This window comes from Caenorhabditis elegans, chromosome X (genome assembly GCF_000002985.6).
Source record: "Caenorhabditis elegans chromosome X".
In the NCBI taxonomy this organism is placed as follows: domain Eukaryota; kingdom Metazoa; phylum Nematoda; class Chromadorea; order Rhabditida; family Rhabditidae; genus Caenorhabditis; species Caenorhabditis elegans.
Window position 1 is genome coordinate 10,230,159 of NC_003284.9, and position 546,085 is coordinate 10,776,243.

A 546,085-nucleotide genomic window follows, 5' to 3' on the forward strand; every position below is an offset into this window, starting at 1 on the left:
AAAATACAGAGAAGTGCAAAAAAGAAACCCCAAAAAGAAAACAGAATATTAATCCTCGTGGTGATAGGAAAAGGGGAAATTTTGCTGATGAAGAAGCCTATCAGAATTAAGGTATCAGTATTGAAATATTTTAAAAATTAGAGCAGAAAATGGACATCTAACTTTTAAAGTGACTGAAGCACTTTTGAAATAAATAAATATAAAGTTCTGTGAAAAAAAAACTGCAAAATCCTATAATTCTTGTTAAGGTAGCGAAGTGAAGTAGTTTATCTAAAACATTTTTTTCACTAGTCTAATAATTTCAGATAATTGTTAAAAATATATCCAAGTGATTTGAATTCAAAAAAACTATTGTTTTTTATTTGTTTAAAGATTATTTACTGCTAATAATTATTCTTATTTCGTTTTTTTAATTATTCATGAATTCTATGTGAAACGTTTAGCTGCTAGGTGTAATTTTTAATTTTTTCGAAAAATATTGCTCTTTTCAATATTATTATTCAAGCACAAATAAAAAAATGCCTTTCGAACTAAGTTATTATCAAAATATATAAACTGACATGTGAAACGTGGCTTATTTTTATTTTGTTTTTTATTTAAGCTCTTCCCATTTTTTAAAATAAACTAATAAATTTAAATTTCAACGAAAGGTCAGGAATGGGAGGAGCTTAAATAAAAAATTAAATAAAAAATAAGCCACGTTTCACATGTCAGTTTATATATTTTGATAATAAAAGCTTATTATTTTAAAAATAAACTTCACATATATTAAGAAGCCGTCATCGGAAAGCGAAAAATTAAAATAAAAAACAGATGCGAAAAATGTTTACACGAGTGCGTGCGTTTGTTGCTGTGGTGGGTGCGAGAGTGTCCGAAAGTGAAAACCGTGTCTCTTCCTCTTGCCTCTTCCCGATTCAAACCAGATACCACGTGTAATCGTCAGACAAGACATGCACGGGGTCAGTCAGTCAATGACACTGCTTACGTGGCGCGATGAAAGGAAAGCGAAAAAAAAGCTGACTGAAAAGGCAAGACAATATGAAGGAAAAAGAAGGGTTTATGAGAATGTACATGAAAAACTAGGAAGAACGACAGGAGAAGCAGGAAGAAAATCGAGTCGAAACATTCGTCACAACTTTTGTGTGTTGAATTCAATTCATCTCGTGAACTGAATCACCTGAAGTTCAATCAGTGCCGACGGTTGCGACAAGAAAATAAAACGAAAGAGTTGCAGAAAAACAAAGTAAACGAAGAACTTTTGAGAATTGAGGGCAAACTTGTGAAGCAAGCGGTTTCCACCGGAAATTAAACTTATCACTAGATTGCTTTTATACTGAATCAAAAATTCAATGTTTGAAAAGTTGATTGAAATAAAAACAAAACATGTGTTAAAAGGTGCTACCACTTCGTAGAAGTTTTCTGAAGTAATTATTTGAATCCGCAGTAAATCAAAATGAAACAAGAAATTAATCAAAACTTTCGAAAATTTAATGAACCCAATAATAGTTGTATTAAGTTTTTTGCATACGATTTCCAAAAATTTATTTCCAAAAAGTTTTTTTTAAACCATTTTGACACTTTAATAATTATAGGTATCTATAATTATTAAAATGTCAGAATTAAATTCGTTTAACCTTATTTATACGCACTATTTTCAATAATCGCAGGATATTGCGGAGTTTGGATATTAAGTCTGCATTTTTTTTTATTGATTTTATTAAATTTTTAGCAGATATGTAAAAAATGTTAAATTTTGTGCACCAACCAATTGACAATATACCTTAGTAATTTAAAAATTTGCAGAAAACGACCACAATATGCGATGATGGGTCGTATTTTTAAAATCCAATATCTAGCTAGCTATCAATTTTCAAAAGTTTATACTTCCAAATAAAATTTTTTTCAAAACATTTTATTATGACATTCTTTTTGCCAGGATTTGTTCATTTAAATAATTCAAAAATGCTTGTCCATTTTTAACTGGTGCCAGATACTTTATTTTTGTCTAATATTTTCATGCCCAAAACAAATTTCATTGAATAAAAATTTAAATTCTAAAAATCACGTAATAAAATTTTATATTCCGTGTTTATATTTTTATGTGAAATAGAAATCAATTTGTTAAAGCTACACACTATATCTAAAAAAAGACCAGAAAAAGAATCACACATCAGATTGAAAAGAGCATAAAGAGAAATTCAATTTGAGTCCTCTGTCATGAATGGTCCACTATAAAAGTAGTTGGTTTCAACGGGCATAGAGTGATATGTTGTGGTTACCATTCGTTTGTATGATAACAATCTCTGCTGGTCCTCGCCCAAATTCACGCAATGCAATCATATTCATTGCCTTTCAACAACCCTACTCCACTCTCGAGAGGCTCGTAAACGACCTTTACAGAGGAGGCGAGAATGAGAAGAATTCAAATTGGGTTAATACTTTTAAAAGGAAACGAGGCGACAAAACGAATAAAAAGCAAAGATCTTTGCAAGACAGAGGAAGCAAATTTACGACATAACCACCCGAGTTGGGTCAAGTGTCATACATAGCAAATTTCGCACACAAAAAATGGGATTAGATGGGAATTATTAAGTAACGATATCATTAAATTTTTTTTTGGTAGATGATAAAAAAAGTATCTGATTCATCGAAAAAAAAATTAATATATGTTTTTTATTTCTATTTGACTTGAGCTCGTGCTAATATTATTTTGTTATTTATTAAGTTTGGTGTTTTCTATGCAACATACTTAAACTGAACATATTCAGAAAAATGTTGCCAAACGTTTTAATGTAAAATAAAGTAAATATCCACCAAAATGATGGGCGCAAATTTTTCGTCATTCACAAAATAGGAACTAGTTTTCAGTAAATTAAGACATCTTAAGTTGAATGTTCTCGAACTTAACCAACTCTTTAAAAGCTTTTCATTTGTGCATAAGTGGCATATTTAGGTGAATTAAGAACAAAAAAGATGTTTAGTGTAAAATCCCTACCAATGACAATTCATGTCTGAAGTGAAAAATGACTACGAAAAAAATTTTCGTGAATTTTGTAACAATATTGAAAGAATACAGAACGCGCCTCTCTGATTAATTCCAAATATATGATGTTCCAGCTAAAAATCTCACTCTTCACAACGACTTTACAAATGAATAAAACCTAGTAAATTGAGCAGCTGGTTGGCATCAAGCACAATAGATTAGTAACGTAGGTCCACATAAAGAGCTTCATACGTTTCGTTCTCCATTTGTTTACCACTTGCATGCGGAAAAGCGCAGTTTGTTTCAGAGGAGCACAGGAATTCTTTGGTAAGCACAATGTAATTCCCATCAAAATTGAAAATGAAAAACAATGTGATTTTCTTTTCAGTTGTACTGGGATTTGTTGAAGCATTGATACTACTTGTCCAGTTGTTCACATATGGCATGATGATGCTTCAATGCTCTGCACAAAAATAACTAATGCAAGGAAATTTCCAAAACAGAAAAGACGGGCCCATGTGGGCGGCCATGACATTGTTTCCAAGCAGCACTATGAGCTGTCGTGTAGGCTCCTAGCAACATCATTTTTAGAATATTCAAATGTGATTTGTCATATAAAATGAAATTTAAAGTTCCATCAAATGAAAAATATGAAGAAAGATCTGAACGCAAATTTAGTCCGTTGGTAAACCGGCAAACAGGACCGGTACATTGAAACATGCATATAAAAAATACAGTAATGTTAAAGAATAAGCAAAAAAAAAACTCTACTAGTGGCAAGTAAAATTGGTATCTATATTCAAGGCACGGAATCACTAACCATTTTTCGATAAGGCAAAAGTTACAAATACAAAAATACAAAGTAGTGTAGAGATTAGAAACTTAGAGAATTGAGGAATGACATTGTGAGCACTCCAGTTACGATCATCACCAGTTGTTTCAGGATTTCGCTGTAAATAAATGTTTTTATTGCTACCAACTTGTAATGCGGTCTTATTGTTGTTTTGCAAACTTCGTATTTTATTTTCCATTTCTATAAGTTCAAATAGAGTAAATAAAGTCACAAATAGTTTTGGCGCGTTTAGTTTTTTTTGAGCATTTCTGTGAAAAATTTGCGTCGATCAAACGTATATCATAATTAATATGAGAAAAATTAGCAGAAATGCAAAATCAGAGACAAATTTATTGTGATCTACGCGTGGTCTACGCAATTGTGTCACGAAAACTCTCAAAACAAAGGCATTACACGCGGCAAGACTATTTGAAAATTACACAGTAGATCAATCAAAATTTTAATATTGTTAGAAATATTAAAACTGCTTAAATATACTTAGGTTATTGAGTATGCAGTGGTTTTGGATTCAGTGATATACCACAGTATTCTAAAACTTGCAAAAAAGTCAAGAGCGGTTAATTTTTAAAAATTATCTTAATACTTACACTGGAGATGTTTCAGCGCTAATCTCGGGTAGAAGCTCTGTCAGAGCAATGTTGAGAAATCCTCCTGCGGTGAATGGAAGGAGAGTCTCAATGACCGGAACATTGGAAGTGTGCAGGTGAAGTGCTACTAAAGAACCGAGCACACCAAAAGCAGCAGTAGTAAGCTGAAGGGAATAATAGTTTTGGTTGGCCAATTTAGAATTGCTAGATTTTACCTGCGCTAAAATAGCATTTGTTTTCCCAAAATCAGCACGTAAGAGAATAGCAAAATCACTTATTTCGTGAGGAATTTCGTGGAGGAGAATTGTAATTGTAGTCATAATTCCAAACTGAAATATAATATAAAGATGCTTTTGTATAAAGAAAATTGTGAAACTCGAATGTAAGAAAACATTTAAGACACTGTAAAATGTCCGTCACATACCTCAACCCATGTAAAATTGTAAAATGTTCTATTGTCATCTCAGTTATGGTGTAGGGTTCGTGACCGTGACCTCGACCCAGGGGACCCCCAAAAATAGACTATTCGAGTTAGAAATTTTAGATTATCAGGTAGTTTATGAATATTATATATTTTGTTTAAAAAAAACCATATATTAGTAGCCCAAACCTTTTTTGACTATGATAAATTTTCGCATATCCTTTATGCATGTAAGATGCTTAAAGAACAAGTGTCCTGTCGTTCAACAAATATTTTCATTTACTTTCAACTTTCTTTGTCATTTCAGTCTTCCAGTAGATAGTCGTTTTTCATACCTTTGTAGAAACAAGAAAGCTGCTTCCAACTGCGAGTCCATGAGCAAAATTATCTCCAATATTTGCGAACAAGTTCAAATAGGCACACGCCTGAAAATATTTTCTTCTGAGTTGTTTAATGTATTTTTCTTATAAACATCAATAGCAGTTTCCTTTCTCAAAAATTTTATTCTAGTATATTCCCGATGACCAATGTTTATGATTTGTCGCTATAAACATTCAAAAAGTGAGCGGAACTACTTGCCTTGTGCTGTTCTTCCTCTGACGATGCAAGTTTTGAGATGAGGGAGAACGTAAGGTATCCGGCGAGAACACACAATCCTATAGAAACATGATTTTCGTTACTTTCGTATGCTTCTGGAAGAAGATGCAAAAACACGTCGGCCAGGAGAGAACCAATCGCAAACCCAAGAAGGAGGTTCAATCGACGCTGTCCTTCTAAAAAAATTGAAGTTAAAACGTTTAAAATTGAGAAAAAATGTTAAAGTCGGTATCAATTATTTCATGATTTAAATATTAGAAACACATCTTAACAGCAATTTAATTTTAAAAACATACGCGATGAGGAAAGTAAAACGTGAATATTTGCTGGCAACAGAAACGCTGGGAGAATACCAGTGCTCACTACTAGTGAGCACCCAATGAGAGCATAAATCCACGTGGCAGATGTGACTTCGCCTTTTTTCATATCCTCCTTTTCGCTCTCTGCCATAATCTTCTGTATTTCGGCTGCTTCTTTTCTCAGCTCCTCTTCAAGCCTGCAACAGTGGATCGATCAGCAAAAAAGGGGAAATCTCAGAATGAAAAAAAAACATACACCATAGCATGAGCTCTAAGTGGGTCATGGATTGGCTTTCCTTCTGGGTCCATCAAAGAATCAATTGGCACGTCAGCAAACTCATTGTTAAGTTTGTCACCATTAGCATTACCAAGAATAGACTCCTCAAAAAACTGAGGTCCCGCGGCAGGATGCAAATCTAAAAAAAAACTTCGAAACGTGTTTTGAAAATGACTGACAAATTTAAATAAACTCTAAAATGTCCCAAAATCTTTTTATGCTACTTAAAAATGTCGACAAAAAGCTAAATTCAGCAAAGATCTAATTTCTTTTTCTCGCTAGTACGCTAAGTATTGACCAAACCTTTTTTCAAGTTTAACTTTACATTTTCTTGGCTGCTTATTCAATTAAGGTACATTTTTAGCTCACGAGCGCAAAAAATTTGTATAAAAGAAATCTTAAATTAAAAAACAACAAAAAATAAATTGCCAAAATATTATATGTTCAAAATAGAATAGAACATAAGATTACGGCTTTTAAGACAAAGACAAGATGATAAAAATCGAATATTTTTAGCTCATTTAGTTCATATATGAGAAAATTCAACTGTGAGAAAATTGAACGAAGTTTCAGTAATGTTATTTGCTTCTATACTGCTGTGGGCAATACATTTGTGTTTTTTAAAACTAAAACAACATTTTTCATGGCCGACTATGGGCTTCTTGTTTTTTTGTCCACTTACCAAGAAGCAGTCCTTGTTGAGCATGTATCGCAATGCAAGACGAGAGAAGAATAAACCAAAACATAGTTTTGGCCTTTTTTCTTTACTCTGAAATAATTAAAAACACGGTAAGTGGTAACACGGAAGTAAAGAAACAAAACGGTAAAGACGTCTTTGATTTTTGTTGATTACAGGCAAAAGGAAAATGAAATAATTGTTGAGATGAAGGAGACATAAACCAGTTTCTTGCATTTTTCTTAAGCCTTGACGCTGCTGAGTTTTTTTTTTCCTCAATGGCGTTTTGTTTTCGGCAAGACACTTCAATTGGCGAAGGCAAAAATACGGCGTCGCGGAAATTTCTAGAGCGCTTCTGCGATCAGTTTGGAGGTGTTTCCCCGTTTGATGTGTAATCGCATTAGGAAGTCCATGACCACTATTTTCCAAAAAATAAAAAGGATACCATTGTTAGAAAGTGGATGAAGCTGAATAAATAGGAAGCCTTGGTAATAGGGTGGGGGGCGAGACAGAAGAGATGGAGAGAAATGGAACGGAGAAATATTGGGAATAGTTACGCGTTCGATGTTTGCAACTGGTTTATGATAGGGATAGTTTATGGATAATATATCAACATTTTTCTGATTGACGGTTTGGCAGCAGCAAACAAATTTCCAAATGACAAAAGAATACTGAGAAGGAATCAATAAGAAATAGGGGTCGTGTGACGATTTCCCTCTTCTCAAGTGTAAGAAAAACTGAAGCAGCGGAGTGAACATTCAAACAATAACAAAACTGACAGAGTGGAAGCATTATCAAGAATTGAGACACTGTTTCTAAATATGACAAAAATTGTTCGGAACAAAGAAACTGCAATTCAGAATATATATAAATAAAAATAATGGTATTGCGTACGTTTTAAAACATGCCAACAGTTGTAAGTTGGCGAACTGAAAAAGTATGGTTTTCATACATAATCGACATTTAGACATAAGATATTTGAATGTGTTTTGATAACCAAAAAATGTTGATTTATAAATTGATATTCGACATGGCAATTTGTGATAACGAAAAAACTCACATGAGTTATAAGATCCGATGAATGAAAAACATTTAAGACTGGGGAGGGTCATAGAATTTTTAACTAAAATTGTTGTTGATCAAGCTGATTATCATAAAACGACTACATCACTATACATGGGATATACTAGACATATTGCGTCGCATGTATCTTATTCAAAACAAATGATATGATGAAGACCCAAAGAACAGTTGAAAAAATGGACGTAGATCTGAACAAGGAAATCAAGAAAATCATTCAAAAGAGAAACATACACGATATAATAAGAAGGCAAAGATGGAAAAGTAAAGCGTAATGTATTTTCTTTCCCTTCAAAACCAGATGAATCGGGTTGTTTCGGGGTCCACTGTTGAAGTATGTGAAGAAAAGAGAAAAGGAGAAGTATATGGAAAAGGAGATGTCGTGTAAATTAAGAGAATTAGAGACGCATAGATAATAAGAAAGAAGACGGACATAGAGATTGACAACTGTTTCGTGAAGGTTTCGTGAAGGGCAGATGGATGAGTGGAGTACTTCAAAGAACACTATTTCTTCGTCATTGAAACTATTCTACCTTTTCACTTCACAAACTTGAAATGAACGGAACTTTTTGATAGGTCCGTTATTCTTGTGAAGATGCATCAATCAATAAGTATTAGGTGTAATAGAATCTGGGTCAAGGGAGTATGGATGAGGATGGAGAGAGAGGAGTAGAGAATGAGTGACAAACATCTGCTATGTTGCACGTAGACAACATTGCGAACACATTTAAGAACGTTTGAAGCCAAGTATGTGGAACCATTGAAGATGACCATTATGACTAGTGGAGAAATTATTGAAAGCCATTCCTATGGTGCTAAAATAAAAAATCGTAATAAAAATTTTAAGTCAATTAGTAATTAAAAACTCTGTTTCCACATTTTTTCGACAATCAAAAATACATTCTTCCAGTTTTTGTTCAAAATATGTTTAACTTCTTTAAAGTTTTATCGTAATACTTGGTCGTTTTAACACCTTGAAAATAGTGTTTAAAAATTCTCACTGACCGTACTCCATCATTAATAAACCTTTAAATTTGTTTATTAATTGTTTTGAAAAATTGTAAAAGACATTGAATGATGTGCATATAAATTTTCAAGCAATCGATGAGAAGTCGGGTAAAAAAAAAAGAAAAATTAACTTGAAAAAAACTCAGAAATCAAAATGATTTGTATATCTTGTAACAATCTAAAATAAGCTATGTATAATGCTATGTATTCAAAGTGTTGTTATACAATACTAATACGGAAAATGAAAAATTTTATAAACTAGCAGCCAATTGTAATTGAAAAGCGACAGAAGATGACTCAGAAATCTGTATTGACAAACATAAACCAAAAATCATCAAATGAAACAGTTATGTTTACTTTATCACCACAGTGATGTCGGACTTTCACACCTGTAGTGCATAAAGCCGAATAGAGTGTCTTTTATTTTTCTAACTTGTATCATACAAATTTTAAATGCAAAACGTTCCCAGTTGAACAAGAAAAATCTTAGGTGGAGGCTTCGTAACTGGTAAGTGTGTAGTTTTTCAAATTTTTTATTAGTTTTGCGTATCCATTAGTATTGCATTCAAAGACACTCTCGAAAGTTAGTATTGCAGTCTACAGTAGTCTTTTCGTAATTATTAGTGTTCTACTGTTACTTGCGTATTACATGCCCTCATTTTAAAAATAATTTTTTAAGTTATGAAAAAAAAACGTGGGCCGGTTTGGTGCATAGTTGAACCTTCGAGTTCAAAAAGGTGTTTTGGGACGGTGCCTGAAATTATGTTAATGTCACTGCTGAAAAAAGAAAACAATTTTCTAACAAAACACAGTTTTGGAAATACACATTTATGTCAATAAAATTGGTAAAAATCATGCTGATCCTCTAATTCATAATTGTTTTAACATGTCTCCTTTGATTTTCTTTATTGATTTGCTGGGAATCTCCTTTCGTTTGTTCCGTTCTGCTTCCTGACAATAGACTCCAGTATCTTTCTAAAAAAAAACTTATCAAATCAATCAAATGGATTTTTTTCAAACCGTGAATAATGTTCCGATATTCTGTTACAATCATCAGAAAAGAAATACTATCAAATGGTGGATAAAAGCAAATAAAAGAATAGAGCCATCCAGTTTGCCAACTGAATTTCGAAAAAAAAAAGTGAAAAAATGACGCAACAACTGGACACAACAGAACTGGAACAGCCGGCAAGACTAACAATACCGTTGGTCCTATACTTTGAAATATTAAAGCCTTGAAAAATTGACGTTGGAGTTTCCTGTTTTTCGACGAAAATTTTAGCAGCTGTTGTTTCATGTTGAAATGCATTTTCAAGCCGAAGTAAAACATGATAGCATAATGAATTGAAATGAGGGAGACGGCGGATAAGAAAAAATAAATACTGTTCCATCTTATAGTTTCATTCAAATTGTATGTAAGAGCAATGAATCGAGGAATTTCCTTGATAATCAATCCGTAGTTTTCAAATATTTCATCTCTATAAAAAATAAGTGGATTAAAATGATAATTTCCTCAAAGCAGGGGAAAAAATTGTGTTACTCGTAATTGAAGATTTTATCTATGCATACTAGACAAAAGTTGCACTGAATGAACTTCTTAAAAACCACTTACTGAACATACGAATCAGATATGTTATCTGGTAAACAAAATAAATAAAAAACACAAGAATAGATTACTCCAGGAAGAATAGGATACATCATCAATAGTACACCCCCAAAACCATCAAATAACTCCATGACATTTGTATTCATCAAACAAGAATATCGATAGACAAACTGTACCGCAATGAAAGCTAGTATGGTTACATAAAGCCCTGCCCATACTGATATAAAGAATTCGGGTAGTGTTTGAGAGCTCGTCCAAAAATTCAAACTGAAGAACATCAAACTGTTGTTATAATTATGAGCGAATGGTCTGGCAAGGATTTCTATTCCCGAAAACAATATTCCCAATAATGAAAATATCAAAATCATTTTTTTATACGTGCCAATCAAATTTTTAACAAAGAAGGTGGTCAAGTAAATTACAAAAAAGTTAGTTAGGAAACTTGCGCAGAAGCCATTTTTAGAGAAAATATTAACCAAAGCCAAGGCTACCATTCTCGATATACAGACTTTTCAAGTAAAACAGCAATGAGTGTTTTATACCGATAGGAGCCTTTATCATCTCAAAAAAAACGGAAATTAAAACAAGAAAAAATGCGTTTCTCAAGCATGATTGTTTCTGTTCACAACAGTCTATATTACTTTTCCGGTTTTGTCATTCAATTAATATCGTATACAGAGTCGCCCACTATTATGACGACTAAACCACGTGCCCATAAAAAACTGATTTCATGATTCAAAATGAAATTTTGGCATATGCAAATGTACGTTTTCTGTAACTGCTTGAAGCTTCTGACACCTGCGGGGATGTTATTGGTAAATTTTGAACAGCTTAAAAGTTGCAACAAAGTTTCTGAAAGTAATTTCGAAAAAAATAATATTTTGAAGTGACTTATGAATTTTTAAAGTTCTGAAAATCTACCTATTTTGCCAATAAATGATCGTATTCATTTAATAATAAAATACGTACTGAATGGTATGACTGAAAATGTCCGTTTTCTGTAACTGCTTGAAGCAGGGGTGTGCGGCAAATTTGCCGATTTGCCGAAAATTGCCGACTTACCGAGCTCGGCAAATTTTCCGATTTGCCGAATTCGGCAAATTTTAAAAAACCAGCAATTGCCGATTTGCCGAGCTCGGCAATTTTCAAAAAAGTAGATTTGCCGAATTTGCCGAGCTCGGCAAATTTCGAAATTTGCCGCACTCGTCAAAAATTTGACAGTACAATTTTGACTAAAACTATTGATTTTTTAGCCAAAAATTTAGTAAAATGACACAAAATTGAGCTATTTTGATGCTTAAACAGACATACTACGCGGAACTTATTCAGAAACCAGATGTGTGTTAAGAATTCAGTAGTTTTGGTGCTCCAGAAAACATTAAAAATATTAAATTTTTCCGAGTTTGTTAAGCACGGCAAATTTGCCGAATTTGCCGAATTCGCCGAGATCGGCAAATTTGCCGAGTTTGCCGTGCTCGGCAAATATTGAAAAATGAGATTTGCCGAATTTGCCGAGCTCGGCAAATTTAGAAAAACCAGCAATTGCCGATTTGCCGAGCTCGGCAATTTTTTCCATTTGCCGCACACCCCTGGCTTGAAGCTTCTGACACCTGCGGGGATGTTATTGGTAAATTCTGAAAGAGCTTAAAATTTGCTACAAAGTTTCTGAGAGAGATTTCGAAAAAAGTTAGTTTGAGTTATGAGTTTTTAAAGTTCTGAAGATCTACCTATCTTGCCAATAAATGGACAAAACTGGACCACAGTTCTATTTTTTATATTCAAATTTTGAATTTGTATTTTTATTCAATGTTCGTTTTCAAATTATACAAATACAAAGTTAAGCAATAAAAGTATGAATAAGTGAGTTGCTGCATTCCAATAAATGCTTCCCGATATTGGTGAAAATAGAACTTAAGAAAAAAAACTCTCGGGAGTTGAAAATATTTTAGAATCATAATCGAAAAATTGATAATATTTCCAAAAAGAAAAGTAAATGGAATTCAATGAAAGATGTGGGATGAGGAGGAGAAGGAGGTGTCATAAATTAGAAATTGCACATATTGGATATCAAAATTGTCTATTCGTCATGCTCGTCTGGTGAGACGATACCTTCACTGCTGTTTGACTGCCACTCCGCAGATGAGTCTACCGAGCTGTATGGGCGAATCTGAAATGATTTATATGTTTCATTTGCAAGAAAGCATGTTCTTACCTTATGATGGGCGGTGGAGATTTCCAATGGTGAGTAGAATGTGTTCTTGCGGATATCCTGAATATATACTTATGAATCAGTGCTGTGCGGCTCTCGGCTCTCGGCGCGAGCCGAGAGCCGACATTTTGGGCTTTTTGCCGAAAATTAGGTGTTTTTTCGGCACTCGGCGCGAGCCGAGAGCCGCACAGCACTATTATGAATGCATGATTTTTACCTAATTTGCCAATTATGCTGATAAAAACAACCGGCATTGCAAAATATTTCGGAGATTTGTATTTGAAATTTTGAAAATTCAATTTTCCTTGTAAAAATAGAGAGAGATATCATTTTAAGAGTGTTTAACAACTATTATTTACTTTTTTAAATGTTATTTGAGCATTGTACAAGCGTTAAGAAGAACGAAACACTATTGGAGTATTTAACCCAATAAAAGAAGTACATAACCTTAGGAACTGAAATTTAACACATACCTTGATTATGAGTGCGATATTTGCAGCAATCTTCCCTTCGTCGCAATTATTCTCTCTTGAGAACATTACTAGTTCTTCCTGAATTCTGCTAGCATCTTCAAGTTCTGACAACTTATTGATCTTATCACAAAATGATCTGTGTTGGAGCAGCTTCTTTTTCAAGGCTTCAATAATATCTGATTGAGACTGGAACTGACGTTCCAAATGAGCATTGAATTCTTTCACCTGAAATTAAGAAAAATGGGTTTGCACTTTTTTTCAAACTACCTCAATAAGTTCCTCTTCCAAATGTTTTGAAATAGATCCATCATTTTCTGACTTCTTTGCAGCTTCGTACAGTAGCTCGTAATCATGAATTTTTTCGAGGGCATTTTTAAGTCTGTATTTTGCTTCTTCGTATCTTCTCTCTAACTCTGTTTTTATTTCAGGCCGTTGTTCATCTCTGTATGCTGCATATTCTTTCTCAAGATTTTTGAACTTTTGATCAGCTTCCTTCTTATCTTCATGCATTTTCTCAATTTCCGCTTGTTGCAGTTCCACTGTGGCTTTTAGCTTTTTAAGTTCTTCTTCTTTTTTCAAAGCTTCTTCTTGTGACGACGATACAACGGATTGTAATTGACTGAAAAAAACAAATTATAGTTTTCTAGTTATAAAAAATAAAAAATACTAACGCGCTTAAAGCTTCGGTCATTTTTCGTTCTCTGCTTAAATCACTTTCTTTTCCTTGCATCTGAAATCTTATTTTGCCCAGTTCCTTTGAAGCTGATCTGAGTTCTTCATTAATCTGAAAAAAATTGATTTAAATTTTTTCAAGAAAAGTTGGTAACTTACGCTAACATTAGCGGCTTCAGCTTTCTCAAATTTTTGTTGTAATGCGTCGACTTGTTCTGATTCTGATAATGTTGGTTTAACCGATGGAGCAGCAGCCTTGTGATCCTCCAATTCCTTTTTGATTAATGCAATGCTCTTAAGTTGATTCGCATGTGCTTTCTTCACTTCATCAAGTTCTTTGAGCAATTGAGTTTTTTCTGATTCAAACGTTGATTGTTTCGCAGCAATTGTATCCTAGAAAATAACTTGTTCAGAACTAATTTGACCGACTTTTGCAAGACGCTTATGTGTAATTTTCGATATCAGATTATTTTACATTTGTGCCATACTATCCTTAAACCTCCAAGCCTACATAGCTGGTAAAAAATTATATGATATTTCGATCAGAAAGTTATTAAGGAACTTTGAACCACAATATAACCCTTCATCCTCAGAATAGTTAAGGCATTACAAACTTAAATACAATATTGTAATCACACAGCAATTTTTCAAACGAAAAAAAAAACCACTTAATAACAATTAATTTTTTTCGCAAACACATCAAACCTGTTGTTTTTGATTTTCTTCCATTTCGAGCACTTGAAACTCGAGCACATCATTTCTTTCAGTTTGAGATGCAATTTGCTGTTTGAGGTCATCAACAGTTGTTTCTAAGCTTCGAATATGTTCTTGTTGACCAGCAATGGTCGATTTGAGTTGAGCAGTTTGGGACATCTGCAACATTTGTTAGTTCATGCAATGGGGGATATGAACACACAACTAAACACGCCAAATCAACATATCAATCGGAATGATCAATTGGGAGGATAAGAGGGGGAGTTGCTACGTAATTGCCAGCTGGTATTTTGTTTACACAAGACCAGTGGCCGTAGTCTTTTTTGCCCTTTTTTTCGGTAATCACGTCAGATCGGATTCCCTCAATGTTCTGCTCTTTTATGCTCAAAAATTTTCAAGAAACGGGTAGATCTAGAAAAAGTATTGACTGATACTATCAACTAACCATATCCTGTGTTGCGTCGATGACAAGTTGTTGTTGTTCGATTGTCGAATTGGCAAAGCTGATCTGGTCTCGCAAGAAACTTTCCTCGCTTAGATCAGAAGTGTTTAGTTGTAGTTCCTGAATATTATTATTTGGATAAACTTGATTGGGATTAAAATCATTAGATTCACAAAAATCATATTTAAAAGTGAATCATATTTAAAAGAACACTCACATTCAATGCCCTTTGCAGCTCGGCGTTTTCCCTATACAACGCTTGATAGTCGGTTTCAATATCCTTGGCAAAAACCTGTAAATAAACGTTGATTCAAAATGAAGTAACCGATTAGGTGAAGGCTATCTAGATGGTTATCTCCAAAAACACATGAAAAAGAACGATTGATGATGACGTCGAGAATCTTATACATAATTTACGTTGTGGTGAATATTCAAAACCGAAATTCATAGATTTTCAAAAGATGCGTATCATTCGGTAGGAGGGGACACTTGGAACATCCGAGAATCCCGAGTTTACGGTCTAATTCACACAATTTCACGATTTTCTAATCTCAAGTTGACCTGCTTAATTTAAAATTTATTCGTGAATTATGAATTCACAATAATAATATTAATAACGATTAAAAATCAATGTTTTTCTTGAAAGAAGCGGGTAAACGCAACAAAAGGTGTTTTGCAAAGAAAAACATCCCGTCAGTATCGTATCACCGGCGAATTGAGATACATAGAGGGTGCGTCTTAATTTGATTCTAAGAAAGTGATTGATTACCGTTTGTCGCTGGGTGTTCAAGGGCAATACTTCCAATGGAACTTGCTGCTACCAATGAACTAATTATCACAATTTCTGACCCTAGAAGTTTTCAAATTGGAAAGATTTTGTGAAATATAATATCCATCATCTGAAACTCTAACACTTTTTAAAATATAAATAAGTAATCCTACTGACGTACTGTATTTTCTTATTATTCTTGCCCCCTGTTATAATTGCATATTCATTAGGCTTATCCCCAAAATGAATAACTGAAAAACAGTCTTATAGTTTCGATTAATTTTGCACCCACCAAATTTTCATCTTCTACGCATACCACAATTATAATAGGCAAGAAAATTTCAAGATGTTTTGGTTGCTTTGAAAGCTTTTTGAAAGACAGTTCACGTCATTTTCAATATCTTAAGTCTTTTCGGTTACCATCATGACATGTTTTTGTTCAGTTATACGTGAAATTCCAATATGTTAAGTTTAAAACGAGACATTGGAACATGGTTTCAGGTTTGATATTTTCTAAAACTAAAGACGAAAAAAAAAGTAAAAGAATACATTGCGATAAAAATTGCGGTGTTCTAAAAATGAATAGATAAAAATGATAGAACTATAAAACAAATTCCACAATTTAATACGAAAGTTGTTTGAAAATCATTTCCAAAAAGTTAACAACTCTTAAAATTGAATGCTGGGCAGTAAACCTATCAGAAAACTGACTCAATGTTGAAATAAACCTTCAAAGCGAACGTTTTCTTCCCTACTGTGCAGACTATACAGGTTACAATGTGAGTCATGCTGTGGTTGTGGTCATGACGTAAATGAAAATGGTTAGCATTTTTAATTAATCAATTTTGCATAAGAATGAAATGCAGCGGCACTAACCTTATGCGGGAAGAAGTGGAGGGGTGAATGTAAAGGGACAAGAACACATTGACATTTTGAATCCACATCTCCACTTTATCAAATTAAAATGATCAAGTGACAGACAAAAGGCTTTGAAGGTTAATCCATGCAAGAAACAGATGGAACAATGAAAACTTTTGGAACTACGGTTAAAGAACATTAGCGAGAAAATAAGGAAAAACCGCACCCCAACGACGGAATTGTCGGCATCTTATATTTCCGAAAATTAGTTTCCTGAGTCTCGCATTTTTTACTATTATTATACTTCTTGATTTATAGACTTTTACCTTCTTCAATTACTGGCTTCTTCAAGCTAAAATCACAAGCATTTGTAAAGACAACGAAAAATAGAAAATATCCGAGGAGGATGAAGATAATGAGTTAATAGGAGGAAGCCGAAGTAAAAGCAGATGAATGATTGTTTAGCCTCCCACAAACCATCAAACAGTTTTTTATAGATATCCCCTCGTCTCATTTACGATTCGTGAGGAGAATAGACTAACGTTTATCAAAAAGTGTGGTCATAAAGATGTAAAGTGCGCTGGTCACACACATACACGACAAGATAAATTGCTTGCAAAATGCAACAAAAAACTTAAAAATCTAGTTTATTGGAGTTGAACTTTATTATTTATAAAAAGTACGTTCTAATCTAAACTTTTATGGTTGATTTTGAACTGACTCGGTTGTGCTCAAAAACATTTGTGCATTTTGATTTGAAAAGTTATCAGAATATTTTGAAAAACTATTTCATTGTAGCTGAAAAACTGATAATCAAAAAAGGAATAGCGGGGTTTGAAACATTGAAAGTAAGTTCTAAATTCCTGAAGTTTTAAATTGGATGGTGAATTGAATGTATGTTTTATTGGATAATTGGATTTTTTTTCCAAATTTTTTGTTATCTACGGTTAAGTTGAGATTATTAAACAGATCAACAACTCATTCAGTTTAAAATTTTGAATAAGAAAACGTACAGTTTAATATAAAAATGTGAACGGTTGTACAAAAAAAACCTGAGGCACGATTTAACAAAAAATTGTTTTTCTCGAACATCTGAACTTGATGAATGTGTCTTTAGAGAGTTATCGTTTTGTGTTTCAAACAAAAAAAAATAAACACGAATTTCTGTTTACTTCTTCCAAGTTATAAAAATTGTTTATTGCCTGTGGGCGAGTTAATAAGATTAGCTACTACTTAAGAAAATTGCTTGTCTTCTTTCTGCTCTTTTTGAGCAATCTAACTTTGTATGTACTTGTTTCAGTGAAAACTTTTATGAATATCCCGTATTGATTGTTAATCAAGGAAGTACACAAACTATGAACACAATTTATTCGAAAATATTTAGTTATGCGTTTCATACTTGTTCCCCTCAATTTTCTATCACATGGATCTTGTAAATAATTTTTAACAGGATGATTCACAAATATATTTGGAAAAAAACAAGTAGTATAAGCTGAACGTCATGAATATCGACCACCAATGTTTAAGGAATAGAAAAAAGCTGGCGTGTGACACATACACGCATCAAAAGTTTCTTGACAAACACTAAGGAAACTAAAGACGGACAAACCTCTTCGAAATCCTCTGTAATCGTATCAAGGCTGACTGTGCTGGCTGCTGAACAATCGCTTCCACCATTGCTGCAAAAATAGGATTATGCAAACGAGAAGAATCATTGAAAATAGGTTCTGGTCGTCAAGACTTACCTCATTCTGTCATCGTCGTTTTCACTTTTCTTAAGACATTTCTGCAAACGCTTAAATTTCTGCACCAGCATCTCATACCGTTTGTCCTTTTCCTAAAATTGAAAGGTTTATTCTAATTGATCAAAGGAATGAAAATTACATAAGCTGAACTGCGGAGGGCCGTGATACATTTCGAGTACTCCAAGACTTTGTTTCGATAGCGACTGAGTTCTTCGAGTTTTTCTGGAGAAACACGTTTTTCCTTGAGACACGCGTTTTCTTTGAGAAGCCGTTCGTGAATGTCTTTCTGAAAATAAAGTTGACCATCAACAATACCGTTAGATGTTTCAAAACTAAAGTGTGCTAACACACGAAAAACTTGTCTTCATAAACTATTTAGGTTTAAACGATCCTATTTGTTCACTGACCAAAGTAAGAAAATCATCACGACTATGACTGAATCGTTGCTCGACTTTTTTCACTTCTTGCTGAAGAACCTTGTTTCGATCAGAAAGTTTTCTGTTGGCATCAATCATCGGGCGTTGTCCCTTTTCCATATCAACTATTTTCTTTTTCTGAAAAGTTGTTGTATGATTATAGGTAGTCATAATTATAATTGTGGGGGATAATTGATAATTTTTGCAAAATGTGTTTCTTAATAAATTTTTGAACAATAATCTTACTTGTTTCTTAATAATTTTACTTTGGGGCACAATTGGGCATCAATCTTAAAATTGGTATTCCCAAAAAGTTTGAGTTTAAATATAGTCCATTTTCTATGTTATTTCCTTACCAATTCAGCTTTGTTAATTGTCAACGAAGAATTCAAAGTTTCCGCATCCATCAATCTTTTTTCAACTTCTTCCATTTTCCCAAGCCATCTGCTCCGTTCTTTTTCATGTTCTTCTTTGCTGACCTGAACCGACATATTATTAGTTTTTTGTGATCGAAAAAATCTTGTATCTCAAAGTTTTGTTCATTTCAAATATGCCAAACCTGTATAGGAGCTAAGTCAAACGTTGTGACTGTAGCTCTGCGATTCCGATCAATGATTCGTGGCACTCTACTCATCTGAAGCTTTTGTTTTAATATAATAAGTAGGAATGTTTAAAGATAATAAAAAAGTGTGTGTCACAAAATCGAAGTTTTTTTTCTCATATCCCAGTGAAAGCAAAAAAACTACTGAACAAAAAGAAGGCTAAAAAGAAAAACTTATCGCGCAGCAAAATCATCAGAAAATGAAAATCACTGTTTGTGTGTGTGTGGCATGACTATGTGTTTTCTCAAGATCAAACCGTCGAAAAAACCATTATAATCTGTGAAGTACACATGAAAAGACTCGAATACATTTTCTCTCACAAACAGTGTTCGTCTATTCACTAAACAAGAAAAACTAATCAAAAGAATATAAAAAAGTATGGTAATAACCCGACAGACTGCTCTCTTCATTAGGGGGCAAAAAGGATTAGATGAGTGAAAGGAAACGGTATGAGGGAGAGTGACGTAGAGAGAGAAAGAGTACCTTACAAGGACATACTCATGTATTGAGAGTCGTAATTGCAGGTGTCTCTGTGTGCGCACAAAAAAAGACGGACCAGTCTGACTGGGAAGGTTGAGAATATCCAATTCCATTGCACTATGTAGAAATTAACAGGCACAAAAAATGACACATGTTTATTTATTATACCAATTCAGACTTTTGTTTGACTCAAATAAGATAGGAGTTTTGGCTGAATTTTATATATTTGTATGTATACCAAAAACAGTAAGAATGGTCTTTTTTTTCTTTGTTAGGCGTAATAATGATTATTTTATAAAAGATTTGACAAAAGCAAAATTGATAATATTATTAAATGCCAAATGAAAATGCTTTGGTTTAAGACTAAGATAGAAAATACAGGAATTTGAGTTGTGATCATGAAACGTAGAAAACCAGTTTACAAAAATTTTAATAATATGTAAAATTCATATGATTAGAAAATTTCTGTAAAACAGGCTTACAATGAAAGCTTCCAGTAAAAGCTCAATAAAAGCTCAGAGTCACTAGAAAGGTTAAAATAATCATTTGTTTAAAATTGAAACAATAACTTTTGAAATTATGTTTAAAAATGTTTTTAATAAACGGAAATTAAATTATTGTCAAAAGTGTTTCTTTTGAAGCGAATTTTGAAGTACTAAAAAAAATATACTTGGGCTTAGGCAAACTTAGCATTTTCGTTGCCGCACGTCATCATGTGCCTTTTGATAAATTAGGGTTGGAAGAAAGAAATGAAACAGGCGGAATGGTTTTGCAACAAAGACGTTGATCTCCAACAGTGATTCTATTTCTTTTGATTCGGTTCTAACCGGATGACCCACCCCACCCCCATCTCAAAATGACCTATTTTTGATGTCAATTTATGCAAAAGCTGATAGAGGGATTATTCTCCCTATCTGATATCATTCATAATCACCCCGTCCGTACGTTTGTTTGACTTTCACCCTTTCATATCAAATTATCAAGTGAAACTTACATAGGTCTTCTCACCGAACGCCGATGGCATCCTTGACGGTGTTCCTGTTCGAAACGGGCTTTCGGGCATTGATCTGTAAATTCAATAAATTTACTATATATGCCTACAATGGAATTGTGCAGTGAACCGAAAAATGAAAGTTTTTCACGGATTCTTTGAGTCTATCCGGCCTTGTAAATTTTAAATTTCACAGCTGTTTTTTTCTTTGGAACTGGAACGAATAAAAATTCACTTTAACGTATATTTTTTTTTCAAGTTATTAATTTTTCAGTCAAAACAAGACTCTACAATCAGCGGAAAAAACAAATAGTTTGTTTTTGTTGTATAAATTTATAAAAAAAGTTTACAATTACCTACTTTTTTTGATATTTGCCAGTCCCCCACTTCTCAGTTTTGAATTGGAATCGGAAATTTTCAAAACTCTCTTATTTCTCATTCTTTCACCAACTATAGTCAAAAGAGGAGAAGCTCTTCGCTATCATGTCATCTTTGACATTACAATTTTGCCTTTACCCATTTATCAATAATTCATTATTTTGCAAACGCCGAGTTCGTGAAAAGAGTTTCTCCTTCTCCACCCTCTCGCGATATCAGATGCACAAAGTGTAACGGAAGTAGAGGTGGGAGAAAAAATAGGTGCTCATGAATTGATTAAATCGCATGAGAGAATGAGATAAGCTTGAGAGAATAAGACAAGGAAACACTGATTTTGATGAGCACAACGACGAAATTGTTTCATGAGATTTTCATTTAACCGGGATCACAACATCAAACAGCTGTATGAAAGATAATCATAATGTTTGAACATTTATTAGAAAACTAAGTAAAACGTTTTAAAATTAAAAAAAAAACTGTTTGCAAATACTTCACGAGAAAAGTGACAGAAAAAGCTAAGCGAAACGAAATGTAGTAATGATACGTTTTTGTGATTTTCGATAAACATTGAGATCAGATTGAGTTTCTTTCACTAAAATCTAATAGGGGGACTTTTTCAAACTATGCTGGTTTAACTTGACAGATCTGTCAACTGTGGCAAAAATCGGGAGTTCATGATCCGAATATCTCACTATTTGTGTGCATTTGGCGTAAAATCGACTTGAAATGTGATATGTGTCAAAGACATTGAACACAGTATAGTTGACAACATTTGTATGACTTGAAAAGCGCCCCCCCCCCCCCGCATCTAAAAAACAGGGAGATGTAAATAGAAAAAGTAACGTTTTGGTAAGAAATATATCCTTGAAAGTTTTTCCCTCAGCTAACTTTGTATGTAGGTAAACAGTTTTTTTGGCAAATGCTACCAGCCACTTTGAAATTATTCATTGTAAACAGAATAGTATGATAAAAAGTTTGAACTTTGCCACAAAAGGGCCGAAACGTTGCAAGTATTGTGGAGGATCGAATAAACCTTGTTAAGTTGGGAATTTTTGGCACTACTCCGCATTAGAAAATAAATGCCAGCTGTTTCAGTTCTTTTGATAGTATTGGAAAACAAAATAGTCTAGCTTGCTTATTTAGCATAGGTCAGTGTAAACATGAAGTAGCTGACAAAAATTCAAAAATGAAAAGGGGCCTTTATAGAACAAAAAAGCAGAACAAAAATTAATAACCACATTAAAAATATTTGTTCAAACTTAACAAATCTTTTAACTTACCGTTTAGACACTGATTTTTTGAAACCTAAGCACCCAATCATTTTTCAGGAATTTTTTTTGTTGGCACCAATTTTTGGTAGAACAAAAAAAAGAAATATGTAAATGAATCATTATCACATTTGACCTTTTTTTACAGCTCTCAACAACGCTTTTATTGACTATACAAATATTGTGGACCTCTCAAAAAATTGGTCCCCCAAATTATCTAACTTACGTGCGTTCGTTGCCGGACATTTTTTTGCGCAGCTAATACCCGTGATCTTAACGAACAATGATGCAAATGACGCCGATTTTCTGATTAACCTGGAAAATTCCAAAATTAAATGTAACCAATGTGCTGCTGAATGAGGAAAAACACGAGCTCGTGGGAGATAACAATGCGGAAGGAACAAAAGAGAACGTATAATAGGAAGTTGATCTGTCAAAAGTTTAGCTCCAAAATGGGAAAAATCACATATTATACATACTATAAAAGACGTGGTTCTAAGAAAAATAAGTGAACATAGAAAAGATATAGAATGACAGTGCAAACAGCTGACCGGAGAAGAGAAGAAGCGTCCAGCTTTTCTTAACCTCACTGATAGCCAATCATATACACGCTTGGACGAAAGGGTTGTGAAAAGCACGGGTGTTGCACAAAAATAAGAAGATAATGAAAACGAGGATGAAATTCCACTTCTCGGCGAATATCTATGATTTTATGCTCTGTACGATGAGTTAACACAGTTCAAGATATCTTTTGAAAATAGAAAAGTAGAAAAGCAATCAGAATGAAATCATGAAAGTTATAATTCTCAAAGCTCGAACTAGATATTCACAATTATGGAATGGAGTCATAAAATACTGAGAGTTGGTTTTTTTTTGAGACAAACCTTTCTTTTGGGGTTTGTGGTGAATTTGAAACTAACTTAGAAATACGCAATAAAATAGTGCTCTTATGAAAGAGTGCTCTTGTAGTATTCTCCAAACTAGTGTAGTACAGAAAAATCACAAATGACGACATTTCAGGTGTGACCACATAAGTGACCAATACAAACCAAGATATTGTCATTTAGATTTCACACACGGCGAGCGTTGGTGTTTTTAGTGGAAGAGTGTTGAAAAAACTGTATACCACGGTCTAGATTTCGGCAAACAGCCTCGCCGGATTGCAGCTACTATCTTAAGTTTTTCATCGCGCGGCTTCAATAAATGCCCGGGGTGGGATTGGATGGAAAAAAAACTGATGAGATCTTGGAAAAGAACCTACTCCCTAGCAGCAGTCCTCCTTAAGATTCTTGTTCTTCACACAACCACGTAATTCTGTGGAACATCACATTCATCCAAACAAAATGAAATGGTTGGTGTTCTACGGTTTAGAACATAAAAAAGAATAACAATATGACAGAGCCTAGGACAGGATGGCGAGAAATGAAGTAGCCATTGAACGTTTTGTTTTATGACACCACTTTGTCTCATAAATGTTTTTTTGCTGCTCCAGATCGGCACAACATGTGGTAAATTTTACAGAGCAGATCGGAGACAAGTGATATATGAAGAACAATGAAAAGACATGAAGATTTTTAGATGTTTGGTTTGAATGTAAATATGAGAAAATTGAGAAATGAGAATAAGATAGTGGCGTGGCGCCCGTATCAGTTGAACAAATCCCATGTTGCTCTGGTCCCTTAGAGTGTGTAACATCAGTGCCACATGATCCATCACTTTACCCCGCGATCATCAAAGAAACCTCGTGCAAAAACACACTTCTTGAGAGATGTGCAACATAATTAGTCGTAGTTGTTTAGTAATTAATCTAGTTACAAAACTTAACATTGCGAGCTTCTCTAAAAAATGAGACAAATTATACATATTCATTCCAGGTGAACTAAACCTGTTGCCAGTTCTTCCAAATTCTATTTATTGTACTAGTTAATTTTTTTAGTTTGTAAATTATGTTGAATTATAACATACATTATACAATATTTTAAATTGCTAAAAATCACCAAGCCATCATTTAAAACACCTATGTAAACATGAAATATAGTTATATACAAGGACTTCCACATCGAAAATATAACTATTCGGAAAAATAATCATGTTTTAAATTATTTATTGAGAGCTACTTTGAAATTAGTTAGCAGATTGCATTCTTTTTAATTATATGTGTTGCATCAATTTTTGAATGTCATATATTTAATGTTTTCAAAGTTTATTTTGTACTTTTTTAAAACAATGATAAATTAGCTCATCATTTTCAACATTGTGTTTTTAAACTGATGACAAATAGAATATACCGGCACAGCACAGAGATGTTTAATGTAAACTATAGTTTTAATGGGTTTTTTAAAACTTTTATAAATTCATAGTTGCTATTGTAACAGCTTAAAGGCGAAGTAGAGTCAGTGTGGAAAACGTTAAAAACCACTTATATGGTCCCCAAATGACCAAAACATAAAAGCACTTTCCAGAAAAATTTTGAAACAGTTTCATTTACGATTATTCAGCTTTTACCACGTTTTGAGAAAACCTAAGAACTGTCGTAGGTTCGATTCCCGACAATGTTTGAATATCAATATTGGATAAAATATGAATATTTTTTTTTGATGTTGGAAAAGTTTTACTATAATATTTGGTCATTATCTCTCCATAGGAGTTGGTTTTAACAATTTTTCTCTTGACGCTACTCCGCTTTTAAAACTATTTTTTAAAAATATTTCTTTCAGAAAAAAATAACAAAAAAAGTCTTAACCGCATTGTTAGTTCATCATTAAAACCCATAAATTCGCAGGTCATTCATTCACGACCGCACCGCGGTACGAAATTCCCTAGATTTCAAGATAAGTGACTCTTCTTCGTTTCCATCCTTTTCAACAAACATCTAAGCAGCATTTCTACAACGTGGGGATTTAACGTTCGACTCTGAAAGCCGAAAGCCCCTTCCAATCGAATTGCATTTGAAACAAAGCCGGTATTAGAAAATGACGACTTAGGATAATGTTTATGAATCATTAACAAAAACTATTCAGAAGATTCTATTCAAAAAACCAATTTTTCTATTTTGGAAACGAAATGAGCGTAAATCTATTTATTGCAATAATTGTTTTTGTGCAAATAACCTTTCAGTGACGGAGAACAAAATGAGCAAAAAACGTTTTCAACACATAATACTCAAAAAACAATTTTATTTTAAATATGTTTCGAAACAGTCCCCAAAATTTTTTCTAGAAAATATTCAAATCAGAAACAGTTTTTCAACAGCTGAACTTTTTGTAGTTATATCAAAATACCCAATTGTAACAGCTGACGTTATCACCGGAAAGATATTATAATTTAAAGTTTACATCACAAATGATTGTCATATGTTTTGTCAGACAGTAGATCAGTCACTTTACTAATAGTTATTTACTGTTTCTTAAAATGCTAAATCTGAATTTAATAATCATGATGTCAGATAGGAAAATCTGAAAATGTTCTGTAACGGCATATATAATTTTAAGACCATTCAAGTGAATAGTCCCAACGTTATTAAGCTGTGATATTAACTCTAAAAATAAAATTTTACAATAATAAATGCGAAAAAATCAGAATTCTTCAAGAGAAAACTCTGCAAACATAATTCACATAAACATTTGTACGAGTTTACAACAAATTATTAGTTAATACATACATATATGTATCAAATAATTCCAAATCCGTATAATTAATACGTTGAAAATTTTACAAGATCAAAGCAGATGGAACTTTCGTCTAGGCTGAATAAATAAAAATAATTTATCACAAATGAACGTCAATTTTCCTAAGAGTTGTTTTAAACAAAACAAAATTTCCACTGCAAAGTATTTTCAATAAAATGTGCCGTTAATTAAAGTGCAGAAATAAGTAAAAAAAACAGAGGCCATACTCAAAATTTTTCTATTGATAAAATACTTGTTTGAGTGTGTTTTAGATTTGCAGAAAATTCTGGGAACTCATCTAACAAGTTAACCACATTGCAGGCTCGTTGTATGCAAATGTTTGTTTCAACTAACATGGAATGATTCCTACAAAAGTTCCCTTTTAATTTTACAGACACAAACCATATTTTCAGGTTATGCTTTTTGATTTTCCAACATATTCTGACTCAGAACACGAAAAAACACCCACAAAAGCTTCAAAAAGCTGGATTTAGAAAATAGGCGATCGACCCTTGGAGATCTCTCTGATTTGCTTCTGATTGACGAATATTGACGGATTTATTCTGTAATATAGTCTACTTTAAGCTCGTTGACTTTCCTAATCCGGTATGAAATGGAAGTTAACTTTTTTGCGTATTTTGTTGTTTATCTTGTTTACTCTCAGTAATCTCCCGTTAAATAGAGTACTGCGGAAAATAAATTATCGCAAGCAGAAACGGAAGTGGACTTCGAAAATCAACTTGATTATGGGACAATGTTTACAGGGCTCAGGAATCGTAGTCTACAAATTAATAGGCACTTCTTCACATGTGCCAAGGCACATTTTGCCATAATCGAGATCAAAACCTGCCAAGTTCAAAAATAAACCGCTGCTCAATCACAAATTGAAAATTAAAGTAAATTTGTATAAAATAGTATATAGAAACACTTTTAGATTGAAAATATTATAGTGGGTATCTTCAGCTCCGGAAAACTTGGAAACATAAATAACCTTTACCATGTGTTTTCAAAATCTAAATTTTGTCTTGTTATGTATACATTTACTGTTGAACTTTTGAATTGATTGATACGGTCCAACTGCAACATGGTACGTGATTGAGTTTCTTACTTTTGCTTGAACATGTATATATTATAAAAAAATTCAAGATTATTTTCTATTTTCGGAGATTGGTTTCGCTTGTGTGACGTATTAATTTTTTACAGTCCTAGGTCACACAGATTATGTCGGCTTAATACAAAAATGGTTTTTGCTTGATCCTACAAATGTAAAATTTAGCGTTCGAAACCAGTCAAAAACAATACGGGGGATTATTAAACAGATCATTTACTATATTCTGGAATTCTGATTTTTGTAATAGTAAAACTCAACACGTGTTAGTAACCAGACAGACGGTTTACTTAGCATTCTTAGTCATTAGAAGCGTTATGTAAATCTTAGCGTCTATTTTTGATTCAATGATTTCATTCTGCCCAGTACCTCCCAGGATTTGAATTCTCACGGTGTCTCAATGGCCAATTCTCATTTGGAATTCTGCAACACCATTCATCGCCACAAATGATATATGAACTATGACACATCGTAGGAAACTTCATGAAATGAACGACGTCAAAGTATGCGTGAATTTATAGTAATTTCATTCCGATTGTAAGAAAGGAAGGAATGCAAGATCAAAAACTCAGACACATAGAAAGTTTGTTAAATGCTTTGTTGTTCATGTATTTTGTAGTTTTTAAGCTATTAGTTGGGTGGATTAAGTTCATTATTCAAGACTGTGTGAGTCAAACAAAGTCATTGACGTATTTTCAACTTCAAATTAAACATAATTGAACGTCCTGTACCCATTGATTATCTTAATGTTTTCCATTGTTTTACACGTCACAATGTCTGTCTTAAGTTGAGAGCATTCATAGTTTTTTTGTTTTCAGGTCACACAGGTATCATCCCATTAGTATTCTATGCAAATGAAACAAAAGCCATGTGGCTAGTTTTTTTAATAACAGATTAATCGTAAATTAATGGGCAAAAAACCGAAAATCCTTTTGCCGTCAATCCTTCATTAATCTTCCTGAAAGTGCATTGTTTCTATTTCGGTTGCTTTTTCAATGTACATATATAAAGAAGACGTGTAAAGATCATGCAAATTCATTATCAGTAGATAATATGTTTGAGATTTCATTGAACAATATTATGAGATATCGTATTATGTCTCCAAGAGAAAAAGTACCCATTAAAGCAAAAATTAATATAACAAAAAATCAGAACAAGCTGATACGGGAATAGATTCCAAACTGGAATCAGTCTTCAAATTCAAAATAACATATTTGGCAAGTAACGGTGCAATTTAATAAAATTCTATAGACTATAATGACCGTAAAATAAGAAATCACAGAAAAAGGCACATTGAGATCAGTTATACAGGAATGACAAAGTGTTAACAGATATGACAGCTTATTATTACCCATTGTTCTATTATTGTAGGTTACTAACATGGCTATGAAAATTTATAAAAATGTGAGTTTGGACCGGTTTCGAGCTGGCTTTGGCTTTTTGATGCATGTGAAGTTGCTTGGCTCCAGTTCTTCTGGCACTCTGAAAAAAAAGTATAATACTCGTTGTTCGCTCAATTCAAGTTTGCTTACGGTATACATTCATCAATATGTTTCTTGTGTCTTGGTTTGATCCGAAAAATGAGTTTATCGTGCTTAGCTGACTGTCTGAAGTAAATATACGTCATCTCGCACCGTGTAATGTATGTCTCTTGATTCGCACCTGCAAAATTGAATGATGAGATTTGTAGACAGCGCTGAGGTTGTGGATTAGCATCTTCACTAGTTCAGTTTATCTTATTAGAATGTTTCCGGATTGTTTTTGCTTTTATTTTGTTAAGCTTTGGAAAAAAAGCGTGATGTCTTTTTAGCATGAATCTCAAAAAGGGAAAGAAGACTTACGCATTTCACAGGCGTTGAATGAATCACTGTAGCCCACTGGATTTTCCGCAAAATCCGTGGACGCCACGAAAACATCTGGGCAACACTGAAAATGATTGATAATCTTTATAGCTTTGGGAAATAATCAGACTTACCGGTTTTTTTCGATTCGTTGTTTCATAGTTTATCCACGTAATTTCTAGAGAGGCAGGCATTTGTACCATACAGTATTTGCTTCCGAGATTGTTCTCAAGAATAATTGTGTGGCCCGAAAGGCTGTACACATTTTTTGCCCACTCTGCGCAACCTGTAATTCAAAAATTGTCAGTAACTCGGTTTGTAATTGTACATGGACAACATTCGTAAATGACGTCACCAAAATCTAAAGCACACAGTAGTTCAAAATGCCACACAGATACATATATACGTTTCCGCTCACTCACCAAGTCTAAAAATCGGTGTGATTTGTACATGGATGGTCACTGATTCAGAGGCATCAAAGAGGAAATGATGATGGCCACTATACAGCTGCTCTTCCTGCATAGGTCTATCACACATGTTTGAGATATTTGTGCTAGATGTGGTCTGAAATAAATACACTTTTAGTAATAGATATGGCATAAAAAATAAGTACTCAGTACCTCACATGTCCTTTCAGAAGGCCTCACGTAGGCTATTGTCTCATCAGGTACCTCTAATGTTATGTCACATTTGGAAAATGGTAACCTTGGATCGGATTTGAACGTGTAGACACCCGGTTTAGATATGCTTTGAACACAGTCTGCAATAGACAATTGAGTAAAAAAAAATGATTTGGTTAAAAAACCCTTACCTATCCGAATTTCGTCAATAAGCATTTCTTGTTCAGCATCCACTATTTTTAATAAGTTTATAAAATCAGAAAATGACGCTGTGACATAACAAAGGTTCCACATCAAAAAGAAAATGATCTGTATTATCCTTTCCAATTTAAACATTGCCTAAAAATTATATAATTAAGTACTTTTTATTAGGAGCATGCAAATGATGTAGAAAAACAGAATTAAGTATACAATGAGATGCAGAGAATGAAAGACCAAAATGAGAAGCGGAGTATTTTTATACCCAAGGTATGTCAGATACTTTTTTGAATTACGCGCTGATTCATTTAATTGGTTGGTGCAACATGCAAATTAAACCTTGAGGTTTTTATTATTCTTGAAATTTACGTAATTCAGAAAGAATATACAATGTGAGAAGCGAGGGTGTACGATGTGCGGACCTGCGGAAAGAAAAGCGGAGGAGGGGCGGGGTTAGGTGAAAGAAAAATGGGGAGGGAATTAAATTTCACGTTCACTTTTCAGAGTGCTTAAACGTAAATTCAAAAGATAATTGCGTTGACTTATGAAAACTGAAATGATTTGGCGATAAGCGTTATTACTTGGCTGTTTACTTTTCTCAAGTACATAAGGAAAATACGTGGTTTGAGGATGAACTGCAAAATCTGATCAAAATCTGGTCGTTAGCTATGCCTTCAAAATTTTCAAAACAGTGTAAGCACTATCATGCGTTTGTTTTTTGATGATGTCCTTTGATTATTCAATTTCGTTCTTTATTTATTTCTAAAGATGATCATCTGTAGAACAATCTCTAAATTTTCAAAATTGAGAAAAACACAAAAATGCGTTAGGTTTTGCACAAACTACGTTTGTGTTTCAGTCTAAAAGTAGAAATATCTTAAGCGTGAAATATTGAGTCGAGTCAGTGGCCTACGTCAAATCAAACTCTATTATTCACTGTTTGGTGCTTAGTCGGATAAACGCTCTAGTTCACTGTAGAACCAACAGAATCTGCAGTAACTTTAATTATTCGGGAATACCAGTCAAAGAATGCTCAATCAAACTTTATAACTGAATGTGGCTACTTCTCTGGTCCTACGACAGACGCAAAGAATTCTGTGAAATATTTATAAGAATGATGCGGATATCTAGTAGGTCCAAAATTATTATTGGATTGACTTAAAATATTCGCAGCTGATTAATAATGTAAAACTTTTCATTTTGTTTTCGTCAATATTATTGTCAACAATAAAGTCTATTGAAATATCAATTTTAACCTCGAAATTTCATATTGATATATAAAAAACTTTTGAAAATCACTAGACTCAAGAATAGTCATATTCGTCACACTATAAACATCTACATCGAGTAAAAGCACAAGCTACCGTACCCAACTTTTATGACAAATAACACATCGTTTTTGAAAATAATTACACATTATTTTTTGTTTAAAGAAACATGACTGAGATGAAAAGTTATTAAAATACATCTAACCTGATTATGAGGTATTGTTTCGTGCTAAACAAACTTTTTTTCTGTCACTGTGGACGTCAAATTTTAAGGGAATCTACATTTTTCTACGAAACATAACATTTATAAAATCGTACGTCAGTATGTAGGTGTGGATGATCTGCTAGTAGTATACTACTGTAGCTGAATAGGAGGTACTTGAGCGAATCAGCTCAATGCAACGAAATCCTAAAAACATAAGTACAAAAAGATCAAACAAGTCACTTTGAGGGGTTTTGTCTTCTTGTTGATATCTGATTGATATTCGGGTCGAGATTACCCCATGGCTTGGAAGTGTGACAATAGAGGTTTCGTCACAGAGGTTGGAATTCGAGGAATTTTTAATCAGCAAATTGACAAAATGAGTAACTTAATCATACCAAGAAAATTCAAGTGGAAAATCGGTGGTAGCTCGCTCTGCACATTAGAATCTACTACGTAATGAATTTGATGTGCAAAAGTTGTGAAAAAGCTACACTAAAAATCAGGCAACGAGGAACTTGCTTCCTAGCAGTTTATGTCGCTTCTCTAAAAACCGGTGAATTTTCAACATCATCGTCATAGTATGCTCTTTGAGCAAAGTTCACGCCCCGAATTCTTTCCCGAATTGTTTGTGTGTGTGGCACCTTGTTCTGCTTGTTATTTACGAACGAACTTGGAAAATTGAACCGCAAAATGCAAATTAGTCGAACTTCAACAAACACTAACGTGGCACGGTGGTAAACAATGCTGAATGTGACACATACTTTAAAATTGCAGCTGCATTGATAATTTTGATATGAAGAAAAACGAAGAATGATCTATCTCTTCAAGTCAGAACAGAACTGAAAATGCTTTACAAGGATGGCTCAAAAATGACCATGGAAGATTAACAAAAAAAAATAGACTGGCAAGACTTTTTTTTGAGTCATTTCAAATTTTTAGTGGATTATTATTGACATGAGTTGAACTCAGTTGTCCTTGTTATGCGTGGTCACATATCTGGAAAATTTCTATTGTAAACCACATAAATATACGTCACTTGAGGAACGGAACGTGTGAGGAACTGAGTGCGTTACCGAAGAATGTCTAACTAATTCCAGAAGCGAGGGGTCCTTTCCAATCTATTTTGATCGTGAAATTTTGATTAATAACAGGAAATTGGAAAATAGGCAAAAATAAATTAAAAACAATGGTACTACTAATTTTTCCTGGAACAATTGTGGAAAAATAACAAAAGAAGGAAGAGGTGTTTCCGAGATGAAGAACACCTCTTCCAGAAAATTGGTGAGAAAACAAAATTTTGATGACGAACACAAAAGCTACTTATAACTTTTGTAAGTTGGAAGCAGATAAGCTTCTTTGGAAAACAGTATTTTGGTATAGGTTTGTGTTCTGATATGAAATCACCTTGATCATTTTAACTGGAACTTCATTCGAATTTGGAACACTACAGTATGCCTTAACTATGATATAAATGATCAAAAATGTGTTTCTGTGTATGAGTGCCACGAATAAAGATTTTAAAATGCCAAACAGATTAGAATTAGTATTATAACTTTGTCATCTCCTCTTTTTGGAAGAGGGCAGAGCAAAAGCTGGTAGACAACAAATAAATGAATGGAGGTGCGGCTTGCTCTGACTGAGTCGTTCACATCAGTACTTAAACTTTAATAATCTTGAGTTAACTACGATTTGTGGATGACTCTTGATTAATCTGCGTAAAACAGGCACTACAAAATGAACATCATACCAGACACGGTGGATGATGAATTGAAAAAGTGATGAGAGATATTAATAGTGTCCTGTTTTATTCGGAATTTTCGGATATTGTTGGCAGTAAACACTTTTTGGTAGTATTCGGTGGCAGAATCCGCTTGTGCTGTTTGCTTATATTTTTACCAGTTTCAGGTGTAAAGGTGTGTAACATTAAAATATTGAAATTACGAGAAAAAACTAAACGTAAAAATAAAGTGACAAGCATGGGAACCTGACTCAATTCCCAGACGATTGACGACATTTTCCTCCTGAAGCCAAGAATCGAGAATCATGTGCTTCAAGTTTTCGAATAACAGTAGAAAATCACGTCAAGTGAACACAAGTAAGGTCATATTGAGTTCTCCACAACCCGTGCTTTAAGTTGTGAAATTTGTAAAACGAAATGAAAAAGTGAAAGGAGCACATAATGTTCAGCTAGTGTCAAGAAATCGAACTTCTCAGATTAGGATTATGAGAATAATTGTTGTTATGCAGAGTCATGCAAAACTGTAGAACACCAAAAACTGTGTTCAACTTTTTCAAAGAACATCAAAGTTATAGAATTACTCAAAAAAAAAACGGAAGTTTGTTATTACAAGAGGTGTCCATTTTATAGCAATGTATGCCACCCGCAAACAAAAATTGTACATTGCATAAACTTCTTCAAAGCTCTCATTAAAATGATTCATGACTGTTCTATTTCCTTAAGCTAATCAAATTCTTTCAAACATTGGTAAGAAAACAATTACATGTCTACATTGCCAGTTTTGGTATCTCGAAAAGGAAGTTTTGCAAAGAAGAATCATATAAAAACCTAGTCTATGTTGTGGTTTGATTCCAAATCGTTGAATGAATTTGGTGTTGTACCAAAATGTGAAAGTGGAAATGATCAAAGGGCACTTAAAATTGTAGTAAAAAAGACAATTCAATCCGACTAAAAACTAATAAGTCCAGAAAGAGATGATATACAAATATCGTAGTCTATCTCGTTTGGTATACAACTGACATTTTCTCTACTTAAAAACTAAATAATGGAAGATGTTGAAGTTTTAAAGTTTTAAAGATTGACAAAAAACTACACAATAATCATTTTCACAATTAAAAGTAGGAAAAATACAATATAATGTGTCTTGACCGTTTAAACCTTTTGTCTGAATAAAATTATGAATCATTTGTCAACCAGGAAAAATGAGGAAATTAAAAGCAATGAGCCATGGCTTTTTGAAAAAATATTTACTACGAATTGTAGACTATAAAATATTTTAAGAAAGAGTAAATGAATAACTACAAATAACTAAAAAGGCTGTTTCTAGACCACGTGACCCTTCATTTTTGAGTGTTTTTGAAAAATCCAAGAATGTAGTCTAAACAGATAAACTCCCGATTTAAATTTAAAAACGTTTTAAATTGCCGTAAGCAAATCTCAGATTATATGATACATTTCATCCTGGCTTTTCAGTTCAACATTCAGGCGTTCACCATCTGAAAATGTTTAAAGAATCAAAATTTATATTTTACCAGCAAAACAGATCATCAAAATTTTCAGATTATTAAAAAAGGAGAAAAACCTGTTTAACAAATTGTTAAAGGCTACATTATTCGAAGCTTCGGATCATTTTTGGTAAGATTCTTTGTTTTAGATGCGAATCGGATTTTAAGACTAGTCGAATTTCATTAGAGATGAGTTTTCAATAAATATGATTAAAATTTGTCATATTTTGTAATCATACAACTCGAAAGCCTAAATTGTTTTCCTTAAGTTTTAAAATAGAGATGAGTTACATTGTACCCTGAAAATGAGAATAGGAGTTTTGGGAGTTACAGATTTTTATATATTAGTCTATAGCGTGCACGACTATTATCTAGTTGGGTAGAATATATTTTAAACGACCAATAGGTTTGGAAGAAATTTGGACATTGACAAAAATACTTTGCATAAGACTAATAACAACTACAAAAACCAATCATTTTTGTTTTGAATTTAGAAGTCATTGCAACTTATGTTTTTTCACATCCTTTGCTTCGTCTTGTGAAATTAGTTAACTTAATAATTATAGTAACGAGACTTGACACAACTTATTTCTAGATTGAACTTATAGATTTACAGCTTCAACAGCTTAGGCAGAAGATTATGACATGCTTTTAAAAAACCAGTTCTTTTAACAGAAGGAAAGGTACTGGTATTTTCAATTTTTGAACTGCTTTTAAAAATAGTACGCCCCCGATGGATTTACTTGAATGATCCTATGTGCCCAGCAACCCGAATATGCAAACGTAATTGAGAAGTCACGCTAGTCTAAAATACTTTACAACTACCTAGATCAAAATGTCATAAAGATCAAATATTGTTCACATGGTTGAATTTTTAAAGATTTTTGTTCAAGGCTTTATTAGTTTGCTTTCTGATGTCATTGAGCTCGTTTGAACTTGTAACTAATGTACACTTGGACTCGAAAACCTTTACTAATTTGATCGTAGGTTGATATTTTTCTAGAAAGGTGAGAAACCGTGATGTATATTTTGATGTGTCTTAGATCAAACGGAGGTTGTCGCCATCATTTTTTTATATAAGTGAAAAATCATAGTTTCACCTTTTACGCTTCTGATTTTCGGGTTTCGGGTTGTCGCGTGGGTCAGGGTTGTCGCGTCTGGCGAATTAGAGCGGGGTCGTACTACCACGTCAAATTGTATATTTCAGCATCATTATGAACTCGACTAGGAATAACAATCAGAAACCAAAACAGGAGGAAAATTTTAATTTAGGGTCATTTGCAGGTGAAATCACAGATAGGCGGTCTATGACACAGAGACAACACTTGCACCTGTGTAACTTATATTTTACAACACGTCAACGTTCGCTAGGAATATGTGAAGCTAAGAACTTGTTGAATTCATAGATCCACGCAAAGATTCTTTTGCCAAATTTGATGAATAACCAGGTCCGGCCGTTCAAAGGAAATGGGGGGGGGGGGGGGCAATGTTTATTTCCGGTGTGAAAAACAAATTTAGGATGATTTGGAAAAATGACCAACACAGGAAGGAAATCTTTTCCTGATAATTGTGAAGTTTGCTGCCAATAAATATAACAACAAGGTTTCCCATCAAAGGGCAACTGAAATATTTTCAAAAGCAAAACACTACATAGTTATGGAAAAACTATTTAGTCAATTTTCTTATGGCGGAGCCAACTTTCTCTAGTCTGAACCGTAGTTATAGCGACTTTCTTCATTACTTCATACGTTAATACTCTCAATGCTGAGTGCGACACATCTAAAAACCAGCCAACGTATTTATTATAGACTTGTTTCTGATCAAATTATAGAAGCAAATAATTGTGTCAATCAAAACAGGGTACACTTGTTGAAAAACCGATATGCTAACGTAATAAAAATCATAAGATAAGTTGTGGAAGCATAAAAACCATGGTGAACTTTTGTTTAGCTTGGTGTCTTTTCCAGATTTTGGAAAATCAGCAAAAAACCAAAAATCTCAGATTTTTTATTCTGAATTCCAAAAAACAAAATAACCGAATGACTCGTCCAGTTAGTCAAACACCTGGATTTTGTTTGAAGTCTTTGTTAAGCTGCTAAATACGGCTTGGTCTTACAAAAAAGTTTGTGGAATCAGAGTCTGCCGATTGGTAGAAACAGAAAAAATTAAGAAATAAAAAATTAAACATCACGTACAAACAATAACAATGTGTGGTTTGAAACAGCAATGTTCACAGGTCTATTCTGAAAATCACAATACACTTTTTCAATTGAGTTTGGTGAGTAACCCAATGTAACCCACAATCTGAAAGTGTGTTAGGGTTCCTGCTGTGTTATAAATTCGAATTTTAAAACATTCCAAAAGTAACATAAGTCAACTGAATTCAATTTAAACAAATATTACGCTGAAGCTTTCGATGTACCAAAGCCAAGTTCAAAATTGCATAGTAGGTATCCCCTCCCCCCACACCGGAAAATAATGACAAAACTAAAGATTCGGAAATCAAATGTTATCGGAGATGCCAACCACGACGTGATGCTTATTTGATCTGAAATAATCCAGAGGATGTGTCAACTCGCATCAGCTCACAGCTCACAGCAGTCAACCGAGCTGGCAGAAAATACTCTTGTCTGAACATAGACCTACAGTACCTTTAATGTAATGTGACTGGTTCAAAAAAGAATAATTTGCAAATCTGCAGTTAGTTAATCTTATTGGTCAATAAAACACCTACTAGGAAAGATCGACACTAAAATCTAATAAAATGTTTTTCGGGTAACAAAACAAGATTATTATGTTATGACAGATGATAATTGAGAGCAAATAGAAACTTGATTTCATTTAAATAATTTAAGCATTTCGTGGGTGTGTTGAGTAAGTAATTCAGTTTTTGTTGAACTACTAATGCAAAAAAGACACCAGTCAAGTACAAATAACGATTTTGAATGGTGTGTAAAATCTAGAATGTAATCTAATGAAATAATATTATAGGATTCAATATGATTCTCAAGTTTGATAGTGAGTCGAAATAAAATTGACTCAGAGTTTTTAAACTCCCCCTCTAATAGGCGTAATGCTACGCCTAAAACTTTCACATCCGTTGAGACACGTTAACTTTTATTGAAATGACATTTGTCACTACACGTTTCACAATTTGTTTATCAATCACTACGCTTATTTACTCGTCATTTTTCGAAAGCGTCTTGAGAGTATTCAAGAGTGTGATTGAATTCCGGTGCAACATATCAAGTTGAAATTTTCTAAGTTCACACAAAGATCAGGGATAAGTTTGTTTACACTTCGTGAGGCATGTCGGCTTAAATGCAACAAAAATCTAGGATTAACATTTAAATATATAATTCAGAAAGGAAGATAAAACAAGAAAGGAAGAAACATGCAAGTTCTGGTGGTAATATTACCGGAATAAATGCAGAAGTCACAGGCAACGATCAGATATCTCGCAGAAATTTTTTATCCGTATTAAAAAGAACATTGTGAGAACATTAATCACCTGTGGTACTATAGATGTTTGTTAAAGTTTGCATAAAATATCAAAATATTAATTTTTAACTAATTTATTGCAACAAAGGCTTGCGCTCTGATCTCCGATAACATGTTTAGCAGCTACAGTAACTTTGACAAAGTAGCATTTTAAACTGTCTTGTCAGATTATGAAAAAAATCCTATTATGAAATTTGGTCATTTTGGAAAAGTTCTAGTCAAACTTTAAACAGAATACCAACAAACTCTACACTCTCTTTAACGCTTATTAAAAAATATTTCGGCTACCCTAACATAATACAATTTAAATTGTTTCAAATGATATTGTCAATTTTGATCTACAAAATTATGTATAAAATAGTTTTGTTCTGTTTTGAATATTGAATTCCGGTTGCAACATATGCAACAAGACAACTGCTGACCGAACAAGACTGCTGACCGAAAAATTACTTTACACTACAATAAAGTTGTTTTTTTTTCAGATTTTCAGGAATTTCAGAATATTGAAAACGATATCATAATTTTTTTGAACTTACCATTGGAAAAAACACAGGCAACGCTTTTTTGTAATCTCTTAATGAAATAATTTTTCCAAGAACGTGGAGGCTCAGCAACTGCACCCTATAAAACATTATATTACATTGGACAATAGGGATTATTTTTTTGGAACGCTTTCAGTGATTAAAATGTTTTTTTTAGATGAAGGTATTATAAATAATGGCTATTACTCTATGATTCTTTTGGTCTTTTATATCGTCAAAAAGGTTTTCACATAATTAGATTTTGAATCCGTATTTTACGAGATGTCGTAAGTGCGTAATCCTGTTCTTTTGAAATGACAATGTTTATCAGAAGAATCACTTTTCAGAATTTATCTAGTTTCTTAAGATAATCTAATTTTTTGCAAAAGTGAACCTAAAGTCGGTCTTTATTCAAACACAAGTAACAAACATAAAACACCGACAATTTTAATAATCATCAGTTTTGAAATTATAGCTAGTTGATATATTGAGTAATCATCTCATGTCTACAACGCGTTTAAATGTACTCGGCTAAATGCCACAACTTTTGCGCCAGCGATTGGCATTGCTAAAGTTGATTAAAGTCGGGGATGACCCCGAACATTTGCACTGAAAAATTGTATGAAATCATTGCATGCTACTACTAAAGATCTTGGTAAAGAAAAGCTGCAAAAGTTGGGTGAAAAGTTGGAAAAGATGGTTAAAAAGTGCGAGACACTAAAGTTGAGAAAAAAGTTAAATTGCCGAGTATTTTCCAAGAAAAATTACTGCATGAGCCATGATTCTTTTAGGAGAGTCAATACTGTGAAATCATATTTCTGTGCACTTGCAAAACATCTGCATATGAAGCTAAAGGTCTTATTGTAAATTGTGAAACCCTCAAGTATGCAAACACTGAGGTCTAGTAATAGAAATAAGATCTCAGAACAATAAATATTGCCGCAATGTTTTTTTAGTTCAGATCATTTCACGACCAATTCATGAAACATACAAGTATGAATATTTAAAAAGAACACTTGCAAAAATGATGCTTAAAACCTTGAAAAAAACTAATACAAAAAATGTAAACTGCAAAAACAAAACAAAAAACAACTAACTAAAGATACAGTGTTGCTGACCTACTAGAATTATTTGTAGTATTTGATCCGATAAAAATTTAGAAAACACAAAACTTGATTCTGACTTATAATAGTGGTAGAAAAACGTAAGAATACGAAATTAGCCATGAAAATACAACAGCTGAAAATGTAAACAATTGTAATGATCAGAAACGTTTCACGATGATACTATATTTAGAGGTTGAAAATTGGGTGATAATCTTATGACTGAATTGATTAGAAAAGTTTTGAAAGAACGCTTTTGAGCAAACCATCCAAGCAAACGGATGACTAGGCGTCTGCTCTAAATGTGTTGAACCCAGTGAGAACATTAAAATCATTTTGTCTAGAGAATAACTGCAAATTTTAATGACGTATGATTTAAAAATTTATTATATATGTTTTTGTTAAGATATGCTTAAAACTATTCGACAACCTTCCTTTGGCCGGCATCAGGCTGCTTCATACACTTTTCTCTCAAAGCTCTTATTGGTAACAGATCAGAAGTAAACCTGACATCTAAACACCTCCATGGTGTGAACACAGAGAACCAGAACTAACAGCCGAAAAATTATGTTGATGGGAAGAAGAATCAAAGATATATTCTTGGAAGATTAGAAAAAGATGAGTGCTTTTTTTGATTACTTCAATGGGTTAATTGTAGGATTCAATAAACATTTTTTGTTGGTACTAAAAGAATTCTCTTTCAGGGATAAAGAGATCAGTGATAATTTTTGACAGAAAGGTATTAGACAATCTTATCTTTTTTTGTTGTCTACTAAAACCCACATGCGGTTTTCCTTTAAAAAAGGGGGTTTGAAAAATCCTTTCAACGCGTGCATTTGCAATAAACATTGTCAAAAATGACATAATAAATATTTTTATGTTAGGGCGTTTTTTATTGTTTCATTTTTGAGAGATTAAGTATTACTCTAATAATTAACCACGATTGCTGACAAATATCATTTATTCTATAATTAAGTCATTTGCAAACTTGTCACTAATAGTTCAAGCATAAATCATATTTGGTCACGAAAACATAAAAAACAATGTTCTCAAATAGAGCCAACAAAAGCTATGATCAAAAACAGATAAAGACTGGAACCGGCATTTTATGATTTATTCGAAGCCAACATTCTTCATTGATTTTCTCCATTTTATGTTTCAATTGTTAAACAATGTGTCAAAATAACTTCATAACCACGTCAATATATCTTATAGCTCACCTGGTGCGTCTTTCCTCAAGTTACTAAATTTCTTTTCTGAATATTTCTTTGAGTAAAAACTACTTAGGATTACACCGGATTTGTTTAGTTTTACAATTGTCTTTACGGAGATAAACTTTACTATTGTAATATTCGTCGTACTATTCGTCGTACTATTCGTCGACTTATACAGTCATATGCGAACAAACACGTATTTTAAAGAAAAGCAGTATAAAACATTGAGAAGGATATGAGAGTTAAGTTCACTAGGATTACAGGTCACGCAAATTGTGCATGTAATCTTGCATCTACCATTCCTAGTTTAATGTGGTGTGGGTGTGGCTTGTACTAGCATAGCCAACTACAAAAAAGATTTTGTCTAAATGCTTCATTATTTGCTTCTAGGAATGAGATTTTACAAGTCATTAGCACTTTCTCTCGATTTCAATTCTGGCAAAGCCCATAATAGAGTACCCGAAAACCACACCAGACGACACGGGTTTATTGTTTTTTCCCCTCCTTCTCATTGTTTATTGTCTAGTTGCTTCAAAGCCAAATTGGTCCGCAGAAAAAAGGAGGGGAAATGGGTGGGCGAGACAAAAAAAGAAAAAGAGAATCTAAATAGGTCCATGGATTGGATGAGTCAGTGATGGATGGCGTAAAATGACGTTACTGACACCAGTGCAAAATTACTAAATGAAGCGTGTTTGAAAAATTTGAAATTTTGCAAAATGAGGTTATATCGGGTGCTTGAAGGAAGTCTCTCTGCTTTTTTGCTTCATGGGTTAATGGGGAAGTAAGCAAGCAAGTTACTCCAGCAAAAAAGGAACCTCTATTTTGAAAAGGTCACTAAGGACACTTTTAGCTTTACAAACTTTCTATTAGGAAAGAAACACACGTAGATCAGAAGAGTGTTTGAATTTCGAAATTCTGGAAAAATCCATTGCATGATGAAATGTTACAGCATAATCTTAATCAAACTTTAATATCGAGCACTTTTCATGAAGTTTTTTGCTTTGATTTTCAAATTTTTGCAAATTATCTCTAGTGAGAATATTGAATGCATTCTCATCTCAATAGTAAATCTTTTTCAAACCAGTTTCAACTCAAGTAACGTGCGTGCGTGGGAAATCTCACCATTTCACAGATACAAGAAACATTCTTGGAAATTTTACGAAAAGATGATTATCAAAATTTGTGATGTAAAAGACAAGGGTACACATTTTGGAAATGAGAGTTCAAAGAAACAAAGGAAGTTCATAAAATAATATAAAATAGCTTTATTTGATAGCGAATACCAGTAAGTTGGTCAACAGGTCAAAATTCCAAAACTTAATTGAAACTCAAGTGTCTTTCAAGGGCAAACTACTCGGTTCGGAAAACCAAAAAGTGATCAACTCTAGAGATTGTTTTTGAAAAAAGAATACCAACTGATCGTCCATGATCAGCACGCGCCTTCAAACTGAATACCATTTTATCGTTTTTTAAATTATATTTTTATCAACATTTAATTAACACAAATACTTTAAAGAAACTACGTAAAAATTTAAAATATACAATGTTCTTGTTACATTCAATGATGCTATCGAATCATATCTTTGAATTGCAGACTATTTTTAGTAAAAAAAAATTCAAGTTAATTTTGAAATTTTGGAAATTTTGGTTTTACTATGAACAGTTGAAATCAGCAAGTTTTAACATGCAGCAAGTTATAGCTAAGACTGAAAACCTATTTTAGAAAATTTACGTTTTATCCATAAACGCGACAACACTAATTGTTTGCAATTATTGGTTATGTGGGAAATGCAGATCTTCGATAAATTGCAAAAAAAATGCCCTAAAATTGTATTAAAAAAAAATAGCGGAAATAAAAACTTAACTATATTCCACAAGTAAACATAGACTATAACATGTGTTTCCGTATGGTCGAAAACTTTTACCTGTTCGTCTTGATACCGACCTAGACTTTAACCTAGCGACCTTGACAACCTAGGAATTTTATTGGCCATTTCGAAAAGTTACTAACTATTACGTCGGTTCAGACATGAGTCATTTTTCGACCACCCGGCTTGTTCTACTTGTATACGCGCTCATTCCTTGATATCAAGGTCAAAAATACAGTTTAGAGAAGTTTTGAAGTTGTAAGACAATGTCGGCTAACAAGTTGCTCCGTTTAAATGGACAACTGTGTCTTGGACAAACGGCCTCAAAAAAGTAATGTGACAGTGTTGATTATTCAGGATAAGATTTATGTCACAACACACAAAAAAAAGTGTGACTGATCAATAAGGACTACAATATAAAAAAGTTCCGCCTGAACATTGCGCTGCAAACTGTTGTCTATCGATGATTGAACGACAAGAAAAACAAATACTTTTCTGATCTATGATACGATCAAAATCAAACCACCTGAAAATAAAATCAAATTTGAACCCAAAATCATGACGGAACCAGGTTGGTTTTGTCACGTATCACAAATTAATCATACTGGTAAGTCCCAAAATCGGTAATTGAATTATGTGCGAACTGTGTCCCCAGATGGAAAACTATCGGAATATTTTATTGCCTTTTGTTTTTTATTGAAACCGTTTTCCGTTTTTGTGCATTTGAACTTACATTTCTCCGACACCACCACACAATTTCTAGCTATTTTTGTTGCCTCCGATCGAAGGTTTATGCAAAGTATTCAAAGACTCACCTTCCAATTCACACAAAATCACACAGCGACTCGGCATTCCGTCTTTTACAGTCGAGTCAGTAAATCATTACTGATTTTTATCTCTTCTGTCGAGATTAATAGATAATATGCGTAATACATGGTACCTCTTATTAACAAACTTTGTTATTCAGAACCTAACAAACAATGGGAACAAATCTATGGCCTGGGGCAAAAACCAAAGTGGTTGAGTTCTTCAATAATAATCATGTAAGTTCTAAAATAAGTTTTTTGGTGAAATAATGCATAAAATGTTCAGATATGTAAAAATTAGATAAAGGAAGTAAATTGTGATTAGTTTCAAAATCAGCTGTTTCACATAACCCAAAGCTTTCAAAGCTAAATCAAGGGGGTGTATCTTTCAAATTGTTGGATTTATCATGAGCCAATTTGCTAAATATTCGAAAGTTAGTCGGAAATCAATAAGAAAACCAGTTGATTATTTGATCATGACTGTTAAAACAACCAAATCTTGATTTTAAAAAATGAAGTAAGAGAAAAAACTATTGTTTGGAAATAATTGGATGCTCTCAAAATTCAAAAAAAAACTCGCCAAACCGTTCAGTACAAAAAGTACCTGGAGCCTATGAATTTTTCTTGATGTCTATAAAAAAAATGTTTCAGGTTAATCAAATTGTTACATTTTTCATTATTGTTTCTGGTATCTACGTCACAATGGTTTCAATTACCGGCCAAAACTTCCGTATGTCTACTGTGTTTTCTATGTGCATTTTTTCCTGCATAAAAGATCCGCTTTCCAATATAATTTTTTGCAGTTCATCCACTTTCGCCGGTCACATCAAACTCATTGAACTTGCAAAATGCAGCCAATGAGGTTCTGCACTCTATCATATCTTGCTTCATGATGGTAGTGCTAGCGGTAGCTGCTGGGAAACTTGTCAAGTTCATCTACACTCCATCGTTAATTGGTTTGTTGTTGGTTTCACAATGTGGGGGTGGCATTACCATTTCAGAAATGGCACAGATAATCTTATGAATTAAAATTACGGACAAGTTTAGTTACAAAAGTAGGTTATTCTTAGGATGCATGCTGGTCGGAATAGCAATGAGAAATGTGCCGCAGTTCGGAGAATTGTTTTATATCAACGAATACTGGCAATTTATCCTTCGAAAACTTTCCTTGGTGGTTATTATCATCCGATGGGGAATATCAATAAATGTTCGATTCATCAAGAAAAACTATGTAAGGAGACTAACATCTGAAAAATGAAAAGCTTGTGAAAGTATTGACCATTAAGGTTCACGGTATTCACCAAGTTTTGTTGCAAACCTTACATACCCTTACCTTACGGAAAGGACCATTTTAAAAGATCAATGAGAAGTAAGAGAATATGACATTTGCTACCTAAAATTATTTTCTAGTAGATTCTAGTCTCAAAGGCTGGTGTGATTTTTAGTGCGGTAACTAACAGACTATTTCACTAGGAAAAATGTATCATGTTGCAAATTGACGAAATTAACACAAGGATTGATTTTATCAAAACATGTTAAACATTTCAAATATGTGAACTTCATAAATTTCAATGTTTGCAAGCCGTGGTCGTTCATGAAACCAAAAAGAGCATTTCAATTAATATTTTGGAGCATGAATATGATATGGTGATGTATCAAAAAAACATGCGTATCGTAATCCAAAACAGTGGATGATGTTTGATTTGTTTTTTTGCTTCCGGTTTGATTGAATAAAAATACTAGGGAGATCAAACTTGTAAAAACATGATAACTGTGTTTTGATTTTTGGGAACAAACAATTCATCATAACTAAACGTTTTCACGTGTGCAGTTTATGCAGGATAATCGAATAACTGATCAATCATTTGCAGATTTTCCCACCAATTCTTGGTCTCGGATCCGCTTTCAGTGAAGCTTTGGCTATTTGTTTTACTGCGTGCGTCTTTTTTGATTTCCCGCTCTCACTTGGACTCATCTGCGGATTTGTCGTGGCAACCGTATCGCCAGCGGTGGGAATGCCAACTATGATTCGCCTAAAAGAACAGGGAATCGGAACCACAAACGTGAGGCAGCTAACTACATATGATATAATTACTCGAAAAACACTCAATATAAGATTCAGGCGCTGTCTGACCTGACTCAATTATTTTTCAGAACATTCCTGATGTTGTTCCAGCTGCTTGCTGTTTTGACAATGTTGTATCATTGCTGATATTTTCAGTGACATCGTCTGTTACATTTACACACGGTAGGAATGCTTTTTGACTTATGGAAAATATAATTGTTGTGTTCTGTGTTCCAGATGCATTCTTCTTGACAATGGTAAAAAGCATAGGGGCCATTGTACTTGCAGCAATAATTGGTTGCGTCATTGGATGGCTTTTGCGCTGGTTTCCAAAAAATGACAACCGGCACACGCACTTTGCTCGTTTCCTGGTTATTGCATCTCCTGCCTATGCCGTTATAACAAGTAATGAGGGAACTGTAAAAACTTTTTAGATCGATCTACAGTTTCAGTTTAATAGGTTTTTGTTGAGCTATCATTGCTCCACCATGGCATCTTACTAAATGAAATAGATTCATCAGTCTAAAAAAAGTTAAAACCTGGGAATTGATAATGACAATGTAGAATGTGGCGAGACTGGCTGTCTTGTTTGTATATTAAAGGTCTAGGACTGAGCTCCAAGAGCCTCTGAATTAGGCACTTTACCACACGAAAACTAAGTAGGTATAAGTTTCTACGCCTAAAAATTTCATGAACCTCTAGCAAAAAAATGACTTCATGATTATACTCACACCGTTTCAAAATTTTATCCAACAATTTCATGAAGGAGTATGACTACAGATGTTATAGGCTATGTAGTTCTTAACATTATCTTAAGATCACATACCGTATTTCTTCTATTAATATAACCTCCAAACTTGCACTCCCTATTAGTGTTGCACCTCAAACATCCCTCGAAAATTAGTAAATTTTTGTTACAATCAATGACAATTTTGATGAATAATGATTAAAATTTGTTTACTCTCGAAAACGAAAACTAGTAGTTTTGAAAAAAAAACTTTCTGAAAATTAGTGTGGCACTCCATTGTAGTCTTGCACTCCCTATTAGCATTGCAACCGCGAAGATCTTCAAAAAATAGTATTGGAAAAAAAATAGTTTACCTATCTTAATCTGGTTGCCGGGATGATTATCTTCCACTTGACATAAATTTGTTATGCCTTCCAACAATATACAATCTCAACAACCCTGAAAATCTGAAGCGGCCGAAAAAAAATTAAAACGCGGGAAAAAAGAAGAATAAACAAATTCTGAACATTCATTCATTCTTTTAGGTATGCTCATCCTAGGATATGCCTTTCCTGGAATTGTGTCCGCATTATGCATCTGCTGTGTCAGCACCACGCACTGGAGAGAAGACAATCCTAAAGGAGTTTGATACAAAAATGTCTTATGGTACTATCTAATTTTGACATCTTCAGATCAAAGTTCTTGTTCATCAATTTGACAATCTTTGGTATTTCGTCGCAGTACCTCTTCTTTTTTCACTTGTTGGGTACACGTTTGATTTTCAAAATGTAAGGCTGTACCTGTTAACTAATTACTGTAAAGAAATGACTATAAAATGTAGTGAATAACTACAACAATCATTAAAGACTCTAGTTTTTACGGTTCAGATGTCAGCTGAGAATTGGAAAACAGCGTTTATCATCATAGCAGTTGGAAGTTCTTTTCGGTTGATTTCTGCAATGATCTTATCGTATTATGGTCACTTTAATATCTACGAACAAATTATTTTGGCATTGACCTTAATGCCAAAAGCGACTGTTCAGTGTGCACTGGCCCCGTCACTCATTTTTATGACAAACGGTTTCCCGGAACTCCGCGAGCAAACCAAACTAGTAAGATATACATATTATTGGATTATAAAAGAAGGAATAGCGGGAATTGTTTGATTAATCCTTTTTTATTTGCAGATCATCAACATTTGCATTACCGCAGTGATGGTGACAAGTCCTATTGTGGAGATATTATTAGATGTTTTGGCCCCAAGAATATTGAAAATTAAAGAAGGAACTTCGGTATTTAATCTTTAATCCAATTCACCAAAATGACAGATATTTTTTTAGACTTACAACAGGAACATTACCAACTCTACTATTCTTGACGAAATGGATCCAAATCTAGAGCTGAAGAAGACATCGTCATCGAATAGCACCAACAACAGCAGAACCAATCTTAATAATAGGATCATCTACGAGTTAAACCCAAATTTTGTGCCGATCAGTATCGAGAACGGTTATTCTCGAGCTTCATATCAACACTCTAATAACACAAAAACTTACGCAAGCGGGAATCGGATCAATAAGTGATTGGAGTTAATATTTTTAAACGAAAACATTTTCAACAGTTTGTTGAAAAGTGCATTATTGTTGCTATATTCCCGATATTATTCCTTTTTGTTTTTATAAAACATTCAAACTCGACATATTGTAAAGTTAAAATCTCAAGCCATATTGAACATATGTTTTGAATATAAACATTATGTTTCGAATAAAACACCGTTTTAAAAATATTTGCATTTGTCTTCAATTGCCAAACGGAGAAATACCGAAATCATTTAATAAACTTGTATTTGATTATTTTACCAATTGGTGCAGAATTTGTAGAAAATATATTGTGTAACCCTAAAATTACTTTCATGATAATCTTTTTGCCAGATATATGCAACTAAATTTTCAGAAGCGTTCTGTTTTCCTAATAACTTTTCAGTCGAATTTTGAACAAGATTATTGTTTCATTGATCAGTGATGTCATTTTGCAAAATAAAACACAAAAATCATGCGGTCATTTGCAGTTAAATCTTTGTAAACAAAAAGATCATTCTATTGTTCTCTATATAAGGAACTAATTAAACCAATAAAAATGTTTTTTCGTGTCGTTAAGGTAACTATATTATTTTTACATTTTATCTGTTATTGTAGTAATGTGTTTTGCTAAATTTTAAAATGATTCTCACAACTTTTCTTCATAATTTTTTGGTAATACTCAAAGGGAAATTCTTTTATACTTCAAAGTTACTGTTATGTACTGGAGGTGGAACGAGGAGAGAATACGAGTAGTTTTTTACATTCCTAACTAATAAATAAATAGAAAGTTAAAGAAAGTTAAAAAAAGAACTCACGTTACAAGGTCTTTGTATCCGCGAGAAGTTTTAAAAAAATTTAAAAATAAACAAAAATAAGTTTCTCAGAAGGAAATAGGGCGGTCTATAATACAAATAATATTGATTATTACTAGAATATTATTTATTTGAATTAGCATTACGCTCTATTTTTTTAATTATAGAGTGCACTTTAGTTTTGGGTCCAAAATAATAAACAATGAAACCCCTGAACTTCGTTCTTTCTGACTCCTGTTTTTTTTCATTTGTTTCTTTTCACACACTTTTCAGACTGACTCGACTGACTCATAGTCTTTCCGAAATTCTGAAGACTTGAAATAAAATTTAAACTAGAATACCGGTGCGTCAACGTTAAAGGATTTGCATAAACGGCAAGTAGCAACATTGAATAATAGTATATAATATGCAAAGGCGAAGAGGCGTCATGCGTTATTGAATAAGTGTATCAGATTAAACGGTAAGCACCCCCTATCTCACTCTCCGAGAAAGTGAAGATAGTTAGTTGAAAGTTAGTAACGGTGTGTGGAAGCGACATTGCAAACACGCCGGCTCTCCTCCCGTTTATTCCGTTTGCCGATTTGGGGCTCATTTGACAGTTCGATCACACACAACCATTCATCTTTTTCTTTCATTATACACTTCTCTTTTTTGTCCATTTGATCTTTTAACAATTTGTTAACTTCAGTTATCAAACAATCACGTGGTGATCAAAACAAATCATGCATTGCGTGGCAAGATTGCACAACACGCTACACAACTTTTTTAATAACAGAGAGGTTAAATTTATAACTTTTCATGTGTAATTTAAAACTATTGTTTTTCAGATAAACTCAATAACTACAACAATACTTATATTCATTTCTCTGTACATTTCTATTATCACTCTCTTAGGTGAAAACTTTTGTAAGTAAAGGTGTTTGAAATCTTTCAAACATAGATTTCAATTTCAGTGAATCCACTTGCCGATCATGTAAATCCAGTCAACGCTACTAATGAAGATGTGACCGTGCGATCGATATTTGTAATATTTATTCTTCTTGTTGCTGGAATTTTTGCAGCAAAAATTTCAAAAGCATTGAGGCTTCCTCCACTATTCGGTATGTGTTTTTTGGTTAATACTGATAATTACTAGGATAAACTATTTGCATGCATTTTTAATCGATTGAGTTATTGATTCTTCAATACCAATATATTTTTTATACGAGTTTATGCCTGAATTTCCAATTAAACCCTAAATGTAGTTTAAGACTTAGTATTAAGATAATCTGCTAAACAACAATTGCATAAACTAGGGCTAAAGGCACACGTTTTTTTTTTAACATGTGGGCCCTGTCCCAATTTCAGTGATTGCTGAAATTGCCAACATTTTATGATGTAAAACACAAATCAAATGTAATCCAAACTCTAAAATATACATTGAAATACAGTATCTACCGGAAAACATTTAATACCTCGTATCACATTTATGCGAACGGATGGTACGCCGAAAAAAAGCATGAAATACTTAATTTAGTCCTTTGAATATATTGAGATTGGTTGACGTACACCAGGATGCATTAAAAGTTTAATAGACCTGTCTGGTAACAGTAAGTAGATTGAAGAGATGCACGGAAAAAACTAGGGCTGTACAACCGGACGTCCGGTCGTCCGAACCGGACGCACATGCGTCCGGTTGGGGGTAGCTATCCACGACGGCCGACAATTTCCGAGTTTCGCGACTCACTATAAAATTGCTGATTAAGAATAGTGAGTGGCGAAACTCGGAAATTGTCGGCCGCCGTGGAAACCTACCCCAAAACCGGACGCAGTGCGTCCGGTGGTGTCAAAATCGGACGACCGGACGCCGATTTGTACAGCCCTAGAAAAAACAACACATGGTTTAAAAATGATTAAAAATGATGTAGTAAGAAGAACAATTAATTCTGCACATCTTTGCATTTTTTCCAGGATGTCTTGCACTTGGAATAATTATCAAAAACATCACTGTCTTTGACCAATTTTTTGTCTTCCCTCCATTTGTCGAAACCATGATTCGAAAAGTCGCTTTGGTCATGATTATTGTTCGTTGGGGGCTTGCAACAGATATTCATTTTCTTTATGAAAATGCTGTGAGTTGGTGTTTTGCATCTACAAACTATAACTATTTTTTCAGCTCATGCCAGTCACCATTGGTCTCGTTACAGCAATTGGAGAAATAATTGCAGTCACAATTGCATCATACTTCATTTTGAATATTTCATTTGTGATGTCGATTTTCTGCGCGTAGGCTTTCAATTTCCTTTTTCACTTTTTCATCAACAATTTTTATTTTATTTTTATCAACAATATTTTTTCATAATTCAGATTAATTCTTGTGACGGTGTCCCCTGCTGTGACCGTTCCAGCCATGATCAACTTCAAAGAAAAACAATTGGGGTCTCTTAAAAGAATTCCTGAAAATATTTTGGCCATTTGTTGCGTCGACAATCTTTTCTGCGTTATTTTATTCATGGTTCTTTCGTCCATTATTTTTACCGATGGTAAGTGTTTGAAACTTGCTCAATTATCACTGAATGTTGATTCAAGCCCCAATAGCTACTACAATCCTTCTCAACGCTGGAAGTATTGTATTTGGATGCATCGGCGGAATTGTACTTGGATGGATTCTGTGGAGATTCCCAAGATCAGATGCTCCACACACTCAATTCGCAAGAATAACTCTTCTTGGTACTATTTGTATTGCAGTTGTTATTGGAACTTATCTTATCAAGTACTCCTGCTCTGGTTTTCTCGCCGCTCTCATCACTAGTGCAATGAGTGCAATGCAATGGAAAGCAGATAATAAAGAGAAGTTAGAATGCGTTGAGTCTACATATAAATACATATGGGATTCCTTCGCGCTTCCACTTCTTTTTATCTGCCTCGGAATGAAGTTTGACTGCTCAACTGTAAGTAGTTAGAGATTGATGTTTTCAAAGTGTCATTTTCAGCTGACATGGGAGATTGTGTTTTTGTGCATTGCTGTTATTGCAATTGGTCTGTTAGTAAGAACGATTTTGGTAATGTTGGTAACACTCTCCTCACACATTAATTTCAAAGAGCAAATTGTTGTTGCTCTGAGCTTGCTTCCAAGAGCCACTTTCCAGGTTTGTGCACAGTTTTTTTTGGTATCATGTTTTTTTCACTCTATTAGTATGAAACACATAAAATTTCAAAATGTTAAACACAGTGGAACTTTAGCTGAAAATTTGCTAATTTAGGCCGACCTTGCTCCAACTCTACTTTTGATGGCTACACCATTCCCAGACATGGCCAAGGATGCAGCACTCATCTTAAAAGCTGCCATTTTATCTGTTCTAATCACAGCTCCTATTTTTGATATTCTTCTCAATCTTGTTGGATCTAAATGTCTCTCTCAATACAATCCACAGGTAGCGTTCTCACTCCCATTTTTGAAATGCAATGTGAAACAAATTTTCATTCAGGATGCGCCGGCAATTGAGAAAAATTTTGACAAAACCTATATGAATGGTGATCATGTTGATGAAACCATCTATGCCGCCCGTCCGAAGACATATTCGGAATACCGCAGTGAAGCTGTTATCGAAAGATATTAAAAATTTACCCAAACTTTTTAGATTTTATTACAATTTTCCTCTGAAAAAAAAAACAAAATAATTCCTAATTTCCCATATTTATAATATTATTATCAAGTCAATTCAAATTCAATTTAAATGACCATAACCAGGAAAAGACATTTCACCAATTTTCCAATTCGATTTATTTTACTTATCCACATCTACCAATTTCCCGTTCCAGCATGTTTTTAAATATGTCATTCTGAAATTTCGTCATGATTCTGTTATACCCTTCTTACTTGAACCATATCTGATCTTATCAACCACACCAGTTGAACCAATTTTTTGTAACCAATATGAAATTTCATTTACAAATATTTTATCAAAATGTGACAAGAAGAAGAAACAAAAGATAAATCAGCATCAAGCAAGATTTGTGCAAATACAGCAGTGCATAAGTTAAGTATAACCACATAGTTTAGATCAGGACAGGTTTGATCAGAGATTTAGCTGAAAAAATCTTAGGAAAGAAAAACAATATGACCAAAAAAATAAAATGTTGAATAAGTGTTTTTATGAAAATTACATATGAAGGCAAGTGGAAAGCGGATAAATGTACTGGCAAGTGACATGACTAAAAGCGACTTTTGTTCTGACTTTCCGGTTTTGTATTGAGCGGCTTAAAGCAGAAGCGTCTGACAACTTGATCCGTTCTCAGGCTCATCGAGATACACGATACTGCGCTGCGGCTCCACTGCAGTTTGAAGTGGACTCTCTGAATCTGTTTCTAAAGATTGCTGGTTTGTTGAAAAGTTCACTGACAACGAGTGCATGCAGGGAATGAATGGCTTCCTATTCTTCGTTGGATGTCGGGTGTAAAAGTTCTTAACGAAGAATAACTAAGGATCAAACAACATAAAAGTAAAACTCACCAGAAATCACCGTAACAGGCTGTTCCTCCACTTTTTTTTTTCGGTTTGCACGTCGAAACGGGTTAGTTATCATAGCGGTGCGTTCTAAAAAAAAAGCTAAGCAAAAATAACTTCAAATTTATCAGGTTTTACCAGTGATGACGCGAATTGGACCAGTTCCAGGACGACGCGCAAACAAGCAGGGAACAACTTTTGCGAACTCCTCACTGAAAATGAGCATTGCAAGAAAATGAAAATTAAATAATTCAATTTATTGAATTTAATTTAATTGAATTTAATTGAATTTTGAACTGTGCAAATTTTTTAAATAATCCTAAATTTACCAAAAAGTGTCTTTTTTTTTAGTTTAATCTGTTTCTAATTATAAGAAGAAACAGTGTCACGAGAGGAAATTTTATTGAGTATTTATAAAAAATAAATTTTTAATAAAATAAATGAGAACTGAACACACAAATGCAGTCTAAGATAAAACTTCTTGACTTTTTATCAATTGTATTTTCTAGCACATGTTTACGTATCAAATTTTATAACTTGTATTTTCAACCTGAACGAGAAGAAAACAACCCCTCGTAATCTTTTAACTGCAATTTATTTTCCAATAAATCGTTGAGTCACTAATGATTATCAATTGTTGTCTGTATTGTTTAAAACGGGTTTTCGACCAGACGGCGGCGAAATGCAAATCCCATAAACCCACCGGAAGGTCTCATTCATGAATGCGTAGAGGATTGGATTCCAGGCGGTAGCTGTCATACTCATCAAATGCACGGAAAGGAAAACAAAACTGAAGTAGCCACGCATGAAATTATCCAACTTGAGATCTCGGAGACAGTTTCTGAATTTATTTCAAATATATGACATATTATTCACTTCTAAACTAACAAGAGGTTGAATGGGAACCAGCAAATTGCGAAGATGACCACCATGACAATCAACATCCGTAGTAAACGCTTTTTGCGCTTGATATCGGATTTTCTCTCGGTCATACTTTGACGGCTATTTAGGAACAACCATATTTTTATGTAACTAATGGCAATGAGTACAAATGGCAAAATGAACTGAAAATTGATTTGTGCATAGGCATAGATATATGTATATATAATCCCCCGGTAATTTATACAAATAATTTCATTGTCCCCAACTCACTTGAAGAATCATCACCACAATTCCAAAAATAGATCGAAATTCGGCATTGCTCCAGTCCTCACTACATATCAGAAAATCACATGGTTCATGAATGTAGTTGAGCTTCATGTTGATGGCATACGGAGTGACCAGAAGCAATGAGCATAGCCAAATGAGGACAATGAACGAAAGGCAAGACTGAATTTGGTATGTACGAAAGTTTCAAAAAAATTTTAAAAATTAGAATTTTTTCCAATTACAAAGTTGTTCTACACCGAAAACAGGAAAAACTATTATTTTCATGGAGGTTACTTTGTTAACTGTACTTCAAAAACACCTTTCTATAGACTAAGAAATGAGAGTTTTGGTTTTTTGGAGTTAGGTTTTTTATTGATACATTGTTCCTGCTCAACTTACTCTCATGGACATTCTATCATTTATATTGATATTTGATGAGTTGTGCACGATCACTATGTATCGATCTATGGCTATAGCCGTAAGTGTCCACGTACTGATGAAGATACTTGTACCTGTATAGTTAGATGCTTGATCACTGCTTAACTTCCCGTCTATATGTAAACCAATACCTTGGAACAGGGGTAAACCATGACACAATCCACCTCCGAATATCCAATGTCCTATTGAGGTGTATGTTGGTGTAAGCCACAACGATCTGAATATAAGAACCGGATATATCACTTCCGATTTCAAAAAAAACCCACGTAAAGTTAACCATTATATCAGAAACTGCGAGATTTGTAATAAAAATGTTGGTGATCGTCTGCATTCGCTTGTTCGTCATCACAACGTACACCACCTTAAACACAGTTGTTGGAAAACTGGAGAAATCGAAAATGATATTACTTACCAAAAAATTACCGGAACTAGCAACCAAAAAAACAGCACAATACATAGAAATAAAGAATGGGCGGAAATATTCCATTTCCATGGGGTTCTGAAACGTGTTTTTTTAAAATAAAAATTACTCGGCTTCAGTTAAAATAATTCATAATCAAATAGTTTCAATGAACATTTTTGATTTTTTTTCAAACGTTCACGAACAATTTTGGACACGAAAACTTACGTTTTTGATTTTACATGTACTTTGATATGAAGGTGTTGTTTCATTTAGTATAGAAGACACTGAAGGCACGAGATCATTCGACATCTGAATCAAATATTATCAGAAATTGGGATAAACGAAGAGCTGAAAATATTAGAATCGGGAGATAAATCGAGTACATTTTAAGAATTGTGAACTGGATATGTTTGGTTGCGATGTGTCTCGTTTAGACCTCTTTAAGTTCATAATATTCTGACGTGGGCGCGGTGGAAGAGTCGGAAATGAACTTGATTTTAAGGAGAAAAAACGAGATTTGACACGTTTCATAGAGCAAAAGATGTTAGAAGTATTTTCAAATTTAAAGCTCCCAAAAGAATATAAAATTGAGAATATGTTAAGTCAGTTATGAAAATTTAATGATATTCGCATCTTTGCAATTGACACTAGAAGAGCGACCACATCTAAACTAGAAATCTACATAGTTCATATAATACAAAACTGATGTCATGATTTTTGAAAAAAAAAATCAATAAAAATTACAATATTAATAATACACTATTAAACAGATTCAATAGAACCCAAAGTTTTCAATGATTTTTTAAAAATTGTTTGTTTTCAATTCTTCTTGTCAATCAAATAAAAAAGAGAACATGAGCCAAACACTTCCCTCATTTTCTTATTTTCTCACTTTCTGTGTGAGACTTGCAATTCTAGACGCGAAAAGTGAATCTCAAAGTGAGAAAAGAGGAGGCGTCGTGAACTTTTAAAAGGGAAAGAATCCATATACATGTGAGAAATTTTCTCTTTTTCGAAATAAGCTGAGACCCTTCTTTTTTCCCTTTACGTTAAACAAACTACATACTCATTTATTTAAAATTTGCCTAAAAACTGGTACGCAAACGCACAAAGCGAATCGAGAGTCCTTTGATTTATGTTATGAATTCATCTTCGATGAAGCGAATTTTGAATTTCCTATAAAAAACAGAAAGAAAGGGTCGAAATTCGAAGAAGAAGACGCTTACGTAAGTTCAACAAGCTAGATTCAAATTATTTGGTTTCAATTGAAAATCAGAAATGAAATATGGACGTGGAGAAGAAATAGAAAAAAGATAATGTAAGGAGCCAATGGATTTAATCTCTCTAAATGGTGGGATGTGAAACATTCATGAGATGTAGGCTACTACGAACCAAGGATAATGTTATTATCTTGATTGATAAAGCTCTCATTGTTGCAAAAAAAAGGACTCGCATAGTAGGTGACCTTTTTTAGAACATTTCCTTTTGATAGTTTCGTCTTTGCCCTTGCCCTGTCTATGTATAGGGTTCATCCGTCTATTCTCTATTTTTCGTCTGGAAATCCGACTCCAATACCGCGGAAATTGAATTTCGACCGGGCGATGAGGGGCACCAGAAAAAAGTCGAGAAAAACTGAAGCACTCCTTGAGGTGGAAAAGGAGAAACGTTGCACATGAACTAAAGTAAACAATTCTGAGAGGGCGGATAAGCTTTGGTGAAACTGAGACAACCAAATACAGCTCAAAATTGTAAGGCAAAGGATAGAAATTGGATAATGAGCGTAGGAAAACATTTTTGAAAACAGAAATCAGAATAAATCGAAAATTAATATAAATTTTAGCTCAAGGAGTATACTTGATGACACAACGAAAATTTTAATGAAACGTCACATTTATCAAAATAGATAAGTGAGCACGGTTTGGAGAAAAAATCAGTTGACCGAGAACAAAAAACTCAGACGTTTTTCTTCTAATTCATAATATTTACTAGTCAGATAAAAATTTGATTCGAACGACGAAACTAAAGTGAATCAAATTGGTTGGTGAGTTCTGTGTTCTCCGAAAATGATGATGATATGTTTTCAGCAAAAAGCCTCAAAAACCATGATCAGCTTCACTTATTCACTCATATCTTCGGGAAGAGTTCGAAAAAAACAACAAAATCAGAAATTGTTTCGATTGTATGTAATTTTGTTGAAAACGTATTGAATATATGTGAACTTGTATTTGTATTTAAATATGCCAATATTGAATGGGTAAATTTAGGGGAAAAACTAGAATAATTGCATCTGCACTGTACAGCTTCATCAGCCGTTTACTGAATATATTCTAAAAATGTTTTCTACTTATTCTGACGATTATTGTAATATTTCTTGTATTAAAAAATAAAAATGTTGCGATTAAAATAGTACAACCTAGAAAATTCCTGAATTAACGTTTTTGAAGCAATATTCAAAGCCAGGAAATAACTTGTAGATAATAAACAACTTACACTTGAATTAGAAAATGAGAGATATTCCGTCGAAAGTGAATAATGGTGAGATGTTCAGACAAAATTATTATATATATATAGTTCAGACAAATTATGTTAATTCTATAAACTTGAGAGCAAAATCTTCTTTTTTTGTACGTCATTATGACTCTTTTCAAAGCTTTGGTAATCTCTAAGAGCCACATGTTTTTTGTTTTTCATAGCGTTGTTAGATCGTTAGTTTTTAATAAGAAATACAGAAATGAACACAAATGCAAAAACAAACTGTTTCTTTACACCTTGTGATTTTTCCGCGCAATGAGTCTAACAAAATATAGTCAATTTATTTCACTGAAAATACTACAAATATGGTTAGTTCAGTTTTTCTGTAAATAAATCTTAGAAGTTTGGAATATAATTTGTCTTGATAACTAATTTGACCTGATCTTTTAGATTAAGCGAATAATAAAATAGTAGATCTATCAAATGTCGAGATTAGCTTTTCCTGCTTTTATGATATCATGAAGGAAATAAATTTATAAAAAATGAAAATAAACATTTATTTCTGATAGAAAAAGTTATGATAATCGTAAAACTGACTGAACCACCATTCTTGGGAAAATGTGTATTACTTCAAAACATAAGCACAAGATTCATATATTTAAGATGAAAAGATCAGGTTGCACTACACACAGGATCATGCGGTTCGATCTCAGGAGGCTATGTGAATTTTCTCCTGGAGGTTATTAAAGTTGGATGAATTTCTAAAAGTTCGGTGAATTTTTAATTAGACAGCGTGATATTTGCAAGAAAAAACGTATCAGCTGTGTGATGAAGTGTTGGTAATTTACAATAATATTAACCGAAACTACAAATAAGGTGGTTTCAAATAAATATTACAACTTATCATAATCATGTTTTAAAGTATGCTGAATCCGGAAAAACTCTTCAACAGCATTCAAAAAAATCAAATTTAAATTTCAACAAACTTAGCATTCTACCACACTTTTCAAATTGCAGGTTCTCGAAAAAACTTTTAAAAGCATTGTTATCCTTCTCGAATAATACAAAGTCCAAGGTCACTAAACCACTACAGTTTTTAATTACACCGTATTAAATTTCTTGAGAATATTATTTTGATGAAATAAAACGGCAAATAAACAATAAGCAGGAAACGAGAAAATAAACGGGAAAATAGGTAAAAAATGACGCTCGTTTTGTGGTATTCTGTTATTCATGAACCTTCCTTCAAAAGGGTTCCCAAGTGAATAGCGTTTCATTTATCTCATTAAAAAAGGAAACGCCATAAAAATATTAACGATTTCAACCATTTAAAATAAAGAACTAAACCATATTAGAAATCGAGGTACTTGATAAAAACGGATGTGCTAGGTAGTGTAAAAACGAGTGGAAAATGCCTATCAAAACGTTCAGTTCATGTTCACGACTTGAACGGTAATATTTTTAGGCCTCTGTTTTGAAAGTTTTAAATTAAGTAAATAGGAAACCGAATTGCCAGAAATATTCAGGAAGAGGAATAAAAATGCTTAATCCTGATTTTTAAACAGTTTTTTTCATTGAAAATGTTTTAAAGCATGTTTTACTGCGAATTTAGGACACTCTCCGAACACATTCTTTTCTTTTATAAATGTAGTGAGCCCTATATCGTCAAGGCTGTAGATCTACATGAATAAATCGAACATTTTGGGTAATCCGGCAATTTCTGAACACCAGTTTTTATGGGATTTTAAAAAATGCCAAAATCTATTAAAGATGGACTACACCCTGTGGGGAAATTGCTTTAAAACACGCCTTATGGGGCCACAATGACCGAATATCATGATTAAAAAATTCAAAAAAATTTCCCTGATTTTATATGATTTTTTGAAAATTGAAAAAATTTCAGTTTTCCCCTAATTCCTATTTGAAATTCCGCCAATTGAACTTGTTCGTTGGAGCGCGCTTGCATTATTTTCAATAATTTATTTTATTTATTTTCATTTCTTTACTGATTTTCTTCGTTTTTGGGGGGTTTTAGTGGGAAAATAAAAGAAATAAACAAGAAAAATGCAAAATGTTTATTAAAAAGTAGCTGAAAATGCATAAAACTCTGAAATTATGCAATCCGACGACGACGAGCCTGAAATTGGTATATTTTACAGTTTTAGGCAATTTCAGTGATTTTTTCATGAACTATTCGCATTTTTCTTGTTTGTTTCTTTCATTTTCCGATTAAACCCCCCCCCCCCCCCCAAAACGAAGAAAATAAGTAAAGAAATGAAAATAAATAAAATAAATTATTGAAAATAATGCAAGCGCGCTCCAACGAACGAGTTCAATTGGCAGAATTTCAAATAGGAATTAGGGGAAAACTGAGATTTTTTCAATTTTCAAATAATCATGTAAAATCTAGAAATTTTTTTAAAATTTTTTATCATGATATTCGGTCATTGTGACCCCATAGGCGTGTTTTAAAGCAATTTTCCCACAGGGTGTAGTCCACCTTTAAGGAAAAATTTAGCAGAGATCTTACTGCCTCACGATACAAATTATATTCAATACAAAACTTTGAGGAAAGTTTGAATATTTCTGACTGATCAGATGAATGCAATTAATGTTCAAGTTTTGAAGCAGAATGAGTATAATTTGAACAACGATGACAAATTTTTTCTCATTTCATTAACAGACATGAACATTGATTATCAGAAAAAGGCCCAAATTCAGTGAAAAATTAGATTAGAATTGTATTGTTGAGAATTTGAAAACAACACTTCAAGTCGTCTGTTCCTTAAAAACAACATCATCTCGCTGAAAGCATACTCAGAAAAATGAGTTTCAGTAGATTTTCAGTTTTTGCCAGACTTGGAAATTGGAATCCCGCCTTTATAATTGAAGTCACTTCAATTCAAATCATTTTAGTCTAACTCAACTGTATCTAGCTATGTTCTATTTTCAATGAAATATTTCAATCGGAGAAGAAAATTCGTAGAGATTTAGAAAGCTCGAGAAATTTTTGAGACTTACGGAGCAAAATGTATCTGACTTGAGAAGTAGAGCAGTTTTTGCAGTTGTAGGCTCTCATTAAAACTTTACATTACACTGATTTCTCCACTAAATTTCAAGATTAAATTAGAATAAGCTTACTGCTCCGATAGACAGAATAAGTATAACATTAGATTTGTGCGAATAATACAAGCGAGACGTTACACATAAATCTCTATAGCTATTTTAAATAGAACCAAAAAATGGGGTGGAAAGGGTAGAATATTTTCACAAGTTTGCTGCTCTACGCATTCACAAACAGGGAGCTGAAAACGACAACAAAGAATGTATTACACATATTTCAGAAAAAAGTTTTCTAAATTTCTTTGTCCGTAAAAGTCCAAAAGTTAGAAGCTGTTTAGGACAAAAAAGTGTGCGAAAAGTGTATGTTACCTTATGAATCATATATGTCTGCACAAGAATTTTAAATTCTAGAAACTGAGCATTGAATGGGAGAAGGTGTTGTATGTTGAATACATTACAGGATTTCTTCCTCCTAGAGGACCAAGAGCGTATTCATCACAAATCAAATTACTCCTCTATTGAAACTTCATTTACAAGACAGAGCTGCTCGACCGCCAACGCTTACTTGGACGTTTTGATGTTTTTGGTATCGCATATATATCAAATCTCTCTTTTGTTTTTCATTCAAGATTTGAAATTGAAAATAGAAATGGGAAAAGACGAGGAAGGAAAACAGAAAAAATATGTTGAGTTCACGATATTCTTCTTATTCATGTTTGAAAAAATACATATAGACAACAATATTGATGTGCATACAGTGTATTTCATAGTTCATTCAAAAGTATATATTTTTAAAGTTGTCCAAACTATTATCACACTAAAAATTGTGCTTTCAAAAAATTTACTTAGAGGATTTTTATGGCTTTATTATCGAAAAACAGCGGTCTCATAAGCCTGACTATGTTTTTTAAATATGAGAAAAACCTCTTTCAATGACCCAAAAAAACATTTAAATTTAAAAGTTACACACAAATTGTGTTTTTGATAAATAAGAATAAACGATGCATGTTTGACTATATTGAGTTTTTAAACTTATTTTTCTTTTCTCAAAAATGAATATTTTGACGGTGAGTTGTTGACAATGTGAACTATTTATACGTTTTTCATGTGAAAATCACATAGTTGTAAGAAGATAACAATAACAATATGATGACACACTTTTTTCAAAACTTTCAATTTTATAGCATTTAACACTTTGTACTACGCATTCTCCTTCAATTTTGGGATTAAAATTTTGAACGAAATAAAGTATTGAACTAAATTATTAAATGAGACACTAGACACTTGAAAACATATGTTCTCGTATTAATCTGAAAAAATCAACGTCTATACGATATTGTATTCAACTGGGAAAAAGTTTCTAGGAAAAACGCCTACCAATGAGACCGATAATTAACAACAATTGACATAAACAAACATATTATAAATTTAGGTCCGCATTAGGATGATACAGCAGAAAACACTAAAAAATTTAGCATGGGAGAGATGCATTCATTGAAAATAGTGTCAAAATAGAAAAACGATTTAGTTCAGGTTAACTAAATTAGTTGAACATTGACAAAGTATTTGAAATATAACTTTTTCCACAATAAAATGCAAATTTGAATATTGAAAGATAGCTTGTTTTTACTAGCTTTCTATAATTATATAATAGAGTAAGCAATAGTATACATGTATAAATGATTTTATAATCTAATTTAGATCTTTTTTATTGAACCTAGAATGATTTTTTTTTAACCCTAATTTTTTTACTACTCATGAGTTTTCAAAAGACAGATCTGAAACTACTTTTGTGGTGAAAAACTATTTATTGTCACTTTCCATTGATATGTTTAAAATTGAGTTCAATTTATATTTTCTTATTATGAATTTGAAAACCGTAATGTATTATCAAAATATATAAACTGACATGTGAAACGTTGCTTATTTTTTATTTTTTTATTTATTTAAGCTCATCCCATTTTTTAATGAATTAATAAATGAAAGTTTCAACGAAAGGTCAGGAATGGGAGGAGCTTAAATAAAAAACAAAATAAAAAATTAGCCACGTTTTACATATCAGTTCATATATTTTGATAATAAGTAAAATATCAGGACCTCACGAAATACAAAACATTGCCACGTTTTTGGAGGAATTTTAGTAGCTCATTTATAACTTCGCCGAAATATTGGAGTGCAAATCATAACTGAAACAGCTTAAAATTTTGAAACCAACTGATTTAACACTGAAAAATTTTTCTTTGTGATTATATTATATTTGTGTAAATTAAACATTTTAATCATCATGAGCTGCTTGACCTTTTAAGTGAACAATGAAATGTTCATTCATTTCCTAGTCTCATGTGATCTACTAAGACTAATTTGCTAAATTCGGTTTCCAATCTGGTTTAGAACTCGTCACTTTTTCGGTGCCTACTTTCATACCGTCAACACTTCAAACTCGCTGTCATCTAAGTTTTCGGAAAGATCGTTAGTTTGAATATGTAAAACGAGCCAATCTGACGTCGTCTTTTTCAAAAAAAAAATTGGAAAAGTTTGCAAAACTATAACTTTGTCATTTTCATATTAAAAAAACAGCAAATGTTTTCCTTTTCATGAAATAGTGTACAAAGTATCAAAATATAAATATAAGTAAAAATTACTGAAAAAAACAAAATAATAATTTTCGAAAACAATAATTTTACGTATTATTATTACTCATCTCATGTGAAAAATATTTGAAAAAATAGTTGTATTTGTAGTATCAAATGAATACAAATATTTCTTAGTCCGACTCAGTTGTATCACACAAATAAGAAAAAAACGTGTGAATTCATTGGAGAACCATATTTTCAAAACGAAATCTAACACTTTAAAAACACACCATTTAAAATATTCAAAGTCGACGGGCTTTCGAATAACTTCTTTGGAGACAAACTGTTTGAGTTGTCTAATTCATATACAGTAACGGGTGACAACGTTTTGAAAATCTTTTCCTTAACACAATTATTCAAAAAAAAAGAGGAATAATGCAGATTGCTGACAAAAAATCGACACCAAATTCAGAAAATATGAATATCAAAATTAATTATCATGGAAACAAGTTTGAGCACATTAAAACGGAAAAATTGAAAACCTATTATTCTTCATTTGTTAATTTATTTGACTTATTAAAAAACCTTTTCAAAAAGGCCGGAGTTTTGTAAAATTAAATGATAGAAAACCATTCAGTGGCAATTTTTCTATATACTAAATAAACAAATCTTCTCGTTTCTAACAATACTCACTACTTGTGTACCTTTTTTGCCGTCTCTTCTTTTTTTCATCGTAATTCTACTTAAGTGACAACATTAACATACCGAGTAAGCACTGTTGGAGTTCGTATCGGATCTAGGTGGTAGTAGCGAATCAGTGACAATAAACATCTCAAATAATAGTGCAAGTACAATCCCCGAGAACATTGTCAAATGAATGAAAAAAAAAGAAAATACGTTTTTTCTCTTTGACTCTTAAGCCACGCCTCTATTTCTATTTCACTTTGAATAAAAAACGTTTTTCAAAAAAAAAGTCGTGGGGACATACTGTCAGTTTATGACTATACGAAAACGGATTTAAAAAGGGTACATCATAACGAGGAAATGTGGGTAATGAAAAAATTTGTAGCTCACAGAAATCGCATGACGTTTTCAGTTAACTGTATTGTTGTGTCGTTTTATTCTGCAAAATTTTGGGAGTGAGATTTGTTCTCCCCTTTTAGGCTACGGAATCTTGAATTGTTTGCATGCCTCAAGTTCAGTGATAAATCTATTTTCAGAGTAAAACTAGATGTAAATTCGAAAATGAGTTCAGAATTCAGAGGCTAATTATGATATTGTAAAAATTACATCAATTCAAATTTAGGGATAGTTGAACTTCAAAATATTTAAAACTAAGAGTGTCACATTGAAATGAAACAAAGGTCGCTTAGCAAAATGAAGATCCCATTAAACTGTTGACGTATGTAAATGGTGGGCAAAGCTTATTGAAAATGTTTTGGACTGAATGTTCAATGAGACAACTCATCTTTTGAGGGAGCAAGACTAAGGAACAAGGAGCTACAAATTTCAATCATTGTTTGAGTAGAACGTGTGTTTGAACAAGCGAACGATATTTTTAGAGATGTAATCAGTATGCCTTATGGTTAAAATAGAAAGAACAATCATGGGAAAAAATTAATTTTGCTTGCAAAAATAATAAAAATAAAAGCAGCTGGGAATTCTTGTTATTTGTAAAAAGCTGTGTTTCCTTAATTGTATAAATGATTTGAGTGGAAAAAAAGACATCACGGCAATTGAACCTTAATAATAAAGTATTAATCACAAAGTTGTAACTGGTTTTAAAACGTTTGATTTACTGTGATTTTTTTTTAATTTGCGCACCTAACTCTGAAACAATAGGTTTTATGATCGATTTTCGAAATGTTTACCAGGTTTCCTTACAATTTAAAACACACTTGGTGATATTTGTCTTTGAGGTTGTTGCACATTTGAAGAAATTTTAAAGACAGAGGCGGAAAATATTTAGACACAACCTATCCGAATGACACTGATTACTGCAAGTTTTTTAAAAAGAAATCATCGCTAAATTATTTTACTTTTAATGCGTTGGAAGATATCTGTTTAACTAACTAACTAACTTACTTACTTACTTAGATACTTAGTCGATCCGTTCTTCGCCTACGGCGCGGATCACAGCTTTCCAAGCTTTTCGGTCCTTTGCTTGAGTGGACCATGGGGTAATGATGATAATTTGAAAATTTGAGTACTTTCGCATTTAACGATTTTGATTATGATATATCCCTTATGTGGCAAAGCTTAAAATCAACACATTTTAATTGGTGTTTATATTTTAAGTTTTCCGGGGTTGGAACGAGCAAATTAAATATTTTAGATTGCTAGGAAAACTGAATGTCAATTTAGTTAACAAAACACAAAATATTAAGAAGATAAATGAACTGCCAATATGCAATAAAGCTAGTTAATTTAATAAAAACTGTATACCGGCTCTGGTAAAATTTGGCTCTATTTTCTCGTTTTTAATGTTTTTGAAAGATTTATTTTATTTCACCTTCACCTCTCCAATTTTGTATCAAGATAGCAAACGTTTCGTTGAGCATAACTCTTCTCTTGGTCAAATTCTCACTGCAAAAACACAAAATGCGTGATGAGAGAACAAATCGTTTGCTTTACATCTCTGGAATTTGTGTTCTAGAATAATTCTATAAATAAAAAGACTTTGCAACTAGCTTAGTTTAGCAGAGCGCCGTTTTGCAATTGCGTTCGTGAAAAATATCAACTTAGCAATACTTGGAATAGATAAAACCACTATACATAAAATAGTTCAAGTTTTATTTCTGTACCAGGGTAAAAATTAATTTGGAAGAATTGAACTAAAAATAGGCAATTTGAAAGAAAAAGCAAAAACCGCTTAAGTCTGTGTCCATTTTCATCTTCCAGTTTGAAGATAACTTAACTCGGTTTAAGATAAAATTGAGAATGAGAATGTTGAAAATGGAATACAAGAAACATATTAGATATATATTCACATACACACACCCACTGGTTTTCCCACTCAGTGCTCTAAGGTATCTGATCTATGAACTTTTTGAATATACCTACCGTAATTTTAATCTACATAGACAAAACTTTTCATTGAAAATCAGAAACTGGGATAAGGAAGAAATGGGAAATGAAATGAAAGAATAGATAAAAAACAGGAGAGAGGGGGTGGACGCATTGGAAAATGTGCTTTTCGGGAGCTCCACGCCGTATGTTAATGAAGGGTCTTAATGAAATGGTTCTTTTTGGCGACGAAAATAAGGCTCACTCGTGCGCCGTTCGCAAAGAACTGCTCAAGCAGATAGTGCCTTTCATTAGGAAAAAAACCGGAAAAAACCTTTAAATGAGCACGAGAATGCTGGAATTTGTGAACTAAACTTTCTTTTACAGCATTGAAAGTTTACTTGGAAAAATAATTAAAGCAAATTTAACTTACAAATTGAGAAAAATTAATGTTCTTCAATTTAACAAAAATGCTCGAATATCAAACTTTCGTCTTTAAACAAATTGGTTTCGTATTATGTGCACATTTTCTTACTCTTATACAACAACAAAATAATATTCACAAAGAATTAGATAGAAACTCTTTACTGTTCGAATTTTAGCGTTCAAGGTGCAGCAGTATCTTTATTCTATCTATAGTATCTTTATAGTATCTTTATTAGATAAGTATCTTTATCGAAATATGTAGCTTTAAAGGTGAAAAAGTGAAATTTAGACAGCAAACATTCTCAAAAAAAAAACAAATAGTTTTTTTCCGTAGTGTATCTTCTGTTGTTTTTTAGTGGTATTTAAAATGCTGAAATTTCAGAAAAACTGAAGTTCTAACGAAGACACTCAGAGACCAAACTATGCAAATCTAGTTTGCATTCTCTATGTAAATTCGGTTATTTTTTCTTTAAAAAATGTTCTCTGGGGAAACTGGAAGGAAAACAATATAGAACACATATTGAACATTGTCTTAAACAATTATATTGCTTAACAAAACCGATTGTGCATAGTATTCAGTTATATTAAGAAGAAACTTTAAAAAATGGACAGGCTATATTATATAAGTTTTTGTGGGATCTTTGTCAAAACCAGCTGAATACTACAAATTCTTATGCCTTAAATGTGCAAAACACTTTGGAAAATAAATAGAATTTCGAGCAAGACAATTTTTTCCTGAAAAATAAAATCATCAGCAGACAAATGTGACACTTCCAAAAAAGTAATGAATAATGCATCTCATTTTGTGGTTTAGTTTCATTAAGAAAAAAACAGGAGTAGCAAAAAATTAAGAAAAAGGTGATTGAACAAAAAGCAAAACAAAAGAAAAAACAGATGATGCTGTGAATATAATTGTTATTTTGTTGTATCCTTTGAATCTTGTTTTTTTTATACAAAATTCATATAGAGTCATGTACCAGATTTATGAGTACATTTAAGAAAGTTTTACATTATTTTTTTCTAATAAATGTTTAAAAATGTTTAGATATTTTCAAATAAGTGTTAGGATACACATCGAAGCTTTCAGTTGTAGTTCAAAAGAGTTGAGGCTACCGTAACCAAACACGCATGAGAAACTAGAACAGCTAATAATATCAAGGCAGAGCTTGCTCGGTATTGATTCATGTTTCACAATTGCATTTGGTAAATTGTTGAGATGATGTTTGAATACGGAACAAATATATTTTTTACAAAAATTTTTCAAAAAATAGAACGACTAATTTTTTGAGATTTTGAACACAATTTTAGACGAAGATTCAATATTTATTGCAAATCTCTCATTCACTCCAAATTCTGTACACTCAAAAGACAAGTGTACAACCCAAGGCAAGACAAAAATATGTAGAAAAAACGTTTCGTTTAAAATTCTCCGCGCTTCCTGAAAAATGCCTTTAAAGACAAACTGCAACACGAACATCAAAACAGATTTTCCTAAGTGGTGTGGTTTATGAGGAAGAAAGTAAATGCTTGGAATGTAATTTCAATGAAAAAACGATAAATTATTGATTATGCAACAATTTAAAATTTGGATTTTTATTCCCGGAAGATTGAAAGGTTTCCGGGTGATCCCAAAAATTGTAATTTTTTAGAACTGAACTGAGTATTGCCGAAAGATAAATAGTGTAGTCTTGCATCTTACTCTGCAATATTATAAGCTCAAATCACGATTGTCTTCAGTACTAAAATAATTAAAATCGAAAAATATTTCATTTACGAATATAACCAAAGTAAGCCAATATATAAGACAATAAAATGTGGACTAGCGGGCCCTGCGGGCCCGCCAGTTGTAGGGGGTGTAAGGCGAGTCCCCTTGCCGGGCGTAGGTTCTCGGCTTCGCCTCGAACCTGTTAGAGGGTTTGTGAAAATTTCAGTAGGTCAATGGGAGTCTTCTTGATTTTTGAGTTCGGTTTGACCAAAAACAGATGCACCCGATGAATCAGTTAAAGCTGAGTTTTGATTGATTGAAGTTTGAGGAGGCTTTATATTAGGGGAGACGTACCCATATTTTGTATAAAATCGAGTATTTCTATTCGAATCCCGATTACTCACAAAAAACAGAAAAATTTATCACTTGGTAAAATTGAACCAACAACCAAAATTTCTGCAGTCATACGCACTAACCACTCGGCCATGCGGGAGAGACCGAGAAGGAGATGTAGGGAAGGGAATTTTCTGGAGGGAGTCGTTTTTCGACTCCGCTTTCTTCAATAATTACATTTTGAGAAAAGGCGTTCGAAAACCGTTTATTACTGATATGTCAGCGGGAAAACGAATTGTTGAAAATTTTATTACAGGATTGTACTCATTATTGATTTCCCAAAAAGGAGACGTACAATTGAGGACTATACCTCGTAAACCGGTCGATTTGTAGAAAAAAACAAGTTTTGGCCTGAAAATTAATAAAAATAATATCTCTTGGCAGAGTATTTCTAATGCGACGAAACTTCATCTTCCATTAAATAAAATCAAAAACTATGAATCAAAAATACATTCCGCAAAACTTTAGTGGAAAAAATGTTCAGGAGACCCAGGAAACCACTCCCCCCAGTACTAAATTTTTGAATTATTTTATTCTTGAAAAATTTTCCCACTGAACTTTTTACAAATTTTGTATGCCTCGATGCGACTTGATGAGACCTACACGTCAATTTTTAGAAAACTAAGAAAACTTGAAAACTGACCGAGTTATGATTGAAAAAGTAGATTCACGAAAATAGAAAAGTGTGCAAAATGTGGCACTTATTCGTCTTGCTCGGCCGACTCATAAAACTTTTCTTAATTCTGAGTTGAAAATCGTGTTCAGCGTACTTTTTTACGTGGGGTAGAAAAAAAAGTATCGAAAAAGATGAAGTAGAACTTGAGATAAAGACGAAAAACTACTTTTTCGGAAAAAATTTTTTTTTTGGCAAAATGGCATTTTTTGGCCTTTTGTTTTATCACAACTTTTTTCGTTTTGCACTTATGAACTCAAACTTTCTTTCAAAAAATCCACCTCTCTGAGTAGTATCTTGCACATAAATTTGGAACAAAACCGAGCAAAACCCGAATTTTAATTCAATTAAAACATGGTTTTTTGGGGGTAAAAAGAACAACAAAAAATTTTTTCAAACTGGGGAAAGCCGCCCTGAGCTCAGTTTTGCTCCAAACTTTGTGCAGTTTTTTGCCCACCGTGGGGCAAAATATTTCTAGTAAGCTGTCAAATATTATAAAATTCAGTCAAACGGCTCAGGAGTTGTGAATGAAAACGTAGTGTGACATTTTTTCGCAAGCCAAAAAAAACGCGAAAAAACGCGAAAAAGGGGCGGAGTCTGTACACTCGGCATTTATTAGAGGCTGCCTGGCAGAATACGGTTAGATTGTTTTACATTGTCCAGCATTTTAACCTGTTCATTTTTGAGTCAATCTAAAAAACATTGTCATATACAAATTAAAAAATTGTTTTACAGTAATTTTTAGATATTTTTCTCTTTAAAATGCTCAAAAGTGATCCTTTAGTAGTCAGACCTTTGAAATTTTATTTTTCTTTACAAAATCGAATTTGAGACATTTCAGTTTAGGTATATTACATTTTGACTTAACTTTGTTAATAAACATATTGTGATATTTAATATGTTTTGATATAAACGGGACAAAAAACTGCAGTTCCGTGGCGTCTTATTACAAAATATCTGCAGGTCTGGAATATTTATGTGTGTGTGATCTTGATAGTACACCAATATCTAATTTAAAGAAAGAATGACAGGATTGTCTGAAGTGTTCCAAAGTGTATCAAAAAGCAAGACAAAAAAGAACGTGGGATGTGGAAAGTTTGCTTATCTCATAACTGATAAGTGTTGTGTGCGTGACATGATAGGTGGCTTCCCAGACTCAACTCATCATCTTGTAAGTGAGCGATACTTTTCAAAACGAAAGAGCAAAAAGAAAACGCCCTCGAAAAAATTTATGGGATCACTCGAATTTTAACAAAAAACGCGCGAAAGCTTATTTCACTTGAGACATGTACCAAAACAGATGAAAAACCAATTGGTGCTCCAAATGAATATTTGGTAAGAGGGCAATAAATTTGGTCAAATTAAAATGTAGAAAACGCAAACGCGAAACACTTGATACACCAGAAGTTTGAGAATATCGGGATGCACTTGAGCAGGGCATTGAGACCAGCGCTCTTTTCCCCTCTTCATATATATTTGTTTTTTTACTGCCTGCCTTTCATCAACCAATTTAATATAGTCATTGTATCAATAAGGTTTTGCTCTACTTGTGGTACTTATCTCCCTCCATCAGCTGCCTCCACTCTTTTTTGAATTCTCTTCATAGTTCAGTCTGTACAGATAGCCACGGATAGGAAGATTATCAGGAAACAAGTTTTGAGTGCATGCAAAAGAAGTGGATTGAACAAATCTGTGTCACTGTTTTCTTTGCAAGGTACTGTCATTTAACGATACTTCCTTGTCAATTAAATTTGAACGAATGATCCCGAAGCTGATAACTAAATTCCTAGTTCCTACTCAGAAATGCCAAATAAAATTAAAAACATAACGGTTTATGTAAAAGAATTAATGTTTCAATTGAAATTACCGAATATCAACTAAAAGAAAAAACAAGGGTAAAATAAAGTTAGAGTACTGAAAACATGTATTCGCACACTTTAGCAAGTTTGAATGGTATTTCTTACGCTATTATTTATTTCACCAAGTTTGTAAGACAAAATTACAATCTACATATGTTCGGATTTTTATAATCAATGGTCAGTGAGTTTTCAAAAACTGTAGTTTTTATCTTAAAAAAAACACTTATACCGTCACCGAAAAATGTCTTTAAAAAACTATTTAAGTAATAAGAAAAAACATGCCAACTTTTGTTATCTTAAAGTGAAATAGTTTCACCTTTTTTTTCAAATGAATGTCTTTACCAATTCTAAAACACACTGATGATGGAGGATTTGAATTTAGAATTTGCGGTCTCTATCTTCAAATGTTTGAATCTATGTTTTTTGTTTTGCATTCTCAAAAAAGTCTAATCAAACTTTTGATCTTGATTCATTTCTGCACTATACAGTGTTTGACCCCAAATTGCTCTCATCACAAACTTTAACAAAGAAACATGCCTTGTGATTCCCATTTTCAAAACTTGAGTATTGTGTATCTAAAGGTCACTCTTCAAGTATTACACATAAAGATAAGTAAATGCGACCAAAAAAGAAGATCATATCTTTTCGGGCCGCACGCATCCTTTGCTGAAGTTTGATGTCAAGTCATATCTGAACAACGAAATAGAAGAAAATAAATTATCAGCAATGAGTTGGTTTGTGTTGGATTTTATTGCAATACCTGAAAAAAGTTCACAATAATGTATCACAAAAAGGACAACACAACTTCTACAGAAATGCCACCAAAAGAACTGACAAAGAGTCACATGTTGGGAAACCATGGTGCTTGCAAAGTTACTTTTAATTCGTATGAAAATAAGAAGCTCTGTGTAATCCGCCAAATTCAAAAATTCTGATGTGTCGGTTTGGGTTTCTATTGTTGTCCTGGCGCCGATTTGACAACTTATATTTGGAAACAGTGTACTTCATGATGAATCGCCGACATGATTCGGTAAACGGGGAGACCGAGAAGGTGATCACGAATTTAGATGACTGAAAGATCTTTACCAAAATCAAAGAAGACCCGATTGCGTCGATAGACCTTCGACACTTTTAAAAATCGTATAAATAGGAGACATTTCTAAGTAACTGACACATAGTCTCACTATGAACTTCGTTACTTTCTTCCTCCTTGCTGTTTTAGCTGTTGCTGCTTTGTAAGTGTTTTAATTAATGTTTATATCCAAGCAATGAAACTCTGAAATACGAACTCTAGTTATTTTTCTAATGTTTTCAGTTAAAAAATGTTATTCATTTTCAGGGCCGCTCCACAAAGAGTTATTGAGAAGACTACTGTTATCCGTGGAGGGGGTGGAGGATTCGGTGGTGGAGGATTCGGACGTCCAGCACCATTCCGCCCACCACCACCAAGATTTGGACCATCATTCGGTCGCCCACAAACAACTATTGTCAAACAAACCATCATCCGCGGTTGAACACGTCTATGGATATAACCTAAATATTATCTGAATAATTGCAATTTTAACAGCCAGATAAATGTTTTCTGACAGATTATTCCTTTGGGATGAAAAGTTACAAACATAGACTTTAATACATACACCTATCCAGAAACAATCAAACTGGAAAGTATATCAGTTTCACGTACAGAAATAGTATCAATACGTTGAGCAACAAATTATGTTGTGGTTTGATGCTTGAAGATAGAGTAAAACATTTTTTGTGACTTTAACAATTGCAGGATGACCCCACCAAGAAATATATTTTTCATGTTGGTTCAAAATTTCATTGAAACGAGTTCAAGTTTATGAATCTCAAATTTCGCCAACTTGTTCTTGTTGCAACTGCTGGGAGTTGTACGTTCTTTTTGCAGCCGTTTATACTTTGTTTTTTTCGTCAATATTCCCCATGGTTATTTTCTTTGATACATAATGATATACAATTTTAGTCGTATGGTGCACACATTTGTTTTTTTTTGCACTTGAACTAATACGCTCCTTTTTTTGTATGTTGTGGAAAATGATACCAAAATTCCATCTGCATTAAATGAACAAAGGAATGTTGTTGATTAGAAGTAAAAACAAGTTTACAGTTGCAAAGTGTGTAATTTGAAAACACTATAAAATAATACGAAAATAGTAAAAAAATTTAGTTTACTTCAAAGCCAGTACAACATTGAAAACGACCCAATTTATTTTCTTGCTATGTGGTATTTTGATTAATTTGTAAGTTTTTAATTCACTTCTTTGATCACTATTCAAGGCATATCAGAGTCATTGCTCAATGGGGACGCCCAGTTGCGGTATCGAGAACAGTTGTGAGACCCGGATGGAACCCTATTGGGCCAGTTGGTGGTGTAGGATGGGGACCACGACCGGTTATTGTGAGAAATACTTGGGTTCGCGGAAAAAGATCAAACATGAATGTTAATTGAATTGAATTTAAACATCTATATAATTTTTCTACTTTTTCAATTTTTCGATATTCCGAAATAAAGTCATACACTTTGAAGGTGTGCTGCTAAACAACTTACAAATTTAAAAATTTGAAAACCTGTAAAAATATGTCTTCTCTTTTTGACAATGTTGAGATATTCACTTTTCCTTAAAACAGGTGTTCACCAAACGTTTATAATCAAGATCAATTTCAACATTTCACAAAAGTGTCATCATTTCCTTTTCACCCTCTTTAACCAATAGTCTCACTCACCTAATTCATCACACACAAACTGACCCGTCATCTATGTCTTACGCTACTAACAACATATCAGACGGAGGGATGATTTTTCAACCGATAATGCGGAAATATCTGTGAATTTCTCCGCCGACCCTCGCATGCACCCATTGTATTTCGTCATTTCGATATATCACGCCTATGACCATCGAGATGCTTTATAAGCGGCCAATTTTTGACCATTTTCAATCAGTTTCATCAGCATGAACTCCTACTCTATTATTCTTCTCCTCGGCCTTCTCGCTGCCGTCATGGCCGCTCCACAAAGAGTCATTGAAAAGACCACCATTATCCGTGGAGGAGGTGGAGGTTTCGGAGGTGGGCCAGGACAGTTCGGTCGCGGTGGGTTTGGCGGAGGACCAGGATCTAACTACGGACCAGGACGTGGAGGATTCGGAGGAAACGGAGGATTCGGAGGAAATGGAGGATTTGGAGGTGGACCATCATATGGAGGAAGAGGTGGATTCGGTGGAGGACCAGGATTCGGAGGACGTGGTGGACCAACTATCATCAAGGAGACCATCATCCGTGGAAGAAAGTAAACTAATTCTGAATAATAACTCTTTCTCTTTGAATTTGCAATTTTCGACAAGCAATAATAAAAACCTTTTAAACTGAATATATATTATTGTATGTGACAGCTAAAAAATGTTCTTTCGAATGAAAAGATCATTGTGGTTCAAAAAATTAAAAAGTTAGAAAATAATCTTCAACAAAAGCATTTTGGGAATTTTTTTTAAATGATACGATTAAACTTACTTTAGAGTTAAAATATCTATGCATAAGTTAAATTACTTTCTAAAAAACTTGTGAAAAATTCCTTTTTTTTAATCAATTGTCAATTGCAGTTTCTACTAGCGCTTCTACTATAAGATACTGTTACAGTTAAGTTTTAGTTGCATTGTATCAATTAAAATCTAAAAACCTAAAATTAGGTAGATTGAATTAAAAAAGAAGAGCATATAAGTTTCACGGTTTATTTTTGTAAATGTTTACCAAAGTACAGGCTTGAAATTTTGTTAACAATTTGAGTTAGGAAAATTTTGCTAAGCTTAAAATAAGAAAATTTGAATTAAAAACAACTGATTTTGAAAAACAACAATAAGAAAAAAATGTTGTCGAAAACTTTGAAAAACACAAAAATGTTAATTGGATCATAAAACCAACCAATTTGTATGTACGGCACAGAGAAATTCACAAATTATTCAAAAACAGTTTTAAAAATTTCTCAGAACTTAAACGTTAACTGTTGAAATCTTGATTTTTTCTTTCAATTTGTGTTAGATTTGTCTGCATACTTTTTGAGCGAAAATTAAGAAAATTCAAGATTTCTTTCCTTTGACTTTCGACTTTCGATAAATTTTTGACGACTGGCTAAATACTGTTGGGTACCTGGGTAGTAATAAAATGGTCACAAAATTACTGAAAAATTGTTTTCAAAATGGTTAACATTTTTGGACAGGTATACAAGTACCAAATATTTTTTATTCAGTGTTTTATTCTTGCATTGTATCTTTTCATCGCATTCAGTCAAAATCCATCTATCCAACTTACATCAAAACTAAAAAATCGAAATCGACAGAAGCTTGAAAAACATGACTCCGAGATAACACACGTTAGGTTATCAAAATGTTACTAAACAAGATGGTGGTTGAAAACAGAAATCCCAACTATTTTCAAAAAAATCGATTTTGTCTTGAAAATAGTTATAATTATTGACCTGGAGACCGTAATGGAAATACATTTTTCCACAAGTTCAGTTGTATTACAAGTGTGTAGTAAATACATATCTTTAAATTTTTATTTTCACTGAGAATTTGATACAAAACGGGTTATCTATTCTCTTTTAAAATCTCCAAGAATCAACATAATCTTTAGTGATTATGCTTATCACTGATAGTTTTATGAAAATCATTTATGATTATTATATATCACATATTCTATGATCACTCTTTTAGTTCCTAAAATCAGGTCTCCTTACAGGGTTTCTGTCTTGATGCGCCTCACCTTCTTTACCTAATCATATTTTCGCTGAATTTCAATAAAACCACAAGTCCCAACATCTCCAATTCGTGAAACAAAAACACGAAAGAAAGTCAGAAGAAATTGTGTGGGCGAATTACCGAAAAAAAGTGACGTCACTCTACTTTAAACTGTCTGTCATGATCCCGATAGAAAGGTTTTAGGCCAGCGTCCTTCTTGGTCTAATGAAAAGGCGGAGATTCGCAGAAAAGTAAGGTCTATATAAACTAAAAAGTTTAAAGAAGTACTTCGCTTTGTATAGCCAATTCTCAATCATGCAGCTTAACGTTTTGTTGGTTTTTCTTGCTACCATTATTGGACTTGCCAGGTAATTTCAAGCAAATTGTCACACTTATTTTCAAATATTTAGTGCGCAATGGGGGTATGGTCGCCCATATGGAGGATATGGTGGATATGGTGGTGGCTATGGAGGATACGGACCACGACCATGGGGACCGAGACCTTGGGGTCCACGTCCAACAGTTATTGAGAAGACGGTCATTATCAGAAATGGACCATGGGCTCACAAAGTCTAATTTTTTTGTATGTATATTTCTCTATGTGTGCTTCTTTTTCAATTGACAATGAAGATGTTTCTTCACTACTCCAAAAAAAGTTCATTTGATTTAGAATGTACCGGTACCGATAGGTTCGCCAATATTGCCAAGATTAACGGTCAAATCAAATCACCGATAAACGACGAAAAACCTTTTATCAAAGATATCACACAAAACAGAAATAAAAACGGACAGAAAGATAGAGAACCAAAGCCTGTGGGAGGTTCTGGTTTTATTCGTTGGTCAGAATTACATTCTTGATAAAATTGAGAGAATACTCAAGGTTTTCACGGAATTCGTCCCCGTTTGTAGCATCATCAAGCCAATTGGAGATGGTGAATGTAAAGCTGAAATAATTATTGAAAATAGTGTTGATCAAAGTATTGAAAATGTGACCTTGTTTTATTGATGCGATAGAATGTTCCGTAGCCATCTTTACACATTGGCACAACGTATCCGAAACAACCATTTTCATGATATCCAAGGAAACTAGAATTAGAGTAGTCAGCAATATTTGAAAACCAGATGTTTTTGACCAGTATAGCCCAAATTATAAATTATTTTCAGAAATAATTATAATATTTGAGAAACTTTCTAACAGTATCAAACAAATTATAATAACTGATAGAAAAATTTCAAACCTTGTTGACAACAAAAAGTTCCCATTTCCACCGCTGGCACTAAACGATTTGTGATCCAGAAATGGAATTTCTACTGATTTTCCATATGACTGAATCGCAGTTTGTGCCTTTCTGAAAACAATGCAAAATTAAGAAAAAACTGCAAGATCAATTACTTTCAAATGACCTTTAATGAAACCCATATGGCGACTAACTTCATCTAGTGTGACGTGGCTTTGTTGCTTATTTGAAATGCTAATTCTCATCTACTCAAAATTTCCAAACAGCATTTTTTTATGAGTTGGCGAACTGCTGCGCCCACCCCATAAAATACCTCAAACCATAGAAATGTCGATCTATTCCTTTTCCTTCTCGAGCAGCATCCATCAACGTATTGTGTGAGTTATACGCGTCAAAGAATAGAAGTTTTAAGGTTTCATTCTGGAAAAATAATAAGTTTTTCTTAAGTATTGTTTCATGTGGTCAACAAAAGAACTTAAAGATGGGTTAGCTAAAAATGAAGTTGATATAATAAGATAAACATCGCATTTGTTATAATTTTCATCGTAAAACCGTTGATATTTTTTACACACTTACTGTGGCTGAATTTTCACAAGCGGTTAAATATTTTTCCATATCAGTTGTTAAACTTCGGACTGTTTCCGTTCTTCCATGATAAAACATTCGCGTAGAAGCAGTTTCGTATGTTGGAGCTAACCTGAATTAGTTCAATTGTATTCCTTGATGTTTTTGCCATAATCATTCATACTTATTGTGAGTTTTCAAATACGCCATTTGTAATGCAATCTGAATAATTGTATCTGCATATAATGTTCTTTGCTTACAATATGTAGCTCCAAAATTTGTATAATGATATACATTCACGTTGGTTTTTGAGCTCTAAATGGATGTTTGCATATATTTTTAATACAATCAGAAATCACCAAAAAATAAAAATCCCTCTCCGCTTCAGATATTTTTTGGGAAACAGATCCGGTCAACAAAAACTCAATCTTAACAGGCATGACTGGTTGCATTGAAGAAGACTTATTTTGGGAGCTCTGAAGTAGAAAAAAGTAAATTGAGTGTTTTTCAAAGACATTTCTCATTAGTACCTTTTTACTCAATTTTCGATTTAGTTGAAATTGGTCAGCTGCAAAGTCACAAGGAGCAAAGAGAGATATGGCATCAACATTTCCGTGCTAAATTGTTTTTTTTTGTAAGAATGACTTAAACATAAGTAAACATTTGTGGAAGTGAAACATAAGTAATTGAGACAGCTGAATTTCATAAAAACTAATACCGAACCAAAAAAACTTTTGAAATGTTTTCATTATAAAAATTAATTATACTGCTATCAGGGAGCCGAAGTTATCTAGGTTTTTTTAAATGTTCTGAAACTTTATACACTTATACTATCCACTTTTAACTAATCACTTTAATTAATTAATTAATTTAGGTTTTGTAAAAGTTCTTCAAATAGTTTACCTCAGCCTGCAAACATGTTTTTCCATCTCTGAGCACAATAATGTTAAGATTCTTATCACAATATGCGTTTAATGGTGATCCAAATATAGAGTACTTCATAAGCTGTAACTTTAAACAGTGTAAAATTGTACTCCTGACCCTAACTACCTCAGATTCATTTTCCACAAAATCATCGGAGAGTGTGAGACAGAAAACCGCACTATCAACATCGTGGAACAATTCAACATTTCTATTGCTGTTCTGAATCATGGACTCCCGAATCTCAAAATAAAAACCTTATTTTCCTATTTTGTGCTTCGGTCTTTAGTACCTGTGCCCAATTGTCTCTTCCCAGAGAAGTCAGTTGAACAATGGAACATTCTACGGATGTTCTCGAGCTTTCTTTTATTCTTTTCAGTGCGTTTTGAATTTCAAAGATATTCAAAAACTTGCTGTTTTCACATGTTGTCTCAAGCTTCCAGACATGCCCATTGCAAAGTATGATGACGTGAGAAGGGCATTTTCCTTCTGCTTCTGAACTTTCATCTATTAAGGTGCTAGCCACTTTTAGTTTTAAGCAGTACCTGTGCGAAAGTATCTTTTGATTCTGTCTTTTGGTAATGCGGGTACCCTACATGCATTGAATAAGTTATAATCCTGATTCATGTCCCAACTATTTCCTCTGCTTTTTGTAACTTCAATCTTCTCTCTGAAAACAAAAAAAAACTAAACGTTTTGTATTTTATTTTAGTACTCACTGTCTGATTAAGCTCCAATAACTCATCAAGTGATGAATAATGTGTGACGCTGATTCTATTTGAGACGAGTCATTGACAGAGAACTTTGGAACAACTGCTCCCATATTTTGAGTGAGCAAGCTATCACGGTTTGTTAAATAAGCATCGTACCACCAGTCTTCTAACTAAGAGAAAATAATGTTTTCAGAAATTAGAGAATAAGTCAAATTATATTTACCCAGTTTTTAGAAGATATAGTTTTTTCCTTCAAAAAACGTTGAAGGATCTGCCCATTTTGAGAAGAAGCAAAATCATTTGCTAGTGTGGTGATAGTTTCTAGTTCATCCTTTGGTACAATTGGAACTACTGCAATTCATCCATTAAAAATTCTCAATAAAGTGAAATAAATTGAACGTCTCACATCAGCAATGCATAAATCTTTTATAGTGGAGCTTTGTGTTTCACGACACATTTATTCATTGTATTGTTGTTTCGAGCAAACACATTATGTGTATTTCTAAATATATTTTAAAAAAAGAAAATTACATGTTGCTCCATTACTAATCCTTCACAAGATCTCATTTCCTAATTTTGTGAATTTTGTGAATTTCGAGAGAACCACTTTTTTGTGAATAACGACAACTTACATGATTTCAAATATTTGCCGATAGTTTCCTCCAATTCTGGCAGTGGAAGGCTTGGTAGTGAATTTTGCTCGGAAAACGTCGAACTGGTCATATTCGAAACTCAAATAAAGTGCAACACAAAATTCTTTTATAGCTCTACTAACTAGCTTTATTTATTTGTTATAACTTTTCGTCAAGTCAAAAAAGGCAAGTGCTTTTTTTTTAACGCTTGCGTCCCTCTTTCTCAATTGTTGATCTAAATATTCCTTGCTACGTGTTTTTTCACTAAACCTATCTAATACAACGAGAAAGGAGCTACTTGTAATTCAAAGTTTATGTCAATTAACTTGACATCTTTAGGGAAAAGATAGAAGGATGTGAAACCTAGAAAACACTAACGCCCACAATTTCTAGAAATTTACGAAGCAAAGTTTTTGTAAAGCGTGTTCATTTTCTCTCAACTTTTATGAATTTTTTTACATAACGATTATCTCTTAAAGTCCAATTTTCTTTTGGTTTCTTTCCAAGTTCGTGTATTCCATGACATTCTGAAAAAGTCATTGACATTTTCTAAATATAGTCTTCAGAAATTCGTTGTTTTTTTATTTGATAAATTGTGTGTTTACAAAAAGTCCAGACCACTTTCATCCACCTACACACCCGAAATGTTACAACAGTATGTAAAATTAATGGTAGGATAATCGAATGTTTTGTGAGCTCTAAACCCTACGTTAAACTAAATTCTCCTCCTATCCAATACATTCGGTGCATCATTTTTATTCACTGTCAACTTCCTTTTTTCAATTCAAGCTTTACCAAATTTATTCAAAGTGCTTTTCTCGAGTTTTTGATGTTCCCAAATTGTTTGGTCCGTAAATGGTCGGCTGTGTCAGGAACAAGCAGAAAACATGTTAGCATAACGAGATAAATCAATTCAGAGCGACAGAAAAATAAACAGAAAAAATGGGAGATTTTGGGCGGAGCCTGGAAAGAATTTTTAAGGCTCACGCCACTAGAAAAATCGGTGGAATCTGAGGATTTCGTAGCAGTTTCTTCATTTCTGCATCGTAGTTTTTAATATCTCAGATTGTATTTTTAAATTACTATGAGTTTTTTTACAGAATGCAAGTGCTCGCAGCTCTTCTCATTGCCTTGTTCGCTCTTATTGCGGTTGCATCTGCTTTCCGCGGAGGACATGGACGCCCACTATACGGTAACATATAATCATTTTATCCATTTCAGAGACTTAAAATTTTGCAACAATCTATGTAACAGCCAATTTGAAGATTGAATTACAGTTAAAAATGCGCAACTGATAGCTGATATGTCGATTGATACAGACGACATTCCACCGAATTTGTTAATGAATTTCAAAAAGGATACAAAAAAGTTAGGATGTTTGGAGTGTTCTTTCCTATTTCTATCTGTTTCCTTAACTATGACATCTTTTCAATTTTCACTGCAATCAGCTTGATGCATTTCCACAAACAAAAAGACACCAATACACAGAGCCGCATATAAAATGCTTTGATTGTTCTTCTTTGGGTTGAAGGGTGATAGGTTTTACGCGCACATTTATAAAGTTCCGGCTCTCAATCGCTTCTTCTTTTCTATCTAATTTTGTTGTGTGCATAAAAATCAATAATCTTCTTTTATTATAGGAATAATTGGAGACGTTCAATCAGTGGAATCGTCAATCCCACTTCGAGGTTTCGCCAATCACGGTGGACGCGCGGCGGCCCGTTCGTACGACCAGTGGTAATGGGAGAATACTTGGTTTCTCATCAAACTTGATGATCCGTTAACTTGTCAAATAAATAATTTCATGTTAGAGGGAATTTGTTGTTATGTGTAATAATACAATTTATATAAATTCAGGCAATCAAATGTAGTCGGGAACGTTTCTGAAAATGTAATTCTGTACTGCAGTTTTGTATAGATTGACTCAAAATTGTTAGATACATCAATTTAAAAAAATAAAAACTCAGAATTATGTTGATAGACTTGCGCACTTCCTGTAAAAAACTAAATAACAATCCTAAACAGTTCAGTTTTGAGAATATAAATAATATCTAAAAAATCTCGTGTATGAGTTCAGAGCTTTCCGAAATCTATAAGTTGGCATCGAAGAAATGAAGCACACTCTTTTGCGACTCACTAAAAACTTTTCCAAAAGAAGCTGTTCCACGGTATTATTGGAAATATGAAATTTATGTTTTATCTAAAAGTTTACAATGTTGTATCAAAATAAGAAAATTTAATGAAATGCAAAAAAATGCATTTAGTTTATTTTTTGTATAATTTTTAAAGGCTATTCGGTGTTTCAAATTACAAAATTCAACTGCTATAAAAATCATTTAAGGTGATAAATCTCAGAAATATTTATTGAACAACACTAATTCTATCCAGTAATTGTAAATGCTTCGGGCGCTCTTCTCGCTCCTGATGAATTCCTTCCAATTGGCTCCTCGGAATGAGCATCTGATGATCTTTGAGAGCTTGATGTCGTACGTGAGCTAGGACGACTTTGATGCTCACCCACATTCCCAGAAGAATCATATCCGCTTCTGCAAAAATACTTCTCAAATTTCCTGCTCATCAGATTGCGACTAACCTTTGACTGTCGGGAACTGCTGGAGGTTTTCCACGTAATGTTGGAATGACAGCGCTTTGCCGATCAGCAGGCTAAACAGATGAAATAAAAACTAATATCGGATAAGATAAGGTTATGAATCTATAATAATCAGTTCACAAACCCTGTCTTGCCATGATGGTTTTTTCTCCCACCATTCCACTTTTCTTGGCTGTGAAGAATCAGGTCTCGGTTCGACGCCTTGATGATCATATCTTGGTTGATTTCTGATTGGCCGAGAAATTGGTCGTTGCTGCGATGATTCTACAGATTTATACATGAATATGGTGACGTTTGTGTGTGCTAATTACCAGAAAACGAGTTCGAATTTCGCATGTTTTGCAAAGGCCGAATCGGCTCCTCACTCTCAGGATACGAATCATATGAGTCATTTTGACTATGTTGTGAGTATTCATGTTGTTGCTGTTGGTGTTGTTGTTGATGATACTGAGGTACTGACGGACGACGTTCATTTTTTCGGTTTTGAGATTGAATCTGAATAGGCGAGTTAGAGCAAAACATAATTTTATTGTGAGATCAAAAGAAGAAATACGAAAATTTAAATTGCGCAACAAAAGATTTTTCAAAAAAGTTTCTGCCAGGTTATTCAATTTTGCAAAAAAAATATATCCTAAAAAATTCAGAAAGTTATGTACAAAAGTCGTGAAATTTTGAAGGGACATCTACTGTGATTTGTGAACTTTAAAAATTAATTGTAAACGTATTTCTAATTAAATTTTACTCATCATTTTAGTTTGATTATTGCATAGCCTTTGAAATGTCTAAATTCAATAAAAGTATATCAAAACATCATAACCTCATCATTTTTTCTGATTTCAAATGTTTGGTGATGCTTACCTGTTGTTTCTGGTAAACTTGTTGATTTCTTAGCTCAATGGCCCTTGCTTTATCTTGAATCTGTCTTTTTTCCCTGTCATCTTCTTCGCGAATTTTTTTCTGATATTCTTCCCATTTCCTAATTTCTCGTTGCTCTAATTCAATCTCTTTTTGCTTTTCAATTTCTTTTCTTCTTTTGTTCTCTTCAATTTGTTGTTGCAATTCTAATTTATGTTGTTCTTGACTGCTGAGTCCACCACTGAAATGAGTATTTAATTATTTACAGGTTTTTGTTTAATGTGCCTACGATTTCTGTGCTAGATTCGGTAAGCTTCCATATTTAGCGTTCATTGTGTTTTGCCGGTATTGTTGATTTGCAGACTGGCGGGACATGTTTGCTTGGGTTGGCTGGCTATATGAATCTTGTCGATAGGGATTTTGAGTTTGGTAAACATCGCTTTTAGATTGACTTCGCACGAGCGGGTTTGGTTGCGATGGTGACTGTGGCATGCTTTGGAACGGTTGAATAGCATTTTGCGCCAAAATTGGAGCATGCTGTTGAATCTGGAAAATACATTAATCACTTTATTCAGGTGTTTTGAAAAGTATAAATGCCATCGATTACAATACTGCGCCATCTGGGAAGGCCCAGACAATAATCAAATATTAGAAGCTGATTGCAAAAAAACTGCTCAAAATATGCCTCCATAGAAGTTTCAACTGAAGAGAAAAACTTTCCAGGCACCAATAAAATCCGAGAAAAATTTATCTTTTTGGAATCTTTTTCTTCCTCATCTTCTTTTTTGATTCGGTTATTAAGATATATACATTTCTGTCATTCAAAAAACATTTGCAAAATTGGTATACAACAGGGTTGGTTATAGATACATATGTTTACGCTAGATCAATCTACCAAAATATGAGTTTACTACACATGAGTCAAGGATGCTTTTTACTCATTGCTAATAAATGTTCTCCTATAAACCTGACTAACATGCAAATACTTATAAAGAATCAATTGTGTTAAAATATTTTTGAGTATTTTCATATGCTTGACTTTATAAGCGCGTGATTTTGTAAAAATGTATTTCATCCATTTTTACTCACCTGAGGTAATATAACTGGCGGGCTAGCGCCTTGAATCGGGTTTCCAAATTGTTTGTTGATCATCAAATTGATATGAGGCTCCACCGGAACATAAACCAGCTGTCCGTTCATATAAAGCAAGCGTAGACCAACAATTGATCCTATTGGATCAATCATAGATGAGTGAAATGACGACTGATAGATATTTGATTGATTAAGTGGTGGGAAGCCATTATTCATGAACTGATTATTGTTTTCTTGATTGCCAATTGAGGAACTATCCGTCATACTGTTTGTAGTAGTTGTTGAATTGGAAATTGATTGGGGTTCACTGGGGTGGTATTGTCTGAAAGTTAATTTAAACATCAAGGAAGGTGTCAATTTTTCTTTTTGCGTTTATTGTAAAATTTCAAGTCTCCAAATATAATCATTTATATATATATATATATATTTTGCTAAAAAGCGAAATACTAAAAAAAATTACAATAGCTTAAGAAAAACAACTTTGATATGAAATATAAGTCTGTTTTCAAATGCATATCATCATCATGATGTATTGCAACCCTGCTAGGACTGCAATTTTAACAGAAAATAATTATAGAGAATAGTTCCACCGGTTTTTTATTAATGTAAATTTATATCGTGGATTTGTCTGAACTAAAAGTTATCGTCTACACCATTACACCGTTTTAATGTGTTTTCTGTAAGAACTAAAAAAACGTAATTTTATAGACAAACCGACAGATGCCCTTAAAATGATTATTGAATACAAACTTCTAAAGCTGATACTTTCTAATTTGTTCAAAAATTACCTGTTATCCTCATTTATGTATTTTGAAGACGCCTTATCATGTGATCTAGCAGTATTACTGCTGTCAGTGTTGAACCGGGATGCAGAAGCAGTGTGTTTATATTGTTCAAACTGCAAAGTAAACTGTATGTGCGTTTTAATTTTGTGTTGAAACAATACAAAAAATTTTAAACTGAACTTTCGTATGTAGTGAATACGCGTGCGTTCTAGTGTTTTTTTTTTTGAACTTACGATATCAGAACGACTGGATGCATTGAAAGCGTAGGTGCGAACCATTATACTCCTGAAATAATCATTGATGATAAAATTAAATAATTATTAAGATACTGGAGCAAGAAGAATTGGAGTACTACAATTGGACCAAATGAAAAAAAAAGCGAGTGACCACTATGAATAATAATGGGTGGTCCTTCCGCTTCCTAAAGAGGGGAAGTGTACGAATATGTAACGAAACTTAGCGCAATTTTAGCGCAACGCGCACGCTTCTCCCTCCTGACCAATTGTTGTTATGGTAACCATCTCGGCGCAGAAAACAAGTGTTAGTAATGGCGTTTCCCTGCATAGACTCTCATGATCTCTTTCGAGCATATTTCCTGAACAATTGTATAAGAGGAGTCTGTGTTCTGAGAGGAAGCCATGCGATTATATTCTGGACACTATTAACGTTCATGCTGACCAATGACTACGAAGAGAGGGCAAAAGGACCTGTGAAATGTATTCAAATAGTGCATGCGATTCCAAACAATTTAATTGAGTTGATTTTTGAGGCCTATAATATGATGAAATTGACAATTGGTTGATCGCAATGTTGCAGTTCAGAAAATATCCAACGATTATAAAAAATGAAAGTTTAAATTTTCAAAAATGCAAAGAATAATGTACAGATGAAGTACAGACAATATGATTCAATGAAAATAAGCTTGTAATAGAGAGGTAGGCGTCACAATGGTATGCTGTAAAATGTCATGTTAATTCGAAAAACAGTACAATTTCAGATTCTGACATGGTGTTCGAGTTGTTTGGTTCAGTCGTTTATTTTTAAATGACAAGAAGACTTTTGGAAGTTCGTTCGGGGTTTTTTTTTTGAAACTTCTGAAGTATTTTACGTGGAATTATTGCAAATTTCAGTAATTTTGCATGTCCAAAGGTTGTCCAAAAATTCACCTTCTCTCTGGTCGGATTTGTATTATGTTGATTTCAATTAGCAAAAAAATCATTTTATTTGTACTGTTTGTTTTTCTCCCAACAAAATATCTCTGCATGTAATATGTAGCTCTGTAGCCTCTGAAATGATTTAAATTAAAAAAAAACAATCAAGAACTATTTTGCAATAGAGGAAAAGTTAATATTTTAATGCTTTTCCACTTTTTTCAATTTCCCGTAAAATGACTAACTAGTAAGTACGATACAATTTCGAGTTCTATTTTTAATGTTTTCTTGTCGAACGTCGTGCAAACATCTTCAACAATATCGTAATATAAATAGGTCTGTTTGAAATAAAGAGTAAACTGTGAACTTTCGATTTTTAATACTTTTTTCTCCGAATTGTCTGGTCAAATAAGCAGTTGAAGAAAGGGGATAAAGACATGCAAACTAAAATTGGTATGACCCACATTAAAAAACACGACAGTGGTTGCTAATATACAAATATGGATGTAGATGAATAGATTTATTTTTTATTTCGACAGACAGACATTTTTCTATTTTTCGCTTCGTCACTATCATTCATCTTCCAGCAATAGCTTAGAAAAACTTGAGAAAATCCCGTTTCTTTCCCATTCATTGACCTTTATTCATTCGCTTCATAGAAACTATTGAATGCCATATCATATACATCAATGCTTTGCGGCCGAACGTTAAAGTGTCCAGGAAGCGCCGCACAAAAAGGATTGAGAAGATAAAGGCAAGATACCCAGCAGGATAGTTTGAAGCATTCACTCTCTACAGGACGTCGACAGGCGACCCACATAAATTGAGCGACAAGATAAACCCTTTTCTCCCACTCGTCCATTCTTGCGGATATATCACTTCATTTCACTTCTTTTCTAACGGACACTTCGGGAAATCTCACTTTCTTTTTCTCGTCACTTTCACATTTATCAAGATAATTTACCGTTTGTCTTCAAGTATAAAAGAGCAATTTCAGAGCGTCCTACAAAAATGAGGGTGTTATTTTGCACCCTCGTGGTGGTTGCTGCAACATCGGCACAATTTTTTTCAATGGGAAATAATCGAGAAAATTATTACGATCAGTTTGGTGTTAAAGACGCAATAAGTTCGTGGAGTGATGCATTGAAAAAAATCGCGATGAGGAATAATCCGAAATAGTGAGTTTAAACGATTACAAAAACATAACGCATGCTATCAAAGTCATGTTTTGTTGTTTTTCGAAATATATTTTGATTAACGGCATTTTCATTAGCGATATATATATTTTTTATTACTTGAATACGTTAACAATATGATTATTCTAATGTTCTGTATTTCAGCAATGCCCCAAGTAGAAGCTCGTTTACAATCCCACCACCTACTTTCAAAGCAGAAGACCTGGACATGAACAAGTTGAAACGTGGAAAAGGAGATAGTATTATTAACGAAAAAATGTTGACGCTTTTGCTTCCCCGTGTAAAAGGACAAAATCCGTTCACTACTACTTCCACAACTACCACCACAACAACACAGAAACCAACAACCAGCACAACAACCACAACAACATCTACAACTCCAGTTCCAACAACAACCACCACCACGGAAGCAGCGACTACAACTGTTCTCACAACTACAACGGAAGAGCTTCCAAAGCAACAGTTAGCAGGGAGGCTTGTCCAACCTGACATGGATAGTGGAGAGGTGAGAAACTAGCAAAATTGATAATTATCCGATTTATGACCGCCGCTTTATTTTAGCCGGAATCTGCCGAAGATGGTATCGACAAGAAGAAAACAGCGGAGAAAGTTGATTTCACAACAGATGACAATAACGTTAGCCAGGAAGCGGATGCGAAACCAGATTCAACGCATGAGGTACGCAGTTAACAGCAGAACAGTAAGAAAAGTCATGTTCTGATAAAATAGAGATAAGGAGTTATTCAAATTTAAATCTGTCATATCAGGCAATTTTAGGAAAGTAAAACGCAACAGGCAAGAAGTAAGAGTAATTAATTCATTTAGTTGAGTACTTAGGAAATAATGTACGATTATTCTCAAATTTCAAATTTTCTGAAAATCGAAACTTGTTTGGAACTTTTAAAATTGTTTACTTCGACTGAGTTTCAATTTTAGTACCAAAAATAAGAGCTGTAAATTTCATACCTTTAATACTCTTCACTCTTTAACTTTAATACGCTCTAAAAAAATTTTCTGTGACTCCATCGGTTGGGATTCCTTTTCTGTATTACTTTCAGGTCAAAGTTCCGAGAAGCTGTTCAAAATGGCTGAAACTTATAATGTTTTTCATTACAGAACGGAGGAGAACATGTTTCAACTACGCCTGAAGAATCTATTACCGAAAATACCACTGCTGAAGTACCAGCTTCGACAGCCTCAACGAAAGATACCAAGTTGTCTGTTAAAATCCGAAGTGAGGATGAGAAGAGGGAAGAAGATAAACTGTCCGATGACGAGAAGCCGAACTATATGAAGAAGTTAGAAGAAATTTACAAAAAGGAGGAAGAGCTGGTCGAAAGGGAGCTAGCCGAGATGTCTGTTGCGGAAATATTCGAGAAAGAAGTGGTTATAAAAACGACCAAAGTTACGCCAACAAGTACTACTACTGAAATACCAACGACGACCACTACAGAAGAGGCAACAACCACAACTGAGGAAATCACAACTACTACAACCAAGGCTCCAACAACGACTACCACCCAATCTACAACAACAACCACACAGCTGCCAACAACTACCACGACCACTGAACCCACAACTACTACTACGACAGTTGATCCATTGGCTGAAAATGAAGAATTGGAAAAACAAGCAATTGAGGTAAATGTTTCAAAAACATTATTGAGTACTCTCAAAATCTTTCCTACAGGTTATGAAATCATTAGATGATGAGGAGAGGATTGACGCTGAGAAAAATGTCGAAGTCCAAAAGCGAAAGGATGAGAGAAATGCAGCAAGAAAGCGTATAAACAATTTCTTGAAGATGATGCGTAAGATATAATTTATTGTTAAGTGTTTTTAAGCTAGATATCATTACAGAAAAAGCTAGAGAAAACAAGAACAAACCTCACAAGGAGACCACTACAAGTTTGGCGACGGAGCAGCCAAAAACGACCACAATCGTTGCTTCTTCAACTGAAACCTCTACTGTTACAACTGATGCAACTGAAGCAACAACTACCACAACTGCGCCAACAACAACTGTTGCTACGACTACTACAAAAAAGCGATCAAATATTCCTGAAGCTGAAGAAGACGAGATAGAAGAGACGGCTGAAAAAACAACAACTAAAGTAACTGAGGATGGACCAATTACAACTGAGTTCCCGGAATACATCAAGAAAAGGAATGCAATTGTTGGAAGTGAGTTTATTATAATGAACAGTATGTAAAAACTTTTTGTTTTCAGTCAAAACACTTACGCCAGCTCAATTAGAAGCCGCTATAAACGCAAAACCAATTCCTTCGTCGGCATCTGAAGCAAGTGCACCATCCTCAAACGTTGAAACAGCGGAAGTAGCTGCTTCAGCTGCAGCTGCTCCAGTTGCTCTACCAGAACCAATTGCCCCACCACAGATAGCTCTTCCTCAACTGACTCCCGATCAAATTAGTCAATTTATGAGACCAGTCGCTTCAATTGTTGAAGACATGAGACCAATCTTAGGATCTATCCTGCAAGGATCATCTGCCTCTAGAGCCCGAGTGAGAACGTTGTTTCTAGAATAACATAAATGTATAATTTAAGGCAGCCTCGGTTCGAACTTATGAGAAAACAAAAACTCCGAATATAAGAGATATCATGGCTGATGGATACTCCGAGAACTCACTTGTTGGCTTTGGATCACAGCTGGCCAGAGAAATTTTGAATCCAGGAATTCTCAAAAGAGATAAATTGGTACGATAAAATTCGACTTATCCCAGACTGTAACCAATCCGAAACTCGTTTTTTAGACTCGAGACAAAGCCATGGCCGCAAAGTTAGAAGAAGCCAAAGTAAGGAATAATGCTGTTGCTGAGTCTATGGCTACCGGTGCTCCACTTGATTTGTCCGGTTTTCCACAGTATCAGCAAAGACCTGTAGCTACAAATGTAAGAACTCAAATCTTAAACTAAACGTTATAAACGTTTTATTATAGAGCAAACTGCCATACTTTATTCCACCACCACAGGGATACGTAGGACCTCTTCCACCGGCTCCACCACCACCAACATTCCGAGTTGCACCGCAAGTACCATTACCAGTTGTTCAAACAACTCAAACCGCTCCAAAACCAACTCTTCCACCAACTACACTTCCAGTTTTGACAACCAACAAAACACGTAAGTTATAAAATTCATCAAAATGCATTTTATTATAGAAGTTTTGTTTATTCTTTAATTTTAGCAAGAACTAAAGATGAAGGATATGAACAAGGTCGTGATGGAGTGAAGACGACGTTCCACGGAGATTCCGGAGTAATGACGGGAGGAGGACACAGTGCTCCAACATTTGACTATCTGAACATGCCGAGCGAATCATTCGGTCTTGCCCCAGTTGCTCCACCAGCTCCACCACCACCACCAGCAACTCAAGCTACTGCAGCACCTGTGACAGCTCCAAAGCCAGTTGCCCCAGCTCCAAGTCCATTTGGAGGAGGCGGTTTCGGAGGCGGGGGCGGTGGTTTTGGAGGTGGAAATCGAGGCAATGGGTTTGGAGGAGGATCAGGACCATCTGTTCCGTTTGATGAAGTTGAGAAAAACTCAAAAACTGATTTCTCATTCTTTTCTTCGAACCGCAAAAAGTTATAACCAATATAACCATAACAAAAAAAACAGTTGTCATAGACTTTTAGCCATAATGGAGTCCGTTAATAATTAATAATTTCATTAATAAGAATGTCAATAATAATGTGATCTTTTCTATACCTTTTGTGTTCAATGTCTTGACTGGTATCAAACGATGAATTGTGATAATAAATAATTTTACATTACATGTATTTAATAATGTTAGGACAATATATGTTACTTTATTTAAAACAAAACAAAAAAGCAAAATAATTCAATTTAACCATATGATTTATGTAAGCGGTGGAAACAGTTCGAGTTGCAACAATAAAATTAGGGAAACAAATTCGATATACATAGTATTTAGGAATTTAAAAAAATTGAAAAGAAAATTGAATATGTTTGTAGGTGGACTAACATGCTTTTGTAGTAGATTCAATTTCAAAGTTGCAATAATTGATATGACCTATTAAAAATATTGAAGATTTGTTGAAGCCATAGAAGAGACAGAGCAATAATCTGAAACAAATTGCATTGAATGTAGTTATTGTCTATTTTGAATTCGTTTTCTCTGAATGCAAGGGAGTGAATTCATGCAAAGTGGGGGGTTCAACTTAACCCCTCGGTGTAAGTTAGCATACACCCATGCACTGCAGTGAAAAAATGTTGTTGCGCATTCAATTATTTTTTCCCTGCATTTTCCAACACTTTTCAGGTAGGGGTCGGAATGAACATTCGTCTGGTGATATGTAACAAAAAAACGACCACCCTGCTTATTTATGAATTTTTTTTAAACGTTTGCTTAGATCAAAATTAAATTGATAATAAACCTACATAAGAAAAAAGCGATAATGATTATATGTGATCAATCTACAATTTTTTTCATCCTGAACTTTTAAAAAATATATCTTGGACACTGTGAGCTTAATTCGCATAATTTCGGCTACTTGTTACAAAATTAGAATTGTTTATTAGTCGGCCTTTAAAAAAAACGTGGAGAATAGTCAGTTTTGTTTTTTTATACCTAATTAGTATTTCAGCATTACACAATATCAAGTTTTTTGTGACGCGCAACGTGGCCGCCGATGTTAAGAAAACTTTTCTTCCAACCAAATGTCTCACCTATCAATATCTTCAAATGATTAAACGGCTCTTGACCCTGGAAACGGAGATGACTCTTCCGGCTTTTTCGAATCACCGACTTTGACCGAGTAGTTCCATGCTGGGCTTGAACCAAAATCATCCCAGTTATCGAAACTAAAATATGACGCTGGGAGAAGACCCATGTAGTAGTCGATAAAACATTTAGTCGCTCCGATGTTTCCGTAAGGCGTTGAAGAATTGGACATTCGCGTGCTGGAGTTTCATAAACAGTTTTCTTTTCAGCTGAATCACATCCAACGGATTTATAATATGCAATAGTTGAAGACATATGTTGGAATTGTTTTATCTCTTCGGAGAACAATATATTACTGAAAAAATTCCAGGATAAATTGAATTGGATATGCGTTGAAATAGGTTGCTATAAGGTTTGACCATAATTTTTTAATACTTCAAATTATTTTAAAGAAATCGAACTTACACCATATCAAGTGGTGTCGGTAAATGCTCATCGATTTGCTCTTGACATCGATTCATTAAATCTTCTTCTTGGCTCAATTCAAAGTTTCTAATAGATTTTCTGGAGTATTCACAATATGTATTCAAAAGCTCACAGCTTGCAGAATCAAATGCGGCATCTTTTGTTTCACTGTGAAGAAGAAGAGTCCACACAACTTGTGGCGCCTCAGTACATAGAAAAACAAAAAAGGTATCTAAAGATTCAGCCATTTTAATTTAAAAGAAAATGCATGTAGGGTTGAAAATTATTTTTTGTTCACAAGAGACAAAACTGTACCCAACTGGTCAAATTGAATGCATCGATCATTCAATTCGCACGTTTATGGGCTCAGGGCCCCCGCGCGTAAATGTCAGAGCAATAAAAATTTGCTAACGCTCTGGGAAAGTTGTCGAACTGCGACTGTTTTTATTTTTAATTGATATGGAGGTAATGACTGCTCTCCAGTCATTGTTCACCAAAATCTTAACAAAAAATGAACACTAACGGAAACTTACAACAATTTTCTAAACAACCGAACAGTTTCGTTGATTTTTAGTAGTTTCACTTCCTACTTCTTATGTACGTTGTTTTAGATTACGCGGCCAGAGAGGGTGCGGAATGCTCACCAAGTCCAGAGATTGGCGCACGTTTTCTAATTTTTCATAAAATCACAAAATTACTAATCAATTGGTTAGGTTACCATTTACAAGTATGAATACTTCAACATCAGTAAAAACTGACTATTTTATAACAGTGAGTTATCCGTGATTGAAATTTGAAATAATCTAAAATTTGAAATAATCTAAAAGATAATCTAAAAATAAAGCCTATGAATCATATTGAGACTTTCATGAAACGATTCGATAGAATCTCGAAAGGGTTCATCTAAATTTACACGTTCTAGTTTGCGATTTTATTAAAAATAAATCAAGTATTCGTATTCGAAAATGGCATTTTCATTTGGCAAATGGAACCGTTCAAACGTAAACAATCAATAAAAGATCTGATACAAAAAATTGGCTAGTTTTGTACATCAAAAAACTAAAAAAAAAATACTCGTTTAGTCAGACTTAATGTGCTCGTCAGCGTCGTGGTCACCAATTTTAAATTTTGGTTTCAACGATGAGATCTTTCGGATCATTTCTTCTTCGTCGTCTTGCTCGTCAATTTGCTTGAGCAATTCATCTCGCTCTTCTTCAGAGATTCCTTGCATGATGTTTAAAATGTCGCTGCTTTTTTCTTCCAACATGGCGTTCAGAGTAGTTGTCCGAGCTAATCGTTCAAAATACAGTTTTTGCTGGAGTGTCACAAGCTTACTCGACACCTGAAATACACATTTTGGCAGACTGAATTAGGAGTTTTTAAAGATTATTCAACGATTATGTGTAAAACATAAACACTTCAAGCGTTTATATCTACAAGATCACAGTTATCTTAAAGGTAGAAGGAGAAAAACATATTTTGATAATGAATAGTTAACCATGTACATAGTACAGGGGCTATTGAAAACGTATTCAAACAATTTTTGCAAAGCTTTGTGGACTGAAAAAATTTTAGAGCTTATTACTTGAAAGAACAAGCTAAATTTGAAAAAAATCAGATCGTATTAAAAAATTTCACACTCAATTTTTCAGAATACCAAATAACTTACCCTTTCTCTCTTCAATGCTCCATCCCATTCCAAGTCGATTAGGCCTCCTTTCTTCGCAATCGCTCTTTTCACTCTTTTTGCAAACGAGATAGAATCTTCGTTTTCACCTCTGGTCATTGCTGGTAAGTACCATACGTCGCAGATAATTGCCCATGATGTCATCATACTCCACAGATATCTACCATACGACTGGGCACTGCTGTTCCAGAAAGCATCAGTAAGTCGAGTATCGTACTTAACTGCGATGGGATAAATTGTTGATCCAATTTCGAATGATCCTTTCTTGAACATCATTACGGATGTGTTATTGATACAAGTTCCTTCGGGAAAGATAATGATTGGGAGCTTGTTCTCATCGTTCACGTGTTCTCGCATTCTGGAATTGAATTTTCAGAAGTTTATTCTACTTAATAATTCATTCACTTACCTGTCCATTACTTTTGCTCTATCTCCAGCTTCTCCTCTCTCAAACCAAATGTGATGTTCTGAACGGCTGAGGGTAGTTTGCAAAAACCCAAGGAATCCAGCTTGCTTCTGACCAATCATAGCGTAGCAATTATCACACGAAAGGACCATCACGTCAATGGGGGAAGTGTGATTGGCAACACAGATTCCACCTTTGTTAGCACGATTTTCTTTGTCGTGGAAACGAATGACACTGGAGAATGCTCGGGAGTAAATTCTCATGCACATGAGCATGCATCTTCTGTTCAGGAACTTACGCACTCTGAAAAATAAAACATATTACTATTTTTTCTACAAGTTGACTGCCAATTTTTGTCGAAAAAACTATGCGGAACATATTCTGGACTTAGTGAGCATTCCGCATCGATTATTTTACTGTATATTTCTTTCGAAACAAATAATCGTAAAGTTTAAAAACAAACTTAAATTAGCCCATCGTATCAAAAAAAAAAAGATAAACATTTAAGCATTCTGATATATAAAATAATTCATTTACAATCGATACCAACTGTTGCCGCTGGTATTCGTGACAGTTCAATGCACGTTTTTTTTATTTGGAATGGTTTTATGACACTTTGCAAAAAAGCTTTTAAAATAATATTTATTTGTTACGTTTCATAGTGAGACAATTTGGACCAACCTCAACCGAAATGAACACACATTACAGTGATCTTTAAATGTTAGATAACGTATTTAATTTAAAAAAAGGGGTTTTCTCTATTCCCAGTTTATATTTTTTGAAAAATGCGTGTTATTTGATTCTGTAATCTGGAACGTTAGGTCAGACTATTGTCATTACAAAATTTCATCACTGAATTTATATTTTTAATTCTTACTTTGCATTTGGAACTAATCCGATGATGGAAGTTGAAACAATCATGAGCACAATAGCAATACCAAAAAGTGCAATCCTGCAGGGAACCAATACGTAGTATCGAAACATGAATCCGGCGATCCATAGCAATGTTAGTTGCCAGCTGAAAAAAAAAACGTAAATTTTATTATCTGAATTGTATTTTACTTGAAAAAATGAAATGAGTATTTGGTACGACTCAATAAATTCCATGACGGAAGCTGTGCTGCTGAAAATCTGTTGGTTACTTGATCCTCGATGACTGCTTCCATGCCAGCCTGCAATTTCATTTACTCAAAACCCCGAAGGTTTTATCTTTAACTAACCGTAATGAAATCAAGAGTGTCATCAACAAGTACACTGACAGTTGTTTGTTTTGCTTCCGGTACATTGGTCTCATGCAATTTCGCGTCGATGATGTCAGATTTCTCGCGATTTATGATACCTGAAATCCTGATTTCAATTGATTTTATATTTATAAATTTGAATAAACCGAGATCTGACGCAGATGATGATCGCCTTGGTTTCTTGTGTTGAAAATCTTCGGGCATATCTTCTTCGACGGAACCTTCTTCCTCCTCATATTGCTCGTTCAGAGTAGCTCCCCACTGTAAATTTCTTGTGTTATCAGTAGAAAAAATTGTTACATAATGTATCGATGAATCTTTGGTTTTCGCTCAATAATCAAAAAATTCAATTTGCATTTTAGTACTGTCTCATACAATAAATCAAAATAAATGTATATGATAATTATTATAAAAATAATGTTTTTTTTTAATTATAAACATAAATTATTGAAAAATGAAGATTTTTTTCAATATTGAACATTTTCAGATTACCACTTTTCTTCTCATTATTTACTCAAACAAATTTTTAACCTTATTTTATATAAATAAAATGATTAAGTAATATGAAACCGATTTTTGAAACCTGAATTTGAAACTTAAAGTATACATATTATATTTCTAAATTTCTAAAAAACTGAAATTAGCTTAGTATAAACAACTAAATATTTCTGAGGGTTAATTACACTTTTTTTAAAATCAAAGCAACTGAAAGTTTATTTCTTTTTTGGTTAGAAATTTCAATCCTCACGATATTTAAATTTTAAGAAAAACATACCTCAAAGATATAAACCAAAGTGTTGACATAATACTCGCGAAGTCCGAGAGTTTTTCCAGTGACCGCCAAGAAAATAAGTAATAAAATGAGAAACCAAAACACGAGGAAAATCATCCTAAAATTCAATTGGAAAAAAAACGGCAAAAACGAGGGAAAACCGAAATCTTAGCGGGCGATGTAGGACAAGACAAAAAAGAGAGAAATGGACAGCGAGAAGAAGAAGTGATGGGACGTAAACACCGGTTGATAAGTACCTGACATTTTATTTTCGTTGGGATATCATTCATCAAACTTGACAAGAAAAATTTATAATTATTATTCTTAATCTATTTTTTTTTATTTTCCGCCGAAGAAACGGCAACATTTAAACTCGGAATGATTGCGGAATTTGACAAAAAAGTTTTCTGATAAAAAGACCGCGAACCAATTCAATAATCACAATTCGAATATTATCTAGTTGAAAACTGTCCACAGCACAAAATCGATAGGTTAGTAGTGCGGGTAACAAAGCGGTCGAAAGGGTAGTAGTAACGGGAGGAAAAGAGGCAAGACGCGCGATAATAAGAGACAAGCGGGCCACTGAGTACAGGGTACACGGCACTACATCGTACTTTGATCTTTGTTTTCTCACGATTTATTGTGTTTTTGTGATCATCTTGAAACAGGTGCCTGTTTTTTTTCTCGAATTATCTTTATTAATTACTAGAATTGCATCTAACTATACTAATTTGTTTAAATTAAGCGAATACTTCCTTCCTCTACTATACATCAAAATACACAACTCAAATTTGAAGTAATGACGTTTTATGCACTGCAATCTCACCAATTCGGTGAAAAACCGTATAATTACTAATTCGATTTTTAGCCGCTGCTAATTGCCACACATCCTCAATCGCAAGTTAATTGATTTTTTAGCTCTTTTTCACTTCAATTGTCTTTCACGAGTACATATAATTTTATTTTAATTTGGTATGCTTTTATCCTGAACACACTGTTTCATATAATTATTTCAAAAAAATTTCTACATAGATATGCAAATTTTACAAAAGTATCAAAATATGTTTTGAATTTTGAATTTTATTTTCCATTATCCATGAAAATGTTAATACTGGTGTAGATAGTTGTTTAAATTTATGACAACAGTTATTTTTCTTCATAATGAAAGCATTCTCAAATGTGCTAAAAATGAAATTTGAAATTTCATCTAAATTTCGGTATTTTTTCTGCCTTCTTCCTATATTAAAACCGGAAAGAGCATAAACCTCCGTTTTGCGTGTCGCAAAACCACCGTTCGAAAACTGGGCGCACACTTTTGTCTCTAACTTTGCTGTTCCTGCATATTTTTTGATTTTCTTTTTTTCAGAACATGCAAAAATATTTGCTCTATCTTATTATCTGAATGGTTATGTAATTTGTTCATGTCTTTTAGAAGAAAAGTTGAGTAAAACACCAAAAAAACGCGTTTTTCGCGTGTCGTGTCGCTTTTTTTGCACAGTGTTGAAGGTGATGGTACAAAACATTTTTGATATGGTAGCTGTATGTTTGGGATTGTTAAAATTTTTTAGTTTTTTCAATTTGATTAACTGCGAGCAAGGTTATAGTAATTTGGAATTTATAGCTGAAATAGCTCTACATTTTGAAAATCGTATGGAAAACATGTTTATCGTTAACATTTCTGTTAGGTTTTTGACATCCATATGCAAATTTAGACGTAGATTTTGTTTTTCAAAACAGTTTAATACATATCTACCTCGAAACATGTGAAAAAGTCGAAAATTTGCAAATTTTGGAAAAATTTTTAAATATAATAGGAAAAAAATAATGTTAGCAGCGTTGCCTTGGTTCGACCCCCACAGAGTGTTATTTTTTTTCTTTTTTGTTTTTGAAGAGGTATTCGATTAGGAGTTGATGCTAAGGTACTGTAGGGGTACTGTAGGTGGTATACGGTAGGGTTACTGTAGTTTTTTATCCAAAAGCGTCCTTCTCATAACTTTGCCGTCGTTTGAGCTATTCTGATTCTGATAAAAAATAATGAAACCTTGAAGACTTCTTAGGCGAGAGAGAAACAATTTTTTGACATTCGAGTCATACATCACAGAGATAGTCGACCGAGAAGAAAGTTACTGACTTTTTTTGATTTTTTATTTTTCAACTTTGGGCGTTTGTAAATTGGTTTGTTTAAGATTAATTTTAATTCTGTTTTTTTTAATAGACTCGGAATTTGACTCTAAATTCGAAAATGTAAAGTTCAAAAAATTTTAGTGGAAATTTTTTCCAGCTTTAAAAATGAAAAAGTTATGACAAAAACAAAAATTAAAAAAAAAACGAAAATTTCATCTCCTCACCAAAGTAAATATCTTTTATGTTTTTACATTTTCTGAGAGAAAATAGTTTATTCTATCAAATTAGAATTTTAGAAATTAGAAAATTAGAAAATTAGAATTTTTGAACTTGAAAAAACTCCTTGGCATATTTCTCTCTTTTAGAAACTTTGGAATCTCAGCGCCGAAGGCGATAAATAATTATTCAAAATTTTAAATGTGAAACAACTCCTTAGAACATTTCATCAATCTCAGAAAAAGTTCAAATCAGCGCCGAAGGCGCTAAATAAGTCTTCAAAGTTTTAAATTAGAAACAACTCCTCAGTATGTTTCTTACTTTTAGAAACTTTGAAAATTCAGCGCCGAAGGCGCTGATAACTCATAAGAGTTTTTGAATTTAAAACAACTGCTTAGAATATTTTTCTAATCATAGAGAAAATTCAACTCAGCGCCGAAGGCGCTAAATAATTTTAAAGAATATTTCAATGTGAAACAACTCCTTAGAATGTTTCTTTAATCTTAGAGAAACTGAAAACTCAGCGCCGGAGCCGCTAAATAATTCTTCATAATTTTAAGTTAGAAACAAATCCTTAGAATATATTCTGAATTTCAAGGTGAACACACTTAACCCCAACACATGTTTGAGGCGAAGCCGAGAACCTGCGCCAGCTACCTTGCTGATACCTTAGAGCGAACTAACCCTATCCCCACTCCCGAAGGGATAGCGCACGTTGTGCGCTAGTCGTTTTGAAAAATTATATTCAAAGTTTTAAAAACATGCAACATCACCACAAATTTCTCAAAAATGGCAATTTTCTAACTTCATATTTAATCAAAACATTAATTGAAAATTAAAAAAAATAAAAATCAGTTGCATTCATTTTGGTTTATTGTAATTTTATTCAGACAAAATCTTTACTGACACTATTCCACCTTTCAATGAATTCCATTATTTAACGCAACAACCAAACAACTTTATGAAAATAATTGATTTTAAATCGTAATGACGTTCATAAACCAGATTAGAAGTGCGAAAATTTATTATTGTAACCATTTTACATGTACTTTGAGAACTCGTAGTAGAAAGTGATGATCAAAGCTCCACCTGTAGACCGGAGCGAATTTGTCAGGGCACCGCGATAAAATCCATTGATACCATCTTTTCTGAAATTCAGAAAATAAAATTAAATCGGGAGTTTTTGAACAACGTACTTATAAAGCGTTTTCCAGCAGTCTTTTGTACTCGTATATTGTTTAATTTGTTTACCCGATTGCATCATCATACTGCGTCGTACTGTATCCAAAGGATAGCATACCATTCCGCTTGTTGTTATTGAGATTTGAGCAATAGCCCAGCATGCAGCGAAATTTAAGGATTTTGGATCTTCTACACTTGTTCTGATACTGTCGAAGATTCCAAAGAAAATTGCTCGAGAAGCTATCACAAACTGAAGAGCTGATGATAATCCTCTGAAATAAACCAAAATAATAATGTTTTAACTTTTTGAACACTCACTTATACCACGAGGCAACTCCTTCGCTGGCTTTAATTTTCTTAAGGCAGTCTACCATTCCTTTGTATTTTCTGGATCCATCTTTTTTGACGTCTAACGCCAGTCTGGTTCTTGCAAAGTCAAATGGATAAAGCATGAATAAAGTAGTTGCTCCACCAAGACCACCCGAAACAAATGTACCTAAAAATTTTCAAAATCAGTAAATTGATAGGACCCATGTTGACTCACCAGCCAAAAATTTTCCAAAACTTTCATTCCGATCAACATTTTTCAATAGTGTATTTCTGTAAATGTCACGGAAAGCAAAATTGAGAGTATGGTTTGGTAGACATCTAGCAACACCCGCTCCATTTCCTCTCCACAGTGCCATTGCACCCTGTAACTTAGAAATAATGATGGTTTGTTAGAGCTGAATTGACCATACCTGTTCCAGTCTGATTTTGGAAATACAATCCCGAATGCCATTGTACTCAGCCATGGCAAACTCGCTTTGTCTTTGAAGCTGAAAATTTGAAAAATGAATTTATTTTTTTTTGTATTTCAACAAGCCTCTCTATTGTAAATTCCATACCTGAAGAACGAGCTTGACACGATCAAATGGTGCTGTAGTAGTCTTGCTAATTGCAGCTGCGGCACTTCCAGCCAAACATTTTTTGCTTGTCTCCAGAACATCGAGTGTGGCAGACGTCGAAGCCATTCCGCTAGGCGGATGACGAGCGGTGAGCTGCAAAATGTTTGAGTGATATACATTCAAAAGCGTACCACTACTAAAAGTGGGAAACAATTGCGTCATAAATGACAAAAAAAGAAAAGTCAAGCCTGCGAATGAACTTGATTTAAAAATGCGGCAATGGTATGATAGGCAGTCAATGGTGAAAGACAAGAAAAATGGCGACGATTGATAACGTACTATCGAGGAAATGCGTTTTTGCGATGATCACCCCACCAGCTGTTGGGTAAAGTGTCTTCTCTTCCGATGATACAAATTTCCGCTTTAGTGTTCAGAGCGTCACGTGGTGAAACCTACATGAATTTAAGAAAAGAAATAGAATTCAAAAAACCGAACGCGTGTGAACTATAAATATTTTCAGTTTTTTAGCCGATCAAAACCTATCAAAACACACCACACACCATCAGGCATTGCTATTTCTTCTTTAATGTCAAACTATTATCAAGGATGATGAAATCTCAGTGATGACTAACAAAGACAACGAGGCGAAAAAGAACGGTTTTGCGCAGACACTTTGCAAGAAAGCATAGGAAAGAAAGAGGAGAGCGGTGCAGAATGGTGGGGTGAGGAGGTCGCTTTCGACGAGGAAACACCCCACGAACCGAGCACGTGAATGGCAGCTGAATTGGGACGGATTGCAAGAGAGAAGAAATTAGAGCGGATGCGGGGGTTGAGAAGTTCGTTGTAACAGAGCTTTATCTCAATTTTAATTATCTTCTTCTTAATGTTATTAAATTTTTGTGAACATGAAAGTTGGTAATTTTATTCTCCAAATCACACAAAAAAGTTGTTGAAAATTAGTGTAAAACCACATTTTCTGAAAATTTAAGTTGTGTTTGAAAAGTATGGTAGAAAAACCTAGAACATTAAAAACTGTTCTCAACTAACTAAAATGTTACCAATAATCTTATCGTACATTACGTCCACAAAAACATATAATGTTTCTACACAATAGTGAAGTTCATGGCTCATCACTTTGACCAAATAAGTTATCTAAATAACTACTCTCTAAAATTAATTAGGCTAAACTAGCAATGTTTGTGGGCTACCGAATTATTGCAACCTTAACACCAACCTCCACCAAAGCACGACAGATTTTCCTTTTGGATACCAGCTATTAATTGTTCAAATTATACCTAAATGTTAATAGAAACTTACTGTTTTTCTATCCATATCGATTGATTTAAGTTAAAAAATAAGACGATTTTTAAAAATATGATGAAAGAATTTAGGGGATTTGGCTTTTAGTGACGAGCTAACCCACTCAAACGTTTCTGATGTTGCTTACCCGGATACTGTACGTTTATATTCAAATTCATCACAATAGAATAACTTCCGTGTGAAACTGTGATCACAATGGCCTAATGGAATCACCATTTTGTCACGTTTCGGGAAATTCCGGAAGTAAACAGATTGACATATCCCAACAAGGATTGTCGATCTTTGAATAAGGAAATACCCTAGATTTTAATGACACCTTTTATACTAAACTGGCAATGGGGTGATTTTTAAAATAACATTTAGCCACTGTGTAGTGTAGTGTTAGCGATGTAGCCAGTTGTCTCCCATTTGCGAGGACATTTATTTTCGATCCTCGGAAACTATAGTGGCACCTATACGACCATGAAGTTTTCACGTGTTACTTCACGTGCACAAAATTGAAATTAATGGAGAAGAAAGAGCAGTGTTTCTTAGATTAGTCTACCAAAAACATATTCAGATAAGCTTATCAAATTTCAACGAAATTGTTAACGATCTGAACATTTTGAAGTCCGACATGCAGTGATAAAATCAAATAATCAAGCTTGATGACAACTCCATGACAAAATAAACATTATTTTGGAAACTGGTTTCAATTATTTGATTACTTCTGCGCACGTTTCAATGATATTTACCACGTTTTCAATGACATCTAAACTTGTATGAAAAGAAGAAGAAAAAAAAGAAAGGATAAAATAAACCAAAGATTTATCTAAAAATAATACAGTAAACGAAGCGAGTCTCAAAGACTCAAAGATGAGTCTCAAAGAAGTAGCATTGCACTTATATTAGAAGTTATTAAACGTAGAATAGTGTGAATAAATAAAATAAGTGATTATAACGGAAATTATAACATTGTTGACTTGGTCTTCTCAAGTTTTGGGGACGTTCGAAAACAGCACACATGCACGATAGAAACCAAGGAGATTATAAACAAGAACGCGTTGAGGAAAACGAGAAGTGTTGTCCCAATAGCTGTCATGCAAAGTTCGCTCTGAAAAATTTTAATTAGCTAAAAGGTAAATTGTTTTACTAAAACACGTGCTTCAACGGTGTCTCGCACTGCCGCAAGCATGTTGCCATTTAAATAATTATGTTCTCATTATGAAACTCGCTGTTTTTGTATCAATTATCAGTTTCTGTTGCCAAATCTGAGGGAAAAAACAATAAAATTTGATAACGACTCGGATATATTTTAGGTAACTCCCATAACACCTATAAGGCTATCCAAATTTTCCTAGTTGATAATGAAGTTTTTTTTTTAAATATTGTTCTGAATCAATCTTACAATTCTCATATCAAAATTCCTTTGCAACCAATTCAGCGAGATGATGTCATCGTTGGGGATGATGTAATCGCTTATTATCTCAGAGTCTGAAAATATTCTCATCTTAACTCTATTAAAACCATTTCTGAAGAACCTTCATATTCAATATGAGCAGCTATTGCAGTAATATTATCGTCGGGAGCTGGTAGTGTGTTGGATCTTCTTCTTCTCGGTGGATCTGGGCATGATGGCACCTGAACAGTTAACTTTTCACTTTAATCTTTCAAAAGTTATAGTTTGTATGCTGTTCTATGGTTTGGTTTCAGTGGTTTTCTTACTTCCTTGTACGTTTTTGGTTTCCCGTCTTTTCAAACTTACATCACAATAGTCAAGACCAGGCTCTTTGACTGTGATCGAAATTTGACAATCAAAATACATGTTATCTCTATCGGCATATTTGTATACGTGGGCTTCCCTTCCCGCCATCAGGTCTGTGGGATACTCAAGATTTGTGAGGAGGTATTTGTCGAGAGCGCATCTGAAATATAGAGATTGAGCTTATTGGACTCTATTCATTGATATCACACCCTTTGTCGTTTAAAAGCTGTACTCTTTGACCGTTTCCATCATCAACGAAACACGAGTGAACAAGCATACAGAACGTGTTTTCGTGCTCCGTGTCGCATGTCCATTTGTGATATACCTAAAAACCGGGTGATTGAAATTGGTTTCTTTTTGATCTATGATTGTTGTAGTGTGCTTTTGTTTGTATTTATCAGCATCTCTAGAACTGACCATCTGACCGACAGTTGCAAAATAAACAGGTGGGCCAGTTGGCGATCCATCCAACACCTCATATTTACAGACTGGCATGTTAAGCTGCTTTGAGTGCATTGTAGGTGGAGGCATACTAAACAAAATCAAATTATGCATTCATTAAAAAAAAATTTGAAAATGAAAGGAATATGTATCAATTACAAAAACATTAAACATTAACAACTCACGAAATCTGAATCACTTTTTGAATTCGACGCTCCATTTCCATGTAAAAACATTGCACCTTGAACACGCGATCGTTTTTTGTAAGGAATTCTGGATTGAAGGCCACGACTACATTTGTTGAGAGAAAGAGACCGCGAGGCGATGTCTGAAATGTTTTTATATTATTTTTGGTGCTTTTTTTTAATTTTTCAACGCCTATCACAACAAGAAGCAACGTAATGTACTTATTGTGTAATATTAGAAACTTGTGAATTATATCCCCGCCATTTTAAAAATTAAACGTGATACGCATTTTTTCTCGTTAAGCTTAGGAATTGTTAGCTTAGGAACAAAAGGAACAAAAGAATTGTTAGCTTAGGAACAAAAGCATTCCACACGTTTTTATTTCATAAGTTAAACAATTAATTTTTAAAATATATGTAATACACAAGTACCTAATATCATTATTATTGTGCATAGGAATACGCCATAGATTCAGTGATTGAAGATAAGATCCTAAGATCCTATGCAGTCTGTCTTTGATGAAAAAATTTGTTTAAGAAAGCTGAAGAATGTATTAAAACTACAAGACAAGTTTTCGGGAAACTAGAACACTCGCAAAAAATCTTTCAGCTAACACCTCCATAACCGGAGCTTAAATTCCGGTACTAACAGTTCGCCCGTCAAAAAGTTGTCCACATATCAGTTTTTCATCAGTTCCCTCCACATTTTCCCCGATTGCAATTGATATGTTGATAAATAACAGTGGAAGCCTACCTCTCACTCTCTCCCTCTATATTCTGCCGGATCGTTTGCTCAACAATGTCCGGTTCTTTATGATCGACCGCCCCGCTAAGACCGTTCGTGAGCCGGCTCTTCTCACCGATTATATAAGCCGAGCATTTGATAAGATGCCATCATCAATTCATCTCATTTTCCTATTTTCACAGTTTGACAATTATTATTTGTGGTTGTTGTTTAGTCTTGATGAACACTTCTAGGTATGAATGTATAGTTTAAAAATTTAGATGCGTCGTTCTGTTCTCATTCTCTCAACTTGCGCTCTCATTGCTCTCGGTCAAGACTGGGGAGGAGGTGGTGGATACGGTAAGCTTCAAACTGTGTTGTATTATATTTTCTCAAAATTCCAGGAGGCGGCGGTGACATGGGAGGATATGGTGGTGGAGGATACGGTGGAGGTGGTGATATGGGAGGAGGATATGGTGGCGGAGGTGACATGGGAGGAGGCGGCTATGGAGGTGGCGGAGACATGGGAGGAGGATACGGTAAGTAAACTTGCATATTTTGGTCTTGTTCTTTGCTTAAAATGTTTTATTACAGGAGGAGGTGGTGACGGCGGATATGGTGGCTACGGAGGTGGCGGATACGGAGGAGGTGGTGATATGGGAGGCGGCTACGGAATGGGAGGAGGAGGCGGTGGAGATGGTGGATACGGAGGTGGTGGCTATGGAGGCAACATGGGAGGAGGAAACATGGGAGGTGGTGGTGGATACGGATCCTACCAAGGAGGACCACAACAACCAATGGGAGGACAGCAAGGAGGTTATGGTGGACAACCTTACGGAGGTGGCGGACAAGGAGGATGGCCACCAATGCCAAACTAAACAATGTCGTCTACTTGATGATTTATCCTAATTATCTTATTTAACTTCCTAACTATTTCCACTATGTATTGTAAATTCCACGCTTTCATTTCATGTTTGTGAATTTTGTGAATAAACAGCTTTGTTATTTCTAAAATGTGAAAGCTCAATGAATAAAATTAAATTTGCATTATACTTTTAATGGATTCTCTTAAAATTCCTATGGGCACTTATGGGTAGGAGATATCCCCAAAATGTTTTTGCTCGATTTTCTCTGGATCTCCAATTTTTTTCCGAATTTTATTTTCATAACACATATTTTGTTTTTAAGTATATTGAAGATTTTTTTGTTTATTTATACATAGACAATATGGAGGACAAAAAATTTTCAATGCTTCTAGTCAACTTGATAAAACTTTACAGTGAAACAATCTTTTTAAACTTGAAAAATAGGAACAAATGTGTAAATTTTTAAAGTAAAATTTTTTAAAGTATCTGTATTTTTCCGATTCTCTAATAAATTTCTATTGGGATCGGACATCAAGATAACCCACTGTTCGAAACATGACCACCAGGAACCGGAAATCCACTCGAATTCACTTACCGAATGTCTTTTTTCAATTGCGCACTGATCGAATGTCAGCCGTAAGCTACTGTTTTTTGCAGAATCAGTTTTCGATGCAAAACTTCGACAATCAGGGTTATCCAAATGGTTTTGCACAAAAGCCAGCCCGTGGAAAGTTGTTCGAGTATCGAATTTTACCTTAATAATGAAGTTTCCAACACAAGAGCATGAATGATAAATGTTTACCTCAAAAAAATCATCTCCACATTCTACAGAGGGATCGCCAACAATTGCATTGTCTATTTCACCCCGGACGGCTTGCTGAAAAAATGTTTTGAATAAATGCTAAGAATTATATAATTATGTTTTTACAAAAAAAAAAGAAATTTTGAAATGCCAACCTTTTTCAATAAAAAATTCCCATTCAAGTCAAAGTTTAGAAATATGGTTGAATATTGAAAAAAAAACATGGGTTGTTACTTTAATATTACGAGGATATATTCCTTACAGGAGATTTAGAAACAAAAAAAAATAGTTTCATCTATCAAATTAGTTGATAAAACTCACCAAAAGAATTATTGCAAATACCGCAAGAATAAAATTCATGAACAAAATCTGGAAAAATACAAAATTAAAAAAAAGCATAGTTTAATCACATAATAATAAATCTAGTAAGAACACCATCACCAAAAAGAAAACAGAACAAATGATGAGAAAACACCTATAAATCTGATGAATTGGCTTCGGTTACGACTACTAGATGACTTCCTATAATGTCCATCATCTACTATCCTTTCTCAAAAGCGTTTGTGGTAGTGGCCTTTTGATGAGAAGAGAACATCAAGTTAGTCAACCAAGCTTTGTATGCTCTTGAAAAGGGAAACAAGGGAGAAAAGAACAACGGATGAAGTTGAGACAAGGAATCCAGTCGGTGAGTGAACAAGGCATATTATTCTCGAAATATGCATAGATATGCATCAAAACCATTCAATTCTATTTATTCCTTCCCCTTCCATTTACCAGGCGCTATCGCGTCAATCTCTGAGAAAGTGCCTCAACTGCCCCGATAGTCTTGACGAACGGAAATAGGAAACTGTTATGAAATTGATTGGATGAAATAATTTCTGCGTTTTTTAAAAGTAATCCATCGACATCGAGTACGTCGTATGTATATGTTTCACTAAATTTGAATGAAATGCCAAGGGTTATTTAGTATTCCAAATCTACAGAATCTGAAAGTTTGTGCGGATATTCCACAAACTCAATCATTGATAAAAAACAAAATTACTTGATAAAACACAAAATTACATCAGGGTTACAGAGAACATCAGTGAGATGTGGCGTGTAGGAACCGTCTGCATAACTAACCCATTAAGACTAAAGCAGTTGTCAATAAAGTACTATTAAAATTCTGGCTCCGATACATAGTCATTAATCCCTCGGCTATTTTAAAACTTATAGCACCACAGGTATCTAAGAACTAAAATTCGGTTGAATTCATAGCCAATACAATAATTCAGCTGAAACCCCAGTTGAGAGTCTAACATTGTATCGAGTTTGATGTGCCAAGTTTCGCATAATGGATGCGTTAGAGCATTTTTTTTTCTAGCACCTTTTTTCCAGTTACAGTAAATTGTAATATGGCAACTGAAGAAGATTCATCATAAGAGAAAAACGCAAGAAAAAAACGCGATCAGAGTAAAAGGGAATTTTGCGAGAAAACGAATTTTCAGATACAAACAACACTCAAAAACTAACAAGGGAAATGTTAAGAATTAAACCACAAATTAAGCAAGAATTCCAATTGGCTCGTCTTCAATTCCGCACGCATTGATACCACGTGCAAAGTAGATGTAACCATGTTCAACTCCCCAAGTGTTTCCCCAACTGTTCTTCACAATCCAGTATTTTTCACCAGTCTTGCTTGTTCCGTAACCAGTGATGAGAAGTGCATGCAGTCCGATTACCTATCAAGTTGCATACTGATTAGTAAATTCTATAGAATGAAAAATTGTATAATATTCTGATAAGAAAAAAGACAAAGAAAAAGTAGTATACCTCGTTCTTGCATGCATATTCGGATGGTGTGAAAACTCCTCCTTTGTATGCTCTCATAGGCTGAATAACCGCCATTCCTGGAATATTGTTTTTTTTTCAGATATTATTATGGACATCTACATTATGTGTGCAGAAAAAAAAATATTACAAGTCCTTTTTTTTTTTTAATTTTTGACTTACTTATTCTATCACAGACATAAAAAATACGAAAACACGCAATTATCTATCTTACCAATATTCACAGGCCCGAAATTCACTAGCCAGTTAATGATAGAATCCTCGTCATGATGAAGGAAGTAAGCTGCCTTAATTCTGGTTGTATTCCAGTGATCGTTGACTGCACAACCATTTTGGCGATGAGCTACATATGGAAGATCGACTGCATTTGCAAGTCCATTGCGATGAATGTATCTGAAAAATTGATTATTGGAACTCAAGAATTATCTCATAAATTTTGGCTCTCGTACTCTCTTAATTTTCAATACAAACCTGAATGCCTTGTCCTCGTCTCCTCCGTCGCATGCGTTATCAACCAAGTCGCAATCAAGAAGGGTCTGCTCCGACAAGTTTCTCTTCTCACCGTGTGCGATAGCCCATGCTGCCTCGACAGTGGCGGTAGAAGCGAAGGCCCAGCAACTTCCACACTGACCTTGTGCCTTGACAGGGGTGATAACATTTTTGTCTCTCCAGTCGAAAAAGTCTGGGAATGGGGAGCTGCTTTCTCCCTTCTTCGCTGTCAAGGATTCTGGAATTGGCTCGATGAATTCAGCCTCTTTGTGGAGTCTTTTGTAGAACGATTTTGGTAGAAGGGTCTTCTCGAATTCCTCATCTGTCCAGTCCGACATGTCGTTGTGACCATATTCAGCTGATCCATGTTCATTTTGGATGTTCCAATTGGCAATGTTTTCATCGGTGTTGTAATATGCATTTAATCGTTTCAATGACTCTTGACTGGTGGCATAGCTTTTGTCGAATCTGAAATGATACTAGTTTTAAATTAAAACTATTCAGGGTATTCTTACTTCTCGGTGTAAGCAATGTACTCTTTGGCAATATTTTGAATCCCTCTTTCGTTGGTATGTGCTCTACGACTCACTTTTTCCGCTTGAAGTTTTGTACTATAATCAATCCTAATTAATACGTTACAAACCTGTGAGGAACTTACAACAGAGGCACAACAAAAATAATAAACATTAGCCAAATGGTAAAAAGTACCAAGTGTCTTTTCTGTCTGTAACAAGAAAAATTATTGATTATAACATTTTTGAAAAAGCTTACAGATTGAATCGTTTTTGTTCTCTGCATGCATGTTCTGAGCAATGATTTCCTGCAAGAGGATGATGTTCTACATGGCTAATTGGAGCTTTTTCGTCTTCTGGCCTGCAATCAAACAATTTTATGAAATTGATATTTGAAAAAATCAAAAACTCACTTAAACAGAGAGATTGCAACCATTGTCAAGCGAGCGAGCAAGGAAAACTGGCAACTCAGTTATCAGTAATTTGTGTCTCTTCATTATCAATGAATCTAAAATGATTATATGGGTCATGAAGAGACGAAGCTCGGGCATAGAACAACTTGTGTTAGTTTTTTCTGGAACATTTTGTTTCTGTCATCTTATGATTGTTGTAAATATTGAACAAAAACATCAAAACTAGTGAGAAGAAATCATAATTGAAAAAAATACAATTATTTTTCACCTATAAAAATATTCGAATAGTTTTGTTGAGAATTGCTGAATATCATGATAAGTTTTATGGAAAATTGAGTAATTTTTTAAATTTCAAATCAAAGAGCGGGGACTTGCGCCCCATTTAGAGATATCCAGAGCACTGTCGCATATTCAGACTTTGAACCACTAAAATGTCGTAATATGACAATTTCGAACGTAATTAAAACATAAAACATTTTTTTGATTCAACACTTTCCGAAAGTAGGTCAAAATTGAGTTTATCCGCTTTTTTGGCTCGAAAATTTTTTATTGTGATATGTGGTCATTTCAGTATCATAGAATTGGTCTGTAACTAAAGTTTCATTCTTCAGAAAGGAATTGAATATGTAATTTCCAGAAAACCCTCCAGAGATAAAACAATATTGTATAAATCATTCATTTTTATTATGTTCAAATTTAAACTGAATATCCAAAATTAAAGAAATACACCAAAATAAATATGGGAGACAAAACATGAAACGGGTGAATAAACACGTAAGATTGGGTAGTGCACTTCGTGCGGAATTCGATTCAAATTAAAAGGTCATTGATACAGATAATTGATGCAATTGAAGTTGCATTTAAACAAAACGAAAGTTACAAAAATCTTGCAAATAGAACTTGCAAATGTTTGAATTTTGATGCTCAAAACCCGGAATGAATGAACTAAAGTATTTTTGGGTGTTTTATTTAGAATTTTGGAGAGCGGGTTAAGTGCATTTTAAAGTTAAAGGATAATCTAAAGCTAAACAGTCAGCAAAAAAAGGAGTCACGCGGAACATATGTATAATGAATACTTAGTCATCAAATTTCAGCGGGACGGAGAATGCGTATGAGGAGAGAAATCGATAACCCGATGTTATGAGTTTTGGAGAAATTGAGAGTCATGATGATGACAGTTTTCTCATTGAATAAAAATTAGTTTGCAAATATAGGTCTAGTATTCTGATTGAAAGATGGATGTTCTTCTTCGGCGAATACTTGTTGGACCGCTGCTCGTTTGTCGTTAGGCTTTTGTGTCTTTTTGTCGTCGTTCGTTTTGCTCTCTTTGGTTTTTGCATGTGATTCTGAAACTATGAAAAATTGTATTCAAACGTATGAATAAACATATGTATGTATAAACTAGTTGACTTCCGTTGTTAATCACAAGTATGGCGCAACTGCAGTTTTGAAAAAGCAACAAGTATGCATTTTAACACCGTAGTACTCCCAAAACTGTGATTAGCACATATAGAGAGACACTTTTTAAATAAGTGAATAGCTCAATGTTGACCTGGATTTTTGTCGGCTGCGCGGTCAACACGAACGTAAAACAAAAAAGTAATTTGCTAATGATTAGAAAGGTTTAATTACGTACTGACTGACGTACACTATTATTTTGCATCTATGAAATTAAAAAAAGCTTAATATTAAAGGCTCAATAAGTATTGCTTATCCAGAGTATGTCTGAGTAACTATATGAATTAAAACTTTAACTTTTCATTTAACTAGTTCATAGTTTTGCGTTGTTACTACATATTGATTAACTTGTCGTCCCATAGAAAAAGTGTCTTGCCACAATAACCGCTCACCATGAATTTCGTTCAGAAAATCAATGCTAGGACGGTCCGGCGTTGTCACTTGTTTCTTCATTGGCACCATATTCTCGATATCATTGAAGTCAAGGTATTCCTTAAAAACTGTTAATTATTATGAAAACGTTTTTGTTTTGCACCTTGTGTCTTGGCAATGGAGAGTTCTCAAAGTCGAAATATGCAGATCTGTGGGAAAAAGCCGTAGAAAATCTTTTCTTGGAGTCAAACATTTGAGATACTGAAACAATCGAAATATTCTTTATTTTAATTCCCTGCGAAGAAATGTAGTGCGATGGTTTGAACGATGCTTATTGATTTTGACAAAGATGGCAGTGAAAATATCTGCAGTCTAGTAAATTTGGCAAACCAATTCAATTGATACGATTGGTACCGCTTGGCAGATTTTTGATTGGCTCGTACGGGTGAACAACTATTAGATGATGCAAGACTAATAGAAAAGATTACGAGAAGCTATAACTATTTAGGCACTTGTGTAGTAGCGATACTTCGAAGTGTTTTCAATGACCCTCCATTATTTTTTAACATGTTAAATAAAATTCACTTTTTGGAAGATATAAACTATTTCAAATACAGCAACTACCCTTTTATTGGTACTGATGGCTTTTGTTCCCCAAAAAGTTTTCTATCCACACGTTATGTTCTTTCAATTCAAAAATCTTTGGAAACTTTGGAAACAAACGAAATCCATAATTACCTTTTTTAACTGGGTCCCTTAAAACATAAAGTTTTCGAAAGCAGTAAACAAAACATCCAAATCTTATTTGGTTTTGCAGGAAATGTAACTTTTATCTACTTTTGTCATTATAAAATACTTACATTTTCTCGTTGTCAATGTATCTGCAATACTGGTACCTCGTGTCTCTGGACTAGCGGTGTTTATGGTGTAAATGGGATTTGGAATCTTTGGCCTTATTCCAATTGCTGAAAACAAAATTGTATTTCAACTCTCACTGAAATTTCAGAAACTTACTGCTCTCCGCTCTAGTCGGAAGTCTTCTATTTGGTTCGGCAGGGGATGGAGGTTGCTTTTTGTCTTTTGATCGTATACAGAAAAATAGGATGAGAATCAACAGAACGGCCAGAATGCCGGCGATGACCGCCAACATAACGACGACCCACGTCGGCATTCGAATCTGGAAAGGAAATAAAAATTATTCTCGAAAAAAGGCGGGGCGTTAAACTTGAAACAACTGATGTTACAATCAGGAAGTAAAATAAAACAGCAGGTTTTAGTTTTGATATGAAAGATACTAGAAAATCTGAGAAGAAGTGTCATAAATACATTTTTCGTGTAATGTCAATAAACTCTGTGAATTGAACGAATATAAGAAAAAGAAGAGAAACAAAAAGATACATTTCAAATATTATACGTTCAGTTGACCATCTGTCAAGAAAAATGAATACATCTGTCGTTGTTAGCCAGTACAGCACCACAAGTGCAAATTTAGTCATTATTTGGCCAATGGACCGATGTGAATTGAAGACGAATCCAGCAATGGAGGGAAACAAAATTGACAAAAAAAACAATTTAAAATTGAAACAAAAGGAAAACATGTTATCCGGGTAAGTGGATCATGGTGTTGTTTGATTTAGTATATATGGTCAGGGTCAGATGACGAGATTTTTGAATTTTTGAGTGACAGTCGGAAAAACTGATATTAGAAAAAATTGAAAATTGAAATATTGTTCTGATGTTGCCAAAACCTGAAATTTAGACGAATTAACAACTTGAAATTCTAGATATTTTAAAATACATATGTTCTGAACAAAGTAAATAGTTAAAAAAAAAGAATATTTGTGAAGTCTTCAATGTGACAGTGAACACCTCTGAGTGGAAAATGATGTTTTAAAACTAATTATGGTGTAAAAATTGAAAAAAGGCTTTAATTTTAAATCTTCATATCTAAATTTACCTTATTTTCTTTTTATGCCAGAGCTACTATACAGTACTCGTTTCTAATTTTTTAATGAGTTTCTATTTATTTTTCAGCTGGACTATAAATTTGCTTAAAACCAAGGCGTTTAGACAGAAAAAAACTTTGAATAATTATATTAATTGGGATCAAAGGTCCGAATCCTAATGTTTAACATGATTCGATAGATCTAGTAATTGAAAAAAAATTACAGAATCACTGTTTTTAGTTCTACCTCATAGTCAGCAATGCTTTTTTTTTGAATAAGTGTGACAAGGGGTACAATATTTCCAAAAAATATCCTAGTGCATGTTACCATCATTTTTCACCTTACATAACTTTTTAATGTCTAACTAGAAATGGTAAATATACAATATTATCAAAATCACATTTTAATAATATCTTTAAAAGATTGCGTTTAAATCGTAAGTCATATGCATACATCGGTTAATATTTTTCATCGATATCGAATGTCTATATCTTGTTCACTACAAGAATAATGAACGTTAAACTATAGATAACAAAACAAATTTTGTTCGGAGACGCTTTGTTTTTTCTATCTTATCATATAAATTTGCAGTTGCCCACATTAGGTGACAAAAGGAGAAAAGTAAGGACTGGTAATAAGATGAACATAGACAATAACAACACTACCAGTAAACGAATGAATGATATACAAAGTGTGTTTGGTGGAAGAAAACAGTGTATGTCATAAATAAAACTCTCGATTGCTTAAATCATTATCACGAAAATGGAAAGGGGCGATAAAATTTTCGTTTTCGCCATTCTTGAACCCCAAGTATCGAATAAATCATGGATTTCAAAAAGAAAAGACCGACGACGACTAATGAAGTAAGCAGAACATCCCTCACGGTTTTCTGCTGTGCAAAGAGGAATAGAGAATTGTAATTTTTGCTGTGGAGGAGAAAGTGATCCTAGGAGCGGATAGACTACTAACTTGTCAATCAATCAAATGAACTTCGGATTCAAGTTCAACTAGCGACTGGTAATTATATACTAAAATCGAATCGCATCAGTTGCAATTACGTTTCCTACTTCCATCCATTGAGATACGACGAGGGAAAAGGGTGGAAGTATCATATGAAGAAAAGAGAAAATGTCAGAGGCGGTAAGAGATGATTCCAGAAGACGAGTAATTGCAAAGTTGAAATGAATGGCATCTGATGAAAAGGACAAAGTTGACAGATTTTACTGTGAATAAACATGAAATGATATAATACCAAACATTGAAGCTTTGAAAGCTCCAGCTGCGTCAAAGAGCAAGTGAAAACCGTCATTTCTCGGTGAGCCGTCATTTTCCGGAACAGGGAAATTGTTTCGTTTATGATAAGAAGTCGAATTAATCGCGCGGCGGTGTGATGTGTGCGCACGGCCTCTTCCTTGGCCGCGTTTGGCACCTACTCCGGCCGCCAGCCGGAAATTACAATGATCTTTATTGCGCCCGAAAACCGATCGGGCGGGCAGATTGTGGTGGCTCCTGATCAAAAATGAATAGAAAACAAAACAATCAAAACATTGGATGTGCTCATGGCTCATAGGAAAAAAGATCAGAGAATCAGGAGCCCAATTCTCCCAAGTCAAGAGAGGATATTATTTTGTCAAGCAGCGTCAAGCCGAATGTGAGACACTTATCACCTACCGAAAAGCTCGATTGTTTACGAAAGGTTTGTGGGCAATGGATAGTAGGCGGTGGACCAAGGGCCGTCCGCAGTAAATAAAATAATCTTCGTGTGCGGTCAAAGTTAGTCAATTGGTCAGGGAAACAAATATATAATAAATTGCGATTTATGCAAGAAAGTTTCTAAAGAGGTTTTGCATTTTGCATGTGAATTCTAGAATTATACTTAGGCATATTGAACTATTAACTACAAAAAAATCCAATAATTTTAAAAACTCTAAAATAAATAGAAATTTCGCCAATAAAAATATAAAAAAAAACATTTAGCAGTGCTAAGAAAAATCTAGTTACGTTTAACTCGACAATGTACAAAAAAAATAAAAAAAGTTAATTTGCCGAAATTCAAACACTGTTCTCAGTTCTTTCAAATGAAATTACCTACTAGAATTGGCGATTCATCGCAATTCTTTTGTCCCGAATTTCCGAGACCACAACGTTTAACTATAAAAGTGCCGTTCTCTTGTTTCAAGAGGAAACGAATCGGTTTCGTCATGTTGACCAACACATAATAAACGTTTATGGTATGTTCGTTTTGTTCGAATCTCTCTATCAGAGAGAAATTTTCAGAAAATAGAAATTTTACCAAATAAAAATTTGAAGCTATTTTGAGTACAACCGCATAAATGAAGAAGTTGAGGGGATTGATGACAAAATGCCGATTGGCATTAGGGAGCGCAAACCGATGCGTTTGAAGACGGAATAGCTAGGAAAAAAGTGCCTGTTGGTAGGAATGGGGTGATCGCATAATAGTGAAGCTTGAAATGATTGGTTGGCGGAGGTCGGCAGGGTGTAAAATCATTTGAATAATGGCGTCATTGAGTACGGCGGTTTGGTTCATCGAATTCTCGACAGAAGCGCAAAGAGGCTAGTTTACGGAATGATACAACTACTCTGACAACAGTGATAGAAAATTTGAAATTCCGCTACATTTTTATAAAGTATCAGCGTCGATTGTTCGCGTGAGTCACTACTGTTAAACTAGAAACGACCAGTTGTTTATGTTTGTTTTGTGATCAGATACTTGAGAAAAAGAGGTTGAGGTTATTTCTGCAGTTAAATAACGTACTGCCACACCATGAAAATTGCATAATACAGGTAAATAACAGAAAGTTCAAAACAGTTAATTTCCTATTCCAAAAATTACTGACCTCGCTTAGAATTATTTGTTATAGTATTTACATTGCAAAGTTTGCTCACAATTTCATGAATTACAACTAAATGTGTCTTTATTGAGGTGTAATATTCAATTCAAAAAATGCCCAATGCAATGGTGTTTGAAAATTCGGAAAAGAAACAATAATGCATACTTTTTAAAGCACATAATTGTTATGACATATAAACTGAAATTGTAGGAATGAAAAGAAACAATTCGAGATTCATATAAATTTTTAAATGAATAAATTTTAAACATTCGCATTACATCTGGCAAGATTCTATTGACTAGGATTAATTTCGTAAGTAAAACTTTATTAGCATTACATAACATACTTGCACAAACATATAGAATCCGGAAGTATTATTCTAATGAAATCCAATAAAAAAGGAAGGTAATCTTAAAAGTCACTAGTACTGTTTGGTTCCAATGTAGGAAACAGAAATTCTCGTTCTAGACGAAACAAGCAGCAATGATGCAAAGCGAATGGGGCATCATTATCCTTCCGGGAAAGTTTCAAATCTATTGCAGCATTTGTGTTTTATTTGCGTTCTAATTTCCTGAGGATTACATCAAATTTGTTTGCATTTTCTTTAAACCCTCACTGAACTAGTTCAATCTTTCAAAAATATCTAAATATGTAAATACTGCTTCTTGGAAAGAGAACAGGATCAGAAACAGGGTCAGATGCTGTGGCAATGGAAGACAAACCAAAACGAAAAGAAAACAATATAAAGAACATTGCCGTGCTGATGAAGATTGGTTATGATAATGCATAGTAATGAATAGTGATTGGCAGGAAGAGTGATATCTTTCGTTCCAAGTAGTATGTTCTCTACTGCGCGGTGTACACTTTTTCTTATCGATACAAGTACGTTTTGGCCTCACGGGTGTGAGAATATACATTCTCTGTCACTGCCCGACGTTTCAAGGAACATAACACATCTGACTGAGGCAGCGAGAGAGGTGTTAAAGGCAGGCGGCGAATAAAGAATAACATTATGCAAACGACCGATAATTTAGCCGCCCACGGAGTTGTTGTAGATGGTGGTGGTGGGAAACAAGCAGGAAGAATTGAGATTAACGGAAATCAGATTGAAGGGTTTCGAACTTTCAATTTGATTGTAGGTAATTCAAAAAGCAAAGTGTAGCAAAAAAGTTCACCGCATTTCCTCTATTACTAATTACCTTAAGGCGCCTCTAGTAGGCTTGCATCTCTATTAGTATTGCATCAACATTATCTCTTCAAAAAGTAATTTCGCATAACTTCACTTTTGTCTGATTTTTTGAGAGTTCACAATTTGCATTCTGAAATCGTTTTGCACATCAGGAAAACTCTCAAAGAATTGGTAGAACAAGTAAAAATTGGTAAAATATAAATACAACTCGGACAATTTTTGCGTAGTAGACTTAAAATGTGTTATTTTGGTCCGATTTTTGTTTTATTTTTATTTATTTATTTATTTAACATAACTAATGCAATTTACAACTGTACAATTGAATTTTGAGTGTTAAATAAAACGGTAAAACGAGACTAACCCAGAAAGAGTACGTCTCGAGTTTGGGACGGGAAAGGAGAAAGAGGGTAATGTGGTAGAAGAGATCAATTAGAAGTCAAAGAGAACCAGCGGATAAAAGTTAATACCGGGGAATATTGAGATCGAGAAAGTTTGAAAACTGATAGGGGAGAGAAATACCGGTATATTTTTGACAAGATTGTTCCAAATAGGAATGGATTTTGTTGTTGAAAGTTATAAAATTGCGTCATTACTTAATGGCAAACATTATTAAAAAAGTGCTCGAAAATTAGTATGGCAGCCTCTATTAGTTTTGCACTCTCTAATAGTATTGCATCTAAATAGGTACCCGAAAATTAATATTGAGTTCCTTCATAATAGAGGAAATACGAAAATTGAATACAATTATAAAAAATGTGGCAAAATTAAAACAGTAAAATAAGGTAAGTTAATAATAAGCATACACGTTAAATCTATGACAGCCTTTTTGAATGCATGAAACTAAAAAAAACCTGCTACTTTATGTTTATCACTCATAATAATTATGAACTTTTGTTGCTGTATTTTCTCTTTTTGTACTGCACTTCACTGTTCGACTTTGAAAAATTGTTTCTCGGTCGATTTTAAAAATAATTTATCACAATACTATATTATTTTAGTTAAAATTTTTTATTACAACTAAAGACCACCGGAATATGTTCAGCTAAAGTTAAGCAGTGGTGCGCAATCAGTTGAAGATACTCAAAAAAAAACTTCCGGTACAATAGTTTATTTCAAATTTTTAAGACAGTATAGACTGACAAAGGTGAGAAACCTATGAAAATTTGGAAAACTATTAATATTAACAATACAATGCATTAGGCGCAAAAGAAGCTTTTGTTATCAAAACGTATGATGTTGCCCAATAATCAAGTTCGCATAAAATAAACGAGGTATCTCCAACCCTCCCTTCTTAGTTCTGCCTCCTTCACGTGTTGATTTATTACCTATTTTTGGCTAAAGATGCAAACCTTCAGGTACGGTACATAGGAGTAGAAACCCTATAACACCTGTCCGTCAGTTCAGACCAACAATCAGACAAAGGGAGTAATACTGATCTAGGCGCGTATGGGCTGTTGACTGGTGGCAAAAACGGTCATCGATCATAATTGACTGATGCGATACTTCCTAGTTGCTTTACACGACAGTTGCTTTACAAACATTTCATAAGTGAGACCTAAATTGAAAAAAGAAAATAGAAGAAATGTACAAATGATAAAGACTACAAAAAATGGGAAATTAGGGAGTGTGGAAAATATACTGTAGAAATAATGCACTTTATCTGATCTCATGGAAGAGCGTGACATTTGTAAGTATGTGAGAATTGAAATTTTTGATTTTTAGAGTGAAAAAAACGTGTTTTTTCACTTCAACCTTGATAAACTGTAAGTATTATATGACATTTTTCCGAAAATATATTTTCACATTTCAGTACGATCATTGAAAAATGGATTATATGAAATAAACATCATTGAGTTGGAATGCGTGTAACAGGCGTGAAAAGGTTTTTAAAACGATTAGTCACTGGTCTGGTTGAAAAAGGACATGGCGGAAAGTAGATGTTTATCGTATTCACAGAAAAGTTGAACAGAGATTCAAGCGTAGTGGTCATATGTATACTATATTGCCAATTTTCAGATATCAATAAGTTTTTGTTTGGGAAACAGTTTGACTACAAAATGTTCAAACACAATGGGCAAAGGAAATAAGTGATATCATCAGGTAAGATCATAGCAAACGTGATGAATGTCTGTGGTCTGGTTTTACCTTACTTAATTTTAATTCAAGACATACAAACTTTAGTTTGAACATCAATTTCCCTGGAATACTAACTTATGAATAATTTGTTGAATTTGACTTACAGTAGTTACTGAATTTAAAAAAAAACTTTAGTATTTAAAAAATTGTTTAAAAAATGGAGCAGTAGGAGAAGGTTTGTATTTGTGTGCTGTTCGTTGTTCCAATTACTAACCATGTAACAGTGATCGATTCAAAAGTGGTGAAAAGGAAAAATAAAATTTGTTTTGTGAATTCCATTTCAACAAAAAAAAACGAAAATCTACTAAATCATCGTTTTTATGAATCTTTTCCCTCAAATTACGCATAGCATTCACCAATCGAACCGTAAATGATTAGCAGAGGATGAAAGAGGGATTTAAGAAAAAGGGAAGAGAAGCCGACGAACAAGAGATGAACGTCGTCACTCATTGGAAAGAAACCTGACTGATTCCCGTGATGCTTTAGACATAACGTTACGAACTTGGCAGAACCGAAAGCAACAAAAAACCAAACAGAAACAGAGTGTTAGAAGACGACGAGTAGCAGGCAAAAGGATGGGTGTCCAGGATTACACACTTTGCTAGTGACACGGAACTTCTTCTGCAGCTGGACACAGCAGTGCCATCTGAGAAAGTATAAAGAGCAATGTGTCTTTCGTGTACGGAAAAGTGCGCAAGCCAATATATAGTCATGAATGTGGGGAAGTGAAAATATTAGTTCGTGTACTTAGTTGGTTTAGAAAAAAGTTTACTTTTGCCGGTATTGCCACGTAAGAAATGTTTGAATTCGACTTCACAATATTTTTTCTGATGAAGCAATATTTCAAATTTAAAGATTTCCTAATAAATATTCACGATAGTGTGACATAAATTGTGACTGCACTTCAAAATGAAAAAGTTTATGAAATTATTGTTCACTACAACCATCATATGAAATTGATTACTGAAACAAACTTTTTAAATGTTGAATATGACCTATTTATTTTAAACTATTTTTTGGCGTAACAAGGTCAAGAGAATGCAAAGCAGAATTGATTTCAATCAACTGGAATTTTCGAGAAATATTGCTCATAATGAGACTCATATAAATATGAAGTGACTCACGAGAAACGTTTGGCACTGAACACTTTCGCACAAAGTAGTTTGCAATGTTTGCGGATAAGTGAGAGTTAAAGTATAAGTTAGACAAAAAATGTATGTGGAGAAAAAATAGCCATGTGGTAAAAAGTAAGCATTGAACTTTTTGACAGATACGGTTGTGTGTTTTCTTTAGTTAAAATTTTTTTATTAAATATTCAATACATCACAAAAGTGTTCAGACACAGTTTATGGATTTGTGAAAGGGGATGGAGTGCGCAAATTGAAGGTTTTTTCTAAAACAACGATAGAAAGACAAACTAATCACAGTCACTTTAAATTTGGTTTCAACTATTAGTTGGCCTTGAATTTACATAAACTGATATATTTCAGAATTTTCGCCAAATAGAATTCACGAGTAAGAAGAGAATTGAGTGGAATCATAAAATTTCAAGAGAAAAATATAAACAATTGTTTATTAAAATATATTAGACTATTTAGTGTGCTCCTTCACACCACACAAAGATTTTTAAGACCCAGGAGGTCAGGAGGAATTAGAGTAAACACACACCAACAAAAAAAAATCGCTTAGCGTCAAAACTACAAACAATGCCCTTTGGTCATTCTCAGGGGCGAAGCAACATGGGTTTCCTCTAATTTTCGCACAGGCGTTTCTACAAAAGAACAGACAAATCTGTGGGGTTTGGTTATCCGACGTGCAAATATTAGGCATGGTCAGCAAAGCCACAAGGGCACAAGACAAGGCGCAAAAAACGCAGCCTCCTCCCAAGTCAAAACAATGGAGAATGAAACACAGATGACGAGCTCCAAGGGAAGCTCGAAACTACAAGGCTTGAATGGTGTGAATGAAAATGGGAAAAAAGTGAGGAACAGGAAGCAGAACAACTATGGAGATATTCGGCGTCATAGTATTAAAGCGCACATCTATAGAAAACAAAAAATACAACAATAAAATCAACATGAAGTTGAGAAATTGGATTTGAAATGGGATAGAAAACGATTTAGAGACATGGAAAATAGAGAATAATCCGTATGTTCTTTTTCCGTATATCTATCATTTCACTAGTTTAATGATTGACCCCTGGCCTCCCGGCAGACGAGGAAAAAGAAAAATGCGTGTTTATTATGTCAGTGTCCTTTTTTCTAATCACCGTCTTTTGAAAAAGCGATTTTGCGCACGCGATGGCGATAAAAAGAGTGATAACTATTGGATTGAAAATAAAAACGAGTAGTTTTGTTGTAGAAATATACTACTTGTTAGCAGGACAATAATGTTAGGTAAGTATAATTATTAGTAGGGACTCTTTGTCAGTTTAAGTATATTTTAGTCAATTGGTTTGGAATTGTTAAAGTGCTGAAAAAACATTTGATTATAGAAGACTAATATTAGGTGTCGGATACCTAGTGATAAAACTCGTGAAGTTGGAGAAACTAACAATTCAATATTTATGTTAAATTCAAAATTTTAATGAAGAGTATTCAATTTATTTCATTTTGTAATGTGAAAACCAGTCCCCAAAAATATTGCAGCTTAAAATAACAATAAACTAACTGTCTTCAATGTCATATATTAGATGATTGTGAGCCACAATAACTAATATGCAGAATATATAATTTTGTACATCATAACTTAAAAAAAGAAATAAATGCACATGTAGAGACTTTTGAAAGAATCCTGAGAATTTTAAATGACAAAAGATCGGGTAAGAAAAATAGCATTTGAAAAACTCTAATTTTCAACAAATACATACATCTTGTGGAATGGTAACTTGTATTCTATGACATACAAACCGTTGTTTTTGATCGAACCTTCAAGTTTTTCTCAAAAAATTCTTTCTTGTTCTATATTTATTTACAGCTGCCTGCCAATGCACATCCCTGCGCAATAGTCGCACCACCAAATTCATGCACTACTAGACCGCTTATTGCAAATGTGAAGGGGGATAGTAAATGTGAAGAGTTAAAAAGGCAATGAAAACAAGACGAATTACAGTTATTACAGTTAAGATAAGAATTTAAAAGAATTAAAAAAAAATCAACTCAAAGAATGCAACAATGTGCGAAGCATACTTTAATCCATTCAAAATAAAAAGTAGAATAAGAGGCAATTTGTATTTTCTTTTTCTTCCTGTTCTTATTCTTCCTTTTTCATCTTGACCACTGGTAATTGTATATATATGCCACCGACAAATCCATTTGCAAGCGCACACCGTACTGTCAGGTTGTAGTTGGCACTTAGGTTCAGAATTGAAAAAAAATCCAAAGTTGAAAGTGAGAAGTGAAAAGTGAAATGATGGCAGGTTGCCATTGCTTTCCTCGGAAACTTTGACAACTTCCACGATGAACAGATTAGAGAAACCCAGCAACGGATATTGCATAACAGACTGCGACGTCTCGTTAATCGAAACAGTTTTCTCATGTATAAGAACTGTAGGAGCGATTAACGGTGAAAAGAGGGGGATATGGTGAAGCGGAAAGTGTTTCCTCTAATATTCTTTTCATTTCTAGCGTTTCTTATTTTCTTCATGAATTTATTTTATTCTTGGTCAAGTAGGAAGAGAGGGTCACTTAGAAAAGAATAAATCAACCACTTTTGGAAGTTTTTTGAAAAAAAAGTGAAAACAATGAAGGATGGTCAGCCAAAGTCAATGAGTTCAGAACACGGATTAAGAAAAAGACTTCAATTGAAAAAGAAACATTTGAAGCGAAACGGAAGTTGTAATCCAGACATCAGTTTTTGAAGAAACTACACAGAAATGAGAGAATGTGGAGTTTTCATAAATAAAAAATTTACAAAATAATATTTGTCAGTATTCAACAGATTTTGGAGAAGCTATTGTTGAATGAAAGAGGAAATTTTGTTCAGTTACAGAGAGTTAGGTTAACATTGAACAATGAGTTGCACTGGTTTCAAAGTTTTAAAGATTTTACAAAGAGTATAGTACACTTTAAGAAAACAACGTTTTTTAAACCTATATTATTAAAGTGAATTAAAAAATTAAAAGCACTGTGAAAACTCATATAAAGATTTCTTCCAGTTAAAATAGCCGGTTTTTGTGTATTTTAAATTTACACTTTCATCAAACGCGATATAAATTTGCATTTTTAGGCTTAGAAATGACAATTCCCAAATATTGCAAAGCCAAATATAAACCTCATGGGTTCATTAACGATTTAATTATTCAAAAAAAACCGTGGAGGTGTATTACTACAATTACTAAAAAATTTCTTAAGGCTTATAGAGAGATGTTTCTAAGAAAATAAAAAGTTTCTGCGATTAATCAAATTCTACAGTATGCAGTCCAATTGATTAGACTAAACTTCAGAATTATGATTTTCGCTGTGTTGGCAAAAAGTACAAAATCAGATCGGAAATTTAAACCAATTTTTTTTGTTTAATAATGTCCATTTTGCTTCAACTTTAATGTGTTTGATATTTATTGGATTTTTTGAAATAACAGAAATATAATTGTTTTGTCGCTGTAATTAAAAATTCCAGTTTTTCTTTAAAATTTCTTGAAAAAATAATAAAATATTCTTACCAAATGGTTGAGAGCGAAGAAAGTCGGCATTGTTCGTTTTCGTCAGCTTTTCGGTGTTCCTGTCGAAAAGTAATGAACGGAAATGACAATAAAATAAAGGAGATATCTATGTTCAGGATCGACGCCACAGATAATCTTCTCTCGTTCGAGAAAACCAGGATATACAGTTTTGGAAATGTCCACATTTGCAGGTGGCGACAACGATATCCATTCTTGCCCAGCGGCCAAGCAGCTGGGTCAACAACAAAACAATCGCGCATTGAAATCTTTTGCTTATCGAAGAATAATAATGACCGTTTTTCGACTGCTCTTCACACTGTTTTCCGGGAAATGTCTATATTATGTGTGTGCCTAAATAAGCGGAATAAATGGTAGATCCAGCATGGCATTCGCTTTGTTTCCGCAAAAGAGCCAACAAAAAACTGAATGACTAATGGCTTGTTGAAACACATTTTTTAGCTTCTGGATTGACTATTAGCGAATTCATTGAATTGCGTTTTATTAGGTCAAGAAATAAGTTTTGTCGTTTTTTCTCAATTTAAATTTTTTCTCAATTATTTTTTTGTAGTTATATAGAAGATTGTTAGCAATGACAAAAGCCTATCAATATCATTCATATCAGGCACTTTCAAGAATATTTCCAGCTCAAAACTGTGACAACGAAAACAAAAACTTTTTCGATTTATTTGTTTTCTTTGTGAAACCAAACAGTTTACATGCCCTGAAGTATTAGACAGTAAGTTAATTACAATCGTGCGATAACAGCTCCAGGTGCCCTCTTTTGATAGTGCTAGATATGCTTAAAGTGCCAAAACTGCTTGTAAAAATGACTTTTTTAACTTTGAGCGTCTCTAACTTGAAGCACGTGAAAGATACAAAAAAGTAATTAATTACAACATTAACAAACGCATCATCATTAGCTACATTTTATCAGTTGATCACTTTTTTGTATATTCACTGGTTGCTGAGCTACGATGAGTTTTAGTGGAGCTGGTCCATTTTTTCAAGACCTCTTTCATTCACTTTATGACCCGTAACTCCAAAACCAGTTGACCGGTCGAAAAATGTTCAACTAACCAAACATTTATCTGTTTATTATAAACATGTAATCGTTTGTACATTTTGTATATTACTTATGTTTGCAAATTTAAAAGCCATAAAAAAACTGGTTGTTTTGAAAAAAATAGGAAAATAGTTCAATATTTGGATTTTTCTCCCCCAAAAAGTAACGTAGATCAGCAAAAACGTATGCAATTTTTTAGTCAGCAGGAGACTTATTGTCAAAAATTTTTCGAAATTTTTTTCTAATTTTCACACATTTGCTAAAATGACTCATATCGTTGTCAGCAAGAGAGACATTAAAAAATTTTAAAATGTGAAATTTTTATAATAAACAGATAAATGTTTTGTTAGTTGAACATTTTTCGATCGGTCAACTGGTTTTGGAGTTACGGGTCATATATTGAAAACAGGTGTTTTGAAAAATTGGACCAGCTCCAATAACACTCATCGTAGCTCAGAAACCAGTGCATATGCAAAAAAGTAATCAACTGATAAAATGTAGCTATTGATATGTATGTTAATGTTGTAATTGATTACTTTTTTGTATCTTCCACGTGCCTCAAGTTCGCGCCGATCAAAGTTAAAAAAGTAATTTTTGCAAGCACTTTTGGCAGTTTGAACATATCTAGCGCTACCAAAAAAGGGCACCTAGAGCTGTTATTGCACGATTGTAATTAACTAACTGTCTACTACTGCAGGGCATGTAAACTTTTTGGTTTCACAAAGAAATGAAAAAAATCGAAAAAAAAATTTTTTTTTCGTTGTCACAGTTTTTAGTTGGAAATACTCTTAAAGGTGCCTGATATGACTGATATTGATAGGCTTGTCATTGCTAACACTCTTCTATATAACTGCAAAAAACCATTCGAGAAAAAATTAAAATTGAGAAAAAACGACCAAACTTATTCCTTGACCTAATATAAACTGATAATAAACTTAATTGTCACAGTAAATTAAATACATAAACTTTCAAACAAAGTTATGTAACACATTGTACAGTAACACAATAAATAAAAATTCCACAGATTTTTCATTACCAAAGATAAGTATTGCTATACTCACATGTACTTTTGTGCTCTACTTTTATCTTTCATTTTGTTTTGCCATTTATTAGATCCTATCTGAAAACTTTTTTTCTAGTACTGGTTACCCAATTTAAATTTTGAAATCAAGGTTTGAATCACATTGAGAGTGAAAAACGACCTGAGAAAACAAGAACAAGGTCATGGACAGATAATCAAACTGAAAAAAAAACGCTCAATTTCAATAGTTTACATTTTTTGCAAGTTTGGTAACTTTCATCACGAATTTGTCGCATTATTTCAGTTTTATATAATTTTCCAATTTCCTAATTTATGCTTTAATGAAAATTACAGAAATGCTTGTTAAACGCCCAATGCCCATTGTTTAAATCTTTTCTCTCTCACGAAAAAAAACTACGTAAAAAACACGTAATACAGTGTCAACATCGTTTTTCTTGATGTTTGTTCACATTTACACTTCACACCTCCATTATTCCATAACACCGTTCTCTACATCAAAAATAACAACAACTTTCTCCATGTCTTTAGATATAGGGAGATTGACAGCAGAGGAAATTCATATCGCCCAGGATGTCGTTATTCACTCTTCACCGCATTTTCGCTTTTGCTACCTTTCCATGTAACCCACGCCCCTACCGCGTCGTTTCCGACGTTTAAACATAACTACGGCAAAAATATTGTAATATATGTTGTATTCCAAAAATGTCGTTTAGAAGTTTTGAAGATTCTGCTCAGGATGTTCCCACCGAAGATATTTTGGAGCACTTTGGAAGCGATCCAACGCCAGTTAGACGACGACAACAGCTGAAATACAAAAATGGAGAGTGTTTTGTGCCTGTTGAAACCATTGTGGACAACTATCCAAAACAAAGAAGTTTCCATCATTATTGCAAGTAAGTAAATCTAATATTTTGCACTAAAAACGTTTCAGAAATTTTTGTAACTCAAGATATATGTACAGACACCACAGTTTTAGGATTACACATTTTTCTCACTCAATGCTGAAAATTTAAAGAATTAAATTTTTAACAGAAACAGAAATTACATCAGTCTTGTTTTTTTTCTTCAATGTTCCAAAAATCACTAGCAAATATTCATTAAACTACATAATGAATAATTTTAGTGCTGGGCCATTACTCCACGAGGCTGAAGCAGCCAATTCCGCCGTTCTCTCCTTTGACGCGTATGCTGAAGAAGACGGATTGGACGAAGAGATCCATAGAATTCGTATTTTCAAAATCAATTATCATCTTAATGATGACACAATCACTGTTAATGAGCCATTTGTTGACAATACGGGATATCTTCATGTGATTTCAACTTTCAGAAACCATACATACGAATTTCATTTCTTGCAGGGAAGAATATTTCGTCGGCAAAAAGTTCCTGCACACAATCGTATTGGAAAGCCATATGTCCATTGGAGTGATCTGAATGTTGGAACTGATATCAATTTGTTTCAAACTATTTATAGAATTACTTCTTGTGATACATTCACGCGGGTTTTTATAACATTATGTAGTTTTTTATTTCGTTCTGTTTTTCAGAGTTTTCTTGAAGAGCACGGAACTAAAGTTAACGAGGATGAAGAATTGCCTGAAGATCCATGGCTAGTGCGAAGGCGTGGAGCCCCACGAACTGCTCCAAAACTTCCCGATCAGGTAATCAGGAATATGCTTGCTACCGACGATTTAAATTTTGTAGAGAGAGTTCATTAATCGACCACCAATGTTGGTTTACCGATGCTGCTGGCTGGATCACATGAATGATTTCCATGGATGCCGGATGAAGCGCATTTTCAAGTAAAGCTCAATTAAATTTCTTCATAAATTCGAATTTTTGCAGAATGTATGTTTATTGTTCTGACCATACAGTTGCGCTTATAGAAGAAACAAAAGAATTCGAGGGTCAGCTATTTTTGAAGAGGATCGCTCTTCCATTTCCAGTACAACCAGGTATTTGGGTTGAAAAGATAGATTTAATTATCTTGTATTGTGCTAGACATGGTAAAACGTGATTATCGCTGGTGGGATATTAGGCCAGGAGTGTGGGTTGATGTTTTTTGTCGACCGATGTTTGTGTTCGAGTGTGCCAACGACGAAACTAAATCTTTTACAAGGCAACAATTTGGAGAGACAGACTTTGCTAACTATAGCAGTCAGGTAATTTGATAACTTTCAAATCTGCAGATGAAAGTTAAAAAAACCATTATAACCAAAAAAAAATATTGGAAACTATGCTTAAACTTTCAGATTTTGGAAGAAGGTCCTCCAACAACGCAATTTTTTAATTCACCATCAATATTGAAGTTTCGTTGCACAATGGTTTAACAATAGTTTTCACACTTTTCAATGAGTTTCTTTTTGATTTTAGGTTGATGCTCCTTCTGTATTGTACGGTCTTCATTTTCTTCTCTATTATGATGTTAATCGCCGAATAGTAAACATAAACGAGGAAGGCAGGAAGACGTGGACAGATGGAAGGGTTTTTCTGAAAGACGTTGATGCTTCAACTTTTAGGTAAATGTTTAAATTTCTAATCATACTCATCAACTTTTTTATAGCGAAAATCAATTTGCACCAGGAAGAATTTTGCAATTTTTCAAATGGCGATTTAATTTGGTACAGTCTAGTGGAGAGACGGGCAAATATCTTCGCTGGAAACAAACGCCAATTCATAAATAGCTTTTACAATAATTTTTTCGCTACTAACTCAATATTCTTCTTTTAAACTGTTAGATTTGAGTAAACATGTTTTCCAATATCAGCAATTTATTGAATAATTTCAATGAGATTGCAAATAAGTCAGCGTATTAATATATTGATTAAAATTATTATCGTAAAGAAACATAAAGACAAAATCATTTGATCACCCTATGGAACGTTTTGATCACCCTATGGAACGTACAAACGCCCTCAGCTACGTTTCTGTTTGCCAGTAAACTCTAAACTTGTGAGCTAAATCTCGAGCATAATTGCGGTATTCCTTGAAAGAACCAAGCTTATTGTCTACTCAATTTCTTCCATGCAAAGCTTTCCGAGCATCTTGCAAAGTTTTTTAGTGGCCATCTTCATTATTGGGAGTCAGTTCACTCTGAATATTCTTGTGAAAAGCAAAGACTCCCAGAAGTTTAAAAACAAAACAAATTTCTACACATTTTTTGCGGTGTGGGCGATATTTATTGGCAGAACATTAGAGAGTGGTTTTTTTAAACTTTCATCTGCAAATTTGAAAGTTATCAAATTACCTGACTGCCAATATATTTACTCTAATGTTCTGCCAATATATTTACTCTAATGTTCTGCCAATTAGAGTAATTATATTGGCAGAACATTAGAGTAAATATATTGGCAGAACATTAGAGTAAATATATTGGCAGAACATTGGAGTAATAAAATTGGCAGAACATTAGAGTAAATATATTGGGGAATAGTGGGAAGCCACAGAGAGTAAAATATGGTGGGAAGCCACAGAGAGTAAAATATAGTGGGAAGCCACAGAGAGTAAAATATAGTGGGAAGCCACAGAGAGTAAAATATAGTGGGAAGCCACAGAGAGTAAAATATGGTGGGAAGCCACAGAGAGTAAAATATAGTGGGAAGCCACAGAGAGTAAAATATGGTGGGAAGCCACAGAGAGTAAAATATAGTGAGAAGCCACAGAGAGTAAAATATAGTGGGAAGCCACAGAGAGTAAAATATATGGTGAAGCCAGAGAGTAAAATGTTTGGTGAAGCCAGAGAGTAAAAAATATGGTGAAGCCAGAGAGTAAAATATTGGGTGAAGCCAGAGAGTAAAATATTGGGTGAAGCCTAAGAGTAAAAAATATGGTGAAGCCAGAGAGTAAAAAATATGGTGAAGCCAGAGAGTAAAATATTGGGTGAAGCCAGAGAGTAAAAAATATGGTGAAGCCAGAGAGTAAAAAATATGGTGAAGCCAGAGAGTAAAATATTTGGTGAAGCCAGAGAGTAAAAAATATGGTGAAGCCAGAGAGTAAAAAATATGGTGAATCCAGAGAGTAAAATATTTGGTGAAGCCAGAGAGTAAAAAATATGGTGAAGCCAGAGAGTAAAATATATGGTGAAGCCAGAGAGTAAAAAATATGGTGAAGCCAGAGAGTAAAATATTTGGTGAAGCCAGAGAGTAAAAAATATGGTGAAGCCAGAGAGTAAAATATTGGGTGAAGCCAGAGAGTAAAATATTGGGTGAAGCCAGAGAGTAAAATATATGGTGAAGCCAGAGAGTAAAAAATATGGTGAAGCCAGAGAGTACAATATATGGTGAAGCCAGAGAGTAAAAAATATGGTGAAGCCAGAGAGTAAAATATTGGGTGAAGCCAGAGAGTAAAATATATGGTGAAGCCAGAGAGTAAAAAATATGGTGAAGCCAGAGAGTAAAAAATATGGTGAATCCAGAGAGTAAAATATTTGGTGAAGCCAGAGAGTAAAATATTTGGTGAAGCCATAGAGTAAAATATTTGGTGAAGCCAGAGAGTAAAATATATGGTGAAGCCAGAGAGTAAAAAATATGGTGAAGCCAGAGAGTAAAATATTTGGTGAAGCCAGAGAGTAAAATATATGGTGAAGCCAGAGAGTAAAAAATATGGTGAAGCCATAGAGTAAAATATTTGGTGAAGCCAGAGAGTAAAATATATGGTGAAGCCAGAGAGTCAAATATTTGGTGAAGCCAGAGAGTAAAAAATATGGTGAAGCCAGAGAGTCAAATATTGGGTGAAGTCAGAGAGTAAAATATATGGTGAAGCCAGAGAGTAAAATATTTGGTGAAGCCAGAGAGTAAAATATTTGGTGAAGCCAGAGAGTAAAATATTTGGTGAAGCCATAGAGTAAAATATTTGGTGAAGCCAGAGAGTAAAAAATACGGTGAAGCCAGAGAGTAAAATATTTGGTGAAGCCAGAGAGTAAAATATTGAGTGAAGCCAGAGAGTCAAATATATGGTGAAGCCAGAGAGTAAAATATTTGGTGAAGCCAGAGAGTAAAATATATGGTGAAGCCAGAGAGTAAAATATTTGGTGAAGCCAGAGAGTAAAATATATGGTGAAGCCAGAGAGTAAAATATTTGGTGAAGCCAGAGAGTAAAATATTGAGTGAAGCCAGAGAGTCAAATATATGGTGAAGCCAGAGAGTAAAATATTTGGTGAAGCCAGAGAGTAAAATATTTGGTGAAGCCAGAGAGTAAAATATATGGTGAAGCCAGAGAGTAAAATATTTGGTGAAGCCAGAGAGTAAAATATTTGGTGAAACCATAGAGTAAAATATTTGGTGAAGCCAGAGAGTAAAATATTTGGTGAAGCCAGAGAGTAAAATATATGGTGAAGCCAGAGAGTAAAATATTTGGTGAAGCCAGAGAGTAAAATATTGGGTGAAGCCAGAGAGTAAAAAATATGGTGAAGCCAGAGAGTAAAATATTGGGTGAAGCCAGAGAGTAAAATATTGGGTGAAGCCTAAGAGTAAAAAATATGGTGAAGCCAGAGAGTAAAAAATATGGTGAAGCCAGAGAGTAAAAGATTGGGTGAAGCCAGAGAATAAAAGATTGGGTGAAGCCAGAGAGTAAAATATTGGGTGAAGCCAGAGAGTAAAATATATGGTGAAGTCAGAGAGTAAAATATTGGGTGAAGCCAGAGAGTAAAAGATTGGGTGAAGCCAGAGAGTAAAATATTGGGTGAAGCCAGAGAGTAAAAAATATGGTGAAGCCAGAGAGTAAAAGATTGGGTGAAGCCAGAGAGTAAAATATTTGGTGAAGCCAGAGAGTAAAATATTTGGTGAAGCCAGAGAGTAAAATATTGAGTGAAGCCAGAGAGTCAAATATATGGTGAAGCCAGAGAGTAAAATATTTGGTGAAGCCAGAGAGTAAAATATTTGGTGAAGCCAGAGAGTAAAATATATGGTGAAGCCAGAGAGTAAAATATTTGGTGAAGCCAGAGAGTAAAATATTTGGTGAAGCCAGAGAGTAAAATATTGAGTGAAGCCAGAGAGTCAAATATATGGTGAAGCCAGAGAGTAAAATATTTGGTGAAGCCAGAGAGTAAAATATTTGGTGAAGCCAGAGAGTAAAATATATGGTGAAGCCAGAGAGTAAAATATTTGGTGAACCATAGAGTAAAATATTTGGTGAAGCCAGAGAGTAAAATATTTGGTGAAGCCAGAGAGTAAAATATTTGGTGAAGCCAGAGAGTAAAATATTTGGTGAAGCCAGAGAGTAAAAAATATGGTGAAGCCAGAGAGTAAAATATTTGGTGAAGCCAGAGAGTAAAAAATATGGTGAAGCCAGAGAGTAAAAAATATGGTGAATCCAGAGAGTAAAATATTGGGTGAAGCCAGAGAGTAAAATATTTGGTGAAGCCAGAGAGTAAAATATATGGTGAAGCCAGAGAGTAAAAAATATGGTGAAGCCAGAGAGTAAAATATTTGGTGAAGCCAGAGAGTAAAAAATATGGTGAAGCCAGAGAGTAAAATATTGAGTGAAGCCAGAGAGTCAAATATATGGTGAAGCCAGAGAGTAAAATATTTGGTGAAGCCAGAGAGTAAAATATTTGGTGAAGCCAGAGAGTAAAATATATGGTGAAGCCAGAGAGTAAAAAATATGGTGAAGCCAGAGAGTAAAATATTTGGTGAAGCCAGAGAGTAAAATATATGGTGAAGCCAGAGAGTAAAATATTTGGTGAAGCCAGAGAGTAAAATATTGAGTGAAGCCAGAGAGTCAAATATATGGTGAAGCCAGAGAGTAAAATATTTGGTGAAGCCAGAGAGTAAAATATTTGGTGAAGCCAGAGAGTAAAATATATGGTGAAGCCAGAGAGTAAAATATTTGGTGAAGCCAGAGAGTAAAATATTTGGTGAAGCCAGAGAGTAAAATATTGAGTGAAGCCAGAGAGTAAAATATTTGGTGAAGCCAGAGAGTAAAATATTTGGTGAAGCCAGAGAGTAAAATATATGGTGAAGCCAGAGAGTAAAATATTTGGTGAAGCCAGAGAGTAAAAAATATGGTGAAGCCAGAGAGTAAAATATATGGTGAACCATAGAGTAAAATATTTGGTGAAGCCAGAGAGTAAAATATTTGGTGAAGCCAGAGAGTAAAATATTTGGTGAAGCCAGAGAGTAAAATATTTGGTGAAGCCAGAGAGTAAAATATTGGGTGAAGCCAGAGAGTAAAATATTTGGTGAAGCCAGAGAGTAAAATATTGAGTGAAGCCAGAGAGTCAAATATATGGTGAAGCCAGAGAGTAAAATATTTGGTGAAGCCAGAGAGTAAAATATTTGGTGAAGCCAGAGAGTAAAATATATGGTGAAGCCAGAGAGTAAAATATTTGGTGAAGCCAGAGAGTAAAATATTGGGTGAAGCCAGAGAGTAAAAAATATGGTGAAGCCAGAGAGTAAAATATTGGGTGAAGCCAGAGAGTAAAATATTGGGTGAAGCCAGAGAGTAAAATATTGAGTGAAGCCAGAGAGTCAAATATATGGTGAAGCCAGAGAGTAAAATATTTGGTGAAGCCAGAGAGTAAAAAATATAGTGAAGCCAGAGAGTAAAAAATATGGTGAAGCCAGAGAGTAAAATATTGAGTGAAGCCAGAGAGTAAAAAATATAGTGAAGCCAGAGAGTAAAATATTTGGTGAAGCCATAGAGTAAAATATTTGGTGAAGCCAGAGAGTAAAAAATACGGTGAAGCCAGAGAGTAAAATATTTGGTGAAGCCAGAGAGTAAAATATTGAGTGAAGCCAGAGAGTCAAATATTTGGTGAAGCCAGAGAGTAAAAAATATGGTGAAGCCAGAGAGTCAAATATTGGGTGAAGTCAGAGAGTAAAATATATGGTGAAGCCAGAGAGTAAAATATTTGGTGAAGCCAGAGAGTAAAATATTTGGTGAAGCCAGAGAGTAAAATATTTGGTGAAGCCATAGAGTAAAATATTTGGTGAAGCCAGAGAGTAAAAAATACGGTGAAGCCAGAGAGTAAAATATTTGGTGAAGCCAGAGAGTAAAATATTGAGTGAAGCCAGAGAGTCAAATATATGGTGAAGCCAGAGAGTAAAATATTTGGTGAAGCCAGAGAGTAAAATATTTGGTGAAGCCAGAGAGTAAAATATATGGTGAAGCCAGAGAGTAAAATATTGAGTGAAGCCAGAGAGTCAAATATATGGTGAAGCCAGAGAGTAAAATATTTGGTGAAGCCAGAGAGTAAAAAATATAGTGAAGCCAGAGAGTAAAATATATGGTGAAGCCAGAGAGTAAAAAATATGGTGAAGCCAGAGAGTAAAATATTTGGTGAAGCCAGAGAGTAAAAAATATGGTGAAGCCAGAGAGTAAAAAATATGGTGAAGCCAGAGAGTAAAATATTGGGTGAAGCCAGAGAGTAAAAAATATAGTGAAGCCAGAGAGTAAAAAATATGGTGAAGCCAGAGAGTAAAATATTTGGTGAAGCCAGAGAGTAAAATATTTGGTGAAGCCAGAGAGTAAAATATTTGGTGAAGCCATAGAGTAAAATATTTGGTGAAGCCAGAGAGTAAAAAATACGGTGAAGCCAGAGAGTAAAATATTTGGTGAAGCCAGAGAGTAAAATATTGAGTGAAGCCAGAGAGTCAAATATATGGTGAAGCCAGAGAGTAAAATATTTGGTGAAGCCAGAGAGTAAAATATTTGGTGAAGCCAGAGAGTAAAATATATGGTGAAGCCAGAGAGTAAAATATTTGGTGAAGCCAGAGAGTAAAATATTTGGTGAAGCCAGAGAGTAAAATATTGAGTGAAGCCAGAGAGTCAAATATATGGTGAAGCCAGAGAGTAAAATATTTGGTGAAGCCAGAGAGTAAAATATATGGTGAAGCCAGAGAGTAAAATATTTGGTGAAGCCAGAGAGTAAAATATTGAGTGAAGCCAGAGAGTCAAATATATGGTGAAGCCAGAGAGTAAAATATTTGGTGAAGCCAGAGAGTAAAATATTTGGTGAAGCCAGAGAGTAAAATATATGGTGAAGCCAGAGAGTAAAATATTTGGTGAAACCATAGAGTAAAATATTTGGTGAAGCCAGAGAGTAAAATATTTGGTGAAGCCAGAGAGTAAAATATTTGGTGAAGCCAGAGAGTAAAATATTTGGTGAAGCCAGAGAGTAAAATATATGGTGAAGCCAGAGAGTAAAATATTTGGTGAAGCCAGAGAGTAAAAAATATGGTGAAGCCAGAGAGTAAAATATATGGTGAACCATAGAGTAAAATATTTGGTGAAGCCAGAGAGTAAAATATTTGGTGAAGCCAGAGAGTAAAATATTTGGTGAAGCCAGAGAGTAAAATATTTGGTGAAGCCAGAGAGTAAAATATTGGGTGAAGCCAGAGAGTAAAAAATATGGTGAAGCCAGAGAGTAAAATATTGGGTGAAGCCAGAGAGTAAAATATTGGGTGAAGCCTAAGAGTAAAAAATATGGTGAAGCCAGAGAGTAAAAAATATGGTGAAGCCAGAGAGTAAAATATTTGGTGAAGCCAGAGAGTAAAAAATATGGTGAAGCCAGAGAGTAAAAAATATGGTGAATCCAGAGAGTAAAATATTTGGTGAAGCCAGAGAGTAAAATATTTGGTGAAGCCAGAGAGTAAAAAATATGGTGAAGCCAGAGAGTAAAATATATGGTGAAGCCAGAGAGTAAAAAATATGGTGAAGCCAGAGAGTAAAATATTTGGTGAAGCCAGAGAGTAAAAATTATGGTGAAGCCAGAGAGTAAAATATTGGGTGAAGCCAGAGAGTAAAATATTGGGTGAAGCCAGAGAGTAAAATATATGGTGAAGCCAGAGAGTAAAAAATATGGTGAAGCCAGAGAGTACAATATATGGTGAAGCCAGAGAGTAAAAAATATGGTGAAGCCAGAGAGTAAAATATTGGGTGAAGCCAGAGAGTAAAATATTTGGTGAAGCCAGAGAGTAAAATATATGGTGAAGCCAGAGAGTAAAAAATATGGTGAAGCCAGAGAGTAAAATATTTGGTGAAGCCAGAGAGTAAAATATATGGTGAAGCCAGAGAGTAAAAAATATGGTGAAGCCATAGAGTAAAATATTTGGTGAAGCCAGAGAGTAAAATATTTGGTGAAGCCAGAGAGTAAAATATTGAGTGAAGCCAGAGAGTCAAATATATGGTGAAGCCAGAGAGTAAAATATTTGGTGAAGCCAGAGAGTAAAATATTTGGTGAAGCCAGAGAGTAAAATATATGGTGAAGCCAGAGAGTAAAATATTTGGTGAAGCCAGAGAGTAAAAAATATGGTGAAGCCAGAGAGTAAAATATATGGTGAAGCCAGAGAGTAAAATATTTGGTGAAGCCAGAGAGTAAAATATTTGGTGAAGCCAGAGAGTAAAATATTGAGTGAAGCCAGAGAGTCAAATATATGGTGAAGCCAGAGAGTAAAATATTTGGTGAAGCCAGAGAGTAAAAAATATAGTGAAGCCAGAGAGTAAAAAATATGGTGAAGCCAGAGAGTAAAATATTGAGTGAAGCCAGAGAGTCAAATATATGGTGAAGCCAGAGAGTAAAATATTTGGTGAAGCCAGAGAGTAAAATATTTGGTGAAGCCAGAGAGTAAAATATTTGGTGAAGCCAGAGAGTAAAATATTTGGTGAAGCCAGAGAGTAAAAAATATGGTGAAGCCAGAGAGTAAAATATTTGGTGAAGCCAGAGAGTAAAAAATATGGTGAAGCCAGAGAGTAAAAAATATGGTGAATCCAGAGAGTAAAATATATGGTGAAGCCAGAGAGTAAAATATTTGGTGAAGCCAGAGAGTAAAATATTTGGTGAAGCCAGAGAGTAAAATATTTGGTGAAGCCATAGAGTAAAATATTTGGTGAAGCCAGAGAGTAAAAAATACGGTGAAGCCAGAGAGTAAAATATTTGGTGAAGCCAGAGAGTAAAATATTGAGTGAAGCCAGAGAGTCAAATATATGGTGAAGCCAGAGAGTAAAATATTTGGTGAAGCCAGAGAGTAAAATATTTGGTGAAGCCAGAGAGTAAAATATATGGTGAAGCCAGAGAGTAAAATATATGGTGAAGCCAGAGAGTAAAATATTTGGTGAAGCCAGAGAGTAAAATATTGGGTGAAGCCAGAGAGTAAAATATATGGTGAAGCCAGAGAGTAAAAAATATGGTGAAGCCAGAGAGTAAAATATTTGGTGAAGCCAGAGAGTAAAATATTGGGTGAAGCCAGAGAGTAAAATATTTGGTGAAGCCAGAGAGTAAAATATTGGGTGAAGCCAGAGAGTAAAAAATATGGTGAAGCCAGAGAGTAAAATATTGGGTGAAGCCAGAGAGTCAAATATTGGGTGAAGCCAGAGAGTAAAATATATGGTGAAGCCAGAGAGTAAAAAATATGGTGAAGCCAGAGAGTCAAATATTGGGTGAAGCCAGATTATGGAGCGGTATTGGAACGGTTTTGGAGCGGTTATGGAGCGGTATTGGAGCGGTTTTGGAGCGGTTATGGAGCGGTATTGGAACGGTTTTGGAGCGGTTTTGGAGCGGTTATGGAGCGGTTATGGAGCGGTTATGGAGCGGTTATGGAGCGGTTATGGAGCGGTTTTGGAGCGGAATTGGAACGGTTTTGGAGCGGTTTTGGAGCGGTTATGGAGCGGTATTGGAGCGGTTTTGGAGCGGTTATGGAGCGGTTTTGGAGCGGTATTGGAACGGTTTTGGAGCGGTTATGGAGCGGTATTGGAGCGGTTTTGGAGCGGTTATGGAGCGGTTATGGAGCGGTTATGGAGCGGTTTTGGAGCGGTTTTGGAGCGGTTATGGAGCGGTTTTGGAGCGGTTATGGAGCGGTTATGGAGCGGTTATGGAGCGGTATTAGTGCGGTTATGGAGCGGTTTTGGAGCGGTATTGGAACGGTTTTGGAGCGGTTTTGGAGCGGTTATGGAGCGGTATTGGAGCGGTTATGGAGCGGTCATGGAGCGGTTTTGGAGCGGTTATGGAGCGGTTTTGGAGCGGTTATGGAGCGGTATTGGAGCGGTATTGGAGCGGTATTAGAGCGGTTATGGAGCGGTTTTGGAGCGGTTTTGGAGCGGTTTTGGAGCGGTTATGGAGCGGTTATGGAGCGGTTATGGAGCGGTATTAGAGCGGTTATGGAGCGGTTTTGGAGCGGTATTGGAACGGTTTTGGAGCGGTTTTGGAGCGGTTATGGAGCGGTATTGGAGCGGTTTTGGAGCGGTTATGGAGCGGTTTTGGAGCGGTATTGGAACGGTTTTGGAGCGGTATTGGAACGGTTTTGGAGCGGTATTGGAACGGTTTTGGAGCGGTTTTGGAGCGGTTATGGAGCGGTTATGGAGCGGTTATGGAGCGGTTATGGAGCGGTTTTGGAGCGGTATTGGAACGGTTTTGGAGCGGTTTTGGAGCGGTTATGGAGCGGTATTGGAGCGGTTTTGGAGCGGTTATGGAGCGGTTTTGGAGCGGTATTGGAACGGTTTTGGAGCGGTATTGGAACGGTTTTGGAGCGGTTATGGAGCGGTATTGGAGCGGTTATGGAGCGGTTTTGGAGCGGTATTGGAACGGTTATGGAGCGGTTTTGGAGCAATTCGGAAAATATTCATCTGGTTAATCTTTTTTCGCCCATTCTGTTCATTCAGGTTTTGGGTTAATTTTTTCAATGTTATTGAGCTTATTTTAATGATGAACGACTCTTCAAATAGGAAAAGATCACACAAATTCACAACATTTTGTTTTCCAAAAAAATGCGTTAGTTGATTTAGCCGAACTAGCCGATCGGCGAATTCGGCTAACATCGGCCAAAATCGGCTAACGGATAACTACGTATTAGCCGAATTGCCAAAAAGTCGGCTAGCGGCTAATTCGGCTAATCGGTAAAAAGGTCGGCTAACGGATAATTCGGCTAATGTTAGTTGGGCGCGCTGTACGTATTTGGATTTTGTCATCAATCTGTTAATTCTTAAGCTTTTTTGTAAATTGAATTCAATTAATAAGTCAATTTCATATTATCAGTTTATTCAACACAAATTAAAATAAATTCAAAGAAATAAAGAAAATGTTGGGAACATTTGAAAAATTTTGCAACACGCCAAGCCATTGAAGAGGACAAAGAAAAATTTAGAGAAAAAATTTGGATCGTAGCTATTTTAATAGAATTTAGAAAATGTTCATATTTTTCCAGGGTGCTCAAAGTGACAGAACACTATCGTACAAAAAGCTCGAGTTGAACGAAATCGAAAATACCCAGATGTTGGGAAACATTTAGAGAATTTTGAATTTCTTGCTCCGGTGAAGTACTTAATTTTTGAGAAAAAAAATTATGAATACAGTATATATATATGTATATATTTGTGAAGTTTTAAAAAAAATGATTTAAAAAAAGGAGAAATAGAAAACATAGTTGAATTGATTCAATGGCATTTTCAGGTTTGATACATTAAATTAGATAGGGGCAACGAAATGAAAAACAAAGGGTGCTTATTTTCCGCCGAGAAAGCCACTCTGAAATAGATAATTTTTTTGATAAACTTTAAAAAATTCGATTACTTACAATTTTTGTCACAAATGTGCCCCAGATTGTGGAATTCGGCGTAGTCTTCTGTTTAGGAGGTGGTGGGCTGAACAGAGCGTCGTCTTTATCCTCGGTGAGAAATCTTTTGCGATTCTGAAAAAAAAGATGGAAACAGAGATAGAAATTGTCCTAACGAATATTTTACATTGATGCAACTTGTAACTTGAAACTCATAATCAAGTGAATAAATTATATCTTTAAGAATAGTACTTTTTATAAAATGTTTCGTTTGAAAGCATTTTACATTTTCGATTAAATTTGGTTGGACAGTACCCGTTCTGATAAATATAATAAAATGACTAATTGAGTCATGAAGCCAGGGCGAAGTTTCCAAATTTCAATGATTTTATTAGACATAAAACTAAACTAAACACTAACCATGGGAGCCTTATAGTTTCGGTTCTTCTCATCAGCCATCTTTTGATCCTCGTCATCTTCATATTCTCCATCTCCATTCTTTTCTTCATCTTCCTTCATTCTCTCTTCTTTTTCTTGCTCTTCCTTTTCTAGTTCCTCTTTCGGTTCACCTCTGTGATGATTTCCATTTGTTCCACTTTTTCGAATATCTTCACTATCGTCCAATTCCAATTTTAAGTCGCGAGAGACAATTTTTTGTATTTGATCAGGGGTGTTTTCGACTCCGTTAAACTCGAGCTTTTTGTACGATGGTGCTCTGCCACATTGAGATCCCTGGAAACATATGAACATTTTCTAAATTCTATTAGAATGCACACAAACCCATAGTTTGCCTCCTAATGTTTCCTTAGCCTCTTTAATAGCTTTGGTGTGTTGCTCCGTAGACTTTTTGAATCGATAGTCTCGATGCAAAGCGAAAATCGCCTGAAATAAAGTTTAGAACCTTTGATATTATTTGGATTTATTACTCACACCCTGTGGAACAATACTCGTTCGGCCTTTCGCTTTCCAGGTAAAATATTCTACTCTCCATGAGACGGGATTCCTTCCTCTCTCCATATTCACCAACTTGCATGGCCACGAACCTTTGATCACAATATCACCAGGTTGGAAACTCATCTGAAATTGATTAATGTTTCAATCTTTAAAAAAAATGTTGGGCCATAATAAAATATCAATTAAAATGCAGTGAAACAAGTTGATATTGTCTACTGTCCAAAGCCAAAAACAAGAAAATGCATTCTGATGGTCAAACTAAGAGAAAAAATCAAACTACTCCTATTTCTAAACTATTTGGGTGCTGTGTATCAAGAAAAGTCTTGACAAATAGCAGGAAAAATTGAATATTCAATGGAAAAAACCGCACCTTCTCAGCCGTGTTCTTTCACGTTGGCAAGTGCCTGTGCGGACGGCATGTTCGGTCCGTTTCTGCTTGTGCGTGCGGTGAGATTAGAAAAAGAGATTTAGAGATCGTAGGAAAAAGAGAAATAATATAGAAATCATTGAGTGAGAGAAGCTAGACGGTCGCAAAAGGCAGCAGACGGCAGGGGCCCCAGGAAGGGGAAGAGCGGAGGAGACGAGGACGGCCATCTGTTAATATGCAGGAGAAATAGTGTTATGATGCAGGGTAGTCGTAGATACGTTTGGTTCACTTTTCCAATATATTGTAAATACTGTGAAAATTGTCAAAGCATAATATTTTTTCCATTTAAAATTATGGGATATTTTCCAAAGTCTCAAAAGTTTTATAGCGCCAGTTGGGATAACTTTTTTGAAATCTAAAAAAAACGATTTTATCCTTTCAACTGAATTATTTTTGTCACAAAAGATCTATTTCAAATATTTACCGTATTGACGCTACTCCATTCAAAAATTAAAACAAAAAAAATTAAATGGAAGCTGTCCAGTATATTGTAGTTTTTAAGTACTTTCGATAGATGCTAAAATAAGTGAGTAAATTGAAATAAATTGAAATAATAACATAAACTGAATGAAAAGTCACCCAACATTATTGTTTATTCCAAACCAGAAAAATAAATAAATATATACTTTTGACAAGAAAAAGTTAGAATGCCGGCATTCGATGACAATTTGATTTGACAAGTTCCTTTGGATTTTTGAAAAATATATACTTAAACAAAATGAATAAAATGACTGAATTATCGTTGTGACTTCAGTCTCGCAGGAGTACAAGGAACAAACGATTAAAAAATATGAGAATATGGAAAAACAAAATAATTTGACTAGTGGGAAGGGGGAAAGAAATGGGTTAAATTTATGAAAGTAACCATACGACTCTAGCCATAGAAACTCAAATTTCATACACATAAATAATTTGTTTTTCATTTTGTTATCACATGATTGTATTCTACTCGAAAGTTTCCCATTTGCTCCGAACCGGAGGAGGGGGGACTCGTATTGCTGAACTAGTGGCAAAAGCAGTTGCTGGTTGCCCTGACGATGTGCTCGATGGGCCAACTGATGCAGGTCGTCGGGGAGGTAGCGGCGGAGGAGCATACCAATCGGGTGCAGATGGGTTCATCGCTGATGGTACGCTTCCTACTTGGCTGACTTGTGCCCACTGATGGCTTTGTTGAAAATGGAGTAGGTGAGGTGCTGATGATCCACTTGGAGAGATTGACTGGACCGATGAGCCAGGAATCATGCGAGGATGTAGAGGTGGTGGGGGTCGAGAGGGCAATGGAGGCGCCGAGCCTTCTGGTGACGTCGCAAATGGGTCGGCAAATACGTTTCCTATTGCTCCAGATGGCGACCTGAACATTTGTAAAATAATTAACTGATTTGCGAATAACATAGTAACAGATTTGGTTTTCAAATTACCAGGTTTTGGCAATACATACATGTTTTATATCTTGATCAAGATTACTATACAAAATGTACCAGCATGTACAAGCACCAGCATTTCAAGCACCAGCTTGAAATGAAATTTTTTTTAATTCTTTTTAGTTATGAAACTATTTTTGAAACGGTGTTAGAAAACCAAATCATCAGAAGTTATCAAATGCATTAGACTTCTCATTGGACACACTGCAATTTTTTTGATCCTCGTTATATTTGAACAAAGTATGATTTTTGTTTATAAGGCGACATTACTTTTTATTCTACATATAAGCAATTATGAGATTTCCGAGCGTTTCCAAAATACTTCTACCTAGACAGAAACAGCCAGAAGCTTATAGATTAAAAGTGGATTAAACTCAGGCAGGCGCACAACGAACAGATAATTGTTGGTTGCCAGAAAAATAGAGCGAAAAAGTTCTACAAAGAGCCACAGCGTTATACTTTTTCTGGGTTGATTATTTGATCAAATACTCACTTGCGGTTGTTAGTTGCAAGTTCGGAGGGACGAAGAAAGTACTGTTCATCCACTGATGTAAGCCCAGACGCAGAACTTGTAGAAGGTTCATCCAAATCAATGAGGTTGGCTACTGGAACATTGTCCATCCTTGTTTCCACCGGGAAGCCCTCGTTTTCGTCACTTTTCTGGAACTATTCAAAAATATTAATACATTCTGTTATTTTCTAACAAACCGTTGCATCCCATTGTAGGTTATCAAAAGACATTGGCGACTGCTCAAATCCATTTTGATTGTGTGCTTTTTTTCTTGCCGCTGCTTTTCGTATTTCCCGAGGCGTTAGTTTCTGGAGACGATTTGCAATCTAGAAATTTGAATGTTTCAAATAACTTAAAATGGGTTGAAAAATACTTGTATTCCAGAAGTTTTCAATGCTCCGATGACGTCATTGGCATTCTCCTTGACCTGGAAAATCTTTTCAATTGCATTAAAAATTAGATGCCGAACAAGTTAGAAAATTTTTCAAAAGTCATGCACTTGGTTAAACTGAAAATCAAGTTGCTGAGATACTGTTTGACAACACGAATCTTACTGATTGCACCGTAGTATGCACCATTGGCTCATGATGATTTAGCTGAATGTTGGAATATGTCCGCACACTCGACGAGTTAACGTCATTGCGTTATACAAGCTATGATAACATTTGCTTCATCACTTACCGGCCGGTTTTTCAGATCCATCTGTTCGATTTCAATTTCGAACTGGTCTCCTGGCACGTGTCCGTCTTTGTACAATTCTAATCGGTCGTGGATGAACTAAAATATTTAATTATTGCGACTTATCAATATGCTTGTGCGGAAACTCACTCTTTCTAGGTACTGCACACCATCCGCACCTAATAGTGATGATACGTATGCTTGGTAGGATGGTTTTTGTTGCACCACAAACCGCTCTTTGGAAAAAACCAGAGTTTCAGGCGTATCACCAGTAAATCCACTTGTGTAGTCACCAAACAGCATAACCATAGCTCGTAAGAAGTGCTTTGCAAAAGTGTCATCCATTGCTGACTGCGACCGAAGTTGTGCTTTCAAAAAGTTTACAACTTCTTGAGGCATTGCTGCTACATCATCGAATGGGCTTGTTAACGTCTTCTCGTCAATATCAACAATCACCACTTCGCCGATGTCTCTTATATTCAGCCTCTTAAATAAAATACAATATTGGGACATCTATTCGAATTCACAAACCGCATTTTCCAAAACAGTTTTTGGAACGCCTATCAAGTATGGCATTGGTGCCATTACCATGTCGACGAGAGACTCGGGAAGAATTGTGATAAAAACTGATTGCCTGAAATATACATTGAAGTACATTTTAGAAAATTTAATAGCTTTTCAATAAGCGTCCTCATCATTGAGTTCAGAATTTTTGTTCCTAAAACTATGATTAAATACAGTCGCAAGACCAAATGTTTCGTGATGTTAATGTTGAATTCAAATTTTTCACCAAGTACTTTCAAGATTGTTTAAGAGAAACTTGAATTCTATGTATATGCATCACTAAATAATATAACAAGTTATCTTATACTGTATACCCTTTTACATTGCTTTTGATTTTTATTTCTTAACCACGATTTCTTATTACGTGGTATTACGTACTTTGTTTTAGTTTCTTAGTTATCTCAGAACTGCTATCACAGAACTGCGATTGCAATGCCTCTTGCTACCAATATTTATGTAAACATTTTTGTTAGAAATTTTATATTACTCACCAACACATTGGGTAGAGAAGCATCGAGACCGCATGGAGACATGAACTCAACGATCCAACTTTCCGCCCAGTAAACAGAATACGACGTTCTTTCAGTAGACTTGCAAAGATTGCTAACATCTGCCGAGGGTCGATGGCGTTGTAGAACTCGAGGAAAAACTTATCCGAGCCAAGAGTTGGTAATCGCGTGTGATCGGGAATTTTTTCAGCAAACACTACTCGATAGTTGTGCTGAGAAAATATTGCACATTTAGATATAAACTAAGGTTCTTACTCCATCTGTTTGATTACTATCAGCAAATCGTAAATATTCGTCAATATTTGGAATATCTGTGTGATAGAATTTGGTGAGCACTGATTCAACATCTTCCCTTTGCGCTGAACCTATCACCAAAGAAATATCGTTAAGAGCTTTGAAGAAGACATTTGGCCAGAAGAATCCACTGTAAAATATTCATATTTTTAAAGAGACATTTTTCTGACTACTTCTCTACTCTTTTCTACCGCCTTTTTTTAAAGCATATTTTAGTTCCAAGCAAACGGTTTTGTATTTTTTTTTAAGTTCTTGTGATAATAATGTTCACCATCACAAATCGTTTTCTTTTTTAAAATATTGCAATCATATTCGTCATCCTATCCTACGCGTTTAACATTCTTTTCATTTTTTCGCATCACACAACAACAACAACAGTTAAAAGTCACAAGAAAAAACGAACTCTGTTTTGTTCTTTTTTTCGTTAACGTTTTTGCAAGAGTTTATTTAAAAGGAATAGAAAAGAAAACGAAATATGATACTTCTCCTCTGCTCTTCAGGACTCATTTTCCCATGACAAAACCAAACGACGGCTATTTGTCAAAAGTAATGATGGAAAATCACTCTCACCTCAAGAAGCAGATGCACGTGTCGGTTCTTGGTGTATAACGGCAAAATCCAAACGAGAATTTGGAGTTCGAATCGGTTAGAACAAAACTGAATAATTGCACTGCGTCGACTTCTACTCTGAAATATTATAAAAACATTTTAATTCCATACCAATTTAGTTTTTTTTTAACAATTACGTACTCTCGTAGTTGACATGGAAATGCAAACTGTTGAACACTTTTCACAATAGCTGGATCGTGGAAATCGTCGGGATACTGGAGTCTTAAAATAGCAAGCTTTTCGCCAGGTTTCGGGGCATCAAGTTCGCAGAAGACGTCGTACAGGGTGGCCACGTCAGCTCTGAAAATATATTCTAAAAATGGATTGAACATTTCACAACAATCTCACCTGTATCTTCCATAGGTCATATGTGAAAAATTAAAGCCAATTGGGAGATGGAACCAACGGCAGAGAAGAGATCTAGAGATCGAAGACAATTGTTAAATTGAATTGAAGGTTAGCTTCAGCCACCCAACTGGGAACAAACGGACTGAAAACTGCTGGGCGGCGACAGCAGGAAACACTTGCAATATTACAATAAAAAGAACGGAAAACGAAAACTGCGTTAAAAGAAGACTGCTGGCGCGTTTCTCTTTGTGAATTCAGCTGACACGCGACTGAACGACAAAAAGAGGAGGGCGAGGAGAGACTACAGCAATAGAAGAGAAGGAAAAGAAACATGGAAAAAATGAAGAGCGAACAAGGCGTGAGAATGAATGGGATAAAATTAGTGACATAAATTTAGAAATAGAGGATGGAGTAAAGAAGAAAAATGGGTGCTGCCACCAAAAGCATCACATAAGAATCAAGAAATGTTACTATTCAGACTACTGGGTAACAATACCAAGAAAAAAAGAAACATGTGTCTTTTTTTTTAGTATCGCGCAGTCCTGTGACGGATGAGGAAAATAGAGCTGTCAAATGGAATGAGAAATGGGCTGTTGAAAAGGAGAAAACAGAATACTGAATTTCGTTGTGTTTTTCAGAATTTGATAACATACAGAGTTTAACTGTAGGCTACTTTGTGTATTTTAAATTACATATTTTTAGGGGTTTCAAGTTAAAAAGCGGATTTGTAGATTTTTGTTTTTTTGTTTTTTTGTTCGTTTTGTTCAAATTTTTGATCAAATTTTCGTTAGTTTTGAATATTATATCAAACTGCTAAACTTGGAAACATTGAAGTTCAAAAAAAATGGGAACATAAAATTTATTGGTTAAAGAAACAAATACTTTTGACTCAATAAAAGTATTTTCTTAAATAAATTCCGCTACCTATCTATTTTAAAACAATAAGGCTTTCAAACATGTTTTGCTTGCTTTTCTCATTGTTGATATTTTCTATGTTAACGTTACATAAATTTGACGGTCCTAATGAGCAATCTTTTTTTCATAAATGCCAGAAAACTTAACTTCCAAAAGCCGAACTCTATCTGCAAAAACTGAACAGTTTGTTGTCATCTAATGTTTTTTTTCTGGAAGAAAAAGAGTCTAGTCACTGATAGGAATGAAAAGACGCAGAGAATGTGCATGCACAGTTTGTAGAGGGATAAGACTGCAATCTATTTCTGACATTGCAAGCGAGAGAACGTTGTGCTCATATAATAAGAGAGAAATAGCCCATCTAAGCGATTTGTACGAGAAAAAAGTGAAGAAGTTTAAGAAACATGGACATATGATTTTGAATGTCTATGCAAAAAACGACTTATCAAGTCAAATTTATTGTAAAATTTACTTTTCAAATTAAAAGAAAAATAACCTAGAAAACTACAAAAATGCGAATTAAAAAAGTTCACTTCAAATCGGGACGAGTTTATGTAGTGCGTATTTCCCGCCGTCAGGTGGGGACACTGTGCAATGAAAAGAGGAGGAAAGATAGACGAAATGAATAAACACAGTGACGAATCGATAAATGCTACGAGAGTCTGAATGGTCTTGTTACGACAATAGAACGCCTTGCTCACCCTTTCCTTCTTCAAATGACATCTATAGTACCTGCTGAGAAGACTTACCACCGGCTTGTGTTCCACGTTCTGTTTGTTACTCACAATTGCTAAGCAACATGATGCTTTGTCTTGGAAATGGGACCGTGAGAGCTGTCCCTGGAAACCAGAAATTCAGGAGTAGTAGTGGAAAGTTGAATAGTTTTTTTTAGTGTGGGGTACGAAATACAAAATACAATTTCAAGTTTCCAAAAATTCAAAAATAAGAGAATACTGGTTAAAATGTATAAGTCCCAAACTACAATTTCACTACAAACCGAATAATTAGATTTTCGTGCAATGAATAAACACAAAAATTGTGGTGATATTTCCTTGTTAAAAACAAAATTAATTTGAAAATGTTTCTTCATATGAGTAAGACAAAAATTGGTGTAAAGATAACAGTAAAAACTCACCAAGGATAATTCTCTCCAATTAATGTGCAATGAAAAATAAAACTTTTTGATTGTTAAAAAAGAAATAAAAATGTTTATTCGGTCAAATAAATTAAAGTAAAATAGAAGGTGAATCAATTAATGAAGTTCAAAAGGAGAAAGCATTTTGCCAATAATTTAAGAAATTATTTATATGACACAAATAGGTTGTTCAGAAAGTGTGTCTGCAGAGGGAAAAGTTATAAAATGTGTGATTAAGAGAATGTCAGAAACGTCTGCTTATCAAAAAGTTATGGAAATGTCAATAAATTTTGATGTTAAAGTTCCAATCTGTCCATTGTTTCTCCGGTTTCTCCTCCGAGATTGTTGTTTTGTGCGAGATTGCGAAAATGCTGTGAGTTATTAAATTCATTGAGCAGCGAAAACATCAAATGGAGAGCTTCAATGCGACTTTTCCCCACAGGAATGTCGACGATATTAAGACAAATTTCCACATACTTTTCCAATGAAACATCCAGTTCGGCCGATGGTATCTGTCGGATTCAACGTTTTACGTTACAACAAAGCATTGAGACAAACCTTTGTCGTTTTCAAAACTTCTTCAAGTTTTTGTGGCCATTCTTGCATCAATGTTTCTACATCTGGCAGTTGAGTTCTGTAGTGAACTGTTTGGGCAGGCTTGCTTTTATGAAATTCCTAGAAATTAACATTTTTTAAAAGATGTCTTGACACTTTTAAAACAAACTTTAATATCAGAAATCCATTTCTTTATTTCATCTGGATTCTCATCAGCTCTTTCTAAAAGCTTCACTGGAACATCGTCATCGAGAATTGCCGCATCTTTAGTAGCATTTCGAATCTGCATATCGACAATTGTGGCGTCGCTCTGGTTGCTGGGTGGCTCGTCAATCTGCGTGAGCCCCACATTATCGTCAATCTAAAATTCTTGGTTATATAAACATGTTTGCGTGAGCTATGAATTCCGGACATACCTCGTCTGGCCTTGGCACTTTGATGAATAGGTCGACATCGCCCATTGCTGGGATGTATTCGATAGTGAATGGGCGTAATTGCGGGCGCAACTCTACTTCTTGTGTTTTATACGCGTCGATATAAGTCAGAATCGCAATTTCGTCTTCGGTGTAGTCTGAAAGCAGACTTCAGATAGAATACAATTATTGGTCAAAAATGATAAATCTATAAGTATTTTCCCGAAGAAACGGATTCAAATGTTGTTTGATTGCTTTTTTTGAGATTAAAAAGTTTCCACAAACATGATACAATGCGTCGCGAAATATATACAAAATATGTTCTTTTTTAAATGTTATCTTATTATGCTTCACTTGTTAAATTGAGAAAGTCGTGTACACTCAAAAGTATCTTCTTGAAATGTTTTGAAAACTACTCACTATCAGAAAATAAAATGTATGTTAGTTTAAACTAAAGAATACGATAAAAAAAGTTATTTTTCGGATAAATTTCTTGAAAAACAAGTAAAATGAAAATAATTTGTTCCAGAGTATGACCTATGTCTATGTTTTTGTGGATATTAATTAATTATCAGAGGTCTCTGTAGACTTTATGCGAAATATATATGTTGTGGAATGTTTTCCGTGTGTAGCCTTACCGTCATCCTCATCGTCGTCATCATCATCATCGTCGTTGCTGCTGTCGTCCTCCAGGCGGCTTGCTCTGCGAATCAAATTTTGAAGGGGGTCAGATATTTTTCTCATTATCAATTCGTTCATAGATTCTTGCCTCATATCTGCAATTTTATTTTGAATGTCAAGAAGTGTTGCACGAGACTGACTCGATCCAGCTGAAGCCCTAGGTGGCGGCGTCTTGGGACCTTCATCGGCGCTAGTGTAGGCGGGTGGAGATCCCATTGGTGGTGGCTGCACTAAAAGCATAAACAGTGAAAAATTGATTATAAGTAAAATACAATGAACTTTCTTTTTATAGCTTTTTTTAAATTCAGGTTTTCATAGAGCATATTAGGTCATTGAGTATGTTATAAAGATACGCGATTTTGTAAGAATTTATAATGCAATTATGTGATACTTTAAACCCGCCGAAAGTTTTTTCAAAAACACTAATTTAACAATTTTCTAATATATTCACAGTCGTTTTCCAATTTTTGTTACTATTCAATTCCAATGCCTGTATGATTTTTCAAATGAATTACATACAAGTTTAGTTTTAGGAAAAAACCAGCAATTAGAATATTTGAATATTAAAGAAACATGCGCAGAATCTTAACTTTTGTTGATTCGTTTACAAAAAAATGATTAAGAAAAACATTGGAGGCCTATGAAATTCAAAAACAGTTATTATTACTTAATCCAAGATTCACATTAGGATGTGATTCGTTTTCTTTTTATCTTGAAACAAAATTTTGTTGGTTCCGAATTTAATATCCAAAAACAACATCTAAAAATTGAGAAAACATTTTTTGCAAAGTTGCTACATGTTTAGACTTGGCTAGGAAACATATAAATAAAATGTCTGAGACTCATAACCTTTTAGGTTATAAATTTAAGATTATAGAAAAACTTTAAAAAAGCCTAATCAATTCAAAGCTCATTGATCGAACTGATAATTTAATCAGCAAAAGAAACAATGGAGGCACTCTATACGCATGAGTATCTCATAAGCATAAGTGATTATCATTTGTTTCACGCTCTTTGTTGTCAAAATGTTAACAGACAAAAACAAAAAAGGATCACATTTTTGTAACGTTGGACTGCATTCAATGTACAGGATTGAAAAAAAACCGAATCAACTCAAACGTTTGCTCCCACGAAGAGTGAACATTCTATATTTTATCCAATTTTTTCGCTGAATCATTGCTATTATTTGAATGCGATCTTACTGAAAATTACCGTCCAATTTTTTAAAAACTGAGTTGGCTTAGTTTTTTTTTGTTTTCTCTTCACTGGAAACAACTTAAAAATTGAGTGGTAAAACTTTAACAACTTTAAGATTTAAGAAAAAAAAAAGAAATCATTTCGCATGAGAAGATTTATTTTCTAGAAGCGTGTGCACCAGGGGTGAGCGGCTAATCGTTTTTCGGCTAACGGCTAATTCGGCTTAAGCCGGTTTTCATAATTTTTGGCTAACGGCTAATTCGGCCAATTGGGAAAAAAGTCGGCTAACGGCTAACTCGGCTAAAATTAGCCGAGTTTGCCGGTCGGCTGAAATTCGGCTAATTCGGCTAACTTTATCAGTTTTAGATTTTTTTTGTTGATTCAGCAAGTTTTGCACTAATTTGGGTTATCAAGTAAGTAACAACAATTAATTTGGTAACAGAAACAAAAAACACACTGAAAGCAATTAAACCACAAAAATTTGTTTGCAAACATTGCAATCGTGCTCCATTGTGTTAGCCGAATTAGCCAAACGGATAATGCGGCTAATTCGGCTAATGTCTGCTAAATTGAAACTCGGCTAACGGCTAATTCGGCTAATATTAGCCGAATTAACCGAATTAGCCTGTCAACTAATTCGGCTAATTCGGCTATTAGCCGCCCACCCTTGGTGTGCACAAAGTCTTTGACTTTATAAACTACGGGAGCAATGTTAATTTTTTTTATTGAGGTACATTTTGATCCGGTAGAATTACTGAGTTTCAGTAACCTATTAGCTATAAATATATAATTAAACCGTCAGAAAAATGCGAACATAAACGAAGTAACATGAAAAAAAAAACCGAGAAAAAACTCAATTACAAATTAACTTCAAGCCGTTGGGATGCACACAATTAGACAAAGTTAGAAACATACAACATTTCTATGTTTTTTTCAAAACCTCAACTTTTCATAAAATCTGTTTGGAATCTGAGAAGCCTAATTAAGTAGTTTGGTATTTTGTGCCCGTTTTCACACATTTTAAAATCATACCTTGTGGATCAGCCAAATCATTGAACTCTTCTTCGAACTCTCCGTTTGCCGCCATTGGATTTTCCAATGCCTGAAAGGTTATTAGTGGAAGCAAAAACAAATTTACCCAGTTTTCCAGTAATACAAAAAATTAGTATAGGAACATTTAGAATAAATGAGGAAATAGTAGCTCCTATCAGCAAGGTTTTCCTGAGGTTTTTCCTCTCACTTTCAAGCTCTATATTCTCAAAACTTTGTTTTGCGCTTAGAAACACGCCCGAACACACACAGACACACAGACGCGCTCACTAATATTTCATCTACCTAGCCACGAATATCAACGCTTTTTCAAGCTCATCTGTTCACATTTATCATACTATGAGCGGAAATTAGATGGTAGTGAATACGTGAATGCGAAAACAAAATATGAAGCTGTTCACAAGCCGATTATTATACGAAATGCAAAGGGAGTATTGGAAAACATTGAGAATGAAGTTTCAAAATTTTTGCTGTTAAGATTTCATGCCTCAAAGAGTAATTTCAGTTTGTGATACAATGTTCTGTCTAGAACTTAGCGGAGGATGTTAAGATTTATGTGTAATGGTGACGGATCAACAAGCAAAGCAAAGTTATATCACCAAGTTGGTACAATGAAAACCTTGCAAGTAAACGTTTGTCGTCTGAAATAAAAAAAAATCAGAAAAACTTTTTTTTTATTTGAGACGCATGTAAGTTTCTTGGAAAAAAAATAAAAGTGCATTTTATTCAAAGCCGTAGTTTCTGAAATTGAAGGAAGTTTTGATATAAATCGGCAGCTGAAAGCTTGAACTCTAGATAAGTTAAAACGTCACACAAAAGAAAAATAATTGAAAATGTTTGAATCAATAAGAGACATTCTCATTTTCTGACGCTATTGACATAGCAAAGGTAGACAATCAACAAACGAAACATTTTGTAGCAATGCCCAGAATATGCAATTTTTAGGGTTTTCGTTATTGGAAACTCAGTTTGTCAAAAGGTACCAAATATAACGTATTTAACGATTTTTCACTGTTTCAGAGAAATACGCAGCTTTAATACTGCGTACAATACAATGCATATGTTGACTACTCCTTGAAATTTTGCATCTTGGAGTTGCATTAGTTTGTTTTGAAAAATTTTGTAAAGTTGATCATAAAATTGAAAAGATATTTGGAGTGACATTACGAGTGTTCGTAAAAGTTTACTTCACCTTTGAAAACACTGATATGGAAATCAAATATCATGACACTCCAGTTTTCAAAATTCGTATGATATTTCTTACTATTAGATCCAAGGATATTTGAGTGTACATAGATGCTTGGAAGCTTAATCTTTTCATTTTTATCATGAAAATCAGTTATCAATAATTGTTTTTGTTCAGTAATGTATAAATAACTAATTTGCTCTTGGAAAGGAAAAACTTTTAAGGAAAAAGTTTTCAGATTTTTCAACATGTACGTAGCTTTGGTATTTTGGTAAATTGCCAAAAATTGTTATATTGAAGAATTTATGAAAGATTTCAAACAATTCTACAGGTTCATCTAAAATGTTCAAGTACAAACAATTGAGTTTTTGGTCAACTTCGAAATTTATGATAAGTGAACATTAAGTTTTCAACATTTTCCGACTGCACAAAAAACATTTAAAAAAAGGAAAAACTTTACTATGATATTTGGTCATTATAGCAACAAATGAGTGGTTTTAAACAATTTCTCCATTGACGATACTGTGCATTTATGAAAATCAGTATTACTAATCCGTCTCCAAATTATCCATTGCTAAAAAAATGTTACAAGCCAAATCTAAAGAATCAAAACGACAATTTTCAAATTATTTTCAATTTGATTTCAATTTGATTAAATTCTACTCAAACTCAATAGTGTCGTCATTGAATGCAATGGAAAATGTTCATTCAAGCTGTTGTGGATATTCACCATGGGGACGAGGACAAAGACGGCTTAAGCTAAAGACCCGCTCTCTTGCACCGACCACTGTGCTTTTATTTCTGATTTATGAAAGCTTCAATGAATAGAGTCACCTGAATATAACGAAGACTTTCGGGTGATGGAGTTCGAAAATGCTTGTTACGCCCGTCTTCTTCTTCATCATGACGCCCACTAAATCGAACTGATCCTAAATTACAACATTTTAACAGTTCCGAATAAAAAAATTACAATACTTCTTCGTTCCATGTTTGGTTGAGCTTCTCCTGCTGGTAGTTCAATATCGTTGACGTCAATCACTTCTTGCGGTTCCGAATCTTCTGGATGTTGTTGAGTAGATGTCTGATGACTCAGTTGAATGCGGCGTAAGGGAATATCGTCGTCGCTTTCGTTTTTCGGCGAAGCAACCACTTCTTCGTTGTAGTAGATACCCTGAGAACGAAAATTTTCTGCTCAAATCTTATTTCTCTGGCAATCCAATTGAGTTAGCTGGCAAACCCGTTTTGTTTCTCAAGCAATCCACGTCGATTGTCTTCAGTTTTCTCGGTTGCTATAGAAACTCCAAGACGCGCAAAAGAAGAAAATGTCAATTTTTGTTGTTTTTTTTTAAACAAAAAACAAAACATTGAACAAAACAAGTTTTAATCGATCATAATTGAGTGCATATTGAATCTCGACATTTAAAAGTAAACTTAAGAGTTTTTTGTCTTTTTGAGCGGATTATTGCGAAATAATTCGTCACGTGTGGATAATTACAGAGATCGGGAAGCGTGTTATGTTTTGATGAAACGTTTTTTACATGTTTTGATGTTTCAAAATGGTTTTAAAAAATTATTGTAACCATTTTACTCACCTGATCTTCCTCTAGAGCCCTTATTTGGCTCTGCTCATCTTCTGAAGATTCATCGCTGATTGGATTCCCAAGCTGCCCCGGTTCTGATTTTACTGGCAACGATGACTTTTCATTTATGATCATTGGTGCCGTGGTTTCTGATGACATAGTTAACATGAAACAAATGCCGATATGTTTGGGACCCTGCAACAAGTAATGGTGTCTTTACCCGGAAAGCGGTTTGTGTGGCAAGTAACCATGGAGACCCGGAAAGCTCATTTTCTCAAAAGTTCGTTTATGTTGGACAGGCAGGTGAAGCATAAACAACGTATTGGAGGAGAATGAAAAATAATGCAGGAAAGGAGGGATATTGGTCAAAACAAAAGAAGTTTCGTCGTTTTGTAGGGAGCATATGAGTTTCGGAAATTGGCATTTTTCATATATATTTCTATGACAAATAGATGCAAGTATAATTCAAACTGATAAAAAAAGGGATACTTGCAATAATATTAAGAATGTAAACATTTTTGATTCAAAACTATAACTTTAAAAACTTGCATCGTTGAAAATACACTTATATAGCTAAAATTAAAGCTAACTGCACACTCGTAAAAAATGAAGTAAAACTCTCATGCTGCGAATATCTTGATTCTAGTTAACGTATAGTGGTGCTGAGAATGCCCCCACATCCACCTGATTCGCATGGAATACATTTGGTCTGCGTCATTTGCAGAGAGAAACGGAAGTTTATAATTAGTTCTGGTTTCGGGTATTTTGAGCCGGTCCATCTGTTCATAATATAGACAAAAATAATTAGCCCATCTCACTTTGACGTTTTAATAAAAAAATCAACAATTACACCTGAAAATATAATATTTTAGGAAATTCAACATTTGTGAAACATTTTCAAATCAAACATCAGAAAAAAAAAGTTCCAAAGAGTAAACGTCTAGACACAATTTGCTCGGACAGCTGAATTCCGAAAAATAAATTTTATTCATGTCAACTTCAATGTCGATTTAAATTTATACAGAAACCATACAAATATAAAAAATTTCATGGCGACATAAATATTTACAACTTTAAGACAAATGTTGAGGTTTATTTGTTTGCTTGCTTCTGATTCCCTTATGTTTAATTGCTAACAGCTTTTTGTCGATGCTGTTTCAGACACTGCTCACGCTAAGAAATGTATGTGAAAACAATGTTTGTGACGTGTGTTTGCTGATGTAATTGTTTTCCATTGATATATTTCCAAACATATCTGTTATATTCAATGACTAGAACATATTTCACATCAAATGTTCAACTAATCGGTTCTGCTTCAAAAACCAGTCAGAGACTACGTATTCGTCTATTCAATGACGACATCAAAAAATAAAATAAAAACTAATCAAATTAAACATAGGTTTTTAGAATACGAAATTTGTTAATTTAATAAAAGCGGTTGAAACAAAATGAAATCAAAATATCATACTAAAGTAAACGTGAAATACATTTTGACTCTTCCGGCGTTGGAATTGGTATTTTTTTAACTTAAAAACTTAAAATCGACACATTTTTGCATAACTCAGATTATTTCATTTAAAGGTGGACTACTGCAAATGGGTGAATGATTGAAACAACAATGCAATGCTAAAATGACCAAATATCATAATAAAATTTTTTTAAACTTTGGAAATTTTTCCGATACAAATAGTGGTGAAAACTCAATTTTTTCGGGAATCGGCAATCAAACTAAATATTTTCTCCTTGTTTTACGTCCTACCGTTTGTATTTTTGTTTTTAATATTTGTTCTCCAACATTATGTTGAGCTCATATGAATGAGTTTCATTTATTTCTCCACTGGCCATACTCCACCTTTGAAAAAATGCGTGCTTACAACGATAATTCGCATGTAATTTAGTTTAAATTAGATGTTATATATGTTGATGTACGAATACTATCATAATAACTTGAAAACATCTTTATTAAACAATACTAGACCATTGTAATTTCACACGCATTCATTTCCTGTTCGTTGTTTCAATTCATTATTAACGAAAAGGGGCGAATTCCGAAAGAATAAAGAATCACAATTGCATCTGCAATGAAGTCCGTATGTTTTTCGTAGACTGGATCCAGATCTCAAGATATTTCAAATGCGATCCGGGATGTGGAGTCTAGCCGAAAAAGCAAACATATTTCGTCGACAGCAGCACAAAAAAAAACAAATCAGTATTGTGTTGCAGAGATCTTGTAAGAAAAGAGGTGAAGAAAGTTCAAAAATGCTAGTTTCTCAAGCTTTTCCCGTTCCTCCCCCGCTCACTTTCCCAGCCTTCGGACAAAATGTATGGTCTCGTATTTCACGTACACCACTTGGTTTGTGTCGTGCTCAAAATTGAGTAGAACTCGAGATGCAAATATGAACAGTTTGGAGTAACAATTTTTGTATTTATTGATAAAATGTGTTTTAAAAGTTTATTGTTCTGTTATGCTTCACTTATTTTTTATATTTCTTCAATGTATTCACATATAATGTTATTACTTGGTCCTTTTTACGTTATCAATTGTTTGTTGAGACCGCTTTAGTGAACAATCTTTATATCCTCAAAACATTGCTTTAAATTGCCACCTTTATTTATTAAATACGCCTGCATTTAATTTTATCGTTTTTGAAACATTGCTGCCTAATGGACTGAGCCCATCGGTTTGCAATAAACGTGCTGCTCTGAACCAATATTTTTTCTCATTTCACAAACAGGTTACCGGCCAAATCTGGTCTGTAGTTTTGCATTTAACACAAGATTGTTTTTTGACTCCTTGTCCCAGTATACCTTAAAATGGATGAAAAATGAATATCAGTGTGTTGATAACTTATGGTTGAAATTAATACTTTTTTTCTTCTTCCGTGTAAAATTTTTCAGTGCATATTTAATTTCAATTAGTCGCATTGATTTTCATAGATCAATTGTTTTATCTTATACAGTGCTATATCTGTCTGTTGGAATACTGACACATTGAGCATTTGAATACATTAGGTAAATAAAGTGAAAAGGATGAACGTTTTCACAATGTTTGGTATGTGTACATGTAGAGTTTCCTGAAATGTATGCTGAAATTTTTTACGAATCGTAGGTTTTCTGAAAACCGAAAAGGACATAATGTCATATATATTGTGAGACTGAACGTATTTTATATTTCAATAAAGTATCAACCAGGTGCGGTAAATTTTGTTTCATTTTATGATTATGTATATTTGCTCTAAAAAGTTGAAAACACATAGGTATTCCTTCTTTAATTTACCATGCTTTTTGCCATCTATTTGCTCTCTGTTTGCATTTCAAAAAAAAATCACGTAACAAATCATTGTCATCAAGAAAACAGAGAGGACACATCTAAGAAATGTATCCAGTGTCATCAAAAGCGTATCAAATTTCGCAATTGAACTTTTTCTTCAACTATTTATACTTCCTGATGTGAACCCTCTGATTTTCATTCAACTTTCATACTCTTACAATATTCTGAAAATAACCTTTCACAGAAAACGTCAATCGTCGCCATGCGTTATTGGTTAGATTTTTGCACTTTTGTCGCAGACAGTTTTGTCTCTAATCATTTTCATTTCCTGTTTGCAATTCTTCTTTGATCTGTATTTGTTTTCAACTGTAGATTTTAATTAATAACGCGAAGTTTTGATTTCTAATTCTAACCAATTCCATCTAATTTGCGCCTACCTGTTTGCCAATTTACTTTCAAAACGGAAATGACGGAAACCGATTAAATTTGTCATTAAGCAGAGTTGCAAACAAAAAACTAAGAGTTTCTAGGCATCCTCCCATTTTAAAATTTTATTTCTTTCCAACCGATACTTCGCTGCTTGATATTTATAACATAGAATTTGGTAATTTTTACTATAATTTTATGTTTCAAAGTTCGAAGAAAGATTTTGTTTAGTTTTTGATTACGGAAGTGTAGAGCTTTGTTTAAAAACAATAATCAATTTTGAAATTTAACGATCAGAAGCTTTGAATAAAGCGCATTTTGTAATAATGTGGACTTTTGTTGCAAATTTATAATGGTCCTAATATAGCTGCAGTTTTCAATATAAATCAGTTTTCTAAGTCTAAGAGTTTCATTGTAAAGTTTTGATAACATTCAATTTTTCAATACATTCTATAGTTTTCTAATTTTAGTAAATATTATTTGCAAATCAATTTATTTAAAAATAGGTAATTTCAGAAAACCCCTCAAATATCTTTTTCAAAACCGTTCCATACCGCTTAGGCTACGGGAATGAGCAACAATTGAGACAAAGAAAGTTGCACAAAACAATAGGATTTTCGGTAATTTCGCAGGCTTCACATATTTTTAACACTCATGCGCAAACGAGCACACACATCTTGATGATAAACTGTAGTTTTTGCATTCGCATTCCGTAGAAAATATCATATTCAATGACCAATGATTTTTGAACTCATTGAAAAGGGAATAATTTGGAAAAATCATACCGCAGTCTTGAAACATATATCTTATCACATTTTTTTGAAATTAACTTCTATCACATTTTGAAATGACCGAAATAGTGTGAATTTAGAAAAATATCACGTTAACTCAACATTTGAGAAATCTATTATTTCCATTGATGAAATTAATTTTTTTCAAACTACTTAGTTAGTTTTGATGATGGTTGTTGTGTAGAAACGACAAAAAATAATATAAATAGTTTTTAGTAAACCTGAAGAAATGCGGAAATACTAAAATACACAAAAGAGTTTTTCACCCTTTGCTCGCGTCGTTAACTAGTAAAATTCGATGTTCCTCTCCAACAATGGTTTCATCTTGTATAAGTGAACCTTTTAGGAATACTAATAAATCTATTCAATCATTTTGTGATAAGTTGTGTTGATATTAAAATGATTAATGATCATTTCGTTGGATTGCCACCAAATACTTTGTGTACAGAATATTTGCGCCGTTCTTCTCGCACTATCATCTCATTCGTTCGTTTCAACACACGAGTTCTATTGCAATTGCCACCCGTTCTCCTGTTCTTCCTCTTTCTTGCCGAAATCGATGCAAATCGTCGGACAGTAAAATAAGTGCAAGTGCGCTCTACTGAGAAACGGTTCGCCGCACTTTCCGCGCGCTTTCTTTTCTCTATCCTTATTACCTCTTTGTTTTGCTGTTCCTTTCTTCTTATTTTTATCGTTTCGTCACTTCGTTTTCAGTTTCTCAACATTCTTCACATTTTTACTATTGCTCTCCCTCAAAAACTGGGATAATTGTCAGGTATTTTGTGTGGAAAATAGAAAATTAATTCACAAAGAATGTAATTTCTCTTGTTTTTGACATGATTCTGTAGATAACGAAAGCGATGTTTATTTTCAACGCGTGCTGTACTCTCAAACTCATTGCTAAGAGCAAAAAACAAAGATACACATCCTGCAATACACTGAATCCAAGAATTGTACACTAAAAACCATACACGTTTTTTGTTCATTAAAGGCGAAAATCTATGAGACATGCGATTCAAATATAGCTGTTAATGCATTGCAAAACCTATTTTTCGTCGTCACTGTTTGTTTCGGTTCTATGCCCTCGTTCACTTGATCTACTAATAATAAATTTGCACTTTTTTAATGAAACAATGTATATCAAAAAAATTTTGTTAAAAAGAATCATCATTTTGGTTTCAGTGAACGGTTGTGACCTCAAAAAAAAACGGGTAATGGCAACATTTGCAGAGGTATTTTGAAATATTTTCAGTTTTTAGTTCTTGTAGTTTTGTTGTTTTCAACATTTGTAGTCATAAAATATCTAATAATAGTTGTACATTTTCCACAATCTTATTTTATCTGATTTCTCATATGTTTTGCAAGCTCTTTACCCTCTCTAAAATTCTTCAAACAAAAAAAGTTGTTTAGTTCTATTCCAAGCTTTCAATTAAGCACATTCAAATTTTCTCCGTTCTAATCTGAGCTATTTGAAAGTGCAAAGTCTCGGCGGCGAATTTGGTAATTTTTCTCTGCTTTATGGCATCATCGTTGGCATACGGTGCAAGACGTGGTTTCCGCCCCTTTTCTTTGTTTTGAAATATCTTTTGTTGTGTGTGTGTGTAGCCACGAAATAAAAGAAGAAAGAGCATATCAAAACGGCTGATAGGCACAAACAACAGCCTCTGCTGGGTTTGGTTGCACATACCCCCTCTCAACTCTCGGTGCCGAAACAAAACGACGGGAGAATGATGTGACATTTTTTTGTTCCGTTCTTCTGTTCAAGACTTGTGAATGTGTCCTCGTTTCTTGAAAGCTATTTGAACATATAGAACAAGAATATTCATGTTCTTTTTTTCATCTTTTTTCCCATGAGGCCTGAGTCCACAAAACACTTGGTCCCAGATGGTCGAAATAATGCTTCACATTGCTTTGGTTTTTTCCTCAATGTTTTTTTGTTGATATTTTTCTTCCATTCATATTCTACTTGTCAGTGTCGCTCCTCGACGATCGAATTAGCTCAATTTTTCCTGGTACTGTGGCTGATGAGCGACGACGACTAATGCACCCGCGGTGTCCTTGTCAATCTATTATATCCGTGGAAACATCGTCTTCCTTTTTATTCTCCGAAAACTGGTCAGCGGCTTCGTTTCCGACGACCGACAAACAGAGTTAAAGGAAAAGGAAGAGATTGTATCTCTTCTTTCCCTTATTCGTCTTCACAGAGCATTTCTGGATGCTCTAGTTTAATAAAATTTGAAAGTCAAATTTTCGAATTTATCCTTTCTTTCCCTGTTATATTCTCATAGTCTGAACGTTCGGGGCCAAATAAATAGAAGATAATCAACTATGCTAGAATTGGATAATTCTTTTAAAAATTTCTCATTTTCTGGAATCATGGGTCAAAAACATCTAACTACGTAACCCAAATATTAAATTCATCGTGATTTTTTGTACTCATTGGGATTTATTTATGTAACGCGTATTTTCGTTTAGTAAACATAAAACATATTTTTCAACAAATGAGTTGCTTGTTCACAATTATGCTTATGCCAAAGAGCATAAGTTTTCTATAAGGCGTGTTGAAACGTTTTCATCTCTCCAAATGCGTATGCCGAAATTCATGACTCCTATGTTAACCCTATTCGTTGCGTTACTCACCTCATAACTCTGAAAACATTGGAGTCAATTTCGAAAATAAACGCTCTCTCATCTATCAATGTTTCCTTCACTCTTCGCACTTGTTCCTTTTTTCTCATCAAAACCGGTTCGTTTTTGACGCCAAAGCTGCCACTGTCTCTGTTGCCCAATTCCATTCATTTTTCTCTCACTTTTCTTTCCGTTCTAAATGCCGAATCGGTTGGTGTTGGTAGAGTGATGAGTGGTAGGCGTTGGAATAGGTTCTGACTTGCGTGTTATGGAAATAAATTGTATCGCGTCGAAGAGTTTGTATTTGGCGGGCTGGCACGAGGAGCATTTGTACTTGTGCATGTATAGCTGGCGCCGCCTCTAGGTAATTTGCATAAATACAGCGTCTTGAAACTTCTATTTCTGATTTTTCACTTTCTAATATATTTTTTGGTCTTTTCTTCATTTTCGGTAGTTTTCTGGGTATAAGTTATTTTGCTTATCGCCAAAATTGAGGTATTGGCATAGTTACTTAATAAAAAGTTAAACGTCTAAACTAGTTGAATTCTTGTTTAAATTTTAAATTGATTCGGTTTTCATTTGCTTTTTTCCAATTTATCATAATTTTTCTGAACTCATCACTGAAAACTCACCAAACAATTTTCCTGAGAAAGCAAACTAAAAACATCTCTGAACACTTATATGTTTTATCCTTCCAACTTTCTTTCTGTCTCCTATCTCTTTCTTTTCACGTCACCGAAACTCAACCGCTTTCCTCCTTTCTTTTTCACTTTTCTCATTCTATTTCACTCCCGTTATCAACTCTCTGGAGCATTCTAACAAATCACAGAGTCTATGTTGTGAAAAGAGGGCACAGGGAGTCCCATTGAGAAGATCGCTGTTGCGCTGAAAGTTTGGAAGAAGTTAGCTGTAGGAACACAGTTGGTGTCTAATGCACCCGTCATTTGACAATATCAATGAAGAGTGTGCTAGTGCTGTTGCTGCTGCACATCCGCCTTGTTGTCTGAGCTTCCTCGGTGTAACAACACACTGTTACATTTGCCCTCCTCACCTTTCGGGTTAGCGCTTTGCGACCTCTCGAGAAATGTTTCGTGGCTGATATGTTTGTGTGTATATCTATCCGGAGATAGGGAGGGCAATTTATATCACTAAATCACTGGGCGACTGATATGTTTCGCTCTGCGTCTGTTGGTTGTTTGGATGATCGTTAGCACTTTTGGCAACTCAATTGTTTGTAATTCAAATATTTATTTTCATTCCATGGCATTCTTCCTAAAATGTTTAGTTATGAGAAATGAATAGAAAGCATCGAGAATGAGAGAGCGGCAGTCTACCATTAGTTACTAACAAATTATAACTTTGGCACACCACCCACACCATCTTTTCCTCCATTTTGCCATTGGGTAGCCTTTAGTTGTTTAATTATAAGTTGTAAATATTCAACGTTCTGTGACACCTAATATATGTATTTCCAAAAACGATTATATTTTGTCTTATAAACATGCTCTATGCACATGGTCTGCACACTTCAAATTCTCTTCTACTGATTCAATTTCAAGAGGAAATGGAGGAAATAAGTTCGATCCCGTTCCACTCGTTTTCATCTAACTGCTGTCTATAATGTCTTTCAATCTTTTCTTCTTTTGCTAGTTAGGATCATAAATGTTATGGAGCATTGACCGAAAGAGAGTTCACCAAAGAGATGTGCCGGTTTCTATTACCCTCTCCAACAACCCACGCGGGACCAACCAAACTCATTCTCAATTCTAAGTGGAGCACTTTTACTTGAAGATGGATGTGACTTTGTGTCGGAAACATATTTTTTCATTGCAAACTTCCAGGGAGTTACTTTCTGTGAATCAACTCGTTTATAATCTTCTTCTATACTTGACGGTGTTAACAACTGCTCTAAAAGAATAAGACTATGCGTAAAATGCTGACGTCAAAGTTGATAAGCAAAAAATGTTATCATTTGCTCCACAAACTTACACAATGCACATACATGCTTCGTGGGTCTGAGAATATGCGGCCGTATCTTTCTTTTAAAAACTGTTGGAATTTTTTTCAAATTTGATAGTCTGAAGTTGACACTCTCCCTTTAAATCAATATATGATAGATTCCCTTTTTTCTCACCAAACTCTTTTCTCTCATCTCTATGATGTCTCTTTTGTTTCCATCCTCTTTTCTCCGGGATCGGGAGATATACTCGAAAAAGCAAGTCCCGCGCTAGACTTCACCTCAATCCGTCCCGTCTGTCGACCCACCCGTCCACCCGTCAGACCGCCAGAGGCTGTTTTATATCTTGGGAAACGGTTTCCGTCCGGCGATTTGATTATTTCTTCTCCCTCTTTTCTCTCATTCAAACAGTGTGTCCTGAAGTGATTGTCGCAGAAATGAGGCAAACGAGGTAAAGACGAGGGAGAAGGCAAGGCGGAGAGTTCAGAAGTGTAGACAATTCCTCCTGTGCATGCACTGTCCTTTTCTACACCATTCTTCCACCGCCGTTGTGTGTTGCACGTTAGGGTGCATTCAATTTGAGGAAACGCAGAAACGGAGAGACAGTGCGCCCTCGCACTCGCATACGGAAAAAGGACTGCCCGGGGCCGACAATGGTGCGCGTACAGGGCCGCATAACGTCATCGTATGCTAACCTCCCAATTACGCCACGGGCTCATGGGACTATTTCCTTTCTTAGAAACAAAATGTTTTTCCTTCACATATAATGTCTTTATTAACATCATCCTGATCATTAGAGTTGATCATCATGTACTTCTTGTTCAAATCTCTCTTGGTTTGTGGCTCAATGAATTACGGCACGAGCAGAACATCACGTGGCACTACATCATTTCTGCTTCTGGGACTACTGCCAGCGTTTTTCATAAACCATGTGTCCTCACTAGATCTCATATAAATTCCATTTGTAAGAAAGAGAAAAACCTCACTTGTCGACAAGAAAATCAAACTAACCAGCTGATGTGTGTTGGTTTTCGACACCAAAGCATCGGCCGATGATTCAGAGACCTTATTTTTGTTGCTTTCAATTCCAAAACGAAACCAGCCACCTGTTCCCTGTGCTAGAGAACGTGTCCCAAATGTTCGAGAAAAACATGAACCACGCTGACAGATGTTTTTGTTACAAATATATTATATTTTGTTCTTAATTCGAAATATTTCCTAGTCGTGCTCCCGTTTCGTTTTTCTGTCATCCAAGCATATTAGTATACACAAAAGTTTGCAAATATGTGTTCCTTGCCTGTCCTCCTCTCACTTCCCACTCGTAACTACCATCGATCGCTCTCTCCCTTCACTGTATTTGTGTTAGCGAGCACACTCATTTGCTCGTCTCCCCTTCTCGTCCGTCCACCAGCACCCCCCCCCCCAAGTATCACAAGGGAAGGCTATCTCCTCTATATATTTTGTTCTCCATTTTCCTCTGTATTCTTCTAGTCTCGTGTTGGCGCCAAAAACCCTACGGCGTCACACAAACACTGACAAATACCACACACTATTCTTGGTACAAGCCATTCTGAGGCCTATTGGCAGCTTAAGCTCGTTTTCCATGCCCCGCATCGGATCCCCTTGGGATCTGTCGCATCAAGGGCATCCACCAATCATCCTGCTTGTTGGGGGAATCTGGTGCTCTGTTGCTGTCAAAACTGACAGAAAAGGAATTATGCACCAACAAAGAGCATGTACAATTGTGGTTTTAGACGTTTTTTTCACTTGGTTTTTTGATTTTGTATTTTGTGACTTGATTCTCATCACAGTTCTTTCTTATTCCCTTTGTACTTGAATCCAATTCTTGTTCATAATTTCATAATTTCAGGGTACCTGCTTGCCATCAACTTGGACTAACGTGATCGGTGCAAAACGTGCTCAATCGCTTTTGAATCAATATCTAGCAAATCTACTCACCAACAACTGAACGTTTCCATCCTTTTGTTGTTTACGTCCCTCTTTGGACGCCAAAGAAAGAACTATGGACTACCATTCCAACGGGAATGGAATCAATGGGATGAATGGTTCAAGTCGTCATTCGGCGGATGGACCGTCCACTCCAACTCACTCTGGAAATGGTCATAGTAACGGAGAAGGAAATAGGTACGCTTTGAGTGCTCATCGTAACGTTGTTAAGCCGTTAGGTTCAAACTTTGGAGCCAGTGGCTCTGCAACAACTTCCACCCCAAAATCAGTTATCTCCTCGCTAACCTCTGCATGTAACAACTCGCCTGTCTTATCATTCACTCGTGGTGTGCTTCGTGCTAGTCGTAAAAAGATTCGCCCATTGTTTTCTACATTTTCCACCTCGTCAAATACTGGATACTACCGTTTCGAAAGCCCTTCGTCAAGTTTGAACGCCTACTATCCTCAAGAATCGTTCAATGGACCAATCCTCAAAATGATCACATGCACAGAGTCACCACCGAGAAGTCTGGATGTTTTGAAACGCTCGAAAAGGTTTTGCTTTTTGCTTTTTGGGTGTGGATGTCTGATAATTTTCAAACTACGGCATGATTCTTTCCCTCTGTAACAGCTTGAACTTTTTCACCGCACCTCTGTTTTTGGAGCTGAAATTTTGTAGTCTCATGCATGCCACCGCCTTTTTTAATGCTCTCACTACTTTCAAAAAACTAACATTCGAACTTTATTTGAAGGAAAAAACTGAATGTCTGTACAACTCTTGTTATTAAAATTTTTGTAAAATATCATTTTCAGCACTTATTGGGAGACAGCTCCTGCTGAAATGGTTGAATTGGCAGATAAGTACAACTTCACTATCAACGAAGGTAGCAGCATCCAGCAAGAAGCTCTTGAACTTCGATCTGTGATTCGGAAGGATTTGACCAAAAAACTGAAGATCAAGAGTGGATATAGTCGTATCAAGCTGATCACTTCGGATCGTCGTCAAAGCGAATTTCTTCGTTATGAATTGTCTGATTTAAACGAGCAAATTGCGGATCTTCAGGAAGATCTTCAGGCGTTGGAGATGTACAACAGTGGAGCTTTTGGTAAGACATGCAGCAAATAAAACATTTCGTTTCAAAATTTATCTTTCAGATGAGGATGTGATGTATTTGGATAACCTTGAGGATTGTGATGTGGAGAATGGACCACCAAGTAAGCTTGTTATTCTCCAGCTTGAATTGGAAAAAGAGTTGAAAGTGAAACGAGGACTTGAGCAATTTTTGCGTGGAGCTCCAGACAAGTCAAAAGTGCATGGTGACTCACAGAGTCTTCTTGACGATAGTCGCGCCAAGATTGCAATGCTCCGTATGCAAATTGAACGTCTTTCACAAGAAGCACCAGCGGTTGAAGGAGAGCCAAAAACTAAAGTTGAGCTTGCCATCGATGATCTCATCATTCGTTTTCACAAGGAGAAGCTCATCATGGATGGTTCCCGAAACATGATCCGTATTCTCCGCTCAAAAAGGAAGCCAGATAGCAAAGCTGTCGATGAGGCCATGAACAGCTATGTTATTGCTTCGGAGAAAGCCGATCTCATCAAGTTGGCCTTGCTGAAGTATGCATCCAGTCTTCCACTTGAACACGATCACAGAAAATATCTTATTGGAGAGATTAACAGTGGACTCATCCCAAAACCACCTTCTCTCAGCCAGGATCGTAACAGTCCATCCAGCGAAGATGGTGGAAACGGAACTTCTACATCTCGCCGTTGCAGTTTCATGCCATATTCTCTGCAAATCAGTGGATGTCTTGAAGTCACTATCAACGGCTGCGCTGGTATTCTCAGCGAGGTCTTCGAGCGGAAAATCCGCAAAGATGTTCCCGGAGTTCCTGGTTTCATTTCAGTCTACGGAATGGATGCGTCTGGAAAGAAGAAGAAATCTGCAAGAGGTCCAAACAGTTCAGAGGAAGTCTTCTGTGTTCTTCGTATTGACAATCGTTTCATTGGAGCTACAGAGTTGAGAAAGATTGTTGATCGTAATTGGGATCAGAAGTTTGATGTTGATTTGGATCGTGTAAGTTCACAGATAGTGAAATTGAAATACATATCAATAGTACATACCTGAGTAAAAATTAAATTCTTTCAGTCTCGCGAACTTCAAATTGAACTCTTCTACCACGATGACCGTTCCATGTGTGGATTTGCTGCAGTTAAGCTGTCTAATCTTATTGAGACGTCGTCCAAGGTTGGAATTATTGTACCTGTTGAGCCACAAGGAAACATTTTTGTTCAATTCAAATACATGAACCCAGTGGTGAGCCGCAAGCCAAAACTCGAACGTCAGAGACGTTTGTTCCGCGTGAAAGGTGATTGAATAGCATTGCATAATGTCCTATGTCAACTATAATCTTTTTCAGAATCGAATGATGGAGCCCGTCAGAAACTTGGCGTCTTCGCGTTCTCGCGTCTCATCAAGAACAGAGGAAATGAGCCAAGCGAGAAGTTTGCTGCTTTCACTGGTATGTCATCACCAAGAGTTCACATTCCCTTTTTGCATAGGCTCAGTCATGCATGAAGCAGTGACTTGCTGATTTTAGATTTACTTGTATAAATAGATATTTACGGAGCTTAAAAAGCGCAGTTTTTTAAAATAAGCCACTATAGTTGTTATTATTTTCATGACTAAATTTGAAATGGATGATCTCCCTATTAAAAATTTCATCAGAAAGTGATTTCATTTTACATTTTTTGTTTTTTACCTTGTAACAATTTCAACAACAATGTCGAATTCCAGGATTTACTCCAATGCCTTCATCTTCATCTCAACATCAACCCGGCACATCATCTTCTGGCCCATCAACATCCTCGTCAATTGCTTCTACTCCTACACCATCCACGTCGAACTCGCTCTTCGACAAGGTCAGTAACCACTTGCCTGTGAGTAATTTTGGTTTTCTAATCGTGTTTGTACAACGTGCCCATAACCAGCTATCGTTTATATTATGTCAGTGAAAATTTATTCTATAGCCTTTATGATAATTTCGCTTGTTTTCGATTTGTGAACTGTGTTTTCTTCTTGAAGTGGTTTTTGGAGTGTTGTGCTAACATTCTTGAAATGTCATGTGAATTTCTCTCAATTATTAAAACTTGCAGAGCTTCAACCCAAGAAAGTCAGCCAAGAAGCGTGAGGCCAGAGAAGCAGCTGCAGTGGCGCCAATGACTGCTGCCGTTGCAGCAGTCAATCTCAACGCTCCTTCAACCTCCAATTCTATGCAGCCATCAACTCAAGAACGTAACCTGGTTGTTGATGAGTTCCCAACCGACCGTTCTGGTCCAAGTCAAGCACCGCCTGTGCCAGCCGTTCGCCACATTGATTTCTTCGCCAGCAGCGATGGTGCGCCGCTGACTGTTGAACAATTCAGATTGATCAGTGTTCTTGGACGTGGACACTTCGGAAAGGTCATCTTGTCACAACACAATCCAACTTCCAACTACTACGCCCTCAAGGTACTGAAGAAGGGAGACATTCTTGGAAGAGACGAGGTTGAGTCTCTGATGGTTGAGAAGCGTATCTTTGAAGTATCATCCCGAGCACGTCATCCATTCCTTGTGAATCTCAACGGCTGCTTCCAAACCAACGAGCACGTGTTCTTCTGCATGGAATACAGTATGGGTGGTGACTTAATGCGTCACATTCACGATGACGTGTTTGATGAAGTTCGTGGATGTTTCTATGCTGCATGTGTCGTTCTTGGACTGGACTTTTTGCACAAGCACAACATCATCTACCGTGACATCAAGTTGGACAATCTCCTCTTGGACAGAGAAGGATATGTCAAAATTGCCGATTTTGGTCTATGTAAAGAGAACATGGGACCATTTGACAAGACTAGCACTTTTTGTGGAACTCCAGAGTTTCTTGCTCGTAAGTTTATAATTTATCCATTGAAAAATGTTAATGAATGTTCTTTTTCAGCTGAAGTCTTGTCTGATTCTTCATACACTCGTGCGATTGACTGGTGGGGACTCGGAGTTCTTATTTTCGAAATGCTTGTAGGAGAGCCACCATTCAGTGGAGATGACGAAGAAGAGATATTTGACTCGATTATCTCCGAAGACGTTCGCTATCCAAGATATTTGTCTGTTGAGTCGATTGCCATTATGAGAAGAGTGAGTTATAAACGAGCATGATGTCATTGAATTACAAATTTATTGTTTCAGCTCCTTCGCAAGGTGCCTGAAAAACGTCTTGGATACGGAGAGCGAGACGCTGAAGATATCAAGATTCAACGATTCTTCCGTCACATCTCATGGGAATGGGACAAATTGCTGAATCGTGAGATTCGTCCACCATTCCAACCACAAATTGTCAGTTTTTGTTAAATGTTCAAATAATTTACTATTCTCTTTCCTGTTCTCAACATACAGTTTCGCAATTGAGTCATTGTTATAATTCAATTTTCAGCGCAACCCAGAAGACGTGTCTAACTTTGACCTGGAATTCACCCAAGAGAAAGCTCGTTTTTCTGCTGCTTCGAGCACTCGTCCAATCACTGAAGCCGATCAGCGTTTGTTCAACAATTTCGACTTCTCCATTGTTCCATAAGTATCATAATTTGTCACCGGTTTTCTATTGATCAACTTGTACCATGGGATTTATTTCATTTCTTGTTTCTACTTGTCAAGGTCTTGTTTTTTAAACTGTCAACTAGTATTGTCAAAAATTTTGATTTCGCTTTCTATTTTAGTTTTTTCTCCGTATTTTTCAATTTCGTATTCTCGTTTAACGATTTCTCCTGTCTGATAGTTGTAATTTCTTGTGAACTGCTCTGTGATCAGACTCCAACTCAATCTTCCCAAAATGTGTTTCTTTTTACTATTTGCTAGAATATTTCAAAAAATATTCTTTCATCTGCATTGGTTTTTTTAATTCAACGTCATCGTGTTTTGTCATTAAGTAGTTTACCCCGTCTCTATTTCCGCTTTGTAATCCTCAAAAATTAACACATTCTGTTAAATTTCCACCAAATTATTGTATTGTAACTTTTTGTAGACCGCTTGACGAGTGCGCTTATTCTTTTTTTTGTCTTTTTAGTCCAACAGACTTCCCATTTTACATCCATTTAGCCCCTCTTTTCAGCCATTGGTATATACTGGCCACTTTTTATTTGTGTTTTGTAAGAAAAAAAGAAAAAAGAAAATGACTTTCTTTCTTGTATTTAGGAGACATGAATAAACAATTTGTCAAATACATTGCGTAGTTACAAATGAACATATTGGAAACTAATTGAAGTTGGCTCAATATGGGGAAAATGTTAAGACAATTTTATTTACACAGGTGGTTGGACAATGAGCACACGAGATTGATTATTGCATTCTCCGGCTCGCTCCTTTTCAGCATCAAACTGTACCAAAATAAGAAAATATGTGAAAATTGCAGAGAACAACTGAAATATTTTAAATATCAACTAAAAACCAGCTGCACGCCTTTAAACGTACACTGATCATAATTTTGCGATTCATCATGAAGAAATTCCCGGCGGTGAGAGTAAGCTTTGTAGCATGCATTTGAAACGAAAGAAAACTCATTTGAGACTGAAAGTAGAATTGATCGATTTTTTTTTGAGATAACGAACACACCAAAACTAGAAGATCACGTTCCTCACATAGAGTTTCGTGATACATTTTGAAAGAAGCGGTTAGAAGTTTGTCGCCCTGTAATTATTAATTTTTATTTGTACAACTTAATGTTTGGATATCAATTTTGAATTACTGCGTTTGCGAACATAAAATATCAGCGACAATTAGCAGAAATATTGTCGCTGAAGAATAGTGTTTGAAAACCTATTTATTTTAAATTTCTGATCGTAATTGTGAAACTGTCATAAATAAATTGAGTTTACGTATTGTGGGATTTATATGCATGCAATCACGGTTAAATGATAATTCCACCGCGACTTTATCCACGTACACATTTCTTGTTCACAAATATGCTTGCATTATATTTAATTTATGTTGTTTTTTAATTTTTGTTCAGCTAACATCAAAAGTTGAAGAAATACAAAAACTTTACTAACTCAATTTTCTCAGTTCTGCTCTAACTATATCTATGTATTTAAACAAACATATACATACTTATAAGTACTAACCTCTTCAGCAATCATAAAAGCTGGAATCGAGAAAAGCATCAATGCTAACATAGTATTAGTGAGCCATATTGCCACAGAAAAAGTTTCCGCCATATCAGCCTAAATGATGATATGAAACAATGGTATTGCTGCTCATTTTCACTACCTGAATTCCATTTCGAAAAGCAATGTAGCCCAACAGACAGGTCAGCGGAATACAACAGCCGTAGGTATAAAACAGTGAAAATGAGAAATTCTGTTCTATATACAGCTTAGCATTGGAAATTTCTTGGTAATGAATTTGAACATCGTGAATTTGTTGTAAAGATTGTTCTGGTAGTGGGCATTCTTCTTTTTCTTTAGGCACCATTTCTTCTATTAGTTGTCCTATCGAAAATTGGAGTATTCTACATAGTTGAAAAAATAATATTGCGACTAATGAAATGCAACTGGAAGCGATGAAAATCTTAATTTTGAAAATTTTTGGCAAGCATAAAGAATATCAACCGTACCACGTATCCTTCAAGAATCACAAAGTAGATTTTTCTGTTAATCAGATCAGGAGTGTCAGGGAGATCAAGATATCTCATTTTTGTAGCTGGAAATTTTTCGAATGGTTTCGAATTAGTCATACTTTTTTGTTACCAATTTGTACAAAGGATAATGCAGCTGCAAACGAAAAACTGATTGATATAAATAACTTATTCAGCTTGAAATGATGACTGTCATGTTCTTCATTTCTATTCCTACCCAACCCTTGATCTAACACCTGTAAGTCAAGCCCTGTTGGTCTTGTGATCTACCTCAACCGTGTCTAATTTCACTCACGTGGTACATTTTCTCTCTTTGCTTTTGCAACTTTAGCAAAAGGAATCCGGCAGCAAGACCACTGAAATTTAAATATGAGAATAACACAAAGCGCATATCATTTAAAATAAATTTGTGATGTTAGCTTTGTGATTGGTTTCCAATAAACCTTAATTTCCATGAAACTAAAGTCTTATTCAAAAAATTAGAAACTAGTTCGTTTTTAGGAAATTGAGACTGTCTAGTAATGCAAGTCAATTAAACAAGTCATATACGAGATAAAACAATAAATTAATAAAATAGACTACAGAAACGTTCAAACAATAATTTTCCATCAATATTTTTTTTTGGTTTATAATTTATGAAAATTGATTTACCTTCTAATAGTATTGCGTGCCATACGAATTCCCGGAAATGTTTTCGTGGAATACTATTAGACTGTAAGAGACTACAATACTAAGTTTTGATGGTTTGTTCCAAATTGGAAGTAACTTGTTTTTATTAAGGTATATTCAACTTGTGTGTGACACTTTTTGAAACCTCGAATTGGCATCTAGAAAATACCTAATTCGACGATTTTTTTGTGACTTAGTAAGGAATCCTCAAAAATGAATGAAGAATATCATTAAATGTTCATATCATTAAAAATATTGTTTAGAGATTGCAATTCTTATGGGTACACCATACTAATAGGAAACACATATCTTTAAAAAATTGTTCGATCTTGATATCAAACGACCACTTCCATAACATTTCAAAATTTTTTAAATATAATTATCTCCCGAAATACAAATACTTTTGAGCAAACTAGACAATCTTATGCCCGCGAATCAAAAACCATGTATTCTTTGTGCGATTTTCATGTATCGTTATATTTGTTTGTTCATGTTTGAGTTTAATAACCAACTTAACGCTGCGCAAAACACAACCTGAACATTAGCAAAGCATGACACAACGTGAGCACAAACGTCGGGTTTAGCACATGAAAAGCAGCATCTTTTTCCTCATTTGTTGCCGATTTTTGTTTGATTTGTGAAATGCGTCGAATTGTGGCCGCTGTCTGGAAAAATTTGAAAATGTTCCACTTGCTGGGCTAAACTTTTATAAACATCTCGTATTACACACACGCAGAGAAAGTACAATCTTGTTTAATCGAAGATCAGGACATAATGTAGCTTACCAATATGGCTAGAGTGAGATAATTGTAGATTGTCAATGGCCACTTAAACATTGTATTCCGAGCGCTACTGTGAGTGTGATTAAGTCCCAACACCATCATATAGGAGTACAGAGGCCCCAAAACCTGAACATATACAATTTGTTCTTGAATAAGCGTTTGTTACCGTTTTTTTCTGCAATCTTCATTAGAACTGAACAATATAAAAATTGCAAAATGGCTAGAAATACTTGATGCTACAAATACATTTTGCTGCTTCCACTATTCGTTCGGAAATATGAAAAATATTTGAAACTAAAAATAAATCTAGGCACACCGTGCGTGCAGTCTCAAATATACCTGCACCCACAAAAATGTAGGGCTATTATGGTTTTCATATTATTACCCTTTGATGAAAATGTGTCGCTTCAGTCAAAATTTCACAACTTAACACACTTTGTCTCCTCTTATTTTCTTTTATGTTCAATTATTCAAAACAACACGTATTGTTGATACATTTAGAATTTTTACTTATTTAATCATTCCAAAAAACTGTTTTTAGTTATTCGAAATCTCAGTAATTTTTAGAGTCGAACCATCACTGTATCATTTACCTGATCACAGTAAGTATTACTCATGTCAATTGATATTTTCTGTTCCGCATCTGTCGTTGTTCCTATAAACAATGTTGAAAAATAAAAGGCTGCACAGGTTCATTCCAGTGAACTTACTGAATGACGATCTCGAGCTCCTTGGTGACGTCCATTTGAACTCCAACGTATTCGACGCTGTTATCGTCATTTTAAGTAAAAGTTTCAGAGATGGTTTTAGAGAATCTATTTTGGAAGAGTTTAAAGCGTGGTTGGATAGCAGGAAAACGTGACTGACTAACACGGACTGACAAAAAGTTGTTAGTCTCCTGGCAGAAGCAAAATGCGCGGCAAAGAGTATTCTATTACACTAAATGCTTGCTAGGACCACGCTTTACATGACTCATGTAATTACGCAAAGTATTTTCATATTTTTGAAGGGAAGTGAAAATTTTAATAATTGAAGGCAAAAACATTACAATAGTTGAAGATTGCTTCTCGCCAATAAGGATCTCGTCTTCTGAATCCATTTGTCCTGTGAAAAGTGTAAGAATGCTCATATTGATTAAAACGTGAAAGTGTTGTCATTCGGAGCTACAAATTTCAAATTGAGGTTCTGCCAAATGTTCTACTTCAAGCAAATTAATGATAAAAAAACACTTTTCTGGATTAAATGCTGCCCTTTTATTTTATTTTTTCTGTATTTCCGAAAACAAAATAATACTAACATTGAATTTGAAAATGTGTAATTTTTTAACTGAATTGTTTTACAATCGAACAAATACATTTTTTATTTAATATTACAAAATTTACATATATATTCATTTTTTGCGTCCTTACACGAATTTTTTCAATGACACTATATTTTGAAAAAGCTTCTCTCCGAAACAACTTGCTACAATCTTCACGGCATTTTCATATTTGTACACCGTGCGTTTTCGTTAATGTAAAAGTCTAAGGTCTCTATTATAAATAAGATTTGTAAAAGTATTCACCCCATTCTCTTGGCTGCCGCCTTTTCTTTATTTGAGCATTCTCACCCCTCCTCCTCATAGTGTCATAGCACTTGACTGCTCCTTGTACCATCATCGTGATATTAAACAAGTGATCATTTCTGATTTTGGTTTTTTAAATCTAAAGCACTCATGAAGTTTTGTATTTACATTTTGATACTTTTTCTACTTTGGCAAACTTGTTTTTCAGAACGATATGGATCTTCTTCAGGTAAGACTTTTTTTATAACATGTATTTAATTCAATTCTCGTTAGATTTCTGTATTGATGGTACAATTGCTGAAAAGTCAAAAGATGGCGTCATTAAATGGTGTGAAGACACAAATGATTGTAGTGGAGGTTGGAAGTGTGTTCCATCAGGCCAATATCATTTCTCAAAACAAGTGAATTACTGCTGCCAAATGAGGGGTTCTCAAAATGAAAATTTAGTAGGTGCATTTTCAAATTTCAGAGTCCATATGCTCAATGCCTCCAAACCCAGGATATGGTGATTGTTTTGAAGAGCCAAGGACCATGTTTTATTTTGATTCACTGGATTTGAAGTGAGTTGCACTTTTCATTTATTTGTAGTTTTTAAATGCAGAGCATATCAAAATTGTATGCCAAAAGAGTAAGACTGCAAGAAACAAAGTGTAATCGCAATATAATAATTACTTCGAGGTTGAAAGTTATTGTCAAACATTCTGACAATAATTAGCTCTGTACTTTCGTTATTTTTTCAATAAAAATCAGCATACATGTATCAAAATCTTTCAAACTAAAACTAGCAGTTGTTACATATTATAGTAGCATATCTATGCTCTTCAAATTTGAAAACTGTTTTGGCAGCATAAAATGATATGTATCATACCGGTTAATTTTACATGAACAATTGACTTTTGAAAACGTTGTTAAATGTTTCCGCATTTCACAATCTTCAAGTAAAACATTTTTAGGTGCAAAAAGTTCAAAGTCATTAATTGTTTTGGTAAAAACCAGAACCAATTTGAAACATATGAGCTTTGCACTCGATTTTGCCAATCTACCGCTTGCCTCGCAGGTCAATCTCTTTTACTTGCAAGAGACAGTTCACCGGTAAATTGCAAAGATATGGAATGTCCTACTGGATATCGTTGCGTCTATGACAAACTTTTCAATCGTCATGTCTGCTGTGGTCATTCTCCCACGGGTAGGTCATCCAATACGTACTCGACTTCCGTATTCTTGAACTTGTCAGGTGTTTGCCCAATTGGAACTGTCTCATTCTCACACGTCCGATCAAATCAACCAATGAGATGTAATCCGTCCGCTTACAGTGATGTATGTCCAGCGGATTACGTTTGTACAACTCAAGGATTACACAGTTTCTGTTGCTCTCCGCACGATGGTAATGATGGGAAAACTACTCGAAATTACAATTCAGTTTAATTTTCAGCAATATGCCCAGCAGGCCAACAGCCATACGTGCATATAGTTTCAAAAAATAGTATGAAATGCAATCCATTGGAAACGTCATCATGCCCAAAGACCTACTATTGCTCACCCGCGGTTCCCGGTGCGCATTGGGGATTCTGTTGTAGTGTCCATATTGAAGCATCATGCCCTGTAGAAACAGAACCCTACCTCGATTTTTTAAGTAAAATACCAGTAAGGTGTACAGTTGGTGTGACACAATGCAAGTAAGTGAGAAAAAGCATTCGAGAATACTTTATAGTTACACATTTTACTGGTAGTAGTGTTGCAAATTTTTCATTTATTTAAAATAATCATAATTGAAAACGAGAGGATTTTGCAAAAAAGTTTACTAGTGGTTAACTGTGTTTAGGTTGCATTTAAAAACATTTTTTATCCATTTAACACAAAACTTAGCCATTTGTAAAAAAACTTGGCCAATTTCAGTAAATTTTTTGCAGTATTGGTTATTCATGTCAAAGTTCTCAATCAGGATCTCTAATTGGATTTTGTTGTACAATTCCAAAAATCAATTACCGTCCTCCATCTCGATCTACCGTAAGCCCGGAGGATTCCCCTATTTCCGGTGATCATCACTTTCTCATCCACAATGAAGGAATAATTGGCCCATCAATAAAGACTCGTACGTCACACGATGTGTTTTACTCGTTGCAACCTTTGTCAAAGTTTCCAAGTGCAGGTCATCAAAAACCTAGCAAGACATTTCAAAAAGTGACAAAGTCAACTTCCACATATGGTGTTGTCTCAAATTACAAACCAGCGTTGTGCCCACCAAGAGCAACGTCGGTATTCTATGCGAACACTCAAATTAATGTTGAATGCACTCCGGCGGAGGGATATAGTTTTGAATGTCCGGGTACATATAAAAGTTAAAGCAATGACGTTTTTCATTTCACAATGTTTCAGATGGAGCGACTTGTGTCGGAGCTTATATGGATCTTGCTGGAAGAAAAGTATGTTGCGAAATGCCGAAAACCACACCGATGCCAACGTTTGTATACTTTGTCACTTCAATACCAAGAATGGTTCGATATAAAACAACAGGTATGTGCAAAAATTAAAAAAAAAAATTTTCTTTCTAAATGTAAAAACGATGAAAGTTGATTTCTCTCGTTTGGAATTCGGTAATTTTGAACGAAGTATATGTTTTATTTGTTGATTTCCGGAATTTATATTTCAGATCATTTCTGCCCATATGCCATTCGTCACTTACAATGCCATCCATCCGGCTCAACTTGTCCAATGGGATATTTTTGTCAATATTTGTTTGAAATTTCTTCATTTTCTTGCTGCTCGTTGTACTAAATTATTGGACGAGGTGGTCCCATTCCCACTAAGTAATCCCGCTTCTACTGCTTTCTCTAATTGTTTCCAGTTCACTGATTTGACAATGTTTTTGAGTCAGAGTGTATGGGTTTGCAAAATTCGGGAGTAGTTTGGAGTAAGGAAAAGAGGATTATCTCAATTCTATGCTTCGTGCTCACGCCTTACATCCTCTTGAAACTGCTCTTCGGACATTTTGAAGATTTAACTGTTTTTTGTTAAGTTTGATCTCATTAACGGAAATTATTTGTTTTTCCTTCTTTTATAAGTAACACACTTTTTTGATAAGATTTTTGTAAAGAAGTGAAATACTATAAATACAAAACTTCAAATACCTATATTCAATACGTTACATCATAAACCTAAAGCACTCTGTCTCAGAAATGTTACAGATTGATGCATTCATTATGAAAGTACAGTTGGCAAAATTTGACTGTTTTAATTTTGATACAATAACCATATTCAAACCGGGTATCCTTGTCAGTCTCTACGATTACTTCAAATCTCAGTGTGAATTTTTTCAATTAAAATCACATATTGTTCAATATCGTAAATGATTTTTGGTAATAAAGTAGTAACAATTGTTGTCTTGGGCATTATTCATATTATTTAATAAGCAGTTATTGTAATAATCGAGATCACAGAGTTCATTTTGTGTCGGCTAACTTACATTACAATTGTAAAATATTAATTAAGTTGACAACAGAAAAATGATTGATCGTCTCTAATTGATTGTAACACAAAGCACCAAGAACCACACTGAACGAAATTGCAACTTTCACTTCCGCCCACCCTTGACATTTTTCACACGCATTTCAAACATGCTCATCAAAACTGGATGTGACAGCTCTCAAAAGTCCACGGAAAATCAATAGATTCACTTTCCTTCCAACTCATCCATCACTTGGTGTCCTCTCAATCGGCTCGACTATCTCTTTATCAGTGTCTATATCACAAGTCGAATTAAAGAGATAGAGATGGAGGAAGAATATGTTCATGTGTATGGGCCACAAATTTCTATGTCTCTGTGTGTGTTTTTGTTGTGAGACAGAGAGACAAAAAGGTGGAGGTACGGGTCCACAATGAACAATAGGTGCCGGCAGCTCAGCACTCAATTGAGAATCCCAGCAGAAGAGTCCCCTCCGGAGCTGCGGTCCGATCGACGACGAGGCGCCGAGACAGCACATTACAATCATCCTCTCCCCCCACCACCACCTTCCACTCCCACCGTGCCCGTCATTATGCTTGCTACTCTCTCATTCACACTTTCCCATCTAAACAATTTTAATTTTTTCTTTCACGCGCTAGGATCTTTCCATCTCACTACTTTGGTGTGTGATCCCGTTTTTCCCATAATCCTTAACCTCTTCTAGAATGTGTTATGTACGAGTTGAGTAGGCAAGGTATCAGAACGTCATTGACGAAAAATAAATATGTCAAGGCAAAAGTATATTACTGTTCAGAGGTTTACTGAATTCTGTTTACTTGTCGTTTACATGCTTTGAACCAACACCAAAATAAAAACACTAAAAACCAAAGAAAAAGATAAGCTTCTGAGATTTAATAATAGCAAATCTAAAATTCGTTGTATTCTCGGCAAATCGCCGCAAATTATTAACCATCTTTAGCAAATTTAGAAATTCCAAGCGCAAAAGTTGCTAAAACTTAGTAAAAAATTGCTAAAGTTAGACAAAATAGGATATTGTTGGGGATGGCCACAAAAATTTGCACTGAACATTTTTTCAAAGTTGGTTAAAAATTTGCTAAAGTTGGGAAAGAAGTTGCTCAAGTTAGCTTAAAAGTTGCGAGAATATAAAATTGGTTGAAAAGTTGCTAATGTTGGTGTATAAGTTGCGACCTAGCACCACGTGCGTTTTTAATTTTCTTAAAACAATAATTAAAATTTTCAAAATACGGCGTAATTCTATGTTCACATTAAAAAAATTCGGCGACGAATAATATTCAAAAATGACAAAAAATGCAAAGTAGAAAATACTAAATTTAAAAATTATTTTAATAAAATCATTAGAAAACATTCACAGGCTTCGCAGAGTATTTTGCTGTGTTTCTTCAATTTTTGCAACATTCTGATAAATTTTTAAAAGTAAACTCGGAAACAATTTGGATGGTAATTTAACAGTCTAGTGGAGAGGTTTCAATCAAATTTTCAATAGTTTCAACAAATTATTACCGAATGTCGAGCGGTCTAAGATTCAAAAAGATCCTGATTAATTTTTTAGAAAAAAACTAAAGGTGCTACCAAAATTAGAAATTCGAAAAAAAAAATTAAATATGGAACCCTTTCTAATTCCAAGAAAATTTTTCATACACACATTTTTCCTTTTTTAACATCTACCGTACTTCGTGTATTAGCAGTAGTTGTGCTTCTCTGCTATTTAATACGACCTACAACTACTATCAGCATTGCAAACCATTACTTTGAAAATCTTTTATCTCAGTTTATTTTATGATATATTAAATAACTACTAGCCGCAAAATTATAGAAGATATAATAACTAACATTTATCAGTAAATACTTTTGGCAAAAAAAACAAACAACAGAGATAGGAATTGCCAAAACTGAAAAATGAGGTACAATACTGATGGAAAAAATACGGAAGTCAATTTTACGAAACATAAACTTACTGATAGATTACTATTCGACTAAATGTTTTATTAGAAAATTAAACTTTCAATACTAATAAATATCCATCAATTCAATTTTAATTTTAAGTGAATATTTATTTTTTTTGTTCATTAATAGCAGTTCTCTCGTGTTTTCAAAATGATTTTTCCTGGTTACACCGTGTCCTACTTGCTCTTGATTCCATCTCTAACCCTTGACTCTTTTGACGTTGGCTAGAAAGAAAACTGGCAATGTTATCTTAAGAGTGATTAACTCTATCAATCTTTATCTCTCTTCTCACTCCAGCTTCATCAAATCCACCACTACCAAACACTATCTGATAGGAAAAAGTCGATCCCTTGTCGAGTTGACTCTGAAACGCCACTCAACAACTCCTCACCACGCGATGAAACCGACAATACCATGAACTTCGCATTTCTGCTCAGGATTTTTGTATATGGTAAGCGTATGAACCCCGTGTTTAAAAATTTTAATCCACTGAAGATTCAGCTGGACTATTTTTCTATGTCAATCCAAACCGATATGCGGACCAAATGTATGAAGACCTACTTTACTATTACAACAAAAACGTTCGACCAATCAAAAATGCAAGTGAAAGTGTTAAAGTCAAATTTGGATCTTCTCTCATTCGGATCATTGATGTGGTAAGTTTTTTTTTAAAGCAAGAAAATATCCTGATTTTCTTTAAAAACTTGTCATGTTCTAGGTTTCAGCAACAATATAAACCATTTTCTTTTTTGTCGTTCACATTTTCATTGCAAAACATACCGCAACTAATTTTTAAAATTGACCCAAATAAGCTAACATAAAAGCATATAGGAAAAATACGACTACAACATTAGAATCAGCGTTTGTGTGTAGAAACACACCTAAGTTATTATGTCTAAAGACATACGCTTGTGAAAATTTTTTAGATTTTTGAAGTTTAACTCATATTTTTATAGTCTCATATTCATATCTTTTTTATAGCTTCAGTTATATGAAAACTTCATAGATGATGTCTTGTTCTAACAAATCATTACATAATTACAACTCAGCCAACATCGTTTCCGTTATCAGGAACTTCAATGTTTGTGTGAAATCCAAGTAGCAGTTTAAACTTCGGTAAAAAAAACTTCTTCAAGATCTCAAAATAAATTTCGAAGCACAAAGTTTTTGTCCACGTTCTCATTTTTATTGTCTCCGATTACCTACAACCAAACTCGTTCCGTTTTGCGCCCGACATCTCACACTTTGAAAATATAGCTCATCTTACTGAGCCAGTACGACACTAATGAGCTCGTTCGTGTTTATGAGTGTGACAGAAGAGGGGTGGTCTTTAAGAGCAACTATAACCTTCTTTCTCCGTTTTGCAGGACGAGGTAAATCAAGTGCTAACAACAAATCTTTGGTTAGAAATGCAATGGTTTGACTATCGACTGATGTGGGATCCTGGTCGGTGGGGGAAGATCAGGAAACTTCATGTGCCAGTAGATCAAATATGGATTCCAGATATTCTATTATATAACAAGTGAGATACTTTTTGATGGTTATATTAAATTGAACAACAAACGTGTGCAATTGAAACAAATCATACAGATGTTTAATTTAAAGATATGGCAGTCGCTGTAAATTTTTCAAATTTTGTCAATTTAGAAAATAGTGAAGAACAAAAATTTCTATTTGAGCTTTGTGAAAAAGAAAAAAAAATTTAATTGTCGCACATTTTAAATAACATTTTCAGTGATTGTTATGTTAAAAGTATCAAAACAGATTCCGTAAAAATAAACATTTTTGATATATTTCAGTGCTGACGGAGAACCCCATATCACAATTATGAGTGATGCAATAGTTTACTATAACGGATTAGTTGTAAGTTGATTTTTTTTTTTAATTACTTCAAGTTTTCATCCAATCATCAATTTATTTGTAATACGATGTCTCAATCAATTTTTCTCATTTTTGCTCTTGCCCCGCTCAATTCACTTGTTTCGCTGTCAAACTGACCCACTTCCGCTCTTCGATAGAGCAAATGTCGCGATCGAAAATTTATGTTGCGACTTCTCTGCTCGATTACAATTGAGATAGGAAAATGAGAGATGATATGTCGTAATAAAAAAATGTCTTGATATTTTTAATGAATTGGTAAAGTTTTTTGAAACAGGTCTGGAAGCCGCCTTCAATTTATAAAAGCTTTTGCTCAATCGACATTGAATATTTCCCTTATGATACACAAACATGCTGGATGAAATTTGGTGGTTGGACTTACAACGGATTTTTGTTGGACGTCAGGCAACTTCCTGTAAGATAAATTTTTTTATATTTATCTTACAGGACAATTTTTTTGACAATTTTATATTTTTTTATAGACGACGGGATGCGAAGTTGTGAACAAAGCTGACGATGAAGGAGAGTTTCAATTTTTAGGTCGAGGAATGGACCTTAGTGGTTACTACCCGTAAGCTTCAAGTTTGCGCTCATGCGTCTTCAATTTCTTTTTTTTTCAGAAGTTTAGAATGGGATCTGATGGAGTTAAATTCGGCACGTCACGAAAAAATTTATGCCGGATGTTGTGGTCAAGACTTTTACATTGATATCACGTTCAAAATTGAAATTCGACGGAAAACCCTGTTTTATACAATCAATTTAATGATTCCATGCACTATGTTTGGTATGTTTTTCTTAAACACGACAAAAAGTTATTTTGAATGTTCTTCAACAAAAACAAAAATATTGCATTTTTCATGCAAAATGCAAATACGTCTGTTTTTGTGCAAAATTTTCACATCTAATAATTTTTAGGTTCGAATAATATTTCAATGTTTCACACAATCTCTTATTTAGCTGTCTTCTTTCAAAATGTCTTTCAGCTATTCTTACATCCATTGTCTTTTACGTTCCACCAATCGAGCACAAAATGACATTTTCCATTTCTATTCTGGTCACACTTACTGTATTCTACCTCATTCTTATCGATCTCGTTCCACCTACATCACTGGTCATTCCTTTAATTGGTATGTTTCTAAAAACTTCAGTTTATTTAATATAAAACGGTTTCAGGAAAATACTTATTATTCACAATGTTTCTAGTATCTATTTCTATCATGTTGTCTGTTATTTCATTAAATTTTTATAGACGGTGGGTTTTTGAAAAAGTGTTTTTTGAAAAATTTGGAAATTTCAGGGATGGTTCATCATTCCCAATGCCTCACTGGATGAAAGTTGTATTTATACATACTCTTCCACGGTATATTTGTATAAAAACAGCAGAAGAAGATGATGGGAGCGATCGAGGATCGAGTATTTCTGGTATTTTTTTAAAGCATGTTTTGACAAACTAGAGAAAATTGATTAATTCTCTCTCTCAGATATCGGGCCTTTTATGGATTCACGAAGACCATCACCATTTTTCATAACAGTTAATGAACGTCAGTTGAATGGACGGTTATCAGAATTAAAAAAGAAAGGAATGCATCCAGACTTGATCAGAAACATGATTCAAAATGTTGAATTTATTGCCGAATATTTTAATTCTTTGAAAAAAGAAGACAAGGTCTCAGAGGATTGGTCTTATGTTGCAAATGTAATTGACAGAATTTTCCTCATCATTTTTTCTATAATGAACGTTGTCGGAACTTGGGTGATCCTATTGAACTCTCCTGCTCTATTTGATAATCGGACGCCGTTATTCATAGTAAGTTGTTTGATGTTCATTTTTCTTTGTTTTGATACATACATAAATTAATTTTTCAAATATTGATGTTATCAAATTGTTCCTCAATTTTTTAACACTAAGTATTTCCATTTTACCAAAAGATAAAGTTGTATTTTACTTCTTTTGTTTTTGCTGCTAAGAGGTTTGGAAATTTGGAAAGTTTGGAAACTTTGTTCAAAATTATAAAAAAAAAGTGCTAGTCTCAATCAAGAAATTAAATAAAACTTTGTGGGGTAACAATAATCAGAAGATCAAAATCTAAAAACAAATCAGAATAACAGTAATAGTGGTTATTGTAAATTTGTTTCCAGAACTCCGTGGCTCGTCCGTTATCTGGTGATACATTTGAACATTTTATCAATGAGAACTTCACTCAACTTGCCTGGTGGGCCAGCACAATCAAAAATAGCACGACAGACGTAAGCGACAGTGATCTGTGTCCCATCAAATATCAATGAATATGTCTTTCAACTTATTTTTAATGATTTTTACTGATCTTGTTTTTCAATAAACGTTATCTTTATTTTACGTCTAAATTACAATTATTCATACCTTATCACATTTACTACTTTGAAGATATGATACTAGTAAACACAAAAAAGATCATAGTGACTAGTTAAGAAAAGATCAATGACAAAATTGGCAAAAACAATGACAAAAACAATGGATGGTGGAGAAGTGAGAGAGTGATGTACAAAAAATTATGAATATAAAACAAAAATGGAGATTTTAACTGGAGCACTTTTTCTTAAAACTTGGAATCGCCATAAAAAATTTTGGAGAGCTTTCAATAGCCTCAGTATAAAATTCAATTGTCAAAAGACTTTGTATTCTTTTTTTGTAGTCCTTTATTAATCTAAAAATTTAGCCTCTAAGCTGAAATCCACTTGGCTTCAGCTGCTCGGCTTTCACGTTGAACTGACGTAAAAGCGCTGCTCGTTCCGGTTCTTCATCAGCCAACAATGCTTCTAGTCTATTTTTCCTTCGGTTCTCAGGAGGCGCCGCATTCAACTCACTCTTTGCTGGGTACACGGGAAGGTCCTCTGGAGGAACAGCTTTCGGGTGTTCACTGAAATTAGAAAACAAAGTAGAACATATCTATAAATAATGAACTCGTGCTTGGTCTAACTAAAAACACGGTTTAAACTGTACTCACCTGAACCAGTCATGTTGAAGAGCTTCGGATGCAGTCAATCGATTTGCTGGATTCAGACAGAGCATTCTGAAAATAAACATAATAATTTTTTCTAAGACTCGAATATAATTTCAACTAACCCATTCAAAAGATCAAATCCAGTTTCATTCACTAACTTTTCTCCTTTGAAGATTCTCCTCAGCTGACCAGGTTTTACTGGTGGAAACTCAACCATATTCCATACTTTCAGTTCTTTAATGTCCGGCCAAATTTGTTCCGTTGGAGTTCCCATCATTTGAAAAATTTGGTGCACTTGATTAGGCTCACTATCCCCTTGAAACATTGGCTTCATCATAATAAATTCGGCCATGATGCATCCAATAGACCACATGTCGACTGGTGTTGAGTATGTTTTTGGCTCCAAAAGAAGCTCTGGTGACCTGTACCAAAGAGTGACAACAATGGGAGTGAGCTTCATGCGTTTTTCAATGTCTCGTGCCTCTCCGTATTCACGTGCCAGTCCGAAATCGGCGATTTTCAAAATGCCGGAATGAGAAATCAAGAGATTGGAAGTTTTAAGATCACGATGAAGAATCCATAGTTTGTGCATATGCTCAATTCCTGAGAGCAACTGAGACATCAAAGTTTTCTGTTGTCCAGTCTTGAATCGTTGATTTCTCGAGCGCATCTTATCAATCAAGCTTTTCACGTCGTGCTCCACATACTCCATTGCCATATAAACTTCAGTCTTGGTACTTCCAACGAGTATCTCCTTGACGTTCACAATATTTTCATGAGCACCCGCTTTGAGTAGCATATTGATCTCTCGGAGTGCAGTAATTGGGAACCCTTCCTTTTCCTTTTCCATTTTGAATCTTTTCAACGCAACAACTTCATCCGTCCTTGTATTTTTACCACGAAAAACTTCTCCATAAGTACCTTCTGCAATGACATTTAGGATCACATATTCAGAAATATGCTGACATCCTCTCAATCCTGGATAGTACACCGGTAGTTTGGAGACTGCTTCACGATGGCGCTGTTCTCGACGTTTCTTCATTGCGTCTCGGTGCAACTGTAAATAAAATTAATAAAGAATACAATGTTTAAATGTAGTTCTACCTTTTGTTCATTCTCAGTCATAGACTCCCACTGTTCTTTGTCTGGAGTTTTGCCATATTTGTCATCTGGTCCTTTATCTTCGTCGTCTGATAATGTCTCATTCAATGAAACAATTGTGTTTTCTGGAATGAAGAACTAATTTTTAAAATTGTTTAGCGTGTTTTTGGATTTCGAACCAAAGAAGATAATAAATTGCGTGCAAGTTTTACACGCAATAGCCCTGAATTTCAGGTTACTGATGTGTTTAAGCTAATAAACAAAATACAGTCATAAGATTTACTTTACCAAAAACTTTTATAATTGTACTTCGAAAACTATGGCAATGTTTCTTTCTCATAACAACTCACAAAACAGGGTATAACCTAAAACTCAGAGGGTAGTAAAGAGGGCCTAAACGCACTGTGTAACTGAATAAGAATTTAAGATTCAGTCTTCAATTGTGATCTTTTTCAACATTCGTATATTTTTGTTTCTATTATATTTAGGCAAAAAAACAAACCCAAATAATCTGGTGTTAATGGAGTTTTTGGGGTCGCGGGTCTCGATTCTGGGTCACCCTCCGATTTGTAGTCTTTTTCTTCAGGCTCATTTGAAGGTCTCACTGGGCCACAGGCATCATCAAACGTGAAGGTAGACACCTCCTCTTCATCTAGCATTTCTACGGGAGACATCTCAACGTCTTCAACCTCCATGACGGTCTTCTCTTTCTTTTTGTAATTTGGGTCGAGAACTGAAATAAAAACTTAGTTCTTGCAAAAGGCTACAATAAAAACTACTTACTTCTGTCAAAAAGTTTTCCATCATCCGGCAAGTGGTTTGGTGTTTGCGACTTTCTTGAAGACTTTGATCGTAAGCTATCTGGCGATTTTGTCTTAGATTTGGAACTTCGATTGTCACGGTCACGTTCCGAAGATCTGTCACGACGGTTTCTGTCACTATGGTTGTTTCGACGTCGATCCGGCTCATCTCGGCAATAAGTTCGGCTGCCCGCTGGTGATCGCCGATTTCTGTCTCGATGATCTGAAAAATCGCAAATGAACAACAATGAACCAGAAAATAGTTTCATACACCAACTACTGGTTATTACTTTTTTGCACGTACCCCTGGAGTCAACTTTCCTATATCGATCGTCTCTTCTTTCCCTATCGTGATGCCTTTCATGATCACGCTCCTTTTCCTTGTCTCGATATCTTTCCTCTTTTGTTTTATGCTGAAAAATTCAACTAGTGACCATTTTTAACCAATTATTGGAGTATTCTTACAGAATTTCTTGGCTGAATCGAAAAGCGAGTCTCCCTGCTATCATCGTCGCTGTTGCTAATTCTTATTTTTCTTGATCCGTTTGTAGAATAGTTGCTCATTATTACCTGCAAAAGCGAAAATTACACAAAAAAAAATAACAAATAACTTTTAGCACACAAAAATGGTAACAAAAAGAATCAGAAACAAAATATGAATGGGACAATAAACAGTAGAATGAATCAAAACATGTATTTCCGAAAATCAAGCCTCGAGGGAAGTACGCAAACACCGATCGCTGTGTATGCAGACAAACGCGCAATTGGTGCGCGCAGAGAGAAGAAAGAGGGAAGGTGTTGTGAAATAGGTCAAAAATGTAGACTTGCACGGTTATATGTGGTTGTAGGTTTATATACATAAATTGATGAATCTGTTTGTTACATCGCATATTGTAGAAAAGGTGCGCATTCATAAATTTTCCAACAAACTATTTCTGTTTGGTTACCTATTCGTTACCAATCGGTTTAAAATGTACCCAAGTTGTCGAAATAACATGATATAAACTAACTATGTAAAATAAAGCAGTTATTAAATTAATAAAAAAAAACAACTATATCTGGTCGCTGCGACACGGAAAAGCCGTCAAAATTGGAGATTTTAGCTAAAACATTTTTTGAAATTCAAAAACCACAGGCAAAGCGGGTACGGTCCGTTTACGGATCTTGGACCGGGAACGGACCATTAACGGGCGAACTACGGATATGAAAAGCGGGACGGACCAATTACGGGCAAACTACGGGGAATGTAAAAAATGGCCATTAAGAGGAAAAAATGGATTTTAAGAAAACGAATTTTTTTAAATACCTATGATATCATTTGGCTAATTTAAGCATTTTTACGTCGTTAAATGCATTATTTAGAGCAAAAACCACATTTACCGACCGAGATGGCTCTTGAGCCGTAGTTGGGCCGTTTCCGGTCCGTAGACGGTCCGTCGCCGGCCCGTAGACGGACCGTAAATGAACCGTCCCGGGCAACAAATTTTTGTTTTTGAAAATTTCAGGTTCTAGCACGAAAAAAGTGCTCAAATTAGCCAAAGGAGAGTGTAGGCACTTCAAAAACTCCATTTTCATGAACAAATTTTTTCGTATTATCCTCCGTTTTGGTGATCATCCGTAGTTTGGCCGTAGCCGGTCCGTAGATGGTCCGTAAATTAACCGTCCCGGTCGGCAAAACTGCACTTTTTAAAACTAAACCTTGAATCAGGCAAAAAATTAGCCAACTGGCTACAATGAACCAAATAGCATTGTTGGTACTTCAAAAACTCAATTTTCATGAAAAATTCCTCTGGGCAACCATTTTGTCTATCATCCGTCAAACTGGTCCGTACGCGGCCCGTAATCGCATGCGATCTAACTGAGGCTATTAAGCATGACATTGTGTGCAAAAGAGGTTATATTAATAAAATCCTATAAGCATATCAATGAAAAAGATGAAATGCCACAATTGGGTAGATACTGTGTATACGCAACGTTCACTCTCTCTGCTGGTCTTCTTCAGCTGAGCAACAGGAGCATTTTTTGAAATATCATAAAATATTTTACTAACAATACATTCTGGAATCATATCGTTTCTGTTCCGTGTGTATTTTAAGAAATTAAGGTATCATTCAAGTAGAACGCATATACCTTATTTCCTCTATTAGTATTGCAACCCGGTCCAATCGAAAATTAGTCTTGCATGCAAGACTAATAGAGGAAATACGTTTTATCAATTCCTTTTTTATTGGAGAAGAATCAAAACTTTTTGCTAGCAATTTGTAGATAACAAGGTTAAGGTTATTACTTCAGCTTTTTTTTAAATGTGAACAATTAGAGGCATGCAGTAGGATCATTGTAGATTACCAGTTTCTTATTGTCGAGATTTAAAAAATCTGATAGCCATTCCATCTTTGCTTCCATTAATTGAAACGTCATAGACTGAACTTAGTATTGTTTTTTTTTCACTTGAACTAATCGAAACGTTAGGATTTTAATTGTTTATTTAAATTTTGAGACAATTATTCAAAGGAAAAATAAATCAGAACTAGAACAAAGAAAATTATGATTAGGCAATTGGACGGAGGAATTTGAAAAATGATTAGGATAATATTCAAATAATACGAGTATGAGCACTTTTGATTTGGAGAAGGGTGACGGAAATGTACATGAAATGCCTAAAAAGCGATTTAATCACATTGTGAGCAAATTTTTGTTGTTTTATCTTTATTCATAAACATTTTGAAACGGGGAAAATGAAGAGGAAAGTGTAGATTTTAACATATTAGGTTATTTGAAATCCTGGATGGATGCTTGAAATACAGTTGCGGAAGAGGGAATAGTATCGAGATGGTTTCATGGTTAGAAAATGACTTTGAAATTGGCTAAAAGCGGGGAAACGGGAGAGAATGATGGTTCTCATGACGACAACAATCACACGACCATAACAATTATTATTAATTTTTTTTGATAAATGATTATTTTACAAATACATATTTTAAAAAATGGAAAACGATTGATTCGAGACCAGTTTACCAATTTGTCAACCCTGGCTTATTTAAGGTCATGAAGTAGATCTGGCAAGACCCTCCACCCTTCGCAGACGAGAAGAATACCTGAAGAAAATTAGAAATTATGATGAAGATACGAAACTTTTTGTGTACACTTATGGGTACTTATGTAATGCGTATTATATTTCCTCACAAAAAAACCACATTTTTAATAATAAATCCATTAAGATTAATTTTGATATGCACTATCATTATGAGGCACATAAATGGAGTTTTCAAAAAAATCATACGAACGGAATAATTTCAACAATCTTCGTAAAGACAAAATATTAAAAAAGCTTACTTTATCATTTCTCTCACACAAGAATTTCAGCTTCTGAGCTTTCTTGTGCATAAACACTCCATCCAAATGGCCAGTGTCAACGGATCGAATCTCAATCGCCTTGTTGCCCCATCCCATAATCTGACCCGTTGAAATGTACGCCACACTGCTTGGCATTTCTCCCCATTGCAGGACTACATTCTTTGTCATCCTTCCGTACGTGTTAACATATACTCCCTCATCTGAAATAAGAATAGATAAAGAAGTGAATACTATTTTTGAAAACTCACTGTCATAACAGAGAAGGAGTTGCATTCCATTGGAGTTTGGAAGAACAACTATGCAATGTGGAGTCGTAGTTTGACCGCTCTAAACAATTAAAAATAAAAGGCTAACATTTAAATGATTCATCTTTGTTTTCAATTCTTATTCTGAAGTTATCATACCTGTGCTGGCGTATAAATATCATAGACCGCTGCAGAATCCAAATCAATTGCATGGAATCCACCTGTCGATCCATAAAGAACCTTGAGTCTTGCATTGTCTTCAACTGTCAAGTCGACAATCAAAGGAACATGACTCAAAGATCCGAATGACTTGAAACTCATGAACTTATGGTATGGCTTCGGTGCCCACGCATAAATCTCAATTGACGACTCTAGACCAACTACCAAGAACTTTATCCTTTCATAGCGAACAATTTTGAAATGAATGGCTCCTTGCAAATCTCCAACATTAACCCATCCATTTCTTTTTTCAGTCGTATTGGCGCTTCCAGCACCCTATAAGACATAAAATTAGATATATCCAAAATGTTTATAAACCATACCTCTGTTCTTAAAATTTTCTGACGGAGCCAGCTCAAATAATACACTCTGATTCTCCTTTTTCTTCCGGAAATTGTTGCGAGAATATTTTGTCCCTCGAGAACCGTCATCTGATCAAACCTTCTCCGACTGATGAGCGGGTAAACTTTTCCTTGTCCACTTCGATCCAAAAGCATAAGTCCACTGTCTGTTCCAATAAGCAAGTTAACTCCCCAGAGAGCTGCACACAAAATCTCTCCACTGAACTTTTTCTTGTACTTCCTGATTTCTGGAGCATCGTTCTCAGCTGGTGTTCCATTAGAATTTGGTGTCACATTAACTTGAACTTGGTTAATGTCTTGCGGTCTCCCTGGTCGATTTACTGTGCCACCACCGGCTCCGGCGCCACCACCAAAATATCCAACAAATGACTTTTCGCGATCACGATTCGAAAATGAATGCTGAATTGATGAACGGCTGTCAGAGTTTTGGAATCCATTTGGTTGCTGAAATCAAATCATGTTTTATTATTTATTAAAATTTATCTTCTGACAAAATATAATCACTTCAACAAAAATTTGTATTTTGATTTTTGATCATCAAAAATATATCCAAAGACATTGAAACAATAAAAAAAGAACCGCAACAAAGAAGAACTACATATCTTTCGAAAATTAAAATAACTGAATAACCAGCATCAAAAACAATAAAACACAGGATGATTTGTTTTCTGAAAAGATGACCAACAGTTTAACCAAAGGGGGAATAAATCGGAAAATCACAACAAATTCTGTCATTTCAAATCGAGTAACTTACATAAAAACTTCCAAATAGAGAGGCGCTCTACATAATTATAAAATTACATGTTTTATCGTTCAAATTTATGGTTTCCACTACATATATTATTCTCAAATCAAAACACTCACCTCATCTGCACGATCGTCACTCATCTGGCGTGTTTGGTCATTTATTTGACGGCGGAGTTGTGGCGATTTGGGCAAGAGATCTGGCAGGGCGCCGCGCGAGCTTGAGGCGTTCTGGAACCAAATAAGATGTTTCACGAGTGGTATAGAGCCGTCAACACTATGTATAACATTGGCCGAGAGAAACCAAAAAAAAATAGAGAAGGGACAACGTACAATTGGTTTGAACATAAGGGGCTCGTTGCCTTCCTCGTTGTCCGAGTCGCTGTCGTCGTCGTCAAGAGAGATAATTCCAGGGCGAATCTAGAAAATATTCTGTTTTTTAAATACGTTTTAAATTGAGTTGTGAAAGCTTATCTCAAATTTTCCCGGCGTCGTGGCAGTTCCTTTTATTTTAAAAGCACCTTTATGTTATTGCCAGTTATAATTTTTTGAAAATAGCTGCTACAGAAACAGTAGTGTTTTTATTTTTTTAATTGGCTTTTTCATATTTATTTAATTTTTAAAGTGAGCATCTTATTGATATTATCGATTTTTGAAATGCACCAATTTAGATAATTGAAAAAAAATAAAGAAACGAGTATATATTTTCGCTCATCTCACACTACCAACCTCTGGAATTTTCTTTCCCTTGTAAGCCCCATGGCCACTATTTCCATTTCCATTGCGACGCACATCTGACACAAGTGTATTCTCGCCATCTGTCGGTGTTGGCGGAAGCGGCTTATTCGGGCCGCGCAGTGTGCCTTCTCCGTTCATCATAATGTCCTTCAAATCGTCCCACTCCGCATCTGCTCCATTATCCAATTCACCCACGTCAATCGTGTCTGTGATAGACGAGATCGATGCCTCACGCGGTGGTGGCGCCGGTGGCGGTGGGCTCATGCTCTCCTCGCGACTGCGTCCATTGTGATGACCGCCCATTTTAGAAAGCTCACTGGCGAGCACGTCAAGATCTTCTGGTTTTACATGAGTGATCAGAAGGGGTTCTGACATTTTTCGAGACTGTTGTGGAGCAGGTACACTTGCAGAAACACGTGCAATCGGCATAGCGTGGTGAGCCTGACGTTCTCTTTCCCGTCGCTCTTCTCGTTCCGATCGTCTTCTTTTTTCATAGTTTGCTAAATCCGCCAAGTGTGGGGCTGCAGGATGGGATTGTTGTGGAGATCGCTGAAAATTTATTTACGTTATTTAAAACTTTTAAAACTACACTACAAACACTTTTAAGCCAGGTAAACAAACATTTTTTCTGTATAGCCTCCATTATTTTTATTATTAAAAAAAACCTCAACTGGTTATTTGAATCGTTCATACCCTACATGCTTCAACTTTGTTAATGTTTGTTATTATTAGTATATTATTAGTACTGAATGACTGTTTAGACAATATTAAAAGGAAGGTAAGAAAACAAAACCTGATGATGACTCACGGGCCGTGGCCTTGATGCTGGCGAATGACGTGGACCATCGGCAGCTCCTCTAGATGAAACAGCCCTCAGTTTGACTTCGGATGATTCTCGTCTTGGCTCAACGTATCTGAAGGTTTCAAATTTACAATGAAACTATTAAGAGAACAACGTCAAATCTGAACTGTGAAAAGTATTGAGTGAAAGTGGTGACATACCGAGACTGCTGATATTGGAATGGAGCTGGTGCTGGTTGCTGGGGCAGTCTCCTCAGCTGCTGAGCACCTGGTTCTGCAAAACCACGACTACTCTCTTGCAATTTTTGAAAGCCTTTACGCAATGTGTTATCCATTGGAATCATTGAACTGCTCTCCGAGTCATCTCGAATGCCCATTGAAGGACCACGATTGTTCGGAGATGGTTCATCATCTTCACTGCCGGAATACTCGTAGTCTGCATCATCCTTCTTCACCCGCCGATTTCGGTCAATATGCTCTTTGATTGAATGCCGGATCGTTTGCTCATGTGGTTGTTCTTTGATAAATGGATGACGAAGTAGGGCTCCAGTGTAGGGCCTTTGATGGTAATCCTTCACAAGTACAGTCTCTGAAATTTAAAACTTGACCTGCATCATTTAGACTTGAAAATATTGTTTGGAATGTACTCTATTTGCCCGTGCGTGCTTCCTTAAAATTTCAGCAAAAACCCATTTGCAAAACTGTTTCAAAAATACGAATAGCGACACATTTTTACAATTTATTGTTTCATATAATCGGACTGAAAAATTATCTGCAAAAAAACTCACCAATAAAAGTCTCGAACTTCTTGGTCCACTTCTTATTTCTTTTCAACTTTGGCGGCGGATTTCTTGGAATTAAAAATAACGCTCTCATCGGATGCATATCGCACAACGGTGGATGACCTTCCGCCATTTCTAATGCCGTGATTCCTAAATTGGATAACAATAAGATTTTGAAACTCCATGAGTCATTTTCCATTTATACAAAACCCCTGTTTGGTTTTTTTTTGCTTTTTTAATGCTGTTGTACTACGAATTTTGTGCCCATTTACACATAAATGCAAATAATGAAAGAAAGCAGACACAAACACAACGAAAATGTCCGGAGGGAGATATGTTGAGGGAATTGAAGGAGACGGAGCAAATATTGGAATAGTGAGAAAAAACATCAAAATAGTATGTTCAAGAACAGACTATAGCTCTACTAGAACACTTTTGGAAATTAAATGACGTTGAATATGTATATTAAAAGTTTCAAATTAGAAAAGAACTTAGTTTTCAGTGTTCATTTAGCTAAAGTTTTCCAAAAAATTAGTTTCTCGAAATAGTAAGCTGATAGCCATATTTTTTTGTTGTCAGCTTTCTAGAGAAGGAAATCAGCGTTAGTTTTCTGCAATTTACCTCAATTTGATTATTATTGTAAGTAGAATTAAATTAATAAAATTGAGAAATATATTTTGGGTGCGTTGCTAAATTCAGTGTTTAAATCAGTGAAATGCTGATACCAAGCCTTATAAAAACTTTTTATATTACACATCGTCATTACTTACCCAAAGACCATAAATCCGAACGTGAATCATAAGTAGCTTCAGGGCTTTCATCACATGCAATAACTTCGGGAGCCATCCAGTATGGTGTTCCAATAAATGTGTTTCTTCTTCCAACTGTCTTGTCAAGTTGTGCAGATACTCCGAAATCTACCAGCTTCACCTCAGCACTGTCCGTAAGAAGCACATTTTGACCTTTTATGTCACGATGGATAACTTTGCTTTGATGCAAGTGGTAAAGTCCCTATAAGAAATACATTTGAAAATGTCTGAGAATCGGTAAAGACAAACCCTCAAAATTTCTCTACAAATATATGCAATCCATTCTTCTTTCAAAGAGCCTCCCTTTGTGTTTTTTACAAGATCGGTGATAGAACCACTTCCACAAAACTCCATTACCAGCCATAATTGATCGTGTTTTCCGGTCGAAGAGGGCAGCTTTTTGATGAAAGCACCATAATAAGTGGCTACGTTCCGGTGGTGGGAGTGCTGCAAATCAATTTGATTCTTCCGTGTAAGACCTCATCGATGTGTTCTCCTTTTTTTGAAATTTCTTTTTCACACTATTTCAAAACTGTCTTCAAAATAGCTTTCGTTTTTAAGTTTTCATCAATTCATACAAATATAATTTATAAATGTATTTATCAGAAATTAGATATTTCTTTTTTTCTTTTTAACTGATTTAAAATTCTGGACAACTTAATAATTCGAAAATAGGTTTAATTCCATTTCTCATATTTGGGGAATTTTGAAAGGAATATTTTTGTTTAACCAAAACACATACCTTCTTTAGCATATTAATTTCTAACTTAATTTCATCTTCTTCATCTTCGTTGATATTCATAATTTTGATTGCAGCAAGTTGCGCTGTTTTAACGTGTCGACCCTTATACACTTGCCCGTAAGTTCCATTTCCAACAACCTCAATTAGCTCGAAGATTCCAGCCGGGTCCTGAAAAAAATCATTGTGATTTCCGTGTTGTTTGGTGTAGTTTCGCATTTTCTTTCCCCTACTCAGCTGTAAATATTTCTGAGAAGAGAGCAACATGATTTTTTAAAATTGTTACACCACACACACACACTCGAAGAAAGAAAGTGGGACTTCGTCTGTGTGTGTGTGAATGTTGCGAAATACACTTTTTCTTAGTTTTGAGACAAAAATTTAAAGCTGACAAAAATTGATTGTTTCATTCAACTTCAAAAGGTAGTTTTCTATAGAAACACCATTAATTTCACGGGCGATAACCCAGACTGAATAGAAAAATTAACATTTTTCAGTAAATTCATTGTGCGCATTCTACTTGATGTATGGGTGGTCACGAATACTCACCCTTAGAGAATTCAAATCAATCTCGTCGAGTCCTGATGACGACATGGTTTTGGGTGCTGTGAGCGGCTTGGAGCAAGCCGACACTTAAACCACACAATGACTCCTTGAATTTAACTTGAATCTGAAAAAAAAAACACTTATTGTAAATTACAAGAAACAGGAAGTATAACAAAACAGAAAAAAATTTTCAGATTATATCAAAAGTAACAAAAACAGAAATATATTGTTTTCATCTAAAGACTCAAAATAAAATATTGTTTCCAAGATTATTACGAAGCAACCATTCTGTTTCAGAAAAAAAAACACATGTTGTGATAAAGAAAATTAGATCGATAAGGAATGCATCATCAAAGACGTCGGAGAAAGACCAGTGGACGGCACAAGGAGGACGGACGCGTCCAGCATTGTTACACAGCCGGGAAATAGAGGAAAAAAATGAGAATGCACAAATTGTTTAAATGTGTTCAAAAAGTAGAAAAGTCTTAAGTGTTTTTTCTGCAAAAACAATATATTTTTCTTATAATGTTGGAAAGAATTATCAATTTTTAAGTTTCAGACAACCGTTGAATAGGATAACTCATATTCTGTTGCTGCAAAAAAAATTTCCTAAAAATGCTCGCAATTTTAAATTTTTCTGATAGCAATCAAGACGTGCAAATTTGAATTGACAAGCGGTCAAAAGACATCATCGGGTCAAGCAGACAAGGTTGTGAAAGAGAGTGAGGGATGATCGAAGGCCGCAAGAAATTCGCCTTGATTCCGAAAAGAAGGCCTCCGACGTCCGCCTTTCTCTCTCTCTCCATTTCATTCCCCCGCTCGTTTTCCCGAATAATGATGAAGGACGGACGAAGAATGAAGAAGACGCTGGTGGAGAAGAATGGAAACAGCGCCTGTCCATTCCCAAAGAAGACACACAAAAAGGCAACAGCAGCATCACATATAGCTGCCGACTGAGTGAGAATAGCGGGATGCCTCTGTTTGGTGATCTACATTTATTATATTGATTTGAGATGAAATGATGCTTATCTTCTAAATAGATATTAATGATGGTGAATAAATGAAGGGGGATCGAGTAAGGGGTAGATGTATCAATTTAACGAATATTCTCTCCAATGGCCGATTAACAATGATTTAGCGATGGTATTTGTCTCTACGACCACTAGATCCTAGTGACGCTCATGGCTAAAAAAAACAAGGTTATGGCACATTGAGGTATATTTCCTATTTAGACGTTGCAAAAAGAAGGAGAGGTTTTAAATTACAAACAAAAACTATTCTTGTGGAAACGTTTTATTTAGCCTACATAGTATCCATTTCGGGAACAATTTTTTCAGAAGAAAAAAAGGATTGTATCAAAAAACCATAAAATATTAATATATTGCCTGATTTTTTTAATTTACAACATGAATCTATTGCCAAAATTATTATTTATTGAAAATTTTGAATTGCTCACAACATGTTCTGATGTAGAATTCATATTTTGAAATATATGTTAATTTCAAAACACGTGTTTTCATTTAAAAGTTTTCCATGTCCTGCACCGAATGCTTTGCTTTGACAGCTTATAAGCTATATCTTTTTCTGAATATCTTTGTAGCTTATTAATTTAGAAATGGTAATTTACTATGCCTAAAAATGAAAAAAAAAACTCCACACGTTTTTATTTAATAATCAATTTCAAAAAATTAAGGGGAAATAATACACAAGTACCATTAATTTTTATAGCTTATGATACTGAATTAAAATATGAAGTAGCAAAATAATTACATGGTGTGTAAAAATGATCAAGAAAATACGACAAGTTTTGATTCGCATTTCGAAGTTCCCGCAACTTTTTTTATTTTCGACAAAAAACAACAATGTGAATATTGCCATTTTTGAATTAAAGAATTTTCAGAGACATTCTTCAAATGAAAAACAATGAATGCGAATTTTTTACAGTTACGTTTTAAAATAGACAATAATATAAAATTATTTTAGTATAACATTGAACTAAAAATACAATTTTACTAAAAAATCCGGTCTGAATCACTCTTATAAAAAAAAAGAAAACGTGAGTCGGTACATAACAATAGATCGGAAATCCCCTTTTCCCTTGTCCTCCTATTCTCATGAGCTTGACCTCATGTTGTTCTAGAAGTGTACTACAGCCGCTCTCAAAAAGTAGCCCAGAGGAAGGAGTCAAAATTATTCTTGCTCTTTTTTCCTTTTTACTTTGCCATTCTTGCTTAAGGAAGAGAACGAAAAGTGGAAAAGAGCTCAGAATACATTTTCTGATGAATCGGAGAAAAGGGAAAAGTCATAGATAGAGGAAGTTGAAAAGCTGTAGGACAAAAAATATGGAAGAATAGGGAGAAAAAAGTCGACGAGGAAGATAAGAAACAGAATGAAAAACGACCAGTGGCGCCAGAGTGTGTATGTATGTGTAGTGAAACAGCAATTAGTCAGCGTTCCCAAAGGTCTAGTGATGACACCCAGTGGCGATGCATTGGTTCTAAAACCTCTCCGATCCGCCTTATCTTGTTCTTTCATTTGACACGAAAAATAGGAGAAAAGAGCGAATTGAAAATAAAGAATAAAAGACTGGTCTACTTTTTATCAACACAACTTGATAACCATGACCTCCAACAACGCGCGTCTTGGAACAGAGATGGACTGGGGGTACACATGGTGATAGTGCCGATTTTATCACCGCATTAGTAGGGAATCAGATAAAACACTTCGAAAAAGAACAGAGCGGAGGATGGATGGTTTTCTGAATATTTTTCACCTTACAAAACGATAGTGAATCACAAAATGCAAATCAGTTTATTCATTCGTACTAAATGAAATCATATTCACTGTTTCATTTTTTCACTTTTTCTGTATCATTCCCATTTCTTATCAGCTGTTGTGAAGAACTTGTGGGAAGAAAGGGCGTAGGAGTTTCTTCAGTCCCTCAACACCTCAATCCGCATAACAAAAAGTTCAAAAAAATTGTGAAGACAGCTGACATCTTAAAGAAAAAATGAAGCTGAGCTATGATTTTACTTGAGCTTACAGGTTTTGGAGAGAATTCTCGGAGAAGAAGGGAACCTCAACGGGACAAAACATGAAGATTCAATGATTTGAAAATAACATCCTCTATTATAATAGATGTAAAATTTCTCAATGCTTGAATTGAAAAAAAATCTTTATAGTTCAAGACTCTTCTTTGAATTACAATTCAAAATACAATTTTCGATGTAATACCAATACTTAAACTTCCCAAGAAAACTATTCCTTACTAAAAAGTTCTCAACTCTATAAATTGATCAACCAAGGGCATACAAAAAACTCCTTCGGGACCAAAAAGATCAACACTTTGGCTCAAAGAGCCAAACAATGTGCCCACAAGCAGTACATTAGAAACAGCAGCTTTTCCTTCCTAAAAACATACACCCACTTTTTTTAGAAGTCCCATTCTTTCCTATTTGCTTCTCGTGCCAGAATAATATATCAAACAATTTGAAAGCCTGGAGGCGCACAAAAAAGGTTAAGTTTGAAATACTTGAACAGAAAAATTGGAATAAATTTGCTTGGGGCTAAACAGCTTTCAGTTTGGATTACTTATTGTTTTTCAAAACGACAAGTAATAATTTAAACGGAGAAATGTATTCAGTGAACAATTTATTCGCGGAATAGAAAAATTAAAGGATAACATGCAATGTGAATTCAAAATTACCATACCTCATGTTACATTACTCACTTTTAAAAATTGGTGTTTTTTTTTTAATATTGAAAAATAAATTTAAATGTAATAGAAGGTTGTTAAAATTTTGAGTAACCCATAAAAATGCAGATGCTCACAAAAAACGAGTAACTTTCAAGAAAAAGGCGATGCTAAGAACGAAATAGCACCCTGAGGAGCTGTTTGTGTGCACAAACTTTGAGATTCTTCTGTCCACTCTTGTCATATATCTCTTGTAAAATTGTTGGTATCACTCTAAACTTTTCTGAACAACAATTGCAAAAAAAGTAAAACGATATCTCTGTTGATATTGAATCAATTTGTTTGGGAAAAAGTGAAATTCAAGAAAAACCGGGAGCAAACTATTGGAGGAGCCCTCACCGGTGTGATTGAAAAGTTAAAGGAAAGGTAGAGAGACAGAGGGAATAAGGCGAGCAAACAATCGGCTAATATTGCAATCTTATGATCATTATTGATTTTAGTCAGAGACAAGTTTCCGCGCATATGATCCGGATATTTTATGCGGAAAAGAATTAAATGAACTTGTGAATAAAACGGAAAAGAATGATGAGGAAAAAAGGCAGATAAACAGTTTGAATTGTGAACTCTACTTTTTACTGCTCTGTGATTGTTCTCACCATGCAAAACCGAACGGTTCTCTTGTATTCAATTCAAAACCTATCGATTCTATTGAATAGGAAAAGGTCACCAGTATTCGTCACTACTTGCGGTACAAGCGACCGGTCCTAAAGAGAGAAAGGATGAGAGTGAATGGAAGAATGGGGATTGTGATTGTGTAGATGAATGTGTACCTGATAATTACATGTCACTATGAATGATGGAACGACCAACAAAAAAAACAAACACCGTACCTGCTCTTATAGTTAGTTCTTTGTTTTAAATAAACTTTGAAAATGGCCTTTGAAATTTGTAGGAAAGTTTGCCGACATTTAATTTTGTTCCACATATAACAGACTTCATTTTAAAAATACCTATACTCTTTTTTTTTATTGAAAATTTTACAATCTTATTTTTATAGTAAAGCTTGTTCTGATTTTTCAAGCAACCACAACAAATACTAGCTTTGTAAATTAAAATTTCGTACCATAATTCTGAATATAATTACTTTTTCAAAACATATACTCTGGTGAATATCCGCCGATAACCTAATATTTGCAAAATTTCTCAAACATTTTCCGTAGATCACATGTTCATTTCGATTGCTTGTGGGGATAAGCCTTGAGCAAATTGAATTTTTGATTGAACTTTAAAACAAATTTGAGCTTTCTCATTGAAAATATTTCGAAAAATCTAATAACAACTTTTGCTTAAAAAATTTTAAAATTACTTAAAACTTTGAATACCTTGTAGTTGTGATAACAAATATAAATTTTAATCTACAAAATTTACAAGGTTTTGTTAAGGTATTCAATGTGTGCACACCAAAAACTAATTTTTTTAAAAATCACTCTCAATTGAGTTTTGTTTTTGGGAACACAAAAATTACTGCTATTTAGTACTAAATCACTAAAGAGAATTTTTCTGGTTCGAAAAAAAATTCAACATTGAATAACTTCACAGAGCACAGAAGAATAAACGCCCTTCGTTTAAGAATTTACAAATTTACCCTTAAAATGTCTATTGGAAATGTAATATTCCCATCAAGTACGCGAGAGCGACCTTTAAAATAGCGGTATAGTGCACAACAGGAGCGTGAGAACGAAAATTGAACATGATGACGCAGAGCGAGAAACGCGAAAAAATCCATCCAACGAATGCATTACGTGAAAGGAGTGGCAGCAACAATGCGAAAGTACATCTCTTCAATAAATTATTTGTGCGTCCCTCCTGGTCTATGTCCTCACCGAATAACTCGAGGATGCTGGACAACAAAATAGAAGAAGTGCCAACGAGTAGCCAGCAAAAAATTGCAAAAAGAGCGGAAGAATTGAGAAAGGAGTTGAAAATTATTCAGGTCGAAGCAAAAAATTGTATTAAAAAGAATGCTGAAGTGGAAGAGTGTTTTTACCCATATTGTGTTCATGAAAATATAAAAGACATTTTTTATGATAAGACAGATTTTTGACTTATTGTGAGTAAGTAATGCAAAAGCCAAGCATAACATAGTTTTTGGCATTATGAAAACGTGACGATTGAACAACATTTAATTATTTTTTTTGAAACATGTCACACTTTTTAAACGCTTAAAACACTTTTTTGCAAAAATATCGGTGAATTGTTAAATTTAAATTGAATACTTTGCATATTAACAGCATCGAGAGATGTTGAAAACTATAACGTGGAAAATAAAAGCTTCCGTAGGTCCTCTTCATTCAGAATATTGGGTTACGGAGTCTGGTCCATCGGAAACTGATACATAGTCACATCCCACTTTTGGAGATCAGAGTTTTCTTTCTCTACAGATTTTGCAGTTATTATATACCACTGAACTTTGAAATAACTACAAAATTTCCTTAAAAGTCAACGCCCAAAAAAAGAAAAAGATTTTACGAAAATTAAAATAAAACACACAGCACGCGTTGCTGTCTTACTGTCTAAATGAGATAGATTATTAAAATAATGAGTGGTCGTTGTGATAGGTTAAAAGCAAATGTCACAAAATAATTACTTAGAGGAAATATATGATTTTCTGACGGTTGCATGACCATAAAATCGTACAAAATTGCCCGAACATTTTTGACATATTCAAATGAAAAAAGAAAAAGGATGTTGTTCTACCAGGTTTTTTTTTAGAATTTTATAAACTCTCACAGTAAGTAATTCATTGGTTTTGTTTTTTTTAAATTGCATCAGCAACACTTTTGTAAGCATAAATAATTTCACAAATATTCATAGATTTTTCACAGAGAAATGTAGATTAAAAAATAAAAATAAAAACATCAGATTTATTTGTACATTAGGCTTAGGAATTATTATTTCTGAGCTTGAAAATATAAAAGTATACAAGTTAGTATTCACATGTTACCAGAGGCTAAGCTATTGAAAACATTTTGGCACACTTTGTAGTGTACTTTTTTTTTAATAAAAAGACCTCACACGACGCATTTTTCATTAAAGCCTCCGTACTTAAAAAATATTTTGAAAGTGGACCTATTGAAATTGAAACTACACTTTGTATGTTAACAATAAAAATTTGTGTCTTGTTGCAAAAGAAGGCACAAAAAAGCTCACAAAGTGAACCGTAATGGGATAAACGGTAGAATTCACTAGAAAAAAACGGAGTGATTCCGGACGCTTGGCGAAAGAGAGTGTGCGGTCCGCGCGGAGTGTCCAGAAAGTGGTCCGCACACCCTGCCAAGAGATGAAGAGACTCAGGCACATGTAGCCTGGAAAAGAAGAAACAGAAGGAAACGGGAGGAGGAAGAGACGGAGAAGAAAGCAAGTAAGTGGCGAAGGAGGAGGTTTGTGTCCGTCAGGAGAAGAAGGAGGACGAGAAGACCACCCCGAATCGCGCGAACATGCGGGGAGAGCGAGGCTGACGGAAAGGACGGGACTCTTTTTCTCTCTTCCTCCCGTTTACCCTCTCAATCAGCTCAGGCTTCCGCTACACTATTTTGCTCCGCCAATTGTCTGTCGGACACAACCAAAATGTGCAGCAAGTGAGTCCGAGCTCTGCGACTCTTCCTTTGTCTGCACAATCAATGATTGACTGACCGCAGCAGAAGCAATAGAACATTGACGGGATAGCCACCGCTGCGCGGAGAAGGCAGCTATTGGATAGCTTCTTGCTCTCCGCACTTCAACCTTTCACTTTTATATCCTTGCATCCATTTAGAAAATATTGAAAATTTAACTGAACTAACATCTCAGTTCTAGATCCCTTACGCGTGATTTTAAACTTATTTGCGGCGGACTAATAAAAGTTTAGCTAAAATTTGTATATTACATGTTTTAATTGTGTTAATATTCTAAAACATATATTATATTATTTGAATAAAAATCACAACTAAAGCTTAGTCAATGTAAACCTTTCAGTAAGCGATATGATGGTTTTGAAAATATTTTCATATGTAAATTCACAACAAAGTAACTTGTCAGAGCGAAATAAACTGAATAACATTTCCTAATTTTTAAAACTAATTTACAAGTGAGGAAAAATGAAATCATAACATACTACATCTCCATTTAATGTTCTTAAACATATACATAATTCTGTGTTTCATCTCTACATAGACTATGAAAATTAAGAAAATTAAGAAATATGCAGCCGAGATCTACAGAGTACTGAAGTTAATCCCTTTCCCTGATGTATTATATAGTGTCATCACTTTTTTTCAGTGGTATAAGAATTATTGTAAAAGTATTGTAGAAGTTCAATAATTATTGTAGCTTCATTTTGAAAATAAGTGCAGGTTTCACAACATATAAAATGACATTCATTGAAATATTTTTAAATTGATTTTAAGTACTGTATGCTCGATTGTTTTTTTTTCGCAAAAAGGAAGATTATTGAACTAGGAAATTATTTAATCGAAAAACCTTGATAATCATCAGCCTCATCCAAATACGCTATTAAACCTGGTGCAGACACAAATACACAAAGGTGAAGACAATTAAGAAAGCCATCATCAAATTTGTCAAGAATGAATTGAGAGAAATAAAGTTCCAAGAAACAGAATGGAAAGATCTGTGAGAAAGGGCACGAGGTGAATCGGCGGCTTCTTTTATGAATCACAACGAAATCATTCTCCTTGTGTCACTGCACTCACACAACAGAACAGCAACAGCAGCGGCCCCAAAAACTTCTATCAACGTGCTTGTTGGTACCAGTTTTAGAGTTTTCCTTGAAATCTTTTTTTTTATATTTCAGAAGAATGCACTCATATATAAACAGCGGGAAATCAAAAAGTCTTGGAAATTTTAGTGTTTTACTGTAATTGATTTCTAAAAAAATACAAATAATTGAAATTAAAAAATACTATTAATTAATTGAAAATAGTTATTTGGAAGTTCAAAATTTAATACATTTTGATTTGCGGCCGGAAATTTGAAATTATTTTTCACAAACAAGCTGCACAAATTTTAGATTTCGAACAGTTTTTCGACTATCAAAACGATCACAAACTTTGAAAAAATATTTTTACAGCAAAACAACTAAACTATAAACGTCATGCCTATCTCATAGTATACCGTGATATTCTATATAGGAGCTTATTTCTTACAATGAAGCGGTCAGAAAAATGTTAATTCATAATAAAATATTTAGTACGGAGGTTCATAATTTTGCAAACAGATGCAAATGCCCGAATTTGAGTAAAACGGTTTCAAAACAATAATAAAGTACTTCTGTTTTACTTCAATATAATAGTAAACAAGGGGAAAAGTAGCCGAAATAAAATAGGTGTCAGGTTTCACAAGTGTACCGTGTGTTTGAGACCGCAAAACCGCTCTTAACCTCATCTCCTCACTCGGATGGTTTTCGGCTGATCATCCATCTTTGACAACATCCTTCCAAGGTTACATTCCAAGCCCATTCGGCACCTTGTGGCACTCACTCCTCATTCCTTTGTTAGCGCTGACTTGACCGGTTATAAATTTGAAACTCGCCAAGGAGGAAGGATAGAGAGACAGCCGGCGTGTGTCAGTGTCCGGTATCAAAAGATTTACAGCTTCTTTTACCATAGAACTGAATCAGAGTAAGATAGATAATGAGATTGAAACTGGAGGATGTTGGTAGGGTAATGAATCATTCCGCCTGGGACATATGACATTACCAACACATTATGCAAGTCTGGGAAATCTTTAAATCAAAAAAACTCAGGTTTGGAAGTTTCAAATTATTTTTTTTGAAGATAACAATAATCAAGTATTAATTTCAGCTTGCACGGTTTAAAGTGTGTCTTTCACTTAAAGAAGATAGTCTTCGTAGTGTGGGTTGTCGTTCAAACCACAGTTTTAATTTGCAGGTTGTAGAATTTCTCGGAGACTTGGAAGCAATAATGATAGAAGTAAAAATAAAAACTTTGTATTTTGTTTCAACTTCGGGTTGAGAGTATATATATTTTGGTGTGCAGATTTTAAAAATTTGCACATCTCGTAAATAAAGTCTCAATTTTTTAAAAACATAGATAATCAAAGCAAAAGTGTGTTGGATGATAATTTTCAAGTGTAATTTTAAAAAAAAACATCAAGAAACGATGAACGCACTAGGAATCTTGTATTGTGTTCACTGAAGATTCGAATCACACTGAATATGACTTTCATCAAATGACATACCCTTATTCGTTAGACTTTCTTGCACAAAAAAGGATTTACGTGGAGACAACTGGCTGTGATAAGAACAAAATGTCAGATAACTGCGGCTTAGGTAGTTTACTGACAAAGTTATTATTGGGAAAAAAACAAGTAAGGAAGTGATGCAGAAATGGATATTATAAATGGTTTTTATAAAAAAAATTTTGAATAGAATAACTTCATTGACACACGACAAAAAATAATATTTTTATTAAATTTTATTAATTTGGTTTTACTTTCTATAAAAATTGGAATAATCATGGTAGGCCTGACGCCATTTTCATTCAAAATCCTACATATTTGAGGTATGAGTCAAAGCTAATACAGTTTGTGAGAAAATGGAATAAATAAACTTATTGGATAGTGGGAACGGGTACTTTGCAAAATTCACAACGAGCATGGAGCATGAGCGAGCAATCAATTTTCAATTAAAATTTTTGCATGATGTAGAAAGTTCCTAACTAGGTGAACACTGAGAGCCGGACAAAAATGTTGTGCTAAAGTTACTCTAACTCTTTATTAATCGCTTAACAATTCTAGACTCATTGAGAATCTTATTCAGGATTAAATCTAATCCAAGTCCAGACGCTAGACCGGTTTCTGAGGTGTTACATCGGAAAGGGACCACTAGTCATTGAGGGGACCGACCTATTGGAAAAATCATAGCGTATGGACGTGTGTGTGGCACGGAATGACTTCATAAAATCTATACACCTCACTTTCTCTCTTTTCTTCTTTCCCTTCTTCTCTTTTTTCCCCCAATCAGCATCTGTCATCGTTGGCGTCAAAAAGCGTTTTCGCATAAATTCACGCAAAATGTGTATACATTCAATGTGCCGTCGCCTCCTTGGGGCTCATTTCTCTTTGTGATTCCTTCCTATTTACCATCAGAAGAGGAACACTTTTGTAATACAAAATAAAAACCAAAATGTGCATTGTGGGCAGGAATAGGTTATTGAAAAACCAAGTTAAAAGATCAGATATACAAGATGAAAAGTTTGATTCAGAAAGGTTAACCTGAATAGGTTTATGTATGCAATGGGAGTGTAAAACGAACGCACCCCTTGGATAAACAATAAACTCGTTAGACATTATACAGAAATTGTATAACGTAGCAGTGTATCATGTGCTCTTTCTCGAATCAAATGAATTATTCAAGATTTACTAAAAACGAACGCGCATGAAATGAGCGAGAAGGGTGTTGCTCTCGCTCTTTAGCGGCGAACAATAAGAATTTGTAATCAAAAATTCACGGCATGGGAAAAATAGGGCAAAGCTAAGCGGGAAAATAAACTTTTACTAACAAAAGTATAGCAGATTTTTTGTGCAGTTCTAAAATGGTAAAAAAAACTTTTAAACATGCATATTGTCAAAGAGCACTGATCAATTTTCAGAACCGTTGCTCCAACTGAAAATTTCAACTTAAACTTGAAGTGATTGCTGTGGTGGTTTTCTGTAACGTTCCCAGTGAACGTTAGTTTTTTAATATTCCATTTTGTATCCAAATTCAACTAAACTTATTAAGTGAACAGCGACATTTTAATGATAAATAACATTATTGGATTATCAGAAGAGTTAAATTTTTATGAGGTTCATGAATATAGGTACAGTATACATTGTTGCAAAGTGGATGTTGAGAACCTGCACAAAACATGTCTGAAACCAAGAAAATAAAAAAAGACCACCCAGTAAGACAAGATTGCAAAACAATTTCAAATTATTTTTGAAGAAAGAGGCGTCTGGGGGGTGGTAGGGCAAAAGCCAATTAGCAGAACGACATCAGGACGACATGAAAGCTGGACAAGCATGTAAAAGGAAGAGACGGAAAGAATGCTTGTGAGGAAGAAAAAGAGATATGTGTTGTTGTTGTAACTTGTAAGAATTGATGGCTGAATTCAATACGTCAAAAACTGAAACAATTTAATTCAGGTTGTATAAAAAGTTGAAAGTTTAGACCTTATCGGAACTCTCACAAAGAACCAAGACATCAACATGTTTACCCTCTTTTGAATAAAAACGCCATCTACAAATGGCAAAAGTGAGAAGATGTTGAGAGGTATAAGAAGGAAAGTGTTCGACTCGAGAGGGAACAATGTAAATACAATGTATGTAGTTATGGTAATAATACTAGTTGATCCGTCTCAGGTACACTCATTTTGTAGAAGAACAATAACAAACACGCAGGCATACACGGAGAACACCAATCTAGCAGTAATAAGTTAATCGGTAGTGGGAACCCGATGACCTTTGTCAGAGGTAGGCAGGCACCGTAATTACGTTTGTTTGCATTTTATTATAGCGTAGATCACTTGATTTATGAGCACCACTAACAATGTTTCAAAAACGTGATCCAGAGTTTTTTTTTGAAGCAGTTCAAAGCAGAAAGGTAGTATTGCTTATTGAAATTATCATCAAAAAATTTGTTTTCAAAAAATAGTTTTCAAAAGCATGATATGCCCATTATTCGCTTATCAGCATCTGAAGTATCTTTTTGAAATTTCAAGTACACATTTCTCCAATCATTGCAGTGATTGTAATGTTGATAATTGTTTTTTATTTGAACTGATTAGATTCGAATCGGTATACATCATCATTTTCAAATGTAACGAATTACTTTTTTTTCATTTAAGAGTAATCAAATAAACTGAAGAAGTGCAATGAAAGTTAGGCTTGATTTGCACGTTTCAAATAGTTAAAAAAAAAGAAGAGTCTCAAACACTGAAGCTCACCAGGCTTTTGCTTTTTATGAACTGCCCTAATCTCAAGTTATAAAACATGGAAAATGTATAATTAAACACAGAAAAAACTTCAGAACATGATATGAACAACAAATAGATGGAGTGACTGACGGATTAAAACAGACAAAAAACGAATGCAATTCAGAAACAGGAACGGTTAACAGGGGGTGCACAATGTTCTTTTGAGGACTTACAAAGAAGAATGACTGTATGTCTATCTTGCGCGCCCATTTGTGTGCTGCTCATGTTTGTGTTTCAGATTACTTCGACAATTTAATTTGGCCAGAGACCGTTAGAAACATAATGCTTGTGATTTTGTTGTGAATTTTAGCAGTTCCAATGTAATGCGGAATTATAACATAGATAACATTTAAATTTCTTGAAATCTTCCCTGTCTTCATTTTCACAATATGACAATGATGTTTATCAGATCTTTTTACAGAGAACTTGACGTCTACAAAATTCAGATAATTTTGGAATTCGTCACGAAAATTGCACAAACTTGCACATATAACTTATGTAAAAATCTACTCAAATGGCTAAACGGAAAGCTGTCTTCAGTAGTACATAATATTAAGGATGATTGTTTATCTTCACAGGTACAAAAATAAACCCGCTTTCCCAGAGCGGTTTGATGGTTCCTCACAGTGTTATCTCGAAGCACCAGAAAAATCTACTTGAACAAGCGTATTTTCTCAATATGTCATTGATTTCAGAAATATTTTATTCGGAAGTCGCGAACGAATGGACAGGAGCGGCTTCTGGGAAGTCGAGAAAAAGAATAAAGAATCGAGAGTCTCAATACTCTGGGAGATGCGAGAAGAAACACAGACTGAAGTCCAGGATGGATGTGGAAAAGTTATGGACAATAGTTTAGGCACCTTTCAGTTCGTGGTCAAGGTGTGAAGAGCATCAAGAGATGTTCAATTTGTGTGGTGCCCTGTGGTCAATGTCAAGGAACGGTATGACTGGTAGCCCACTTTTTTCTTTGGTCAGTGCACGTTCCATCTTTTTTAGTCATTGCAAATGTTTTATTTTTCTTTGATCAGTGCATGTGGCATCTTTTTTTTTGCTTTGTGCACGCTAATTTTTTTTTGGTCAGTGCAAATGTTTTTTGTTGGTCAGTGCACATGTTTTTTTTTGGACAGTGCACATTTATTTATTTTGTCAGTGCACATATTTTATTTTTCGTTGGTCAGTGCACGTTAATTTTTTTTGGTCAGTGCAAATGTTTTATTTTTCTTGGGTCAGTGCACGTGTTCTCTTTTTCTTTGGTCTGTGCATATGATATATTTTTCTTTTAAAATGTCACTTTGACGCCAGACAATCTGATTTTTGGAAAATTCCAGATTTGATGTCTTATAAAACGCCTTTCTTTCCCTATGTTGAAAAGGATATGTCTTATCAATCTGTGCTTCCATTTTATGTTCGGATTATACAGAAACGTTTTTGATTTTACCCGAATTGTATTCCATGGGATGTTATTTGATGCAAGCTATGTGAAACTTAAAATGTGTTACTGTTGTTTTAGTCCAGTTTTAGTCATAATTACATTTTCTAACAAATGTGATACTCAACCGTGGGAACGAGCCGCGCGCGTCATTGTTGCGACGCGTACGACCATTTGAATTTACAACGTTCTATACATCTCTGTGTCTCCAGCGATCCATCACAATCTTAAACTTATCATGACTTCGCTACATACATGCTTTCATATATTTTGGGAGCCTTGGCACGTTATGCACTTTCTTTCATCATATTATTGTGATTTGTAAGAGCAAAACATATAATTATGTCATGTATACTTGTGCGGTTTTGTTTATTTTTCTTAGGCTCAGTCTCTCCATCTACCTTTCTAATATTACAAACGCGATAATAGGTATTTTTCTGCATCTCTACTTTCCAAATTTCTATTTCAGTATTTTAAGTGGAGTTTTGTTTTTCGGGACTAGAGTACAAACGAGAGTTTATTTTTTGTCCTAGGATTTGTAGGCCAGATCAAAATTTCATCAGTAACAGAAACCTTGATTTTAATTATTTTTAACGGTCTACATTTACCTTTATGCTATCTAACAAATCATGAACATCTTAAAATTTGGTTTCGAAATTCAAATTATGCAGAAATTGACATTAGAGCGCCGTTGCAACTACGAAGGACGTGATGTTTTGTAAAAATTTATCACATGATTCATTTTTTCAAATATGCATTTTCAGGAAAAACTACCTTAGTTGAAAAGTTTTCATGCCAATTTTTTTGTGGGTTTATTAATCTAGTTGCAAAATTTAGTTTAATTTTTATTCTTTGAACATAAGAATAAATCAAATATACTAGGGATATAGAGAATTTCCATGTATCCCGATAAAATTAATAGTATTAAAAGATAATGCTACACAGCTCATCTCACAATTACTTACTCACGCGCTATTGGCCCATTCTACCAGAAAGTTTGTTGTCATCCCTCCAAGTGTTGCTCGTCTGTTGTGAAATATACTCATAACTCCTATCCAACGTCTTAGCAACTGCCGTATAATCACAATGATGATGACTAATCAAGAATGTGCAATTCATACAATACTCGGCGAATAACTCGTTTGAGTGTCTTTTAGACTATTCTTTTTGTCATTATGTTTATCACTAGCTTCCTGCTTAAGCTCGCTTGTCAAATTATAGTTTCCTGTTTTATTTACACCAACAACACAATTTTTACTTTGTTGGTACTGTTCTTGTTCTTTCTAAAACACAATTTTAATATTTTCATTTCCACAAAATACATTTTGTTCAGAGGGCTGAAACAACATAATAACATAACATGAAGTTGAACCAATAAACAATTAAACTTCATAGTTAGAAACTAATAAGGACTACTTTTTTTCGTTATTTTTCTCATTTTTTACGCCAATTTATTTGCAGAATCGCTTGGAAGCAACAAAACTGACATGAATGAGAACGAAGAATACCAACAGCTATTGGAGACGAAACGGCTCCAAGATCTTGACCTTCAGCATCACAGAGCCGAAATCAGACGCAATACAGATGTAATACAGTCCATGGAAGAACGCGTCGCCAGACAGGAAGAGATGCTCACGTTTTTAGTAGATGCGTCCAAGAAATACGATGAGGAACTTGAAGAAAAGCGTGATGAGAATAAAAAAGGTTAGTTTTACTTCGAGCGGAGAATACTGAAATTCAAATTTCAGCGACAAAAGAATACGAGGAGTTGGAAAAAGTGGCCGCTAACTTGAAGGAAATTATGAACCCCGGTGCATTCATGACTGAGCATGGGAGTCTTGCAACTTGCAGCTCAGCTACTGAGGTCAAAAATATTTCTCAAACCACACCTCAAACGGTAAATAAGAAGACTGTTACCAGAGGACACAAAAATAATCGTACCGGAAAGGAAACAATTGGAACAAAGCAAACAAATTCTGTTGAAACATCATAGTTAGTTTTTGAATATGTGAAGCAAGTCTAAAAGCTAGTCAAGTAAATGTTTTGATTGAGTAGTTTTCAAAATATTTAAGATTTTGAAATGTGACTGTCACAAAAACTATATAATGCCTCTCATTTACAGATCACATCTTCTGGCGGCATTGTTTATCTTTTGTCATCTATTTTGAGACTTTAAATTAATTATGATCAACATGTTTCAATGAATGATTTTGTTGAGAGAATATTTTTATTTAATATATTGCTTGAAGACGTTTTGGCGTTTATAGCCCTTCTCAAAAATTTTTGTAAACCTACCCGAACCATGAAATTTTTATTTTAAGGAATGTCTTCTGATCAGGTGCTGGACGAAGCTTCTCTGAAGGAACTTGTAGACAGAAACGCCGTTTTGATACAAGAACAAACTGAGTTTATCCAAAATCAGACGATCACAAAATACAACTTAGCAAGTACGCTAGAATTCCAGAAACGAAGGTTGAGCTTGTACTCTGATACTATTCACCTTAAAAGTGGATGTCTTTCACAAAGTAAGATGCTTCTAGAATTTTGTAAGTAGCCTTAAAAAAGTGTTGAATTAACTTTCTCCTTTTTAGGGAAAGATCAGATTGGTAAAGAGCAAAACACAATCAGTACCATGAAAAACTCTATTGAGGCTCGAAACCAACGTTCTACCGATGGAATGCAAAGTTCTGGTGGAAAAAGTTCGAGTGAACTTGGTGAAAGTTCACACAAAAAATTGAAGGTTTTCTTTCACGATTAATACAAACAATACTAAATTTTGTTGCAGAAATAAACCGTCTTCCATAGGTACAACATGTTCAAATGTTATCCTCCCATTTAAGATTCGCGTTCACTAACAACTTGTTCTTCAATATATGCAATCAAACGTGTTCTTGGTTTTTTGTATTATATTTCATCGCCATTTTTTTATGAGACGAAATTAATAAATTGTGAAAAATTTCACGAGTTGAACAAATACTTTTGAAGTTGAAGTTTTATCTGTTTCAGCTTTCGTGATCGAGGTATATGAACCGAACAAAGACTGCAGAGAGCCATGTTCAAACGAGATACATTTTTTTCACACAATTCTTATTAATTTAGCAGTAGATCTTGAAGTATGTAAAAAGTATGCGGAATGCATTCTAAAAACTTCGGAATTTTTGGTGCGACTCACTGTAATCAACTTTGTGCGGGTGCCCAATGTATTTTATATTTATAGTCCAGGACGCCAAGTGTTTATCTATATGCTCATTTTTAGCTCACTCGATTATGAACGAAAGACACATACGCGAGGGCTATGCGGCAACCGGCAACTAAGTTGCCATAGAAACGACATTTACATCCATTTCCGGATTCTACAGGAAATTACATTTTTCATAACGTCCAAATTGGTTTTGAATATCTGAAAAAAAATTTATGAAAAACAATTTCAACTTTTGTTTTGAACTGTGATAATGAATTATGTACATAATTATCTGTTATGAAATTGATGTGATTAACTGAACAGACTTTTTAAAGACTACAGTTTCTTGAAAACTTCATGTGTCTGAAATTTTATTTTTACACAAATAATGTTACAGAGTACAACGCATGTTGCCCTGGGAAAAGTACATACGAGCCTTTCAACTATTCGTTCGTTTTCAGTCACAATTAGTGTTGCACTTTTGAAAAATTGTAATCAGAATTGCGTAATACTTTTTAGATTAAATTAAATTTCATCTATCTATCGGGAGTGATTTTGCTAGTACTCCGTTCTACGCAAAAATGTTAAAACCGTGACGAAAACTACATTTGCTATGGCAACAGCATACACTCCAAAAAATATTTTTCTGAAACGGTGATCAGATTGGTACGAAAAATATGTATCAGCCGTGAAAATTTTGTTTTTTTGAATTATTTGAGAGTTGTAAATAGGAATGTTAAACAATGACATATAATTCAAGTATTCAAAATTATTTTCAGAAAGAAATGTGGCATTCTTTATCTTTATACTTTCGGTGCTAGGATATACTGTTTTTTGACTTGTATGACTTTTTTTTTGTCTTTGAATATGCTGCTGAATGCAATTTGGATTCACAGAGAGCTGCTAATATTTATATAATTTTCCGAACAGATAATGATACAAGTTAATTGGTTTGATTGAAACACGAATGAACAATTGAAAAAAAAATTATTTCGTCGTCCTGCTACATTTTCAGCAAATCATTTCAGATCACCAAGTTAAGTTTCACGTTGGAACTAAAATTTTATTTTTTCTAAACGTTTCTCAATTTTAACAATAAATTATGTCTGTGTAGAATTTGGTTTCATAGTATCTATTTCAATTTCAAAATCCTCTGTCGGAATGATTATTATTTTTCCAACCGACTTCTGATTTAAAGAAATGATAATGTAGTGATTCTGACGTAAATCGTTGTGACCAACGAGGCGGATACATTTTTCATGTTTTTTTTTCAAAAGAAACATTATTTTTTTCGAATAAAATTCTAGAAATATGACTGGATTTTGTAGATTAGAAACCGCAACGCAAGTGACTGCGAAGCGGTTAAAGTGGGAGGAGTTTCAAATTTGTATTAGTTATTATGATGGTATTTAAATGCAGAGATATTTTTTTATGTCTCTTTTTCCTTATTTTTTTGGAGTGACATTTGAGTGTTTGATATTTTCAGAAATGGATATGGAACGCGAGTCTAACGCAATTGTTGAAGCAATTATGAATCACTTCGACGTACAAGAAAAAGTGGTTCGTGAGCTCAAAAAACGAATTGCAGTTCATGAAGAGATATATGCAAACAAAGATAAGTACATTGACAATCTCTTTGAGTTCTATGGAACTGCAATGGCCGAGATGAACAATCAACTTCTACAAAGTGAGTTTGATCATATTCACAGTGCAATCAACTGTTCATCTAATTTTCTGTCAGAAAACGAGGAGAATCGTCTCTTGAAGGAGAAATTGGGTTTCATGGATAAGGAAATTGCAAAAATGTATGAACACGTGTTTGGAGGAGCTGAACCACAACCGAAAGAAAACAAAATTTGACTTTGTTTTTAAATTGAAGATTATTTAACCTCATACTTCATTAAGCGCATTCCTATATCGACTTTCAGCTATTAATTTTTCGTTATGTCATAAATACTATTACAACCACTGTTTTTATTATTTAATAAGAGTTTTTTGTGTGAAATTTGCTGAATGTAGAATCCAATAAACTAGAATAAATCATATTTTCTGATATAGAAAAAATGAAGCTTGTAACATCAGTTTTCAATTACAATCAAAATTTAAATTTGTGCACGTGTAGATACATTTTATTACTTTTATCCATCGGATATTCGGTCGGAAGTTTACATTCTCCTGGGTTGCAAACCAGGAAAAAAATAAGTGTTAATTTTACTATTAGTTGTTTCTCTAAATAACACATTTGACAAAGTTGTAGCTTTTGAGCAATTAGTTGAGCAATTATTAGAAATCATCCATATGATGCTAAAATTAAAAAAAGAAACGAAACGATCAAAAACCAAAACACAAAAATGGAAAAGTATTCTTTAAGAATTGTGAATATGAATCGTAACTTGGAATTTTTTCGCTAATTCACAGAAAAAAATAAAGTTACAACTGAACAGTGAGATGAACCCCCATGGAAGTAAAACCTCCACTAATTTTTCAATATTTTTTTTCGGAGATATGACTCCCCCCGTTGAATACACATCCCAGTTACCTAGTTTTGCACAAAGTTTTCAATAATGTTTTTATTTGGTTATTTTGTTTTTAAGTGTTACTTCTTGAAGTTTTTTTTTGGACCACAGATTATAAAAGATCCTTTCGTTTTTTTTGTTGTTTCAAAACGTGCCAACTGCGTTTTGATTTTTAACAAAGATATCATGTATCATAGCCTGAGACAAAAGATGAGGTGTGAGCAGAAGACACAACTAAACTCTTTTTCAAAGTTCACTCGTCGTTGATTGATTGTCGCTAATAGATCAGAAGTGAGCAGTGTTTTGCAGTGGTTTTGAAAAACGAAATAAATTTTTCAAAGAAGAGAGAGGGATAACATTACTCCTTTCAATTTATGTGTAATTATAAGAAAGCATTGAATCACGTAAATTCAATTCATTTTTTCTGCAGAATTAAAAACCTTTTTCACATTTCTTTGTGTTTTGTTAGTGATAAATGTGTGGTCAATACTTCAGTAGTGTTTAGCAAATAATTTTTTTCAAAAATCAAGCTCAGAGCTCTGTGAGCATTGGATATTGAAAACGAACATGTGCAAAAACGAATCAAGGATCTTTTTAACGAGTAGTTTGTCACTACTTGAAACACTTCGGTGAGAAATTCAAAAGTTTGTTATTTGATAAGTTCAGCTCAGTGTTTTGGTTTAACTTAAATTTTAAAAATGAATTGATTATAAGTGTTCAATTTTAAAGATTTTATTTTTCAAAATTCTACAAAATCAAGAATACGACACAATTAACTAATTGAGATACGTAGTTGGGTTCAAATTTTTGAACTATAGTTCAACTATTTTTAGTTCTAAGGTATTCTCTCTATTAATGTTGCAGTCGAACTTTTATTCAATGACAATTTTGGAAGAAACAGAAACCATGTGATTCATCTTCACAGGTCGAAAAATCCAAAACTGACACTATTGCCACCCATCAATGTTTCTGAGTCTAAAAGTTTAAAGCCACTGAACAATCATCATCTTTCTTGAAGATCATGAATCAAATACACTATATCTCCCACTCATAGACTCCTGGGAATTGTGCTCTTCAGTGTTATCTTTGAACGCGATGATTCCAAAAAAGAAATGACTTGACCTGATCGTCCCGATATAGTTGTTTCTATTTTCTCGTTGTCTTTTTGCACACACGTCGTTAAACTGATCTGAGTATCCTCGTAGGTAAAGTTTCAAGTTTCTTTTTTTTGTGTTCTTAGTTCTTCTTTTATTATCACTTACAGCTTACCTTCACATATAATAAAAACGCTTTTTTTGTTGATATTTTAAGGTATTATTTTTGCCAAAATTTCCGAAAAAGAACCTTCCTGGACCATATGTTTGAAACAAACAGCAAAAGATGTATCCAAGTATCGGAGTCTCCTTGACAGCAATTTCACACATTTTCTGTCACTCTTCTCATTTTTCTTTCGTTTTTTCGCGTCTTGTGGGTATATCTTTGTGTGCGTTCAGTCTTCCCGAAATCCCATGAATAAGGTATTATAGGCTGAACTCGAGTGGCTTGCCGCAGTAAAAAATAGAGTAAATGACTTTATAGAATAATAGGGTGACAACAGGATCAACAGGTCACAGACGTTTCAGATAGGTCTGCGGTAAGAGAACGTTTCGGCTTTCTGATCTATTTCTGCAATAAATTCTGAAAACATCATTTATCAGAAAAACTATTGAACACTTATGTATGTATAAGTACACATGTAAGAATTTCATCACAGAAAATTTTAAATATGTACATTTCCAGAACTTTCCCTTCAATCTGTGTATAACAACAAGGTCTTGTTAAATGAAAATATTTTTTGGATCAAAAATTGAAAAATGAATCTTTTGTTTTCTTCCACTGGTATACGATTTCAGCTGCTCCGATTTTTCCCTTTTTGACATTTGTTTTGAATAAAACAACCCGTAAATCTAAAAGACAAGCACCCCATTAAAAATTATAAGGCCGGTTATATTATTGATCATTAAAAATTTTATTCTTCAAAGGTTTTGAGTGGTTATCAAATTTTAACAACTCTAAATTTGAATAGCTGGTTAAGAATACAAAAAGATTAAAAACTTAAATTTAGGTGTTTCATTACCATATTTCTATTTTAAATTTTATGTTTTTTCTAAGACAAAATGATCAAAAACCTAGCAAAATTATATGTTATGTGCATTCCATTTCTCATTTCTTTTTATTCAAACAACAGGAAGTATTTCAAATTTTAAATTTATCCCTACCATTTCTGCAGTGTCTTGAAAATATATATCGAAAGTCCAATTTCGGACATAATAGAACAAGGAGCTTCCGTCGTAGGGCTCCATCTTCACACTCTTTCTGTCCCGCCGCATTCTCTTTTTTTGTTCGTCTCCAATAGTGCGTGTTTGATGATCCATCTCCTGTTTCCCATTTTATTTTCTCTGGTTTCGGCAGAAATGCTCCTGTCGTGTCATTCTCCTTATCTCACTCTTTCTTCACACCTAGAAATTTAGGAAGGTGGCACTCAAGCTCAAGTAACAAATTACCAGCTTCCGTTTCATCTTGAAGCAGTATTCTGACAAGTTGTGTTATATGAACAATAAAGAAAATATGTTCATATGATCGAGCACGACAAAGTTGAAACATCATTTCACAATATTATATTTTTAGAAGAATGACAAATTATATGTGGTTTGCAATTGGATTCTGTGATATCATCACCAAAAATGCAACCCATTTCTCAAATTTATCACTTTAAATGGTAAGCAAATTATGAGTTTTCACATTCGAAGTACGTACAATTGAATTTAAAAGTTGTCACTAGCGATTGTGACTCACCATCAGACAACTTTCCAAAAAACTTTTTTTTTATAAAGATACTAAATCAAAGTTTGGATTTAAATTTTTTTAGCCGCCTGTAAACTGAAAACACACTGACACATTTATTACAAGTTAATACGGTTCCCACAGAAAACATAGGTTCTGTTGCAAAATTAGCTCCCACTTCTCAGAAACTTTTTGCTTGTGGTTACCGTATTTTCTTTTCTCTTTCTTTCTTTAAGGAATTTTGGTTCTAAGGCATACTTTCAGTTGAAAAAATATTGACATACGTTTGATCTTGCGCAAGTTGACATTTTTCTACTTTTCATTATATCTCACTTTTGAACATTAATCCACTAGGCATGCAGCAAGTTCCCGCTCAATTAGTTATCCAATTTTTGTTCGTCAATTCAGTTAGTTTCCATGTGAGTAATTTTATATAAGAAAAAACTCCCGCTGTTTATTTCCTTCTAAGAAGGGACAAATTGGGTGCATGAAAAAACGAAAAAGTTGCGAATGAAAGAGTAAACAACATTCACACAAAATGGTCCGATGGGCGTAAAAACTATGCTACTCTAAAATGTTTGCTCCATCTTCATCTTGTCCTGTCCTTTCCTGCCCTTTCCTCCTGTCATTCAAGATGCAACTAGTTATTCATCGTGACATTTTACATTTCCTTATTCCCGTTCTTTTCTCTTCAAACTCGTTTATTGTATTCATTTCGCTCACTTTGTTTTTACCTATCAACTAATTATTATTGAAATTTTGATCATATGTTTTGATTTTCTCTCAACCAACGCAAAGGACTAGTTTTCTTTTTTCAAATAACTCCAGTCTCCAAGAAAACATCTCCTCAGCATTCGGCTACCATATAATTTGTTCTGTATCGTAGGGATAATGTATAAACGCAGTTTCTTTTTGGGGAACCTTTCCGAACTGCGCGGTTGACTTATAATTCTTCATCTTTGCTGGACGGACCACATTTCCGATGCATCGCTTTCCACTTTTTTGTCTCATTTCATTTCTAAGCTCTCATTTTACTTCTGTTTCATTTCCTCTTTAAAAAGTGCCATAATCTGGGTGATTTAGATAAGTTCTCTTGGTCTTTATGTATCTAAGCACTGAAAGAAAGTTTTTGAACGACTTTTTAAATTCACCTATCGAACAAAGCTGATTTTTTAAAACAATGCCCCACATTTCTCAAAACTACACAAGAATAGGCAAAGATTTATCAGTAACCAATTTCTTCATATAAGAAAATTGTTATGAATTTCTTCATGCAGCTTTTTCTTCTTACAAAATGTAGACAAGTTAAAAAAAAACAATACAGCCGGCATTAATTGAGCTTTTCATTTTGATTCGTTCTGGTCAAAACTGTTCCTACTTATATAATCATTTTCAATTCAATATATGTACACTTTTATGACAATATTGAAGCAGCACGGTAGAAATTATCTAAGGCTACTGTGCAAAAACTTTTTACAAATGAGTGATCCGAAGCATTGTTTGAAATGTTGAGGTTTCCTTTTCTAAAATTACCATTTACACCCCATGTACTACAAAACTTAATCTTCAAAAAGTGATACAAGCTGAATTTAAAAGTTAGAATTCAAAAATCTGGGATTTTTGGTTTAAACCGTTTGTTTTTGTGTTTTGCTTGTTTTTTCACTAATTTTTTATTCACTCTTGTTCTCGAAAACTGATTTTATTATGTTTTGAAGTTGTGGCATCATTTTAAATGCACATAATTAGTTGTCTCTAGACTTCATGAGAGATAGTCAAAATTTGGCTAAATTCCAGCTTTTCATTTTTCCGCCCACTTGTCCTGTTTACCCCAATTTGTAATGTTTTACTATTCAGACGTATTCCGATACTTGTAGTCTTCCTGTAATTTTGCAAAATATTGCTATTCCTTTTTGCTCTGAATACTTATTGCCAGACATGTTAAACATTTTTTTGAAGACCACTACTATGACCACTCTTTTGGACACTTTCATGAAAATCTTGGAAAATCAAATTTCCCAAATTTGACATAATCGAGTTTGCCGTTTTTTTGCATCTTTACTTTTTGATTTCCTTATAAACCGACTTCGGCGTTTTTTGTCGAGAAAATGGTTTTATAAATGTTTGTTACCAACAGAAAGTATTTCAGCTTTTAACAATATCCGTGTTACATTTTTTGTTCAAAACCATTCATTAAAAAATTAAATTTTCAAACCAACCAATCTTTCGCTAAAAGTATTTGATCGAAAATTAGACTTGCAGTACTTTTTTAAAATAAATTCTATTTGAATTGCGCTAAAAATTGGCGATAGAAAAAAACTTTAGCTTTTGACTAATTAAAGACAGTACTTATAAAAAATCGAATATTCGTGAAACGTTTATGATGTAAGAATAGTATCTTATTATTCAATCATTTGGTCCATTACTCATAAAAAATCTAAAAACAAAGAATAACAAAACTCACTTGTGTTCACCTTCCATGCTCAAGGAATAATAATTTTTCAGGCGTACTCTATATTCTTTCTATATTTGTTTTTTCTCAAGTTTTTTAGTAGTCTCAAATCCTCTTACTTAGAATAAAACTTATTCTATATTTTATGAACTTGAAAAGAAATGTAAATCTCTCCAAGGAATGGGAAAAGAACTAGAGTGTCTTAGATCTTCAAAAATTGAGAAAAAATGTTTCGAAAGTGTGTTCTTTGAGCTGCGCACTATTTCCTTTCTGATACAAATTGGTGCCTAAATCTAGTGGTCCGGTTTGGTTAGAGTTTTTGTTTTTCCTTTTCTAGAAAAAAGGAAAGATTCGATTGCCAATTGCAATAAAAACCTCTCTCGAACTTCAACACTAAAAGAAAAGTGTCTATGCACGTTCGAGAGTTAGAAAAAAAGGAGAAGAACCCTCGTAATGAAATTGTGCGGTTTTCAAAGAATAATTGATGGTATTTACTTCCATTTCAGCAAACTCATTCAGAACAGCCCGTTGTTTTGTTTATGATTATAACCTTTGTGCTTCACTTTTTGTTCTCGTTCGCAGTATTTTGTTTAGCGATATTCATGAAAATTTTGCAGGATTTTTGAACAACGAATTTTTTCACAATATAGAATAGAGGATGAAAAAGTACTGGTCAACTCTACATTTGTTCCAAGTGTTATGCATTTTGTAAGTTCAAATTTTGAAATTTCATTGAGTGCCGCTTAAGAAAGATAATATAATAATTTTTTTATTTTTCAAAACGTCTCACTATTAGGACACAATTGTTATATTTATGGAACTTTCTTTTTTTTTCAAATGGACTTTAGTGTAGAAAAGTTTAAAAACTACTAAAAATTGTAAAGCAAATCAATTACTTTCAGTATTTTCATCCGAACATCCTCACCTTTAACGCAACCAAATATTTATAACCTCTTACAACAATCAAATACTCGGCCACCAACAGCAAATGCATCAGTACCACTCGGTGTCAAACTTGGAATGTATTTGGAGAGTCTCGGAAACTTTCGCTCATCAGAAATGGTACGTTGGCCTCATTCATCATATAACTCATGTCATCATGTTTCAGTCGTTTGACGTTGATTTATATGTTTACATGTCTTGGCAGGACCCTCGTCTAGCGCATAATTTTTCCGACTATGTGCTCATCAATAATGATGAAATTCGGAAACAAATTTGGTAAGTGTAGTGAATATTTAAAATGAATCAGGAAATCAAACATTGAAGTTTATTTTTAAGGCTTCCTGATTTGTACTTTGCGAATGCAAGGCAAGCAAGCTTTCAAGAGGTTACTGTTCCCAATTTTAATCTGTTTGTTGCACCAGATGGTACTGTCGCATACTCCTGTAGATGTACACTTACGGTGGCTTGTAGTTTGAACCTAAGGTAAAAAAAAAGTAAATAAACTGAATGTTAATTTCGCAATTTTAGATACTACCCAATGGATCAACAGCTTTGTTCGATCCGTGTTTTAAGTTGTAAGCATTCGGCTAAATATGGATATTTAAAATATTTGAAATTTAAGATGCCTACATAGCCAAACAAGTTAATGTAACTTGGTTTGACAAGAATCCGGTTCGGTTCAACGAGGAAATTGGGTTACCCGAGTTTCAAATTGAGCATGTTTCGAACGCATACTGTAATGGATCGTATCAATATGCACTAACTGAAAACTCATACAAATCTGGTGAGTGACAATTTCAACAAAATTAAACACATTATTAAATTGAGTTTTTTTTTATCTGTGAATTCAAGATGACAGATATCCAGTCACATAAGGTTGTTATCAAATTTTTATATTGGTATGTAGCAAGGGTGGGCGGCTAATCGTTTTTTTTTCGGTTAACGGCTAATTCGGCATAAGCTGACTTTTAAAAATTTCGGCTGACGGCTAATTCGGCTATTAGCCACCCACCCCTGGTATGTAACCAACATTTGTTTTTTTCCAATGTGATGAAAAAACAGAATGTGTTTAAATTAAAAGAAATGGCTTTACAATATGTAAATAGTATTAAGTTATTTTTGAAACTCATAATGATTTGTTTACAAATTAAAAGGGAACTTTACAATCTTTTGATGCGTGCGCAAAAATTGAGTAATCTATATTCATGAATACAGGAGCAATGGAGACATTGATTTTTTTGAATGAACTTACACTACATATAAAAATGCATTAATGGCGTAAAATAAATAAAAAACAACTGCCAAACTAATTTAAGAGTTATTATGAATTATGAATATTAGAAATTAACGTTTTAAAAATAAGCAAAAATATCGCGAAAACAATTCCTCTCGGGCGGAGTGTCAACACTATCTATGGATATGGGTCTCGCAACAGAAATGAGTGCAAATGCAATGTTTACTTAGACGCTGTTTGAATTAACAATACTGAATTTTGAAACTTCTGTTTGAATGCAATACAAATAGATTTTCCATGCAGGACAAAAATAATATGTATATGGTACAAGATCGAAAAATCTATGCCTTTTTTATTTATAAATAATGCAAACTGAAATTGATAATAAATTTTATACTTCCAGATGACTTCAGTTGTTTGAGCGGAAACTTGTTCTTGTCTAGATCGATTGGCTACAATTTAGTTCAATCTTATATTCCAACCGGACTAATTGTAATGATCTCATGGGTTTCATTTTGGATTGACAGAAGAGGTAGATCTAGAAAATCTGTGAAACACTTTTAAACTTTTTCAGCGGTTCCTGCTCGCGTCACATTAAGTTTCACCACACTGGTCTCTCTTACCACTCTGGTAAGTTTTTGAGTTACTTGGGTTGACGTTCAGCCGATGCGTCTTCTCTGCAAGAATGACATATCACTTTTTTAGGGAAACGGACTTCGATTTGGACTTCCACAAGTGAGCTATGCAAAAGCCATCGACTTGTGGTACGGAGGTATCAAAGAACAAATCCACCCATTTGGGAATACACATTATTCAACTTCTTTCAGCGTGTATGTTCTTCGTCTTTTGTGCACTTTTGGAATTTGCAACTATAAATAGCTACATGCGAAAGTCGGAAAAATTTGATAGTATGGCAAAGAAAATGCAAAGTGTGGTACTCACTGGAAGAAGTAAGATATGGCAATAGACTGCAAATCCAAAAATTTCAGATTGCATGGTTATATTCACTGATCGTAGTATCTCTATTTTTCAGTTCCCCCATCTTACAATCCATTTACTCTAATTTACAGACTTTTGCACGACGCACGATCCAAATAGTTTCTTGCACTCATTTTTTTGTTTCCACTTCTATTTCTATCACATGGAAGATTGAAGTATGCACCGATACCGTTTAATTTTGCATCTCTCAATCCGTACAATTAATGTACTAAGTTAGGTCAAATCTGAAATTCCAGCAAGGGACTATTTGGTTCGCGGCATCAAAGAGAGCATGCGGATTGCAGGAGGAGCAGCCGGAAACGTTGTGGACGCACTCAACGACGATTGGTGTACCTACTCCACAGAGAACGGACGTAAGAGCTTCTCCGCAATGGTCGGAGACATTTTTGAAAGAGCCGGCAATGCGATTTCTCCCCGTAGAAACAGATACAGAGGTGTAGATCAGTGTGGACATTTCCTTTTAATCACACTAAAATCCGTGTTTTGGTTTTGATTTGGTTTGCCTGGAGACGTCTAGAAAACATGTTAAATTCCGTTAGAGTAAACATAGTCAATTTGGAAAAACAGAAATAGTGGAAGTTAGATTTTATTTCTTGAGGAATAAACAATTAATGTATAAGAAGCAATTCTAAACATACACGTAAACCTTTATTTTGTTCTTTTGCAACCCAGCACAATTGTTTCATATAGGAAACTCAAAGTACCAAGTACCCAAAAGTTTACTTGACTCCTTCCCAACCCCCTCACGTTCTCCATATCCATCAGTGAAACTATCGTTTATCTATCTGTAACTGTGTTGTTACTTTTCGTTCAACATCATCTATCCGGATGCAGTTTCCAAACGCTCCCCAAACACACTATTTAGTTGTTCGTAACCTCGGTTTACCTGAATACCATCCACTGTCATCAATATTAGCAAAACTATCACTCTAGTTTTCTAATCCCTTTTATTAGCGTACTGGATTTTTGGAATTATTTATTTAAAAAAATAATCTCATCATTCACTAATATTCTAACAAGGGAGAGTTCTTGCTAATTGGTATTTCGAACTAATACTTGTTTGAGAGGAGAATTTGCCCAGACACTAATGGATCTAACTGCTGATTTAATGATTTTCAGGACTCAAAACGGAAAAAAGTCCGCGAGGATATGGGAAGCCAGACACTGTTCAGGATATTTTGAGTGAAAGAATAAAATTTATAGACAACGAATTCGACTTTGATACTAAAGAGGATGATGGTGAGTAATAGAAGATTAAATTTCAAAATTCGACATTCACAAAATGTATAGAAATTCCAGGAAATATGGCTATGTCAATCTACGACAATGTATCCTGTCGGAAAGATGAAGCAGATTCCAGTTCAGGTAACAATAAAAAGTTATCATATTGGATAAAATATAATTTTGTCTTGTTTAGAAGAAACCAAGTTTAGCACAAAACCGAAAAGAAATGGAACCAATGGAACAAGGAAGTATATTGATAAGAGTTTAAATCAGTCAGGACAAAATGACAGTTTGATTGTAGCAACATACTTTCAGGTAAAAATGTTAGCTTCTATTAAACGGATGTTTACAATTAAACGGATGTTTATTTTAAATACAGATATTAATTTTTAGTCTTTCTTCTGGTAATTGCAGAAGAGTTTTAATACGAAAGTCAAATTTCACCTGACATATTTTTAACAATTATTTCGAAACTGTAGCCAGACTTTTAGGCTTTGAAATGCAATGTTTTTTCAAGCTTTCACAAAAAACATGAAGATGTTTACTTTTTCTAAAGTTCACTAATATGAGTGTTTACAAAGGATATCACAGATTGATACTGTAGTTGGCATACAACTTTTGAGAAATATAATGCTAGCTGTCATGTACACGGTATAATTGTATTTTTCCATAAAATCATACATCTACCTTCCATTATACTTCAACATCCTCTTAAGAAATAAAATGCCCATGCTCCCAGTTTTAATGCAATAATTTTCTCGAATTAACAAGGCTCCTTCCTCTTTCTAATCCATTTGACATTTTCAATTTATCAAACAATTGTTGAACACACATCCATACACAAACAAATCTTGAGTTGTTTATCAGCCATGTTTCTGGCTGTATGTCAAAAATCTATGATTGCGTAACAAGTATTAGTTTGTACATTTCAACAATGACAATTTCTCAACAAATCCTATCAAATCCGATAAATGGTGATACTTAAAAGTAAACAATGATGATGCAGGCGGGAAGTGACTATAAGAGACTGCTTGATCCTAACGACATTTAGGTTTATATAAGAATCAAAAATGATAATGAAGAAATTAAAATTCGTAGTTTTTATGAGAGGATTCTTTCTGTGACACATTATTATGTGCTCAATGAGCATTTCTATCAATGAGATCACATGTCTTAAGTGTTAATAATATGAAGGTAGTCGTTTTTAATAAGGTAACTGTACATATTCAAACAAAAAAACAAAAACAAAACCAAGTTACAGCCTGAAAATTGTATACGAGTCAGGATTTTGCCGAGTTACTGTTAGTGAGAAAAATTTCACTAAATTGAGTTTTGTTCAACTTTTTCTAATAAAATACAAAAGTGAATTGTGACGAAAAAAGTTGATACAACAGTAGTGAAACATTTTCTGTGAAAGTGATTGATGACAATACTTTTCTTGGAAATTTTTATCATTGACAAATATACAATTTGGCTCGCACATTAATGTGAACGCATTGTTTCATAATTTTGAGTTCCTTTTATTTCCTATACATTTTCTTCACTACATCCACAAAATATTTCCATTTATAGCATAACAGCCCATGTTTTGAACATGTTGAACGTCATCGGTCAAAAGAATTAGTCAACACAGAGAAAGTAGCTTGTTTGTTGTGTGAAAATCCCGAAAAATAATTCAAAATCTTGTAAAAACAACAATAATCATGATTTGTATACAAAATCTCTTCTGGTTTGTGCTTCAATTTTAAGACGATTTTATAAAGAAGTACTAATGATTACTTCTGCTTTTAAAATTTGATTTTTGATGAAAAATAGTTGGTTGAGCAAGTTAAAAAAAAACAGTTTATCTTATAGAGAGACTGAGGTTCTGTCATGCTTTCAAGTGAAAGTCTATCGATTGTTCTTTTATTCACAACAAATTGAACAGAGTTCCTGGAGCCTGAATTCAATTCAGTGAAAAACATTGTTTTCATTCTAAAAGATTATATATATTGGAAAATCATCTCAAGTTCACATGAATCAAAAATCAACATTAATTAACTTTAATTCCTCCTTATGAGACCATTGATGAGACCAATTTCAAGTGCGAATTATAATAAACATACCTTTTGCTAGAAAGACATGTCAAATCTTATCAATCAAAAACTTTCACAGATCTCCGCCAACCATTCACGACATGCGCTCAAGATCGACAAATCATGTAGATATTTGTTCCCAGCCGCTTTTCTACTTTGGAATGTTTTCTACTGGTGGTACTATTTAGTATATACAAAAACTCCAATTGATAAATAGTCTTGATCATTTTCACAGCTCAATAATTATTTAAATTGTACTCCTCTCACAACAAAACTCTTTCAAAATCAACAATTTGTGATCTCAATCCTCCTTTGTCTCACTGTATTTGTGCCGATGTATTTTTCAACTTTATAATAAATGTTTATTATTTTTCTCAACAAATTGAATTAAAAATACGACACATAATTTAAATTTAGGCAGAACATAAAGAATGCATTGATATTTAAATACAAAACGAAGATAAGATCAGAACCCATGGATTGCTCATTTGTATAGTTGCAGGAATGAAAAACATAATAAAGCACGGAAAAACCAGAATAACAATATGCACAATAAAAATAGAATAAATATATAAAAACTGATCCTTAAACCTTATGGATTAGGATCTGTTGTTCACACTGCTGTACGCTATCAACCGACGTTGAGTATTGGAACCGCATAGAAACGGAGTGAGATTTTCTTGGAGGCTCTCTGAAGATAGGCATCGCAGTGGTTGTAGAATTGGAACGAATGAAACGTTCCGCACGAGCCTGAAAATCAAATTATTTAAAAAATTTATTTAAAAAAATCATTTTAAAAGTTGATACCTTCTGTTTCTCCTCAACATTTGCACACAATGCCACGTTTTTCATCTCGCTGAGAACTTGGTTGAAGACTCTTGTTGCGCATTCCTCCATCTCAACTTTGGAATGCATAACACCTTTGCAGTTAGTTTCCTTGGCATGTGCAACCAAATGAGTTACAATCATCTCCACAACTATCGTCCTTATCGTCTTCCATTCTGGAGCTTTGAAGTTGATCTTTGCTTTGATTGCTGCGTCCGAGTACTGCTTGTAGACAATTTTCTTTGACACCCTACGATTTCTGTCTCCAAACCATCTGAAGACGTCTCTTATGAAATGTCCAAACTCCAGGCCAACAAGAGTCTCTCGTTCTTGTTTCTCGCTCTCTTTTCCCAATTTCCCATGAATGATGTTTCTGACTTCAGAGATATCTTCACAAAGCTGTAAATTAAAGAAATAAAGAAAATTGTTTACTCTGAGTTGATTTCACAAAGTTCGAGTTTTATTACCTACCCTATGAATGATATCAACTCCAAGTGCCGATGCCAGTGGACTTATTTGCTTACTGATGTACTCCGCAACTCGATGCTTGATGGAGCTGTATTTGATCGATGTGGAAAGAGTCATGCTTACTGCATCCTTCTTCTGGAAAAATTGTTTTTATTGTATTTTTTCTTTCAGAAATATTTGTAATTGAACGATCAGCTATTTTACTATTTCTATCTTTACTATTCTTATGAGCGTCATGAATCAGCAAAGTTCCGAGAACGAAGTAATTGTCCGTAGGACTACATTTATGTGCTCAGACGCTTTTCTACTCCAGACAAGTTACGTTACTAGAATCAAAAAACACATTCCGTATTCTCTCGTATTTGCAGCGGGTGAGAGAAAAAAAGAAAATTGGAGATTTTCTCGTCATCCTTAAATTCGAAGCCCCACAACCCGCTAATTATCGTGTGATGACCGATCAGATTGTTCTAGTCTGTGCTCCGTTTTTAACAACTTGGGATCAAATTAGACCGATAAAAATAACAGAAATACGTTTAATGAACTCACTCTGCAGCTTGGAAACTTGTAGAAAAGTAGCCAATTGGTGGCACTGTGGACAACCAGGAGCATATTTGAAGCATCAGTGAGGTAGAATGAATTGATGTAACCGTCGTAGTCACCGTTTCTAAACACATATCAGTTTACAAATGAATAAGCTAAAAAAATTGGCTTACTCCATGTTTCCATATTCAAGAAGTTCCAACAAAATAGTATTGAACATATAAAGAGTATTGCAAAGAATGAACTTAAAGTTGAGAAGCTGAAAATTTGTAAGATGCAACTCTCAGATTAACAAAAAAGTTTCTTACTGAGAGTCGAAGAGGCATATTCCGATTAAATCTCATTCCAATTTGAAAGTTTCCCACGCTGCGTTGACTGCAAGCCTGAATTGTTTTCACAGTCAACGTGCCAATCACGATAATTGGAGTTGGAGCACGGAACAGAAGATCAGGAAAGAAATGAACTACTGAAAGCACAAAGTTTTAATAAAAACTATAGTCAGTTTACTTACGGAATCTATAGATTCGGATTTTATCGTCATAATACGGTTTCATCATGGTATGATTCCTGAACATTGGCAATCCATTGCTGTCAAAATTGATCTCATAGCAATCCACCTGCAACAATGAAATGTAGTCTCAAATTCCAAGAAATCATAATCATAATCTCCCTTTTGAAACAGATTAATAAAACCCTTACAAGCTCATTCTCAAAAGGCACTGGCAGAAGATTGAGTATGAATGCACAAAAGGTAATCGCTACACAAATCCATCCGACACCGAATTTTGCTTTCCGGGTACGCTGTTCCAATGGTGAGGACACGGCTAGATATCTTTCTAATGTGATTGCGAACACTTGCCAAATAGTGCAAGAAACACAAAACGATGCAAATGGTTGCAGAAAAAACAGAATGTAACTAAATGGTCCATAGATTGGGGTGACACTGTATATCAACGACGGAATGCAGTATGTTGCTGAAAAATTCAAATTTCTTAAGTTTATATTCAGTATCCGTAGTACAAACAAAACATAAAATTAATTTGCAACAGTGCTAACTTACAAAGGCAACAAAGAAGATATATTATATCCCAAAAACAAATCATCCCGAGATGAACTGCCAATCGTTTTGAAAATACACGTGATCCATAAATCTGTAAACGAAATAGTGAGTCATTCTAGTACATACAATGTTAAACACTTCAAATCATACCTGTTTCAACAAAAGTGAACTTCCTGTCAAGCCTAGAAGGATCAGGACAAGAGTGAGTAATCCGTTATATCGATAGCTGAAAAATAAACAATTCATTTAGTTGTGAATCCCGGAAACACGTTGGTCCCGAGCAGGTCACTTCCTATGTAGATTTGAATTTGTTTTTAGGCAAGTCTGACTTTTCGAGCCAACTCGACGGAAAAATGATTCACACTCGACTTCCGACTATTAATCCGGATTGGAAATTTCTTTTAAACTTTCACAAGAGGTGAACTTTAAACTTACCTAAACGTCTTGTAATGAGCGTATTTGCTCCGCATTTGTTGGGAAATGTTCTGAGTGGCCATGGTGTGTAACCACATTTCCATATTAAAACACCAGTCAATTGTGGGCCATGTTGTATTAGCATCCATGGTTCTGAACCTATGATCATAAATAGGGTAATAGTTCAAAGTGAAAAGGGATAAAGAAAGGAAATGAGACTAAAAGTGCTAGAGAGAGGGGGTGTGGACACATCATTAATTGGGGAGGAGCAACTTGGATTAGCCCGAGCAAAAAAAAGTAGGCGGGGCCAAAATTATTCAACATGGATTTAAACTATGGAAGACGTGTGAGAAAGCGGGAGAGAAGGTGAGAAGAAGAGAGAGAATGAGAGAGCAGGAATAGTAAGAGTTAAGCGGATTTTTCATTAGAACAGGAATTAGAATCAACTTTTGATTCGAGATTTTAGTTCAACTCGGATGTTTGGTGTGCTTCAAAATATACCGAAAAAATTTCAAAAAAGTGGCCGTTGCACTGCAACCTGTGCGGAAATAGTTTCGTGCAACACAATCATGTACAAAGGTTCAAACTTTTCACAACATTCGTATCAAATCTATTTTGATCAACTTGAGATATGAGAACATGTACATTGCTTGACAATGACGCTGTGCCAAAGTTTAACCGCAGTTCTGCAAAACTGGAGTGTTAGCCTTACAAATAATGCGGGTTTGACCTGTTCAAGACAAGAACATTTATACACACAAGATTACTGTAGCAAATTGTTGCTATCAGTTGTTCTATCTCACGAGATTGGTTTCTCATTTAGCCGACTTGGTCTATTCGACCTGTCATTTGATATTTGGATCACAACCAACAAGAAGTTTGGTAGAAAACGCAACAAAATACGGTAACAGGTGAAAGCGCGTACTTTTATATGAATCGTTATTCTTTTGGCTTTCGCCTTCGTCTTTGATGGTTACCAATCAGTAACATACAACCGCGATATTGGAAAAAGAAGAACTAAAAGAAAATCGGTGATTGATAGAGACTGGCCACACGAAGTAAACTGAATGAGGAAGAAGTCTAAGGAATTAAAAGAAGTTTTGCTATTTTGAACGCCCCCAAAGAATCTCTTGAATGTCCTATTGAGAATGTATTCAACACAGGGAGAGAATTACAAAAGTGCCACTATGGGATGGCTTCTTTAAATATCTGAAAAAGGGGAGTGTGATTTTTGTGACTGAGAGTTATACTGAAAACAGGATTTTTGGAAAAACGAACAATAATCGGAAATTATTGAAATAACATTGCTAGACAAGCTAACATCATGATATCATAATCAAGGGATTTGCAAAAAATTGAATGAAGTGAAAATTTTAATAATTTGCAACAAGCTTGAGCTAATTTCACTAAAAAGTTTATGTTATTTTCTAAAACTTTGTGCTGCGGTGTTTTGCATGAAAAAAAGTTTGATGTTATTTATGCTCTAATAAAAACCGAAGCAATTTATTTGAACGTTTGAATATTTAAAAAGAAATTTGTCACGAAACAAATTTTGTTGGAATACATTTTTGAGTTGGTTGAACTCAATGACTTTGAGAAAAGAATTGCTATGCTTAAACTTGTTATCTGCAGTTTATCATCTTCACCAGTAGTGCAGTCTGTCTGAGCAAGCTATAAGTTGCCAAATTCTACAATTTGGGATAGATTATTAAAATTACATGAGGTTGTGTTGGTGGAATTCGCTGAACGTATTCCAATGACGATGGTAATATCATTGTTCAGCTAGAGTGCGTTCTTTGAGTGTGCGTGAGAAAGATGAGCTTCGGTTTCAAGCTTTTTTAATTGAACCCGAAATGGATGAGCACGGTGCATGGAAAACAATTGAGAGCAAAGCGGCCTAGGATCATGAGTCAAATGAAACTTTTCTGGGAAAAATCAGAAGTTGGTGGCATTGAAAAAAAGTTACCCACAAATAAAGTGGCTTCTAAATATATGTTTTTGTTATAAGGCAAGACTGTAGACAATGTAACAGAACATTCTGAGAACAGGTGCAATGTGTTTTCTCAATAACATTTTTATTGGCGGCTGGTATATGGCCCTCTCGGAGCAAAAAATAGGAAATGTTGTTACCTAGGCCCAGACAAGCACACTACATGATCTGATAGTTAGACGTGAAAAAAGGAAGTGATTCAAAATTTAGAATTTCCATTAGATATAATTTCTCAGTAAGAGAGGCGAATTTTGGGGTTTTGCAAATTTGAAAAGTTACAAATATTTTTTTTAATTAAGTTTTGAAAGTAGATGTAATAGGGTTTTCATTTAGTTCTCATTTATTTTTTAACTGATAAAAGTTTTAACAATCTGTGGGCCAATAAAATTTTTTTTGAAATAACTAGGCTATAAACTCATATTTCTCATTAGTAAAACTAGGGCGGAAAAGTTGTTAATGAGTAATAGAAACAACTCTAGCAAGAATCCGCAGACTCCGATTCAAACCTAACAGGGGTCAAATTGCACTGATCCGCCTACGTCTTGTTTCTGCACAAAAAAGTCCGCTACTTTGACTTCTTGAACAAAAATCTGACAAGAGTGTACATTGTATCACGTATGCATACAAATCATGCCAATTATTTTCGATGTCACTAGAGGGAAGAAAATAATATTTGAAACGAGAGAATAAAGAAACAAATTGTCAGTTTTCTGACTTTTTCTGAGTATGAACTCTTATTGAATGAAGAGTACAAATCGGTATGTTTTTTGATTACATTACCTATTTCACGATGAATTCACGATTTGTACCAATTTATGTACAAAACTCATGAGTCCAAGGGTATAGCGTCCATTGACAAAAAAGTTCGAAAATCTGAAGCGTTTCTTCCGTCTTCCATCAGTTTACCAAAGACATTTTAATTAAAATATTTGGAGAGAGATCTCATCGCATCAAAAAAGAAAATGACTAAATTAAAGTCCAGAAGATTTGACGTTTTGTGGAAAAAAGCTAAAGGCGAGATGCTGATCATTTGAGCCATCTACTATTTTACGATAATTACTCACGCTGTCATCGGAGAGACGAGCAATGAGTCAAAACTCGCGGGAAATAGCGAGTTGCGCATTTCAAATGAACTCATCGAGCTTAGAGCTGCTATTTCCGATTGCTTTGATTACCAGAATAGTGATATGTTGTGTCATTGTGACATTCAAAAATTTCGGGGTTTGTGTCGACCATGATTTAAGTACTACAAAAGATAATGAGCATTGAAAATAAAACGTAAAGTGCAACGTATTCGTATCAAATTTTTAAAGATTGAAAATAAACAGGGATTGCTGCGTGTTTAATTTTGTTTTCAAAAAAGGTTGTAAAAACTTTGAAAGTTCAGAAAACATATTTTGTTAAACAGTCCCATTAGGTAAACTATTATACTCCATCAGTACAGGTATTCAGTAGAATTTATTTTTCAATCATTAGAACTTTTGTGCAATTAAACATCCTTAGGGATTAAGTCTCTCTCTCTTAGTAAGTGTAAATTGCATTAAAAAATTTCAATGCGAATTCTTCTTCTTAGCCTAAATTTTCCGTGGCCGTTCCTCATTCCGTTGATCACAAAACATATATCGAAGTCTTCTTTTACCCTTTCGAATTCAAGGAAGGAACTGAATGCTCTACATGAAACCAATCAAAACAGAAATGTAAATTTATAAAAGGGATTTAGAAAACGTTTGATGTGCATGGAATAAGAACCAATTTGATTAGAGGGCTAAAATTTTTTGAAAATGTCATTCGTAGAATATTCGAATTTAAATCAAAAATCTGGTCATATAAGGAATTTAAAATGGGTACAACAGCAAACATTTTGCATCATGAAAACGGGGAAGATGCGATAAATATTTTTTCACCAAGTTTGTTTCAGGTTTTCTTAAATTTCATGTGATGGATGAGTCAAAATAGGATCGGAAGTACTACCTTTTCTGAATATCATGAATAAAACATAAGTTCATCAAAACATATCTTGTACCAAAAATTGAATTGAAAAATAAATTTAAAATAGGATTTATGGTTGTTAAAAACGGCGAATTTTAAACAACTTTGCACTTTTTGAAGTTGCATCTTCGAATTTCTGAAATGTTCAAATACAAATTGCTTGAAACATTATCAAAAATAAAACTGGTAGCAAAACAATTTTTGCTCGACTTTTAATGTTTTGTTGTTGGTATAAACTGAGTAACTGACATTTTATGGTTGCAAATCAAAATAAATAATAATAACAATTTCACTTTGGATTTTGGCAGAATATGAGTAATTTTACACAGTTTACTAATTAGAGCTTGTTCACCTTTAATTATTGAATTTCAACAGTATGATAAAAACTGACTAAATATTTTCACCTCCAAGATTGGTTCTAATAATATACAAACTTGCTTGCAAATTAGTTGATTATTTTTCATTTCTGAACATTATGAATTATAGATAATACATCTTGAATTGAATATTGAATTTTCTCAGGATTTGCTTGATTCAGCTAGAATGCCCAGCCATGAAACATACCAAGAAAGTAACACGTGGCAGTAAAAGGCATAATAAATATGGCAACTTTTTCGAAACGTGAATATACTATACTGTTGAAAATTTTACAGTGCTGGTCTGTTATAGGAATTCATTTAGAAAACGTAATTTTAAAACGCTTGCCTATAACAAAAGTCTCAATTTCGCGTACTGAAAAAAGGAAAGCACATAAGTGAAAATTTCGCCAACGCAATGATAAATTTTTATATTTTTACTGATTTCAAAAACGATAGAGCAAATCTTGGAATGATCCGAGATTAAAAAATGCATTGAGTCATTGAAAATAAGGTGGTTGAATTGATGAAAGAGCCTAAAAGATGAGACTACTTGCAAACTGTGATGAACCTACCAGAGGTATATATAGACCCCAAGATATATGATTTGCACGCAAGTTGGGCTTAGCCAATGTGTGAGAATTTGGAAAAACATGATATTACGTGCATATTCTTAAAGCGATGTTTCACAGTTAAGATATCAAAAACAATGAAAAATTCCAAGAAGTTGAATTATGGAATCATAGAAATTCTTAATCTTGTTGTGCCGTTCAGTGTTGCCTAATATGTTAATCTGTTGTGTTTCTAACTATTTTGGCGCTATTTTCAACATAAATTTTTAAGGATTACAAATTTGAAATCTTATTCTATTATCCTTAGTTACTTCGTGCTGACCAGCACCACTTGAGTAAGTGCTAGCTAGTTTTGCACTTGCTAATTTGGATCAAAAACTAGAAAAAAATCGAAAAAGTAACCGAAGAAAATTTGTATAAAAATCTCAATCACTCGTATGTTGAATTCCTCAACATAGGTTTTATTGTTGACTTACTTGTTGGTAGTCAGCTCGTTTCAATTACAAATTGTAGAAAAAAAGGAAGTAAAAAAGGAAAGAAAAACTTAGCCACGATATATTAAAATTTAGATTTTGAGTCTGGTGCACATATTGAGATACTTGAATTCATCACTGAAACTTTGAGTACATTATTTGTTTATTCTACACAAAATTGTAAACGAAACAACCAAAATATATTACTTAAGTGTCTGAAGATGAGACATTGCTCCAGATATTATGCATATGGGTCTCGCAACGAGGAGAACAAGTGATTCCATTACTCAGACTTGAGATGTTGCAATTTTGTCCCAAAAATACAGTGACAGGTACAGTGACAAGACATGTTTGTGAAATATTTTCAGTGAAAATTACAAACTTTTTGAAAGTGCACATTTTTCTTTGACAAATTTGTTTTGTGTTTCGACTGCAAAACGTATTTTTGACTAAAAATATTAAATTTTTACGCTCTTGTCTCAAATTTCAATTTGGGAATAAAGACGATTCAAGCTTTTTAAAAATCGGCAATAGTTTCAATAAGGTATTGTGTGAGTGAAAAGAGCTATGCTCGTAAGATATGGTGATAATTTTGGATTTTTACGTCTACGGAATAAATAGGTTTGGAGTTTAATATTGGGTGCGCATCTTGAAATAGCTTGTATGACTTTTGTACTAGCATTAGGGTTCAAAGAGCAAAACAATGAGTTCTTGGGTGGGCGGAATGCCAATTTAACTGTGGTCATTTGTTCAAATAGTCTTTGCAATTTTTTGTTATTTCTCAGAAGTGAAGGAATTGTGGAACGATGCGTGGGGTTTTTGTTTTTTTTTAAGTGATAAAAGCAAAAGTGCATAGTCTTTGAAATAATACTTTAGAAGGTGATATGACTGTTTTCAAAAATAAACAAAATGAGATGAATTAGTGAAATGATCTGTCCGACATTGCCATTCATAAAATTTGTGTCAATACCAAAACATACTTTATTCAATCATTTTAAGTTTTTATAAATGTTATTTTATAAAATTCTTCACGTTTAAAATTTCTTGATTAAAAAAATTTGTTTTTTTTCAGTTATTAGTGAATAATGTCGGTGAGAAGTTATAATGAGCAAATGAAAAAGTTCATTGTCGATTATTTGCGCAAAATAATATAAATTTAGCTAATCTCTTATATGAAAATTCCGGTAATGCCATATTTCGGATTCTTATATCTATATCACTACATACTTCACATCATCAGATTTTTTGTTTATTCTCACGTCGGTATCAAATCTCCGGTTATTTTTAGGTTACCTCCTACTCCCCAACTACAAATTCTCTGCAAGAACCATTACGTCAGAGTGCAAATCTCACGCTTTGATTGGCCAATGATAGAACATTAGTATAGGAATTATTCAATCCGAATATGAATTTCCACATGAGAAATTAAAACTGATGATTGAACATCTTTGTTGAACATTTTCAATCTATCAGTATTGGATTTGAAATACTAGCAGTGTTTGGCATTGAGAAAAAACATACAACAGGTTATCAAAAAACAATAAATAAATAAAAACCTAGTTTTCTAGTTTCATATTCGAGAACGTTAAATATGTAAAACTGAAAAAAAAACAAGAGAATTACGATATGATAGTTTGAAATTAAAATATAACATTCTAAGAAATCAATAAAAACATAACAGTATAATTATATTGTATTTGAATATTCGTTAAAAAAGGACTCAAAGTGTTTAATTTTCAAAAATTGCAAACTGGTATTTTAGAAAAAAATGTAATAGTTTACAAACCAAACAATAATGAAAGCAAATAATGTAGGTTTTAAAAGATACTATTGTTTTAAGTATATCCAGTATGGAACTCCAAGTAAAGTTCTAGAACAATTTTTATTAAATCCTTACTTTTTTTATTTATGTAATTGACATTTTTGTGTAGCGTCACCCTTTTTTCACATGATTTACAGAAAATGGCAATCAAAATGCACCTGCTGTTCAAAAACAAGTCAATATAATCATAGACATATTTCAAGTTTGTATGATGACTTGGTTTGATATTTTTGTGAAATTTGAGTAAAGGAACAGTTTAACCGGACATTTGTTCGTAAATTGACAAATGAGTGCTATAGTATTTTTTGCTAAATTGAAAATAAATAGATTGATTATAAGAAAGCTTTGTTTCATATTATTTTCTCAAAATATTTTTGAAAATGGAGTAGCTAGATCTCAGATAGATTTCTTGATTTTAAATTTTAAATTGATGAAATTAAAGAGTTCTCAAGTCTTTTATTATGATTTGTGAAAATTTTGACACATTTTGAGTATTAGTTTCAGTCTTTCGAGTATAGTTTCAGTATATTATGAGTATATTCCAGTGATAGTACTGGCACCGCTCACCTTCAAAAATACTTAAACAAAAATTACTTACTAACGAAAATTGTTTAAGAAAATATATAATTTATTTATAATACTTTCAAATATATATTTTCAGCGTTCATGCATATAATTAATAGTGATGGGTAAAAAATTTAGAATTTAAATTTTGGTCTTCATCGCTGAATAATAATGATAAAAAATATAGAACATGATCATAGAATAAACAAAGAAAGGATATTGTGTGAAATAAAACGGTAGCAATTAAAAATCCTCAGAATTTCCCAAAAAATTTCTTCAATATTCCAATTGTCACGTATTTCGGCATTGTTGTTATGGCCCGTCTAGGAGTCACAAAAGATCAAGACATTGCGGGTGGACAAGTTATTACCGATTACAAAACCAAGGCCCACATGGCTGTCCATAAACAGACATCAATCGGAGGAAATGAGACTGCATTCAATGATGAGTGATGACTATCGTATTTTTGTGGAAAACGTATTATGACCATAAAATCTGAGTTTTGAGGCAAAGATTCTCAATGAGAGATACCTAATGTGTATATTTAATTTTTATATGCCTTCCTGTGTTTCCGTCGACGGCCCAGAAAGTAAAGTTTTTGAAGCGGAAGCTTAAAGACCAACCTTCGCAAGATGCGCGTTCTAATCTGCTACTAAGTGCTCACATTTGCATTAAATTTTGACAAAATAGTATTGATGAGCTGAAAAGCTAAATGAAAAACGTATGGGTTTGAAATCGGTCGAAATAAATTTTGAAATTAAAGGTCAATCCGGTGACCAGACAAGCTTTTATTCGAAAATAATAGATGAATAGCAGGAAATCCGGGAATGGAATCGCGTCACAACTCAGACGGAGCGATCTCATGTTGCGGTTTTTACATTATCTAGGATAAAACTGGAAAATTTCCGTTGGATTGTGATATTGAAAATGAAAAAAAAAATCAAAACTCGGATTCGTAAGTTGATTTTAAACGCAAAAAGAATGAAAATCAAAGATTTTCATTTACTCGTCTGGCTTACGTTCACGTCTGAATAATTGCCGCTTAAGATAATTAACATTCAAAACAAGAAAACAAGCAACCAGATAATCTTTTTAAAATGTTATTATTTCGGTTACAACAAAAGAATTTGATTTCAAATATTTATCGGAAACAAATAAACTTGGCAAGATTTTGTTCACAGGAAGTAGTAATGTAGCAGAAGTAGAGGAATCTACGACATGTTGTGTGAAGTCATGTGTGATTTGGTGTACATGTCAAGAAGGCTTTTACCAGTTTTGAAGTCTTGATCACACATTTGGTTCAAAACTCACAGGTGAAACATTAGTAATTGCCCACATGAAATTTTAATTTTTGAAAAAAAGCGAATTTGGGAAATGGAGAAATAAAACAATATTTTCCGAGAACAAAAATTTACTGAAGTCAGTTTCACAAGAATTGTCGTGTTTTGCTAATAGTATTTATAGCAACACTAAACTTTAACTAGTTATTTTGAGATGAAAAATTGCAGTTATTAAAATTGCAGTTACTGTCGCAATAAGTTTCATAGCATATTAAAATCAAGATACTAATTGTATAGTGAATCTTGAAAAATTATGAAAACTTGTATGAATAAATTGTAAAACCCGCGTCCCATATCTGTGAAAAAGTTGTAGGCTTTAAGACATAAATTTTACTAAACTTTTGATTTGAAGAAATTTTAATGGTTTGTAGCTTTTTGTATTACCAGAAAGCATTTTCATCCATACCCGCAGTCCTATAAAGTGCCAATAGCACGGCCTATCCAAAACACGAATTTCAGTTTACAAGTAAAAAGACTGAAAAAGACAACAGCCTACAAAAAACTTACAGATTTTGAAAACCGTAAACGTCAGTTTTTCTTATGGGGGAAGTCATTTCGGTGATGCAGAATGTTCTTTTTTTTCTACTGGGGTTTAAAAAAATTTACCGAGGAAAGTTTTGAGAATCGGCAACAGAAATGAAATGTTTTTAAAAACTGTGCCTTTCTAAAAGTTTACACAACATTTTTACAGAAACTCTCAAAAATGACAAATAAACGCGCAGCAAGATCACGTTGCACACATTTTTTTCTTGATATATTTAAATACCGTTAGATCGAGTTTTTCATTCACCAAAAATTGTTTTAAAAATTACAATTCAAACAACGAATTTAGTGAAAGTATTGAATATTCCGTTCACATTAAGTTTTTGTTTCTCAATTATAAGTGTACTTTAAAACATAATTGTTTTTTAGTATATTTTTTATCTTCATAATTATACAAAAAAACATTGCCTTGAGGCTAGAAGCAATTTAAAAAATGATTCTTGGAGTTTTTCATTATTGCTATGAACTTTTTAATTGACTTCAAAAAGCTTCAGTTTAACACTTGTCTCGTGAGTGGGACGAGTTGGACAATAATTTCCATTTTTCAGGGAACATGAAAAAATATTTTACATTTTTTTTTAATCTATAAAATAACTGGAGAAACAAACGTGCCAGCATTTGAAAAAACTTTGAAAGCAAATAGCGAATATGACGAGGAAAAATATTCGAGAATTTTCTTCCGGGTGGAAGTACGTTTCAGAAAAGACGTTCACACGAATGGAAACGTTTTCAAAGTTCAGAAGTTGTATACATCATCTTCTTCTCACTATAACAAAAACTAAAAGCACGAAGTACATACTCTAGGTTTGAGCTCGTGAGAGTGAATAAGAATCATGCTAATCTACAGAATGACTACTCCTTAAACGAAAATACTCTGTTTTTAGGTAGTTGAAAAAAAAACAAATGGTTAATAGGGCTGATGAGTCGCAATTGTATGTTAATTAACATCATTTATCAAATCCGGTAGAGCTATTCTAATATTTTTTGCTTCCATTCACATTTTTTATCAAAAAATGGGAATCGAGACACTTCAGCAAAATTAGGAAATAAGTTTTTTTGCAGAACTCACAAATAAATAAAACTGCGAATAACAACTTCCCAGACTTACAAAATTAATCGCCGAAAATCGGATTAAACTTGGAAAACTTTAATGAATTAGAAAGCGGAAAAAAACAAAAATATGAAAAGTGAGGAAGTTGTATGAAGTCCCTTAAAAAACAGACGGAGGGCAATTTATTGTGAATTTTATTTGAAAGTATATAATGTTGATAAAGACCGAATATTATAATACAACACATCTAAATCTTTGAGCAAATAAAAACATTTGTAAAGCATGATCCTTACAAGTTCCTTGTGCGAAGTCATTTACACTTTATAATTGGGAGTATTTTCTTGGAGTCAAATGTATTTTAAGCGTTGAAAAATGCATTATTCGAAGAGTGCACATGTGGTACATCTGCAAAAACAGTTATTTTGGGTGTTCCGATCTGAAACCTATGCATTTTAAAAACAACTGCTCTGGCTAAGCATATATTGTTTGTTTTGCTGCGGTCTACTGGTTTTACCTAGCTTATTTATATATTTTGTGTCCAAATTTTATATTTTCGAAAAACTGGAAAGCAAGAAACACAGTATCACTTTTATGTTTATTGAAAACAAAATAATGCCAAAAATCAAAATTCATTTTGAATTTCAACTTCTCAAAACATTTTAAAATTTACCTCGGTTCGAAGCCTTGGAAATAATGTCCAAACTCTTTCAGTTTCAATTTAGTTGAATAGTAACCAACATCTGACTAAATCATCAAAAGCCCACGAAATAATGAATCAATGATGCAACAAATGGTGACAATATAAAAATACTAATTTTAGATCCGCTGCATTACATATATACAAGTGGGCAAAATTCGGGATTGTAGCAAAACTCAGCTCTTTTTCTTCAAATTTTTAAGAAATTAAACTTTAAAAAATACTATTCTTTGCAGAAATGAGTGTTATGGTATAATCACCAAATGTTAAGTGTGTTAAAGTTTGATATCAAAACCTGAATTTTCTTTTTATACCAAATTGATAATGTTATCTTCAATTGTTTCCCACTTCTGAACTACGGCGATACAAAAACGCATTCTCAACGATCATGTTGCCTTTTTGCCTTGATAGTTGTTTAATGATAGTTTCAGAACACCTATCGGTTTTTCCATTTATACGTTTATCCGTACTTTTCCCGAGCTTGTCGGCTGAGTTAGAGACGAAAAGAAAGAAATAATCGATTCAAACGTCATATCAATGATAAGACCGTTTACCTTCCCAAAAGATGCTCACACATTGAGCGCAAACAGTGGCAAATGAGTGAGAACGAAGTGGTTTCACATTAGGCTAATGTTTCGGATCACATAATCAATTTTGTGAACCTGTTTAAGTGTAAAATAAAAAAGAAAATTGTTAAGAATGGATAATAACTACTTAGATGCTTCTCATCGGAAACGGCTTGTATGCTCCAATTGCAATGGTACGAACACAACTCTCTGGAGAAGAAAAGCTGAAGGAGATCCAGTCTGCAAGTGAGTTTGCAACTTTTTTTTCAAATCTAATGGTTTATTTCTCAGTGCTTGTGGACTATATTTCAAGCTTCATCACGTTACCCGCCCCATCCCAATGAAGAAAAACAAGAAACATGCAGTTCTTCCAGCTCCTGGCATTTCGAAACTGTAAATGAATTTAATGAACAGATTCAATTGTCGAAATCATAATTATTACGAAAACAATCGAATTTCTGTCAAGAGTAAATTAAAACTGTAACACTTTAGTTGTAAATTGATTTATTTGAATTTATGTGACCGCTCAAAATAAAAGGTTAGCAAAACTGACACTACAAAATATATAAAAGAAGAAATTATGTTTAATGTTGTTTTTTAAATCATATTAAAATATTTTTTTAAAGTTGTTCAGGTGAATTTTCACGTATTTTTTCGAAGACAAACTTTTCAAAAAATTGAAATTTTTAAACGGCACAACACGTTTTTTCAGCTCGACCATTTGGTGTAATTTGTGCAAACACCGTCACGCGCAAATGCAGACATTTTTGCACGCGCTGCGGTGAAACTCTCTTGGCGAATTCACATATTTTTTCCCGCCTTTTTTGAAAATTTTCGAAGCGTTGGTCGAGCTGAATACACGTGCACAAGTCTGCATGCAGCATTTTAGATGAACCATGTCTTTTTTCAAAGTCTAAGGGTGAAATCACGTCCTTTCTGCATATTGGAGGAGTTTTCGTGTAAAAATTTTAAACCGTTTTTTTTTCTAACATAGTCAAAAAACGAAAGCAGAATATTAACATGATTGATATGTGTTTTTAGGGGCTTCATTGACATTTTCAGCAGAAAATTATTCGTCTGTGTCGGTTCAAGTAAACTGTTTCTTGAAGTTATCGTGATTTTTCAGAGTATGCCAAAGAAACAAATCAAATAATGTTGTGGTTCTGAGGAAGAAAGTTATCCTCTTTGCCCACTGGCTCCGTTTCAAAAAATAAAACCAAGTATGAACTTTATTTATTTGCATCAGAACTTGGATAGAACATTTTTGCATTTTATCAAATGGACCCAAGTACAAGCTATAATTTATTTAAAGAAGTTTACACATCGTTTCTTTCGATTTTCATTTTTAGTAAATAGTTTTTCATGATCTCGCTCACGCCAATATACCGAAAAACGCACCAAATGAGCATTTTCTTTGGTATATACACTATCCACATGCTGGCGTAATGAATCTTCATCACAAAGCGAATCTTCAGCTTTCACGAATTTGTGTATAGGAGGACCTGAGACGGATATACATCGGTTTAGAAGTGCCAAAGAAGATTTAATGTGCGTCACAATCATCGTAAAATGCGGCTTCAAGACGGGCCAGGAGCTCATTTTTCAATTTTATACTGCCACCTGTCAACAATTCTCTTGTGCATTCCTAACAACTGAGAACTTAAAAATGGTAGACATTAAAACTTTAACTTCCCCTAAAGTTGCAATTCCTATTATAGGAATCGTGGTTTTAGTGGTCGTCTCAACGTTGGTCGCAATGTTCTATGTTAGGTAATCATTACAATATGATAGGAATTGCCGAAAGATGAATTACTACTATTACAGAAACCCAACGGTCACTGATAATATTTTTGGCAATGCAAATACGGATGAGAAAGACGCATCAGGGGACTCTCCGCTGGATCATGCTACGCAATCTTCGGTAGGTAATATACACATTGTCCGCAACAAAAGTTTGAATTGCAGGTGGGATCTTCTCCTTCCCATGTGCTGCAAACCACAACTTCCGGCAGCCACGGAGGTATGTGATAAGTTGAATGAGTCATCATGACGTTTGAAAAATTACAACGAATTGATTAATCGACAAATTTCAGCAGATTCAACCATTTCGTCAACAACATCTTTGGCATCACCTGTCACTTTACCAATGACTCCATCTTCAGATTCTTCTACTCCAATGCACGCCATCGAACCCGTTCAGCATCTCTAATTTCGAAATGTATGAACTCCAATTCTTGATAACCAATTCCTGACTCTGTAACTATTATTATTATAATCCTATTACCCACCTTTTTTCCCATTCTGCTCTTAGTTCTCCCCCAACCCGTACATTTTCTCAACTAATAAAGACAATGAGAAAGTGAGAGAGAATAAGACGAACTGAAAAGAATGTGTAAACAGTTTATTGCCTCTCGATTGTACCATCTAGTGTCTTGTCGTGTGCATAACTACTGATAACAGATCGAATGTGAAAGACCCAATAAATGCTTGGAAAGTATCAAATATGTTTAGAAATAGTATTTAGAGACTTATGTGGGACGAAAAAACAGGAGCATTAAGAATACAGTTGCAAACATTCATCAAGTTATAATCTAATAATATAAATTCAAAAATGTTAATGATAAAAAATGATGATCAAAGTAGGAAATTAGTGGCGAGAAAACAATAAATCATCAGAAAATGACTGATCTTGAGTAGAGTGCTTTTTTTGTAGATTTCTGATTCTAAAACTGAAAAAAAAACTAAAAATGCTCGATGAGTCATACTAATTGAAAAATAATCAGATTGAAAACGTTAAAAATGTACTTGCTAACATACTTCCATGGTTATTTTTGAACACAAATAAAGTTATATACATCTTTACCGGCACCAGAAGAAATCACCGCTAACCAATGTTCAGTTTTTACCTGAATATCCCTGAAAGTACAAAAAAATCAATGTTCAATCAAGTTTTTGCATGCCTTCGTGTGATGGCTCGCACCAAGTATTCTGACAGTTATAAAATGTTTCCTGTGATCATGAATTTGAAAAAAAAAGAACTGATGGGAAAATGTGATATTCATAAATGAAATGTTTAATAAACAAAAAAGAACCGTCATCACAAATCTACTCTGAAACGTTCACAGTTCCTAATTGACCAATTCAGAATTTTTTGTACTGACTTAATAAATATAAATTTACAGTTTTAAGAAACATAAATTGAATTATATAAATAAAAAAAAAAAAACTAAAATGAAGACGTGATGGAATGTTTCACGTATTAAAAAAGCTCTCGGACCGTTTGACATCCAGAAATTATGTGAAAGTGATTTTCTAACCCTTTGACGTCAAAAAAGTTTTTCTTTTTTGAAAGATACGCTGTTTAGAAATACTTATACAGCTGATTTTAGAATCTCCAAAAAACCTTCAATTACTTAACAAACTTTCTAAATAAAGAATTTTGATTTTGATTTTCTTTGAACTTCAAACCCCCCGTTAAAAAACCAAATTAAAAAAAAGATACCAGATTAATTTTAAAGTGAAAAATATAAATTTATTCCCGACTGTTAAAAACGGTTTATAAACGGAGTCACAACACTCATATACAACTATCGACACCAAATAAATAACTTCGAAAGCTAATTGTGTCATTTCGGATATAGAGAGTAGTGTGAGCAGATGTGTTTTTGCAGAACTAAATTGATGACACTATTATGGAATATAATGACCAAATGTTAAATGTGTTAAGGTTTGATATCAAAACCTGTATTTTCTTTTTATACAGAATTGATAATGTTATCTTCAATTGATTTCTACTTCTGAGCTACGGCGATACGAGGACGCATTCTCAACGATAATGTTGCCATTTTGTCCTGATAATTTTTTTACTGATTGTTTCAGAACACCCATAGTTTTTCTCTATTAAACGTTCATCCTTGACTTCCCCGAGTTTGCTGGCTGAATAGGAAATTTGAAGACAAAAAGGAAAGAATCGGCTCAAACGTCATGCAACTGATAAGGCGACCGTACTTCATTTCAAAAGAAGCTCACTTACTGAGCGCAAACATTGAGAAATGAGAGCAAAAGAAGTGGTTTTACAACATGCTAATGTTTTTAGACCTTGTACCCAATAATATTACTGTAGTATACAGTTCGGAGAGCATATGGTTGAAATCTTGAAATACCAATTTATCACTAGTTTGATTGTGTTATCGATGTATAAAGATATATTTTATCATTTTTGATTATTATCTGATATTGTGGGGTGTGAAGTAATATTATGTGCGTGTGTGGCTGATTATCGAAAAAAACTGAAAATTATCAATTTTTCTACAGGTTATCTTTTTTTGTTTTATTTTTCATTATTGTATTCTTCATACTCCTTATCCTGCCCGAATCACAAAAGTTCCAGACAACTTGAAGGTCGCATCACGTTTTGTTTATAAGAATGTTGAACTGGTCAGCTTTGGAGACAGAACTGTCCTCCAAATGTTGAATATGTTTCCGTAAAACACACTGTGTAACAAAAAGCGTACCCTTTGATCCGGTATTCTTGAAAAAAAACATAGAAGGGCGTACTTTTCATATCTCACAAATATGCGTTTTTTATTTTATAATAATATCATTTATTGATAATTATATGTATTTGTATGTTTTCTTGTCTTTAAAATTATGGTGTGACATCACAGTTTAAAAATTATATGAAAACTAATGAGTGAAAAGTTAAAAATGTATAGTTTGCCGTATTTTCTCCATTAGTATTGTATTCAAAACTTATTTCCAATTGGTGAGCACTATAAACTTTGTAGGGTAATTGAGGTTCAATACTAATTTTTGAATATCTAGCTTTTGACAAATTATTCAAGTTTTGACAATGATGCCTTATCAAATTAAAAAAAATTACCATAAATTCTTGAAAGCTTTTGATTTTGTTTCACTCTGTGAAGGATAGTAATTTATCAACATTTTAACTAGATACATCTGTTCTGGCAATAAATTAAAGCAAGACTATTACTATGTGCAGTATTAATAGCTGCATTGCAACTTGTTTGAAAGTTTCAGTGAAAACGCAAAAACTCAATTTAATTTTCAAGTTTGTTTGCAAAATTGGATATATGTATCCATCAAAAGTCTGATCGCCTGTTTTATCTACTTATTGTCTCCTCAGTTGATTTTTTTGTAGTTATTATAAACGCTACTTTGAAACCAATATTTTCTTCCTCATTCCACTTTTTTCAATTACCAACTACCGTACATGCAATGATGGGCGGACCCGAGTCCCATGTTTGGCTGGAAGTGGGTGGTTGTCTGCGTATATGAGCGACAGAGGTCGGGGCTGAAACTGATAAGAATAGTCGACACTAACGCCATAATCGCTAGCCAGCCATCATGCACACCGAGCTCGGTGTGCACACCATCTTTCTTTTCAAACCAATACGCTTTGTGCCTTCATTGACAATTTTCTTTTTGATAAAATCAGCCTATCTATACTTCCCAATCATTTTTAGTCTTATCGTTGAACAGCTATCGAGGTGCCACTGTTTTCACTGATATCTTCTAAGTTACTATGGCATTAACATCTTTGTGTTCTTATTTTATGGGTTATTTTAATTAATTTTTGCAGTTAATTTTTGGAATGAGCAAGAAAATGTTAATTGTAATATCTTCGTCTGAAAATTGTCTTCAAATAGTTTTAATTTTAAAGGCAGTATTTAAGAAAATACACTTCTCGAAGCATTTTTGAATTTTTGAATTTTTAAACTGCTTGATGTTTTAGGTGCCACTGTTTTCATTGATAAGTTTTGATGTATAAATGCTTGATTTTCTTGGCATTCTAATAAAATAGAAACTAGAAAATAGATTATAGAATGGATAATAACTACAATGATAATGTCAACGGCTGGGCCGAAATGGAACCATCTCAACCAATGGGAGGTCTGCGCCTACCAACTCAGAACATGGATCCACCAGAGCAAAATAATGAGTCACAATTGAGTGAACTACCGAGAAGTAAACAAAACACTGAAATGCTTGTGGATTATAAAATTATAAAATTTCAGTGAAAATTGATAATGATTACGCATCTCCAATTGAACGGCAAAGTGTTATCACAAGTGGCACAAATAACTATGAGCCGAAAGTGGAAACTGTTACATCATGTAAGTGTGAATTCAAGTTATTTGGATTAATTCTTCCTTTTAGTTTTCCATACTGGCATAGACTACTCAAACTTTGGAATGTTGGACCAAACTACCATGCAACCGTTTTATCCTCTTTACAGTGGAATTCCCGTAAACACTCTTGGAACTTTTTCGGGATATACAAACTCGTAAGTCATGTTTTCAAGTTCTTACTTTCATATTCAAACTTTAGCATATACGACAAACCCTCTCTGTACGACCCCAGTATTCCTACCATTAACATCCCTTCTACTTATCCAACTGTGGCTCCAACTTACGAATGCGTCAAATGCTCACAAAGTTGTGGGGCCGGGATGAAGGCAGTAAACGGAGGGTAAGCTAGAAAAATTTCGATGACTCAATAAACTACCGGATTAATATGTGCCTGTACACTGTTTGGAAATAAACTACAACGAATAATTTTCTAGAATGATGTGCGTCAACTGTTCAACACCAAAAACCACGTATTCTCCTCCAGTCGCGTATAGCACTTCTTTGGGACAACCCCCGATTCTGGAAATACCTTCAGAGCAGCCAACTGCTAAAATTGCCAAGCAATCCTCTAAAAAGTCAAGTAGCTCAAATAGGGGGTCAAACGTAAGTTAAAGTTCGTTTGCAACAGTGTACAACAAATCAATACAGGGATCTGCGTCCCGTCGGCAGGGACTTGTGTGCTCCAATTGCAATGGTACCAACACAACTCTCTGGAGAAGAAATGCTGAAGGAGATCCGGTCTGCAAGTGAGTTTTTTTTTTTTTTTTTTTTTTCTAATGGTTTGTTTTTCAGTGCTTGCGGGCTTTACTTCAAACTCCATCACATCCCTCGGCCGACCTCAATGAAGAAAGAAGGTGCTTTACAGACAAGAAAGAGAAAATCAAAAAGCGGAGACTCTTCCACACCATCAACGTCACGGGCCCGAGAAAGGAAGTTTGAGAGAGCCTCTTCTTCGACCGAAAAGGCTCAAAGGTCATCTAACCGGCGTGCGGGAAGTGCAAAAGCAGACCGAGAACTGAGCACTGCTGCCGTCGCAGCTGCGACTGCCACATATGTGTCACATGCCGACTTGTATCCCGTTTCCTCAGCTGCCGTCACCTTGCCAGATCAAACGTACAGTAATTACTATCAATGGAACACTGCCGCTACAGCTGGGTTGATGATGGGTACGTGATCAACTTTTATAAAATGAAAACTACTAACCTTGAAATAGTACTTAAAGTATGGTATTAATGGTGGATAGCGTTAATTACAACAAAAACATAACTTCATAATATTGCATTCAAGCCCTCTAAGATATTCAAGCTTTTCAAAGTTTATTTTATTTCAGTTCCAAACGATCAAAACTACGTGTATGCAGCAACAAACTACCAGACTGGCCTAAGACCTGCCGATGTGAGTATGAAGCTGTTTGCCACTTCCTCGCTTATCCCACCGGTTGAGTTGCTTTTCCCAATATTTTCCCATGTACACACCAAACAGTTGTCAAATATATTACCTTATCGAGTGCTCACCTTTCATGTTTGTTTCATTTCATAAGGAATACTTTTTAGAACATCCAAGTTCATGTGATGCCAGTTCAGGATGATGAAACCAAAGCTGCGGCTCGCGATTTGGAAGCGGTCGACGGAGATTCTTAAACATATAGAAATATTGCTCAGCTCTTCCAAAGTTGTCCATTTTAATGCATAGTTTTGTATTCTCAAAAAAAAAACCATATTTGTATTATTTATCATACTGATTGCAATAACTGCCTTTTTAAAGTGTTTTCAAAGTGTTCATCCATACTTGTATAGTTTCAAAATGTTTTAAATATTTTTTCTCTAAATACTAACTCTAATAATTATACAAACATGTGTACCCTACTTTTAGTTTTTAATAAAATTATTATGGTTCTGGGTGTTCTAGATGTAAATGATGGAAATTAACTACAGGATATCGTAAAAGCGTCATAAAACTTCAAAACTTATGATACTGTAGCAAAACTTTGTTATTTCAAATTAGCAAATATTTCTGATTACGGGTTCTTCAAAAAAAATTTAAAAAATACACTAATTTATTTTTCAACGACGCCGGGCACCTGTGAACCAAGAAGATTGATACCGCGTATTTCATTGCCAAGGTTTGCGCCCATATTAACAAATTTTGAAATGAGACTTCTCAAAGTTTGCAATGGCTGTTTAAATTTTTGAAAAATGGCATAATATACAGTGCGTCCAACTTCTCTTGCCCCCCCCCCCCCCCTCTAATTTGGCGGTTTGAAACAGTTCGGTAGCGCATGTTGAAAAACTTATGCTGGTGTGAAGTTTCTTTCAAAATAAATTTATTAATTGCAAAGAATACCCCGATTTTACCGAAAATTGTCAAAAATCAGAGGGGGTGCTATAGAAGTTGGACCGCCATTTTTCCAATATTTTGACCTAATTTCCTTGTTTTTTATATATTATCATTATAAAAGTTAGGGAGCATATGTTTTTCAACATTTGACCTTCGTTCATTCGTTCATTGGAAAAATTTTGGGGATGTATAAGCAAGAACTACCATTTTTTCAAATGTTTAGAACCTGCTTAAAAGTTGGAAACAACTCATAAGTTTGAGATGACACATGTTCATCAATATTCAAACTGTTCCCTGAACGCCAATGCATTATTTTGCTGAGAAAAATGTCATGGCGTTTTTCTGATTTTTGAGTTGAATAAAAGTGCATTTCCATCAATCATTCGGTGCTGCAGATATCACACGGATATGTCACCGTTTTTATATTTTCAGTTTTCATATCAAAGTGGCCCTTTGGCACAGCTTCTCTGATTTATTGATAGAAGAGTGTGATTTTTTATCAAAACCATTTAGATCTGTTTCAAATTTTCTCTGATGTTTGAAAATCGTTGAAGAAACATATAGGTCACTTTTTTTTTGCAAGACAACAAACGAGTGAACTGATGAAATTTAATTTTAATTACTCAATAATGTCGCAAACATACTGACCCAACTTTTATGCAGAAAAACATTAATTGCACAATGGGCAGCCCCGTTTTCTGGAACAAGGGGTTTGTTTGTTTTTGAAAAAACAAGTATTTTAAGTAAAACTGCTCTTGTTCCAAGTTTTGTGAAGACGTATGCAAAAGCTGAATCAAATTCAGGCAATCCTCGGGTGGATGTTTGGATTTATAAAACTCAAAAATACGTCAGATTGATTTTCTTATTGTATTTACTTCATTTTAAATGTTTTTTTTCGGCCACAACTCGTTAGTACGTGATGTGTGATATAAAATGTGCAACTGAACTGATGAAATCTAATAAGAACTTTTATTAAAAATTGTTATATCAGCAACGGTAATACTTTTTAGTGCACATTGATATGCTCAGTTTCCTTGTTGATCTAAAGTTTATTTCAGTTATTCTCCTAAAATTCCTTCAGTTGCACAGCGTTTTGCCTGTTACTGAAATCGGCACCTATACTTAGTTAGTGGTGGTTTGCTTTGATTGGCAAAATTACTCATTTTTCGAGATTTATGCGTGAAAACACTAATAGGCGTAGGTATATACTTATCAGTGTTCTCACAGAACAATCATTTGAAAACCAATTTAGGAGAAGTTAATTTTCTTTTGGCTGAATAAGTGTAAAATTTTAATTTTGGAAAAATTGCTTTTTTACATAAGTTTTGATTTCAAGTTGTGTTTCTTATGAATATTACGAAACCAATCTTGCAATGAAACCGAAACGCCTATCTAGGAAAGAGGTGGATGAGAAAACATGATTACGGTAGATTATGTTTTCACACTGCATTTGTCCGTTTCAATCTAACAATCGTTCATCTTTTTTATAGGCCATTCACATGCAACACTTTTGTGATAATCTTTCAACACCCGGTTGCAAGAAAATTCGCCGGAACATCTTTGGAAATTGCTTGTACTGTGCATGCAGAACTTCATCTCAAATAACTAGCGAAGGTGTTCGAGAATTCGTATGCAAGTAAGTTTTTTTTTCAAATTCAATTACCACATAAGTTTTGTTCAGAACGTGTAAAATTAACGAAGGTATTTTTACATATAAATGTGACAATTGCAAATGCTGGAATAAAGGATCGAGGAAACCAACGTTACATCCTGTTACTGATATACCAATTTGTTGGTATGCAATTTTAATTGAGAACATTGAGCAGTATTTATTTATCAATTTCAGGAAGTGTTACTTATACTTCAAAGAGTACAGGAAAAATCGTCCATCGGAGATGTAAGTATACTTTTACTTTTACATAACTTTTTGATTATTTCAAAATATTAAAACTTCAGTTTGAAGCTGATAATGAAAAAGCCAGCTACCATGCCTCCTGTACAAAACAAGTAGGCAAAGCTAGAGAAGATATTATCAAGGCAAAATCAGATTTTCAGACTGCCAAGCACTCCTCCAGAACATGTTTGTGAAAAATGCTCGCATTGTACTGCAATTATATGCAGTCATTGTTACCCCTACAACTCGTATTCGCATCCAAAAACTACGAAGCTTGTCTGCAGGTTTTGGTTCTTTATTTTCAAAAGTTTAGCCTTGACATATCTGTGTTTCTTTTCAGAAACTGTCATCTGTATTTTCATCACTACAAGACTGACCGTCCAGTTAAGCTTGAAATGTACGGTATTAATGTTCTGAATTGTTTTCTGATCTGTGATGTTTAGGAAACGGAAGTCACGAAAGAACAAAAAACATAATTTTGAGGAAAAGCAACCAAATCAAAGTATTCAATCAACCAGGTCAGTTTAATTACTCTGTAATACACAAGTGATTTATATTATTAAATTTAGTCATCATTATAACCCGGTTGTGACCGAAAACACTAAAAATTATATCCAATTCGACACAGTGTTTGAGAATCTGGACACGTTTCACCCGTTTGACAGCAATATTAATCCAAGAAATGACTACTGGGATCAGCAGTATCACCAAGCTTCACCATCATCACTGCAGCCAACATTTTTCATTGGTGGCTATAGTCAAGATTATTATCAAAATGGATATTCACACCAAATGCCTACCACGTTTGAAGATTACTATTCTTATCCCCAAAATGTTCCAGTTTATGATTCCCGCAATCCGAATCATTTTTATGGGTACTGATGTAGTTTTTTTTAAATTTCTGCAGTGTTAGGAAAGTTGTGATGATGGTCTCCAGTATTTTTCTATTTGCATTCCACTTTTTAGAAAAATTGTTCCACAAAAGTTGTTAACAAATTATTGAATGTGTAGTTGTAACAGCGCATTCTGAAAATCTCCCCGTAGAAAATTAGAGACAGTTCTATAATTATAATATTTCTGAATAAATTGCATCTTCAAACGAGTTGCTTGGAAATACTCAATGGTGAATAAGTATGTTAACAATGAAGTGATCCGACTTTTCTGAAAAAAAAAGCAAAAAATAAGTATGGGAATTTGGTTAGGAGCTTACTATTGGTATTCAATAGTTTATCATTAGTTTAAAACTTTCGTTTTGTTCATCACTTTATGCAACTGCTATTTTTATTTTTAAGCTAAAAAATGTAATGGCTGAATTTTGTAGTCACACCTATTACTATGCTTTGAAATTTTCTCCATGATATGATAAAAAACATGTATAAGCGGAACATCACAAACGTTTTCCGTGTATTCAATTTGCGTTTGTTCAATTTGAACTGAGTTCAAAAATTAATATCATATATTTATAGGCCGTGTTCTGTTCTTGAAGAACCTGTGAGCACCTTTATGACAATTAGTTAAATGAAATTATGGGTTTTAGTCAATGTACTTGAAACTAATAAACGTTGATTCCATACAAACTTTTGATTAAGATTTTCCTCAGGTTGTCTAAATACTTCTTCTTAACGTAAATAAAAAACTCACAACTTCAATTTTCAATGTTTCAAATATACACTTTTATTGTAATAATATACATAAGTTGAATAATACAACTAGGAGAATGAATTTTTTTCAAAAATCAGTTAAATGAATAATGGCCAACACCGACTAGCCTTTAGATGCAGAATGATCCGTTTCTACAACAAGGCTTGTGAGAAAAGAAGCAGCAGTCTGCATTATAAGATATTTCTGTGTCTCGTTTCCAATGAAGAATGTGTTTGATAACATCTCTAGTGGACTGAGAAACCTGATTATTGGATATGATTCGCACTGTTACCGAAAATACTGCTACTAGAATATTGGCTAACATTTTTTTAAACTCGGGGTTTATAGAGAAATAGTAAATTGATAAAAACAGGTTCAATCAAGTTAGAGGTATTCTAAAAACAGTTACAAAAAGGAAGATCACATGCCCACACAATTTTAGTTTTTTTAACCCACACAAATGTTGCACAGATGTGTGTCCTTCAGTATCGAGATATCAATTATTTCATTGATAAAATAGAAAGTTTTGACGACGAGTGGGTACAACTTGAAATTTTGCGTATCGTTAGAAATCTGATTCTATTAGAAAAAGAGGCATTAGTTCGGAAGTTTTTTGCAAATGTCGAGTTCAATGCAATAGAGTTTGTTTTTAAACTGTTGTCTCTGATAAAAATGTTAATAATTTTTAGGCGAATGCTCGAAAAATGGGATTCCAACAGATTGTACTCGATTTTTTCAATACTAGCAATTATCTTTAACAAAATAGAAAAAAATCACACACTAGACGATTTATGGAACAAAATTCATCAAATAATGAAGGACTCTTTCTTGAAATTGTCGGATCAACAAATAACCGTTGGCGTTATTCATACAATATTGTCAACTGCAAATGCGGTAGGATCTTTTTATTGGGCTCTTTTTACAATTCGATTTATTCTTCAAAATAATCCAGCAAAGAAACATGTCATAAAAAATTCAAACTTTTACAATTACATGATTAAGCCAAGAGTGAATTCAGAGAAAATCGAATCACTTATTAAAAATATTATGTCATCGTTAAAGCCCAGTTGAAGCCGGTATCGAAAATGGGACTTTTTTTGGAGTAGCATTCATTTTATCCTTTGTGTGTGTAACATTTAACCAAAACTGTTTTGTTTCTTCTGTCGCTTTTTGTGTTATTTTAAATTTTGCATTGCCTACTTTGTTAAATAGTAGGTTAATGAAATTTAAAAAATAAACCATTTTTGATTTTTTATGGATAATATTCTTTGGTTGATGCGAACGATGATAATTAGAGCAAACGCCTCTGTCTCTGTCACATATTTATTGTTAACCATCATGATACATAAAGCCGTGAGACAATTAAACTTAATCTGTTAAAATAGATTATTACAGTTTTTCTCATTTTTCAATCAAAACAATATTTTTGTCTCTTAAAAATGAACTTTTGTTATCAATGCTACAAGAATCAATCATTTTCCCAGTTTTCTAATGGGTTTTATTACTCCGTTTCATTTTTTTTCGGGTATCTAGGTCTTCTGTACTTTTAACGCAACAGAAAAGATAAGATCGGAAAACAAAGATTTTTGCATTCCGCTTATTCAGTGGCCAATACACATTTTCACCGGGACCGTAGAGGTAATAATGGACTTTGAAGTCAAAACGGAATTGGATCTGAAAATGTTTGAAAATCACAGGTGAGTAAGTCAGCTTGAAAAATTTTTAATTGGAAATTATTGAAAATTCAGAAGAAAACGTCACTACCATAATGCGTTTAAAGAACTTCAAATTTTAAACAAGAAAAAAAGGAAGCAAAACAGTTCAGCAAATGATCTATTTTTAACACGGTTCAAGTTTGTTATCTAGTAATTAACTAATGAAATGTTTCTAAGATTTTCAGTGTAAAACCACATTCAACTTTTCAATGGCAAGTGGATTGTGGGACTTTTGAAACTGATGACTTATTACGGACTATAATGTAAAAAATATAACAGAATAGAATAACCAATACACTAGTTTTGCAGATCCATGCACGTAAAAGACGTCAATCTTCAAGTTTTATATCACTTCAGTGTTTCATATTCAACATGTATAATGCTAAGCATTTTAGCTCTTACAGGCGGTAAAGAGAACAATAACGAAATCGAAAAATTTGATGCTTATTGTGACAGTTGTGGAATTGTAGTTATCAAAGGGTTAAGAACCGACCCATTCACAAAACATCAAGTATGCGCGTATGTAGTGATTTTATGTACATTCATTGAAATTGTGAGACTTTTTTCAGACTCTGTTCATTGCACCGAACATTTGTGTACATTTATCCAAATCAATACCAAAATATTGACATGTCGTACTGATACTACAGCTCTCAAAAACCAATTCACATGCCGTTGAATGCTTGGAATTTTTTGTTCTTACTAATTTGTCTTTTGAATCGTTTTTTAGGATAAAGACTATCGTGCTAATTTGTTTTTCGAAACATTCCATTTTTTTGTTTTGCATAAAATAAAATAAATTAAATTTTGGAAAACTTGAACAATCTTCAAATAATTTGAAAACTTGGAATACATTGTCAAGTAAATGCTCAAGTCACACCAGACTAGAAAAGTAATGTACACACATATGCACATAGATGCCGTACTTGCTTTGCTGGAACGCATTATTTCGTTCATTTTCCCTACAATTTATCCTCAAAAAAAGCCATAAAAAATTTTTAAAAAAGCCCCACAAAAAATAAAAAATAAAAACGTGTGCCGAGTATTTAATCTTCTTTTATACATTTTATTGTAATCCCTTGTCTTAACATTATCACCTATTGAATTCAAAGAGCAAGAGATTTGGGGGATTTCGATCATGCGAAACCTGAGAGATTCTGGTTTTCTATTTTGAGATTTTCTTCTTTACTTCGATACTCTGAATTTATTTTAGGTCAGAAAATCAGTTTGAAATTTAATAAATCAGTGAGGCATAATGCTACTTTTCAATTTTGTAGTTACGAGTGTGTTTTGAGATGTTTTGAGATGAGCTTTCACTGAAAAATATTCAAATATTTTGAAATTTTATGGTAACAAAAAATAGGTTCTTTCTTAAGAACTAAGTGTTAACCATTTTGTAAACTTCATTGAATACTTAGATCAATTAGTTTTTACCAAAAAATTCAAAATATTGTGTTGAAATTATCGGTTTCAAAAGTGTTTTTTTTCTGAAAAGGAACACACGCGTTTCATGTTTGCTTCAGTTTTCCAAAAGTTAATTTAAATACAACATATTTATACTGGTTTTCAATAAAATCGCAGCCAAAAAGTTTGCTGAAATAACGCGCCAATTTACTTTGATTTCGTTCATTTTCGTGCAATTTTTATTTTTGAGAGTTTAAGTTGTAATTATTATAAGTATTTTTGTAGGACCTATGTACAAGATTAACACGGATTTGAAACAGAGACCTCCTACATAATCCCTTCTAAAATTCCGTATGCTTAACACTTTTTTTTAAATCAAAAGACAGATTAATTCTGAGCGTCAGCTCTTCTCCTGAATCTTTTGTTTCATTACTTCAAATCACTTTTATTCAAGAATTCTCAAATTGAATATTTATGCTGAAAGACGGATGTCATTCTAACATCAATCTCATTTTTTTATTTGAAAATAAGGCACTTATAGATTTCGTTCCCCTCAAAATGTTTTTTTTTTCAAATTATTTAATCCTAATTTTGATTTTATTTTACAATCAGTCTAATGTTTGTTTTGAGGTTATCTTTATTTTCAGGCAAAACCCATGAGTACCGAAAATTTCTTGACAGTTCTTTGGAGCAGAGCGTAGATAGAAAACGAAGATGATATAAACGTGCCATGCGTTTTCCTTTTTTTTTTAATTTTCATGCATTGTAAAAAGTTCTTCGATAAAAAAAACAAATTCAGATCTGGCATGGATATTCCAAAGGCGCTAAATTCATGCAACCAGGGACAAGAACCATTCTATCATAGTGATCGATCAGCTTTCACTACAGTTATTCCAAATTTTCAAGGAATCCTTACGAATAATGACACGACAAATATACATTTTGGCAACTTTCCGCTTGGTGAAAGTTTTTTCAATATTGAACAACCGGTGTAAGTGAAACTTTGCCTATGGACTAAATTTTACAAACTTCACTTAAACGGTTAGGGCATTTAAGTTGCTGTGAGCATGAATACTGTATAGTTTTTTATTAAATTTTTGCGGAGTTCTGTATTTTTACTTTTTTGAAAAATGAAGTAACACATAGAGCAAGTGTACTAACAGGAGGAATGTGTGAAGTGTGAAGAGTAATTGTTCAATTGATTTATTTCGTAACTGCCTTGCACGATTCAATTTTTTAAATTTTAAAACAAACGAATAATGACGAAAAATTAATACATGGAATTGAAAAAAAAAAACGTTTTAAGAGTATTTACGGTGTACAATGGATGCGCCGAACTCTTCATAATCCCGTTTGGTGATGCACATTTTTTCAAAAGAAGGGGACTTGGCAAGCATAACACCACCGGCCCATACAGAATAATTCCGATCTTCTGGAGCCATAACGTTCACCCCATAGACTCTGGAAAATGATAGCAAGTCTACAAGCGTGTTGATAGGATAATGTTCAACTTACGATGGAACAAGGGCTGACGTCTCTCTCACTAATCGCTGCTCAAAGCCGGGAATCAACGTCGTAGATCCAGACAAAATAATATTCGAGAAAAGAGTTTTGCGGATAGAACTCTCGCATTTATAAATTGAGTCTACGAGCATTTCGTGAACTCCAGAGTCATCCATATCAAGTAGAGAAGGTTTTAAATAAATATGTCAACTAGTTTACATGTGAGCAATTATACCTGAAAAAGGGCCTCCGGGCACCGGAAACGTTCGTCCCCGATTTCAATAAATTTCCCACACGGAAGTGTGAAGGTGGATATGCGAAATGTCGTCACTTTTGAAACTATGCCCAGCTCGTTTTCAAAGTTTAGTGAAACATGGCACATTTGTTTTTTGATATCATGAGCAGGTACAAGACCAATAGTAGGCGATGAAATATGTTTCGAATCATTGATCATTTGCATCAGATACTGGGCCAGCTGGCGACTGCCAATGTTCAATTTACGGACTGCGTCCTGGATGCAACGTCCATTGTAAATTGGAACCACGCGGTAATCCGTCTCTCCAACGTTGAGAACAGTTCCATCAATTAGGTTCCCAGCAGCTTTCAAAGCAAGAACATCTTGAATTTCCATACACATCGCGGCAAAATCAAACGATTCAAACATGATCTCAATCATTTTTCCCGATTTTCACGCGGATTTGAAATTGTGTCTGTTTGAAGAACGCTGTGTTGTTTTGGAACAATACCAATTGCTTCATGGAAAATGTGAGACCAAATGAATTCCATATCATCCCAATGTGTGATGATCCCGTGTTCGATTGGGTTCCGAGTTTCGATAATATCTAAGAAAAAAAGTTATAGGCACTATCAAATTTTTAAATGTAACCTCTTATTTTTTGACTTTGATCTCCGACGAACTCGTCTTTGTTTTCTTTTTTGGATTCATATTCATAGCGTTTCCATCCAAAAACTGTTGGTATGACACAAATTTCTTTACCGTCTGCAACGCCTGCTTTGATGAACCCTGTGCCATTGTCCACAACTATTGAATTCAGGGTATTCAGGGTAATTCAGGGTATTGAGCTATTATACTTTCTGAAATAACAGTTATTAGAATAGTCTCAGTAATTGTGGAATTTTTGTATTTAAATATATTACATGACTTTAGTAGTAACATTATGAGAAAGAAAAATAGGAACGATTCCAATTGAAAAACAATGTAAATAACTTTTGAAAGTTTACTTATTTTTGTAATTTTTCGGGAATAGAGACACACGCAACTGAATTAACAAACTGAAGACACTTTTGTGTAAAACACAAATGAGTAAGAAAATGTGCATTCTCAGCAAAGAAGAAAACAGGGGCAGACTGAGAAACTGTTCCTGTATTTATGCTGACGGAATAAAGTATGAGTCACAACAAAGTGTTTGATTTTTCGGATGAATTGTTTCAAATTGTTGACAGATTATAAATTCAGCTGTGTGGTAAAGAAAACGATTGTTAAAAATGATTTTCAATCTGAACACAAAAATTTTCAGAATAAGTAGAAACATGTTCATTGATGTGATTAACTTTAAGCTATTTGTATCCTACATCTACTCTCCAATCGGAAACGCCAATTTTCAGCAATAGTTTCAATGTAGCAGATTTTCAACCCTTGTCTATCGAGTTCAATAACACTGTTCCTTTACCACAAAATGAATTCTGGTAAGTAATTTACCGTGTTCTTATTACTTTAAGACATGAACAATCGTGGAATATTATTGTCCATGAAAATTATTTTGAGATTTGTAGTCGGATTGTATTATAGGAGCCACACAACGTTTTTATAGGAAAGTTCTCCCATTTGTACCTGCGAGCACATTTTTTTCGGCTGTAAATGATATCCAAAATCAACTGATAAATCAAAACTCTGCATTCAACTTGGACAATGCCACCGAGGCACCTATCCTTTCTGGTAGTGTTTTCGAATCACTGTCCCATGATATCACACACACGATAATAAACAATTCTTCTGAAAATGGGGTTGACTCAAGGTGAGATAATTTGTTTCTGCATAATGTTTCGGAGTATCGCACTTGTACACTACTCACTTTATTTATTTTTAATTACGCATCTAATTAAAGTTATATTAGAAGGGATATGCTTAAGAATTAGAAAAAAAAAAACGATGTTTGTAGTTTTTTTTTCAAATGAGCGAATTTTATTGACATAATTTTCTACACTTGCCATCTTTTTTGTGTCGGAACAAGCCGAAACTAATTTTTATTAGATTTTTAAATATTAGTTCTCATTTCTAAAAAAAATCTACTCTATTTATGGCTTCTACACGTGTTCAATTTTTTTTTCCTGATTTAGATGATGTAATTTTCATAATGAGTATGCCGTCTAAACAGTGTCTTGTGAGACACTAGTTTCAGCTCACATATCTTTTTTATTGGAGGGTTCAGGACAAAGTTCTTATGTGCAAACAATGAAAAATTATATAAACATCGTATTACTTTCACAAACCTTCCATTAAAAATATAGCTCTTGAGTTACAGTCGTTTTAGTAACCATTAGTAAAAATTGACTAGCGAGATGTCGGCCGCTTTATTACTTGCCCTGATTTTAGTGAATTTTTCCAACATAGCAAAACAAATAGACCTGATTACGGGCTATACTTTATCAAAAATAAATAAAAAAATTTTTTCAATAGCATTTTTAGTTTTGGAGTTATACTTATTTGAAAAAATAGCGAAATTATCAAAAAACTAACAGTGGATATCTTTTTGACCAGCACTATAGCTGAAAGTATGGTAAATTTGTAATTTTCTGCGTGTGTTATCTCTCCCTTTGCATATTTGCATAGCAAACTTCGCACTTTTTATTCAGTTTTATAATTTTTTTCAGTGTTTCTGCTGACCCATTTTTAGCTATGCCCATACTCACTCCCAATATAAGCTTACCAGTGACACCTGAAAACTTGGAAATGAATGATATCGAACTTCAGGAGTTTGAACCTGAGGAAGTGATCGAGTGAGTTTAAATGCTATGTTGTTTAGAAATTTCTTTAAATACTCGGAATTTATTTCATCATTAACGTAATGGACGATGAAACGTAAGAATTTACAACAAGCTCAACTGAGAAAATGTTTCTGTTTGCTTTTTTACTTTCTGTCGTCAGGGATATGGACTTGAAAAAACGTAGTAGCACCGCCAGGTAGTGTTCCTGACTCCCAGATCTGCAGTGAAGAGCACGTGAAAAATTTTTAGTTGCACAAATATTTATTTTTAGAATGCCCACTTCACACCCAGACCATGCACCCCGAGAAGTGTCTACACAAAATACTCCTCGAGTATATCAAGCAGTCTTGTAAGTTTTATGATTGTTAAAACGTGGTAAAAAAAGAGTAACTTACTTTAATGAGTTTAAAATGCTCTCAAAAGACTATCACAATGAGAATTCTGAAAAAAATGATCGAAAAGTATGGAAGTTTTATATTTCAAAGACAACTTCGTTTTTCCGGGAAAAACAGTAGAACTAACGTTTTCATCACGTTTTTTGTAATGTTACAGATTTCCAACAATTCCGAGAAAACGGAAAACAAAAGCTTCAAATTTTTGCTGCTCTGCAAAAGAAGCTCGGAGTGCTGGTTGGGATAATCGCGTGATGAGTTCAACAAAAACAAAGTAAGTACTACATATGTTTAATACAACAATTGTTATAAATAAAAATTGAATCAAAAAACTAGTGATAGTCAATAGTGATGTGTTCAATAGTGATGAATAGTGATGTGTTCTAAAACTCTCGTATAAAAAGTCCAATAGGAAAAATTATGCTATCGAAATTAGATGATATGACTGATACTTTATACAAACTTTCTGACGTTTCGAACAACCTTATTTGCTGTGTGCTTATTCTTTTTCTAGTGAACATTTTAGCTACTTCTGTTGAGTAATTTTTTGGATATTCTCAATTTGGGAATACTTCGTGTAGTACTTTGTCGGCGCGCCTTAAAATTCGTAATTTGAGAAATTGGTAACTTTTTCAAATTATCTGTATTTAAAAAAAATATTTCTGTTATCAATAGCTCTTAAAGGCAGAGATCGAGTTTTTGTATACAAAACTCCGCTTCGCATCATTACTCATTCTGTATTAGATCATTACTCATTCTGTATTAGAAGTTTTAGTCATTTCAACGAGAAACATATTGTCAGTCGGAGTATACTTTTTTATTAATGCAATCTTCTCAAATTGAAAAAAATCACGTATCAATTTAAAATATCACTGCTTATAAAGAATTTCAGCGAAAAGTGTGCAACAATGCCCCGAATCTCACACTTCACCTATATTCAGTTGGAATTGAATAGTTCATCAGTTATGATCAAAGTGAAAGGAAACCACTGTGCCGAAGTTTTTCAACTGTTCAAAGATCAAAACAATTCGTGTACAGTATTAACAAATACAGAAAAACATGGAATGATTCACGACAACAACTTTATTGATACAGCAATGGCATATGTCTTCACATTAATTGGCGGCTCTAAGCATATAGTTGATCAGCTCATTATTAACCGATCCCCGATAAACTATGGAATGGATGTTGAAAAAATAAGAGAAAATTCTGTGATATTTTACAACGGAATTTCGTCAATGCTGGCGCAACTCAAAAAACCTCTTTGTGTAGAGAGCTTAGAGATACGTGTGTCTTTGGAAAGTAACCTGTTGAGTATTTTACACGAACTGGAGCAAAGTTTTTTGAGAACATTGATAATAAGTGGAATTGATAACTGTAACGCTATTACTATAGAAATGGTTAAAAGTCTTGGTTGTTGGAAGAACTTGAAATACATAGATTCATCTGGCATGATGCTTTTGTCCTGCTCATTGGCGGATTTCTATCATATAGAGCACGTCGTTGTTCGAATACAAAAACCTTCAAAGACCGAATTTGAAAATTATAAAAAAGTGAGTTTGACTTTTCTCTAAGTTGGTGTAAAGTTTATATATTTGCATGTTTGTATCCGGAAGCAGCCCATAAACTTGATTACAGACTATTATCCAAAGAACCCAAGCGACGATATTGAATCACTTTTTCCTATATGGTCAACTATGATTCCATGGAAGACACCAGTCCTGATTTTGTTGCTCCAAATTGCGGAAAATTTGATCTACTCAATAATAGTGGTGCACTACATTTTCAAGTGGATCCCCAATGGATCGAATTCACAATTGTTTTGAATTGAATGATATGAGTTTTTTGTTAGTTACATTGTACGACATTTATTTGGTTGATAATATATGTATAATTAATTTGTTATTTGTTTGAAGTTTCGGCACTTATGGGTTTCGTTCCCCCAAAAATCTTTAAATTTTCTACGATTTCATTTTCCACCTTTCAAATTGAATTCTTACCAAGAAATTGTAGCTAAAACACAGTTCAGAATACATTATCACACTTTTAAACAAAATTCTAAAACCTAAAAAATTTATTCCAAATTTCAAAATGTTTCTGCTTATTTTTAAAATAGATTGAGCATTCAATGTGTTTGATTTAGTGTAACTCTTACGCCCGCGACAATGTCCTTACTAACTCCCAATCAAATACCACTACCTAAATTCACATCCAAGTGCTTACTGACCAAAACGTCATAAAGATTGGAGATGATGGCAAAGTTGTAGACGTAACAACTATGCCTCTATGGACTTGGCATCTTGCCCATGCTACTTACAGGCAGAAGATGGCATAGCACCTCCTCTCCCTCCCATTTTTTTAGACGCACCAATTCTGGTGATATATACTTGGCACATATCCAATACTACTTGTATGAAGTACGGAACAAAGCATTCATTTTTACAAAAAAACCAAAGAAACAAATAAATCCATACAAATAAAACAACTAAAATTCACGTTTTTGTGGTTAATTGGAATTAAAAAAATTACAACATTTTGGGGAGAACGAAACCCATAAGTACCAAAGTTTCTACTGTTATAAACATTATTCAACATTTTTATATGTTTTAGTAGTAAAAACTTCAAATCGTTCCTTTTCAGCAGATTTGGAGCTTTGTGTTGGAGTTTTTGGTGTTTGACCTTTAGAATATTTATTACAGAGTTTTAATAAATCAAATTGTCTATTGTATGTAGTTTTTTTTTTGGTTTTACATTTACTGATTATTAGATTAAAATTAAATAATTCAATTTTGAAAATTCAGAAAAATAGTTTTGACATCCTCTACTACCTTTTTTTCTCATTTTATCTTTAAAAAATTAATTCAGGGCGATCATTCCCGCCAAATACGGACATGAATCCCATTTGGTTACCAAAAAAGTGCGGCGGCTGTCGTTGAAAATAAAAAAATCCAAAAAGTGGGAAAACGACATCTTCTGTTCACTCATGCGTACAGAATCTCCAAAAACATTTCGCCGTATTCATTTTTGGCGTGATGTACCACATATGACTTGGTCCAGATAAAGGTACTGGTGTAAATTTGTCTGTTGTGTAATCGGCATTTGACGCTAGCTTCTTGCCCAAGTTTGGCAAAAAATTTCAACTTGAATCACAACACGATAAGCTTGGTTTGGACTGTGTTTAAGTTTACGCCAAGTTTGATCCAAATAACAGTTTTTAAATAATATTTTTTTTAATTTTTGGGAAAAACGCAGGTAACGCCAAATGCCAAGTATAATTATTTTTAGACAACCGTCTAAAATTTGGAAAATATATTTTTAATACAAAAAATCTTACTCCGAGATTGATAAATGTGGAAATTTTGTAAACTACGATAAAAAATGCAAATTATTCTTAGTGTGTCAATAAAATTTTTCTATTTACTTTTCACAGTCCCAGTACTTGTTTCCTGCCAGATTTTCTCAAATAGGACTGACACCTGAAGCGGAATAATTTGCTATTTGACTTCCGAGCCCTCGAATTCTGGCGGGCGGTCCAACAAGAAGAACCCTCAATATTCCGTTAGTTATTTGTCGTCTCTGAAGACTTTATTGTCGGATGCAGCGATACCGTAGTCCGAAGAAAAGAATAGAAGAAACTGACAATGAATGGAGAAGTGGAGTAAAGCCAGCTACAAGCAGGGCAGAAAATATAAATGAATAAGTAAAGAAATCAGTTACAGAAAAGTGACATTAAATTTTTTCCACGTATCAAATTATGAAAATTATTCATAGCGAGGTTTTTTAAATGTTTAATTTGCAGTTACACTGCTTGAATCCGAATATCGATGCGGTTGCATTAATATTTATGTATAAGGAATCATCAAAAATAAAAGCAGTAGCTGATTAAAACTTATTTTTAAATCAGATATGTGGTGCATCTCCTTTTCAGAAACCAAGTAGTTTTGTTCGATCTGTTAAATTCTGTTAATCACAATGGTTCAGAATGTCTGTAAACATGCTTAGAAAACTAATGAGGTCGGTGGAGCAGAAAGTCTGTGAAAACTTCTAATTGGAATCAGGTGCTGGCAGTGAAATCACAAAATATCTTGGTCTGTACACCGGGCAAGAGCATGCCTACACCCCGCGAGTTTGGCATGGCTAATCCCTTGTTTGACAGATGTTCAGGGGGAAGGAGCTACCACTGAATAGTTTCCACGTGAGTAGAAATTGATTCATGTTCATAACATTGATGGCAATGTATTCGAGAAACAATGCCCATCTGCCACAAGTTGCAAAAGGTAGATTGTGAATAAAGCTGCGCATAATCCATAGAGAATATGAATGAAAACTCCGCCCATTTCAAAGAAGACGATTGGCCCGAGAATAGAAGCAAAAAGTCAGCGGTGTCCTAGGTGAGACAACGGAGAAAACGTGTCCGGGCGCGGCTCTTTTCAATTGTGGACCGAGAGGGAGAGACGTCGACGTCTTCTTTTTATGTCACACTATATCGTTGAAATAGTTTCGCGCTTTTTTGTTCTGTCCCCCGAAAGTTTGTTGGACAGTTAGATACTGAGGATCTCTTATTCTAACACTTCCAATATCTACACTTACACTAAATTTTACGCTACACAACACCAAAATCCGCGAGTATTCAAATAGTGACGGTCGAGTTGACAAAAGTGAACGTGGTGAGTTAAACTCTTGTTGGGTAATGAGTTAGCAGAAAATCAATAAGATGGCGAGCACTTTCAGATGGGCGTGCTAATGAGGTGGGCATGGGCTAGAAGTAAGAACTACCCTTCTTCGTCGGCATATATTTTCTCATTTCAGTCTGTTGCCTTTCTGCTGATTATCATTAGACTTTCTTGTTGAGTAGATAAATTTTGATGCCTCATTGACAATCATAAATAATAGAGAAACAATCGATATTGTCATAATGATAACAAACTAAGTAGGAATAATGTAGAACTGGTTATATTTTGAATAATTTCAAAACTCTTTGGTCTTTAGGCTAAATATAGAAACCGAGTCCTTCTCGAAACATTGATGTCGTGGGCTGCTATCATGTGTCTCCTATGACTTCAAACTTTTCTGAAATTACGTTACCTAATTTTTTTGAGCTTTCATGTTGTATCACAAAAATTTTTCATTCTGCTATAATTTTTCACAGATAATTGTTTGGTTCTAAATTCTGGGCAAAGTTTCAGAATATATTTTGAACTTTAGAACTGAATTCTTGAGCATTTCTGATTTAAAAAATCTTTTTGAACTTTTGCTACAACTTCTTTTCTCTACCATAAAATGTTTTCAATCTTGTTCGATGCTTCTACAAAAACTCCAACATCAGGAGCCATGCTTTCTCCTCCCACTTATGTTATTCATTGTGTATGTACATCCGCATGTGTCCATCATTGACTCCAAATTCCATTAGCCATCTACCGTATCTGGATTTCCGGTGTGTGACGCCGACTCCATGGCCAACACAGAATCATCGTAATTCTCCCCGCAATCTACATATCGCTACTCCAATTTTCGAATTTTGCCCCGTGTTGCAATTCCAATGCATTCAATCAAATTTAAAAGTTTTGATGATTTGTCTACTCATTTTTCCCACCCGTTCCGTTTTCTCCATGTTCAACATTTTTGTCGCCACCACCATCACTGAGAGGGGTTTTTGTAATTGGCTTGAATTGACACCCATTAACCGGCACACCCGCTGTTTGGAAGATGTCATAACGAAAACGTCGTTTGATGGAGGTCTTTGTCCGCGCCTTGTTTCCCTGTCCCTATAGTTGAAGGTGTTCGCCATCAGGCACCACTACTTTTTTGGCGCCCCTCTCTTTTTCTCTCTCGTCAGTGTCAAACGAGTAGTTGAAAATTGTGCTATTCCAAATTACATGGAGCCCCACTCCTCTGACCCGAAAGCCTTTCCATCAAATTTCGTTTTAGTAGATCTTTTTAACTTGTCATTATGCTCCTTTGGATAAACGATTTGGCTCACAGGCAAAGCATTTTCAACTGTGGGGACATTCCGGAAACACTTAGCCAATTGATAATGACAGTCCATCGATGAGTTATAAGATATGTTATCAGATGTACAAATCTGACACCCATACAACAGTCCTCACCTCGCTCTCGTCGTCATTCAGTTGCCAAAATCGTCATGCCTACTTCCAATTATGCAACTTTATCTTACGGGAAAATCTAATAACTTTTGCATTTCAGCTATGGCACACATGTTCAAGACATATTTTTAAAAAGTGAAAAGGTTGTCGGGAATATATAAAGATAAGGTATTGAAACTTTGGAAGCCCACGTTGAGACACTGTAAATAAACATTCACATTCACAATTTTTATCGTAGTCACTAATGTCTTGTTCCTTTAAAAAACATTTTCAATTTGCGGATTACAGAGGAACTAACTTCAAAAATTAAAAAAAAATCATTGAAAACGTTTTCTAGAATTACTTTTATTGAGTTAGAAAAGTAGAATCATGCGCAAAGTTTTTAAATTGATGTGCAAGAAAAAATTATCTTTAAGCCTAAAAAGCAAAATCCAATTTACGACACTTCCAAACGACAGTAAAAATTTTAAAAATTCAAAACTTCTCTTTTTATTTTTATCCGCAATCTTTGAATCACCAAGACCACTATTATGAGCAACTTCAAACAAAAAAGTTTATGAGTTCAGATGTAGTTCGAGATACTGAGTCATGAGCCTTCTCCTTTTCGTTCTCAAGATTTTGATCTCCTCAAACCGAGCTGGGTCCATTTCTACAGCATTGTTCTATTCTTTTGTCAAATTGGCTTTTTTAACCCTTTCTTACCTGCCGAGGCCTTCTTTGTTACCTTCCGATCACCACATCTCGACGGTCCTCCCCTCTTTATCTTACTTGCTGCTAATTACGTGTTCTCGTCAGTCGGCTCCAGGCCCGGATTAACTTTGACTACAAAACATATGTCGTTTGTGTTGTCTCGCTGCTGCATCAATTCTGGGTCAATAATTTGTGATTAGCTACCACCTCCGGTCTAATTAAGGGCTCCACAGGTTGAGGCAGCTCACCTTCTGTTGTTCTTGTTTGGTAATACCAAAGCATCTATGTAGTTAGACTTTTGTAAAAGATTATGAATCAGTGAATCAGTACTTGCAGACAACTGAAAAAGAGTACATGCTTACTTTGACGTTAATGGAACTTCTAGAAGTATCAGATAATGTATTAGAAAATAGGTACCTGATTATCATATGGGCCAGTGACTCGGAGACGAGTGATAAAGTATCACATGTAACTGAGCATGTAGTACATGTACCCTAGAAATCCCACCTTCCATCTCACCTTTTTCGGGTCTTACTTCTGTTATTCTTTTTTAGTTTCCATAATTCACTCAAAACCGCTCATTACCATTACCACATTACTACTTCTCCGCTATATGCATTTGATATTAGACACCAACTATTGTGACCGGTGTCTTCAGTCTTTTCCCGCAATGGAGTAGGTGACTGTCATTATTGTAATTTTGTGGATTGGGGATGTATATAGGTCCATTTACTAATTAACGCACAAAAATTGTTATGGATGCGCCTCGGGTAGCTGTGTCGGCGTGACAGGTTATAAAAGAACAAATTGTTGGACACAGAGGTATACTGTAATAACTACCTCTACTCGTACTATGGGTGACCGGTATTTCGAATTTTCGCGTGCACTTTTTTTGATTTATTTTTCCAAAATAATATTTATAGGTGCAAGCTTTCTTTGAATCTTATTTTGTATCTTTTGATAGTAAACAAACAGCCTTCAATGAGGTAATTTTTTCTATAATTTACGTATAATTTTAAAGTGGAAATTTATTGTTTGTTGTTTTGCTACAGCGAAGGTCTTTGAAATTTGTAGTGCTGCCATAGTAATAGAAGAACTACGCTATGGTTAATTGCTCAGATTGATCCCAAGAGTATTTCAATTGTAGGCGCCAAACTTACTTTGGTGCACATTACTAAATATAAACAGTGTCGCAATACCTTATGACTTTTACTCTCAACATCTTCTCAATTTCTCAATTTACTACTTACCCTCATTTCTCAACCAATTAATCACAATTGAACCTCCACAAGTGTTATTTTTCTCAGAAGTGTCTTGACTCAAGTCAGCGACCATCTGTTATCTTGTGTCATTCATACCCTTATTGAGCCAGTCATTTAGTCAAGACGAGCACATTCTGTCATCCACGCAACTCTATTAAACGCTTATTGTTTGATTGATTACAAATGAATTTAATAGTAGTTGTAGTTGAAAAAGCAGGAACTTGAAACTATGTTGCCCATGCTTGTTCATATTCGATGCACTTCGAATTGTACTCACATTCTGAAAGCGAAAAAAGAAAAGGGAAAATTGATGACAGCTGGTTAAAGAAAGTCAGATTTTGATAGAGAAAGTGTTCGCAAATACTTCAAAGCTGTTGGACTTCATTGATGTCAGCTTAATGTTCCACTTTCCAGTAATGTCTTTTCTTCAAATCATGTTATATATCTTATTATATTACTATTATATTACTATAGAAATGAAGTTCATTAACAGGACTTAAAAATATGAATATCTGTTAATTGTTTAACTCTTCTTTTATTAAGTACAAATTAATGCGACTATATTGATGTCAGAGTTTTTTTTGAAACTAGTTATACTTTTGAGCTCACTAGTTTCCTTTAATATTAACACTTCAATTTAATAGAAACTGAAAACTCACCAATCGCCCGAATGCATCTGAATAAAAAATGGTATGGTATGAAAGTTGCTCACCGTAATTCCTTACCTAACTGAACAACTTATTGCACAAGTAACTTGTCTGTCCTCGTCAAAACTGTCAACCGGAAGACAATTATCGTGTCCGTTCTATCAGTACAACACTCACTTATCGAACACGATAACGTCAGACTGAGATCTTGAAGATTATATATTAGTGTTTTGGGTACTGGTAGAAGAGGGACTTAATCCCTTGTTTTTTAAACACCTGACTATTGATTTAGTTTCCGCTTACCAACAAATCATTATAAAATTTAGGAATGAAAATTTCAATTTCTTCAACAATTCAGTAGAATCAATTAGACGTTTCATAGAATCTCGAGCGTCTCAATGTTGGTTTTTTTTTTAATTAAGGTTTGTGCTCGTTTTTCTAGAAAAAATCGTAAAGTTTCGTTTTAACGTATAGGTGTGCGTTCTATACGATAAAAAATTGTTGAGTTTAGAAAGTTCTTTTTTCATTGTTGTCATCCCTTCTTCCATCTTTGAGCGAATCAATGATTCACATGAAACACGTGACATTTTGGGCGTTGCCTACTGTAATCTGCTTTTTTATTTTGAGATACAAACGAAGAAAAAAGCGATCTTTGGATAGTTGGATTGGAGACTTTGATTATTTGTTTCAAATGAGGTCATTTTTCAGCTTGAGATTGCACTTGACAGCTGTGCTCCCTTTTTGTGCAAACGAAAGGAAATGCTGGAAATTTTAACATTTTCAAAAGTTTCAACTTTCATTCTAGTAAAAAAATTAGTGGCAAAAAGTTTTAGTTATAGTGTTAAAAAAATTTTAAGTCGATAAATATTTTTAAAAAAGTATTCCCGAAAAGCATCCAATGTTTTCTGAGTAAAAGTTTGAGAAGGAAAACACACAAAAACTGAAGGAAGGGAACAGAATTTCAACATTAGGCGGAATTGAAGTGAAACGGAGCGCAAAGCTAGGAAGAACATTAGCTCATCGAACCGAATGTATATTGCGCGTGTTTCTTCTCAGTCTTTTTCGGTGTAAATTTACTAGCGACACTCGCTCTCCCTTCACCATACACATATTCCTGGCTCTTCTGTTAACATTAAATGATGGCACCAATGTTAAGGTATGTTTCAAAAGCACTTGGCATCCCCATCAGTCTTCAGAAGCCCTGACTAGCCACTGACCATCGTGCGAGAGGCGGGGCATTGGACTACGGTGCGCATGACGTATGAACCAATAGTAGAAGGCGTGCGATTGAATGACACACACATACACCGATTGCAAAGCACTTTCTATGGTTAAACTACCTTTTGATCCGGGCTTCTTCGTAATATTAATTTAATAAACTTCATCACATTAATAAAACCGTTTCAAAACTATTCAATTTTAGAGTGAAAGCTTTCTATTTTTTATTAGTTTGTTTGCAAAGGTCATCACTGCTTGATCGATTTCCTTAATCTCTTATCAATAGTTATCAGAAAAGGTGCGACCTTTTTGACACGCTCGTCAAATCAAGTGTATCGACCGTGAAAATAGAAAATGTTGAAAAAACGCTGAACGTCGAGATTGCCTTGGGATTGCCTCCTAAGTTTTCGCTTCATTGAACCTTGTTAGCTAAACTGACAATTATTGTAAGATATCTTTTCTCTCTCAATGTTCCCACCTTCTCAACTGATTATCCTAGATTTTTGAAAGATTAATCATTTTTTAATAATTTTAATTTTCAGACTTATTCGTACGGAGACTGAGTTGTCAGGCCGTTTTTGCCAAGTGACTGATGACAGTGGAAGACGATCAAACTTCTTCTGGCAAAATGTCAGGTACGTTTCACGTTTTCACTTCCATTTCTAAGACATGCATTAAAATAAAATAAGATATTTAACTGTCCAATTCTGAAGAGTTTTATATATTTTTCTGCTTTTCATGCTCCGCTCGTAATACTTTTTAATCTTACACAATCTTTCTTACTAAAATATATTTATTGATTCTTGTTAACATTTTTAAAATCTTTTTGTATATGCATTTTTAATTGCCAAAATAAGGTTGTGTCAGCACTACAGTCACTTAAAACAGACTTCATTTCATTTTGAAATTAACACATAACATCAATTCTGAATTCTGTTATTTACTTGTTTATTTGTCAACCAGTTTGTTAGACGTTTTTTCACAAAATTCACTTCTATTGAAAATTTAAATTTCTGATTTTATGTACACTGTTCAACATCTGTGCAATTCGCTAATGTTTGTGTCAAATTGTTTTATTTGAAACCGATTCCACTGATTAAATTATAACCGAATCGTCCCCCGTTTCTTTAATTCCCATTCACAATTTTCTTCTTACAGTATTGATTTATATCACGGTTTTCTTTTATTTTTCTATCCTCTTCTTTTTAGTTGTCGTTCTTCATCTCGTTTTCGTCGTCGCCATCGTCTATGTCTTCAGCCTCATCCTACTCCACCTCCTACAGTATTTCTATTTCGATTTCTATTTCGAAATTCGTAACAAGAAAATCTTTCGCGCTTTTTCCATTGCCTCGCATATATCCTATGTCTTCTGATTCACTTTATATCTGGAAAATATTGCTTCTCGATCTAAGCAATTAGACCAACAGGGAGGGACTTGAAAATTAAAATTGCATTTGCATCGGAATAAAGCGCCCTCCACGACAAAAAGGTTGAACAAGATAGCTTCAAAGATTTGCAAAGTCTAGGAGTGTAGGAGCAACACGACACAATCAAAGCAAGCACAGCTGGTTTCAAATCTTCTTTTAGAAAAAAGGGAAGATTTGAAATACTCTATTCCATTTGAAAGAATAACAAAATATGATGATGATGATGGCAATAGTTAGAGCGATGTCATTTTTTTATTCAATTCTTCAATTCAACACGCTCTGACCTCGAACGTAAAACGCGTTGAAGGCACACCGCAACGACTGTCTTTTTTCCCCTCATAAAAATAAACGGTTATTGTAGTGGTCATGACAAGTTTTCTGTTGAATTGAGAGGCAAGTAGGGGAGAATTTAAAGAGTAAAAGTCGCGAATTTTAAGTTAGTTAGATATATCGTGTGACCCTGCAAGGGATTGGTTAGAGAAATCATAAATCATTCAAACTAAAATAAACTTTTAGTAATTATGCTAATTCTTGCCATTCTATTCAGCATAGTGGTTCATAATGGAAGAAAAAAATACAGGATATATGTTCTTGTTGCTTTCACTATTTTAGACAAAAACTATGAGCAAAAGTCACAGTTTCATATTAAATTTTTAGATAAGTGCATTTTTGTAATGAAAATAGGATTAAATGTGAATAAAAGTTGTCAGCTTAAAACATTTCTTCTATTCTTGAAAAACTTAACAGAAAAGTTGTGCAACTTTTTCAAAAAATGTTATACTTAACAAATAAATCTAATATGTATATTTTTCTTCAAATTTCTAAAATGAAAGACTATTCGTGATTTCGCTTTTTGTGCTCTCTAAAGACAGCTCAATAACAATCTCAATTTCACACCTCCGTGAGCACATTCACTCAGGAAGCGCGGTACCGCTTATATTTCGGTTGTTCAGTATGAATGTACATATTTTGTTAGTATGGCAGCGAGATGAGAATAGGAAAACCCTACAACTACATATACAAAGCTAACTATTTAAAAGGGACTGACTCTCAAAAATCGCTGTGTTGACATTCTGCTTTTTTTTATGATTCGAAAATGCAGTCATTCAAACTTTTAACACAAGAGGAAGTAGAAAAGTTGAGCAGAGTGTTGTGCAATCTGGTAATTAGTTGGCCCATTTGTTGTAGGTCTCATAAAGATAAAAATCTTAGTAAGGTTTACCAATATTGTTAGATAAAGTGACCAAGTAGCATTATTATGATGCAATAGTCCAATCAGAAAGCTCTCCAGCCGTTTGACGGCTGTGTAGACCACTCGGAAACAGTCACCATATGGACCTTGTCGGGAATCCAAAGACACAATGCTGTCATCAATATGTTAATACTGTCTTTATGTCGGAGGTAACATATTAGGTGGCAGAAAAAGGTCCTGAGAAAAAAGACGAGGGGATTAGCTAAAATCACAATTGCGCAATTTATAAAAACAGGAGGTGAGCATATAAAGTCGGAAAAGGTACATCAATGCTTAATTAGAAGGAGCAAAGCGGAACAGGTTGCCACTAATACCCTCAACACGTGTTCAACGGAAATACTCAAATAGAGTTAAAATAAATCTAATTATTTGATTTTGAATAGTGAAGAAATAATAAGAAAAGAGCAGGAAAAAAAACTGCAGTGATTGTTTACAAATATTGAAAAACCACAGCATATTTCAGAGCACGAACAGAGAACAAACATTTTATTCAATTAGTATAAACTAGGAGTATATCGACTTCAATTCTTTTGAAATTTCATCTTATCTCTGTTTTTCATCTGGGTTTCGTGAAATTCAGTTTCCTAATTACTTTTGAGCAATGTTTGATATTTTATATAAGCACAATTTTATTTTTTTCTGATAAAGCTGTTGTTTCAAGTTTAGCTCTAACTCGTTTGTTTTGGGAATAAGTTCAGAAATTATCCCAGTAATGGAAATGAAATATCTTGTAAGACACGTTTTATTTTTGTAAACAACTTTTTTTCATGTAGTGAATACGTTTATTGTGCAAGAGCAAATTTTTTAAGCGATGTAAATGTCTGCAATCTTTTTTTTAGTAGATTTTTGAAATGTTAAACATATAACTTTATTAAATGAATCCAACTTGCTCGACGCCATCATGTTCATTTCTTCTCATTTTCTCCCAATTTTGAATCCTTTTTTTTGTCTCAGCTATAATTAAAGGTTTGTGCGCTTGCTTCCGGCACCGACCACTCGTTAGCCAGTTGCGCGAGCCGTCGGCTCACTGACCCGTAGTCAATTACGCTCAAACATAGGATGCGATGGAAAAAAGGATGCAGAGAGCACTCATTTACCTTCTGTTTTGTAATAATAAGAATCATAATAATGACAATCTAATAATGATGTTATTGTTTGAAAAAAATTCTGAAGAGCAGCAGTACATAGATGAGTAGAAATAAATACTCATTCAGAACATCGACAATATAAACTGAGGAACTTTATAATATTCACTTATAGAAAAAATAATTTATCGATTTAGGTAACCTGGTAAAAGAAAATAAGACCTTTCGGGTGCGAATAATATTTTAATACATCAGTTTTTTACTAGTGCGGACTTTTTTTGAATTAAAAACATTTCAAAACAACAATTTGAAATTTTTCTAATTTGTAGATGCTGGACACACTGGTGTGAATCAACTTGGAGGCGTATTTGTTAATGGGCGTCCACTCCCGGATGCAACACGTCAAAGAATCGTGGATTTAGCGCACAAAGGATGCCGTCCTTGTGATATTAGTCGTCTATTACAGGTTTCCAACGGGTAAGTCTTAAAATGTTTCAATGAAATCTGAGTTGGACTTCTTGCTCATTTATCCTCTGAAAACTTCTGAACTAGACAAGAAAACAAATTTTATAACCAACCGATTATAAGTACATTTCACCTCCAATTAAGTTTTATGACAAATTTTTTACGAGTTCATGAAGTAAGGATACGTTTATTTTAAGAAATTTATGTGAGCTTGTGTTCAGTTCTTCTTTCTTTTTTCTTTGATCAGTAGTTCAATTTATTTTAAGTTAAAAAGAAAAATACTATATTTTTTCCGTGCAGTTTTCAAGTTTTCGAAAAAATCCAGCAAAATTCATGGTAAATTGCCACAATTTCAAAAATTAGGTTTTTTTGTAATATTTAGAGCAATCTAACGCGTTTGATCTCAAATTTTGAAAAATCTTTTCTGACTGATCTACAAAATTATGACATACTAAAACTAAGTGAGTCTCTTCTTTACTTTGGTTAGTACCATTAATTGAAACATTAAAAACAATTGGCTTTTTTGTTTGCTACAATTGTCATACTGGAGCTGTCCCACCTCTGAATTGAACATAATATGCATTTTTGCTCCTCCTCCTCTCTGAAATTACAACAAAATAATTACACTGGTTTTTTATTTTTTTTATGTGAAAAATAACTTTAACATGGATGCTTATTATATTAAAGTTTTCACGCGTTTCAATTCATATGAAATTTCAGAAATGATAACAGTTTCAAAAATTTTATTTTATATTAAAAAGTACAGCAAAACATTATCCTGTTCAAATTGAGAACTAATGCTTGAATCTTCAAAAAATTCACTTATTAATTTTTGATCAAAACATTATTTCTACAATTACTACAATTTCAAAAATAATTTGCAAGGCATTGTGTGTAGTAACACCTACTCTCCGATTTCCAAATATTAACAATTACAACTGCCAAAAAAATAATCTTAAATTTTTCTTAGTTGTTTAGTTTTAGAATAAAAAACATCAAATAAAAAAAAACACAATTTCTTGCTATATTTTTTAACCACAAGAAAGCTCTCGTTGTGATTATTTTGATAACAGTTTAGTGAAAATATTCAGAACGCTGATTTATACATAAAACAAAATGAAGTAAGTTACCGTCTTTTTTATAATCTCCACAATTCATTGGACAATAACATTGTTGAAATCAGTTAACGTCTTACAGTCTCCTTCCATTTCTTATTTTTTCCCAATTGAGAATAACACGCATCTTATTCTTTATATTTTTGTGACATCTTGAAGAATTGGTGACAGCTGGGAGGTTACAAAAAAGGTGGCAGAACGGTTGTATTGCTTCTGTAATCCCTTCTCTCCTCCTCGACTTTTTTGTTGTTGAAAAGTGCTAATCTTTTGCAGGTGTGTCTCCAAAATCTTGTGCCGGTACTACGAGTCAGGCACAATCCGACCACGAGCAATTGGTGGCTCAAAACCAAGGTCTGTGTATATACATTTTTTATTCAGCAATATAAATACAAACGATTGAACACCTTTTCTAATTCTAGGGTGGCCACGAGTGACGTCGTCGAGAAAATTGAAGATTACAAACGTGACCAACCTAGCATTTTTGCATGGGAAATCAGAGATAAACTGCTAGCTGATAATATCTGCAACAACGAAACAATACCAAGCGTGAGTATTTAACTTGAATGTTTGAAACTTTTTCACGGTATGAAATATTGAGATATACTTAATTTCAGGTATCTTCTATAAATAGGGTTCTACGGAATTTGGCTGCAAAAAAGGAGCAAGTCACAATGCAAACAGAGCTTTACGATAGAATTCGAATAGTTGATAACTTTCCGTAAGTTTCAAAATGAATACTATTCATTCAAGGTTACCATATTACATATTCGAATTTGTTCAGATTTTAAATGATTTAATTTTAGTTTTGAAAAAAACCCGAACCATTCAAATCATTAAAATAGGCACTGCTATCATATTATTTAAGAAATCAATATTTTGTGTTATTATAACAATGTTGAATACTGAAGAAGAATACTAAAAATGTTTAACATCTGGAAAATGATAAATTAATTATGTTGTGAAAATTAAAATACCGCAATGATGCGATAGTTTAAAATTTTAAGTAGAAAAAACATTTGAATAAAATGCTTTTTCAACAATCTATTCAAAGAAGAAAAACCAATACGCAATAAAACAGAGAAGGCTCAATTATATGTTTATGATTCCCTAAACCATTGATTCGATTGAAACGGTTTTCTGTTTTATTCATATTCCCTCTCCAATTTTTGTTCTCTTTGACAAGTGTTTGACTATGCTTTCAAAAGTGGAATCAGTTTCAGTCACAAAGCCGCCTGTTGCAGTTGTTTCCGTAGTGTGAGTAAAACAATGATAAAAATTATAAAAAAACGTACAAGAACAATTGTAAAATTAATATTTATTAAGCATTGTGTTATAGTATTATTTATTTTGATATGTATCAAACAAGATATCATGTAATATTTTCATCATTCAGAAATTTTTTATTGAATAATTGTCAGATGAAGTAAAAAAAACAAATGAAAAACTATTCAGATTGTCAGAGTTGACGATCCAATAAATTTTTTAAAGCTTGGAAACAAACACAAAAAATTAAATATATGATTTTTATATCACTTCCAGCGTGTTTTGATCCATTCTATTGATGTCTTCACATTACTAATCAAATTATTTTCAGTTACAATTCCAGTTGGTATGGTCAATGGCCAATACCGATGAATGGAGCAGTTGGATTAAACCCATTCGTTCCTGCACCACTCATCGAACCAAAGACTGAAGGAGAGTTTGAGAAAGGTGAGTTTCCGTTGTCTCCAGGCTAATCGGTAATTGCTCACAACGCTGTTTAGTAAGTCACATTGACTTAGATTCTATGTCAACCACACGAAGCCTTATTGCCTCCCCGCGAACACTAATAGTAGTGGCGAGAAAAAAGATTGGATCAGTGGTAGTTGGAGAGTCTATTCAAAGTCTAGAGTACCCTAATGGGACATAAACTTTTTTACGAGGTGCGTACAAGAAGAACACCTGCTGCTGTTGCTGGTAAGACCCGCGAAGGGGATAGTTCGACGGTTTGATGGTTCATTAAGTTGACACTATCGTTACATTTTATCTTGTCCTCCACGTATGGCCCTTTTTGTCTCGTACCTTCGCGCATTCACCCTCATTATTCGCACTCATTACTACCTCATTCATCAAAATCTTGATACATTCGTTTATTGGATTTCGAGTCCTAGCTTTTTCTTTTTTTTAATACATATTGTTGTTCTAATTTCACTATGCTTAATAAGTTAGTGTATAAAGTTTCTCTTGCTCCCTTTTCTATTAGTAATAAAAATTAGAAAAAGAAAAATAGGGCCGATAACATTTTTGTTCTATAGTGAGAAACCTGTTCTGCTCTAGCTGTCACCACTTGCCATCAGTCCGTCATGTTTAGTCTACAGTAAGAAAGACTAAGCGCCTGACCATCTCCTCTCTCAAACACTTGGATTCTTTCAAACATAACTGGGGCTACTGTAGGAAGCGACAGTGTAAGATGTCAGTTGAAAACGCCACTCACTTACCCATACACACATGCTTATCAAATTTAGAAGCGGAAAATTTTTGAACATCAGTTTTTTGAGAACATTTAACAGTCTTCAGTCAATTGACATACACGAGAACTATGTTAACACTGTATCCATTTATTTTCAACTATAAGAAAAGTTGATGTCACGCCTCCAAATGCAATTGATTGGGGCAAATTAACGGATTTTAACAGTGAAAGCCATAAATCAGAGATTTAGATAACTTAAGTTAATATTAACACGGTAAATGTTCATCCATAAACGGATGAGTGAAATTTAACAATGGAAGGAAAACATATATATAGTGTTTAAAAGAATATAACAATAGCTGTAAAATACGTCATCGAGGGTCTTAGCTAAAACACTATCTTCTCAAATTTATATTATGTATTAGAACTTTGTAGAAATTTGCGAAAACCTGCTCACTTTATAGTAACAACTGTTTAAAACTAACCAGGAAAAAATTTGGATAACAAAAGCAACTTTTTTAATGTTTGAAGGCATTTGCAGAAATATTGACTTTTAGATAATCGCCCAACATACATTTATCATCGAATTAGCAAGATGCTAAGTCATGAATCAATACAGCAAATATACGGGACAAAATTTTGAATTTATGTGGCAATCGTGCTACTAATCGAGAATAATTACGGAAGTGAGGTGCGACTCTGTTCGCATTCAAAAATTCAAAAAATGTTTATTTTTGACGTTTATATTGGTTTTTATTACAAAGAGCTAAGCTGTTATGCCTTCTAAAAATTTATTTTCGAACATAAAAACAACGTTATATTTGTACAAAGGAAGAAATAGAATAGTGAACCTAATTTAGAATTATAACGGGTTTTCTGTAGTATCCTCCATCATTTACAAAGCTATTCCTTGTACAAGTTGTATTTTTTTTCCTTTCAGCACATTTAGTTTTTTAAAATCAAAACTTGTGAACAAAACACTTGATTACATAGAAAAATGGTCACCACCCATTAAGAAAGAAGTCAAAGAAAAGAGTGTCAATGACAGTATAAGTTGGCCGGGGAGTGACTTTTTACTAAGTGAATTATCGAGCGACTAATTTAATTTATTCACTAAGACAACAAACATAATCGCAATTTTGTCTTCTTCCTCTTCCCATCACTTTAGACTTTAGTTTCTCTGTGAGACGCCGCTCTTCTAGATTATTCAGTTTTGTTGCTATAATTCTGATTTTATTTTTAAATCATAAAATATCTGTAAACTTGCTATTTGTGTGTACAGTAAGTTTATTTGCCTAAAAATACAACAACTGAACATTCTCACAAAACATGAGCATTTTTTCCAAGTGTCGTCTTTGTATTGATTAGAATGATTGTGCTTGTTTAAAATATTGAGTTCATTGTGTTACTTTACCATACATCAAATGCAACAGCATTCTTATTGTTCTAGCATCCCATATTACAACTTTATACTAAAAATCACACTCCTACCATCAATTTTCGAAATCGCCATTTCACGAGGTGGTGAAAAATGCATTCATGCTTGACTGAATACCTTTTATCAGATAACCTCTTTTTATCTCCACTTCTTTCTCCTCTCTTTCTCTTATCACATCTCATCGAAATACCGTACGCAGTGGACCACGAAAAATGGATGAAAAACCCTCACGAGTAGATGGACGCACACAAACTCAACTGACTTCCCCAAGAGGCAAATTACACCGAGTCGGCGCGGGTCCCGAAAGCTCGGTCATAAATATATGAGACTTTAGCGTTCTCATGGAGTGACAAGAAGATGGAGAAGAAGCTTGCTTTTGGTACCCGTTGGGTTTGAATATCAATAATTGGGTGGTGTACGGTAGTTGGGCGTGGTCGTCGCGCCGTCTTGAATGTTGGTTGACGCGCGACGCTGGAGTCTCTCCGACGATTGGTCTATCTGGGCAAGCCTAGAGGGCTGTTTGCTTACTGCGCCTACCGACGACGTCGTTCAATCTGAGTCTCTACGTCTTTCTGAATTCATCGGACGCCTCTAACATCATCGCCACCACCACCACTCCAAACATACTCCTCACATCACTCCTTTCTATCTGATTTTGATTGCTTCTGACAACCCGACAGTCGGCCCCTACCGACCGTTTTTGGGAACAAGCTCGAAAAACTGGGCTCCAACGCTGATTATTCCTGTGCTCCGTCGATCTACTGTATTCCATCGTCGTCCTACGCGGAAATGCAACGCACTGATTTGTATACAATAAGCGACACCCTTCCAAGATGCGATCAATCGCTAATACGAGTTATGGAAACACTTTAATTTATCAAATTATGAAAGAGAAAACACTCAATATTTGGCGTTGACCTACCGCCTAATTCGAATTCATACGTTTCGGAAACTGAAGTGGTCAAATGTGTTCGATGGAAAATTCGATTTTCGCAATTTCACAAAAGCAGATTATCGCATTCAGTCTTCCACATTTACATCTAGAAGATGATCACCCTCTCAGGTTCTCTTGTATTTCATAGTGTATTTATTCCAAATTTTTTCAACTTCTTCTCTAACTGGTCAACACATTAAGAAATTCTCACTCTAATTAGCTCTCGTTAGTTCTCACAGAGAAACAGTTTCAACTAAAATTTTTCTTTCATAATTTAACGTAGATATTTTACTAAATTTAAAATAGTTTTTTATCATTACTTTTATCAATGAGTCAACTCAATCCCTTCTGACACATCTGATCTGCGTCTCGTGTTCCTACGGTGTTGCGTGATTCTTTGACGACAACTTTCCAAACCATCCACATAGGACAGTGACCCGCCCCTCGACTATCAGTCGGTGGTCATACAGTCTCTTTCAAGAGATGATATCAGCACACGCTCCCATAGTGTCTATCAAGGCACCGCTACCAACTCGCCGAGCTTCCACTATTCGTAAGACCGCTCGTGTCGGTAAATTCTCTCCGTGTAGGTTGCTTTTTTCACATTTCTCTGAAAATGTTTCGTCTCGCCTTTCCCACTTTTTTGCTCGCTTTTCTTTCAACAGGATGCGCATGCTTAAGAGCTTTTGCGTAATGAGCGGGTTCTCATGCTCACCCCCATCATTCATTAAAAGCGGATATCCGACCATTTCCAGCGGATGTTGAGAAATAGTGTTAGGCAACCATCAAATAATACATTAGCGCCATTTCCGGCACTCAATCGTTTTCCATATCGACCATTTTCAGATGAGGACCAAAAACCTCCAACTGAGCCAGAAGATGACGCGGCAGCCAGGATGCGATTGAAACGGAAGTTGCAAAGAAACAGAACCTCGTTTACGCAAGTCCAGATTGAGAGTCTTGAAAAAGGTGATTAATTTAGACTGTTTTATCAAACATTTAAACTCATTATTATATTAAAATGTTTACTTTCAGAATTTGAAAGGACTCATTATCCAGATGTTTTTGCAAGGGAGCGTCTTGCGCAGAAAATTCAACTACCAGAAGCAAGAATACAGGCAATATATTTTTAACATAACTCATGAAAATCAACAGATTATAAAACGATTAGTCTTACTTAATCAGATAGAAAAGTGTAACGAGCCGTGTGCGCAATAGTTACTCAATCCCTCAACTGATCTCAATCACATGCCACTCATGTTTCAAGTCCGGTCACCTAATGTCACCTAATCAACTCGTTCGCGTCCTGCCCCTGGCATTAGCAGCGCACGCGTAGCAACTAGAAAATCAACTAAAATGTCAGAGTGTCACAAAACGATGCCATCATAGCAGCAGTAGCAGGCATTCTTGTATTCAAGAGGCTCTCTTGTCACTGTCTTCATCACACTTGAACTTCCTGCCAATACTTTCTTCGAAACCTGTTCTCAGTCCCCCATTTTCACCATTCTTGAAAAGTGGAAAGGATGGACAGAAAAAGTGTATGAAAGGCAAGGATTGTTTAAAAAAAATTTAAAACAAAAAACATGGAAGGAATGCGTAATGATCCCGTTTTAAGTGCTAGGGAAGTTGGTTTTTTGTGTGGCAAAACTGCAAAGGGGTTTTGAGATTTTAGGATAGAAACGATGCAAAAACGAAGGGCATTTCCCATTTATCTTTATTTGCGATTCTCTGTTCGTCTTCTTTTTCGACATATGGACATAGACTCTTCGTCTTCGCACATTCATCTTTCTGTTAGTTCTGCCAGCTGAGAAAGGTTGGGTCGGGTGGTTTATATCAAACAATTCAAATTTCGAAATCAATAATTTCTTCCTATACAAAATATGTAACAACTAGATTAAGGTATGGTTCTCGAATCGGCGGGCAAAATGGAGGAGAGAGGAAAAGATGAGAAACAAGCGATCATCCGGCACCATGGATTCATCATTATCCAATGGAACGCCAACGCCAACGCCGGGATCAGTGACTGGAAGTAACATGACAAATCCGATTGGATCTCCGGCCAGCACGCCGAATCGATTCCCTTCCAACAATTCGGCAAATCTACCGACAACAAACTTTGTGCCTCAAACGAGTCAGATGTATGCTGGGCTCAGTCAGCCAGCAATGGATCCATATTCGTAAGTTATAGATCAAACCATCATCAACGGTTATGAACTATTTATAACTTTATTAGACTAAAATAAAATTGTTTTTGTAGTCAAATATAATATAATCTACACCATTCAACAATCAATGGAAATTTCTCAATATTTCAGATTTGGAATTGCCAATGGTTTTTCAATGGCTCCATATCCACAAGTAACAGATTTCCAACCACATCACATGTTCCAAGGAAGATCGCCGTATGATTTCCCATATCCAAGAATGCCGACCAATGGGCATGGTTTCCAACAATCAATGAGTCCGGCAACAACGGCGGTAGGAGGTAATAAATGATTGTTGATTTTGATTTCTAATTCTTTTGCGCAAAAACCTATTAACATGATTTCAATTGATTTAGAAGTGTTAAAACGCGAAAGAGAGGTGTAGGTCTCGGGAGTACTTTTTATAATGTGTTGAAAGATGTCAGTTTTTTATGAAGGCTGCAAGCTTGAATTTTTTAGGCTTTTTCGGGCACTAATCCTCAAACTCAGTATTTCTAATAAATTCCGATAGGCTACCGTAACCTCCAACACTGTCTTCTTCAATTCTCCAGCCATGTACTGTGTCGGCCTTCGTTCCCTCACTATTTCTTTGTCTTTTGTGTGACATATGCCTCTGTTGGCTGTCACCTCACATTTATGTCCAATACAATATGCGTTGGGATCAGCACGATACGTTTACCTATACATTTTTTTTCTGATGCAGCGCGCACTCAGATGGGTAATGGGTGGGAGTGTGAGATAATTTTGAAGGGATATGATCTTTTGGGATAATCAGTTGCGTATTTTCAGACATTCCGACACTTTCTTCTGGAATGAGCCTACCGGTTTCTGCAGTGCTCAATTCCATTGACCCGTCTCTGACTCACTCACAAATGCATGAACTCAGCGACCTCACACAAGAACATTATTGGAGACCTCAGTAGAGAATAGTTCTAAAGCAGATTGAATATATATATCCCTATTAAATTTTAAGACATTAATTTCAGTTTGTCTACCATTTTTTTGTCATTCCCTTTAATTCCAGTTCCAGTCCACATCATCATCTCGTTCTTTTCTTTTGGTTCAATTTCTTTTCCTGGCCATAAACTTCTGGGTTCATCTGAATTTCTCAAATCAATTATGAAATCAAAGTCTAATCATGGTTTCATTTGTCACTTTTTAAATGTTAACTCAATTAATTTTTAATAGAATCAATGCAAAACTTTCTATGAGCTTTTTATATTATTTCACCCCGTGGTCCCTTTTTCCTTCATTCATGAGCTGTCACATATTCAATCCCCATTCCTTTATGCTAGATTTTGTAGACCAGTGACTTTTGTTGTCCCATTTAAATGGAACATGTAGAGTATTGCTCTACAGAATATCGTGCACAAAATGACATTTGCCCCACGTCCCCCCCCCCCCCTCTCCTTAAATTTCAAACTTCTTCCAGAGTTTTCAATTGTATCACATATTTTTTATTCTGTTGAGCATGAAAATTGTTTTTCCGTTTTCAAACTATATATTCTTAGGTTCAACTATACAATTCAATTGATTATGACATATTGAAAACGAAAAAAAACTGTTGTTATCATTAACTCTGATTTGTCAGTATTTTCTCAATTTTTTAAACCTTAGAAATCTACCCACTTTCCATGTAGAGTGTCAATTAAATTTTATCTTGGAGTGAGCGATTTTGGAACTTATAGTGAAAAATGAAAAAGTTTCAATTGTTTCATATCATGCATTCTATCTGGTTGTTTTCTTTTTTTCCAAATTTTGACCATTTCCTTCCTCTCTTGAACCGTTCTCTCATTGTTATATTTGTCGAAAAGTAAAATACCTAATGTAATAAAATGTGTACTCTTATAAAAATTCTTACAACACTACAAGACAAATTTTTCGGTTTCACGATTTTGAAATAAAGATACAATTGGTACTGGAAGATAATATTTTTTAAAGTGTGCCTTTCTTTATACATGTTGATATCACAATACGTTTTTACAAGTCGCGATCACTTTCGATAGATTGAAACAAATGTTTGTTTGAGTATTCGAAAACTGACTGAACCAAAATTGCTTGAAAAATAATATAATTACTTTTTAACTAATCATTTATAAGCCAATTTTGGCAAAATTCTAATATGACTTAAAAATGTTTTTTATAGAAATTTAGAATTTACCGAAAACTGAAAAGGAGTTTTTTGATTTCACATTATGCTGACATAAATATCAAATTAAAAGCTCAAAATAGAAAACTTTTTGTTGAATTAAACCTTGTTTAAACATCAACTAAGAATTTTATTCTCATGGCAGTTTATTATACAACTTTTCGATCTGATCAAAATTTTGCAACAAAATTCCAGCATGAAATATGTTTTAAACATAGCGATGTTCCCGAAATCACCGTATTACTTTGGAATATCCTTTTGAAATTGTTCAACAACTTGTTTTTAATTAGAAGCTAACACTTCACAATCCAAAAAGTTTGATTTTTAAATATCTATCCTGCTAGTGTGCTCCAGAATTTTTTGAAATCGCGTCATAAAAGTGTGAAATGATGCGACTTGTAGATTTTGATTTAATGACACATCATCAATCAATGTTACACGGTGAGGGATAGTGTGAGGAGAACAATTACCGGTGTGTCATTTCTCCATCCCACCCGGTCATTTCCCGATCCGGATTTGGTTTATCTCGACTCAATCTATCGCACTTTTGTATCACTTTATAGTCAGTCGTTACGCAATTACTTATCTGTCATCCTCTCTCTTTTCGCAGTTCCTTCATTTCTTCCTAATGACTATGATTGTCATGAACAGTTAGGGTTCTGCAAAATCAAGGTTTCAACGAAAACCTTCAAACTGCCAGTATAGGTGTTCGTCAGTTTAATGGTGCCATTACGTCTAGTATGAAAGATATTCGACAAGTGAGAGCCCTTGGAGAAAAGGGCAAAGATGAAAAGAATGAAAATTTTACAGTCACTCATCGGAAGCCGTTATTAGGTCATTTGGTTGTCAGTTGAGTGTTACGGTAATTGCAAATGACAAATCGACATCTCCAGATGTTTTCTTCTTTCATGGTCAAACGGAAGTTGAGTTGTGGATTTTCAAAAATAGTTTATTCCACGTGACTCCATAATTTTTTTTTCATTGAAAAGGGTGTTGAGGTATATGTACAATCCCATTATCAGAAAAAAATGATATAAAGATTAAATAATTTGTATATTAAACATTATTGTTATAGCAATGTCCTTGGTGACAGAAAGCATCTCCTGGGCACAGGTAATTAATGCATGGCCCGACTGCTACACCTGAAATTGATATATTTGAAATAACGTCAAACTATATAGAGGTGCTACTTTTATCAAGAGCTGGCATTGGTGGAGCACTTCCTTCCGGGACACATTGGCCATAATAACATGTGTGCCTTGATTGACATTTGTCTGCAATACATGGTCCAACAGCTCTCGCGAAAATGTCTTCTGAAATATTGCGATCGAGATATCTTTATTTTCAAATTTATTTTTTAAAAAAATTTTTACTGGAAAAATAAAATATCCCTAACACCGTTTTCAAAATTTTTTAAATAATCAATGGTGTATGCTTAACAAATAAAACCGTTGTTGGAAGACAAACCTCTTCTTTGAGCAAAGCAGACAGCGATGAGCGCCACGAAAATGATAGTCTTAGAGTTCATGTTAGTGAGAAATGACCGGATAACTCCTCAACTGACCACCATCATTTTTATACCGCAGGCTTGTTTATTTTGATCGGTCTGCGAAAAACAAGGAAGAGGAGGGATCGAGTGAAGTGAGTACACAGTTAGTGATCAATTGAATAGAGAGAACGCGTGATTTTTTGATAGGTTTTAATAGAATGCGGAGCGAGAAAATGGTTTTGAGCTCACAATCTTTGCTTCTCGAATCACAAGTAGATTCACACATATCATTAAGAGTTCCTTATTTGTATTGCAAGTGTGACGAACAACTGAGTGACCAAAATGAGATAAACAAGGGGTAGGTATACTGTGTACCAATTGCAAAATAATGCTTGTGAATATTGTTGTGTGTTCCGTGTTCACCATGCTTCTACGAAATCGAGACCATATTCATTTCACAAGAATAGGAACGGAATGGGTATAACAACAAATATTGGGTGAACGGTCACTTGACTAGATGCAAAGGGCGAAAATAATTTAGCTTGAGAATCAACAATCAACAATACATACTATTTTGAACTAGAGAACAATTGGAGTCTATTCCGATTTTTGAGCTTTTTTCGGCTTTGAGATTTTAGCACTGTAAATGTAGAACGGAATGCAGAGAAGAGGTAACCAGTAATAGATTGAAGACCAGAAATGATGAACGTCGTATGCATTTTTTAGCAAAAAGCCAGTGGCGAGCATCTCAAATCCACGACAGCGAATTGTATGCGTATATCTGAAAGATGTTACATTATTACAATTTTCTCTGAGTTGTATGAAATATGTATATTAAACATTTATCCTACAAGTATTTCTACGCAGTTTTCAGTTTAATAACTTTTTGTTAACCTTTTAATTTTTCTTTATCATGTATATATGTATTTACTCTATAAAAATGAAAAGGTTTTGCCATTGATGTTTTAGTACGGTGATATTGTAAAATCGCAATCTTTAAAAATGTACTTTTTTTAAAACATATCTATAGGAGGTACAGAAATGTTCAACGATGTGCAGTGAAGACTGGTTCTTTAAAAGTAACACATTTTGGTGTACTGTTTGTTTACTTTATGATACCTAAATGGTTCAAAGGATTTCGACAAGTTTCCGAAAAGTCGTTTCTTGTGACGTAGCCTAGAAAATACAAATCCTACGCCATAATGTTTCAATGAATTTCTAATAGAATGGGGGCTATTTTAGGAATTCTCAGCTTTTCCACTTAAAGAACTTGACTAAATTTTCGATGCGATCATGATTCGTTTATTTCAAGAGCAAAATTATAGTCATGGTTGAAAGCGAGTTCCCCAAATTTTGATAAAAAGAAAATACTTACAAAATGCGGAACCACTTTGGACGAACTCCTGTTTCTGTATCAACAGGGACCAACTTGAAAATCACGTCTTCTAAGATAGCACACATGGCGACAACTCCAAATGACCTAAAAAATAGTTCTTGTCTTTGAGGTTATTCGTTCAAATGATTACATGAAGTATCCAGCATATGTTCCGTGCCAGACAGCAGATACTAGCATAGTTGTCTCCACTCTCATCACTTTAACGCGCGAATGCACATAAAGAGCCAGCCACGTTTGAACCGATCTGTTCCAAGCTTTCATTCCATCGCGGAATCCATCAGAAAACTCAACCTGAGAAGAAAAGCAAATGAAAAATAATAATTAAATAAAGGACAAACTTTTGGAATATCTAAATTAACAATTGCGTCACTGCTCATTTCAATGTTTTCTCTTGTTTTCAGCTTATCGAAAGCATTCAAATCCGTTGGTCCCATGATGATTTTTGGATTTGAAGCAGCTGGGTAAATTCCGATTCCGAGAATAACACAAATCGACTCCGCAATTGCCCAGGCACTGAAATTTGTTAATACTATTACAAAAAGTAGTGAAATAACTAACCTGTATACTCTTGTTTTAAACACAACAAAAATTAGAGCAGCGTAGACGAGTCGAGTAAAGAATGAGACCTCCCAGATTGCATCCGATCGAAGTATCTGAATGGGCAAGTTTAAAAATGAAAAGCATTGTTGGGAAACGCACATCAAGTGGGAAATAGTGGTTCGTGATCACAAAAACTGGAACCGACCAGAGGAGACGAACAAATCTAGACTTCACTTCCAGTGTGGGATCCCATGATTTTAGAATTGGGTTTTGAGAATCAATAAGCATTTGATATGTGTAGTATGGTCCTGAAAACAATTAATAATAATTGCATATTGTTCCCAAATGTCTATTTAGAAATTTACTATGCAGAGTTTATTTGAGCAGCTGCTGAAATACACATTTCTGGTCAACTCAAACTAACCCGTGAAAAGTCCGCAAAAATGATAAAAGTAGGCAAACTTCTCCAAAATAGTAGGAAGCTCTGTTAAGTATCTTTTCGTCGGATTCTCATCGCTTTTGTGAACCCACGCGTCATTTTCTTCAAAGGTGATGCCAATTATCTGAAATAGTTTCAAAAAATAAATATTCCAGTAAAACACTTATTTTGGAAAATAATTTCAATCGTTGTAAGACCCATCGAGGAATGAGTCACTATTTAAACTCACTACCTAGTATAGAAATTTAGTGCAGTTGTTTCACAAACAATATATATGCTTTTTCTTTACTGTTTTTGAAGAAGGAAATATTTTCAACTATTACGAAAACAAACTCTCCGTAATGAACACGTCTTTTCTGAAACAAAAAACTTACTCTTAAAGTAATAATCAGTTGAATGACATTGGTGTGGCTGGCGACTTCGTTGACAGGCAAAATGTAATGCGCAAATCGAACAAACATCAGATAAGTGAATGTTGTGAGGAAAACGTAGAGTGGTGTGCTCCTGCAAGTTTAAATTAGTTTCTACTCGTTTTTTCTTGTAATATTACTTTTTGTTAGCCAACAGTTGAATCGAAATCGCAATCGAACAAATTCCCAGTGAATATACAATTTTTGGACCTGCAACATGCCATTTTGGTTTTTATTGTCATTTTCAATTACCAATAATAAAAAGAGACATAGCAAATCCGAGTGCTCCAGATGCCAATATATTATTTCCAATTTTCCGTACATAACAAGATGCTCCAAAAGAGAAAAGCAACAATCCGGTGTATATCCAATCATCTTTGGACATCAAGCCAAGGATATTTTCCATGATATTACCTGAAACAAAAAACGAATACTTTACAAGAATAAACCGTACTGGCGAACAAAAAATTAATGGCATAAACTGTGTACGTCGATAAATGTGCCAGCTGCGTGGGGAAACGCGTCAACACGCAGCTGACGTGTTTGCGGACGCATTACTACGAACACTTGGAGTGCGCACTGCGTGATGAGATCCGAAACGGCCTTGTTTGCAACTTTTGTCCCCCGCAGAATGATACAATCACTTTTTCTAGTCTTTAGTCGTTTCTTATGTTATTAGTGTGTGATTTTAACAGTTGCCGTCATTTTTCATATATCTTTTCATTCAATTTTCTCATATTTTGCAGGTAGTAATAGTGGTTGAAAAATGTACACAGCAGAGGCGCTTGACCGTAAGTTTTATAGTATTTTTCACAACAAAAAATGGATATTTTTCAGTCATAACATCACTTGAGCAAAAGGAATGCGATGACTGCGGCAAAAAAGAAGTCGAATGGGCGTCGGTAAAAAAGGGAACCGTGATTTGCTCCGAATGTTTCTGTTTTCATAGTTATCTTGGTAAGTTTAAAAAAACTTTAAATTTCTATTAAAACTTCTGAATACTATTCAATAACACCGACTATAAAATCTATAAATTTACACAAATTCTCCGTTGTTTTCCCAAGACCCCGGTTGTATGAAAATCGATAAATAGTACACTCACAGGCCCGTCAGTGAGCTATCTCCGTCATCTGCGCAAGAGTGCTTGGGATGAGGAGCATATTCGTCTTGTTCACGCTCTTAACACGTATGTTTTAGAATAGTTTAAACATAATAATGGAATTATCTATTATTTTTTTCAGATCTAACACCAACATGATATGGGAAAGTGCTTTATATGAGGGATCAACAAAGTTTCAGAAACCAATGGCCCAGTGAGTTTTTGCTATTGAATTAAACTGTAAAACAATTTTGTAAAACAATTTTGTAGAGACCCATCTCATATCAAAGAACAATTTGTGAAGGAAAAATACGAGAAGCTGACATTCCAACCGAAAAGAGGAAAGGATGAAGATTTGGAGAATAGTTTGAATCGACAACTCATTGCATGTGCTCGCAGTGATTTTGCTCATGTCACTTTAAGGTGCTTGTGACTTCAAAAACATTATAGGGACGAAGTTCATAGCAACAACACAAACTTTTAAATTTCAGACTCATCGCTCTCGGAGCTGATGTAAACTATCCTGATCCAGAAACTGGGGACACTGCACTTCATGTTGCAGCCCGAGAAGGCAATTCAAATCAAGTAGAACTTCTTTTCCTGTATGGAGCTGACATTATGGCACCAAATAGAGAAGGAATGCTTCCATACATTCTTGCTAGAGATGCGGGGCATGTAAGTTTTCTTACTCTCAATATGCTTGTTCAGTTAAGCATTTCAGGGCCAACTTTCACATCGCATTTATGAATTCTTCTTCTACGTTTTTGATCGCTTCTCATTTTTCATGTGCAATCGAAAAGCAGATCATAAGAACAACCAGGACTTTTTCATTCCTGAAGTCACTGAAAAACAATTCCTGACAAAAACTAATGATTCGAGAGCAGCGATCTCAGTTCTCCCGAAAGGTCAATTCTTTGACCTATGTGAAGATGCGTTTGATGAAACAGTTCGCAGAGAAAATGAAGTCAACTGGAACATGACAAAATGGGCAAAAACTGCCAAAGGGCCAACAAACCTTTTCTTGCCGGTATAGTTTTATGAAACCCATTCAAGCTATAAATATTTTTATAGCCAACTCCTCAAATGTCAGCTGCTCGCAACCAAAGAAGACAGAAACTTGCCAAATTCACTCCAATTCAGTTCACAATTCTCCTGATAGACTTAATCAAAGACCAAAAGCGCAGAATCACTGGAGACAATCCAGCACCAGTATCCGAACCACCCAAGAATATGCGAAAGTCAAACGACACTCCACTTAGAATTATGAAGTTAGTGGATCTTAGACGTGTGTAATTTAATTTGATCTTACAGAAAAAGCGAATACGCCGATTATGATGAAGTAGCTGGAATATCATGCAGTCCAATTTCGGGAATTGTTCCCAACTCTCAGGCTAATACGTTAGATGAATCGAGCAGCAGAGTGTGGGACGAACTATTGGAAATGAAAGAAAGACTTTCAAGTACCGAAACTATGGTTGTAACACTTACAAAGCAAAATGAGGAGCTGACAAAGTGAGTTGATATCACAAAAAAACTTTCTTTATGCTATGTTTCCTTGCAGGCTAGTTCATAGCTTACAAGCCCAAAACATCAATCTCAACTCGGAGCTGATCACATTCAGAGATGACTTGTACAATTTGAAGAGAACAAATATGACAAGAAGGATGCCATCTCCATTGGCTATTGTAGAGACTCCAGAAAGAGTTATGCCACCAGTGGGAATTCAACAAGGTTTTTCAAGGAGGTAAAACAAAAAACAAATTCAGATATTTTTACAAAATTTTTGAAGTTGACAAGTTCTTTGGAATTTCATTTCCATCTCCTAATATGTAAGACTACAAGTCAGGGATGCGCGACATTCGAACGTTTTAAGCAATAAGCAATGTTGACAACTGCTAGTTTTAATAATTGCCGAGCAGCAATTGCCGCGCACCCCTACTACAAATATTTTTTAATATTTTCATGACTTACATACATTTGGTTGATTAAAATGTTCTACTATTGTTTAATATTCAGAGATAGTGAAGATAGAATCGATGGTGGCGGAGCTCGGTGGAGGTCAAATTCCAGTGACCGTAGAAACTCAAACGACCACAAACTGGACAAAAAAGTAGAAAGACGTCAGGACTCAATGATGGAAAGCTCGTCTTCCCTATCACGCTCCTCACAAAACCCATCTTGCCTCAATAGAGAAGGTAGGATTAACCCGCAACGTCTTTCCCTCAGTTCATCCATGTTTTCAGAGGTGAAAACTCGCGTTATTCAACAAAGTGAAAAAATCACGCGCCACATTAAAACCCTGCTGCAACACGGACATAATGGAAACCTAGACATGAACGCACGCGGCGGTGCACACGACGTAAGTTTGGACAGCTGAAACGAAGTACGAAAACTTGTCATTTTTGCAGATTGCTTGCGCCATCAATAGTCTTATCACTATTTTGCTCCCGTACGTGAGACACGAGAAAATCGATACTTTGACGGACGCCGTGGTGGTAAGTAGAAGAACAAATGTTGAACTTCGTGAATTAAGTAGTAGATTAAATCAATGTTCAATACATACTGCATTTTTTCTATTAGTCTTGCACCTGAAGGGGCCAATCAAAAAATCATTGTATCGCAGCCTCTGATAGACTTACACAAGCTTTTTGCCAGAGGTTTGCTGTCTTGTAGTCTCTATTAATCTTGTGCCCCTACGGTTCAATTAAAAATTAGTCTTGCATGCAAGCCTAATAAGGGAGACACGGTATTTATAATCGTGAATATAAATATTTATTGCTTAAATTTCAAATCTAAAATTTAGCTTTTGAATGCAAAATGCAATAGCCCAGTGTTGATGCCAATGGATATTGTCGACGCAGCACAAACCATTGCTGAAAAACTTCGCCTGATTATCATGGAATTTTGTTGATTTCTCTTCATCCTAGAATGCTTTTTCTTTATTATATATATTATATATCTTAATTATAATTACCTGTTTTGTTAATTATTCAGTTGGTTTTTTTCTTGCTCAATTTTTATACATTGTTTAAGCAATAAGTGTAATTTAAAAGTGTCTTATTTATTAGCATTTAAATGTCGATTACCATTTGATTTTTTTTCTCATTGTTGGCATATTTCATGACTTTTCGCTCTCATTGCTTCACCAAAAATTTTCGTCTCGTCTTGAACAAAAACTGAAACATAATAAACTTAATGAAAAACATGCCTTATATAAATTTTAGTTTTAGAGAAGTCACCTAGTGCAAAGTGAAGTGAAAGGTTCGGAACGTGTGAAAAATTATGTACAAGGTTTAAGAAGGTTTTAATTTCATCAGTTTTTTTTTGGCATGATAGGGGAACAAGTTCAAAGTAGAAAAATCTAAGTATTATCCACCTTTTAATTGTGGTCAAACAAATACATTTGAATCAAAAATTACTCACAATGAATCTAAAGACAAAATTTATATGTGTAGACAAGTAAAAACTATGTACTTACCATTTGGTTAAATTTAAGGCTCTTTGAAAAACATTAATAAACCGCTAAGGTCTCTACGTTCGAAAACACTGACTAAATCTTATCCCAATATATGCGAATAGGGAACTACTATTCTAATCTTAAATAATTTCAAATTAATATTTCACCTAGATAGGTTACACTACTGGTTTCGTAAATTTGAAGCACAATAAAAGAAGAACAAAGTTTTGCACGGTGGCCTTTTCGTCGTTTTATCTTTAATATTACTTCACAGATTACCTCTCAGCAACTGGCAAATACATTCTTCTGTGACTGAAAAAAAGCCGCTGCCATCTCCACAGAATCATCTTTTCTTTTCAATTTCATTTTTCGAGCGACTGATAAGGAAGGTGCGATAGTGTCGGTTTAGGGGTGTTAAGGGAATTGGCAAGTGAATGAGCACTGAGCAAAGCAATTAAAAGTTTAGCGACAACGACCTGGAGAGGTGTGCGATCCCACAGTTTAGCGGAGAGACAGATCAAACTATTTGATGGAAGCGAGGGTAACGCCAAAAAAGTCATAAAGGTGAATATGCAAAGAAGGAAAAGCGGCTGATAAGAAACAGAGCGCTGTTGAAACTCATTTGCGTTTCCCCTTTTTTGTTTGCTGCGATTTGTCTTGTCCCTCACACCCTCATCATCAACTGGTACACGACCGCATTTTCTGCCATTTCATTTTTCTCCAGTATTTGTAAAAAGAATGACCATTGAGAGAGCTACTCGTCAAAATGTTCGAAGAGGACGACCACCAGGTACACGAAGAGCAGTTGTTTTTGATGACACACCACAACCGTCAGAATGGAGGAATATTTGGGTGGCAATATGTGGATTCTATATCCTATTTGCAGAAACAGGTGTTAGGCAGGTGAGGACTTACATCTTGAAGAAAAGAAAAATTGGGGAAAAAAAATATCACGGATATCGAATTAGTTTTGTTTAAAATCACGTTAGTTCTTTTGATCTATGATAAATGCACTTCGATAGGACTATCGTTTCAGAAAAAAAGTATGTTACCCCGATTCTTTCGAAAGAATATATTATTTTTAGCTGTGAACTTTCAAACATTGATAAAGATGAATTTAACTGAAACAAATATCAGTGCATATTGGCGCGTTTCCCAAAAATGTTATTCGTTTTGTTTTCAAAGATGTGAACCAGATTTATCATGTTCATCATTTCAAGGGTTAGAATTTTAATTTATGAAACTTATTTTAAAAAAACAGTGCTAGAATAAATATTCAATAATCGGAAAAAATCAACATTGTGTTAATGAAAAAAAATCTGAAACCCCTGCATACATGAATGCTTATATTTATGGATTCACAGTGGATCCATTTTTTTCACATATTTACGCAATATCATGAAAAATGCACTTATGCTTGCTGAAAATGCTTTCAACTAATGACCAACTAATTTCAACTTATGAAGTGATCCAAAAAAAGTATTTGATTTTGTTTAAGAAATTATTCTATTTTTTTGATTTGAGGTATTTATGTATTAGGATCTCACATTAAAATAATAATTTATTCATTGTTCATTTATATCTTTATAAAACCCAAAAAGTATTGTCTTCTTCAGACTCAGAAATAGTGTTTTCCTCAAAATTCAAAACTAATACTCACGTTTACAATTAAAAAATTACTTTTGAAGATGTTTTTTTTCAATACACATGTACCTAATTAAATTCATAAATGAGAGTGAAAACAATATAAACATTTATCAAAAAACTTATCTGCTTTCAGGTTATGAACGGATTTGTCGAGCCTGTCATAAAAACGTATAATTGTACAAAAGACCAAGCCGATACTGCGGTTTTAGTTGTTCCCATGGCTTCCAGTCTTATATTGGGTTTGTATAATTCAGTGAAAGGAAAGCTGATTAACTTCATTTTCAGGACCATTCTGCTCAATATTTTATCAACGATCAGGAGCTAGAATCAGTATTATTGCTGGCTCTTTTTTGACTGGTGGCAGTTTCGTCGTTGGTCCATTTTGTAAAAACATTTATCTTTTAATGCTTGCAACATTTGGAATGGGTAAAAGCTTTGGAGAAAAAAAAAAGATATTCTAATGTTCAATTGTTTAGGAATTGGGTGTGGGTTGATGAGAAATTCGATTATTTCCATTCAATGTGAATATTTCAAAAAAAAGCGAAACACTGTTATGGCTGCCATCTCAATCGGTCCAGGACTGGGAATATTCATTCTTCCTAGAACATTGAAGTTTATAATGGTTAAGGTACAGTCTAGACAATATTATAACAAAGTATAACATTTTTTGCAGTATAACAGCTGGGGTCCAGCCTGGTGGTTTTTATCCCTTTTCTACATTGTATCTGCAATTATGGGTCTCTTTATCACCAAGCCGCCATCAGAACAAACAAGCACTTTTTCATTTGGATCTGCTTTTAAAGTACACTTTCTTCAGTTTTTTAATTAATTTAATAATGCTACGTTTTTTTAGGTATGCAAGAAATTAGAGTTCGACTTGCACTTAATTGCATGCTTCTTCGCATCATCAGTGATGTTCATTTACATTGCCAACATTTTGATATTGATGGAGTCAGAAAATATAGAAGAGTAAGTTATTATTTTCAACTGTATAATACATAAAAACCTGACTTTCAGTAAGGAAATTCTCTATGGATATCAGGGATTGACCAGTATAGCTGGAAAGTTTGTTCTAACATTTGTAATGAGCTTGAATAAAGTAAGTTGAGTTTGATTTCAAATTGTAAGTAATTCAGTAGTTTTTATTTCAAAAATGTGATATACCGTATTTTCTCTATCAGTCTTGCATCTCTACGTACCAAGCCAATATCGTTTTTGCATGAGGAACTATGAGATTTAAAAAATAGTTCGCTCTTTTTTTTTTCGATCATTCCATTTTCTAGACGCAGAGCTATAAGTCACATACATCTTATTTTACCATTTTTTTCTAGGTACACAATGGAATAATTATGATTTTGAGTTACGTGATAGCTCAGTTATCACTTTCTGCTGCAGCTTTCTGCTACAAATTCTGGCAATTTAGACTTCAAAATGCTTTTGCTGGCATTGGAATTGGTAACTAACAACGTTTTTTGTACTTCCATATAAAATTTCATTTCAGGACTCTACCAAGCTTGTTTAGCACCGTTTTTGGTGGCTCTCGTTGGACCTTCTCAACTTGCATATGCACTTGGCTTTACCAATTTGATCAACGGAGTATCTATTATTTCCGGCGTGTGGATTTCAGGTTTGCCGCCATCAATTTTATTATCCAAGTTTTCAAATCTAATCGGTCACAATTTTTCAGGATTTGCAAGCAAAGGAACAACTGGTGACCACGCAAGAAGTGCATTTTTCGTTTCTATTTGGCTTGGGCTTGCAGCGATAGTCATGTCAATTGCCACGTCATCTGTTCTTATGGCTAGGGAAAAACACAAGAGAAAGCCATCGATGAAACAAATGAAGCATTCATCAGAGTTAAATGCCCTAACCAACATCACTTCTGTGGAAAATTCATAAGTACATATAATTCACTTTGCCTTCTGTGCGAGTTGCTTATCTCTATTAATATTCCAGATTAAAACGTCACAAGCAACCGTATCGTATCAAGTCACTCTTATCAATCGATGATGTGAGAAAATGCGTTCAAAGTTGAAAAGTCAACGCTAAAATAGTTGTTAGAGAAGAAAATGACTATTTGTGTTTCGGTATTGGTTTTTGTCTCTTCGACTCTATTACTATGGTTCTTTTCTTATTGACGCAATATTCTCTTTCGTCTATTTCCTGATAATGTTGAAATTATAAGCATTTATTGTATTGTACAAAGTTGTAAAACAAACCTGTGATATGTGCTGGGGAAAAAGGAATTATAGGTCCCGGAAGTGTCAAGAAGCATGAGTTAAATACTTGCAGAAGTCACAAAAACAAAATATAGTCGTCATGTGTTTTGTTATCAACAATGAGTTAATAAGACAAAGACAATGATGACAATGTCCACTCAAACTACACATCTCGTTACCTTTCTTGAGCACTTGTCTCTTTTCTCCCGCACAATTATCGATGTTTTGTCTTATTGATTCATATATTTGTCTGGTATCGCTGGTACTAGTAGCAAACCAATTGATAAGTCATAATCATGCCTGTCCCTTTTTATTCTTTATTTTTCTGTCTTTTTTAGATTGAATTGAATTTTTTTTTCTTATAACGATAGAAGTGTCTTTCTTTTTACCAGTTTTTACGCATTTATTATTAATTTTGTGTTTTTTGATCTCAAGTGGTATGCAGCCAGAATAAAATTATTGATCCATCTGTCTGGAATGGAAGGCGCAATATGATAAAGAACAATCCTAGTTACATGGAAAGTTCCACAAACTATAAAGTATTTTTGAATTCAACAATTATTTGTATTGAATAGATGTATTGAATAAGGAAACAAGTAAATAAGATTAGTTATAACGTTTCTCTAATTGCTTTGAACTTTTTGTTTTCAAAATGTCTAATCAAGAATTACATTGTAGCTCAGGAATGGGCTTCTTTTCAATTCCTGTAATTTGCTGATTAGCCGATTTTCCGGAAAACAATTACCGAAAAATTTCATTACAATACGAAAATAAAAGAAAATAGAGAACACTTTTAGTGTTGTTCTTAAATATACCAATTGAAGAACGATCTGACATGTAATCCTGACAGCGAGACTATAGTAAATATAAAGCTTAAAACGGCAAGTTCATTGATTCGTAAAAATATGCGTCAAATAACGTTTTGTATTAAACAACATTTTATGCTCAACTTTAGTCCAAATTCGTTATTCTTAAAATTAAAAAACTTACATCACAAGATTCAATTTGGGTTTGATTCAGCGTGGGCATGATCGGCATGTGAAACTGAACTATTTAATAATACTTACCGTGGTTACGCGATAAAGAGTCTGTACTCTTAACAAAAATTTGAGTTTGATTGAATTTGATATTTGATAAGCTTGTAGCGACTCTTCACCTTTTCCGCCCGCTACTCGCAAATAATGCATTTTTTCCAGGTAAACTCGTTCAAAATGTTTGGTTATGTTGTTGTTAATGAACAAAATTCAATTGTTTTTCTTGATGGGAATGAAGAATTCAAGGTATGTGGAAAATTTAAACTGATCATGTTTGAATAAAACGCACTTCAGACTATTTTTCAAAGCTTAATTCAATCTGAAATTACAAGCAGAAAATCTGACCTAGATTCTGCATCAAGTGGAGTTGGAAGTTCTACGTGTACAGAAGGTGAGTGGATAGCATTCAATTGTCAGTGCCAATATGATTTTTCAGAACAAGAATCATCGTTAGATCACTTCAAGAAGCCTAATGTTGTATTTAATTCATCTGAAATTTCACATATTCTTCTCCCCTTAATACTTCTGTACAGGTCGACGAGTGAAAAAACAAAAGATCCCATCACTGAGATGTCTTCACAATTTGGAACAATATCAATTTCAAAGTTTTATCACAATTATCTAGTGTTGGTGTTTGCCAATGAGTGAGTTTTCAAAAAATATTTACTCTCAAATGTTAACATTTCAGCGATCGCAAGCGAATCGAAGTCTCTCAAACAATCGAACATACAATAGCGACGTTATTTGGTCCATTAATTGCTTTTTGTCACACTGATCTCACGACCGTAAAGAAACCGAAAGAGCATCTTGCCTGTGCATTGACGCGAAAATTGTCATACAGCCCAAAATGTTAGTTTTGATTATGGTTTACACTACTAGTAGTTTATTGTGTATCAACAAAACTGAATACGCTTGTTTTGTAATTTTCTGCACTAGAAAGACGTTGGTAGCAGAATAAAGTTCAAATGTCGTTGGTCACAAAGAAAAACTAACTATTTTAAGGATTTGGTTTAGTACTTATTCGCTTTTTGCGTTAATAACGGGTTTTCTGTTTCAGCATTCATTGATATCCGACGAAAATTATTTTACTTCGACAAAATAGCCAAGTTGAAGGATACGTTTCATAAAATTTCTTCTCAATTGAACGTGTTTGTTGACAACAATAGGTAATTTTTTCTTGTGTTTATTGAATAAAAAAAACAATGTTTTTCAGATGTCTGTTACTTTCTAAGGGTGACATCATTGCTACTTACAACTCTGTTGAAGGTAACGATGACGTTTTGAAAGGGCTCAACACAAACGATCTACTAAACATTGTATCAAACACGTCGAAATGTGATGCAAACACTAAGATTGAGCAGGTTTGCATAGTTTGTACACTTTCCTTTATAACACGTTCTCTGATTCAGTTTTGGCTTCGATCAACGACAGGCCTAATTCCATATTATGTCAATGTTATCAGTGCGACAGTTTTCAAAAACATGACATTAGTCTGTCTCGTGGAATCGTCAGAAAACACATTGATCAGATACTTATATTTGTTCTCAAAACAGTTGGATCAGCTCAGAATAAGTCAAGATCTGAATAGGTTTGTTCAGAATAAAAACGTGTGAAAGCTGAGAAAATATATTTTTAGAGATTTGAAAGAAGTCCGCAAAACAATTAATGATATTCACATACTACTTCTCAGTAGAAAACCGCTTCCCGACACATACTGTGCTGCATTCATGAGAAATCCATTAAGGGCATCTTCGTTTTTCAAGGTATGTTGATTTGGAAATAGAAAAGGTCAAAATAGATAACACAGTGTAGTTGGCATTATCTCATTGAATGAATTTGTTTCTCAACAACATCATGCACCTTGATTCGTAGGTAATTGCGTGAACTGTTGCAGAATAGTTCTAAACAAGCACAATCAACAATAACAACTTTAATTTTAAAAACTGTATTTGTTATGTATAATTTAGCAAAGGGGTGGCTTTTGCCGACCTGCAATTGTACAAAATGAGACGGTTGGGCATGTTCCCCCAATATTTTTCTATAATATTTAATGATACAACATAGAAAAATATTTGCTTTATTTTAAAATAAATGTAATTTTAGTTGAGGAAATTGGAAAAATATTCAAAAATAGTCTGAATGTTGAAAATTGCTGGTGAAAATTGCCGAAAAATTGACTGCAATTTTCACCGGAAATTTTCAACATTTCGACAATTTTTGAACACTTTCTCGGTTGTTCCAAGTCAAAGAAAAATCATTTTCAAATAAAGCAAATATATTTTTATATTGTTTTATTGAGTTTTAATGGAATTATCGGCGGAACATGCCCAACCGTCTTATTTTATAGAATTGCCGGTCGGCAATGGCCGCGCACCACTGATCTAGCATTTCTTCAAACAGAAACAAGTTCCACGTTAAAACAGTGATTGGCGAAATATTGTGGTACAATAGTGTTTTAACAAAATTAATTTTATTTTGAAAACTATAGGCTTTGAAATCACTGCTGAATTAATCGAGTTGCAAGGTTTCATCTTTTCCCGTAGATGTGCAAAAAGAAAGCTTTCATTAACCATTTTTAGTCTATATGGAATCAAATCGAGACGGAGGTACTTCAAATCAACAGGCACTCAGCAACACCAACTCAGAAACCTAGATCGGAATCAAGATTTTCAATAAGTTCTTGGAGAAGTGCCCTTTCGACAATGTCACTTAGTTCGTCGGTGTTTACCAGAATAACCATGGACGACAAGGTAAATTTATTGTGGATTAGGTTCAGTTTCAAAACTTTTATTCAGACGATGACTCAAAAAATGGATATTCTACTTTCCTACGGAAAAAAGCAAATTAATTCATTGATACAAGAGCTGTGTTCTATAAGTATTGCTAATGCGAAACTATCTACACTCCCTCTATTCAATCAGTGCTTGGAAAAAACTGTAAAACCGAACTCAGTCAAAGCCGTTGATTCTTTAGGAATAGGTAATTCAATTTTTCCAACAACCTCCACACACTTTCAAAACATTTCCAGGTTCAAAAGAACAAGAGGATAAATTAGAAAAGTTTTTGAAACCATCAGAGTTTTTCTTAGAAATGTATGCTTATCGAATACAGTTTGACGATTTGAAACAAGAAATTACATACATCTCAGGTAACTTTAAAATAAAACTTTAAATTAACAACCTTTATCAAAATTGGTCCTTTTTAGATGAATACAAAGAAAATGTAAACTGGATTCGACAGCTAAAAAGTGCAAATCGATTCAGTTGTGATTATCTTCGGAACTCTGGAGAAAAGTTTATGATATTTCATGTGAGTCCATTATCAAACTATGCATTTTATCTCAAACACCAAACTTTTCAGTTCAATCTACCAAATTTGAATCAGAAATCTACCGAATGTCGTTCAAATATCAGAATGACAGCTGTTTTCCCAGAATATATGAATAAAAATCTCGCCGAAAAGCAAACGAATAAGTTGTTGGAATGCGTGTTAAAACAGTTAAAATAAATAATTTATATTTACAAGTATATTTGTTTTTATTGCTCAAAATTATGACATATTGATGATCATACTGATGGATTGAGATATGTTTGATTATCAAATAATACGAGAGCTCTTTTTACAAAAAGAGATGAGACGTTTGTGTATACTGAGAAACGAAATGCTCTTCCACAATATTCCGATTTACTTCATCAATAAGCGTTTGCTTCAATTTTAAGAATTCCTGAAAAAGTCTCAATCAGGAACGTTGCGTGAATAAACATTTTACGTCATGGTCCATATGTTTTAGTACAGTACTAAGAACATCTTTACAGCTTGAAATTGACGGACGACTTTTTCTGTTCTCATTTATGCAATCCACAATTAAGTCGTATCTAAATGTATTGATTGAAACGTGATTCGATAAAACACAATCATACATTGCTTTCGGACAGTTTTCAGGTTGAATAGGTGGATAAATTCGTCCATAGTCGCAAGGCTTCATGAATGAAAACAAGCACAACATAAGTCTTCCAAAACAATACACCTCAGACTGAAACAAACATACTTTTGGAAAAATAAACGTGAAAAACTGACCGAATAATAATAATACACTCCTTTCAAGCATTCATTTGGATATTCTTTAGGTATATCTTTTGACATATGTGCCTTTAGAATTTCTTTGATCTTCTTCTCAATACTTATTTTACGAGTTGTTTCTCCTTTCTTAGCACGTTCAAAATCTGTGATTTTACACACTTTGTTGTTGCTAATTAAAACATTTCTCATAGCAACATCGCGATGTGTAATCTGAAAAAATTTAAATAAGAAAGAATGATACTGCGTTGCAAACAAAACTTTAAACATTATGCATAGAGACATTGTTCTCACTAGGGAATGGTGTTACCCCTGCAATCGCTAGGAGGACAAAACAAAGTGAAAATGGAAGATCAGATCTATGGCTACAAGAATCAGTTTTTGGAATCTGCTAAACTCGGTCCCTAAGCTGAAATTTTCGGTCTTAAAAAGTAGTCCTCTTTTTGCTCAAAATGCCGTTTTTCGTGTGTAGAAGTGGCTACATAAAAGTTTGGCACTGCAGCCGCCGTTCGAATGGCCGATTGGTGAACTCTCGTGCTCATTAATCTAAAGGTCACGGGTTCGTTCCCCACTTGGTATTAATTTTTTTTTTGAATTTTTCCTCTAGCATGAAATATGCACAAAAACACGGTTTCTTCCGTTTTTGGTAACTTCGGAATAAATTTTTTGGTTCCTGGGAATCATAAAAGTAATTTGGAAACTTTTTGGAAGTTTTCTTTTTTTGATAAATTTTCACTTTTCTCCTATGCACATTTTTTTCTTCAAAAATAATTTTTCAAAATTTTTTCAAAAAGTGTTTGGTTTGAAAGAGCAGCATTAGTTTGGATATTTCTACGATTTTGGAGGATCAAATGTCATTTTTAGGAGAAAACCACTGTTGTTTTCTCTAGAGTTTTTCACGAAAAGGACCTACTTTCAAAGACTTCCAGCTCCGTTGACGAGTAAAATAAAAAAAAGTTGTCAACTGCAAAGTTATTTTAAAAGTACCAATAAACAAATTGTCAGTTGAAGTTACTCTGCTAAATTTTATGGGTAGAGAGATATAGCTAATCGAAGTGAAGCTTTAACTTACTTAATTAGTAATGTGCATAGGAGAAAAGTGAAAATTTATCAAAAAAAGAAAACTTCCAAAAAGTTTCCAAATTACTTTTATGATTCCCAGGAACCAAAAAATTTATTCCGAAGTTACCAAAAACGGAAGAAACCGTGTTTTTGTGCATATTTCATGCTAGAGGAAAAATTCAAAAAAAAAATTAATACCAAGTGGGGAACGAACCCGTGACCTTTAGATTAATGAGCACGAGAGTTCACCAATCGGCCATTCGAACGGCGGCTGCAGTGCCAAACTTTTATGTAGCCACTTCTACACACGAAAAACGGCATTTTGAGCAAAAAGAGGACTACTTTTTAAGACCGAAAATTTCAGCTTAGGGACCGAGTTTAGCAGATTCCAAAAACTGATTCTTGTAGCCATAGATCTGATCTTCCATTTTCACTTTGTTTTGTCCTCCTAGCGATTGCAGGGGTAACACCATTCCCTAGTCAGAAAAGTTGTTAATACATATACATGTAATATAATACATTTATACACATATCTCATACGATTTTTAAATGTGTATCTAATGCTTTTTTTTTAGTCGTAAAAGTTTGAAACATAAGTCACCAAGTAATCCCATTACCTCCATTCCTTTTAAGTATTCCAGTGCACTCGCAACCTGCCAAGCAATAGAAACCAAATCAAACATTGTTATTTCCTCCTCAGGAACTGTTGCTTCCTAAATGGCTCATATATTTCCATAGGAAATTTCTTCACACTTACATTAGTATGAAATATATTGTTGCCTCCTCGCTTTGGCGGATAAAACTTATGAATGTAGGTTTCCAAGCAAGTTTTCTGGTAGTAAGGTAGAAGTAAGTGTTGACGTATTTGTACGTTGAAACAAGTTCTAAAGTTTTGTGATTCAGATTTGATCAGAATTGGATATTATTATTACTTTTGTTCTGGTTGAACAATGACACCTAAGGGAGTGATTATGTTAGGATGTTTCAAGGATTTCAATAATTTTAATTCTTTCGTACAGTGAGATTTACGAACCGACTCTGAAATTTTGAGTTGGTTATCCTTAAAACGCAATTACAGTTCACACCTTTTATAACAATACATTTTTTTGTTTTGCATATTTCCGCAGTGTATATTGTCGAAGAATTGCCAACACCCAGTTTTGATTTCTAAAATGTATTTGTACGCCTTAAAATATCGTTCAACTTACGTTATTCAGTTCTTCAATTCGAGTTTCTCTAACGTCCGTTGTACTTCTGAACATGGAATAGTGACGCATTTTTTAGAAGTAATTTTACTTACACTTTGTTGTAATTGTTCTGTCTCAATGATTTTGTTAAAATTACAAAAATAGTCAAAATTAATCCAGCGCCAATGATCAATAGCGCATAATATGTAGTCTGGAATAAATATCATTAAACGGTGTTATGAACTAAACACAACTCATAATGAATAATTTTAATTTTAATTTAATATCAACGAAGATTATAAAACAATACTGAGAAATGAATGGCACTGAACATTGAGGCATTTTGTTTTACTATTAGTAGACTCAATATGACTCTGTTAAAAATCCATTTTCATTTAGCTTTAACAATTTCTATGACCTTGAATTTAAAAAAAACTAGCATCAATCATGTCTTTGGTTACAAAAAATAATGGAAAAAATGGGGTGATGAATTTAATCTGATTACTTCTTATTTCTTACACTTTGCTTGTTTTTGGCTGGTCTTAAAAAAAATATTTTTTGAAATTTTCATGCCGATAGTAAACAAAAAGTTATTAGAATCTTAGGTTTTTTTTTAATTCTTTGGGTTTTTAGAGTTTTTAAAGCTAAATTCAGTGTTTTCAATAATTTCGAAGATACATTTTTTCATTACACATACCGTATTTCCTCTATTAGTCTGGCATGCACGACTAATTTTCAATTGGTCCGTAGGGGTGCAAGACTAATAGAGACTGCAAGACTATTAGAGGCTGCAAGACTAATTTTCGAATGCTCCAAAACTCCGAAACGTGACCAATTTTTGATTGAAAACTCAACTTGATATTGTTTAAACAACAAAAAATACATCCGTTTCCAATATTTCATCAATTATTTGAACGCTTTTGATGAAAAACTCGAGATCAATTTAAACAAAAATGAGCCAATTTATTAACGTTGCAGCCTTCATGCAAGATATTGCTGGACAGGAAAAAAGTCGGTGCAATACTATTAGAGACTGCAATACTAATAGAGGCTGCAAGACTAATTTTCAATTGCCCCATAGGGGTGTAAGACTAATAGGGGTGCAAGACTAATAGAGGCTGCAAGACAAATAGAGAAAATTCGGTATATGTTTTTAGAACTGCGATTTTTATACAAAAAGTGGTCAAAGTGATTGACCACTGTATTTGGAGTAGAAATAAAAAACTTACCGAAAAATCAGCTTCTTCCAAAAAGGCTTCCGCTACTGTATTACCGTTAATTATCAACACACAGTGATAGGATTTTGGATCGATATTCGAACTTTTCGGTACAAAAGCTGTATAAATTTTGTGCGACCTTCTGTTTGCACGATTTGTAAGCTAAAATATAAATATATACGTCATTAATGTTTGAAAAAAACCTCTGGACATTTGGATTTGGACGGACATGCAAGGATCACCGAGACATGTGTATTTTTAATTGCTTGGTCATCAAAAACACATTGGATTTCTGATTGAAATGTGTAAGAATTCTGTGACAAGAAACGTTAAATTTTTTATGAAGTAGCGACATACCATCAACATTTTGAATTTATTTTCATACCCATTGTTTGCCATATTTTGCAATTTAAAACTTATCAACTCATCATTGTGTTCGCATTGGTAGAACCGATTAATTGGATTACGACTTATATCAATGTAAAAACCCTTGCTGAAAGTTGTCACAGGTAAACAGAAAATTAATATGATAAACTTACAATGGGTTATATGGAATGTCAAGTGACTTTTGATTCTCTAATAATTTCACATTTTCCGTGTGATAACTCCCGCTGCATTGTAGGTAAACTCCAGTTCCATTAAGTTTTGATACGATCGTATTCTTGAAAAACATATTATCGTCACCTATAATACTTTATCCGATTATTGACAAGTATGAATAAAAAACATACGTCCAACAAACATGTGGAACTTCATAATTTCAATAGAATTGCGTGTGCATCTTATTTTAGAATGTGTGAGGTCTACAGAAGTATGAGTATCATCCGATTCTGTTGTTAATCTGCTTGAAATGTCATTTTTGTAAATTTCGCATGCAATGTCTGAAATTACGAAACTAGGGTTTATTAGAGAATTATACCAAATGATTACTTCTGTCACATGCCTTGTTGAACATCAATCTCAACAAACTTCGCACTTTCAGATTCAAGTATAACTCCCCTGACAAAGTTTTCTGAAAATTGATCATGAGAAAAATAATTTAAAACAATTTCCTACGTTTAATTTAATTGGAATATCTTGAAGTCGAATGCCAATACAGTAGAAATCATAGCCGCCGAAACTGAGCGTAGAATTTTTATCTGCGTAGAAAACTTCGTTATGTGCATCATTTGCTCCAATTAGCATGAAAAATATTGAATATGCAATACACAACAACAATAACATTAGCGGTTTCATTGCGGATAGGACAACCTTGGTGAGGCGTTGGAATGAATAGAAAAATGATAAAATTGTTTGCACGGCCAGAGTCAAATATCACGATAAGAATTTGTTGGTTATGTAGGTTCATATTCCTATCTACAGAATAGTTGTTATAATTTTATTAGTATGGTAGGTAACAATGTGGCAATTTTTCAAGAGTTTCAAGATTTTCAAAATGGAAATGTTTCAAAATAAGTAGAGTGTCAACAAGTTTCGAGTCAAAATATACCACTTTTTCACAGTATATATTATTTGTAAATTCTCATATTGAAATTGTCTTTGTTATTTTGAAGTTACTGTCGTTAAATATACAGAACCATACAGAAAATAATCAAAATTAATTGAAGCTTGTTTTACAATACTGTCTTATGTTTTATTTTAGACGAAAAATGTATTTAAAAAAAATGATTAAACTAAAAAACCACCCATACCATATTTTGATGACGTTCTGTCAACTATCAGTTGTTGTGTTCTAAGTAGTTGAACTGTCTAAAAGTGTAATGTACAAATTAGATAAATCGTGTTTGGTGAAGAAACCAAGAAGACTACTAAAAATAAAATGAAATTGTATTTACATATTCTTCTATCAGTTCATGTTATTGTTCTTTTCTGCCACATTGATTGAGAAATAATGCACTTTACTCGAAAATATGCATACCAGACAGTTTTGGCAATTGCAGGTAGGTGCAATTGGTATCATTAAAATTTTAATTTTATTCAGCAACATTATCCATCATTTCTGTAATAACAATTTTCATGACATTCCCATGTTTCTACACTTATTTTGCAAGGGTAAAAATGGATTTGCAACATGAAATGAAGTTTTGCAAGGTATGAGTCAAATGGATGATAAATCCCAAAGTGTTTTTTATTTCAGAAATCTGCCGAAAAAGTGTTCTACTTTGTTAATGAAGTAGGATACTTTGATCGAAAAAGAGAAATGAGTCTTGATATTTCACAATGCCAAGTTAAAAATCCAAGAAGTTTCCTGTTGGAGTGACTACATTATTTTGTTTTACCCATAATGAATCTACCAAATAAAATATGAAATTAAAATGTTTCGTTTAACAGCTTTTGTAGACTGTCATTTCAAACAAGAAATTGATTATCATCAGATTCTGAATTATTTCTATTTTTCCACTTGTAATATAAAAGTTTTCTACCGAGTATACATTTTCGTACATTTTTATTAATAACTGATGGTTTCCAAAAATTGCAAAGTTCATCTAGAAGCACTTCGGTTTCCCGCTTTTCCCATTTTTCTTGCTCACTACAAGAGCAATTCAAAGTATTTTGGCTCACTTTCTTTCCGGTTACCCCAGAAACGAAAAATAATTGAGATGCAGAGTTTCACTTGTCATCATCTTTTCAAAAAGACCTATCTACGTCAAACATCTTCCTTCGCCTTTGCTCTGCCAAAGATTGACATAAACTTCAAGCTTCCCGACATTGTCTCCTCTATCTCATCCTCGATTCCCTTTTTCTTCTAGTTGTAGTGATTTGGGGCAAAGGATAGATGGACGCACCAAAGAGAGATGTCTCACTATGCAATAAAGCGAATCTCATGTCCCACCACTCGCGGGCGACTTATCCGCTCGGCGACAAAAAGAAGAGAAAGTATATTTCTTAGTGTATATCTGTGCATCTTGAACATCATTTTTGCTTTTTCAAAACATCCAGAACGTATATATCCCATATGAACACCACTCAAATCTCTTCAGTCGTTATTTGTTTCCTATGTGTGAAAAGCTAGTTCTAGTTGAAGCATCTTATTTGAGCCAAAAAAAGTTAAATAATGTTTATTGCCAGTACCAGTAATTGGTCAAACTATTGTACAATTCTACAGAATAAAATGTAATCAATTCAATATTAGTGATGTTAATCAATTTATTTTAATTTTCGCGACAAAGCAAAATCCTAGGAAATTATTCAATAAATTTGATGACACATTTCTAGATATTAATAATTCCTCAGATATATAAAATATCTCATTGTTTTGACTTCAACTAAATACATTATGAAAGAAATTTTAACAAAATCGCTTTCTGGATTTTCTGGCACAAGAAACCTAGTAGTTTCCAATCTGCAAATGACATTTTCCAAGCCTATTTTTCTAATCCAATTGAAGAAATTGGAAACAAATGAATCATACACTGTAGCACTACTTTTATTTCTTCTCATTTTCATTTAACGCCAAATCCCTCGATATAGCTTACCAAAAAGGTCGCAGCTCACAGAGCAAGTGTCTCGGACAACAAAAGAGGATCGTCTTGCTTTCCGCCCTCACTTGTTCGGAGACCCGGTCGCCATCGTCGCTGGACATGAGGAAATGAGACTTACGGCCGTGTTGCCCCATTTGACTCTTTTCTCTATCGTTTTCGTCGTCGTAATCTTTCATGTTTATGTTCTCTACGTCTTCAGTGTTTCAATTTTAAACGAGCACCACTACTCCATCTGACACTAGAGTCCCAGCAATACCCACATGATGGAAAAGGGGTTAACTTTTTTTGGGCTTCATCATTCTTTTTTGCAGACGACAACACCCGGAAATCTGTACAACTTAATATCTGTTTCTGTTTTCTCATTTTATTATCTATAAAGTGCTGCTCTTAAGAAGCTCCGGGTACTCAAAAAGCTTTCAAAAAGATGGAAAGCCGATAACCTCAACCTCTTCTTTCCTCCTTTTTCTTTATATGAAGAGGTTATATCAATTTCCACCATCTTGCTAGTTTTACTTTCCAGGTGGCATTTAAAGCAAATGTTTTGTGGTTCGGGTTTTTTTTCAATACAACTGCACATAATCTGAGTAAAAAAACGTTGTTTGCTGGTATGGTTTAAGTTTAAATCCCTAAAAAATGGGTACTATCATAATATTGCTAAAAATGTTCTATTTTGCCTTTTTTTTAAACATCGCTACAAACAAAAGTGAGATTTAGCTCAAACTTACAAACCTCCTGAACTCCAAAATAGGAATGCGATGCCACTAAAAAAATGCGCGACAACATTATCTTGCTTAATAGAAACATTTGCACAATTGTTAACATACGAAAACAAAATACTCAAATAATACACATTTATACTTGATCAGGTGTTGTCAGATAACAGAAAGTTTAAGAATTGGTGATTCGGTTGCCCGTTAAGCCAATTGATTTCCACATGAATAGGTTTTCACTTTTTCGTTTTTCTACGGCGGTTCTAATTTTCATTTGTTTCCTTATTTTCTGCTATTGATCGCTTAGCATATCAAAGAATCCTCATTTGAACTAGAAGGAGTTTTATTATTTTCCAAGCTTTTTTTTTATTTTCCAAGCTAACATTTTTGCTCGAAAAAGTGCATTTCTGTCAACCCCCTCGTGTTTTTTTTTCGTGCTGACACTTTTCAAATTGCTTCGCTTACATTTTTCTATTTGCTTCTTCGTCTTCTTGCTAACACATTTATTGCATCCGAGTAGCAGTAACATCTTCAGAATTTTTGATTCTTTAACTATTTCTATTCTCAATTAATATTTGAGCAGAGGTCCTACTAAGCTGTTTAATTATTCAGCACTGACCTCTTTTCCCTCTCATATTTGACAAAGACACTTGGTTATCTTTTTAATTTATTTTTTCAGGAAAATGATTATATATTTCGCATTTCTCATTTTAACAACCATGCCTTTTGTATTTTCAATAAAATGTCATTCATGTCTCACTTATTGCAAAACAGTTAATGGAAAGGTTTGGTTATTTTTGAAGTTTCGCAATTTGCCTAATCCAGAGTTTTCAGGTGGATCCGGTCAATTGCGACTGTAAATCGCCACCTAATGAGCAATGTTCAGCAAATGCATGCTTTGCAAAAGTCGAGCTGTTCGCTGACGAATCAACAGCTATTGTTCAGGTATGAACACTCAAGAGCTCTTTTTTATTCTCATGAAAATGAGATGTTGTAGAAAGGTTGCATATCGGATTTCCCGTCCGGACAAAGAGGCTGTCAATATGCGAGCAATATGGATACAATACACTGCTTCTGTGATCAAGACCAATGTAATACCAGACATAAGGTAAGGGGTTCAAAACTAAAAGTCAAGTCAAACCCAAACATCAAAATGGAACGTAAACCTTTCAGACGGTAGTTTGGAGAAAATTTTGCGATTTAAGAACGTTTTTGTTTGCAATTCAAATAATAACCGCCCGAGTAATGTAGTTTCTTTATTCGTGTTGCATGCAATGCTATATTTTAATTCGTCAGTTTGGATAGAATTTTCGAGGGACGGAACTCAAATCGAAACTGCAAGTATTTTTGGGAATTTATCTTAAAATTTAAAATTTCTAAGTTGCCAGTTGCCGAAAGTTGTCAAAGTTTTGTCAACTAAAAGTTCCCGGTTGCCGAAGTTTTCAGCGTTCGGCAACTTCGGCAGTTAGTAGTTGCCGAAATTTTTGAGGTTCGACAGCTTCGTCAATTGCCGGTTGCAAAAAACCTCGGTTGCCTAACAGCGCTGGTATGCACCAATTACTACATTTGGTGTATATAGGTGTAAAGTTGGAACACGTTGTAAATTTTTCGCTTTTGGATGTGACTCTAATAAAAACGAAACGTTTATTGAAAAAAAACTTGGTATAGTATAATAATGTAGTCATTTTAATTATCAATTAGCGTGGAACTGAAAAATACGTTTTGTTCGAATATTTACATATGTTGAATTTACTTGAAACTACAAGATTTAAAAAATTCAACCAATTACGGTAAAGCTTCTACATATTTCATTTTCCGAAAAAACGTCAATTTGCGCTCTTTTTTCCAAGTTAATTAAGAACATTCAGTGTGTCTTTTGGAACTTTTCGACAGAAAATGGGACCAAACTAATTGAATTTGCAGTTGGGTAGCTACATTCCGTCGCGCCTTCCATCCGTCGAATGCTGTCATTGCACTTCCCGTCATGGTGAAGATTGCGATTCGGGATGCTCTACAAATTGTCGAGGGAACTATTGTGTTGTGGATTTTGATGGAAAAGAGCAGGTTTGAATTGCTAAACAACTGAACGAGTTAACATATGTTGTATTAGGGATGCGGGTTGGGATATCCACGACTGCCGTCTTTCTTGCGTGTCGATGATTATCTCGACTATGAAGGAGATTATTTGTGCACCAGGTGGGCTTTACGACAAAATCCCCTCAGCGTCACATAATCCATGATAGCTTGAAAAAACACAACAACCTTATTTAGATATGAATCCAGCGCCTCCAATGTGATGAATGGTTGCGTGTGCACACACCCATCTGGCTTGTGTAACGAGTTTAACAAAACCTTCAATTACCAGGTTAAATATATTCTTGAGGTCATTTAAAACATTAATGGTTTTTTTTAGAAAAAACATGTGATTGAGAGAAAGCATGAAAATTTACATTACTGTTACGCTTTGATGCACAAAGGATACAAACCATTCGGACAGGAAGTATTTAAAAAGTAGTGTTTTAAATTTATTTTTCATTTAAAAATAATGTTTTTAAACATTTGTTGTAGATCATCAACATGTGAAGGACACTATTGCTTCATATCTCTTACAACATCTGAAATTGTTTTAGAAAGTGCTGATTTTAAACATAATTATGAAGATCATGACGAATTTGTGGGCGCTGCCAGGCCAAGATTTGAACTTCAAGCAGGATGTGTCAAAGTTAACGGCAATGATGTAAGCGTTTATAACAACAGTAATTTTAGAACATTTTTTAATATCAGGAAATGAGAAGAATATATTTAAGCATAAAGTATGAATCTTTACACCGTGTCCAAGTAGATCTGTTTTACTTCAATTAACTGATTTCAAGCTCATCAATTGTTTCGGCAAAATCAGTTCTTCTAAACATTCAATAAAGAAAAATACAAAGAAATTCTCAATTGTAAATTTCTTTACAGAAAGTGCAAATCGGTTGCACAGTTGAAACGCAGGGGAACAGTTCGGAAGTTCTTGCAAAGCATTGTATATGCGACAGTCATTTGTGCAATTTTCACCACTTGGTTCGCGGAACAGATGACCCACGCCCGAAAGCTGCGATTCCGGGGGTAAAGCAGGTCAGTTAAATTCTCTTTGATTTTTTACTCACCAATGCATTTCTTTCAACGTTTTGAATAGTCAAAAACAGTTAATTATGTATGACTTAACAAATTGTGTCTTTAGTCAAACCCCTATCATAAAATATAAAAATGTTCGTATGTAAAAAAATGCTACCCTTGTTTGGTTGGGTTCAAAATGCCGTTACTCAAAAAACGGAATTAGTAGGAACAAGAAATGTTGTCCTTATAGCCTTCTTGTGTTATATTTTATCTTTTGAGTATTACTTCATTTTAGCCATGCCATAAATCATCGTCCTAACTTTACATCCAACAAATTTTCAAACCAGTAGCTCAAAAAGCAAACATGTTTACAGACGACGAATCAGTTGAATCCAGTCCGATTGTATACTTCAAATAAGGAAATTGATGAGAATGACATTCTATCTGTGATGAATGGAGTGAGAGAAGCCCAGAGCATGACAATTGGAGCATTTATTTGGTTATGCATCAGAATATTTTAGTGAACACTGACTATCTCATGATTTCCCAACTCCCGATTCAAATTTTATACGGTTGATTTTCTTTCTACATTTTGTTTCTTCTCATTTAAAAAAAAATTTCAAACTAAAACTATTTCGGACCGGTTCAAAAAGCTACATTTGTAAAAAAATGAAACGTTTTTATTAGAAAACAATGTAAACGGAATGTTGTTTGCCAAGAATCGAAAACAATGATGAGATTGGATAAAAACTATAATTAATAATCAAGGAAATAAGTTAAAAGTATTTGGTTTTGTAGAAAAATTGAATATTAGCGCACTTTCTTTCTATCTTTTTGATTTTTACCAGAAGAAAAACGTGCTAAAAAGATATTTAGGGAAAAACTTGAGAATGGAAAAAATATGGATATGATAATGAGAATAATTAAAACTTAAAATACCGAAAAACTGAAATCGTCAATAAAAAATTACAGAAGCAGGCGGTATAAGGTCGTTTAGACTAGCACGAATGACAGGAAAGACACGAACGAGTGAGAGGGAGCGGAAAAAATTTTAATTTAACTAACTAACTAGGTATATAAATGAAACTCGTAGGATTTTGCTATGGAATCATTCTTACGAGAACTTCCACTTCTCTGAAAATTGAAATTTTGCACATTACTAAACGATGAGATCAAACAATACTGAAGTTAGAGCAAACACACCAAATCATACCAGTATTGTGGAAAAGACGTTAATTAACAGTGTGAATTATGACTGAAAATGCTGATTTTTTGAAGGTTAAAGTTGTTTTAGATATCTGAATTAAAAATGTTTTGAGCAACCGGGAAGAGTTAAAGGAGCACTGCAAAATGTCAAGGAAAATCTAGTTGAGCAAGAGAGCAGCACAAAAAATTGAACAATGTAAGAATTGATTATTGTTTAAAAAGAAAACGTGTTAATCGACGGACTATGGCATTACCGGATGGGGATCGGATTGTTGACGGTGATCGTTGACTAAGCCAATGAATTTCTTTTCCAGTAGCTAAAAATGTATAAGATTATATGAATAATTGTTTTTGCGGAATAAAATGATATTTGAGTATTATTTTCAATTTTTCCCAAAGGTTTCTTGAATTATGATGACTTCTACTCACTTGTCTGTTAGGAACGTCTTGAGATCCAATCTGGAGTGCATATGCAAAAGCGGATGCGTCAAACGTTTCATCCAGTGCAATTAATGCACCATGTATTCCACTATCCACTAAATTTCTTGAAAATACACCTAGCCCGATTTCTTCCACCCATCGCTGAACTCGTTCATTCGACCACACTAGCAAGTCTGCAAGGTATTACCCATAAAGGCATTGTTGTAAAGATAATATAATTATTACCTGTGTTGATATTATCACACGCCTTTCGCCGATCCGCCAACACTTTCTTATCATAGTTGACTTTCTTGAGACACATAATTCCGTATTGGAGACTTGTACGATGGAATGTGTCTACCATGCGCAGATGCGTGCGTAGGTCACGTTTTGAAAGATGTTCTAACATTCGAGCGTCAAGAAGACATTCCATAAACGCTGATCGGTATTGCGCAAGACCGAGACAAGGAAGCCAGTCGTTTCCAATATATTCATGATTCATATCTCCGAAGGCAAGAGTCAGACGAGCAGTTCGTGGGGCAGATGGTGACGTTAAAGAAACCATTTCCTGAAAAAAAGCATATACATATAATCTTGTATTGTATATAATTGTTTGCTCAATTTGAAAGTTTAACTGTCATTATTCAAAATTTCAGAAAAACATTAAGGATATTATTTTTTATGTAATGAAAAAATCAAAGGAATCTGTGAACACATTGACTGATCATTACAATTAATTTATATTGCAAATTTTTAACAAAAAATACCTGGCTACAGAGTTGCTGTATTTTTGCTGAATCTTGCCATGAGAACTTTCAAGTTGAAAGAACCTGGTTCGAACCAAGATAAATTTATTTTGGTGTTTTTTTTTCATTTTTTGCAACATACAAACAAAATGCCGTCTTACTGCCGGTTAGTAAATTTTTAAAGCCTCAGTACCTGAATTGCAAGTCGCAATTTCAACCTGTGCAATGGGTTTGAGATTCCAATCTCCTTCTGGATTTCTTGATCACTCAAAGCTGACATTATTGCACCGGATTTCACATTTGCTCTACACGCAGCTACATACCACGCTGGCATGCCAACCCACAGCTCCAGCCAGGCAACAACAGTTGGACCATTCCAAAGAGCAAACGGTGTTCGTGCTTTCATGGCTTCCTCTAATAGTTCATGCTTCTTCTTTTTCCTCCTGTCGTAATCAGCTTTTTGGTTTCCTTCTGTGCCCGACTGCTCGCCATCCGAATAATCTCCATTTCGTCTAAAAAATGATTGTATGTTTTCATAACTCAATAAAATAATCACTTGAATAAATCACTCGATGAATTTTTCTTTTTGTTGAAAAACCTTCCAAGCGTTTTCAATCCACTTGAGCTATTCGATCTTTTCTTCTTTCCGCCAAGAACGCCATCTGTCGAGGAAGCGACTGACGAAGCTGGACTCATTCGATCTCTTTCGTATTGCATCTGCAAAAGAAACGAACCGGTCATTAATCATCTTCTTCCTTCTTGAGATGACTCTTACCTCGTCAAATTGGTTGTACCCTCGTCGTGGCTCGTAGTCCAAATCTCTAACCATGCGGTCGTCAACAAACTGCGGATTGCCGTAAATATCATACCGTCGGTCACCGGATACATTTGCAGGAAGCTATAATTTAGAAAAATTCTTGAAGAACATTTAATACATATAAAAAATGTATTAAAAAAACAAACAAATGAAGACTTACAGTGTTATACTTATGTTGTCGCATATTATCTAATTGGGGACTTGCTCTTGGTGAACTTCTCGTAGATATTCCCTGATCATCATAGAATTCCCGACTTGATCGTTCTAACTGTTCAGCCACCCGTTCTGCGTGATGTTTCTCTTGTTGAATCAATCTTAAAATATACTTGTTAAAAACAATTAATAAAAAATTAATAAAGTTAAGAAAATACATTATAGAATCAGATTTTAAAACGATAATTAGCCCACCTTATTTCAGTATTTATTGCATCTAAGCGATCTTGTAGCATTGATGCCAACATCTGAGCATCTTGACCACCACCCATTCCACCTTGCATTCCTCCCTGCATTCCACTTGGCATTCCCATTCCACTGTTCATCATATCATCTTGCTGGTGTTGGACAGCAGTGTTAGGACGTGGAAGAGTCGATTGACCGACGTCGGCCAGTGATGGTGATGAGGAAAATGCTTGCTGGACGTTGGCAAGAACATGCGCTTGTTGAAGTCGATCCCATTCTTGCTCGTTGAGGGTTTGAACTTTGTTCGGATCGTCCTGAAATTTTTTTCAATGGTTGGTTTCTTTTTGTTGTAGCCAATAGCAATTTTAACATGGTGAAACAAAATGTCACAAAACCAAATCTCACCTGGAGTGCTGAAATCCTTCCTTTATTTGGTCTTCTCATTCCTACAGTTTGATACTGTTGAGCTGGTTGTTGTTTGTACATTTGGTATGCAGATTGCTGAGCAATCGAAGCTTGTGGTTGTTGCTGCACAATGTTTTGAGCATGTGTAAACGGAATTGCATGCATTCTGAAAAAATTACGGTTTCACCATGCATTATATTATGTTGTACCTTGACTGGAATTGCGCAGTTCTTGCATTGTACAATTGTTGCCTAAGAGCTTCAATCTCTTGCCGTAGAGATTCATTATCCCGCTGAAGACGATCTTTGATTCGTTCCGCTTGATCATAAATTTTCTTTGTTCCATCAAGCTGTTGTGTTAACCGATTTTTGTCATCGAGGGCTTGCATTCGTTCTTTGAGATGCAGTTGAAGGCGATCATTAGATTCCGATAAAAGCTGGAAAAATGTTTTGCTAACACTTTTGTGTATGATTTTAAAATGCTCACCTTGTCCACAGTGCTACTTAACCGTTGGCTGTGCTCTTCGTTCATGCGTTCTCTTTGCACAGCCCTTTCCAACTCTGCAGACAACTCTTGAATGTTTCGGTCCAACCTTTGGATGCGCTCTTCAGCAGAAACACTCTTCTGAAAAGGAAAACATTTTAAACAAACATAACAACAAAAACACACCTGTTCAGCTGCTGTAAGTGCTTCCATTCTTTGTTGTAATTCGGCTTCTACAGACGGAAGGGATTCAGCTTTTTTGAGACTTTGTGCAAGTTGCTTCTCTGCCAACTCCAATCTTTCTTGAAGTGAATGAACTTTTTCCTCATTCAACCTGACAGCCGCATCTTTATTGGCAAGCTGAAAAGAAAATGAGGTTTCTAATGCAATTGCGATGTCTTTTACTGACCTGATGCTCCAATTTGTCATTGAGGTCCCGGATACACGTTGACTCTCTTTGCGCGGTCAGGAAACGCGACTCAAACGTTGTTATCCGAGTTTCTTGATCGGTGCGTTGTGCATCAAGCTAAACATAGGAAAAATAAGTAAATACGCTTGAATTGAATGATTTTGAGGTAAAAGCAACAATATCGATACAAATTGATTATTTCACAAGTACCTCGCAAATTTGATTCTTCAAACGAACGATTGATTCCTGTGCAGCATGTTTTTCACGAGCATCTTCTGTCAATTGATCCTCGAGTTCGGCATTTCTAAAATTTAAAAATTTGGGGGAGTATTCATAGGCTTTTCAGCATGATTTTTTCCTATTTTTTTTACTGAATTGAGATAAGAAAACAATTTTTTAAATGTAATTTAATATATTTTTATAGTTAATTTTTACGCATTCTTCAAACATTTTTTTGAAAAAAAACCGAAAAATTTGACCACAAAAATTTATAGGTGTTTATATATTCACCATCAATTTTTGAAAAGTTATTACGATAGTACCTTGTTGTGATCTCAGTTGATTGTTTTAGTGAGTTGGCTAATTCTGTTTTCATTCTTTCTAAAGCCTCTTGCATTTCGATAAGTCTGTTTGCACTTTCACTGCTAATTGAACCATTGATGGGTGCATTTGACGCCTGAAAATTTTTGTTGATAAACACATTTTTGTGGGTATGTGATGTATTCTCGTTTTTCTGTTTTCTTTCTTATTTTTTTCAATGAATAATTACCATTGCTTCTTCCGCTTCTGCTGCGTAAGTGGCAATACGCGCTTTCAGCGACGAATTCTCATCTCCTTTTGTGCTCAGCTCTTCTTCAAGTGTCGCCACACGCTCCATTGCTACTCGAAGACGTTCACGAACCTGAATATTAAAACATTAGAAAATCTACAGAGTAAATACAAAAAATTACTTTTTCATCCAATGCCTTGTGATGCTCGAATAAACTCTTAAGAGCTTTTAGAACTTCAACTTCAGAAGATACGCCAGCGTGGTTTTGAGCTTGTCTCTGAAAAAGGAAGTTTTAATATTACAGCACATCAAATAGAATGGGGAACAATAATAAATCAAAAGACATACCTTCATGACCGTCATTCGGAGTGATCTTTCATGACGGGAAACTAAACATTCTAGGTGCTCTAGAAGAAGTCGAGTATTGTTCCGTTCTGCTTTGAGCTCGACAATCTCTTCATCTTTTTCTAATAACTGCTCTTTTAATAGGCATAATTCCCGCGTCATTGTTTGAAGTTCCTGCGGTAAATTTTGCGTATGAACTTCGAACTGTCTCTTCATCATATCTCGTTCTTTTTCAACTTCTTTCGTTCGGAGCCCTGCATTTTCCAGTTGCACCTTATAATTTTCCAACTGTTCTTGTAATTTGTCCCGGTCTTCCAACATGTTCATCATCAGCTGAAAAAGTTAAAGAACATTCAGTTTTAAGGTTTTACAATATACAGACCTGCTCAATGTTGTCTCGGTCCGATGGTTCATCAATGGGACCGCCGTTGTCCACTCCATCTTCCGAGATTGTCGGCATTATATCACAATTTATGTTTCCATTGCTGTAGCTCATATTTCTGAAACAGATTAAAATTGATAACTAAATTTCAGATTTTCAATCAAAAACAAAACATTAATAAATGTTTAGTTATATTTTGAAATCGTCTAGATATGCAGAAAAATATTTAGAAAAGCGCGAGAAAAAACGCAAGAAACAGAAGAAATTGGATACATCGCCTAGAAATAGAAATATCTGAACGTTGACTATACAATTTTCAAATTTAAAATAAAATACACTTACCAGAAAAAAATGTAAAGAAGTGAATCAGCTTGCCCTTGTTGAGTAATTTGTCATACCTTGCAGAAAGTGAATAACCTACAATAATTTTTATAGCAATAATTTTGTGAAGCTGAAAGACAAAATAATTAAAACGGTTGACACTAAACTAAGAAAGAACTACGAAAGAACTAAAAAGTAAGTTAGTTCCGTTGAAAGTGTTTTTATTTCTCTTTCCTCTCTCTTTCTCTCTACTTTTTTCGTTTCTTCCTCTTGTGTGTGTGTTATAAGTAATATGACTGCAACAACCAACTCGCCAAGCAAAAGAGTTGAGAAGATGGAAAAAGAGAGGGAAAGAAAAAGAGACAATAGACACAGGCCGATAAAGAGAAAGAGCTCCGAATTACACACAACGGTCAGTAGTGCTCGCCCTTCGTATTCTTCCCCCTTCTTTCTCCTTTTCGTCCTCTTCGTTGTGGCCGGACGTGGGCCCGAATCGATGCTAGGGCATTAGAGAATGGGTGCAAACGAAAGATGAGACAGGCCAGAGCCAGAGAACACAGGGTCACACATCTATCGGCCGTTTGGCTACGCGCGCGGGAGAAAACCCCCTTCCGTCCCCTCCCTGACTGCCTCCCGCTATTTCTTCGTCAATTGGTTCCTACATGAGAGTGCAAGATAGAATTGACAATTCGGAGAAGTACAGAAACAGAGAAAGGAGTAAAGGATAAAAGATAATAGAGAAATAGAGATGACAAGAGAATATTAGAGAGACAGATATGGCAAAATTCTGAACGTCCTGAAATAGTACGGTTGAACGTGAGAAAATGTTTCGAAACTGTATGAAACTTTCCAAATTGTATGGCTATAGAAAAAATTCCAGAACTTAGATAACTTATATTATATCCTATTGCAATGAATATGATAACAAAGATTTAACTCAATTTTCTTACAATAACTTTTTAGACACCGATGAACCTGAATTAAACTTGAACGAAGCTGGGCAAGTCTCTCGTTTAATATTAGGGCATCCGGAGAATTTCTAAACATTTTAAATATAAGTCAAGTTACTCTCACTAAACTCATAGTGATATATTAACCATTTGTAAATTGAATACGTTTTCTACTTCCAAGTATATGCAGCAATTATTTAGAACGAGTGCTCAAAATATATTCAATTGGGTTTTACAGGGAAGTTTATTTCAAATTTCAAAGATCGACTGACAATGAAGACTGACAAACAAGAACACTTCTTCGATTCCAACTTTTAGACTTTTAATGTTTTTTCCTAAAACTCCGTTTTTTTTTTTGGTTTTCTGTGATAGTAGCATAAAAAAGGGGAACAAAACACTGAAGCAGAAAAAAGTTTAACAACACGATTGTTGTATAAACTCGTCATTTCTGAGTCATTTTCTGAACGTAAAATAGTATAATAGTAAAGTAGTAAAACGTTATACAGATTGATAGAAATCGAAAAAAAAAGACGAGGGATCTAACAAGGCAAGAGTAAGAACAAGCGTTCAATTTGTGGAAGTGGCAATGAAAATAACAAGTGCCTTCACGTCCCCTATCCCTACGATTTTCCTATTTTGTTCCGTTTGGCGTCCCCCTCAAAACCCCAACATTCCTGAGATTTGCATAAAGTTTTCAAAGTCACCGAACATCAATGCTTTCATGGACGAACGAGTGCGAGCAAGGTCGGAACTAGTGAGAAAACCCGGAGAAAAAGAGTATGAATATTCGGAGAGAAAGTAAAAGAGGGGGACCACCTGCCTTCAACAGATGGATGAATATCCTGAGGTAGTAGTAGTTGACTGGCGACAGCCACTATGGCACGCAGCTGCATAAATTTAGAGCTTCCGATCGCAAATAATTTCACATATCTTGTTAGCAAAGTAGTTTGCTGTGAAACATGTTGCACCTTGAAAAGTAATAATCAATTGCCAATAGAATTATGTGTTAGACAAATTTTTTAAAAATTTATTTAGTAGATTCCTCGCTAATATTTTGTGAGAAATTACATAAATATGTCTTCGAGTTTGCTGTTACGATGTTTATGCAGGTGCAAAGTTCGAAGTGAAGCAGTACGATGTTTTGGGAAGTATTTTTGTGCAATGCCACTCGTTTGAATTGTTTTTAAGAAACCATTTCAATGATGCTATGCAAATCTAGCAATTAATTTTGATTTCTTAAAATAAAAATTTAAATAGGGAAGTTGCTTCTTTTTTAAACCAGTTTTTTTTAAACAATTAAGACATTTGTCGAAATTCAATGCCACTCAAAAGTTTGCAAGCATATTGGGTGAAATTCTATCATTAAAAATAAGATTCAATTTGCTGATTAAAAAAACCAGAAACTTTATTAAAATTTGGTGACGAGTTTGCTAAGTATTTTCTCTCTGCTAGCAAAGCCGAAGAAGATGTGCGCATGCATTCGTCTGTTGAATCGGTTAGCCCATACACACATACACATCGTCGTAATTACTGAAGATGACGTTGCAAAAGAAAGAAACAGAAAGAGAACCGAGCGATACGCCACTTGTTCATAGTTCTTGCAATGAGAGTGTTTATAGCTGGGTCTGTGCGTGTGAGTGTTCATAGATAACAGGAACATGTAGGTAACCGAGGTTTTCGTTTTTTTTTCGATAAATAAAGGTTTAACTATTCCGAACAACAGTTGTCTAACTATGGCTTGCGTGGAATGAAACTTATCATGTTTAGTGTCATTTGTGAGGAACTTGGCGAAATTGAAATCAGGAGTTCAGATAGTATGTACAATATCTGAAAAGTATTGAATTTTAACTGGATCGTGAAAAATACTCTATAATTCAAAGTCAGTCAAGCAAAATAGCGTCTTGTATTGAGTTTATTCAATCACATCCAAATGTTTTATATCTGTTAACAACTATATAATGTTGAACGTAAAAAAATGACTACAAAATTGTGTGTGTGTTTTTTCACAGTCTACATTTCATATTAAAGGGGGAGTAGAGCCAGTCAAACTCACTTATGGTGACACAATGACTAAAAATTTAGTTTAAAAATTATTTAAAAATTCTAAGTTTGTTATGATTTGTTGAGTAATTGGGAAAATTTCGGCTTAGCCACTTTTTTAAATGTCTTCCATCAAAAAATCTCTTTGAATTATGATCTCTATTTATGCTGCAAACACTGATATTCAAACATTGTAGGGTTGCCCATTTTTGTAGGTCAATAAAAGTTTTTTAAAAAATTGTAAAAAAATTTTTTGAATGATATTTGGTAATTTGCATCACATAAGTTGTTTTAAGCAATTTTTCCCACTGACACTACTTCATCTTCAAAATTCATACACAGTTACGAAAATGCCAATCAGCATGCCCAGAGGCGATAATTGACTGTGAGGGGATATCTTGATACAGTTCAGGTTCTTTCACATGCCCACATGATATAAACATATATAGGTTTGCACTATTGAATTTGAAGATTTATCATATCCAACATATCTTATTGCAGTCTTTAATAGTCTAGAATTCATATTCATTTTGCACTGTTGGATTTCAATCAAAATTTAGTCATTTAGTCCGTATTAGTCTTGTGCCTTCTAATATGTATTCTTGCACTAGTTAAATACCGGACCAGCTACACGTTGTTGAAAATGAGGTAAAATCGTATTTTTGGTGTGAAGTAAATTTGAACGTGGGTTGCGTTTAGTCTATAGAAACGTATATATTTCCTGAATTCTAAACAACAGAAATCAATAATATTTACAAAGCCAAGAGTCATTTGAAGTAAGTCTTTCCGCTGCCATTAGTCTTATTATGTTATATATATATATAACGAAAACATGACATTAGGTGTAATCACCGGCAAGAAAGACTGACTAAAGACTGATACGAGAAATACGGTATTAATAATTTTGCTTTGGTTGTAAAAACAAATCGGGCCCCGTACTTTTTGTTCGTTACAGTTTCCCGTTGTTTTTTTCAAGTTGTTACAGTGGCTTTGAAAAAGTTTAGAGATAAACTGAAATAAACAATCCACAGTTTATAAATGTTTCATTTTATTTGTGATGCCTTGAAGCCGTAGTCATCATCATGAATAAATATCCGGTTTTACTCCAATTGAGTGACCACAAAAAATGACAGCCGCATGATGGCTAGCTCGACACAGTCGATCGACGCTTAAAGTTCTCTCAAAAAGTGGTGACGATGGTAGTGTCCGGCGTGTTCCGCGCCGTTTACTGCATTATTCAGAAGTGCGGCAACGACGCCGACGGTAAGCGGACAGTAGAACACAGAAGCGGTGGTGGAAAATATGAGTTTTGTGGAGACACATAGACACCTTGCGCACACCGTGTCCAGATCATCTGCCGCATCCGCCCATCTTTGCGCGCGTCCCGCTCGTTTTAGTGCATTTCAATCCGAAAATTCTGGTCTTTGCTACTGGTTGCAACTTTGCTGTATTCATCAAATAGTTATTGAACTTTTTTAGTTGTCTTCAACTGCGATGAATCTATTTTATTTTTCCAAAGCAAATGACTTTTTATTTATGATTTTATTTCTACTGAGTAAGTGTTTTTTTTATTTAAATACTTTCAAAGAACAATATAAAAATATGTATACAAAACACCAGTTTAGAAGATAAAAATCACTGATTTCCTTTTATTGATTCAAAAAGCGCAATATGATTTCAAAGTGCACATCTCATCTATTCTTAAATCATCTAAAAGATGGTGTAGCGCTTTTACTCAGTTTTTGCCTGTTCGAATTTTGGAGGTTGACCAAAAACAATTTTGAGCCAATTATCCGTTCTAACTATGCGTGCATTTTGTATAAGAACATTGAACGCGTTCAACAACGCGGCAAGGTTTTGAAGCTTTTTTTAGAGAAGCTCTCTTTTTTTTTTCAAACATTGACAATTTTTCAACGTTTGGTCCGAAATTTGTCAAGTACGCATCCCAGTAAGTTGAAGATTTCATTATTATAAAAAGTGAGATATGTGTAAACAAAACGGAAACGGATCAAGGACAACAAATAGATCCACCGTTCCATACTTTTCTATCGGATTTTCATTTCCATATACAATTAGAGCGCAACATCTAACAAAAGGTGGATTTCTATTTGAACATAACCGTTACGGGGTCAAACTTATCTGGGAAACTAGCAAAAACATGAATTTGATGAAGGGAAAGTTACAGTTTACACAGTGGAAATTCGAGGCGACGAACAATCTCGACCAGTAGCAATTGTTCCATGGTCGCAGTATAAGAGGAGGCTCGGCCATTTGAAAGAAGGATCGCTCGCTTACCAAGTAAGAAAGACGGAAATCAGAAATTACTGTTCGAAAATGATTATTCAAAAGTGAATTATGTTTTAACAAAATTAACATAAGAATATAATTATTTGTATGCAAACGCTGAGTTGCTTTTGTAACTGAATATATATTTTCCTTTCAAAACACGAAATTTATCGTAGTTTTTTTTAAATAATGAGCTTGTCTTATTTTCACAGAAATACTCCGGTGGCATTTCGTTGTGGATTTGTTTTTGGAAAGCGGAAATTTAAACAATATTAAAAAGAATTTTTGATGTTCAAAAATTATACATTAAAATTTTCTTGAAAACATTGTAAGAGTTCCAGAAAAAAAAACAAATAAATATAATGCAAACACAATCAATCACACTAATTTACAGTTTCCATTTTATTGTCACAATGGATCTCAATTTTTCATTTTTTAGACGGAAACTGAACCACTTAAAACCGCGGCCACATCATCATCAAGTGCATCTAACTCATATTTCGGCAGTTACGAAAAAGAAGATCTGTCATTGAAGCAGCTGCCGAGATTTGATGAAAATGAGCCGAGGTAACTACGGAAGTACATAAAAGAAGAGCGATTTACTCTTGTCATAAACAATTTGTCACTATGAATATATGTTCTAACCGAAACTTTAGTTTGTTTTTCCAGAAGCAGATCTCATTCTGCCGGCACCAAACCGCGTTCGCAATATGGGAACGTTATTCGACCACAATTACGAGGCAAATTGCCAGCTGATCCATCCGACTTCATGAAAATTCCAAAAACCAATCAAGTGGAGTATTTGATGCAAAGAGGTTCTACATTTGTTTTTTCTTATCTCGAACCGTTCTTTAACCAACTTTTCAGAACTAGATATGCAAACGCTTGTCCCGCCTGAGCGACCACAGTCATCATCAAAGATGAGTAGTTTACCTTCGAGACACACATTGGGAGTGGAGGAGTCTCAAACATTCAACATGAAACACAAAATTGCAGTAAGTTTAACATTAACACGTTTTATTATTTCAAAGTATGTGAGAAACAAATACTCAGAACAGTTAAGAATGACACATACATAGAGAGATGAAATAAGATTTCAAAAAACATGATGCGTAATAGTCGAAGTGAGAACATAATTTTATAAAAATATACGTATTATATTTAATTTTTCAGTCGGTCGCCATCCCTAACGGAGTACCGATGACTGCTGGAAATTGGGAAACTGGACAGCCGCATTATTCGGGAGATCGTAGACTTCACGCTGCAAGCACATTTGTGGGATCACCTTCAATTCCATATGCAACCAATGTGAGAAAGTTGAGAAAAATCAAAAATTCGAATCTGTTTCAGTACAATGGTGAACTGGCATCCGCATTGCTCCAACAGAAAAACGTCGAGCCCAATATTGTTAGCTCAATTTTTTCTCAAAGCAGCCCAAATGCTATTCCAACAGTGGTTCAGGCATGTCTCATTTTTAGAAACATTTTTATTGGTTAACCATGTTAATTTGATTATCTTTTTTTTCAGACTTCTCAGCCACAGGCCACATTTGAAAAGATGCTTGCCAACGAAATGTCTGTTGAAAAACTTTCAAAACTCGCGAACAATTTATTGGGGTTTAATAATGGCGGTGGAACAGGAGAAGTAAGCTATTAAACGATTATCTGACTAAAATAACTTAATACAGTCTGGTAGTGGAACTGGCAGCCTATTTGAGACCATGACGTCAGTTCTAAGCGGAGGAAATCGTAAAGTACCAACAAGTTCTGCGGCACATGATGACCAATCCCAGTACGCTCCTGCTTCGGCAGGGAGACCACAAACATCAATGCTTACTCAATTTTTCAACAAGGGTAAAAATACACATGAGTTATATCAATAATTTTTTAGGATTCAAAAAACCTTAAAAATACAATCAACAAAAATATGTTTTATTTATACTAAATGTTTATCTGTTTTTAAAGTTTTATTAATTTCAGCATCGGATGCGTTAAAAGATTCATTTGCAAAAAAAGTTTTTGAAAATAAAGAAAACAAAAATATCGATCCACTTGCTCTTCCAATACCAGAACCAGAGAAAAAAGAAAAAGTGAGCAAAGAAGTAGAAAATACATTGAAGGTACCAATTGATATTTACAACAGCATGCAATTGATTTTTCACTTTTTAGCTGTTGAGTACAATGCCCGATGAACAACGGAAAATGCTTGAAAGTGCAATAAAAGATGGAGAAATTGATGCAGATTCACCTCTTATCAAGTAAGAAAATTGCATTAGGCAGAAAGTAATATTTCAAAGTGTGTGAACCCAAAGTTTTTATTACGATATAGAGTGCCTGGCTAAATTAAACTCTATCTTACAAAATGTTGAATTCTTCCAAATGTCTTAAAGGCGGAGGAGAAAATTGATTTAAAAAAATCATTACTACAGTGCAAAAACGAGCAAATATAATGGAAAAACTTTTCGAAAAATTTTTGAGCATTTTTATTGAGAATCAAAAAATGGCAATTAATGAGTTTTTTCCACTTTTTGAATAAACTATAGTACTGTTCAATGTTCAAATCCCTACAATGTTTGAATATTGATATTTTAAACATAAGTATACCACAAAATTCGAAGGATAGTTTGTTTAATTGACGGCGTCCAAAAAGTGGCAATAAGTGGCATTTTTCCAATTTTTGAAAATTCATATGAAATTTGCCTTTTTTGAATTGTTTTACAATGGTATTAGGTCAATGTGGTGCTATTGACATGGTTTAACGCAGTTCTTCTACTGGCGCTACTCCACCTTTGAGGGATGTCATAAAATGTTTTAGTTATTTACTAATAAGGAATACAATTTTTAATGTTTGACTAGTTACTTTGAAAAAAATATATTCATTGTTGTTTTTTGGTAAGGACATGACCACCAACATCAATTTTTTAATTCATTTATCCGTTTTCTTGAATGATTCAATAATAATACGACACCAATTGGGAAAAATGGCACGTTGGTGTGAATGAACAAAATGATGAACTAAATATGATTTACTGATTTTTTCTTTTGTAACAATGTTTTTGGTTGCCGGTTTCCGCATAGCCCTGTTGAAAATGTTAATGGTAATGTGTGAAGTGATTTTCAATTGTAAAAATTTTTAATCATAGATTGACTTCATGCATTGCTGTCAGTCTCGTCCCATCTCAGTGTAAAGGAGAGAACATACCTCTGAAATTAAATTTAGAGAATCTATAAAGTGTTAGAAAATTTTTTGTGCCGATATTGGAAACGTTGTTTTCAAAGGAAAAATGCTAGGAAAACAATTCCTCACAAACTAAATTGCTCAACTCCTTTAAAAAATTGACTATATCACATCTCACAAAAAGAATTTTCAGAAATTTGGTGAAAAATGATGTAACGGAAGAATCAAAAAAAGAAAAAGCAAACCGTCTAATCGAGTGGATTCGCTCAAATCGTCCGTCGACAAAAACGCCGGAAAGCGGAATTCCGAAAAATGTTCCCTACTATGGAAAGTATTTGGGAAGTTTGGCAGAAACGGTGAGTGAAAGGGAACTAATGTTCCTAAAACTAAACTGGTACTAGTTTTTTATTTTTTTACAGCCAACAACAAAAAAACAAAAAAGTCCAGCTGGTGCGTTGTGGCTTGTTGATGAAAGGAAAATTATTGTAACCAGATTTGTTTTTGAGTCGGGATCATTATTGAATGGTAATAATTTATGCTGATACTGTCTTCACTTTTTTGATGCGTATTTAATTGTTTGAAAATCGTTAGGTGACCTGTTATACGCTCGTTCGGCTGATCATAATTGTGAAAAAGTGTATAGTCTATTTTTTTTCGTTTGAAAACATGATAACATGTTCCAAAAATTTAATCAAAATCGATTCAGAGAATGTAACATTCTGGCTTGGTCCAAAAACTCCGACGGGCAACTTTGTTGAGGATTTTATGCCATCTGAAAATGGATTCTATATTAAACCCAAACCAATCGAAATGTCGGCATTTGCATCTAGAGAGCTCCCAGTTTGTTGTTTTCCATTCTGTTATCCAATAAAGTGCAACATTTCAGCCAATTGAAGCAAAGCCTCGAACCAATGTGGCGGCAGTTAAGCTTTTTGAAGGCATTCCGCCAATTGTTGCAAATGTCACCAGGGTTAAGCGGGATTCAAATGTTGTTAATGCGACCGCTAAGCCGATTGAGCTTTTTGTGGAGGTAAGCACATGGTATCAGATTAATTGTATGAAAAGTAACATTCAGGGAGGAATTATGGAAGTTCGGCCAGGGAATGGAGTACTAAAATTGGAAAAACAGGCCGACACAGTGACTAGTATGAGCTCAGTTCCTGGAGGACTTAGACTAAGACAGCCTGAGTTTGATCCAGTTGATGACAAGGTAAGAAAGTGTTTGATCGTGAGACAAAAACATATTAGGTTCAAAATTTGTTCCGATATTGTTATTACTATTTAGTTACTAATTAGTTATTACTGCAAGATTGCATTATTGAAATTCTCCCAGATTCAGTTTAAATAAACGCTAAAGTTGAATCGTTTTGAAAATTATTATTCCACTACAGCTCCAGCATCAATACTATTTTTTATCAAAAATCATTTCTTCAAAAAACAATTTTATTAATTTGTAGGTGCCACAACCTCTCCAGTGGTTTGAAGGATTCCAGCCTCTAATGCTTACACTTCCACCTTCAAAAGTCTTCGGTGACATTCATTGGGTTTCGCTGCGAGATCACAAACGAAATGTAAGATATTGTATCATTGTTTTCTTTTAAGTGATTTATCAGATTAATGTTGCATCGGTAATACTGCCAAATGGTCCTCTTGTTCAAATCCCAAAAGTGGTTCGATTGAGGGCTCTATCACCAAACAGCCTCCAGTTCAACATTAGCTCTGGGCCCATCGAGGTGATTTTATTTTATGCCTGCTTCCAAATCATTTCTATTTTTAAGATTCTCGATGTGAAAACTATTCGAATTAATGATTTCTCTTTTCAACATGATGATGATTCAGTATGGCTAATGGTTGGCAGTGAGCTACTTCCAAATTTGAATGGAAAAATAGTTCCATTGTTCGATGAGTGAGATTGATGAAAAAATAACAATGTGTAGAAATCATTTTCAGGAACACAAGAAAATTCGATTGTCAAGGTTTAATGAGTTATCATGGTGAAACGATTGTATTCAGGTTGCCAGGCGAACTCACATGGAAAGACGTTTTTTGGTTTTCATGTATGTCCGAACAAGTTTAGAAATTGCACAGCAGAAATGTATTAGTTTGATGACTGCAAAACTTCTCCATTTTGAAAAAAAGCTTGAAAAAGACTAGAAGTTCTGAACGAGAAATTCGAAAAAAAGATTCAACAGTTCCAGTTTTCGAAAGTGTTATTTTTTCTACTTTCAACATTATTATTGCACATCATATAAAAAACACGTTCTAGAGCACATCTTTGCTTGATTTTGAACGGGGATTCTTTTTTATTCTTGAAGAAATTTAAAATTTCATATAATGTTCAAGAATTGGCTTCAATTTTGGGTATGTGAAAATTGTGAGAATGTTAAAATTACCAGAAGGATTCTGAAATTTGTGAAAAACTCAAAAAATCATGTTATAAATAAATATTCACTTTTTATTTTTCAGTTTACTCGAAAAAACGTTTTGTATCATATTCGGAAATATATCTCCCACAAAGCGACATGCATCTTCTTCCCGATTTATCATCAATCGCTGTGAGTTTTTGTTTCAAAATTCGTTGAAATCATTATGCTACAAATTAATTAGTATCAGTCACAAAGAGAAAAACATACGTTTTTCTATGAAATTTGGTTTCATATAATAATCAATGGTTTGTATTTAAAAAAAACTTACTAACTGCCTTGAGTCCCATTTATGAATATTCTTTTTTTTTCAAATAATCAAAAAAATATCTCAAAAATGGAAAGAGTATTACTGTTGAAGTCGAATCAACTTATCATTTACCAATTTAAGTGTAAATTCGGCAGTGTAATAATTACTTCAACGTTATCAAACGTGAGATTATCATTTTTAAAACCAACTTTACATTTTTCAGAGCCCAACATGTCAATACAACCCAACTCCATAAAATCAAAAATAACGACATTAAATAAAACTTGATAATTAATGTACGAGTGTCGCTCCGACAACCCATGAATCTTTAAAAATAAGAACCATATTTAAGTAATAGTTTTTATATTATGTTGATCTCATAGCATTTCTTTCTATTGTCATTTTATATCTTTATTCAAATTGTATTTTTAATACCTTTTGACTTATGAATAATTTCAAAATCACTTAAAATAAATTCAGCAGACGTTAACATTCCGGTGTTCAAAATGTATACTTTACAGGTTTATGCAATGCCCGTGTAAAAAAATATAAAAACTACTGCCTTCAAATGAATGAGGTTCAAAGAAGTCTCATTCATTCGTTGATAATCTTTTCACTTTTAAAAACCGTGAAATCGAGAAATATATGATTCATAGTTTTTTCTTTGCCTGCAGCACTCCAGTTGTGTAAACACCGCCACGCATACTTGCAGACTGTGAAAAATTGCATTTTGGCGCGTTCGACCTAATTTGATAAAATGCGGTACTCACTTATAAGATTTTCTTTTTCATTTAAGAATATTTTTGTGAGACGGTGCTTTCTTTTTGATTCCATCAATAAAGTGTTCCATCAATCATTGTTTGAGATATAAGTTTGTGCTTTCAGGTTTTAAACATTTCATCTTTAAACTAACAACTCAAATCTAGAGTGTGAACATTTCTTACTTTCATAAAAACACTGACGGTGATAACTCGAACACGTAACTGAAACTCTTTAGTCGTTTCGTTCACCAAATGAACATTAGCACAGTTTGTTTATTTATTTTTCATACACACCTTGAATCTAAAAAGAACTGTGGAATTATTTTTCAATTTCTTCCAAAAAATAGTCTTTCCGATTGTATTTTTGATATGAAATCATTTTCCCCAATTTCATATGCAAACCAATACTGCTCATTATCATCATGTAACTACCACCAAAATCGGTAGAATAAACAAAGACAACGTTTTCTTATTCACCGTTGTGTATCGCCTCGATGGGTCTTCAGGTGACGTCATGTACAGACATTGGTGCAACAATTCTTGTCTCAGTGCATTGTGAACCTTCAAAAACTAAAATGTGATAGCAGTGCATTTTTTAACGATACCGTGTCTGAAGTTTCAAAAATATATATTAAATTGTAGTTCTACGCATTTGTTCAAGATGTTCTGTATGTTTGCAGCTGTGTTTTCAGTTATCCTTGTTCTGACCCTTTCAATGCCAGCTGTAACTTGAACAGAATTGTACAAGTGACAGATGTCTTATGTCTGACGCTGTTTTGTACCCCTTCTTCTACGGAATACAAAAACATGTTGAATTTCGAAGCTCTTCAATCCTTCCCGCATTCCCTTTCGGCCCCATGGCAAAGCTCCGAGCGTATTATGCTTCTAATTACAGTAAATTTAGCGTTATGTATTTTTGTCATTCCCTTTGTTTTTTTTCTATAGCAAACATTTCCAGATATTTTATCGAAAGCTTTTTTACCAGCACTACATTTGGTCGACTCTTACTCAATTTCTCAGTGAAAAAATGTGACGTCATTAGATGAGACAGGTGTTTCAGTACATCTAAGAGCGTTCATCATTTCCTAGCCGGCAGGTGTATCTGTACACCAGGAGTACACCAAATTATTGAGAAGAAGTGGAAGAATTACTCGATTTGCACACATATATGGATATATCAAAGTTTAGGAGAGAATTTTGAAAGTATGAAAAAATTAACTTATAATATAAACAATGAGCATCTTTCTTCTGGGTGGAATAATCTGAAAATAGTTTTCCGCTCAGAATTTCATCATAGCCCGACAGCTTTTGACTGCAAAGAAACAAGTCTGTGCTCACAGCTTATACACATGGTCACAAATGTTCTCCCATCGTGGTGCGGCCGCCACGCGATTTCTTGACCACGCCAGTAGGCGCGAGGAAATTGGGGTGGGTAAAAGAACGAGGGCAACCCCTGACACAATCCATATTCATTCTGTTCCTCACTACACGAGCGTTTGTGCGCTCGTTTCTCTTCTCTCCCTCGATGTGCAGTCGGCCTTGCCTGGCGTGTGAGTGTGAGTGTGAGCGTCCACGTGAGTGTGTGAGTGAGTAGATGAGCGTGCGACTGTTGAGCGTCTTGGGTTTCGTGTGTATGTGTGCTGCAGCGTCTGTGAGACAAGGAGGACGAGGGGCCGGCCGAAGCTGTGACCAAGCCCCTCCCATTCTATGTCTCTCTATTCCTCTGGCCTTCCCTCGCAGTCCGTCTTCACTACCCTCACGGCCGCCATTCATTTCTCCATCTTCTCGTCCGTGCTAGGCACTCGTTAGCCTGTCCCTCCGCTCTTTGCCATGGCAGACAGCGTGGTCAACCCGGCGTCTCTCGTTGTCTCCCACCCTCCGTGCACTTTAATACTCTCTCGACGACGCCTCTAACAATCTGCGCGTTCTTGCCTATCGATTGCCGCATCTCTTCCCATCTGCCTCATTTCTGTTTGAACTTGCGTACTCGCCCGCTTTTTTTATTCTCTCCTCTTCTCTATTTCTCCTGGAGAGACGAGAGGCGTCATCCGATTCCATAGAGCGCGTTTGCTTTTGTGTGTGTTTATTTTTTTATGGGATGACTGAATATTTCAAAACATGGAAAATTGTTTATTCTAAAGATTAATGTAGGGATATCTTGCTGATTTCGTTTAATTCTTTCTCACGTTTTTTGTTTGTTAATTGTAAGGAACAAATCAAACTAATCGAGTTTCATTTTCAGATGTCAGACTACAGTGCAAAGCCGTCGGGCAGTTTGGCGCGCATTGGGGACTACGACCTTAGCTCAGATGATTCCGATCAGAATGACGAGGACGAAACTCTGATAGCTTCAAAAACAATACAAACGGGCGCTGTTCAGGTGAACGATATTGCTGTTGCCGAGGCATCTCCAGCAGAAACTGATGCAAAGTCGAGTGCAAGTCCGGTTTCGGGTCCGGAGCCACCAACATCAGCAGTCGTTGAAAACAGAGATCTTGATGAATTTAAAAAAGAATCGGGTAGCAACGATGACAAGCAAGAGGAAATTAATGAGGACAAGGATTCCAATGAAGAAACAGTTTTCCAACAAACAGAAAGTGGATCTGCAGACGTTGTTGATAAAACAGACGTGAAGCAAAAAGACTCTGATTCCTCTGCAGATGATGATCACTCTCATAGCAAAAGCGGCAGTGTTCACAGTCCACAGAAACCACAAGGTTCCACCACGCCGTGCAGTGTTCAGAGCCCAGCTAGTCCAGTAGGCGATGAGCAAGCTGTTAAGATGGAAGAGGTCGAAGAGCCAATTGTCGCATCAGAAGAAGTTCCTGACAAGAAACCAGAATCCGTCAAAGAATCCACAGATTCAGAGTCAAGTGGAAGTGAGCATGGTTTTGAGAAAATGGATACTGCTGAAAAGGTAGAAGATGAATGTAACGACGATGAAGTGGCAGCTTCCAATGGCACAGAAGAACCGGAACCAGGCGACAAAGCTGCAGATACTGTGAATCCGTGGGAAACGCCTAGACAGGTAAGAATTTAAGAAATCGTTTTATTCTATTCGTTTATTTTTCTCAGGAACCTGTCGATGGTGTCGTCCAACCACGCACTGAACCACCTGCGGGTAAACCAACTCGTCACACCAACTGCCTTGATTTTGTGCTTTTCACCGTTGTGAAAGATGCTTTGAAGCACAAGCACTCGTGGCCTTTTCAGTTGCCGGTTGATGCTATCAAATTGGAAATTCCTGAATATCACAATATTGTCAACACTCCCATGGACCTGCGAACCATCGAGAAACGGCTCCGTAATTTATATTATTGGTGTGCTGAGGATGCAATAAAAGTGAGTAAATTTTGTTGTTGGCTTAAAGAGTTTAAATGATTGAAAGCCTTAGAAATTAAAAATAAAATTCTTCAAAAAATATATGAAGTGTGTGAAAAATGGGAGAGAGTTAAGGAGAAATAGATAACGAAGAATAAAGACCATACTAAGAAATTCGATTACCAATGAATCGATTGAGCTCTTTCAAATTACTTTTTTGCATTGCGTGACGTTTTAAAAATTCATGCATATATATACTTATTTTAAATACATTGCGAGTAACTTAATCTGAAATTGTATAAATTTGAAAGCGAAGAGTTGTACATTCTATATCTCTCAACCTCTCAATTTTCCCACTACCATATTCCAACGGAGCAGTTTCAGCTACCCCCGCCCTCATTTTTTGCTGAGCGTGAGCTCATTGGGCTTTATTCATTTGGCGGAGTCCGCTTTCTTGCACCTTCTTTCCTGCCGTTCTTTCACTTCTTTTACTATATGCTTTTAGGCGCTAGGATGAAAAACTTTAATATTGACATGTTAAGGTGAATGGCATGGACAGGCATTGTAAACTGAGTTGGCTTACACTTTTGTTGTAAGCTGATTGAAAATGAATATTTTGTTAAGGGTCAGAAAAAAAAAACTAGAAAATATTTAGTCACGTTGAGAAGTTTTGCATTGATGCAGTGAAAAGTGGAAGAGAGAGAGAGAAAATAGATGTCAAAGAAATGCAAATTCCTTCTACAGAGTTTTGGCCGTGTAGTTGTCAGTAGAAAAATGGAATTTTCGGGTACAATTATGAAACCACAACTCTTTTGCCATTGGTTTCAATTCAATCTCAACAATTGATAATTCGAAACCATTCAGAGCCTTTCCTTCGTTGCATGCTCTTTGTCTGCTTTTGTCTCAATCTCACCCTTTCTTCTCTCTCTCTCTCTCTCTCTCTCTCTCTCTCTCTCTCTCTCTCTCTCTCTCTCTCTCTCTCTCTCTCTCTCTCTCTCTCTCTCTCTCTCTCTCTCTCTCTCTCTCTCTCTCTCTCTCTCTCTCTCTCTCTCTCTCTCTATTCTAAATTTCTCACCAACAACGGGCTTCACCACGGGCTTCTTGCGCTGAATACCCACTAAACTATCACATCCCAAGTAAAAATTGAGAATGTTATTAACGTTATTGGTTGATGATTTAGAAGTCATCACTTTGTCCCAGGGCAAACTTGTGCTCCCACGTTAAGCTTTTTTGTCACATCTCTCTGTGTTGCTTTTCATTCTCTCACACGATCAATCATGTTCCCCGCATTTTACATATACAAACACATACACTCTAACACATATTCTTGAAAGGCAAAAGAGTTGGTGGTTTCAGGACATCAACCAAGTGTTCATCAATTGTTACTCGTTCAATCCACCAGAATATGACGTTTACAAAATGGCCAAAACTCTGGAGAAGCAAGTGTTAAGCCAGTTAACGCAGCTCCCGCGATCTGTAAGTTTGCAATTTTCAATTTTTCCCCACTTTACAGGATCTGAATACATTGTTTGATAACTGCAAAAAGTTCAACGACCGCAACGACGACATTTATATTATGTGCGAGAACATCGAGGGTGTCGTTCAGAGAGGGTTGGAGTGGATGCCATCGGAGGTTCATTATCATATATGCTAACGTGGATACATTATTTTCCCCGTTACTTTTTAAGATATTAAAACTTGAAATATTTTATTAACTGCTTTTGTTTTCAGGAAAAACCGGCTGATCTCGCTGATCATCATCGTCGGGGAATGTTTTCTGCATCGACACCTAGTGGCAAGACAAAGGGACCAAAGCAGCGTGGAAGAAAAAGCACCCGTGGCCGGAAGAAGACCTCACTTCCTCGTGGAGCCTCTACTTTCAAGGATGAGTCCGTGGACGATAATAATGACGATGAGTCATCCAAAGTGGATTCTATCAATTTTGACGACGACGATGATACTGCCACTGAAAAAGATGCCGAGAGTCGTGCAGAATCTGTTCAACCAGAGGTCGTTAATGAAGAGCCAAAGCCTTCCACTTCTCAACCACCATCAAAAAAGCGCAAAGCTGAAAATGGTGAACCAGCAGTTGCTGTGAAAATTGCTACTCCAGCGACCCCAGTGGCTGCACATCCTCAAGAAGAAACACCTCGACGCAAAAATCCGAACACTTTGATTGAATGGAAACATCTTGTTCCTCGCTGGCAAGGTAAAATTCCTGAATGGCAAAAGTTTTGCTCAAAGCTTCTAAACGAAATTCACAGTGTTAAAAACAAAGGTTTTGCTCAAGTTTTCTACTTGCCTGTTGACCCCATCAAGCTGAAAATCTACGATTACTTGGAAGTCATCACTAACCCAATGGACTTGCAAACAATTAAAAAGAAACTTGATTTTAAGCAATATGCTGAGCCAGAAGAATTTGTTCATGACATCAACCTAGTAAGATATTAAAATTTGCAACAATTATTATTGATTTTATATTATTTCAGATGGTTGACAATTGTTGCAAATACAACCCAAAAGGCTCACCAGCTCATTCCAACGCTTTGGAACTCAGGTCCTTTTTTGAACAACGATGGAAGTTGTTTCCTCGTCCAGGTGTCGATCCAATCATTGCCGACTCGTACATCAATCAAAATCTAGTCGTAAACACTGATCTTATTGAGGACGAGCGTATCAACAGTTATTTGAGTGCCGTCAAAGCTGAGGAGAAAAAGTGTGCTGAAAAGTTGGAACAACTTCGTAGCATGAGTGAAGGTCTTTACACCATTGCCATGCAGCGTCGTGAAGCCAAATTAGCTGGAAATACAGCTCCGGCTCTAGCTCAAAATCAGTTATCACAATTGGAAGGTCTTGGAATCAGCATCAAGTCGACACCAATGATGATTCCTGAGCTGATTTCACCAGCTCTGTCTGTGCGATCTTCTAGTCGAGCTCCTGTTCCCAAGATCATTGATGACATCGGACCATCGCCAATCAAAGCAAGAAAAATGTAAGTCTCATCTGAATAAATTAATAAAGCAAGGTTTAACTTTTTGTTTTGCAGATCGAAACCTCGTGCTTCTATGGCTTCGAACGTATCTGTGCCCTACACTCCTACAGGTAACCCTCGCGGAAGGAAACCAAAGAAGTCGGGTCGTCCAAAGAAGAATATTTACTCGCCGGCGACTGTTTCAGAAAGAATATCACAACAACCGCCGTTTGAGGTCACTCCTTATGTGTCTATTTACGGAAGAAAGGTAGTCGGTACTAACGACAAGATAGAGCTCTCTGAGCGAATGGCTTCTATTCCACAAATGTACATTACTCCGATCTTGCGCATTATTCAAATTGGACACCACAACACTGGAAAAACCATTACGTCCCTTCGTTCCCTTTGTGAGGAGGAAATTGACTTTAACGACGTTTCTGACGACTTAGTCATCGAGCTGTTGGATTATCTTGAGATGATTCAAAAGGACAAAGCGAAGGCTGAGCAAGTTAGACAGGAGCTTGAAGTAAAAGCAAAGTTCTATGGTTTTGAAGCATACGGTAAGACCTTGATAAATGTAATCTTGTAACCCTTTAATATCATTTAGACAATAAACTTGGAACAATCCCCAAAACTCGGAACATGCCGCCTCCATTACAACATCGTATGCGCTCCGACTCGCCATCTCCATCGGCTTCGCGTACCGGCAACCAATCATCTGATTCGGATTCTGCATCGGATGATTCATCGGATGATGAGCCAAGCCGTAGCAACAGTAATGTAGCTGGTCCTCGCCGTGCCCTCGAGTTGAGTGGAAACTCATCCAGTGCGTCTACTCCAGCAGGGCCCAGCAAAGCTCAGCCTGCAGTTGTCCGTCCGTCGTCAAAATCGGTGGCTTCAAAGCCGGCATACACAAAGCGGACGTTGTCAGAAAGCTCGAGTTCGTCGGACAGCAACGGTTCATCGTCGGACTCGTCTGATTCGGATTCTGAGCCAAGTTAGTTATACCCACCGCCTCCTCTGACCATGTAAATAAGTATACACTTTTATAATTATCATAAATGTGCACGAATCTCATAAGACTCCCATCATCTCATCCCATCACAACAAACACTGTCCTCTTACCTATATTGCATAATTTTCCCAGTAACTAAGAATTAATGTCGTGTCAATTGTCTTTTTTTTATGTTTTAGGCGCGAAAATTTTTGATTGCTATCATCATTATCATTTTAATAAGGTCTCTGATTTCATCAATGATAATCATCCTTGTTTTGTCAAACTTGCTTTACACATTTGGCAATAAGTTCTTTGTTTTTGGCATTTTTTTCCTGTGTTGTAACATCCCATGAAAAAAGAAACAAGAAAAAAAGACTATCGCATCCAACACAAAACGAAGACAACAAGACTATAACTATTAACATTCCTGCAAACGGGGCATAATCACAGAAAACAGAGTGTTTTTTTTCAGAACCACAGGCCAAGAAACCTGAGCCGCCACAAAAGAAAGTTGCAAAAAAACCAGCTCCACAGCAAAAAAAGAAAGCCCCACTTTCAATTTTGGATGAACTTCTTCCGGACACACCCGAGAAAAAACCAGTGATGGCCTCTGTCCCAACTACTAGTGGATCTGCACGGCAACTTCCACCAGACTCATATCAAAAGCCATCTCAAATTTCGGAAGCCGAGTTGAAAGCTCAAAAGGAACAGGAGCACAATGCTGCTTTGCAACGAAGGGAAGAGGTAGTAAAATTTGAACAAAACACTTTGTATTGTATTCAAAAATGTTCTTATTTATAGGCTCGTCGTCTCCGAGCTCTTGAAGACCAACAGCAAGTCTTGAATCAACACGAAGTTATGCATGAATTCGAAAGTCAGTACGGCGATTTTTCATATTAATGCTCAATTGGCCAACCATTTTCATTAAATGTATTGTTAAATAACAATGATATCTCTAGCAACCTCACACCGATCCCCAATCCCCTGATCTTATGCCAAATTTAATTATTAATTGTTTGTTTAACTTATTTGTTTGAATTCCAAGGGTCCCACATTAGCAGTTTGTCATGGCTGCAGTTACAGTAACGTTTCTGTAAAACCACCTTCCATTCACTTTCATCCCCGTCAATCACCACAATCATCATTTCAAAGCCTTCTTTACTTGATCAACAACACTGAATCTCGTTTGCAGTAGAGAGTATTAATAATTATTAAATAGGTTTGTGTTTAAGAATTAAGTAATTGTTTGTTTACTTTTTGATTGAATTAGAATTACCTCGTCCCATCCCAAATTGATCCATATACTGGATTTTTTATCTCAAATTTTACCTCAAATTACTCAATTGGCATGAAACCAATTATCACATTTTTTTACTTTCCAAATAAATTATGAAACTTTAAAAAAAACCTTTTTTTTTCGTTCAATTGTAATCATATATAATATGCACATTTTGTAAGAAGTCCAAATGCTCAAACGGCGTGGAACATACATTTTTGATAGATCGTGACCACAGGAAAAGATCTGTTTTTGAAACCATTCTAAAATTTTAAAACTAATTTTGACTAATTTGCAAATACGTGTCATGAAAGGGACATTTTCAGAAATGTTAATGTAGGTTAGCAGAAATAAAATTTAAATTCATCACTAGCGAGTTGTTGGCACTTAAATTAGAGATACTGGTTAAATTGAAAAATATTGTGTTGAATGTATTCAGATCATTTAGGCTGATGAAAAATCATTTTTAAGTCTAAAGAGTGAAACTGCATAGTCCGTTCAATTGAAATGGATGAAATGGATGAATACATTTATATTGTTTTTCAAATGTGTTAATATAATACGCAAGTAATCATTTTTCTAAATGGTAATGCTGTGAGTGATTGTCATTACGAATGCTGCAACTTTTAAAAAACCAACTTTTTTGTAAGATCTACGTTAAAGTGATAAATTGAACGAATAAAAAAGCTTTCGCTTTGCTAAATAAGTTTTAAGACCTCGATATTTTATGATAAAACTTTCATGCAATGATTAAAATTATCTGAAATGGTATAATACAAAGACTTAAAAATACTCTTATTATTATTGAAAAATAAATTACCGTTTTTGAAGCCGGTTTTGATATGGTTTAATTTGTATATTAAATGTTCATTTTGTTTTGTTCTGAAAATTTGGTAGTAATGCAATTTCGTTTTGATACCTGTTTGAATCAACTGTTTGTTTCAGTTCACGACAACAAACATCAAATCACTTCCAAAAAAGGTTATATTTCGCAATCCATATTTCATGTTGTGAATGTAATTCGGTGTCAATAGAGCGTATTTGCTGTGTACTCTATTCATTTCGCAACGCATACACATATTAAACAGGTTGTTTTAATACTTGTGTACGCTGCGCCTTCTGCTTTGCAACCGTTTTTATCGACAGTTAAAACACTTCTCATATAAAGTTCAAAAAGTTCTAGATGCTTTTGTTTCTTTTTTTAATTAACAAATGTATTTTTGTTTTGAAATAAATTCAATTTTGTTTTTTGTTTTCCTTTGCGTTCTCATCCGTTTTTTGTTCCAAAACTCCAATTACGGACCCAGACGCGTACTCCGAGAAGTATTCCCATTCTGTTTTATTCTATGTTCCAATTTTTTCAGGCAAAGTGAAAACGAGAACCGAAACAAGTCAGCAGACTCCGCAGTTCGCTCGTTGTTCCGTTGTCTGCGTCTCGACGACACCCCTCAATGTGCATTCTCTAATCGGACATTGCTTTGTTTTGGTGCTTCAGTGTGGCAAGCCACACGTCCACTCTTCCCAGTCGATATAATGAAATTGTTATGGACGATATCAACGATATTGCTCATCTCGTCAACTGTAGCAGGTTCTAACAATGGAAACACAAGACTGGATATGGCGGCTCAAAGGGTAAGATTGCACATCGATTTTGAAAATTGTATTTTTTAAACCTTCATATTCATAAATCCAGAGAGCTTCCAATATCCATCGCATGGACACCATCATACTCCTCACCTACGTTTCCGTTATGGTTTTGATTGTAGTCACCGCGTGGGCTTTCAAACATTACCGATTCAGATTTATTCATGAAAGTGGAGTCACTCTTTTTTATGGTATGTGTTCAGTATCTTGATACTCTGATAAATCTGATATTCAGGATTATTGATCGGTTTTGTCATTCGATACTTTGGTTTGGGTTTGTTGCAGTCTCAAACATTTGATGTCATTACAAAGAACAAAACCATAGTGAAAGAGCCACCAGATTATTTGATGTAAGATTTTTGTTAATATTTGTATACATAAAAAACTACAATGACATAAATGTAAACTCATAGTTGTTTTTCACAAAACCAACAGTAAACGAATTTTAAACAACGAGATTCTGAAAATTAATATCCAGACTTGACAAAAATTAATTTTAATGAATTTTTAGGCTCGAAGTAAAACCAGAGGGTGGATCCCGCGTATCATTTCACTATGAGCTGATTGAAGGATTTTTCGCTGACAAGCGAAAAAAGATTGAGCAGCAAATTGAGCAAAAGGTTTGAATGATTTCAACTCTAGACTCGCTTACCGTGTATTTTGCAGAGTGTTTTCTCACCAGAAGTGTTCTTTAACATGCTTATTCCGCCCATCATTTTCAATGCGGGATATTCATTGAAGAAACGTCACTTTTTTAGAAACATTGGAAGTATCTTAGCTATTGTTTTCATTGGTACCACAATTTCGTGTTTCGGAACAGGGTTAGTTTTATTATACACTATAAAAATTATGTTGAGCTATTTGTGGTATTAATTTTTTTCTGTTTCAGATGTCTGATGTTTGTGTTCACATCAATATTTCAAATGGGATATTCTTTCAAAGAACTTTTGTTTTTTGGAGCATTGATTTCCGCCACGGATCCTGGTACGATCTTAAAAACTTTTATGATATAATATTATCAAAATTATATTTTCAGTCACTATAATCTCCGTGTTTAATGATATGAACGTTGAAGCCGACTTGTTTGCGTTAATATTCGGAGAGAGCGCATTGAATGATGCAGTGGCCATTGTGCTTTCAGAGTATGTTTACTGTTATTGAAATCAGAAATACGGAAATGTGGTATTCAGGGTCATTGAAAACTTTTCAACCAGTAGTGAAGCAATCACACTTCAGGACTTTGGAAGTGCAATTGCAGGGTTTGCAGGAGTTTTCTTTGGTGAGTCAAAAATTGTGATTGAAACAAATTGGACATTTAGGATCCCTGATGTTGGGTTTCATGATTGGATGTATGAACGCGTTCCTCACAAAAATGACACTCATTTCCGAACATGCGTTACTAGAGAGCTCTCTATTTGTTCTCATCTCTTACATATCATTTCTAGTGGCTGAAGTTTGTGGTTTAACAGGTAAATTTATTTTTTTATGTTTCTTAACGCAAGCATGATTGTTACAAAATTGATTTAACTAATTGAGAATTTCTGAAAAAATTGGTTTTAACAGAATCATATTTTTCTGGAGATGAACATAAACGGTTTGCTGAAATAAAAAAGTTAATTGATTATTCTTATTCTCTACTGTTTTAGTTATTCGCACAACTTAAATGATAAAAAGCTGAATTGAAAATTAGTTGTTTTTCTCTTATCTCAACAACTCAATTTTAGGAATAGTTTCTGTGTTGTTCTGTGGAATCGCTCAAGCTCACTACACGTACAACAACCTATCCGACGAGTCGCAAAGTAACACCAAACACTTTTTCCATGTAAGCTCTTTGAAACGTTGGCTGACTTATTCCGATAAAAATTTCAGATGGTGTCATTTATTATGGAAAGTTTCATTTTCTGCTACATTGGTGTTAGTGTATTTGTTACCAATAATCAACGTTGGAGCTTCTCCTTTTTGCTCTTTTCATTGGTAATTTCTATGTGTACTCTATAAATAGTACCTTTTTTTGTAGATATCTATTACTGCTTCACGAGCTCTTTTCGTCTACCCGCTCAGTTGGCTGCTCAATATACGACGTCGGCCAAAAATTCCCAAAAGGTACATTACATTACAATAACCAATTATTTAAACGTGAAAGCCAATATTATTTCTAAAAACGGCACATTTTTGTGAGATGTTTGATGTTGGGCAGGTGAAATGTATTAATTAACTTTTAAGGTATCAACACATGATTTTGTTTGCTGGACTACGTGGAGCAATGGCATTTGCACTTGCAGGAAGAAACACCTCAACTGAAAATCGACAGGTTTGGGGAGCATTTTGAGCGATTGTGAAAAATTTGTATAATTTTAGATGATCTTTGCAACAACAACTGCAGTTGTCATAGTGACCGTTTTGGTGAATGGTGGACTTACTTCCTGGATGATTGATTATCTTCAAATCAAGTGAGTCCGTGCACCGGCCACCGCATCAACTTGAAGTTTTTCAGACACGGCAAGGATGCTATTGAAGAAGGACAACGCCTCGAAAACTCCATGTCTAGTTCGCCGGCAGATCAGCATTCTGATCTAGATGAGTCTGTTCCAGTGACAATGTCACCGGGTCTCAATCCATGGGACAAGGCATTCCTGCCAAGGAAGTGGTATCATTTTGATGCCAGGTTAGTTAGAAAGCTATTTAATACTTGGGAACAACACATTAAGAACACTTAGGTTAATTTAATTTATTTGTGCTGTTTACTCGTTTACTCGTAGAATGTTTATCTAGGCTAAGGTTTTTTTTCTGATACATAGAAATACAAGCATTTTAAAAACACCCCCAAGAGTGTTATTAGGTTTTGTCAACCGCAGTATGTCTAGGTGGCAACTATTAAAACTAGTTTTTCAGTTTCATGAAACCTCTACTGACCCATGCGACGCCATCTTTGGAACAAACACTCCCACCGTTCTGTCTTCCATTGACTTCCTTGTTGACTTCAAGCCGTCAACGCGCGGTAAGGGAGTAATACACTAACAGTGCAAATGATTACAACAATGCATGTGACGTACTTCTCCCGTTACAACGACGCATGATAACATTTATTCCCTCAAATACATCTAACCTATCGTTGTTTTCCTCTCAAAAATGAACCGAAATCTATTCAGGGCGAGACGTCATCATTCGATTGCGAGTAAGCTGTACACCGCCTTGTGTTGTGTATGTTATCCCATACTCCAAAAACTCACCCAGTTATTTCTCCCTTAATTTTTAAAATTAAGTTATTCACTGAACAAAATGGTTTGCTTCTTTTTAATAATTGTTGTAATCATCAATTCTCAGTTTAACTTCAACAACACAATTTTTATATATTTTCAGTACGTCAGTGCAGAGCCCTTCAATACAATTGTACAATCAGGTGAGAGAGTAGTATATTTCAAAATACCATTCTGAAACAACATTTTTCAGGGATTCCATTGATTGATGGCTCCGGTTGTGATGAAGAATCAGTTTAATAATATACATTTAGATAATTTATATACAAAAACAATACCGATGTCCTAATGTTCTCCCACTCATTTTCTCTTTTCTTGTTGCTCCAGTCTCCCTCCTCCATTTCCAGTCAATTCCAATTAATTTCTCTTACTAGTTTCTCGCGGTGATTACGTTTTCTTTTCATTTTGCACGAGTTGAGTACTACTTTCTAACGGAATTATTTCGTTTGTTCGGCTTTAAAATTTGCAAATTTGTGATTATTTTCCTGTTGAATGTGCTTTGTAACTATTATTTATTTTTAAATACAATACGATGATTTATTTTCAAAGTTTTCAGTAAATTAGTCATTATCAGAATTGGCGGTCATCTGCTCTTTGACGACGAAGTGCTGAAAATTAAGAAAAAAAGTTGTGTGAGACGTTTTTTTTCATGTTAATAACAATGGAATTTGGACAACTATGAAACATAAAAATTAGTTAACAATTGTTATTGATTAGATTATTTGTTTCAAACTTCGTAAGGATATTAGAGTTTATAAGTTGTTCTTATATTAACATTTCAGTTAGTCAAAATGGGAATTTCAATATAAATTGTACGGGTTTTCATGTTTTTTTCTTGGCACAAAACAATTATCATACAACTATAGTGAATCCGATTACACTTTTTTCATATTATATATATATATATGTGTTTTGTTAGCTTACGATATTGATCTACCACGTGAAATACTGAAGAATCCACCGGATATTCTGGAGGAGGTGGAAGCTGAAATTGATGTTCATTCAAATTTGCTCGACGACGCTCCTGTAAATTAATTTGTTAATTCACTGTACTTGTTGTTGAATTGAATAACCTCTACAATAAGTTTATCTGTTCTTAACTTAACCATAACTGCACCACATATAAAAATTGTTCCGAGACCAAGGATAACGGAAAGTACCACAGCTAACGCTATCATTAATGAATTGGTTTCTGAAATTTGCGGTTACAAACAACTAATTGTTTAGTTAAAAACCATGTAAAACCATTAGCATGGTAATATCTGCGTTTGCAATAATTCCCAAATGAACAGACTCATCAGCTAACTGGAAATCAAATTCTCCATATTTTGTGCACTCCTGAAATAACGTATGCTTGAAAAATTAATAAAGTGACTGAGTAATACCTGTATCATCAAAGAAATTTCTTCAGCGCTTAATGGTTTCAACTCATCTGTGAACGGTAGTGTGACTGTGATATTGTAAACAACTCCTGCAACAATTATTTGTATATTTTTGCCTCTGAAAAAACATTACCAAAGAAGACTTTATAGTTTTTGAATCGATATTCAGAAATTTGCAGAGTAGTAGCCATTGATTGAGCCCATTTCTTGGCATAATCATCAGCATCATCGCTCAATTTGTTGATGTATGAGTTCAAAAAGTTAAAAGTGAGCTTTCTTGCATAAGAATCGCCGTTCAGTTCTGAAAGTTTGAAATGTGTGAAAATTATGGAACTTCAAAATTAAAACGTTTGTATGGTTTCTAGATTGACTTTGGATCATCATTTACTAAAACAAAATTGTTTCAAAAATATACTTTCAATCAAGTGTCATCATTGTGATCTTTTTAGTCTTAGATCATTCTAATATTTCACATGCAAAACGGCAGAGAGTTTTATTTGCATTTTCTTTAAGTTTTGAAACGAAACATTCACCAAATTAAATAATCATGAATAGAAGTTTTGAAAGAATAAAATATACTTACCTCGGTTCACGACTGAGTATGTAAAGTTCAGAACAGTTATAAGGTTCAAGATTTTTTGATAACCCACTGCTTTCTGAATACATTGAACTGCCACGCTGTTACTTTTTTGATCCGAGCGGAATGGTGGACGTAATGTTGCTTGAATAGTTTTGTTGCCCTTGTTTGCAATTTTCACAAATCGTCTTCAAAATTTAAATTGATAATAATTAGATATTTCAGATCTATTATAGCTTACTTTGTTTCGACTTCTGATAACTGAGCAATCTTTGTAAAAATTTTGGCCAAATCATCGCTAGAAACCTCCATGTCTATAATCAACGTGAGAAGAATTTCATTGTGATCTGGGAGTGGAGTTGGTGCAGGCCCACTGGTCAGAAAAACACTGCAAAAAAGTATCTGAAAAAGTATGCAACTAGCTTTGGTACCCAATGATTCCAGTGGAAGAACAATTACAAGTGAAAAAACTTTGATTGTTTATCATTTTTGCGTAGATAGAAGAAACACATTGTCGGAAGTCCCAGCCGGAGTTTTGATGATATATGTAGCACTAAAATATGCATTTATAAAATTATTTTTTAATTTTTTGCTTTCGTGTTAGTGTTTGCCATAATTTTGTGGAAACGAAAAACCCTTAATTACTTTTTAGAACGCATTTTAAAAATAGCAAGGACGTGATTTGCAACAGGTTTTTGAATTGTACGGGAACTTAGGTTAACGCAAAACGTATACAACATCCCTTTATAACTTTGCCAGTTGAAAAAATTAAGCATGATGACACTTCTGTTAAAATCCTTGTGATAACAACTTACATTATAATAGTTTATCGGTTTGTAATTCATAACAGCTATATCAACTGAGTATAAAAATTGTCCATTAGACGGCGTGAGTATCGTTCCAGAAATTGGATCAACTAGACTTAACTGAAAAATTTTTTAGATTTTTGAGTTATTTATTTATTTTTTTTAAGTACCTGGTGCAAATCAGAAACACTTTTGTTAACCGATAATTGGATGTAGCTTAAAAAGAGAGCCTCAGCCAAATAACTATTGTCACCAAGGGCTTGATTAGATATCCATGCTGTACCAAGACAAACATATCGGCATGTAGATGAAGTTCCTGATCCACAATTCCACGATGAATATGATGATGCAAAATATGATGAGAATGTGATATTTGACAACTTGTTCGGCCCGCTGACGTTGAATACACCAGTGTATCCATCTCGGTTGACATTAACTGATTGCGTTTGAATCGCTGTGTAGTCGCCTCCCTGAATAGGTAACAAAATTGGGCTTGTAACTTATGCAAGTGTATTACCGTTGCTGACATGACTCGTTTAGAATTTTCATCCAATTGAACACAAAATCCAGTAAGAAAATCGTTAATGTTCAAGAAAAAAACATCAACAACTGGTTTGTCTTTTCCAATTAAAATGTCATACACTTTCAACATATCAGTAGCCTGAAATAGAGTGTCAATAAGCTAGTTTTGAGTAATTTTAAACCCGTTCAAACCTCCGATTCTGTCGCTTGGTAAACTTTGGCAGTAGTTTGAACTTCATTGACAGCTCGTTTTCTCCGACTATTCGTATTGCCTTCCAAAGTTTTAAATGTAAGTTCACGGTAGTTTGAGAGAACATCAATAAGAACTGTGAGAATATCTGAGGATACAACGGGAAGTAATGAGTATGCAGCTTTCAGTGCAATTTGGAATTCCTCACTTTCACTATAATTATTCAAAACATTAGAAATCAGTTTAACTTAACCTTACCTGGACTCGGAAAGTGATTGAAAAAGCAACATAGTGATATGATCTGTCTGTGATTCATCAAAATTTTCTGTGCAAAGTTCGATGTTCAGTGCATTTATTTTTGCAATGGCAGATATAAAGTTGCCATTTGTAACGTCGGTATTGAGAAGACTGATTAAATCCAATGCAGCAATTGAAGAGTTTTTTGATGGTTCAACGATGAACATTCCAGACTCTTCAGAGTTACACGAACCAAGGCGATCGCAGACAGTTAAAAGAGCAGTAATACCAATGCGTTCACCACATTCATCTGAGCCGTTTCCAGAAGCTAAAGAATTTAATAAATTTCAAAATCAAATATGTAAACGAACTCCAATTTATCTGGTAAACAAGTAAAAAATTGGAGCTTTCGATATATCAAAATTTATAGCAAACGCCCTTAGATATTTCAAAATTATTTTAAAGGGTGTATGGTTTCCTAAATTTTATTTCAATATTTTTTGCAACGTGACAATATTAGAAGCAAAAATATGAGTTTAAATTTAAACTGCAATGTGGAAACTCATCATGGACCATTACACACAGTTATATGCTAGAAATGTATACAGTATGAAATTTGCATGAGAAATGCCGAAAATATAAATATTCAAAAATTTTTATAGATTTTGAGAGGTGTACATGTATTTTGTTACAAAAACCTTTTTTATTTTCAAAATTTTACGAACAAGTTTTAGGGGGTTTTGTACAAAGATGACTGCTAGAATACTTAAATGACGATTTATTTGACTTTAATTTTTGAAATATATGTAGGCTTAAAAATTGTCGAAAATTTTAATAACCAACTAATATTTGAATTGTTGGCTACCGAAAATTGTCTATCGCCGCACACCTACCAGTACATTTAGAAGAATGATGATCAAATGTGCAACTTACTCGATGGCAGAAAGAATTGAATGTATTTGACCGTGCTCTTTGATCCTTGATATTCATATGTTTCATTATTGTCGTAATGAATTCTATAACCAAACTGATATGTCAAAGGCAAGTCGTCTTTATCATCATTCCAACCATCACCAACAGAAAATGTAACTGGAGTTTCAAGAGCAAACGGTGGATAAAACGGTACAGATATCTGAAAAAAAAAAACAACAATTGACTAGAAACAGCGATTCTCTTTTTTCACATCAATATTTCCTTTGGTTGGTGGCGCATTCGTAGACAAGTGCAAATCCGAAAACGAAGATCCTTTTTCATTAGACGCCCAAAGCCGGATCACAAAGGTTTTACCACTCATCAATCCTGGCCACATGGCAAGTCTAAAAATCTGATAGTGTGATATTTCCTTTAGTACTCTTACTGTGTTCCTGCAGGTGGAATTGTGAATGATACAAATACGTCAGATTTTGATGGAACATTTTTTATAATTGTAGTAGGGTTAGATATAAACGATGAAATATTGAAATAACCAAACTGAGGATCTCGAACAACTTCCCATGTGATATTCAAGGTTGGCAATGACGAACTTACTAATGCTTGGATTCTAAAAAAAAGACTAGTATAAACTTTCAATAATATTTCTACCTGATATAATCAAAAGCATTTTGTTTTTTCTCTGCGAGTCTATAAAATGTAACTGTTGGAATTTGAGTTGCTGCAATTGTGACGATACATGAAGAGCTGTCAGATTGTTCCTCAGATGAAACGGTTGCTGTCACATTCATAATAGTATTTTCGATTAATTTGTTAGTAGGGATCTTCAAAAAATCCTGAAACGTGTCAATCGCTCCAAGATTGCAGCTTTGCGTGTCATTTTTTTCTGAAAAATATAATTAAATAAAAGTTTAAGTAAATGAAAGTTACCATCAATGAGTTCACAGGTCCATTGGTATTTAAGACTAGAGTCCTTTCGATTTTGATCTACCGCCAATACTCGTATTGTGAGGTCGTGATCTTTCCCAATCTGACGTTCAGCACAATCCAAATTTACTAGAAGTGGTAAGCCAAAATACTGAAAATTAGACACAAACATTTTACTACAAAAGAAAACGTATAAGAGTGGGAAAGTTTGAAATGAAAACTGAACTTTTGTTATGGGCTCATTCACGTTTTAATGTCGAAATACAATTTATGGTGTAATAAACTGTATTACAGTGATTTTCGTGAAGAACCTTATTTTTGCCTTTCAATAAATGTCATGCAACTTTTTTTTAGCAACAGTAGTTGCAAGTTTAACAACATACATGTATGGTCTTTGTTGAACTTGAAGAGTACGGTTTTTCGTAACTGTATCTTGCTATCAGTGTAACATTAACCAGCTCATTCACAGAATATGAATAAGCCGGTAGTTTGAGCCCGTCATCATACATTTTGCCTTCCCCATTCAATTTCCACTCGTACTGAAAAAAATAATGTCATTTTTTAAAGCTTATGTATTGAAACACCTGAACATCTTTTGGGGACGTTTTGGAGCTGCATTGCTTAAAAGTAGGGTTTGCACGGAGACGAAGACCGAATGAAGCAGGGGTTTCTTGTTCAACGCCTAGAATAATTTGAGTTTACTCAACATTTTAAAAAGTATCAAGTACCATCAATAGAAACTGAAAACACTGATGCATCATCAACAAGTGCGGTATAGATTGGTCCACTTGAAGTGCATTTTTCCGCTACATTACACCCGGTGACCAGTATCACATTGTTTGTTGATAGCTTCAAAAATAAAATAAATCAAGTTTTATTTTTATATCTTACATGATGACTGGGGATTTCCAGAAGTCTTTCTGTTGCGGCTTTTGCAATGGTTTCCATATCCAAGGTACCTTAATTTATGAAGTTGATTGATATTACATTATAAAAAAATCCAACCATTCAAAATAGTCCACTGAAAACTCAAAGGCATGAAGCCGTTCCCTGAAATCTGTTTTACTTCGAACGTTGTTGAATTAGAACATGTAGCCACTTCTTTTTCATGGGAAACTGTAAAGTTTGGATACACCTGCAACTGTGCGCCTTTCAATTTTATTTGCCCTTCAATGAGAATTTACCGCATTTTTTGGACTTTTGAGAAATGCTGATCGAGGTGAGAATTTTGTTTTCACTTCTTGTAGTATGCCGATCTTTGGATTGGCACCAAATTTAATGGCGACATTTGCCCCATCTCCCAGACAAATAGGGTTTTCTGAATAATATGTACTTTATGAATGATTTGGTGGAAAAACTAGTTACCTCCGAGAATGGAAGAGTTTTCCATCAAAACCTCACAATTCATAATGCCCATTGGAAATTCAATTGAATCATTAACCTTTTGAATGTTTATACCAAGTAAATCATCAGACAACTCGGCAGTAAAATCTTCAACTTTATCAATGTGAATTTCCAAATTGCTGTATTAAAAAATAGTTATAATTTTTAATATAAGTTAGTTGTACCTGTTGTTGACATTTGGGCAGAATCTAACCAACAATGTTGGGATAGGCAACACGAGGCATTCCTAAATTGAAGAATTAAAAAATATATTTGATCTTTGTCAATCTCACACTAGAGCAAGGTGATGAAGAAAAATAGGACATTCCTCGTATACTTGCCCTACTGGTATCATCCCAAACAAACGGAATAATTGAAATCCCACTTTTTGAACAGTTTATGGAAGCGGAGCCATTAACAGAAAAAAAGAAATTGTAGTTGGGTGGTACTACCAAAAACTGAAAATGCCACTGTTAGAAAGAATTGAGGTATTAAAAGACGATTTAAAATTATTTTTTATAAATGTAGTTTAATAATTCAACCGATCAATGTTGTTACTGGAACTTTCTACTATAATAAATCCGCAAATTTGATGGGGATCTAAACTCATCATTGATAATAGTCCTAAGATTCTAAATTCAATTTATCCAGGATATTTGATACAACACGCTCTTGTATATTTCTGCTTTATCATATGACGCATCAACTTGGCTTTAAAAAGTTATCTAAATATTGGGCTCTGAAAAAGTAATCACTATTCCAATGGAAATAATTTTACTAAACTATTATCGTTTCTTCATTGTTGTTGTGTAAAACAGCACAAAAATGTGTTTACTATAAGTATTGTGACCGATGGATTAGCATCGACACGTGCATAATTGATTTGAACTATTATAATGTTTATTCTATTGTTGATGTTTTTACTATAACAATAAGCATGTACTTTACCTAAAAAACCTAACATGTATAAACCTGTGGCAGATATAACATGTGTTTCACATTTTTCCATATAACATAACTTTTTAATTATAACGTTCCTGGCACTGTTGTATTGATTCCCTGCATTTTCAAAAATTTTCAATTTTTTGTTTATTATTACATTCAAATTAAACGTGATATATTTAGGTTTTGTAATGTTATTTTCAAAGCCTGAAAATTCAAAAATTATCCTTACGTTTTCATTCAAAAATTTACTTCTAAAAGTGCCGGTCTCTGATACACCAGTAAGGTTTTTTTTAATGTCAAAGTCGAATATATTGGTTGCTCCCCCGACTATCAAGTGTAAGGCACTTAAATACAGAATCAATTTTCTCACTACCAATACACCTTCAATTTCACACCCTTTGCATAATCGAAATAAAAGACAAGAGCAGTTGGTCTTTCACAAGGTCTTTGACGCATTTTGAACATACACACACGGCGACACGAAACGCGCCATTACATTACAACCATATGGTTCCTATTCCCATCTTTCAATACGTTTTTTTTTCGTTTTTTGTTCTCATATATTTTATATGGTTCTATGTGGTAACAAGAAGACCATTCGGAGACACCTTCAAAATGAAGATGAATGAGACATGACCAATACTTACCCGTTTTGCGTCATCAGCATAATTTTGAATGTCGACGCAATGAACTGTCGCATTAGGAAACGGATTGTCATATCCATCTGGATCGTCTATTTCAATTGGATGCTCACTTGTCTCATCAGGAGCTATTTTCCATTGAACGTCAGTGCGTGTGCCTGCGTTGACCACCTGAATGCAAATTGAATTGCGTGTTCGTCAATTATTCAGAATTTTCGAAAAGGAAGCTAACCAATGCGGCAAGTGTCCAACTATGATTGAATGCCAAATGACTTAGAAGCTCACTGAGCACAACACGAGTTGATGTTGTTCCTGCGTTGTCTTTTAGAGTTGGCACATTATCGCTGGTTAGTTGAACAGTGTCCACAAATTCAAAATAAGCTTTTTCAAACCGAATACAGCTTGTTCCAGATGAATAGCATTGATTGAGAATCTTACATTCGCAGAATCCAAGAATTAGGAACAGTAATAACAAATACTTCAATAGGCGCTCTTCTATCATTCAGAAAAATTACATGGCAACCGAAGCCAAAAAAGAAAGCTCGAAAAGTATTAGTGCACGAGGCAAAAAAGTTTTACGTATTCTGATTGAAAAAACGCGCAGCTTTATTTTGTCTCTATGGAAACCCGTTATTTTCAATTTAAGGCTTCGTTTCCTTCTTCTTGTTATTTCATTGTCCATGTGAGATTTCTCATGATCATTTTTCTTTCGTTATTTGTTTATTTATATTGTTTTGGAACATTAATGTAATATTTTTATATTTATAAATTTGAATACATAAAATATGTGAGCATCTCAAATTGTTACAGAAGATGTTATTGGAAAGAAAAAGGTAAACGGATAAAACAAGAAAAAGTACAAATTTCAAGAGGCAAGTTTTGAAACAAAAAACTCTAGCAGATAAGTGCCATCAGAAACCAGAGAAACCGCGTGAGAGTGTTGAGGGATTTTGGAAATTAGGTGGAAATTTCTAGAATAGGATAATATGAGCACATTATAGTAACAAGGGAGTATAGTATAAATTGAGTCAAAGATACATGCATCCCTACCCCTAAGTGGGTCTACAAAAGATTATATTCAAATATTTGGCACCATGGAGTCAGATCAGTTTATATTATCAAATTATCACGAGTAGAACAGAGAGTAATGACCTTTACGAAAGGAAGGCGGGGGGGGGGAGGGTTTGAAAAAAATGGGAGTGGGAAAAAAACAAATTGAAAGGTATGGCAGATTGGAATGAAGTCTGAGAACAGAATCATAAAAATGATTTGAAAGGTGATTGAGTGATAGAAGATTTTGAACAAATGACAGTAGAGATTACGCGTAAAATTCTTTTGTCGATGCTTTGGTATAACCATACGAGGCATATGGTCTTGCTTGCTTGGGTTCATCCAATGCGTATGACCCTTCATCTTTTTTCCTGATTCGAAAGACTACAAAGAGCACGAGTAGAATGGCTGTAATCACCGCAACGAGAACACCTCCGGCAATAGCTGAAAATATCAAATTAAATCAAATTAAAATAGATAATTCTACAACTTTAAATCTTTTCGTTACTAAAAAATAAATAAGCTTTGTGCTTTATTCCAAACATATTTTTATGATCTCAACCCGTAAGGACAACATATAATATCAGTAATGCGATGCATGTAAGAAATATTGCATTGTCCTAAATTGAACTTTCTTGGTAGTGAATAATTTCAATAAGAGTTTAATTTTGTAACTAAGTGAAAAAAAATTTTAGTTTTCCTTTCCAACTCACTAAATCCTTTCAAAACCGTCATCTTCTCTCAAAACCTTTCATTCAAAAGGTTCCCCTTTTCCTCACAGACACTTCCTCCACTCAGTGTCATAAAATCAAATATGCACAAAATGCGACCCTTGACCTTGCCTTCCTTCTTTCTTCAGCGGCTTCCGTCCCACCATCCCGAACCTCAGGCCCTTTTTCTCAAGAGAATAGAGCTGGGGCTCCTTTGTTAGATGTGGGATGCTGCTCAGATTTTGATAACCACAAAAGAAGAAAGCATAGCAAGTTTTGAGAAGAGATGTCAACTTTACTGAACAATTCGTCTTTCCCCACATTTTGAGACACGCGTCATAAGGGGTCTATGTTTTCTTTAAAAACCCATTTCAAGGCATCTGTACTTCCTCACAAAAGGCAGTAAACACAAAAAAGTTTGTTCAAAGCAAGTGTTGTGGAAAGAAAAAAACTAAACATCTCTTCCTACATTTTTGCGCCAAAATAGAAAACTTGAGAAGTGTCTCGTTCAGTGGCACTCATATATAATTTGGACCCATCTTGATCCTCATCATCATCATCATCTCTCCGTTTTCAATAATATAATTTCTGGCGTGTCATTCACCAATACTTGTTGGTTTCTTTCAATAAGAAAGAAGAGCTCTCATCGTCTTCCCACCAGGAATAATTAGACACATGGGGGAAAGAAGAGTATGTGTGGTGGTGCATCATTCATACGAAGGGGTCCCCATTCTGTGACACAAGCACAAGAAGACGAAGAAGAGGCCACGCCATCTGTCATTAAGAAACAGCTCGACAACAAACTAGCACATCCTCGAGCTGTACACATTGATTGATAGACTGGTCGCGAAAAATGGACGGGATGAGTGTCCGGAATGCAAAAAGTATGCATACTTTTATGCAAGTCTCATATTTTTGTGTATATTTGCCCATCCGGAACAGACGGAACGGATAGGCTTGAGGCAGCATATTCCCCCGGAATACAGTGGCCGAATATATTGAATGCAACCGTGTTGCCTTCGATTGACGAGAAGACATCAATTTATCATCTCGCAACAAATCATTCGCCGACGCCATCACACTGACCGGGCGATTTATGTACATTTGCATCTGCTCCCACTAATGATAGTTACACTCCGGACGATCAAAGGTCCCAATGCAAAATTAATTGAAATGAGTTTTGCTTCACACATACCTGCATAGAAGCCATTTGCCAGTGTCTCATGGAATGGCGAGAATGGTCCAGATGAGATGGTTGATGTGACCATTGGTGGCTGCTGTCGAGGTGGATTTGTGGCTGCTGACCTTGGCGTTCTGGAAAATTGAAAATTAAATTGGCTGCTAGATGTTTTCGGGGATTTGTTGATTGACAAGATAATTAATACATTTCTAGATGCATAAATCCTGGGCCCTGGAGGGCATTAGAATAGTTTTGTTTTTTGTTCAAATGAAAAACATACGAGGTGGTAGCTACAACAATAGGTCGATACGTTGTTGTAGTAGTAGTTGTGAAGAAATCTTCATCATTATGAATATTCTCATCAGCAAAATCTTCTTCATCATCCTCATCATCTTCATCCTCATCTTCATCATCGTCCTCGTCCTCCTCGACCTTGATCTCCTTGTCGTTTGCCGCTGGCTTAGGCTTGGGCTGAACAGGAGGCTTGAAGCTCTGAAGAATGAAAGATTGCGGTAAAACACATCAAAAGAAAAAGCCGACACAAACCGCTGTAGTAGTAGGTACCGTTGTCGGCTTTGCAGTCACAACAGCATGGCTTGGAGATGTAACCTTGTCCGATTTTGTGGTAGCTGAAGATGGCGGCTTGCCTAAAAAAGGTTTTCAAATTTGTCTGTCACAGATTGAAAACTGCAAGCGGCGCACACAATTAAATTTGCATCTGGACTAACGCTTTTCTAACAGGATTTCTCACAGTTGTCAAGAACAATTCAAAATACCCACCTGACCCATGGACATCATCACCGTCTTCGTCGTCGGTTGGGTAGCCGGATCCATTGACTTCGATGTCTGCTAACCTGCCGGGAATGTTTGCACTTCCTTCGACCTGCTGCAAAAGTTTCAAATTATTCATATTGCCAATATTATTATTATATTATTTAAATAAATATTATTCGTTATTATTATTAATATTATTATTTATGTTACGCGCGCTCCATCGCCCATTATATCTGTTTGAATAATGCAAATATTTTGGTGCGCATTTGCCGCGCTTCAGATTCGAGCCTGCTTTGCGCAAACAAAAAGTGCGCTGGTGAATGAATTTCGTAGTATCGTATTGTAACATTATGATAAATTTATATAATAACTTACTTCAGATATTCCATTTTTCAAGCTTTTCGTAGAAATAGTTGACGAAGGGACCACTTTCGTTTTTGCTTGATTTGCGGCGAAAGCTTGTGTAGATAAGGATAGGAGAATGAGGACCGAGTAAGTCGACAGGCAGAAATTGAGTTTCAGAATCATATTGTCTTGTTGGTGTAATCACCTGACCGGCATCTCTTTGGAAACTCTCTTTACCCCTGAAAAAGCAATTGGTGTTGTGGTGGAGGAGGAAAAGGTTGAGTGGAACGGCAAAATGAAAACAGAGGAAATGGCGGTGTACGGCAAAAGGGTTCTAAAAGAAAAGGGGGTTATCGTAAATTTGGATTGGTAGTGGTACAATGACAGAATAGGGAATATAACAATTGGAGAATTGAAAGAGGTGGAGTAAAACGAGTAAAACGATACAAACGGTGAACCCGAGAAAAGACAAAATGGTATTTACAGCATTGGTGAGAAAAAGGAGAAAATGAAGAAAAATAAGAGTTTGAGATATTGATGAAGACAGCAAAAAGCTATAAAAACTATTCTCTCCTCGCCGTGTGTCTATCTGTGTATGTGTTGATTAAAAAACGAGAAAAAAGGAGAAAACAGACTGGGAAAGAAAGTATTACTCAACAGCAAGGAGAAGAAAGTAACGGGACGTTAGGGGTGACTGGTCAAGTAAGTCGAAAAGGGTAGCAGTAGAGGGTAAGCGGATAAATTAAAGAGAGCCGACGAAGAGGGTAAAGCCCTCCGCGAGTGGACCCTCCCGACCGCAGTGCGTAATGAGATGGGCAAGCAAGCCACGGGTGTCTTGTCTCTCTCCGACTCTCCCTATCTCGGCTTTTTCTTTTCTTGCCCTCAACAAATTTCGTGTCGAAACCTTTGCGTCCTGCCAGCCTAGATGACCCTCCATGAAATTAGAAGAAGCACTTCTGCGCCAGACAGAATGGAGCGTAGTGATGTTTGAGGATCATCATGGGAAAGGTAACATCTTCTCAGGATGCAGAAAAGGGAGAGAGAGTTATAGGATCGAAAGTGAAACAAAACAAAGGAAACGGAATCAGATAACACCCCGGGACGGGAGAGGGCAAGTTGCGCCTAGTATGCGCCTCCCAGATGATGACCTCGTTTAGGACTGCTTCCGTTTTATATATCCCTGGTCTCGTGATTATCACTGATTGTAAACATAGAAGGGCAACTTTTGAAACATATACAAACTTTCTTGCTGAAAATTTACTTTGTCGGAAAATAATGAAATTTAAATTTAACTGAATTGTGAATATCAAAAGTTTTAATTTTCAATAAACTTTTAAAACATATGTTCGTTGAGAATGTGGAACTTATAATTTGAATTTCGTCTAGAAACATTTGACCGTATAACAGAAATAAATAAACAAAGATTTAAATTAAACTAAGTAAAAAATGAACGTTTTGAACAAGTTAACCAATTTCTTTGTTCTCACTTTACTTTTGAAAAGCAATTACTGTTAATTCAACAATTCTAAAGTTGTTGTGCAAAAGCAGTAACGTAATAGAGAATAGTTTGTGAATGTATAGATGGTCAAAACAAATCTCTTATTCAAATACATTCCCCGGCTAAGAGAAAAACTCTTGAGACGAGACGAGAAGCTCTGAGAGCTCGTGTGAGTTACTGAACCTACTTCTTCAAATTACTATTGCCAAAAAGCTTGCCTCGAGGCAAAAAAAAACTCGGATCTTTCCTCTCTTTTCATCAAATAGGAAGGGGCCAACGAAATGAGAAAAGAGCAGTAAGGCGCGCACAAATTGCATTTGGTTTGGTGTTCGTAGCATCCGCATCACATACGCATACACCGAATTTCGCTTCTACTGCTCCGCATCCGAACAAATTTAAAAGGGTGTACGCCCTGCCGGCAACGGAAAGAGGCGGACTTGTGACACAGATGCCATATGAAACGCAGAAAGAGCAAAGTTATTCAGGGGCCACGATACCAGTTTTTGAGGGCGGATATGTGAATGAACGTAGGAATGCCCTCTTTCAATCACATCGGTTGGATCGGATCGATTGACGATAATTCACGCGGAAAATTGAGACGTGACAAGTTAATGCGGTAGTTGATGAGTAGAAGGAGAGTACTGAAGAAGAAATTGAATAGGAAAAGGTGAGAGGAAGAGACAGGTTATATCCGTTCATCAAGTTTTTATTGTGTCATTTAATTGGTTTTGAGTGATGTGGAAAAATTAAAAATTTTAGGGTTAATTTAGGGTTAAACTGTATTTTAGGGTTAAACTGTATTTTTTAATATTTATCTTGCATCCTTCTAGTCTTGCACTAATTCCTTGCGGACTTATTTTGAGGAGCATTTTAGGGAAAGCTTTATTTGTTCAGAGCAAAAACTAAAACGCGTTCAATACGTCATTGAACAGGTCAACAAGTATATCTTATTATGTAGGAGTACTGCAAGCAGATAGATTTTACAAATTATGAATAGGAAGTACAGTTTTTAGGTTTTCATTTTATTAGTAAGCGGAGTTCAAAATGTTTTTCTCGAATGAATAGAAATATAATAATGTACTAAAAAAGAAAGAAATGACAACCAAATCAGCTGGGGATTAAAAGTTTCCAATTCATAAAAAAAAAGTAGCACCGCTTTATAATTTTTTTTATGCCATGTTTTTTTTTCAAATTCAGGTTAGATATTTTGAGAGTATGTAATATAAAACTGACAAGTTGGCAATTTATTGTCAATTGATACTGATTGTTTCAGTTTAATTTCTGAAAGAAAATTTGGGAACGCAATTAAAAAAATTGAGAACTTTTCGGCTTTGTGTGTTCCGAATAGTTTATGTTACGTTTTAAATTATAAGGTGTAGTGTTGTTTGAAACAAAAGTTTTGTGGAGTGCCAAAAATTTAAAGGAGGTTTTGATAATTATTCAAATAACACCTAAAGCTACTATTTTATTCAAATTTCTTCCTTAAGTCTTCAACAAAAACAAAAAAAAACGATTATACAAATTCTAAACATGAAAAACGACATGTTTCGCCTGAACAGTACCTAAAAGCATCTGCTGCAAATTGAGGCAGATGGCAGTTTCCCCATCTGTTCTTTTCTTTTTGCTCTCCAAAAAATTCCAACGCAAATGCTACATAAACTTGAAATAAAGTGAATTCATCCTTCAAATGTGAGAAGCAAATTGAAAAATATATAGAGAAGATATAGATAAAACTGATCGATGGAAATTTGAAGAAAACGAAAAAAGTGTTTGGGTTTGCTCAGCAGAAGGAAGAAGAAATTTGATGTCTCTTTTTTGACTGGTGCCCGTTTTTTTTTTCGTTTTAATAGCGACAATTTGGTTATCTAGGATTTGACCAAAAACAGAAAGAAAAATGATTGAACCAGAGAATAGAAAAAGGAGAATAAAATAGAAAATCGCAATCTCCTTCGGACAGCACAAAAACGGAAACACGCGCAAGGGGCACCAGAGGAGGTAATAAACGGCCAAAAAAGGCAGAGCGGGATCACACTGCGGTTTCGAGGAAATAGAGAAAAGAGAAAAAAGACGTAGGGTACCCGAGACTCCCGCGATTGATGCGTTTGCGTGTGTATGTTTGGTGGTAGAGGGCGGTTGAAGGCGAAATGGTATGCAAATGCTTGGCCCTCGCCCCCCTGCGCGCACAACGACGACGTCAACATACACACATACACACGAAAATGCGCTACGTCGTCACCCGCATAAGCGTTCCGAAATTGGCAATGTGTACTTGAAATGGTTAACGGATTAATTGAAAGTTTTGGAAATCATTGAAATTAGTTGTTCAATTTATATTGAAGATTTAAAAAGAATTTTAATGACATATGTTCTGTCGTAAACAAAAAACATTTAAAGGGACTTTCGAGATTTGAAAGAAAGACGTATTTTGTCAAGATCAGTCAATATTTAAACTAAATTATAACATTTTGCTCACTCGTATTGCTGTTTTAAAGAAAAGGGAACTTTCAGTAGACAAGCTTTCAACCTTATCAATCTTAGTTCTTGAAATCTGAAACCAAGTTCAAATGAAACAAAAACCCGTCGTGAAAAAGTGAGAAAACAAATGGGAGAAGTGAGAAATCGCATCTTTTGTTCATATTGCTCTGAAGAAAAAATGAGAAAAAGGGAGACGAGTTTCTCATGAGTGTAAAGTCGTTGGCTTCAACAAGATGCTGATATCCCACTTGTTGCGGATGACATTTTGAAATTTTTTAAATTAAGGTAAGCATTTCGCAATTGATATCTATAATAGTCACTTGTAAAAGCGGCGCAAATTTCGCAAGAAGTGAGTTTGACGAAATGAAATATTCAAAATTCAGGAAAAAAAGTTGGGAAACGTGGGAGAGATAGGTGATAACTTAATGCGCGAAAACGCCCATTACAAGTAGTGAAAGTCAAATATCAGACAAATATTGTTTGGTGGTGAGGAGACAAATAGTCCCAACCCGAAGACGACGGCCCATCTGTTTTATTAGCATTACGACGAAGACGATCGATCCGAGTAGTGAGCACTCTCTCTCCTTCTTAGCCTCTCCCTTTCTTCAGCCTGCTAATTCATCTCTACCAAGTCTTTTGTGTCTGCGTCTCCAATTTCTTAGCACTGTCCGAATGGACTCGCGAGGACGGGTTGTCGGGGAGGGAGAAAAAGGTTACCGCAATAGGGTCCACTCACTGACCCTCTGCCTCCAATCTGACTCCGTTACGCGCGAAGAAAAGGGAGGACGGGTGATGAAGGAGTGCGTCCATTGGTTGAATTTTACGCTAATACATACAGTTACACACCTCTGAACGGGGTTGTTTGTTGAACAATAACATATAGCCTCAACATTTTTTGGGTTATCACTTATCACTAAAACAAATATGCAGAACGAAGTGCAACACTGTTGCCGCTGATAACACCAAAAACCAATGCAAAACGACAAGAGCTGATGCGCATAAATGTTTGAATATCGTACGTACTAGGACCTATAATGCTCCAAATACAGGATCTACCTTTTTTCCGCGATTTCAACGGTGATTCTATCAAGTTCAAGATTAACATTGACTAAGAAATTATTCTCAAGAAATCTTTGAATGTTATACTGTAAACTACGACTTACATACGTTTATGAATTTTCAAGATGTGAATATAGAGACGATGTTTCAAGATATCACAAATCATGGTTTGGTTATCAACAAAATAGTTTGCGTTACGCGCTATCAGGTGAAGCGCCACTGAACACTACCAACTAATGTTTCATGTTGCAAGGCTCAAACCTAAAATTTTTAAAGAGTGATAATGAAACTGCTAGTTTCAAAAAATGTGCAGTATTTGAAAATTAATGAAAATTTGTACGGAAAGTTTTTTATAAACTCATCCATAATACAGGGATTCAACTTTCACAATTTTCAAAAGCAAATAATTGAATTACAATAATGCTCAAAAATACAACTTTGGGGCGATCCCCAAAATTAAAAACACCAAGAAAATTATAAGAACACATGACGGAATGACCTCTGCTAGACACTGTGAGACATTGTAAGACAGAATGAGTTACGTTTCAAACAGATAAAATCTAGTGAGTACCCTTACCTCCACCTATCCACTTTTCTTCAACAACCCGAACACTTTTCGCAAAGTGTTTTTTTTATTTCAAAAAAAAATCATTGTTAAACAGATCGATCTAGTGGAAAGGCACTAGATACTCAAGTAAGCAAAATGGGTGTAACACAAAGAGCCGTTCGAACAGATTGTATCGAGTGGACGGAGGGAGATATATGGTTCGAATGACGACACAAAGTGGTATTCTCAGCTGGACACCTACCATCATCTCAGCTATTTCTTTGAATCCGGCCAAACGTCTCATGTATCATAGTGGCTGTCCAAACAGTGGCTGTTTTCATAATGAGTAGGAGAAAGAGTCTCGCTGCCCGGAAATTGATAGAGCCATTGATAAATACACACTTCAAATGTACTCAATTATAAATAGAAAATAGGAAATTGAAAATTTAATGAAAGGTGTTAGATTTGTATAAATCAGATGACGCTCAAAAGCCATAAAATGTATCAATACAAACGAGCGCCAAATCTTGCGATTTGATATAAGTTTTAAGAATGGAAATGTTTGAGAGTGGCATAAATTATTGCATTTACTTTCAATATTTTCCATATCTGAATAGTGAAACATTCTAATTTTGAATATTTAAAATATTCATTGACTAAAATTTGATACCCATTGATTCAGGAACAAAAAATCTGTGTATTTTGAAATAGTCGAACATTTATATTTTTGAAAAGGAAACAATTTCAAAATGGGAAAAAAGATAGAGTATCGCCAGCTGAGATTTTGTAAAAATATACTCAAAGCAAATGATAATGACGAAAAATCTAGATACAACCATCTGGTTTGTATTTAGTTTTTAAAGTTTTAGTCATCATTCTGACAAGGTAACACTCTCATACAAATTAAAACTTTTGAAAAACTAGAAAATTCTTACATGTTCCATACTCTACAATGTTTAAATTCAATTAACAATTTTTAAAACCTTTACTGAACAAAAACTTCAATGTTTCCAAAAAAAAATCGTTGATTTCAAAGTTTTATTATCAAAATGACAAGATGAAATGTTATCTTGAATTTGCAAAACTATTAATCACCAATCAGCCCACCTCCACTTCCTTCCCCCATCACATTCCTATCTTACCAATATTCCGGTTAGTGTCCAAGTTTCTGACTCCAGTTTTTGTGGTTTTGAAATCAATCTTCAATGCGTTAATGTGTTGAAAACGTTGTCACCAAGATACAATTTAAAATCACTGACGTTTATTCGTTTATCACAAGCGGCCTTGAAAGACAGAAATAATGACACGTCATAAAATAGCAATTTCATTCTCATTCTTGATTTCTCACATGAGACAATAAAAGCGACTTGTCCAGTTCTCCTCAACTAGAGGAAAACAAAGGATTGATGTAACGTTTGCTAGGGCAGAGCCGTGACTACTTAATCCCTCTTGTCATTTTGCTCGTTATGACAATTATTAATGGCACTGACATACGGCAAACAATCTGTTATATATTTCCTTTGAATAATAATTTCCCAAAGTAATCTTTCATGCAAAACGAATCATTTAACGAAAAACAAAATAATAGTATATATAATTCATCAGAAAATGTACAAAGAATGTTTACACTGGTATGCAGGAAAAGACGCACAAGAGTTGTTGAACTATAGATTGTCAATGAAAGCTTCACAGAACGCCCCACACACAAAAAACCGCCGGCGTTCGATATATTGACAGACACAAAAAGCTCTTGAGAATTGAACAAAAAATGTTTGGTATATTTGATTGAGAGCAAGAAAAAACACGAATCAAGCTCTATTTAGAAAACAATATTTTTCATAAATAGTTTGTTTATACCTTATTAGTGCAGAATTATAAGGAAAACTTATTTCAAAGTTGAGTTGCACCAAATAATATTGCTCAAATGTATTTGTAGAAAACAATATAAATCGCAAACCATTATTAAAAGTTTTGGAACTCTTCGAACGGCATTTTTGTTAATGTTCAATGTAAGCAATAAAAAAGTTAAAACTTAATAATTGGTGAAAATCCTTTTTGCTGGTAGAGCAAAAACAAATTTATTTTCTTCCGAATATAACGGTAAATTTTCAGTACATTTATTGAAAATTCAGAAACTATGTGTTCTGTTAAATGAGTACTCGCCATTTTAGAGATTAATCGAATTTCCATTGATTTATCCGTTTCAATTAAAATATGGAATAGTGTTTCCTAAGCCTAAAAATACAAAAACATTCCACACCTTTTTATTTTCAAGCTAAAAATCAACTTTTAAAATGGCGGGGGAATAATACACACTTACCGGTTACTGTATATTATTTTCATATTTTCAAATAACCCCCCCCCCCCCCCCCACCGAAACTTGTTGTATATTACTGAGTTTCTAATTTTTATTTCATTAATTTTTTTCCCACACTTTTCAATCCTGGCTTTCCCTACTTTATATTTATCTGATTAGTTTTTATAAGTAGAATACATTTTTCCATATTTGTTACGAGAAATCATACAATTTTTGCCGGAATTTCGCAAACCGTTATAGTCATACAATTTTTGTGTGGGTGAAACCGAAATACACATTTCTTCAAAATATGGGCACTAAAACCATAATTGATGTTTTCAAGAAAAGCGGAAAAACAAGATTTGTAATCACAGATTGAACACGATAATTATTCAAAAATTCCAAATTATCTGATTAATGATTGAATGACTAGAACCAGAGCTATGTCATTAAACTGACTGTATGAAATATTTAATTTTGTGGTACAATTGAATTGACATGTTTAACACATTTTTCAAAATGATGATCTAGAACAGAAATTAGGTTGATCTGTAAATCTGCAAATAAATAAGTTTTCAAACCGAATAGAGTTTCAAACGTTTAGCTCATTATTGAGCAGTAATAGAATATTTGAAAAATTTATATTTTTGCTAGTTTTGCTCGCTGTGCAATACTTTATTCATGAGCAACTATTTTACCTGTTTAGATTTTTCTCCATTTCTTTATCATATTTCCTAGACTTTAAAAAATTTATCTAATACGTCTCAAAAATAACAAAACAAATTGGCGCTCATGTCAAGAAAACGTACTATTCAGAGATAGTTAATAGTTAACAATAACTACCTATTGTTCAGTATTGATTTTATAAGATACAAATTGAAATTGTCATTTAATTGAACAAAAGTTATCCGTTACTTTTCTCAATACTAATTTAATGACTCACCGTAGTAATCCATATATCCAGACCCCTTAAAATTTTGTTCAACGGTTATCTTTTTTTTGTTTTTACAGAGAATAATATGTTTTCTTGTAGCATTGGGATCTTTCAAGTATTATTCAGCAGTGTCATGTGATATTTTTCTACCGAACGTGGTTAAATTAATAATTTTTTATGGCCCCTATTTTTTACGCAATGCTGTAAGAATTTTTTTTGATAATCTTCCAATAACCACTGACCGCATTCTAGCTGTGTTCTGTTGAACAAAATAAATTTTAGCTTTTCGTATTATAAACAGAATTCTCACGGCTGTTCAGCTGAAATACAGATTTACGGACGACTTGAAAATTTGAAGATCCTTTTGAAAATTTTTGTTTTTGAAAAAATCCCAAACACTTAAAAAAAAACCAATCGCAATTTATTTTGAAAGAATCATTAAAAATGCGTTACACAAACAGTTCTAGTAAAAACACAATCCCATTACGGTACTAATCAAAAATAATTTTCTAATAAAAATCGGATTCTGCTCATATTACTCTTCAAATATTTGATTTTACAAACTTAATATAATGGCAAGAGAGCAATTGTATTTTTTTTCCACAAGATCGCAATCTAGATATTTGTTATAACAAAACTACATGAAAGAATTATAGTGGTCACACGATTGAAAAAAAATTTTTGGGTCTAGTTAATTTCTCAGAATCGAGTTTAACTTCATGGGAACGGAGGTTTTAAATTTCCCAAAGATTACTTCCACAACAACTCGGCTAATTTCGGAACTATTTTTTTGATTCGCGTATGTTTGCTTGGTTAATTCCATCAATGACGTGTATTTTCATAAACTCGAAATAATTGTTACCTTGTATGCTTTAAACTATGTTATGTATTTTTTGAATTTGCTCCATACATTATTTCAAGTGAAAATTGTTTATAAAAGTTGGCTCTAGTCAAAACGTGGTTTTGGAAAAAAAACACATTCACTGTAATCAAATTGTACTGAAATCAAGAAATTTGTTTTTTCTCAAATTTTGTGTTTTTCAAATGCTTTTGCGTCATCAAATTTGATTATCAAATCCCGAAGTCAGAACTTTAGAACCTAAAACTAAAATCGGAATTGAAACTGATGTCATCGTGGGAAAAAAACGGAAACCACATGTTATCACTTATTTATCCCTGATCGTTTGCTGTTAACTGATAGAATAAATGAAAGATGTTTCAACTTAAAATATAATAATATTCCACGTAAGCACTGGATATATTTTATATGTAACTCATCAACAAACAGTGTGATGTACAAATTATTATCATCATAAAAACAGATAAAGTCGAGGTAAATGTAAACGTTTTTAAATACAGACCAACAATTCCTCCGAAAAACTGTTCTTATTTAACTCAACCTTGTTCATAAATAACTTGGATGTGCATCTTGATTTATGACACTTATACAGTGTATTGTCTATTTTCATTGTTTTAGTTTGATAGATCGGAAAACAAGAGCTGAGATTGATTATTTGAAACGAGATTTATGATTCATTAGTCATGTATAACAAGTTCTGACAGAAGATTATGACTACAATGGTAGTAGAGTTTTCCCAGCCGAGTTCTCTATGATTGAGTACAATTTAACTTTCTCTTCTGATGAAAATGCTTTCAATGACGTCAATAGAAAAATCATAGCGTCGCCATAGAAGTGATTTTTTGGCTCCATGGTAGCCCGCCTCAGGAAGTGAGAATTTAAAATTTGAAATTCTAATCGTTTTCGAAAATGCTATTCTGGAAAAGAAACACATGTATGGTGTGTTTTAACTTTTTAGAATAAAAAATTTCTGTGGCACAACACAGAATTTAGCATTAAAATTCATGAAGCTCTCTGCGAGATATGGGTTGAAAACAGCAACAAATTAAAATTTAAATGAAATCTGTTTAATTTTTTGCTCCTTTCCTGCAAGCGCAAGCGTTGATGAGACTTCCGCTCACAAATGAAGTTTTATTTTTACAGCGTCTCTATTGATATCTAAGCGGATTATTTAAATTAAAAATAGTGTTACACTGTTTTTAATTTTCGCTTTCAGAAGTATTAACAATTTTCAAGTTTTATTAACTACACCTTATCAAACCGTTTTGTAACAACTACTTCATTTCTTTGAATTCCCTGCGGTAACATAGACTGAACACAAAATAATATAGAATTATCATGGTACCTGTTCAGTGACTAACTGAGAAAAATGCCAAAAATCACCAAATCCGTTATTAAGCGTCTAGACCGTATGTAGAATTGCTAAGAACAAGAACATTGTACCGCATGAAATAATGGAAAGTAATTTATAACATCTCCAAAATTCAATTTTTTGAAATTGGCCAGCAAAATTGGAACAACTATCATAACAAGTTTTCTCAAACGTTCTTTATTTTTAACTAAGTCGAGAACTGAAACAAACGCATTAAACTTCAATTTTTCTTTTCTTGTTCTTTTATATCCGGAAAACCACATTTCAGATCTCAAATCTAAACTAAGAGAAACTAAAAAAAAGTCTACCTTGAATTATAAAGTAGGTTTGAGAAAGCAACCCACACCTCAACTTTCGTGCTTCCGGATATCTTCAAATATCATCACTTTCTTATTTTCCGGGCTCGAAATACTGGAAAAACTTCTAGGCTGCACATCTTAAAAAGTAGCGGTGACATTCCTCCCATTCCCATCCTTCTCACTTTTGGTTCATTAGCACTATATTCCATAGTGCTCCACCCACATTTCACCGGTTTGTCGCGTCGTCTCTCATTCTTACTATAGAAAACTCTTGAATTCCTTGTAGATATCGCTTCTTAGTCTTTGACAAGCCACGTCCACAAAACCCGCGAGTGCTCTCAACGTGCCTCAAGGAGGACACGCCCACCACTGCTTCATTCATTGCACCGACATGTCCTTCCAGCTAACGCTGTTTTCCATGCTTTTCCTGTTAATTGCCGTAGTCGTCGGTGAGTTTATTTTTTATTAACAATTATCTTTGTCTTGTTCAATTTCAATTTTGTTTTCATTTATTAATATCACAAATCTAAGCCTATATCTCTCAACAGAACATTGTAAACGTGTTAGAGTCTAGACTGTTCTAGCAGAAGAATAGTCAATGAATAGGTATTTCAGGGCAACCAATTCAGTCACAAAATGGTGATTTGAAAATGCAAGCCGTTCAGGACAACTCACCGTTGAATATGGAGGCGTTCAACGACGATTCGGCATTGTACGACTATCTTGAGGTGAGCCATGGGCCAGAGCGGAACAAAAACCCAACTAATTTTGTGTGTTTGTTCATCTCGTTATGGGATTAGGTATCACCGTAGTCTCATCCTTGATGCAAAAAATAATGAGTTTTTTTTCTGATCCACTTCACGTCTATGCATCATTTTTTCTAGAATTCCTTTGAGGTACATAAATAAGCATTTGGGGACGGAAAGAAAACTCGGAGAATGTGAAATATGATTGCATTTAGTCCTTTTCATGTTTCAAAAATAGAATTTTGAATTCAAAAAGTAGAAAGGAATACAAGTTCAATTCAATTTCTTGCAGCAGTCGGACCCTTCTCTCAAGAGCATGGAAAAGAGATGGGCGAATCAAGTGAGGTTCGGTAAGAGGGCATCTTGGGCCAGCTCAGTCAGGTTCGGATAACCGGCTTTGCACAATTTTGACGGTCAGACATGGTTCAATACACCTCAAACAAATTGCGCACATCAAATCAGACTTCAGACGACAATCAGCACACCTTCCTTCTTTCTGTCCATCCTGTCCTTTTATATACGTTTTACCTTCTCCGTCTATACAAATTCTGTCACTTTTGGATTAACTCGCTTTTATTCTCATTACTCAATTCGATTCCATTATTCTTTGTATTGTCAAAAATTTAGCAATAAAGTTTGCGACTTGTTAAACATCGATGAAAGCATTTTATTTCATAATATGATGCATATTAACAATTATGCAGGACTAGAGTGAACATGAAAAGAAAAACAGAAAAAGTGAGAAAGGTTCACATAACAGTCAAAAATTAATGATAAAAGGAAAGAAGACGGTACACCGTTTAGTTGCACTCAGTGTGCAATGAAAAATAATGACAGGAAAAAAAAAAATTGAAGAAGACGAATAATCTCATCAGAAATGGTAGATGGAAGACAAACTACACGTTTTATTCAGTAGTACCTACTTGATGTTTCAGCTGCAGATTCAAAATAAAAAAGGAATCGGAAAAGATATTATGGTGTTTTGGAAGAAACAAACATGATAAAATAGAAAAAAGAATCAGCGATCCACCAGCCTCATGATTTGGTCGAAACAGTCCTGGAACGCCATTTTAAGTTTGTCATCAACTGGCTTCGCTCGAGGGTTGTGGGAAAATTTAATTTGTCGATTGTAGATTTCAAGTTGAGAAAGAAGTTCTCTGAAATTGAAATGTGAAACATTCAAAGTTGGCAAAGAAGTTTCCATAATAGTTTGTGAATTCGTTTTTAGTGTTTTTCAAATCATCAGTTTCAATGCTACAATTTTAGGTCAGAATAAAAAGTGAAAAAAAAGATCAAAACATATTCTCTTTTATATGCGTTCTAAATAATTTGAATTCAAAAAACATTAATGGTTTACCAGATAGTGAAAATTTTGCTGATCAGCCTTTTTTCCCGTAACTTACTTGAACCGAAATTTACTATGCGGTGAGATTTGTTCTGCATAGACGGAACACGTGGAATGAAGTTTTTGTACATTATCAGCCATTCTGAAACATTCTCGATTTTTGTATCCAAAAATCGTGGCTCGAATTATTTCTTACATTACAAATTGTTGTAGTTTTTCATCAGTGATCTCTGAGCTCGCCAAATTGAAAAGATTCACAAATTCCTTTTGGATTACTTTGAGCAACGATACAATCATGTCCTGTAAGCAATAGAGTGACGAATCTCAATTATTTTGTTCTAATGATATTGTACTATTCGAAGTCAATGAAATTGATAGATTGAAATTTGTGGTTTCGGAATGATGATTTGAAAATATTTTTGACTTCTGACTTTTGACAATTCTGGTACTAAAAGCATTTGCACTTTTATGTTGGAAAACATAAATTTGCAAATTCTAACTTGAGTCCCTTTTTCAAAATCTCTAAAAGCAACCAACTCATAAAACGGCACGGGCCATTTCACTTTTCTCATTCGAAAAAAAAAACAAAATCCGAGCAAATTCTCTAGTTAGTTTAATTGGCGTAGAGCTATGATGTGAGGAGGCGTAGGATGTATTTCAGAAAGTTCTGTTTTTCAGGGACTTACGATGCAGTTTTTGTGTCTAATTGTAAATTATGTCCAAAGGACCAACCTTGCTCACTGGTTCTTCATCAATTGAGCCAGATTCGTCTTGGTTTCGGTTTTTACGCGGTGGGACAACATGCTTCAACTCATTACTTCCTTCCAGCATTGAAAATCGTTTTGAAGTTCCTTTCTTTTCCAATGCATGCTCACGATATGGGACGGCTTCTGAAAAACGATAAAATGTCATTTCAAGACTCAAATTTTCACGCTCGCACTACATTGTTACGTGATGGTGACGAAATTTCGCCCGCCAAGCGGCATCACGAGCAAAACGACGCCGCGATGGTATGTATCAAATTGCACGTGTCATAACGAAGGCGTTAAGGTCTCAGTTTCCTCATTAGCAAGAATCGAAAAATTTGCGGGTTGTGCTCTCGGCAAGTTCAATCGCCCACGGGTGGGTAAACTACTTTGAAGAATGCTTACGCTATGATATCAGATCACTCGAGGTTATTGGAGTTTATGGAATAAGTTATTGAAAACACACATATTCTGAAGATTTGAAAAAGGAAAGGTTGTAAAAGTTTTGAACCAAATGTTCAAAATGTGCATAAACTACTTGCTTACAGTTTTTGACTTTTATCATAAAAGAAGTTAAAGTTTTATCCAAATTAATTACTGTTTAAGTGCATTTGCATTTCAATTGCAATTTGGCTTGAATCAATACGAATAGTTGTGCTTTTATTCTACGTAGTTCCAGATAAAGGAAAACGAACAATAAATTAAATGTTGATTTCTGATTTTGATTGGTCTTTAAAAACTTTTTGTTCTGGGCAACAGAAAATAAAACTACATTTTCAAAAATGGGGTGTTTACACAATCGGATTACCTTTTTTAGCGGCCAAGACGTTTCGCAAATTTTAATAATTGGGACCGTTAAGGAGAGGAAATTTATTATTTTTCTCGTACTTTTGAATTTTGTTTTTATCAAAAAGTGTTAGATAATTATAAATTTAACTTTTTTATGGATAATGGTTGATAACGTAATTTGTTAAGCTAAAACAAAAATTGTATTATTGAAACTAGCATGTTAATCGAAATAAAAACAATGGGTATTAAAATTTAAAAAATTAATATTGAGAAAACCCCCTAACTACCGTCTTTTTTTCAATTTGTTACCACGCATCATAAATTTATTTAACAGAAGAGCAAGAAACAGAAACTAAAAAAGCATACACACCTTCAATCTTACTTTCAATCGTGGAAGCTGTTCCAAGCTGTTCGAACTTTGATGTAATATCACGTAGAGATTTTGTTCGAGCCATACCATTGGGTTCCTTTTCTCCATTGATAATCCATGTTACTGGCACCACTTTTGTATCGCCATTACTCCGTTTTCTTGGAAGTTCAGGTTTCATACGTTCCTCATAGACACCGGAAAGTGAAGATGTTTCTGAGCTATCCGCGTGTTCAGAATGCGATATTGCAGAGCTTGTAGAATTGTTTGGACATTGCAGTGAGAATGGCCGATGATGTTGAAGAGGAGATACTTTTTGTGTCACCAGTTGACGAACTTTTGCTTTTTCATCTCTTGGAATCACAATGATGCTGTCATTTGTGTTGTCTGTCGCATCAAGTGGCAAATCTTCTTGACTACTTGTGTTGCTCTCTTCTTTGGGTACATGACGTAAATTTCGAATTTTTGCTTTCAACTCGCCTTCTACATTTGGATACGAATCATTCTGAAACAAATAGGAATCTTTGAAACTATAGAGATTGAACAATAAGATTCGAAATTGTAAATAGACAAACAAAAATACCTTGACAATTTCAATTTTCCGCGTCACGGCATGCTTAGGACCCCACATTCCAACATCTTTTGTTGTCTCATCCGATGAGTCTTCTGCTTTCGAATCGGGTCTTACACTTACAGAAGCGTTACGAGATGGTGGCACCGGGACAGGGCTGACTCTAGAGTGATTCTCACTAAATTCGGGCGCGTTTTTAATTGGATATTTGATAGAAGATTTATTCAAAGATCCAAAGGGTGACTTTTCCGATTTTGTTGTTTCTGCAACAAAATAATGTGAGAAAAATTTTAATTCAAGTTCAAACAAACCATCGGCAGTATCTGAATCAATATGATCCAACTCTGGTGTCTCACTTCGTTTCTTCAGTTTTGAACGAATTTGTCTCAGGAAAACGTTCTCGCCGGATGCAGGATGCATTTTAACATACGTACTCGAGTTCATAGAATCTGGCAGAGGAAGTGTGTCAAGAGAATCATTCGATACAGTTCTGCTCAGCGATGATGATCCCGCCCCTTCATTGTCAGCGTCAGTGCTTTCTGAAATAAAACGCTCATTACTATCTGATTGTTTTAATACAGTTTTAATTAAAAGTCGTAGTTTTGCACATTTTTTAAAGAACAATCTTGTCAGGGTTACTGTTTGAAAATTGAGTATTGTACCAGTGTCGTAACCTTTTTCTCTGTAAATAAGTACACATTTATAATTACTTTACTGCAAGATGTAATATTCATTACACTGGAAACTGTAAAAATTCATAATCAGTTTTTATGAGACTCATCTAAATTTTCGTTTTTAAAATTTTCAAAAAATTCAAGTTACCTTTCCAACTGTCAACCCTTCTCATCGAGTCTAAATATGCATCTATCCTTTGTCCTTTCGGCATAGTTCCACCCAGCCTGGTAACCGCTTTCCGCACATTTTTCTCGGCCAAAGGAACCACGTCATCTTGTTCGTTTCTCTCAAACTCCTCTGATGCATGACGAGCGTTACTATTCAGAACTGACTTCAATAGTTTCGGTTTTGTGTTTTGTTGTGGCGGTGGTGGGAACGGTGGTCCTTGAGCACGAAACGACGTTACTTTACTTGTGGTTGATGGATTGAAGAATGATACACTGTCGTCGGTTCTTATAAAACTTCTATTGGGAATTTCAGGATTTGAGTTCCGAGAATGAAGAGATTCCCGGTCACGGTCACGGTCGTGATGTGAAGAATGTCTGGATTTAGAGTCACTTCGTTCTCTAACGTTAGACCTTCTTTTGTCACTTTCCAGTTTCTTATCATTATTCTTTTTCAATTGTTTTTGCACCTCGTCGTTCAAGGAATTGCTTGAAATTAGATTTTCCAAGTTGAAATGAATATCTCGGAAACGAGGACGATCCGACGGAGACCAGTTCCAGCTAAAATTTCATAATTTTGAATATAGAAATCCATGATGATAACTCTAAAAAAAACTAACCACTGAAGCATAAGGCGATACACCGATGGAGGGCACCCTTGCGGGCCATCCATACGGAACCCGTTTTCCAAAAGCCCATAAACATTTGACAGCTCGACGCCTGGATAGGGAGCCATTCCATACGTGGCAATTTCCCAGAGCAGAACTCCAAACGCCCAAACATCAGATTTAGAGCTGAAGGTGTTGAATGCAAGCCCCTCTGGGGCAGTCCATTTGATAGGAAACTTGGCTCCAGCATGTGCTGTATAGGTGTCTTCCTTCATGAATCTTGCCAACCCAAAGTCGGCAATTTTTACAATATTATGCTCGGATACTAAGCAATTCCTTGCGGCCAAATCCCTATGAATGAAGTGTCTGGCTTCCAGGTACGACATGCCGGACGCAATCTGACTAGCCATTTGAACAAGGATTATAGGTGGCAGCAAGCTTTTATCGGTCCTCCTCAAATTGAAAAATCATTAAAATGCAATTCAAAAAGAGCAAAGCACGCACCTCAGGTACTCGAGCAAATTTCCATTGCACATAAACTCGGTGATAATATAGAACGGTGCCTCGTGAGTGCATACTCCAAGCAGTCGAACAAGGTTTCTAAAAAAACAATTATCGTAAATAATAACTAGCTAAAGTATAAAATTATTGGGAATAAAAATAATGAGTTTTCAGATTTTTAAGCAATTGTTTTTTTGTTGATGAAATTCGGAAAATATTATTCGGCGTATTTACTCTACAATCTTTTAAAATAAAAATGTCATTAGAACGAGCTAAATTTAAAGACAAAAAACAACGTCTGCACATTTTGCTGTTGTAGCTGTTTGAATTTATGTTTCTTTTTGAATTAAAAAAATTCATACAAGTTTGTTCCACTTAGTTTAATTAATTTTAATCCAAGACAAAAACGATTGAGTTTTTTTCTGGCTACTCTTTGATAAACGTTTGAAATAATTGGATTAAACTCTTGCAACACGTTGGTTTTTTTATTTACGAAATGTGAAAATTGCTTTTCACGTGAAATATTTGTGCATAGTTTTTAGTAATTATCACATATTCTCTCGATTTCAATCACAACGTCATTTTTAAAAATATTTTTTTCATTTTTTACTATTATGTATCCGTTTTTTGTCAACTTTAGATGTTCTCTATCTATTGAATTTCTCGAGCACTTACTTGTGGTGCAAATCTTTCATGATAGCAGCTTCTGCTAAAAATTCATGAAGTGGCATTGCATCTTCCTTCAACGCTTTCACTGCAATTGTGCAGTCATGTCGTTTCCAGTATCCCTCGTACACGTCTCCGTACTGTCCACCGCCCAATTTGTTATGCATGATGATTTCGGATCTATCTAGTTCCCATTCGTCTGGCGCGTTAGGCGACAGTGAGAACAGTCCACGTCCCTTGTCCTTTTTACTCGCTGGGTACATTAAAAGACATATCAGCCCATCAGCGTGAACACTATGATGGTGCACTAACTCTCCAAGTGTGCGGAATTTGACTTCTTGTGTGATGAACATCTGTAAAAAGCGAGTATTTGCACACTTTTGAGTTGGTTAAATACAATAAAAATCACATGATTGTGGTTGAGGGGTTGATCAGTGAAATCAAGTATAAGTAAAGCTCACCTTTTCTGTATTATCTACATTGATCCGGTAGTGAAACACTCGACCATCATGGCGAACAGAGATTGTATACTGTCCTATACTTGTTTCACTTTCTCGTACCAAAAATGAGCCAGTGATTCCACTGCCTAGTATAGCCTCAGAATCGCTCCTTGAGATTTTGCCATGATACCACGTGTACTTATCCAAAGAGTTGTACGGAGCAATAAAATTACTTGGCACCCATCCAATTTCGCCTAACCTTCGCTGATTGCTCGCATCATTTTTTCTCGTTGAGTATAATCGTGCCTCACACCACTCATTGTTTTTGTTGTAACCCAGAATTCGCACCTGCAAGAACAAAATATCATTTGACATGTGTGCTATGATGTTTGTGTGCTATTCCGACATGGCCGGTGGATATATGAAAAACGAAAGGCCCCGTGAGATGAACAGATGAAGCAAAGGAGGGAGGCATATGCCCTCCCAAGCGGCCATTGATTTATTGATAAACGTCCGCATTATTTGATTTATGCTTCAAGTACAAACCTGATCACCCTTTCGTAACGAAAGCTGCTCTTCGCCGACACCGTGGAAATCATAGAGAGCTACAAAAAGTGGTGCAGATGATGATGATGAAGAGGAAACTGTATTCATATCGTGCACGTTGTTTACCGAATTCATTGAGCTACATGCTACTAGATCCTCTCTGAAAATTATCATATTAAGTATTCGGAAAAAATTGGACTTGAAACAAAATAAATTCACACTAGGCAGTCAGTTATAGTAAGTAGTTGTAGCGACGCATCATCAAAAATTCTGTTCACTTTCGCTATGGACGTCCACTCGGTCATAATAATGGCGTTTTACATGAAAACCCTCGCAACCATACACAGGAAAAACAAGTGAAAGAATTGGACTGGAGAAGAGGCACTACTCACGTCAGCCAAGATTTTGAACATATGAACATTTTTTGACGCAACTGTCTTCTAAATGGCAAAAAAAGTAGAAGAAGCTGGTGGCAAGTTGATTGGGGCGTAATAGGAATAAAATGACAGCGATTGGGAGATTCTGAGGACAAAATAGGCGGAAAGAAAAACGAGGAATTATGAGACCACACACTTGATGAAAAATGACTGACTGACGGACAGACAAACGGCAAATCTTCAAAGGAAAATAAAACTCTCCTTTTCTACGGAAATAAAAGAGAAAAACTATTATTAGATAGCAAAAAAATAGTTGGATATTAACATTATTGAAATTTATTTGATTGGATATTTGATGAAATCATCAAAAATCTGCAAATATTTTCTCTTTCAGCAGTATTGGAAAAATTGTTTTGAAATTTTGAAATTTTTTTCTGAAAGGAAAAAGAATATATTCAGATTTTTGAATGTTTTTTTTTCAAAAAAAAGAAAGAAGAATGTCTACGCTCTTAATTCATAATCTGATCATTTTTATGCATAAAAAATGTAATCCAATCTCTCAATCAGACCGGAAAACATCACATCTTTTCAAAGTATAAACTGGAAAGTTTAAAACTTTTTCCAAAATAGGTTTTCCGAACCGTAACAGTCTCTCAGCTTTCGAAACTATGCACATGAAATATGAAAACATTCATTTCAGAATTATTATCAGAAGTACACAGCATCATCCATTCAAACATCTTTGAAACCAAGTGACAGTACTTTTTTAATAATCATGCAAATTTTTCAACACTTACAATGAGTCGATTGTAGCCGTGATAAAACATATGCTCTCGGCTAGTTTGTGATGCAAGTAGTGCATTGGTAATGCGACAGATGGTAGACTTCGCGACATGGCAAGTGATGAATCACCGACCTTGGATAGGTACATTGTGCTACGCGATTTGGCACGATTCTTCGCTCTCTTTTTGGTTCGTTTCTGAGATCGTTCCCGAAAGCACGGATTCATGATCATTTTTGAGATGTCGAAGCAAACAGATGAGGTTCTTTTTGTGGCGTGACGACAACTGATGAGAATGCATCCGCCGTGCTCCGTCAACGCGCACACCACACAGATGATGGAAGAAATGGACGAAGAGGAATAAGTCGTCGGGGTTGTATTGTGTGAGAATGAGTGATGCGGGCTATATGAATGATGATCACTTCGGAGGACCCTCTGGAGCCCTCCTCTCTCGGCACCACCACTACCGCCGGCTGTTCCAGCGGTCTCGGTGCGACAGATAGATTAACACTTGCCACTCGCGGCTATCTGATTATGAGAAAGTTGGAAAATAGACGAGCAGCTTATTTGATTGGCGTTTTTAGCATCTCTAAATCTTGCATCGGTTTTCCGGAAACTGATATCTTACTTCAAGGCAGGGAGTTTGTAAGAAAACAATTAATGTTTCATTCGTAAACCGATCCGTTATGTTTTTCCAGACAGCTAGAATTAATTGTATGAATAAGAAATAAAATATAAAAATTGATTTTTTCAAAAATTGTCTTTTGGGACCTAATTTTTGTCACAGAGTTATCCATTGAAATCAAGGAACAGACAACAATTACAGTACTTCATTAAAATGTTTTATTTACTATTGTGAAGAAGTGACAATTGCTCAGTTTTGCCACTCATTATTTTGGAAGTCGACCATAAAAATGTTTTCCCATTGTTTTTTATACTGTCATTTTGTTGTAAATATTTACATTGTTTTAAATATTTATATTAGAACATTGTGGGGGTCTGAACATGCAATATTGCTTTGGATTTCCTCAAACACTCATATTTTTCAAAGATTTGGCAATTTTCCAAAACTTTGACCGCAAATTGAAAAATCTATGAATGTAAACTTTTTTGGAGTGTTTACAGATATTCGGTCATTTTGGATCATTATAAGTGTATTCAGACAAAATTTCCACTGGCGCTACTTCAGCTTTAATACAAGCTACGAGCAAATTTTCGAATGTCCCATAAATTTCAAAAATGACCTAACGTTGACGATAACATTTTTTGCCGTTCTTTTCTATTATGAACTTTTAATTTTGGTCGTACCCATCCTACACATGTCATAATTTAAAAAAAAAAACTAACTAAAACAACCAAATATTTAACAAAGTCAATAACTTTTGTTGACATGACAAGGTCATTTCAATTATACTTTCCGTAAATTGTTTCCCGGCCCGCTTACCTGCTTGCCGTTCAAAAAAATTCGCTAATAGTTGCCGCCTTAAAAAATTCATTTAAAGAACATTCCGGCAGGAAAAATTTAAATCACAAATAATCATAAAATCTGCCTACACTGTCCTTTCAAGAGTTTCGAGGATGAACTAAAGTTCAGAATGTTGCAGTGTAACGTACTAAGCGGGTGAATTTACATGAATAGTAGTTTCTAAATTTGCATACATTTCAAAATAGAAGAAGAGGAAAAGACTAGACCAACCAGTTGGTCATGGGCTTACACGCAATGAATTTTTGGTTTCATTTGTCCATTTGGGCTCATGTTACACAAAAAACATTTTGGAGAACATTGAATTAACAGAATTTATTTTTCAAAAACGGTTCCCCTAAAACCTTAGCATTCAGGAATCGGATAACAATTAAAAAACCTTTTCCTAATTTCGACTGGTTTGCAAATAATTCTTAAAAGTATCGTTTGAGAAACACGTTCGAAAAAAAAATGCAACTGACAGAAATGAAAATATTCAGAGCATTGAACTGATTAATGTGTCATATTCAGAATTTTCTGAAAATTACTTTGAAATGTATTATTCAAAAGTACATTCAAGTGTTTTTTTATTGCTATATCCGGTGTATAAAAATAATTAATTTTCAATCTGATGTGATACCGCTCACGACAATAATCTTCTAAAACGGAAAATGTCTGTATTTGCATATTTGGCACCGTAGAGGGCGAACAACGAAAAACGAGAAAATAGATCAGCTCCGCGCACAGGGAAATCAACAAAAATTGGTCAGTATAAAAGTTAGAGAAGCAGAGAGAAAGTGAAACTCCCAAGTCGGGAAAAGACAATAGTCGGGGGAGCTTCTATCAAATAGGGAATGCACACCGGACAACACTGAGGCAACACAAGGAGAGCATTAGAAGGGAGAAGCCCCCATTCCCTCTCTCTCTCTCTATCGTTTGTTCACTCTTTCTCTCTCTCTCTCGATTAGAAAGAAAGCTATTTCTCTCTGGGAGAGCCTGAGTCTAAAGCAAAACGATTAAATTGAACTCCAATTAATTCTGCACTTGCAAGTGTTCTTGGTAAAAGCTGTTGGGTAACTAAATTAAAGTGACGCTGAATTGGAATATTCTATGAAGAAATCAGAAAAAAAAACCGAAATATCAACTGAAAATACATTGTTTTCTGTACCTTGTCATTTTTGTTCGTTTTTTTTGTTACACTTGGCAAGATACAAAAACCTGTTTTCACTTAACAATCACGTGTCAAAAAAGTGAGAACAAATTGTTAGAATAAATCAGTATTTCATTTTCTTGAAATTATATTGAAGAGAATGCACAGAGATAAATTGGATTTGTTATACAAATTTTTTACGAAAGGCAATTCGTTGCTATGTTTGAACTTTACCTTGGCAATGCTTTATTTTGCTTCAAGAAAAAGTAACATTTAATTATATTCACCGATAGTGTTAAACTAGAGTGTGGATTTTTGCAAATCGCTTCGAACCTACATATTTCTGATTTCATGTTGTTCTAAAGTTAGAGTTTTCAATGCATAGGTCTGACTTTGTTCAACGTGTTGATAAAACTAACAGTCCACTGATATAATTGATTGTATTGAAAAGGAACAGCAGTTCAACAATTTTGGTTTGAAAAACTATATCCGACCGAAATCGATTCCTCGGGAGTTTTTTTCCAAATACGAAAACAAAGCAACTAAAACCGAACACCGAAAAACAAATATACCTGCTCTGGCTGCCACGGAAAGTCGAGCTGTCACTGTTCGGCGGTCGAAATGTGTCAAATGTTGGACGGAACATCTAAAATCAGTAAAGAAATTTAAGAAACCGGGGGAGTAAATAAGAGGTTGACAAGAGCATAGTTATGTTTTAGTTTTTGTTAGTCATGTTATTCGTTAAAATGGGATTAGGGCATTCAAAATTAGTAATTTGGCGGATTATAAATAATTTCTTAGAGTTGTCATTCATACCTGTACTGAATCAGGAGTTCTTGGGCTGACCTAAAAATTGTTTAAGTACATTGTTAAGTCGAATACAGTATTTTCTCTGTTTGTGCAATATGAAACATTAAATTCAAAAAATATTTGAGACGGGTTGTTATTTAAAACTGTTTCCAAAAGTTTTTCTGCGTTCGAAATCACTCGTTTTTTATCAGGAATTCTAGATATTTAACTTCCTGAAAATTGTGAATTATTGTAAAAAATGATCGAGATTTGTCATGTTTTGAAAAATAATGAGAAATTCTAAAAGAAAATCGAAGAAGCGCATTGAAAATTATCAAATTCTTTACTAAAAGAGACTACTAAACTGATTTTTGAAAATGCATTTGAGTTCAATACAACTGGATACCCATCCAACTTAATACGCATATCAAATGAGAACACACGAAATTGTCAAATTAGAAATTAACGTAAAAAGTTAATAAAAAAACTAAGAATTGGGAATTTTAAATTTTTTATCCGACTTAATTATAAAAGGCTCTGTTGAATTTTAATTGAAAGTTTCCGACAAAAAAATAGAGTCTTCGTGTTTAATATTACATTATTCACTGAAATAAGCAAACTTACCTCGAGTATGAGTGGACTTTTGCTCCGTTCTATTTCTTCGGCTAACTTGCTCGAAATCTCCGATTTCGGACTCGCCACCGGTTGATCGAATACAGGATCTTCTGAAAAGAATGCCATTTGAGAAAAATGTATTTTTTATTTTATTTCTATTACAAATTTTCCCTAAAACGTCTTTATCAGTGAGCAATCATCGCAGTCATGAAAAACGACGAGAAAATTGGAGTAGAAAAAGAAAGGACTTGATAACGTTTACGACCGTAAAGTATATGTCAGTGCGGTAAGAACTGAAACATTTTATGCAGCTGGCGGCAAGGGCGACCCAATAGAAAAAACGAAAGGAAAACTGGAAATTAGGAGGAAAAATACGAATATGGAAATTTAGTTGAATACATTTTTAATGAGATTTACTGCTTGACTGGAAAAAAATTAATCATAAAAAACATAATCCAATTAATTGGGATCATTTTAAGCAAAAATATTACACAAAAAGGAGACTTTGGAAAAATAAAGGGCAATATTATTGTTTTATTACAACAAAATTTTTGGATTCAGTTTTGTGATAGATGTAGTATCAGGAAGTCCGTTTGTTGAAAATCTCCAACTTGAGTTTTTAGAATTCTTAGTAAAATTCAATGATATACATAATCTACTGCAAGCTTGAAAAGGCAGAACAAGAAAGCTGTGCCGCTGCTTTTAAGAATTGAGTATGTGAAATGAGTATTTTGGAAATAAACAAATTTGGATATAACACGACATCAAAGCTAGTAAATTTCGTGTGTATACAAAAAGCAAGACAGCGTATTTTGCTTAAAGTTACGAATAAAAAAAGTTCCTAAGATATTGTAGGGTTCTAATTATAGAAGACAATAACTAGTATAAAAGAAGATGGAACACATGAAGCTACAAGTGAGCCCCATTCAAGACGACCGGTATTATTAGAGTACGGAGGGAGAAGGGGTAGAAAAGAGAAAAAGAGCAGCACATAACGAGGGAAATGGGTGGCTTCTCCTTCATATTGACAGTATGAGGAAAGAAGGTAAACGAAATAGCACGCTCAACGGTAAGCAGGCCAATTCGACATCAGCTTACCACACCCAAACGTTAACCCGTCGCTGCTCTTTCCATCACCCCCCGCCACAGGTCGGCCCTCCTACCCACCGGCTCTTGTCAGGGAGTTCCTTTATTTCTCTTCACCTCTTTTTTTCGCGCATTTTTCTTGCGCAATCGTCTCGCCATTTTACGGTTTGTCTTTCTTTTTCGACTCAATGATCTTCAAACACACTTGGGGTGAAACAGATAATGTGAGACAAGTAGAGCAGGAACAAAAAAAGTGAGCGGCAAAAATCGCTAGTTATGACATTTTTTCTTGCTCCGCAGACATGTCAAATCTTCGATCAAGAATGGTTAGCGTGAATATACTAGAATTTCAAAAAATTTGAACTACACTTTAGTCATTCGAAGAGAATATTTTCAACATTTTGCTGAATATATCCAGTATTTAATTTAAATCAAACAAAATTTCTTGCTAGAAAAAACCTCACTGATGAATTTAGTTTTGATCAGTAGAGGTTACAGAAAAGGCATTATTGGGAATTAGCATTGAAACGTTTTTTACTGTTAATCTGAAAAAAAGTTGTCAAACTATTTTTCTGAAGTTTTGAAGTCTAAGAATAGTCAAAAATGATCTTGCGAGATGTCGACCAACTCATAATTCATTTCAAAGTTTTATCTAGCTACTGTTTTTAAGTTACGTTTTTTCGGATAAGTGTGTGAAATAGCTAGAAAAAAAATTAGGATAGAATGCCAAAGTGCTTAAATATTCGTAAAATTGCTTAATCTGTGAAAATTTTAGTATACATGGCAGTAGAGACAAGTGGTGACCAAGTACAAGTAACAATGAGTTGACCGGATGGCAAGTGACACATCATTGTAGGGGGCATGAGAAAAGTAGTGTATTGCGAAACAAGACGAGTGGTGTAAGCGAGTGGTCCACTACAAAAGAATAGCATGACAAAATAAGGTCCACAGGAAGAGCGTGTTCGAGCTTTACAAAAGTTTCTGAAGCAATGGGGCGCGAGAATGCTCATATTTGTCAACAAGCTTGGCGTTCCATGCTCAGAAGTAACCTATTTAGAATTTGTTTTCTGTCAGCAAAAATTATTATTTGCGTTACTACTCATGAAATGTAGATTCAGCATTCTGACTTCTTCTTCCATTAGTACCAATTTTCACAAAATCTAATTGTAAACTCAGCCGATCAAATTACATTGGGCACAGAAGCAGGACATAGAGGAAGACGGGAAAAGAAGGAGCATCCTGTCTAATCTAAAGAAACAGAGTTCCCTTTTCTTTTCTAACCAAAAAAACAACAACAATACTACAGACATTGACACCGGCTATGTAGTAAGATGAAATCGGAGGGAAATGAAAGAAGAAAAAAGGGAAGCAACCGAAGAAGAAAAAAAAAGAAGAATGAGAGTCAGCATTACTTGACCCAAGTACTTTCTATAAGTAGCTTATTATACAGCACTGAGTATGTAAAAAAAGAAAAACGAGAAGGGAGGTAGGTTATGACTGAATATTTTTGACAGGAATATTATAAATGCTTTAGGTACGTAAGTTTTAAAAACTAGAATCAACTGAATATACCTTTTTTTACAGCATAATTTTTTTTCATTCATCGCCGAAAAAAACTTTTAGCCATTAGAGTAGCAACTAAGCTTTGAGGATAGGTGTTAACTGGAATAAAATTTCCTATTTTTCAAATTAGAATTTTCAACCTTCAAAACTTAATTTTGTATTCAGTAAAACTTCATGTGTTACCTGTCCCCTCAAAACTCAAAAACTTGATTGTATTGAAATATGCAGCTACAGGGTGGGCCATAATTATGCGCACTCGTATTTTTCTTTTTTTTTCATTTGTTTTGGAGGTTTTTCACTATTTGAAACAGTAATTTGATTTGTGATTAATTATTTCGAAGAGTTAAAATGTGATTTTAATGTGTTATCAAATATGGATATATTGTAAGTAACCAGTAGGATTCTTCGGATGATTTTTCAAAAATACATATTTGATATATACCGTATTTCTTCTATTAATATGGCCTCCCTATTAGACTTGCACTCCCTATTAGTATTGCTCCTTGAACACCCTCCGAAAATTAGTATTGCACTCCCTATTAGTGTTGCACTCCCTAATAGTATTGCGTCTACTTTTTTTTTGGTACAGACCCACCTCACTAATTTTGAGATTTTAACAACATTTTTTGCCTACTTTGCAACAATTTGTGGTAAAATTTTTATGAAATTGAAGTTATTGTACCTTTTTGTTGCAATTACAATCAAATTTTCACTTTCACACAAGGTTCGAGTTTTTTCAGAAAAAAAATCAGAAAGCTCAAAGTCAGAAAAATTTTCTGAAAATTAATATTGCACTCCCTAATAGTCTTGCACTCCCTATTAGTATTGCAAGCGGGAAGACCATCGAACAATAGTATTGCAGTCATATTAATAGAAGAAATACGGTATACAATTTTCAAAACTTCGAAACGAGGTTTATATTAGGTCTCCAAATAAGTTCCGGGTCAAAAATCATAACTTTGTTCGCTGTGTATCGATTTTTATGAAACTTTGGGAATTTATGTTATCAACCATGTTCTTTCATTTGACAATAGTCGCAAAAATTTTTGTACACCTCAAGTGTCCTAACTCGGAGCCAATTTTTCCAGGAATTTTTCCTATCTCGCTTCTTTTAACCTTTGAATTGAGGTTTGTGTGCGGATTTTGCTTTGCTTAAAATACATTATTAGAAAACGACAAAAGTTTAGAAAAAAATCCGTCCAAAAAATTTTTTTTAAATATATAATAATCGTTTTAGTTTGAAATTTGAATCTCGAGAAATATTCAAAAAACTCAAAAATTATCCGAAAAAATTATATTTTCTATTAACATTTTGGTGTATCGAAATAAATTGATATGTTTTGTATGTGTAAAAATAGTTCACGCTTGTTTACATCATTTTTGTAGGGAAAATCTAGAACTTTCGACAAAATTTTTTTTGAACATTTTTTGACGACCAACCAAAAAAAAATTTTTTGGACGGATTTTTTTCTAAAATTTTGTCGTTTTCTAATAATGTATTTTAAGCAAGGCGAAATCCGCACACAAACCTCAATTCAAAGGTCTTCTTTTAGAAGCGAGATAGGAAAAATGCCTGAAAAAATTGGCTCCGAGTTAGGACACTTGGGGTGGACAAAAAATTTTGTGACTGATGTCAAATGAAAGATCATTGTTGATAACATGAATTCCCAAAGTTTCATAAAAATCGATACACAGAGAACAAAGTTATGATTTTTGACCCGGAACTTATTTGGAGACCTAATAGATTTTTCACTTAAAAAATACATGTAAGAACTGTGATTTGATAAGCAAACACATACACAAATCCGGAACCGGAAGATTTTAAAATTAGTATTCTCTTTTCTATTTCATAAAACTTTTATAGTTTTGTGTTTAATCACGTTATGAAAAAGATCAATGATCTGAACTTCGTCAAATCTGATTTAGGATATATTTTGGTTGTTCAGCTCGGTTTGTCTGATGTAAATTATTTTTGAAAATTCTACTGAAACACCTAACTGATTTTATTTTTTCAGATAACAAAAAAAGCAGAGACAATGCCGTTTCTTCGAGAGTAACACAAAATTAGCAAAACTATTCAATATTGTCACATGCCGTGTCAATGTCTAGGGAATTGTAAAAATGGGTGTGGACTTGCGAACGTTTATATTCATTGTATACGCGTCGCACCAAATCCATCATAAAAATTGGATAGAAAGAATGAAGAACAGGAGGTTGGGTGTCCCCCGTGGTTCTCAGTCCCACACAGAAAGGAAAATGTGCCAGAGCACATTTTCTAATTGGTCAACGAGAAGAAGGGCGATTCGTCGTACTACTAACACAAGTCCAGCTGCTTCTCTGACCCAGGGAGAAAAAAGATGGGGGGAAATGGTAAATCTAGTTAAAACTGGAGTGAAGTGAATAAAATGCGAATAGTCAATAGGGGTCGAGCATTTATAACTGCGAATATGGCATTGAAACCTATTGAATTGGAATAACAAGTTGGAGAAGCGACGTTTTGCCGGGAGGCGGCAAAGCGGGAAAGGGGAGAGGAACTGGATTTATTCCATTTTTTTCTATTCTTCCAAACTTCCTTTCCCAAATAAATTATGCCTAAACCTTTTAAAAGTGTATAATTTTATAAATATTGTAGTTTGTAAAAAATTATGATCTAATTATTCTAGATGAGTAGAGAAGATACACTTGATTGGATAGTCTCCCATATTTGGATCACGCATGCGTTGTCCTCAAACTAGGGACCGGGAGTTGACGGACGAGGGAAGGGAGATGTGACCTCTTGGTTTGTCTGCGTCCCGTCTTCCACTCATGCTCTCTTTCAATCCACCATACCAGCTATTACTATCTCTACTCTCGTTTTCTTCCGCGTCTCGTTTACTTGTGACTTTAGAAGAGGATCTCTCACCCTCCCCACACCCTCTCCGGCATATATCTACAGCGAACGGGAATACGAAGGGAACCGAACACTTGGAGGATTAGAGAACCTAACCGCATAAAGCATTAAGAGCGGTTCTGAATCTGTCATCTACACTCGAAGGGCCTTATTGTGGGCAGACAATTTCGAATGAGATTGTGACAATTCATCGAAAAGTAGAAGGAACGTTAAAAACAATACATAAAACTTAACATACTGTTTTTCATGTTTTAACATGAACTTTTTTTTTTTGAGAAACTGAGAAATTACAAAATATTAGTTTTATAATACTTTACGTATAATTTATTTTACAATTTCGCCTTATTTTCTTTCAAAACTGAGAGCAGCTTCCTTTTTTTGAAAAATAGAAAAACAAAAGCTGATACTTCAGAAACAATCGTAAACTTTATCAGTACTTTTTTAATGAGTTTCAAACAATAATCATTTTTTTAGGAAAACTTTTGAATCAACAAATATTCATTAGTTTCGTCAAGTTAATATTTTTCAAGGCTGAATTTTTCCAAATGGTATGAAATTATACCATTCAATTTTTTTTTTGAAATCCAATGCCAAACTCAAATGTTGAAATTATATTTGTTTTTAGTTGAAAAGTAATTTTCACAATTTTCAAGCGCAAAATGCTTACCACATGTGAAGAGTTCATTGTCATTGATTTCTTTCCCAGTACTATGTGAATGACCCCTGAAAAACATTTTCTTCTTTATTAGTATATGTTGTTCGTAAAATTAAAATAAACAAAATACCATGGCCTTATAGTTTTTGAGAAGAATTATGAAATGAACTGAACTCACATTTTTGTTAAGTCCTACATGGGAGAATGTTTTGATGTTTTCAAAGTTAGAAAAGCCTGAAAATTATGAAGTTTGGCTTGAATTAAAAAAAAGAAATAAAAAGAAAAAATCGAAGAAGACAAAAAAAAAAGAACATGGAGGAAAAAAGAAAGGACGCGCAATTGGTGTGAAGGTATGTGTCGAGTACCCGGCTGCCCTCTCTTTTCTCATAACCCATCCAGTGACCAGCAGAGCGCGCTTGCATACTTCTCACTCGTTGTTCACTGCTTATTACTGCGCACTTGGTTCAACACTAACGCCTATTCGCTAGTCAAACAATAACAACAGTTCCTGTCAGATAAATAGTACTAAGCTAGAGGAGATTGGAAACGCGGAGTAGAGACTACAAATACTTTGAACTGATTGAACTTATATGCATACGAAATGAATGGATAATGTTTAAACTGGATATAATTAGTTTTTAGTTGTTTTACAAAATTGTGGTGATTTAATAATTAAAAAAAAGTTATGCTATTCGGATATTTGTGTATTCGCAAAAACCATAGTTTTAAACCAATTAACAAATTGTCAATTACAAATCTAAAATCTAACAATTATTGACAAGACCATACATATTAATAAACAAAAAAGTTTTGCATTGTAAAACCAATCAAAACTTGTCGCCGTTCCTTTTTCGCTATGTTTTATACAAATCTGCGATACGAATTCGTATCGGTTGAAAGTGTGGGGATGAAGTGTGAAATGAAACAAAAAGTGTGATCACAAAGAATGGGACGAGAGGCCAGGAGGTACTCAAAACCCCCGCCAATTTTGTCCCATAAAAATTGGAGCGACGAAAGAGTATGGGAATGCAGTTTGAAATAGAAAAGTTGAACAATAGGTAGTATTCAGATTGACGCATTTTTTAAATGGAAATCAAAACTAAAAGAATCAAAATTTTGAAGAAACAGTACGGTATGCCTCTGAGGGTTGGTTGAGTGAATTCTAACTCATTAGAAAATTGCTGTCCTACTATTTTGAAAACAATAAAAGGGCTCCTTAGACTAAAATATGCTGAAAAGTACCTATCAAGTTTTAAATAAGTTTAAAAATTTTTGGAGATTTGCATTGTTTCACGGACTATATAATTGTACATGAAGCACTAATTTTAAATTGTGTGTTTAAGAATAATTTGTTAATTGAGAACAAATTCCATACTTGAAACACTCAATAAGAACGCACTCTAATGCATACAATAATTCTTTAAAAAAACTCCCAAGTTTTAATAATTGCTGACGAAGATGTTTTGGAAAACGTGATCTCCAAGTAATGAATGCTTGGCAATTACAAATAACTTTTTGAAATCAAAAGATTATATGTGGTTGTATTTCTCCATAAAAAAGTGGAATTGTGTGTAGGGTTTTCAAAAGATGAAAATAGGTTTGTTGTTATAACATGCATATGTAATATGACTATGAAACTGTGCTATTTTGCTAGTGTTAGTGATTTTGATGGTGACAAAGTGTTCTATTTTCGATAATTTTTTTTATTTTTCGTCTTTTCTCCTCGTTTAATTGTTGGAAATTACACATTTACATATTAAGTCTACTAAAATTCTTTCACATTTACATATTAAGTCTACTAAAATTTCTCCCATCCTATTTTTATTTAAACCAGTCGTTAAAAAAAATAGCTAAAATAAATCCAAATACGAAAAAAAGTTGAAAGTAAACTTTTGTAGAGTTTTTTGCGTGTCGAAGAACTTTGAAAATAGTAAAGTTTTGTGAAATGCGCAGAACAAAAACTGAAACTAAATGGGAACACACAAAAACACAAGAGAAGACGAACATCGACAAAAAAGTTGGTAGTAGCTGCTGGTTGGCGAGGAGAGGATAATATCCCGAACACGCCAATAGAATGAAGAGGGACAAAAAAGAACACAACAAGATGTCGATGCAAAGGACGAATTATTCCTTTTTTCCTTCCATTTTTGCCATTGCGTTCATTCGAAACAACTTCTGGAAAGGAGATTCCTAACAAAGTCAGGATTGAAAAGAACGACGTAGTACATATCTAGTGAATTTATTGGTTTTTTAAAATTGCATACACATATACCTTAATTTTTTTTATTATAAAACCCAAAAACGTCGCCTCTCATTTAAATTCTGTTTTCCAGTTACAATGTTTTTTTTAATTGAAAAAGAGTGAAATTACCGATATTTTAATTTTTGAAAACTTTTTGAAAGTTTTTATTTAAAATTAATTTTTGAGACGCACATCTGTGTGTTATTTTTTCTATTTTTGTATAGTTCATTTTCATCAGTATTTTTTTGTGTAGGGCCGAATAGCAAAACGCAGTTTTTTTCGAGTTGATAAAAAATATTTTCGAAAAGTATTTTAAAGTTTTTATTATGAAGACACGTTTTGGTTGTTGTTTTAATTTTCAATATGATTTAATAACAAAAATTACAATGTACAAATTCAGTTCATAGCCGGTATCACATTTTCCTCACACTGGTTCTCCGAAACAGATTCGAAATCGTCGATGCTCAAATTATCACTGCTTCCTCCTCCACCAGATATCCCACTATCACTATTATTTCTGCTTCCAGAAATATCATGCTGAGTTTTGAGGGTTTCCTTCAGTTTATTCCTTTCTTCTTGTCTGGAATGAGACTCCGTTTGAATTATTTGTTTTTCTTGATGGGCTCACTCACTTATACCAGAGACTTCCTCCATATTCACATGATGGAATTCCGGCTGCATTCGCAATGACTTGCTGAATTCTAGCAGCAAACAGAGAATTATTTTCATGTTCTTTTCGTACTTCCATAGCTAAAATTTTTTTAAAGGAATTTTACATAAAATACATCAAAAACTCACGAAGATATTGAATGTCATAGACAACTGCCCAGTTAAGCATAATTCGAACTAAGTATTGGAAAAATTCGTCTTCATACCAAAAGCCATCTCCAAACTCTGGGGATTGCCTTAAAAAATAGTGGTTATTACAAAAAAAATGTTGAAAATTGTATTAACCAAACAGCTAATAACTTTGAGACTCGTTACCTTTTACTTTCAGAAAACTTAAAAAAAAAAGGTAATCTAGGAGAAATTGCTACTAACTGTCAGAGAATAAAAAATTTTGACTTAAAAAAATTAAACTGATATCTTCACATATCTGCACAAAAAAATACAATTATTCTTAGAACTTTTTTTTTAAATTTTTGTTAGATTAAAAAACAGTTAAGTCAATTTGAACTGTCAGCTTTCAGTTTTCCGAGGTAAAATACTGAAAAATACTCACTTAATTGCAACTGGATAGATATTGACATTTTCTTCAAAAATAGCTTTTCTGAATTGCAGCACCTTGCTGTTGTTTGAACAATATCCTTCCGGAAATAGTAACACTGGTCCTTCTCGTTTAGCAATTTTCATAACTTCAGCCAGAAATCCCTGTCTCTCATTACTGCATTTTCTTTCCAACCAAAGTGATGGGCATAGTTTCTCAACCAAATGTTCAATGATTCCTAAGTACACAAAAAGTTAACAAACAACACGTAAATAACAATAAATACCAATGATTCCTTTGTGTTTTTGGCCAGTGACAACGTATCCATATGAGCTTCCGTGTGGTGTTCCAGCCCATAAAATTTGAATATCATTTGGGGTTAAATGATTCGAAACTGCAACTCCTGGTTTCTTGGGTCTGAATTGTGGGTTTCTGTAGTTGGCAACTAGTCCCATACTACCACAAAACAATCGACAGTATACGATAGCAACCCATGTTTTTTCACGATCCGATAGTGTCTGGAGTTTCAAGTTTGATGTACAGTAATTGTTCTATAAATGATGAAACTTACTCGGAATGCGGTTTGAAGTCCAGCAAGTGCAACAAAAACAAATGATGTGAGGAGTAGACAAACTCGCACAGGCATAAGGAAAAATATTCTGAAACCATTATAAAATTTAATGTTGAATAATATATTTGAATTAAATAATATGCAGATTAAATTTTGTTTCAACATTTACTGCGTTAACGTAAGAAAATTAGAAAAATTTTGATTTGCGAATTGCGTTCTATTTTTTTAAATATAAAATTTGTATTCAGTTTTACAAAACATAACTTTAAAACTGGAAACAAGTTCTCACCTAAAAATTAATCCGGCAAAGAAAATTGCCTTCTCTGTTGAATTCCAATTCTTCTCAGGCATCATGCCTAATAGAGTAGGCCGTATCGTAGGAGCTGTTTGAAAGCATGGTCCAAGATCAGTCTGTAATTAGTCCAAACAATTAACCAATAGATTATAAACTCAATGTTAACCCACATCAATTATCCTCTTCACTCGTTCTTCAGCAATTTGATCTGCCGATTTTTCACTCTGAAAAGTCAAAACATGAGTCACCGGAAGATCCAAATGTCGACTTCACTTACCCTTTGTTCTTCACTCTCTTCATTCTCATATGTGTTTTCAAGTTTTTCTCGTGGGAAATATCCTTGAATCATTGCAACCACGTGAAGATACCATTGTGGAAGCACTCCCCAGCTGATAACATGTTTGATTTTACACAACGTCAAGTGCGTCTACGACATACCTCAGACCAAAGAAAATAAGGACGACTGTTGAGAAGTAGGTCAGTGTTATACAACTGCCATAAAAGTAAAATATTGAAAGTAACATATCTGAAATTAAATTATGAGATGAAAATGTGATTTAGAAACCAAGAAAATCAATATAAACATTTTATAAAAAGAAAAAAAACGAAGGAGGCAAGTGGAAAGAAACAAAGTTTGTTTAACCAGACAGAGTCACTGAACTGTTGACCCTGTCTCAAATAAACCACAAAAACCACATGAATACACATTTATTCATGAAAATGATTCAAAAAATGGCTGTTCATAAAAGGTTGAAGGCGAGGAAAACTTAAAAATTTCAATGAAAAAGTATTGAGGGCGGGCACTTGAGATCTAATGGTCATTTGACAGTTGGTCTATCAATAATGATTGATAACCACTATTTTTAAACTGAAGATCAAAACTAACAATAATAAATTGTCATTGGGAGACCAAAATCACATTTTATGATTCAAACTAGAACGCAACAAAAGAAAATGAAGAAAAGAAGAGAAAACTTGCAAACTTAACATCAGTTGTCGCTAATAAATTACATATGAAGAGAGCACTTTGTAGGTTAGTCGTGGTCCGCATGAGCCGGTCGTACCAGGTTCACCTCCCCATTACACTCTCTCTCTCTCTCTCTCTCTCTGAGAAAATAAGAGGGTCATCTGAGATAACGTATGATGGTGGTCTCTTCTTCCCAGCACAGAAGATGGAGAGACCAAATGGGAGGCGGAGAATGTAAAAGGAATCGTTTTTCGGAGCTTTGAATTGGCACAATTATGAATTCAAGTCGGAGAATGTATGCTTCATAAAATTTCAATAGTCAAATAATTATAAATTGGAATAATGTGGAGAAACAGTTAATTCTAAAGCAGAAAAGTTTATGCTGAATTGTGTGTACAAAGTTCATAATGTTGTGAGAGAACAATTTCTCAAAAAAAGACGTCATATTTCGACTATCAGACTATGATGAAACATAAACTGAAACATGTTTTCTTAGAAAAAAATTTCAAAAAATTCTTTCTATAGGAAATGCTCAAGATTTTGGCATCTTCTTGACATCTAGCAATATATTTTAACTGTACAGCGATTTTCAAAGTCCAAAATATATTTAAAAAATATCGTTTTAAATACAATCTGTTCTTTATCTGAAAGATGTTCAATGCAGCAATCTCTAAAATTTACAATCAGTAATGCAAAGATCGGTTAAATTTTCAGATCATATTGATGAAACAAGACATTTGAATGAAACAAACCTCTAGAACAGTTTTAAAAGTGTATACAGGATTAAATATTCACAAATAGAAAGTTTCCGCAAAAATAAAAAATATTTACATTTATAGCACTTTCTTATCGCTAAGAACAACTGAAAAGAGAAAATGAAAATACTATTTACAAACATGAACAATGAAGGGTAAAACGTTTATTTTTCTATCAAGACAGACAATCTGACCCAGTAAAGATCCAAGGAGATGAGTGAGTCACCTGACCTTTTTATGATGTCAACATTTTCAGAGTGTCAAAATACCAGTTTTGTCACGTGATTACTAATGTCGTCCTTGTAAGGTTGGGTTCAAAGTTTTATTATCAAAATCTAGTTCAAAATTTCTATATTTTGCTATTGTAGGTTTAATTTGAAAACAAAGCAGACGTGATTGTGTGAAAATTGAAAGAAAAATTAAAAATTGCAAGATCACGGTCAAGACCTTTGCACATATAAAATTATTAAACAAAAGGAAAAGCCGCGTTGATTGTTCATAAAATCTAGGAAATTTCTTGATATTGAAAGCAACCCATATCTTATCATTCAAAAAGGTGCTCGGCACGAACTATCAAATTTTATTTGGGTCAAAGTTTGCAACTCAGTGCACATTTTAGACAGATTAGGAAGTGAGACTCTTGATAAGTTAACTGCCAAGAGGGAATAGTTAGTCAAACAAATAATAGAATAAATTTGTTATCTTTTTGGGAGAACTGAATTAATTTTTTTTTTTTTCAATTCGAGAAAAAATGATTTATCAGGAACAAAATAAATAAAGCTCTACTTTGATCATTTATTTAAAAAAAAACTCAAAATAATGTGATAAAACCAATTTCTTGGGAGTGCATGATTTTATATGACGTTACTTGCTTTATAGGACTGAATCCTAAGAGAGGGAACAATATTAATAGAGAAAATTAGGTAACTTTTCTGTTAAATTGTTTTAAAAAAATGTATTCCACCTTTTGTAATTTACAAGAATCATTCCATGTTAAACATATTCCCATTTTCAAGAACAAGTACGTTTGTTGTTTTTCCCTCACATTGATCTCTGGTGTATAGATGAAATAGCATCATTATTATTACTGTCAGAAGATGAGGATCAGTTGTTTGACATGTGCTTGTTTTGTTTGTCTATTTTGTGGAGTCAAAAACTGGAAAAAAAAACTTCTGATTGTTTTTCAAAAATTGTAATGGTTAAAAGTTCATCAGTCCAGAATTCACGTGAACGAGAAACAAATCAACAGTGTGAAGCAAAAACAGACATGAATCTTTGTCCTTGATAAAAATTTATAACTTTCAATTTATTTCTTAGCTACTGTAGTATAAATGCTTAACAAGAATGTTATTTGAGTACAACTGTACCTGGTATCAGTTTCGCACGTGTTAAGATTTTATGGATCATGAAAGAGATTACGGAGTTTAAAGGTTATTGCGAACAAATTTTGAAGACGTGAAATAAATTGAACAATAACTCATTTAAGCTGCGGATATTTTGAAATCACTACTGCAGTTCTCTCAAATTTAACTATGTTGAAATTAGCGCTTGATGAAAAATATCAAATTGATAATTTGCTAAGTAACGTTAGACTATTTGCTTAGACTACTTGTTTTGCAAGAAAACTATATTATAGGCCACTGGAAAAGTTAATAGTGTAATGCTTATGCATACAAGTAATAAGACTCAAGAACATTTCAAACATTAATCGTCAAAACTTAAAAAAAATATTATTTACGGTGTACTTTAAAATAAAATTTGAACATTTGAAAAATTTGAAAAATTGTATAAAATCATTGAAAATATATTCAGGAAGAAAATCAACACTATTGAGGATTCTAATAACAAAAATAGCTTCCACTCTCAGATGATTACCAAATTCTTCTATTAGACTACTTTAAAAAAAGTTACATTGCATTGAAATTTAATTTATCAGAACAAAACTGTCAAAAAGTACATAAAATGAACAAAATGATCAAATTGACAATCAGTTCAGCAGTGGAACGATAAACAAATATTTTCTACTCGTTCTCTATTTTATTAGGGAAGCACCAATTTTATTTTTGTTATTCTTTCCCGGAATAATCATTCGAAACGTGGAGCCTGATAGTGATAAAAATTGTGCATCTTGCTGCGAACGTACTCACTATGTGGTATGATCGACAGTAATTCTCAATTTATCAGTGGAGGAAATAACTGATTTCCGATACATGTCTTCGATCTATCTTCTAATCTTTATTTAAACAACTAGGCGTGATGGGAAGAATAACTATTCGGAAGTGAAAAAGAAAAAGAAGATGATTGGAATTCGAAGACGTTTGTCTTTGACAAAATGTGATATTTGAAAAGTCTATTCAACAGATTATGAAGTTTTCATTGGAATATTGCATAGCGTGGAATTACATATTACATATTAATTGAAAAAAGAAAGCTTTGGTGCACTGAACACCTGGTTACTTGGCGACAAGGCTTTTTAAAACATTCAGTTTTTTTGTAAAAACTTCAGTGGTCACAGCATTGCCGAATGGAGTCAGAAGAAGAGAAACTTTGTAGAAAAAAACTAGAAGGTAAAATTTGTGAAAATTCAGTAACTTACAAGTTTTGCTTTTGTTAATGGAGAAAAGTTTATAAAGTGGAGAAATGTTCTCTATTACACTTTTTCCCGAATTAAGTACTTTCACACTTTTTTCCTGCCACTGACCCTTTTCAAACGGTTTCCAAAAGTGCAATCGCGATAATTCTAAACGGCCAGATTGTGGAAAACTTGATGATGATTCAAGACCTCCCACAGTTTTTAGGTACTTTTCTCCGACTATTTCCATCTTCCCTTTTGCAACATTCAACGTACACCCAGACACACACATGGTGATTTTATCCTAACATGAAAAAGTGCGACACTGTTTTGTGTCCTTTCTCAAAAAAAAGGCCGTATTGTGTTTATTTCTGTGTCGATATTTTGTTTCTTTTTTCATGTGATACATGTATCACAAGTTTCCCAAGAAGTTTCAAATTTTCAAGAATAGAAAAAAAATTTTCAGCAGTTTCAATTTAGAGGTACCAATATTCATTGGAATTCGCGGCTTCTGATTAATGGTAGAAAATCATTTCACGCACTTGAGCATGCCTAAGATTTTGAGGAAGTCTTGTCAAACATTTACAAGTGAATAAACACTTGATACTTATGTAGTAGTAAAAAATCTTAGTGACCGTAAGAAATACGTATTTTAGTAAAACTTTAATTCAAAAGTGTTCGATTTTTTGGTTTTTAAGAAAATTTAACCGTTTGCGGGTAAATAGAAACTTGACAAAATATGATTTGTTTCAATTTTTCCAATGAACCAGGTTTACATTTGTATGCAGTATAGAAAACGTAAATGTTTTTGACAATTTATATACAAAGAGCATGTGTTCAGTAAGAATTGGTTCAAAACTAGGCATAAAAACTATATTTTTGAAAATCTTGAAGCTAATTTTCAAGAGATGACTTTCAATAGCTGTTTCGTACAAGATGCTTACTTAATATTCATTTACCAGATCACTTTGAAATTTTAACTACGTTAAATGTTTCACTCAGAACCATTGCGTTCCAGCTTTCAGGAAACGATTGAAAAATGTACCAACATTAAAAAACACTTATTCTCAGAATCAATTATGTCTTATTTGATTTTAAATTTAGTTCTTATTTTTCAAATTTCACAACAATACATAAAACAGTCGTTTTGAGATTTTCATTGTTTTATTTACCATTCTTTACGATTTTGTGGGTTATTCCTGAATCCAGCTGTGATTCTGTACCAGCTGAGATATTGAGCTGAAATGTCTTTTGTGCTATCCGGTACCCTACTCATCATCTCACAATTCACAGCTGCAATATTTACCCTTTAGTTTGGAAGGTTATTATAAAAACGCTGTAATACCCAATGTCTTCATTCCCACATTTTACAATAGTCGTTTTGTTCAGACCAATTCATGACATTTATATGACGAAGCAATTTTATCCAAATACTTCCCATTCCTTAATGTCAGCCAAAATTGAATGCATGATACTTACTCTTACATAAATTTTGTGCGCTTCTGAAAAAGATTCGAACTCTTAGTCATTTTTCTATTGCTTAATCACAAAATTTTCTACACTATAAAAAAGTGCAAGAACGTAGTTCAGGAGAAGCTATAATTATGATAAAATGTGAATGAAACATCTATGGTTTTCTGCTAACAAATTTGTAATTAAAACTTCATGTTTCTTTTTTGAGATTTTCTGTTCTCTTCTTATGTTCTAAACAAAAACTGCGTCTATAAATTGAAGACAGACAGTTGCAGTGTTCCGAAAACTGCAATAAGTTATTTAGACCTATGAAGCGTTTAAATAATAAAGCCATTATGCCAAATGAGCGTTTTTTTATAATTTACAATGAAAGAGTTCTAAGATCCACAAAATCAGAAAAACAAACCAGTTTAAAGCTTATGTACAAAATGCGAACATTTTTTGTCAGAAAGATACACTTTTAGAATTTCAAAACAGTCAATTGTATCAAATCTGACACAGCTTTTGTTAAGTATTCACATAGTTTTATAAATGTTTGCTAAATGCTAAGAAAATACCAAAAAAATGTATTGCTAAAAAGTCTTATGAACCCATTATTTTATTGAAAGTTCTCATTCTTTACAACGATGATGTATAATGTTGAATCTGAATGTATCACCTTTCTGCCAGATTTGATACCGTATTGTGAATATAGTCATGAACCGAACTCGTTTTTTAAAAACCAAAAATTAACTATTTTTGCATTTTTAAAATCCCAATTTTTCAAATGTGTCCAAGATACAAAATAATATTCACGGAAAAATTAATTTTCAGAGTTTTTTTTTTCGAAGTTACTTTTAGTGAATTTATCGTCAATGTCATTTTTGACCGTACTAATTTTATAATATAATGATTTTTCTGAACTATTAGTTGTAAGCCCGAACTTGTGAACATGTAAACATTCAAAAAGTTGCTAACGTAAGCATATTTATTGATAGCGGTGTCCATAGTTTTGATAAGAAAAGTACTTGAAACTAGAACTTCATTCCGACAAAACGAATAAGCGTGCAAGTTTTGTCCCAGTTTTTAAACATAATGTGCCATATGTTCACTTATTCATCTAGTTGACTCGCCCCGTATCCATTGTACTTTGTCCAGCAACTTGGTTATGATTTTTTAAAGTTTTGTTATGTTTCTAATGTTTTTGATTGAACTTTTAGAAAAACAACTTTTGCCTGCTCATTTGCACCTGCAAAACCATTGTTGCTCAGAAAACTTTGAGCACGCACTCTCTGCCGGAATCGTATGATTAAAATATTCAATTTCTTGCCTCCCGTACACATATACATACACACCTTCATGGTGCCGCAATCTACTTTCCTTTTCCTTTTGAAACGGGGTTGTTGCACTTTTATATCAAATCTCGGATAAAAGTTCACTACTCGTTTTATAATAAGTAATGATTAAAGGGAAAATAGTACGTTTGTTTTGTAATTATTGAGGACTGGAAATCATGAACTTTGTCCCAATGTTTGTTCTGTTCTTTTTCAACTTCATATTTCAAGATTCTGACTCAAAAGCCAGTTTGACCACCATGACCACAAAAAGTGTGCCGTCTGATTTCTTACTTCTTACCAGCTATTGAGTGCAAATGTACTCCCTACGAAAAAGTAAAAATTGCTAGGCGATTGTTGAAAGATAAGAACGTTGAGACTTTTCCACCCTATTTAATAATCCTTCTGCGCCAATTCTCAAATCTTACTTGACTGGCGAACTTTTTTTTCCATTTTTGATGCACTTCCTGATTTTTTCAATGATGTTTTTTATTATTTTACTATCTTTCGAATTATATTGTTCATTAACTGTGAAAAATTATTAAGAAAATACAACTTCTGGATATTGACACACAAGTTGCGGGATTTGATAAAAGGAACACACTCGGAGCAAAATCATTTTCATCAAAAATCAACAAAAAACACAGCTTCCGGTCAAGGAAGTGATAGAAGAGTAGAATAAACAGTCTGCGTGGTACGTGATTTTTTTAAAATTAAGCTCATATCTTTTGAACTCTCTATCGCTTGTTGTGAAAACTAAATTTGAATGAAATACTATTCAAAGGAGTAGGATTTGGTGTTTTGCATCAATGGAATCAAATATATTATACGACGACTTAAAATTTAGATAATTGCTAAATTTGCTAACGTATGTTTCCAACTTATTTGTATATATTTATTCAACCATTCAAAAAATCATCACTGAGCAAGAGACAGCTTATTGCAAAATTCTGTTATATGGGGCCACGTTGATAGTGAGTATAATACGTAGATTTAAAAAATCCAATTCACTTCAAAATCCAACTCCTTGCTAAATATTCATTTTATTCACCTAATCTTCGTTGTTCAAAGTGAACATTTAAAACTGAAATTTAATATATTCCTCTTTGTACTTAATGCTCAGAATACATATATAAATTAATCAGACAGTTCTTACTTTGAATGCCGAAAATATATGAATTGTTTGTCCAGCTGTTTAGTCTCACACTTTCAAGAGTTCTCACTCAATCTGTTGCTAAATACTTTTTTCGAGAAAAAAGTTGAAATTGTTCATTTCTATTTACGCATTTGTTTTTTTTTGCAACTTTGTTTTTTTTTTCTTCAGAACTACATAGAGTAAGACGTTTTTGGGTATGCCATGTAATTGTATTCCAAATTATTTATCATTAAAAAAACACATGTTTAATATCGTATAGCGACAACTGTTTCAACTTTCTGTACGAACACTGGAACGGCGTATAGTGTAGCATCTCAATTGTTTGAATTTTTAAGCTTGAAGACTGAAAAAAACTTAAAACCTCTAGAATTTAAAAAGAATAAGCTAACTGTTCATTTAATTGAATTTTTTGAATTAAATTTTGTTTGTGTTATACATACTTCTCACATTGGCTGTTCCCTGACAGGCATCCATGTCTCTTTTAATGTTGTTCTTCGTTTGAACTAAAGCTCAGAGTTGTTTAAAGAAATGTTTGTTGCTCGGACCCCTCGGGTTTTTGTTGTCCTTGCCACTGGAAACTGGCACCGGCGCCCGCGGAAAGCGTTGTTGTGGCGTGTAGAGGGGGTCTAAGGGGCATGTGGGTCTATAAAGGACGCATGTTCGATAAGAACGTACACAACCAGTGAGAGACCGCTGACGATGGCAAAGAGGTAAACAACCGTTCAATAGAGCCTCTGTGCTATCCACGACCTGGAACGGCGCCCTCTCTCTGGGAACATCAGCAGGCTCTGTCATCTTTCTGAATGTATGTTGCGAAAAGCGCGATCATAGGTCGTCGTCTGGGCGGAGCAACGGGCGCTCGCGGACGACGCCGTCTCGCTTTTAGAACGGCCGAACATCGCGCTAGTGGCCGGCACCGACTGATACTGGGCATGGGGGCCGGCGCGGCGGCGGCGGCAGCGAGAGGGGAGCGAGCGTTTTTGCTGAAATAGTACGCGACATGGCGAGAATTTAGCCAAGCCACCAGCATTCGGCTCCTCGGCATTTTCTGAGTGGAAGAGACGCAGAGTGCAGCAACAAACAATGCAACTATGGGAGGTTTTGGCGCGAGGCGAGGGGGGTGAAGCGCAGCAGCGACCGCCGCCGAAAACCTTCACGTATGCGTGCGTGGTGGGAGGCGAAACATCACGTCGGAAGCAGAGTACTAGAGAATAGTGAAAGAAAGAGAAGAGAGTGGGATACAAATTACTCGGCATCGCACGCACTCTTCTATTTCTTTTCTTTTTCTTCGTCCTCCGCGCCGTCCCTCTTCACATTCGCAACAAAATGTCGCGAATCGTTGGAGGTATGGGCAGAAGGCAAATGAAATTGAGAAGCAATATGGAACACACGTTTGTGAACTGGGATGAAGATGAAAAGACGATCAGAAGCAAATGTTGACAGACACACAAAAGAGCAGAGTGTGAATCGCAAGAACATTTAAAGTAGAGATAACTGGGGCAGAGACACGAGAGTCATGAACTTCAACAAGGACCACGGGGGCATCATGAAGTGTCCACTAAGGAGCAAAAGCACATGCCTAGGACGACTCGATACCTTGTACCCTCTTGTTTATCTTCCTCGAATTCCACCCTCAACCACCAGAAATGGCTACATTTTGGAAAGCTTGTACTCTCCGCCCCATAGAAGAGGAACTTTTAGCCGCTGGTCAAGGAAAAGTGCTCACAAGAGCCACACTGAATGTTGCATGACGCTCAGGCGGCCTAAATCCGATCTCATTCCTTGTTTTTTTGTCTAAGCATAGAAATTATTCATACATTTATCATTGCATGAAGTGAAAAGGACATCTTCTTTTTTTTGCTCGAATAGTTTTTTTGCGTCTGTTTGCTTATTCCGCATGTTCAGCGAAGTTTATTTATTTTAGTCGGTTTCAAGTATAATTTCCAAAAACTATTTTTAAATACGTAATTTTTCATGTTTTCTTTGTCTCTGATTGGTTGCCATAATTTTTATTGAATTGCTTTGATAATTATTTTTAGTGGGCATACAAATTTAAAGAAAACAATCAAAATAAAAATAATATATTTTAAAAAATTAAATTAAATAAGATTGTATAAAGTAAAAAGATTTTATATAACAATTTTTAAAAGTGCATTTACTCACTTCATATTTTTACTTTTCGCGTAGTGCAATTAAATTTGAATTTTTAAAAATGTTGAATATTATTTTGTCATTTTTCCAAAGAAAGCAGTCAAGATTATCATTTACCTTATTAATGCTAAAAATGTACTTTTTCTCTTTTTTTTTAATAATATAATATTCCGGAAGCATGTTCAAATTAAAAAAAAACATGCTATGCTATTAGAGATGCCGTTGAGTTTTTAAAATTCCATTTAATTATTCTTCTCCATTAGATTTTTCTAAATATAATAGTATTTATGTATATTGTTTTCTAAACTCAAAAAATTTGCATGCTGCAGTGTTATTCTCAATTATATCTACTATTAAAATTTTCTAGCTGGTCAAGAGTTGATAATCCGGCTAATCAAAAAAGTAGCAAGGGACTACGCGTAAATCGCCAAGCTTCTTCTCTGTTGGTCATTTCTTCACTGCACATCAATCTCAACCCGGTACCCTCAATTTTTCACCTCCATTCTACATCTACTATCGCAACAGTAATATTTCAAAATGAAGAAAGGAGGGCGTTGTTTTGAAAGGTCGTTTGCACCAACAAAAGGTCCTTGTTCAGTTGCCACGATATTTTGAGAAATTAGAGTCCTAGAATATTTTGCAGTAGCATTATGGAAAAAAAAATAGTTTTCCAAAAAGCAGAAAACTGAAACGATGAAAGTGAAGATAATTCAAATAAAAATAAACTATCCGTTTGTCCAGTTTCCGTACTTATTTAAAGGTCACTGAAGAGGTACTAAGTCTATTTCTCCTTTTTCTTTTTCTCCTTTTTTTCTCCATTTTCTCTTCCGAACCAATCATATGTATTGTCTCGCCCTTTTATTTCACTTGCCCTATGTTGACAAAGTTTTTATTGTTACATTGTTTTTTGTTTTTTTTTAAGTTTTTTTTCGATTCAGACAAAACTGCTGACCGTTCTGTCAGAGAAACATTTTGCCGATGACGTCATCGGGCTTCATGTTCAATTTCATTATTCAGCATTTGTGTTTGTTCTCGAACCGCGTTATCGGTTTCTCGTTCGTAAAGTTCGAAACGCAGTGGAAAAAGTGCTCCAGTTTTTAGGCGAGTTGATTAGAATTACCCTGTATTCCTTGTAAACCAGGATGATAACGAGACATTGAAGAACACCATTTCAACGTCTCAAGTCAAGATAGGCTTTTCATTGCTTGAAATGTTCATGATTTACTTTTTGCGAAACTGACAAAAGCGTTAGGAATTTCACTAATAGATTTTCAAAATTCTAATAATGGAATTGTTTTTATTGTAAAGCTACTAAAGTAGTGTTTGAAATATTTGTATCTCAAAACGGTCAAAAAAACAAATATTAAAATGAGATCTCTTGAAAATTTTTTTATAAATGTTTAATAGCAACTTAAAATTTTTAATAATAAGAGCTCATTTTAGCTAACATCACCACATCTACTAATTTTTACTGTGTGCAAGAGGTCTCAAGTTTATTTTTATTAAAAAACTTCTTTATTTCGAATCTAGAAATATTTTCAGTCACAGAGTGCACTAATTTGGTAAAGTCTTCTGCTCCCATCTTAAAGTACAACACTGAGAAGTCGGCAAAATTAGAGCTTATGATGAAATCAGCAATTCTAACTCAACATTTTGAACTGTTTTGAGATTTTTATAGATTTTTTAAGAATTTTAATTATGAAATTCGGTCTTTTTGAGCTATGTCTTTAAAAGAATTACAAATTCTGCTACTATACCAGTTTACATTTCATTTACATTGAAAAAGTTCACAAAAGGGAACCTGCAAAAGTGCAAAATTCTATTTGACCTTTATGTGGTTATGGTTGCATATGTATTCTGGGATTAATTAATTGGTATATCTGTCCTTGAAAAATTAGCATTCTCATGTCTTGTATGTATTTTATTTATTCAATGACCGCAAAAAATTTTAAGAAAGTGTCTGAATGGCTCGTGTGGCTTTTGTAAAACACACCTTCGCTTATAGACTTTCAATTTTGAATTTCCTGGCAGCGCTTCGTCATTCTTTCCTTTTTCCTTTTCTCTCGTTTTCCACTTTGAAAACGAAACGCGTTTACCTCTTACATATTCGCACTCTTTCTCTCTCTACAGGGCGCTTGCCTTTCGGTATTGTTTGTTGCGAAACACAACATGTCTGGTCTGTTCCGCACCTCCGCGACAGATAATGTTGCCGTTTTCATCCGCAAAAAATCCATCCTTGGATTGTAATATCTTCTACACCTTCTACAGTCTCATCCAAATAATTTTTTCATGATTTGTGATTCTCTTTTCACGTCCTTTTTTCTCACGTCACGTTATCAATAATTATTTTATTCTGTTCGGCTTTACGTTTAGGTTTTTTGGTTGTTTGAAGTATATTTTGAAAAAAAAAACCATTCGAAACTCAATGAATTTCAATGAAGGTCAGAAAATGTTAGCTTTTGTTAAAAATGTTACAAAGGCAGAAATTTGAGAGAACGCAGGCGAGTAGAACAAAATGGAGAAGGAAGGAACGAAATAATTCACTTTAACGAAACTGAACTTTTGGCAAAAAAAAAGACAGCATACAAACACATAGGAAAAGATAAACATAGTTGAATGTGTAATGTTAAACTTTGCAATTGACCCTCACTCTTTTTATGTAACCATGCTTGGCAATAAAATCAAGAAAAATTGATGTTTGGAAATAAATTGTAACTGAAAATTTATATATTTTTGCAGTCGATTTCTACATCTGTCCAGAATTTTATTGCAATTTGAAAATCGAAAAGTATTTCTAGACAGTTCTGAATTTGAGAAAAAAATCTCGCAAAGAAAGAAATTTCGTTGTGTCAATTTTTTTTTGTTGCTTTTTTGTTCAAAAAAAGTTGATTGGTGTCTTTATTAGTATTTGTCTTCATTTATATTTTATTGCTGATGAATATCTAATTCTGTTACGTTCTCATGATTTCTTGTGTTTAATCTTTCATTTCCAAAGACTACGAAAAATTAAAAGATTGAAGATTCGGCTCAAAATTAATAATGCACCAAAGAACGCGTTTTTTTAGTTGAAACTGAAATAAATGAGGAAATTTTTCTTAAGGGTTACTAAACAAGAAAGGTCATGCATTCATTGGGACACAATTACTGGGCCAGTTACTTTCTTTTTCTTCTCATTCATAGGTTATTATTCGGAAAATCAACGAATTAAAAAAAAGTTTATAAAATAAAACTGTTAAAATATGAAAAAAAATTGACTGTTAGAATTTGAAGAAAAATCACAGAATGCAATGAAGGTCGATTTCTCGGCAGTTTCAAAGAAGGTTATCAATGATATTCTGTGCACTCTTCTACCTCCTCGCGTCTTTGTTTGCATTTACTCATTTTCCATGCGCTCACACTTTTTTCTTTCAATCCAGGTTTCCTGTACTAGTTGCTTGTTGTCTTTCAACTTTTCACCCTCTTTGCCCTCTTTGCCCTCTTCTATTAGTGCATTCTCTTTTCTTTTTTTGCACATTCGGTTTTGATGTGATGTACCCTAGTATTCTGAGAGCTTCGGCGCTCGTGACTGCCCTTCAAACACTTTTTGTGCAGTGTCCATATTGAATCCCAAGGGAAGATTGTTTGGTTTACTCCCACGGCTACCATCGGATTTATTTTTGGTAAATGCCATTTGAAACTTATTCACAAAGGAGTAGAATCACTCTTAAATTCGATTTGAAATGTTGTGCAGTCAAGTCGCAATCGGAGAACCGAACGCTGCACTGTTTATTCAGTGCTCAATAAATGTTCGCAGTGCAGTGGTTCTCGTTTTTCGTTTCGTTTCTCTCACTCTTCCTATCTTTTTTACTTAGTTTCCCTATCCGCGACAGTCTGATCCTTTGGTTTTTATTGCCCGTTTAGAACTTATTTTAATTAATTATCCTCTTTATTTTCAATGTTTTGTTTTGTTTGAACTATTAATGACCATTACTCTTTCTAAAGTGCACCCTATTGCGTATTTTAAAAATTTTTTCTTGCAACATACCCACCCTAATGCTCGTTTCGCCTTCCCACATTTTTTCCACCATTTCTGCGTCTCATTTTCTTGCGTGGGCATCCGCGGTCCCTCTTTGCCCGGCGCCTCTTGGATTTTGCTTTTTCTTTTTTTCCCTGGATGTTGCGTCTAGTTTTATCTGAAATGACCTTTAGGCACATTGCTAATCGTATTTCATTTTTTGGTTCCTCAAATTATTTTTTTTGAAAATAATTTTATTTGTCTGATAAGTGATCTTAAATGTAACTGATATTTTTTTAAAGTTGGATTCAAAATGAAAACATTTTCTAAAAATGGTTTTTTCAATTTAATTTTATTTAGTATTTCAGTACTTTCCTTTTTCCATTAATCAGTTGAATAGGAGATGTAATTTTTATTAAGTTTAATTTTACATTTTGTATTAAACTTATTCAAAAATAATTAATTTTTTTCCCTAAGTTAGTCAAAAATATTTTTTAAAACTTTTTTAATACTTTTGAGATAAATTTTTAGATTTTTTATTTCACTTTCGTGATTGTTCCATTTTGCAACATTATTCTGCATCAAAATACATTTTGAAAACATTGAAAGTTCTTCAAATGCCGCAACTCGATTTTATTTTAATTTCATCAATTTTCTTGGCCGAATATCAAATTTCTATCTGAAAATTAACTCAATCTTTTTGTTTTTGACTCAGAATTGAGTGCACCACAACTTATTTTTCAATTTCTTACATTCTCTAAAACCTTTTTTTGTTCGTTCCGTGCTGTTTTATTTCAATATTTCACCAGAAATGCATATTCTTCTCAGTAGGTGCAGTTTCATGTGTTGAGTGAATGAGACCACGACATTTTTTACAATTGTTCCGCTTTTTCCCTCCCCATATGCCATCTCAAATCCAAATTTCAAATGCCTTCCTCTCCAGCTTCTCATCTTTCCAATTTAGCAATTTTTCACGTCAAAATGAAACGAATCAGATTTTTGGTGCTAAGCATTAGGATTTGATGAAACAAACACACTATAATCAGAAGTGACAGATTTTCAATTAAATTTTTAGAGATAAATACATAATTTATCAATTTATGCGTGCCAGCAAAAAGGCAGAAATAGTATGAACAGCAGAGTCTACTTGAGACTAAATCTTAGTTCTACTCATCAACCAAGCGGATGAAAACATGATAATGAAAATGTACTTTTATTTCAGTTTAAATTGTAGATATCCACGCACCAGTTAACCCAGTTATCTGGTTTGTTTGTTTTTTTTTTGCTGGTCGTCAAGAACAACTTTCGATGTAGATAACTTTACCGAGCTTCATTCATCAAAAAACATTTTTTTCCCAATTTTTCGTTACAAGTTATAACTGTATATAATATCTAATCAAAAAGAAAAACTTATTTTATAGAGAAAGTTTTGACGAGATCTGTTTTGCCTAATCGAGATGTTTCAATTTTACAAAACTTTGCTCGCAATCAGTAGATATGTTTAAAATTAGCAGTAGCAAAATTTTTTTTTTTCGACTGTTCCACGCAAAAAAAAAAATCACAGCAGAAAAATGACAAAGTATTCACAAATAACGACCTCCCGTCCCCGTTCTTGTGTCTCTTCCGATCTTTTCTTTTGTGGCTGTTGATCACCAGTGTGTACTTTGGAAACTTATTCCTTGCTATTCCATGTTGCTCAAAATCTTGCTTTACTTGCTTTACAAAAACATAATGAAAATTTTTCAGCGCACATTTCGGCGCAACGGGCGCCAATTAAATGGGCACAAATGGAGGAGTCATTGCGGAACAGTCAATGGAAATCGAAACAAATGAAAACCCAGATAAGGTAGAGGAGCCCGTCGTGAGAAGGAAACGAGTAACCCGCAGGGTAAGTGATTTCTAAAATCTCACGGCTTTAAAAAATTGTATACCGAGAAGAGCCAGTACAAACTGTGTAAAGCAATCAAAAATGTGAAAATTAGTATAAATCGGCAAAAAGGTGAACAAATTGGATATTTACAAGTTATTTATAACAAACTTAAAGTTGAAACCGTATTTATAATTTTTTTCTCATCAGCTAAACAGAAGACCAAAGTATCAATAAAAGCTTGTGGGAATAGATGCAGAATAGTCTTGTAGAAATGACCTTTTTTGCAAAATATATTGCATCATTTTCACAAGAATGTGTTAACATTTATGTTTAAACCTCAGTTATTTTGTAGAAGTTTCGAACAAATGGTATTGAAATTTTCTTAGAGTTGATACTCATCAATTTTATTTAGTCTTAACTTACAAAGCCACTTCAAGCCTATCTACTGGTGTCAGTAAAAAAACACAAAATATGTAGTAACGGCATATCATGGTAGAACAATTTTCAAAATGTTCTCAATTTCATATTTGGTTTGAAAACTGAAAAATTCGACCATTCTGGTACAATCGGCATTATGAAACAATGTCCTCTCTGCAGCTATTTCCCCTTTTCCACTCAAAAATGTGTCGGAAATAAAATCTTACTTTCTAAAGTATTCGTAGAGCTTAAACGTTTAACTGTTATAAGTAACACATAAATATGTCTGCTTCTTTCTCAAAGAACAGCACTGATTTTAGAACGTTGACATGTCATCTTCGGCGGTCTGTGTCTAAATGTTCGATTTGTAGCGATAAGCGTTAGAGTGGCCAATATTTTCTGAGAACAAAAAGGAGTCATATTCTTATCATCTCTTTTCGTGCGTTTTCTATCTTTTGTGTAACCGTACCCTCCCACCACTTGTTAGCAGCAACATTTATTCTCTCTGAATTTCTACATCAAAAGTGCAATTTGGGGGAGTTGAAAACTGTTCGACCCTCCCAGCGCCGAAATCGACGGCTATCTTAACGGGGCGCCGAGATGAAGTAGGCAAAACAGATCATTGCAACAACACATACAATCGCCATCTATACTCTCACAGTGCCATGTATAGTAACTCTTTCCACAATTTCCACAAACTTCCATTCTATCCAACTCCATATTACTTTTCTGCTGTTTCTTACGAAACTCCTATTCAAACGTCAAAAACTCCGGGTTCAGCAAGTGTAATTGATGTTGAAAAGATTGACGACGATGATAAATCGTCAAGCCCAGCAAGTGTAATTAAAAATATCATAAATAATATTTAAATAATTTTTTTTATTTCAGCGCCACAGGCGGATACACAGCAAGAATAACTGCTTGACACCTCCAAACAGCGATGACGACGTTAGTTTGTTATTATGTTTTTTCAATCAGGTTAGATTATTATGACTTGACTCAACCATTGCACCAAGATGAAACTTTTTGTTGTTTTTGTGGTTGGCGGTAGTATTCTATAACTTTAAATTGCTAAACGATTTTCTTTTCTTCAATCAAGAATCTTATTGGATTTGAATTATTGGAGCTACATATATTTTCAGTTCATTGAATTTAATGCTCTATATTTTTGTGTGTATTCAGAAAACATGGTGTTAACAAATGAATATAATAACACTCTAAAGGACATTTAGTTATCAAACTTTAATTCAGTTTTAGAAATTTGTAATAAGCTTCTATTATAAGTTCAAAAAGTTCCATTCTGATCCGATCCTTCTTCTTATTGATTGTTTCTCATCAATTAGTCTTCATCTCTTTTTCGAAGTTCGGCGTATGTTTTGTGCAGCGTTAAACTCACGCCATTTTGCTGACGGGGAATTGTTTAGAAGTGAGTGGAGAGGAAAGAAGAACTGATGTTCTTGAGTGTGATGTGCTCTCAACATTCGAGAAAATGATGAGAGAAATTTCATGTGTTGAAGATACAAAATGCGCTCAAGATAATGGTGGACTTTTACTTCTACATCTAAACGCTTTTTCAATGAAACCTGTACTGGAAAAATTCGAAAGGAAAAATTCTGGAAAAGTCGTTCAGCTTTTACGATACCTGAAATAAATGAACTCATAGTGAGCTCTAGTTGAAATTATTCGGACCAACTAGGTCTGAAACAAAGAAGCTGTATTCTTGCCAACAACGATCAAAGTTTAAAGTCCAGTGTCATCATCGTCATCTTCAATATCTCAATTTTCATCTTCAAACAATCAACCTATCCACAACCTGTTCGGAACGCCAAACTACGGTAATCAGCGCCGGTGTTTTGATAAAGCGATAAGCATAAGTGCTCACACTTACTTCTTACTTACAATTAAATTCGCTTCCTTTTTGGGCCGTTCCAAGGTCAAACGGTGAAACACACGCACCGTACATATACACAGGACGCACTGAAGTTTTTGCTACTGCTGCCTGTTGTGTCGTCGTTCGGCCCCGATTTTTTTAAGTGTGTGTGTTCCATATTACCGCAAAAACTTGGGACCACGCCTCTCACAACACCTACTTTCTCAATTATTCCGAAAACAACAATGAAGTGCTGATGATACCATTCTACTATATACTTCCGGACGTCTATACTTCATTCCGAACACAAAAATCAAAAAATGACACTCGAAGCAAATGTGGCGGCACTTTCGAAATTCATGTCATTCGACAAAATGCTTGCAGCATTACGGGTGAGTAAACGTGAAGATTATTCAAATTGCCTTGAACAATCCAGAACAAGTAACCGTTTTTGACTCATTATTGTAACACTTTTTCTCAATCTTAAATGTTCAAACGTTCAAGTGTTCTTTTAGTTTGCAATTCCCACAAGTTTGGACATGTAGTTGTAAAATGTCAGTCACGCTTTTTCAAAATTATTCAATTAGTGCTCACGAGAATCAGTGAGCACCACCACATGATCTCCTTACACTCATCTCCTTTATTTTTTGATTATCTTTTTTTTTTTGTTTGTTTTCAGTGTATCACTAAAATAGTTTAGTTTTTTAGAATAATGTACAGTTTATAAGAAGTTCCAATATTCTTTGAATCGTTGACTTTGAGTGATTTTGACAAGTTAGAGAGGATGAGATGCGAACGTTGTTTGCCTCGACCTACATATAGGTTATTGTAAGTAGCGCGCTAGGCCTTTTCAAGTTTTCGGAACATGGAACACAGAGAGACAGGAACTCTATTCCGAAATGTTGCGATCGACCTTGTTTTTTCCTTCTCTCGCGCCGTCGCAGTAGTCGTCGGCGGCGCAATCGGAACCAAATCGTAGTGGCCTGGGGGAGAGCGCAGGCGGCGACCGTGAAGGAGGCGACCGTGGTGGTGGTAGTGGCGTTTAAAATGAAATGAAAAATACTATGCGTTCTTAACGCGAACATGACGACAACTTCGATGTGAAGGTACTTGAGAACGAGAAAAGGAGTAGAGAAAGGGAATGAAACTGACCGCAGTTCTATCATCACCCAGGCGCGCCCTTCATCTTTCAAGACAATCTCTAAACTAGCGGTAGCAGAGGAAAAGAATATGGGGTTTGACTTATTTCTTTTTCGCAATTTATGGTATTCGGTAAATAAGAAGATAAGACCATATAAAGAATTACGGTGGACACAGATTAAGATGGCTGGAAAATAGCTTTATAGACTGAAATATTTTGACAACACCAATTTACGATGGGAAAAAAACTGTCTTCTTTATAAAATTCAAAACTTGATGAATTTTCTACTCTGTCGGTGTTTACATGTACACTACCGATTTTGTGAGCTTTAGTATTTGTCACACTTTTTTGATTAATATTAAAATTTCAGAGACGTGATGTTTCCATGAGTTTAGAAAAAATTTCAAAAACGCATTCTCAACAATGCATTTTCCGGAACTAGAAATAATCAGCTTTTTTTCAACTTGTAACAGTATGACATTAACATCTTTCTGTTCGAATTTCAAACTCGGTTTTTAAAGCTGACTTTCGAATCAATCCCAGGCGACCAGCACATTCAATCGTTCAAATGTCAAAGAAGAACTTCTAACTGGAAACGAGAATGTTTGGTCTCGAACCCAAAGGATTTTTAAGTTTGCTGACTAAACTTTCGTACAAGCCGCAGTCAGAAGTCCTTGACAACAGTCAGTGTCTGGCTGTTCGCTTTGTGTTTACAAAAGGTTTCAGCTTATCCATTGGAAAGAAGACATTTACGTGTATGTCTTTCCATTTTTTTTTTTCGAGTTTTCAATATTTCCAGTTGAATGGTTCTCTCTTGACATTAGAAAATTGGAATTTAAAAGTGATATGTCATATTGATAGGAATTTCTTTAAAGTTTTGTTATAAGAAGCTATGTTTTTGATTTTGGAATAGGAAACTTTTTAACACTTGTGGTCAGCTGAAAAGCTACAAAAAAACTAGACGTGATGCAGTATCTTTTAACTTTTCTATAGTTCAATCAAGAACATTTCTTTTCTTGCATTATCATGCCTCTCGATTGATTTCTATAACTCACAAAAAGGTGAGACATGTTCCTTCTCAAATGTCTAATCACATCTTAAAACTCTATCGTGTAAGTTTAGTTGAAGAATAACATCTCTTAAAAAATAAAAAATTCCTCGAGCTTGTTTACTAGGAAAACGTTTTTTCGTTGTTTCTGTATTTTTACTCTTTTCTTGCCGGCCAGACAGTTTGAAATCAAAAACAAGGTGATAGGGGAGAGATTTTGGTTGAAGGGAAATTGGAATTGCACATAGTGCCGCCCATTTAACCTCATTTTGTCGGTCTGTTCACTCGCGAGTGCACTTTTTTTGGTTTTTATCCATTTTGGTGTTTGCTGAGATCCGCTGTGAATACGACTTTTGAAATCAGCTGCATGAAGCTATTCTAACATTGTTCAAAAACTCACGTTTCTGCGAAAATTGTCCTACTAACTAATTTATGAATGATAACAAGATTTTGGAAAAGTAACAAATATTGTCGCTATTTCGAACATTCACGAGCATCACGTGAATATATAATTTAATGTTTTGTCCAAAAAAAGCGCTACAATAGGGTAGTCAGTTTATTGAAAATTTCTAGATACTGAGAATTTGAATTCAAAATTTTCCATGATCAGAAATTGAATATTCATCCGAATGGGCAACCTTCCATTTTGTCTGTAAACTATTGCTCACTTTCTGACAGAAAATTCCAACCTCTGGAATTCGCCTGTTATTTGTTTCCGCTCAACAAATAAAGAACATGAAGAAATTGAGCATTGATGCAAGACGCGAAATGATTTGAGAAAAAAAAAACATATCTGGTGATGTTTCCCATCTGACTATTTCTTGTTTATTGCATCGATCCATTTTTCATATTAAAAAAAAGTATTTTTGAAACGAATCTAACTTTTGCAGTTTTGATCATTCACCCAAAATTAGCCCAACAATGATTAGTTGCTATCGCGATGAAAGTGCATTCTCGTTTTTCATTTTCTTTCTTTTGATGTTCGCGCAAAATCATCTCTTTTCTGACACCTCGAGAAATCGCAACTTATAGACAGATTTTTTCCCATTCCACTCGATTTTTTTGAAATTATTACAAAAATGACTGTCTAGCATTTGTTTGATAATAAGCTTCAATAAATAGAAAAGGCGGGGCATCGAAGTTTGATATAACTGTGTGTGACATTAATACTCGAGAAGTTCAAGCTCTGCGAATAGTTTCTTCTCATTTTCATGGTTATAATGTCTGGTGTGATCACGCTTTCTAAGAATGCTCGTAATATGTAGACACTGCAGACATTAGTGTGCAATTAAATGAGCGCACACGTAGACAATCATGAGCTTTTTCCATGTCTAACTGATCGTAATTAGGGATCATATCTCAAATTGTATGCGGTGATCAAAGTCTAATGAACCTCACACGATGTTTTATCATAGTATACTTATTATCAGTGTCACATAGAAGAGATAACATCTAAAATAAGCTCTGTTTTTCTTATGCTCCAAGAATACACCACTATTTTCCGTGGTGATAATTAGAAGGATCAAAAAAGCAAAACTTGTCTAGTATATAGTTTGGAAGTCTTTTTCTATATTAAAAATTTAAATTTTGATGTCATTAGTATGAGAGAATGTTTGAAATATACGCAAATGTTATTCCTAGTAAAAGCCAGTTCTAAAATGTACTATTTTAAAGTTTATAATTTTCCTGGCAAATTTGGACAAAGATATTTGTTGATACATCTGAATAGATTTTCTATCAAATAATTCTACTTGACTGAACTTTTTGAAACATAAAAATTGATGTGCACAAATGTTTCCGTTCCGTTGGCTTTTGTTATTTCTTTCATTTTCTTTTAATTTCACTCACTGACTCTCATGCTCTTCTTGTTTTCATTCACGTTTCTTCAGCGGTTCAAATACCTACGTGTTTTGCCAAAATGTACAACCCACAGTGCGGAGGAACGTTGTTCAATGAGGACTTTATGGACGGGTTTTACGGTCAGGAAGAGAACTTTTCAAATCAAAACTATGATGGGTACTCAAGTGATAGAGATAGCGAGGAAGACGGTCTACCAGCGAGTTACTGTTACGGAATGAGACCACGGTCCAAGTATCACAGAAGTAGGCAACCGACGTTCCCGTCAGAGCTGAGCACATCTGCGTCATCAATGATCAGTCGAGTAGTCACGCCAGCGTCTGAGGAGGATGAACTTTCCAAATTAATCGAGAGAAATGTGTCCAATGGCTCAAGTGTGACTACTCCCAATGGATCTGAATTGTTGTCTAATTCAAGACAGAGCGAATTATCAAATGAGCCAATTAAGAAGATACGAAGACGAAAGAAATCGGACTCTGACAACGACACTGTGAAAAAGCCGGAACAAGCACCGTTCAAGTATGAGTCACCAGATCCTAGAGATGGGATGAACACACCCAGAGTTCTTGCATCACCATCACCACCTACTAACCATTGGGATAACACATATGATAACTCATACAGTGAACCGTATTTATGGAGTAATGACCCAAGCGTGTTTAACTCAACTCACAGCACCTATCAGTTTGTAAGTTCACTTTTTATGTTTGGTGTAGGTATAAATACTAATATGAATAGGTTGACGCAAGATTACTGCATTTTAAAAACTGCGTTGGTTGGATAACAGTAGGGGAATCTGAAAACCACACGAAGAGCTATTCATTGATAATACTATAAATTCGAACTAGTATTTTCACTTTAAGATATCACTACTTTTTAAATGTAAATTCATCATATATCGTGCATACTTTTTATCTGAAAATGTTTTTTCAGACTTTTTGTATTGAAATTGTCACGATTTGTATGTTTCTACTTTTATTTGAAATAAAAAAATAACTGATATCATATTCAAGTCAAGTCAGAGGATTTTTTTTTAATTTTGAATAATTGTTTATATTCAAAACATTTAGCAAACCTCTTTTACAAAGTTGATACTTATTACCCTTTTTGGTCATCAATTGTTGAAAATGCCAAGGTTATCCAAGTAGATAGTTGATAACACTGTTTCACCGTCACTGGTTCATTCCTTTTCGGTCCAACCGTTCTTATTCCATTGTTCTTGGTAGGCGCCGCATACTCTTACGACCGCATCTCCAATTTTCGAGAACGAAATCCCGATTGACACTCACCTTACTAGGGGGAGCGTCGAAAAATTGGGAGATCTGCTATGGCGATAGAATTGAAGAATCGAACGTTGTTCTACTTTTCGTTCGTTCATTACCTCTTACCAGCAACGTAACATCACACATATTTTGCGACAACGTCGACGCAGTCGGACGACACCATTTTTATTGTCGCCTCTATATAGATACGCTCTTCAATACTCATGTTTCGGTTTTTTTGTAGGAAGCATTTTTTGCCCCACTGACTTGTCTGTCTGCCATAGGCCATGGAGTGTTCGTGTTTTGCTTTGTTGTCATCTCACCTTTTTCTGTTTTCCGCCTTTTTTGCCAATTAAATCTGCACTACCAGTTCCGATTTTATAGAGTGACAGTTCTGAATTGCAACATTCGATTACCAAAGTATAGAACATATAACCTTGAAAAATGGGAACAAGGATAAGAAGAGGCGAACATATAGTTTTAGTTAAGTTCTTTTCTGTATTTATTGAAAAGTTTGTCCTCATCTCATCTTTGCTTGATTTTCCTCTGAAAACTATTTGCTTTAGGATTTTTCAAATAGCATTTATAATTTTTTTTTAAACAAAAAAACCACAATAATTTTTTCAAAACTGTACACTACAAAATAAAACCCCTTGAAAAAACCCCGGATCCTCTTGTTTATCCATTTCATCTTCTAAAGAGCCTTTTCAAAAGCTCTAGGTCCTAAATTTTTACATTCTTCTTGAATTCATCTTATTTGTTCCAGTACCACTCAGTTGTAACGAACTTTCTTTTCAATCTTCGGATTGTTCTCTCATCATCTAAATGACATTTTCTGTAGACAATTGTGCAAAAAAGCAGATAGTGCATTTCTAACTAATGAAAAAATGTTTTTAATAGTAAAGTGTAATAATTGTTTCTTCATAATCACTCATAAACACGCATTACTATCTTATCACTGCTGACTCGTATTTTCGTTCTTGCTTCATTCATTTTTTTTTGTCAAACAATTGTTCTCAATGTATTTTTTATCAAAGTTATTTCTACTCTAAAATCTTATTTTCGTAGAAAAAAAACGAAAACTTCAAAAAATACTAATTCTTAATTCTTATCATGAATCGGCAAGTCATCTTGTTTTTGCTTTGCACATTCGTATTCCCTCCTTTAATTTTCGTGTTATCTTGTCGTTCAATCATTTCAAATTCATGGAATATAAATACCCAGAAATTGTGTTTTTCGGTGAGAAAAATGATGAGTCGCTTACATTGGTCCGGTTTTTGGGGTACTTTATTGGAGTTAGTTCCGGTGAATTTAAAATTGGCAGTGTTTTTATCAAATTGAATAACCGATTTACGAAAGTGTGAAAATTTTCCATTGTTAAAAATGTTTTGCAGGTTGAAATTTTCAGTATTTTCAACATTCTGTTGCCTTTTTCATCTCCTGTATTACCAGTCGGTATACTTCCTTGTCAGTAATATCTGCACGCGACGTCATCTCTGTTTTTCATTTTGATGATGTTCGTCCTACGTGGAGTTCTAGGCTGACTCACAGACTTTTTCACTAGCGTATTCAGTAAAAAAGAAAACAGCGAGGAGGACATTGACTTGGCTAAAACTGATTCTATAGTATTGGAAAGTAGGAAGACGACTACTCGACGTTTCTGTTCGTTGTTGTTCTCGCTTGGCCTCCCGAGTGCCAATCAAAAGAAACCCCTCCCGAAAGAGTACTGACAAAAGCTCACGCAGAGCACAGCTCTCCTCGAGACGAACGACTACGACGAACGACGGCGACTAGAAGGGGAGTGAGAGGACGCGGCTGAAAACGAAAACAACTTCGCAAAATAGTCCGCACTAGTTCAGCTCGCAACCACATACACAAGTGGAGTGGGGACCCGTGCTCCCTCTCCCTTGCTCTCACCAGACTTCTTTGTCACAAAACAGCAGCACCAGCCGACGTCAGTTGACCTGAGAACAGACCTCCAGATATTTTCATTCAGACTCCTTTTCATTTTATCCTCAAATCGTCCGTATCGTTTTCCTCATCACTCATTTTCACAATCCATAATTGTTTTGAATCTTCAAAAAGTTCTATCGCACTTGGTGAGTACTGTACTCTGACATTTTTAAAACATGAAGTAAATTCTTAAATTTCTTTGTTAGTTTTATAGCCACATATGAAATCATTTTTTTCTCATTCTTATTCTGATTGCATAGCCTAGAAAATTTAAAATTTAAACAGTCGTTCAAAAATAATTATTTTGAATCATGATTTTGGTATTGAATGTTAGCTGCATATGTTTTTGTGGGGGAGGACTTTTTGCACATTAAAGTTTTAAAAAATTTAGGAAAAATGCCACTGTAGTGAAGGCGGATGTCAGTTAGCAGTTAAAGGCATTCCAACATTTTCCATGAGTAATGTCCTTGTTACCATTACATTTCAACTTGCCAACACATACACAGGAAGACTGAAAAAAATGAACGCATGAGACATAGACAACGAGTATTTTTGCCCCAAAGCACCAGCCCAATAGTATGACTGCGTTCTCTTCGATCCGTGCGGTCTATTCGACTGTTTTTGCCGTGTGCACTGCCGTCGGTCGTTGTTGATGTTTTTCGTTCATGGCACTCGTCCGTTCTCCGTCCGAGCGTGTGTGCTTCCTCCCTTATAGCTATGTGCTACTATCCCTCCCCCAGTTAGTTTTTACTTTTTTGTATGTCACTGCCTTTTCGACCTAGAAGTTCAAACGGTGTGAGGTCTACGGGAGCATTGAGCATCAAAAACATTTTTGAGGACTGAAGAAAGAACATATCATAGTAGCATACATTAGACAACTGAATAGTACACTGTAAGGTTAAAGACCGATGGAAGACAAAAGTAGCAAAACACGTTCTGCAACATTTTTGCAGACTGGTGTACTCCAAGAATCTACAATTTTACAGTATACATAACAAATACGCTGTTCCTTAGTGCAAACATTGAAACGTTTTACATTTTGACATTCATAGGTATGTGCTCCAAACAAAATATCTGGGAGGAGCCAGCGACCACCGTATCCTTCTAGTACTACAATATATAGTTTTCTTATTAGCATATTTTTTCGATACCAATGTTTTTTGCTGGCAAGACAATACCAAAACAAGCTTTGCTTTTTAGGGAGCTTTTAGGCGGTGGAATCAAAATACACTAGTTGCTGCTTTTTTCTTTGAAAGTGGTTCAAAAGTTATTTGTAACATTTGAGTTTTGTTCACCTGTTATGCTATATAGCTATGATAGATGATCTTACCGGAAAATGTAATAAAACTGAAAACGAATAATACTCGGTTTCCACACGCCTTGTTTTTCTGTTTTTTGTCTCTCATTTTGTTCGGTGTGCCAGTTGAAAGCCATCTAGTTTTTTGTTCCCCTTTCTCTTCCTCCTGGGGGAGAGGCAGACTCTACAGTAGTACTTTAACAGGACGATTGTTTACCGTTGTTCTCCACCAAAATTTGCCACCTATCGTCGACCCGGCATGCACTCTGTATTTTTTCTTAATCTATTTTTTTGAATACTTTTGTCTAAATTATTCTTTAATTTCCTTAGCCTACGTAACTATTTAATTTTGGAGTTTTCATAATAATCTTTTATTCATTCCAGTATCTATACGTTTGTGTTTATGCTTTTTACTGTTTAAACCAATGTACCACAACTGAAATATGTTAGTTCGGTTCTTGTTTCTGGAAGTATCGAAGCCTAATTTGTAGCTTTTTCTTATATATTTTCTGGTTTTGTTTTTCTCTATTTAGTGTGCAAAGTATATATATCCATACATGAGAGATTAATTTCTGGGCGAACACGTAAATATGAAGCAAAATGCCGACTTCGGTACCGCTATACTTCCTCCGTCACAAGAGCCTTTGCTGGCGGCTTTCATCTCCCGAGAAAGCTGAAAAACAGAACACGCCTCACATTTCCAGTAGGATATTCAATATTCACTTTTTTAGGTTTTCAAGTTTAGCATGTGTTCTTCGAAAGAACACTAACTTGTACGAATGAAATCTGTGCGTTTTTGTTGTTATATTGCTTTTGCTCATAGAAAGTTAGAACAACCAAACAGTAAATGGACTGTAAGGACAATATCGTAGTTTCTTACGTTTCTTGAGTTTTTCAAGATTCAGAGTTCCAGATAATGAATAATTATAGTTTTATCATTCAGCAATTTATCAATATTTGCTTAAAAAATATAAGTTCACTTTCGTTTTAAACTCAGATAACTTAATGTTTATCGACAACGTATTATTGAACATGTTTTTGTATTATCTTGAAAATCAACTAGAAAAAAGACGGTCTCATACATCTAATTTTTTATAAAAAATGTTTGCAATTTTTTTTACTTTTTTGTTGTTTGATGAATCCGATTATATGGATAGTACACTTTTAATTATTGAATAGTTTTTTCTTCTGATTGATCTACCACTGATTTCGAAATGTCATTATAATTTATATCCAGGAAGGAAAAAATTGAAAAAAACCACACTGCATTCTTTTCTAGCGTAAAACACAATAATTTTTACCGTATACTTTGTTATTGCTGCCCGCAAAGTGAATTGAACAAGATTAGAAAGAGAGAGTAGATGCGAAATAGCAGTCCCGACCATGGAGACGATGCTGGCCAAAACTGGGCGGAACTCTGTCTGCAGTTCAGAGCTGACACCGGCCAATCGGAGTGCGAGTCTTTTCTTCTCATTCACTCTAACCTCTGAAGATTTTAAAGTAGCAACCACCCGAACGATTGAAAAAGTAGGGCTGGAAGTAGGGGAGGCGAAAAAAAGTGAAGGTGGACTGACGAGAGTACGAACCACCACCGCCACCCATTATAGCCCCCGGTGGCCCGTCGAGGCTGAAAAAAAAAAGAAAAACAGGCAATAGACAGGATGAAAAACTATGGAACGCGTAGATACGCAGGAAGACATCGACGCATACATTCATTCAGTCAATAGAAAAATAGACGTAGGCCCCAAAAAGAACTCGTGACCGACCAAGTTACAACTTTAAGACTCCTCATCATCTCGGTTATCGCTACTTTACACTCTGCTTTACTTTCAAATTAAAACTTCTTAGAGCTTAACAATAGCTCTATTGCAAGGCTGAAACATGTTCCGCAAAAAAATCTGTCAGTGAATGTTGATTCTTATATTTGCAAAAGTAAAAGTACACTCTACTATAATCTTCATTCTATGTATTGATTCATGAAAATCAACTTTTTTTTCGAAAATACTTTTTAATCTGTAATCTGGCATCATGCGATTCTTTGTACTTTTGTTTTTAAGAAACTTCATAGAAATACTGATTAAAATTGTACTGATTTTTCAAAACATTTTCTTATCGTTTCAAGACTTAGTACACTGGCAGTATTGAACTTCTACATTAATTCGAAGAGGTATAACAGAATTTACTTTGATTTATTAGTTAAATTCAGATAGGATATTGTCCTAAATATGTGAAATTCTAATAGTAACGTTGACCATACAACTTGAAAATTAGAAAAACCACTAATTTTGATTTTCTAATGGTTGAAAAAACTTTATGTGATCGGCTGTGAACAAAAAATAAGAGTTCCATGCTGACAGAAAAGCAAATATTTTTCCACTTTTCATTGTCAAAAAGTAAACAGTGTGATGTGCCATCAACTAAGAAAAAACGCTAAAATTGACTGGCGTGCCAGACATTATCAGTCATTTCGAACATATGTAATTGAAGTGCACTTTAGAAACATATTCATTTTCATATTCATTCTGATAGCATCTCCCGTCCATCTTTTTTGTTTGGTAGTGACAGTTACTCTCTAATGAGAAATGCTGCAGGTCACTTTAACCATGGAATTTTTCCTGTTATACTTCATATATACATCCATTTTCTCATATATCACCGTGTTGTTGGAATGGTTGCTCAGCACTTCTTTTCTCTTTATGAATGTTGAATGTAGCGTGTGCGTGTGCTCGGCATCGTCGCGCCTGAAGATATGAGAAAAACAAAACTCGTTTTGAACGCGAGCAGCGAACGACAACGTCGGCTTCAAGCACACACACACACGTCGATTGAGAATGTTACAGACGACGTTCCGTCCGTCCGTTGTTTTTCCCCATTTTTTTTCATTTTTTTTTCTGACTGCCTTGCTGCTTTGTTTCTTTTTTCCAGCTGCAAAACAGCATATAGGATAAAGAAGGGACGGACCAAACTGGCAATGTTCTAGAAAAGCGGAAATTCCTAAGATTCAGCAATTCCATTTCATAAATCCACATATCAGTGTTCCACCATCAGACATTATCTGTACAAGTGCATTGACAAATTTATTTTCACATGCTCTCTAGGTTCTTCTTGTTTTTCCATCATTCCTAGTAATGAAAATAAAGAAACTCATTTGACGTACGGTTAAAGTGCATCTTCTAAGAACTTCATCCTGTTTTGTGAACAAAAAAGGAAGTCGTGTTGTTTTTTCCTGAACAATAACTTCTCTGACGATGAGTTTTTGTAAGTTTTCGCAAATAGAAATAATAAACTACAGGCACGTGTTATGAAATATTTCATCTATATAGAGTTAATATTAGACATTGAATATATTACAAAGTGAAACTGTTGTAATTAGTTAACTTGAATATTTTGTAAGACTATTAGAATCAATAGTCAATTCAGTATTCAATCTAATCAGTTTCAGTTTAATTAAAGTATACTTTTGATCATTTACAACCAAGTGTCATTCTGACACATTGAACATATATTTTTGATTTTTTCGAACTGATGATCATTTTCAGCTATGCTAATTTTTGATTTTATTTTATTCAAGTAACAAACTCCATCTAAGGTCTGAAGTCTCAAATGAACATTTCTTTAGACACCTCATGATCATTGTATTCATGTTCGGTCAGTTTTGTCTGGCGAACTACACAAATATACACTTTGCCGGAACTCCTAGAATGCGTGCTCTGTATTCCAAGTATTAATCATATCCGCCCTGCTCGGCTTTCAGCCATTTTCAGTCAAAACAAGTATATTTCTTCTTCGCTCTCTCTCTCTTTGCTACTTTCTTCTTCCTCTGAATAATTTTGCTCTCACACCACCGTCTATTTTGCGTTCGTTTTCTCAGCCCACGCCTTTCTTGTCTTGTTTTTCACACTCGTTCGTTTTTTTCCTTTTTTTTCTTCCATTTTTCTTCATTACACTTTCAAACTTCCAGGGAGCTCCGGTTTCCTCGATGAACTGACTGTTTGAAAACAGTTGAATGTGAACTATTGTACCCTTTGGTGTCTAAATCATCTCCCCCTACCTCCCAACTACCTCATTTCTTTTGTAATTTACCTCTACATTATCAACAAGTTAATCAAGAACGGCAACTGATTGGATATAAAACAACAGAAAAAAACAACAACAAAAAAACCAGCACACTCAGAATTTATTTGTCTATAATTGTACATTCCTGCTGTTTTGAGATTGAAATTGAAATCGAATCGAATCATACCACCACCACCATCCAAAAACCAATCCACCTGAATACCCTCCAAAATTCGATTCCCTTTCTGCCACTCTGCGATGGCGGACAATTTACTTTCGTCTCAAAACTATATTAATTGGACAATGCTGAATAAGTTCTATGGCAAGGTAACAGAAGAAAATTATTTTTGTGTAAGTAGGAATAGAAACGAAACTATCCCACAACGTAATGTTTTTCGTAGTCTTTAAGAATCCACAGCACGGCCAAAATATAACTTGCGCTAGTTCTACTTAAATCTCGGGAGTTTTTGGTTTGTTTTAAAGAAGGTTTAACAAATAAAATACGAGCCCATTAAATTTCTGTATTTTCATAGTTTTAAAACGTTGGGTAAAATTAAAGATAGTCAATATATGCATACATATCAAAGCATGAAAAATACGATGATTGATTGAAACGTTAATTATTGAAATGCAAAATTTTGAAAATCCGTGAAATTTGTATTTTTATGTTTTTTTTATTTGTAAAAGTTTTATAGTTCTTTGGATATCAATTTGTCTATATTTTTTGGTTTTTGAATTATTAACTTGCACACACAAAAGCTAGTAATGAGCATCTGTAAGTTAAGCAAACTATAAAATAACCACCTAGAATGAGAAGGGAACACGGGTCATATCAATGGGTTGCATTCATTTTTATTTCCAACAAAAGAACGCAGAAAAAACAGCCGCAACGCTGTGTGACACCACCCACTTTTCGCTCGCCGTGCCCTCCCGCATGAAAAATTTTTCCGTGGTCTCCCGCTCTTCCATTCTCCCGTTCAACTGCCCTTTAGTTTGCTAGGAAGTGATAAGCGTCCTCGATTAGTGCAGATATGTTTCACCAACAGCCTCCAGTTGTTGACTTGAATAACCTGTTCATGTATCACTTACTAGTTTCATTCAATGAACCTACAAATTATTGTCAATTGCTACAAATTCACAACTATTCATATCCATTAAACACTCCTCAAATTATTAAATGCAAAGAACAAGAAAAACGATGGAGACATAGAAAGATTAAAAGTGTGGGTCCTAGTTTAAAATAAGATCTTGAAACGTTAAAAAAATATTAATGTTGCATGGTTGGTCAAGTTGTAGTAACTGTGATTGGTCCTTTGAAATTAAAGATTTTTTTAATCTTCATTAATTTTTTTCAAATTACAGCCTCAAATGAGCACACCAGATGATCCAGTCATCCACAGTCCACCATCAATTGGAGCAGCTCCTGGTATGAATGGTATGTTGAAATTTATCTAGTTGCCCACACATGAAGATACTGATAAGCACACCACGTTAAGATTAAAAAAAGGCGAGATATGTGGTTTTTTTGACCAGTGACTAGTGATAGATAAATACTGTGATTTTTTTTTGTCACATTTTATTCTCATAATTAACGCTCTCAAACATATAGTTTCCATACCACTACAACCACCAAATATTGGAAAAGTGATATGAGGAACGCGAAAAACATTGCGAAAAAATGCGCTTTACACTTTTTCACAACATTTTCTCATTTCATTTCGAGAACAACAGAGTAGTGAGCATTGACGAGTGTACTTTTGCGAAAGGGATTATCACCCACAAAAAGTAGGTTCCCGCCGGGACCAGTTGGGGGATGAGAAAAAAAGAAAACAGTTGTCGATCTAGAACATTGATAAAATTGTATTTCAGGGTATCATGGATCAGGAGTGAAACTTGAAGAAAGTTCTGGTGCTTGTGGCTCTCCGGATGATGGCCTGTTAGACTCCAGCGAAGTATGATTTGGTTATTTCTAGCATCTTGTTTCTAGTAATTGTTTCAGGAGAGTCGACGACGTCAGAAAACATGTAGAGTATGTGGAGATCATGCGACGGGCTATAATTTCAACGTTATCACATGCGAATCTTGTAAAGCATTCTTCAGGAGAAATGCGTTACGTCCCAAGGTAACTTTTATTAATATCTATAACCTAAAATGACTAATAATTCAGGAGTTCAAATGTCCATATTCTGAAGATTGCGAAATTAATTCTGTAAGCAGACGGTTTTGTCAGAAATGTCGACTGAGGAAATGCTTCACAGTTGGTATGAAAAAAGAGTGGATTTTAAACGAAGAACAACTGCGGCGGAGGAAAAACTCTCGTTTGAACAATACGGGAACGTGTAATAAAAGATCCCAGCCAGGGAATCAGCAGTCACCACAAGGTCCTAATCAACAGCCACATTTATCACCGCATCATCCAGGAGTTGCAATATATGTAAGTTCCCCTATAATTTGCTATGTTTCTTAAGAGAATTTAGACAATACAATATTATATTTTCAGCCACCACAACCACAACGCCCACTAACAATCAATCCAATGGACAATCAAGTAAGTTGAAAAAGTTCATTGCACACATTTTGTATAATTAATTTATAGATGATGCATCATATGCAAGCTAACAGACCAAATGCCATGCCACAACTTATCAGTCCACCAGGAGCACAACCGGTAAGTTGGTCGAATACAAATCCTCCAAAATAAGGAGAAAAAAGCAATAATGTTTACCGCAGTATAATACATATAGATCTGAAACAATCATTTTAATCAGTTTCTATATTTTCAAGGTGGTCATCGATCTACCGTAGAAATGCCACATAGTAGATAAGCGTATCAAGTGTTATCTTTCCTTCAGATATGCCGTTTCTAGTAGGTTCGCATATTTCTTCCAAAAAGAAATTTGCACCAGAAAAAACTACGCGGAATCTCCATTACAAACCGGTTGATTGTTGTATAGGACAAATCCAGACAACAGTTGTTTTTGAACTTTTTTCATTGAATGTCTCGGATTATTGGGTGTTGATGAGTGTCTGTCTGCATGACAAATTTGTTTTAAACGAAGGGACTTAAGATTAAACAGATGCGAACATATTGAGATATATCCCTTTTTAGGTTGTTAGTTTAGCATATCAAAGTTTTTTAGTCAATGTGAGAATATTCTCATATACTAAAAATCACGCGCAAAAATTATCCATCGCGAGAATAAACAAGCAGAAAATCTAGGTAACCAGTGATCTGGCTTAATTGGAATCAGTATGAATTCATGTGACTTTTTTGCTTTGTTTTTGCCAATATCGAAATCAACTTAGCTTCTCTTGTTAAATTTAATTTGTATTTAATATTAATATTAAACATGTTTTTCAGTATCCATTGACATCCCCAGTCGGCTCTAGTGCATCTGACTCTCCACCAAACCGAAGTTTAACAATGATGCACAACGGCGAAAAAAGTCCAGATGGCGTAAGTGGGAGTGCTGGAAAAGTAAAAATGAAACTTGTAAAATTAATCAGCCTGGGTTGGCTTGAAGCTGCACATGTTGTGAATGTAACATTTAAATCAGCAAAAATACTTTTGAATCAAAAATCTTGTAGAAGCACTATATAGTGAACTACTATGTGATGTGCTTTGTTGATTTTTTCATGATTATACGTTGAGCTATTCAGCTTTTAGCATGAAACAGGCAACACCTGTTTCTGTAAATGTGTTCAGTCCTTTATGCACCCTGTCTGTTTGGCCGTGCTCGAGTCTGAATTGGAACATGTTTTCGGAACACAACATTGATTATCTCCCAATCACACTTTTATCAACTATCTTTTTAGTATGATCCAAACATTATGGCTCATCGTGCCCCGCCGCCATCCTTCAACAATAGGCCTAAAATGGATAGTGGACAGGTAATTATGTTTCTTCTACGCATCTTTTTAACTTTCTAACATCAGTTGGTATGCATCTTTATCTCACCACTACTGCACTTATAAATTCAAGACTAATACACATCAAAAAATCGCTAAAAATTCATCATTCTTGTTGAACTTTTCGTGTAAACAGTGTGACATTACAGTTTATGTTTTTCAGTATCCATTGAAACTCTTTATTATTTTTAAAGGAAACTGTTCTATTTTAACAACAAATTTTTCAAATTATTATTCATATTTATGAACTACAACATTTTCCAATTGTTTTCAACGTTGTAATAATTTTTTAAACTTACAAAAATATATTTTTTCAGGTTGTTCTTTCCACGGAAGAATATAAACAACTCTTGTCTCGAATTCCCGGTGCCCAAGTCCCTGGTCTTATGAATGAAGAAGAACCTATCAACAAACGGTACTTACTCACAAATCTACAGACTAATTAAAATTCTATAAATTTGCAGTGCGGCATACAATTGCAATGGTCATCCAATGCCAGCTGAAACAACACCACCCTACAGTGCTCCGATGAGTGACATGAGCCTCTCGCGCCACAACTCCACATCATCTGGTACTGAAAAAAACCATATGACGCATTCAACCGTGTCAGCCATTCCAGGCAATAGTGCACAAAATCATTTCGATATTGCATCGTTTGGTATGGGAATCGTGACTGCAACCGGAGGTGGTGATGCTGCCGAAGAGATGTACAAACGGATGAACATGTTTTACGAAAATTGCATCCAATCGGCTCTCGACAGCCCAGAAAATCAAGAACCAAAACCACAAGAGGCAATGATTCCAAAGGAAGAATACGTAAGTCTCTATTCATTGTCTTGCATTGTCTTGTGTCTTATCGGTCTTTGAAATTGGTGTCGCGCAGGGGAGGAGTAAAGCAGAAAAAGACCATCGCATTTCTGCACTTTAAGGCAGTGCCAGACGGTGGCAGAACAGAAAAGACTGCCTTTTCGCGTCAAGGCTATCATATGTCAAACCTACCATTTTCCGAGACACAGTTTCATTGTCCCATTCCGATCGACATATATCATTTTTTTATATTTAGATGACTCCAACACATGGTTTTCAATATCAATCTGATCCGTATCAAGTTCCACCAGCAGAAAGAAACATCAATTATCAACTGAATGCCGCTGAGCTTAAAGCACTGGATGCTGTCCGAGAAGCTTTCTATGGTATGGACGACCCAATGGAGCAGGGACGTCAAATGCAGTCATTCCTTAAGGTTTCCCAAAAATCCCAGTGAATCTTGTTCATCGTGTTCTTTAGGCAAACAAAACTCCAGCTGATATTATGAATATTATGGATGTTACCATGAGGCGTTTCGTCAAAGTTGCCAAAGGTGTTCCGGCGTTCCGTGAGGTATCTCAGGAAGGAAAGTTTTCGCTTCTCAAGGGGGGAATGATTGAAATGCTGACAGTCCGTGGTGTGACCCGCTACGACGCTTCGACCAACTCTTTCAAGACACCAACAATTAAGGGGCAAAACGTTTCCGTCAACGTGGATGATATGTTTGCTAAATTGAATGCAAATGCACAAGCTCAGAAAGCTAAATGTTTAGAGTACGTTTGCAAAGTTTATCGACAAAAAATCAATAAATCGATTTTAGGTTCTTCGGTTTCTTCGACGAGGAGATTAAAAAGAATGAACTTGCCGTTTATCTAGTCATGTTGGCTGTTCTCTTCTCTGTCCGCTCTGATCCTCCGATGAACGAAAACGATGTTCGCATCGTTACAGAACGACATAATCATTTCATGAGTCTTCTCAACAGGTAATCAATCAACGGATAAAGAAGATATTACAAAACTGGTTTTCAGATATTTGGAATCGTTGTTCGGAGAGCAGGCCCGCCGTATCTTTGAACGGATTCCAAAAGCACTGGGATTACTTAATGTAAGATATCATAAAAGTAGTATTGTCTTTGGGCAACTTAAATAAAATTCAAAACGATAATTTTGAATAATAAATGCACCATAAGAAATCATAAATCATGCTATATAAACACGATAATTTTATGTTTTATTTCAGGAAATTGCTCGTAATGCTGGAATGCTGTTCATGGGAACTGTGCGTTCTGGTGAAGCCGAAGAGCTGCCAGGAGAATTTTTCAAAATCAAATAGACCTACTAGAAATCATCTACCAAACGATGCCATGCCTTCAATACCTCACAACTTGATTCTATATTGCCTCCATCCAACAAACTCAATCTAGCCACATTTCTTCTTTTTCACGTACCTCAACCACCCTTTCCATCCTACAAATCGTATAATATTCCTCTACCTCTTTAACCAATTCATCATCTTTTTATATTGTTTCTTATTTGCATTCAACTTGGAAATAGCCACTATCATATCACTATTGCGTATTTCCTTTCATTTTCTTGTCTTATTTTCTTGAGACCAGCACCAGAAGATTTTTTCGATGGAGAACTAAGCATGATAATTTGAAGTTTTCCATTTAAAAAATGCAGGTAATACGGTTAATTCAATCTGCGAGTTGATGTTCGGTCTCCGGTTTTCATGTTCTACTTCTAATGACTAGAAACCCTTTTATCTAACATCCGGTCCTCCTATCCCTAATGTACCCAGTAGATATTTTTTCCCCGAATGATTAAACCTCCCAGTCAAATATTGTATTTTGTGATTCATGCAGCCTAGCCCCTACCTCTTAATTCCGTCAATACTATCTCAGATTTTCATTGAAGAACTGGTCCGGAATTATTGAATCATCAGCTAGAAAATGGTTTTCCTCAGTCATTTTAAACTTTTTTTCTATTTAAGACTTTCAACTCCCAACGCCTGGCATTTTTTTGTTTCAGATTTCTTTCTTTTTGTGGCCTGTAGTTTACCGATTCATGCGCGCACCCAAAAAATTTCAACAAGTCAATTTCCCGCTAACGTTATATTGTGATGTGTCACTATTTTATTGTGATTATGTGATTGAGAATTTACTGCTTCTACATCTATCCTCTATCCCTGTTCAGTACAATTTTGACTTTCTATCCTTCCTTCTTCAGCACCACCTATTTCTTTTCAACACTGCACTGGTTCATGTTTAGCTACGGTGAATTTATCTTGACAGTAGCTTATGTAACTTTTTCTGTCTGTCTTTTCTCTTTTTTAATATGCAACACCACACCTCTATTTTCCTTGCACTACCTCGATCACACCTCCATTTCTCAACTACCAAAATTGTTCATTATTTTCCCTTGTTTTATATCCCGGCCACTCTCATCTGTTTGAGTAATTTCAAAGTCCGATTACCCTACCCATACTTTCTCCATTCACAAATGTTTCTCAAAGCTTTCCTTGTTTTGTTTCCTATTTTATTATTGAGTGTGGTATCAAAACGATTCGTATTCTTTTTTTTCAAACTTTTTTCAATTGCAAAAATTGTCGTTACCTGGTGTTCCACAAATAAAAGTGTAGTGCAATGTAGGTCCTTAATTTCTCCTGTTGTCTACATTCTCCCCAACAGTATCTTGTCAAAACTAATGAATATAAATTTGAAATCTTTTATGCGTTAGATTTGTACAATTCCAAAATTTGCACAAAAATTTCTCAGCCAACCCATAAGGGCTGACCTTAAAAATGATAAGTAAACAGAAGAAAACGTTTGAGTTTTGTTTCATGCGACAAGACAATAAAGACAAAAAGGAACTTCCCATGCCGGGAATCGAACCCGGGCCGCGTGGGTGAAAACCACGAATCCTAACCACTAGACCACATGGGACTATGAGTGCAACTGCGGATGTGCAGTATCAAAACAAATTGATTTCTGATATATTATCAAAAAGGAATAATCGCAACGGACACGTGGCTTTTGTTTTTATGTCTTTTTTATTTACGCTCGACCCATGACTTCAATGTTCTATTTCTTTTTAAAAATGAAATTGTAGGAGGAGCGTTGATAAAAAAAGAAATAATGAACAAAAGCCACGTTTGCCGTTGCTATGGCCATTTTTTGATGTTTCAGAACGAAAACATGATTTACTAGGAGGATTTTAAAATCAAATATTATGTAGAGCACGATAAGCTAATTGTATTGTATTGTATTTATTGATTTAAAATAATAGAGGTCGAAAACTATTTTTTTTGTGAAGGCCACCCAAGAAGGTTTACACTTCCAAAACCTTGAAAAACTGAACATTATTTTTCTTGACACCATTGTCACCTATGTAATTTTCCTCTGGTATGATTTTTATTGGGTAAATCGATGTGTTCGTTTGTAGTCCCATGTGGTCTAGTGGTTAGGATTCGTGGTTTTCACCCACGCGGCCCGGGTTCGATTCCCGGCATGGGAAGTTTCGTTTTGCAGAACACCATTTACAAAAACAAGAAAATACCAAACACATCTGCTTATTTTGATGTATTTATATTTTCGCGCATGATTTTGCATTATTTTAAACCTGTTTATTTTAAACCCCAGAAATAAAGTTTCAAATCATAACCTGGAAATGTTGCACGTTAATTAAAACGATCATTTTTCGAGATATGCTCGTTTTCTTTTAACTAGTCAGACAAATTTCAAAAACTGTAATAAATTTTTGAGCATTAATTTTTGAGCATTAAAATTTATACGCAATATTGGTTGCAGAAACATCTTAATAGCGAGCTCATGCACATGACCCTTTCTATTATAATGTTTCATACATTACCAGTAATTATTTTCCCGCGGGGCAATAATTTCCCCCTTCGCGTTGTCGTTTTGCGCAACCACCGTTCCTCTATGTGGACAATTGTAATAGTAGAAGGGGGACAGTTCTCTCTTCTTAGAGAGATATTTTGCAAATGAGAGACAGATAGACAAGATATTCATCGAAATCGAATAGCAGTGATAGAAAAGTAAAATGAATTATTTTCTGTCTAACTACCCTATTGACAATCAATCAACAAAGTATATTAGTATGTATAATAATTCAAGTAGATGAATTGAGAGATGAATTCAATGTTCCTTTTTTAGAATCTCCGAGACTTGTTCCGTCACCATCGTCTAAAAATGAGAGATTTGAAATCAAATTAGAGAAATTATTTGTTCACCTTCAACGTAGAGTGTTCTATCAATAACTTGAACAACTTCTTTGAAAACAGTATCTGGATCTGCATCTCCATCAACCTAAAATGAAACATGGCATACAAATGAACAACGTAGTAATTCAAAAATTGTAGTGTTTTTCGGTGATTGAAAACGTTGCGTGAATGTTAGAACAAAAACATGCAAAATAGGATTTGTTATTGAAATACAATGCAATGTTATTCATGCACAAATATAGAAGCATTTCAGTCATTTTACAGTTTGTTGTTAAGAATAGGACAGATTAGTGCATACCATCACATGCGTATGTCTCACCACTCGAAGTTTGCCTTTATCATCTAATGTTTTCAACATGGGAAGAGTATTCTTTTTGAAGTATTCCATCCTAGATCGAACTGCATCCGAATCATCATCTGAAAGTGAGTTGGTCACATGAAAAAACTTTTATCGGTTTACCTGATCTCTTGTTCTCACGATTTCTTTTGTTGATCACCTCAAGACAGAATTGTTCTGTACAATCGATGAGAATTGCCAAATCGGTACGTTGAAGCTGTAGTTTGTGTTTTTTTTTTAATGTTTTAGCACTTTCTTAATCAAACAATATTTATCGATAGCCTAACTGCTGTTCAAATAAAAAATTTGGGCACCTAAAAAACTCATTCAAAACTTATGCAAAACAGAAGAATCTGTTTCTATCTTTACTATTATTTTTTAGTGTATAAAATGTTGAATTTTAATACTAACAAACTATATTGAAAACTAATGTTACTCTTTTTTGAAAAATAATTTTTGAAAATTAATAATACCGAGTGTTCCAAATCGACCAATTGATCCGGTGATTTAGGATATCCTTCAATTACATATCCCCAGTTAGACGTGCCTCGACTATGAAGTTCTTCGTAGAGTACCGTTCTGCACATTTTCTGAAATAATGCACCTGAGTTTAAGTTTGACAATATAGCACTCAAACCGTAGGAATTGGATCACCATTATTCATCTTCTTCGAAACTTTGTCCCACATTTCGTCATTTTTTTCGTTATTTATCTTTTTTCTTAAAATATCACCCATGGAGAGCATAGTAAAGCCTGAACTTTTTGTTTGAATTGAAAATCAAAGGTAAAACCATACCATCATATTTTTGAGCAATTCTTCTGCTGATATCATTTTTCTGAGATCCGGGAGCTCCTGAAATTTAATTGTCTAAAAATATAAGTTTTATGCCTAGGTGTTTGAATTAATTATTAAAAGATGCTGAGAGAAATATCAAACTTCAAAATGTTTGAAGAAAACATAGAACGTTTAAATTCATCTAAGGATATTTAAACCTCATAAAAACGTCATAAAATATTGGCAAGACTCATGGGACACTTTTTTTCTTCAAATTTTGGAGTTTTAGAAACAGAGGCTATGTATTATACGGGTTCAAAAAGACAGGGAAATAAGTCTTAACTTAAAACTAACCCAACACCAAAATCACTGGAGCGTTATTCGGAAGACCCACAGGTTCACCCAGTTCGGCGGCTGAAACAATTTCTGAGGAACCATTTGATGAGGTTTTGTTTCTTGTGTCAGCAGCGTTTTTACTATCTGAAAACATTTTATGTTCTTAGCGCTATATATTATGACCAATTAGCACACTCATGCAAATTCAATCATCTAAGTTTCACTCTTTTTTTACCGTTTTCTTGAGGGAGATTCAACATGGGAACCACAACAGATGTGGCGGAACGTCTACCTAAACTGGTATTACTCAAAAAAATTATTTGTAAAAATAAATAAATCTTTTCGCTCGTTCAATTACTGATCACCAAAATTACAATTGTCCTGCATATTTAAATGTATTTCTTATACCTGGTGTTGCTAATTTCTCTTTTCTTGCCGACTCTCTAGATCTTGCAGTAGAAGTGGCTCGACCTGAAATATATAAATTGAAGGCATCATTCACCCGGAAACCATGCTCTCACTTTCGTCAGGCGTTTGAACTGCTGGAGTTGCTGGCTTACTCTCTACGTCTCCCCCTCCACCTCCCGCTCCTGATCCAGACGAGTGAAGAGGTGTTTGAGCAACAGACCGTGGTTCCCGAATTGCTGACGTTGACAAATCCTAAAGATTATATAATGCATTGTATTGAGTAGCAATGAATGTTAGACAGCAGGTATTAAAAATTCATGATTCACCAATAACCAAATCAAGAAAATTTAGACTCCGCGGGTTTCGTATAGTTTTTTCAATTATGAAAATTATGAAAATATTATGAAAAAAAAAAACTAATATTGCATTCTCACGAATTTGAAAACAATAAAAAATGTATCAAGTATAGATACCATTCTGCGTCATTCCATGAGTCGAAAACTTGATGTCTAAAAACTGCAACTAAGCCTAGTTCACTAAATTAATAGTTTTCCGGTACTTATAGGTTTTGTTGCTTGCAAAAAAGTTTAATATGTTTTAACTCAATTTTCGTAATCTTATTTCACTTATGAAATTCATTCAAGTACTAGTTGTATTTCTTAGCTTGAAAAGAATACAACTGAGCCTGAAGGCATCAAAAATTCACGCTTGTGTAAAGTTATCAACAATTTTTTGAAGAAATTAATCCTGAAAGAATAGTTTTTCTATTGCTTTTGTAGCAAATGAATATTCGAATAACCTTTCATAAAAACATACATGATTAATGGTTTCATGGTTGGCAACGTTGGTGTCTAGAACTGAATTTGTTAGTTCGGATTCAGCCATTATTGGAGAAGGAATGACTGACTCGGGAGCTGCTGGGCTTGCAATATGATGTCTATCTGCAGCCATGGGTGGCAACGCTGCCAACACCGGAACTCCCGTTTCCAACGCTTTGACCACAAGAGCCTTCATCTTTTCATAAATGACTTGGTCGTCTTTTTCACCAGGTATCTGAATACGTAATGAAAAAAGGTCTCATATGATTGGGTTACCAAATGAAGCAACTTTTGGTCATCAAAATACTTTGCGGATGGAAGAGTTTTCTGCTTGAACTCCTTTATTTTTTGATCTATTATTTCCATGCCAAGACCTCGACGCTCCATGTGTTCTCGGAGGGTTCTTTCGTCATAATCCAGTATCAAAGCCATATTGACTGATTTTACCTGGAAAGAAAAGAAGGAAGTTGTAAACATTTTTATAACTGTACATATAAAAATTCAAAATCCTATACCTGACGTTCGAAATCTTCGACTTGTCTAGCTTCCCTAGGATACCCTTCAAGGAAAAATCCCATTGCATCGGGATGTCTTCCCATTTCTGCTTTCAATAATGTTAAAGCCAGTTGATTTGGAATCAATTCCCCTGCAAAACTCATCTTTCACAATCTCATTTCCTTTCAATTCTAGTCACCTCTAATATAATGCTCATTCGCTTCTTTCCATTCCGGATACTTGTCTTTGTATTTGCCGAGAGCCGTTCTGATAATGTCTGGCATACAAATATGCACTAATCCATTATCAGCAAGAGAGTCAGCAACGCGCGCTGCATGCCTCGTTTTCCCTCCACCGGGTCCACCTACAAAAAAATAAACGTTGGCAAGTATGAAATGAGAAAAAAAAACCCATGAACAAGATTATTGGAACATCTGGAATCCTCGCAACTTCTGCAGCTCTGGTAACTGAAGGTATTCTGTGAACCACCTAAATATAAGTAAATTTGAATAAAGAATTTGTTTAGTGGGTGTTTCTATCTACTATTTCAGAAAATAAATGCAGTTCCTAATTGAACTTGCCAGTTTTGAGGGTACTTTTATTATATATCTCGGGTGCACGGAGCACTAGTTGTTCAGCTATTTTTCAAAACTAACCATTTCTTCTTCCTTTGAGTCGTCCAATGATAATCGTGGTTCTGGAGTTCTGTGTTCAACGGTATTTGTTCTTGAAGGCTCTCGTGATATTTCAGGTTCCGCACTATTAGATTCCCTGGAAAATATGTTGATTAATTGTTTTGAGTTTTTGATAAAAGGCATGCAATTGTTTGTAACAGACACATAATATTTTATTTTAAAAAGTTATTTGGAATAGACTAATCATTGAAATTTGAGATAACCATTTATTAATTTGTTATAAAACTCACTGAGTGTCTTCTATGGCGTTCGTTGTAATTTGAGGTTGAGTTGCTGTTTGCTGATTTGTGGAAGGTCGAGCTGCCTGATTTTGAGAAGTTCTACGATTTAAATGAGGAGCACCCGGTGGATATTGTCTTCCTTGAGTGCCTGAAGCAACGAAAATGTTAAAGAGTGTATGTGTTGTGAAAATATATTTTGAGGTGTACCTAGTGAGTATGAAATAACCTGCTTCTTAGGAAAGAACTGAGAGAAAAATATATAATTGCGTACGCAAGCGCTTTTTATGGACGGGAGCACATTTTGTGTCTGAGGCACCACAATGAACAACGCAGAGTCTTTTTACGTTATGTTTTTTTTTCTAGGATTTGGTGACTTTTTCTCTTTTTTCTATAAATATTTGTTTGACATAAAAGTTCGTGGAATGAATTACATACATATTTGGAATATCCTAGTATGGCTGAATACAAAAAAGTAAAAAAAATGCATCTCAAGAAGTTAGAAAAACATGCACAAGTTTATATCAATTCATAATAACAAACACCAAAATTAAACTTTGATATTTCTCATCTATTAATTTCTGCCTTTTGTTGAAAAGAACTCTATCCATGTGCTCTTAAGACATTGATTTCCGCTCACCTGCTTCGGGGCCTATGAACATATCCCACGACAATGTGATTCCCGGCGTTGAACGTATTTTCACAATCGATTCTTCAAGAAATTTTAACGGATCTGCTGGTCGGCTGTAGATTAAACCAGTCATCAGTCCCTTAAATATTTTGATCTAATAGAAGAGAGGACTTTTTGAAAACATTTTTTAAAATACTTACAATGGTTTTATAAGTACTATGGTTAAAATTAATGAAAAAAACTAACACCATGCAAATAATTCATTATTACACGTGTGAACTTCAAATTAAAAGAAAAGTATTATTTGGCATGGGAAACAATAAAATTTGAAAAAAGTTTTGAAACGTGAAAACGTTTGACGAACCTAAATTTTGCGAAAACTTTTTATCACACTTTTTTGAGCCCAAGACTCCAAAACCTGGGAATTTCGATTTAAAGGTGTGACTTTGGCAGTAGAAAAACAGTTTTTTCAAAACCAGTTTTATAGTTTTTGAATATCCAAATATCGTTTTAAAAAAATTAACAAAGTTTTTGAAACTTTTTTACTTATTGTCAAAAAGTGATGAAAACTCTGTTTTAAGCTATCATAATTTTGAATGTTGACCACAAAAAAAATTATACGACCGTTTAAATATAATTACGATTTATTTGTTCGTTTTTTATCTTTCTAGAGGTTCGCATTTCGGACACACTGATCGAAATTACTTCGAAAATTCACACTTTTGGAAAATTTGACAATTTATAACAGCCTAATTTTTTTTTTCAAATGTTGGTCATGTTGGACTATCATAATTGCATTTAGCCTAAATTCACACAGACTATACTCCAGTTTAATGCTTTTAACTATGTAGATAATTTTTGATTTCGTGAATAAAAATTTTAAATAGCTCAAGAATGTTTGTTAATACCATTATGACGCAGTTAAAATACAACTTTTGTAAGGCTTCGTTTTAACGTACATTTTCAATCTTCAAGAAAAACATTGTAGTTTTAACAATTTCTGGGCCAAAAGTTAGAGCAAATTCAAAAAATTGAAACTTCAACTTACCTCGAATAGTTGTGGAATCCGATGGTCCTGCAGATAAATCCGAGCTTCAGAGGGCCCGCTCATGGGTACGTATTCTACTGAGGAGAATTGAAACGGAGACACTTTTGCAGTTTACAAAACAGTCGAAACTGTTGATGACAGCTGAAAGTCAGCTATCGCGTTTACAAAACAAGAAATTCGGTGCCGCAGATTTAAGGAGTCATAGAAGATGCGACATCTCAAAATTTCCGAAGCACGTGCTTATTGATGGTGGTGTCAGGAAGAAAAAGATACAAATAAATTGTAAAAACGACGGATTTATGTGTATATGCCATCTTAATCGTTTGCACTCTATCGTTAGAAGTCTAATACTGCTATCAATGCACTCTAGATACTTATCTCATGCATAAATTCTCAAATTTGATGACGACTTCTCACTTTCTCTCTCTCTCTCACTTATGGAAACCGAGCCAACCACCCACAACGCAAAATTCTCTAATTCGTTAGCCAGGAATAAAATGCGAGTTTTGATGGGAAAACAAGATTCTTGTTGATGAAGAAATTTGATGTTTGTATGAGAGGTGTAAGAGATATCTGGCACTTGTTGCCGCGGTAACCAATCTTCTGGTAATGCGAAAAAGCGGGCGGGTGTGGTTGATGGTGACAGCGGTTGCTGCTGAAACCCTGAAAGCAAGCGAGAAATGCGTTGTGTAACTTTATTAATCTCGCATTCAGATGCGCATACTGATTTCCTGTCTTGGATTGGATTAGCCGATATGAACACAATGGTGATACGATTGTTTGAACAAATAACACAAGCTTATGTGCTCATAGTTTCTGTTCATTCATAATTTCCGCTTGTCACCTGACGGGATGTTACTAAATTCATAAGCATTTTACAATATAAACTCGGAAAACAATATTTATAAGGATAGTTTTGTTAATATCTCATATTGGTGCTGTCAAACTTTATTTTAACTTGTCTTTCAATGCCTGGAGGTTCTTTTTTTTTGTGTTTTCAGAAAACATTCAGATTTTCATAAAACATTCAGATTTGTTATTAATTGAAAAATCTAAATCAAACTTTTCAAACGCTACAATTTTTCCAATTTTACCAAGATATTCACTTTTTCCATAATTAGTGTTTTTAGTCAGAAGTTCGATTACTACATGTTACTTGAAAGTACTAATTATCATTAATGCTGAAAAGTAGTTATTTAAAAAATTTTTTGACAGTTGTTTGTTATTTGTTCACTTCAGGTATCATTAAATATGATTTCTAACTAAAAGCTCAATTTTCAAAAATCTTGATGAATAGTGTTGAACCAAACAAATTCAAGTTTCAAGAAAATTCAAAACACTATAACTTACTTTTTGCATATCGTAGACCAGTAGTTGATTCAGTGTTATACATCTACTTGTCCATACCAAGAAGTCCCTGCGTCAGGCGGATATTCGATTAGGATATACGCTTCGATACCTTTCTTAAGCAACGCAGGTAGTAGTTTTATGACCGAGCCTTGGTGAATAAAACATAACTTTAATTTTATTTGAAAATAAATTTAAATTTTTTTAAAGTGTTAACGTTTTCCGATTTATTCATTTTTAAAACATAAGAAAAATAAATTTTTGAAGTAATGTTTAAACACAAAATTAATAAATAGGTATGAATACATGTGCCATGCGGATGCGGATTCAGAACATTTCAAAACATTATCGAATACTTTCAGCAGAAAAAGCCGCAATCATTCACAAAGTGGCGATATTAATGACAGGAAAAGAATAGAATGAAGAAAAGACGATTAGATTGAAATATCCCAGTAGTGACGTGTTTTTACAACATATTGGTATGTGAAATGAATGAATTTAAGAGATTGGCTTGGCCTCCTCCGCAACTGGGGTTCCGGTTTGACTTGGACCACGAGCAGCTCCCGCCAAATGATCAATCGATGTTGAAGCAGCCATCTTAGCCTGAAAGCCAAAAATAGTTTCATTTTAGAAACAAATCCAGATAATTCAGAAAAAATTGGAATACTGACGTTGTTGAGGGCAGAACCAAGTTTTGACTCGAAGGATTTGAACAGTGATGAGTTTCTCATGTCATTCCACTTTTCTTTAACTGTGTCAGACGTGGCGGCGGCTACCTCAGCGGTTTTTTGGTATCTGAAATTGTTTTGCATGTTATGCGTGCTTCAACATAAATTTTTTATTAACCATGAGCACTGTTGCCACAGTAATAAACTTTTAAGTATCGAACTTTTTTTTTTTAATACTATAAACTGTATATCAATATATTGCTTTCCATTAACGCAAGTTTACCTAACAGCATGCAAAATTCTTTTTTTTTCACTAGTCAGTATTGGTACTGTTTGAATATTCTTGGACAGTCGTTTAATATAATACATCGATTGTTTCTTTTTTTTTTGAATATTTATTTCAATAAAATGAGTGCACCTCAAAATTCCTTTACAGCTAAAATTTTTCTAAATAGAATACTTACGCGTCGGTATCGGTGACAGTTTTCAAGCTGCGGTTGATGTCCTGAGAGAGTTCCGAGAATGGAGTAAGTCCCAACTTGCGCTTGAGCTCGGCGGCGTGTTTTTGTCTGGCAGATAGGACTTGCTTCAGCGTTGAGATTTCTTCTTCGGTCTGAAATTGATGAAATTTAGTTCACGTTTTTATTTAATAGAAAAATAAACTTACCTTATCCAATTCAGTGCGCAAAAGGTCCTTTTCTGCTTGGGAGAGCACGATTTCTGAAATGTGTCAATTGTAATACTCATTTTCGAAGACATTTCTCTGATAATGCTTACTGTTGCTGCTAGAACTATCATTTTGTGGCAGTTTAGGCTCAACAGTCGGTTGTTCAATTACAACAGCATCTTCATCCGAATCACTTCCTTGCAATTCTTTTGCAAATTTTTCAAGCTCCTCTTTTTTCTCATTAGGTTTCTTGTTTCCCTTTGGCATTTTTCTATCTAAATTCTTGTTTACATTCACTACCAATCGCTAATAGAAAAACAAAGAAAAACGAACAACTACGGGGGACGAAATGAATATGAGTGAAAGGGGTTATAACATAATGTTGTTGAAATACATGATATTTTAAAATCAAAAATGTAGCTGTAACAAATATCAAAAGGAATTCCAAAAATTACGAGCTGTTTTCAAATTTTATCAACTAAAATTTTTTCATGTTAAACGCGCCTTTTTCTGTCAAAATTTCGAGCTCCTTGAAATTAAAATCATATTGCACCAAACTTTTATCATGTATTACACTATTCACAAAAGCAATTAAACATCTACTGAAAGTGGGATGGGCTAAAAATCTGGAAGCATATAGATGCGTAAGAAAAATTATTAACGATTATTCAGAGCGCGGATTAATTCGAATCTTGTAGTAGTTTTGGAGTTGAATTCACTTAGATTTCAAACAAATTTAAAAGAAGATATAAACGACAAAGATGAAAATGTTGGCGATCATAACAAAAACTGTATGAGGGAGAACAGGCAGACACTCACTAACACTCACACAGCGATACGTGTATGGCGGTCGCTCAAATAAACGACCGATCGATATCTGCAGCCCTCTTTCGTTTCCCCCCATCACTGTTTCTACTAGCCCTCCTCTTCACACACGGTCTCTTGTCCACTTGCCTCTGTTGTGCCCACTAGTCATATCTTATTAGTTCATCTATTTAGTTCAGTTGAAAGGGTAGAGTAAAGTAGACGTAATTCGACAGAAAAAATGAATGAGATGGGAGAACAAAGGCAATGAGACAAGGAAGGCATTTGTTTTTTCATCTGTTTCCTTGTATGGTCTTCTTTTTATTTTTTAGTGTGATAAGATAAACTTTCCAGCAAAAATTAAAGGTTTGGATATTAAAGCGGTTATAACAAGACTTATGCTACACAAGAAACAATTGCATGTCAGAAAAAGTTAAATACAGCAGGGGCAAAAACTTTGTTAGTCATAAAAATTCTTGTTTTGATTAAAAATGTAAAACTGTGGCCTGGCAGCTGATTAGTTTTCCAAACGGCAAAGTTACGAAATCGACTTTCGAAACGTCACTTTTCCCCATGCTACACAGAAGACATAGACTTTTCACCTACAAACAAACAGAAGGACTGTTCATACTGACAACACAATAGAAAAGGAAAATGGATGGGGTCACATGACTCAACTTAAAACCAATAAAATTGCAAACAAACCACAACACTACTGCATGTTCATTTTATGTGTATTATTGCGGGGGTGTGTTGAGCAGCGTCTCCTTCTTCTTTGGAGGGTTAGTTGGCTTCAAATGGATGACATGCCAAAATGGAGGAGAAAGAGAAAAGAGGAACATCGAAATAACGGAGGCAAGCAGTGTGGGAGGGTTCGAGTGGAAGAAGGGGCACACTTGCATAAATTTCAAAGAATCACGCAGAGTTTGTTTCGAAGTTGGAGTTTCAGGAAGGCAAAGGAAAATGCAACTCTTTTGTCGATATGACGCCAGAATTTAAGAAGATGAGCATCACAGCACAAGCAAATATGAATGACAGCTATTTTTCTTATTTTCTTGTTACTTCGAAACACATAATGTAGTGCACAAAAGGACGGATGACAAAAGATGACGGAATGAAAAGAGCACGCAGCTGAAGCCGGAAAATATAAAATTGGATTTTAGTGAACTGAAGGATTATGCTTTGAAAACGAAACAAACAGTGAAAATAAACCGATTCCAATTTTTTGGAATTATTTCAGTAAAAGTTTCGAAATTCTCGATTGAATTTTATTCCCACCTCGTGAAAAGTCTTAGAAAAAAGGACATCCAAGTTAAATATTATGTTATCAAATTTTCAAAAAAAAAACACTCCATTTAGTTTGAAAGATTAATAAAATAAAGAGCTTAATACAAATTTAATAATGTCAAATAAAGTATTTTGAATTTTGTTCCCGATTTATACAGTAATCTTAAAATGGGTTTATGAAAAGTAGTGATGGCAAATCATAGATGTTATATCTATTAGAATCAATCGATTAACTGCAGCGTTTCAATAATAACTCTATTACATCTTATCTCGCATTTTTCTCATCACAGTGAGCTAAATTACTACATTAAGAATAATAAACAATATACTTAACTCAAATACATACATTTTCATTTTATTTTCTCCCAGAAAATAGGCCTTAAGCCGTTAAGGGAAAACAAATAAAATACGAAAAAAACCGCGAACGTGTGTTGTACACAACTCATGACCACAGGTCGGCAGCAGCCTCCAGCACATTTATGATTTGTGCGGTTCACGCGTCGATTGCGTACTGAACACCGCATTAGACGCCAAATTCTGTTCAGAAAGGATGCAAAATAGAAAAAAGAACGGTGAAACATTTTCCCTTTGATTAGTGGTATTTTTTAGTCAAGGATTTTTAAAACTTATTTTCGATAAAAAAGTGATTGCTAGCTTTATTTTTGAAAAAGCCTGAAGAAGTAAATTGAAAGCGGATAAGTCAATGTTTAATTTCAATTTGTAAAACGTTTTGTGAAGGTTTATTGTTCATTTTTAGATATTTAAAGTCAACTTATAGTATGAGTGTTGCTCCGAAAAAAGAAGGTTTCAATTGAACATAGTTAATTAGAAACTGTATAGAACTTTAAATCAATGCTTGTCTATTTCCTTGCACCAGTTCTGAAGAAAAAATAAATATAATTTTATTTGAAAACCTAGATATCAGGCGTTCATATTTAAAAATGAGGTGCTGATTGTTTAATTTAGCAGCTTCAATAAACTGAAATAGACGCTTGTTTGTGCCGTTTCCAAATATCTAGCTGACGTGTGTGTCCGTACACACAAATATATAAGCCGTAGGGGGTTTTGTTGGAAATTCCTGTTTTAAGAGGTCCAGTGTCAACAAACAGAGACATGTTTAATGTAGGGACTTCTTGAATTACAGATTCTCAGAAATTAGAACATTTGAGAAAAATGAATTCTGAAAAAAACAACAAAAATAGTCATTAGTTGTGTAATCGCACTAGTTATGTCATTTTGAGAGTTCAGATATTTTTTGGTGCTCACAGGAAACCCACTATTTTGAAAATTTTCTCAAAATTTTCTTTTGTATGAGTTTCGTAGCCTTTTTTAGATATAACTTGGAAAAATCTTTTTAAAATGGCACAGTTTTAGCGAGAAGGTTGCGAACTTCGGCTGCGGCCATGAACGCAATGCAGCTGCAAGCACCGCGGCTGAAACCGAAATTGAAATTCGGCTATTCCAATATTTTTAGAAGGATCATTTATAATATATCACAGAGCCCCTGAATTACTAAAAAAAAGGTGTTATAAAATCGTTTAAAGTTTATTTGCTGAGTGCCTACAAAATTTATTTCACTTTGTATAGCAAAACAGAAGGATTTTGTTTACCATTTTTCTTCTTACATTCTCAAAAAAAAACGTTTTTTTTGTCATTTTGGCAGGCAAAAACTTCTGAAGGCTGGACTATCATTTTATGTGCTATGCGCGCGCATTGGCGCATTCGGTGCCTTGCGCTCAAGGCGACTCTTGAACACTTGTTTTTGTCAGCACTTTTCTTGATTAGTAGAGTTAGAAGAGGTCGTAGCCGGCAGGCCGGACAATTTTTTGCTTATTTTTCTGGAATCTTCGTTGTTTTTTGGCTTATATTTTTGTTTCCGGCTTGTATTCTTGAAATTTCTTCATCAATTTGGTTATTAAAAGCGGTCAGTGAGATTGAATTTATTTTCATCTTCTCTTCTGTTTATTTCTCTTTTTAAGTGTTTTCTGCTTTCGAAGTGATTTTATTGCTAATCGTTTTTTGATTGAACATCGTGTTTAAGATTTCCATTATTATTGACTGGAGTTTTTTGCTGTCAATAAAATACTGTTAACTGACAAAAATACTTCTTATTCAGAATAGTTAGTCGTTACGGCAAATTCAGACGGCGGTTTTTTGTTATTGAAACAACACTTTTTTTGTATTTAAAACTGTTGAGCCTATTGCCACATGAGTTCAGCTTCTATCATTTCACGGGTTTACCACTTTCCCCGGTGTCGCTCACGATGAGCTCGCGAAACCGAGATTTGAATTTTTTTCGGGGAAGGCGAATTCAACAGTGAAAACCTAGGCTCCCAGCTATGACTTTCTTTGCGTCTCTCTTTTTCGCACGCTATTTTCGATTTGCTCTCTTTCTCTGTGCACCCCACTCTCCACGTCTTCTGCACTCGTCAAGATTGCATTAGGGCGCGGTTGCGATCGCCCGTGCGGGATAATATTTGACGGCGGAAGCGATGAGCTCGTGTCGTATGTTATATTTCAATTTTTTGTAATTGACGGTTGGCAATAGATAGGAAAAAAATACATCAACAGTCTAGACAATTTAAAATTTGATTGGTTTTTTTCCGTACCAGCAAACCATTAAGAATCAAGAAAATTCCTAAATTTGTTAATAAAGATCTCCATGCGTCTTTTCACAGCACCACTTTTCCATATCGATTTTACTGGTCATGAGATTTCGAGTTATTAATTTTCGCGCGCAAAATTTAATTGAGATGCGTTTATTAATTTCAATCCATATCCAAAAAACACTGTAAAATAAGTGAACGTTTCAACCAAAACGTTCATTGCTAATCTTGCCCCGCGCTCAATACAGTCTGCATGCGCATAATTTATTCTCTCTCCTCATTTCTCCCTCTCTCTCTTTTTTGCACCTGCGTTGCTTCATTTTCCATTCTCTCTCTCTTTCAGAAATCCTTCCATGTTTTTCTCTCATGTTATTGATTTCGCTATTCTTCTCATTTTCTAGTGTTGTTGTTTAAATTGTTTTCGTATTATTGCTCTTTTTCTGTTTCACACATTATTAGCTCATTCAGACCACTTTCGACAATGTGTGATCATCCCCGCATATTCCAGATGCATCTCATAGAACGGGCTTCAAAAGTGTACAAATGGACAGAAACAGTTTGTTTTTGACTTAACTCCTTTTCAAATTAATTTCGTCCAGGCCGATTCTATAATTGTCGACGATCAATTTGGAACTTACATCTCCGAGCGAATCAGTAGTTGGCGAAAGATTCTGGCAGAATCTCGTGAGGTAAGGATTATAGAAGCAATTGATAAAATAATATTGCATATTTACAGGTTGTACTCTCATACCCCGAAGATAGTGATAGTGATTCTCCAGGACCTTCATCAGTGGATGCACGTAAAGTGCCAAAGGTATCAATGGTTAGCAAAATCTAAACATTTTTCAATTTGAAGAGCGAAGCGAAAAAACGTGGACGTGAAAACAAAAAACTGGTGCACAATGACTCAAGTGAGAACAAGGAACCTTCAGAATCGCCGACGGCTGACCCAACAATGAAAAAGGTAAGACAATATTTTGGTTTAGAATATACCTAAAATAATAAAAGATTATCATCCAAATCAATAAATAAACTAAAACTAAAACAACAAATTTTTCATCAAATTTCAGCCGCTTTGGCCGTGCGCAGTCTGCAACGCGAGTGCTAAATTTGGCAGTTGTAAATGCAAAGGATGTGATCAGTGGAGCCACTTGACTTGTGTTGGAATTAAAATGAAGGACTTCACTGAAGGCTGGAAATGTGGCGCATGTTGCGCACAAGAATGAACACTGTTCTCATCACCAGTGCTTTTAGACGTATAATATTGTACATTTCAGTAATTGTTGCTCTCATGTTGTAGACGGGTAATGTCTTACTTTCTTGGTGATAGAATCTGAATTTCTACTGTTGTTTTAATTATTTACGAGTGTGTCACTGTACTGAAACTCGATTTGTAATATTTTTGTGCTAATACAAAGATACATTCTTTTTTGCTTTTTTATCGGTTAATTTTAAACACTGTTGTGACAACAAGAACAAATGGTTTTATAGATGAACGAAAAAGTTCCGGGAAAAAAAAATAATGGCATCTCACTTCACAATTTTCGAAAAAATCGTTTTAGTTTATTTCGATAGTTCCTAATTTATCGTTAAAGAAAAACAAAAAAATAATTCGAACATTTCAACATATTAAAATGAATAACCATATCTCAAACATTTTAAAGTTTTTTTTTCCAAAAAGGATTTGATTGTTTGGTTGTTGGAAATAATTGGAAATAATTTCGAATTGTGCCAATTAGAAAATGCAAATGTAGACATGGAAAACCACGTTGTATCTAGCTCACTTGTTAGCCAAATTCCATGTTTCGGCAAATCTGAAAACTTCGGTTTTGAATTGTTTGGAAAACTATTCATCAAGTCTCCCGTGGGTTTTTGAAAATCTCATCGATATTAAACAGTTAGTTAAAAAAATATATAAAATATTCTCATCTAAGAAAATTTTACTATCTGATCAACTCGCATGTTTATAATGTGACTATTTTATATTTTTTAAAGAAAATTACACAGTATCGAACGAAACGGTCGGACTCTCCTTAAGCTGCACAATGGCTAACAAACCTTGCGTGCCTCGCGTGCCTTTCGAACCAAACAAGCAAACAATCTACCTCGTATGCATATTGTACGCTTCAGTTTGATAAATATTACTTCTTAAAGGCAACCTGCATCTTTTTTGAGCAATTTTTCTTATCATGCAAAATATTTTCTGTTGATTTCCGTCTTCCCTTCCTCTAAATGCATTTTATTACCATTTTGCAAGCGAAAAATAATAAAATGTGGCGTTGTTTTGTGAAGCAACTTTAAAGCTCTGTTGCACATTTTGCCATATTCTTTGCCTAGCATTTTACATCCTTTTAGTGTGTTACGTTTACAATTTAAAAACACCGTAAAGTAAAACTGTAAGCGTATAAATTCGATTAAAAAAAACAGTTCATCACATTTCATACAAAACTCTAATTACAGTTTAATTTGTATTTGTTCAAGAGATTTTAGATATTTGTATTATTCTTTTGAATATTTTCGGAAAGTTCCAGGTATACCGTATTATATATTGGAATTTGTTGCCAGTTTTATTAAATGTATCACAAGTATCAAAACAGTATCAAAATCACAAGTATCAAAATCTCTAATTCAAGTGGTTTTTTGTTTGAAAATTTCTTATTTCGAAAACGTCTGTTACTTATATTCTCAACACATTTTTAAATTAAAAAAAGCCAATTAAAATCTGCACAACATGGGCAAGTTTTACTGAAAAGTCAAAACCAACATATTTTGGGAATAGACCTTTCTAAATGTCTAAATCTAAAGAATTTTTGAAATATTTTTTATTAGGTCCAAAATGTATTTATTAGTAATGAATTTGAGTTTTTTTCCAGTGAATACGGCTTCTGATTTTCAATTTCAAACAATTCTTTTTTGATTTTGTAATACAGGAGATTCTTAATTCCCTGCTAGTGTTCTCTTTTTTTCCTCCCATCTTCCTTTTCTATTTCTCAACTTTTTCTCGTTTCTACTCTCGAACGCTCTCAAGATTTGAGGTTATCCCTTGTTTTCGCCGACGACTAGCATTAAGGTGATGACAACACATAGACCGTTAACATTACTCACAAGACGAGAGTGTCGGCGCGTTTACAAGAAACGCAGTGAAGTAGAGTGAAGACCCCCCGAGAAATTGTTTTCAATCGATTCCAATCACTAGTCAACCTAGACAAGACAAGGCGAAACGAATTGAGAGAATGATGGAGAAAAAGTAAGGAAAATGCGAAGAAAATAAGAAGAAAAGACACTCTCGCCGGGCGCCTTTAACAACCAGTCGTTTGCCCCGTGTGAGTGTGAGATCGAGGAGGATGTGCATGTAGATTGAGTGATTTGTGAGTGTAATTGTGTGTATGCTTGATTGCTAGTTGGTCCTGCCGACCTGAACCTATTTCAAGTTTTATCCTTGATCTTTATGCTTTTCATTTCCTCATTTCGTTGGTCCATTCTGATTTCACTTTTTCGAACTTCACTTTTTCAGTAGTATCTCTAGTGATTTGTGATTTTAATATCCAAAATGGCTTCTAGCACTTCACCTGCTCGCGTAGAATAAGAAATCAAGCAAGAAATAAAAATCATTACATGCATAACTTTCGATTTGCTATTGAACTTTTTATGATTTGATATTAAACTAAAAATTTCCAAAAAGTCTTGGTATTCAAAACAAAATTTCAAACATACAAGTTTTATGGGAACTTGTTTGATAATCAATTATATATTCACGTAGTTTGTGGCAATTTTATGTCAAAATTAAAATAGAATAGAAAAGCAAATATCTAAATTATTTTGTTTAATAGGGATACAGTTTAATATATTCATTTTTAATGATTTAAAAAAATTGTTTTCCAAATCCTTCTGAAAAAAATTATCAACTCTAAATTTGCACTGTTTCTTTATAGACGTTATAGGAAATAGTCCGTACACAAATTTCAGAATGAACACAAAATAATTGTATTAAGAAACAATTAAAAATTCAGTATTTGTAGTCCCTCAACGAAATCTTGGATGAATTTATCTGAAAAAAATGAAAGCACCAAATCAGCTAATGTTTTCCAATTATTTCAATTAGAGCCTGCATTTTGCACGTTTTCATTATTTTTGCAGACCATTTCATTTCCAGGAAAATCAATTAGAGTGATGTGGTTTTGAAATCACAGCTCGACATTTTCGGTCACCTGGAAATGGGTCGGGCTATAACTTGTATTATAAAAGTAGTCAGTTTGTGTGCATTACTTTTTTGTTGTTGATTGTTTCCATAAGAAACAATATTTTTTAATTTATAAGATCATATTTTAGTTAAAAAAAGTGTATACTAATAAAAAACATGTATAAGTGCATACATATTTTTTTCCGGGCCTTATCTTTTAACAGAATGTAGTTTGAAGTTAAACTACTTAAGTTTTAAAAAAGTTGCTTCTTTTGTTGCTTTGTTTGGCTGAGGAGCCCAAAAATAATAAAAATGGAGTTAAACAAGTCAATGAACATTTATTTTCCGGAATGCGTTCCGATAATATACTGATAATACAAAAGATCCATTTGTACCGCTCACACACTTACCGATGATTCATTGAATTATTAAAAAAGGTTGTTCCTTATTGATCTTTAAACTTTGCTCATGCTGAAACAGATCCTTCATCAAATACCCTTTAAGATTATTGTATTTGCAATCTGTGCTCTTTGGACTGTTCCACTTTTCTCAGTTTCTCTGAGCGCCACCACGAAAGCTGAACTGCCTCAATGAGCTGAACAGCTTGTTAATTTTGTTTACCTTTGGCGGGGCGTTTCAAACATTTTGAACTGAGTGAATTTGATGAATTGTTTACATTTTTAAAATCAAAAAACTAGGTATTTACAAAATGTGCGTTGGTGTTCGGAACAAAATGTCTAATTAAATATATCTTTTCTAATCACAGATAAGTATCGTATCAGTTTTATTTGATTTTCTATGTTTTTTTTTCTATTTTTAGCCGTTTTAGTACCAGTCGCCCACCACCATTGTTGCGGGTTGTGGAAAAGAAAAAAGAGAGAGAGAGAGGCATCACATCAAAAAAAACCGCCTTATTCCAAATGGTCAGAACGATGCCAATCGGTGACTCATCTGTTTTGCGCAACTTTCTCATCGTCTTCTTCCCATTTTCGATGACAAGAAACCGTCTCTTCCTGTCCATCTTGTCAAGTCTTGGAATATCCGAAACAGGCAGCGCTGAGATCTTCAGAAATGAAGGCCGTTTAATATGCCTTACCACCAACTGACCTAGTATCTTTTGGTCTTACTGTTGTTGCAAAACTTGAAGATTTTTTCTTTCTAAATTACCTCAGTATATAGTATTTTTTGATAATTTTTGAGAACCCTCACAAATTTACAAGTTTTAGTGGGCAGTCAATTTGCCACCAAACAATAAACAAACTTGTTGAACTAAGATTTTATTCTACTATGTCTTGTGGAACTCTTCAACATAAAAACAGAAAAGTTGCATCAAAAAGTGGAATTTATGGCTGTAAAAATATAGAATTATGCAATTACGTTGTGATTATTTTGAAATATAAAATAAAATCTGTCAACGTACACATTAAAATGTCTGAAAAGTTTTGTACTGTTCCGAAGTTCCCAACCAAGAAAAATAAATGAAACCAACCCTGTATATTGCATTTCTAAATGCAGATCAGAGGCGCGCGGCAACTGCTTTTCGCCAATTGAAATTACGGCACTTGCCAATATTGCCGAAAATCTCCGATTTCCACGCACCCATGATTCAAATGTTAAACGGAAAACATGTTATCAGGAAGTTAAAAACTGTTCAAACCAACTACACCTCTTTGCCATGTTCCCTTCTTCCTGTTTTTGGCAGAAGAAACCCAACATTTGCCACTTTTTAAATTTGTCATCGTTATGTTAACTTTTTCAGAATGAAGCGTCATTTAGCGTTCTAAACACCGTTGAAAATGCTAACTCATGTGACATGGATGGTAAATAAATATGTGACACTGATAGAAATACAGTTTTTATCAGGCATGCTTCCCACCTCGACAACCCCACCCAAAGTTGTCGATTTTGACTCAATTTTTATATAATTTCACGAATAGTTCAAATTCTTTACATTGCGTATGCTTGTTTCGTTTCCAACACAGCGAATAAGTCTCTCCTTGCTTTTATAGTAAATTTAATATTCATTTATTTTAATTACCTAATCGAACAAAATTATTGATTTATTATTTCTGTATTTTAATGATACTTTCAGCGAATTTAAAATCTGAGCATTTTAATACAATTAAACTTCAATTATAAATGAAGTGTACATTTTTAGAACATAATCAAAAAGAACATAATCAACCTTTGTCGAAAAAGATACATCTTTTCATCTTATAAAGGTTAAAAAACATGAGTTTTCATTTTACACAGGTTTTTTGAAACTAGTTTTATAGTCAGATATAATTTTGATTAATTTCAAAACAAAACGTTTTGTATTAAAACTATGTCAAATCCCTACTCATAGTTTCACTCATATTGAGCAATTGAGCAATTTACTTGCAGTCTTTATTATAAATACGCCCGTATTGGTGTTGATTAAAGGCAATAACTTTTCAAATCATAATAATTTTCGAGAATTCGAATTCTAATAAGGAAAATACGGAAAATCAATGTTTCGTTTTATGAACAGTACGCCATTTCGCGGTGGCCATTTAAATGTTTTCTGAATAGTTTGAGTTATAGAAACATAGTTTTAAGATTGATGGTGTAAAGGATGATAAAGTGCTTGAGTGGTGAGCCGGACACGCGTGGGTGTCCTCTTTCTCTCGGTTTTCCCCGGAGCTGCACATGTCTCCGTTATAAATGAAAAATGCGCTCGTTATAATGACAAAAAACAAAAAGAACCTTTATTCATCAGCCAGTGATTCTTACAAATAACGTCTCCCAAGGTTCACTGTTACCACCAATAATTTTCACTTTCACTACGTCTATACTTTTTCTTCATGTCTCGTTTACCCTTTTTAAAGGTCTTGTGTTCAATGGGGCGGGAAGGAAAATATGATTAGCTGCTTGGATACGATCACGTGAACTTAACCCGTGAAAGAATACGGTATTGGCGGAAACATGAGTTATATTTTTCACTTGATGAAAACAAAATCGTTTAATAAATTACTACTACTACTATTTTCAATCATCTCGTACTCAACTCGTGCAATTATCTGTTTAAAGGAAACTGCGTGTGCGTTCAAATTTTTTTCCCATACAAAATATAACTGCGACTAATTTTTCAAATAAAGATGCTCAAGTGATCTTTTCGGATTTACCTAATAAAAATATATAATTTCTTTTTTTTCACAATTTACACCATTTGTTGTGTAGGAACTCTAATTAATTGTTCGATACAATAGAATTTCCCTAATATAAAATGGTTTATAATTTTTTGAAAATGCCCGTGGCTGCCTTTGGCAAAACCTTTATAAAGTTAAGCTAAAAATGTGGGAGTAATAGTTGTTGTCATATGTTTCACACAATGTCAAAAATTGAATCCAAGGAACCCTAAAAGTCTAATTTGACCCTTCTGTGCACTAAGGCAAACCGACTGACTTCATTCAAGACTAAATGCAAACAGTTTGGTGCGGTCTGATGTTTGAACAATTTTAATGGACACTGACAATTGAGTTAGACTAAAATCAAAACACAACTGAGTCTTCCCATTTCATTGTAGATATTGAGTGGGCGGAAAGTGTCTGTCATGTGAGCCAAAAACCGTCACTTTCCTATACTAGGGTTATGATGTGTTGTTGCTCACTTGTCCACTACTTGAGTTTTTCATGCTCTTTTTTGTGAAACTGTTTGTTTTTCGCGTATCAGACTACATATATTGTCCGAGAAATGTCATCCTCAAACATCAAAATCTTAAGTCAATTTTTCAAAACGATTTTTTCTTTTTGATAATAATGTTATCTTTACCATGCATATTAAATAATACCTCACTTTGTATGCAATTTCATAACACTTCCGTTTTGTAACTCCGGTAATTTAAAATTAAAGAAGATAGAACGTTTAAGACCAATTGAATTTTTTATTTCACAAAGCAAACCTGAATGTGTTTTATTTCACATTATTTATTTCCTGAAAAGTCAGCAGTAGTTTTTGCAAACCGTTTTCTATATTTTTCATTAATTTAGTTTGTCTCGTCATCACTTCCGGCATGAACGCAAGTGATAACTATTCGACTCTGCAAAATAATACCAAAGACAACACAACCATATAAAAAAATTAGAAACGTCATAGTTTTCACTGTATTTTCTTTCGTTTTTTTTTTGGTTTTTGCGTCTCTTTTCAATTTCCTATCTTTTCCATATTTGGATGACACACCACACCCGAAAATTTCCTTTGTTGCCTCACTGTGTCTCCTGAGAAACTTATAAAAGAGTGTGATCAGTCACAGCAAAAAAAAAAAACGTTAGAAGATGTTGTGGTCAACTTGATTGTTTATCTCACTTCGGTTCAATCAGTTCGGAACGGACTACGATGTTAGCCATCGAAGGGAAAGTCGAAGAAGATGAAGAAGAAAGAGAGGCGAACGGCGTATTTGTTTGTGCACTACTTGTGGCATTGTATGTAACACCCAGTACAAACATAAGTTCTAAAAGGATCGAGACTCTGCGACTCTTTACGTTTTGGAAACATTTCATCTTGATTTGTTGAAAAGTTTGGTGACGTAAAGGATGGGTTTTTGTTCAACTTTTGAGCCTCCAATAGTATTTATTATTGAGTTTTAAATTTGTAGCACAAATAGAAAATTGTTTCCAAATAAATTTATTTTTTGAGATTTTTGAGGAAGTTCAACACTTGTACATTCAAATGTTGAACGGTGCGTTCAACTTCTACAGCCCAACCTTCTGTTTTAAGTTGCACTTCTTTTTGATAATTGTTTTTTTTTCAGAAAACTGTTGATACCATTCAAATAAGCCGTTCCAAAAACTTTATCAATAAGTATCAAAAAAGTTAGGTGTAATAAACCATTGTGTAACTTTTATAGACCTCTGTATATTTTTTATATTTCAAAAAAAACCGAATGTTATGAAATTTCTCAAAAGAATACAAATTTTATTTTGAAATTAAAATTATTTTAAAAATTAACAAATATCAAATTTCATAAAACAAATTTTGTGAAAACTTTAGGGATCCCCAGAGCGTCCTGAAATTCTTTAGAGACCAGTTATTGGCTTCCGATTTTTTTGTGAGTACTGAACTTGACCGATCTGATTCATTTTATTTACTGATGATGCCGGGAATAAAACAATTCATGGCGAGCCATATTAAAATTCAAATTAAGATAATTAAGCTTTTAGTTAGGAAAGTACATATCTCAAGACAGTCGTTCCAGTTATGTTTAATCAACTTCATTATCAAGCGCAATTACCTTTATAACACGTATTGTTTCCAATTTGATTATATTGTCAACAGCTTTTATTTTTGGTCTGTGAAAATGTTAATTTCTTTGAAAAACTTAAAAACAAATTTTCAAAAAACATAACAATTTAGTTTGAAAAATATTTTTATTGCAGTTGTCTCAATCTATTTTAATCAATTTGTACAATGTAATTTATTGTGAAAAGCACTTTTTCAATTATTCCACAGCTAGGGTTTCCAGTAGTAGATGATAGCTTTCAACTCTTCCCAGATTCCGAGTGTTACAATCCTGCGGTCGGATCAGTCCATCTTTTTTCTTATCTCTGAACTGATCATAATAAGTTATTGGGAAGAACGACGGAGTAGTGGGGGAAAATAGAGGAAAAGAAGGTGGAGGCATCAGTCGCACCACACATACACGAACAATTGGTTGACCTTCTAGACACACGATTTCGTGTTCCTATCTTCTCTCGCACCTCAAGTCGACGTCTCCTTCTGATTCGGTTGCAATTGTATTAAACTGTCACTCCCCCCCCCCCCTTTACTTTTCCTCTAGTTTTCCTTTCTATTTCTCGTTTCCTCTCGTTTATATACAAAAACTGACCTTTTACATCCGTGGCGGGGGCGAACGATCGAGAAAGAAGAAGCATCGGGAGAACTTTTGTTGTTGTTTCGATCTTAGTTGTTTCGTTTTATTTATTTTTTCTTGCTGCCTTATTCCATTTTACTGAAATTGAAATGGTGTCTGTCCATCATGTTTTATTTGCCGGATGTGAGGGATGGAAACGCCTCCGATCTTCATGTCCTCCCAACTATTCTCTCGCGTTTTTTTGCCTTTTTTCCATCTTGTAACACATTATTATTGGTTTCCTATTGCCTTCGTTCTTTCGTTCCTTGCACGATTCACCTTGTTTCTTGATTTCACATTCTTCATTTTTTGTTACTATTTCAAATTTTTCATTTATTCACATCTAAATACAATTTTTGCAGGCTGGATGGCGTCCAAGAGCATTCATAAGAAGCACCAAGAAAATTCACAGCAAGATAAAAACCAATTCTCAGTGCATCATTATTTAGATCCAAATCAGAGTATTCATGCTTTAATTTCATGCTCAGAAAAAAAGTATGAAAAAAATCAAAATCAAAAGGTTTGTTCAAATTCTAAAAAATAATATAACTATAATAGAACTGAAAAAAATTGAGATCACATTTCATTACACTCAAATTGTTTTTACGGGTCAAATTGTTCGTACGAAACAAGAATTATTATTTGATTGCGTCACACTTGCCTTAATTGACAAAGAAGCTACTTATTTCGCAACACTTTTGTAACAGTTTGATTTTACAGTTGATAATGGGGTATATCGCAAAACAAGGATAATAATTAATTTGGTTTAATGGATATGCAAAAAGTTGTTTTTTTTTTGAAAATCACATGCCTCGTTTCAACTTTCAGAAAAATCCACTACCTTCATCATATTACCATCAGAAGCGGAATCCGGGAAGCAGTGCACATTCCCCTTATGTAAGTTTAAATTTTTGAAGAATAACACACCGGGTGAAATTTCAGGGATCAGTAGATGAAAGTAGTCGAACAGCCGTCAGCCCAGCTATGGATATGGTATCAAACCAAGCACCGATTCACACACGACAAGTCAGTGCACCGAACCTTCATACGAGTGTTAATAATGGGTAAACGATTTATTTTGAGACAATTCAAATCACAAATATTTGTAGCCAATCTTCCGCAACAGTACCACATCCATCTCATCACAATGTCCACCATCAACACTCAAAAGTGAGAAAAACTATGATTGTTGATTAAACTAAAAAAGAGTTTTACAGAGTGTTTCTGCATTACCAATGACTATTGGCTACTCTCCAGTACCTTCTCACGTAAAATCAGTATCTCATGAAGCAAATTACTCATATGCAGGACTCTCGGAGTATGCCATAGAATATTTCTGTTTCATTTCTAATATCAACTTCAGAATACCACAACAACAAGGAATGATGCAACAAAATCGGGAAAAGAGCTTATCGCTAGACCCAATGAGAAGGCCATTTATGACACCACAGGATGTTGAGCAGTTACCCATGCCCCAAGGATGGGAAATGTGTTACGACAGTGATGGAGTTCGGTACTTTAAGGATCATAACTCAAAAACAACAACGTGGGATGATCCTAGGCTAAAACGTAAGTTTTATTTATAACATACGATGAAACAAAAAAAGTTTGCAAAATATTTATAAAATATTTTGAAAATCTCTATTTTCATCGAACATTTTACTGAGTCTTATTCATATATAGCTCTGTTTTTTCTGACAATACTAGAAAACATTTCTACACGTTTTCACTGATTGTTATACCCTGTTTTTCTTCAGAAAAATTAGTATAAATAACTAAGGTTACAATCTGTTCACATTAAATATTAATTTATTTCAACTTTCAGAACAAGAACAAACTGGTTTTGGATTAGGAGAAAACATTGGCCAAAACCGATATAATAATTGTTACGACAATGGACACTCGTCTCGATCATTGCCCTCAATTCATCAGCACCAGCAGATGATTCCCAATCATCCACAACCACAATACTCTTCTCAGCAGCAAATGGATTATATTCAGCAGTTACAAAACGAACGAATGATGATTCAAGAGAAGAACGCGCAGCTGATCAATTCTGGACTTGTCGACAGTCCGCAACCACCATATCAAGCAATTTCCCCCATGTCATCAACTATGATGGTATTTGTTCTTAAGATACTAAAACAAATTTAATTGAGTATAACCAATTACAGCATTCTCATGATCCAAATTTCATGTACCAACAACAACAACAGGCTCAAAACTCTCAACAACAACAGACACCGCATACATTGCACCAGATCCCAAATCAATACCAAAATGTAAGATATTTATTATGATGTAAAATGAGAAATTCGTAATTGTCCAATCTTATGACATTTGTAAGCTGAAAAATTTTGAAGTCTCTCTAAAACGTGCCTTAAATTCAAAAAAAAAAAAGCCATTATTTGTTGATAATGCTTTAACCAAGACTATCTAATAATATCTAATAATTAAAGGAACGGCTGAAGTTACAGCTCAAATTGATATTAATAATTACTTAAGTTTATCTTTGAGAACAAATCAAAAACATATTTTTCAGAGTCAAATGAACGACGACAGTGCGATGGAAGTCGATTATTCCATGGTATCACACCCCCAGCAACTACAACATCAGCATCAACCACATATGCATAATAATATGCCTAGCAATTATGTAATCGATGTTTGTTTTTTTTTCATTATACTCAATTATTTAGACTAATTTCAGGATATCAATCCACACGAATTCGACCAGTATCTACAAATTAGCAACGATAACAATCGAGGAGTGGGATCAATGGTGCACCATTATCAATAAATGTCTAATCAGCAGAATAACCACTCTCTTTCTCTTTCTCTCTCTCTCTCTCTCTCTCTCTCTCTCTCTCTCTCTCTCTCTCTAAAACGTGCCTGTGTCTAGATTATAGCGACTTGTGATTTGAAATTTGAAACTTGAAGATTCATCAGAAAGTTTTTCAATTGTTTCCTTATTATATGTGATCATGTGCTCAACCCCGTTTCCAATACCTGCATTATCAATGTTTGTCCATACTTTCTTTGAAATTTCCCCTGCAAAAACGTAGTCATTCAGTAGTGAACCTTAACAATTTCCTAATCATAAAAGTTGCCAAAAAGAAATTTATCGATTAAAAAAGTTGACTTTTTGATTTTTTTGACTTACTTTGATTTACTTAATGGATCTGAAAAGAGAATTTTCAACCTTTCTTGAATAAAAACTCCAAATGAATTCAGTTGCTTTACCATATTAGAGTCACCAATTCCTTTCTTCCACAATTAGCTGCAATTTAGTTCAAAATACCTTTGTGATGTGATTTTTCTGTATTTTCCGCTCAAATTTTCTTTTTTTGTTCTACGTCTAATTACACTTAAATAAAATAAGACAAAATGGAAGAGATCATCAAGCATTTTTTTGATATCATGTACGATTGTTGATTTGTGTATTCTGAAACTTTTTAAAATATGCCTAACAGTTTCTGACTTCTGCTATTCAAGGTTCCAAATAAACAATTTATCGATTTCTCAATTTATGCACACGTTGTATATTGTGTTTGGCTACAGAGCGTTCCTCTCCTGACGTCACCACCACGCATCAGTTGGAGTGTGCAAACACGCTCCACTATACCCCTCCCCATTTTATTATTTTACCGATGTCGTTTTTTTTGTTTCATTTCATTTTACGTTCTATTTTTCAATTTATTTGTAATGTAATAATTTAGGAAAAATTTCAGAATAGAAATGTCAGAACGAGCGCTTCGAAGAACAACTTTTAGTGGTAGATTGCTTCGTTTCAAGGAGGAAGAAGAAGAAATTGATAGGAAAACTGCAATTGTGAAGGTATATCAAAATGTTTTGTTAGTATTAATAGAAATTTGTACTGCAGGGAGGAATTTACATGGCATTGGATATTGTTATTGTGCTCGGTATCAGTTGTTCATTGTTTCTCTGGTTTTCTGGGTACGATTACTTTGAACAAAGAAAAACAAAACAACAATTATTGTTTCAGATCAGGTATCAATCCCTACGAAAGAGCCATGCCATGCGGAGATATCTCTATTCAGCAGCCGTTCAAAGAAAATACAGTCGGACTTAAAGTAAGTCACATTCAAATGAAAGTTGACGACGTCATTTGTAAAAAATTAAATCCCAAATTTGAACATAAAACTTTTGTTTATATTCTCAAGATAATAATTTTCAATAATCATAAAAGTGACTTGATACAGTACCAGTGAAGATATTTCTATGATCGATCACTTTTATATGGAGAAAGAAATAATGAAGTTTGTTAAAGCGGAACCAAAAATTGATGATGAATGCTGCCAGGGCGGTGAAATGGAATAAATTACCATTTATAAAATAATAAATGATGTTTATTTCGTACAGTTGTTATGAAAACGTTTAAAACTAATGATTTATTAAACTCGTTTGAATACTCGAAAAAACAAAATATTAAGCTGACGATAATGTTGCAACGATTATTGAGAAGTGTATTAAGGTTAAAATTAATTTCCAAATATTGTGTAATTTTCAGCATCTTCTTGTTATAACTCTCGGATCTCCGTTCCTGATTGTTGCTTTAGTAGAGGCAATTCTTCACTTCAAGTCAAAGGTATTTATACAATTTTGAAACATTAAACTGATAAATTCATTTTCCAGGGTTCCAACCGACTTGCCAAATTCTTCTCAGCTACTACTATCACTTATTTGAAATACCTTCTGATGTATGCAGCATGCACATTTGCAATGGAATTTCTCAAGTGCTAGTAAGTTTTTCAACAATAAAATAAATAAATAACTGGAATTTCAGTGTTGGACGTCTTCGGCCACACTTTTTCAGTGTCTGCAAACCAGATTGGTCGAAAGTCGATTGTACTGACAAGCAAAGCTTTATTGATTGTGAGTTATATAGAAGTAATCTGACTGACTAGTTCTAACTTTTTTGGTTTTCCAATTATACAAATTTACAATGTTGAATCTTTAGAGAAGGAGTAGTGGATGTGCTGAAATAACTGAAAAAAACGCGAAAATTTTCTGATTTAGAGTGTGAAAAATAAATTTCAAATCAATGAGACTGAATTTTCCATTGTCTCGCAGATGATTTGAGCAGAAATTTCCGTTTTAGAGGGATCTAGCTATATTTTTTTTGTTATCAACCAAAAATTGTTTGTTTATTGGTTACCAGATCCAAATCAACTGTTTACCAAAAAATTTCCCAGTGTTCATAAAACGTATTTGGCTTTTTGTTAATATTAGTATGTAAATACGTGTAAGGAACTCAATTTCTTTCTTTTTTTCGGCGCATCAATTTCTCCATTAATAATTTAATTAAAAAATTACCATTGTTCATAGTCCCTTTATATTTAAATCAATCAACAATTCTATTTTCAGCAAGCGATCTTGTATGCACCAACCCAAATCCTCGCAAGATCCGTACTGCCCGTACATCATTCCCGTCTGGACATACAGCTGCTGCTTTCCATGTGTTTCTTTTTGTTTATATCTACTTGAGAAGGTTAGAGAAACATCTATTTCATCATCATCAAATTAGTTCTTTTAGAATGGCTGAAAATACTGGGATCAAGGAGATCATCACCATTCGGAATATTCTCGTCCCCTCGTACGCACTTTGGACTGTTTTTTGCGCAGTTACAAGGGTTACCGATAATTGGCATTTTCCAACTGATGTCCTTGGTTAGTTTGTTATGGAATTTCAGATAAATCAGATTTCCCTAGAAATCTATAAGGTCGGCTAATAAGTTTTGACGTATTTTTGCAACTTTTGATTTTTTAACGTTTAATATAAATATCTAAAGAAAATTTAGTTTTTTTTTAATGTTGAGCACAAAAATCCTTAGTTTCACCGAGAATTTTCGTACAAAAAACACAAAAAAGTGGTTGGTAATTATTTGTTCTTATTAGAATATCAAAAAGTCGGCCGACAGTGCTATAAAAAGGATGGTTTTATTCATTCACTGTCTATATTACACTTTATTCAACTGTCTTTTGCAGGTGGCGTTATTCTGGCAGTTGTCTTCATTATCCCAGCATTTTATAGTTCATGGACTACCACAGAGATGATCTACAAAACACGCAAAATTGAACCGGGGAATCAAAACAAAAAAACCGATTGAAATTCATGTTGCATTATTTTTAGTTTAAAGTTTTTCCATTCACCTTTTGTCCATCCTATTTTATTCAATTTTACTGTCTTGGGTAGGATACGAGTTTCTCCTTGAAGATTCACTTTTAAAAATTTTTAATTTTTTTCTATTATTAATTGTTGAATATTTATTCGAGAAAGAAACACATTTTTCATTCTTCCAGCATAGCAATGAAAAACACAAGTATCCGTGAAACGCGGGTAAATTAAAACATACATGAACGACAAAAAAAGGTTGAAGTGTCAATGCAAAATACAAATTTTGTAAAAGGAGATTTTTATGAGGCGAGAGTTTGAAATTATAAATTTGGTGACAGATTAACTGTTATTATATCAATTGATGTTTGATAGCAATCACTCATAAATTATAATTTATAAAACAGACGGGGATGGCTTGTAAAAAGTTAAAATATTGATGTTTTAACAAAAATGTGATGCTATGTCATTGGTTGAATTGAAGGTAGTCTTGGTCGTTTCGGAACCATTTTTCGATCTTCTCCCAAATCAGTAAGAGTCTCTTCGCTAACAGATCTGTCGCGAGTATCCACATCAGATGCGAGTTTCTAAATTTTTAAATTTAGTAACATATGCTAGAGACAAATCAAATGTACCTTGTAGTGGTAAAGCTGCTGCTTGACAAGATTAAGTTCATTTTGTTGGTCCTGAATCACCTGCATTAGTGCTTTCAGATGATTCATTAATGGTGCGGCGATAGCAGTCAGCTGAAATAGAAAAATAGGAAATTCTAGTCGAAAACTGAACTCTACTCACTTTATAAGACGGAACTGACGGCACATTAGGCTCTTGGTTATTAAGAATATAGATATCTAATCCATTTTCTCCCATTTCTTTTCGAATGTTAAGACTTTGGTTGATACTATCCAATAGCCGATTTCCATGAACTATTGCAGACATTGCAAGTTCCTTTCCATCTCGTTGTTTCAAGTCAACAACTGCAAGACCTCCAAGCACTTCAGTGATTTTTTCGAGTTCTTCCGTGTTTCCTTTCTGAAATTGTATTTGCAAATAATGAATTAAACCAGCAACATTTTTTTTCTCAATAAATGAATATATAACCTGTACATGTTTTAGCGTGCCAGCAAAACAGGTTTGATATAAATAAAATTCAGTTTATGAATTTCTAAAAGTATTAGTGACAGAAAGCAATCAACATATGGCTCCATGTGAGCATACTTACCGAGTCATCGTTTGACAAGAATTGAGCCAGTATTGTCTGTTTAGTGATAAGTGTTTGAATGATGATCTCATCGCTTCGTTTTAATTTTTCCGCAGGAGTTAATACGGGCTGTGCATGCTCCAAAATGGTCGGTTGTTGAATTGTAATTTCATTTGCATTCACCAATCTTGGATGTGTAACGACATTTACTTTGGCCACACCATCAGAATCCAGCGTAGTTTGCGCACTCACATCAAAGTTATGATCGATACCGGCAGCTTGGTTCTTTTTCTCACTCATTATCTGGTCACCCATTAGTTTAAACCATCTGAAATTTTGAATTTCCTAATTCGATTCTATCGTTGAGAGGAAACTTACGTTTTTCGTTCTGTCGCCGTTCCCGCTACCAGTTCATAAATTTGCGCACCATACTGACTATTAAAAATTAAGAAAAATGCACGCTTGTCATTGGCTTTTTCTTTAGCAATCAGAGGAGCTAATGGAAGAATCGGTGACCATCTGGTCTCCTTTGAGGGTTCCAATGCCTAAACAATCTGGCTTGTTTAATTCAAGCATCTCGTATAAACAAACCTTAAGCACTAGTTTGTTCCCATCGCTGTTCTTTGTGAACAATACTAGCATATTCTCAAGAAGAACAACATGCAATTCTATCATCTTTCCTCTGTTAAACCGACATGTTAAAGGACCATCGTGCACAAGCCGAAATCTGAAAGACACGAAGATGAAAAGAATTGAAAAATTTAGGGACCCACTTGGTTAAATTCAAGTTCGTATAGTCATGCCCGACAAACTCTTTGTCAAACGGCGACGTGTCTGTTCGTTTTTGCAGCTCTTCAAGACGTCTCAAGTTTTCAGCATTTCGTTTGGCAGTATTCACAGCACTTAGAATACGTTTCGCTGATGCTACCGTTCGGAGTAAACAATTTTGTTCCTAAATAATAAAATGTATTGTGGAAATACAAGTAAACGACGTTTTGATGTTCAGTGCAGTTATTAAAAAGATTTCAGTCAGAAACCAGCATTTTATTTAAATGCTCACCTCACTGGGCTCGGTTGTATACTTTGCAATGGTTTCCAGCAATAAAGGATATTTGACAAGCCTTTGCATTTCCACGGGAATCATGTCTTTGAGCTGTAGCTTACGACAAACGGGATTCGATTCTGCCTCGGCTAGAAACCTCACAAAAGCGTCGTCTTTTTCTCGTTTACACCGTGTTCTGAGAAACTCGAGCGCGTGTTGTTGGTGTTGACAGAACGTTGCCGTAACTCGCATCAGGTTTTCGGCTGCTTCACCATCAAACATGCTCTCCATCAGCACACCAATGTCCCCATAAATTCCTCCATTCACACGAGGCGGTGCTGATCTCCACTAAAATTTTGAAAGCTCACATATGCTCTTAAGTATACAAAAACTTACCTTTTCAACTTCTGCTCTCATAGCATCAGACATGCTTTTGTGCAAATTCAAGAGCTCTTCTAGATTGGCAAATAACAGATTTGCAAGTTCTTCAGTTACAATTTTGCTGGTGACAATAGGCTTATAAAATACATGATATAATATTTTGAGATTCCTAACGTGAGTCCGCTCCGTGTGAAATAATTCTGAAAATTAAATGTCAAACATCAACACTTCGATCAACAACTTGCCATTTATCACTTCCTGACGCTTTTTCTCTTTAGGTTTCAGATGCCTAATAACATCCCATCCAATCAGTTGTTCTAACGGCGTTGCCTCGGTTTCAATTTCAAAATCGCTATCGCCATCCATAAATCTAGAGAATTGAAGAGTTGTGGTTCGTCGAACACATATCTGTAACCATATATCTTGAAAGTTGTTTTAGACTAAAACCTACATCGTCATCCATAGCAACGGAACCACTATGATGTGAACAACTAGAAGCTGCACTGACACTTTGTAGATCAATGGCCATTCTACTCGAGCTTTCCAAAGATCTAAAAGTAAGAAAATTAATAACATTTAATTTGGTGAAAATCCAGTGGTAATTCTGTCTGACTAGAGAAAGAAAGTCTCCAAAAGATTTCAATACCAGTTCTATATGTTATTCAAATTTAACATCAACTCGAAAACAAAGTCATGGTCAATTGAAATTTAGGATAGTTCCATTTGACTCCAAACATTCAAAACCGTAAAAAACGCGTCATATCTCAATAACGGAAACGATATTTTTATATTGTCACGTTTTCAGTAATTGTTGGACAATTTTATTTCTACTTATTTCGTGCTAGTCATAATGCTATACATAATTTTCACATCCAAAATTCTGAGAATTTTTGTTATTAAAAAAAAAATTCTACAGTTGCCAATCATACATTAAAGATAAATTTCTAATCAGAAATATATTTTCTTACCTTCTTTCAAGATATTTCGATTTTCTGTCACCAATATCACTTTCGTCTATTTCATCAGCCGGCGTCAAATCATATCCCGTTGATCGTTGCCAACTAGGTGTGACCGACCTATCTCGTTTTGAACTTGGAATCGAAACTTTATCTTCAGATAGAGATTGTGGGAGAGTTGCCTGAACAAAAAAGTTTGAATATTTAAGTTTTTTTTAAATGAACTAACAACGCGATATCTCATGCTATGCGATCTGGATACCAAGCCACGATCCATGTTATGTTCACCGCCAATTCCGCTGTCCGAGCTAGTGGATTTCACATTAGGCTGCTCGTGCCGTGCATTGCTTCCCGAGTCTTCATCGTCGTTAGCATCGGAACGGCCAATTAAACCAGATAGACGAGACTTCAAAAACAAAACATAATTTTTCAGTTAATATTGGTTATGGAGCAGCAAACCTTAGATTTTTGTTTAGATTGAGTTACCGGGTAACAAGCATCCGTAAGTGCTGATGTGCAGTGAGGATGAACTTTAACATCACAATCTAAAAAATTACAATTATGTTCTACATACAAAAACCTATTGAATTTTTTTGCTTAATTTTTTAGAAGTATTGAGGTGTTGAGTTTAAAAAAATGACAGAATTTTCATTGAAAGTAATACATTTGAACTTGTAAGTTTTTTTTTCCTGAGTGTGTTCTATTCAGTTATTTTTTAGCAAGAATATTTAAACAAAAAACAGAACGAAACTTTTTTTTTATTAGACTGCAAAAATGTTTAAGCCTATTTTCAGAAAGGTTAACTGGTTAGTTTTTTCGAAGCAGAATCTTACATCTAGCTTTTTTGATTGATTGAGATTCGGCGGGTTACGTCGTTGCCGTTGTTTTTAAGATTCAATTACAGTTGTCTAATCTTTATAAAAATTTGAAGAGCAACATGAGAAAATGGATATCGTTTAAAATATCTAAAAATAAGCTGCAGCTTTTTAGCAGTTACCAGTTAATTCTTACTTCCATTGAAAATAATGTTTTCTTTACTGAACCTTAACACTTAAAATGTTTTATGTTTCTGTAATCGTAAACAAACTTACTGCTACAAAAATAGATCCATGGTTGCATTCCCCAGATAGCATCCCTACATTGATAACAATAGTGAACCGTGTTCACCGAGTTGATTGAAAAGCTATGCCCTTTGACTTGAATGCGATTTTTGATGTTTGCCGGCAACTTGCGACTCTTTCCGGGTGGCTTGTCGCGTGCCATGAACTGCGGAAACTTGTCAAGCATTTTCTCGTTAGACGACGACGATGTCTTTCCCAATACGATCTTAATAAGAGAAGCAGTTGGAATATGCTGTAGTGCGCCGGCGGACTCCAGTTTTAAAAATAAACTGGTTATCGTACCTTGATAACTGTCGCAAGACTAGAAATTATTGACTGCGTACGAATTTCACAAGAGTCGAAGTCCGTCGAATTACTGCATTGCTCGAGACAACGGAACAGCATCTGCTCTCCAACCTTAAATCGATAAATTTCAATTTAGAATTTCACCTGTCAATGAGCCGACAAACCCTGTGCTCCATTGTCATGTCACCTCGAACCATATGCGTCAGTTGATTCGTCGATTCAGACACCTGCCCACCGAGTTGCTTTTTCTGTCGAAAGTCATTCAGATACATATTGATGTCGGTTACAGCTCTTTGTCGTCCTGGCACAAATATTCGTTTTAATGTGTCAGTATCACTGTCTCCAATATGCTCAGCTGTCATGCACATAATCTGTAAGATAACCTCTGTTATATCCCTATTCTCACGAAATATCACAAAAAAACCTTGTCAATCGGCTGAATGACGCTTTGGTTCGAGTTGGGAATACACATTGGGGAATTAGGAATGATGAATGTGGAGAATATTTCGAACGCCCAACGTCGGAATTCTTTGGCGGTGCCGTATGCGGACTGATATGCATCGGTGATTAGATAGAAAAACTGAAAACAAGTGAAAATAGATAACACGGGTTTTGCTGAACGCTTACCAAACTACTTGGATTTCCGTGTAGTAAAAGATAATTTATGAACACCGCCAAATGTGCTGGATGGGTTTTGAGCTCCGCCAAATTAGAAAATGGGCCTCCTTGTGATTCAGGCTACAATATCGATAGTTAAGTATTAAAATTAAATGACCAAATAAATATACCAAATAGACAACGTCATTTTCCTCTTCGTCACTATCAATGTCCATGTTTAGATTTGTCTGAAATATTAGTAGAATTTGGAGAAATAATCAAAAACATCAATCAAAATATAATGCATTCAGAAGATATAACTCTAAGTGAAAGTGAAAGTTATGGATGACAAACTGGAGCAATTACACATACTAGTAGTTGGGAGGACCCTTAGATTTACTACATCTGGCTACTTTTTGAAGCATTTCATATGGAATTTGAAAAAAACTATAAGAATGTATACCGTATTTCCTCTATTAGTCTTGCATGTCAGACTAATTTGAATCTGGTCCGTAGCAGTGCAAAAGTAATTAAGACTGCAATGCTATTAAAAGCTGCAAAACTACATATTTGTCGGATACCCCATAATTTTGGAAAACTGACCATTATTTCTATAATATTTTTGTTTATACCGTTTAAGCTATGATAATACTTTTCAATTTGGTATCAATTATTTGAACGATTTTAAATTTGATACACCCAAAAAATGAAACATTTCTGACTTTCCCGAGTAGCAGTGTTGGTCTGTCAAAACCAGACTATTAGAGTATCAGAAGACTATTAGAAAATGCAATACTAAAAGAGACTGCAAGAATAATTTTTGAGTGGCTCTTAGGGGTGCAATACTAATAGATAAAATACGATATACCGAATTGATTTACATAACATTTAAAGAAAGAGTAGAAAGAGCTGCTCAAAAGAGGCTAAAGTGAATGGAAGTAAATGATTTTCAAATTACCGCACAATTGACTTCACGCAGGAATTCAAATTTTTAACATATTTAGCATGATTAATTTCTTCAGGTTCTCAAGTTGAAACAGTCATTCGGCATATTTAAGTTTATCTCGAAAAATCTACAGCCTTATACTACTTGTATACTTAAACATAACACTCTAAATGTAAGACAAAAAAAATTTGTGACTCACCAAACTTTTCTGACTATCCGAGATAATTGATTCTGGTTTTAATTGTTTCAGTTGTGACTGCAATGAAACAATTCGTTTTAAAGCTCTGTCAATTTTTTCGCCATTTTGAGATGACTCTCGTAGACCCTGAAAATTAGGAATTGAAAATGTGAAGCCAAGTGAAAAGTATAAAATATCATGCTTTAATTTTTCTCAAAAAGTAAATTTCATAAAAACCGAATCGCTAAAAACATTTTTTTAAGCAAGGCGGAATAACATAAATGGAACACTTTTGGCAGCCTTTGAGAGTCTAGGAGTGTATTTTTGATGAGAAAATTATAAACATTTGGTTGTCTCGGACCATGGTGCCAAAAACAAGATTGAGGGAAGACAAAAAGCGGAAATAGAATGAATAAGTGTGACAGAAGAGGAGCCCCGCATGGCTTTTTCTAACAATTATGAATTCATCTTTATATGCTCATAGGGCATTGGCCCAGCGTAGTATTTCCACTTTTTGGAGTGTAGATCTGTCTAAGGACTGCGTCCCAAAAAAAAAACCATTGGGCGGCAAAAGAAGAGATGTATATATAAAAAGAGCAAATGCGGGTCTGGACTAGAAGGATGTTGACAACAGGCGGTTGCAATTGGATAACCCCCAGCGCTTTGGAATCATTGAATAAGGGTGGGGACAAGTGACAAAACTCTGTGATTGGGAGAAATTCGACAACGCACACAAAGGCTACAAAACGATGTGCAGTTTCTAAGAAGGGGAAGGAGAAGAAGAAGGATGAGAAGAAGCTCAAATGGGAGGGAAAGAAAGCAACAGATATCCCTTGCGTCCTCGTCGTCGTCGTCGTCAAAAAAGAAATCGTTGCATGTTTATTCGGAAAACTTGTCAAAAATCGGTGGTTCTGGTAATAGTGGGTCGCGTTTTCCATAGAATAGAATAAATAGAATAAAAATAAAATAGAATAAAAAAGGGACTTCGTGATGAAATCAACAAAAAGTTTGGGTCAAATCAGGTTCCTCACTTTTATTTTTTAAAGAATACTTTTTTAATACTTTTTAAAGGTTTAAATTGAAAAATTGGAAGAAAACATGCTAATCAATAAGAATCTTCGATTGTTTTGGGCATTATGATATGATGAACTTGAAAAATTTATTATTTGTCATTTATTGTAGTATTCATAGCATTAACTAAAAGTGTTCTTCTACTCTCTTCTTTTTTTATCAAGATCAATATGAAAATGGAAGCAAAATAAACGGCAACTTTTTGAGCTTGAAAGTTTCAGATGAATTTTATTTAATTGACTTGACTGTTTTACAAACAAACTATCAAGAGATTGGTAATTAAAATACATAAATTTGAGATCAATTTTTTAATATTCGAAACTTTTCAATGTTTAAAATATACAAGGAAAAATCGTAAAAAAAGAGCAGAGCAGCAAAAACTAGCAGACCATATGTATTTTCTGCTCACTTTTTGGTGAAAAGATCCGAAAATTTTACAAGATTTTCTACGAAAGCCAATAAACGCAAGATTAAGTTTTCTTTAAAGAATCAGTCACAAAAAATTATAATCAGAAACTAACAAATCCGATCTATGCAAACCCGATTATTAATAGACTTCGGAACCCAGAAACAACTTCTCTGAAGGTCCATCGGGAAAACGGACAGGAAAGCCAAAAGAACGGGCTTGGGAATAAGGAAAAAATTGGTGGCCTACACCGAAACCAATATATTTTCTGAATTGCTCAAAGGACGTCAGAACCCGACCATTGGTACAATTTGTCTTTGTTCATTGAGGTTCTTTGAACTCTTACAATCCGCAATGTTCCCGGATAGTGAAACACAAAAAGGGATACAAGTGGATTACAAGGACCGCTGTTTGCGAAAACACCGAAAGAGCAGGAAATGACACTGACCTCAACGTTTCGTCTTTCTTCAGCTACCATCTGGCCAAGTAATTCGTTGCGTCGTTGTCGCCAACTCTTTGAGCTGGCCTAAAAGATGGAGAAACTGTCTGTATTATAATTATGTGACCTCTAATGCATACCTCGATGAGCACTGGATCAGCGATATGTATTTTTTGCTCAACTTGTTGATTCGGAAAAGAAATATTGGATATGGGGTCCGGTGGTTTTCCAAGTAGAGTCAATGCAACGTTGTGGCCATCTAAAGTTTCAAGTGTTTGTTTTGATTTTCTGTATTTATTTTCAACATACTCGATATCATTTGGAGCACTTCCTTATGGTTATTGGGCGACACCGACATTCCATTGACCTAAATAGAGTGAAAAGTCGTGGGTGTCTAGTGTCTAAACACGATTTAGTAAAATGCAATTCAGTTGAACTACTTATGTGCGCACATTCTTGTGAGACATTTCTAAAAGGCAAGGGTACTAACCTTGACTATCCGATCTCCTTGACGAACACCCGCACAGTAAGCAGCTCCATCCTGTTTCAGAGTATGCACATAAACTGGAAACTCGCTGTTCACCGTCAGACCGAAACCATCTGGTTGTCGTTGAACTACTACGCATCGTTCTATCATATTGTAACTGGATGATGCTGAAATTAAAAAAAGATTAATAAAACGAGATGAAAACATCTAAATCAAATTGAAAAGTTTATACATAGAATGTTGGTTAACTCTTTGACGCAACTTAAAGTTTTATTTTTTTATCAGATTTAACTTTTGAATTTTGAACAATTGAAAAATCTACTATAACAACAGTTTAACTGTCAAAAAATTATGCTTTGTTTAACAATTTGGAGTTTCAAAAAAAAAAAAACACAAAAAAGCAACGTTCGATACATGTAATCGAATCAGCTTCTTTCTATCAATAATATGTTTCACGTAAAATAATGGTTCAAAGTGCAGAACAAAATTCAAGATACATAATAAAAAAATATTATCGAATATTTTGAAGTTTGATAATCTCAGTAGCCGTAATTGGAAAACAATCAGTACATCTTAACCGTTTTATTTTTAAAACAAAGTTCACAACTGGAAAGTGTGAATTTCTAAAAATTAAAACAACTAATATTAGCTAGTTTTTTGTCAGTAGAAAAACCAAACGACAAATTGAGAAACTGAAAGAAAAGTTGATTTTGTTGCGACAGAGACAACGCCACAAAGCAGATTTCGTTTTGCAGGGAACATTAAAAGCTAGACATGGCGTTTTCTTCACAGGATTTGCTTGAAATTCTCTATAAAGACGTATATAGAAAAACAAAAGAAAAATATCAACGCTTTTCTAAGAATATATAGTGCAATGGAAACGCTTAAAGTGCTACAGAAGCGTTTTGCATAAGCCTGTTTAATTTTGAGATGTGTAGTAATGGGTTGATTTCAAATGACAAAACAAGTCGCGAATAATCAATTCACTGAGAAAATGGAAAACTTTTGTGCCGGAAGATGTGGTTTTCCTGTCGTGAGAGACGAATTCGGAAATCCTCAGCCTCTGACTTGAACGAAAAATTTTCGGCGCTGCACCATCAACGCTCAAGTAGTCAAGTATTTCGAAGTAATGGCTTTTCCGTCGCAAAGAGAGTAGTTTGATTATTCTAAATCACCGAAGATACAGATGTCAAGTATAAATGTTCATAAACATGACAATTATATTCAGCACATAAGTTTGGAATTACAAGAAAATGTTTCTGAAATCTTTAGAATACTGAATTGAATTTGAACTTTTTAACCAAGAGTTATAACTCTGAAAAAATATTCAACAAAAAAATCGAACCGTACACAATTACATTTTAATTTTTTCTAGTAGGACTTTCTGAATTCTGGAATTTCCTTCTTACACTTATTTAGTTTTCCACATTCTTTGAACAAAAATTTTGATACGATTGTAAAGATTGTAAAATGTGTAAGAAAAATAAATAATACAACTTTTTGGAAGAGAACGAAAGAAAAAGTTTGAATTTTTTACAAATTTGAAAAATTCCTACATAAAAAACACAACATGGCTTTAAAAAAATATGCGAATCGCTTGCTTGGAACGTATAAAATGATTCTGATATAAATTTGAGCGAAAGGGCGGTTCTTGTTTTTTTTTCTTTCAGTACGTTTCGGGAATTAAATAAAGTTGAACATTTCTAGTTTCACGACAAAAAAAAATGTTTTAGTTATTTCCACAATTGAGTTTTAAATGTTTGGAAAACAGAAAACAACCATTTCGATAACCTTTAAGTTTGGAGTCCCAAAAAATTGAAGACAAATGCCAATTTCTTTGCTCAAAGTAAAAAAAAATCTTACAAAACTTTGATGACAAACATTTTCAAGCATAAGCCATAGCCAACCGAATAATTTCCCATTAATCGTCTATGGAAATTGTGGCAAAAAAAAAGATGCGAAAATGACGACAAGGAATTACGATAAGAAAAACGAAACGAAGGTGAGATGAAAACGGATAGACGTCGCATGTTCTCCAGTCTATCTTCAGCGGATACCTCAAATTTTTGTGCAAGACAATGAAACTACTTCAAAAAATATATTGCGAACTTGAAGTCTATAGGGTTCTAGACAAAAACTCGGATGAGGTTGCACGCCTTTTTTCCATTTTCTGTAAACTCAATAGGGGAAAACAAACAATGTCGAGAGGGGGTATGCACATCCATCATCTGAAAGTCTCAGCTGTTGGAAGGCATAAAGAAAAGAACAAAAACGGATAGATCTTTGCGTTGAGTTGTAAGTTTAATACTGAAACCTCTACAGACGTGTTTTATATCTTTTTAATGAAATATCTGTTTGGATCGAAAACTTTAGAGAGTCGAACACTGATAACAAAATTTCTAGATTAAATAAATTATTATTTTGTAATGTTTTGATTTGTTGGAAAAAACTGAGCGTAACTAAACTAAAAGCGTTGATCGTCGAGACTGGTGGCAAAGTCAAGGACAGCGCGGCCGGGAAAATGAAACGAAAGTTGAACGCACATCAGGAGACAGCAGCAAGACGCGCTCTTCATTTCATTTACCGGTATTCAGATTCTTCAACCTAATCTTCTTTTCCCGAAAAGAAGCCCTCCTTATCCGTTAAGTGTTGCGATGGCGGTAGTGGTGACCACCCTTTGAATTGAATTCATTTCACAAAAAAAATGAGGTTAAAACAGCGGATCAAATTGTCATTATTTTTGTCGCCAATGGTCATCGACCCTCCTATGAAAATATCTATAGAAAACCGTGAATTGACCATAAATAAGAAAATGGATGGAGAAATGTGAACCGGAGATTTTACAACCCAGAAGAGAATAATTCTAACGGCGGTGTTAGTCTCACCTCAATGATGCTAATGTTCACCAAATTCTCATATAACCTGGATCATAAGTTGTCTTGATTGACCCGGAAAACTAGCGAGCGAGAGATGTCACAGTAAGTCTAAAAACCACAGAACCACAGGGAACAACGACCCGCAATTTTATGGACTTTTGTGGGTGATGCGGGTGCTAAGCAAACACTAATAAAAACGTAACGCACTCGTTCTGCTCGTTGTTCGTCCTTTGCCCCGAAAACGGATATAAATCTCTTTGCCGGCCCAATCTGGTCCCAAATAACCGCTGCCTCATTTTGAAAAATGTGCTGCCACTCTATAATCGAGTGATAGATATACTAATGTAAAACAAGGAAATTGAATTTGCAATTCAATTAATTTTTTTCCTGCACGGAACATTATTTATAGTCACATGAAACCTTAGTTCGCGCAAAAGGGACTTGTGTGAATTTTGAATTGTTTTTCAGAATGTTCTTTTGGAAGTCAGAGCTATAAAAAGTTGAAGAGTGTTCGATCAGATTTGAGGTGTTTGAAAAAAGATAAGACCCATGTTTTGAAAAGCATATTCAAACTTTAGTTTAACAAAAACCACCAAAAATCAAAATGAACTTCAACTGCTAGGTTTTGTGTATTATTATGGAATAAAACTTTAATTTGTAATTTATGATCCTGATGTCTAAGCAGAAGTGCAAGTGGGACCATAGTTTTTGGCGGCAATTCATTTTTTTTTCAAAAATAAATAATGTTAGCAAATGTGCAAAAAGGAAATTTCTCAAACTGGATTCAGCGCAGAATTCAAAAAAGTTTTATCTGAAAGTATGCCGGTAACACGACAACAAGCAGATTCTCTGAAGCCAATGTTCAAATAACATGTAGTAAGGTTTTGCGCGTATTCGAAGGTTAATTTTTTAAGTGTGGCGCAAGAACGACAACAAGCAAAAATTCAATGAAACATAAACTACAAGACTGAATAGTTGATCACTTTCATGAACTGGAAATTAGTTATTACTATTTTCAACAACTTTTCATAGAATGTATGGAGAATGCGAAGAATATTACCAAAAGCTCGTGGTTTTCTTCAGATTTTTTAATAATTTAATAATTAAATTTTTCAAACTGCAAATGTTGACATCCCCTGCCGACTTCAGATCAAAGTTTCTTGTAAAATTAATGTGTTAAACGTAACGATAGGACAAGATTTAAACAACAACTGTGAATATATTCTTCAATGGGAAGTTTGCGGATTTTTTTTCAATTGGCACTCAAGTTGCATTTAATCCACTTCAAGGCTAACGATTTTAATCTTGTTTTGTAAGAAAATCATTCTGTCAATCCCATCTCTCTTAAAGTATTCAGAAAAGTTTTTAAATATCACTCAGTTTTCTATTCAAATGAATCAGCAATCAACAAAGAAGTTGACTAAACAATTTCCACAACAGATTTGATCCTCTTCCTCCGTTTCATCTTTTTCTTTATTCTCAGAAAACCCAGTAAACTGATGCTCTGTTGCTATTGCAAAAGGCACCCCGCCAAAATTGTCACAACAACGCCTATTGAGAACACAAGAGCAACACGACTCTTGGGAATATAACAGGAGAAGGGGATAACTTTCTGCCAAATTTAACATGGGATGAGTGGGAAAAGGGAAGAAGACATATACACACAATATATCCCGTTGAGATTTCAATCTTGAATGCTGTTGAAGAGGTTGAAAAGAGCAAGTGAGCTAGATAGGCTACAACGAAACACTGCTTTTAAGCAAAATAATTTTTGATGGAACTACAAAGTTATGCACTTTGAACACTAAAATCAACGTTTTCAGTGTTTAAGAAAAGAACTTACCTTTGTGTGTATTCTAACGAATACTTTGTTTTCTTGCGTTCCGAATAAAACGAAAAACAAAACTCATAGGTCTAAAATTATGGAACGAATTGAAACCAACAGTATTTCGAGTTATGATGAAGTTTAAAGTTCAACCCTTTTACCCAATTCGAAGGACAAGGTAATTGTAAAAGTGCAAAAATGGCTCACCGGTTGATGGGGATAATGGCTGCGATAAGGGTACAGTCCTTGTGACAGCCACATCGTCGACGAGGTATACTTTGTGCCGATCAAGTTTGAGTGGTGTATTGGTTACAAACTCGTACGATCGCATATACAGTTTCTGTAAAAAGTATCAATAATGGCAAACTGAGAAGAACTATAAATGCCAACGGAATCACGGAGACACAGAATGTGAGTGAATGGACGAATAAATTCTCTCCTCCTTAAGAAATCGAGCCCACACACGCAGCAAGTGTGCGGAAGAAGAGAGGAAGAGTGCTTGGTGCGCTGATTGCGGAACGAATGTTTATATATGACAAAGTGACGCTGTCAATAGACAGAACCAAAAACTATTGCTGAAGGAGGGGGGGGGGGGACGAAAAGCTTCAAGAAGGCATGGATTTTTGTTGGTGTATTCTGGTTTAGTCTCAAAACAAACTTATATGTGGAGTTAGAAGTGACAAAACGCTAAAAATTCCACGGCAAATCGTTGAGCAAAATATGCGAAGATGAAAGTTGAAAAATTGTTCCAACACGCTCACAGAGGACAAAAAGTTAACCTGCTCGTCGAGTGGGAGTGGAAATCAAATGAACGAACTCAGAATACATTGTTCTTCTTCGTCTGGTCATTCAAAGAATAATAAAAAGGTATGAACATGAATTTTCAAAACCATCGGTATACATATAAAATGAAACCTAGCAAAATGGTTAGTAATAAAATGCCAGGATTTTATGACAGTTACTTTGAAGTCAAACGTGCATCAAAATCAAAACTATCACACTGAATTAAATAACAACTAGCCAATCTTGAAATTAAAAATTGGAAAATCTTCATTAACTGAATAACTGACTAACTTCATAACTGAATGTCTTGGATAGTTTCCATGAAACTTCAAATAATTCGAAAACAAGTGATTAATTTTAAAAAAACGCGGGTGGTCTTCAAGGTGGGCTCGCGAAATTCCCACCATTACTTTGCTGACGTCATTCTATTAATCACACAGGAATTTCTTCTAAAAAAACTAAATATTCCTAAAACATCAGCTTCTGTCAAGATAAACTGAAAAATAACATGTTCACTGAAGAATTTTCAAAAGAGAAACATGAAAGGCGAAAAAGGAAACAAAATTCACATGTTCTCAATGTTTGGAGATGTTTTTTTTAGAGCGGCGAATATAAAACTGCAGTTGTAAAGAAAAAATGGCAAGTTCATGAAAGGCTGGCTAACTTTAAAATATGACCAATGAATTTCAAATAATAAATATATTTCAAACAGATTCGAAAACTGGATATTACAAAATTGATATAATTTCTAAGAAGCATTTTCAAGATATGCAACATTTCAAAAGTTATCCAGTGTTTGAAGAGAGGCCCGTATAAATAAATAATTAAAATTCTTCTTGATTCCAAGAAAAAAGCAACAAAAAAATTTACTGGCAGTGAAGTCCTACTGCTCACCACCGGCACCATCCTGGGAAAGTGTCTCTCAAGAATCGTTCAAGATACATCAGATGGAAAGAAAACATTAAAGAGGTTGTACGATGAGAAGCAGAAAGTTCACACGCCTAAAATTGCCGTTGGGAATAACGATGGTGGTAGGTCCTCCCGGACAAGTGAAGAAAAAGGAAGGGAGCAAAAAGCAAATCTACTTGTTAGAAAACTGATTTCTCAACGCACTCCGGCTAAACTGTGCCGGCGGCGGCATTCTTAATAGATTGCCAAGATGCATATCTCAATACGTATCGCCATTTGACGTTTTGGGGACAAGAGCATGAGGCTTATCCTCGGCATCCTCATGAACTGGACGATGCCGTTGGTGTCTGTGCTCACCGCTACGTCTCGGGTTTCAGATTCAGATATCGAATACACGCTTTTACACACTCTTCGAATTTTGAATATATCTTTATGGAGAACGAAGATGATGAGTAAATACTTTTGGCATTTGCCTCCGTCCCACCACATCGATCTTTCGATGCAGTTTTCTTCAGTTTTGGTTTCAGATTACTCACAGATTTGGCAACAATAAACAACATTTGTTTCGGCTTGAACAGTTGCTTAGTTCAAGGCTGAACATTGAAAAATGTGAAAACTTTGAGCATCATGTGCCTTCTTCTTGTTTTATATCACATTTGGTTTAAACAAAATAAAGCATGACAGCATGTTTAACGTATAACATAAACATGAGAACGGTGCAGTAAATCCGAATGTGTTTCACAATGCGTTGTAATAGAAACTATCATGAAACAATTTTCAAAATGTCTTTACCAAACTTTCAATATTGGTTCAACATGCATAACAAACATTCGATTGTTCTCTGGAACTGTACGGCTCATTTTAAAATATCCAATAGCTGGAAGTTGACCGGTTTGGACAAACTTGATTTGATAATTTAAGACTTAATATAAATATAAATAGATCGGGTGTTATGCTTATATATTTATAAATTCACTCTGTTCCAAAATGAATAATTGTCCAGAACTTCCACAGATTCTGGTGCGTCACCTTCTATGTTTTGAAGTTGTATCTCTATTTGTGTTTAGTCAGATCAATTTCTTTGTGTATTTTTTGTTGATGAATATGTCGCAATTCATCGTGATTTTTTTGACTTGATATGTCTTACCCTATCATCAGTTTTCCCATTATGTATATATGAAACAAATTCAAGGTTTGGGTGTTCCAATGTAACACTGATCGAGACTGCAAAAGATATGTCAGCGGTTAAAGCTTTAAACATCGGAAGCAATCAAATTTTTTATACATTAATTGGAAAATTCTGCGAAATTTTCAAGGGGTTTGTCTGTAATTATCTTTTTAAAATGTGCTAAATTGCCCGGACAACACATAACAGCGTCAAATACACAAAGCTTGATGCTTAAAAATTCTAGCATGTATTTGATTGACATCCTTGCTTGTAATTTTTTCATTATTAATATATGTTAAAAATAGAGGTACATTGAATAGAAGCCTGTATTAATGTACTGACAGGTTTTTAGAAATCTTTTTTGGCGGAACCATTCAGGAGGAAACCGTTAACAGGTGATAGGAAAAAACATTTTATTTGACTTCACTCCAAATTTGAAGCATTGTTACAACTTCCTTCAACAGATTCTAAACAGGAAAATGTATTCTCAAAAAAAAACTATCCGCAGAATTCATAAAGATCCCGAAAGAACTGGAATAATCAGTTTTTTAAAAATGTATAACCTTCCATGTTCGAGTTTAATGTCAAATACCTATATGGTTAAAATAGTAGTAATAATAATACTCATAATACAGGGTGGTCTATGATTATGGCGACCACTTTAGGGCACTGTAACTTTGTTATGGACAGTAAGCAAAACAAGCGAATATACACGTTTTTTTGGTTAAAAAAATCGAGCATAATGACATATAAAACTTAACATTTATAACCACCTACAGCCGCACAGAACACAAGACACTCAAAAATCCAAACGACTGTAGCGCACAAGAAGGCTCGAATTAGCTTATTGGAGATTTTTTAATGAGATTCTTTGAGTAATATTATCTGTTATGAAAATCGACTCAGTATGGTGGAGCTCCACTCCACCAGACACGATAGAATTGAAGCTCAATTGAAACTAATGTATAAACCTCTCAGGTACCTCTCATTTTTCTTAGACAATAGTTAGACAATTTGTTACTTTCTCTAGTTCAAATAGGCACCCAATGATTTTAGTTAGGAAGGACAAATGCTCCACGCATTTCTTTGCTCATATCATCCCAGTCTGGAACAATTTGTTCAAAAATGTTACGGTTTTTATATCCCCATATCAGTTCTGTGAATTTATTGATCTCAACATCCCCCGGATATAACTACACTTTTACCTCCGTTTTCGTCTTTCTCCCCGTTTCACCTGTTCCCTATTATCCTTTTTTTTACTCTTACTCAAGTTGAACTCTTTTAGGGTTCGTCTCGTTTTAATTGTTTATTGCTCTTCTTTTAGTTAAATAAACTCAAATTCAATTCAATCATGATTATCATGATCCCATAAGCGCAGCAGGAGACATTGGACTCTAAACCTCCTCTAAAATGGAGGAAAATTATAGATTCCCAATGTTGTAAGGCGCTCAATACTTTCAAAGATGAAGGAAGTTTTATGGGAATTGACATAACGACAGAAAATATTGTGAACTTCCAAAAATAAATAAATTTTAAAACTTTCGTAAAAGGGTAACCCCATAAATCAAGTTTTTGCACGAGTGCAGCAGGTCGCCATAATTATGGACCACCCTGTATACATATATTTATATAATTCATTCTAGATGCAATAATTATTCAATGCAGTTGAAAATGGTAGGAGTTAATGAAAAATAATTTTAAAACACTATGTACATTTTCATTATTACCTATTTCATTATTACCCCATTAATTTTCATAATGTAGTTTCCATGAACGTGATTAGTTTTTCATAAATTCTTAACTAAAAAAAAATATTAATTTTTAAAAAAGTGGTTTTCAGCAAACTTATATTTTCAACACAAATAGTTTCGAAGAATTCCTCATTTTCAATTTAGATGTTGACATTTTTCAATCCTAAAACTATATCAGTTTATGAATGATAGAATTCTTTATTGTACATAATACGATTATTGATAAAAACAGTTTCAATAAAATCATATAAAATATTCATTGAATTGTAACTTTTTGGATTCCCTTCGAAATGCCAGAAGCGCTGCTATCACCATCTTTTCCACATACACATTTGTTTTCGTTTTCCTGTTTATGAACAGGTGCCATGTAAAGAACCACAGGACGATCTTGTGTTCTAATCTGAAAAAAATATATAGTCTATGAAGAAATACCTCGAAGATCAGAATAATTTGATTTGATATATTTTATGCCTGGAACAACCGTTGAAAATTTTTTTAAATTGAAGTAATCATTTAATAAAGCGCTACGAATTTTTCAAAATAATTACACTTCGGAATATTGGAATGTCCATTTTCAAAATAATATATTTCTCCATCAATTTTGTTGCATAATGTTTTATTTAATAATTTAAGTGCCAGGCATCTGGTGTATTTTTTACAGGAATAATTTCAAAATTTTTTAACTAGATTAAAAATAAATTAGGCTTTTAAAATTTGTTTTCTTAAAATTCGATTTATTCCGCATAACAACCGTGTTAGATTTAAGCGTATGCTGAAAGTGGTTTTCTAGTTCAGAGTACTAGAATATTTTATCTTAGAAAAATATTGCTTACCGTTGCAGGCATATCTGGTGTTGTTGTAATTAGTGGTAGAGTATTATCTTTATGTGATTCATGAAACATATCCATACAATATTCATGATGATCCTCGTCATCAATTGGCATTGTAGAAACCATTACGTTAGTCATGATGACGTGAAAGCTGCAAGAGGGAGAATAAAACGGGAAATGAAGGGTAAAGCAAGTAAATGAAGTGACAGAAACAGGAGGAAATTCAGCAAACTCGTTTTGTGGGCGGACCACTCAATTAGAAGCCACAGGAGGGGCTCAACTGGAATCTTTCCAACTTTCGGTACGTAACCCATTAATGGAATAGCGACGTGAAAAAGAAAAAAATGAAAAGGGAAAAAGTTAAACACAATAAAATATGATGATTCAGATGATGCACTGAAAAATGAAACATGGGTTTCTGAAGAGGGCAGAAAGCACAAAAAAGAAGAAAAACGAGTAATACTTTGGTCGGTCGACATTTTCGCTATCTTACTGCATTGTGCACAATTTTCCGCTCAATTCACCAGGGAAACTGAAAAGAGTTTTGAAAATTTTTTGACCTAATTTTTCATGCCTAGAGAGGGGACAAAGATTCGTTCGAAATGCTTCTCATTTTGTTCTGAATCGGGATTTCGTTGCTCTGTCTCTTTGCTTTTCAGCCGTTCGCCTTGTATTTTAAGCAAATTTTTCAGCGTAAATTATTTTGCGGCAATTTACAAAAGGCAAGAGAAGCCTTCATAAAATATGGAAAACAGCATGGAATATAGGGGTGTAGTATTCAGAAAAAATAGGAATTTGGATTTAGTAACAACATTTTGGGGGAAAATTTTGTGTGTATGTTGATCGTACCGTTTTTTTAAAGAAAAAGAACGAATGCTTTAAGAAAATAATATTTAATTTTTTAAAATAAACTATTTTCCAAATGCTTTTGTTTTCAATACTAAAAATAATATTTTCCATATTTTTCAAACTTTAAGGGAACTACTAAAAGTGCTCAAAATTATTCATGCAATTTAAAACTACAGACTTCAAAAATGTGATGGAAATCCTGAACGTTACGTCAAAGATATACTAAGTGAGAATTGTTTTGAACTGGACACATCAGTCACTGAAAAAGTGGGAGGCGTTTTGGACAAAAGTAGTGAAAAAAAGAAAGCCACCGAGGTTGGTGTATATTGGCTGTCTCCACGAACTTGGTTGCCGTCCACTGATTCCCAATGGAATTATGTGGCAGCCCAATGGCTGATCAGTTGCACACATGACAAGTTTTTGCTCCAGAACAGACGTCGACGTCGTTGTCCGAAAAAGCTATGTTGAACCATGAAAAAAAAAACGGCGTTTCATTTTGGTTTGAACGACTAACAAAGTTACACTTCTATAGGACAAATGGCTGAGCAATTCGTAGGATGACAAGATGCGATCAGCTTAGAATGAACAAATATGTGAATGTTATACACTATCATCTGACACAAAATGAAATGACGTTAGGCGTCGCGTCTGAGGGGCCACAAAAGACAAAACGTTTGTTTTTCGTTGTTTCGGGCGGCAGGCCCAAGTGTGTATGTATATGTGTAGAATGGTCGGTTTTTGTGTGGCCATGTCTATTTCTGGCAAAAAGTCACGGCAAAAAACTAAATTTAGAAGCAACAAAGAAGAACTAGAAACTGGAGCAACGAGAAACTAAGAAAAATTTGCGAAACATTTGAAAAAAGAGAAGAAGAATAAGAAAACGCCTGACCGGATGTCACACAACCCACTGTTGAATCAGATAGAAAAACGACTAAGTTGGAAATAAGTTTTGCTGGACTCCAGAACATTTGAACTTAACAAACCGCGCTGGAACTGCGCAAAAAAAATAATTCTCTGAATTTTTTTTGAATTTCAGTTTTGAAAGAGAGCAGATCTACAAAAAAACTTAATCATTAATATTTTATTTTTAAGAAAATTTTAAACTTTGAAAATAATATAATGTGGCAATTTATAACGTACTGTTTTTCACATCGGTTGAGTCTAGTATATGTTGCATCAAATGCCTTTTCAGGGTTTTTGTCAACTTTAGAGATTTGAAAGAGGGTAGACATTCTGAAAGTCAATTTTTACCCAAAATCTGAAAATTTGATTGAAAAAAAAACAAATTTGGGATTATTTTCACTAAATCTCAATGTAGTGAAAAACTAGACTGAAAAGTTTAATATCCAAATTTTTCCGCTTCAAAGTGTTTCTCCTCAGAATATTTTTTGTAGTGACTTTTTTTAAACATCATCTTTCAAATTAGAATATTTCGTGTCCCTACAGGGATGTGCATAGTTTGTGTCTATGTGCAAAGACCGAGGTGACAGTACGGGCGGGTAGGCAATTTTCTGCCTATTTAAACAAATGTCCCTTTAAACAAGAAAAACTTTCAAAGTTAAGCACAAAAACATCGTTTTTATGGACCAAAGTTTGAGAACTTGTTTATCAGGAAGTTGAAAGAATAATGGGGTATAATATACTGCAAGTTTCTTGCAAATAACTAACTGAACTTCAAACTTTTTCTGTTAGAATTTTCACATTGTACACATTGTACATTGTACAATTCTGATTTCGAAAATTTAAAATTTATTGAAATCCAAAGATTTGAAATTTTCAGAAAGTGAGAACAACAAGTATACGACAATAAATAATTGTGATTGACTATTCATTGAATATTTTTACTTTCGGGAAAATGATGAGTGAGAAAAAATGAAATGCAAGTGTATGAAAATTGTGTCTTATATTGAAAATTAACTTTTTAGAAATTTCAAGACTAGCGATTCGATCTAAACAAGTGAAATGGGAAATGGAATCGGAGTGGAAGTGTGGGAAGACGAATCGGATTTCTCAGAAATTGTAGACGTAACAAGTTGGCTACCATCTTCACTGGTTGAAGAGTCATGGCTGTAGAGGCAGTCCTTCTTTTTTCGCATCAAATTTCTTTCTTTAACCTGCAAAATTATATTGAGTTCAAATAATGACTCAGAAAAATAACCTTATACTCAAGAGTGGAGTGAGGAACACCAAAAAAGCTACCCGCTCGATGAACAGTCATTTCCCCTCGACGGACACTTCTCACAGCTTCGTCCAGAGCATTTTTGTCATATTTTCTGAAGTTGGTCGGGTTTAAAGATAAATCAATGCAAATTTCAGGTCGAACCTATATTGTCCTCTCTTCGGCCTGCTCCTCTTCCACTCCTCATTTCCATGCATTTTCTGAGACTTCTCCGAAATCGGCGTAGGAGTATGGGTATCAACGTTAGAAATGTTTGCACTATCCACTGGGACCACATTTCCTTGAGTTTTGAACAAGTTCTGCCAGATAGACTCAAGCCACTTGGGGTCCAAGGGGGAACACGACTTCTGAAAAGTGATTGCTACGTCAGCAAAAATGAGCTTTCACAGAGAATGTTTCAAACTCTGACAAGTAAATAAGAGCCGTCGTTTGAAATTCAGAAAAATTTTTTAAGGAATTCTTGAAATCTTGAAATATACCGAAAATCGTGAAAAATACAAAAGTGATTTAAAACTAATAGTTGGACAGCGACGTAAAGCAATTATATAATTTCCTTGTACAAAAATATTATTTTACTTAAAATTCAATAGGGCATTTTAAGAGTTACCTTGTCAGACATCTCCGGCGTCTCACCGGTCCCTTCTAAACTGCTATTTGTGCTGTCAGGTGAGCTTGGGCACATTGAGGCATGAGGTGAAGATGAGGATGAGTCAGATTGATTGCCGAACGCGTCCAATAAAGCAGCCGCCGCCGTCGCCTCAACACATCTTTTTTGCTCCGCTTCGGCTCGTCGCGCCGCTATTTTTCCACGGCGAACTTTTGATGGGATTGCCCCTTCCGCTTCGAGCTTATAAATTTTGTTTCGTAGAGTTGATCGAGGAATACCGTATACCACAGATGCCCTATAATAAAAGAAATTTATATTGATTTGGGAAGCGAAACGGAAAAGAAACTAGCCTTCTTGTTCCAAGTTTTCCTTGTCGAATGTCCTCCACTGCTTGGGTCAAATCCTCCACAGTGTAGTTTCTCCTCAAAATATTCGATTTGTTTAACGATTCATCTACTGGTCTGAAAATTGAATATGTTCAAAAATATAGTTCAAGTATTTAACCTACTTTTCTGGTGCAACCGATTCATCATCTTCACTTTTCGTCACGCTGTTGAAAACTCCAATTTTCTGGAGCATATTCATTGTCTAAAATTAATTAGTGTGCAACAATGTTTTCGACACACTTCAACTCACCTTATTACTCAAATCCAGAGGATTTTCCGTGACAAGACTGCAAGCCAAAGCCGCGTATTGCAAATGAGGTTGAAGTTGTGCGTTTTGAAATTGGAGCCAGAAATTGATAGCCCACGGGTTTTGCAATAATTGTGGCAGTACACCCTCGTTGATTTCTGGAATAACAATTAATTACAAAAAAAAATTCATATATTAATGAATCGTTTAAAGAATTATTGGAAAATGTTCTGACAAAGAAACATACGTCGTTCCAATCCAAAGTTTTGAAAATCATTTCCAGTTGGTAATGTTGACGATGGTGAGTTTAAAAGATTGGCAATGCTCAGCCTATTCATGGCGTAGGCTGAAAATAATTTTTCATATAAATTTGTTTAGAGGCACTTTCTTAGAATTAGTTTAATGTTAAAGTTGGTTATTATTTGATTTTTATATTCAAAATGGGAATTGCAAAAAAAAAAGCTATCAACGACCGAAAAACAATTGTTCTAATCAAAACAACGTTCATAAGGAAGAAACTGAAAGAAGCCTAGACTAGCAGAATTTTCCCCAATTTGGAATCAGAAGCAGAATTGAAAGCACCTGCTCTTTCAAGAACCCGCACAGGGATAATCCTTAAATTTGACCACTCAACATGTAATTCAGGTGTGTGTGTGTGTGAGTGCATCATCGTCATTTGATTGAACACATTCTAATCTAGGACGTCTCAAGACATTTCCCTTTTCAACTCACTTCCTTTGTACTGGTCCTGATTATCCGTTCCCATAAAATGGGAAGACATCGCAAGTCCTGGTTTCGGTTCGCTATTCATTGTACCTACGAAAATACAATTTGTTGAGGTACGAAATGTAAATTAAAAGAATTATTAGAATTTTATTGAAAAACAATCATAGAAATGAGCTAATGGAGGAGATCAAAATTTGACGGAAGAAAAGGATTAGCCCTATCAAATTGAGACAATAGAATTGTAAAAACATCAGGCAACTGAAATTTTCGGAAAAAAATATGTAACGAAAATGAAACAATAAACGTCTATGTGAGCAGATATCAGTTTTCAAAAGAATGTTGGAATCAGAAAATGCCAAAAGTATTAATCTGATTTCACACTTTATTTTTAAAATTTCCAATATCTATTAAAAAATATGACTAATTTCATTTTTTGAAAATCTGTTCAAAGTAGAACCATTGCAGACCATCTAAAGTAACGTTGATTTCAAATCGAAAAAAATTTAATGGGATTACTCATAAAATGTAATAAGTTCTAGAAACATGTTCTGAACGGTCATAAGAGTTTTAAAGTTATGGATGAAACAAATGTTGAAAAACTATCAAAAATGAAGGTATCTCATAGTTTTTCAATTCAAAAACGGAGCATATTAAAGTTTAATATTAATGTTTTGTAGTACAACAAGAAATATGTACCTGGTGCTAGTTTTCAGATAGACAAAGGTTAAAGTATGTTTTAATTTGCAAAATTGAGTTTTCTGCTCGTTTTCGTGACGGTTCTTTAAGCAAAAAGCATTTCAGCTGAAATTTTTTGTCCAACTGTTCTGAAAATCGTGGTAAAAATTTTTCAAATTCAACTTTTGAACCAAACGACAAGTTATTATTCACAATTATTCTATGATTTTTGTCTGGAAGAAAAACTTAAAAGAAGAAAGTTCAGGAAATCCCCGAACACACTTTTTAGAGAGAAGATAAAAATCGTTATCGAACAGTGTCCAAACACTTCCGAAAAGTGTTTCCAAGAGGGCCTAAGTGTCTAAATCCGCGGTGGGAACCGCCACTTTCAGTTTTTTGGAAAATTGAACTTGTGAGATAGATTTTTGTTTTCTAAATGATTCTGGGAAAATGTGTTTTTTTTTAATGATTATAAAATCAATTTGAAGGATCCATTAATTCTCAATTTCCAAAACAATATAATTTACAAGACTTTACTGTATCTCTCTCATTGGTTCTCTAATAAAAAACAATCAGTTTTCGGGCAAAAACAATGTAAATATATTGATTCCCATTCTCGATCTGCACCTTCGTGGAAGTTTATACTCATTCAAAAACTTGAATTTTGGCGCCAGAAAGGTGATGTGCTAACAGATGCGATTGGGGTGAGTGTAAGCCAAAAATTCAAAAACCTTGTGGCATTTTTTGTTTAGTACATAAATTAAAGTGTAACACAGATAATCCAAAAATTTAATATTAAGGATTACACTACTAGTAACGCTAGTCATACCTGGCTCTGATTCATTTCTACCTGGCCGTGTTGCTGTCACGTCTAATATCATTCAAGCTAATTGTTTGTGTGGTTTATCTTAATTCACGTAACTCTTCTTGAAATTTTGCTATTCCCAACAGAAAACCATGACATTATACTAACATGCTCTCCCCGCTCGATTTTGGTTGACAATAAGTTCGTGCCGTTGTCTAATGAGCAAATAAAACGAGAACAAAGGTCCTGGGTTTTCATAAAATTGTTAATGTGAATATAACTGGCGGTACTTTTCTTTTTTGTGCGGTGCTTACAAAAAAGCCGGAAAAATGAGTTAAAGTAACCTGACTCAGTTCCGGCAATTATTTTACTCATTCTTCGTCGCCTATCAATACTTAGAAAGTAATCAAGGGATGAAAACAAACAAAAAAATGTTCCAATGATGCAAGAATGCACAAATGAATTGGATAAAGGTCATAAGAGTACTGTGGTGATACAAATCAGAGTTTCACTCATTAGGAACAATGTTTGATAAACTGAAACTGGGAAAACTACCTCGTCCTATGCTAGTAGCATATCCACTGTAGCATATAGAAACCCCTTCCCAGTGGGCTGGTTTGGTTAGTTTTTAAAACGTAACACTGCCGTTTCCTGAAAGTCTTGTTTTTAATTAGAGCAAACCCGGCGATTTCCCATCTCGCCCCCTATGTGCAATACGCGAGATATAATTGGCGCCCCACCTCTCTCACCCAAATTCCAGAATCAATTGTGCGCATCTTCGAATTTTTTTGCTTTTCTCGCCTCTTCTGTCTGCGAAAATTAAGGATTCGCCAAAATTTAAAACAATTTGAACGAACCGAAAAAAACAGCGCGACGAAAAGACGAGAGCTGATGAGGTAAGGACCAGAGGGACAAGTATGGAAAAACAAACAAATAAAAGAAGGACGGAACTAAAGGAAATAGATCAAGACGGATGAAACTAGAAAACTGTTTCATTACTCGCAAATTGTTTAGGCACATAACGAGCAAAAAGTCATTATTAATACTAGTTGTTTTGTGGCAGACTCTAAAATTCCTTCGATGTTCGTAAAAAGTACATGTTACCTGATAAGCAATTTTAGCCAATTTTAGCAAAGAAAAAAACGACCGGCTCGGCAAAAGGGAAAACGTTCACACTCTAGCAGTTTCTTACTAACCGTTATATATTTAGCCTTTTAACAAACTCCTGCAGATGACTATTACAATTTCTAAGCGAACTTACAACGGTTTCGGTATCTGCGAATTCATAAAAGAGGAATTTTTGTCTTACTCAACATAGTCCATTGAATTGCATGAAATATTATTTTAGAGGAAAATGCGGTCTTGAAATACAAAAGCCGTAACGCTTTGATACTTTATGTTTGTCTAAAAAATGGAATCAATACTTTTACAATGCACATAGATAAAAGACTACAGATATGCAATTTCGATTATGATTTTCAAAGTAATGTAACATGTCCTACATCAAATAATGCATTTTAGTTGAATCCAGATTTAGGATATTGGCGTCTCAACAATCAACTTCATAGAAAAAATCACAAATCGGCTGCAAAAAAAGCTACAGTATCCTCTGAAACAAAAACATTCATTTTATTCTGACGATTGTTCAATAAAATCGCCCCTGGTCTTTTAGTTCATCTTTTCTTTTTGAATCGATTTGAAATTGGCAAAGATCGTAACTTGTTATTTTTAAAATGACAGTTTTGGAAGATGAAGGCTAGGTAATACTGTGAAGAATCTGGTGACAAAAACATTTAGAATGCGCCAAACCAAAATTCAATCTCATTAGGCCGCCATGGGCTCTTCGTTTCATAATTCCATGTCTGATAAATTATGGACACATCCATACACCTCGCGAAATACATGTGAATATGCCTGATATACTTTAATTTTCGTTTTCTTACTACTTCTTCTCTCACTCTTTTTCATTTTCTTCAAAATATGTACAAGTTTAGAAGAGAATGGAAATAAGAAGACATGCATAGTGATATTTAATTCAGAATTTTCACAAAAGCCGGGGTTGAAGGAACAAGGGGTGGTACTCTCAAAAATATGGATCTGCAGGAATATCATACGGTAACAACGTATTTTTTCATTCGCCAAATGAAGAAAACGACTAAATCATGCACCGCCTGTGGCTACACGGCAGAATTGCATTCAAAAGCATCCGTGGCTGCTAATCTTCTAATTAGGAAACGAATTTTCATAGGAGGCGGAGCACACGGGGGAAAACGAAAAAGGAAGACGGGGGCAAGAAAAGGGGGAGAAACGATGATTCGGGACGGCTTTGAATTCAATCAAATTCGTTACTTTTGGGTCTTAGCGCGTCGCAAATTGCTTTTGGAAAATGAAAGCAGTGCTTCTCGAAAATAATGAATGAGCTTGCTTGATGCTTAAAAAACTGAAAACCTGGTAGGAAGATTTGATGGAAATTCGTGAATCACAATTGAAATTATTACGACACGGGACAAATGGTGCTGGAAGGTACTGTAACAGCCAGCGCGTATCTGTGCAAACGTGATGATTCAGACTGTGGTGGGTGAACAAAATGATAAATGGAAAGATGGATCGTAGAAACCATCCCAATCACTGTTTTAGCTCCACCCACCTTTTTGTATTTCTGGTAGAGGATCACTAAAATGCTGTAGTATTTGGTTTTTGCAAACGCTGTGAATTTGTTTTCAAGGTAAAAGTTTGAAAAATCAGTTTTTCATATTATTAGGTCGTTGACATAGGTTCATATGAGTATATTTTTGCCATAACAAGTTCTATTTAAATATTGCAAAATTTCAGTTGATAACACCTAATTTCTAAATACTTCAGAAGTTATTTAAAAAACTTCAATGTAGAACTTTTCAGTTTTTAAAATTACGCTAAAATGGACTTACTTCTCCGTCCAAATTTTGAGGCTCTCTGAAGATTTTCATCGGAAATAGTAATTTGAGAATTAAAAATAGGTAATATTTAATTTTTTTGCTAAAACATACAATACATTTTCCCCCTTTTCTCATCGGCTTTTTAAAGTTTACTACTAGAAAGAAAACAAATAAATGAGCATCGAAAAAAGTAAAACAAAAATAAAATGTACCAGTTTCAAAAAGAGACCTGAATTTTTGCATAAGTACATAAAAATTTAAAATCCATTCCTCCGTCCAGAATAGGTCGTGAGAAACTCTAAAGTTTCAAATTTTCTCACATATTTTTTTCCGGAGATCCAATTTTTTCAGATTTCAAAATTTTCTCAAAAATGGTGAAATATTCATAAAAAAGAATCGAAATAATTTCCAGAATCCAATAAGATCCGATCATTTTGGAAGGGTCCAGTGGGTTTGAAAGGCGAGTTGCACAAAGGGCGTAAGGACCAGTATGGTGGTGACAGGCAAAAGTGTAAAAATGTATGAAATTTTAGAAATGTCAAAAACACACCACTCACAAAAGTGTTTCTCAGAGTGAAAAGAAGACATGAAAAGATTCACCTTTTCTTGAGCCGCCTAAAGGATGCGCTCCTGCCCCCGTTTTTCCCCAAAGCTTGGAAAACATCAAATCTAGCACTTAATCTTACTCTTTCGCCCTCCGAACTCATTAATTATTAATACTTATTATGTAAAAGTGAGAGTATGAGCAGGGTGCATCATTCTTATGTATATGTCTTGGTGTGTCAAGATTCGGGCTAATCGCCCTTTTCGCAATTATTTTCGTAGGTGGAAGAAGATACGGGTCGTGTTGAGGAAACGAAATTCTTGATCGAATTAGTATGAACTTTCGAAACTCTTCGGGTTATCATCACTTTAGAAATAGGAATCGAAACAAATTTTTAGACAATCTGCACGAACTTCACCGGAAAGACGCTGAATGTGGGATTTGGAGCCATATTTAAGATGGAACTTGCGCGAGTAGAGTGCAAGTTTCCGGATTGATAAAAAAGAATGTTTCTGAGAAGTATATTTACGTTTTTCAGATATCCAAAACATGATGAAAATGAATTAAAACACAAGACAGATGCGAAAAAGGAAAAAGAGAAATTAACATGCTAAATAATAATTATTTCCTCTATTATTGTTTAAAATTGATATTTGTCGTTTACAATCGTGTGTGTTTTTAATTTATTAGAACTTGTATTGTATTTTTTGATAACTGTGTTTTTTTTACCGTTAAAAATGCTCATGTTAAATTTACATCCGATCTAGCATTTGAAAATAATTTATTTCCCAACTTTCGCCTAAAAATATACACGTAGTTCAGATTTAGGAAACGCGTGTTCAAAATTTACAATTAGTTTAGAGAGACCATTTCTGGAATAAAAAAAATCAAAAAGGGCTTGCACTGGACCATTCGCGTCCACAGATCTTATGCTGTCCGTGTCGATCAGGTGACGCGAAGGCATGCGACACACGAGCCGCGAGTCACCTGTGTGTGGAGAACTGAATTTACTCTCTGTGTGCAGAATTAACATTATCTCTATGAGGTTCACACCGAGAATATATGAAAAATTACCTGAAACGAACATTGGGGAAAGGGGGTTCGAAACTTTATTTAAAATACTGAAGTCATAAAAAATTTTTGGTTCAAATATACTGGTTTTGAGTTAAATTTTAAAATAAAGTAAGGTAAATTTAATACATTTTTATGGCGAATCACCTACAAATACGGTAACAGAAACGGCAGTACTTTTGGAAACTGCAGAACTAAATTTCAAAATACCTGTTAGCGCAGTAGTAATAGGGATGCCGCACTAATAGAAAATAAGACTAAAAACATGCAAGTACTGATTTTGCTAAAATCAAAAGAACCTAATGAGCATGACCGTACAAAATTTCATCTAATCCTCTGTTCAAATGATTTTACGTAATTTTTTAAAATTGAAAAAAAAAGTTTTCATTGCAATTAGATTCATTGCCCAACAAAAGTGTGAGCCACCACAGGGCGCGTTGCTCTTCCTCGAAAATTGTTTGGCGAAGATGAAGAATTAAATGTGGGGGGCACGGAGTGTCGAGGGGGCGCGGCTCGTAATAACCGTCAGTGGCTAGAAGATAATTTCAGTTGGTTGAATTCAGTGAAGCATGTGAAAGAAAGGATCCCTGAGAAAATGAAGAGATGACAAAACTTCAATTACAACGTCACCCATTTTCATTTAATTCTTGGATTGCCTCAATGTGACTTGCAAGTGGTCGGGAAACTATTAGATATGAGAGTGTTATTCAAAACAATTGTGGCTAGTTTTACCGAAAGAGACTGACTCAATTGGTCATGAAAAATAGTTTAGTGAAAAATATAAAAATTCAGGGTCCTTTCATGAATTTATAAAAGTATGACCAATCTGTGAAATATACAGTGCGCGTTATGGCTGTAGAAACCCTCCCTCATATTTCACATTTTTTCATGAATTAATCAAGAAAACTGAAAGTATACAGCCGATATTTTTTAAATTCATTCACATCACTGCTATAAGGCCTCTTTTTGGAAATTTCCCCAAGAAATCACAAGTTTTCGACAATTTTAAGAAAACTGTGATAATTCGGCCCGAATTATCCGGGTAGTTACAGTTTTTGTATCAAATTCTAACGTTTTATAACAATTGAAATCGTTATTCCAATTAATTTTTGGTATTTTAGGACGCTTAGGGCATGTTTATAATTAATTAATACTGTGAATTTGAAATACATTTATTACTGTTAAAATCAGTGAACATCAAATTAAAAAAACAACAAAAAACTTCATACATGTTATCTCAATAAAATTACAGATCACGTGGCATAGCTATTAGAGAAAAAAAAACGCAAAGTAAACCGTGGGAAATGCATATAAACTGTATATTAATTTAAAAAACATAAAGGGGATGAACAAGTAGGAAACAGCAAAAAACGTTTGGTTTTACAATCGAGACAATTTTTGTTTTTAATAACTTGTATTTCTGTTGTTGGGAATGGTAAACATATTTTTAAAAAATGTTCCAAACTGGACATTTGAATTTTGAAGAACGAACAATTTTTTTCGGCGTTTTAACAATAAATTTCTTGAAGTCGTCTGCTTTTACGTTTTTAGGAAATATTGCTTTGTCAAAACAGTTAGTTTCAATAGGCATGATACGTAGGTTAGTAGGCTAGTAGCCTGTAGTACGAACAATATCATCCACTTACCACCAAATGCATTCAAACAGCTTCAGACGAATCTTCCTCCCAATTTTCTTTCTGTTCTTCATTATGTTTCAAGTTTTATGTTTACTTTATCTTAATTTCTATGTTGTATTTCTATGAAGCTGGATGATTTTCTTTTCAAAATCATACACTTTGGTGTTATAAAGTTTAATACAAAATAGTAAGGCTTCCATGTGAATGCGGCGCGTCGTCGGCGCCTCACGCCGGCCGGCCTTCGTTGTCGCTGTGTGCCGCGGTGTGTGTTTTGGCGTGAACTCCGGTATTTTCGTAATGCGTTGCGGCGTTAGTGGCGGCGTGAGGATGAGGCTGAGACGGTGATCGGCGTGACAGTAATTCAACGTCAGATCTGTACATTGGCAAGTGAACTGTGTAGACGGACATCCAATTGATTTAAGCTTAAAGAAAACGTTTTGAATGAACACCTGAGAAAATCTAAATCTGTAAAAATTAACTACTCGTTTTGTACTTGACAAACATTGAATTATATTGCATTACATGTTTGAAAATAATTGATATAACTCAATGCATTGTTCCAACTAAGGCTTTCACAGGAGAGATGCGCGGTGTCGGCAAACGTCCGCGTCGTCGCCGCTCACCGATTTTAAAAAATGTTGGCGTGAATTTCAAATTTTCATTTCCGATTATTTGCTGACAATTTAGAAAAACTAAGGAATCGGTAATAAGTTTACATGTCTTTCAATGCGGTAGTATGCCGAAGGTAGGCCGGCAATGGCGCCTCACCGCCGCCCACATTGAAATTAGCTACACGTATATTTAAGAATTAAAAAGGGTTTTTTTGTGGTTGCATTCCCTCATTGTTTTTCAAACTCCTTCTGCAACACCTTCTGCAATAATTAGGATAACTGTTTAGATGTTTTTTGTGTTTACCGATATTGGCTTGAAAGTGTTTTACCTTTTCTGATTAATCTCGTGTTTAACTCCAAATTATTCAAAAAAATTGTTAAAGTTTAATTTGATCTTTTCGAAAATAATCAGTGTCACTCATCTTGGATTATTATTATTATCGTTGGCCTACGTAAAATTTTGTTGGAAATGATATAATCTACTGTAGTTACGTATTGAATTAAAAATGATACTTTGAATTGTATTGCGTGCAATACTAATAGGGAAAATACGGTAAGCAATGGAAAATGATCTTACACTTCCTATCAATGTTGCTTGCCTTTTACCTACTTGTCCTGCATCAATAATGATAATGTATCATGCATGCAAATCTAATAAAAAATACGAATGTAATTTGTTAAATAACAACAAAGAATAAAGCTTGCAGGTTTTTTTGATGAAGCGTTGTTAAAAATCTCTAATTCACTTTTTTTCCAAGTACAATCATTAACTGCACTTCGTTATTGCCAAATAAAAGTGACGGCCCTTTTCCAATTTTTTCAACAAAAAACCACAAATGAATCTGACAAAAGCAGTGGGCAGTGTTATTGAATTCAAAAATATCAAGCCCTCCGTTTTCACTCACCAGGGAGTTTCAATCACATCATTCTCTGGTTATTGAATCTGTTCAACCCGAATTTTTTCGTGTTGAATTTAAAAACGAGAACATCATTTTTTTTTCTTGTTGCATTTTTTTAATATGCCTTTGCAAACAAAAAAGAAAGTGTCTCAAAAAAAATATTTGTTCTAGAAGATGAAATGTCAAAATGAGATGTTCAAGTAGTTGTAATTTGGGAATAAAACCCTTTCCATGAGGGTCCACATTTCGATGTTATATTGGCTTTCATGTCCTCTTTTTGACCGGACAAGTGTCAAGTGAGTGTCTGTGAGAGTCAAGTACATTCACAAGTAGATCTTTATCAGCGCATCAAAGTACCAATTTGTTCAATCTATTGTGGCTTATATTGAGCTCATCCTTTTTCAAATAAAAAGGTCGGTTTCACTGTTTTCCAATTTGCATTTATTTAGCTTCTTGTCTTTTCCATTTTAGCTCATTTCGGTTTCTAAGCCGATTCACAACAGAAGGCGTCGCGCTTTTTGGCGTTAGATGGCTGAGTTCATTCTCCGTTTTTTTTTGAATATTCAAGCGTCGTTTTCTCCGGGAGGAAATTTTCGCTTTGGCTCTATTTTCACGTTAGCATAAACACCATTCATAGCAGGTAAACTTTGAATTTTTCTGAAATAGCCTTGTTTTTCCATCGTGTTCTTAATAACACACAGAAAAGTGCCCGACAAGTTTTGCGTACATTATTCATGCTGTTTTTGATAGTTTGAGAAAAAAAAACAAGTTGCAAAATTGTGCCTTCATAAATATAGTTAATTATTTTTTAAATTGAGAATCAGTTTTAAAAAACATTAGTTAAAGTTGGAAGTATGTGAAAAAAATTTCGACCACGGCAGGATTCGAACCTACAATCTTCTGCTCCGTAGGCAGACGCGTTATCCATTGCGCCACGCGGCCGCACAGAGTTTTCTGTCTTCTTTTTCGTAGAAAAGAAAAATATAGCGCTGAAGTCACAATTCACTTTTATATAGCCTACTTTCGCCTACTTTCTACCTACTGACAGTGAAGTTCGAAGTTTTTTTTGTTGCAATAATTATTGTTTAGTTGTTAAAATAGTAACTCAGCATTAAATAAAGTACGATTTTGTCAAATTTTTAGCTTCCATTCATCTTTCAAAACTTATATATTCAATTAATAACTCCAGAATCAAGGCACATGACACAATTTGATATCTACTAAAATTTCAAATGTTTTAATGAGATTACGATTTTTTGTTACTTTGGAACTCTGTTGTATGCTATTTTGAAAGTTTTTCTGTCTCTTGAATAGACGGGGAACAGTAATTTTTGAAAAAAAAATCACATGATTCCATAACATTTTTTATTTAAATTCAGATAAAACTATTTTGAGCATTCAAGCATTCAACTTTCAATTCTTGAGAGTGATTTCCGTACCTAGTTTCCCCGAAGGAAGCCATAAAACGGTCAAGTCATGATTTCTTTTCCATCTTGGAATCAAATCTGTGAGTCTCGCAAGTCGTTTACCACATTTTCCTCTCTCTCTCTTCAGAAAATGCCTCTACTTGATCTTTATTTGCTTCCGGATGGACAAGAATATTTAGAGAAATGCGTCCCCCCACCCCCCTCGTTGGTTTTGCACTCCTCCAGTGTTTATCTTTTTGTATGTATCTATCCATCTGATTTCAAATTCTAAGAAGCCCTCCTGAATGTGCTTGTTTCTGTCAAAACGGCATCTTTCTGTCACCACGGTTGTCTTGTGTTGTAGATTTTCAGCAAAGATTGTTTCAGTGATGATTTTTGAAGGAATTCGGAACGAGGAAGGCGGATTTCAAAAATAATAACAAACGCGAAACGACTTTGAATATCGGATAAAATATTTCAGAGTATTTTTCTGGATTCTTTTTCAATGTGCTACGATTAATTATTTCACTAATTGAAATAAATTAAATATTTTCAAATATGTAATTATTCTATATATGTTATTTAATTTACTTATTTAATTGACTGGAAACGTTGAAAAACAAATAAATTAGGGTTTAGGGACCATCAAACAAGTAATTTTTGGTATCAACTAAATTCATATTTCAAATTTCAAATTTAGTTACATTGTAATTTTAGTCACATGCGGTGAAAATCAGATTGATTAATCAGACCACAAAGTTTTGAACGTTTCAATCATTTATAGGTTATTTTATCAGCTCGAGCAATGTCTGTAAATTGTGACAGATTTCGAAAACTGTAATCGAAAATTTTTGAAAAAAAAAACTACAAAATGGTTTTTTATAAAAACATTTATAATGGATTTTTTAAAAATTCTGTTGTATTTTTCAGAGTATTCTGAACAGCGAAATAAACACATAAATATCAATTCAAAGCTAACGAGAAGCAAGATCGGAAATTAGGGCACTGCTGGTTGTAAAAAAACTTTGAGAATATTGCCGAATGTAAAATCATGATTAACAACATAAATTCCCATGGTTAAAAAAAGAAAAGTTATTATTTTTGGCCCGGAACTAATTTGGAGGCCTAGTATTAATTTAAATTTTTATTTTGTTCACGTATATCAAACGTGTGATATTTATTTTCTGTATTTCATTTTTTCTTTTCCACACGCGTTTTCTCTGTGCTTCTATTTGTAATCCGGAAGTGAACAAAAATTACCGACCTAATTGTCCAAAGTACATTTTCACAATTTCCCTCTTTTTGCTCACGTTTATCTTTTTTTGTTGGTTTTGTGGTTCAGACTTTGAAAAAATTGGAGAACGTTGAAAACTCGGAGTCAAGCTCAAAAAATCTAAAATTTCGTATGCATTTTTTATCCTTCACCTTCGAATTCTGACCCCTTTCACATGTAAATCGAGCGACTCGTGAACCTCTTCGTCTTCGAGCCACAAATTTCCATGAGCAAAGAGAGAAATATGATATTCGAAAAATTAGAAGAAGGTTGACTCTGACGAGTATCTTGATAAATTTTTGTCGGTGTCGGTAGTGGTTAGGTCTCTGTTTTCTCTCGCTATTTTTTCTATCTCTTACATTAGAACGGATTATTTTTTACCCATTTCATTTTTCCTCATCATTCTATCGTTCAGATTGATTGTGGTCCATGTAACACAACCTGTGCTCTTATTTTTCTAGTTTTCAGCGGTGGCTCCATTCACGCTTCATATAACTTGCTCTATTTTCAGACTCTCCCAATGTGAAATGCTCGACGCGTGCTCGTTCAACAGATTCGACTCGAATCGTTCCTCAGCTCGGAGGTTTTCGCGGCGAGGAAGTGACTATTTTGGGGACAAAGGTAAGTCGCGTTTTTTTCTAACCAGAATTTGGAATGAATTTAATCGTAAAGCTGGTAAAGACCACAATCGCCATTAGGACAATTTATCAACACTACAATTTTCATATCAGTCAACATAAGTTTTTTTTTGAAAAAAAGCATCGAATAGGTAAAATATTTTACCGGAAGTTTCCTGGTGGTGAGCACACATGCTTTGTATGAAACTGGAACCCGGACACAAAAGAGAACAAGATTCCATAAAAGTATATTTCTATTTTTACTTTGTTCACGAAAAGAAAATATCCGAGCTGATAATGTTAAGTATTTAGAATTTGTAGACATACATTTATTATTTCGTCTTTTTTTTTTGGTTTTAAAACTCACTGAACGTCTAGTAAATATGTTTTCAACTTTTTTCTCGAAAAATATTTCCGTTTTAGATTGAACCTACATGTATCTAAATTTGATTTTATGTAAAAATGGACTTTAGTAAAAATATTTCTATAGAAAAAAAAAACAATAAACTAAATCTGGTTGATAACTTTCAACATGTCAGCCTTTAATAAAATTATGCAAATATCATAATATTTTAACAATGTAACAAAAGCAAAATACGGATTTTTTGTTAGAAAAATTAAAAATTTATGAGAAAATTTAGAGAACGGTTCTTATAATTACTGTTTTTCATGTTGCAGTTGTAATAAACTCAAAACACGACTACCAAAACTGGAGGTTGTTCCTTTTTTTAGAATCCAATTTTTGATCTTTATTAGATCACAATTCTAGCTTATCATCCGCTAGGTGTCTAAAATTTTGTTGAAATTAACTTTTTCCCAATAAGACGATAGAAGAATTTTAATGAGGACGGTGTTCGAACTTCTCAAAACTGAAAATCAGAAAAATAGGCCAAACTTTCCCACCACTAAAACACATTTCCTCACCATCAATCAGATTTTTGAATTCAAAATTCGATTAGTTGCACGAGATGACACGTTTGACACTAACATCGGAAAACGAGAAAAAAAATGCCATATGGATTTCAATGTCTTTTATCAAAGTTTTTTCAAGCCATTTTCATGCTTTCTCGAAATTTCATTGAACCTGATAAATAGTGTAGAGAAAACGAGAAAAATGAATGAAAGAGAAAAATTTCAAGTGTAACCAGATGTCTTCCGGCGGAGATGCAGAACAAATTTCTTGCTCGTTCGTTCCTCTTGACACCCCAATATTTTATCTCACATTTATGACGTTGTTGATGGTGTAATGCTTTTATTTGTGTTACAAGCTTCATCTTAGTATCTAACTTCATCCAGAAAACAAGATCACTTTTGATAAAAAACATTGTTTTCTGAAGTCTTTGAACTTGCCGATTCATGCCGTGACGTCTCTTTGCTAAGGGAAGTTCTGGTTGGTATACTGAAATAGGCCAATTTCCCGAATTTGTCCTTGCAACCTCATGATACGTCATTGTCTAACTTCAGACATTTGGTTTTGTGGACTTTATTAGTGTCAGTTTCTAAATTTGAAGAAGGTGGCCAATTGTATTGCATATTAAATTACTACTATAGCTTTGATCTGATGTTTTAATTTTTTGAACATTTGGTGGTTCCGGTAATCTTGAGGTAAGTCATTCTAAAGTAAAATATTATTTTTAAAAAAATTGCACATTACGGTTTTCAATTGCTGGTTTTGAGCGTATGATCACTAGTTCCAAACTAAAATTTCTAATTTTTCAACAAAACAACTGATTTTTGTAAAGAAATTGACAAAACTGTCAAATACTTTTTTGTTCATAAAGTTAATGTATATTCAAGATGTTGCAAAAATAGATTCACGACTGATACAATAGCAATACTAGGTATTAGCTCGGGAAGTGATTTTTTACGAATTTCATTCATTTACAACATTTTTCAATGTTATGGATATAGGGTGCCCTACAGTTTTACACACTTTCCAAATTGTTTATTTGAATCACCGAAAAATTTTATATTTTTCGTCCAACTCCCTTTTTGTATTTCATTCGCATAAAATTTTTGATGTGGACCAAGGGTGGCATTTTTCGATTTTCCGATTTTTCAATGTTTTTGAGGGAAAATCGAAAAATCGAAAATCGAAAATTTTTCGTTTTTCGATTTTCTAGAAAAACCGAAAAACAAACACCCCTGTGAAAATACAAAACCTTTTAATATTTCATAAATTTCTGAAACTTTAGTAAGTTTAATTCACCCAAAAAATACGAATTTTCTGATGTATTCACAAAATACTGAAAATTTAAATTTAAACATCGAAGCACAAAATCCTAATTCACAAGAAAAACATCAAAAATAAGGTTGAATGGAATTACGTATTGTCTATTGACACATTGTCTTACTTGTTTAAGTTCAACTGTGCGTAAAAAATAAAAAATACCGTTTATTTGCAAGCCTAATAAAATTCAAACCATATGTTTGGTTGCAGTAGTTATGCATATAAACGACATACTAATACAGAAGTGTCATGCAAAAAGTACAGTTTTTCAGTGAAAATGTTTTTTGAGAAGCTCTAATTTAATGAACGTTTGAGAAGTAAGACAGGCTGTGATATACTACATATATCCAAAAATGCATGAACATCTGCCAACTTTATCTAACGCTCACATATATGAATGCAGTATATTCTCAGACAAAGTCATATTCAAGATAAACGATACCCTCCTGCAGCTTTTTGCTACAACAACAAAAACACTAAACTTCAAACTTTTCCAGTTCATCAAATTTGCATTGATCTTGCTTCCAGTAATTCATTCAAAAATATTGGCGGTGGGTGGCCCAGTGAAAGGCGCGAAATGTTTCCAGCACCACCCGCTCCTAATGCACTTTTCTCACTTCTCGCACCTCTTGAAGCCAACAAAATTCCTGGTCCGTTTTCTCGTCCACTCGCCCTCCAATTCCATGCTTTTACACAAAAACTTTGCATTTCATGATTGTCCTTCTTTTCTCTTCACCCGCCCTTTCTTCCCACGTCTATATTTGTTGTAGTTGTCCTTCTTCAATGTAATTTCTGTTCTTCATCTCGTTCTTCTTTTATTCAATGGCTTGAACTTTGGCCTTAGTGACTTTGGAGCCAACAAGTCCACATTGTCGGTTTTCACTTTGAAATCTACAGTAACCAATACACCATTCACAAAATTGTTGATCTTGTAGACTGTCTTTTAAATTTTTAGAGTAAAAAGTAAGAAAACTAAGAGCTGTGAATCATGCTTTTCGCGACCATCAATTTCCTGATCTCCGTCAATGTAGGCACATTTTCACGATTTTCGAAACTTAATTTTCTTCTGTTTTTGACATGCCTCATCTTTTTATAATGTATAGAACAAGGTTTTCAGTTTTCAATGCTTTAAACGCTTCGAAAAGTTTTGAAAATCAAACTTATGACTGCATTATATTGTTCGAAAATCATGTTTATGGTTCGTTAAATTCAGTGAAAACATTTTTTCCCTTGCTTCATAATATCTAACTCAAAAATCAAAGAATAGATGTATATCAAAACAACGAGCTGCTCTTGAATAATTATGAATTCAGACTTTAACACTTTTCTAGAAATTCTTGGAAAATTATTCCTATTCCAAAAGGTTGAAGGTGTGACAAAAAACAATCAAAATTTGTGACAAAATTTTTCAAACACCGTTTAAGTGCATAATTTTAAAAGCACTTTTCGTATCAAAACTATTCATGTTTTTTTTGTAATTTGAAACTTCCGAGTATTATATTTAAACACATGTTGTATTTCTTAACTTTTTATATTTTCATTTCAAAAGCCATTTCAACAATTACTTTTCAAAATCCGGATTCGATGTGTTTTTCAAACCGTCTGCTTTCTCAAAATTTTCATTTGAACTTTTGTACTACGAAGGAACCTGTTCGTTATTTCTTTCCTTTTTTTTGTCAAAAATACCCGTACCGGAAGTTTTCTGAGGCTCGTCTGAATCTTGTGAAAAGAAAATATCCTTTTTCATTTTTTTTCTTGCCGCGACCAATGTTGCCTTTTTTCAATTTTCAATAACACTTCTCAGTTATTGTGGGAAACGAAAAAAATTGTTTCATTTTTAAAATTCAATTTTGTAATTTTATCAACTTTGAATATCCCATTTTATGAACCAATATGCGGGGGCATAATGCTCCACTTGTGTTAAGCAACCATTTGAAAACTTTTATTGCAGTCTCAAAACGATAAATTTAAAAACAAATAAAAGGATTAGGAACCATGAACTCGAATTCTGATTTATCTTAATTGAGTTTTTTTTTTTTGAAATATGACCTTCCTTCGAAAACCGTAAGGGGAAAAGCAAAACAACTTGTAAGGAAATCTTGCAATGATTTGATGAATTTTGCCGATTGAAATTTGTCAAACGACACTTAATAATACTTTTAAAACTTTCTAATTGATTGTATATAAAATATTGATTTTTATTTTTATTTTAATACGTTTTTGTGCTCCGTATTTTTTTCATGTGAAAGTCAGATAAAACGAATTAAAACATAACTTTGTGATCTCTCTAGTCTTTTTTAGTCTATTATCATGAAATCTGCTACACAAAAGCTGTAAAAAAGTGTTTTTCTTTTCTTTTTTCTTGAACAGCTTGTTTCATAATTCATTCCAACTAATTTAGTTGCAAGTCCGAGAATAACAAAGGGCTAAAATTTCGGTCGTTCATTCCACTCGAGTTTGGTGTTTCCTCTGTGTTGTGTCATTTTTCTGTTTTCTTTTTCCCATTCTCCATTTTTCGTCTTATTTTGCTCTCAGTGTTGACAAAATTCGACAACAAAAAAGCGACAAAAAATGGCACAAAATCTTGGTTTGCGTTCTGAATTTCTCAGGTGTCGATTGTTGGTAGTGTTGTTGTGTGTCATGTCTACGTTTTTATGTTTTTAGCATAGCCCCAACTCACCTGACTCCTCAACATTTTTCTGTTTCATTTTTTTCTGTGTTCAATATCGTCTACTTGACTTCACACTTTTCTGCTTTCAACATTACCTTGACTGATTGCTTTCAAAAGTTTTTCAATCGCATAAAAATTCATAGCTCTAAAAATGGAAATTTGCCCTCCAAAACCAGGATGAGAACACGGCATTCTATTCCACGATATTCCACCACAAGCATCCCATTGGATGAGTTGCGAGCAAATGTTGGCTCATCAGGTAAGAATTCTAAGATTTTCAACGACTTCCTTATTTATGTACACTCTTGGTTACCTGAATCCAAAATTACATTTGTCTGAAAATAGGGCATCAAGACTCCACCCACCTTCCCATATAGATATTTTTTATATTTTTTTCCAAAGGGCAAAAAGCAGGAAAGGAAGACGATTTCATGAAACGTCTTCTTTTACGAGCAAGATTAATCGGTGCACGGCTCCCACCTAGTAGTGTAGCTCTTTTTGTGATCTGAATCCGGATCTTCTTTTTCATTTGTCCTTTTGTGCGTGTTCCATTGTGATGAGTGCTAAAAAAGGTAAGCAATAACGTCACATATGAACAAGGAACTAAATATTTGGTTCAAGTAGTTTTTGAATATTGTTTCCACCTAGACTTTTCTACATCTAGAGCTGATTTACACTGTTAATGTTATAAGAAAGTTGCTTTAAAAAGCATTATGCTAGATATCTTAAATTAAAAGTTTGTTTCTAGACAGGTGTTGATCAAAACTCAACGACAATTTTCGATTTTTGAGCTCGTTTTTAATAGAGCTTACTAGTAAACTAAAAAACAATCAAGTAAATTCTTAATAGTCAAATAATGTTTGACATAATTTTCTTTTCTCGAGAGAGAGAAATTCGAAGAAACTTCTTTATATGCCACATTACTTGCTTTTATCCAAAGATTATGTATAAATTGATTAGAAACGCATAGTCAATTATTATAAATAAATTAATCTAAATAATTTTCCGTTAACTTTCCAATTTTTCTTCCAAAAACCTAAACATATAGAAACAAATTTCAAAAAGCCGGCAAGCAATTGGCGAATCTTTGCTGAAACCGTGATCAAATTGTGTACCAAGTTTCATTTAATTCCTGTTAATATCCTTGAAAATTTTGAAACAGACACGGAAAACCAAGAGTTAGGTAAAACATGATATAGGTTTTACTAGATTTGTTCTAGAAAAGAACCAAAGACTTAATTTCTCCGATCAAAGACAACATATTTTTCAACAAGAAACTTTCTGACCGATGCTCTTCTACCAATCCGATCAATCATTTTTTGATTCAGAGATCCTTGAAGCTCACTTGACTTCAAATAAAAACAAAACAAAATCAAATCCGAGATCGTTCTTCGTGTTCTCATCAATTCATTGGTTCGAAACACACAGAGCAACTTGTTCAGCTTCTTCGATTTCAAACACTAAAATAAACTTTTTAGTGTGTAATTGACATATGTCTAACACTAACTAACCAACCATGTGAATCTTTGAATTTCACAAGTTGAACAGAGATATTTTGATCTAATGTTCCGTTTGAATAACTTTCATTTTGACATATTTTCATAATAATATCATTTATTGTTCAAAACGTTTGCCATTTCAAAAGTTTCGAATCAAATCACAAATTAGATCAAAAACGGTTCCTCAGCCAGATTTAGAGTTGAGATCTTATTTTAAATTCATGAAAGTTTGCCCTTTGTCTTTTTTCGTCGGTTTTTCTTTGCAATCATATTTTTTTAGTTTTTGCGAAGAAAGTGAGAAAAGTAAAGGCTCTCATCATGATTTATTGTTTTTTGAATATATTTTCTTTTCAATTTATCTTTCTTCATTTTATGCTGGGAGAAACTGAAACCTTGAAAAATAGGAAGACGTTTACTGCAAACTAACACCAGACGCAAGATAAATTCAGCAAAAAAAATTTAATTCATTATTCATAGGCCAATATACAATAATTGCATGATAAACAATAAGAATTTTAAGGTCCAATAAAAAATATAAAGAAACTTGTTTAGAGCATAACTTGTTTTTAAAAACTGGAGATCAATGAAATTTGGAACTAAGTTTAATTTGAAAACCTTTATTAATCTACATTGTAGGTATTTCTATGGATGAGAGGATTGTGTTGAACGTCGGAGGAGTACGTCACGAAACATATCAGGCCACACTGAAAAAGATTCCCGCCACACGACTCAGCAGGTAAATTTTGGATACCTCTTATTCTTGAAACATCTCAAACATCTCATTTTGAAAAACCAAATTAATACCAATTTGGGAACGAAGTTTTTAAAGATGATTTTTTTTGAGATTAACTCCGTCACTTGCTAACTTCGATCCTCTTCTCAACGAGTATTTTTTTGACAGACATCCGGCTGTTTTCGCAATGGTTAAAATTTTTAGAATACGATTATTTACTTTACCTTGAACATTTGCAGATATTAAATTACTATCGTACTGGAAAATTGCATTATCCAACAGATGTATGTGGTCCATTGTTTGAAGAAGAGCTGCAGTATTGGGGATTGGACGCGTCTGATACAGAACCATGCTGTTGGATGCAACTACTTCATGCTAAGTAATCAAGAAAACAAAAGAAATTATTTCTGAAATGCCTATTTTTCAGAGACACACAAGAGACCCTTGCTGTTTTGGATCGAATGGATGCAGATCACGAGGACGATCCACAACTTCGGGAGCAAGATACAATGAAGAAGTTTGGCTGGGAAGAAGATTACTTTCAGGTAACTTCCAAAAAAATTTAATCATTATTGTAGTTAATGAAATTATACATACATCGTTAATAATTGTAACAAAATTTTAATTGTATAAATGTCAAGCTTATACAAACGTAATTGATATTGAAGTCAAACTTTTCTGTGTCGGTGATCAAAAGATGCATAAGATATTGTACCTGATGTTTCAGGTTCACAAACATTTTGAATTTATAGGGGAAACGAACTCGTTGGATGAAACTCAAACCTCAAATGTGGTCATTGTTTGATGAACCATATAGTTCACAAGCTGCAAAACTTATAGCTGGAATATCTGTACTTTTTATATTTATCTCTATATTCTCATTCTGCCTCAAAACCCACCAGAGCTTTCGACTTCCGGTTCTCATTGGACAAAACATTACTATGCCGTAAGTTTTATATTTGTGTTATTTTGCAATGCAGTTTTGAGTTTCAGAGGAGGTGTTGTCCAACCGTCAATTGAACGTGTTTCTACAGAGCCTCTTCCAATATTTGGTCAAATTGAAATGTTATGTAATATTTGGTTTACGTTAGAACTTATTATTCGTTTTGTTTTCTGTCCATCAAAAATTCGATTTTTCAAAAGTCCACTAAATATGATTGATTTGGTGGCAACACTTTCATTTTATGCTGACGCAATGATGGTTCGAGTTGTTGAAGATGAGCCAAAAGATGTGGTTGAATTTCTTTCAATGATTCGTATCTTCCGGTTGTTCAAATTAACACAACATCACCAAGGACTGCAGATTCTAATTCACACTTTTCGAGCAAGTGCAAAAGAATTAATACTTCTCGTATTTTTTCTCATTCTTGGTATCGTCATATTTGCTGCACTTGTGTATTATGCAGAAAAAATGGAAGCCAATCCAAACAATCAATTTCAATCAATACCGCTTGGACTATGGTGGGCGATATGCACGATGACAACCGTCGGATATGGAGATATGACTCCGCATACGTCGTTTGGAAGATTAGTTGGATCACTATGTGCAGTTATGGGAGTACTCACAATTGCTTTGCCAGTTCCTGTAAGTTGAAGAGTAAAAAAGAAAAAAGATTAATAGATTCATGTAGGTGAGGCAATGTTTTTTCAATGTCCTTTCACATTCAACATATAAATCTGATTCAAATTTCAGGTTATCGTGTCCAATTTCGCAATGTTCTACTCTCACAACCAGGCACGAGATAAACTTCCGAAACGTCGTAGAAGAGTGCTACCCGTAGAACAGGTACCCTTCTTTTACACTTTGAACGTTTGCAAAAAACAATTTCTACAGATCCGATTACAAGCTCGACGTCATGCGGCTGTACTGGAGCCATCCGCTTCACAGGGAGGGTTAGGAGGAGGGCAGGCAATTCGTCGGAGGAATATGCCCATACTCATAGGTTAGAAAATCAAACAGCGGAGGATGTTTTTAAAATATCATTTTTCAGATCAGAATTGTTGTGATGAGGAGAATCATAATCACAAGCATAGAGAAAAGTCTGAAAATTCAGGTGAAAACTTTTAATTTTATTCGGAAAAAAATAGATGAGAATTACCCTTGTCAATGGGTAAAATATTGAAAGGTGTAGCTTGGTCCTGAAACTCCGCAAATGAACTCGATCATGAACTCAAAGTTTAATTGATTTTATCTGCATTTCTCACTTCAGTTTCAAGCACATTTTTATATAATAGAAACCTTGGTTAACAGAAATTTTAGAAGTTGTTCTTTTTTAACCAAACACCAAACTACTATTCTTAAGTACCCAAAAATATTTGTTCATTGGAAGAGAAAATAATTGAAAATGAAACATTTGTGCGAAGACTTTAGAAGAACTGCTTTTCCTAATGTTAGTACGTGAAATATATGTACTAATTGTTTTCCCAATTTTGAATATTATTTCTTTAAATGCGTGATACTTAAGTAAATTGTAACGTTTAATTTGAGTTTAATTAACTTTTCATATAATACTCAAAGATATTTAATGCTCAATAAATTTCAGATGAAGGTACAAATAGCTCTAGCACAACTGGAGTAGACACAGTCGTAAAATTGGGTCCAAGTGAAACGGCCATTACCACCACAATAATTTCCTGAAAATTACCGTGACTGCCTTTATAGCTGCAATAAAAACTTATCTGAACAAATTGAATCAATCAAAATTATCATAAACGCGACTTGATGAATCTCATTCCCCTCATTTTTTCATTTCCTTCCAATGCATTTTTCTATTTGTACAACCATTTAATAAATTTTGCATTTTTTTAAAATTTGCTTTAGTGCTTTACATAAATTAATAAATACAAAAGACAATTCACAACACAGTCTCAACAAGAAACCATCACAACCGAGTATTAATTTAGGGGTTTGGTTTTGATTTGTTTTTCAGAGTTTACAGAATTTCGGAAAACGAAATTCATGATACCATGTGGGCAAGAAAAATGGGGAGGAACATTAGGAACTTAGATAGAGATCACTGAGAAAATGAATTTTTACGACGAAGTTGCATTATCGAGTCGATGATGTAAGCAAGCAAAGTAAACGTTGTAGAGATCTGAAAACATGAAAATAATTTAAATAAGATTATATGAACTAAATGCTCAAAAAAATGTTCAAAATGTCTAAAAAGTCAAAAAAAAATGTTTGGCGATTCGCCAACACTTTTAACGAGCTTTAATAAAGTTTAAAACATATTAGACTAGATTTTTTAAATGTTCATGTTTAGTATATTTTGGCAAAATTACCAATGGCGCTATTCCCAAATGAAGTCGTTTCGTTACACATAGCCGCAATTTTTCTTAATATTTACCAAAACACTTTTGCTCTTTAAGTGTGGAAATATTTTTTTTGAATCTGCGCAACGAATCATAAGCCATCATTAGTTAGAATTTCGAAATCAAAGTATTTTCATAAAATTTCTTGAATTTTCTTGTCGGAATTCAAAAAAAAACTAACCAGCGGAATTGCAAATGCTTTTGCATATGGATTATTTTCGTAGTCCACTATCAGTGTAACATAAGCAACCGTGTATAGAAACGTCTGAAGGAACACCAAATATCGCTCCTGGAAATTTAATTTTCAAACACATCAAATTCTTTGATCACATACTAATACATATGGGTTTGTCTTGTAAAATGCGTCATAAGCACCAGTCACATTTGCCACAACTAAAGACAATGTAAGAAAAAGGCAGAACCCATTGAAAACGATCAGTTGAAACACTTGAGAGGAGGTGAAGTACCTGAAGTGTAAGTGATATTTTTATATATTCAGTTAAAGATTTCAAATACCTTTCGCCGCAATAAAGGAAGTGTTGGTTTGGGTAGCACCAATAGTTGGCGGAGAGGTTGATGAAACCAAAAATCTGAACGAATATTATGATTGAATAGAGTAACTCGCATCATAAACTATATATTTTTTAATGTTATGGGGTGTTTCTGAGTTGTATGTTTGAAGAAGTTTGGAAAACTTTTAAAATCCCCTTCTATCAGTCGTGCGTTTTTTATTGAGGAAACCCTATGAACCAGTTGAAAATAAATGAAATTTCTGCATTTTGTTTTCGAAACTCATGAAAAGACAAAATTCACTAATTCAATTGGGTACTTTTGGAGGCATGTGGTTTACAAACGTACCTAAAACAAAAATTGTTTTTTAATACCATCTAAGCGTCTTTGTGCCAATTTAAAATTTTTCACATTTTAGGAAAAGTTTCAGGTAATTGGCAAATATTCACAAAATTTGGACTTTTTGAGTGATTCCGAGCATTGTCGGAGGTTCGAACTCCCACGGCACTAACATAAAATTATTTGAAACGTAATTGTAATATAGAACTAGTAAAACACTTTTTTTTTACTGACTTACAAAATTACGATACGTGAAAGTTAAACTGAGTAATTGTCACTTTTTGGAAATTTCGGATAACTAGAAAATTTCATAAAATATTTCAAAGATTTTTACTGTGATATTCATAAATTTTAGCATCATAAGAAAGTTCCATTCGAACTCCTCACTCTCGATATTTTTTAAAATTTTCCGAGTTGAATTTTTCTCCAACTTGTTTATGTGAGAAAAGGCGTAAGTCTAAATTGTGACACCTAACACAAAATGCAGTTTAACGGCGGAAAGTTGGCACAAAGGCAGGCAGGCACAAAGTATAAACATACACCTGAAGACGTGCTTACCCTCTATATTCCCTAGTAATCATTTTTGTTGTTCTATCACAAATGTTGCCTTTGATAAAACACTTACCAATTGGAGAATCTTCAGAAAATTTTCTTTCCTTTCGAAGAACGCTCGATTAAGCATCAATGGAGGTCCATCGGTCATTTTCGTAACGTGTTCCGCTTTATTTTTGGTCTCCCACCAAGAAAAGGTTGTAATGTCGAAATTGGGTTTGTGCCTGAGAGTACACCAGTAAAGAAAACAGATGAGAGGAAAGAAGGAGGCGCTTCAGAAAAAGAGAAGGAAAAGGGAGGTAGTGATGGTAGTAGCAAGGCCTCCACAGGATGAAATGAAAATTTTAATTGAGAGTGAGTGTTGAAATTGGATAAACTAACTGGCCATCTTGTGCCCGAGCTACGTTGAGAGTGCGTCTATGAGGCTCATTTTTAAAAAGAAACCGAATGCTCCGCTCTCTTTTGGTGAAGAATGAGAAGATGAGAAGTGTGATTTTAATGGGAGAAGAAGTAGTTGAAACTAGTCTTGGAGCAATTATAGTGAGAAGAAGGGAGGAGAAGAGAGCATGCATCTAAAATGAGATAAAATGCAAGATTCATATTCAATTTTAGAGCAAAATAGGGAACGACACTCAATCCTATGCAAATCAAACTAATTTTGCATTCGATTCTTTGATTGAAGTGTGTACAAGCTTCAAAATGAAGAAAAAGTATAAAAGCGGACTAAAAATCAAGAGGATGAAATGCAACTCATCAAAAATTCTAGTCCCATGTGTGAGCGAAAAGAGAGAAAATGAAATATGTAATACGCTGTATTTTTTCTCGGAAATTGGATTGAATTCATTCCGGATTAATCTTTTGCTGTGCAATTTATAAGGAAGTGCACAAGTATAAAGTTGAAAATGTCTCATACTGAAAAATGTTTTTAGAAAAAAGAAGTGAGGTATACATAGTGTGTGGGAGGCTACTTTGGGATGACTCACAAGACAGTTCGCGGCCAAAAATGGCTGCATTGGGAAAATGAATATTGTTTACTTTTCAGGAGACTCTCTAGACAGTGATGAACTAGCGAATATGGGTCGACCGCTTCAATATGTAAAACTGAGAATATTTTAAGACGGTGACCCTAATTAGAAACAAGAGGATGGGTGGTAAGATGAAAAAGAGCACATGTTTAGTGCCAAAATTCATTAACCCGTATGTGATGCCCGAGCAAGACGAGAAGACGCTTGTGCAGCTCATTTCTTTTTATATGAGCATGTATGTGTGTGCATGTGCATATGTACGTGAGTGAGTACGGAAGCGCGTGTGCCGTTTGAGAATATGAGGCGCGTACTCACGAAGATCACGAATCAGGTAACACAACAACAATTCCGGTGAATGTTTTCTAGTTGATTAGAATTGGTTTTTAGTGGGTGTTTTTATAAAAATCGATATATAAGGAAACAGCCATGGGATGAAATTAGAATAAAAAAAGCTAACTATAAAAGCGAACATTTGATGTTCATAGTTTTATCTACGTGTTCCTTTGTTTTTCCTTTTGGATTACGTGCAGTGGGAATTCTAAAGGAAAATCTTTTTTTGGTTCTTAGAAGGAAACATCTTGAACGGCTTGTAAAAAGATTTGAAAAAAATGCATCAGCTACATATAAATTTTCAAGTAAAAGGGTAATGTTTTAGGTTTTACAATAAAACAGAAAAAACGAACCATCAACTGAGAGCATTAAGCATTTTTTTTGAGTTCAGGGGGATATTTTTCATTGGTAAAAATTTCATTAAGTAACTTCACAATAAAGATTTACATAGCACGATTCAAGAAACAATCCCTTGAGTTCTGCGGTCAAGATCGTCATTATTCAACTCAACATTTTCCGAATCCGGAATATATTTTTCGTTCTAACAGAAGAAGATATTCAAGGAAGCAAAATGCGTAGTGCTCCGTGAGAAACAACGCGACGTTTGTCAGAGCAACGCAAGGTAACAAGACAACAGAAAACACAAATGTTTGGTGATCATACTGCAAGCAATTTTTCTTCCATTTTTCATTCACATCGAGTGTGTTGTTATCAGTTGTTAAAGACAGCCATCGGAAACATATATTTTATGCTAGTAAGGGTCGAATGACGCTGCAACGTGATGAGAAGGAAAACAGCAATAGAAAAAAAGCATATCTGTCAGTAAATTTGTCTTTCACGGTTGAAATGTACTTCATGAATTTGTGTGTTTTTTATTTTATTTTCATGAAGCCGGATAGACGTTTAGATTATAGAAACAAAATATGACTTTAAAAATTTGGCTGCTTGAAAATTAGTTCCTTGACGAATATTCTGCTTGGCAACCTTTCGAAAAACGGAGCTTTTGAAAAATATTTGAATAAAGAGTTAGCTTCATATTCTAGAACAAGTTTCAAGACTATGAATTAAACTAAAATTGCATGAGCCTTTCGAATTCTCAATGGGAATATAAAATGATCATGGAGGTCTGTTTTATTTCAAAATTCGAAAATTTTTTGGAATAAAATGGAGCGTCAGTGTTTGTGTTTGGATGTTTCGGCATTCTCATGTTCCATAGAATTTTGATGCGTATCACAACTTGAGAGGGTATGCATACACATATCTTTTTAGTGATTTTGTTCGCGCATGAAAACACTACATTATTTGCATAAAGAAAACAAGAAGAAGATAAGTGTGCAACTTTTATAATTGTGAAATTATTGAATAAAGAAACTGAAGTCTTGACTTTCGAGAAAAAAAAACGGAAAAGATACTGGGAAAAAAACGATGGCATATAGTATGCATGTCAACCAAGCATTATACAACATCGATTTTCATGCTTGGAATATGGGGAAACAACGAACTCTGTTTTCAAAGAACTAAACATTAAATAAAAATGCTTCATTATCAGTATAGTATCAGGCCGGGGGGTGGGAGGGGGGAGGGAATGAGTTTAACTCTCCGCCACGGGAAAATTTTTTGCGAATTTTTTCATCCCAAAAAAAAAGGAAAAAAAAACCTACAGTACCTTTTATTATTAAATGAAAACGACCATTTATAGGCAAAATAGGTATAGTTATGAAAAAAAAAACTCCCAAATCACTTCAAACCAACTTTTTTTGAAAATTCTTTCAGAAACTTTGTTGCAAATTCCAAGCTTTTTCAGAAGTTATTAACAACATCCCAGTAGGTGCCAGAAGCTCCGAGCAGTTACAGAAAACCTACAGTAACTTTGTGCGTATTTTATTATTAAATGAAAACGACCATTTATAGGCAAAATAGGTAAATTTATGAAACTTTGAAAACTCCCAAATCACTTCAAACCAACTTTTTTTGAAAATTCTTTCAGAAACTTTGTTGCAAATTCCAAGCTTTTTCAGAAGTTACCAACAACATCCCAGTAGGTGCCAGAAGCTCCGAGCAGTTACAGAAAACCTACAGTAACTTCGTGCGTATTTTATTATTAAATGAAAACGACCATTCATAGGCATCTTTCAGAAACTTTGTTGCAAATTCCAAGCTTTTTCAGAATTTACCAACAACATCCCAGTAGGTGCCAGAAGCTCCGAGCAGTTACAGAAAACCTACAGTACCTTTGTGCGTATTTTATTATTAAATGAAAACGACCATTCATAGGCATCTTTCAGAAACTTTGTTGCAAGTTCCAAGCTTTTTCAGAATTTACCAACAACATCCCAGTAGGTGCCAGAGCTTCGAGCAGTTACAGAAAACCTACAGTACCTTTGTGCGTATTTTATTATTAAATGAAAACGACCATTTATAGGCAAAATAGGTAAATTTATGAAACTTTGAAAATTCCCAAATCACTTCAAACCAACTTTTTTTAAAATTTCTTTCAGAAACTTTGTTGCAAATTCCAAGCTTTTTCAGAATTTACCAACAACATCCCAGTAGGTGCCAGAAGCTCCGAGCAGTTACAGAAAACCTACAGTACCTTTGTGCGTATTTTATTATTAAATGAAAACGACCATTCATAGGCATCTTTCAGAAACTTTGTTGCAAATTCCAAGCTTTTTCAGAATTTACCAACAACATCCCAGTAGGTGCCAGAAGCTCCGAGCAGTTACAGAAAACCTACAGTACCTTTGTGCGTATTTTATTATTAAATGAAAACGACCATTTATAGGCAAAATAGGTAAATTTATGAAACTTTGAAAATTCCCAAATCACTTCAAACCAACTTTTTTTGAAATTTCTTTCAGAAACTTTGTTGCAAATTCCAAGCTTTTTCAGAATTTACCAACAACATCCCAGTAGGTGCCAGAAGGTTCGAGCAGTTACAGAAAACCTACAGTACCTTTGTGCGTATTTTATTATTAAATGAAAATGACCATTTATAGGCATCTTTCAGAAACTTTGTTGCAAATTCCAAGCTGTTTCAGAATTTACCAGCAACATCCCAGTAGGTGCCAGAAGGTTCGAGCAGTTACAGAAAACCTACAGTACCTTTGTGCGTATTTTATTATTAAATGAAAACGACCATTTATAGGCAAAATAGATAAATTTATGAAACTTTGAAAATTCCCAAATCACTTCAAACCAACTTTTTTTAAAATTTCTTTCAGAAACTTTGTTGCAAATTCCAAGCTTTTTCAGAATTTACCAACAACATCCCAGTAGAAGCCAGAAGCTTTGAGCAGTTACAGAAAACCTACAGTACCTTTGTGCGTATTTTATTATTAAATGAAAACGACCATTTATAGGCAAAATAGGTAAATTTATGAAACTTTGAAAATTCCCAAATCACTTCAAACCAACTTTTTTTGAAATTTCTTTCAGAAACTTTGTTGCAAATTCCAACCATTTTCAGAATTTACCAACAACATCCCAGTAGAAGCCAGAAGCTTCGAGCAGTTACAGAAAACCTACAGTACCTTTGTGCGTATTTTATTATTAAATGAAAACGACCATTTATAGGCAAAATAGGTAAATTTATGAAACTTTGAAAATTCCCAAATCACTTCTATTTATATTTCTATAAATTATGATAATTATGATAAATTTAGAGTTGAATCTAGAAAGCAGAAACACCACATTGAAAATACATAATTGATACTTTTCAATAATATGTTTTACTATTTCGATCAACTAGAATAAGGTCCTTCTCTGTCTTTGTGAGTGTAAACTCCTTGTGTTGTGTGCATTAGAGGCTGCTGCAAGTACAGCTTTCAAAAAGTGCAGACGCAGTTTGTGTGTTAAAGTCGAATACTTTCTTACATACTTCACAATGCTATTTTTTGAAACTGAAAAATATGTCAAATTGATTAAAAAAAACTCCAACTTGTAATAACTTCTGTTTTCGTATAACATAGATGGAAATTACATCCAAACTCAACGAATAACATTCAAATAAAATTCCAGAAAATGTTTTCAATTGAAAGTTTATTTTATGGGAAACGGTTATTTACAAATAGTTGTCAATATAAAACAATAACTTAATAAATTTTGAATGAAGTGAAGATCTGGTAGGCACAATATATATTACATTTCAAAATGTGTTGAGTGCTTGCGATTGTTGTTGGGGTACTTGTGGAGGTCCAAAGAACTCCACGGAATTTTTCGGCGCTTGTTTGACAATGTCTATTTTTTGAGCTGTAAGGTAACATAAATTTAAAACTTATTTCGATTATTTGTCACGTACGGAATTCAATAACGGTTGGATTGGCATCAAGTTGCTGTAACAATTTCTTTTCAGCGTCAATTTCCTTTGCTTGTGCTGCTTGGTCTACTGAAAACAGTGTCAAAATATAACTGATAAGTGGGAGCTTTTCATTTTTGCAATTTTATTACAATATATTCAATTTACTTTTCAAAAAAAACCATGGAAACATTGAATAATTCCTACATTATGTTTTTGGCAGAGTTTACATTTCATGGTTTGAGAATTCATGTTAATCAGAAACGGTTCTGCTTTTTTCTGCATTTCTCTGTTAAAATACCGAAAATCCCTGACGCCAGTGTACATCACAAAAGAATGTATCCAAGTTTTCTATTATTTCTGAAGCACGAAAAAAAAACCAATAAATTACCAATCGCTTCCTTTTGCTGTTGCTCTTTAATGAATTTTTGCAAGGCTACATCAAAGTTGTTTGACGAGAAACACGGCATGAACTGAAAAAAAAACGTACTTTTATAAAAGGACGTCCCATTAATTGTACCATTTGCATTCATGACTGTTCTATCAATTTGAAAGTGGGACTACTTTTGGTGTGTTCCTTTAACCCAAAAAAAAAATTTAAATGCGAAAATTGGCAACTCGACAATGTGCAAGTATTCAACTCAGGCTTCCAGCTAATTTTGTCAAAGTTCTTGCAATTCACCTGTTCATTTTAAGCTTAGTTTGGCACCACTTGTTTTTATAACATTTTGAACCCGAATATATCATGCATATAAGTTTTGAAAAATTCTACAAAAGTTTTCGGCTCAGTATTCAAAAATTAAATAACACTTTTTTAATGATTAACACCTGTATAATTTCATTGCAACCATTGCAAACTCTTTGTCGGCTTCTCGTACTTGTCTTCTCATCACAATGTGTCCATTCAGTCCATTCGGACGTCACTGATCCAACACCAACTTGATTGTCAGCTGAAATGTTTAGTAGAAATATTCAATCCCATGTTATTTTAACCATAATACCTGCTACAGCCGGTTTGTTGAATGGGTTGGGAGGGATCATCGCTCTACTGGCAAGTTGCCCTAAATATTAGGTCATACAGTAGCAGCATTTTAAAACTTGAACTTCCGGCGTCTTTAAAAAATACTGCAGTTTAAAAAAAGCATTAAAATTAGAGCACACAATTTTCATGTAATCTTATCCAGCCAATAATCTAGGTACTGATAATTCAGGTATAAAATTTTTCCAATTTTATGTTTTTTCCAATAAAACAAACTACGTTTCTAAGTTTCGAATCGTTAACTTTCTTTTTTTTTTCATACCACTCGATTCTAAGATGAAGCATTTTCCCGAAACTATCATACCTGATGCTGCACTAGTCACACATGAACCAAGTTCGACATAATCCACTTTATAAGCTAGTTCCGGCGTGAAATACTGGTTTTTTGTGTGTCTGGTGTGAACATTAAGAATGCAGTTGAGTGATGAAAAGTCCGGATAGTGCAGAATCGAGTGGCATGCCACAGAACGGAGTGTCTGAAAAGAGCAGCTTTAAATTTTTGAAGTATTAATTTCCAATAAATACAAGCAGAATATTGATTCCGTTTGATATGATTGCGACAGTCAAATCCGTAACTAAAATCATATCCATTTCAATATTCTGAATACCAGTATCTTCATCAAAAAGGGATCATTGCAATACAAGTAACTAATTGAAAAATAACAGTCAATGTATCACTCTCCTAAACTCCGCCCACCTTCGCTTTTATACACTCCAAGACGCATTCATTCTCACTGGCAACTGAAATCACTTCGGATGCATGCCCTGAAATTCAATTTTCAAATATTCATTTTCGATATTTTCTCACCTAATAGTATGTGTTGTGGTATCCTTCGAAAGACATCATCACACGACATAGGTAGCACAGTGTCTGTAAGTTGTCATAGTTTAACTTGCTGTTTATTTTTTCAATTAAACGTAGAACATGAAGTGTTTGAATAACTAATTTGAAAAAAATGAATTGGTGACAACAAATTTATCACACTCGACATATTCTTTTGAGCAGAAACAAGAACTACTATTCTGCGTTTCGCAAAATGAAACTTACCCGGAATGCAGATTTTCTCAATGTAAATCACATTCTGATTTGGTTTGTATTCAAGATATCCATTTGGATTGATTGCATCGGAGTAGACTGAACACTGTCTCGTTGCTCTGTTGAAGTGCGCAGATCTGCACAAAAGTGGTAGACGTGATCCATCGGCATACTTAAAAGTTTGTATTGATCGCTATTTGTTTTCTATCACGAAGAACGTTAACTTTTTTACAGAAGTATTAAATATCACTATTGACTTAGTTAGATCATTGGCGTTTACCTAAGCCCATTATTTTCTCGTGTCCCATTTTTCAGTTACGTGGTTGTGTGGAACCGTTGAATCAAAAGCGTATAACTCTAACTCCTCAAGCACATAAATCTGTGCCATTTTATGGATTTGGTTTCCGAAAAAGAAATTACTCCGAGCCTTTTTAGTTTTGCATTGCCTTGCTTTTGTTTTAAGACCAACCTACCGTGCTGACTCGACATGCTTGAACGCACTGCTCTAGAATTGCCACTTGGAATGTGATTGTAGCTTCGCGTGATACCTAAAATTAATTATTTTTGAGCGTCATATTTTGATTATATAGTTTACCTCAACACCTTCGATGATTTGTACTCTTGAGTGTTCGCCCAGTGGACAATCTGGCACAATTGGAAGAACCTGAACACATTTAGTTGCTAGCATTATGTTATCTCCAATAGTAAACAGTTACCTCCACTGCAAAGTTGCGCAATGTGTTATCAAACTGTTGTTGTTGATTAATGTTATCTATTGGTTCAGCCATCAATGCCACTTTTTGTTCTTTTCGACTTTCTTCGGCACCTCCAATTGTGTTGCTTACTATCTCGAATTGTTCATTTGCAATTTTCTTTATTTTTATATCCTGGAATGATCGTGGAAATTTTTCAGATGGAATCAAAAATGCAAATTGTCAACTCTACTCCAACTATAGAGAGTATTTTGAAACTAAAAGAAACTCCGATTCATACAACAGATCCTATTCAAAACGTAACTTTTTAAAAATATAAACGGATGTCACAAAGTGTACGAATTTTTCCAGATTACTCATACGCTTCCAAAAATTGCCCATGGAGTTCCTCCCACATTTGCCGGACTAGAACCTAGAAACGGTAAGCATCAAAGCAAAAACAAAACACATTACAATTTCTTCTGATCAGCTCCAAATGTAACCAATAACACTGTGCAATCTTCATCATCATCATCTTCTCTTAATGCGCACTTGGCGGCCATGATAAGACAATACGACGTTTTTGCGAAAAATGCGAAAAACAAGCCCGCCCCCATAAACAGCATCGAATTGTCTCCTCCACAGCCACTTAAACCAACTGTGATCAGACCGATCGCCGTGAATGGAACGGCATGTATTGGAAAACCGTTGATGCCCAATCAACAACTACTTCCAATGCCTTCTACGACGTTGTCAGGTAACGATAGATCAGTTGATACCATACAGTTTCAATTATCAAACATAAGAGTTGTTTTCGTAGAAAAACGATTCATTCACGATGCAATTCATTTTTATCAAATTAACGTTATCTAGTAAATTTGTAGTCGAAATAAACCCAGTCTGCCGAGAGTACTGAAGATTTTCTGATTAAAAAAAGTTATTTTCAGAACCTAGTTTATTAATTGAATATACACATGAATCCTTAAAAAAACTCCACTATACCAAAAGTTGATACACCAAACATTCTAATAACGCACCCCTGTCAAATTACATTAAATTTGTATTTTTGATAACTTATCCAATTTCATGAAAACGTTAGTGGGTTGTTTAATGATGGAAAATGTTTTTGAATTGTTCTATTCTTGAACCGGTTTTCAAGGTTTTCCTCCTCTACCGGAACACACTTCTGAGCATTCCAAATATCATCAGTTGCACAGATAAGAAGATCTCAAGGTCTAATAAAATTCTTAATTGTTTACTAACGTCTGGCTAGAATAGACTATTCAAAAAGATACAAACCAAAACGGTCGCATTCGAATAGTGACCGGGACCAACAGTAATTTACTTGAAAGTATTTAAAAAATAGCAGCATTTTAACTTCAAAACAATTAATCAGAAAATAATGCATGTTTTAGGGTCTCCGCATAACACCCAATTTCCATTTCCAAATTACCCTCACCTACCTGGATATGGATGGCCATTTCCACCGTTTGGTAAATTGTTCCAAATTACTTTTTTCAAATACTATGCAAAGTTTCAGTGAATCCATTCATGCCATATGTTCTTTCACCCCTCCAGTTATCTCTACTTCAAAATCAGTTAGGCATCAACTCGCTAACAACAAGGACATCTGCACAACAACCAAACCTTGACAATTCTAATAAGCGAAAAGCGACCAGTCCGTTACCCGTGGATACTAGAAGCAAGCGGGTAAAAGAAATAGGTGAGAAAAAGATTACTGCATTACGCGAAAAGAGTACATCTCCTTGCGCGAAAAATCACATTCCGACTACGATGAACAGTCATTGGCATTCTGGAAGAATATTGACATTCTGGAAATAGCCCTATGATTGAGCTATCATTTATCATATGTGCCACATGCACTAGGTTGTAAGCGTTCCCAGTAAATAGTGTAACTCAGAACGAAAAAATAAAAACTCACTGGCTTTGGCCTCTGGGGTGTTGCAAGTTCTCCAGTAAATGTGGGCGATTTAACTGGTTTTAAGTCAAGCTGCTGAGATGATTGCGTCAGTTGAGATGAATTAAGTACTGAGTGAGAGAGTTCTGATAAACAATCCCAGTTGGGAATAAGATGAGTTGTGTCAATTGTTGGTAGTAATGAAGCAATAGCACACTCCGTGTTTCTGAAAAAGATTATGAGTTTATACTTTTGATAATGTATCACATTTATAAAGTTTATCTTTTCCGTACAATCATATAAAGTGTTTTAAATTAAAACTTGACCATAATCAGTGTACCCAACTATGTTAAAATGTCTGACATCCGTTTTATTCAGTTGGGTAGATGGTGGAGTAGCGCCAGTGGGGAAATTGTTAAAAACCACTCCTCTGATGTTAAAATCACCAAATATCATTAAAAAAATGTTAGAAATTTTTTATCATTCAGAGAGTTGCAATTACTAATTCTGCCACTTTTTAACAAGATTTCATCAGTTAGAGCTCCATATTTTAAGCAGCCACCATTAAAATACGTGTAGACTTACAGTTAGGAATGTGTAGTTAAAACACAAAAAAACACAATTACAAATTCAAAAAAAATTTCTCGTTTAAAACTTGCTTGTTTAAAACTTTTGCTTACCCTAGTGCAATCTCCCTTTTTTGCATTTCCTCGGAAGCTGAAAGACGCATTTTAAAGTAATGAAGGTCTGAATCAATCAACTCACTTGTTTTGTTCATTTGCAATGGAGATGGCACATTGAATATTTCACAAATATTCCGGTAATAGTCGTATTGAATAGTCTGACATTGGGTGTTATACCGAACACATGCAGATTCACACTCTTCCAATGTGATTGAAGTTCTAAAGAAAAAAGGGATAAATAAAAATTACCTATTGAAAACTGTCTTGCCGTGTATCTATAGATTTCCCACAAGATATTCGAATATTTTTGTGGCTCACAAAGCATTTATTTTTTTGAGCTTGAACTAGTACGAATAATAGAAAAATTGGCAACAACCGCATGATTTCCTATTAGCGGAACAGTTACCGACTGAACAGTGTTAGTGTCAATGTCCACAAGCGGGTCGATTGATTTTAAGAGGATTACACTGCGGATTACGGTCACCGGTTATACTAAGGGTATGCAGCTAGGTTGGCTTGTTCGCCGGATATAGTAAAAACTAGATTCATAAATGTTCTACTAATAAAAATTGAAATCTACTGCAGAATGAAACTAAGCCTTTTTGAATATAATGAAGGGACATTTTCAGAAAAGGATGTGTACCAAATGAACCTTCACCAAACAACACAACCTCAGGCAATAATGGCATTCCAATTCAAAAGTGATTGAATGAAATTCTTAAAACAACAACAGAAATACTTTTACTTTACAGTGTCTTATTTTTCGCTATTCACAATTTTCATTGAAAACACCCTACTAATTATTTTTGCATTTCTGATTGAAACAACTGATAATTTGGTGCCGTCTAAAAATAAAGCATTATTGTTTTTCCAGCTAACTTAACTTCAAAGCAACGATTACTATGTTCAGTTTGACTTTTATTTGTGTTAAAATGCTAGTTTTGTTTCAAAGAATCTACAATGTCATGTATGGAAACCGTCGGTAATCAAGAGACCTTTCACCGCCATCATTGTGAATTCGATTTTGCGAAATCTCGATGACTTTTTGAGAGAAACCTAGATAGATTGTGCTAAAAATGTTTCTGGGTTTGAAACATTTTGAGTCGCAGCTGCTGGTCGCAACATTAGTCAGTTTTATTGATCACTGAGCCTCCTTCACTATCACTTTGTGAATGAATGGCTTCGCTGAAAAAGAACGTTTGAATAATCCAGAGAAAGCCTATGAGATTCATGAGATCCTTTGAAAATTATGAGAAATAGTATAATCCCACAGAGTCTGTTCCTCTCCACCTTTCTCTGTCTCTCGAATTCTGATAACTGATTTTGTCTCGTTGCCGTGACAATTTTCCTTCTCTGTTTTCTTTATTTGATTTTCCATTTTCACGTGCAAAGTCTGGGAATTAGGCGCCACGGGATTGGATTATCCTATAATTTGTACGCTATTCATCATTATTCAAGCATCCAATGTCCTTGGGCATTCTTAAATCTGGAAATACTAAAAAGTTTAGTCCCAATAGGAATTTGACTAGTAGGTACGTGAGTCGACGTGACAGATATGTATCTATCGATACGCAGCCACATAGTTCAGTAGAAGCACTTCCGAAACTCCCAATCTTGTGAGCTTTTATAGAAAAAAGAGAAAGAAAAGAGGGGCTCGTGACGTGACAAAACTCATTTTTGAGATGCGACATCTTTCCGTTATTTTATTCTTATTCTTCTCCAACCTTACCACTTTCAATTTTCTAAGCGAAGAAGCATCATGCTCTCTCTATGTTTCAGATTATTTGAATAATAAAATGTTAACGGTAAGCTTGCGAAGACAACGTTTTTTCACCATTCTGAAGCTGACAGAGTATTAAATAAAAATTTTCTGACAGACCAAAATTTTTCTATGCAAAAAAAATTTTATTATTACACTGTTACACTGGTTTATTCTGTTTTGTATTTTGTTGTATTTACCGTTCAATTATTTTATTTATCTAGACTATGGAAATAAGTAAGGAAGCTGTCAGCTTCATAATTATTCTTACTCACAGTTGAACTATCTCTATACGTCAAATTATGTACATCGTAAAGGCTTTTCAAGATGATATTTCTATATTATTATATGAGCCACTAGTGTAAGAAATGAGCCATTCCAAATATAAAATTCCTCGTCAACATCATTACTCCATTTGATATGACGAAAGGAAGATTTATCAAAACTCACAGATGTTTGGCTTATCCGAACGCTTTAGAAAATATACTTTTTCTGATTCTTTTATATACATATTTATTTTATATAAAATAAAAGAGATCTTGAATAATCAATCTGAAGACTTTCATTGGATTTTTCAATGAATTCTCGTGGATTATTGTCTATTACGGCATTTTCAATTTTGGCATTTCCAATTATTGGGTTTTTGGAATTTGCATTGCAGGTTTACTTAGGTCCTTCTGTTTACTTGAGCATTAATAGAATTTTCTGGTCAAACCAAGAATCTAATCAGAAATGTGCACATGTACTCAATTAGAAAAATTTTCCATATTCAATTGGTCAATGTAGTGTTAAGATAAGTGTTAATAAGTTTTTGCTAACTTCAAAATAATTTAATTTTCGAAAACTAATACCGGTAATTGAATTGATCACATTGCTTTGGTAGTCTCTGATCAATTTTTGCATGATTTCAAATTGATTATAAAAATAATGCCATATGTTTTGCGCTGTTATCACCACAAGTTTGTCATATCTATGGAAGTGTGCATATCGACAAATACCAGTTTGATAGTTAAAAAATACTAAGAAAATCTGGAATTTAGCGCCACCAATTGTGTGGAGCCGGGGAAAATGTATTCTGTACTTCCTCTATTGATTTACAGCCTCAAATATACTTACCCCAATCAGTATTGTACTCTCTATTAGCGATGCAGGGTATAATGGTCGTGCGCTGACACGGTGCCAAACTATTACACTTTGTGAAAATTTTGGTAAATTCGTCATTTTTTCAGAGTATATTTAACTTGAAAACAATAAAATAAGTGATGAAATCATAAAAAAGTATGCACTTTTTAAAAAAAAAGTCGCGGAACGGCCCATTGTTTATTCTAGACAAAGATTGTCAAATTCTCCAAAGGAATTCGGCTCAGTCTCAAAGCTTTTTTTACTTTCGGAAAGTTACAATTGCAAGTTTCACTGAAATTTTCAGATCTGCCTGAAGAGTTGGCCCCGTCCCCGCATCTTTTCATTTTCTGATTTCCACCATATTTTTTTATTACAATAAAGGGAACAGCAGTTGAACAGCTAGTAAAAAAAATAATAAAGTAAAAATTGCGATAATTGTTTCTTAATAATAGTTTTGTACTAAAAAATGGTTGATATTTATAGACTCAATTAGAAATATTCAAAATCTAGTTTGATCACAATTTCAGTGTTCTTAAGAAGAGATATCATAATGTACCGCTTTCATATAAATGTACCGTAACAGCTACGACAATTCCATGTTCTGATATATTCGTAATAATTTTTTGTATTAATTTCAAACACAAACTATGTTCTTCTGATCTTGCAAACTACATCCTTCTGTCATGACTTCAATGTGAATTACGAATTACGAAATTCACGTGGCTCCACCCATTGGCGCAAAATTATCAGGTTCCACGAGATATTCCCGAAAATAATCAGGATTTGATTATGCCCATTTCAAGTATATCATTACATCGACTAATGATATGTTTGGCTCTTTCTCTTTTTCTGGAATTTGCCTAACATCCAATTAAAAAATTTGGGCAATCGCTGATAAGGTTTGATTTGCCATGAAACCTTTAGAACTCTCATAAACTTTTTTTGCTGTGTAATTTTTATAATCATTAGTTACTACACGTGTGCCATTGGCACCGTCGTGCCTTTCTGTGGCACACCAGGCATTGCGAAATTTCAATTCTTGTGAGTTATGCTCTGATGTTATTGAACTTTTTGTGTCAAGTTTTCGTTTTCTTATCAAATAATATGCTTTTCAGTAATCAATTTAGATTTACTATATTCAGAAAAAAAAGTCAATCGGTTACATTATTTTGTTTTGTCCACACGCGATCTTAAGCGATGTACACATTTATGTATTTTCTCTAACTAAAAACTGAATGCACGAGTTTTTAAAAAGATTTGTTATAAACTGTAATTTCATCTAATTCTTTCCCAAAACTGTTTTTTTTGCGTATGGTGAAAAAAAAAAGTGCAACTGTAAAATACATACTTCGTAGACGTCTTAGATGAAAAGATTGAACGACTTCATTTATTTTTTTAAGAAGGAGTAACGGTTCAGTGTATTCTTAAACAGAAAAAAAAACGGCTTCAATGGGGCTGCTGGAATTTTTTGCCATTATGTGAATAAGTCGATCTAGAGTAAATTGAAACAAAACCCCAGAACCCTTCCCTACCTTTTATATTGACTATGAAAGGCAAATCCAATACTTGCTCTACATTTTAGTTCGAAACCACTTTATAAAACCTGTCTTCGTTGATTATTCACAAATCTTGTTGGCTTCTCGATTTCTATTCCGGGGTGCATTTTCTCAACTGCTGCTTCCGTGTTACCATCCGCATTTTGCCTTTTTCTTTTCGTTTTGTAATCATAACGTTTTTTCGAATTTTTTAAAAACTTTTTACTTTATAAACAACTATAGACAACTTTATAAAAATTTCTAGTTTTTTCCCCGTCCAGATTCTGCCTCGCTACATTTTATCATTGCATTTTCCCATGATGCTTCATTTTTTTGATTGTCAAATTGTTTTTTGTTTAAGTTTCTCTTGTTAGTTTGCTCTTAACGGCGATAAGAAAAGTTTCTTCAGCACTTTTCACTTTTCTTGCAAAACGTTGAAGAATCTGTGATGACGAATATTTGATGTTTTGTGTGCTGAAAAATTGAGTTTCGGGGAAAAAATCAAACCACAAACGGATATCTCAAGTTTCTCAGTTCACACTTCCGTTGCCCTCCTTTTTGCTTCTGCGCCATTTCTTACTTTTTTTTTCTTTATTCATTCAAATCATTTTGCTCAGTGGAGGATTTTCTTATTAAATTTAATATTCAGTTTTTAATCTTTTGCCGAAAAATTTTGTTTGTCGTAGGGATTAATTGAATTGAAGACTTTGATTTGATCTGTTTCAATTTTCTTTTTGAATTAAAAAGCATTTTTTTTTTTGTGCTACCTAAAACTTTGTAATTCCAGGTTTTAGTGATATGCCATTGAAAATGTCGATGATAAATGGGAATAATTAATTTCACTATAATCAACAAAATATAAATTCCAAAAAAAAATTTTCGAACAACAATTTTTTCAATTAGTCGTACTCACATAAAATCAAAGTACTTACTATCAAAAATTAAAAAAAAATCCGTATCTTAAAATTTTGAAAAGGTAATATCTTGTGATTTATAATCTAAGTTAACGGATTAATCTATACAATTTAGAAAGAAAAACTATATTTGAATGAAAGCTAGTTTCTACAACTTGGAAAATATGAAATTGTGACATTTTAACCGATCGTTCAAAACGCTATGTACAACAAATTTAGGAAATTTTCTAGCAGCCACAATATAAAGACAGGTAGTTTGGGGTCAGTTTAAATTAATTTTAAAAACTGACACGTTGCTCTTCCTTCAAGCACAATCTTATGTTGATGTGGGTTTCACTTTGCTTCTCTTTAATTGGGAGCCATTCGGAAATAATTGTTGAATAAGTTATAGCTTTTTATTTTAATCCAAGTCCTTTTCACTTCTTTTTCACAACTAAAATCAAATAAAATCCCTATGTCACAGATAAAATTGGGAACCTAACTTCAAGCTGAGGTGATTCAGCTGCTTTGCTCCGGCTGCTTTGGCAAAACGACAAGAATAAACATATCAGGCTGTCGAGGTAAGTGTGAAACACGCTCATTTTTATTCGTTAGCTCACACAATTTATTTCCTACATGCCGAAATTTTTTAACAAAAAATTGTGTGTGCTTTTTTTTCAAACATCTACTTCTTTTACTTCACCTTCCGCCCTCATAAATAATGCACTTAGCGGTCCGTCGGGCTTTTCCTTTTCCTTTAAATATTAAATGTTTTCTTTTTTTTTTTCTCACAAAAAAAATTCAGAGTTTCCAAATGTCAATCTCCTTTCTTCTGTTTTCTTCTTTTCATCTCAGTCTCTATATTTCATTGATAAATTTGAGTTGTATCAACATCTCAATTGAGTTGATACTTATTTTCTGCGCTTTTGAAATAAGATTCGAGACTGAAACATTCAAATACAACGCAAAAAAGTAGAGAGCGCCCCTGCCATAGTAGTGCATGGATTGAGAGTGCTCATTTCCTTTGCAGCTCAAACTTCCGGTTCTGAGGAATGCTAGAGTGTTTGTGTCAGGTGAGGGCGTGAAAACATTTTAGAAATACATTAAAACAATCCAAATGAACGCCGGATGTCAAATACTCCAAATGACAAAAGTTTTGCGTTGATAGATATTATGAATTTTTCATGCGTTGGAATGTTTTTATAATATTTAAATTATGAGAAAAATATTGATACCGTTCACAAACATTTCAGCAAAAATTGATAATGAACCCCCTCATATTATGGCACTAAGTTAAAAGTTTAATAAACATCAAACTGGATATTGTTTTGCATTTAGACATCATTCCTGTTGATGGTATTACAGTATAATTTATGTGTATCCGTATAAGATTGAACATAAATTTAATTTAAAGCAAAACACTAATTTTTAGTTATTCATAAAGTATATGTTTCTGGAAATTATTAAAAAGTTTACCTTAAAATATGTTTTTACTTATAGTAAAATTGTCAAAAGTATCTGACTTTTGCTGTTTTTGAGGACCAAACTGTAGGCGCTTTTATTGATGTTTTAAACTGTAGAAAACTAATAATCCAAGTAATTTAAATCCTAATGAGAACAAAAATGATAATTTTAACTTATTTTCAATTTTGCAATCACATAATTATTTTATGTTCCACGTTTTTTTTCACAAAATAATCAGTGAATACAAATTCTTCAGAGAACTGTAGTATTGAAAATACGTCTAGACAATGAATTTTTACCTACATCTGAGTATTTTTCGCATTCTCTTGATTGCAGTTGTGTCTAAAAATGTATTTTCCCATTTTTTGCCTAGCTAAAGTCATATCCGGTTGAAGAAATTTATCAGACGTTCACAACACATTGGTAAAAACATGTATTGTACTGGAAACAATGACTGGAATAAAGGAAACTAGTAGGCTAATAACTCGTGACTAGTAAGATGTGATAAAATGATGATTCATAGCACCTTCTAGACAGAACAAATTTGTTTTTTATTAATTATGATGTGTTCATTAAGGGAAAAAGTTTCTCACAAAATTTTAAGGCCAAACTATAAACAAAACTTACCTTCGAGAGATTATTTCACAGAAGTATTCAGGTTTTCTATATTTTTTTTCTTGTTCACGACATTTTCGTTTATCATTACTTCCACGTCTAAGCTTGTTTAATACTTGAGAAAATTTCATGAAGTGCGGATGTGACATCTTATGAGGATAACGTGACATCCCCTTAACCCACAAGAGAAAACAGATCAATGCAGTTAATCATCTTTTCATAGATCAGAGCTTATCAAAATCCCACAAGTAGGCGGGCTTAAATACCACATCTCTAGATGCCACTGAAAATCGATCGACATTTTCCATATTTATACCTGCAATTGTTGCAAAAAAACATATTTTTCAGTTCTGACAGTCAATGAAATTACTAGTAACGTTTGATTGGTGTTTCAAAAACGCATTTGTGAATCATGAAAGGATGATCAAAGTTCTGATTCGTTTTTAAACCATGGGAATAAATATAGTTTCGTTTTAAAAGCCCATCCAATATTCAATTCTTTACAATAAAAAACTGAGTCAGCGCAATGAGATTTTACCTATAGATTAAAGAATGTCTCACGTGATTCAAATGCAAAATAATATTGCCAGTTTCAATAGTTGAGAGACTTTTTGCAGTTTCTCAATGGATATTGTATCATTAGTTAAAGATTTTTGATCTTCAGCACTGCGATACATGTAGGACACTGTTTGACTTTGCATTGCCCTCGGAGCTTTTCTTTCCCACCGAAACACGTTTAGAATTGTTGAAAGAAGGAGAATGAAAAAAGAACGTTAGCAATATTTGTCCAGCCACGCAAACAAACAAGTTCATTTTACGCTATTCTCTCTAACTTGTGCAGAGCACTTTTCAAAAGTTGATCTGGTGTCTATAGACATTTCATAAATTGTAGTTGAATTGCATATTTAGAACATTCCCTAATGTTCTGATACATAACGAAACGATACCCTTTGAAGGTTGTGTTCTTCTTATCACTATTGTATTATCTTCTTATCTGTCCAGTCCTTCTGGACTTCTTTCTGATCATCTCTCCATAGTTTTCCATGGTGATTTTAGCATGGTAAAACGTAGAGATTTAGGTGTGTTACATACACATTTAGAAGTGGTATTCTTTTTGTCACATTAGTTTGACAAGTTTAATATGTTGTATATGTGAATGAATACTCAGGAAATTGAAATATACAAATAATATTTTACTTATAGTTTTTGTGATGAATAAAGTAGCAAAAAACGAACGATTCGAATATTTTTTATGTATTATGAAAAATTGAATTCATAGTCGTATTCCCTCCTTTCTTTCCTTGTATCAGTAATATTATCTTTGTATTTTTTTTTCTTTATTTCTTGCTTTTTGCATTGATGTTCAAATACATTGCGGCTGTTTGCGCATTCCCGGTATGCGTTGCCGCACTCTCCGCACCTCTCTCTAGTCTATCGACCAACCTCCCTCATCTTTCCTTCACCCACGTCGATTACTCTCTTCTTCAACTTTGTGGCCGGTCATTTGCTGCGTCTCTTCTCCTCGCCACTTTTCTCGACGGTCTTTTCCCTGTCAGTTGATGAGATTAGGAAGAAGAGATGAAAAAGAAGCAAAAGACGACGAGAGATGGGACACTGAGAAAGAAAGACAGCCATCACTTTCTTTCCGCTGCCCCGTTTTGCCTTATCTCCCCTGTGCTCTCCGTTTTCTTACAATGTCTTTTGTTCGGTCTGAGTCTCTTCGCTCGCACACTCACCGCACATTAGTCAGCGCCCCTGCACACTCTCATCGTATTACATCCCTCGTTTCTCTGCGTATGTTCTCTTTCTAATGCCAGTACTCTATTATATGTTTGAGGTATGCGCTCCGCGAATCGCATAGTCTTTCGTTGATTCTCACTGTATCACACAAATGGACGTTTGTATGTCCTCTCCCGTAGAGGTGGGAGAAGATGAGGAAACAGGAGGGGGAGAGAGGGTTCTTTTCCAAATGATACAACGTTTTGGTGGTGGCAGTGATCGAGATGATGTCGGTTCTGCATTTTGATGTTGATGACGATGTCATTGATGATCATTCGATCACTTTTTTTTTGCATATTTCAATTGAATTCCAAATTTCGAGACGAAATTAACCAGTACATCATACATCCTTCCTCTTTCCTCTATTTTTCCTCGTGATGGCATTTGTGAAGAACGTGTGTTCAACGTCACATTTCACTCTTTTTATTTCATTTTTTTCCTTCTTTTTCTCTATCTCTCAACTTTTTCAAACGTTTGGGATCTATTTGAAGCATGAACACAAAAAATTTCGCATTTCAAAAACCTCTTCAATTTTCAATATACTTAAGTTCTTAGATATTCGCAAAAATGGCAATCTTTTAAAGTATTTTAAATGCATTTAAATGCAATGTATACGGCGTAAGAGTTATTAGAAGAATGCGAGAAACAAAGAGTACGAGAGAGAAAGAAATGGACGTCTCGTCCTCATCAGATAGGATTAGATCTCGTTTGTGTTTTGATTTTCGTCAAGGTTGGGTCATGCAAGCTGTGTCTATTTCGGTGTCTGTTTCTTTGCAGTTATTTGCGAATGACAATAATTGCGACACAGTAACGAAAAACTTTTGTACTCAAAGAGCACGAGTTTAACTATGAGATGTCTGTGTGCGTTGCGGGTCGCGCTCATCTTCATTGACACACAAACGTATTCCCAAACAATGAGAAAAAAGAAACTAAATAATCTTTCCCTCTTTTTCCTCCTTCTTTACCCAACTGCTTGTCCCTTAACTTCTTGTTCCCGCCGATTTTTTGTTTCTCTGTCTCGTTTGCCTTCATCTTTTTTTGCAATTTTGAGAGCGCTGAGCGCGTGTGTCAAAAAGTTCAAACACGTCATAAGTTTCCTTGTTGATCTGATCCTCCACGTTTCTTCAAATTGTTTTCTTTGGAATTTTCTGAAAAGAGTTCACACAGTTTATGATTGTCCCGATGGTGTATACTACATAACGTTTACTGTACAAATAGATAGATGATTTATAAAATGAGGCATGAATTATATATTGTTCCTCCTTGAGTGTTCAATAAAATCAGCGTGCTCTTTGAAAGTAAAAGCATTTGAATATGCCCTTTAGGGAAATGGGCGCCATTATGTCGTTCACCCCGGCGCCATCACGTCCGTTTCTCTCCTACAACTGCCTCCTCTGTCTCATCTATCTTTTTTCCGTTGTTGAATACATAGCACTTGAGTATTAGGGGGAGAAAAAGCAAAGACGGGGAAAAAACGAGAAGTTCAAAAGTGTGGACTCCGCCTAGGCTGACATGCGGCACTTTCGTCCCGTTTTTCGTTTTTCTGTTGCTTCCGAAAAAGAACAAGAGCCCTGTGCGCTGTCTCGACGGGTCCCAGCATTCTCCGTCCTCCCACTCCCGAGGAAAGAAAGGGGGAGAATAGTGGGGGGAAGTCGCGTTGTTTGGCCGCGAGCCAACAACCAACCACCGAAAAGTTAACAAACAACACATTCATCTCCTTCTAAACTTTTTCTAACTTTTCAATCCTTAAAAGTTTAAAATTAAGTTTGTTGTTGAGTTGTTGAGCATTTAAAACGAAGTGAATATTTAAATTTTACAAATTCAAAAACTTTGAATGGTGACTCCATATGAAAATTTAATAAAATAGTAAAAAAAAAACAAGCAAACGTTACTGGGGCAACCCCGACATTTCATCTTGTGGCGGTGTTGCTCAGAGGCTCCACCGCTTGTAGTGCAAGTTGGGGGTGGAATGGCAGCCGACGACCACACGGCAATCCACTCAAACTCATCAAACCGCTCACCGCACCATTGCGCTTCGTGCGTGTGCCCAGGGTCATAAGAAGAAAAAAGGGAAGAAGGAAAAAAGGAGAAAAGGCACTGAAAAAAGGAGTAAAAGGAGAAGGGGGAGTTAGGAGAAAAGAAGGGAAGGACCCGGTGGTGCGCGTTTGCGTGGTTTTTCTCCTTTTTTCTCGGATCCATTGAAGATGATCTCCAACTTTTTTTTCGCCCGTTTTCTAAATTTTCTAATCTTTCCATCTCTAATTGTTGATGTTGATAGATTTGGATAGCCGTTGTGAGTGTATCTTCTCTCTTCCTATTTTCTTCTTTTTAACGTCAGGGAGTCTCGCGGTCTTGGAGGAAACCCCAAGTTACCTCCAGGCAGACAGAGTTTTGATTCAAGATGGGTTATTTTTAAACAGTAACAATAGAACAGCAGTTGTTATCAATCCACCAAAAACTGGACAGTTGGTAGCAGTAACACAACAAGTTTTGAGTGCACGTGCACTCATCCTGCCTCATCATCTCTATTCCTTTTCCCAGTCCAACTCGACTCAACATAATCCCTCTCAGACTATTTTTCCCCACTATCCTTTTTTCTGTCTCTAGTTTCAAATTCACACTGAAAAGTTCATTGTTCGCAGCCATAATCTATTGGAGGATTATGCGTTTTTTTAGTCTATTTCAGACCTGCAATTTTCGGTTTCCAATCCATTTTTCTGCTGTTGATTTATGTTAATCTCATCTTCATTAAAAGATTATCTTCTCTTTGTGACTTTTTAAATTTTATACAGCTTTTTTGAAAAAAGTTTTCGTTATTAACGCTTTAAATTTTCAGCCTCCAATGGCATTTGCTCCGGGTTCAGGAGGAGGTGGAGCGCCTCCCGGCCAACAACCTGCACAAATGATGATGCCACAAAATATATCAGCAGAAACCTATCACAGGTTAAATGTGAGTTTTTGAAAAATATATTTATCGAAGCGGATAAACGTTGATTCAGAAATCCCTTGAAAAGTTGATTCATGTGAGAAAACAGTTCACCAAATGAAATGATCATTATCTCAAATATCTTGATAAACCATCTTATCTAGTCTAAATCTTTTCTTCCAATCCACCTTCTCTCGTATTTTTCTCGGTTAGGGGTGCAAGACTCGTTTAAATTCAAAAAAAAATCGGCTGTTAATGAAACTTTCAAATAATTATGAAAATTTTGAACTTTCAAATTGCAAGAACCAACACAAATTCAATCAGTCGGATGTATAGTATGTGTTTGTTCATTTTCTTCATTTTTGGTCACATACAGCTTTCTTGAAATTAACTTTATCTGATATGGGACAAATAAACCACTTACAGCAACAGTCAAGCCTTCTTTTCTGTGAGGTTCTCTTGTTTGATTATTTGGAAACTCCAACATTTCTCCTTGTTCCCATCCAAACAAAAAGCCTTTGGTCTAATAAAAATCCGGATGGGGTGTCTGATTTCAAGCATAAGTTGGGACCATGATCTTGAAACCCGTACACCAGCAAATACAAAAAAATGGCGGGTCCTTTTTTGGTGTTTGTCATGTTGCATTTGCTCTTTTTTCTCCCTCAATTGTCTGCTAGTTGGTATCAGGTTTCCAAGGGAAACATAGAAGCACACTTCCACCACTACCACACAATTCACGTTTTTTGTGTTGTTGCTCTAAGTATGTTCTTTTGAGTAGAGATGCACACATAATGGGAGGAGACTTGCAAAAATATGGCATCGTTAGTGTAAACATTACGAGTGTCTATACGTACCTAATTTTGTTTGTTTTATGCGAGAAAGAACAACGAATGGTCAGTCCGGAGGTCAAATATATCAGCAAACATTTGTGAAGTTTGATTTTGAGATGGTTCACTAAATTCCAAATTTTTCATCATCTAAATTTTTTTAGCTTTGGTATAACTTTTTAATTATGGAAAATGATCAGTGTAAACTTTCAAAAATTATAAAAAAGAGTAGCATTAATGTAATGTAATAATTTTAAAAACTAAAAGAAAGTAACAGCATTTGATCAACAATAATTACTTGATTGCTCTCTTGTTTAAAGTTTAAAAAATTTACGATAAAATTAGACATGAACTAATAAATATCAATTGTATAAATTATTATTAATTGAGCACATACAGAATGTACCTGTTTAGCTTTAAGAATGTTTTCTGCAGTTTCTAAAAGATGAGTGACGCAAAAAATAACAATAAAAACACAACTAGAATTTTTACTGCATTTTCAACCAAAAAATTTAGCATTTTGAAAATTCACTATTCACTTTGTCTAGTTGTATAAATATTTTCTTATTTCGCACACACATTTTGCAAACAAAAACAAAAAAGGGTAGTTTTTAAAAACATCTTAAAACGAAACATAACGTAATGCCCTATTGCATGTATTGTTATCGGCAATTTGTATTTCTGATATCACTTGAGAAAATAAAGTCAAGGATACAGTTTCCACATAGTTGATCTCCGTGTGTTGCCACTCCTCTCAATATGGAATATATGGGCGGCCTGTTTTCGCTTATTTTTCCTTCGCTCGGCGTCTATTTTCTTCGTCTTTTCTCCACTCTTTCTTCTCACTCGTCAAAACCACATAATGATCACGTGAACCTTCACTTATTTTTCACCTGCTTCTTTTCCTGTCCTCTACACGTTTGTCTGATGTTTAATCACAGTTGTTTTCCTGCCTCGGCCTCTTTTCAAACTCCTCGGGGTGTTTCCTTTTTTTTTCCTCTCTCTCTTTTTTTCTGTAGTGCTTCCTTTATTTCTCATTTTTCTTTTCTTGCTTTTCATTCACCAGGCCCCTTCTTTTTTTTCTATTTCTCATCCATCCAAAGTGAGGGAGAAAAAGAGAGAAAAAGAGTGAAAGAGTGCTTTTCTGTGCACACATATCACTTGGTCTGTTAGTGTCATGGGACCCCGGGGCATTTCCTCCTGTTTATCGTTTTCTCTGGGTTCAAACGAGAAAGGATCTTTCGGAATTGTCAAGGCTCAAGCATCTCTTCTGAGCCAATGAGTGTTTTTTCTCTTTATCACAAATGTCTTTTACTTTTTACACGCTTTTTACAAGATTTGAATGATTTGTTTCCGAAGAGATAGAGAAAATAAAGATATTAATCATGAAAACTTGTTAATAGAGTACCGTAATTGGTGAGGTTTAGCTTATTTGAGTGCAGAAAAATTTAAATCTTGAAGTTTTCTTGGCGAAAAATTAAAAAAAAAACAGCAGAACTGTGAAATAAATATTTGCAGCTACCAGATACATCTATTTTAGTCATTTGAATTATTGAGAAAAACAGACTACATAAATGAACTACAGTATACAACTTGAATTAAAAAAGGAGTTTTTGACTGAAAAATAACCATTTTCTAGCTTTAATAGACATAGTTTTTGGCTTTGATTTTTTGTTAACGAAAGCAACTAGAAAACATTCAAATTTCAAATGTATTTAGTCATTTTCTGCATATCAAAACTATTTTTTTAAACCTGATGCTCCAAGTGTTTAGTTAAATTTATATGTAATAAATAATTTTGTTTTCCATTAATATCAGTTTTGATAAAACTAAAGTAATACAGTAGTTATCCACCACAATTTGGTGCCCTGATTGTCCTCTTAATATTTTAATTGTACGAAATTTTGCCATCAACCAACCACACTCACTTTTTTTGGTAACTTTTCTTCCCATTTCTCTACTTCTCTTGCATTTTGTTATTTCACAATAGTCCACTCTATCTTCTTTTTCCAATGTCCCTCTCAAATCATTCGCGCCCTGTTTAGCACCCATAGAGTCATTGATCACTTGGCCAACAGCCGGTCTCCCGGTAATGATAACGGGAAAAGTCAATGAACATTGAGTGAGAAAAAGAAAGAAAGAGAGAGAAAAGGACAGAGAGCAGCAAATGTGTATGTCACACACTCTTTTAGTCTCATAGAATACTAATCGATCACAATCACAAGTTACAAAGAAGTGTTGAACATTTTCAAGAGCTGCAAATCTGTGATAAGGTGACGAAGAATTGAGGTGACGTACTCTTTTCCCGTTTTTTTAAATTGTGATAGTGTGAGTGAAAAGATTGCGCGAGTAATGGGTAACCGTTTCGAAGACTGAACTGCATTCATGAGAGCCTCCAATCTGTTGCAGGAGTCAAAGTGAGGCAATTTGCGTCTTGATTTGATATGAATAGAAAAAGAATGAACGACAATATATTGTCTTCTGTTTTGATTAATGATTTATTTCAAGACATTGTATACAGTCTTAAAAACATTTGGCAACGGTTTTAGTAATTGTTATTTTTATTCCCCTTCATTCATTGTAATGAAACATATTAGAGAAATCAGTATGAATCAAATCAGAACGACGTTTGAATTGATAGGAATGAAGAAAAAACGTGACCACTCTTCCCCGAATCATTAAAAGTGAACCTTGTACCCAGTTTGCTGTAGACAAGTAACTTTCATGCTAATTATGGTCTCATGTGAACGTCACATGGTTCCAATCACTTTCTCATTATTTTTTGTAATACGTCTTCATCTCTCATTTTCCCCCTTATCTCACTTTGTTTTACGATGAACTTAACTTACATGAATCAAACTTAAAAAGTGGTTTTAGAATTGGCGAATGAGCCATCAGGCAATTGGAATCTCGAACAACTTTCAGCAGGTACAACGTGAGCAGCTAAATCATCAACGATTATTACAAGCACAGCTCCAGACTAATGGACCTGGAAGTGTTTCTCAGCAGCAGCAGGCTTCGCAGCAACAACAGCAAGTGCAGCACGTCCAGCAGCAACAACAGTCGCAGCAGCAACAGCAACAAGTTGCTTCACAACAAAACCAGCCGCAATTGCAAATGAATGCTCAGATACTGCAAGCTTTGTCAACACCACAAGGACAAAATTTAGTTAACATGCTTTTGATGCAACAGGCACTTAATGCGCAACAGACTGATACTCAGAATCCACAACAAATTATGCAACATCAATTAGCTCAACAGCAGGCACAACAAGCTCAGCAAGCTCAACAAGCGCAACAAGCTCGACAACAGGCAGAACAACAAGCTCAAGCCCAAGCTCGTCATCAAGCTGAGCAGCAGGCTCAGCAACAGGCACAGCAACAGGCGCAGGCACGGCAACAAGAACAACAAGCTCAATTAGCAGCTATTCAACAGCAAGTCACGCCACAGGTTTGTGTTTAGTACAAAATTGATAATTCGAAACTTTGATTTTTATTTTAAGCAATTTGCTCAAATATTGCACATGCAACAGCAGCTTCAACAACAGCAGTTTCAACAACAACAGCTCCAGCAGCAACAACTTCAGCAGCAGCAACTGCAACAGCAACAACTTCAACAACAACAGCTCCAGCAGCAACAGTTACAACAGGTTCTACAGGTGAGTTGACACAGAAATAGCATGTTGATAACTTGAAATTGGCGTTATTTTATTTTTTTTTTCTTCAGATCTCACAAGCCCAACAACAAGCTCAACAAGCTCAGCATGTCCAGTCTAGACAAATGCAGCCGTCCCAACAGAGCCAGGTACAGGCGCAACTCCAGCAGCAACAGCAATTGCAGCAGCAACAAGCTCAGCAGCTTTCACAGCAGCAGGCGCAGCAGCAACAACAATTACAACAGTTACAACTGCAGCAATTTCTTCAACAACAGCAACAGCTTCATCAGCAACGTGCGGCTGCCCAACAAGCTCAGGCTCAGAACAATGCTTCACAACAACGCCCGTCGGTTGCATCGACGCCTGCATTGTCTTCAACTCCACAGTTGAATGATCTTACACAGACAATGCAAGCCCAGCTTCAACAGCAACTGCTTCTCCAACAGCAACAGGCTCAGGCTCAACAAGCTCAACAAGCTCAGCAAGCACAACTAGCTCAACAGGCTCAACAGCAACAGCAAGGGCAGTCTCAAAATAGAACAGTTTCTCAAGCACTGCAATATATTCAGTCTATGCAACTGCAGCAAAGAGCCGATGGAACCCCAAACGGTACGTTTAAATTTTGTATTTTTCTCTGTTTTCATTTTCTCACGTTCACACGCTTCACAACTCTGTGTCTGTTTCCCTTCTCTGTTTTCCCAGTTTCTCCCTTCCCGTTTTCCATCGTTTCCCTTTTTTGCCAGTCCACATACGTTCAACCACACAACCACACCACAACTCTTTGAAAATTATCCGATATACGTATATGACATCAAAAATATCATAGAACATTTTGTTTCCATTTGTTTTTTTTTGAAATATGCATGCAAATAGATAGTGTGTAAACCAACAATAATTAGAAAGTGATAAAGAATGAGATTTTTGTAACCATTACTTCAGCTTTTCTCCTGAATCATCTTCTTCTCTTTTTCTGTGCACCACCTTCTAACCATTGGTTGTTCAAACACGCTTACCCAATATTTTTCCCCTTCAGCAGAGTCACAAGAAGAGAGGTTGGCTCAAATGCTGAACGAACAACAGCAGCGGATGCTGCAAAATCAGGCGCGCGAGGCACAACATCGTCAGTTGCTCATTTCTTCGACGCCTGCTCCTCGAGGTGGTATCACCATGGGAACTCCAATTGGTATTGCAAGGAGAGAAGAGCAGCCGGTACCGTCTACGGTGGCGGTAACGACGGCACCGGCTGCAGTCCGCACGCCTGTTGCTGTGCCACCTATGAAACAAAATTCTAACCCTTCCATGAATCCATCATCCACATCTACGTCTGCATCTGCCACAAGCAGTCATCAGATTTTAGCCCCCTCGCTCTCCAAACCACTTGAGCAGCCTTCCTCGTCGAAGGCCGCATCGTCTGGCAACGAGTCGATGTCGGACCACATCAGCCGAATCATCTCTGAGAACGAAGTCATTCTTCAAGGAGACCCGGTGAGTGCCGAATTCTTCTAGCGTGATGGGTTTTCTTTTTTTGAATAATTCGCCCCCTGGAGTTTGATGAAATGATACGGAAACAATACCAGACCAAAATAAAACAAAACCTTTCATGTTTTTATTCATAATTTCAAATCTCATTTGTCCTTCTGTTTGACGTCTTCGAATCTGTCCATTTACAGGTGATTCGCAAAAAGCGGCCATACCATCGGCAAATAGGTGCGCAATCCTCGGTCGATCACGACAGTAATAGTGGTGGTGAGTTGTGGTGTGGTTGAGTTTCTTGAAAGCATCGCTCCATTACCCTTGTCCTTCTATCCCAAGACAAGATATTGTCTCCTTCTATTACTCGCCCCAACGTTTCCGCTATACCGTCTCGATTTGCATGCCAGTGCGTGTCTGCACGTGTCCATATCTGCATATTATATATTGATGAATATTGTGATTGTCCCGTTTGTCCCTTAATGTTTTATATTTTTCAGGATCAACAAGAACTTCGCCTGGGCCAAAAGACAGTCGTATGTTGCAAGCTGCTAGTCGGAGCCAGAGTTTATTCGAGCTTAGTGGATCAAAACATTTCATGGGCAGCTTGACTAGTGGTCAGCCATTGCTTCGTCCGATTCAGGCACATAATGATCCTAACTACACACCGGAGTGTATATACTGCAAACTCACGTTTCCCAATGAAGCTGGTCTCCAAGCTCACGAAGTTGTTTGCGGAAAGAAAAAAGAGCTAGAAAAAGCACAAATAGCACAAGAAGGAAACCCGCATAGTGCTCTGAAGCGTCGTCACACTCATCAAGATGCAACGTTAGCAATGCATTCTCCACTTGCAGCCCACACACCGTCGAACATGCCTGGTCCTTCAGAGCCTGCAATAAAGTTGAAAAAAGTAA

General features: G+C 34.5%; 74 protein-coding genes, 1 long non-coding RNA gene, 93 other non-coding genes and 1 pseudogene across 232 annotated transcripts in view; 88 read left to right on the top strand and 81 right to left on the bottom strand.

Moving 5' to 3' along the window:
- Positions 1–3,580: 3,580 nt before the first annotated feature.
- Positions 3,581–6,786, bottom strand: zipt-13 (Zrt (ZRT), Irt- (IRT-) like Protein Transporter). Its single transcript, NM_077318.8, has 8 exons — positions 6,700–6,786; positions 5,997–6,156; positions 5,738–5,937; positions 5,424–5,617; positions 5,180–5,269; positions 4,639–4,752; positions 4,424–4,587; positions 3,581–3,933 (listed from the first exon to the last, which is right to left on the bottom strand). Exons 1-8 carry the CDS (start codon positions 6,761–6,763, stop codon positions 3,858–3,860), a joined length of 1,062 nt encoding a protein of 353 aa, NP_509719.2. The 5' UTR covers positions 6,764–6,786; the 3' UTR covers positions 3,581–3,857.
- A 2,860-nt stretch (positions 6,787–9,646) lies between these two features.
- On the bottom strand, positions 9,647–10,881 carry str-74 (Seven TM Receptor; the record flags this gene model as incomplete). Its single annotated transcript, NM_077319.1, has 3 exons — positions 9,647–9,756; positions 9,802–10,259; positions 10,394–10,881. The coding sequence occupies 3 exons, from the start codon at positions 10,879–10,881 to the stop codon at positions 9,647–9,649; spliced, it is 1,056 nt and encodes a 351-aa protein (NP_509720.1).
- A 1,285-nt stretch (positions 10,882–12,166) lies between these two features.
- Positions 12,167–22,723, bottom strand: C14H10.2 (JAKMIP_CC3 domain-containing protein; the record flags this gene model as incomplete). 5 transcript variants are annotated; one of them, NM_001373465.1, is made up of 16 exons in its annotated part: positions 12,167–12,554; positions 12,600–12,656; positions 13,070–13,294; positions 13,337–13,688; positions 13,741–13,853; positions 13,901–14,134; positions 14,447–14,614; positions 14,901–15,017; positions 15,115–15,189; positions 18,134–18,203; positions 18,270–18,361; positions 18,409–18,555; positions 18,677–18,823; positions 19,042–19,164; positions 20,762–20,834; positions 22,631–22,721. In NM_001373465.1, 16 exons carry the CDS (start codon positions 22,648–22,650, stop codon positions 12,465–12,467), a joined length of 2,103 nt encoding a protein of 700 aa, NP_001359535.1. The 5 variants fall into 5 exon arrangements, with proteins under 5 accessions (NP_001359535.1, NP_001360623.1, NP_001360624.1 ...); NM_001373464.2 differs by lacking the exon at positions 14,447–14,614 and having other exon boundaries at positions 22,631–22,723; NM_001373467.4 differs by lacking the exons at positions 20,762–20,834; positions 22,631–22,721 and adding an exon at positions 19,245–19,331 and having other exon boundaries at positions 12,170–12,554.
- C32A9.4 lies at positions 16,429–16,569 on the top strand. Its single transcript, NR_071948.1, has one exon. It is a non-coding gene; the product is annotated as an Unclassified non-coding RNA C32A9.4 (non-coding RNA).
- On the bottom strand, positions 16,429–16,569 carry C32A9.3. The gene has a single exon (NR_071949.1). It is a non-coding gene; the product is annotated as an Unclassified non-coding RNA C32A9.3 (non-coding RNA).
- A 621-nt stretch (positions 22,724–23,344) lies between the features above and the next one.
- Positions 23,345–23,440, bottom strand: C32A9.2. Its single transcript, NR_071950.1, has one exon. It is a non-coding gene; the product is annotated as an Unclassified non-coding RNA C32A9.2 (non-coding RNA).
- Positions 23,441–23,442: 2 nt separating this feature from the next.
- C32A9.5 lies at positions 23,443–23,778 on the top strand. Its single transcript, NR_071951.1, has one exon. It is a non-coding gene; the product is annotated as an Unclassified non-coding RNA C32A9.5 (non-coding RNA).
- A 214-nt stretch (positions 23,779–23,992) lies between these two features.
- Positions 23,993–24,130, top strand: C32A9.6. Its single transcript, NR_071952.1, has one exon. It is a non-coding gene; the product is annotated as an Unclassified non-coding RNA C32A9.6 (non-coding RNA).
- A 4,074-nt stretch (positions 24,131–28,204) lies between these two features.
- C32A9.1 (Insulin/EGF-Receptor L Domain protein) lies at positions 28,205–29,977 on the bottom strand (the record flags this gene model as incomplete). The annotated part of the gene is made up of 7 exons (NM_077321.2): positions 28,205–28,662; positions 28,713–28,842; positions 29,022–29,106; positions 29,156–29,307; positions 29,444–29,585; positions 29,642–29,781; positions 29,833–29,977. 7 exons carry the CDS (start codon positions 29,975–29,977, stop codon positions 28,575–28,577), a joined length of 882 nt encoding a protein of 293 aa, NP_509722.1. The 3' UTR covers positions 28,205–28,574.
- A 13,751-nt stretch (positions 29,978–43,728) lies between these two features.
- On the top strand, positions 43,729–48,054 carry F41E7.2 (Cation/H+ exchanger transmembrane domain-containing protein). Its single transcript, NM_077322.9, has 12 exons — positions 43,729–43,805; positions 44,220–44,298; positions 44,372–44,524; positions 44,639–44,799; positions 45,440–45,631; positions 45,723–45,816; positions 45,871–46,038; positions 46,906–47,003; positions 47,053–47,148; positions 47,248–47,472; positions 47,548–47,652; positions 47,701–48,054. Exons 1-12 carry the CDS (start codon positions 43,743–43,745, stop codon positions 47,941–47,943), a joined length of 1,677 nt encoding a protein of 558 aa, NP_509723.2. The 5' UTR covers positions 43,729–43,742; the 3' UTR covers positions 47,944–48,054.
- Positions 48,055–49,228: 1,174 nt separating this feature from the next.
- Positions 49,229–49,363, top strand: F41E7.17. The gene has a single exon (NR_071953.1). It is a non-coding gene; the product is annotated as an Unclassified non-coding RNA F41E7.17 (non-coding RNA).
- A 77-nt stretch (positions 49,364–49,440) lies between these two features.
- slc-9B.1 (Cation/H+ exchanger transmembrane domain-containing protein) lies at positions 49,441–52,684 on the top strand. The gene is made up of 10 exons (NM_077323.10): positions 49,441–49,531; positions 49,580–49,658; positions 49,706–49,852; positions 50,703–50,863; positions 50,908–51,017; positions 51,099–51,274; positions 51,321–51,682; positions 51,725–51,880; positions 51,995–52,165; positions 52,220–52,684. Exons 1-10 carry the CDS (start codon positions 49,475–49,477, stop codon positions 52,349–52,351), a joined length of 1,551 nt encoding a protein of 516 aa, NP_509724.1. The 5' UTR covers positions 49,441–49,474; the 3' UTR covers positions 52,352–52,684.
- npr-6 (G-protein coupled receptors family 1 profile domain-containing protein) lies at positions 52,661–55,576 on the bottom strand. The gene is made up of 11 exons (NM_077324.7): positions 55,454–55,576; positions 55,238–55,324; positions 55,092–55,186; positions 54,957–55,042; positions 54,787–54,899; positions 54,391–54,567; positions 54,127–54,302; positions 53,942–54,079; positions 53,377–53,450; positions 53,245–53,328; positions 52,661–53,087 (listed from the first exon to the last, which is right to left on the bottom strand). Exons 1-11 carry the CDS (start codon positions 55,535–55,537, stop codon positions 52,993–52,995), a joined length of 1,209 nt encoding a protein of 402 aa, NP_509725.2. The 5' UTR covers positions 55,538–55,576; the 3' UTR covers positions 52,661–52,992.
- Positions 55,577–66,472: 10,896 nt separating this feature from the next.
- F41E7.13 lies at positions 66,473–66,578 on the bottom strand. Its single transcript, NR_071955.1, has one exon. It is a non-coding gene; the product is annotated as an Unclassified non-coding RNA F41E7.13 (non-coding RNA).
- Positions 66,473–66,578, top strand: F41E7.10. The gene has a single exon (NR_071954.1). It is a non-coding gene; the product is annotated as an Unclassified non-coding RNA F41E7.10 (non-coding RNA).
- Positions 66,579–71,158: 4,580 nt separating this feature from the next.
- F41E7.19 lies at positions 71,159–71,258 on the top strand. The gene has a single exon (NR_102201.1). It is a non-coding gene; the product is annotated as an Unclassified non-coding RNA F41E7.19 (non-coding RNA).
- Positions 71,259–72,582: 1,324 nt separating this feature from the next.
- On the top strand, positions 72,583–72,985 carry fip-5 (Fungus-Induced Protein). The gene is made up of 2 exons (NM_077325.6): positions 72,583–72,633; positions 72,738–72,985. The coding sequence occupies exons 1-2, from the start codon at positions 72,584–72,586 to the stop codon at positions 72,910–72,912; spliced, it is 225 nt and encodes a 74-aa protein (NP_509726.1). The 5' UTR covers position 72,583; the 3' UTR covers positions 72,913–72,985.
- A 601-nt stretch (positions 72,986–73,586) lies between these two features.
- F41E7.20 lies at positions 73,587–73,868 on the top strand. Its single transcript, NR_102202.1, has 2 exons — positions 73,587–73,659; positions 73,706–73,868. It is a non-coding gene; the product is annotated as an Unclassified non-coding RNA F41E7.20 (non-coding RNA).
- A 502-nt stretch (positions 73,869–74,370) lies between these two features.
- On the top strand, positions 74,371–74,709 carry fipr-21 (FIP (Fungus-Induced Protein) Related; the record flags this gene model as incomplete). The annotated part of the gene is made up of 1 exon (NM_077326.6): positions 74,371–74,709. One exon carries the CDS (start codon positions 74,371–74,373, stop codon positions 74,707–74,709), a length of 339 nt encoding a protein of 112 aa, NP_509727.1.
- Positions 74,710–76,436: 1,727 nt separating this feature from the next.
- Positions 76,437–76,793, top strand: cnc-8 (CaeNaCin (Caenorhabditis bacteriocin)). Its single transcript, NM_077327.7, has 2 exons — positions 76,437–76,517; positions 76,560–76,793. Exons 1-2 carry the CDS (start codon positions 76,465–76,467, stop codon positions 76,723–76,725), a joined length of 219 nt encoding a protein of 72 aa, NP_509728.1. The 5' UTR covers positions 76,437–76,464; the 3' UTR covers positions 76,726–76,793.
- Positions 76,794–76,882: 89 nt separating this feature from the next.
- On the bottom strand, positions 76,883–80,308 carry F41E7.6 (Choline/carnitine acyltransferase domain-containing protein; the record flags this gene model as incomplete). Its single annotated transcript, NM_001373468.2, has 15 exons — positions 76,883–77,093; positions 77,143–77,235; positions 77,388–77,498; positions 77,701–77,807; positions 77,964–78,084; positions 78,136–78,266; positions 78,311–78,427; positions 78,482–78,568; positions 78,855–78,956; positions 79,002–79,115; positions 79,165–79,367; positions 79,418–79,542; positions 79,592–79,755; positions 79,809–79,936; positions 80,218–80,308. The coding sequence occupies 15 exons, from the start codon at positions 80,306–80,308 to the stop codon at positions 76,979–76,981; spliced, it is 1,809 nt and encodes a 602-aa protein (NP_001359551.1). The 3' UTR covers positions 76,883–76,978.
- Positions 77,636–82,029, top strand: nssp-87 (Neuropeptide-Like Protein). Of its 4 annotated transcripts, NM_001270168.5 has the most exons (4): positions 77,637–77,764; positions 81,318–81,409; positions 81,495–81,585; positions 81,858–82,029. In NM_001270168.5, the coding sequence occupies exons 1-4, from the start codon at positions 77,715–77,717 to the stop codon at positions 81,988–81,990; spliced, it is 366 nt and encodes a 121-aa protein (NP_001257097.1). In that variant the 5' UTR covers positions 77,637–77,714; the 3' UTR covers positions 81,991–82,029. The 4 variants fall into 4 exon arrangements, with proteins under 4 accessions (NP_001427147.1, NP_001257097.1, NP_001427148.1 ...); NM_001440224.1 differs by lacking the exon at positions 81,495–81,585 and having other exon boundaries at positions 77,636–77,764; positions 81,858–82,028; NM_001270169.4 differs by lacking the exon at positions 77,637–77,764 and having other exon boundaries at positions 81,858–82,028.
- On the top strand, positions 80,509–80,597 carry F41E7.11. Its single transcript, NR_071956.1, has one exon. It is a non-coding gene; the product is annotated as an Unclassified non-coding RNA F41E7.11 (non-coding RNA).
- On the bottom strand, positions 80,668–80,765 carry F41E7.12. Its single transcript, NR_071957.1, has one exon. It is a non-coding gene; the product is annotated as an Unclassified non-coding RNA F41E7.12 (non-coding RNA).
- On the top strand, positions 80,867–80,969 carry F41E7.16. Its single transcript, NR_071958.1, has one exon. It is a non-coding gene; the product is annotated as an Unclassified non-coding RNA F41E7.16 (non-coding RNA).
- Positions 81,076–81,284, top strand: F41E7.15. The gene has a single exon (NR_071959.1). It is a non-coding gene; the product is annotated as an Unclassified non-coding RNA F41E7.15 (non-coding RNA).
- On the bottom strand, positions 81,570–81,707 carry F41E7.18. Its single transcript, NR_071960.1, has one exon. It is a non-coding gene; the product is annotated as an Unclassified non-coding RNA F41E7.18 (non-coding RNA).
- Positions 82,030–82,573: 544 nt separating the features above from the next.
- Positions 82,574–85,847, bottom strand: F41E7.9 (RING-type domain-containing protein). The gene is made up of 9 exons (NM_001029481.4): positions 85,794–85,847; positions 85,564–85,673; positions 84,773–85,097; positions 83,973–84,229; positions 83,687–83,924; positions 83,140–83,323; positions 82,953–83,092; positions 82,811–82,881; positions 82,574–82,763 (listed from the first exon to the last, which is right to left on the bottom strand). The coding sequence occupies exons 1-9, from the start codon at positions 85,836–85,838 to the stop codon at positions 82,598–82,600; spliced, it is 1,536 nt and encodes a 511-aa protein (NP_001024652.2). The 5' UTR covers positions 85,839–85,847; the 3' UTR covers positions 82,574–82,597.
- Positions 82,680–82,765, top strand: F41E7.14. Its single transcript, NR_071961.1, has one exon. It is a non-coding gene; the product is annotated as an Unclassified non-coding RNA F41E7.14 (non-coding RNA).
- A 1,716-nt stretch (positions 85,848–87,563) lies between the features above and the next one.
- R07E3.6 (Prion-like-(Q/N-rich)-domain-bearing protein) lies at positions 87,564–91,699 on the top strand. Its single transcript, NM_077330.4, has 11 exons — positions 87,564–87,889; positions 88,052–88,412; positions 88,469–88,585; positions 89,024–89,548; positions 89,598–89,718; positions 89,768–90,091; positions 90,138–90,430; positions 90,474–90,623; positions 90,680–90,817; positions 90,865–91,048; positions 91,113–91,699. Exons 1-11 carry the CDS (start codon positions 87,723–87,725, stop codon positions 91,514–91,516), a joined length of 2,784 nt encoding a protein of 927 aa, NP_509731.1. The 5' UTR covers positions 87,564–87,722; the 3' UTR covers positions 91,517–91,699.
- A 2,305-nt stretch (positions 91,700–94,004) lies between these two features.
- acl-5 (Phospholipid/glycerol acyltransferase domain-containing protein) lies at positions 94,005–97,298 on the bottom strand (the record flags this gene model as incomplete). 2 transcript variants are annotated; one of them, NM_001047817.4, is made up of 8 exons in its annotated part: positions 94,005–94,416; positions 94,744–95,119; positions 95,171–95,470; positions 96,045–96,185; positions 96,230–96,339; positions 96,388–96,506; positions 96,555–96,669; positions 97,184–97,298. In NM_001047817.4, the coding sequence occupies 8 exons, from the start codon at positions 97,295–97,297 to the stop codon at positions 94,153–94,155; spliced, it is 1,539 nt and encodes a 512-aa protein (NP_001041282.1). The 2 variants fall into 2 exon arrangements, with proteins under 2 accessions (NP_001041282.1, NP_001041283.1); NM_001047818.4 differs by lacking the exon at positions 97,184–97,298 and having other exon boundaries at positions 94,153–94,416; positions 96,555–96,612.
- A 3,090-nt stretch (positions 97,299–100,388) lies between these two features.
- R07E3.4 (ADP/ATP translocase) lies at positions 100,389–101,742 on the bottom strand. Its single transcript, NM_077332.7, has 6 exons — positions 101,590–101,742; positions 101,443–101,520; positions 101,247–101,394; positions 101,021–101,198; positions 100,717–100,974; positions 100,389–100,668 (listed from the first exon to the last, which is right to left on the bottom strand). The coding sequence occupies exons 1-6, from the start codon at positions 101,713–101,715 to the stop codon at positions 100,560–100,562; spliced, it is 897 nt and encodes a 298-aa protein (NP_509733.1). The 5' UTR covers positions 101,716–101,742; the 3' UTR covers positions 100,389–100,559.
- A 1,957-nt stretch (positions 101,743–103,699) lies between these two features.
- Positions 103,700–108,042, bottom strand: cut-5 (Cuticlin-5; the record flags this gene model as incomplete). Of its 2 annotated transcripts, NM_001270170.4 has the most annotated exons (10): positions 103,702–104,002; positions 104,297–104,382; positions 104,430–104,529; positions 104,654–104,813; positions 104,863–104,978; positions 105,071–105,185; positions 105,280–105,422; positions 107,465–107,623; positions 107,672–107,746; positions 107,993–108,042. In NM_001270170.4, 10 exons carry the CDS (start codon positions 108,029–108,031, stop codon positions 103,856–103,858), a joined length of 1,140 nt encoding a protein of 379 aa, NP_001257099.1. In that variant the 3' UTR covers positions 103,702–103,855. The 2 variants fall into 2 exon arrangements, with proteins under 2 accessions (NP_001257100.1, NP_001257099.1); NM_001270171.3 differs by having other exon boundaries at positions 103,700–104,002; positions 107,465–107,746; positions 107,993–108,031.
- Positions 105,143–105,280, top strand: R07E3.9. Its single transcript, NR_071962.1, has one exon. It is a non-coding gene; the product is annotated as an Unclassified non-coding RNA R07E3.9 (non-coding RNA).
- On the top strand, positions 106,280–107,010 carry idpa-3 (Glycine Rich Secreted Protein). Its single transcript, NM_077334.5, has 3 exons — positions 106,280–106,363; positions 106,408–106,542; positions 106,598–107,010. Exons 1-3 carry the CDS (start codon positions 106,285–106,287, stop codon positions 106,879–106,881), a joined length of 498 nt encoding a protein of 165 aa, NP_509735.2. The 5' UTR covers positions 106,280–106,284; the 3' UTR covers positions 106,882–107,010.
- A 1,016-nt stretch (positions 108,043–109,058) lies between the features above and the next one.
- R07E3.1 lies at positions 109,059–111,003 on the bottom strand (the record flags this gene model as incomplete). 2 transcript variants are annotated; one of them, NM_001047815.6, is made up of 8 exons in its annotated part: positions 109,059–109,392; positions 109,484–109,560; positions 109,716–109,894; positions 109,973–110,458; positions 110,506–110,601; positions 110,649–110,714; positions 110,762–110,863; positions 110,916–111,003. In NM_001047815.6, 8 exons carry the CDS (start codon positions 110,936–110,938, stop codon positions 109,213–109,215), a joined length of 1,209 nt encoding a protein of 402 aa, NP_001041280.1. The 2 variants fall into 2 exon arrangements, with proteins under 2 accessions (NP_001041280.1, NP_001041281.1); NM_001047816.5 differs by lacking the exons at positions 110,762–110,863; positions 110,916–111,003 and having other exon boundaries at positions 109,213–109,392; positions 110,649–110,677.
- A 570-nt stretch (positions 111,004–111,573) lies between these two features.
- R07E3.7 (uncharacterized protein) lies at positions 111,574–113,922 on the bottom strand. The gene is made up of 5 exons (NM_077336.8): positions 113,760–113,922; positions 113,606–113,710; positions 112,909–113,006; positions 112,766–112,865; positions 111,574–112,261 (listed from the first exon to the last, which is right to left on the bottom strand). The coding sequence occupies exons 1-5, from the start codon at positions 113,914–113,916 to the stop codon at positions 112,113–112,115; spliced, it is 609 nt and encodes a 202-aa protein (NP_509737.2). The 5' UTR covers positions 113,917–113,922; the 3' UTR covers positions 111,574–112,112.
- A 1,077-nt stretch (positions 113,923–114,999) lies between these two features.
- Positions 115,000–115,020, bottom strand: 21ur-12224. The gene has a single exon (NR_071963.1).
- Positions 115,021–128,224: 13,204 nt separating this feature from the next.
- On the top strand, positions 128,225–130,392 carry efhc-1 (DM10 domain-containing protein). Its single transcript, NM_077337.5, has 10 exons — positions 128,225–128,526; positions 128,757–128,943; positions 128,992–129,135; positions 129,181–129,294; positions 129,338–129,435; positions 129,479–129,588; positions 129,635–129,795; positions 129,886–129,957; positions 130,007–130,152; positions 130,197–130,392. The coding sequence occupies exons 1-10, from the start codon at positions 128,336–128,338 to the stop codon at positions 130,315–130,317; spliced, it is 1,344 nt and encodes a 447-aa protein (NP_509738.2). The 5' UTR covers positions 128,225–128,335; the 3' UTR covers positions 130,318–130,392.
- Positions 130,393–140,586: 10,194 nt separating this feature from the next.
- Y49A10A.2 (uncharacterized protein) lies at positions 140,587–142,506 on the bottom strand. Its single transcript, NM_001083307.4, has 6 exons — positions 142,442–142,506; positions 142,048–142,194; positions 141,898–141,999; positions 141,538–141,849; positions 141,139–141,252; positions 140,587–141,089 (listed from the first exon to the last, which is right to left on the bottom strand). Exons 2-6 carry the CDS (start codon positions 142,192–142,194, stop codon positions 141,066–141,068), a joined length of 699 nt encoding a protein of 232 aa, NP_001076776.1. The 5' UTR covers positions 142,442–142,506; the 3' UTR covers positions 140,587–141,065.
- Positions 142,507–143,073: 567 nt separating this feature from the next.
- rme-4 (UDENN domain-containing protein) lies at positions 143,074–147,611 on the bottom strand. 2 transcript variants are annotated; one of them, NM_001373469.3, is made up of 12 exons: positions 147,433–147,611; positions 147,226–147,384; positions 147,046–147,162; positions 146,437–146,605; positions 146,164–146,393; positions 145,640–145,742; positions 145,259–145,594; positions 145,112–145,207; positions 144,804–144,857; positions 144,628–144,756; positions 144,413–144,585; positions 143,074–143,849 (listed from the first exon to the last, which is right to left on the bottom strand). In NM_001373469.3, the coding sequence occupies exons 1-12, from the start codon at positions 147,450–147,452 to the stop codon at positions 143,444–143,446; spliced, it is 1,992 nt and encodes a 663-aa protein (NP_001359519.1). In that variant the 5' UTR covers positions 147,453–147,611; the 3' UTR covers positions 143,074–143,443. The 2 variants fall into 2 exon arrangements, with proteins under 2 accessions (NP_001359519.1, NP_509739.1); NM_077338.7 differs by having other exon boundaries at positions 144,413–144,579; positions 147,433–147,504.
- A 1,923-nt stretch (positions 147,612–149,534) lies between these two features.
- On the bottom strand, positions 149,535–156,350 carry dyf-6 (Intraflagellar transport protein 46 homolog). 4 transcript variants are annotated; one of them, NM_001083298.2, is made up of 10 exons: positions 156,154–156,350; positions 155,537–155,732; positions 155,396–155,490; positions 153,358–153,427; positions 151,269–151,358; positions 151,086–151,223; positions 150,451–150,605; positions 150,204–150,395; positions 150,038–150,154; positions 149,535–149,991 (listed from the first exon to the last, which is right to left on the bottom strand). In NM_001083298.2, exons 1-10 carry the CDS (start codon positions 156,298–156,300, stop codon positions 149,776–149,778), a joined length of 1,416 nt encoding a protein of 471 aa, NP_001076767.1. In that variant the 5' UTR covers positions 156,301–156,350; the 3' UTR covers positions 149,535–149,775. The 4 variants fall into 4 exon arrangements, with proteins under 4 accessions (NP_001076767.1, NP_001076770.1, NP_001379460.1 ...); NM_001083301.4 differs by lacking the exons at positions 155,396–155,490; positions 155,537–155,732; positions 156,154–156,350 and having other exon boundaries at positions 149,542–149,991; positions 151,086–151,150; positions 151,217–151,223; NM_001392834.1 differs by lacking the exons at positions 155,396–155,490; positions 155,537–155,732; positions 156,154–156,350 and having other exon boundaries at positions 149,542–149,991.
- A 6,315-nt stretch (positions 156,351–162,665) lies between these two features.
- F46F6.5 lies at positions 162,666–162,810 on the top strand. Its single transcript, NR_071964.1, has one exon. It is a non-coding gene; the product is annotated as an Unclassified non-coding RNA F46F6.5 (non-coding RNA).
- Positions 162,671–162,882, bottom strand: F46F6.7. The gene has a single exon (NR_071965.1). It is a non-coding gene; the product is annotated as an Unclassified non-coding RNA F46F6.7 (non-coding RNA).
- A 1,201-nt stretch (positions 162,883–164,083) lies between these two features.
- F46F6.6 lies at positions 164,084–164,269 on the top strand. The gene has a single exon (NR_071966.1). It is a non-coding gene; the product is annotated as an Unclassified non-coding RNA F46F6.6 (non-coding RNA).
- Positions 164,270–167,083: 2,814 nt separating this feature from the next.
- On the top strand, positions 167,084–172,418 carry pkn-1 (protein kinase C). Of its 4 annotated transcripts, none has more exons than NM_001373470.2 (10): positions 167,084–167,716; positions 167,975–168,267; positions 168,317–169,239; positions 169,312–169,531; positions 169,583–169,684; positions 169,960–170,102; positions 170,319–171,090; positions 171,142–171,335; positions 171,387–171,533; positions 171,631–172,418. In NM_001373470.2, the coding sequence occupies exons 1-10, from the start codon at positions 167,238–167,240 to the stop codon at positions 171,769–171,771; spliced, it is 3,414 nt and encodes a 1,137-aa protein (NP_001360642.1). In that variant the 5' UTR covers positions 167,084–167,237; the 3' UTR covers positions 171,772–172,418. The 4 variants fall into 4 exon arrangements, with proteins under 4 accessions (NP_001360642.1, NP_001360641.1, NP_001257102.1 ...); NM_001373472.2 differs by having other exon boundaries at positions 167,084–167,359; NM_001270173.5 differs by having other exon boundaries at positions 167,085–167,359; positions 169,960–170,084.
- gur-3 (Gustatory receptor family protein 3) lies at positions 172,364–176,145 on the bottom strand. Its single transcript, NM_077342.6, has 12 exons — positions 175,988–176,145; positions 175,871–175,932; positions 175,281–175,403; positions 175,030–175,160; positions 174,122–174,182; positions 173,939–174,062; positions 173,806–173,891; positions 173,460–173,759; positions 173,315–173,413; positions 172,806–172,880; positions 172,665–172,760; positions 172,364–172,612 (listed from the first exon to the last, which is right to left on the bottom strand). Exons 1-12 carry the CDS (start codon positions 176,055–176,057, stop codon positions 172,496–172,498), a joined length of 1,344 nt encoding a protein of 447 aa, NP_509743.2. The 5' UTR covers positions 176,058–176,145; the 3' UTR covers positions 172,364–172,495.
- On the top strand, positions 173,265–173,495 carry ZC504.16. Its single transcript, NR_071967.1, has one exon. It is a non-coding gene; the product is annotated as an Unclassified non-coding RNA ZC504.16 (non-coding RNA).
- Positions 176,146–176,991: 846 nt separating the features above from the next.
- On the top strand, positions 176,992–180,210 carry ZC504.1 (BPTI/Kunitz inhibitor domain-containing protein; the record flags this gene model as incomplete). The annotated part of the gene is made up of 9 exons (NM_001375111.2): positions 176,992–177,070; positions 177,115–177,267; positions 177,311–177,401; positions 177,795–178,027; positions 178,076–178,225; positions 178,274–178,517; positions 178,752–179,167; positions 179,218–179,355; positions 179,492–180,210. 9 exons carry the CDS (start codon positions 176,992–176,994, stop codon positions 179,614–179,616), a joined length of 1,629 nt encoding a protein of 542 aa, NP_001362150.1. The 3' UTR covers positions 179,617–180,210.
- On the bottom strand, positions 177,956–178,104 carry ZC504.14. The gene has a single exon (NR_071968.1). It is a non-coding gene; the product is annotated as an Unclassified non-coding RNA ZC504.14 (non-coding RNA).
- A 450-nt stretch (positions 180,211–180,660) lies between the features above and the next one.
- Positions 180,661–180,732, top strand: ZC504.15. The gene has a single exon (NR_071969.1). It is a non-coding gene; the product is annotated as an Unclassified non-coding RNA ZC504.15 (non-coding RNA).
- On the bottom strand, positions 180,661–180,732 carry ZC504.11. Its single transcript, NR_071970.1, has one exon. It is a non-coding gene; the product is annotated as an Unclassified non-coding RNA ZC504.11 (non-coding RNA).
- A 1,834-nt stretch (positions 180,733–182,566) lies between these two features.
- acr-8 (AcetylCholine Receptor) lies at positions 182,567–186,503 on the top strand. The gene is made up of 12 exons (NM_001375112.3): positions 182,567–182,720; positions 182,771–182,925; positions 183,637–183,791; positions 184,069–184,132; positions 184,425–184,562; positions 184,630–184,718; positions 184,768–184,931; positions 185,131–185,274; positions 185,321–185,399; positions 185,445–185,569; positions 185,629–185,954; positions 186,287–186,503. The coding sequence occupies exons 1-12, from the start codon at positions 182,684–182,686 to the stop codon at positions 186,431–186,433; spliced, it is 1,623 nt and encodes a 540-aa protein (NP_001361818.1). The 5' UTR covers positions 182,567–182,683; the 3' UTR covers positions 186,434–186,503.
- On the bottom strand, positions 186,473–189,607 carry cdk-11.2 (Cyclin-dependent kinase 11.2). The gene is made up of 8 exons (NM_077345.7): positions 189,495–189,607; positions 189,334–189,442; positions 189,013–189,252; positions 188,732–188,962; positions 188,233–188,354; positions 187,251–188,185; positions 187,132–187,197; positions 186,473–187,044 (listed from the first exon to the last, which is right to left on the bottom strand). The coding sequence occupies exons 1-8, from the start codon at positions 189,591–189,593 to the stop codon at positions 186,840–186,842; spliced, it is 2,007 nt and encodes a 668-aa protein (NP_509746.2). The 5' UTR covers positions 189,594–189,607; the 3' UTR covers positions 186,473–186,839.
- Positions 189,608–191,494: 1,887 nt separating this feature from the next.
- On the bottom strand, positions 191,495–198,499 carry mig-15 (Serine/threonine-protein kinase mig-15; the record flags this gene model as incomplete). Of its 4 annotated transcripts, none has more annotated exons than NM_001029803.6 (16): positions 191,495–192,124; positions 192,363–192,583; positions 192,632–192,710; positions 192,788–193,123; positions 193,171–193,653; positions 194,074–194,184; positions 194,287–194,373; positions 194,683–195,240; positions 195,485–195,605; positions 195,694–195,766; positions 195,812–196,081; positions 196,281–196,424; positions 197,045–197,285; positions 197,333–197,530; positions 197,826–197,993; positions 198,372–198,499. In NM_001029803.6, 16 exons carry the CDS (start codon positions 198,414–198,416, stop codon positions 192,041–192,043), a joined length of 3,219 nt encoding a protein of 1,072 aa, NP_001024974.1. In that variant the 3' UTR covers positions 191,495–192,040. The 4 variants fall into 4 exon arrangements, with proteins under 4 accessions (NP_001024974.1, NP_001024972.1, NP_001024973.1 ...); NM_001029802.5 differs by adding an exon at positions 193,964–193,990 and having other exon boundaries at positions 191,497–192,124; positions 195,694–196,081; positions 198,372–198,416; NM_001029801.5 differs by having other exon boundaries at positions 195,500–195,605; positions 195,694–196,081; positions 198,372–198,492.
- A 2,038-nt stretch (positions 198,500–200,537) lies between these two features.
- Positions 200,538–200,661, top strand: ZC504.12. Its single transcript, NR_071971.1, has one exon. It is a non-coding gene; the product is annotated as an Unclassified non-coding RNA ZC504.12 (non-coding RNA).
- Positions 200,662–200,916: 255 nt separating this feature from the next.
- On the top strand, positions 200,917–201,098 carry ZC504.9. Its single transcript, NR_071972.1, has one exon. It is a non-coding gene; the product is annotated as an Unclassified non-coding RNA ZC504.9 (non-coding RNA).
- A 473-nt stretch (positions 201,099–201,571) lies between these two features.
- Positions 201,572–201,632, bottom strand: ZC504.10. Its single transcript, NR_071973.1, has one exon. It is a non-coding gene; the product is annotated as an Unclassified non-coding RNA ZC504.10 (non-coding RNA).
- Positions 201,633–201,660: 28 nt separating this feature from the next.
- ZC504.13 lies at positions 201,661–201,849 on the top strand. The gene has a single exon (NR_071974.1). It is a non-coding gene; the product is annotated as an Unclassified non-coding RNA ZC504.13 (non-coding RNA).
- A 74-nt stretch (positions 201,850–201,923) lies between these two features.
- ZC504.7 lies at positions 201,924–202,072 on the top strand. Its single transcript, NR_071975.1, has one exon. It is a non-coding gene; the product is annotated as an Unclassified non-coding RNA ZC504.7 (non-coding RNA).
- Positions 202,073–202,729: 657 nt separating this feature from the next.
- On the bottom strand, positions 202,730–202,856 carry ZC504.8. Its single transcript, NR_071976.1, has one exon. It is a non-coding gene; the product is annotated as an Unclassified non-coding RNA ZC504.8 (non-coding RNA).
- Positions 202,857–207,406: 4,550 nt separating this feature from the next.
- 21ur-15328 lies at positions 207,407–207,427 on the top strand. Its single transcript, NR_071977.1, has one exon.
- A 6,550-nt stretch (positions 207,428–213,977) lies between these two features.
- C39B10.3 (RAB6-interacting golgin) lies at positions 213,978–214,516 on the top strand (the record flags this gene model as incomplete). The annotated part of the gene is made up of 2 exons (NM_077349.3): positions 213,978–214,227; positions 214,272–214,516. The coding sequence occupies exons 1-2, from the start codon at positions 214,011–214,013 to the stop codon at positions 214,514–214,516; spliced, it is 462 nt and encodes a 153-aa protein (NP_509750.2). The 5' UTR covers positions 213,978–214,010.
- Positions 214,517–214,846: 330 nt separating this feature from the next.
- On the top strand, positions 214,847–215,281 carry C39B10.4 (uncharacterized protein; the record flags this gene model as incomplete). Its single annotated transcript, NM_077350.2, has 2 exons — positions 214,847–215,048; positions 215,115–215,281. 2 exons carry the CDS (start codon positions 214,847–214,849, stop codon positions 215,279–215,281), a joined length of 369 nt encoding a protein of 122 aa, NP_509751.2.
- Positions 215,282–217,184: 1,903 nt separating this feature from the next.
- C39B10.5 (Biogenesis of lysosome-related organelles complex 1 subunit BLS1) lies at positions 217,185–217,790 on the top strand. The gene is made up of 2 exons (NM_077351.4): positions 217,185–217,391; positions 217,446–217,790. The coding sequence occupies exons 1-2, from the start codon at positions 217,193–217,195 to the stop codon at positions 217,562–217,564; spliced, it is 318 nt and encodes a 105-aa protein (NP_509752.1). The 5' UTR covers positions 217,185–217,192; the 3' UTR covers positions 217,565–217,790.
- A 4,621-nt stretch (positions 217,791–222,411) lies between these two features.
- Positions 222,412–222,432, bottom strand: 21ur-12269. Its single transcript, NR_071978.1, has one exon.
- Positions 222,433–224,101: 1,669 nt separating this feature from the next.
- On the top strand, positions 224,102–230,348 carry lgc-41 (Ligand-Gated ion Channel; the record flags this gene model as incomplete). Of its 10 annotated transcripts, none has more annotated exons than NM_001373479.2 (15): positions 224,103–224,200; positions 224,395–224,554; positions 224,601–224,710; positions 224,771–224,917; positions 224,963–225,009; positions 225,057–225,218; positions 226,072–226,200; positions 226,243–226,298; positions 226,374–226,440; positions 226,496–226,618; positions 226,952–227,020; positions 227,787–227,906; positions 227,967–228,032; positions 228,085–228,206; positions 230,046–230,348. In NM_001373479.2, 15 exons carry the CDS (start codon positions 224,151–224,153, stop codon positions 230,181–230,183), a joined length of 1,566 nt encoding a protein of 521 aa, NP_001360685.1. The 10 variants fall into 10 exon arrangements, with proteins under 10 accessions (NP_001360688.1, NP_001360685.1, NP_001360684.1 ...); NM_001373478.3 differs by having other exon boundaries at positions 224,108–224,200; positions 227,958–228,032; positions 230,046–230,266; NM_001373475.2 differs by having other exon boundaries at positions 224,150–224,200; positions 226,904–227,020; positions 230,046–230,344.
- C39B10.11 lies at positions 226,726–226,854 on the top strand. The gene has a single exon (NR_071979.1). It is a non-coding gene; the product is annotated as an Unclassified non-coding RNA C39B10.11 (non-coding RNA).
- On the bottom strand, positions 226,959–227,108 carry C39B10.10. The gene has a single exon (NR_071980.1). It is a non-coding gene; the product is annotated as an Unclassified non-coding RNA C39B10.10 (non-coding RNA).
- On the bottom strand, positions 230,315–233,484 carry C39B10.1 (G-protein coupled receptors family 1 profile domain-containing protein). The gene is made up of 11 exons (NM_077353.6): positions 233,295–233,484; positions 233,010–233,085; positions 232,860–232,950; positions 232,499–232,773; positions 232,311–232,416; positions 232,108–232,265; positions 231,973–232,058; positions 231,806–231,923; positions 231,263–231,394; positions 230,774–231,190; positions 230,315–230,716 (listed from the first exon to the last, which is right to left on the bottom strand). The coding sequence occupies exons 1-11, from the start codon at positions 233,420–233,422 to the stop codon at positions 230,552–230,554; spliced, it is 1,752 nt and encodes a 583-aa protein (NP_509754.1). The 5' UTR covers positions 233,423–233,484; the 3' UTR covers positions 230,315–230,551.
- Positions 233,485–244,055: 10,571 nt separating this feature from the next.
- On the bottom strand, positions 244,056–244,744 carry linc-83. Of its 2 annotated transcripts, none has more exons than NR_102203.1 (2): positions 244,644–244,744; positions 244,056–244,378 (listed from the first exon to the last, which is right to left on the bottom strand). It is a non-coding gene; the product is annotated as a long non-coding RNA linc-83 (long non-coding RNA). The 2 variants fall into 2 exon arrangements; NR_102204.1 differs by having other exon boundaries at positions 244,153–244,378; positions 244,644–244,672.
- Positions 244,745–245,368: 624 nt separating this feature from the next.
- On the top strand, positions 245,369–245,801 carry elt-4 (putative transcription factor elt-4; the record flags this gene model as incomplete). 2 transcript variants are annotated; one of them, NM_001270176.2, is made up of 2 exons in its annotated part: positions 245,369–245,482; positions 245,528–245,801. In NM_001270176.2, 2 exons carry the CDS (start codon positions 245,370–245,372, stop codon positions 245,631–245,633), a joined length of 219 nt encoding a protein of 72 aa, NP_001257105.1. The 2 variants fall into 2 exon arrangements, with proteins under 2 accessions (NP_001257105.1, NP_001367223.1); NM_001381084.1 differs by having other exon boundaries at positions 245,389–245,482; positions 245,528–245,580.
- Positions 245,802–246,714: 913 nt separating this feature from the next.
- Positions 246,715–247,733, top strand: C39B10.7 (uncharacterized protein). Its single transcript, NM_001270178.3, has 4 exons — positions 246,715–247,006; positions 247,061–247,157; positions 247,202–247,256; positions 247,330–247,733. Exons 1-4 carry the CDS (start codon positions 246,903–246,905, stop codon positions 247,443–247,445), a joined length of 372 nt encoding a protein of 123 aa, NP_001257107.1. The 5' UTR covers positions 246,715–246,902; the 3' UTR covers positions 247,446–247,733.
- A 1,236-nt stretch (positions 247,734–248,969) lies between these two features.
- Positions 248,970–249,204, bottom strand: C33D3.6. Its single transcript, NR_071982.1, has one exon. It is a non-coding gene; the product is annotated as an Unclassified non-coding RNA C33D3.6 (non-coding RNA).
- A 1,877-nt stretch (positions 249,205–251,081) lies between these two features.
- elt-2 (Transcription factor elt-2) lies at positions 251,082–253,283 on the top strand. Its single transcript, NM_077354.6, has 9 exons — positions 251,082–251,224; positions 251,275–251,373; positions 251,417–251,543; positions 251,588–251,728; positions 251,823–251,991; positions 252,037–252,134; positions 252,181–252,554; positions 252,719–252,783; positions 252,942–253,283. The coding sequence occupies exons 1-9, from the start codon at positions 251,083–251,085 to the stop codon at positions 253,026–253,028; spliced, it is 1,302 nt and encodes a 433-aa protein (NP_509755.2). The 5' UTR covers position 251,082; the 3' UTR covers positions 253,029–253,283.
- Positions 253,284–255,191: 1,908 nt separating this feature from the next.
- Positions 255,192–257,346, top strand: C33D3.3 (GATA-type domain-containing protein). Its single transcript, NM_077355.5, has 8 exons — positions 255,192–255,361; positions 255,407–255,520; positions 255,572–255,622; positions 255,682–255,732; positions 255,781–255,903; positions 255,960–256,016; positions 256,063–256,137; positions 256,189–257,346. The coding sequence occupies exons 1-8, from the start codon at positions 255,225–255,227 to the stop codon at positions 256,499–256,501; spliced, it is 921 nt and encodes a 306-aa protein (NP_509756.2). The 5' UTR covers positions 255,192–255,224; the 3' UTR covers positions 256,502–257,346.
- Positions 257,347–258,904: 1,558 nt separating this feature from the next.
- C33D3.4 (uncharacterized protein) lies at positions 258,905–259,663 on the top strand (the record flags this gene model as incomplete). Its single annotated transcript, NM_077356.3, has 5 exons — positions 258,905–258,957; positions 259,009–259,113; positions 259,161–259,238; positions 259,285–259,494; positions 259,545–259,663. 5 exons carry the CDS (start codon positions 258,905–258,907, stop codon positions 259,615–259,617), a joined length of 519 nt encoding a protein of 172 aa, NP_509757.2. The 3' UTR covers positions 259,618–259,663.
- A 1,522-nt stretch (positions 259,664–261,185) lies between these two features.
- C33D3.5 (DUF38 domain-containing protein) lies at positions 261,186–266,981 on the top strand (the record flags this gene model as incomplete). Its single annotated transcript, NM_001373483.1, has 8 exons — positions 261,186–261,370; positions 263,509–263,589; positions 263,715–263,918; positions 264,775–264,900; positions 265,160–265,237; positions 265,441–265,554; positions 266,173–266,833; positions 266,919–266,981. The coding sequence occupies 8 exons, from the start codon at positions 261,186–261,188 to the stop codon at positions 266,979–266,981; spliced, it is 1,512 nt and encodes a 503-aa protein (NP_001359644.1).
- On the bottom strand, positions 261,536–263,059 carry C33D3.2 (annotated as a pseudogene). Its single transcript has one exon. A coding segment is annotated over exon 1 (1,524 nt).
- Positions 266,982–269,731: 2,750 nt separating the features above from the next.
- On the top strand, positions 269,732–289,421 carry vab-3 (Paired box protein 6 homolog; the record flags this gene model as incomplete). Of its 3 annotated transcripts, NM_001029399.4 has the most annotated exons (12): positions 269,732–269,947; positions 275,744–275,836; positions 279,295–279,442; positions 280,819–280,896; positions 280,965–281,091; positions 281,160–281,263; positions 282,140–282,255; positions 286,213–286,335; positions 286,402–286,484; positions 287,266–287,543; positions 287,682–287,851; positions 288,360–289,421. In NM_001029399.4, the coding sequence occupies 11 exons, from the start codon at positions 275,830–275,832 to the stop codon at positions 288,491–288,493; spliced, it is 1,368 nt and encodes a 455-aa protein (NP_001024570.1). The 3 variants fall into 3 exon arrangements, with proteins under 3 accessions (NP_001024570.1, NP_001024571.1, NP_001024572.1); NM_001029400.4 differs by lacking the exons at positions 269,732–269,947; positions 275,744–275,836; positions 279,295–279,442; ... (2 more) ...; positions 281,160–281,263; positions 282,140–282,255 and adding an exon at positions 285,266–285,287 and having other exon boundaries at positions 288,360–288,493; NM_001029401.6 differs by lacking the exons at positions 269,732–269,947; positions 275,744–275,836; positions 279,295–279,442; ... (2 more) ...; positions 281,160–281,263; positions 282,140–282,255 and adding an exon at positions 285,845–285,952.
- Positions 270,080–270,135, top strand: F14F3.13. The gene has a single exon (NR_071983.1). It is a non-coding gene; the product is annotated as an Unclassified non-coding RNA F14F3.13 (non-coding RNA).
- Positions 270,080–270,135, bottom strand: F14F3.9. The gene has a single exon (NR_071984.1). It is a non-coding gene; the product is annotated as an Unclassified non-coding RNA F14F3.9 (non-coding RNA).
- F14F3.14 lies at positions 270,930–271,036 on the bottom strand. Its single transcript, NR_071985.1, has one exon. It is a non-coding gene; the product is annotated as an Unclassified non-coding RNA F14F3.14 (non-coding RNA).
- Positions 271,972–272,077, bottom strand: F14F3.17. The gene has a single exon (NR_102205.1). It is a non-coding gene; the product is annotated as an Unclassified non-coding RNA F14F3.17 (non-coding RNA).
- Positions 272,413–272,553, top strand: F14F3.15. The gene has a single exon (NR_071986.1). It is a non-coding gene; the product is annotated as an Unclassified non-coding RNA F14F3.15 (non-coding RNA).
- F14F3.12 lies at positions 273,490–273,608 on the top strand. Its single transcript, NR_071987.1, has one exon. It is a non-coding gene; the product is annotated as an Unclassified non-coding RNA F14F3.12 (non-coding RNA).
- Positions 273,859–273,931, bottom strand: F14F3.16. Its single transcript, NR_071988.1, has one exon. It is a non-coding gene; the product is annotated as an Unclassified non-coding RNA F14F3.16 (non-coding RNA).
- On the top strand, positions 274,937–275,364 carry F14F3.8. Its single transcript, NR_071989.1, has one exon. It is a non-coding gene; the product is annotated as an Unclassified non-coding RNA F14F3.8 (non-coding RNA).
- On the bottom strand, positions 275,193–275,341 carry F14F3.6. The gene has a single exon (NR_071990.1). It is a non-coding gene; the product is annotated as an Unclassified non-coding RNA F14F3.6 (non-coding RNA).
- Positions 277,487–277,688, bottom strand: F14F3.10. Its single transcript, NR_071991.1, has one exon. It is a non-coding gene; the product is annotated as an Unclassified non-coding RNA F14F3.10 (non-coding RNA).
- On the bottom strand, positions 278,803–279,073 carry F14F3.7. Its single transcript, NR_071992.1, has one exon. It is a non-coding gene; the product is annotated as an Unclassified non-coding RNA F14F3.7 (non-coding RNA).
- F14F3.11 lies at positions 285,700–285,809 on the bottom strand. Its single transcript, NR_071993.1, has one exon. It is a non-coding gene; the product is annotated as an Unclassified non-coding RNA F14F3.11 (non-coding RNA).
- Positions 289,422–290,658: 1,237 nt separating the features above from the next.
- Positions 290,659–291,255, bottom strand: F14F3.4 (CC domain-containing protein). Its single transcript, NM_001029402.5, has 3 exons — positions 291,187–291,255; positions 290,910–291,032; positions 290,659–290,861 (listed from the first exon to the last, which is right to left on the bottom strand). Exons 1-3 carry the CDS (start codon positions 291,245–291,247, stop codon positions 290,776–290,778), a joined length of 270 nt encoding a protein of 89 aa, NP_001024573.1. The 5' UTR covers positions 291,248–291,255; the 3' UTR covers positions 290,659–290,775.
- A 392-nt stretch (positions 291,256–291,647) lies between these two features.
- Positions 291,648–294,407, bottom strand: mboa-7 (Membrane-bound acylglycerophosphatidylinositol O-acyltransferase mboa-7). The gene is made up of 10 exons (NM_077359.8): positions 294,246–294,407; positions 294,134–294,203; positions 293,958–294,087; positions 293,569–293,707; positions 293,304–293,452; positions 293,163–293,257; positions 292,943–293,117; positions 292,735–292,895; positions 292,584–292,688; positions 291,648–291,989 (listed from the first exon to the last, which is right to left on the bottom strand). The coding sequence occupies exons 1-10, from the start codon at positions 294,397–294,399 to the stop codon at positions 291,806–291,808; spliced, it is 1,362 nt and encodes a 453-aa protein (NP_509760.2). The 5' UTR covers positions 294,400–294,407; the 3' UTR covers positions 291,648–291,805.
- A 332-nt stretch (positions 294,408–294,739) lies between these two features.
- On the top strand, positions 294,740–298,294 carry git-1 (Arf-GAP domain-containing protein). Its single transcript, NM_077360.9, has 14 exons — positions 294,740–294,784; positions 294,831–294,950; positions 295,098–295,179; positions 295,235–295,306; positions 295,363–295,515; positions 295,584–295,767; positions 295,814–296,119; positions 296,164–296,360; positions 296,404–296,604; positions 296,654–296,836; positions 297,109–297,287; positions 297,336–297,451; positions 297,501–297,587; positions 297,896–298,294. Exons 1-14 carry the CDS (start codon positions 294,760–294,762, stop codon positions 298,001–298,003), a joined length of 2,013 nt encoding a protein of 670 aa, NP_509761.2. The 5' UTR covers positions 294,740–294,759; the 3' UTR covers positions 298,004–298,294.
- Positions 297,852–299,068, bottom strand: F14F3.5 (uncharacterized protein). The gene is made up of 3 exons (NM_001129659.5): positions 298,829–299,068; positions 298,179–298,268; positions 297,852–297,965 (listed from the first exon to the last, which is right to left on the bottom strand). Exons 1-2 carry the CDS (start codon positions 298,894–298,896, stop codon positions 298,235–298,237), a joined length of 102 nt encoding a protein of 33 aa, NP_001123131.1. The 5' UTR covers positions 298,897–299,068; the 3' UTR covers positions 297,852–297,965; positions 298,179–298,234.
- Positions 299,069–299,135: 67 nt separating this feature from the next.
- slcf-1 (MFS domain-containing protein) lies at positions 299,136–302,882 on the top strand. The gene is made up of 11 exons (NM_077361.5): positions 299,136–299,452; positions 300,330–300,435; positions 300,482–300,622; positions 300,673–300,824; positions 300,870–300,998; positions 301,050–301,165; positions 301,214–301,295; positions 301,528–301,651; positions 301,698–301,823; positions 301,884–302,095; positions 302,153–302,882. The coding sequence occupies exons 1-10, from the start codon at positions 299,288–299,290 to the stop codon at positions 302,093–302,095; spliced, it is 1,353 nt and encodes a 450-aa protein (NP_509762.2). The 5' UTR covers positions 299,136–299,287; the 3' UTR covers positions 302,153–302,882.
- Positions 302,883–303,540: 658 nt separating this feature from the next.
- Positions 303,541–306,973, top strand: glo-3 (Gut granule LOss). Of its 2 annotated transcripts, NM_001270179.3 has the most exons (13): positions 303,541–303,695; positions 303,744–303,840; positions 303,886–304,093; positions 304,138–304,298; positions 304,507–304,615; positions 304,663–304,810; positions 304,859–305,037; positions 305,086–305,212; positions 306,029–306,199; positions 306,245–306,428; positions 306,478–306,597; positions 306,655–306,758; positions 306,810–306,973. In NM_001270179.3, the coding sequence occupies exons 1-13, from the start codon at positions 303,627–303,629 to the stop codon at positions 306,954–306,956; spliced, it is 1,824 nt and encodes a 607-aa protein (NP_001257108.1). In that variant the 5' UTR covers positions 303,541–303,626; the 3' UTR covers positions 306,957–306,973. The 2 variants fall into 2 exon arrangements, 1 of the variants encoding a protein (NP_001257108.1); NR_132549.1 differs by having other exon boundaries at positions 303,627–303,695; positions 304,138–304,615; positions 306,810–306,956.
- F59F5.3 (Protein kinase domain-containing protein) lies at positions 306,948–312,255 on the bottom strand. Its single transcript, NM_077364.8, has 17 exons — positions 312,049–312,255; positions 311,923–312,004; positions 311,724–311,873; positions 311,532–311,676; positions 311,350–311,485; positions 311,196–311,306; positions 311,005–311,154; positions 309,889–309,986; positions 309,797–309,842; positions 309,674–309,755; positions 309,521–309,626; positions 309,346–309,472; positions 309,206–309,301; positions 307,527–307,739; positions 307,370–307,482; positions 307,219–307,324; positions 306,948–307,173 (listed from the first exon to the last, which is right to left on the bottom strand). Exons 1-17 carry the CDS (start codon positions 312,226–312,228, stop codon positions 307,069–307,071), a joined length of 2,046 nt encoding a protein of 681 aa, NP_509765.2. The 5' UTR covers positions 312,229–312,255; the 3' UTR covers positions 306,948–307,068.
- A 584-nt stretch (positions 312,256–312,839) lies between these two features.
- Positions 312,840–313,411, top strand: F59F5.4 (Nematode cuticle collagen N-terminal domain-containing protein). Its single transcript, NM_077365.3, has 3 exons — positions 312,840–312,932; positions 312,974–313,083; positions 313,130–313,411. The coding sequence occupies exons 1-3, from the start codon at positions 312,884–312,886 to the stop codon at positions 313,250–313,252; spliced, it is 282 nt and encodes a 93-aa protein (NP_509766.1). The 5' UTR covers positions 312,840–312,883; the 3' UTR covers positions 313,253–313,411.
- A 2,446-nt stretch (positions 313,412–315,857) lies between these two features.
- Positions 315,858–318,974, top strand: F59F5.5 (uncharacterized protein). Its single transcript, NM_001373484.2, has 10 exons — positions 315,858–315,969; positions 316,019–316,129; positions 316,182–316,292; positions 317,108–317,248; positions 317,295–317,380; positions 317,456–317,549; positions 317,598–317,695; positions 317,753–317,921; positions 318,146–318,301; positions 318,658–318,974. The coding sequence occupies exons 1-10, from the start codon at positions 315,868–315,870 to the stop codon at positions 318,802–318,804; spliced, it is 1,215 nt and encodes a 404-aa protein (NP_001359534.2). The 5' UTR covers positions 315,858–315,867; the 3' UTR covers positions 318,805–318,974.
- On the bottom strand, positions 316,886–317,019 carry F59F5.8. Its single transcript, NR_071994.1, has one exon. It is a non-coding gene; the product is annotated as an Unclassified non-coding RNA F59F5.8 (non-coding RNA).
- syd-2 (Liprin-alpha) lies at positions 318,950–325,081 on the bottom strand. The gene is made up of 21 exons (NM_077367.10): positions 325,007–325,081; positions 324,665–324,782; positions 324,286–324,615; positions 324,119–324,214; positions 323,938–324,069; positions 323,711–323,844; positions 323,379–323,472; positions 323,169–323,285; positions 322,946–323,119; positions 322,763–322,900; positions 322,486–322,712; positions 322,277–322,442; positions 321,881–322,185; positions 321,633–321,786; positions 321,431–321,553; positions 321,212–321,372; positions 320,849–321,167; positions 320,156–320,477; positions 319,919–320,103; positions 319,744–319,806; positions 318,950–319,417 (listed from the first exon to the last, which is right to left on the bottom strand). Exons 2-21 carry the CDS (start codon positions 324,776–324,778, stop codon positions 319,352–319,354), a joined length of 3,420 nt encoding a protein of 1,139 aa, NP_509768.1. The 5' UTR covers positions 324,779–324,782; positions 325,007–325,081; the 3' UTR covers positions 318,950–319,351.
- Positions 325,082–325,387: 306 nt separating this feature from the next.
- On the bottom strand, positions 325,388–325,586 carry F59F5.9. The gene has a single exon (NR_071995.1). It is a non-coding gene; the product is annotated as an Unclassified non-coding RNA F59F5.9 (non-coding RNA).
- Positions 325,587–327,384: 1,798 nt separating this feature from the next.
- On the bottom strand, positions 327,385–327,533 carry F59F5.10. The gene has a single exon (NR_071996.1). It is a non-coding gene; the product is annotated as an Unclassified non-coding RNA F59F5.10 (non-coding RNA).
- Positions 327,534–329,344: 1,811 nt separating this feature from the next.
- F59F5.7 (DM13 domain-containing protein) lies at positions 329,345–336,607 on the top strand. Its single transcript, NM_077368.7, has 22 exons — positions 329,345–329,530; positions 330,161–330,273; positions 330,701–330,828; positions 330,931–331,076; positions 331,129–331,256; positions 331,435–331,569; positions 331,612–331,722; positions 331,789–331,905; positions 331,949–332,114; positions 332,241–332,380; positions 332,430–332,518; positions 333,632–333,794; positions 333,858–333,963; positions 334,145–334,278; positions 334,325–334,468; positions 334,514–334,648; positions 334,896–335,009; positions 335,052–335,171; positions 335,217–335,344; positions 335,389–335,495; positions 335,905–335,993; positions 336,335–336,607. The coding sequence occupies exons 1-22, from the start codon at positions 329,470–329,472 to the stop codon at positions 336,365–336,367; spliced, it is 2,607 nt and encodes an 868-aa protein (NP_509769.3). The 5' UTR covers positions 329,345–329,469; the 3' UTR covers positions 336,368–336,607.
- Positions 336,608–339,114: 2,507 nt separating this feature from the next.
- On the top strand, positions 339,115–345,567 carry bet-2 (Bromo domain-containing protein; the record flags this gene model as incomplete). Of its 4 annotated transcripts, none has more annotated exons than NM_077369.8 (9): positions 339,115–339,900; positions 339,948–340,214; positions 341,550–341,669; positions 341,925–342,632; positions 342,683–343,185; positions 343,240–343,724; positions 343,772–344,161; positions 344,634–344,905; positions 344,963–345,563. In NM_077369.8, 9 exons carry the CDS (start codon positions 339,115–339,117, stop codon positions 345,059–345,061), a joined length of 3,630 nt encoding a protein of 1,209 aa, NP_509770.2. In that variant the 3' UTR covers positions 345,062–345,563. The 4 variants fall into 4 exon arrangements, with proteins under 4 accessions (NP_509770.2, NP_001300353.1, NP_001366763.1 ...); NM_001313424.7 differs by lacking the exon at positions 341,550–341,669 and adding an exon at positions 341,707–341,826; NM_001381085.1 differs by lacking the exon at positions 341,550–341,669 and adding an exon at positions 341,707–341,826 and having other exon boundaries at positions 343,772–344,905; positions 344,963–345,567.
- On the bottom strand, positions 341,147–341,257 carry F57C7.11. The gene has a single exon (NR_071998.1). It is a non-coding gene; the product is annotated as an Unclassified non-coding RNA F57C7.11 (non-coding RNA).
- F57C7.13 lies at positions 341,147–341,257 on the top strand. The gene has a single exon (NR_071997.1). It is a non-coding gene; the product is annotated as an Unclassified non-coding RNA F57C7.13 (non-coding RNA).
- Positions 345,568–346,801: 1,234 nt separating the features above from the next.
- On the top strand, positions 346,802–350,876 carry nhx-5 (Sodium/hydrogen exchanger). Of its 2 annotated transcripts, NM_001373485.3 has the most exons (19): positions 346,802–347,069; positions 347,131–347,272; positions 347,317–347,431; positions 347,593–347,701; positions 347,748–347,902; positions 347,971–348,065; positions 348,118–348,223; positions 348,272–348,360; positions 348,401–348,550; positions 348,806–348,903; positions 348,951–349,055; positions 349,099–349,184; positions 349,305–349,392; positions 349,440–349,531; positions 349,576–349,746; positions 349,974–350,079; positions 350,231–350,282; positions 350,442–350,481; positions 350,532–350,876. In NM_001373485.3, the coding sequence occupies exons 1-17, from the start codon at positions 346,971–346,973 to the stop codon at positions 350,258–350,260; spliced, it is 1,836 nt and encodes a 611-aa protein (NP_001359642.1). In that variant the 5' UTR covers positions 346,802–346,970; the 3' UTR covers positions 350,261–350,282; positions 350,442–350,481; positions 350,532–350,876. The 2 variants fall into 2 exon arrangements, with proteins under 2 accessions (NP_001359642.1, NP_001024720.1); NM_001029549.5 differs by lacking the exon at positions 350,231–350,282.
- On the bottom strand, positions 350,838–359,407 carry F57C7.4 (PKD/REJ-like domain-containing protein). Its single transcript, NM_077373.5, has 30 exons — positions 359,111–359,407; positions 358,885–359,049; positions 357,586–357,750; positions 357,478–357,539; positions 357,275–357,432; positions 357,094–357,227; positions 356,915–357,044; positions 356,801–356,868; positions 356,638–356,758; positions 356,494–356,591; positions 356,293–356,448; positions 355,913–356,060; positions 355,634–355,868; positions 355,410–355,592; positions 355,236–355,368; positions 354,986–355,184; positions 354,074–354,380; positions 353,818–354,028; positions 353,621–353,764; positions 353,274–353,573; positions 353,113–353,223; positions 352,729–352,850; positions 352,539–352,685; positions 352,304–352,485; positions 351,854–352,021; positions 351,724–351,809; positions 351,574–351,676; positions 351,412–351,530; positions 351,263–351,362; positions 350,838–350,946 (listed from the first exon to the last, which is right to left on the bottom strand). Exons 1-30 carry the CDS (start codon positions 359,378–359,380, stop codon positions 350,909–350,911), a joined length of 4,563 nt encoding a protein of 1,520 aa, NP_509774.3. The 5' UTR covers positions 359,381–359,407; the 3' UTR covers positions 350,838–350,908.
- A 148-nt stretch (positions 359,408–359,555) lies between these two features.
- On the bottom strand, positions 359,556–359,576 carry 21ur-15079. Its single transcript, NR_071999.1, has one exon.
- A 35-nt stretch (positions 359,577–359,611) lies between these two features.
- sdn-1 lies at positions 359,612–363,176 on the bottom strand. Of its 2 annotated transcripts, none has more exons than NM_171972.7 (6): positions 362,968–363,176; positions 362,599–362,704; positions 362,365–362,465; positions 362,099–362,310; positions 361,834–361,952; positions 359,612–360,372 (listed from the first exon to the last, which is right to left on the bottom strand). In NM_171972.7, exons 1-6 carry the CDS (start codon positions 363,118–363,120, stop codon positions 360,197–360,199), a joined length of 867 nt encoding a protein of 288 aa, NP_741894.1. In that variant the 5' UTR covers positions 363,121–363,176; the 3' UTR covers positions 359,612–360,196. The 2 variants fall into 2 exon arrangements, with proteins under 2 accessions (NP_741894.1, NP_741893.1); NM_171769.7 differs by having other exon boundaries at positions 359,627–360,372; positions 362,599–362,701.
- Positions 360,994–361,214, top strand: F57C7.10. The gene has a single exon (NR_072000.2). It is a non-coding gene; the product is annotated as an Unclassified non-coding RNA F57C7.10 (non-coding RNA).
- On the top strand, positions 361,289–361,428 carry F57C7.9. The gene has a single exon (NR_072001.1). It is a non-coding gene; the product is annotated as an Unclassified non-coding RNA F57C7.9 (non-coding RNA).
- A 442-nt stretch (positions 363,177–363,618) lies between the features above and the next one.
- F57C7.8 lies at positions 363,619–363,836 on the bottom strand. The gene has a single exon (NR_072002.1). It is a non-coding gene; the product is annotated as an Unclassified non-coding RNA F57C7.8 (non-coding RNA).
- A 120-nt stretch (positions 363,837–363,956) lies between these two features.
- F57C7.7 lies at positions 363,957–364,087 on the top strand. The gene has a single exon (NR_072003.1). It is a non-coding gene; the product is annotated as an Unclassified non-coding RNA F57C7.7 (non-coding RNA).
- On the bottom strand, positions 363,987–364,116 carry F57C7.14. Its single transcript, NR_072004.1, has one exon. It is a non-coding gene; the product is annotated as an Unclassified non-coding RNA F57C7.14 (non-coding RNA).
- A 532-nt stretch (positions 364,117–364,648) lies between these two features.
- F57C7.12 lies at positions 364,649–364,898 on the top strand. The gene has a single exon (NR_072005.2). It is a non-coding gene; the product is annotated as an Unclassified non-coding RNA F57C7.12 (non-coding RNA).
- M79.8 lies at positions 364,734–364,926 on the bottom strand. The gene has a single exon (NR_072006.1). It is a non-coding gene; the product is annotated as an Unclassified non-coding RNA M79.8 (non-coding RNA).
- Positions 364,927–366,508: 1,582 nt separating this feature from the next.
- On the top strand, positions 366,509–366,593 carry M79.12. The gene has a single exon (NR_072007.1). It is a non-coding gene; the product is annotated as an Unclassified non-coding RNA M79.12 (non-coding RNA).
- A 911-nt stretch (positions 366,594–367,504) lies between these two features.
- On the bottom strand, positions 367,505–367,632 carry M79.11. The gene has a single exon (NR_072008.1). It is a non-coding gene; the product is annotated as an Unclassified non-coding RNA M79.11 (non-coding RNA).
- M79.14 lies at positions 367,547–367,674 on the top strand. Its single transcript, NR_072009.1, has one exon. It is a non-coding gene; the product is annotated as an Unclassified non-coding RNA M79.14 (non-coding RNA).
- Positions 367,675–374,527: 6,853 nt separating this feature from the next.
- On the top strand, positions 374,528–375,673 carry flp-19 (WANQVRF-amide). The gene is made up of 3 exons (NM_077375.6): positions 374,528–374,725; positions 374,892–375,004; positions 375,315–375,673. The coding sequence occupies exons 1-3, from the start codon at positions 374,668–374,670 to the stop codon at positions 375,411–375,413; spliced, it is 270 nt and encodes an 89-aa protein (NP_509776.1). The 5' UTR covers positions 374,528–374,667; the 3' UTR covers positions 375,414–375,673.
- abl-1 lies at positions 375,669–394,049 on the bottom strand (the record flags this gene model as incomplete). 8 transcript variants are annotated; one of them, NM_077377.7, is made up of 18 exons in its annotated part: positions 375,674–376,179; positions 376,426–376,509; positions 376,564–376,667; positions 377,100–377,257; positions 378,273–378,774; positions 378,853–379,103; positions 379,152–379,379; positions 379,663–380,240; positions 380,300–380,740; positions 380,792–380,887; positions 381,464–381,807; positions 381,916–382,242; positions 382,441–382,600; positions 386,783–386,856; positions 387,027–387,056; positions 387,624–387,724; positions 393,821–393,876; positions 393,987–394,031. In NM_077377.7, coding segments are annotated over 18 exons (3,675 nt in total). The 8 variants fall into 8 exon arrangements, with proteins under 8 accessions (NP_509777.2, NP_509778.2, NP_001368775.1 ...); NM_001381087.2 differs by having other exon boundaries at positions 375,676–376,179; positions 378,285–378,774; positions 393,987–394,048; NM_077376.10 differs by lacking the exon at positions 387,027–387,056 and having other exon boundaries at positions 375,669–376,179; positions 393,987–394,049.
- M79.13 lies at positions 382,661–382,798 on the top strand. Its single transcript, NR_072010.1, has one exon. It is a non-coding gene; the product is annotated as an Unclassified non-coding RNA M79.13 (non-coding RNA).
- Positions 383,680–383,903, top strand: M79.9. Its single transcript, NR_072011.1, has one exon. It is a non-coding gene; the product is annotated as an Unclassified non-coding RNA M79.9 (non-coding RNA).
- Positions 386,766–386,867, top strand: M79.6. Its single transcript, NR_072012.1, has one exon. It is a non-coding gene; the product is annotated as an Unclassified non-coding RNA M79.6 (non-coding RNA).
- On the top strand, positions 388,632–388,820 carry M79.10. Its single transcript, NR_072014.1, has one exon. It is a non-coding gene; the product is annotated as an Unclassified non-coding RNA M79.10 (non-coding RNA).
- On the bottom strand, positions 388,632–388,851 carry M79.7. The gene has a single exon (NR_072013.1). It is a non-coding gene; the product is annotated as an Unclassified non-coding RNA M79.7 (non-coding RNA).
- Positions 392,425–392,549, bottom strand: M79.5. The gene has a single exon (NR_072015.1). It is a non-coding gene; the product is annotated as an Unclassified non-coding RNA M79.5 (non-coding RNA).
- A 615-nt stretch (positions 394,050–394,664) lies between the features above and the next one.
- M79.15 lies at positions 394,665–394,739 on the top strand. Its single transcript, NR_072016.1, has one exon. It is a non-coding gene; the product is annotated as an Unclassified non-coding RNA M79.15 (non-coding RNA).
- A 1,620-nt stretch (positions 394,740–396,359) lies between these two features.
- M79.2 (Phospholipid/glycerol acyltransferase domain-containing protein) lies at positions 396,360–398,649 on the bottom strand. Its single transcript, NM_077380.3, has 10 exons — positions 398,562–398,649; positions 398,401–398,512; positions 398,294–398,347; positions 398,118–398,239; positions 397,829–397,916; positions 397,544–397,775; positions 397,273–397,495; positions 396,849–396,955; positions 396,683–396,800; positions 396,360–396,630 (listed from the first exon to the last, which is right to left on the bottom strand). The coding sequence occupies exons 1-10, from the start codon at positions 398,645–398,647 to the stop codon at positions 396,447–396,449; spliced, it is 1,326 nt and encodes a 441-aa protein (NP_509781.2). The 5' UTR covers positions 398,648–398,649; the 3' UTR covers positions 396,360–396,446.
- Positions 398,650–414,250: 15,601 nt separating this feature from the next.
- Positions 414,251–436,717, top strand: daf-12 (the record flags this gene model as incomplete). 7 transcript variants are annotated; one of them, NM_001420577.2, is made up of 18 exons in its annotated part: positions 414,251–414,392; positions 415,680–415,739; positions 430,638–430,710; positions 431,145–431,227; positions 431,275–431,397; positions 431,443–431,709; positions 431,776–431,823; positions 431,872–431,943; positions 432,637–432,732; positions 433,092–433,166; positions 433,502–433,599; positions 433,649–433,755; positions 433,804–434,000; positions 434,248–434,427; positions 434,472–434,764; positions 434,812–434,973; positions 435,020–435,095; positions 435,231–436,717. In NM_001420577.2, the coding sequence occupies 16 exons, from the start codon at positions 430,644–430,646 to the stop codon at positions 435,321–435,323; spliced, it is 2,037 nt and encodes a 678-aa protein (NP_001407484.1). The 7 variants fall into 7 exon arrangements, with proteins under 7 accessions (NP_001407484.1, NP_001379300.1, NP_001024547.1 ...); NM_001392835.1 differs by having other exon boundaries at positions 435,231–435,323; NM_001029376.6 differs by having other exon boundaries at positions 414,282–414,392; positions 433,649–434,000.
- Positions 423,954–424,099, bottom strand: F11A1.14. Its single transcript, NR_072017.1, has one exon. It is a non-coding gene; the product is annotated as an Unclassified non-coding RNA F11A1.14 (non-coding RNA).
- F11A1.13 lies at positions 424,470–424,599 on the bottom strand. Its single transcript, NR_072018.1, has one exon. It is a non-coding gene; the product is annotated as an Unclassified non-coding RNA F11A1.13 (non-coding RNA).
- On the top strand, positions 425,334–425,354 carry 21ur-15005. The gene has a single exon (NR_072019.1).
- On the bottom strand, positions 430,794–430,987 carry F11A1.12. Its single transcript, NR_072020.1, has one exon. It is a non-coding gene; the product is annotated as an Unclassified non-coding RNA F11A1.12 (non-coding RNA).
- A 136-nt stretch (positions 436,718–436,853) lies between the features above and the next one.
- Positions 436,854–436,944, top strand: F11A1.11. Its single transcript, NR_072021.1, has one exon. It is a non-coding gene; the product is annotated as an Unclassified non-coding RNA F11A1.11 (non-coding RNA).
- Positions 436,864–436,935, bottom strand: F11A1.t2. Its single transcript has one exon. It is a non-coding gene; the product is annotated as a tRNA-Glu (tRNA).
- A 490-nt stretch (positions 436,945–437,434) lies between the features above and the next one.
- Positions 437,435–437,506, top strand: F11A1.t1. The gene has a single exon. It is a non-coding gene; the product is annotated as a tRNA-Glu (tRNA).
- A 497-nt stretch (positions 437,507–438,003) lies between these two features.
- Positions 438,004–444,141, bottom strand: F13E6.2 (Adenylate kinase isoenzyme 5). Its single transcript, NM_077385.6, has 19 exons — positions 443,995–444,141; positions 442,956–443,085; positions 442,328–442,466; positions 442,059–442,173; positions 441,813–441,891; positions 441,602–441,766; positions 441,423–441,553; positions 441,184–441,354; positions 440,906–441,142; positions 440,203–440,341; positions 440,090–440,152; positions 439,700–439,825; positions 439,367–439,423; positions 439,208–439,323; positions 439,044–439,160; positions 438,694–438,787; positions 438,553–438,650; positions 438,243–438,318; positions 438,004–438,195 (listed from the first exon to the last, which is right to left on the bottom strand). Exons 1-19 carry the CDS (start codon positions 444,055–444,057, stop codon positions 438,122–438,124), a joined length of 2,190 nt encoding a protein of 729 aa, NP_509786.2. The 5' UTR covers positions 444,058–444,141; the 3' UTR covers positions 438,004–438,121.
- Positions 444,142–445,553: 1,412 nt separating this feature from the next.
- On the bottom strand, positions 445,554–446,951 carry F13E6.1 (D52 family tumor protein). Its single transcript, NM_001383637.2, has 5 exons — positions 446,787–446,951; positions 446,677–446,729; positions 446,474–446,622; positions 446,013–446,136; positions 445,554–445,944 (listed from the first exon to the last, which is right to left on the bottom strand). Exons 1-5 carry the CDS (start codon positions 446,941–446,943, stop codon positions 445,840–445,842), a joined length of 588 nt encoding a protein of 195 aa, NP_001369895.1. The 5' UTR covers positions 446,944–446,951; the 3' UTR covers positions 445,554–445,839.
- Positions 446,952–451,839: 4,888 nt separating this feature from the next.
- On the top strand, positions 451,840–452,812 carry phf-31 (Zinc finger PHD-type domain-containing protein; the record flags this gene model as incomplete). Of its 2 annotated transcripts, none has more annotated exons than NM_001373487.2 (5): positions 451,840–451,929; positions 451,973–452,062; positions 452,110–452,187; positions 452,230–452,337; positions 452,444–452,812. In NM_001373487.2, the coding sequence occupies 5 exons, from the start codon at positions 451,855–451,857 to the stop codon at positions 452,597–452,599; spliced, it is 507 nt and encodes a 168-aa protein (NP_001360413.1). The 2 variants fall into 2 exon arrangements, with proteins under 2 accessions (NP_001360413.1, NP_001368595.1); NM_001381090.1 differs by having other exon boundaries at positions 451,882–451,929; positions 452,444–452,599.
- A 7,147-nt stretch (positions 452,813–459,959) lies between these two features.
- On the top strand, positions 459,960–460,036 carry F13E6.10. The gene has a single exon (NR_072022.1). It is a non-coding gene; the product is annotated as an Unclassified non-coding RNA F13E6.10 (non-coding RNA).
- Positions 460,037–461,784: 1,748 nt separating this feature from the next.
- Positions 461,785–464,815, top strand: yap-1 (Yes-associated protein homolog 1). Its single transcript, NM_001383638.2, has 10 exons — positions 461,785–461,942; positions 462,251–462,319; positions 462,365–462,486; positions 462,532–462,592; positions 462,640–462,740; positions 462,786–462,991; positions 463,248–463,543; positions 463,597–463,704; positions 463,965–464,087; positions 464,133–464,815. The coding sequence occupies exons 1-10, from the start codon at positions 461,790–461,792 to the stop codon at positions 464,220–464,222; spliced, it is 1,329 nt and encodes a 442-aa protein (NP_001369894.1). The 5' UTR covers positions 461,785–461,789; the 3' UTR covers positions 464,223–464,815.
- A 338-nt stretch (positions 464,816–465,153) lies between these two features.
- plpp-1.3 (Phosphatidic acid phosphatase type 2/haloperoxidase domain-containing protein) lies at positions 465,154–467,736 on the top strand. The gene is made up of 9 exons (NM_077389.4): positions 465,154–465,259; positions 465,306–465,379; positions 465,429–465,516; positions 465,954–466,031; positions 466,079–466,185; positions 466,230–466,318; positions 466,811–466,934; positions 466,980–467,113; positions 467,432–467,736. Exons 1-9 carry the CDS (start codon positions 465,161–465,163, stop codon positions 467,551–467,553), a joined length of 915 nt encoding a protein of 304 aa, NP_509790.2. The 5' UTR covers positions 465,154–465,160; the 3' UTR covers positions 467,554–467,736.
- On the bottom strand, positions 467,676–481,711 carry rhgf-1 (Guanine nucleotide exchange factor). Its single transcript, NM_077390.10, has 26 exons — positions 481,577–481,711; positions 476,672–476,835; positions 476,491–476,548; positions 476,322–476,440; positions 476,191–476,268; positions 474,287–474,412; positions 473,333–473,389; positions 473,172–473,282; positions 472,969–473,124; positions 472,709–472,915; positions 472,542–472,655; positions 472,230–472,464; positions 471,598–471,683; positions 471,368–471,544; positions 471,151–471,320; positions 470,634–470,733; positions 470,428–470,590; positions 470,198–470,382; positions 469,820–470,149; positions 469,533–469,711; positions 469,351–469,486; positions 469,138–469,304; positions 468,781–469,087; positions 468,354–468,590; positions 468,194–468,304; positions 467,676–468,145 (listed from the first exon to the last, which is right to left on the bottom strand). The coding sequence occupies exons 1-26, from the start codon at positions 481,698–481,700 to the stop codon at positions 468,020–468,022; spliced, it is 4,023 nt and encodes a 1,340-aa protein (NP_509791.4). The 5' UTR covers positions 481,701–481,711; the 3' UTR covers positions 467,676–468,019.
- 21ur-13260 lies at positions 468,622–468,642 on the bottom strand. The gene has a single exon (NR_072023.1).
- On the top strand, positions 474,859–474,990 carry F13E6.8. The gene has a single exon (NR_072024.1). It is a non-coding gene; the product is annotated as an Unclassified non-coding RNA F13E6.8 (non-coding RNA).
- On the bottom strand, positions 478,600–478,725 carry F13E6.9. The gene has a single exon (NR_072025.1). It is a non-coding gene; the product is annotated as an Unclassified non-coding RNA F13E6.9 (non-coding RNA).
- T01C1.11 lies at positions 481,131–481,257 on the top strand. The gene has a single exon (NR_072026.1). It is a non-coding gene; the product is annotated as an Unclassified non-coding RNA T01C1.11 (non-coding RNA).
- A 100-nt stretch (positions 481,712–481,811) lies between the features above and the next one.
- T01C1.7 lies at positions 481,812–481,928 on the top strand. Its single transcript, NR_072027.1, has one exon. It is a non-coding gene; the product is annotated as an Unclassified non-coding RNA T01C1.7 (non-coding RNA).
- Positions 481,929–483,089: 1,161 nt separating this feature from the next.
- Positions 483,090–483,236, bottom strand: T01C1.5. The gene has a single exon (NR_072028.1). It is a non-coding gene; the product is annotated as an Unclassified non-coding RNA T01C1.5 (non-coding RNA).
- A 2,930-nt stretch (positions 483,237–486,166) lies between these two features.
- On the bottom strand, positions 486,167–486,961 carry T01C1.4 (Ovule protein). Its single transcript, NM_171770.6, has 2 exons — positions 486,814–486,961; positions 486,167–486,380 (listed from the first exon to the last, which is right to left on the bottom strand). Exons 1-2 carry the CDS (start codon positions 486,946–486,948, stop codon positions 486,237–486,239), a joined length of 279 nt encoding a protein of 92 aa, NP_741895.1. The 5' UTR covers positions 486,949–486,961; the 3' UTR covers positions 486,167–486,236.
- A 2,428-nt stretch (positions 486,962–489,389) lies between these two features.
- On the bottom strand, positions 489,390–491,896 carry mbr-1 (Mblk-1-related factor 1). Its single transcript, NM_077393.8, has 9 exons — positions 491,811–491,896; positions 491,326–491,424; positions 491,082–491,236; positions 490,954–491,033; positions 490,796–490,906; positions 490,446–490,740; positions 489,983–490,185; positions 489,818–489,932; positions 489,390–489,773 (listed from the first exon to the last, which is right to left on the bottom strand). Exons 1-9 carry the CDS (start codon positions 491,887–491,889, stop codon positions 489,609–489,611), a joined length of 1,302 nt encoding a protein of 433 aa, NP_509794.2. The 5' UTR covers positions 491,890–491,896; the 3' UTR covers positions 489,390–489,608.
- A 2,034-nt stretch (positions 491,897–493,930) lies between these two features.
- T01C1.12 lies at positions 493,931–493,983 on the bottom strand. Its single transcript, NR_072029.1, has one exon. It is a non-coding gene; the product is annotated as an Unclassified non-coding RNA T01C1.12 (non-coding RNA).
- Positions 493,984–496,812: 2,829 nt separating this feature from the next.
- On the bottom strand, positions 496,813–496,950 carry T01C1.8. Its single transcript, NR_072030.1, has one exon. It is a non-coding gene; the product is annotated as an Unclassified non-coding RNA T01C1.8 (non-coding RNA).
- Positions 496,951–498,482: 1,532 nt separating this feature from the next.
- T01C1.6 lies at positions 498,483–498,594 on the top strand. Its single transcript, NR_072031.1, has one exon. It is a non-coding gene; the product is annotated as an Unclassified non-coding RNA T01C1.6 (non-coding RNA).
- On the bottom strand, positions 498,483–498,594 carry T01C1.10. The gene has a single exon (NR_072032.1). It is a non-coding gene; the product is annotated as an Unclassified non-coding RNA T01C1.10 (non-coding RNA).
- Positions 498,595–501,819: 3,225 nt separating this feature from the next.
- On the top strand, positions 501,820–501,904 carry T01C1.9. The gene has a single exon (NR_072033.1). It is a non-coding gene; the product is annotated as an Unclassified non-coding RNA T01C1.9 (non-coding RNA).
- Positions 501,831–501,903, bottom strand: T01C1.t1. Its single transcript has one exon. It is a non-coding gene; the product is annotated as a tRNA-Arg (tRNA).
- A 2,263-nt stretch (positions 501,905–504,167) lies between the features above and the next one.
- Positions 504,168–514,197, top strand: egl-36 (Potassium voltage-gated channel protein egl-36; the record flags this gene model as incomplete). Its single annotated transcript, NM_077394.4, has 11 exons — positions 504,168–504,261; positions 511,294–511,393; positions 511,502–511,580; positions 511,630–511,769; positions 511,818–511,935; positions 512,143–512,336; positions 512,384–512,975; positions 513,084–513,176; positions 513,225–513,333; positions 513,382–513,444; positions 513,934–514,197. The coding sequence occupies 11 exons, from the start codon at positions 504,168–504,170 to the stop codon at positions 514,026–514,028; spliced, it is 1,677 nt and encodes a 558-aa protein (NP_509795.1). The 3' UTR covers positions 514,029–514,197.
- Positions 514,197–516,330, bottom strand: R07A4.2 (uncharacterized protein). Its single transcript, NM_077395.9, has 5 exons — positions 516,180–516,330; positions 515,222–515,295; positions 515,040–515,172; positions 514,887–514,994; positions 514,197–514,485 (listed from the first exon to the last, which is right to left on the bottom strand). The coding sequence occupies exons 1-5, from the start codon at positions 516,255–516,257 to the stop codon at positions 514,405–514,407; spliced, it is 474 nt and encodes a 157-aa protein (NP_509796.1). The 5' UTR covers positions 516,258–516,330; the 3' UTR covers positions 514,197–514,404.
- Positions 516,331–518,678: 2,348 nt separating this feature from the next.
- Positions 518,679–518,746, top strand: R07A4.5. The gene has a single exon (NR_072034.1). It is a non-coding gene; the product is annotated as an Unclassified non-coding RNA R07A4.5 (non-coding RNA).
- A 2,741-nt stretch (positions 518,747–521,487) lies between these two features.
- Positions 521,488–527,550, bottom strand: R07A4.4 (Apple domain-containing protein). The gene is made up of 16 exons (NM_077396.8): positions 527,395–527,550; positions 527,209–527,345; positions 527,124–527,160; positions 526,468–526,669; positions 524,550–524,720; positions 524,429–524,497; positions 524,307–524,381; positions 523,846–524,005; positions 523,606–523,668; positions 523,495–523,562; positions 523,102–523,273; positions 522,760–522,819; positions 522,587–522,708; positions 522,150–522,231; positions 521,762–521,848; positions 521,488–521,712 (listed from the first exon to the last, which is right to left on the bottom strand). The coding sequence occupies exons 1-16, from the start codon at positions 527,505–527,507 to the stop codon at positions 521,609–521,611; spliced, it is 1,722 nt and encodes a 573-aa protein (NP_509797.4). The 5' UTR covers positions 527,508–527,550; the 3' UTR covers positions 521,488–521,608.
- R07A4.3 (uncharacterized protein) lies at positions 523,545–527,994 on the top strand. Its single transcript, NM_077397.5, has 7 exons — positions 523,545–523,670; positions 524,747–524,845; positions 524,898–524,967; positions 525,016–525,282; positions 525,941–526,018; positions 526,066–526,248; positions 527,756–527,994. Exons 2-7 carry the CDS (start codon positions 524,759–524,761, stop codon positions 527,833–527,835), a joined length of 765 nt encoding a protein of 254 aa, NP_509798.2. The 5' UTR covers positions 523,545–523,670; positions 524,747–524,758; the 3' UTR covers positions 527,836–527,994.
- Positions 527,995–538,713: 10,719 nt separating this feature from the next.
- On the top strand, positions 538,714–538,916 carry T05A10.8. Its single transcript, NR_072035.1, has one exon. It is a non-coding gene; the product is annotated as an Unclassified non-coding RNA T05A10.8 (non-coding RNA).
- A 207-nt stretch (positions 538,917–539,123) lies between these two features.
- Positions 539,124–546,085, top strand: part of sma-9 (Transcription factor sma-9) — a gene marked incomplete at both ends in the record, with an annotated part of 13,692 nt that continues 6,730 nt past the window's right edge. For 4 of the 11 annotated variants that reach the window (NM_001375121.3, NM_001375120.2, NM_001375122.2 and 1 more), the window contains 6 exons: positions 542,933–543,496; positions 543,549–543,704; positions 543,773–544,310; positions 544,735–545,186; positions 545,372–545,447; positions 545,672–546,081. In NM_001375121.3, the coding sequence (NP_001361888.1) occupies positions 542,933–543,496; positions 543,549–543,704; positions 543,773–544,310; positions 544,735–545,186; positions 545,372–545,447; positions 545,672–546,081 (2,196 nt within the window). Of the gene's footprint in view, positions 539,244–542,932; positions 543,497–543,548; positions 543,705–543,772; positions 544,311–544,734; positions 545,187–545,371; positions 545,448–545,671; positions 546,082–546,085 lie in introns of those variants that run through there. The other 7 variants (NM_001392838.1, NM_001377620.1, NM_001375124.1 and 4 more) reach the window with 6 other exon arrangements.

Coding starts and splice junctions, on each gene's coding strand:
- zipt-13 (NM_077318.8), bottom strand. CDS start 6,763: ATGTTTTGGTTTATTCTTCTCTCGTCTTGCATTGCGATACATGCTCAA. Junction 5,618..5,737: donor CGTTTTACTTTCCTCATCGC/GTATGTTTTTAA, acceptor CAATTTTTTTAG/AAGGACAGCGTCGATTGAAC. Junction 3,934..4,423: donor AGCGCTGAAACATCTCCAGT/GTAAGTATTAAG, acceptor ATTTATTTACAG/CGAAATCCTGAAACAACTGG.
- F41E7.2 (NM_077322.9), top strand. CDS start 43,743: ATGGGAACAAATCTATGGCCTGGGGCAAAAACCAAAGTGGTTGAGTTC. Junction 44,525..44,638: donor CTACACTCCATCGTTAATTG/GTTTGTTGTTGG, acceptor GGTTATTCTTAG/GATGCATGCTGGTCGGAATA. Junction 47,149..47,247: donor ACACGTTTGATTTTCAAAAT/GTAAGGCTGTAC, acceptor TTTACGGTTCAG/ATGTCAGCTGAGAATTGGAA.
- slc-9B.1 (NM_077323.10), top strand. CDS start 49,475: ATGCATTGCGTGGCAAGATTGCACAACACGCTACACAACTTTTTTAAT. Junction 51,683..51,724: donor TGAAGTTTGACTGCTCAACT/GTAAGTAGTTAG, acceptor TGTCATTTTCAG/CTGACATGGGAGATTGTGTT. Junction 52,166..52,219: donor TCTCTCAATACAATCCACAG/GTAGCGTTCTCA, acceptor ATTTTCATTCAG/GATGCGCCGGCAATTGAGAA.
- npr-6 (NM_077324.7), bottom strand. CDS start 55,537: ATGTCGAATGATCTCGTGCCTTCAGTGTCTTCTATACTAAATGAAACA. Junction 55,325..55,453: donor GTACATGTAAAATCAAAAAC/GTAAGTTTTCGT, acceptor AACACGTTTCAG/AACCCCATGGAAATGGAATA. Junction 54,900..54,956: donor TGGTTTACCCCTGTTCCAAG/GTATTGGTTTAC, acceptor CTAACTATACAG/GTACAAGTATCTTCATCAGT.
- fip-5 (NM_077325.6), top strand. CDS start 72,584: ATGAACTTCGTTACTTTCTTCCTCCTTGCTGTTTTAGCTGTTGCTGCT. Junction 72,634..72,737: donor GTTTTAGCTGTTGCTGCTTT/GTAAGTGTTTTA, acceptor ATTCATTTTCAG/GGCCGCTCCACAAAGAGTTA.
- cnc-8 (NM_077327.7), top strand. CDS start 76,465: ATGCAGCTTAACGTTTTGTTGGTTTTTCTTGCTACCATTATTGGACTT. Junction 76,518..76,559: donor ACCATTATTGGACTTGCCAG/GTAATTTCAAGC, acceptor TCAAATATTTAG/TGCGCAATGGGGGTATGGTC.
- nssp-87 (NM_001270168.5), top strand. CDS start 77,715: ATGTCGATCTATTCCTTTTCCTTCTCGAGCAGCATCCATCAACGTATT. Junction 77,765..81,317: donor AGCATCCATCAACGTATTGT/GTGAGTTATACG, acceptor GTTTTTTTACAG/AATGCAAGTGCTCGCAGCTC. Junction 81,410..81,494: donor ACATGGACGCCCACTATACG/GTAACATATAAT, acceptor ATTGAATTACAG/TTAAAAATGCGCAACTGATA.
- F41E7.9 (NM_001029481.4), bottom strand. CDS start 85,838: ATGGTTCGCACCTACGCTTTCAATGCATCCAGTCGTTCTGATATC. Junction 83,925..83,972: donor CCGAATCTAGCACAGAAATC/GTAGGCACATTA, acceptor TACTCATTTCAG/TGGTGGACTCAGCAGTCAAG. Junction 82,764..82,810: donor GCAGTTCCCGACAGTCAAAG/GTTAGTCGCAAT, acceptor GTATTTTTGCAG/AAGCGGATATGATTCTTCTG.
- R07E3.6 (NM_077330.4), top strand. CDS start 87,723: ATGAGGGTGTTATTTTGCACCCTCGTGGTGGTTGCTGCAACATCGGCA. Junction 88,413..88,468: donor CTGACATGGATAGTGGAGAG/GTGAGAAACTAG, acceptor GCTTTATTTTAG/CCGGAATCTGCCGAAGATGG. Junction 88,586..89,023: donor AACCAGATTCAACGCATGAG/GTACGCAGTTAA, acceptor TTTTCATTACAG/AACGGAGGAGAACATGTTTC.
- R07E3.4 (NM_077332.7), bottom strand. CDS start 101,715: ATGGCTTCGACGTCTGCCACACTCGATGTTCTGGAGACAAGCAAAAAA. Junction 101,395..101,442: donor CCAAAATCAGACTGGAACAG/GTATGGTCAATT, acceptor TCTAAGTTACAG/GGTGCAATGGCACTGTGGAG. Junction 100,975..101,020: donor GGAGTTGCCTCGTGGTATAA/GTGAGTGTTCAA, acceptor GGTTTATTTCAG/AGGATTATCATCAGCTCTTC.
- idpa-3 (NM_077334.5), top strand. CDS start 106,285: ATGCGTCGTTCTGTTCTCATTCTCTCAACTTGCGCTCTCATTGCTCTC. Junction 106,364..106,407: donor GGGAGGAGGTGGTGGATACG/GTAAGCTTCAAA, acceptor TCAAAATTCCAG/GAGGCGGCGGTGACATGGGA. Junction 106,543..106,597: donor AGACATGGGAGGAGGATACG/GTAAGTAAACTT, acceptor GTTTTATTACAG/GAGGAGGTGGTGACGGCGGA.
- R07E3.7 (NM_077336.8), bottom strand. CDS start 113,916: ATGCCGACGTGGGTCGTCGTTATGTTGGCGGTCATCGCCGGCATTCTG. Junction 113,007..113,605: donor TACATTGACAACGAGAAAAT/GTAAGTATTTTA, acceptor CGATTGTTTCAG/TATCTCAAATGTTTGACTCC. Junction 112,866..112,908: donor CTCCATTGCCAAGACACAAG/GTGCAAAACAAA, acceptor ACAGTTTTTAAG/GAATACCTTGACTTCAATGA.
- efhc-1 (NM_077337.5), top strand. CDS start 128,336: ATGTCGTTTAGAAGTTTTGAAGATTCTGCTCAGGATGTTCCCACCGAA. Junction 129,436..129,478: donor CGGATGAAGCGCATTTTCAA/GTAAAGCTCAAT, acceptor GAATTTTTGCAG/AATGTATGTTTATTGTTCTG. Junction 130,153..130,196: donor GTTGATGCTTCAACTTTTAG/GTAAATGTTTAA, acceptor ACTTTTTTATAG/CGAAAATCAATTTGCACCAG.
- Y49A10A.2 (NM_001083307.4), bottom strand. CDS start 142,194: ATGAGTTTCCAACCTGGTGATATTGTGATCAAAGGTTCGTGGCCATGC. Junction 141,850..141,897: donor CATTAGGAGGCAAACTATGG/GTTTGTGTGCAT, acceptor ATATGTTTCCAG/GGATCTCAATGTGGCAGAGC. Junction 141,253..141,537: donor GAAACTATAAGGCTCCCATG/GTTAGTGTTTAG, acceptor CTTTTTTTTCAG/AATCGCAAAAGATTTCTCAC.
- rme-4 (NM_001373469.3), bottom strand. CDS start 147,452: ATGACCTATGGAAGATACAG. Junction 145,208..145,258: donor GTGTGCAGTACCTAGAAAGA/GTGAGTTTCCGC, acceptor TAAATATTTTAG/TTCATCCACGACCGATTAGA. Junction 143,850..144,412: donor CTTGCAACTAACAACCGCAA/GTGAGTATTTGA, acceptor ACAAATGTTCAG/GTCGCCATCTGGAGCAATAG.
- dyf-6 (NM_001083298.2), bottom strand. CDS start 156,300: ATGTCATCAGAAACCACGGCACCAATGATCATAAATGAAAAGTCATCG. Junction 153,428..155,395: donor AAAGTCTTCGTTATATTCAG/GTGACTCTATTC, acceptor ATAACCTTTCAG/GCATTGGAAAATCCAATGGC. Junction 149,992..150,037: donor AAGTTTTGAAAACGACAAAG/GTTTGTCTCAAT, acceptor TGAATCCGACAG/ATACCATCGGCCGAACTGGA.
- pkn-1 (NM_001373470.2), top strand. CDS start 167,238: ATGGACTACCATTCCAACGGGAATGGAATCAATGGGATGAATGGTTCA. Junction 169,532..169,582: donor ACGTTTGTTCCGCGTGAAAG/GTGATTGAATAG, acceptor AATCTTTTTCAG/AATCGAATGATGGAGCCCGT. Junction 171,336..171,386: donor CGATTGCCATTATGAGAAGA/GTGAGTTATAAA, acceptor TTATTGTTTCAG/CTCCTTCGCAAGGTGCCTGA.
- gur-3 (NM_077342.6), bottom strand. CDS start 176,057: ATGACGATAACAGCGTCGAATACGTTGGAGTTCAAATGGACGTCACCA. Junction 175,161..175,280: donor ATCTCACTCTAGCCATATTG/GTAAGCTACATT, acceptor AAATTTTTCCAG/ACAGCGGCCACAATTCGACG. Junction 173,414..173,459: donor CTTTTCGAAATGGAATTCAG/GTAGTGAAAATG, acceptor ATCATCATTTAG/GCTGATATGGCGGAAACTTT.
- acr-8 (NM_001375112.3), top strand. CDS start 182,684: ATGAACTTCGCATTTCTGCTCAGGATTTTTGTATATG. Junction 182,926..183,636: donor TCATTCGGATCATTGATGTG/GTAAGTTTTTTT, acceptor TCCGTTTTGCAG/GACGAGGTAAATCAAGTGCT. Junction 185,955..186,286: donor ATCGGACGCCGTTATTCATA/GTAAGTTGTTTG, acceptor ATTTGTTTCCAG/AACTCCGTGGCTCGTCCGTT.
- cdk-11.2 (NM_077345.7), bottom strand. CDS start 189,593: ATGAGCAACTATTCTACAAACGGATCAAGAAAAATAAGAATTAGCAAC. Junction 187,198..187,250: donor GGATTTGATCTTTTGAATGG/GTTAGTTGAAAT, acceptor GTTTATTTTCAG/AATGCTCTGTCTGAATCCAG. Junction 187,045..187,131: donor CTTCAACATGACTGGTTCAG/GTGAGTACAGTT, acceptor TTCTAATTTCAG/TGAACACCCGAAAGCTGTTC.
- C39B10.5 (NM_077351.4), top strand. CDS start 217,193: ATGGATATGGAACGCGAGTCTAACGCAATTGTTGAAGCAATTATGAAT. Junction 217,392..217,445: donor GAACAATCAACTTCTACAAA/GTGAGTTTGATC, acceptor ATTTTCTGTCAG/AAAACGAGGAGAATCGTCTC.
- C39B10.1 (NM_077353.6), bottom strand. CDS start 233,422: ATGGATGCTAATACAACATGGCCCACAATTGACTGGTGTTTTAATATG. Junction 231,191..231,262: donor GAGTTGATATCATTCATAGG/GTAGGTAATAAA, acceptor TTTAATTTACAG/CTTTGTGAAGATATCTCTGA. Junction 230,717..230,773: donor ATGTTGAGGAGAAACAGAAG/GTATCAACTTTT, acceptor TTTGATTTTCAG/GCTCGTGCGGAACGTTTCAT.
- C39B10.7 (NM_001270178.3), top strand. CDS start 246,903: ATGGTAGACATTAAAACTTTAACTTCCCCTAAAGTTGCAATTCCTATT. Junction 247,007..247,060: donor GTCGCAATGTTCTATGTTAG/GTAATCATTACA, acceptor CTACTATTACAG/AAACCCAACGGTCACTGATA. Junction 247,257..247,329: donor AACTTCCGGCAGCCACGGAG/GTATGTGATAAG, acceptor GACAAATTTCAG/CAGATTCAACCATTTCGTCA.
- elt-2 (NM_077354.6), top strand. CDS start 251,083: ATGGATAATAACTACAATGATAATGTCAACGGCTGGGCCGAAATGGAA. Junction 251,729..251,822: donor ATGAAGGCAGTAAACGGAGG/GTAAGCTAGAAA, acceptor ATAATTTTCTAG/AATGATGTGCGTCAACTGTT. Junction 252,784..252,941: donor CTGGCCTAAGACCTGCCGAT/GTGAGTATGAAG, acceptor AATACTTTTTAG/AACATCCAAGTTCATGTGAT.
- C33D3.3 (NM_077355.5), top strand. CDS start 255,225: ATGCAACACTTTTGTGATAATCTTTCAACACCCGGTTGCAAGAAAATT. Junction 256,017..256,062: donor CGTCCAGTTAAGCTTGAAAT/GTACGGTATTAA, acceptor TGTGATGTTTAG/GAAACGGAAGTCACGAAAGA. Junction 256,138..256,188: donor CAAAGTATTCAATCAACCAG/GTCAGTTTAATT, acceptor TATTAAATTTAG/TCATCATTATAACCCGGTTG.
- F14F3.4 (NM_001029402.5), bottom strand. CDS start 291,247: ATGAACTCTAAGACTATCATTTTCGTGGCGCTCATCGCTGTCTGCTTT. Junction 291,033..291,186: donor CTGCTTTGCTCAAAGAAGAG/GTTTGTCTTCCA, acceptor GCAATATTTCAG/AAGACATTTTCGCGAGAGCT. Junction 290,862..290,909: donor AATGCCAGCTCTTGATAAAA/GTAGCACCTCTA, acceptor TATCAATTTCAG/GTGTAGCAGTCGGGCCATGC.
- mboa-7 (NM_077359.8), bottom strand. CDS start 294,399: ATGGAAAATATCCTTGGCTTGATGTCCAAAGATGATTGGATATACACC. Junction 293,118..293,162: donor TTTAAAACAAGAGTATACAG/GTTAGTTATTTC, acceptor AACAAATTTCAG/TGCCTGGGCAATTGCGGAGT. Junction 292,689..292,734: donor ACATATGCTGGATACTTCAT/GTAATCATTTGA, acceptor ACTATTTTTTAG/GTCATTTGGAGTTGTCGCCA.
- git-1 (NM_077360.9), top strand. CDS start 294,760: ATGTACACAGCAGAGGCGCTTGACC. Junction 294,951..295,097: donor CTGTTTTCATAGTTATCTTG/GTAAGTTTAAAA, acceptor GTACACTCACAG/GCCCGTCAGTGAGCTATCTC. Junction 297,588..297,895: donor CTTTGACGGACGCCGTGGTG/GTAAGTAGAAGA, acceptor TCTAAAATTTAG/CTTTTGAATGCAAAATGCAA.
- F14F3.5 (NM_001129659.5), bottom strand. CDS start 298,896: ATGATTCTGTGGAGATGGCAGCGGCTTTTTTTCAGTCACAGAAGAATG. Junction 298,269..298,828: donor TATTTGCCAGTTGCTGAGAG/GTAATCTGTGAA, acceptor ATTATGTTTCAG/TTTTTGTTCAAGACGAGACG.
- slcf-1 (NM_077361.5), top strand. CDS start 299,288: ATGACCATTGAGAGAGCTACTCGTCAAAATGTTCGAAGAGGACGACCA. Junction 300,999..301,049: donor CATTTGGATCTGCTTTTAAA/GTACACTTTCTT, acceptor ACGTTTTTTTAG/GTATGCAAGAAATTAGAGTT. Junction 301,166..301,213: donor GAGTCAGAAAATATAGAAGA/GTAAGTTATTAT, acceptor CCTGACTTTCAG/TAAGGAAATTCTCTATGGAT.
- glo-3 (NM_001270179.3), top strand. CDS start 303,627: ATGTTTGGTTATGTTGTTGTTAATGAACAAAATTCAATTGTTTTTCTT. Junction 304,811..304,858: donor CAAACACTAAGATTGAGCAG/GTTTGCATAGTT, acceptor TCTCTGATTCAG/TTTTGGCTTCGATCAACGAC. Junction 306,598..306,654: donor AGAAATTACATACATCTCAG/GTAACTTTAAAA, acceptor GGTCCTTTTTAG/ATGAATACAAAGAAAATGTA.
- F59F5.3 (NM_077364.8), bottom strand. CDS start 312,228: ATGAAACCGCTAATGTTATTGTTGTTGTGTATTGCATATTCAATATTT. Junction 311,677..311,723: donor GTTCCACATGTTTGTTGGAC/GTATGTTTTTTA, acceptor AAAGTATTATAG/GTGACGATAATATGTTTTTC. Junction 307,740..309,205: donor AATACTTAAAAGGAATGGAG/GTAATGGGATTA, acceptor AAATTTTTTCAG/ATTACACATCGCGATGTTGC.
- F59F5.4 (NM_077365.3), top strand. CDS start 312,884: ATGCACTTTACTCGAAAATATGCATACCAGACAGTTTTGGCAATTGCA. Junction 312,933..312,973: donor GACAGTTTTGGCAATTGCAG/GTAGGTGCAATT, acceptor AATTTTATTCAG/CAACATTATCCATCATTTCT. Junction 313,084..313,129: donor ATGAAATGAAGTTTTGCAAG/GTATGAGTCAAA, acceptor TTTTTATTTCAG/AAATCTGCCGAAAAAGTGTT.
- F59F5.5 (NM_001373484.2), top strand. CDS start 315,868: ATGATTATATATTTCGCATTTCTCATTTTAACAACCATGCCTTTTGTA. Junction 317,696..317,752: donor GGACAGGAAGTATTTAAAAA/GTAGTGTTTTAA, acceptor CATTTGTTGTAG/ATCATCAACATGTGAAGGAC. Junction 317,922..318,145: donor TCAAAGTTAACGGCAATGAT/GTAAGCGTTTAT, acceptor ATTTCTTTACAG/AAAGTGCAAATCGGTTGCAC.
- syd-2 (NM_077367.10), bottom strand. CDS start 324,778: ATGAGCTACAGCAATGGAAACATAAATTGTGATATAATGCCGACAATC. Junction 321,373..321,430: donor GGTACAACCAATTTGACGAG/GTAAGAGTCATC, acceptor TTTCTTTTGCAG/ATGCAATACGAAAGAGATCG. Junction 320,478..320,848: donor AATTGCGACTTGCAATTCAG/GTACTGAGGCTT, acceptor GCTTTTTTTCAG/GAAATGGTTTCTTTAACGTC.
- F59F5.7 (NM_077368.7), top strand. CDS start 329,470: ATGAATCTATTTTATTTTTCCAAAGCAAATGACTTTTTATTTATGATT. Junction 330,274..330,700: donor AAGGATCGCTCGCTTACCAA/GTAAGAAAGACG, acceptor TTCATTTTTTAG/ACGGAAACTGAACCACTTAA. Junction 335,496..335,904: donor AGACGTTTTTTGGTTTTCAT/GTATGTCCGAAC, acceptor TTTATTTTTCAG/TTTACTCGAAAAAACGTTTT.
- nhx-5 (NM_001029549.5), top strand. CDS start 346,971: ATGAAATTGTTATGGACGATATCAACGATATTGCTCATCTCGTCAACT. Junction 348,224..348,271: donor GTGGCCATTGTGCTTTCAGA/GTATGTTTACTG, acceptor TGTGGTATTCAG/GGTCATTGAAAACTTTTCAA. Junction 349,185..349,304: donor CGGCCAAAAATTCCCAAAAG/GTACATTACATT, acceptor TTAACTTTTAAG/GTATCAACACATGATTTTGT.
- F57C7.4 (NM_077373.5), bottom strand. CDS start 359,380: ATGATAGAAGAGCGCCTATTGAAGTATTTGTTATTACTGTTCCTAATT. Junction 357,433..357,477: donor TGCCCAAATGTCAACAACAG/GTACAACTAACT, acceptor TTTTTAATACAG/CAATTTGGAAATTCACATTG. Junction 350,947..351,262: donor TCACGTGGTAGATCAATATC/GTAAGCTAACAA, acceptor CTTAATTTTCAG/CACTTCGTCGTCAAAGAGCA.
- sdn-1 (NM_171972.7), bottom strand. CDS start 363,120: ATGATTCTGAAACTCAATTTCTGCCTGTCGACTTACTCGGTCCTCATT. Junction 362,466..362,598: donor TGATGATGTCCATGGGTCAG/GTGGGTATTTTG, acceptor AACCTTTTTTAG/GCAAGCCGCCATCTTCAGCT. Junction 361,953..362,098: donor ATTGTTGTAGCTACCACCTC/GTATGTTTTTCA, acceptor TCAATTTTCCAG/AACGCCAAGGTCAGCAGCCA.
- flp-19 (NM_077375.6), top strand. CDS start 374,668: ATGTCCTTCCAGCTAACGCTGTTTTCCATGCTTTTCCTGTTAATTGCC. Junction 374,726..374,891: donor GTTAATTGCCGTAGTCGTCG/GTGAGTTTATTT, acceptor TAGGTATTTCAG/GGCAACCAATTCAGTCACAA. Junction 375,005..375,314: donor CATTGTACGACTATCTTGAG/GTGAGCCATGGG, acceptor AATTTCTTGCAG/CAGTCGGACCCTTCTCTCAA.
- M79.2 (NM_077380.3), bottom strand. CDS start 398,647: ATGTTACTTTCAATATTTTACTTTTATGGCAGTTGTATAACACTGACC. Junction 397,496..397,543: donor AAAACACAAAGGAATCATTG/GTATTTATTGTT, acceptor TTGTGTACTTAG/GAATCATTGAACATTTGGTT. Junction 396,631..396,682: donor GGAGGAAGTCTCTGGTATAA/GTGAGTGAGCCC, acceptor GTCTCATTCCAG/ACAAGAAGAAAGGAATAAAC.
- F13E6.2 (NM_077385.6), bottom strand. CDS start 444,057: ATGAGCGGGCCCTCTGAAGCTCGGATTTATCTGCAGGACCATCGGATT. Junction 439,826..440,089: donor AGAGAAATTAGCAACACCAG/GTATAAGAAATA, acceptor AAATGTTTTCAG/ATAGTAAAAACGCTGCTGAC. Junction 439,324..439,366: donor AATTGCTCAAAAATATGATG/GTATGGTTTTAC, acceptor CAAAAAGTTCAG/GCTTTACTATGCTCTCCATG.
- F13E6.1 (NM_001383637.2), bottom strand. CDS start 446,943: ATGCCAAAGGGAAACAAGAAACCTAATGAGAAAAAAGAGGAGCTTGAA. Junction 446,623..446,676: donor TGCGCACTGAATTGGATAAG/GTAAGTTTATTT, acceptor CATCAATTTCAG/ACCGAAGAAGAAATCTCAAC. Junction 446,137..446,473: donor ACTGTCACCGATACCGACGC/GTAAGTATTCTA, acceptor AAACAATTTCAG/ATACCAAAAAACCGCTGAGG.
- yap-1 (NM_001383638.2), top strand. CDS start 461,790: ATGGCGTCCAAGAGCATTCATAAGAAGCACCAAGAAAATTCACAGCAA. Junction 463,544..463,596: donor CCATGTCATCAACTATGATG/GTATTTGTTCTT, acceptor AACCAATTACAG/CATTCTCATGATCCAAATTT. Junction 464,088..464,132: donor CTAGCAATTATGTAATCGAT/GTTTGTTTTTTT, acceptor GACTAATTTCAG/GATATCAATCCACACGAATT.
- plpp-1.3 (NM_077389.4), top strand. CDS start 465,161: ATGTCAGAACGAGCGCTTCGAAGAACAACTTTTAGTGGTAGATTGCTT. Junction 465,260..465,305: donor GGAAAACTGCAATTGTGAAG/GTATATCAAAAT, acceptor TTTGTACTGCAG/GGAGGAATTTACATGGCATT. Junction 466,186..466,229: donor ATGGAATTTCTCAAGTGCTA/GTAAGTTTTTCA, acceptor CTGGAATTTCAG/TGTTGGACGTCTTCGGCCAC.
- rhgf-1 (NM_077390.10), bottom strand. CDS start 481,700: ATGCGATCGTACGAGTTTGTAACCAATACACCACTCAAACTTGATCGG. Junction 476,549..476,671: donor AAGGAGATCGGATAGTCAAG/GTTAGTACCCTT, acceptor CACTCTATTTAG/GTCAATGGAATGTCGGTGTC. Junction 469,487..469,532: donor ACGAACTTGAATTTAACCAA/GTGGGTCCCTAA, acceptor CGTGTCTTTCAG/ATTTCGGCTTGTGCACGATG.
- T01C1.4 (NM_171770.6), bottom strand. CDS start 486,948: ATGACTAACGTAATGGTTTCTACAATGCCAATTGATGACGAGGATCAT. Junction 486,381..486,813: donor CACCAGATATGCCTGCAACG/GTAAGCAATATT, acceptor TATTTTTTTCAG/ATTAGAACACAAGATCGTCC.
- mbr-1 (NM_077393.8), bottom strand. CDS start 491,889: ATGAATAGCGAACCGAAACCAGGACTTGCGATGTCTTCCCATTTTATG. Junction 491,034..491,081: donor CTCTGGATTTGAGTAATAAG/GTGAGTTGAAGT, acceptor AATTAATTTTAG/ACAATGAATATGCTCCAGAA. Junction 490,741..490,795: donor GGAAAACTTGGAACAAGAAG/GCTAGTTTCTTT, acceptor CTTTTATTATAG/GGCATCTGTGGTATACGGTA.
- R07A4.2 (NM_077395.9), bottom strand. CDS start 516,257: ATGACCGATGGACCTCCATTGATGCTTAATCGAGCGTTCTTCGAAAGG. Junction 515,296..516,179: donor TTCTGAAGATTCTCCAATTG/GTAAGTGTTTTA, acceptor ATATTCGTTCAG/ATTTTTGGTTTCATCAACCT. Junction 515,173..515,221: donor TTCCTTTATTGCGGCGAAAG/GTATTTGAAATC, acceptor CTTACACTTCAG/GTACTTCACCTCCTCTCAAG.
- R07A4.3 (NM_077397.5), top strand. CDS start 524,759: ATGCAAATTGTCAACTCTACTCCAACTATAGAGAGTATTTTGAAACTA. Junction 524,968..525,015: donor CGGACTAGAACCTAGAAACG/GTAAGCATCAAA, acceptor TCTTCTGATCAG/CTCCAAATGTAACCAATAAC. Junction 526,249..527,755: donor CAAGCGGGTAAAAGAAATAG/GTGAGAAAAAGA, acceptor GGACATTTTCAG/AAAAGGATGTGTACCAAATG.
- R07A4.4 (NM_077396.8), bottom strand. CDS start 527,507: ATGCGGTTGTTGCCAATTTTTCTATTATTCGTACTAGTTCAAGCTCAA. Junction 527,161..527,208: donor ATTGCAAATGAACAAAACAA/GTGAGTTGATTG, acceptor TGCGTCTTTCAG/CTTCCGAGGAAATGCAAAAA. Junction 526,670..527,123: donor AAAAGGGAGATTGCACTAGG/GTAAGCAAAAGT, acceptor AATCTTTTTCAG/AAACACGGAGTGTGCTATTG.